Source organism: Neopsephotus bourkii, unplaced genomic scaffold (assembly GCF_033783945.1).
Source record: "Neopsephotus bourkii isolate Nb327-2 ecotype Australia unplaced genomic scaffold, CSIRO-AGI_Nbou_v1 NB_1760, whole genome shotgun sequence".
In the NCBI taxonomy this organism is placed as follows: Eukaryota; Metazoa; Chordata; class Aves; order Psittaciformes; family Psittacidae; genus Neopsephotus; species Neopsephotus bourkii.
Window position 1 is genome coordinate 1235974 of NW_026902234.1, and position 576716 is coordinate 1812689.

The 576716-nt window shown below is 39.5% G+C and overlaps 3 protein-coding genes across 7 annotated transcripts in view; 1 reads left to right on the forward strand and 2 right to left on the reverse strand.

Annotated features, from left to right (window-relative positions):
- Positions 1–151794: 151794 nt before the first annotated feature.
- Positions 151795–467214, reverse strand: GABRG3 (gamma-aminobutyric acid type A receptor subunit gamma3). 2 transcript variants are annotated; one of them, XM_061377594.1, is made up of 10 exons: positions 466971–467214; positions 463465–463613; positions 448398–448465; positions 296604–296794; positions 293205–293287; positions 201130–201267; positions 164547–164699; positions 157432–157628; positions 155906–155935; positions 151795–152359 (listed from the first exon to the last, which is right to left on the reverse strand). In XM_061377594.1, exons 1-10 carry the CDS (start codon positions 467030–467032, stop codon positions 152081–152083), a joined length of 1350 nt encoding a protein of 449 aa, XP_061233578.1. In that variant the 5' UTR covers positions 467033–467214; the 3' UTR covers positions 151795–152080. The 2 variants fall into 2 exon arrangements, with proteins under 2 accessions (XP_061233578.1, XP_061233577.1); XM_061377593.1 differs by having other exon boundaries at positions 296604–296824.
- Positions 467215–474892: 7678 nt separating this feature from the next.
- GABRA5 (gamma-aminobutyric acid type A receptor subunit alpha5) lies at positions 474893–531375 on the reverse strand. Of its 4 annotated transcripts, none has more exons than XM_061377826.1 (10): positions 531252–531375; positions 529747–529899; positions 521716–521837; positions 519826–519893; positions 519492–519712; positions 503417–503499; positions 484534–484677; positions 478789–478941; positions 477180–477391; positions 474893–476411 (listed from the first exon to the last, which is right to left on the reverse strand). In XM_061377826.1, the coding sequence occupies exons 2-10, from the start codon at positions 529830–529832 to the stop codon at positions 476121–476123; spliced, it is 1380 nt and encodes a 459-aa protein (XP_061233810.1). In that variant the 5' UTR covers positions 529833–529899; positions 531252–531375; the 3' UTR covers positions 474893–476120. The 4 variants fall into 4 exon arrangements, with proteins under 4 accessions (XP_061233810.1, XP_061233812.1, XP_061233809.1 ...); XM_061377828.1 differs by lacking the exon at positions 531252–531375 and adding an exon at positions 530935–531044; XM_061377825.1 differs by lacking the exon at positions 531252–531375 and adding an exon at positions 530783–530919.
- A 35485-nt stretch (positions 531376–566860) lies between these two features.
- Positions 566861–576716, forward strand: part of GABRB3 (gamma-aminobutyric acid type A receptor subunit beta3) — a 113311-nt gene continuing 103455 nt past the window's right edge. The window contains exons 1-3 of the mRNA XM_061377824.1: positions 566861–567282; positions 567437–567528; positions 567687–567754. Coding sequence (XP_061233808.1) covers positions 567203–567282; positions 567437–567528; positions 567687–567754 — 240 coding nt within the window. The 5' untranslated portion in view covers positions 566861–567202. The remainder of the gene's footprint in view (positions 567283–567436; positions 567529–567686; positions 567755–576716) is intronic.

Sequence of the window (576716 nt, forward strand, 5' to 3'; positions counted from 1 at the left end):
CTCTTCACAGACAAATTTATTGTTCAGCAGGTATCTTCTGTTTATAGACATCTGCTATTTCAAACCTTCTTCCTTGTTCACTCACATTCTGTTCCCCTAGTCTATCAGTTGCCAAACAGAACCCTTCCAGCCCTTTTCCCCAGATAGCCTGTACATGCTTATCCTTAAGAAAATTAAAGGGGAAGATGGGGAGCTGGAACCCTCTTATTTAAACCATGTTAAGGAAAAGGGGTTACTTTTTCCTGTATTTCCTAATACCAGTGATGTGCATAGTCTCCTTTTTTCTCTTCATCCTTCTATTAAGTATATTCATCTCTTGCACTTTCCAACGTATAATCTCATGCATTTTATGCATTGGTCATGAAAAGTGTTACAGACTCTGATTTGAAGTAAAAAATCACCACAAGTGTGACAGTGCTGGAGTTCCTGAACATAAAAAGTTAGGATTCTCCTCAAACTGACTTTGGAGTGTTAATGCTTCAGGATGTTTTATTTCTCATTGTCGTTTCTGCATTCACTTTTGAGCTCAAATGACTCCAGTTTATAGCCAGCAAGTTCATTTATTAAGCTCCCAGAATGCCTAAGAAAAGGAAACCTGTAAAGTGTAATTATTTTCTTCTATTTGGATTTATAAACATGGAGTAACATACCTGCTAGATAGAAAAATATGACACTCTGTGCTACTAGTTTGATTATAGCACACATGTGATTTCATTTTGATTCAGATTTTTAATGGTAACGTTTTGTATGTAGTCTATTCTCTGTCTTAAAGGTATCTGCATTTCCACAGGCAAAGATCAATCTGTTATCACAAGAAGCACAACTGAATATTTCTTTTTAAGACCTGGCTTGAAAAAAAATTTTAGGATTTAATGTGGGTGTATACTCTGACTTCTGAGCAAAATGTTTGCTAGTAGCTCCACCAGCTCTGGACCCAAGCAATGTGACTTGACTGGCCCAAAAATGTATGTTTTGAAGTTATTTTTCTGTCTTGACTGTGTGAAAGTGGGAAGAAGTATTAATATGAGACTGAAGAATAGTGTGAATAGCACACTGAGATTTTGTACTGTACCATCAGAAGTAACTGAGGAGTCCAAATGTAATCTGCTTACACTCAGAGACCTCTGTCAAACTACTACATACAAAGTAAGGTGTATGCACACACAACATAGAATCATAGTATGGTTTGAGCTGGAAAGGACTTTAAGATCATCAAGTTCCAACCCCCCTGCCATGGGCAGGGAAGCCTCATCCTAGACCATGTCATCCAAGGCTCTGTCTTGAACCTGGCCTTGAATGCTCCAAGGATGGAGCTTTTACCATTTCTCTGGACAACCTGTTCCAGTGCCTCACCACCCTCACAGTAAAGAACTTCTTCCTACTATTTAATTTAAATCTACCCTCTTTCAACTTAAAGGCATTCCCCCTTGTCTTATCACTACATGCCCTTGTATAAAATCCCTCTCCAGCTTTCTTGTGGACCCCCTTTAGGCACTGGAAGGCTGCTACAAGGTCTCCCTGGAGCCTTCGTTTCTCCGGGCTGAACAGCCCTAACTCTCTCAAGCCTGTCTTCATAGGAAAGGCATTACAGATTGATCATTTTTGTGACCCTCCTCTGGACCTGCTTAAGCAGGTCGATGTCCTTCATAAGGTTGGGAACCCAAAGCTGAACACACTACTTCAGGTGGTGTCTCATGAGCGTGGAGTAGAGGGGGAAAATCACCTCTCTTGACCTTCTGGTCACGTTCCTTTTAATGGAACCCAAGATATGGTTGGCTTTCTGGGCTGCAAGCACACACTACCAGCCCATGTTGAGGTTTTCATCAACCAACACCCCCAAGTCTTTCTCCTAAGAGCTGCTCTCAAATTGATTCTCTGCCCAGACTGTATTTGTGCTTGGGATTGCCCTGACCCAGGTGCAGGACCTTGCACTTGGCCTTGTTGAACTTCATGAGGTTGGCATTAGTCCATCCCCCAGGCGTGCCAAGGTCTCTCTGGATGGCATCCCTTCCCTCCAGCGTATCAAATGAACCATATAGCTTGGTGCTTGGCAGCCTTGCTAAGGGTGCACTCAATCCCACTATCTGTGTCACTGACAAAGATGTTAAACAGCACCGAGCCCAATACCAATCCCTGAGGAACACCACTCATCACTGGCTTCCACTTGGATATGAAGCTGTTGGCATCAACTATCTGAGGGCAACCATCCAACCAGTTCCTTGTCCCCCAGGTCCATCCATCAAACCCATGACTCTCCAGTTTAGAGACAAAGATGTGCAGAAGTGTCAAATACTTTGCACAATTTCAGGTTGACATCAATTGGTCTCTCATCGAGGGCTGCAGCCCTGACAAGATCCATCCCAGATAATAAACACTGTCATTTAATGCTTCATCCCTGGCAGTGTTCAAGGCCAGACTGGACAGAGCCTAGGGTGAGGCTTCCCTCCCCATGGCAGGGGGGTTGGAACTAGATGACCTTAAGGTCCTTTCCAACCCTATTCTATTCTAAGGCCAGTTTTCAGTGTTGCCAGTAAATAAGACCACTTTACATTTCAATTTATTTGTCAAACACAAGATTAAGGGAAAATGAATATTAAACACATTATCACACAGTCTTTTTGTTGAAGAGCTTTAATGTTCTCATGTTACAGAGGCAGACTTTAGGCTCTGAAATGTGCCTGAGGCTGAGGTACTGTTGTAGGCATGGGTGACCTTGTCATAAGCCTTTAAAATTCTTATTTGCTGCTTAAGCGACAGTTGAAACTTTCCAGACAGCATCTGAAGTGCATATACTGCATCTGAGAGCCACCGGAGGCTGAGCAAGCCTTTCACCTGACAATTTACTACCTAATTTTTCTGTCTGTTTTTTTGATCTTAAACTTTGCCTCACTTCATCTGTCCCACTGAAGCGCTCTTGTGCAACTGAGTTGAGCAATGGTGGTGAAACAACCCAAGGATGTCTGTGAGGAAATCTGCAATTCTGATTTGAGAGAAAAAACTTGTATGGCATTCAGTGAATAATGTGTGGATACATCATGAGTTGATATAAAGCCACATGTCACAGAGATATTCACAGCACTCGTTGACTTAAGATGGCTGCTTTTTTTCTGTGAAAAAAATTATGTAATCAGGAAAGTGAAAAGTGTGTGATGAAGTAGATGAATAAAGAAGCTGCCTTCAGCTTGAATGGTAAACTTTTAATTCCGTATTTCCTGACTCTACAGTCTCCATAAATTCTTTCCTGTTCCTGTGTGCAATAAAATACTTGTTTTAATCTTATTTCTGCTGTCAGACTAAAATTAAGTAGATTTTCTCCATTGCAGGTTAGTTTTGCAAATTTGTTTCAAAATAAAGACTCTAAATGAATATTCAACAGTAACAATAGAAATTGGAAATATTTTTTGTGTAGCAGAGAGTATATGTATAATCTGCATATAAACAGATGGGAGATTTTAAACTATAAAATATGTCAAAAATTATATTTTAGATTTAACATTTAAGTTTTTTAAACCTATACAATAAATTTCCCTTAACATAATTAAATTTTATGTGACTTTTCTATGGGCCATATTAGACATGATTTTTTGTATTTCAAATGTATTGTTTATGCTTTATGTTACAATGATTAATAAAGATACCAGATAAAATCAGATCTTACTCAAAACTTGGGCAGATTCTTGTGGAGCAGCTTTTCTTAATCTGATGTATTAAGCAAATACTCTTCAGAGAAAGTTCTTAATTCAGAAAGACATGTTTACGTATGAAATATTTAAGCAATATTTTGTTTCTAGAAAGGCATCTATGCTCTTCTTGAATAGTGAAACAGTTGCTTAACTGCTTTCGTGAACTGGAGCTTAAATTAGCTATTTGTCTTGGTACTACTACTTTGACTCTCAGCACTTGGAGAAAAGCAATGAGTTTGTCCCTGAAAAGGTGCTGAATGACTCAAATGTGTACCTGATGACCACGTTCGTACATGCAGTTCTAAATTTGGAATGTTCCAAAACAATGTGTCCCTAAAGAGCAAGCATTTAATAAAATCCATCTGTCTGTCCTGAGAAGTGGGAAGAACAGCCATTTTTATTGGTAGAGAAGCCTTCATAAAATCTTTGGGAATCCGTGGGACCAGTGGCCAAGAGGACTGTGTGTAAGCAAAGTTCCAGGGGGTCTGAGAAAGTATGGCCTCTCCAAAAAAAAAGTGCAGCTGAGGAAAGCAGATTGTCTGAAGAAGACAGTATTCTTACTGTTAATAGGTTTTGTGCTAAACCAAAATCTGCATGAAAGTCCTGGATTTTGTAAACAAGCTGTCAACCACACTTATTGTATCCACATTATGTTTTGGCTTATTATACTTAGTAAAATTGATGCCAACTTGTTTGTATTTGATTGTGCAATGACAAACACATCCCAGCAGCACAATACAGACGGATTCATAAAGTTTTCTCCTCTATCATGCTATGTATCTCATATACCATAAATACACATTTAGCTTTTCAATGTGCTTAAAAGGAAAAGTCTCATGATTGCAGGAGGTAAGCAGCAGTGAAGACACTGTGTTTCATTACAATTCAGACGATGCTAGAGGAAAGGGTTGGCAAGAGGGTTTATGCAGGAGATGAGATGTGTGCTCAATCTGCAAACTCCTTGCCATTTAACAGGACAGTTAGAGCCAGACCTGCTCTCTTTTCTACATTTCTTCTTAGCTGGTTCCTAGCAGCTGGTTGTGAGCTTTTCACTTCTATTGGCTTTATCATCATTGTATATTGGGGAGATTAATTAATCAGAGCTGCTTCAAACAGCACAGCAGTGACATTTGCTTTGGTAACTGAAGGATGACAAAGCTCAAAGGAGGCAATGAATAGAAAGAATTTCTTCATCCCTGCTCACAAGCCTAACTAACCCCTCAGGATGGAGCCATCGGTTCTGACACAAGACATGTTTACATCTGCATTTGGTGGGCTTTGTGGCTCCCCCTCACAGGAGACCTGATTAAGGACTCTGCAGCGGATTGTCCTGGGCCACAGTGCAAACAGGACTTTTCCATCGGTGGGCTTCTCAGGGAGCAGTTCTGGCTGGTAGCATGAAAATAACCCCCACACTCCAAATCATCCTGAGGGTCACAGATTCCAGTGGCTCCTGATATCAGCTTTGTTTAACTCTGTGTTGTTCTGTTTTGCTGGAACTTTATAGTTAGCCATTGACTCCAATGACAGCTCAAAACATCTGCTCAGGACAGCTAAGGGGGCCATTGCAAAGTCAAAAGCAAAAAAACCCTAGGGTCTTGCTCCAGATCCCTGCATCAAGATGGGCTTCTGTGGTGATGCACCTGCTCACACTAGAATTAAAATGTATGCTCTGTATTCACTCAGTGTGAAAAAGAATACAATGGTAAAAACAGCTCTAACTCTGCTTTGAGCTGATTTGTTAAATGTGATAATTTGATATAGAAATCCCTTTTAGATGTGAATACACAGTAAAAGCAAACCAATTAATTAGAAATTGGATTAAATGAGCAGCAGTGTTTAGTGTGGAAGTGGTCCCTGCTGTTATATAGAAAGCCTTAGCCCTCAAAAAGCTGTGACTAAAGGACACCAGGCTGAATCACTTCAGTAGTTATGCTGTCAGTAGACATTAAATAAAGTTGGGTTTGAATACTAATAAGAGACCTTAGTCTGTATCATGTGAATCTTTATTATCTTCTATCTAAGAAAGAAACCAGCTGCAAAAATATTGATAATAGAAAGGGATGAGCATAGCAGTAACTGCTGTTCATCTGTGCATGAATGATCTGGCTTATCAGGTTTACCAAGATGCCCTTGGCGCTCAAGGCACTGGTTCAGTCAACTGAAATCCATGGTGCCTCAAATGCAGTGTAATTGCTCTGAAACTCAAGAGAAAAGAGGATTAGTTTGTACAGCAAACTTATTCTCTTTGACGTGATTCATAACTGCATTTGTGAATGTGTTCAAAATATACAAACATCGTGTTACCTCCCAAGTCCAGTATTGACTGCAGTGAATACCGGTGTAGTGTATGGGTGCGTATTTCTGCCATCTACCTTCTGCTTATGTGCAGTGAAGAGGACTGAAGTTAGAAGCTCCAGACTTTAAGTCTCTACCTAGAATCTCAACCATGTGTGTGAGGGTCAAATGAAATTGCCCAAGCTGATGAGAATATTCTCTGCAAAGCAAACATACCAGACAGCATGCAGTCTAAGTCTGTGTCTGAAGTATCTTGGCACAAGGGGGAACCATGTAGGGTTCGGAAACCTTTGTTGGAAAGCTGCATTTATTGTTTAATTGCAGAAGTGAAATCTCTCTGCAATCAAACTTCAGAAGCGCCATTACTGCTGAGTAGAATGTGCAAATCCTTCTCTCTTTTTTCTAACCTGCCTGGTGCTTTACCTTTACTGTTATTAGCTGTATTCCTGCCCTAAAGATTCTCCATTTCTTTTATGAATATGCTCTACTGATACAAACACACTTAGATCTATACTGCTGTGACTAAGCTCAGGAGATTTTACCAGTGTAACTACATAGCATGATTACCTTTTTGTGTCCTTATTCTTTCCCTGAGGCTGCTTTGCCCCAGATAGACAACCATTCAGTCCCACTAGAATTCTCCTACTTTTCCTCTCTTTTTTTAATTTTGCTTCTAAAATGTGTACATTTCCCATTTCTGCCTTCCATTTTTTCCCTCGTGTTTTATCTCCTAGGCTTCTATTTTTGCTTAACTTCATCCAGCTCCTTGCCATTCCATTGTTTCACTTCTGTCTTACTATATTCTTTCTGACAGTTATTCCCCTTTTCCTCCATATTCACATATATATTTACAGGATTCTTGAGACTGAAAATTGGCCCATTTTGTTATTTGCTTATTCCTCATCTTTTTTTTTCTCTTTTTTTTTTTTTTTAATGTTTCAGGTATTTACTCAGGGTTAATTTTGTAAAAACATGTGCATATTTGATGCCTCTGTTTCTTTGGGGGAAAGGAAAAAGATGCTACTACTTTTGCAAGTCATCTGTCACCCTGACATTCATTTCTATTTCTCTCCTAATTTTGAGGCAAAAGAAAATTTTGGCCACTTGCCTGATATGGTCTGTTCAGCTCTACGTTTGTACAGTCATGGTAGACATTTTTGTCCAAGGAAAAATTGGATGTTATGAATCAGTGTGCCACATTTTGACTACTGAGTGGTGGCAAGTAAGTTTATAACACCTTTAATCAGAATCCTCTAATTGCCTATAAAAGTGGATTTCTCACACCAGTATTTTCGTATGACTGCCATCTTCTGCCAAATAGAGTATTTAAAATGAGAAAATCTATTTTTGGCACAACATATATGGTATAAACAACACATGCAGTGGTATACTCTAATCTGGAAATGATCCCAATAGTACTTAAAATAAGAAAGATTTTGTGTCTCACAATAGCAGAAAATCAAAGAAGTGCCAGCAAATAACAATCTTGAGTATCAGCAAACAATGCAACTGCAGTCCCAGCAGAGGTCTGTGACATCTATAAATTATAAATACACTAATTAGGATATAATTAATAACATCTTACTTTGAACTCAAATATAGGTGCTTTAAAACAGCATGATCTGCAACAGCATTTAAGTATTTTGTGACACTGTCATGGCAAGCATTTTACAAAGATGTTTGGACAACCTTACCATGAAAAGGAAAATGAAAGACTAGCTACAGATAGCACCCATGGGAAAACATGTAAGCAGAAATTGTTGTAACCAAATTTTAAACAAAATAGCATTATCAGGAATAAGTTGTGAATTAATAAATTTGGTAGTGAGATTTGGGTTTTCTTAAAGCTTAACTCTGGCCTGGTTTGTCAGTCTCTAAAAAGTTCCCATTGCAGCAATCTAATGGACTATGTATAGATGCACATTTAGTGCAGTGCACTCTAGATGCAGTGCAATGTGGTGTATCATGGGGGTGGATCTAAATGGCCTCTCTGCCTCAAACCTGATACTGAAACAATCACCATGAAGGTACAGAGTCAAAGTTTTACTGGTTCTGCCAGCTGAGAAGTGTGAAACTTGCTCTCCCTTAGCAGAGCCATTGTCCTCAGAGTTATGAGTAAATACCTTTGTCACCTCCAGCACCTTCTTGCTTTTGAAAACTTGGTTCTACTTAGAAGCCAAATCCCTTCAGGAACACCTTGCTGAGATACAGGGAAGAGAAAATATTCATTGTTTGTATTCCCTGCCCTGGTGGTCTCAGCAGTTCCTGAGATACCTCCTGAATTTCATGTGAACAGATACTAAAGGCCCTGGCCCCCAGCTCTATAAGTACCTCCTTTCTGAGGATGCCGATAAAGGCAATTTTGTGTATAACAATGAATCCGAGAATTTATTAGTTTGACATCCAGCTCATCATGGGTCTTATAATCTTTACAGCACAGAAACAGCAGATATTGAGAAGGGACAAGGAAGAGGTCATTCTTGGGAATGTCAGTAGCTGTGGGGAGGTGGTGGTCACTGTGCTCTGTCCTTGTGGTTTGGACCCCAGGAAAGGCAGCCTGGGAGCAAGGCAGGAAGGAGCCCAATGACAGTTAAGAGGATCATAAGAAATAGCTATCTGAGCCCTGTGCAAACATTCAGGGGTTAGGCAAAAAATCTTCATCTCAGGCAAAGAAGGAAGAAGGAAGGAGAGGGGAGAAAAAATGTGAGTGTGGGAATTTGTCCTGAGTGGCATGCCTGTGAGGAAGGGACAGGATATTTCTTCAGCCTGCCAGAGCAGCAAAGACAAAGGTAAGAAAGGTTGGGCCCTCTTAGGTAAAGGTTAACCACAGTCTCAAAGGCTTTTTTTTGTGGCAAGGGTTTCATAAGCCCACAGTAAGCACATTGCATTCCCTTTAGATATGTTCTTTGTGTAACTCTTGGCATCAGAATATAAACCTTTTAAAAGTTTCCACTAATAAACTCCAAAGAGGCATTCATGGATTCACAGTATTAAATTGAATGTGTAGGGTGCGTTTCAGCAATATGGTATTTGTGTACAAATATTCAGCAGTTATAATGAAAATTAATTCCAGGATTAGATTAATCTACATATTCATCTTCTTCAGTTGTGTTCAAATTGGGAAACAACACTACTTGAGAAGTAAAGTTAGATTAAATCGCCAGGTATGAATATCCTGGTTCTGATTAATTTTTTTTAAGAGTACCATTTTTCTACTAGAACACAAACACATCAGCACTGTTCCACTTATCTTGTACTTTAGAGCAATGGTTGGCTTTCATGAGTCTCACTTGCTGCATCTTGGGTTTTAAATTTGTATCTTACTCTCTCTTGACAGTATTTGTCTTTCTTTCTTGCCTCATTGGTTCCAGATAATTATTTATACGAATTTTACTTTCAGATTTTTGTAACCTTGACAGCTTTGCCTACAGGGATGTTTTCCTGTTTTACCACACGGTTTCATAACGACCTGTCTGCTCTGTTGAGATCAGGTTCTTTCATACTTCTCCTGTCCTAAGAGTAAGAGATAACTTGTGGTACTAACGTGCATTTCAGAGTGCTGCCAGTCTTGAGTCCTTTACGTTTAAGAAGCCTAGATGTTTTTATGCACTGTGACACTGAAGTTTTAGCACCAGTTTGTGTTTAAATTCTGCATCAGGGAAGAGAGGAAGACTTTGGTTGCTTACTAAAATGCTCCTGTTACCATTCAAATACTGTCATTGCTACCTCAAGAGCTATATAGCTTTAATCACTAGATGACATTCAGGTCCCTATTCATCTCAGCCTGCACTAAAATGAATCACAGAATCACAGAATCCCAAGGGTTGGAAGGGACCTCAAAAGATCATCTAGTCCAACCCCCCTGCAAGAGCAGGGTAACCTAGAGTACATCACACAGGAACTTGTCCAGGCGGGCCTTGAATATCTCCAACGTAGGAGACTCCACAACCCCCCTGGGCAACCTGTTCCAGTGCTCTGTCACTCTCACAGTAAAGAAGTTTTTCCTGATGTTCACATGGAACCTCCTATGCTCCAGTTTACACCCACTGCCCCTTGTCCTATCACTGGACATCACTGAAAAAAACCTAGCTCCATCATCCTGACACTCACCCTTTACATATTTGTAAACATTGATGAGGTCACCCCTCAGTCTCCTCTTCTCCAAGCTAAAGGGAGACTCAGCTCCCTCAGCCTCTGCTCATAAGGGAGATGTTCCTCTCCCTTAATCATCTTTGTGGCTCTGCGCTGGACTCTTTCAAGGTTTAGACCAGAGCATAGATGTCCATCTCCACACAATGGGCAACTATAAGAAATTAAAAGTAAGTCAAAATAAGCTCTCTGGGAATTTTCTAGCCAAGCTGGTAGCGCCTAATGAGGCATAGGAGATACAGACCTACCAAGAATCCAGGAGAAAACCTCAAAACAAAACATAGCCTTGTTTTGTTTTCTCTTGCAGGTAAACAGCATGGTGGGTTTTGTAGGGTCTTTTTGTTTGATTGCTTGGTTTTTTTCTGGTATCCAAGCAAATTGACTGATTCATGCTGTGCAATAAAACATGACTGGAACAGTCATTTTAAGCCCATTGTTTGGTAGCATAGTTTCGTAGAAGTAGTATAAAGGATAAAGAACAAACTGCTGAGTACAGGTAGATATTTTCTAGAAGATAAATGATTCAGAGAAAATGCAAAAAATTTAATTCTGTAAGATATTCCAAAATGCCTTTTCCCTTTCTCTTTTTTTCTTGTTCTTCACTTTTCATTTTTTTGGGCAGTGGGGTTGGTGTGTTTTTTTTTGGGGGGGGGGTTGGGGGGGTGGTGGTCTTTTTTGTTGTTTTTGTTTGTTTATTTGTTTGTTTTTTTCCCTCCAGGAAAGGTAATGCTGCTTTTTTTTTTTTTTTTTTTTTTTTTAGGCAGTCAGGTTTGGCAGACAGTGAATGCAGATGCTGGCAGGGAAAGGATGTGTGGATGTTATTGGAGCCAGAAGCAGTCACCAACCAATATTACAATTTTCACATATTCCAGTTCCTCTACAAGGGCTGAGATAAAATACAGGTCAGAGACTGCTGCTTGCTCTTTCATCCACTGCTGTGCTGAGGCACTCTGTGGGGTAATATTTTAGACATGCTGCTTTTTTAAAGGTGGTAAATCCTTGGCTCCATTAAAAACAATGGAAGCTTTGCCAACAGATTTTAAGATGCTCTTATCTCTTTTAATTTTTGTGTTTTTCTAAAGACTTCTGTTGTAAGTAGGTATTGCTACAGAATCTCACAAGACTGACAGTCTGGGCGTCTAGTACTCCTCTGTAGGTGGTGGGTTCCCTCAGACAGTTGCTGCCTCCCTTGGACATGAGAAACTACCCTAATGCATTGCCTTACCTTACTGTTGGAGGCATCTGTGCCCCAGAGGATGCTTAATGGCCCCTGGGAGCATAGATGAGAGAAGAGACATTTCACAATGGGAATATATCAGTGGCTGGGCAACAGCTGGTATTTTGACACATTGTTGGTAAGTTGAAATCTTCTGTAGGCATCTTGTCCAAAAAGTGTGTGCACGCACATATATATGTATGTGTATACATATGTGCATATGTATATATAAAAACAGATGCTTATATATGTGTACATCTGCATACAAAATAGCTTTTTATAACTTCTCCATAAGGGAACCCTCTCTTCCCACATGTTACATACTGGTTACTGTTAGCATGGAATTCAGCTGCTGTTTGTATGACTTACAGACAGCTATCTAGTATGTCTCTGTCATGATGTCAATACACTTGGATGTGTATGGAGAGTGACTGCAAAACACAGTAAAATAGTATTGCTATTATTTTTATGATTTGTGTGCTTACATTCTTGCACTATTTTTTTTAATTAAAAAAAAAAAGTTCTGCAGCCTGTTTCACAATCCCATTTGCTCCTATTAGCACACACACATACCCTGTTTCAAACTGACTTTTAAAACAGATACAATATCAAATCAATTTTAAAAATAGTTTGTACCTACCCCAGGGAGATCTGGAATCCTTTAAAGCCTACAGTAATTTACATTCAGAAACAAATATTCAAGTCAAGCTTTATCAGTTCACGCTGTGCAGTTGTGTTCAGAGTGGATTGTAAAAAATAAGAGCTTTGCAACTTGTAGCAGTGTGAACACAGGGCTGATACAGTGGTTAGGATAAAAGAACAGCTTCTTTCCCTTAAATAAAAGGAACAAAACCAGTGTTTTGAACCTTGCATCCTCTGCTTGATTAGAGGTGTTAATTATTTCAGCATAATCACTGTCTGTGTTCACAAAGTGTAGTCCCCTCAGGACACTGCACTACCTCTTATCAGCTGGCTTTGAATGGCACCACTGGCTCAGCTGGAGTTGTGCTTTGCAAAGCATGTCAGATGGGGTCAATAGATCTTTTCAGCTCCTACTTTACAGCCATGTATCTGCCTAAGTGCTCTTTAGTTATTCATATGCTTTGTGTAACTGAGCATTACATGAAGAAAAGTAATTTTCCTTCTGCATGTTTTAGTAATATACCGTTTCAACTTTATTTTCAGGTAAGTTTTAGGGAATAATTTTGGTATAAGAGCAGGAAAGTTTATGGGATCACCTGTAAACACACTTTTAAAGCTTTCCAACACCTTTCTGAAATAATCCCATATATGTCCTAAAGGATCAAGAAAGGGCTTTGTTGTCTAAGTCCTTGAGCTTCTCATTGAGTTCAGCTACTTATTGGCAACAGGCAGCATGTGTATTTCCTAAAGGGAGATTCTTTGGTCTTTGAGTCAACAACATGGTTTGTAAGTATAGCAAAGGGAAGAAAAAGAACAGAGGTGATGAGGAACCCAGACTCTTGAATCTGAATGGTATCTTCAAGTGCTGCTTGCTTTTTGATGACTTCTATCTCCTATTCAAGTCTTCAAGACTTCCCTCTCACTTTCTATTGCACCAAGCCATTGTTGACATTACCATGCTTCAGTATTATCCTTGTTTTCTTATTTCTTCATGTCAAATAATTACTTTTGTACCTTTGCCTCATCTGTTTTTTGTAGAAGCTGAGTTGTCCTGAGAGAATTCTCTGTGTTATCAGCAGAGCTGTGTCCTAGAGCAGATCTTATAGATTTATTCCATACCTGGAAATTGCTTTTTGCTTTTTCATCTCAAAGAGCAATCTCTTCTTTTGCAACATCTCCCTTGAACTAAGTTTGAGCCATTCTTATTTGTCTCTTCCTATATCCCTCACAAGAGAAAGAACAAAGTCAAATGTATTTCTTCCTATTATGTTGTCCTGAATTTTTGTACTGCCAGGTCATAATATTAAAAACTGACTGGAAAAGAAAAATCTTCTATAGTAAACTGTAAATCAAGAGGAAAACACATCATTTCACTGCAGTGAAATGTATGAGCATTTCCATCGAGCTGAAACTTGATTCATAATTGTCCGCACACTGTCAAATGTTCTCTGGCGCACTCTTGCTGCGGGTCCTATAATTCATACCCTTTAACAGCTTCAGGAGCAAGCTGGAGCTTTTAAAATAATAGTTTGCAAGAATGATAATTACAGACCTGTCATACAGAAGAGAATGCTAGAGAGGCATTCAGTGCATAAGGGAGGCCTACAAACTTCAGGAAAAAATCATGATTGCATTTAAGGACAGTTGAATTATAAGTAACTGTTCCATGACATGTCAAAAGAGCAGACAGAGATCAAGCAATCTGCAGCTGAAATACTTTAGTGGTGGACTGGAAAACAGAAACTGGCTTTTTGCCTTTTCTGCGACGTATAAGGTTTTTCAAAGACCAGTGGATTTATTCTTTTTTCTTCTTCTTTTTTTTTGATAAACATTATACACTTCAGGTTGTTCGCACTCAGTGTTGAAAGATTAGATAATCAGGTACCTGAAATAGTAATGCTCTCCAAAGGCATAGTTAGCAGTCAAGTCCCCTTACTCCACTCTCATTAACTGGAAAAATCTTATTCACACAGGGGACATCAATATTTTGACATTTCAGAGGCCTTATCAAAACTCTTAGTGGAAACAGAAACAATTTAGGAAAGCAAGGAACATGAGGCAGTTGAAAAAGGAAATGTGAGCACAATAAAGGTTGACTTTAACGTGGACTTGAGTGGTGTTTTTTTAGGTAACATGGTATGATCACATCTGTTTCAAAGAGACAGCTATAAGGGAAGGTGTCTCCGTAGCAGAAGAAATATAGCCTCCCTCCCTCTTTTTACTAATTTAGGGAAACAGGAGGACAGATGTGAAAATTAGTAGCTTTTTAAACTTTCTCACTCTGGCAGAAGAAATGATATCTTGTGGGGCACCTGGAGGAAGGAACGGATGCCTACCCAGCTGCTGCTGACAGGGCTAAAGACTGGTCTGCCAGGGAACCTTTCTCCTCTAGCTGCAAAAATACTTCCCAAAAGGCCCATTTGTCTCTGGTTTGGATTTTCTTTCTTTATCTCTGCTTGCTCCTCCCCTTCCTTCCCAACTGACTTTCTGAAGCATAGCAAACTTACTTTCCTCCTCTCAAATTTTTCTACTGGATGTCATCACTTTATGGCAGTGCTCATATCAGAGAACAGGAATCTGAGATTGACTTGCCATTTATCTTAGATTGTCTCCAAGTCTTCCCACTGACTTTTATCCTCTCTTCCTTTCTTCAGTCCCTATGTAACTCCAGGCTGTTCTTTCACCTAGAAAAGAAAAGCCAGACACTGTTGAAGACCCAAAGTCTGGGATGTCTCTGACTTGGCTGCCATGCCTGTTAGTCAAACTTCAATCATTTGTTTGTCAGAGCATCTTTTGACAGAGGATTTTTACTTAGTAGAACCATAACAGCAGTTACCCCAAATTAACACTTCATTATCTTTATGCTGCTCCATTCCTCACAGTGACTATTGCTTAATTTTAGGTTCTTCACAGAAAAAAAAAAAAAAAAAAAAAGCTGCAAAAGCCAGAGGCGACATAAAAATTTCATTAAAAAATCTTTCAGACAGTGTTGGCTGTGTTCTGCCTTTCAAGCCTGCACAAGTTCTGCTGACAAGAGTAGTGATTGAGTGGGGTACAAAGAAGATGAAGAATTCCAAGGTGTTAAAACAAAATAGTTTAGATCATGCCTGACTGAAAAGAAGGCAAAGAAAAAGAGAGGAAAACAATGTTTAGAAAGAACTTTTTTTTCCAGTAGTTAACTTTTCTATTTCACCAAGCGTATCATGCCTTTCCATGTAAATCACTTTTGAATGTGGATGTGCTCATTCAGGTTCAGCAATCTGAGTGTCTGCATCATGCTGATACAACATCAGCTGGTATCTGCCATCTTAGCGTTGCGTATCATTTAGGGACAAGCTGCATCTGACTGGGGATATATGGAAGCTTTTATACAGTCTGGATTCCTTAATTGAAAAAATGCTTGAGACAGCAAACACCACTCTCAAAATCTAAGCAAGTTGATCTTTGTCAAAAGCACACAAATAAGATCCTAAATTTCCAATAACCTTCTGAAGAAAGAAGCCTGCTCCTACTGTAAATGCTAAGTAACTGATGATATCTTGATGCACAGGATTTTAATACAAGACTATTACAAGAAATAAACCCCAAATAACCAGAAAGATTAATTGCAAATTTATTCAGCTGCTTTTATTTCTTCACAGATTATGACCATGATATTTCAAAGTTGCCAAGAAAGAGTGGAGATAAACCCATGCTGGAAATCAAAGCTTTTGAAATGACAAGTGGTATTTCTCAGACTTCTGGGAGACAGCATGCACCATTGCAGATGAAACAACAGACCTGTCACACTATCATGTGGTGAAAAGCAGAGCCAAATTCAGTGAAAATTTTGAATGTGTTACAAAATCACTGAGTCAGTTGAAGGATTATTCAAATGATAAGGTGTACCTTAAGATCTGAAGTACACATGTTCTGATACTCCACCGGGAAATCAGTCCCGCAAGCCATCAGTGTGTTTTCACCATGAGCCTAAAATTTTGCAATGTATTTTTCAGCTCTGTGGACAAACAGGAACCTTCCTACTCCACATCTCAAGGATGGACATTCTGCAAATGCAGTGAGGTTTTTAGGCTTGCTGGCTCAATAAAAAAGAAAAGCAGGCAGAATCTAAGTGAGATCTTCACCTGGGTTTACATAAGGTTTGGATTGACTGCTTGCAATAGAAAGAAACATGTGATGGACTCACCTGCTGTGGGCTTCTTCTGATACAATCTTCTTTAAGTTGCACACAGACATTTGTAGTTTCTCTCAGCTGTACATAAACGTAATTTTACTGCCCTTATTAGAAAGATTAATGTAAATGCATTTTGGGAGTGTTGCTTTCCTACCAGTCTTTTCCATTCCTTGATCTGTTGCTTCCTATATTATATGTTGTATGGTATTTCATAACAAAATGGTCCTACGTTAATTAAAATATTTTAAAGGCATTGTTGTGAAACCCCATTATTATTAACTGTCTTCATTTCCAACCAAAACATCAAAAAAACCCAAACAGTGGATAAAAATGTGAAACAATGAAATAATACACTTAATCAGGTAGGGTTTGCATTTGGCCTGAAGCAAAATAAAAAAAGAAAAACATTCGCACTGTTATGGTGTTACAGCGAGTCTTAGGCCTATGGGTGATTATCTGTTACTAATACCATGTGTAGATTTTCCTATTCCTTTTCTGTGGCTGAAAGGAATTTGCAATTACAGAGGAACTACCTAAGCAACACCTCACTTTCTATATCTGTAAAATAGAGGGTATATAGAATCATATAATCATAGAAAGGACCTTAAGACCATCAAGTTTCACCCCCCTGCCATGGGCAGGGATGCCTCACTCTAGATCATGTCATGCAAGGCTCTGTCCAACCTGGTTTTGAGCACTGCCAGGGATGGAGCATTTATCACTTCTCTGGGCAACCCATTCCAGTGCCTCACCACCCTTACAGTAAAGAACTTCTTCCTTACATCTAACCTGAACTTCCCCTCTTTAAGTTTAAACTCATTCCCCCCTGTCCTATTGCTACAGTACCTGATGAAGCCTCCCTCTTTGGCATTCTTCAGATGCTGGAAGGCCCCATTCAGATATTGGAAGAAACAACCATGTTAATGCATTTTTGTAAGATGAATGAGAAGTCCTGTGCAAGTTTTCTTTTTCTTTTGCTAGCTCTTGAATAGAGAATATGGAGTGTCTTCTGAGTTTCTTAAGAGAGAATTTAGTGCTGGGAGAAAAATCTGCTATCACATAGACCTCCCTCACGTAGCACTAGCTGAAGAAGTTGCTGTCTCTTCCTTTCTTCTGTTCACTTTTATTTTGTCAAACAAAGCCTCCCTGAGCACCCACAGTGCAACCAGCAAACGCAGCTGGGGCAAAGCTGGGAAAATGTTTCTTTTGACCACTTGTAGGCATACACTGTACGGAAGTAGAGGAGTATTCTTTATGCTTCATTGCTGCAGTGATCTGAGCTAACAAAAGGCAGAGCAGACTTAAAGGGCTTTAGCTGAAAATGACTCCAGAAATCATGATGGCTACACAGAGAGTTTTGCATTCCTGAGCTTCAGTGAGTGATGCCACTGTGTCACCTAGCAGTGTGACACACATGAGCAGGGAATTACAGAATCCTTTAGGTTGTAAAACACCCTTAAGATCATGAAGTCCAGTCATTAACCTAGCAGTGCCAAATCCACCACTAAACCATATCCCTAAGTGCCACACCTATACATCTTCTAAATAGCCCTTTCCAGGAAGAAATTTTTCCTTATACCAAATCTAAACGTCATCTGGAACAATCTTGTCTCAGACCCCCACACATACATGGGTCATGGCCAGAAAATGGTATCAACCAGCCAACTACTTACAGGTGACCAGCCTCTTTTACCTCTACTTTTCCACACTTGGTCTTCCCCAAATCACCTAAATCCATCACTTCCTTCACTTTTGGCTCCTTCCCTAAACATTCCATAATAAGTCTTGTTCAATCCCTAAATGCTCTTCCACTGCACACTGTCACATATATCCTTCAGCCCTAGAGAGCAACCTCCCTCCATCCAAAAGATGATTTGGGGTTGACTCCTCCTCATGGATTTCAGACTTGGGCCATAGGGCTGAGGCTGTCTTGAGTCAGCCCTGAGAAGCATCTGGACAGCATGTACATGTTCTTTCCTTTGAGTCCTTAACTGGGCTTTGCACCTGCCTTTGCGCCCCTGTGCTTCTCTGGGCTTGTGGAGATGGGCCTTTGATGGTCTGATGGCTCCTGTGATGGGCCTGGGAGCAGCTGGAGTAGGGTGTTACGTGAGCTTCCCCACTGTGCTCATTTGTAGGTGTGCAGACAAGCTTTTGTCACATAAGCTGACATTAAACATATTCCTACCACTGCATCACTTCTAATGTTACAACTTCTCTTAGTCTGTGAATCTGACTTCATTAAAAGTGTAGGTTTTCTCTTCAGGGAATGCCATGATCCAAAACTTACAACAGACTAGCTAAATAGTTTAAAGGTTAACCTACTGAAAGTCAGCATTACAACAATGAAGTTTAATAAGTGCTTTCTGGTTCATGAATTAACCTCAATATACTAGGAGAAATAATCTTCCTGCAGTTTTGTTCAGACTTAGACTGAAAGTACAAACCTGATTCTGGAAACAACCTATTTGGCTGAAGTTTTCTGTCTGAACAGGACCTTAGAAACTTTCATGGGCTCAGTGCAGGCTTAAAAAATTTTCTAGAAATTCAGATGTCTTCTGCACAAAGGCAAAGGTCCTCCCATGTGAATCCCTTCCTGTGTTCTTGCAAGCAAAGTCGCTGACTTTCCTGACACTTGGTATTTGTCTGAAAGCCCCACAATCTTGGTTCTCATTTTTTAATTTTTCTTATTGCAGAGGAAAACTTGAAAATGTCAAATCTAGAAAGGTGGTGACTTGAATAAGAATATTCCTTAAATAAGGAACAAAAAAAATAGACTTGGTATAACGGATGAAGCCTGGAGAGCAGCAAGAGTGTTATAGAGAGGTAATATGTGAGATTTTGATATGAATAATTAAAAAATTACAGCAGACTCCAAGGACAAGCAATACAAAAGCTATGAAACCAACCTTACAATGAGATGCAAAAGTAACAATTTATTTCATGTGGAAATAAAGAGAGAGTGCTGAGGAAGGAAAAGAAGTAGCTGTTTTCATAATTCATTTTTGAACATGTAAGCCTAGGCCACAAATCTTCTCACACTTCTAGTTTGGCATTCTGTAGTTATGGTCTTCGGTGGAACGATATAATTGGTATTGGTGCTTAACATACAGAAATAACATTTCAAGGCAGAACACAGGGTAGTAAAATCAGACCATTTTCAAAGTTGAGTAAATACTCAACAGCTCTTTACACTCAAGCTGTTCTTCATGCTTCTACAAACCCTTAAGAACATCCTTTTTTTTAGTAATGGCAAGTGGTGCCTATTGAGGACTATGGAGTCATAACGTGTAGTTTAGATGCTATTTGCTAATTCCTTCCTTTGTAGAAAATCTGTGTTTTATAGTAAGTGGTTGTGACAAAAGCTGTCTCTTTGTTTTATTTGGAAAACGAATAATGTGCTAAAAATAAATTTGAAAACCATATGGGTCTGTAAACATCATGCCAGGAAAATCTCCCATTCTAGGAAGCTGCCTGTTTTCTAAAACTTTTGTCCGCAATCTGGAAGTGTGGAAGTGCTTGGTGTTATTTAATGTTTTTAGTATACTTTATGTCTCTAAGCAATAGATGCAAAATTTACAATCCAAATCACTAGGTGTTAAGCAGCTCTATCAGAAAGATTTAATACCGTAAATTTTTTCTTATCTTTTTTTTTTAAACGTGCATTTTTTCCCTCCTCCTTAATGATCTGAGAAGATTAGATGCATGAAGCTATCACAATACACTGCTAGATGTAAGAAATCAAGCACTCACCAATTAGGATATATGCTGAAATACCAACAGCAAATATAGCAACAGAGGTGGTATTTTCCATCTCAATTAGTTGTTTGAAAGGTGAATCTTATTGTCATGTTTCTTATTAAAAGGTACCAACAAATAGAAGATGAAATAGAAACTGACAATTTTCTCATGCCTCTAATAAGAGCAGCAGTAGGTCTTTTGACTTTTTCTGATGTGGAAAAAATTGATCTCAGATTCACTTTTTTTCAGTGTATAAGGATTTCATGATGTACTGTGCATAAAAACACAAGTCTAGCTTTAGCATTTGAAAAGTGGTGATGCTCTTACTACTTATAGTTTCCTTGCATTGTCATTTTTTTCTGGGGACAATAAAAGGGGTTCAAAAGAATTCTAGATGCATTTTGTGCTGTTATTGATTTGAGGAGGAAACAGAAGCTTTTTGTTGGTATCACTGTGTCTGTCTTCAGAAAATACCAGTTACTTCAATTCTGAAGAAATTACATTACCCTGAAAACAACAAAGTCCCCAATTGTTTCTATGACATGCATTATATGTTGAAGAAAAAGAAACGAGTAAGTATCTTGTCTAATTCTTCAAAACTCTGAAAATAAAGTACATTTGTAATTCTCTAAATACCCACCAATCGGTGACAGAAACAGAAAATATGCACTGAAGGTGATCTCATTTGGAAGTGACATCCCAGAGATCAGAGGCACTGAATTGCTTTCATCTCTGCCTGCAATCCACTTCCTTTTGAGAAACCACATATGTTCAAATAAAAACATAGGCCAAATTAGTTTTGTGACAGCCGGTCCCCTGCAAATGTACATCATCTTCAAATACTGATTGGAGAAGAGAATTTAAATTTGTGTTTGTATCCTAATCCTCTCAGGATAACATCAGAATTATCCACACACTGTCACTGCCCCTAGGTTAAGTAACAGCTTCCAAACCTGAATGCATCTGTCAGTGGCAGATTGCAGCTAACACCACGCAATTGGCACCATGCAGCCAGGGACTGATTAGAAAGAGCTAAGTGATTTTGCTGCTTAGTCCTTTCCTTTTGTTTGTTAATTAATTAATGTATATGTTAAATTAAAAATAAAAAAAAATATGAATGGAACTTTCCAGGTTTGGATTGACATAACCTGTAATGAGGATACACAGCTTTCTGCAGGTTTTTCTGTAAGTGCCTTCCACAGTTTCCCAGAAGAGTTAAAAATGTGTTTAGACATAAATTTTTTCAATTCTGCAGTAGCTCCTTGCAAGATTGCTCTTTAGTTTATAGAAGAAATGTATTACTGGACACATTTTTCAACCTACTGAATTCCCACTGACAGCTAAAAATACTGGATGCCTGCTATTTCAAAAGCCTTCTATTTAGCTAAAGTATTTAGATAGTTATTTAGTGTCCTCCTACTTTAAGGCTTCCCTATGTCTAAATAAAAATTTCTCCTACACCTAAATCTGCTCATCAGTGAGCAGTTGCTGTTTGGCAGACAACTAACATCAGAAGAAACAAATGCATAGTAGATGGTTATGTTTCTTTCAGCTGATAAGAGGAGCCTTTATAAACAGAAGCAATAAAGGTATCTGATAGTCTCCATTGACAGTAAAGATGAGTACATTTGTTCTAAGTTAATGTATACTACATAATAAATTAAATACATGATTTTCCTTATCTAAGAAGCTGCAGGCACTCTCTGCAGTCGTGTAGGAACAAAGAGAAAAAACAGAAAAGTTCTTTAATTTTTGTCAAGTCATAGTGCTTTCCTGATTCATCCCTTTGTCCTCAAAAGAAGGCAGGAAAGAACAGAAGTGTTTTAATGGGAGGTTGACCTCTATTTCAACATGAAACCTATGCAAAAGGCTGTATGCAGAACAGATTGCTTTTAAAAAACTAGTTTTATGGCTGTGTACATGGATGTCTCCGAAAGCCAGAACTGAATTCTGATGTGTCTGTGCCTGATTACATTCAGAGGTGCACCCTGCATGGGTCACAGCACCATGATTAGCAGTGATGACAGAAGGGACACTGCAGCACAGATGAACGGATGAGGCTGCTCTTGGCTGATGCAGCTGGCAGTCTGTCCATACTTGCTGCTGTACATACATGTACGAAAGAGGAAGCAGGGCCAGTCTTTTGACCTAGGTCTAAATTAAGGAATTTGCAGTTAGAAAGTAGAAAAGCAGAAGGTGATGAACTGGGTTTGTAAGGGCATGAAGGTGGTTTGGCTTGCCCTTGATGACAGCCAGGGGAAAAAATTACACTCAAAAACTGAAACATCATTTGAAACAGAAAAAGGGATTAAAACTTGCCCCAAAATAGATACTTGCACCTCTTCTGTTGTCTGTAAGCAGTAGGCCTGAGCTTCAGACTTCATGAGCAGTGCTGTGTTTAGACATGGGGGTGAGGGTCTCAGTGAGGGCTCAGAAGAGCAGTGCCTGCTGACAGGCAGAAGGCTGCCCTGAGCTGCTTGGCTGGGTGTGGTGGAGGCTGGTGGGAAGGCTGGGAAGGAGACACATCATCCGGGCAGGACATCAGCAAGGCCTTCCAAGCCATCCAGTTATGTTTTCCAGAACTTTCATGGCTGATGCTGCTCTGAGAGCCTTTGATCAAACAATGCAACCATTCATCCCATCCACCCCCGACCCACGTGACTCCTCAGAATGCCCATCTGGCATCCCTCATTCTTCTAACATGCACAGCTGGTGTGTTTGACACCCAGACACCACATCTACCAACATTTCCCACTGTTCTCAAAGCTGTGTGCCCCTCTACTCTCTTGGGCTTCCTTGAGTCCTGTGATGAGCAGATAGTTCCTGACCCAGCTGTGCCTGGAGGTGCATGAAATGCACACTGAATTTTGGCAGGTGTGGAAGTACTCACCCTGTGCACAAGGGATCCCAGCATTCCTCCTAGGGGTACTGGGGAGTTGTCACCTCTTCCCACCCTGTGACTCCCAGTGTCCTTTACCCAAACATTAAACCACTGAATTGTTTACATTGGAAAAGACCTTTAAGGTCTTGCATCTTCCGTGTCCTCACCACTGTGACTGCTCCCTCCAGAGTAAGGATGTACTATTTCACAGGAAAGATGCAGAGGATACATTTGCGTTGTACATACAACAGGCGAATAGGAGCAGGTCTGCTGACCAAAGCAGATGTTTGTGAAGACCTAAGAGATGTCTGTCAGGGAGTTTATTACGGACTAGGTCTTGCTTGCTTTGGTGCTAGTTAGGAGCTGGAGTGATCCAGGTGTGCTCCTGGCATGCATGTTTCAGTTTGCTTTAATCCAAGAGTAATCCACTTTGTGCATTCTGATGACACTTCAGCAGTGTGCACAAAAGCACTTCTGTTGAAACACTAATATAGGATCAGGAAGAGAAATCTGGAAGACCATAGATCAGAAAAGTCAATACCTGTGACCTGGATGTTGAAGATAGTCCACAAGCCCTTGAACACCCATTCTTTAGCTACCCCAGGACCTCTACTTAGTTTTTTGGCTAATACAGAGGTTAATACAAACTATATTCCTGTTGGTTACAGCAAGATTTTCCTCAGGGTGACATCTTTCATTGGCGGTGGGTAGTAAGACCAATTGTGCCAAAAAACTGTGATGAAAAAGTCTCAGGACACTTTAGGAAACAACATGTTAAAAAATTAGAAGGTTTTGTTGACTTTCATTTTGCTACAGAATACTAAAAACTGAATAAATATTTATATACAGAAAATTGGTTTATTTCCATAATACACCCTCATAATTTTATGGGGGTGTTGAGTGCACTTCTTTATGGAAGAACTGCACACTAAATGTTTTTCATTTCAGGATTACGTGCTGAGCTTTTCCATAATCAGCCATTGCAATTGCCTTTTCCTTAGCAGACCAAAAAAGTTGGAGAGACTAATAACATCTGAGCTGTCCAACTGTTTGAATTTCTGATTTGGTGACTAAAATGAAGCATTTGAAAACATTTGTAAAAAGTCGTCTGAGATAAGGCTCTTTATTTACAGCTGTCACACTTCACATTGCTAAATATTCTTCAAGATAGAAACAGAAAGAAAATCACAGTGATAATTTGAGTACCTTGCTGCAAAATGTAGATTTGAATCTCTGCTTTTGTGAATATTCATTTTACATAAAGTATAACAGCAGATAATCTGCTCTTAGCTGATGGTTTAGGTGTCTTTGGGAAGGGTTGCAATCTCTGCTGTGAATCAGGCAGAACAGGAATTTGAATCTGGAACTCTCATGTCTCTGCTCAGTGCCTTGACTCACCAAGCTGGATTCAGGAGGTGCTGAGAATGGAAAAGAGGCAATGACATCTCATTTCCCTTATTTTTGTGCATGGTATCAAATTCCTGGTCCTTAAAAGCAAAATACTGAGGATGGGATGCAGATTGTAAATGTAAGTGCCTAATGCCATCTGCTCTGTCTTAGAGTAGATGGAATATTTACACATGGCTGAGAGCTAGGTCCAGATATTGCTCTGGAGTGGGGGCCAAGTGGGGTATTCAATGGGTATTTAAATGACTCTAGCTAAATACACTGAGGCAATGGAACCTCAGTCTTAGTTTCAGAAATGCCAAGCTAGATACTAATTTTATTTTTTCTTATTTGTTTAAAGCTGAATATTTATCAAACAAAATACATTCCCCAGTAATCTCCCCATTTATTTGCTAGTAGGTGCTTACTTGTGTGAAAATGATGAACAAATTGCCAAAATCTCTCCTGCACCATTGCTGCAGAAGTAAAAAGCAAAAGAGACATTCAGTTCACTATTTCACTCACATATACAGACAGGAAATAAACATATGAGCAGAAATTCTGCAAATGACACAGGGGTGCTGACCTTACAAAGCTTTCTAAGTGTCTAAATAAAATGGTGTTAACACAGGCAGAAAATTCTTCATATAAGTGGAAAAAAAATTCTCCGTGGCAACCATAGTGATCCGGTAACAGCAAAGGTTTTGCAATGTGTACTTTACTGGGCTTTCCTAAGCAGGCATTTGATGTTGGCACACAATCACATCTGAGAAGGTAGCTGGATTTTGTCTGTCAGCATGATCACGTAGTATATGGGTGTCGTGGTTTTAAACCCAGCCACCAACTCAGTACTACACAGCCACTCGCTCACCTCCCTCTTCCCCAGGTGGGATGGGGAGAAGAATTGAAAGAATGTAAACCCCATAGGTTGAGATAAGAACAGCTCAATAACTAAAATAAAGTAGAATATAAGGTTAATACCAATACTAATGCTAAAAATGATAAAGGGAATAACAAGAGGAGAGATATAAAACTAAAAGAGTAAAGAAAAAAAAACCCAAACAAAACAATACAATTGTTCACCACTCACTAACCAATACCCAGTCTGACCAGTCACGATCAGTGATTAGTCCCTTCTGAGTGCCTCCCCCCATTTTCTATACTGGGCATGACTGCTGTGGTATGGAATACCCCTTTGGCTATTTTGGGTCAGGTGTCCTGTCTCTGCTCCCTCTTAGCTTCCTGTGCCCTCATCACTGGCAGAGCATGAGACTGTAAAGTCCTTGATCAGGGTAAGCGCAACTTAGCAACAGATAAAACATTGGTGTGTTATCAGCATTGTTCTCAGACTAAATCCAAAACACAGCACTGCACCAGCTACTAGGAAGAAAATTAACTCTATCCTAGCCAAAACCAGAACAATCGGCTTCATATAACAATTCCTCTTCGTTAAATTTTTCAGCTCAAGCATTTGCTGAAAAGCATATGACAGCTCAGACATATTGCCACAGCCTCACCGAAAATACTATCTGAAGTACTCTAAGCTTAAGACTACTTTTTAGTTCAGCTACTTTCAGTTGTAGTTACATGAGAAAATGGGGACAGTCAGTCCTTAGCTTTAATGCTTAAAAATTTAGTTAATCAATGAAAATACCCCCACAAATTGGAGAATTCTGGTTTCTACACAACAGGCAGGTTGTTTACAGGAGGTTTTTTTGCAGGGCTCTGCACTGGCCACTCTGGTGAAGTGCTTTCAGCAGTGTTCAGATGCTGCCCACTCAGGAGCACTGCTGCTGTCTTTACATGGGCTAAGCAGCAACAAACCATGCACATTTCTTTTATTATCTGTCCAAATAGGAGAACGAGTTTAACAATGGTGTATGCCCAGCACAGGCATTATTGCTCAGATGGTGGGTTTGTGAGTCACTACTTAACACTGGAGGAAGCCAAGATTCACATGAACATTATTCAGTTGTATGCTCATATGTTTCATACAAGCGTGAAGAAATCTCGTATGTTAGAAAGGTTGATATATTTTTCCATATCATTAAGGAGGCCACAGGCATACCTGTGTGCTGTTCGCTGTTCGCTGTAAATTAGTTGCTATTAACACCTGAAGAATTCTCCAAACTACTGAAGTCCTTGGCCTAGAAGGATTTGTGGAATTACACATATCTTTTGGATCGTGTTTTCTTCTTCCATACTAGGGAGACCTGACGTATCAGTTTATGATGTAATAATACTACCATATAAACTGAAAAATGAGCTCAGTGGTCTCCTCATATGCTTTAAACTTATCCTGGGTGTCCAGTCAGTTGTTGTTGCTGGTACTTGGATGTCAATAAATATAAACAAAATGTCCTTGTTTTCAGTGGAGATCACAGTTGGAATGGTCTATTTCTTTTTCAGAACATGAAACAATGAATGCTCACAGGATGTGGGAAAAAAAGGATTACTCTTACTGTGTTACAGATAAAAGAACTGGCAAACAGACTGGATGACTTTCTTGAGCTCACACAGCGTCCATAGGGAGAGCTGCACGCATTCAGCATCATTCTGGTCTCTTATCCACAAGTTCATCCATCTCCAAAGAGAAAATTCAGATAAATTTCCAACTCAGGAACCCAATTTCCATATCTGACTCGTTAATTTCTCTGCTAATGATCCTTTCTCTGCTCTCCAAGAGCCTGGCATTGTCTTGCAGAGTAAGAGAGCTAAAGATAGGATTGACCTCTAATCTTCCTGCTACTAATGTCAGCTAGCAGCTCAGGGATATCACACCACCTGCATTTTGAGAAGATAGGGAGCTGTTTTCCAGGGGCTTTTGTGATAATCACATCTCCCCTCACAGGGTGCAGAATCCGAGGCAGTGCCAAACCAGCCTGAACTGCCCCTTTTCCCTTTCCAGGCATAGCTACATTCTGACTAGGTATAAGAACACTGCCTTGGATTTTGGTGATTATCTCATTACCCTTTCTTTTCCTCCTTAATTCCATGTATTTTACCTAATAATTTTTGGTTGCCATTTCTTGATCTCTGTTACAGTGTCCTGAAGATGCACTGCAAAAATCTTGTTGAATTGTTGAATACACAACCTTTTTGATAGATCTCTATTTTGTCTCTGAGTATTCCATGGTACATTCTTATTGCTTACAGATTAGAAGTACTGAAAAAGTTCAGAGCATCTGACATCTGAAGTCCTTCCTCTAGACTGCATTTTTTGTGTAAATATTACCATACTGTTATTTTCTAGACTGGCTGTGGGGATTCAGGCAAGACTCAGAACTGGGTTAAACATGGTACCCCCATTAGTTAAGAAGGCCTGTGCTATCTAGAGCAATACTCTCCACTTCCCTGCACACACATGGCTAGGTGTGGGGAAATTCATTCTGTCAATCCTATTACAAGCAGGGTATAAATCATAAGGTTTGCCTGGTGTAATAAGGATATAGTTATATTTGCTCATTGTTTAGCAACACCCCCTTCCCTTGCTATACTTATGGCAAAAGAGTAGTTCTAGGAGAACTCTTAAGACTTGGTCTGTGCTCAGAAGTATTATTTTTGCAATGGGACAATCCCCACCATGTCAGCTAACAAGGCTTTAGGTCTGGATTATGTTTGCAGTGTAGTGCAAAGTGATGATACCCAATCAGAGAATCTGGCCCATTTTAGTGGTTAGTGATAATTTTGCACGTTGCAACAGGGTATCTGTCGTTTAATATATGTGTGCATACAAAGAGAAAGAAGGGTTTTTTTGTCATTCTGGCTCATTATATAGAATTGCAAAGAAGCTTGGCTATGATAGTGTAGCTGTCTTGATCCAGGGATAGCTGTAAGAAAAATAGGCTTCAATTCATAAAAAAAGTCAGGAAAGCAAAAAAGATTTCTGGTACAGGTGCTCTTCACCATAAATATAATTTCACAGGAAGAGTTGACGGCTCTGAAATAGATGTCCTTTCCCAGAATGTAAGTTTGTTTTACTCAGAAATTTAACTGGACAAATAATAGACATTTCGTTCTGGTGATGGAATAACAAATTAAGAAAAGTTTAAGGCTCAAAGAAGATAAACATTCATTTACTTATTTAGTCTTTTAAATTATGTTTAGACATACGCCCTCCTCTCTACTAGTTACACAGAAAAGATAATAATTGCAAGTCAATCAAAACTATTTACTTCAACATAAATCCAATTTTTGGTTGTTCTAGGTTTTGTGGTTTTGGTTTTTTTAATTATTATGATTTGCAGGGGGATAATTATTTTTTGCCTTTATATCTAGATTTAAATCTTCAATGTTTTTAGGTTTTTAAACCTTCTGTTTGGCATCAGCCCACTACCTGAGGTCATTTAAAATGCTGCCAGCCAAGCATATTTAACCTATCTGTGACAACTTGCTTTTCAAAGGCAAAACCAAATAATCTACTGATGCTCATGTTTTCCTGTCTTCTTGGGGTTTTTGATCTACTGAGGTAGAATTAAGTCATTTTTTTCCATGGTGTTAGGTACATATTTATCTGGAATGACAACGTCCCTACTGGTCTGACCTAGGGAAAAGCTAGCAGGTCTTCCTGACCTCCCATCCTCTGTGACTCTTACTCAGTGAAATTCATTTCTGTTTATGTCAGGCTCTTTTCTACACCTTCATGTCTACAAGACACAGTCTTCCTGCAGATGCATTTGGCTTAAGCCCCAGTAGCTCAGAGGCAGGGGTTTGTGTGCTGCAGTGCTGTGCTGGTCACCCTGACATTGTTCATGCCGATACCCATTCTGGAACACTTTTTAAGGTCTGTATGTGACCAGGTTGGCTCTCTCATTCAACCTGCTTTTGTTTTATCTGCTGTGAGTAAATGTCCTCAGAAGGGTTCACCATGTTCATAGTAGGAGTAAGTGCTCCGTGTGGCTGAGCGAGTATGGCTGTCCTGGGAGAGCAGAGGACACAGCAGGAACAGATGCAAATTCTCAGTGCTTGAGGCCTCACAACCAGCTCAAGAGGTAACAGTAACCTGCAATTTATGGTAAAAATCATGCCTTCAGTAAGTATTTCAGATTTCAAATGCTCTGGGTTTTTTTTCCAGTATTTGCAATCCCAAGGATATAAAAATAACATAATGCTTTTAACCTAAGGTGAATAGATAAGCCAACAGTCAATGACACTGAGATTGGTACCCTAGCTCTATGGGGGCAGTTAGAAGATTATGGTCACATTCAGTGACCATAACATTTGCTGTTTGACTTATTCATGGTAAAACACCATTCCTATCCCAAGTGCTTCATAAAATCCTGTAGCTACCTTAAAAATAAAATCACCAGCAACATTTCATAGAACCATAGAATCATAGAACAGTTAGGGTTGGAAAGGACCTTAAGATCATCAAGTTCCAACCCTCCTACCACAGGGAGGAACACCTCACGCTAAACTATGCCACCCAAGGCCTCGTCCAACCTGGCCTTGAACACCACCAGGGATGGAGCATTCACAGCTTCCCTGGGCAACCCATTCCAGTGCCTCACCAGCCTTACAGTAAAGAACTTCCTCTTTATATTCAATCTAAACTTCCCCTGTTTAAGTTTTAACCCATTACCCCTTGTCCTATCACTACAGTTGCTAATGAAGAGTCCATCCCCAGCATCCCCATAGCCCCAATGCAGATACTGGAAGGCTGCTATGAGGTTTCCATGCAGCCTTCTTTTCTCCAGGCTGAACAGCCTCAACTTTCTCAACCTGTCTTTATACAGGAGCTGCTCCAGTCCCCTGATCATCCTCATGGCCCTCCTCTGGACTTGTTCCAACAGTTCCATGTCCTTCTTATACTGAGGACACCAGAACTGCACACAATACTCCAGGTGAGGTCTCACAAGAGCAGAGTAGAGGGGCAGGATCACCTCCTTCGACTTGCTGATCATGCTCCTTTTGATACAGCCCAAGATATGGTTGGCTTTCTGGGCTGCAAGTGTACACTGAAGCCGGCTCATATTCATTTTCTCATCAATCAACACCCCCAAGTCCTTCTCCGCAGGGCTGCTCTGAACCTGTTCTCTCCCCAGCCTGTAGCTGTGCCTGGGATTGTTCCGACCCAGGTGTAGGACCTTGCACTTGTCATGGTTAAACTTCATGAGGTTGGCATCAGCCCACCTCACAAGTGTGTCAAGGTCTCTCTGTATGGCATTCCTTCCCTCCAGCATATTAACTGAACCACATAGCTTGGTGTCATCGGCAAACTTGCTGAGGGCGCACTCAATCCCACTGTCCATGTCAGCGACGAAGATGTTGAACAAGACCTGTCCCAACACCAGTCCCTGAGGGACACCACTCGTTACTGGTCTCCAGCTGGACACTGAGCCACTGACCACAACTCTTTGTGTGCGGCCATCCAGCCAGTTCTTTATCCACCAAGTGGTCCGTCTACCAATTTGATGTCCTTCCAATTTAGAGACAAGGATGTCATGCGGATTGGTGTCAAATGCTTTGCATAAATATATTTTGTCAAATGTACTTAAAGGAAGCTTTCATTTAGTAGCCTATAATGTGAACACTGATTTCAGGCTTGTTTCTGGGGAATTTACAGAAGGGGAAATCATTGGCTAAGCATTGTCCATGTATATTAGTGGATATTACTTATCAAATACATAACTAAAATTTAAAAAACATGGCATAGGGAAAAACTGGGAAGAAGGGGCAGTAGTCATGCCAAGGCCATCATCACCTATAAGAAATATGATATCTGAATTTGGAGGTGCAAAAGAAAGAAAATAACAGGACAAGGGTAACAGCAGGAGAAAAACATAAGAAAAATATCACCACAGCAGTTTAGGTGAAAGATTAGAGAGTGAAAGACAGCCTACACAATTGCAAATCTGAGATCTTTAGCATTACAAAGGTTAAGGCACAGTGTGACATGGAGAACATGAGGAATTTGATGAGACAGTTATTATTCCTCAAAGAAAGAAAGGCAGGATCAATAGGAAAATAAATAGACCACTCTGCAGCTTGACAGGATCTTACAAGCTCCTCTAATTGCTGTGTTTCCTCCCTTTGAATCTTTCAAAGCAATAATGATATCTGGCTCTGTAAGTCACTGCTAAGAACCCAGCTTGACAACTTCAACTGAGGAATTTAGATTTCAGCTTAGCCCCCCTCAGTGGGCAACACACTGCTGCAGGAAATGGGGGAAATATTAGCTGTGTGGCAAATGTGCCAACAGCCATGGTTGATGGATGTGGAAATGTAGTCTCTTTGAGGAAATTTGGAACCAGAATAATTCTATTTTATGGGACTTGCTGAGCTTGTGATGCTTTCATAACTATCACCTGCTGTTTTGCAAAGGTGTCTGCCTCCACTAAGTTGCTGCTTGGTCAGCCAAGAACTTAACCATAACTAACTTCAAGACAGCTCTTGTGAAACCTCTATCATTTTGACCATTTGACGACACACCAAAGAAGGGAAGTATTGCCAGAAGTATTTCTTAACAAGTCAGAGCATCCTTGCTTAATCTGTCCAAGTTTTGTGAAACAGATTTCTTAAGAGAACTCCATATCTAGTTGCTTAACATCAGCAGCTTTAATGGGTATGGAAGCCAAAATTCTAGAAAGTTAAGTAAGATAGAGCTAACAGCCGGGAGTCTGCTTTCTTGACGAAGAACAAGCATCTTGCAGAGATTTCTAGTGTGAACAACTTGGTAAAAGATGGAGAGCGGTTTCGCTGAAGGATTACACGATGCCCTTGGCACAGCCTGTGGTGGTGTCTGGTAGTACGCAGTAGATACTGGTGGGTATTCCAGTCTCTGGTAATTGAAACAACATTGCTACTATTTCTTTCTTGTAAATATTTTCAAGCTCTAGGAGTTCCACTACTATAAACTGAATGTAGGCAATTTTGCTTAAGAGTAATAATTTTAAAAGTGCAATCAGCTATGTATAAATTGCCTGAAACCATGTTGCTACTTTTGTTTCATGGCTCAGTGCTCAAAGTTTGTGAAAAGAAGAGTGGCTTTGCCCTGAAAACCCTTGAGAAATTCTAGTCTTCAACTGCCTATTTGGGAATGACATTAATTAAAAAAATACTCAGAGTAACCACATAGAAAGCTGTCAGTGACAATAGCATGAATACTCCTAAGGGCTTTGTCCACACAACGTGCATGCTTTTGCATCAATTCAAGTTGACTAATTAGACGACAGATTAAAAGGTTCTTTTTTCCAACCCCAAAATGCAAACCCAAATACTGCTACAAGGCTCAAAATTGTACCCTTGTGATGGAGTCTTTTTGGGCCACTTGTTATAACATGTTTAGGCCTGTGCAGAGACCCTGCAAGAAAGTGTATACACAACTTTTAAGGATAAGACAATTACGTCTTAGGCAACACACACAAAAGATAGCTGTATTTAACAAGCCACATGGCTTGTTACACTCCCCACCCCAGTAAGACACTCAAAGAGTGCTTGCAGGCCAGGCAGACATTAGTCAGGAAGAGAAAGTTGAACTGCTTTGCTTCATGGCATAGATGCTGTTGCTGTGTTGCTACCCTTCAGCATCACCTTTGTCTTCTATTTTTTAGGTTTCTATTCCCTTCCACAACAACGCTTTGTTTTTGAATACTTGACCTACTAATGATCCTCAGAATTTCTGTCTGCAATTCTGTCTTCATTGTCTCTGCTCTACAGACCTTTTTACAGCTGTTTCTTAAACTGAGTAATTACATCAGAAGCCTCAAACAAGGTTATGCAGGTGGGCCATATCAGTGTGGGACTTCCCATTCCTTGCTTGGGACGGTACAGAGCAGTACAGAGGGAAGTAGACCTACACCACCTTGCCTTTCATATTCCCCACCTGGAAAAGGTCAATCAAACAAGGAAGAGAAACTATAGCAAAAGGTTTCCTATATGCTGAAATTTCACTGTAGGAAAGCTTCTAAGTGATATTTGAAAGAGCTTCTGAGGTAAATTCTTTGAGTTTTTCCTCACCACTTTCAAAATAGGATAGGTTGGTGTTACACATATTACTTTGCAATAGTAATGTGTTTGTGAAGTACACCTGCAAAGTGATTAAAAAGGAAGGATGCCTGCATGTGAGTTTGAGCCTCTTTCTGGCTGAATATTGACTGTACATAAACACAGTGGCCCCTTTTCCATTCTGGCTCAGGCTAGACCTTTATAAAGTTCATAGTAATGTCTCTTCTGCAGAATTCATGGAATTTGCAATATTTTAAACCTCACATAAAATCAGAGAGTAATTTGTGTTAGAAGAGAGCTCTGGAGGTCTCTAATACACATCCTGCTCAAAGCAGTGCTGGCTTCAAAGCTAGATCAAGGTGCTCAGAGCATTCTCCAGTATAGTTTTGACAACGTGCAAGGATGATGATTACACAAAATCTTGGCAGGATATTTCAGTATTTGATTGAAAAATCAAAATACAAAGTATTTGACTATAAGAAAAAAACACTATGAACACTGGTTTTTTTTTAATGTTCAATCACAACTTTTTTGGCAAAATATTGCCTTTTGTTCTTTGTAGTATACCAGAAAAGAGTCTGGCCCCACCTCCTGTGCAAACTTCCCCCTGTAAATATTATATGATGGTAGTTAAATCGTAGAATCATACAATCAGCAAGGTTGGAAAAGACCTTTAAGATCATTAAGTTCAATCTTTACCCCAGGACTGCCAAGTCCACCACTAAACCATGTCACTGAGGGCCTCATCTATGCATTTTTGAACACTTCCAAGGACAGTTTTTCCATCACTTCCTAGGGCAGCCTGTTTCAATGCCTGATAACCTTCTCAGTGAAGAAATTTTTCCTAATAACCAGTCCAAACTTCCCTGGCACAGCTTGAGGCTGTTTCCTCTTGTCCTATCACTTGTTACTTCAGAGAAGAGACCAACCCTCACCTCACTACAACCTCCTTTCAGGCAGTTGTAGAGAGCAGTAAGGTCCCCCCGAGCCTTCTTTTCTCCAGATTAGACAACCCCAGTTTCCTCAGCTGTTCCTCATAGAACTTGTGCTCCAACCCTTCACCATCTTTGTTGCCCCTCTCTGGACCCACTCCAGCACCTCAGTATCTTTCTTGTAGTGAGGGGTTCAGAACTTAATTGTTAAGGTAGTTCAGGATCCAAATCTGGTCTTCATCTCTGGGCACACTGCTGACCCATGCTTGGCTTGGTGTGCACCAGGCCCACTGGACCTTCTCTGAAAAGCTACTTTTTAGACAGTAAGCCCCAAGCCTGTCCTGGTCCATTGGTCTTATGCTATCCCAGGTTCAGGACTTTGCACTTTGTCTTTGTTGAACTTCATTAAGTTCCTTTCAGCCCATTTCTCCAAGGTAGCCCAGCCCTCCAGTTTATCAGACCCTCACCCATTGTTTACATAAATGTTGCACTTAACCTGTTTTCTTTCCTCAAGTGATGTCAGTAGTAAGTAGTACTCCCTAATCACAAGGGAGAAAAGGCAATATTGGAGCTTGTTTCACATTTTACGGCTGTGCATTCACGTTACCATGTATAGGGTCAGATCTTTGGTTGTTACACACTGCTATTATTCTCTCCACTGGCTTTAATTTTTTTTTTCCCACTGTTTGTATCCCCCCATTTTTGAATGCACAAGAAGGAAGTGAATGAAATCCAAACTTCTTCCAAAATAATAAAATATCTATAATTTATTTCAGTAGACCAGCATTCCTTTTGAGATTTCAGCTTTTATAAAAAGACAGACTTCATCTAAGTAAATGCAGTGAATGAAGAATAGACCAGAATGTTTTATAGTTTACGTTGATAAACATACCAAAGCATAAAAAGCTTCAGAAATTATATAAAACCCACAAGATCTTTACAATGGAATAGCTCATTTTGCACTTTATGTTCATTTTGGCTTGTAATTTGCTTAAAAGCCCTGCAGAGAGAAACATATCTTGATGAAAATGGCTAGCATGTATGTTAGTGCACTCAGATTGTCTTGTTTGCATGGGCAAAGAAGTTGGACGCTAATCTCATCTAACCTAAATGACATTCACATTAATTTTTTTGCCAGAGAGCTGCAAGGGGAGGGATCCCGTACAGCATTGTATGCACTTACCTCCTAGGCTTCTTTAAGAAGGAGCATTATTTCCAGATGCCTTATGCTTATATTGTGTCCTCAGTACAACGCAAATATCAGAAAGCAATTACCTGTTTTCATCCCTGCTTCTGGCTGGATGCACAGACAGTAGCAAGCTACCTGGTTTTCAGAACATTTGAAATGAAAGGCTAAATTTCCACTTCAATGAATAGCATTCATCCATCCCTCTGTCTCCTATAAACATTAATGGGGATCCCATCACTAAATCCCCTGCAGTACACTGAAAATCTCTTCCTGCTTATAACTCATGGTCATGTTGTAGTTTCTCCCTGGATTGTGTCCTGAGGGGATTATTTCCATTATTTATGCCCATGTTTTCATATAAAGTAGAAGGAGATGATTTTAACATTTTCAGGCAGTATAATTTGCCTTTCATGAGTCTTTAGGAGCTTTAAGATGACTAATATGTTGTAGTTCTAATTTCTGTCTAAACTTGGTTACACCAAGAAACAGTTCTTCTGCCCCCAAACTAAAAAGCCCCTTGGATTTTTTCTTTAGTTTTATTGTGAGTTGCTTCAAGACCTGAAATCCTAATCTGCAGCTCCTTTGGACTGATACTTTGTCAGGAGTACGCTGTAGTTCCTGCATGAGATGTGTGTATAAGTCTTGTTTTGATGCACTGTGTGGAATTCCAAGTCAAAGAATTTTAACCCCTGGGAAGCACTCCCAAATTTCATATCATATGAGTTGTCCTTCTGTGGAAGAGCACTGCTTAGTGTTTGTAAAAGGGTGAGCTACTGGCTTGTCTTTGCAGCTGGGGGTACATAACAGCAGTTAAATAGGGAGTTATTTGCACAGAGGAAACCTGGTCACAACTGTCTCCTCAGGGTGAAGCAAAGTTGCACTGAGAGATGAAGTGAGAAAGCTGTGCAAACATTGAGGAATAAATGCTTTCAGAAATGCCAGACATCTCTAGCATGCCTGTAGAGCAGAATGAAAATGCTGTTTTCAAAGGCTGTATTTATAGTGGTAAATAAAACATGCTTAGGAACAATCCTGGGCATTAATGTCAATGGGTACTGAGCCGTGTGCATCTTTGCGTTGAAGCTGTGTTACTCTCCCTAAAACAGTTGACTGCCTGCAAACTGCAAGCGTGCTGGGGATGGTCCCTGCCATGTGCTGACCCCTGAACCGTGCTTCAGAATCGTTTGTATCACACTGACCGGTTTGGGTTCTAACAGTCCCAGACTACACCTGTTTAACCTTATAGAGTGTTGCACTGCTTAATTCAGTAGTATAATTGTATCCATACTGTTAACACATATATGTTTGCGAGTTTAGATAACTGGCATGAGAAAATTAGTGAAGATAGGTCAGCTGAGGTTTTATTTGAGGTAGCTGCCAAGAGGCAAATTTTTGACTCCAAATTTGACTCTTTCTGTGGCCTTCTAGCAGCACATGTTGACATTGAAACTAGCCCATCCTTATTGCTGTTGCTGCCCCTCATATCTAGAATAAATCTGGTACATTCATTTTATGGTGTGGACAGACGGTATGTTCCTAGAATTTAATTTCCATTTTGAAAATCATTTGGGTGCTCAGCTGCCTTAAACTTCCTGAAAGTCAGGAGAGTTTTGGTCACAAAACACTCAGCGAACTCCTCTGCAAATGATGCTCAGTGCCTTTCAGAGGCAGCTGGCAGCCAGGAAAGCCCCCAAGGATCATACCTGGACCCACCCTGCTTCAGGGCAGTCTTGCTTCATAGACCCCTAGCTTTGCCACAGGCTTCCACAGTACAATAAGCAGATCTCTGTATATGAGTTAGGAGTTCCCATGCCAGCTGTCAGCCTCCCTTTGTTTACTTCTGTTTCTACTGTAGCCTAGTCATACTTGAAGTAGCTAGCTGCTTCTCACATATGGTGCTTGGGACTGTAAAGAGCTTCTCAGGTGAGCTTTACAGCCTGTGTTAAGATCAGTGTTTCTAATTTGGCATGCAGGCTAGATAATTTAAGGCTCTTTGGGATACACTTACACTGCTACACAGGCACAGCATGGTGCTCAACAGAGCCACACATCAAGAGAACAAACAGGCATGTAAACTGCTGCCTATGCGCATTTGGATACTTAACAGAAGTACAGCTTATCACTCTGTAATATACTGGTTTGGATCTGTTGGTCAGAGAAGGGGCTTGCCCTCTCCTGGCCCAGCCCTCCCACCAGTCACGGTTCCTACATTATTCATGAGTGTGGAAGGCTCCTGATGGACTCAGGTCCAAGCTGGTGAGATCAGCTGTGCGATGTCAACATAAGGTGTAGCCTTGTGTTTCCTTTGGTTCAATAAGCTTAGAGCAGGAGATGAAGAGTAATTCAATAAAAACTTCACAGGCATAAACAGGTCATCGAGAGAGCGTTGTGCCAAGATCAAAATGTGGTTCATTCCCTATCACTTATGAACACTACCAGGGAGTCTCAAATAATCATAAGTAGCTACAGATCAACACTGGTTCTCCATAGAAAAAATAAACCACTAGTTTTCAGCTCACTGCCCTATGAAAAGTATTGGAGCTTGAGTCAGAAGAGTCAGTTCGATGATTCATATTCATCTTCACATTTACCTTCAATGTAATTATCCCGGCTACTGGCTGTTCCACTTCTTTAAATAAGGACTGATACAGCCTGTTGTGCAGCATGCATGCATTTTTATATAGACAAAAATATTTAATAGTAGACAGTTTTGTTGTATTTTTACATGAATATCATCATCTCTGTGTGTCTTAACTTGAAGATCAGCAAAAGATTCTAACCTTTGTCTTTCTGCCTTCCAAATAAACCCTTGCATTAAAAAAAAAATAATAAAAAAATATATATATATAAATGGAGATCACATACAGGTGATGTTTAAGCCCCAATTAAGGTGATAGCAATTATCACATGTGTGTTATTGGCTGCCATATTTATTTCAGTGAGCTTGGAGCCAGACTCAGATGATAGAAAAGACTGGAGTACAACCCTCTAAAACCCAGGAAAAACTCATGCAGACCTTTTTCTTTTGCAAGCCCATGGCATGTCAAGAATCCCTGCTGGCTATTAAAAGGTACTCGTAATTCTGCAGTTACATTGTTCATTTATCATTGTCTTGCAGCACTTCAGAGCATAATTGCTTTTTTGCCACAAGTTTCAAAGATTTTGATACCAAGTCTTTAGAAAAAAACTAGGCGGAGCAGGTTTATAACAGCCACAGCCTAATGAAATGAGTCACATTCTCAGGGAATGCTGGGAGTTCGTTTTAATTACCTGCACAACCAGGGTCCAACTGACTGCACTTTGCTCCCTTCACATTTTTCTCATTCAATTTGTATTCCTTTGGGGCACGCTCATTGCACTCGAGTAAAATACATTTGTCAATCTATGGCAAATGATGTTTTAACTCCTGTGTGTCTGCAACACCTACAGCTGTGTACAATTCAGAGCGCCTGCTGTCATACTGAAGATGACACCTCTATGGTATTCAGGTGATTTGAGCTTGAGCTGATGGACCTTGGTCAGCTCTAGTGCCAGCAAAGAAACCTAAGAGTTACACCCAAGCTTTGAGAACTTATGTATGTAACAAGGTCCTTTTCCCACTTTGACCCCCATGTTTGTGTTTTATCCTTATTAGGGATGGAATTTGGACAGTTGGCCTGTACTTCCCATGTTTCTTGTTCTGTGTTGAGGTAAAGAAAATAGGAGCATAGATACAAGATAACAGGCAGGTTATGAAAACTTTGTATTACAGTTACTTGTGTTTTAATACATTCTTTATTATTTGGATATTTAAAGATTCCTTGTGATAAACCCAGAAAGATTTTTTTTTTTTTTCAGGAGGCCAGGCTATCACTTCTAAGGTATCCTTTTTAAGGGACTAAATACTCTGTTGAGTACTTTTTGCAGGTAAGCTGTGGACAAGATTGCTTTGGGTGATAGCTGAATCTCCTTTGCTGGAGATCTTCAGGAACCTCACAGGTATAGCAAGCCCATCCGTGGGGAGAAACAAATAGACTGAATGACCTTTTCAGCTTCATTGTAAGTCTGTCTTATATGAGTTTTATACAATTTAAAGAAAAAAAAAAAAAAAAAAGCCCAAACCAAAACCCACCCAAAATCCATAAGGAAGATACAAGACTAAACCCATGTTTTTTTCTCTTCGGTTTAAAACTCTGCAAGAGTGCAAACCTGCAAAAGGGCACTGGTTAATGTACATGTTTTAAGTTCACAAAAAAATCTTTGAGAAATTTGCCAAAACCGAATACTGCCTTTGGAATACTGTGTAGGTATTAAAAACATATGACACTGTAGGTTCGGTTGCTTCCTTTCTGATGGCTCTGTTTGCAGTGGCTTGAGGATGCTCAGGCACCATATCAGATTTAAGTTTGTCATCTTCCCTCCCTTCTTTTTCTTCAAATATCAGAGTTCTGAAAAATGAGATACAAATCACAGTATAAAGAGATTTTCAAGTTCTCTTCCATCTTGCAAGACTACTATAGCTTTCTACAACAACAGCAGTTAAGCATCCACATAAGAACAATGGATTCAGCATCTCACATAAAAGGGACGTTTACCATTGTTTCAAAGGTATAGTGCAAAGGTATAGATTGCCAAAGGCACATCCTTGCATCCATTATGCTTGCTTCAGCTATTTCCAGAATTACTTAATGATTAAGATTTACTTGCTTTACTTTGTTACAATGCTGGAAATCAGGGCAACATGCTCAGAGAATTGTTGCCAGTGCTCACTGCTTGTGCTTCTAACCCTCTCTCTGCATGCTTGAGTGAGCTCTGCTTGCTCTCTCTGTTGTCGTTATTTGTGCTGTGTTTTGGTGGACATCTGGGCCAGAGGATATACTGCTATATACTGCTATTTTCAAATGGGTCTGTGGAGACACATGCTACTTACAGAGTCGTATTTCAGAAACTGATTCATTAAAGAATAAGAAAAGCGTATTTTCATAGTATGTCTAGGTCATGTTTGCCGAGTTGAGCAGCTCCATAAAGGAGCCTTCAGTACCGGAGGGCAGGGATACCCCGCGTCCAGGAGCCTCCGTTCTGAGCGGCGGGAGCCTCCAGCCCCCGCCGGGCCTTGCCCGGGATCCGGCAGCTCCGCTGAGGCGAGCAGGGACTCACAGGGGGCGGTGCCAGGAGGGGCGGCCCCGCCCTGAGCGGGGAAAGCCCGCCCCGGGGGGCGCGGGAGCAGCGGGTGCCGTCGCAGTTGGCGTCGGCAGCGGGCGGGCAGCGGGCGGGATGGGGAGCGCTCACCTGAGGGCCAGGGCCCGGTCTGGGAGCTCTGCTCTGGCTGCCCCGGAGGTGGCAGCGTCGGCACCAGACAGAGCCGATGAGAGGGGAGGCTGCAGCGCAGAGCTCGGGGTGTAGAGAGTGCCTGCACTGGGCTGGTGAGGGGAGGGTGCACAATGGGCAGGGCTGCACTCGGTGCGCCCTGGTGAGGGTCCTCCTGCAGCAGGGGCTGAGCTGCGGGACGCTGTCAGCAGCTGAAAGGTGTCAGGGGAGCTGAGAGGGAGCTGGGCTGCTTGCTCCAGGCCCGAACTGTGCAGGGGCCTCAAGCATTCATTGGTCTATTGCAGAGCATACGGAAAATGAGGAGGGCAGTAATCCAGGAAGCTGGGAGCTAGTCAAGAAAAAAAACCAACCAAACAAAAAGCAAACAACCAAAACCCACCAAAAAAATTAACCTCCCCACCCAGAACTGCTTAGCAGCTCTGTAGGAGGCTAACGAGGGCACCCACACTGTGCCAAATGAGGGACCATCTGATGCACCAGTAAAGAGGATCACTACTCCAGGAAACAGGTGTCGGTCATAGCAGTGGTTACTACTTCGAAGAGCACAGAGGCACCATCTGTCGGCCTGACTCAGTCTCGGGGGAGATGTGTTGCCTACCTGGGGCTTGGATTGGGGATGTTGCTAAGAGGCTGCCTGTTCTATTGAGTCCCACTGACTGCTACCCCCTTCTAATAACATATGTGGGTGCTAGTGACATAGCAGTATCCTGGAGAGCATTAAGAAGGACTACAGAGCCCTGGGAAAGGTGGTTAGGGGCTCTGGAGCTCAGATAGTTTTTCATCAGTTTTCCAGGATAAAGGGGAGAACCTTAAAAAGGCTAGGAGGATTGGCCAGGTTAATAAATGGTTAGAGCAGTGGTGCCATATTCAGGGGTTTGGGTATTTAGAACATGGGACTCTCCTACAGTGGGCCTAAAGTCTTCATTCTCACAGTCCCTGCATCTGCATTCCAAGATTTTTGGGCGGTGTGGTCAGAGCATTTGCCAGTGAAGACTGAGGCAAAGAAGTCATTGAGAACCTCAGCCTTCTCCAAATCCAGGGTAGCCAGTTCTCCTGATAGCTTCTGGAGAGGGCCCACGTTGTCCCTAGTCTGTCTTTTATTTGCAGTGTACCTAAAGAATCCCTTCCTGTTACCCTTAACATCCCTAGCCAGTTTTAATTCTAACTGGGCCTTAGCTTTCCTAACCTGGTCCCTAGCTTCCTGGACAACATCCCTGTATTCTTCCCAGACCACCTGTCCTTGCTTCCACCTTTTATAAGCTCCTTATTTCCCCATCTAAGTTTCTTCAGCAGCTCATTGTCCATCTGAGGAGGTCTTCTGGCCCTCCTGCTGCACTTCCTTCTAGTTGGGATGCAACACTCCTGAGCTTGTAGCAGGTGATCTTTGAACATCAACTGAGAGTCTTGGCCCTCCCTGCCCTCTAGGGCTATATCCCATGGAACGTTACTGAGCAGGTTCCTGAAGAGGCCCAAGCCTGCTCTCTTGAAGTCCAGGGCAGTGACCTTGCTACACGCTTTTCTCACTCATGACCATCTCATGATCGCTGCAACCAAGGCTGCCCTGGATCATCACATTTCCAACTGGGCCCTCCCAGTTGGTGAGCACAGGGTCAAGCATGGCACCTCTGCTTGTCAGCTTGTCTATTACTTGCAAGAGGAAGTTGTCTTCCATCATCTTCAGAACCTGAACGTGCACAAGTCCATAGGACCTGATGAAATCTGTCTGCGGGTCCTGAAGGAGCTTTTGAATGAAGTTGCTAAGACACTGTCCATCATATTTAAAAAATCAGAGCAGTCAGTTGAACTTCTTGATGACTGGAAAAAGGGAAATATAACCCACATTTTCTTGGAGGGGAATATTGAAGGCTCAGGGAATTACAGACCAGTCAGTCTCACCTCTGTGCCTGACAAAATCTTGGAGCAGAATCTCCTGGAAAGCATGCTGAGGCACACGAAAAACAGTGAGGTGAATGGTCACAACCAACATGGTTTCAGTAAGGTCAAATCTTGTCTGACCAATTTGGTGGCCTTGTGTGATAGGGCTACAGAATTCATGGACGGGGCAAAGCAGTTGACATCATCTACATGGACTTGTGCAAAGCATTTGATGCTGACCCACGTGATGACCTTGTCACTGAATTGGACAGACATGAACTTGATGATGGACCACCCAGTGGATAAAGAATTGGCTGTATGGCCACACACAAAGAGTTGTGGTGAACAGCTCAATGCCCAGCTGTTACAATGCCCAGTTGTTACAATGACCAGTAACAAGTAGTGTCCCTTAGGGATCGGTGTTGGAACTGGTCTTGTTAGAATTATAGAATCGTAGAATAGTTAGGGTTGGAAAGGACTTTAAGATCATCAAGTTCCAACCTCCCTGCCATGGGCAGGGACACCTCACACTGAACCATGCCACCCAAGGCTCTGTCCAACCTGGCCTTGAACACCACCAGGGATGGAGCATTCACAGCTTCCCTGGGCAACCCATTCCAGTGCCTCACCACCCTAACAGTAAAGAACTTCTTCCTTATATCCAATCTAAACTTCCCCTGTTTAAGTTTTAACCCATTCTGCCTTGCCCTATCACTACAGTCCCTAATTAAGACTCCCTCCCCAGCATCCCTATATGCCCCCTTTAGACACTGGAAGGCTGGTATGAGGTCTCCACGCAACCTTCTCTTCTCCAGGCTGAACAGCCCCAACTTTCTCAGCCTACCTTCAACGTCTTTGTCAGTGACACAGACACTGGGATTGAGTGCACTCTCCAAAAGTTTGCTGATGACCCTAAGTTATGTGGTGTCAGTTGGTACTCTGGAGGGAAGAGATGCCATCAAGGGGAACCTTGACACACTTGAGATGTAGGCCAATGCTAACCTCATGAAGTTCAACCAAGCCAAGTGAAAGGTCCTGCAGCCGAGTCAGGGTTTTGATTGATGAAAAACTTAACATAAGACGGCAGTGTGCGCTCGCAGCCCAGAAAGCCAACCGTATCATGGGCTGCATCAAAAGGAGCGTGACCAGCAGGTTGAAGGAGGTGATCCTGCCCCTCTACTGTGCTCTTGTGAGATCTCACCTGGAGTATTGTGTGCAGTTGTGGTGTCCTCAACATCAGAAGGACATGGAACTGTGGAAACAAGTCCAGAGGAGGGCCATAAGAATGATCAGCGGGCTGGAGCACCTCCCATATGAAGACAGGCTGAGAAAGTTGAGGCTGTTGAGCCTGGAGAAGATAAGGCTGCATGCAGACCTCATAGCAGCCTTCCAGTATCTAAAGGGAAGCCTACAAGGATGCTGGGGAGGGACTCTTCATTAGGGACTGTAGTGGTAGGACAAGGGGTAATGGATTCAAAGTTAAACACGGGAAGTTTAGACTGGATATAAAGAAGAAGTTCTTTACGGTGAGGGTGGTGAGGCACTCGAAGGGGTTGCCCAAGGAAGTTGTGAATGCTCCATCCCTGTTAGTGTTGAAGGCCTCAGTTTTATCCTGGTCATCTTGTATAGGCTTGAGAAGATACAGTAGATGCTGAATGTTGGTATTTCTGTGCATTGCGCACTCTGCTTGGACAACCTTGTTATGTCTGATTTGTAATGGTGGGAGGTGGTAATAAGAACTATAAAATCAGTTCTGACACTTATTTATCAATCAGTTATACTAGAAGGATAGGATTTTCTAAAATCATATGGCAGGTCGTTCAGAGAAAGTCTGAAAGAGTGGGGAGGTAAAAGTCTGCTAAATGATTAGTTGGTGACTGGTGAAGTGGCTACATTAGTATATCATCATTAAAGAACAACTAAACAAAAGAATGATAAGCAAAAAGAAGAAAACCCCATGATTTTGATCATGAGTGGGTGCTTAGGCAAAATGCATGACTGAAAATCCTTATAGTGATGGCAAACTAATTTCATTTTGATGTTTGATTTTTGTTTTGTGGAAAGATTCTGACATTCTGACAAGTCAGGTAGTACATCGGCACACAAGGAGTCACAGAAAAATGATCACATACTCCTAACAATTTCAAGGAGGAGTTCTTGCTTTTGTGTGGAGGTTAATAATAAAAGCTTGAATGAATAAATTTCATATACGGAAATAACTACATTCTTTAACTTCTCAAAGAGATGAGATGATATACTCTATTTCTGTGCCAAAGCTCCCTAAATACTGATGTGACACTTAAACTGAAATGTAGGCTGTCTTTGGAGATGTGAACTAGCATGCAGCTCTCCTTTGGTGTTTGGCCCACCAGAAGGGAGGATTTTCTCTGAGGAAAACTATAGTTTTGTTAAAACATCTGGTAAATATATTTTGCATGATAAATTTTGGCAGCTTAATTTCAAGAAAATTAAGACTTGATTATAAAACTAAATAGATAATTGTGTTCTTAGGAGAAGAATAATAGTAGTAACTAGGGTTAAATGCATATTTATATTTAACTGTCTAGTGAAACATAATATGACACCTTATACAAGGTGTTAGGCTTCTTCCCTGTGGGCATTCTTTTGCAATGGACTCTTACTTATTACTAGCCTCCTCTTATTACAAAAGCCCTCCATGTTCACAGCTATTCAGCATGACCTTTTGACCAAAGAAATTAATCAAGGGGAGACAGACAAAACTCATCCATATCAGATCTAATGCTATGAACATTGAACTAACAGCTTAAACTGTTTTTCATAAGTATATTGGGGCAATTATCTGGATAAACTCTATCTGGATAAACACTGTATTGAGATAAAATACATAATGTACAGTTTAGAGTGCAGGGCTCACCTGTATTCATGGTCTTTAAGACAAGCAAGAATTTCTCACACAGGGAGTTTTTCTAATGGCATTAGCATTTTGAGCAAGTTTGAATGTGACCAAGAATAGGGCTGCATTGATAACAGTGTGCAACACCGTCTCTGGTTCATTTTTGTTATACATCTATTATTTGCATATTTACAGCTGTAAAAAGCTTTTCTGTGTTTAAATAAGTCTGTGTTTGATTCTGGATGGCTGAATTTGCCTCTTGAGTGAGTCAGTAGTCTTTTTTCTTTTTAAGGTGACAATAATATATTCACTGTTCTGTATACACTCAGTTCACCTATTCTTAGTGATACCAATGAAAATGTATTACTGGCTTATCTTCTTTATTTGCTGAAAATTTTCAACTGATATGCTGGACTGAAAGTCATTTCTATTTTGGTCGTGAAAGACCAACTGTCCCAATATACTGCTGCAGTGAGATACCACCGCCTCATAAATCCCCCACATTGCTTCACTTCTGCTTATGCAGAACAGAAGAGCCACCTAGTACTGCACTACCCCTGCGAAGTGAATGAGATTCCCTGGTGCTGGGTGTGAGCAGGGCACAATGAAATGGGGAAGCAAGTGCTGGGGTCGCCCTTCCCACCCTTTGCTGTAGCACCGTACCCTGCCTTTAGCAAGGGCACAGCATGGCGACATTGTGAGTCACGATAGCTGGCCTGTGACCCCAGCCAACCTTGAAATCCAGGGGTGAGAAGTAGGCTTGTCACCTTCTGGCTCTTCGCCCATATAGAGCCAGGAGAGACAGCCAGTCCATTTTCTCCAATTTATAAGCTTATTCTGCTTAGTCTAAAATTTACTTAGCGGTTTCCGTCCAATTTTCCCTCCTGACAGTTTGCTCCAGAGTATTGCTGTTCCTATATTTAGGCTCATTCTCCCAACTTACAGGCTCAGCCTACTACTGGGCTGCTTAAAATCATCTGTTCCTTGTGTCAATATTGTCTATCTTCCGTACATGTCCTTCTGCCCTTCTGGTAAGGTGTTACCATAATTCCTCCTAGACTAAATTTTATCAGATCAGGTCAATCAATTATTCTAAACTCCCCACAGAGAATATAATGTTAGATCTCCTACTATCTCAGCATCTCCTTCTGCACCTTTGCCAAATTCAGTTTATCTTTTCTATCACAGCTGACAAGAAATGTAGGTATTTCATGATTTGTGTACCAGCACCGCAATAGCACTTATTTTCTCCATCTCCTTTGACATCTTAAGATACCATTTCTCTTTATTATATGTAACCTTGCATTGATTGCACATAATTATGGTGTAGTGACTAGACTTTCCTGAGCTTTGTCCCTGGTTCTTTTCCTACTTCAGAGTCTGGTTCTTTTTTGTAATAGATGGAAGGGTAAAACTGTCCCATGTCTTGCAATTTCTTGTCAAACAGAAAGGAATAAATGATTAAGGAGAGCTGCGGTTTGTAATTTTTCTGGCAAACATACTTATGGAGTTGTGGTGGTAAAAGCAAATAAAAAATCTGTTGAAAACAGTGCATCCTAATAGCTTCCAAAACTCTCACAAACACTCTAAAGAAAGTTGAATAATAATTGCAGGGGGAAATGATGAAAAAAAAAAGATGCAGAAAAAATGGTATAATGATCAGTTGCTAATTTTGGTTACTCATCCTACTGGCTAATTGACCCTGTGCATATTCTTCCGTGTTAATCACCATGCATTGTATATCATAATAGCTAAGAAGACCAGAATTTTCTTATGTTGCTATTTTTAGTAGGCTTTGCTGGGTAATGTTTGAATTCACTGATAACCAGTAAAATATCTTTCAGTCAGAGGAGTTTTAGATATTTGTTTTCTTGCCTGGTTAATTGTGTGTAGCACAAGGAGGATAATGCCACCTTAACTAGTTATATTATGACTTACACTTGTAAGTAATGTTATGTTTGACATCCATGTGGACATTACCTAAGGTTTTGAGTGAAATATATGCACAGTGAAAAAAAGTATAGTTGTCTTTCAGTTAAATCAGTTTGCTTTGATTTTCATGGATTTCTATTCAAAACTGTGCAGAATAACTGCAGTTTATTGTGCCTTTTAGACACATTCAGCATGTTTCAATAAACACTGGTGCAATTCTGATATTTACATCTAGCCTAATTTTTAGAATGATATTCTAATTTACTCAAATTCGACAGTTTCTAGCTATGTGTAGTTTGTAGGCTAGAGAATGCATTGTTGCAACTATATTCAGCAAAGGCTATTCCATAATAGACATTAAAAAAATTACTGTAGTCTAGTAAAAACAGTACCTTCTGAACAGTGAATTAATATGTACATAGAATTTTACACTAGGAGCATATCTATTTCTTTTTGGTTTTGTGAATTGAGAAATCTAGTAAAATTGAAATGAGAATAAAGTGAACACCACAGTTTTTCTAGGCCCAGTTTATCTTCTGCAAGAAGGATGGAAATTCAGACCTGATCCTGTAGTGGAACTGATGAACTGAAATATGGAATTAGCAAGATGATAACTGAAGAAGGAGAAAGAGTTTTCAAACTATAAACCCTGTGGTAATATATCTCCAGCCTTTGGCCAGGCACTCTGCTCTGATCAAGTACTCACTCAGGCAGGACTAACAGGGAAGGCTTCTCAATAGACTAAGGAGAGACTCAGTAAGGAAGATTTGTTACCTGGTTAATGTTGAGAAGATATTTCATAAGCTAAGGACTTGTGTTGCAAAGTAACCATTTCTTGAATTCAGTGGTTTAGGCTGGTTAATAGTTACTGTTTGTGAGTTTAGCGATAGTAGTTTTAGTATCAATCTCTTCTTCTCAAGGTATTTCCTGTAATGTCTGCAGACCTGCTTATTTAGCTTAACTACTCCTGCATTGATAAGGAAGACTCAAATTCCCACATCGGCTTTTTAGCGTATACACACATGCCACATTGGATAGTGTGAATATCCACTCTTGGAGGACTCACCTTCCGTAACTGAGGTTAAATCTAAAATGTCTTTGGTATTCATGGAAGAAAGCATCTTCTTGTTAACAGTTTTCCCAAGAGCTTTTCTCTAGAGCTCTAGACCAGCTACTCTCTCTTACCTTTTTCAGCTTGAGCTATTCTTCAAGGTTAATAACTTAAAAAATGATCCCACAAAATAACTTTCTGTAATTCACATACACTTACTAGCCTTTCTGTAAAAACTGAAATAAATATGCTGATTTTTTCACACCAATCACCTAGGCACTTTTTTTTTTTTTTTTTGAAGAGTGGAAGAATGATCTTATTATCAGTAGAGACAAAAGTCATGGTGGGTCCTCTGCTTTGTACAGAAACTGTAGCATTAATAATTAGTAGTAATGCATAAAAAAAATAATTGCTTTAGAAATCAGAGTGCAAAGGTGTAAAGGTTCCTAACTGGGGAAGTTTTGTATGCTACGGCAGTTGTTGTAGTAACTGTATTGGGAAGTTATTGCTAACTTTTTCCCCGACTGGTTGTAGGTGAAGTATGAATACTTCCTAAAATTAAGCAAAAAGATTGCTCTAACTGTGTTGGTTTTGAAAGAAATCTTACACAATTAAATGGCCAGGGAGAAAAAAAAAAAATCTCAATAACCATCCTTGATAATTGTCGTGGTTTAACCCAACCAAACAGCTTGTTCACTTACTCCCAGTGAGTGGTGCCAGGCTGGAAGCAATCGAGGCCCACGTTAGTCCGCCCCCCCCCTTCCCCAGGGGCTGCCGCCCCCTTTCCCCGCTCCCAGAGGGGTGGGGAGGAGAATCGAAGGAATGCAACTCCCACGGGCTGAGATAAGAACAGTCTAGCAACTAGTGTACAATACGAATCACCACCGCTACCACCAACGACAACAATGATAAGAGAAAATAGCAAAGGAAAGGAGTACAATACCACGCGCCGAACCACCAGTCCGACCCGGCCGCCCCCTCTCCTTCCCGGTACCTCCCAGTTCCCCCCTGGGCATGACGTGCTGTGGTATGGAATACCTCTTTGGTCAGTTTGGGTCAGGTGTCCTGTCTCTGCTTCCTCCCGGCTTCCCGTCCTCCCTGGCAGAGCATGAGACTCGCAAAGTCCTTGGCCAAACTAAAACATCATTTTTATCAGCTTTGTTCCCAGCCCAAAAGTCAAAACACAGCACTGCACCAGCTACCAAGAAGGAGAAAAAATGACTGCTGCTGCTAAACCCAGGACATTATCCACCCCTTATTCCATACCATTCACGTCATGCTCAGATCCTACATTTTCAATATACCATCACTCCGATCTCAGTGCACTTCTATCTTAGTGCAAAGACTAGTCCCTATAAAGCTGCTGAGTCCATCTGGTCCATGATGTCAGGCTCCATCTCTTGTAACAGTCTTTCAGAACAGGAGAGGCCGCGTGCAGTATTGGGTCGTTGCCTGCTGATGCTGATCATTCCCTTACTGTAGAACTTGTCTGGTTCTGTCAAAGTTCGCTCTCTGTTGGGATGATGGTTGAAGGGAAGTCAGGGCTAGTCGCTGGTGGCCTGAAGACATCTGGTTGATGGGCTATTAAAGTATTACACAGCAGGCAACAACATACAATTAAGTTCATTGGCTGTTTTCCCCTAAAATTAAATCCCCTTGAGGTACACATCGGACTTCCCCATCATCCCGCATTACCCACCAAGTGTATCCAGGTCCCTGAGCAAAAGCAATCCCACGAGTGGGTTTGCCTTTACTTGAAGCAGGAATAACCCAGACTGTCTTCCCCAGCAAATTCTTCATATGCACCACAGGAACTTTGTCCCCCTCTACAATATGTAAAAGTTCCGATTGGGCTGGGCCAGCTCTGTTGGCAGATCCTCTGGTGTTGACCAACCAGGTGGCCTTTGGTAAGTGTGTATCCCAATGCTTGAAAGTTCCCCACCCATTGCTCTCAGTGTAGTTTTTAACAGCCCATTGTACCTTTCGATTTTCCCAGAGGCTGGTGCATGGTAGGGGATGTGATATACCCACTCAATGCCATGCTCTTTGGCCCAAGTGTCTATAAGGTTATTCCGGAAATGAGTCCCATTGTCTGACTCAATTCTCTCTGGGGTGCCGTGTCGCCACAAAATGTGTTTCTCAAGGCCCAGGATAGTGTTCTGGGCAGTGGCGTGGGGCACAGCGTACGTTTCCAGCCATCCGGTGGTTGCTTCCACCATGGTAAGCACATGGCGCTTACCTTGGCGGGTTGGTGGCAGTGTGATATAGTCAATCTGCCAGGCCTCCCCATATTTATACTTCAGCCATCGTCCTCCATACCAAAGAGGTTTTAACCGTTTGGCTTGTTTAATGGCAGCACATGTTTCACACTCATGAATAACCTGGGCAATAGTGTCCATTGTTAAGGCCACCCCTCGATCACGGGCCCATCTATATGTTGCATCTCTGCCCTGATGGCCTGAAGTGTCATGGGCCCACCGGGCCAAAAATAATTCACTTTTATGTTGCCAATCTAAGTCCATCTGAGCCACTTCAATCTTAGCAGCTTTATCCACTTGTTGGTTGTTCTGGTGTTCCTCAGTGGCCCGACTCTTGGGTACATGGGCATCTACATGACGTACCTTCACTACCAGGTTTTGCACCCGGGCAGCAATATCTTTCCACAGTGCAGCAGCCCAGATAGGTTTACCTCTGCGTTGCCAGTTGCTCTGCTTCCATTGCTGCAACCACCCCCACAGGGCATTTGCCACCATCCATGAGTCAGTATAGAGATAAAGTACTGGCCACTTTTCTCGTTCAGCAATGTCCAGGGCCAGCTGGATGGCTTTCACCTCATCAAACTGACTCGATTCACCCTCTCCTTCAGCAGTTTCTGCAACTTGTCGTTGAGGATTCCATACAGCTGCCTTCCATCTCCGATGCTTTCCCACAATACGGCAAGACCCATCAGTAAACAAGGCATACTGCTTTTCACTTGCTGACAGCTGATTATATGGTGGGGCCTCTTCAGCAGCCACATCACCTCCGTCTGCGTGAGGCTCTGGGAAGCCGAGGGGGGGCGGCTCCGGGAGCCGGCGGCTGCTGAAGCGGCCCGGGAGAGCGGCCCCGGGCACCAAGCGGGAGCGGGACCGGAGGCCGCGAGGGGACGGCTGCCGGTGGAGGAGGTCGGGGCAGTCGAGGAGCGGGAGGAGGCAGCGGAGGAGCCGAGCCCCGCGGCCGAGCCGAGCCCCGCGGCGGCCGAGAGCATTCCCCGGAAGCCGCCCGCCGAGCCCCAGGAGGATGCAGGAGGCCCCGCAGCATTTCCCAGCAAGGCAGAGGAGGAAGAGCTGTCAAGGGGCGGAACCCATCTATATTTCTGGAGTGACAGGAGGATCCCAAGAGTTGACTGTACTGGAGGCTGAAATCAGCCTGACTGGGAGAGAATGGCAAAAGCACCGTATTGTGACTGGCCCAGAGGCTCCATGCATCCTTGGCATAGACTACCTCAAGAGAGGGTACTTCAAAGACCCAAAAGGGTACCGATGGGCTTTTGGTATTGCTGCTTTGGAGACTGAAGAAATTGAGCAGCTGTCCACCTTGCCTGGTCTCTCAGAGGATCCTTCTGTTGTGGGGCTGCTGAAAGTCGAAGAACAACAAGTGCCAATTGCGACCACAACAGTGCACCGGCGGCAATATCGCCCCAACTGAGACTCCCTGATTCCTATCCATCAGCTGATCCGTAGACTAGAGAGTCAGGGAGTGATCAGCAGGACCCGCTCGCCCTTTAATAGCCCCACGTTGGGCGCCAAAAAGAACTGTTGTGGTTTAACCCAACCAAACAGCTTGTTCACTTACTCCCAGTGAGTGGTGCCAGGCTGGAAGCAAGCGAGGCCCACGTTAGTCCGTCCCCCCCCCTCCCTTTCCCCAGGGGCTGCCGCCCCCTTTCCCCGCTCCCAGAGGGGTGGGGATGAGAATCGAAGGAATGCAACTCCCACGGGCTGAGATAAGAACAGTCTAGCAACTAGTGTACAATACGAATCACCACCGCTACCACCAACGACAACAATGATAAGAGAAAATAGCAAAGGAAAGGAGTACAATACCACGCGCCGAACCACCACTCCGACCCGGCCGCCCCCTCTCCTTCCCGGTACCTCCCAGTTCCCCCCTGGGCATGACGTGCTGTGGTATGGAATACCTCTTTGGTCAGTTTGGGTCAGGTGTCCTGTCTCTGCTTCCTCCCGGCTTCCCGTCCTCCCTGGCAGAGCATGAGACTCACAAAGTCCTTGGCCAAACTAAAACATCATTTTTATCAGCTTTGTTCCCAGCCCGAAAGTCAAAACACAGCACGTCATGCCCAGGATGTAACTGGGAGTTACCCGGAAGGGCTAGAGTGGACTGCAGGGTTGGAGGAGGTATGGGTCGGTGCTTGGTCGGGCTGGGGGGAGCAAGTTATCGGTTGCCAGGTGATGGGGTGTTGTATTCTCTTCCCTTGTTATTTCCTTTATCATTACTATTATTTGTGGTAGCAGTAGTGATTTGTGTTATACCTTAGTTACTAAACTGTTCTTATCTCAACCCGTGGGAGTTGCATTCTTTTTGATTCTCCTCTCTGTTCCCCCAGGAGTAGGGGGAGGGCAAGAAGGGGGGGAGTGGGTAACAAGCTGTCTGGCTGTGGGTTAAACCACGACAATAATAAAGGGATATCTCTTCATAAAATGTTTCTGAAGAGGCATGCTCCAGGCCAGACAGGGACCAGCTATTATCTGTTATGTTGCCAAGCAACACTTGTCTTGCATTCTTAAAATTCAGATGACTCCTCTTTCATTTTACAGAGCAATGGGTTAAAATGGAGGGGGCACACAAGCTGTTTAAATAAAAAAGGAGCTGGAACTTTGTATGGTTGCCTATGCTTTGTGTAATTGAACATTCTTATTCTATAGTAGAAAGACTCATTTATTGTGGCCGTCACTGTAATGCGTGAGCAGGTGTGCATATCGGATGTAGCACACCAGTGTCTCTGTATAGATTTACCAATACTAAATTACAAATTCTGTTTCTTTTGTAATCATCAAATTATTCTGTACCAGCACAGTTATCTTTCCATCATATATCTCCTTCTGGACAGGGATTTAAATTGGTGATAACAGGTGGCTAACAAAGCAAAGACAGGAACAGCTGATCATCTGTTATCTACATCATAAGACACCAGCTGCAGTCTAGAGGACATGTTCTTCCACATTGTTACCCAAAGAAATCAACTAATGAAGTCCCTGGATGAGGGATGTTAATTTGTAAACTAGGGAGAAATCACCTGATAACTTGGGAAATAGGGATGTAAGAGGGGTTTCCCACTGCTGCTTGAGGAAGGAGAAAGTAGAGCTGTGCAGAATGAAATCTCAGATGTGGAGCTGAGAGGTTCAACAGAATTCTCTCTTAGGGATTCCCAGAAAGAGAGACTACACTGTATTCTTTTGCTGCTTTTCCATACTACCTTTTTGTGGGTGAGAGGTGCTGGTTTGCAGATTTCATAGGAAAGGCTACATGACACATTTACTCCACTATATTTTGAAGAGACATAGTCTCGACTTTAGAGAAACACTGGTTTCATGCAAGTAATCTGGGAGAGATCTGGAAGAGCTGAAATTGATTTGTAGAGGTAGAAAGTTGACCTCTTATCCATTTCTAGAGTCACAGAACTAGAAAAAAAATCCCAGAAGAAAAACAGAAGCGGGGGAGCAAATTCAGCTCTAGACTGAGACACTGAATTCCAGGTATGGTAGGTGTCCATATATGAGACAAACACTTCAGCTCCTGGGATAGAGCAAATAACCCTAGGGAGTTATCCATCTCATTCTCCAAGGATGGCTCAGCCTACAAACTGATCTATGTCATAAACACCTGATGATGTCTGAATCTTAGGAGGCGTATTTCTCCCCACAGGTAATAATTCATTTGTACCTACTCCATGCACAGGATTTTCAACTGGTTTTGGTTCATGCAAAGCATAGACTAAGAACCTGTTCAGAATCTTTCTGAATACAGCTTTCAGTCTATTTGGTAAAGAGGAATAAAACTGTCTGAAGGGGTGATAACATAAGAGTCACTTATGGGGTTTATGACTATATAAATATTACTCTTGTGCCAAATATGCACTGGAGAGATCAATAACCTCCAAAGCAGTGAGCTAATAAAATTTAATAGTCTAAAATAGAGTGACATTTCTTATGCTGACATTATGTCATGCTCTCTGATCCACTGTGTTGCTTGCACTATTGGTAAAGGTGAAAATTATTTGTGATCCTATTCATCTGAGTTCATTTCTGTGATGATGTTTAAGTCTCATTAGTGAGGCATAAGGTGTGAATAACTGTAAAGCATTGTGGTTTTACACAGTAGATGGCAGGATTTCCAGGTATGAAAGGTTTGTATCCCCTGAATGTCATGGAATCATAGAATTTCTCAAGTTGGAAGGGACCCATAAAGATAGTTGATCCTAACTCCCTGCTCCCCTCAGGACTACCTAAAATGGACCATATGACTGAGATGTTCCTTGAACTCTGACAGGCTTGGTGCCATGACCCCTTCCCTGGGGAGCCTGTTTCAGTGACAGACCACCCTAATTTTTCCTTATATAGAGCCAATACAGGCATACCTGCATGAGCAGAGGTGACTTTCCACAATAATTTTTCATTTCTGTCAGTTTTCTTTAGAGCCCTGTCGAAAGTAATCTGAGGTTAAGCCTTTTTGATTTGTGAAGCTAAGCAGAACATTTCTATCCTGCCAGAAACTGTTAAAGTATATGAGGGACTTTCATGACCTCTTCAATTATAAGCTGAAGATAATTACCACATTTTGTTTCCCACACAGCTAACTGAGAGGGAAATTCCAAATACATCCCAATGAGGAACAGGTTTCTAAAATGGAAAAAAGGTGGAAAAAGAGTGTCAGTGTACCAGAAGTTGAGGGGCACCATTACAATGCAGCTAACATAGGAGATAATAGTGTAAATTAATATATCTAAGAAAGCTTCTATCCAATAACAACAGAAAAATCTCTTGAAATTGTTGTGTTTTTTTTTGTGCCATGAAGATTGATGTATACAGTTGATGCTTTTACAACTTATTTGAAAGAACTTCTCAGCCTGATTTATAAAATGCACCTCATTCTTTGAGTTGGGATGGGACCCTGAGTCTGAATTAATGCCACTGTGTCTTCTTTAGAAATATCCTGGTCAGGACAGCTTCCTTATATTTTATTTATATGTTTCTGTTTTTTCTCATATTGTCCTATCTTGTCTTCATGGTTTTAATGAAACAGTTGTGTGCCCAGTAGAGATAATAAAATGTATGACATTTGCAAATGCCATTTTATTAAATATCTCTGGAGACCCTGTGTATTGTCATTGACTTGACTGAACGTTAGAAAAATGAAAAGCAACTGCTCCTTTCCAGTTACAGCTTATGAACAGGTATAACCTATAAACACTGGATACGCTATCCTGCTGTCAGGAAATACAGCCTACTGAGCTAGACAGTCTCTTCACCGTAATTCTTAATGATTAATCTTACAGAAACATACATTTAAAGTTCACCTGTCTTCTCCAATTACTTCTTCCAAGTGCTGTAGGATTTCACTTGGCTTTCATAATTCTTCGTTTTAAATAAAGAGAACTTCTTGATAGTTCTTTGTTTACTTTCCTTAAAAATTGCAGTTTTCTTCTACTCTTCCTTATTTTTTCTTGTGTCTCTCTGACAGCACCAGGGCAAGATTTTTCTCTCCAGCCTAGGATGCTCAGGAGTTGGCGTAAGCAGGAGAGTCACTTCTGTAGGCTATAAGAAAGAGACCCGGCTGATCTGGGTACATTAATACCATTTCTTTGACTGCAAAGATGATTCTAGGTTCCTAGAGTAAAACACTGCGGACTGAAAGGCCAAAGCTGCTGTCAAGGTAAACATTAGTATTTTTAATAGACAATACTGCAAATCACAGACCATTTACAGCATGGTTGTTGAATACCTAGAAAGGCAAGAGGAACTGTTGGAGTGCTGAAGGAAAAGGAATTTCCATAGCTTCCTTCTGATGGATATACTACAGTGTTGCTGTCAGAGTGAACTTGATGGAAGAAGAATGTGATGTGTAACTTAGCTTTTGTAGTTTAACATTCAGGAATGCATGCCAGGTGGTGAAGAAATAAATGTGAATGAGACACTGAATAGCAGCAAGCGTGAAGGAGCCTGTCATTCAGCACAAGGGAGTAGTAAAAATCGTAAAAACAGACCTAATGTTGGAGAGAAAGCAAATAAATTAGGGAAATAATGCATAACTAAAGTGCCAATAAAAACAGGGATGATTTCAGCTACCATTCCCCTTCATGCTGCTGTAAAAATATTATCCTAATCAAGCCCCTGACATCTTTTTAAAGCACAAAAGGTGACTAACATGTTTAATTCACACAGAGAGAAGAGGGATTAGGTGACCCAGGACAGCAACAGAGGGCATTTCCAGGGAGGAAGACTGGGCAGGATTATAACTTGAAATTCTGGGTTCCCAACAGATCATACCTTGTTATGTCTGAGAAACAGAGGAAGATTTAAAGAGATTGCTGGAGATGATAGTGAGATGGGCATTTCCTAACACGTAAGTGCCTGTTGTAGAAGGCCTATTTATGTTCTTTTTGCATAGTTTCCTGTTGATGGCTGTGTTTCTGTTCAACATAACACTTCTTGAGAATATGTCAGATAATGAGGACCAAAGAAGCAAAAGGAAGACACAGACCTTATTTTCACTGTTGCAGTAATCATGGTCTGTTAGCTGCACAAAATTTGATCATACCATTTAACTACCCAGGTTGGACTGGATCTGGGAACAAGCAAGTTCAACGGCATTGACCCCAAAGGCTTCATAGCCAAAAAAACATGTTGGGATTTTCCCCCCACATCTAGCAAAATGCTCCTTCATGTGAATATGTGTTGGTGAAAACAGGGTTAAATTTTACTAAGATGGCTCTGGCTAAATCCAGAAAGGATAAAAATTTAAAATACTGTTAGGTCAAGTTAATTATATCAAATAATATAGTAGGGTTCTGTCTTCAAAAAAGTCCAGCACCCTACTAATGTGGTGCAAAGAATATAACAACCTTTTCCAGGGACCTGCTGTGTGTATACTGTGTCCAAATGGTAAAGTCAGGGAAAGACTACAAAATCTATATTTTAGACTCCTGACTGATCTATATACTGCCCCCTAAAAGTGCTTTTGACTTTATTGATCATCCAACTTATTGGTGGGTTTTTTAGGTTTTTTTTGTTTGTTTTGTTTGTTTGTTCGTTTGTTTGCTTTGTTGGGCTTTTTTTGGTTTTGGGTTTTTGTGTGTGTGTGGTTGATTTTTGGTGGGTTTTGTTAGTTTTTTTCTTGGGTTTGTTTTGTTTTTTTTTTTGGGGGGGGGAAGGGTGTTGATTAAGCAGTTACTTTGCATTCTCTCTCTTAAATGAGGTGATCTCCTTCCATCTCATTGCAAGCTTTGGGGTTCCCTTGCTATATCCATTAATGAAAAGGGAAAACAGGAACACAGAATTCTACACATTTTCCGTATCAGCAAAATCCATCAGTTGGTGAAGAGCAAGCAGAACCATCTAGAATAGATCAAGTCTAAACAGACCAATTTACGTGTATGTTTTGTAGCATTTTGCAGCAGTTCACTTTAGAAAAGCAAACAGATTTCTTTGCCTCTGGAATGAATGTAATGATTATGCTCGACAGTTGAAAAGCCTGCGTAATTAAATTGCATCCAATTTGAATGGTTTCTTATATGATGAGCTGCATCTTTCAGAGCTAGTGCTTGTGTGATCTGAAGGGCTAAGGAGAGATGGATCTGTACTGGGAAAACCAAGTTACTCCCAAGCACAGAGGTGCTCTGCATTTGGGATTAAGGTTCCAGGTTATTTAAAATTCTGAAACAAACAACTGTGTTATTTTAATTTTTGCTTGTTACCCCTGAAACACGGCTGTAAAATTAATCCAAATTACACTGGTGAGAACCTACAGAGCAGTGTAAGCGACTGTATAATTTGATTAGTATGGAACTTTGAAGAATCACCACATTCACGTACTTTGATTATAAAATCCTTTACTAATTTTTACTAGTTCTCAATGTCTATATTCAAATGAAAGTTTGAGATCAACTCAAAATTGCTATTCCAAAAGAGCACCTGGCACACAAATCATCATTATGTTGCACCATCCAATTGGTTCATGATGCTTAATACACCCTGCGTTGCAGTCCCTTTTATCAGCTATTTCAAAAGCAAACTATATTTTTCCTGTATGTGAATATACAACACTCTGTCCAGAGAAAATTTTGCTATAATTCTGCTTCTCTCCAGTAATCATATTCAAAACAAAACAATTTCTCCTTTGGAGACAATATGAGATGAGCAGGACATGTATCATGACTTCATTATTTGAATGTGCTATGAGTTTGTGAGGGGAAGACCTAGATGTTCAGTTTAAAATTTCAGTAGTGCTGCTATAGCTACATGGAACACCTGGCATAAGAAAGAACGAAGGATGAGAATGGGATTATGAGGTTTTATTCCTAACTTGCTTAGAAGGGTATAAGACTCAACAGGGTTTGCCCATGTTACCACTGAGTGGGCAAAAGCTGTTAAGAAGCTTTTATATTAGTCGCTTCCTTTGGATCAAAATGTGCTTTTCAAGAAAATTTCTAAATTTTCCCTATCAACCCTTATTTAGTTCATATCCTGGAAAAAATGCAAGTATACAAATTGAATTCCTTTCAAGTGAAGCTGAAGTAAAGGATGTCCAACTGCTAATTGTGCAGTTCAGCTCAGAGGAGCAGTTTAGCTAGTTTAAAGGAGCCCCATCTGAAATAGGAATTGCCAAGTACTTGGTATCATCTGTCTCTCTCCAGGTCCTGACCTACTGCACTGCACTGCTTATAAGTGAAGCCATAGTGACAGACCTTCTCAGGGAATGGCCAAGAATGAGGAAGAAGAAATAAGCAACCACTGGAGGTTTCCTGAAGTTCTCTGGGATCTCAAAGTCCATAATGCACTTGGTACAGTGAAATTCACCCAGAAAAATTAAAAGTGTTAGATATTAAATGTGAATTTTGTTTGGTTAAAGTGGAAGGCTGGATAGATGTTCAGTTCTGCAGGAGCAGAAAGTTGTTTTAAGGTAAATGAAAGGGTTAATGTTGGGAGCGTGAATTAAAAAATACACAAAACAAATAACTGAAAACAATTTCACAGTCAGTTTATAGCACAAATTAAGCATTCCAATAAGATAAATGTCTTAAGACTAAGCATGGTTTCTCCCTGCCAGATATTCCTACTGATCATCAGGAGTAAATCCCATTGAAAACATTTATTTATATGATTAGCTGAGGTCCTTAGACAAAAAGGAACCGAATAAAGGCTTTAAGATATAGAAAAGGTACGTTAGATTTAATTTGTTTGAGCTCAGAGAGATCACACTACCTTTGCCAAATGCTACTCACACTTAGGCACTGTCAGGGGGTCAAAGATTGCCAGCGTAAGCTGTCCTTGGGCTTCCTTCGTAATCAGCAACAACTTAAAAAGAGTGAACAGTTAAGAGCTTTGAGTAAATGAAGGTGTGATTAACTTAAAGAGGCTGATCGAAATAAGTCCAATCTTATATGGGACTTTAAGAATTTAATTCTCCTTAGAGTCTGCAACTGTTGGATGACACAGACACTCCCATAGGCACTGGGGAGCATAGTGTGTAAGCGCCCAAGCTGGATGCACACTGTAGCTGATCTTCCTAGCTTAGTTTTAGCATCTTGTGAATATAAATGCACTGCTTAACTTTGAACCTGAGATAAGAATTAATCCTATGCCCTCTCTGCAAGCTTCTAGCTCGAGAACAGCACTGCACTAACATAGTGATACAGTTATCAGACCAGAACGAGTGCCACATCTCCTTCTGTCCCCCTGAAAGACTTACCTTTGTGAAAAGCAGTAGATAGCTGGAGGTACCCATTTTGATCCCCTCCCATCTTCTCAGGGCACAGTTTGAACCATTAATGAACCCAGACTTTGTATGGGAAGAGGCAGATGACTCTGCCCCTTAGGACTTATATATCCCTTTTCCCTTCATGAGTGCCAGATTTCTAGTAAGAAACCAAAATCATTAATGAGCATCTTTCTTCACTTAATCTTCAAGGCCATGTAAGTTTGTACTGAATTCCCATTGTGCAGAAGAGAGAAAGGATATAAGTCAATTTTATCTTGATCTTCTAGGCTGTGTTTCACTTGCCTGCAACTTCCACTCCGCATCTACCACAGAAGGTGATAACTCATACACTATTTTCTGTGGGTATTGTATATTTAATATTTTATAAGCTGAAATAAAAGGTGTTAGCTCTTTGAATTTTTGCTCTTTATCTCACAGAGAATGTCAGGGGGCTTACTCTGGCACTTGTCAACTGCTTATGATTATTAGCATCAAGTCTCAAATTTGTAGTCCAAACTTTTTGCCATAGACCCTTTCATGAACTGGTCTGATCAGAGTCTTTTAATGCTCCACACTCTACCTGTTGCTCCCACTTTACTTTTCTCATTTCTTTTACTAACTGGGCACACAGTTTTCCTTGTTTGCTTCCAGCCCATTACACTCCTCCTCGTTTCTATGCTGTCACTTCTTTCCATTTCCCTCCTGCTCAACTCGTTTGCTCACCTCCCCTGGTCATCTTAGTTCACTTCCCTGTTCCTCCCCACTCCTGGTTGTCTGCTACACCTTCCCACTTACTAAAAATGGGGGTTTGTGAGGAAGATGAAATGGCTGAAGGCTTAGATATTGCCTTAATGGATGCTTTAATACTGTAAGATTAGTGTCTGTTCACATATGCAGTTTTCCCAGTCCTCCAAATTAGCACTCTTCCTTTCTCCCCAATTCCTGCATGCATTTAAGATTTTCTTTATGTGTACACACTCCTATTTTTATGTTTTTTTCTTTCTGGAATACAGCTTCATGTATTCAAATGTGTTCCCAAACAAAGGAATGAAATGTTCTAATAAAAATAAAGTAGATTCTCATTAGATCGCTTAATTGTGGGAGCAGGAAGCCCACTATCATAAAAATTATGATAAGATTTTGAAATCTGGCAGTGTAGCTAAACTATTGAGCAAATGTAACTACTTGGTCATTTTTTTTCTTAGGAAAATTGCGTGAATATAGTTGAAATACTCCACAAATTTAAGATGGAAAGAGATTTCATCTAAGACATAAAGCTTATCTCTGATTGCCCTATATGCATCTTGAAGATGCATCTTGAATATAAAGTGACCACTGCTCATATTGCCATGTTAATGTGACACACAGAACCCTTCCTAGCAACATGGCAACACTTCTGTACTATCTCATTTAAAGATTAAAAATATTTTTCTTATGAAAGTGACTTTGATGTTTGGATGCTATTTTAATAACTATTCATCAGCTTCTCTTCATACTGATTACACTTTTTAGTTAATATATACAAAAATTGTTTCCAGGCAAGTACTAATTAAAGCTATCTTTATGGACAAATAGGAGAAGAGAAAGAACAGTCTGAGTGTAGAGTTTTGCCTTTAACTCTTTCATGCACAACTGGGAAATAGCTTCAGGGCTTCATAAGGAAAATTTACTAACAATCCTTTGTTCTGCTTTATTGTTTGAGGTACATTAACATCGACTGGTTACAATACCCTAATAATGTAAGTAAATCAGAATTGATATCTCTAAGTGGAGTAGAAACAGCTAAGTCATCACAAAAAACATGGTTTCAGTTGTTTCAGACACACATTCTGCTCTTTAGATTCTGGAACAAATCAGGTTCTGAAGCCAGTTCCTAAACTACATGAATTTGTGTATTCTGTCATCAATGAAATTATAACACAAATTTGAAGTACTGAAAATGTTGCTACTCAGTTCATTCAGAGCAGGAATGGCTCTGAAATGAGATATTTGACACTGTTCAAAGCAGAAATTCTGCTTGATTTAGATAATTGAATGTCTCACTCTTCTATAATTACCTTTTCAATTTTTAGCATGATATTTGTAAGGAAATTTGGCTTACAAGATTTAGGTATATATTTAGATATATATTTATATATATATGAAGTTATATAAATATGTATACATATGAATCTGTACAAGATTTAGGTATATACCTGTCTGTTGTGATTTGGGCACCTTTTAAACTATGGATCAAATTCATTCATGTTGACAGATGGGAAGAGTTTCCTACAGTTACGGAGTGGAGAATAGGCGTTAGTTGTTTTCTTCTGAAAGTCTAAAAAAAAGCCCTCACCTCCTTTATTTTCTCATCAAAGAATCCATATATGTTTTGCTGTATCATTTGTTCACAATTTTATGCTGGTGTGTTTTTTCCATATCACTTGTTTATCCTACATTTGTCAGCCTTTGCATGAGTATGCATAAATATGACTCAACATGCTATTTATCAACAATCACATTCTTAGGTCACACTGAGTTTACTAGGACTTTCTCATAGGGTGTCTTGAATTAGGTTGGGGTAAAAGGAGGCAAAAAGAAGGGGCCATTTTTGTGGTTCTGAGTGACATGAATTTCAGGTTGGCAATGGCTTTGCTCCAAAGCTGCACAGGAGAATATCTTGTTAGAGCAAGATTACCAGACTTACTTTCAACAAGTTAATGTGGGCACTCAAAAGTGCTTTCAGCCTTGGCAGCAGACAGGTTTACCCTGTATGTGTGTGACTTCTTGTCCAAAGCTAGATTGCTTTGGACAAATTGGTTTGGACAGTCAAATTTGCCTGGAACAGGTCAGTCCTACAAGACTCAGGCAGACTGTTTTTGGGATTTTTTGAGGCACAATCTTACGGTTGACTGTAAGTTTGCCTTGTTTTTATACTGTTGCTTATACACAGATCTGTAAATAATCAACAGTAGGCAGACTGTTGCTGCAAGTTAACAGAGAACCTTGAATTTAGGTGCTGGTGTTCCAAGGCATCACTAGCCTTGGCATTCACTAGAGATAAAATGGAAATAGAAAACTTAAAACCTTTGTAATTCCCTGTTCTTGAACGGAAACCAATATTTATAATGAGAGGCTTCATTTTTAATTCAGCTGCACAGTTAAACCCCAAATCAAGAAAAATCTTGAACTTGGCCTTTATCCAGACTATCTGAATTGCATGAAAGTTATGCATGTGTTTAAGGATTTTGTCATAATGGAACAACAACATGCAGAGGGATTGGGCCAATACTTCCCCAGACTAAAAACACAACAGTCATTGTGGCAAGATCATGATGGAAAAGTGAAACTTCAACAAACATCGTTAAGCAAATGAGATGAAACTAGAAAGTGTAAACAGAACCCTGCAATATTTAATGTGTGTTGACATGTTATGAATCTGTGAGAAATGCAAGTACATGCTAGGACTGTGCATGGCCACATGAAATAGCCTGTGCACTTTGAATAATTTATTTAATTTACAAAGTCTGATTAAATGGTGGATGCTTATGATTTGATTTTTTTTATTATTGAAGACATCAATTACTGATTTAAATTACTGGAGAAATTAATACCCAGCTGAAAGTCTTTAACATACTTAACACTACTTTTATGTCTACCTTTTCTACTTTTTTCACTGCTATGGAAAATTAATCTTTTCACTTTCACTAGTAACACTAGCAAAGAGAATTTTAAGATTTCTTTCATTTTTAGCCTTAAGATGACATTATCCTTCTGCCAAAATTAAGTTGAATGAAGATATGTATGATTCACTTATTACCATACTCATAATTTTAAATATTTTTTCTTCCTCAGCCAATAACTTTCTTCTTCTATATGGACCTATGTGATCAACTGTTAACAGTATCTTAATGCAATCACTAATATGTTTGGGTTGACACAATTATCCTGAGAAAAAAAACCAAAAATAAGTAAAATCAATACATCTGATTTTAGCAAAAGGCATGAGGCTATATCCTAAGAGACATCCAGAACTCTTGAATAAACCCATTTTATCAATATACTTTTATTCTAAGTTAAATTCATCCTAACTCAGTCAAGGACTTGGCACTTTCGAAGTCCCTTAACTCTTCAAAATAGGGCTTTGATGGGACAGAATTCATATGCAGAGCTTATGTTGGCTCTGTGTACCTAAACATATTCATCTCATAGGTTGAAGAGCCTGTGTAACTTCAGTGTTTTACTGCTTGGAGTTCAGATAGTCATGAGAACATGTACAGGAACATCGTTATAGTAAGCCATACGTGCCAGTATTTGTTAGGCAGTCCTTCAAGTAGAGCATCAAATACTGTGATGTGGCCAATGAAATCACAGCAGTAGAATCCTGGGATTCCCTTCTCTCTTATTATGTTTCTTCATACGGTCTATCAAATTTTCAGTGGCAAAACAAATAATTTACATTATTTCAGATGCAAATGCCTTCATTTGGATGTGTGATTGTAAATCTGGAGGCAGTCAGTCTATTTGCATGTTGACAGTCAATCTCATCTTTAAATACTTAACTGAGACTTTTATGGAAGTAAATGTGTCAGTACTTACTGTCCCCTGAATGTGTAGCTGTCCTATACATGTCCTGTACTTACTGTATGGACTGACACTGAGTCATGGCAAATGTGTTACGTGGAATTGCACAATACACAGAACTCACTTAAACTGGAAAGGTCATTCAATCATAATCATTTGGTGAAGTGAGTATGGACTTCTGTTTGGGCATTGATTTAAATATTTGCCTCATTTGCTGTAAAGACTATGAATCAACATAAATTGTTCCTGGTAGTTTTCACTTTCCTTTTGTGCATTTAGATTTTAAAAAGACTTTCCACATTAACCGTTAGTTAAAATAATTCCACCGTTGCTATAACCATATTAGAACAACATCTCAGCAAGAGAGTTCTGATGGCCAGTTGTCTGTTAGTTGTGCTCACAAGCATGGTGGCCTTCAAAATTTCTGGGCATTTTTCTACGTCTGAAAACCACATAGGTCAGCGTCTGTGTATCAGTAAGTAGATAAGATGGTAAAACAAATTATTTAGTCCATTTCAAAGCCATAGATGGCAGTAGGATAAACAGCCTAAAAATTAGTAGGTCAAAAGGAAGATGCAGAACCTGCAAGAACCGATTACCTCAGTTCTTTCCTGTAATGTGCCATTTATCTTCAGATGAGATATTAAGATGAATAATAATGAGAATAGTAAAAATAAATAAATTTTATTTGCAGTTCACATTAGCTTTTCTTTTTTTTTTTCTTTTGCTGATTTTCTGGAATGCATTTTTCCCCTGAAATATGGTGAAATGTAGTAAATGATTTTTTATATCTGAAATAATACATAGTATAATTAGCATCAGTGAGAGGACCATGGCAGTATGTCCTCTGACACTTCCTGTTCTAGTCTCTTTTTATTTTTAAGTACTGCAGCACTGCATAGTTAGCTTAAATCTACTCTAAACATGTAGTGGAAACATGGCTTTTAACTAGGTTGAACATGTGATAACTTTAGTAAATCAGCAAGAAGCTGAGCAAATACCAATTTAAAGTCAATTCAAATATTAGATTAAATATTTTAATGTCAATTATAAGATATATGATTTGGAAAGTATCCTTTTATTAGCTTAAATCTAAGATTTTAATATGTTTTCTCTTCAGGTTGTCCCCACACAAATGATTCTTTAATTTAATAAATTTTTTACATTACTTTTCCTGCCTGTCACCAGCCTGAATTCTCATTCAATCAGGTTGATTATATTTTGTATAAGCAATTATATTACTGATACCACTGTGGCAATGAAAAATCAAATGGCCCTTTGTTGTATACAACACTTAGTGGAAACAGATGCCATTCAAGCTAATAAAAATGCAGACACCTATATAGGTGCACAGAGAGTCTGAAAGCTGAATAGTTTATTCTTGCAAAGGAAAGAAGGTTATTAGTGTGAGAAATTGTAGCTCTCCTTTCATTCTCTTTACTGACCCAGCTCCTACTGAAATCAAAGGAAAGGCTCCTGTTGGCTTCAGTGAGAGCAGACTGGAGCTTTGTAATACCTGTGAGTCTCAGATATAAAATAAATCTTCCTCTCTTGTTAATTTAGAGCTGGCTGATTCATAAGTGCTGAGCTCTGCTGTCATCTTCCACACTGTGCAATCCAAAATTTCACCAAAGCAATTGTACTAGCTCCTCCAAGCGCAGCCTCTCAAGTGAAATTGGTGCTGCAGGCGTAATGCCAGATGGGGATGCAATGGATAGGACTAAATTAACGGTGCTTCTTAATGTAATTCATGGCACAGCTACCAAGAACTGGAGGGAGGAGACAGAGTGAACTGAGGGCAGGCTAAGTATACAAATTTATTTTTGGTGGAATTAAAGAGAATAATTGGAATAAAAAATAGGAATTAGAGAGGGGGTAGATTATTGATGGTGGATAAGGGAAAAAAAATGGTTAACATGTGCTCATTTTTAGAGAATTTACTCTTTGCCAGTTCCGGTACAGCACTTAAAACACACACTGTATGTTCAGTCAGTTTCAGCTGGAGTAAATCTATTTATTCTCAGGTTTGCAAACCTAACCTGATGTTTAGTTCTTTGTTGAATCAGGTACTAAAAAGGAAACATTTTCATAACAATAAGACTCAAAGATTGCATGGAAGAAGAATAGAACACAGCAAATTGTCATCTGAAATCTAGTTATTTAGAATAAGGAACAGTAACATGAACCACTGGGGGAGACGCAATGATTATAACTGCCCAGCCTACTGCAACAACACTAGAGTAATTCAGCACTGAATTCTAATTCATCAAGAAAAGATATGTGGAGTGGGAAACTTAACTTATTCACTAGAATTTCTGTGCGCATATTATTTCTGCTTTACATTGTCAACTACCATACACTACAAAAAGTGCTGCAAAAAGTGAACTCCGTTACTTCCTCTTACATGTCCCTCAAAACACACCTAGGTCAGTGAGTTTTAGCAAATATAGCTATTTTTGACAGAAATACATTTTGTGCAAAGGTGCGCTCAGGCAATATTAGCTAAGCCAATATCCAGCTGGATGCTCTAGATACCTTGCAGCTATATCACAAGGTAAAGATGTACTGTAAACAGTGTGTTGCAGTATAATGAATATCAGTCAGCTTGTCCACCACCTCATTGCCAGTTGCTGCATCTTAACAGAAGGAAACTTGAGCACGTAGGCTGCACAGAAACTCCAATGAAATTCAAGCAGATTTCCTACTTTATCCATCTGGGGAGTTAATTCTGGGAATTCTGGGTTTTGTTTTTTGGTGGTTTTTTTTTTTTTTTAGGAATGGAACTGTTCCTTCTTTTTCCATTTAATCTGTTTGTAAGACCATATGTATGCTTACAGGCATGCTTGCATCAAGTACCATAAAATAACATCTTTATAGAAGGAAATCAAGAAACATAATATTTGATAATTTGGTAAATATTATTAGATTTATTTAAATATTAAAGATTGTGATACTTTTCAAGATGTATATCTACTGAAGAAAATGTCACTTTAGGTTTCCTTCTCTTCTAGGACACAATTGGCACCATGCACTAGGCATTGTCCCTATTTGAGAATACAAGAACTCAGCACCACATCTCTGGTTAGTCTCCATTTTGCATTTTCCTTGTAGGTCTTCTAAAGAATAAGCAGAGGTTAATATCAAGTAAAGAAGCAATTAATATTGTTTTATGGCAAACATGTGTTGCAGAGTTTCTGCAACTGCAGCTTCTCTCTACAGGCTGATGAAGCCTGAGTGGATCAGGCTATTCCTTGCCATGATTCAAGCTGCTTGGAATCCTGTTCCTACAGGCACTGCACAGATGACACCTTATTATGCTAGTTAATTAGTAAAAAGGAAAATTAAATTATCATTCATGTTAAATACCTCGTATGCAGATGCTCACAGCTAAGCTGGTCTTTCTAGTCTCCCTCTTTTATCCAAGGAGGATAAATAGCAGCGGTGGATTTCACCTGACATAAAGCACATGGTCCATTATAGGTGTTTTAATAGAGATTAAATTATTCAAAGTATAACTATAAAGGACAATTAAGATGACTTGCCCAGATACAGACATGAATGTTCAACTTGCCTACACATGTTCAGACAGACAAAATGCCGGTACAGTTACAGTGAACTGTAGTGATGATAGAGCTGACAGTTCCTGTGTTACCATTGTGATTGGTATGATGGCTGTTGTTCCTGGGAATGCCATAAATTTGTGCATCATAGAATCATAGAATAGTTAGGGTTGGAAAGGACCTTAAGATCATCAAGTTCCAACACCCCTGCCATGGGCAGGGACACCTCGCTCTAAACCATATCACCCAAGACTCTGTCCAACCTGGCCTTGAACACCGCCAGGGATGGAGCATTTGCAACTTCCCTGGGCAACCCATTCCAGTGCCTCACCAGCCTTACAGGAAAGAATTTCCTCCTTATATCCAATCCAAACTTCCCCTGTTTCAGTTTGAACTCATTACCCCTTGTCCTATCACTACAGTCCCTAACGAAGTGTCCTTCCCCGGCATCCCTGTAGGCCCCCTTCAGATACTGGAAGGCTGCTATGAGGTCTCCACGCAGCCTTCTCTTCTCCAGGCCGAAGAGCCTCAACTTTCTCAGCCTATCTTCATATGGGAGGTGCTCCAGTCCCCTGATCATCTTCGTGGCCCTCCTCTGGACTTGTTCCAACAGTTCCATGTCCTTTTTATGTTGAGGACACCAGAACTGCACACAGTACTCCAAGTGAGGTCTCATGAGAGCAGAATAAAGGGGCAGGATCACCTCCTTCAACCTGCTTTTGATGCAGCCCAGGATACGGTTGGCTTTCTGGGCTGCAAGCTCACACTGCTGACTCATGTTCATTTTCTCATTGACCAGCACCCCCAAGTCCTTCTCCGCAGGGCTACTCTGAATCTCTTCTCTGCCCAACCTGTAGCTGTGCCTGGGATTGCTCCAACCCAGGTGTAGGACCTTGCAGTTCGCAGGGTTAAACTTCATGAGGTTGGCATCAGCCCACTTCACAAGCATGTCAAGGTCCCTCTGGATGGCATTCCTTCCCTCCAGCGTATCAACCGAACCACACAGCTTGGTGTCATCAGCAAACTTGCTGAGGGCGCACTCAATCCCACTGTCCATGTCAGCGACGAAGATGTTGAACAAGACCGGTCCCAACACTGATCCCTGAGGGACACCACGTGTGTGTCCCTCAGGGACAGCTGGACATTGAGCCATTGACCACAACTCTTTGCGTGCGGCCATCCAGCCAGTTCTCTATCCACCGAGTGGTCCATTCATCAAATTGATGTCTCTCCAATTTAGAGACAAGGATGTCATGTGGGACAGTGTCGAACGTTTTGCCCAAGTCCAGGTAGATGACATCAACTTCTCTATCCCTGCCCATCAGTTCTGTAGCCCCAACATAAAAGGCCACCAAATAGGTCAGGCAGGATTTCCCCTTAGTGAAGCCATGCTGGCTGTCACCAAGCACCTTGTTGATTTTCATGTGCCTTAGCATGCCTTCTAGGAGAATCTGCTCCAAGATTTTGCCAGTCACAGAGGTGAGACTGACTGGTCTGTAATTCCCTGGGTCATCCATTTTCCCCTTCTTGAAAATGGGGGTTATATTTCCCTTTTTCCAGTCGTCGGGAACTTCACCTGACTGCCATGATTTCTCAAATATGATGGCCAGTGGCTTAGCAACTTCATTTGCCAGCTCCTTCAGGACCTGCGGATGGATTTCATCAGGTTCATGGACTTGTGGACATTCAGATTTTTAAGGTGATCTCGAAGCAGTTCCTCTCCTATGGTGGGCCCAAGGTCTTCATTCTCACAGTCCCCGTGTCTGCCTTCCAAGACTTGGGTGGTGCGGTCAGAGGCTTTGCCAGTAAAGACCAAGGCAAAGAAGTCATTCAGAACCTCAGCCTTCTCCAAATCCTGTGTAGCTAGCTCACCCGAGAGCTTCCTGAGGGGGCCTACATTCTCCCTAATCTATTTTTTATTTGCTATGTACCTGTAGAATCCCTTCCTGTTATCCCTAATATCCCTAGCCAAGTTTAATTCTAACTGGGCCTTAGCTTTCCTAAGCTGGTACCTAGCTTCCCAGACAACATCCCCGTACTGTTCCCAGGTCACCTGACCTTGCGTCCACTTTCTATAAAACTCTTTTTTCATTGGAATTTTCCTCAGCAGCTCCTTATCCATCTGTCCTCTCTAGATCCTTCTTAAGGGTGGTCTGGATCATTGCATTCATTTCAGGCTATATACAGAATGGAGTGGCTGGATTTGCTTTACTGTGATAAGTTTAAATATGCTTATATGTTTGTTTCAGTAAGAAGCATTGTTATATTATTATACAGTAATAGTTTAAGGAAACAAATCCAGCCATTTCTTTTTGGTCAAGAAGGAAACAGACACTGATCCAAATAAAATATTTTCTAGTCACCAGCTTGTCCAGCTTGATGGTCACTAGGGAATCACACATGCACCAAAGAAATACATACACACAGAAAAAACAGCAGGGTATCACAGCAAATAGCTGAGAACAGGATTTGGTAAAATGACATGACAGACTGCAGTGATCAGAGGCAGGGTGTGTCAGGTGAATGTGCTGACCCAACAGTTTGTTTGCATGCAATGAGGCCCTTTTATTCCCCCTCCTCTCCATTTTTGAATGCTTCTGATCCACTTTTATCCACCCCCTTTCCTAACTTCATCCCTTCCATGTGTATTCCTACCATTCCTTTAAACAATCCATAATAATCTTGCTCTTCCCCATGAGACCCGTGATAATCTCCAGAAGATTACTGAACCTCAAGGCTGTCAGATTTTCTTCTAAAGCACTCCCTTGACCCAAAATAAATGTTAGTGTAGATGCACCTTAGATACTTAACACCTGGGAAGTTGCGCAGTGCTCTTCTGATGCTGTCTAGAGAACCTGCACTCCCAAACTTGGTACCTAGGTTTTCACAACTGGGAGGCTCAAGGAATGGGATTTTCAGCTCTCATCCTTTAATGAGGTATTCTGTGGATTTATTTAGTACTGACATCCACCCTGTTTGTATTAAGACAATACATATAGAAACTTATAAATCAGAGCTCATCTCTTTGCTGGCTTTTATGTACATTCTGTGAATTTTCTCAGTCTATAAATTGAAAAAATCCCAGAAAATGAATACATAGATTACTCTGATAGCAGTTTCAATTAAAATAAAAAAAAAAAAAAGAGAATGCATAGTGTAGTCAATCAGGAAATATTATGCTAATTACTATAAAGATAACAGCTGTTCATACTCGTTAGATTATTAACACCTTCTGCACTCCAGCAGGGAAGCTTCCAATGCAATGCTAATCTTCCATGTGCAAACAACTGCTGCTCCTTCACAGGGAAGTGAGTAATACATTCTTCTCTCTGACAGAACAATAGGCGAGCAACAGCAGGCAGAACAGAAGTTTTATGACTTTCAAGATTTTGTTAATGTCATTGGTGCTGCAAACTGTTCAATACATGTGCTACCAGTAGAAAACAAATATGGTTCCTATAAAACAAAAATCACATCCAGCCCTTTATACATAAATTACTGGGTTATGCCAGATGTTAATACTTTTTCTTTCTTTTTTGATTTTTCTCTTTTTTTTTTTCTTTCCCTTATCCAATTAAAAACAGTGAACACCCAATATTAGTTCTGAACTGATTTTGTGGAAAGGTCAATTTCTGACTTTATAAATAAAATCTATAGTCAAATTACTATGGTGCTCACCCATTTTCTGGATTATCAAAGTAACTTTCAGATTATTGCCACCTTAAATGTTCTGCTTATGTTGCAGAGCAGTGTTAAAAATAAGTTATTTCATTTCCTACCATGGAAAACTGGCCGCTTTCTGGGAAAAGGTGGAACAACATTTTTATGTAGAAAAAATATGACCTCAATAGTAAAATAATCTACTTTAAATCTCTGGAATGTAGGCTTTGAAAATGAAGTAGTAAATCCAAGAAAAATATCCAAGTAAGTTGCAGAATTAGCAAGTTCAAGGGCTCTCTGAGCTGTTAGGCCTAAAGAGAGTTTAATTAAAGTTAACTGAGAAATTTGAAAGTTATAAAAACTATGACAAGAAAGAAGGAAAAAAAAAACCACCTAAACCCTAAACATCTAACCCTGAAGAAAATGAGATGAGTGCATGATAAAGCAATTCCTTAGTGCTATGTTATGCTTGTTCTGTGAATGAATCACTTGGGAAGGTGCGTGCTCTTTGTGCTTGCTTTGGCAAAGCTGTAGGCAGATGCCTGTCTTGCTGCTTAAAAGACAGATTAAAAGGTTGTCACCCTCAGCATTCTTCAGTCCTCTTCACCCGTCCTACTAGACGGAATGTACAATATCAAGATTTCTCACATACTTATTATTCAAGCAGTTCACCCCTCACACAATCCTGTCAAAGTGCTCTGCATTTTCTATTCTTCCCTTCTGCCCCTCTTAGAGCACTTGCTGCTCAGGTGCCTGAACTATTCTGGATCATTTTGCCTGTGGTAGGACACGCCAAGAGCAGCTGTGCCAGTAGAAATGAGGAGCAGTATCTCTTGACAAAATTATGACTTTATAGTTCTGAACAATTTGGGTTTTAGTTATTAGCATCGCTCACAAACTTTGCAGTTTCTCTGGTACTTCTGGTGAGCCTACAGCTAAGGAACATCCTTAACAGGGTGAGTCAGTCTGGGTGAATCAGCTCTGCATCACTCTGAAGCATTGAAGTGCATTTTACCTCACTCCAGGTGAGTACTGAGCTCAACAAACTGCCAAAACCCAAATTACCAACTCTACCCAGAAGCCATGTACAGAAGGACACTATGACCTGTGCTTGACTTTTCCTCCTTGGTTAGTCCTCAGGCTTTATTATCTCAGAGAAGCAGGCTATTGGCTTGTGTGGATGATGAGCTGTCCCACAGTCTCAAGCAAGAGGCCATCTTACCTCAGTGTTGAAGGGAGACCAGGAAATGTAAAGGGATTTCTCATTTCCTGAGATCTTATTTTCTAAGAACTAGAGGAAAACAAACAAACAAAAGCCACAGAAAAAAAAAATCAAAGCAAACAAACACACAAAAAGGCTTTGCACTCCCTGTGGTGCAGTATAAGGTATCAGACACAGACAGGACAGTAGCAGGCAGGAGACTACTGGAGCTGGCAGAACTTTAAGGGTGCCTTCCATAGAGTGCAAGAGCCCTCTATCCCCAGGTGTAAGAAATCATGTAAGGAAGGCAAGAGGCTGTCATGGGCGAGTTGAGACCTGATGGTCAAACTAAAGGGCAAGAAAGAAATGCACAGACAGTGGAAGTGGAGACAGGTGTCCTGGGAAGAACATAGGGATGCTGCGTAGTTGTGTAGGGAAAGGATCAGGAAGGCCAAAGCACAGGTGGAACTGAACTCTGAAAGGGTTGCAAAGAAAACCAAGAAGGGCTTCTATGGGTTATGTCAGCCAAAAAAGGGATGTCAAAGAAGTGCGCCCCCCCATGATGAGCAAGCTAGCAAACTGGTAACAATGGACAAGGAGAAGGCTGAGGTTAAAACAACTGTTTTGCCTTAATCTTCCCTGGCAACCCACACCTTTTGAGTGGATGGACTACAAGGCAGGGCCTGGAAGGGGCAAAGTCCCTCCAACTGTAAGAGAAGGTCGTTTTCTTGAGCACCTGAGGAGCCTGAATATATGTAAGTATATGGGACCTGATGAGATGCATCCCAGATTCCTGAGGGAATTGGCTGATGTAGTTGCCAGGTCACACTCCATATTTGAAGTCATGGCACTTTGGTGAAGTCATTGGTGACTGGAAGAAAGGAAAAATTGCAGCCATTTTTGGAAATGGTAAAATGAAGAACCTTGTGGCTACTGACTTGTCAGCCTCACCTCTGTGCCTGGGAAGATCACGGAACAGATCCTCCTAGAATTTATGCTAAGGCACATGGAAGACAGGGAGGTGATTTGAGACAGCCAGCATGGCTTCTCAAAGGGCAAGTCTTGCCTGACCAACCCAGTATCTTTCTAAGGTAGAGTGACTATATCAGTGGACAAGGAAAGAAGGAGGAGCTACAAGGAAGAGCTACAGTTGTCATTTACCTGGATTTCTATGAGGACTTTGACACAGTCCCCCACAACATCCTTCTCTCTAAACTGAAGAGATATGGATTTGATAGATGGATTGTTCAGTGGATGAGGAATTGGTTGGATAGTTGCATCCAGAGTATAGTGGTCAATGGCTTAATGGCCAGATGGAGATCAGTGACCTCAGGGGTCCATACTGGGACCAGTGTTAATTTCTTCACCAGTGACATAGACAGTAGGATATAGTGCAACCTGGGCATGTTTGCAGGTGAAACCAAGCTGAATGATTTGGTTGACACACCTGAGGGACAGGATGCCATACAGAAGGACCTGGACAAGCTTTAGCAGTGGGCCTATGTGAACCTTAACAAGGTTCAACAAGGCCAAGTGCAAGATCCTGCACCTAGGCTGGAGTAATCCCTGATATCAATAGAGGCTATGGGGTGCAGGGATTAGAGAAGCCCTGTGAAGAAGGACTTGGGGGTACTGGTGGATGAAAAGCTGGACATGAGCTGACAATGTGCACTTGCAGACAAGAATGACAATCACATCTTGGGCTGCATCAAAAGAAGTGTGACCAGCTGTCTGAAGAGGGCTATTCTGACCCTCTGCTCTGCTCTCATGAGGCCTCATGTTCTGCCTGGAGAAGAGAATGCTTAAGAGAGACCTTGTTGCAGGCCTTCAGTTCTTAAAAGGGGTCTATAGGAAAGATGGGGACAAACATTTTTCGAGGGGGTTTGTGACAGAACAAGGGGAAATGGTTTTAAACTGAAAGAAGATAGATTTAAGCTAGATATAAGTATGTAATTTTTTACAGTGAGGGTGATGAAACACTAGAACAGGTTGCCCAGAGAGATGGTTTATGATCCATCCCTGGAAAAATTCAAAGCCTGATTGGGTGGGGTTCTGAGCAATACGATCTAGTTGAAGATGTCCCTACTCACTGTAGGGGGTGTTGTACTAGATGACCTTTAAAGCTTCCTTGGAGCCCAAACTGTTCTATAATTCTATGCTTCTATGCTTCTCTGATGCTATGATTTTAAGCTGACTTTACCAAGCCAGTCTGACTTTCTAGAAGATCCAAATCACCCCTGAAGTAGAGGATATATGTTTCCCAGCTGATGTGTCAGAGATTCCTTTCACTGCATCTTACATGTTTCCAGTGTAGACACCTGATCTAGCACCCTGTGGACATCTTGACAGGCAGTGGGTTCTTTACAGCAAATGTCATTTCGGCAAATGGAAATGATTAATTTAGGGTGAGGTGAAGTGTACCACAGAAATAGTTCTACAGTCAATAAAGGGATAATAGAGTAATTCACTGAGATGCAATATATGTATTGAGTCAGATTAATACCATCTTTGGTATTTAATTTACAACAAGCTTTGATCTAATGTACCTGAATCTTAAAGTACAGTAGGCGCATCAGCTTGTAATTCTATTTTGGCAACACCCTGTGCAGTAAGAACATTTTTAATGCAGAAAAAACTTTCACAGAGGTGATTTTTTCTAAAGTATTGTCTTAAAATTCCCAGTCAGCTTTTTTTTTTCTTTTTTTTTTTTTCTTTGAAGTGAAACAAGTAATCCTGCCTCCTCTGGTTTTAATAAAGGACAGTGCTACGTTAGAAACCTCTGAGAGGTTTGTTTTGTTATAGGCATCTGAAGCTCTGGTAGAAAGAGTTTGAAATTAATCTACTCTTAAAAGTTTGCTTGGATATAAAAAATCTCTGAAATTTGAGTGACTCCCTAGCTTCTGTGGCAAGGATCATGTGGTGCTTGATTTTTGAGTCTCTTTCCTGGCAATTATTGTTCTAACTGGAGTGTAAAATTAGGCGTATGCAAAATTTGCATCTATTGATTACAGTAGTGAAGAGGAAAAGAGACAGATAGCTCTTGAAGAAATCTTTATAGGTAAATATGATATAAACATGTGACATGTTTACAAAATAATAGTCATAGCACAGAAGCCACAAATAGTGTAATGCTGTTCATGTTTCATGTTTAGGATGAGATTCATAAGAAGAATTCTAAATAGAATATATTTCTGATATACACAAGGAATGTCCTTAACCTATACTAAAGCTAGAAGCATATGAGATTTAACTTTTCTAGAAAGAAAAACCCTATGGTTATGCTGCCAGCATAATTAAATTAAAGTAAATAAGTTGAAGATTTCCCTCATCATTTAATCTCTGGGTTATTTTGCCTTTCCTCCACCCTTCCCCCCCCTCCATGCTATTTTCACTTTTAATGGGGAAAAATTGGAACATTTCACACACACACACACACACACACACAAAATCACTTGTAAAAGACTTTAAGGAAAAGTTATCACATGATAACTTTTGATAACTTTTTTCTAACCATGCCATATAACAGAAAGCACACATCTACATAGCTGTTTCCACAGTCACCCCAAAACAAAGGAAACATCCCGTCCTTCCATCCGTTTTCGTAACCTTGTATTCTCATGAAAATTTTCTTACTATATATATTGTGTTTTGCATGTTTGATGATGGTTTTACAAATAGATTTCTCTGAAACAGAAAACCTTGGGGAATAGATTGGGAAAGTCTACATGAATCAACATATTGTTTTGTACCAGCAGGAACTCAGAAAAAGCTTCCAAGGCTAGTGAACGTTATAATGTCTTGTGATTGTTAACTATGTTTTCTCTTACTTTGGATCAGCTTGGGTTTTCAATTCATGCATGTGCTGGTTTTAGCTGGGATGCAGTTAATTTTCTCTGTGGTAGCTGTTCTGGGGGCTATGTTCTGGTTTTGTGCTAGAAACAGTGTTGATGACACGGGGGTGTTTTTGTTACTGCTGAGGAGCGCTTACGCAGTCAAGGCCTTTTCTGCTCCTCACCCCACCCCAACAGTGAGTGGGCTGGGGGTGCAAAGGAGTTGGGAGGGGGCACAGCCAGGACAGCTGATCACAACTGAACCAAGGGATATTCCACATCATATGGTGTCATGCTCAGCACATAATCCTGGGGGAAGAAGAAGGGAGAAGGGGGATGTTTGCAGTGATGGCACTCATCTTCCCAAGTAACTATTACAAGTGATGTAGCCCTGCTTTCCTGGAGCTGGCTGAACACTTGTCTGCCGATGGAAAGTAAATGAATCCCTTGTTTTGCTTTGCTTTCATGCACAGTTATTACATTACCCGATAACTCTCTTTATTTCAACTGGTAAGTTTTCTCACTTTTACTTTTCCAGTTCTTTCCCCATGCCATCTCGGGGGAGTGAGAAAGGGGCTGTGAGGGATTTAGCTGCCAGACAGTTTTAAACCATGACAATGCATATGAAACATATTTTTCTGATGTATATGCTAGCATTGTGTTATTCCATGAGAAACTGGCTGAATGTCTTGGGAAGCCTGGGATGGTTTCCAATAGTTATATATAATTAGGAACATCTCAAGTGATGGTAGTTTTTCACATCAGTGGAAAATAGGAAAAATATTTACTTTTAGTACTTATTTAATCATCAGCTCTGCTAAATTGTGGGGTTTGGTATATTCTCTTGCATTCTATTTATTGTGCATTGTTCTTTTTTTTTCTGTATTTTAGTCTGCTGCACAAGGACATTGCAGAATTTCCTGAAGGAGGCTGCCACAAACTGTCTTGAAAATGCCAGTCACAAAACTAATTTAAATCTTCTGTTTGGGATTCCGTAGGTTTTGGGTCAGCCCTGGAGAAATTGGTCATCTACTTGGAGGATGTGATTGCTTCCACAGCACAGCTGATGCTTTAGTTGCATTGCTAATTCACAGAAGGTGCTAGATTAACCAGCACAAGTGATTCATAATGTAGAGATGAGAAAAGCCCTAGTCCTCCATGGGAGTCTTAATTGTCAAGGTTGTAGTTTTAGCTACTGTATTTTAAACATACAGAAGAAATTGCAACTATCAGGGTCCTGGGGTATATGGATGTGGGGGTACCATGTGAAATAATTATTAAAGTTTTGTGGTCAACCTCCTGCTTCACAGTTCTCCAGTCAGGCCAAAGCTAAATTTTCTATCCTTCCATGACAAGGACAAGTGAGGATACAGACAGTCAACAGTTCTGGGTGAAGTATGACCTCTAACTCCTCAATCTAGCAATATCCCCTTTGCTGTCTTGTAGAAGATGAGGAATAAGAAAGCCTCTTGTTTTGACTGGAGCCAGCTGTAGACAGCAGAGACATTTATTAACAGGGTGCATACATACATATACCACATGTGCATTCACTTTTTGTATTCCACCTTCCAGGATAATTTATAGAAGCAGAAAGACTGTGAAGAATTTTTCCATCCCTTCCCAAATACCACATGCAGTCTTGATCCTGGGAGTGCTGACCCTCTCTGCAAACATGTTGGGGAGCCCTGGCAGTAAATTTTGGTATGCAGAGCAGATCTGGAAACAAGACTGTGTAAGTCCATGTAAAGTAGATTAGCTAAATCTCCTTTTCCATGCAGAGCAGCCAATTCCATCGTCCCTGTCTGACTCACACAGGGATTGGTCCCGTACAACCCTCACACCTCTCATGGGGAGAGTCGTGAGAAAATGTTCTGATGACAGTTAAGATCCAAACAGGACTCTTGGATGAGGCTATTTCTTTTTTTGATCCATCAGATGATGCTCCTGTAGCTAAGAACATAAAGGAGCAATTGTCATCTGTATCTAGGTTAGAAGTTAATGGTCTGGATGAGTGGACAGTTGTATGAGTAAAAAGCTGTTTGGATTATTGGTGGTTAATGGGTCATGCTCTGCATGGATGCCTGTGATGAGTACTGCAGAGGTCTGACCTGGGACCTGTCTGAACATCTTTATAAATGACTCAGCAGCGTGCATTCTAGTCAGCATTACAAATAGTGCCAAGCTAGAGGAACAGTTGATTTGCTTAAGGGTATGGCTGCTATCCTGAGGGACCCACACGGGTTGGAAGAATGTGCCAAAGAAATGTCATAGAATTCAACAAGGACAAATGCATCTAGATACTATGTCCAGTTTTGCCCTCCCCCCTTTCCAAAATAGAAAAAACATGGACAAATTAAAGAAAGTTTAGTGGAGGGCCCCAGAGGTGATGAGGCTGGAGTTCCTGCCCTATACAGACGTCTGATCTTGTCCAGCCTGGAGAAGGGATGCTTCTGGGGACACCTAACAGCTCCTTAGGTACCTATGAGTGGTCACCAAGGAGATGGAGGTTGGCTCCTTGCAGTGGGACATGGCAGGAGAGCAACAACGGGCAGAAATTGAAACAAAAGAGAAGAAAAATTTTCCTGAGAGTACAGTCAGGCAGTGGAGCAAGTTGCACAGAGAGGCTAAGCAGTCTTCATCCTTGGAAGTTTTCAAGACCCATTTGTGCAAAGTCCTGAGCAACCTGGTCTGATCTCATAGTTGACTGTGCTTTGGGCAGGATTTTAAGTAGCTGACATCCCCAGATTCCTTCCAACCTGAATTCCTATCAGTCCTATGATTGTGTTTCAGTAGCTTCTTTCTAGACTTTTTTAACAAAGATTTCCTAAGCTGCAGCCTTTCCAGATCTTTTAGAAGGGAAGCAGTTTAGATTCAGGTTGTTAATCTCTATCATTCACTTGTCTGTTAGGATGGATGTAAAGCATAGGTCCTTACATCTGGGATACTTGTACAGACTCCCACTGTAACTCACAGAGAGAAAGAGGCATTTTTGGGATAACATTAATCTCATCTGAAGGCAGATGTCTGAAATAAGTTGTCTGGATCACGCATAGGAATGTTTTTCTCCACTAGCTATATTGAAAGTGTAGATGAATAGCTCAGTTGTAGCTGCCTATAATATAGCTGCCCGCAGAGTTAAATGAGATCATTCGTATCTGAAATGCCTGCAGCTACCCGCCACCCTTTCTATCTGCTCTGTACGCTGAGATCTGTGTGACAGACTAAAACTGACTAGTTCCTGAGAAGCTTTGCCTTTGTGTGTGGTGGCCCACGAAGACCTATGGGAATAATTCAAGGCTAACAAGAATCTGTGGGCAAAAATGTCTTTGTCCATTGTATGGAAGCACATAATGGCTGACGGAGTTTCAGAAACAATTGATAACACAAATGACAGTTCTGTCATAGCTGTCACGATAGAATGAATCATGTGGAAATAGCCTCCCCTTTTCCCTGTTTTATATTCAGTAAATACCACTAATTTTTCAAGGCTTAATCATAGAATCGTAGAAAGGTTTGTGTTGGAAAGGACGTTAAGACCACCTAGTTCCATCCCCTTCTGCCATAGGCAAGGACACCTCACCCTAGACCATGTTGCCCAAGGCTCTGTTCAGGCTGGCTTTGAACACTGCCAGGGGTGAAGTATTTACCACTTCTTTGGGCAACCCATTCCAGTGCCTCATCACTCTCATAGTAAAGAATTTCTTACGTATATCTAACCTGAAATTTCCTTTCTAGGGGCTGGGGAAAGGATTAAAAAACCCCACAAACTAGCAAACTGACATTGCAGTTATGTACCTTAATCCTACTAATTGAATGATAATCCCATATTACTCCTGTTTGAAGAAGGATCAGGAGCTCTCAGAGGATCCTGCCTCACACTCCTGTTTATTAAGTTTGTATACGGTTCTGAGTATTTACAGTATATGAAAGGATCATATCCTAGGCAGCCTGACTGTAATTGCAAAGATTCAGGAGGGAAGGAAGAACACATTTTTAAAATTGCAGCCTGAGTGACCTACATCTCTTATACGAGGTACACACAAAAGGCTGCAGGATGGCTAGATCATGGGATATTAAACACCCTATCTACAAGTGACAGTTCCAGTGATTAGTTGTACATAGACCTCTCATATCTCAAATCAGCAGCACATTAATGTGATCCGTTTTACACAGTCATATTGTAGAAGCCTAATCTTTGCAATGATAGGACTGTGTTAATTTACTGCCTAAGTACAACAATAGCTTAGAATCATAGAATCATAGAATAGTTAGGGTTGGAAAGGACCATAAGATCATCAAGTTCCAACCCCCCTGCCATTGGCAGGGACATCTCACACTAAACCATGTCACCCAAGGCTCTGTCCAACTGGCCTTGAACACCACCAGGGATGGAGCATTCACAACTTCCCTAGGCAACCCATTCCAGTGCCTCACCACGCTCACAGTGAAGAGCTTCCTCCTTATATCTAATCTAAACTTCCCCTGTTTAAGTTTTAACGCATTACCCCTTGTCCTGTCACTACAGTCCCTAATGAAAGAGTCCCTCCCCGGCATCCCTATAGGCCCCCTTCAGATACTGGAAGGCTGCTATGAGGTCTCCACGCAGCCTTCTCTTCTCCAGGCTGAACAGCCCCAACTCTCTCAGCCTGTCTTCGTGCGGGAAGTGCTCCAGCTCCCCGACCATCCTTGTGGCCCTCCTCTGGACTTGTTCCAACAGTTCCATGTCCTTTTCATGTTGAGGACACCAGAACTGCACACAATACTACAAGTGAGGTCTCACAAGAGCAGAGTAGAGGGGCAGGATCACCTCCTTTGACCTGCTGGTCACGCTTCTTTTGATGCAGTCCAGGACAGAAAGAAAAGAAAAGAAGAAAACTTTTTTGATGTTGCTAAAAAACTTACAAGTTCCATTTCTAGTTAGAAACTTTTCATAACTAGAATCAAATCTGTAAGAGTAAAAAATGTAATACTTTCAGTAATGTTCCCATTAAGTCAGTGGTAAAACCACAGTTTTGCTCTTTATGTTCCTTTCAGCAAGTAATTTATGACTCATGAATTTACTTGTTATTACCTGACAATATTTTTCTGTCATTTCCTCCCCTCTTCCTACTGTGTGATTTTCTGTGAATGGTTTATGGCAGATAATGAAGCCACAGCATTTGCAATCAGACTCATTCTGGCCAAAGCTGCATGGAATTTTTCTTCTTTCTGATTGAATGAACATGTGACAGTCAGTATGATGTGTACCTGAGAGAAAAGACCATTGAAAATGTCACTAGGTAAGCAAGGAGTATGAACAGGTAGAAGTTTAGAGATGATTAGCAGGATCTGGAAGAATTTTTGCAATTCAAAGTTTTTTCTTCTCTTGGTCTAAGCTGTGTCAAGGACAGGAAATAGCCTAGGATCAGGGTTGCTGGCTCAATATTGGTAGGATTTAAGGGTAATTTTTCATCACATTCAACCAAACAATTGTATGTCAATGTAACAAAAATAGAAGGCATAATTCTGGTTCTGATTCTGTTGATTAGGAAGATTTTTTTTGTCACTGATTTCAATGAAATCAGGGTTTTACATGAGGTCTTCTTTAAAACTTGAAAATGTAATCAAGGGGATCCCACGTGCAGCACACATAGGAGGTAAAAATGTCCTATGGGTTTGAATTCCTGTTGTGGGAGGCTTGTACATGTGTAAGTAAGCATGCTGAGTCTTGCAAAAGTAAATGATTTCTGCACACAGTTTTGTGTAGGTAGAAATGGATTCTGAAAGACTATTTGAAACTGTTTTATAAAGTTAAGACTGCAGAGAACTGAACAGAGCTGGTTTTGACACTTGTAATGAAAGAGAGAAACTTTTGTGGAACAGAATGAAGAGAATGATCTCAGCAGCTGAAAGGTAATTAAGCCTAAAGAGCAAAAAATGTAATATGCAGTTATTGTGTCAAGTTCCCAAAGTTTCATACAACTGGGATGTGTGTGCAGTTCCCTAAACTGCAAACATCAAAAGAAATAATTGGCCTTGTGATTACAATGGCAAGCATATGAGAAAGACACTTCCACTTCATTTTTGATCGAAGGATACTGAAAAGCTCTCTCAGAAAGTACTTCATTCTGCTTAAACAAGATGGCATTGGTTTGGTGGCTTTAAAATATCTGAAAAAGAAAGAAACAGAAAAGTTCATTTTTGAGGAAATTGCTGTTAGCAGAAAGTTTATTCATGCCAGAATGAAGGTTCTTCTTCCTTCTAGATAATATCTTCCCAATCAGCTTTCAGAGATATATTCAGGGAGAACACTTGAGATCAAAACAGGCAAAAAGGGGCTTTTTTTCTTTTTTTTTTTATAATTGATGATAATTCTTTACAAAGTTGCTGAAGAACTCCTTGCCTCAGAGCAGTGGGTTCTAATATTTAGATGAATTCAAAGATCAATCAGACAAACACTGTGTAGAAGAGTCCATTGTGATTAGCTCTGCTTCAGGATGTTACTGAGCCACAAATAACTGTGGTTGGTGAGAACATTCTGGGAAAACATCTCTTCTATTCTTATAAATAATAATAAAAAATGTTATTTTCTTATACTTTTCTCTATGTACTTGATTCTGAGCTAGATGGAACTTCAGTCTGACTCCACACAGCAATTCCCATGGTACTGTTATAAGTTCTCTGTTTTAGATTTTGGTGTACCCTAGGGATGTTCATGGTAGGTCTGAAGAAAGATCTCTTTCATGAGTTTCTTGGTAGATTTGTTCAAGTCTGATAGGAATTCCTACAGAAAAAATTGTTTGTGGTTTTGAGTGGCATGGTTTTACTCAGCAGATAAAGAGTACCTCAAAATCATGATCTAAACTGTTTGTTTGGTACACAGAGATAGAAAGGACATTACTTTCTATTGACCTATGTAAAAGCTATTATTTACCAATACCTAGTATTTCCCACTTCTGTATAAATAGAGAAGAGCTGTAGATCTTTATGCGTAACAAGCTGGCACTGGGGGAGACTGCCAGATAGAATGGGAGTTTCAGCAATTTGTCCTTCTATTGCAACAGTCACTCCTGAATAAAAAAATAATTGTCTCTGCTTGCACCAAGCTTCAGCATGCTGGAAAACAAACAATAAAGTAGTTATACTGAAAAAAAATTGCCTTTCATTTACATCTGGGAACAGGTTAAACGAAGAATTTTCTTCAGCAAAAGACCTGCGGTCCCCAGTTTTCAATCCTTCTCTTTCTAGAAGTCACCACTGTATTTTTCCTACATCCTTCAAAGGTTTTGTCTGATCTCTGGTTCTGCCAACAGCATATACCTTTGTAGACACCAGCCATGTCATCATAAAATGCTAGTCTGTGCTTTAGAACACAGGAATAAGCATATTGGATTCAACATGGGCAGCTGTAAGAATCAAGGATCATAGAAATTCTTGTTATTTGACACTAGAGGGGTCACTATCTCCCATACAGATGCTTTAATGTGGTGAGATGAATTCTGTTTTGTGAATCTAGTTCTCTCCTCAGAAAATATTTCTGCCTTCCTTTCCACCTGTGATCCAGCAAGCACAACTGCCTGACTGCTTTGGTAAAGCCAGACAGCTTTATGAAGCAGCCAAATGCAATGACCCAAAAGCTTTGTCTTTTAACCATTCCACAGCACAGCCGTGGCAGTACAGAAACAACCACAACCTCATACTATAGAATCATAGAATAGTAGAATAGTTAGGGTTGGAAAGGACCTTAAGATCATCAAGTTCCAACCCCCCTGCCATTGGCAGGGACACCTCGCACTAAACCATGTCACCCAAGGCTCTGTCCAACCTGGCCTTGAACACTGCCAGGGATGGAGCATTCACAACTTCCCTGGGTAACCCATTCCAGTGCCTCACCACCCTCACAGGAAAGACCTTTCTTCTTATATCCAATCTAAACTTCCCCTGTTTCAGTTTGAACGCATTACCCCTTGTCCTGTCACTACAGTCCCTAATGAAGTGTCCCTCCCCAGCATGCCTATAGGCCCCCTTCAGATACTGGAAGGCTGCTATGAGGTCTCCACGCAGCCTTCTCCAGGCTGAACAGCCCCAACTTGCTCAGCCTATGTTCATATGGGAGGTGCTCCAGTCCCCTGATCATCCCTGTGGCCCTCCTCTGGACTTGTTCCAACAGTGCCATGTCCTTTTTATGTTGAGGACACCAGAACTGCACACAGTACTCCAAGTGAGGTCTCACAAGAGCAGAGTAGAGGGGCAGGATCACCTCCTTTGACCTGCTGGTCACGCTCCTTTTCATGCAGCCTAGGATACGGTTGACTTTGTTATGCAAGCACACACTGAAACCAGCTCATGCTCATTTTTTCATCAACCAGCACCCCCAACTCCTTCTCTGCAGGGCTGCTCTCAATCTCTTCTCTGGCCAACCTGTAGCTGTGCCTGGGATTGCTCTGACCCAGGTGTAGGACCTTGCACTTGGCATGGTTAAACTCCATCAGGTTGGCATCAGCCCACCTCACAAGCATGTCAAGGTCCCTCTGGATGGCATTCCTTACCTCCAGCGGATCAACTGAACCACACAGCTTGGTGTCATCGGCAAACTTGCTGAGGGCGCACTCAATCCCACTGTCCATGTCAGCGATGAAAATGTTGAACAAGACCAGTCCCAACACCGATCCCTGAGGGACCCCACTCGTTACAGGTCTCCAGCTGGACATTGAGCCATTGGCTACAACTCTTTGCGTGCGGCCATCCAGACAGTTCTTTATCCACCAAATGATGAGCATTATTGATGAGCATTACTGATGAGCATTACTGATGAGCATTACACCTATGTTGGCAGTGGTAATTCCAATTTTTTTCCTTTTTTTTTTTTTTTTTCTACCAAAACCTGCAGCCGTAACTGGGAAAATTTGTTCAGGTATTGAAGCCAATGGCAGCTGTATCTTTCTTCATGAACTAAACCGATACTTTTTAATTAACATTTGTATGTGATCTTTTTTTATGCTTTTCTCCTAGTAATCATGATTCATTTTTACAACAAAATTTGTATTTTCAGATAATCAGACTATGCTGTTATCATGTGATTGCAGTACTGTATATGCAGAGAAAAATATAGTGATTATTAGGGTGACTAGACAGATTAATATGGTTAGAAACCCACTAGTTTGTTAATTTAAATAAATCCTTCCATAGCCTCCTGATTAATTAATCTGTAATGCTCTATACTTCCTGGAGTCAGAAATAAAGGATCATGGGCACTAGGGGTACAAGTGACTTCCTGCCTTTGTGTTTAGCATTTCACAAAACCCATCCACTGAAATGCCTATCAAACATAATCCTCTATTCAGCACAAGCAGTGCTCCAGCAGTGCCAGTCTGCCCTCTCCTACCTTATGCCCACCAGGCCAGAGCTCACTGTGCAGAACATCTATAAGCTGTTGGACATTTCCAAATCCTGCTGTACAGATTTACAGCTACCCATGATGATAGATAAGAAGAAATGAAATTGCCTTTAGATAAACACCTATTTCATGGAAGCTGGGAAGAATAGACTTAATTAGTGCTGTGGGCTTAAGGGGCTCATTGTTCTACCTGGAACAAAGACTCTTTGAACATCCTCCCCCTAGCAACCATGGCACTCTCAACTCCACAGTGCCCTCTGAAAGGTCCCAGGGTACACTCCTGTTTTTTCCTGATCCTTTTTATCCCTAGTCCTGCCAGCAGCATGGCAAAGGGCAGGTTCAACATCCTTTTCAAAATAGACCATTGCTACGCTAAAATTAACTACTGAAGCTGACTCTGACAAGTGAAGGTAAGGAGTTGAAAGACTAGGGGGAGCAAGATGAGATGAAGCTGCAGCTTTGATCTTATTTATGCACTCACATCAATTGCATGTGGACTGGGAGCACCATAATAAATGCACTGACATATCCTGCTTGCCTATTGCAGCATACCAGGATACTTTGTAGAGTCTTTTTCTGAGAGCATGTCTGCAGAAGCAGTCCCCTGAAAGTTTGAATCAGAGCAATACACTAGGAGAGAAACAACTACACTGACATTCCTTTATCTGTGAGAAGGCACATGCTGCTGAGACACCCTCATTAATGTGTACAGCCACAGGAAAACACATGTTTCTTTACAGGGTCAAAGAAAGTAGATGATGCTGTTGTGTGTTTAATCCTCTACAGTGCTTCCCACCAGCCTATAAAGATTGGGTCCCTTTGTTCTATGCCATTAAAAACTCAGTATTCACCCCACCATACTATGTACCAATTCCATTTACCGTGGGAAGATAGCTCTATCGTAACTTTTGATAATAGATGTCTTTCAAGAGGCAGAGTCAGTAATAATTCGTGCATTCGTGCTTTCAAAACTCCTCACCTAGTTCTTACTCAGCTGGCTTCCTCTGTGTCTTCCCAAGCAGCTGCAATGTTCTCCACCTCATTTCCTTTGTTACCCTTCCTTACAGCTGCTGCACTCTGCTTTGCTGCTTTTCTCCTAAGTTCCCTGACTTCTCCCAGGTTTGCTGCACCTTTCAGCTGCTGATGTGATCTCTGGGTGTCCTGCAATAAGTGCTGTTATGGCTGCCTGCTTCACCTGGAGGGATTCTCTCCAAAGAATATTTGTATGCCTCAGGAAATGGTATAATTCAGTAGAGCAGGTAGTAATCTTTCTAGGCATTAATATTAATCCAGGCCTTAGCATCATGTCAGTAAGCTGTACTGCTTGGAAGCATTTTCTCATTGAGGTGATGTACAGCTAAATGATTGACCATTCTTGATAATTAATGAAATATTTCATTTTAGGTCAAATGAAAAAGTTTTAAATTGTCCAAATGCCATTTTTTTCCCTCTTTATCTTTTCTCTTTCTCTTTGTGGACATTAAATTTAAAAATTAATTTTTTGGGCAGCCCCACTGAAGATGATATTTTTTACTCTCCCTCCATTATCATCTGACACAAGCATCATTTAGTCATGATGCTAGTCTTGGCCATGGTACTGTGCGCAGCTGGAACAAAAAAAAAACAAAACAACCCATCTTATTTCTAAATCTCTGCAAATTTTAAGAAAAACCTGGAAGAAAATAATCAGAAACCCAAACAAGAAGGACCACTGGGTTCTTTTACTAGTATACAAATAACTTGTTTTGCAGGTAACATATAACAAAGTATATTTTCCTCTGACAAGTTACCATAGAAATTACTTCAAGTATTCAACTCAAACATACAAAAGATTGATAATGTGAGTCATGGAAAATGAGAAGATGAAGGTAGAACACAGTTCACAACTCTTTCAGAGCAGTATGAGAAGCCAAAAAGGAGAGCAAAAAGCATTTATCTGGAGGATACATATTAGAGCTCCCTGCTATCCATATGCTTGTGAAAAAACTGCAATATTGCAGATATAACTGTATAGCTGCAGCTCTTCTGTAAGCTGATAAAAACAAAGAAAGAACTTCAAAAAGAGCAAAACGTTTGTCCACTTTAAATACTCCAAAGTCTGAAATCTGAAATCCTTTGTGTAGCTGAAGCTGAATTACATATCCAGTAGCCACTCACCCACTCTTCACCCCAGCTGTAGCACTATGAAATTGACCGAATTGCCTTTCTTGCTATTTTTTAGGAGGGACTGGTGGTTGTTTAGGGGTTCTTTTCCTAAATTTTAGGATCATTATTGGTCTCCCCAAATACTCTAAGTCAATTTTGACTTCCAGATTTTGGTTCAATGCTTCCTTCAGAGAAAGGAAATGTTTATTATGTCTTTAGAAAGAATGCAATCAGCCTTTTTATAACCAGATTATGCCAGAGAAGGTTGACTGATTTCAAGATAATTAATTTTCATTAGCAAAGTAATTGAACCTGTTCCACAAAATACAGCTTGGAACAATAACATTATTTGTACAGCAAAAATTATTCTTGTGGACCACTCACCTCAGAATCAGTCCTTGTGTTTCCCATTACTTTTTTGTGTTATATTTTTTACTGATTATTCTTGGGGGGGGGTGATATTTTACAAATTTGCATTTACAATAAGTATTTAATTGATTTTACCAAAATTATTTTATAAATTATAAAGTTATGAATCAATATAACAATCTATATAGCAAAATAATGAAAATTCAAAAGTGTAGTCTGTAATTTTGAATATGATTTGGGGTCTGGATCATATGGCTCAAGCTGTGTTTTTTTCTATACTCTATATGTCCTATACTCTATATGCCTATATGTCACAGTTAAATGTGACATTGCTACCAAGGTGCATTGGTATTTGTACATTAGAAATAAGCCATATAGAGTTTTTGATACAAGTATGTATCTGAATATATTTTTCTTTCTCTACAGCTAGGGCATTTAACTTAATTTCACAGTGGGAAACCTTCAGATATCTCTAGTAAAATTCCAAGGCTGAATGAAATTATCATCCTTTAAAACCTTAAATCATGACTTGAATGTCACACAGGTTTTGCAGGGGAGTCGTATTTAAATGTATATACGATAGTTTTAGTGGAGAAATTCAACTAACTTTAGTATAAAAAGATGTTTGTTAAAAAACAAATTGTAAACCACTTCTGTTACTTCTGAGCTCATTGTCTTGGCAGTGTTGCAGAATGGAATTTTCTTATGAGAAATTCTACCTCTATCAATTTTTTAATTGAATTTAAATCAGTGATGATTAGTGTTCTGAGCAGAAAATCACGAACTTTAGCAATGAAGAATTTCTACTGTGTTTTCTAATTCATTTTTGTGTCACAGTAACATTGTTTATTATTTCAGAGTTACTGTTATGGTTTATATCTTCCTTTAAATATGACAAATACTAAACCTTGCACTGCTTCTAATTAGGATTTTTTTCAGTGCCTTACATACTGAGGAAACAGGATTGCTTTCCTCGCAGAGACTGTTTAGAGAAATTCTCAAAAAAATCCTGTTTCAAAGAAAGAGCCTGGGCTAAAAACAGTTTGGAAAAGAGGTGAAAGAGACAAAGTCACAATGCAGGCATGTGACTCAAAGACATCAACCTACTGTAAAAATACCCTTCTCTCATGGTAGATGCATCTTAATCAGTTAATACAATGCGAGTCTCAAAGCACACATGGAACTTCTTTCTCTGCAGTATCCTGATCTTTTGTGGTGGCTGATGACTAGATAAGAGTATGATGCAATGGATCAAGGGACTACATCTTCCAGGACAATTATTTTTAGGTGCTAAAGAAAGACATCCAAGACTCTGCAAGCAGCTGTGTTTCTGTTTATAATCAGCATCACCTTCTTGAGCTGAGCATTCCTGTTTAAAAGCCTAGAGTTGTTTGATGTTACATAAAGTTTTCCTCACAAGATCATTAAAACCTTAAAAGTCTGCAGAATCATGTTTAGACAAATAATCTACGTAAATCCTTTCTCCATCCAAAGTTAGATTAGACCAGTTCTGAAATATCTAGCTGCATCAACAGGATGTTGATTCTTCATAAGCAATTGTCTATTGTGTGTACATTTCACACCCTTCCTTTTGTTACTCAGAGAATTTCCCCATATACTAATGGCTAAAGGGAAGGCACATCAAGGCTGGGGGTTTTTTGCATCCTTATGGGGGTTCCCCCAGAGAATCCTTTGCTATTTGCGTGGGAACCACCCCCTTATTCACTAGACTACCACCAGGAAAGTAGCAAGGGTAGAATCTGATACAGTGCATTAATTAGTTTTAAAATGAAAATTCACTGTTGACGGAAGCTGTATTTGAAATGTAGCAGAGGACTGCATTGTCCTGTGCTTTCTACATTCCTTCAGAACTAAAGAAGGTTTTATTTTGGATGCTCTACTTGTTGGAGTCCATCAACTTCCTCTGGAGTCTGTCAAGCCCTCCTACCCTCACATATTCCTGAACAAGCAATAAAAGGTTACTGTTTAATCCCCTGGACCTCTGCAGAACTAATTTACTTTGCTTGCTTATTTTTCCTTCCCTTACTCCCCCCATTTATAATTACATTAATTAGATGCATGTAAAAATACACTGTCTCTTTGACATTAATTACTTGGCAGTGAAGACTGATGAACTTTGCAAAATGTTCAGTGTTACACATTCACAAATGGCTAACAGCTTTTATGGGTCACTAGTACGGTGGGAACTCCAGTAATGACCACAAAAAAGTTTCCTGTTGGTAGCCAGGAGAAAAAACAAACAACAAAACACTAAAAAAAACCCACTCTTGAGAAAGATAAGAAGTAGTTTGATATACAAAATGTAACACAAAGTGTCTTTCTAGATGAAAGGTTTATTCTCTATAGTCATTTCCCTCTATAATGCGTAGCCTGTAATGCTTTTCTTTTAAACTCTAATGAAAACTTTGTTAAAACTTTGGTCAGTGTTTTCCCTAAACTTTGAGTACTTTTCTTCATATTTCTATTACTGTATAAAGGGGAAAATCTACTACTGAATGACATTGATAACATTGTACTTGCAAATCTGACAGGGTTTTCACAATTGTTTTAGCAAAGACAGAAGACATTAACACTGGTGTAATGGGCTTATTATTAAGACCGGAGCTGCACATCAAGTAGGTACAATATTAAGAAAGCTGGAAACAAAGGTGCTTCAAACATTAGTGTGACCAAGACTGTCTTGTAATTTCCTGAATATTACCATGTGTAGTCTACATAGTTCCTGTTGGGAGGAAGTCTTCTGATAGTCATCTTTTGATGCAACTGAGGATACAGTCGGTGTTCAGGGCTTCAAGTGCACACTGGGGGTCATGTTGAGCTTGCCGGGTTATATAGAGCTTCGTTTTTCCTCTTTGCAAAAACTGTGTGTGTGACTAAGTTTATGTGTGGGTGAAAATCCCAGTAGAGTGAACCACAGCCCTTATAGCAAGTGAAGCCAGGCTTAAGAGGCACTAGCAGGATATTACAAGGACGTTCCACCAAAGGGAAAGAAGTCTTAATATGCCGTGATTGTCATATTACATACAGGTGGGAAAACTGTGGCATTCCTGTCGCAAATTCCAGCTTGACATATGTACAGGACATGCATAATGTATATGTGTGTACAAAGCCATTTCAGCCATTGGTTCCAATTATGTTCACAGTTTATCATCATCAATATCATCTGAAGTTCTGTAAGTACTGCTGCCTGGAATACAAAGTCAATAGAAATATTCCCATCTAACAATTTGAGCATATATTGAAAAGTTCTTCAGGATCAAGGCATTTTTAAAGCAAAATATTAGATGTGTTTGAAATTATCCATAAAATTCTTCTTTGACAGAAGATTTATCTGTAGAAATAGATTACATGTTATTAAAGTATATCTTAAATTATATCATGTAATAAAATTAAATTCACTTTTGATGACTACTATGTCTAGAATTAAGTCATTTTGCGATTACTAGATTTCTCTGAAACTGCTTTTACAATGTATTTTACAATTTACTGCTATATATAGCTACTTCACAGTTTTTATTTGTCACACTGTAACAATTCCCATGTATTAGGGAAGTTCCATTACTTTGATTTTATAGCTTTGCAACCTAAGAAAAGAAAAGACACAAGGAAATTGGTGGTAAAGCTGAAAAGTGAATCCTGGCTTTGGAGCATCAGACAGATGACAACAAAACTGTCATTTTCTCCCTACAGTCATGTGGAGGCACACACAGGGTATTATCTCTGAATGCATGGAAATGTTCATGGACAGTGACCTCCACAGTCTTGTGTTTTTATTCTTGCAGCTGGCTATGCAAATAAGTCCTTCTAAGACTAAAGCCCTAATATGCAGTGGACTCCATTTAAGCACTAGTTCACTGCATCACTATTCTTAAGGCTCCCACTTTTAAACATGCATTTTTCTGTACATTGTACTTAATTATTTATATTTCTTCACTTTTCCTTTTGGTTGGCTTATTCTGTAATTGACGGATACACATTTTTCAGGAAAATTACACTTGAACTTAAACACTGTTAGGTTGAATTGTATGGTTTAGCTGTACAGGTCCAGTGCACTGGTGTGATCACTCAAAGTGCAAGTGAGTCACTATTTACTATCCCATTTCTCATCATTAATTCCAGAAGACCACTGGTTCTCTGTTGTAGGAAGGAAAAAAGGTCTTTGAATTAACTTATACACAGTTGAAACTCTGATTTCAATAATGCACATGTGATAGCAAGGGTTAACATTAATTATGCATGGAAAGTTTTGCAAGACTAGACCAAAGATCTTTCCTAAGAGCATAAACCTACTTGTTCTTAATGGGTGGAGGTGTAGCTAGTCCAATCTTTCTAAAACTTTGGGTACCTCAATTTGTGAGAGACAATTTCAGTTATTTCAATGGAAATCCATTTTACATAGATTGTGCAAGGAATGGCTTTTTGAATATATAAATCAGAGTCAGTTAGTTGTTTCACACTGGACACCTAGAAACCTCTTAAATAATTAAAAAATGTATATATTGTGTTATTTTATTCTTCCATCATTTAAAAGAAAAGGAAAATTATACACAATCTGGGAAAGCAAAGCACAACATACAAGCTTTTTGCTGTATTTGTGGTTTTGTCTTCCCTAGATTAAGAATGCATATAGCGGTAAAGAATTTTTCCAAATGCAACAAAAATCTATTTAAATAGACAAAAGCCTATTTAAAAAATCCATTTTCAGAAAGAAAATTATTACTTTGAGAGAGTTTACTTCTCCCTTCAGTTATGGCTATCTGGCAAACAACATACTTAACACATTCATCAGCAAAACTGTCAGTGTTTGTTAAAAAGAACTGATTGTATGAAAGACATTGTAATAAATGCAGTCGTTGCCTTAAGAGGTTAACTCAACTAGTTTAAAATTCAAATCTTACATCCTAGAAAAATGAATTATGACAGTTTCTCTGGGGATGATTTATCTGAAAACTCTGAAGCAAACAATGCAAGAAAACAACTCCTGTAACTGTATTTCAAGTGCATTTCAACTTTAGTCATTGTAGAATATTAAAAATGAAAAATGAAACCACTTTGGAAGATAACCTCTTTTTATTTGTTTTCTTGCACTGAAGAATTATTCCTTAAATCCGTAACAGCTGAAAAAAACCCTGAAACGTTTTCTGCTTCATAAATCCTAGAATGCCTAGGTTACACACCAGCAACAGAAATAGGAAGAACTTGATTTCTGAGTCTGTTGAAATATATTCTTACATCAACAGTAACTTTAGGTAGAAAAATCCCATACTCTTAACCTCTGGACTGGTGACACGGTTTAGTCAACCTTGAGCTGACATGAATGTCATACCAGATATATATGTTTTCTTAATGAAGAATAATATATTTAAGAAGGAGTGTGTAACTGCAGAATATATTTTTGGAAGACAATAGTGGTTTTGCATGTTTCCCCTTAGAGGATTTTGTGCGTTTTATGGTTCTGTGTCTGGCTGTTGAAGAATAGCCCCATGCCAGATAAAATTGGGCAAGGTGACTTGAAATCCATGGCAGTACAGGCCAGCAGAGAGTACCCTGTGATATGGAGATTTTTTCCAAATTGAATGCCAAGGGGGATTCCCAAGTCACCTATTCTGACCTGTAGTATATCACAGCAGAAGCACCATTTTCAGATTGGCTTTCCAGTCACCATTATTTGAATACTGTGGGTAATTTGCATGTATAAAAAGTGTTTATGTGTACCTTTGCACAATCCATGAGGACTCATTTGGCAGGTTCTTTTCCCCAGGTCAGCCCAGCATCTGTCTGAGCGGGTCTGTCTCAGCATGATAAAGTAGGAAAGTCCATTATTACGTAGGAAGTGAAGATACAGATAGAAGCAGGACAAGGCTGGCAAGACACTGTGCAGCTGTAAGATGTTTCTTAGGTCTTTACAAATGAGTGACCTCGTTTGTGAGAAATCTGAAACCCCCTCATACTCTATTTTCCTTGTATCCACTGTGATGCAATTCAAGACTTGAAAGAAATTACATGTACATACTAGCATTGTAAACAAAAGACTGATGGGAAGGAAATTTCTGGGATCAAAATAAGCCTGAATCTTCTCTGCTATATCCACTATACCCTTACCCAATGCACTGTTAATAAAGAAATTAAGAGGGTGAAAATTATATGCTTTGATTGACCTTTTTCCAGTTACTTTTATTTTGTTTGTTCAAGATAATTAAATAGCTGTATAAGGCCACAGAATTGTGTCTTTATGCTCAGATGAACAAACAGAAGCAACAATTGTTTAACTTGGCAACTATCGTGTGGCAATGATGAATGTGGAAACAAAGATTCAAGAAACAGGCATCAAAATGGAGGCTCTCTTTCCATCTGCTTGCCTCTTCATTTAAAGGAGGTTGATTATGGGGTCATGGCATCAACAAAAGTTAACTGGATTGTCATGAATAGGAGGAACAAGATAGCTTCTGTTCATTTACATGAGGGCTGCACCTTTGCTGTTCATGCAATGTGAATGTGAAGAATATTAGAAGCCTATCCTTGCAAAGTTTTCACAGGTTTTTGCTGCATACAAATGCATGAGATTGGTCACCTGTGCCAGGTTATCCATGCAGCTAAGGCAGAGGGATTTGTAATGAGGTGCTCCTGCACTACTTTTCAAAGGGCACCACTTAGTCTCTATGTATAGTGGAAAGACCTACAGGTCACTGTAGCCTGAGCCGACAGCCTCTGAGTTGTCTAGGAAGGAGCCAGATCCAGCCTAGATGCTGTGTACAGTTTTAGCCTGAGCCAACCAGTCTTGCTGACCTGAATCCTGGGTAAAACTGCATGACATCTGTGACAGACCTCATTTGCGTCTGCCCAGCTTAGAGCAGCCATAGGCATAGTAGCATGTGTCTGTCTATACCATCCACATGTATATACATCCATCTCTCCATAAATGTGAAAAAGCAAATAAAGGCATTGCCCTGTTACAGTAAAATGCACCCGCAGAGAGCACAGTGGAATGGAAAGGATGTACTGAGCGTGGCTGACTCCACAGGAGTCTCCCTGGGGCGAGGTGCCTCTTAGTTGTTTTCATTAATGCCTTTGGAAAGCAGCTGACAAGCAAGCAGTGTGTACACTGCTGGATTCCACTTCCTTATATCACTTGTTATCCATTTTTTATCCTCATAGAAAGAATTTTAGAAAGTGAATTAGCTGAGGAGTATAAAAGCAACTAAAGCGTCAGACTACTTCTCCATAGAAATGGAAAGCTGTTAGCACATGACAGTAAGAAGGTCAGAGTTTTCATTGTCTTTTTGGTGACACTCTTCACTGAAAGGTAGTTTTTAGTCAGGTGTCTAGCTTAGAAATGAGTTAGAGAACAAAAATATTTGCCCTGCATCTTCTGAGTGGCTGAAGGACTTTCAAAAGTGCAGATAGCATTTGAAAATCTGAAGGAACTGGAATGAGTTAAGCTTCCAGAAGACTGCAAAAAAGGCAACCAAAATGCTGTTTTTTTAAAAGGTGAAGCGTCCACCACCAAGCCAAGGAATTATGATGTTAGATGTTTTCAATTTCTAGAGAGAAATTGAAATATAATGAAGCAAACACTGTGTAAACACTTAAAAGATAAGGGAAAGAAAACTTTCAGTGAATATATTTTGTCTAACATATATAAAAAATAAATTTGATATGTTACAAGGTCTTTTATATCTATCTCATTTAATGTTTTTGAAGACAAGCTAGGAAAATATACAACTCTTCGGGGAATGGACTGAGGCTGGAAAACCTCTTAGAGAACAATTATTGAATGTTTGTTGTCAGGTGAAGAGAATGCACTGAAGAGAAATCCACAGGAATCTCCCCCAGGCTGTGTTCTTCAGTATCCTAGAGTCACCTGGGTGAGGGACTGCACCCATCAGGAAGGGCTGTGGGAGTGTAGGATCCCAGCTCCAGCTGCTCAAGGTCTATTGAAAAAATGGTGCGACTCAAATAGGATACATTTCCTTGAGAGCGAGAACCAAGTGTGACCTGCAGGCAGGAGCTGTAGGTTGTACAAATACAGAGTAGAGAATAACTGGCTGGACAGCAGCTCTGTGAATAGCACAATGGTTACAATGGCACTTGAGTCAAGCACAAAGCAGTAATGTTGTGTCACTATGATAAAAAGTGTATTCTTGGATGTATAAACAGTGTTATTATGTACGAGGGACATGAAATAGTTTTTCCTATTTGATCCTGGTAATACATGAGTGGACCTGTGAGCAGTGTTTATTACCTAATTTCAATAAAATATACATAGCTGGTGAGAAATGCATGGCAAGAATGATTTAGAAAATACTGTGAATGAGAAAAAAAAACTGAAGGAAGGCTTGGAATTCTTTGGTTTAGAAAAGAAATAACTTAAGGCAGACATGAGATCACATTTCAAAAAATTAGCTGTAAAGACAAAAGGAATAAGGTCTTATATTTTCTGTGAAAAGGACAGAAAGTTGTAAGTCTTTAAACATATGTCAGGACTGGCATAAATATAGCTGAATGTGTCCTGGGGAGGGACAGAGAATGGATGATCTAAGTGCTTTTCAGACCTACAATTTGTGAACTACAGCTCTGTATCTGTATTTATATTAGTAAGGACACATTTTTAATTTATTGTTGGTGGTGCAATTTTTAAGTATTTCCATTTAAAAGCAGATTTTTCAAGCATAAATAATTGGCAGAATGCATAGCTTTTTTTTTTTTTTTTTTTTTTTTTTAAATCTGACTTAGAGAAGTATAGAAATTAAGTCATCATTCCCCCATCTGATCTCAGCTGGACATGACCAGGATCAATGTGAGAACCTGAGTCAGATCTTTAGAAAGGCTTCAATTATATTGGATTGATTTCATTTTAAGGTGTTATAGTCACACTGTGATTAATGGCTCTAGTCGTGGTTTTTCAGTAGAGCTGTCACAGGCAGCCCATTTTTAAAGAGTGCCTTTGGGCTTTATTCTAGAGAACAAACGGACAGCACTGAACCACCAAGGAAGAAATTAGTTGTAACTGTTAATATTTCCACACATATTTGCCTGCCAAAGCTTCTCACTGAAACAGAAGAGTGTTACCAATCTTTTTGAGTGTTCATGCCTGCGTTCGCACCCTCACACACCACATCATGCCTTGTTGGAGTCCCAGCTTGAGGGCTCAAAATCTTTGCCTTGTCTGAGTTAAAATGGGAACTTAAATTCACAGTGCGTATATATTTGGATACTGAATATTAGGAATGGGGCTTTTCCAGGGTCATCTGCTGGAGCACCACATACAGCACCAGGAATTCAACTTCCACATAGAGAGAGGAGCATCTGTAATTTCACTGCTTTGTTCAACTCACAGGGATGTTTAAGCCCCTCCACCAAATCAAAGAGAATGTTTTTGAACTGAGTTGTATCTATCTACTAGTCTACCTAAATACATTATTTTGCTTCTGCCCTTTGTTTACATGGATGTGGTCTTCTGTCTGTGGTGGAATACCCCTGACTGAGACATGCTCTGGCAATTCCCACAGAAAGTTCATCCCTGAGGCAGCACAAGCAGAGGAAGGCTTAATATTTGAAAATTTAGGGATCTCTGACTGTGCTTAGCTTTCAAAAACTGGCATATTAAACTGTTGGCCAGTGCTTGCCTTCTGGCAGCTCTTTACACACCACATAGCGGCAACTGAAGAATTTGCTGCATAAGATAACTGTCAAGTGATGGTTTGAGATGATCAGCAATGCTTTAAGCAGCTAATGGCTTGTTGTGGTGGTTTAAGCTTGGCTGGATACCAGGTGCCTACTAAGCTGCTCTTCTCAGCAGGACAGGGTGGGCAGAAAATAACATGGAAAAAGCTTCATGGTTCAAGGTAAAGGCAATTAATAAAGCAGAAGCAAAGACTGTGCATAGAAGCAAAGGAAAACAGAAGATTTATTCTCTACTTCCCATCAGCAGGCGATGTCCAGCCACTTCCCAAGAAGAAGGGCTTCAGTACAGATAGTGGTTGCCCTGGAAGACAAACATCATAAGTAATGAATACCCATCTTCCTCCTCCTTTCTCTTAGCTTTTATTTCTGAGCAGACATTATATGGTATATAATGTTTGTGTCAGCCCTCCTGGCTATGTCCCCTCCCGAGGTCTTTCCCACCCCCAGCCTACCAGTGAGGGGAAATGTTGTAGAGACAGCCTTGATGCTGTGTGAGCAGTGCTCAGCAGTAGCCAAAACTCTAGTGTGTTATCAACACCCTTCTCGCTACCAGTACAAAGCACAGCACTAAGAGGGCTGCTTTGGAGAAAATTATCTGCATCTCAATCAGACCCAATAGAGCTGTTCTGCTGGTGAACCAGGAGATTTGAATCCTTTGCATTCTTGGTTTCTCTCTGAAATCAGTCATACATCACCAAGGTGAGAGACTTGGCTCTGTATTTCTGTTAAGAATCACAGAATGGTTTGTGTTGGAGGGGACCTCTAAAAGTCATCTTGGGCAGGGACATCTTTTACTAGATCAGGGTGCTCAAAAGCCCTGTCCAACCTGACCTTGAACACTTCTAGCGATGGGGCAGCCACAGCTTCTCTGGGCAGCATGCTCCAGTGTCTCATCACCCTCACTGAAAAAGTGTTTCTTATCTCCAGTCTAAATCTACCCTCTTTCAGTTGCTCATGTCCAAGTTTTCATCCACCAGTATCTTCAAGTCCTTCTGCGTGGGGCTGCTCTCAATCCATTTATCCCTCAGTCTGCATTGATACTGACCTGGGTGCAGGACCTTGCCCTTGGCCTTGATGAACTTCATTAGATTTCCAGCTCATGCATCCGCTGGAGGCTTCAGTGTTACTGGTGGCTGCTCCACCTATGCCTCTCCCTGGTATGCCAGTTACTGGAAGAATCAAAGGGCGTTTGAGCAGTATATGTATTATTTGTTCACAGCTTCTAAACATTAAATAAAGCCTAAGCTAGGAATGGGATTTAACCTGTTCTTTCCATTTTGGGTTAGTGTAAGTGGGTTTATCTGCTGCAGTCTTGACTTCTGAAGATGTAACTAGCTTTCTAGACTCACTTTATTAAAAAAAAAAAAAGAGAGAAAGGGCATCTGAAGGGGACAATTTTTCTTATTTATTTTGATGCCTGTCCTGAGTTGCAGTGATTCTCTCAGTGGAGGTATCCACAAGTTAATCTTGTGGGATGCCTGATGACTCATTTTGCAGGTTATATTTCTTGAGTTGCACACACAGTCCCAACTCATTTACACCTTTTTGTCCTTTTTAAATCACAGCCTTCACCTTCACAGTCTTGGTGTGAGTTTTTTTCACCTTTTAAATTTTTTATTTTGGTTTTTAATCTTCCTTTTCTGGTGCTTTTATATGTTTCCTACTTTAAGGGTTTTCCAAGATCTGCACTATCCAATTGTGTAAGTGCTGTGTGATAGTAGAAGTAACACCCTAGATGAATCATATTTGACATTATATTAACATTATGCAGAAACATATAACTAAATTATGACTAATACAGGAATGACACACTGTCTAACAACTCAGGAAAACATAAGCCACTACCTATAAATGGAAATGCTAGAATCAGCTGAAAAGCAGGTAACTCAAATTGGAACAACATAACTTGTGTTTATTGATCTCTGCTTTTGTGCTCATAAGGAGAATGACTGATCTGAGAGTTCTGAGATATTCTGTGGATGGTCTGTACTCAACAGTTTTCAAGGCAGCAAAATTCATCATGGTCTTTTCCATCAAACTAGATATAACACTGGATCTGACTTGCCTGGGGCTAGATGCAGGAGAAGCTCAGCTGCTCCAAAGTGCCAAAGGTCCCCTCATCCCTGCCAGACAGGGAGGCATTCTAACGCTTTAACAGGGAGCTGTAGTGAGGCAGCACCACAGGTTATACAGCTGAACACATGAATTCTTATGGGCCTCGAAAGGAGCAAGGCTAAGGTTCTGTGGTGCTGTGCTAATTAGCCCCATACGAGTTAATTAACAGGCTTGTAAACTGAACTCAGTGAAGTGGTGCTTTTACCTCTAGTCCTGGAAGAAGACCATTCAGAGTTCTGTTATTCTTTCCAATAGCATCCTTCAAAAGGCAGCAACATAGTGCCAAACTCTTACTTCTTTCAGTGTCACCAGAGCAATCTGGTCTCATAAAACACACTCCTGCAAAGCAATGCAGCCACAGGCAGTGGTGCCACAATGGTTAAGTGCACCAGGGGAGGTCAGGGAGTGTGGCACTGCCAGCGAGAGCAATCGGTACAGGGACAGCATCAGCTCCAGCACAGTGACTGAAGAGCTGCCTCCATCAGCAGGTTTGTAAGCAGCAGACATTACCAGAGACAAGAGCTGCAGTTTTGCTGTTCTCTCTTACTCTCTCTGTTGATCTCACTTGGGTCCAAAAGAAATAGGTTTAGAAGCAGCAATGAGCTCTACTCTGTCTCAATGGTAGAAAGTAAGGAATTAGTCTTTTCAAATACAGTCTAAAATATAGTCATACAAGAGCTTTTCTTAAGAGTCAGTGAAAAAAAAAAGGATTAAGGATATTATTAAAGTAAAAGCCTTCCTTAATTCCTTATATCAACATAGCCGTAACCATTTTCATTTTCTTCTTTCCTGCATTATTAATAGGACTTTTCAAGATATTTAATGGTAGTCATTGCTGTGGAATGAAGCAGACCAAAACCACTGTTCAAAACCCTGTACCTTTTTTTACCTATTTGCTGATGTATCTAGCTGTCATGCTAGCTCTGTTGTGACTCTGGGCCCATCTCTTTTACTGGAAATAGAGACATCTAACAACACTTGCAAATACTGGAGCTGAACCTGCAGCTTTCTTTGTGGCCACACAATGCTGTTCACTGTAGCTGTGGATAGAGCAGCAAGAGGAGGAGGATGATTTTCCAAGTGTTATTCACCAGATCAGTTACAGAAGACAGGCTTTCACTACTCTCCTAGACCAGGTCAGAGTCACTAAAACCTGACGTTTGATGTGCTCATGACTAAATTTTTTTGAGATGACTCTCTGAACAGTTTTTGAGTTTCTGCTCAAAACATGAGGGAGGACAACTTTGGGTCCAATTTTTATGAACTCAGACAGTGTTCAGACAGGCATTTTGACAAGTATCATTGCACTTACTTCAGCTATCACCAAACTTTGCAATGTTTTAGCCAAAGTACAACAATGGACCTCTTTTGGACCCTCTTTTTTTTTTCTCCCTCTTTTTTTTTTTTTTTTACACTAAGGTGGAGTTGAAGCTTCTTTGGCTGGTAATTGTCTTATTTTCTGAAAATCAGTGTTCGTATCACTTCTCAGGGGGTGCATTTTCACAGGGCAACGACAGATGATGCTTTTAATGGGTTCTGTGCAGCAAGTGTTGTAGAGCTTATTATTATTCTCCCATAGGGTGCATTGAAAAGTAACACTTAATAAAAAGGACCACAGGAAGCCAACATCGAGTGATACCTTCTATTAAATATGAAGCATCTGTGGTATACACAATTTGGGAAAAATGAAACTCAGTTTTACCTTTTGTCTATCCCTTTAAATCCATCAGGAAAGAAATTACAAAGCTGCTCGGGGTCCTGAACACAAACAGACATTCAGATCCACTATGGCACGTGAGTGCTGCAGTGCAGCACGTGCAACATCGGGTGCCAGCTTTCCAAGAAGTCATCCTGCTGGGGTATCCAGGATTCATATTTAAAACAGAGGGATTAAGTGTACCTGGATAAGCCAACAGTATTTGGGACTACAGACACTTCCTGCAGGAGCTCCAGGGATATTTTTAACTGGAAACTACAGTCCTGATGGCATCTGACACATAAGCCAAGATTTTAAATATGTATTGTCATGCTACATTCCAGATCCAGACAACTAAAATACAGGTGAACCTACAAAGTGCACCTTGTGAACAAGATCTTTATCTCTGCAGACAGTGGGAATACAGGCACTGCATATGGACAGCTGTTAAGTTCAGCAAATGTGACTAACTTTAGTGAGGTGAACAGGTCTCTGTACCTCAATCAAATGTGATTTACTTCCAAGCTGAAATAATTTGCTCCCTTATAGATGTCCAGAGATATTTGGGCTGTTCTGAGGCATCCTCCCTGCTCTCCAGATGCCCTTGTGAGTCATGTGTGACACCCATCAGTCCTGTGTGATACCTGCCCATGCCACCTCAGGCACTCATTCCAGAGCACCACTGATGACATCAAAATGTCTGAATAGTTCGTATATTACAGTACAGTATGTGCTGACACTTCACATGGGAGGCAGCAGCTGATAGCTTTGGTTTTCCTCCCTGTTGAGGTACCAGGACAGCTGGGAGCAACGAGAAATTCTCTGCTGCAATGAATATATGGTACATTGAACATGTGAATTGGTGAACTTCCATCTCTTCAAGTTAACCCTTCAAAAGAGACCAGAAGGCTAACTTCAGCTGTAAGAAGCATTGTTTCAGTGTCTTCACAGGCTTAGCTGTAAAAAGAAAAAAGGGGACTTGGAAATCATTTGGGGCACATTTTGAAACTTAATTTTCAAAATGAAGGCTAGACTGCAATGTAATCAGGTCAGCCCAGGGGTGAGATATACAGCTGAGAGTTATTACAAATTGCGCTGATTCAGTTGATTGCAAGACAAATTGGGACATTTTAGCAACTCATAACCTGTCTTCAAGAGTTTCAGATATTTTGAGAAGAGAAAAACTTCTGCTTGGAACCACATCAGTGAATATGAAATACTTAATTCAAAGCATCTTGGATTCAGCGCAGTTTCTCTGGACCCAAAACAAATCTGTGCCTATCCCAGAGCTATAGACCCTGGGAGCATCAGAGTCTGCATCTTGGCATCCCACAAACAGATCTGCTGTGGGCAGAACACTGAATCCCCCTGCAACTGCTTTCATAAATCAGTGTTACAGATATTTTTAGTCAAACCGACAAGAATGTCATTTTTCACAGAACAGCTGCTGGCTCTGGGGAATTTCCACTTCATAGGAAATCTTTATAAAAGTTGGTTTTAATATGATTTGAATAAAGATCATACGTCAAAAACTTCCTTGTGCCCTGAAATTTCTGTTTTATTGGCCATTCTGAGACAGGAAATTGTACAGGAAAAGGGCAATCTGAGTACAATTGAAATTAATGATAGCTCTGCTTTTACCAAACTATGCCTGCAGTAACCAAGAATTAGAACCAGCATGCATTTACTCACTGATACTGAATAATCCCCTCCCGTTTGTCCTATTAAATCACTACTCTTGTGCACCACTGCTGTTTGTCATAGAATCATAGAATGGTTTGGGTTGGAAAGGTCTGTAAATTCATCTAGTTCCACCCCGCTGCCATGGGCAGGGACACCTCCCACTAAACCATGTCACCCAAGGCTCTATCCAACCTGGCCTTGAACACTGCCAGGGATGGAGCATTCACAGCCTCCCTGGGAAACCCATTCCAGTGCCTCACCACCCTAACAGTAAACAACTTCTTCCTTATATCCAATCTAAACTTCCCCTGTTTGAGTTTAAACCCAATCTCCCTTATTCTATTGCTACAGTCCCTGATGAAAAGTCCCTCTTTGCCATCCATGTAGGCGCCTTCAGACATTGGAAGGCTGCTATGAGGTCTCTACACAGCCTTCTCCATAGAAATCCATTATTTTATTTTTTTTTTTACTTTCTCTTATAGTTTTATATTTTCTCTCCTTCTTGCTTCCTTTATCATTATTATTATTTATTGTTCTTTTTTTTATAGTTATTAAACTGTTCTTATCTCTACCAACAGGTTTTACATTCCTTTGATTCTCCTCCCCATCCTGCTCAGGGAAGGGGGACAGGGGTTGGGGGCATGAGTGAGCGGCTTTGTGTCACTGACTTGCTGGCTGGGTTTAAACCATAACGGCTGGCTAGCAGCTTGAAGGTTAACAAGACATTTCTTGCACTTGAATGTCCCAACATTTTCTCCCTTGTAGAATCATGGCACAATTTTAGAATTTGAATTAAACTGAAGACTTTGTAGTTTATTTAAATTTATATAAATACTATTTTTCACTTATTCTGAAAGTATGCTATAGGTTCTTTTCTGACCTTTTAATATGTTTTATCTACTTTTTTTTTAATTTTTTAATTTTTTTTTTAATTTTCCAAAGGGAGGGATTTTTGGTGTCCATATGAATTTGGTTTTAATGTTCAAACTTCAGATACTTAGCTCCTGCTTTGTGAAATCCACACCCCTGAGGTCTGGATACAGGTCCCCGTGAAGAAACTGCAGTTTTATAGTGTAAGTGCTACTAACACAGGTAAAATGATATGCTGAAATCAGGGATGTATGCCCAAAGCTTCCTCTCTTCCAAATCATGTAATATCTGAGAGAAGCAGGCCCAGATTGGGTTACCTACTCTGACTTTACAGTACATATCTTTTAATTATGGAAAGAATAATACAATCAGGAATATAAGCAAGCTCTGCCGATAGAGACCAGCCTTTTCCCCTCTATTTCCATCACTGTGTGCCTTAACCACTGGACAGAGATCCTTTTATTTGCTAATCCTGGGAATCCTCTTATTTAGTCGCATAAGGGCCAGCTGCCAATAGGTGGAATCACTGATTCTCCTTCATCACACCTCCCGTAACTTCTTTCCAGTCTGGTAGTAAAAGTGTTGTGAATTACCTGCTGTGTGGGCTGAGGATTTCAAACTTCTCTGTTTTGAGAGGTGGGCTACTATGGAGATGAAAGAAACAACACCTGATTATTCTGCCTTGGAACATTTAGGAGTAGGTTTTCAGCTCTGGGTTTTGAATGACCCAAGAAGGGTGCCTTGCAGTTCCAGTTCACACCATAGCTAAACTCTGGGCTGGAGCAAAAATTTCTGACCTATTCCAGGATTTAGCATTTGCCTGTAGGTTTTTCCCTACTTGTCATCAAAAACTTTTGGAGCACTTTTAAGTTAATGTGTTGTCTATGCACTCACTAGGAACTGTAGATGCTTTGCAATATGGCTCAGAACCTAGAAGTGTACACATGGTAACTTAAACACTCCAGAGTGACTCAATCTGTTTCAACATGTCTATGAATGAAAAGTTTACCAAAGCATCAACAATGAGATGACCATAGAAAGCAATATAAGCAACGTTCAAATTCTTGTATAAGCTTATATTTTAAGTGAAAAAAAGAATTTTAAAGAAGCCAAGCCAGCTCTAGTGTGGGTTTGCATCAGGTCCCCATGCACTGCTCAAAACTAAAATGATTTTTTCTGTCTGTAGTATTTCAGTCATGTTTTCCCTCCCCAAGGCTTCAGCTGAAACTGCCCAGACTCACAGTCCCTGACAGAAATTACTTGAATTGAGAACAGAACAGCTGGGTTCAGGTGGGGAGTTTATACTTCAGTACTATCTCAATAGAGTGCTCTAAATGCAGTGTCCCATCTTTGTGGATAATACAGACAAAGGGAAAAAAAGAATTACTTTCTCCTGGGTTTTTGGTGGAAGGCCAGACCAAAGACAAAGAGATTTTATGACCTAGGTTTTCACAGTCATTTTGACTAAGTCTTCTGATGCTCAAGGGTAGAGTAAAAGCTGCAGCAGCTCCCTGTTGTGACTGCCTGAATCCTCCTAACATTCATTTCCACAAAACAATTATTTTTGCAGACACACTCTCCTGATCTTTTCCTTTAAGCTTGGTAGGAACTTTCAGTAGCTGTTTTAAACATGTGTCCTGCTTGCTTTAGCATACTGCCTTTTTTTGTATTATTATCTGTTTGATTTCATCTTCCTTTCACTAGTTCTCTATTTTCATTACCAAAGAAGTGGGAATTTGTTATGTCTTTACCTAACAGCCTCTTCTAGCTCTTGAAATACTCATCATGCACTCATTTGGTTTATTGCCTGCTCCTTTTGCCTAACCTTTCTGTCACCCTTTTGACCCAGTCTTATTTAGACTTTTAAAATCTGTCTTCCTAAGTCAGTGCTTTGCCTGTAAATGCAACTAAAATTAGGATTTAAATCCTAATATGAAATGATGGCTCAACAAGAAGAAGAGGAAGTGCTGGAGTTACAAATAAACACAGCGGTATTTAATTCATCTACTAATCAGTTCCTTACCATTTTAAAAGATCTAAAACAGTCTGGCACTGAATGACAGATGTTCAGCTACCATATCTGGGCTCTGAAGACACTGCAGCTGCACTACAAAAAAAAATAGTCTGTGGGCTCTCCCCAGATGCAAATATAATGTAAATGTGAATTTATGTACATCACCAGAAGCTATGTGCAGACTTTCGTATGAAATCTTACTTGCTGCAAGTCCATGCAACTGATGAAAATCGTGAACACTCTTGGATGAGAATCATGAACACTGGAGCCATTAATCATCTAGAAAACAGGGTTACCAACACATCTGACCTCCACAGCACCAATGAATAAGAAATGTGAAGGCAATAATTCTGGATGCACTGAGACTGTCGTTTACAGAGCATTCTTGGCTTATAGTAACCCTGAGATATGCCATTCCTTTGCAGCACAAAGGAATTCCTGCCTTCCAGCCAGTAAGTCAGCTTCTTTGGGGGCCCAACTTAAATGCCTCTATGCAAACTTACATAGTGTGGGGAATAAGCAAGAGGAGTTAAAGACGTGCACCCTTCAGGGCTATGATCTTAGTAGCATCGCAGAGAAGTGGTGGGATGGCTCCTATAATCCGAGTGCTGTAATGGAAGGATACAGGCTTTTCAGGAAAGACAGGCAGGGGATGCAAGGAGGAAATACTGCCTTTTATGTCAATGGCCAATTAAAGTGCATGGAGCTCCACCTGGGGATGGATAAGTTGCTGACTGAGAGCTTATGGGTGAAGATTAAAGGGAGGGCAGGGGCTGGTGACGTTATAGTGGGGGTTTGATACAGGCTGCCCAACCAGAAAAAACAAGCAGATGAGGACCTTCTGTAGACAGATAGGAGCATCCTCACATTCACAAGCTTTGGTCCACATAAGAGACTTCAACCACCCCAGTATCTGTTGGAGTGACAAGACAGCAGGGCATAAGAAATCCATGAGGTTTGTGGAATGCACAAATGATAACTTCTTTCTTCAAGTGATAGAGGAGCCAAGTGGAGGTGCTATGCTGGAGCTTGTTGTCACAAAGAGGAGCTGGTGGGGAAGGTGAAGCTCAAAGGCAGACTTGGCTGCAGTGATCAGGAAATGGTAGAGTTCAACATCATGGCAGCCAGCAGGGTGCACAGTGATTCAGAGAAAACTCAGGAACAAACTTACCAACAAAGTTTTCAAACTGAGGAGCAGGTATTCTTTATTGAGGTGCCGAGAGACACGGGGGATAGGTCCTCCTAACGTGTGTCCACCAGTTGCCACACAAGCCGTCCTTTTATAGTCCCTGGGCGTACATACATATTCATGAGGCTACGTATGGATTACATCATTTTCCAGAGAGTTCCCCGCATGCATACAGAATTGTGGTGGTGGTCTCTGAGGGTCGTTTTCTTCTTCCAACAATCTTCATCACTTCTGGCAGCCTTTGAAACATGCGCAGTAGATGCTCATACCACTTTAATTGGTTCATTAGCACCAGAGACATAATAATCCTCCCATCCTCCTACTTATCAGTTTAACTGTAGCCCATCCTGGACACCTGCGGTTCCCAGATACTCCTTATCCCTGTGTCCTGTTCTTCTAGACTGTTTTTCTTAAAACTATGTCAACTGTAATGATTTATTGTGTGAGAATTCTCAGTATGTTCTCTAGCTGTACTCTGTGGTTTTTTTCTCTATGTATCATGCACCTCAGTAATTTTCCATTGCTACTGTTACAAAGCCATCAAACTTAACATTACTTAAAACTAATTATAAGGTTTCTAAATTCCATTTTGTGATTTTGTGCCCCTTTGTCTCCACAGCAAGCTTACTAACCTGGACTCCAGAAGAGCAGACTCGGGCCTCTTCAGGAATATGAACATTGGAAGGAAGAACGCTATCCAGAGGAGCCCTGACACACTTGAGGAACAGGTTTGTGTGAACCTCATGAAGTTTAACAAGGCCAATTGGAAGGTCCTGCACTGGGATCAGGGTAATTCCAAGCATAAATACAGCCTGGGCAAAGAATAGATGGAAAGCATGACTGACTGACATAGCTCAACATGAGCCAGCAGCGTTCACTTTCAGCCTAGAAAACCAACCATATCCTGGGCTGTACCGAAAGAAATTGACCAGCAGATTGAGGGAGGAGCGTTTTGCCCTTCTGCTCTCATGAGAACCCATCTGCAGTACTGCATTTCACTCTGGGGCCCCCAAAATAAGAAGGAAATGAACCTGTTACAGTAAGTCCAGAAGAGGGCCATGAAGATGATCAGGGGGCTGGAGCACCTCTCCTGTGAAGACAGGGTGAGAGGGTTGATGCTTTTCAGCCTAGAGAAGACTCAGGGCAGACCTTATAGCAGCCTTCCAGTACCTGAAGAAGGCTTACAAGAAATCTGGAGAAGGACTTCTTACAAAAACAGGACAAGGGGCTTTAAACTGACAGAGGGTAGATTTAGATTAGATATAAGAAAGAAACTTCACTTTGAAGGTGAGTGCAATTGAGCGCTACCCTGAGAATCTGTGGCTTCCCCATCCTTGGCAGTGTTCAAGGTCAAGTTGGATGGGGCTTTGAGCAACGTGGTCTAATGGAAAGTGTCCCTACCTTCTGTCAGCTGTGATTCTCTGATTATCCTGTCTCATCTCATAAAGCCTCTGGTACTTGGTTTGAAATTTACTCCCTTTCCCCCATCTGACTTTTGTCTGACCAGATCTGTTAACAAAGAGTCTCATAACACCCAATGATTTATATACGTAACACCCAAATTTATATATGTAAAAAATTACTGATTCCCCAGATACCTACTGATTTAGACAGCCAGTAGTTTTTGTCAAGTATATTGTAGAGAGATGTAATTTGTGTAATTGTGATAAAATTTGAAATATCTTTTATGGTGTGCTGCAGATAAATCCCAAATTGGAAAGTTCATTAATTCAAACAGCATTAATGAAATGGGACCAAACAATTTGCTATTGACTGTTTTATTGAACACTTCTGCTCCAGAGATTGAGCTATAGAGTGTGTAAGAAGCTAATTGTTCTCTTGTAGCACTTGTAATGCTATTGAAATATGGAGTGCTTGCAAGCAAATCAGTTTCATGCACTGAAGTGATAACACAAATGACAGGCACCAGTCTGTCTAATCAAGTCCTACAGAACATCAGTCTAACTTCAGTTAAAGCTCATGTGAATTCTGTTTTTCTCCCTATAAGCTATTGTATGCTAAGACAATAATGCTGAGGTGTGACCAGTATGTTGGAGACTGTCACGCTGAGTACTGGTGACTTTCAAGTTGACTCAGATTTTTATTTTTGCCTTGACAGTCCTGTTTTTAATGTACCATATCCCTGAAGAGTAGATGTTTCTGGAAGGCTTCCTGGAGAAGTACTCTTAGAAAAAAACCCAACAAGATGCACCTGAAACTGAGCAGTATTATTATAGACATTTAACTAAAAATTAGAAAGGTAAAATGGCATCTGCTTTTCTAGGTTACCTATGTCTGTCACCTCATGATCACCTCACTGCTTGGACATCTCATGTACTTTAAGGAACTGTCAGGAGGTAACTTGCTCTCAATGTGGAAAATTAAATTTGCATTGCTAAGGCCAGTCCAAAAGCTCAACTGGCTGGTGATCCATCTTTCTGTAGTGTTTGCTGTAACTACTTGTCAACACTAGGAAAGGCATTGTAGGCTAGTGCAGGTATATAATAGCGTGAATGTCCAAGGCAAGCTCTCATGGTTACATTGCCTTTTCAGGAGGCTTGAGGACTAATAGTGAAGAAATCTCAGCAAAACCAAAGAAGTCTATTTTTTTTCCCAATGAATCTGTTAATTTCAGTTTCAAAATACAAGATTCCCAAAGAGAAAATCTGAGAGTGCTTATCCGGAGAAAGTGCTGAGCATCATCTTTCAGAAAGCATGAATTCACTGAGATTTCTAAGTCTGGGCTAAAATTTCTGGCAATCAACACCTGCTAGGAGAAATTTGTTCTGGATAGAAAGTAATAGGAAGGATGTCAGCACTTTTTCGTTACCTCTTTCATAGAAGGAATAGATTTTGTCCATGGATTTACTTAACCTGTTTAGTCTGCTGTGGCAGGGGGAGTGTTAATAGTGCAACCAAAGCCAAAAAACAAAATCAATGACCTGAAAAAAACCCTAACCAACATTAACTGCACAGTAGCAAAAAAAATTGCTTTGAGCCTTTGGGGCTGAAAAGTGGCTGACCTTAATCATTTAGCCAAGAAACATAGAAAGGGTAGGCATAACATGGATTTAAAGAAAATAAAAATATCAATTTAGGCTATTTAGGATTGTGTTAAGATCCAAAAACAATCTGCAACACTTCATGCAGTCTCCTCAATATGCAAGTGAGGCTGTACAATGTTACATAATTCAATTGTCCCTTGCTAAGAGGAAACAACAAAATCCAAGATTTCTCCTGTTGGCAAAAAAAAAGACAGTGGGAGCTTAATCTCATACCAGAGTGACATCACTCAAGTATTTCTACTAGCTTCAAGTGACACAGTGTCAAAACAGCAAAATCATATTCTTCTAGTCCAAGAGCCAGTTGAGTATGGCAGCGTCCTGAAAATATGCCAGTCATGGCAATAGACTGCTCTCGGTTTGCATTATGTGTTGTAAAGTGTCTACAATTAACTGCAGGGGACATCATGATTTGCATTAGTCTTTTTAGATAACGCAGGTGTTTACTAGCAGAAGGCCTGTGATGCTGTGAATCCCGTATCTTCAGCACCTCCATAAAGCTGCCCTACTGCAGAGACAGCAGGTCACTGAAGGGAATTTGGCACAGCTGTGCATTTCACAAGGCAAGTAGATCAAGTTACTGTTCTGTCTCTCTTGATGAGGAATTTTCCTCTTTGGATCTGTGGTTTGCTGCCAAATAAACTTTTTGGGGCAGAGAGCATCCATGTTAGAGGAAGGAGGTGGACCATGTACCTCTTCTTGAAGATGTACTAAGAGCATACTCTTTCTTGTTGTAACACATCTTACGCTATACATGCATGATGAGAAAGCTGTAAGTCTCTCTTTTATCTTACCTCAGAGATTCCAGTGGATATAGAATCAGGACTTTTTCTGTGAATTAAAGCAGCACTTAGCAGTGTATGGGTGTTCTTAATAACTATTTCCTTTGCCCAAAATAATGCTGTTGTTTTTTTTTTTTTGAGTTGTAAAGAACGTTTTCTTTTTTTTCCTCCATAAAGGCAAGGAAGAATAAGAGATGGTGTGGGTGATGTAGTTTAGGGTAATTCTGGATCATTGGCAGTATTAATGGCTCCAAATCAGCAAGAGCTGAGTGTAAGTTATAGATAGTTAAAGTGATTAGGCATGATTAGATCACCTACTCTGACTTCTGAATAAGGCACCACACTTGATCCATTTCTCTCTGTTCTGAGATCAATAGCTTGTATTTAGCTAAATAGAAATATTACCAAGCCTTGATGTAAAGGCTTCAAAAGATGAAGACATTGCTAGCTCTCTCAGTGTTTTCTCACGCTGGTTAATCATACTTGCTTTGAAATTTTTATGCCATACCTTAAACTTGAAATTCTACCTGTTTTGACAATTTCCGTTGGGCTTTTATCTTTTTACTTCTACTGGGCAAGGTTTCCCGGAGTACAAAGTGAAACACTTTCAGCTGAGTTGTGGTCACATAGATCCACAGTCTCAGCTGTGAGTCTTTCTTTTCAATCAGGTGAATAGTTTAGGAGAAAAAGAGCCCGTGGATTAAAACTTTGAACAAGACAGTTACATGGCTAGATAGAGACATTCATCCATGACATTCACCCATGAGGGAAAAGCTCACCCTTGAATGCAGGTTTGCTGAGAACACTGCTGTGAGATAGGCAGGCATAATGCTGGTTCTGGAAATGAGGTTGTGAATGTGAAGCTGCTTTTGAGATACTACCCAAATGTGAAGGCTTGGCTCTCTAAATGTAGTTTTTTACTGTTTGCAAGCTCAAAGGACTGGGTGAGATTTTGGGAAATAAGATATTCTCAAACCATTATGACACTGACTTGCAATTTTCTTTTCAGGAGAAGTCCAAAAGGTCAGTTGCAATATTTTTCCAATAAAACTTTACACAAGGCTGAGCGAAGGGAGAAATAAAGTAACATTGAAGGGAGAAAAGAATTAACATTTCACCTTTGGTTGAACTGTGAAATTTCTTTTTCACTCCAAAAAGAGAAAAGTATAAATGTGCAATAACAACCTAAACCTGTCCAAATTAAAATAAATCAAATTTTTGTCCTCCTCCATATTGCTTAATATGGAAACAGGGAATACATATTTCTGTCTTAACAGAGAATCACAGATTTTTCTAATGCTCATCAAGTTATTACTCACACAGTAAGTTAGTAAAGACAAATATGCAGAATACGGTGGAGTATTAGTTGCTACTGATTCACAGTAGCTTATCTCAGGAACATTGCTTATATTGCTTCTAAGCTTATCCCTTGGACTCATTTGCATTAAAAATTAAAAACCAACTAAAATTTAAGGAATAAGAGTGGCAAAGACAATTATCTTTTGTAGCAATTAGCTTGGCATACATGTAGTTTTCAAAACCAATTGTATTCAGAACTGATGGGTAACGATATGTCTTCTCACAGGCAAAATGAGCATGAAAAGCTTATCAGAGTTAGAGCTCACTGATGTTTCATCTATATGTCACCAACATACTACAGGGTTCATCACACTTAGTGGCATCATAAACCTCTACATCTGAGATCCTCTGATATGCAATGAAGAGAAATCAGCATTGTACAGGGGCATAAATCCTCACAGCAGATATAAAGGCACATACTTGAGTTTAAAGGTTCACCCTTAAGCGTTACAGACTTTCCTCCCTTTCTCATCTTGGATTTTAGGATGACCAGCTCAGATGCAGATACCCACCTCAGCTAATTCCCAGCCAAAGTATCCCCACTCTTATTTCCCTTCAGAATTTCACCTGCTGGGATAAAACTAGCATTTCCCTCTTTTGTGCAAGCTGTCTGGAATAATGAAATACAGTATTTGAGAGATTGTGGGGGTTGACCCTGGCTGAATGCCAGGTGCCCATGAAAGCTGGTCTGTCTCTCCCCCTCCTCAACTGGACAGGAGAGAGAAAATATTATGAAAAGCTTGTGAGTCAAGTTAAGGGCAGGGAGAGATCACTCACCAATTACTGTTACAGGCAAAACAGACTTGACTGCAGGAAACTAATTTAATTTATTGCCAATAAAATTAGAGTAGGACGATGAGAAATAAAAAGTCTCAAAACACCTTCCCCCTACCTCTCCCCTCTTCCCAGGCTTAACTTCCCTCCCAGTTTCTCTCCCTCCCCTTGCTCAGCAGCTCAGGAGGACAGGGAAGGGGGGTTTGTGGTCAGTTCGCATGTCTCTGCTGCTTCTTCCTCTTCAGGAGGCAGACTCCTCACACTCTTCCCTTGGTCCAGCGTGGGGTCTTTCCACTGGGTGACAAGCCTCCATGAACTTCTACAATGTCAGTCCTTCCTATAGGGTATGGTTCTTCATGATCTGATCCAGTAGTGGTCCTTTTCAAGGGGTGCACAGCGTAGCCTAACACACCATACATACCATACCATAATATAAACACATAAACACAAACATAAACATAAACTCTTAGTGAAATCCTCAAGGACTTCTAGTCTATGAAACTTGTAGTTTATTTACCTCCAGATTCTGAACTCTGAGAGAAAAAAAAATATTCAACTGCAGTTGGAAGCTCAGGTAACAGCCTGCTTGAAATGTGAAAGCTTAGGACCAGGATGACGAATTCTCTTTGATTTTGAATTCTGCCTTGTAAGTTAGAAGATGGAGTACCGCATTCTGAGTCACTTCAGGTATACAACATGCAAAACGCATGTGTTAATTCAGACATATGCAAAGGTAAGAAAATTGCTAGTAAAAAATACAACTTACAAAATATGTGCAGTCTGATTGATTTGAAGCTTTTGGGAGTATCTAAGAAGGTTTCCATATTATCAAAAAAGCATATTCACAGTACATGAAAATTGTCCTCCTATTGTGATTGTCCTAACTACAGTAATTCTTTAATCAAAGAACACTGCATGGTAGTCTAACAGAACAAGTAGAGACCTGTATAATTTTTAAAATTTGTGTAGGTCACAAAGGCCCATATAATTTTTATGCAGCAGTTTTCCCCTCCATGCTGCACACCTTGCTTGGGAGGGAGTCAAGCTACTGATAAGTGAACCATAACTTATGGACTTCAGCTCACTCCTATGAAAGTTTTAAAAGGGTCAAAATAGATCCCTAGACCTGAAGGGCTAAATACAAAATAGCATTTGGGGTACTGCCAGTTCTTGTTGTGGAAACTTGTAGAAACAGATCAGGGCCATACATCACCCCAAAAGACAGAAAAAATCACCATTATCCAGCTGAGCTTAGTTATTTCAACTGGTTCTTGTAAATGAAATGAGGGAAGGGAAAATAGGAACTGTGGGCACATAACCAATGCTTGGATAACTCTTCAGCATGCACACTGCTGCCAAAGTGATAAATCTGGGTAGTGAGCAGTTGAGCAGTCAGCAGCTGAGGCAAAGACAGTTTGTCCTCTAATAGAAAATCTCCACTGGATGCATACACTGCTGTGCAGAACAAAGCAGTGATTTGTAGTCCTCATAAAAAAGATTTTACCAGATATCCTTGGGCTCTCAGGTACCCGCTATACAGCAAGGCTCCTTCAGATTCTACTTCTTTAAGTTCAATGGATTAAGAAGTCCACAGTGATTACAGGTTCTTAGTTCTTGTCAAATGTTAAAAATTCTCCAGTTCTTTCTCTGAGTCTGGCAATGCCTCTTTTAACCTCAGTAGCTGCTTTTCCTGCTTCACTTCCATTCATCTTCATCTTTTTCTCTCAGCTTTGTGAGGTTTCAATCACGCACTGGCAAACATCACTCTTTGAGTTCAGCCATCCCTACATATGGAAATTGTTCCTCACACCAACTACTATTAAACAATTACAAAACTTTCCTCAAGTGGCAACAGAAACCTTAGGTGGAAGAACTAACGGCCATCAGTTGTGCAACCTGAGCTCTCTTTGGTGTGCTTTTCTGGGGAACAGCAGCAAGGGCAGTTGCTCTGGACTTCAGGTAATGAGAAGACCCCTTGGACTCATTGAGACTGTGAGGCTGACAGCGGACTGGTGGGAAGGAGCAAGTATCCTTAGAAGTTTAGCTCTAACCCTGTTTTCTGCTGCCTTTCCAAGTGTTGTAAAACAAGGAAATTAAATAGGAATTCAGAACATCACGTTAATCATTGATGTGAACAGTGTTGGTCTTGCAGTAGTGGAAACCAAAAGTATCTTAATTGCTTGAAAAATGACTTCTAGGAGAAGGAGGAAATTAAAATATTTGGTTGGAAACTTTCCCGAAGGCCTGCTTTGTAATTGCATGAAGCTTCATACCTACACATTTCTACAAATAGCTTAATGCATATGACAGTCCCACGGTCTTGGTGACTACTTATAAGGCAGAGGACCACAACAAGAGAGAAACCAGAGAAATACACATGAAACATGGACACAGTGTTAAAGAGCTGGGAGCAAGCACATTTTTTAGATCTGACTACCCACTAGCTATATAGCTCATGGCAAACCCCAAAGAAGGCTTTAGACAGGCATCAGACCTAATTGAACCAAGAGACCTCAGAACACCAAGAGAATGCAGACTGGTCAGTCTGGGCCAGTCAACTCAGGCAGCTCCAAGTTTATGTCAACTCAACCTGTTACACAGTATCTCAAGAAAAGATATCCTCAAGTAAAGACTATTTACATTCACTTTAACATAAGATTGTAGAATATTTCACTCCTGACCTTTGCCTTTTTTGCAAAGTTAAATTGGATGCTATGTGTAGAAGTTATACTCACTGAAGTGGATGGTCCTGGAGTCCTGACTGCCTGCTTCTGCATCTGCCGTATTGACATGACCAGTAGGAAATCAAGAAAGTGATTTTAGCTGTTGAAAAAACATTCTGTGTCTGACTTTGCTCTCAATCACCACTAAGCTTTGCTCTGAATTTGTAGTGAGCTCCTAAGAGTTGGCTATATTACCCATAAAATCCCCGCTGAATTCAGAGGACAGGGTGCCTCCCAAATAGCTTCAGCCAGTCTTTGCTGCTTTCCACAGTCAGAAATACCTTCAGAAGGCAATTTCTCATAAACTGAAGTAGGCATCTAAGGAGACTTAACTCTGCAGGCACCAGCTCTCTTTACTGACTTCAAAAAGGCTCTGAACAACTAGAACAAGTGGACAATTAGCTTTTATATGGCTGAAGTTAAATATGATTATTAAATATTCTCAGTGGAGATGAGAGGCGAGACAGCGCTTCCTACCTTATAAATACACAATGGCAAGATCTGCTAGAAAGAATGAAGTAGTGATTAAAACAAATGGGTTTGAATTGATACCAGAAAATGGTTTGTGGTTACAAAAATCCCAGGTTAGGGTCTTTCTAAGCTTACACATTATCTTAATTATATGCAACACTGAAGATATATTTTCTTAGCAGTTGTATATACTTAATCAATTTGACATTCACATCAAATATATTTAAAAGACCGGACACTTGGTAATAGAGGTTTAGAGCAGCCTACAGTTCTGAAAGTATAAAAGCTTAAAGTAACTACTGTGTGACATATCTTGGCTTTGCAATTTTTGCACAAGATTAAAACCAACTTGCCTCACCAGCACATCTACTCATACAACCCTGTTGCATTGCTAGCACACACCTGATTGCAAACATATGATTTACAAAATAACTAGAAAAAAATGACCACTACTGGAGATGCTTGGAGAGAGTTCTTCCTCTTTATGTCTAGAAATAAGTGAATTATTATTCTTTGTTAACTTGTCATAACTTAGAATAATCTGACTGTGTGCAGCAAAAATGGACATGTATTACTGTTTTTAAAAACTAAGTAATTCAGACTTTAGCCAGAAAATCTTGAGAAACATAGCTGATTCCAGTTAACCAGCTACAGGGAGAGTTAATTACTATGTCATTAAAAGACTACTTCCATTCTTCTGTGTTGCAAAAAGGAGATACCAGCAGATACAGCACAGTAGTGCTGTATTTTGTAAATGCAATCAGAAATTGAGATGACTCTACCCAAAATTCCGTTCGCTGTTATAAGTGCTATTTTCAAAGTGGAATATTCATTTTACACATAATAATAAAAACAGACACTCAAGTATGGAGGAAGGGAACTGCATTTTGAAAAAATAATCCAAAATTTCTTACAGATCTAGAATGCCTAACCACTATGCCTTAACCAGAAGTTTGACACAGAAGCTGCATATTTTTCTTGAGCACACTGAAAAGGTTCCTCCTGGAGCATGCACATATCTTCCTTTTCCACATGTTAATATTTCTTTTTTTTAAAGAGCTCTCCATTCTGAAGGTTGAGAGGTATATTTTTATTTCACAAAATTATTCAGGCCAAATACAATGCCCTAGCTTTCTGGAACCTATACATATAGAGTTGGGTTTGCTCACAAAATTCTATGAATTAAAGATTACAGTTTAAGAATACAAGCAACCCAGGTTAAAAATCAGTCTCAGATAAAATAATAAATCCAATACACTCTAAGAAGGAATAAACACTGGATATGCTTTGGTAGGGAGAGCACAAAATAGAGAAGGAAAAGAGCAGAAATAAAATGCAAGTCCTAATTTTAGTAGGTCGACATATGGCATTGTTATGTCAGTTCTGCAAGTTCTATTTAATAAAGGGTAAGTTCACACAATCACAAGTCTTGAGTTATTACAGATTATCACCATATCATTTCTCATCTGATATGGATGTTCTCCTGCTGTTGAAAATGTCATCACCTACACAGAGTGGTATAACTCAGTCATATGGAGCCATGTGAGCAAACCAAGTGCACATGCTCTTAGGAAGAACAATCAATTGTTAATTTTTTGTTTCCTAAGTCTAAATTTTTAGAGTATCTGTCACACAGTTGTGCTCATGCCTGTGCAAAGTAACCATGAACATACTGATGAAGTGGATTCATCTGACCTAATGTGTGTCAACTGGGCAGCTAGGCAGCTAGGTTCCTGCTACAGGCAATGGAAAGAAATGGGTGTTTCGGGACTGCTATTGATTTCCTTCTAAAGTAGCCCTGTAAATAAGAAAGGTAAATCATCCCCAGCAGGGCTTTTTCATAACACTGATGATAGAGAGATCTGAGGGTGACTATGTCAGAAGAGGTTGCCACTGTGGACATCTGCAATTAGCCTAAGGCCGATGTCAAAACTACAGCAAGCACCAGCAGATGCAGGAAAAGAAACAACTCATGAATGTAAAAATATGTTTTGGAAGCAGGGTCTCTAGTAACAAAGATTCACTGACAATGGTGATGGCTACACTTATTTTTATGAGCCTGGGTGTTCCTAGCTCATAAAATTGCCTGCAAGGCAGTCTTAAGTGCTTGGGAGTTACATGCTGCAATACTTCAGAGCAGTTCGCGTTCAGGATAAAAACTGGAGCCTAAAACAGAGAAAACAGAAATTCCCCATCAAGGGCACAGTGCAGACCAGGCATCTATCTCAAAAAGACAGTCTGAAATATCCTGATATTGAATGGCTGAGATGCATTTGGCCTCCTGCTCTTTCTGGAGCTCAGTCTCTCAGAACCATAGAATCACAGAATAGTTAAGGTTGGAAAGGACCTTAAGATCATCAAGTTCCAACCCCCCTGCCGTGGGCAGGGACACCTCACATTAACTGCATCACCCAACGCACTGTCCAGCCAGGCCTTGAACACTGCCAGGGATGGAGCATTCACAACTTCCTTGGGCAACCCCTTCCAGTGCCTCACTACCCTTACAGTAAACAACTTCCTCCTTATACCCAATCTAAACTTCCCCTGTTTAAGTTTTAACCCATTCTGCCTTGTCCTATCACTACAGTCCCTAATGAAGTGTCCCTCCCCAGTATCCCTATAGGCCCCCTTCAGATACTGGAAGGCTGCTATGAGGTCTCCACGCAGCCTTCTCTTCTCCAGGCTGAACAGCCTCAACTTTCTCAGACTATCTTCATACGGGAGGTGCTCCAGTCCCCTGATCATCCTTGTGGCCCTCCTCTGGACTTGTTCCAACAGTTCCATGTCCTTTTTATGTTGAGGACACCAGAACTGCACACAGTACTCCAGGTGAGGTCTCACGAGAGCAGAGTAGAGGGGCAGGATCACCTCCTTTGACCTTCTGGTCACACTCCTTTTGATGCAGCCCAGGACATGGTTGGCTTTCTGGGCTGCAAGTTCACACTGCAGGCTCATGTTCATTTTCTCATCAACCAACACCCCCAAGTCCTTCTCCACAGGGCTGCTCTGAATCTCATCTCTGCCCAACCTGTAGCTGTGCCTGGATTGCTTCAACCCAGGTGTAGGACCTTGCATTTGTCATGGTTAAACTTCATGAGGTTGGCATCAGTCCACCTCACAAGCATGTCTAGGTCCCTCTGGATGACATTCCTTCCCTCCAGCGTTTTGACTAAACCACAAAGCTTGGTGTCATCGGCAAACTCTTGATTGAGACCTTGAACAAAAGTTCATATATCCATTAGGGTGTCAAATGTCTGCACATCAATTAAATCCTTCCCTGCACCTCTCTTTTGAAACCACTGAGCTGAGTTCATTGGCCTCTTTGATATCTTGATGGCTTGTGCTTTTGCCTACCTGGGTGTTGTAAGACACTGCTGTAACTGTTTGCAAGGAAGGTGAGAGGCATCCCTTTGTGTTCAGATGGACACACTGCACAGCAGAGAAGAAAAGACACAAAAAGTGCAAAAGCCCTTGCTTGACAAAGATTTCTTGGTGCTCCTATGCTGCTTCTGCATGTCTCTGCACTCCTACTAAGTTAAAAAAGTAATGCAAGGACAAACGATCTTAACCATTGGAAAAATAATAGAAGCTCAAACTTTAGATATTATAACTGAGCGAGGAAAATCTGTGACTTTATGTATTAATTAATAATAGAAAATTATAACTGGTTTCTAATTGACCCTAGAGGTAATGGCTAACTAATAGTTGCATTAATACTGCATTAACACTTCATTCTTTTACCATGACAGACTGTACAGTCATGTTGCAGTCAGAAGAATATATATTCCATCTCTGTTTTATTTAATAGATCTTTTGGTAGAACAAGTAGGAAAGCAACATGATAAGATCATACAATCATAGAATCATAGGTTAGGCTTGAAAGGGACCTTAAAGATCATCTATTTCTAACCCCCTTGACATGGGCAGGGATACCTTCCGCTGGACCAGATTACTCAAGGTCCCATCCAACCTGGTCTTGAACACTGCCAGGGATGGGACAGCCACAGCTTCTCTGGGCAACCTGTGCCACTGCCCCACCATCCTCATAGTAAATCTATGATTTACTATCTAAATCTCCCCTCTTTCAGTTTAAAGCCATTCCCCCTTGTCTTGTCACTACATGCCCTTGTAAAAAATGCAGTGTGAGTTTCTCTATCGGACAAACTCCCTTTACAGTTGCACCTCTTCCTGTGTCTCCTCTCTGCTCCTGCTCCGATTTGGCCATTCAGGTTCCTGTGGCCAGGTGAAGGGCCATTGGAAGGGGTCCACAAGGGGCCGTGAACAGTGGCAGAGGCAGATGGGAGCCCCCCTGCTGCTGGGTGTAGGGCCTGTGCTTGCCTCAGCAAGGGCCTAGCAAAGTGACTGTTTGGTCACTGTTCATATAGCTGACAATATGGCTAAGAAATATTTGGCAACAGAGGCAAAGGGAATAAAATGTCTGAAGACCTAGAGCTAAAAGTGGACATATGTATAAGGCAAGTATAAAAAAAATTAAGAGGATAATTAGCCACCTACTCAGATGATAATAGTTCTGTTGGACTGGCCAATTCATGGTATTTTAAAATAAAGGTTTGATGTTAATTCTCTATAGTGTTGTGGTCTACTCTGAGTCCCTTAATTTATATGTGAAGCCTGGATTCATTTTCGTCTTCCACATTATTGTGAATTTGCCAAGTTTGAATTTCTCTGCCTTCCGTCCTCTCCCCTCCCAGGTACTTGGTGTTAAGGTTTTCCAGCAATTTCTTGCAAACTGACCTTGACTTTACTATTGAGCATATGCAAATGCCATTAGTGAATTCTTTCAGCCAGCTATGCACCTTTTTAAAAAGCTCATAAACCAGGTTAGAATATAATAGTCCTGCACTTTGAGGAGCTTAAATACACTATTTGTCTCCTTGTGGAAAAAACAGTGTGGGCATAGTTCACTCATTTAAATAAGAGTTTTCTTCCCTTTCTGATGGGAGTTTAATCCTTAAGGGTAGTGGAAGGTCTGTTCTGCATGAGACTTGGCAAGGAGGGATCTCTTTTCTTGACAGACTTCTGTGACCAGCTTTTGATGCCTGTCCTATTCTATTCCTATTCCAGACAATCCACTGATACCTGCATTTAAGTCACTTCAGTATGTTAGTTTGGAGAGGATATTGCACTCACTGTCATAAGGTCCTTCACAGCATGACTCTTAACAAACTAAATTTGCAGTCACAGTTGACTTTATTGATAAGATGCCAATTCACTTCCTAAATCCATCCTGAGTTATACTCAACTGCATTTCAGTTAAGGGAGCTAGCAGCTGTGGGCTGCTCTCACACTGTCTTGCAGCTATAGTTTGCTCTATTAGTGGTCCTGAGCAGGCAGGTGAGTTTGACATACCTAAATGAGTAAGATGCTTCTGAAAAGGAAACAGCTGTGCAGCCACATGCATAAGTACCTGAAAATCTTTCCTTATCCCTGGGCAGTCAGGACTGTAGGGATTGCCAGGCCTTATATCAGTAGGGATATTTTCCCCTGCCTAAGACTGACACAACTGTTCAGGAAATTTATCCTCAACAGTTTAAAATCCTATGTACTTATTTAATATTAAATTTGTTTTTAAACTTACAGCTCAAGAAGAACTATTGACTCTTCAGATTCAGAGAAAATGTCCCATTCATGCATCTTTTAAAAGTAAATTGACATTTTTTTTGTAAATGGGGTGATGCTTTGGACAGGCTTTGGCAGCCATGTATGGAACATCTGTTGGGAAAGTCAATAAAACTGGAGGAGGAGAACCACTGATCTAGAAAACCAGTGTTCATGTGAATTATCCTTAACTAACCTTCGGTTAAAAAAAATAAATAATCTTTTTAGTTTCTAAGGGTACTTACTACATTTATTTCTGCCCTACACATGATTTACTAGCACTGCCTCTGTGAGAAATGTAACTCAAGTCAGGTGGAGTTGCACTCCAGGCTCTGCTTCTCCCCACATGACCTTGGGCAAATTGTGTGTACATCAATTTTCTATCCATTCTGCACATAACCAGTGCTTCCTTTCTTCACTTCTCTGCTTGGCCTTTTTAGAGAGTGGCTGTTTCAGAGCTAGGTTTGTACTGTTCTACACACTTCGCAGGCCTAGAGGGATTAAGTACTCTAACTCTGATATGATTCAGTGTTTTACAGGCTCATGCAATATAAATAATAATTATATCAATAAATGTTTAAAAGAAACTTTAACTTACAAATCAAGCCCCTAAACTTAGCATACAAAAAAACTGAGATGAAGGCTTTAAAGCCATCTCTTTAGTAGCAGATATCAGCCCTGCTTAAAGACAAATGAATAAGGAGCTGGTAGAAGTCTAATCATTAGTTACAAGGACAGGATATGTAAAAACTGTAATAATTATAACACAAGAAATATGTTGTAGATACAAAGCATACAAAGAAAGATGTTTCTTCTTTCTTTGCATATCTGACTTGCAAAATACCTTGGCTGAAAATATTAAAAACATATGTGGATTCCAAAACCAGCTGGTAAATTCATAGAAGAGAAAACAATATGGTGGCTCCTGCAGTGTTCCTAAGACGTCCACTGTTGGGTACAGTTGGGTTTTTTAATTAGTCTCCTGGACAACCCCACCTTTTGTAATGTGGTTTGCATTGTTTAGTGGTGTCAGAAAGCATGAATGAGGTTCCTGTTTTATCAGACTAAACAGGATAGTGTGCTCTGTGACCATGCATAACACACTGCAATCACTCATGGCACTCAGTTTGTGAGCTACAGATAGTCTGTAGTGAAAAAGTCCATGAAGTATGTCTGAAGTAGATGTCAGGGTCCTAACACCAACCTGATTTGACTCTGATTGTCCATTCTAGTTGTCTTTCTCACCAATGGCTACCAAGGTGCTGCCTCTGGCCGATCACATCCACAGGGTGTTACCATTTGAGAGCAGAGAATGGTTGACACCCATGTATTTCTGGTTGCAGGACTATTCTGAAGGGCTTTTTTTTCTCTCCTGGTTGGATCCTTCTCTTTCACACAGTCACATATACCCTCTCACCTATCCTTTCACCTGTTCATTCTTGCTTAATCTTTTTTCTGTCTTGCTTTCCTTCCTTTCTCAGACCTGCCTGCTAGTTCCCATTCCTCAGCTGTGTGCCCCATTTCCCAACAGTCACAACTGCTACAGAATCCACTGAAAGGGCCAAAATCAAATTGCTCTTCCACTCTTCTGACTTCTGCTGCACCATATGAACTGCAAATGATGCATGCAAGAGCTTGAATTTCATACCCTACCCAGTGTTCCTTGATAATTTGCCACCTGAGACGCATGGTAAGGCAAAAATGGTCCAGACAGCATGTGCCAGATTTTAATTTCTCCCTTAGAAAGAGGCTGACTTGATAAACCTGACAGGTAGAAGGTTATACATAACTAGGGTTTAATTTTTAACTTTAATTACGTATTTACTAGTGAAGTTTATCATAACCTTGCCCAGGATAACATTTATCCAAGACCACAAGACTTACTAGTGCTTAGCTGGAGTCTTGCAGGCATCAAAGGAATCACACAACTAGAACAGGGTCCCATTCTCCTGAGGCCCCCCACCTCAGGCACCTGCACACAGACACTGCCCCCGCCCTCCCTTCACTCAGTTTACAGTGAGCTCTTAAGGAAGAGAACCTGAAGGAGCTTTCCCTGTAGCTAGGAAATTCTCATGCTTTAAGGATATGTCAGGCTCTGCTGAGCAGCATATTTAGTCATGGGCAAGGATGACAGAGTTATTTGATGGCAGAAGTAAACCTGATTTTTTCAGCAATAGCAAATCCAGTGTAAGAATGGTGAGTATAAGACAATTCTTTAATATCAGGATAAGCATGACATATCCCTTACAATTTTTAATTCTAGTTGAACACCAGTAAATACCTGAGTGTAATCAGTTCTAGAAGAAAGAGCTGCTAAGGCTTGACAGAAATACATATCTCTGTCCATAATGAGAGAGCTATTGATGAGCTTTCTCTAAGTCAAAGAGAACTAGATAGAAAAATAATACAGAACATTGCAGAGGACTTCCTACTGGCTTAACTTATTAACTGATAATTTATTCGCAATCAGTGGAGAAGTCCAAAATAGATTAAATGATTATTCATCTTCAACTTGTACATGCACATAAGACAGGCTGAGAAAGTTGGAGCTGTTCAGCCTGGAGAAGAGAAGGCTGCATGGAGATCTCATAGCAGCCTTCCAGTATCTGAAGGGGACCTACATGGATGCTGGAGAGAGACTCTTCATTAGGGACTGTAGTGATAGGACAAGGCGGAATGTGTTTAAACAGGGGAAGTTCAGATTGGATATAAGGAGGAAGTTCTCTACTGCAAGGGTGGTGAGGCACTAGAACAGGTTGCCCAAGGAAGTTGTGAATGCTCTCCACCCCTGGCAGTGTTCAAGGCCAGGTTGGACAGGGCCTTTGGTGACATGGTTTAGTGTGAGGTGCCCCTGCCCATGGAAGGGGGGTTGGAACTTGATGATCTTAAGGTCCTTTCCAACCCTAACTATTCTATGATTCTATGATTTATTTATTTATTTATTTATTATTTCTGTATGGGTCTTTCACATCTTAGGTCAGAATTTATTTTCTTCCTGTCTCATACGACAGGAGAAAAAGGATAAGAAAGCAGAATCACCTATAGATGGCAACAGTGAACTGGAACTATAGTGCAGCTATGTGGCAGCATTTTCATAGTGAGTGAAGGAAGGGCATGTGCTAATTACATGGAAATACACTGAGGCTGATACTTTCAAATAGGACAGTAAAGCAGTGTGCACCCAAGCTGAGATGTTATTATTTGGGTTTCCTTTAATGTTTTTAAAATGAAACTGGATTAACATGGAAATAATCCATATTATTTGTTATCACTCATTGTAAATCTCCATTCTACTTCAGGTGCCACAGCAAGTCAAAAGCATTTGTCCAGTAGCATGGGTGCCATAAAGCAATAGATATGACATGCCAGCTTCTTTTTACTGCCTTGTAACATACTAACGAGTAAAGTCTCAAAGCAATTCGGGACCTGCAGAACAATGGATCTGGAGATCTCAGCTTTCCTGCTGTTTTGAAAATGCTCACCACATGCTAACAAGTCTTTCATAAATTCAAGCAGCCCAGAAATCCCAGATGATTTTAACCCAGGGGAAGAGCAGGTGAGAAACTTCCTTCCTAGGCTGCTCTTTCTTGCCTTGGAGGCAACAAAATAATTCATTTCTGGATTTATCCCAGATCATCCAATCTCCTAATCTTCACTGCAGGCATGATTTTTTTTCATGGCATATTGTTAAAACCCATACCCCTTAGTGAGAATATAACAGAGATAAGAGACTATGTAGGAGTCCCACTAAGATCATATAATTGTTCTAGGACTTCATGAAAAAGAAAGTATTTTTAGGTGATGATGCAAGACAACAAAATAGGCTTTCATTTTCCAGCCTTAAGTTGTGTCTTGGTTTTAGCTGGGATAGAGTTAATTTTCTTCTTTGTAGGAGGTACAGTGCTATGGATTTAATTATTATTATTGTTATTATTATTATATTTTGCTTTATTTCAACTATTAAACTGTTCTTATTTCAAAACTATGGGGTTTGCCTCTTTTTGAGTTTTCTCCCCACCCCACCAGGGGTTGGGGGAGGAGTGAGGTTGCAGCTGCATGATATTTAGTTGTTGGCTGAGGTTAAACCACAACAGCTGAGTAATTAAAAAAATATCAAAAACTTTCTATAGTAGCTCATTAAATCCTTTTGCTACACAACATTCCTGTCAATGCTAGGGGATTCTGTGGAACTATGTGTTCATACGTCAGACTGAAAGATAAATTAATTTCTTTTTCATTTATAGCAAGAGTCAAGCCAAATAGTATACATATGACAATTTCCCAGATCACATGGTCCTGCTTTCTCCAGTAGTGTGTCACCAATTGCTCGAGTTCTCAATTTCTAGATGTAGTGGCACTCAAAAACAAAGGCAAGTATTTTAGAAAATTGGGTAGGAGAGAAGCTAAGAACAAGGACTTGAAACAATGAAACATTTACACGATGCATGCCAGAAACTTCTGCTTTATTAAAGAATGCTTTCCAGATAAATAACAGGCGCTCAAGACAGCCATTATTTTTCTCTGCAATCATCCTTTCATGTAATCTATACAAGTATTCTCACAGGAATAATTACAAAGTATTCTGATGACTACTATTAACAATCAACTGAATTGCATTTCAGAATAGTTCCTCTCAGATTGTGTCCATTTAAAAAGTATTGTCAGCACATACCCAGAAGTTTGGAGAGAAAATAGACTGAGTCTGCAAGGGACACAGCAAAAAGGAAAGATTGAGCCAGATAAAGGACCACTCGGTAGATATAGAATTAGCAGGATGCTTGCACTTGAAGAGGTGTGGGCAGTGGCTTGATGTCCGAGTGGAGAATAGTGACCAGTGGTGCTCCTCACAGGTTAATACTGGGAGCAGTGCTGTGTAATGTTTTTGTCAGCAACATGAACAGAGGGATTGAGTGCACACTCAGTATTTGGGTGAAGACACCAAGCTGCATGGAGAAGTCAACGCACTAGAGTTGATACCAGCAAGAGGGAATTTTAGAGGCTTGATAGGTGGGCATGTGCAGACATCATGAAGTTCAGCAAGGCCAAGTGTAAGGTCCTGCACCTGACTTGGGGCACTCCCAGGCACAGCTATAGGCTAAGTGGAGAATGGGTTGAGAGAAGCCCTGAGAAGGAACTGGAGGCATTGCTGAACAAGAAGGTCAATATGAATCAGCAGTGTGTGCCTGAAGGCCAGAAAACCAACCCTGCCAAAGAAGAGTGACCAGCAGGACAAGAGAGGAGATTCTCCCCCTCTACTCCGCATTGGAACAGGTTGCCCATCCCTGGAAGTGTTTAAGGCCATATTGGACTGAGCGTTGAGCAACCTCGTCTAATGGAAGGTGGCCACAGCAATGGGGTTGAAACTAGATGATCTTTAAGGTCCCTTCCAAACCAAACCATTCTAAGGTTCTATAATTTTATGATAATTAAAGACACAGTTGTAGAAGCTGCATGTATGAACAAAGAAGGATTAATAAAATAATGGAATTCAGGCTCTTGAGGGAGAATTTGATTTTCCAAACTTCACAAGAACAATCCTCATAGAATCTTCTAAAAATAAATAGTAGGGCACCCTCTTTTGAACTGATTCCAAATTGCAAAAAATTTAGGCTAGAACAATAGTTTAAATGATCATGTTTAAGGTTAACAGCAAAGCTTACTTCAGTTAGCATTACAAAGCATGTAACACAAGATATTTTTGCTAACCTCTGTAATAGACTGTGAAGAGAATTGGCAAAAGAAATTGCAAAGCTGGCAAAATGAATGTTTGGATTTGGTTGTCTGCTTAAATACCTTTTTATTGATAACAGATTTTTCAGAAACACGCAATACACTGTGTTAATGTGTTTGTACTTAATTAAGTACTTTATCCGATGCCTATAGGAAATCCTTGGTGGCAATGAAAGACTCCAAGATTAATAGGGTTGACTAAAGCAGAATTATCAGACTTGAAATTGTTCCTGCTGCAGATAATATATGAGCTCTAGGCAGAACTAGGCAAAAGCTGGTAATGAAAAACAAGCTTAGAAAGATATTGTTGAGCTGAATAGGACCTGATCATAAGAGAAGAGTTGGATCATTTTATCAACTTTGAGATTGGTTGTTTGCTAATTTTTGAGCATGTTATACCCGCATGATCTCAGAGCACCCCCTAACTGGCTGTCCATTTCCTTTTGAACAGAAATTAATCATAGATATAAATATATATGTATATATATGTCAGAAGTCAGCATGTGATGAATGAGGAAGGACAAGATGGAAGGGTGCCATGATCTTTTGTTCTTGCCTGGACTTGCAGCAGGTGAAGAAAGAAGAATGGATATAGGGAGACAGTGTTGTTCAAACGAAAAATGAAAAAGTCTGGAAATGTCTGACTGGCAACTATCTCCCTGTTTCAACTGTTTGTCCAGAGTTTCATTTCTTACGTGTGAGTAACAGTAGCGGGACAAATATGGGTCTTTTCCAGCTGTGAATCAGGAATGTATCCCAGGTTCCTAGGGGGCAGGGAAAATGGGATACCTGCAGTAGGGGAAAGGGGACATAAACTAGCCATATCCTGGACCTGTCTTTAAGAGGACATTTAGCGAGGTCACTAAAGGGCACGGCAAACAGGTTCCTCATGTGGTGGAACAGCTATGGCCGGAAGACAATTGTAGTGCTGATAAAAGTATAGCAGCCTGCCCTTTCTGAGATATGTTCAGGGCCTCCAAGCCCTCCCCCACACCTCCAGGAACACGGTTGGCATCTTGGCACTGCTGGCTTATATCCTGTAGATCCACCTCAGTTCCTGAGGTACCTCTTCACTCTGGACCCTCTATGGAGATCCTGAAACTTGTGATATTGCTGCCTGGAGCGGATGGGAAAAGCTGATATTTCCTTCCCATTTTCGTCTATGAATGCTTGGGCCTGTGTCTGCCTGGCTGGAACAAATGCCATAACTGCTAAGCACCTCTTTGTGGCCTGGGATAGTGTCCCCCTTCAAGGGTTCACTCTGCCCCTGACTTGCAGGGCTGAAGCTGGACAGCACATGTGAAACCTGTGCATTCCAACCTTCCTCTTCTCACTTCTCATTGAGAAGTTAAATAGATTCATCTCCTTTATGCATCTAGTGAAACTTAGATCTCTACAAAGTTGCTGTTTACAAGTGACCTGGCCATGTAGGACTTTTTGTGCAGTTGATCCCACCTTGACACCCTAAAGCATATCTCAGTCCTTTAGTCAATCTCATATTTCTTTTATTCACCAATGTTTATGCATTGCCTTGAATTGTGAGTAATAGAATTTCATACGGAATTTTCAGACCAAATGTTTGAGTGGGCTTCACTGAATTTAGAGTGAGTACTAGATGAAAATATCCAATTAGTACTATCCTGAAACTATCTTCCAACAGTACAAAAGGGAAAATATGTAATTTTAAGATGGATCATGCTGGCTTCTGAAAAAAATGAGGATGACGTTGTTGGTTGTAGTACAATTAGACAAGATCAAGAAGATCTATCTCTGTTGTCATGGTTTAAGCTCAGCTGGCAACCCAGAACCACGCAGCCACTCGCTCATTCCCCCCCTTTCCTCCTCTTGCTCCTGGAGGGATGGGGAGGAGAATCAAAATAATGTAACTCCCACGGGTTGAGATAAGAATAGTTCAGTAACTACGATATAACACAAACCACTGCTGCTACCACCAATAACAATAATGATAAGGGAAATAACAAGGGAAGAGAACACAACTGCTCACCACCCAATGACCAATACCCAGCCCGACCTGACCAGTGATCTAACCCTTCCAGGTAACTGCCCCCAGTTTATATAGTGGGCATGACGTGCTGTGGTATGGAATACCTCTTTGGTTAATTTGGGTCAAGTGTCCTGTCTCTGGCTTCCGCTCCCCCCTGGCAGAGCATGAGACTCACAAAGTCCTTGGTCAGAGTAAACATTACTGAACAACAAGTAAAAACATCGGTGTTATCAGCATTGTTCCCAGGCTGAAAGTCAAAACCACAGCACTGCACCAGCTACTAAGAAGGAGAAAAATGCTGAACCCAGGACACCTGTCTCGTGACTTATCCCAATATAGGCTGTCCTCTGGCACAAGCAACATGGCTATAGCTTCTCTACCCATTGCTTCCCTGATAAGATATCCAAAGATTTCGTTAGCCTTTTGACCACATTTCAGTAGGCAAGCAGGTAATTTCAGTCCCTGAGCCATCAACCAGAAACTTTGCAACAACACTACAGGCAATTAAAGATGAAGTATTAAATAGAAAATACATAAATAAAAGCCTGTATATTAATAAACAGTTTTGATTCACTAAGGGTAATATTTCTCAGAACAACTACTTACAGTGTTATTCAAATTTACATCACAATGAAGGTTCAGAATTCAGCTTGCCTGATGTTTTTTATAGATGTTCCTTTTCAGAGGAAGAAATGCATGTGCTGTGAGATTGTTTGAAGTGTGTCTCAGGATGCTTACAGTGCATTTATTCATATTCACACCATACTGCACAGGACATTTGTGTTTAAATGAATGACAGAGCAAAACCCACGCAGCTTCAGTCTAAATAGCTGTCTACCAGTTCCCCCATGTAAATGTTTTTTTTTTACAAATAAACGTTATCATATTCACAGATTGTTTAGGCCAAAAGAAACAATGCTGAATTTAACTTCTTATTTAAGATTTCACCTTTTTTTTTCCTGTTTTTTTTTTTTTAGTCTGTAGTTAATGTGATGAAAGAAACATGGTGTGATGGTTTCAACTTCTTTAGCACCCAGAAGGAACAAAAGCAGATTTCAGCTGTGCTACTTAGAAGAGCCTTGTTATCGTATTTCATCACACTTTTTATTGTGCTGTTTCTCACAGTGCTTCTGAGTTAAGGAAATGGTGTCATTTAGTTTCGCACATGAAGGGCTAAATCAGTTTTCTAAATACACAGGTTTGAAACCTGATGGTCCCAATTCCAGAAATAATTGAATAATAGGTCTAAAAGCCTGGTTCTGGAAGTACTATTCACACAATGACTTGGGTGAGAGCATCTTTATATGATAAATAGGAAATATATTTGCAAGTGAGCTATTCTTCATAGTAGCATCATCTACTGTGCAAGTAAAGCCTTTACTTTAAACTCTGCTCTTCACAGGCCACCCTGTGAAACTAGAACACTGCAACTGGAACCCTTTTCTGTGCCCATATCACTAGCTCCTCTTGCTGTCAATTGCCACAAACAAATCTTTCCTGAGGTATAGGAAATGTCACAGAAAAACATGGTTTATTGCACTTTTCAGTAGATACAGGCATCTCTTACATCCTGTGTCGTCTGTTGTCGATATGGGTTCTCTGGGTACTGAATCTAGATCTAGTTGTGTTGATTCCATTCATATGAGGTGAGAGAAGATACTTCTAGGGCATCTCCTTCTAACATGAACATCTAGGGCTTGATTCAGTTGTTCATATATACGTATCTAATGTCATTTGCGACTCCCTGGATTATCTAGTGTTTTCTTGGGTTTGCCAGATACGACACAGGTCCTATTGGAGACCTGTACTCATCTGGAGGCAGCACAAGCAAGGCCCACATTGGCACAGTATGCTTATCTGTGAGCAAAGGAATTTTATGCTACGCCTGAGCAAAAGAATAAATGTTCAAAAGATGTTTATTCTTACTCATTTTCATTATGAAGGGAGTTAGATGTCTAGGTTAGATTTAGCCAACTGAAACTGAGATCAGTCCCACCCTGCGAAGGAGAGTTTTCATTGTAGAGTTAGGTTAAACTACCAGGTAAACCCTTCGGCAAATGCTTCTTGTTCTGGAAATACTGAAGCAGCTGCCTTTTTTATGAGTGTTAGTGCTATGAAAAACCCAAATGTTTAAAATGAACAAAAAACTGTTGAGACTTACCAATAAGCAATACATGTAATATTGCTACATCATTAGCTGTGATATGCTAATAGGTGTAATATGCATCTTTGTTGCATATATTGTTCTTTTTTTGTTTATATTAACATGATTATAAAGTATATGACTAAATATATAATAATGTAGGTAAGATTAAATAAAACCCTTTAATACTTATAAATACGCAAAATACTTCAATAATTTAAATGTTCTGTGGGATTAAGTATAGGAGTAGAATAATTTTTTTAGTCAATGTATTATTTTAAAAACCCCTAGTTTCAGAATAAGGGCATTACAATAGGGAGGGGGGCATCATTCCATCCCAACACACCCAGTCAGTTACCAGCACCTATAATAAATGCTCTGAGCAATGTAGAGATATTCCAGCCACTCCAGCCAATGAGCCAGCTTCATTTGGAGCTCGGCTCAGATGCCTCTATACAAATGCCCGTAGCATGGGGAACAAACAAGAGGAATTAGAGATGTGTGCTCATCTACGGGGGTAGGATATTATAGGCATCACAGAAACATGGTGGGATGGCTCCTATGACTGGAGTGTTGGAATGGAAGGTTACAGACTCTTCAGAAAAGACAGGCCTGGCAGGTAGGGAGGGGGAGTTGCCCTTTATGTTAGGGATAGGCTGGAGAGTAGGGAACTCTGTCTGGGGACAGGTGAGCAGTTAAAAGAGAGTTTGTGGGTCAGGGTTAAAGGGAAAACAGCAATGGGGGACATTACTGTGGGGATTTGTTGCAGACCACCTGATCAAGGAGAACCTGTTGATGAAGCACTCTATAGACAGATAGGAAAAGCCTCACGCTCACCGGCCCTCGTTCTCATGGGTGACTTCAACCACCCTGACATCTGTTGGAATGACGGTATGGCCCAGCACAAGCAATCCAGGAGGTTCCTCGATTGTGTGGAAGACAACTTCCTCCTGCAAGTAATAGACAAGCTGACAAGCAGAGGTGCCATGCTTGACCTCGTGCTCACCAACAGGGAAGGGCTCCTTGAAAATGTGATGGTTGAGGGCAGCCTTGGATGCAGCGACCACGAGATGGTCGAATTTGAGATCCTCAGGACAGTGAGAAGAGCGTGCATCAAGCTCACTGCCCTGGACTTCAGGAGAGCAGACTTTGGCCTCTTCAGGAACCTGCTCAGTAAGGTTCCATGGGATATATCCCTAGAGGGCGGGGGGGGGCAGGACTCTTGGTGGTCTTCAAGGATCACCTGCTACAAGCTCAGGAGTGTTGCATCCCAACTAGAAGGAAGTGCAGCAGTAGGGCCAGAAGACCTTCTTGGATGGATAATGAGCTGCTGAGGAAACATAGATGGGGGGAATAAGGAGCTTATAAAATGTGGAAGCAAGGACAGGCGATCTGGGAAGAGTACAGGGATGTTGTCCGGGAAGCTAGGGACCAGGTTAGGAAAGCTAAGGCCCAGTTAGAATTAAACTTGGCTAGGGATATTAAGGATAACAGGAAGGGATTCTACAGGTACATAGCAAATAAAAAACAGATTAGGGAGAACGTAGGCCCCCTCAGGAAGCTCTCAGGTGAACTAGCTACACAGGATTTGGAGAAGGCTGAGGTTCTGAATGACTTCTTTACCTCGGTCTTCTCTAGCAAAGGCTCTGACCACACCACCCAAGTCTTGGAAGGCAGATTCAGGGACTGTGAGAATGAAAACCTTGGGCCCACTGTAGGAGAGGAATTGGTTCGAGACTATCTTAAAAATCTGAACGTGCACAAGTCCATGGGACCTGATGAAATCCATCCATGGGTCCTGAAGGAGCTGCCAAATGAAGTTGCTAAGCCACTGGCCATCATATTTGAAAAATCATGGCAGTCAGGTGAAGTTCCTGATGACTGGAAAAAGGGAAATATAACCCCCATTTTCAAGAAGGGGAAAAATGGATGACCCAGGGAATTACAGACCAGTCAGTCTCACCTCTGTGCCTGGCAAAATCTTGGAGCAGATTCTCCTAGAAGGCATGCTAAGGCACATGACAAACAACAGGGGGAAATCCTGCCTGACCAATTTGGTGGCCTTCTATGATGGGGCTACAAAACGGATAGACAGCGGTAAAGCAGTTGATGTCATCTACCTGGAGTTGTGTAAAGCGTTCGACACTGTCCCACATGACATTCTTGTCTCTAAATTGGAGAAACATCAATTTGATGGATGGACCACTTGGTGGATAAAGAACTGGCTGGATGGCCACACACAAAGAGTTGTGGTCAATGGCTCAATGTCTGGCTGGAGACCAGTAACGAGTGGTGTCCCTCAGGGATCAGTGTTGGGACCTGTCTTGTTCAACATCCTTGTCACTGACATGGACAGCGGGATTGAGTGCGCCCTCAGCAAGTTTGCCGATGACACCAAGCTGTGCGGTTCGGTTGATACGCTGGAGGGAAGGAATGCCATCCAGAGGGACCTTGACACGCTTGTGAGCTGGGCTGATGCCAACCTCATGAAGTTTAACCATGCCAAGTGCAAGGTCCTATACCTGGGTTGGAGCAATCCCAGGCACAGCTACAGGTTGGGCAGAGAAGAGATTCAGAGCAGCCCTGCGGAGAAGGACGTGGGGGTGTTGTTTGATGAGAAAACGAACATGAGCCGGCTCTAGTGTGTGCTTGCAGCCCAGAAAGCCAACCGTATCCTGGGCTGCATCAAAAGGAGCATGACCAGCAGGTCCAAGGAGGTGATCCTGCCCCTCTGCTCTCATGAGACCTCACTTGGAGTATTGCGTGCAGTTCTGGTGTTCTCAGCATAAGAAGGACATGGAACTGTTGGAACAAGTCCAGAGGAGGGCCACAAGAATGATCAGGGGAATGGAGCACCTCCCATATGAACGTAGGCTGAGAAAGTTGAGGCTGTTCAGCCTGGAGAAGAGAAGGCTGCGTGGAGACCTCATAACAGCCTTCCAGTATCTGATGGGGGCCTATAGAGATGCTAAGGAGGAACACTTTGTTAGGGACTGTAGTGATAAGACAAGGGATAGCAGGTTAAAACTTAAACAAGGGAAGTTTAGATTGGATATAAGGAGGAAATTCTTTCCTGTTAGGGTGGTGAGGCACTGGAATAGGTTGCCCAAGGAAGTTGTGAATGCTCCATCCCTGGCAGTGTTCAAGACCAGGTTGGACGAAGCCTTGGGTGATATGGTTAATGTGAGGTGTCCCTGCCCATGGCAAGGGGGTTGGAACTTGATCTTAAGGTCTTTTCCAACCCTAACTAATCTGTGAGTCTGTGATTCTGTGAAAGTAACCACAATGCCTTTGAGCATATTCATTTCAAATTAATTTTTATATTACTAGAAGTGTTGGATTTAGATTTACTTGGCCATTCACAGTGTGTGAACTGGAGAATAACAATGAAAATTCTCCATATGGCTCTAATTATGTGGCTCAAGTTTGACTTGAAGAACCTAAAGCAGAAGAATAGGAGCCCTGGGTATCTCTGTTGACTCAGCCAAGAAGCATGTGATTGCTTCATATGCTGCTACCTACCTATCAGCTGGCAGAAACAAATACTTGCGCTCTCTCACCTTTGACTATCAGGTTAATTTTGTGTAGAGTATGCAAGTATTAATGAGAAAAGGGGAAGTGTATGAAAAAATATTTTTGTTAATGCTTAAGGATCACTACTTAAACAAGAAATTTTACTGTTTTCCAGAAAGAGGAATGTAGTTCTTAATCTGTTTACTCCAGAGCACTGATTTGAGTGCCATGGTCTCCTCACATTATGAAATGGAGAGAAATAAAAGCAGAAACAGCCCTGCTGCAGCTGAATGGGGCAACAGTCACACTGGAGCTGGAGAGGCGGCACAGTGGGCACCCTTTTGGTGGGTGAGTGTCAGTGGGATAAATTAAAGTAGCAAATTGCCACTGGTGAGTCACACTGAACCAGCATTTAAGCAGCAACATCCATTGTCTCTCTCATACAATTTATATAGCAATTATGGCCAGACAGAAGTGCAGCCCTACTCCCTGTTATGCTGATAACAATGGCCACAGCCCTGTTTGTGAATGAAGGCCAGTATCTGTCAAAAAACTGTTGAATGGTGTGTGAGAGAAGTATGAAATTACATTCCAGCTACGATTCACATTCATGTGGCTCTCCCAGGTCCAAGTTATTCTTCATTTGGCCAACTACGGGATGCAATGCAAGTCAAAAAATGAGGATAGCTTACCTCTCACAATGGACCATATGGATGTGAGAATCTGCATGTTCTGTGGCTGTGCATGCTGATCATTTTGCCTTCATACTTCATTGGCAAGTGTTTTTCACACTTGTATTCACAACACACAGGCATACCCTGTTATCCATTGAGAATATGTTACTGGAAAGTGTGATGGTTTATTGAATAGAAGGGGAAGCTGTATGCAGGGATTTGTGAAATACACATGATTTAACCACACAGGGACAGAAATACACCACGCAGGGACAGTGTGTCAGCATGTTGTGACAATAAGGTCTTTTCCTTCATTCCAGTGACGCTACTCAAAAAAGCAAGATCTAAACGGCATGAGTGAATGACAAGGATGAGAGGGATCAAGCTGCATAACCATACACAAGGTTCTCAGCTTAATTCTGCCAGTGTCTGTGTGATACACAACAAAACTTCAGTGAAATGTTTAAAATACTGTGTTTATAGTCTCAGCAGTTATTTTAACACAAGCAGGTATTTGGCAGGAACACTTCAGGATGACTGGGTGGCTCAGGGGAGGAAAAACAGTTACAACAGCATTTGGCAGAGTACAGTATTAAATGGTTGATTATGGACCTCCAGAATGACTGTAGAAAAATGACAGAAAGCGTGGATTTGCTCCCCTGAGGTCTGATATGTACTTAGGTGTGCTCTATGACATGCAGTACCTCCCCCTGAGTTTTTCTCATGTAGAAGAGGTCATTGCAAGTTACACTAAATGCACAAGGTGGTTCATTTTCTCCAGAGTATTATTTCCTGTTCCATGTCATCTTGTTCTCCTTGTTATTGTCTTTTGACCCTCACCCTGTCTAGAAAGGCTAGAGGTAATTTACAACCTAACTGGAAAATGAGCTGGGACACTTGGTTGCTGTGTTACAGAGAATTTGACATGACTTTTTGAGACCACTGTGCTATATATTTCTTTATACAGGTACCTTTGGGTATGAAAGTGCTGCATGTTGTGGTGAAATTTAGAAATATTTCAGCTGATTTTCTTCAGATGGCTTGAACTGGAGAAATATTCCAAATCCTTCAGCCCAGAGCTACCTGCACAGTAGAGTGAGTTATCCCACACACAGCTCCCTGCTACCAGAGCAAAAAGGCTCCTTGAAGTTGTGCTATTGCAAGCAGCCTGGGCTGTGGCACTGCAGGTGCAGGATGTGTACAATATAGTATAGCAGGTACTGTAGACATATTTGTGATGGTGTTTTCCTTTAGCCTTAGAAAGAACAGGGAAATCCCCACATCCAGCTCTGTTCCTTGTCTTTCACCATTGCTTACATGTCCTTCTTATGGTATTATTGTTCTGTATCCCTAGATGCAGCATTCCTGTTTCTGCTGTTTAAGAGATAACATGTCTGGAATTCATATTCCACAATTATAAATGCTTATGGCTGGACTAGACTCCCTTTAGACTTACTTTATAGATGTTAAAAAATAAATGAACTCTTTTAGATTATGGTTTATGTGACTCCAATTTCAGATGTCTAATTTATGGTAAGATCAATTGTGTTCCAGAAGTGTCTGTGCCTCTCCATCAGCTCTAAAGGGAATTTAGATTGCTAACTCAGTGACAGCATCTACAATATTTACATCTATATTTGGACAGATGATCATTGCTTTGTGTATACTACTGATTTATAGGTTTGGGGTTTAGAATTGGTTGGGTTTTTTTTCCATTGAGATTTGATTTACTGGACTCTTACAATATAGAAATAAGGATTTATTTTTGCCTGATAGCCACCTTCAATAGAAGTAACTCAAGCAGCAGATTGCTTGGCATGGTCTTTTGGACATGCAAAGAGTTGTGAGGTTTCAATTTTTGATGTGGGAGTGCTGAAGTGGTAGTGATATCTGGGGGTTTATAGAATAGGGAGAAAATCCTGTGAATTTGCAGATTACTTCTCAGGATTACCAATGTCTAGGACATTTGACAATTCTAAACCTGAAGGCCTCCCTTTCTGTCTAGGGTACATTGTTCTTTATCACCTGGCATTTGGGGTGGTGGGAGAACTGTACTCCCATTTCCCTACATAGAGCTCTAGCAGGCAGCTCTCTCCTGTAATTGATAGCACTTCATGCCTTAAGTCTACAGTTTGAGATCTTTCTGGCCTTTGCATTTCTGGGACTATTGTCTCCTGTAAGTGCTGGAATCCACTCTCTGACTGTAATCTGCTTTTCAGTATGCTAAACACAATGTATATGAACTCATGCTGTGAATTCAACTCTTGTTTGGATATATTCTGCACTAGCTTGTCTGTGCAGAAGCCACCCCTCACTGCCTCATCTGAGATTCAGTGCCATGTGGTGAGGACATTTAACAGTCCTACAGCCCAAAGCCTTCTGCCCTGATACTTCCAGTACCTCTTCCCTGGAATGAACTATGTAAACCATCCCCTTCCTAGAATGAGTTGCACAGCAGATGCTACCATGATCTTGTTTGCACAAAGCTGATTGTCTGTTTCAGTAGGTTTCTCCACAGATGCATGAAATTCATACCTGTACTGGAAAGATCTTCATATGATCATTAGTTTCAATCTGGCTTTATTCCACACATGCAGAACTAATGAGCTCAATGTCTCTATTAAGCAAGTGAGTGTACATACATAGCACAGGTACAGTAGCAACCTTTAGGCCAAAGATACTAGCTAGAAATATGCTCATAAATCCAACTGCTTAACCTTCCTATCAGTTTTCCGTGTTCACCTATCCGTACAGTTTCCCATTTGTGAATTGCTGGTATTTTACATGGCCAAAGGGGAAGAAAGAAGAACTTTGTATAGAACCTATTTTTCTCATCCTTTTGGATGTAACTGCACACGACACATTAATTATAAAACAAGCAGATAGAGGTTAGTTTATTTGTATATGTAACACATATAAGGAGGTTAAAAAATATATCTGTTGTCTACCAATTGCTGAAAGGACTGTGGGTGTACCTTTGGAAGATTTAGTGTACATTGCATAACAATAAGGGCTAGAAATTTCATTAATTTCTTAGGGGGGTTTGTTTGGTTTTTCATTGTTTGGTTAGTTTTTCATACATTGAAGTATCTTCCTAAATTTACAAACCCAATTGAATCACACTGTAGATCCTTTGTAACAGTAAACCTATTACTCAACCACATATTTCAATGTTCAGGGTTAATACTTTCACGTATTGCAGCCTAGATTTGTGTAGAAATGTAGCACGTAGGTTGCCCACTAAAAGCAGCTAGAGATTTTCCTTCAGCAACATAAAATGGAAATAACATAATTTACCAATTTGCAAAAGAAAAATAAAATTGGGATTGTATCAGATGTTTCTTTTAAGATGTTGCACAATAAACACATTTTTTTAATTTGACAAAACTGTGGAAGCAATATACATTAAAAAAATTCATTGACATAAATGACATGTTAAAACTGGGGCTTTACATAGTCATAAAAAAAAAAAACATTTTTCCAGATGGCATTAGGAGGTCTCACTGGGAAAGCATAATTTTATTCTTGACATGGCTTATGTGCTATATAAAAAGAGAAATTGTTCAGAGAATGAACAATAGCAGCAATGCCAAAGCAGTTAGCTTTTATGTTGGTCCTAATTACGTCATTGCTCACTATGTTTCTAGTTGAATATTTATGGGAGAGGTAACTGGTGAAAAATTCCTTTTATAAACTCACACGTTGATTAGAATGTGGCTATTTTTGGAGGACATGTAGTTCTACCTTGTGCTTGAAGGGGGACTACCACTGACACCAGGTCAGGCTCTCTCCAGCCAGGTATTGAGAACCTCTATGGAGGAAGCTCCCACAGCCCTTGCAGGGAGCCTCTTTCCTGCAGCACTGCATTGTGGAAAAGCTGCTCCTCATCTCCAACCCAATCCTCCCAAGGTGAAACTTGCTCCTCCTCCTATACTGCAGCAATACTGAGAAAAGACTAAGTGTTTGGCTCCAACATCTTTCTAACTGTCCTTCAAGTAACTGTAGTTTGCATCCCCTAGCCTCAGCTGCAAATGAGCTCAGTTCCCACGGCTCCTCTAGTTCATCTGGACCCCTGACCATCTTAGCAGCTGCCTAACAGTCCACTCTAGTTTCTCAGTATCCTCCTTGACCTTGTTGACCTCCTTGACCAGTACATATATTACTGCCATGTACTCAGCAGTGCTGAGCATAGGACAGTAAGAAATTCTTTTAATCTGCAGGACACAGCCATAGCACATGCCATAGCACATTATAGAGCTGCATTAGCTGTGCTAAGTACATATTCTTACCTTACATACCTGGCAGCTGCAGCACTCTTCACTGGCTTCTCATTCTGCTCTACTAGCTGGTTGCCAGCCTGTATTGCTGCATAGTGTTTTTCTTCTCTCATAGTGTTGTGCTTTTTCTTACTGAACTCCATGAGGTTTCTCTTTTTAATCCTGAGCATAAGGGCCAGGAGTGGACCATTAAATGGTTTCTAGTTAATGGATTTGAGGGATATTCAGAGATCCATTGTCAATTGCATTGTTAATGTGTATATTTTATCTAGCACTGACACGAGGAAATAGGGGAGCCAATGGGAATTTTGCATTTAAGTTCTACAGATGTCATTGTTTTCGCTGATGAGTTCTATCAAAAAATGTTGATCAAAAAATGTTGGTGCAGCTTGGTTGGACCAAGTCTTTTACCAACACTTTACCAAGGTTTTTTTCTGGTAGAAAATGCATGAGTATCTTTAAACCAACAAGATTTCATAGTAAAAAAAAAAAACCCAAACCTGGAAATAGAATGTCTCAGGCTTTGGGAGAGGTAAAGTTTTGGCTGAGCATGAAATTTGCGAACTCAATTTCTATTGGGTTTTACAGTGGCCTGACCAACAGTTAGTTGTATTTGAATCTACTATTTTGCGGCTAATCTTTCATTAACGTGTTAATGCTTGCTTTCACTGAACATGCCATATGGATGAACTATCACAGCCTCCACTTGTGCGTCTTGCGATTTGCTCCCTCATGTATTTTAGGTGACCATCACACTAAGCTCTATAAGATTCAATGCTCTTTTCTCTCCTGGATGTTAGGCACACAGGACCTTGGTGCAAAGGCTTGTATAGGCTGCAATGACCTCACTCCTGTGAAGGTACACAACAGCAATGCTCTGGCTTATCTGACTCAAACAGTGCAATTTAGATGTGGAAGGGGAAAAATGGATTTTAGAGGTGAAAAAACACCGAAGATAGCAAGGAATATTTACCTAGGAAGGGCAAGAGTTTGCTTTTTTTACTGATTTTTTGTCTTGTTTTTGATTCCTATCTGACAACTACAAGACCCAAAGAAACTTACTTAACCTTATCAAAGGGTACCTTTTCAGCTTTACTATGATCCATGATGCTGTTAGACTGAGACTTGCTCTATAAAAAATAATCGAACTTCTGACAATTCTTTAGAATCTAAAGCTGCTACAGTGTGCAAAAATACGTGTCTGTGATGTGCACTGGTTGCACAAAAGTAGAAGGCAGGGTAATGAAACTCCCATTAGCTCACATTTTACTTACATGACAAATTATTTCTTTTAGGGACAATTCTGTGGCAGTCTGGAGGAAGATACACGAAATGATGATAATATGGAGCAAAGAAATAAATAAAAATACCCACTGGCATATGTTGCTGCATGTGACACTTCAGCATATATTAATTATTTTGCATCACTAGTGCAGATGCCTTCTATTTATAAACCAACTTTCAAAATGTGAGGGTTTTTTACTATGGCTATTAAGGGACAGTGGTCTTCTAATACCAGTCAGTAGGAAAACATTTATTCCTTTTATTCCTTACTTTCTGGATAGCTCCCTGATGTTCAGCTTTGCACATTTTCCATTTCACAGACTGAGTTTACTTTAACTAAAACTGTCAAACAGTAATTCAGTTCTTAACTAGTTTTGTGGTGGTGAGACAGAGGGTAACATAAAAAGGCAGAATTTATTGGCACGATTCATCATCATACTTTATTGCACACTCAAGCTGAATGGGCAGGAAATGTTATTAAATTGGGAGATGTATCAGAGCCTTCTGAATTGGGCAAGATGAACACCTTAAATCTCTGTCAGGACTGATGTGCTCAGCTCAGGGTCAGTCCCCATTAATGGTTGCAAGAATGTAGGTGGTGCAGGTTAAGCTTTGCAAGGGAGAACAGCTAGCAGTCTTCACACTGTGACAATGTATGAGTTAAGTACTATTGTGTGAAAGGCAACATGTCTTCATGACAGTAGTTATGCTTGCCTGTTTGTTATTCTGGGGAGTGGGGCATAATCACATCAACTTGGTTACTGCATGTCATACGCTGTTATAACAAGCACCAGGTGCTGTTAGGGAAGTCCAGAATCTATGTTTATTTTTGAGTAGACAGGTCAGTACTAGCAACTAGCTGTCTCAAAACACAAACAGGGGCAAACCATGGAATTACATGTCAAACTAAGAAGTAAAAACGCAGCTTCTGAAGGGAAAAAAATTTTTAGTGAAAGTTTAATGAAATAGTATGGGAGAATTAGGTATAATTGGAGTTTCTTGTGAAATAAAATATATTTTGGAAAAAAATGGCTTAGTGTTAAGAACATACAGGAAGTATCACAAGCTCAGATAGGGAAATCTGTGAGATCATGAGAAATCTGGAGAGTTTCTGCATTATCTGTGGCTCAGCTGCCAGCTCCTGTTACCACAGGCTGGAATCCTGAAAAGAAGTAAGGGTTTCATAGTCAGACTGAGCTAAGACTGGAAATTCTGTGGTCACGAATGTACAGAGGCAGAATTAAACTGCATTCAAAGACGATAAACCAAGAAGACACTCTCACTTTACAATAAATGGCTGCCAAAGAAAATATAATTGTGAAAATGCAGAGTACAGTTTTATCAGTAAATTTCATGGTGTAAGCAGATCCAAAGAACTAGCTTTCAGTGTACTGAAAAAGTTGGGATTAGGAAAATTTTCAAAACAAATTTGATTGCAATTTTTAAATTATGAAGTTTTTACATTCAAGCAGTTTATTCAAAAGACACATCTTATTCCTGGATTTCTCTTTGAATTTTGTATAATATTCTTCTCACTTCATGTTAGCTCCATGGATAAACCTCAGTCTCAAATCTTTTAATTTACTGACTGCTCATACTGACTATTGCAAACATTTTTAAGGATGCTTTTAAAATTCCTTTCAAGAACACCCATCAGAAAGGTAATATGCTGTGCCTCTTTTCTTAGGCATTCTTTCAGATGTCTGTTTCTATTTCGTTAAGCCCACAACTTCCATGAGAAAATACAACCACCAAAATATGCACACGATATTTACATTTTCTGATAATGTGTATTTATTTGTATCCAGAAATACAAATGTTGGGATCAAAATACGAATATAAATAGTATTCTAGACGCACAGCCCTACTCCTTAACACAAAGTAAACTGGAATGGATGTGATTGATAAGGGAAAGTTGTTGTCTGAGAACTTGAGGAGATGAAGCACACACGTGTTTGATTTTTCTGGTTAGGTCAGGCTGGGAGATCACTAGGATGGTTATCTAACTTAGAATGACATACTGGTACTAGTGCTACCTGTAGTATTCAAGGCACATTGGGCACATAATTGTACTTTCATTTCACTACGACGTCACAAGCTGCACTGCTAGCAAAGAAATCACACACCCCTAAGAAAAACTTACGAAAGAAGGATAGTTAGAAATCTAAATTTTTTGTGTTCTATAAGAAAGTTCAATTTGGCACATAGTTGGCAGTTTTATGTGATTCCTAAAATTGCACTAAAAAAAAATAATAAATCCTTATGCTGTCATGTTGTAAAAAAATGTTGTGAGAACCATATATGGATAGTTTAAAACAGGCTTATATGAGGTGTTTGATGATTGCTTTTGATAGCTTCTGACAGGGCTCAGATTCCCTCCAGCCTAGTGTTCCTACTTCCAAGAGCCACATGTTGGCCCTTGATTTATAATTGGTATTGCATGTGAGTATGGATGACATTAAAGTCATAAGACTCTTTAATGACTACAAAAGAGAATATGAGGGACTGATACTGTAATCTCTCTGCACGAGGTTTCCCACTTTTGTTCAGAGGAGTACTCTTGTGGAAGCTTATTTCTTTTGGAGAACTCTAGGAATGGCATACTTCCCTGGTCTGCCTGTGCAATAGTGTCAGATGCAATTATTTAAGCAGCTTTCAGTGAGTTCAACAGCAGCTCACATTTTAAGGATCTCGTGTAGTCTAAGTATGGAATGGACTCTAGCATGCTTGTTCCACATTCATTTGTCAGCAGTTAAAATATACCAGCAATATTGTTCTGTTCGTTTTTTATGTACAATTTAGAAATTTTGGCATTTACCTATTTCTGATAAATACTTTAAGAATGCAAATCACAAATATCACTTTACGTACTTAAGTTGCAAATCTGCTCTACACAAACTTTTAAACCAGTCAACGGATAGTCAACACTTCCAGAACATGACCTGATCTAGTGGAGGGTGTCCCTGCCCATGGCAGTGGGATTGGAAGTAGATGACCTTTAAGGTCCCTTTCAACTCTTAACAACTCTGTGATTCTATGATCCAAAGTTCCTCCTGTCTGCTTGTAAGAATATTTTAACCTAAACCCCACTTCTGGTCAGTGGTCTTGCTTGATGAGGAAGCTTTTGACTCAGACCTAGAGGCCTTTTCTTGAAAACTTGAATTCATAACACATTCTCAATAGCAAGCCACAGTGAAGCCATACCCAGCTTCACTCTGGGTATTGTATTCGTTATATTTTGTAATACAGTATGTCCATACAGTTTCATTTCTCCCAAGCACTGCCATAGGCTGCAAGAAGGAAAAGAGACGTTAGGAGACTACTTAGTGCTGTATTAAACACTAATAGAAGCAACCTGCATTTCTCTATAAGAAGTTCTACATGGCTGAGGCTTCTAAGTAAAGCTAACTTATGTGAGTGCATGACAGCAAAGAGGCTCTTGTGACTCCTCTGGCTAGTGTTATTCATTAACTTAGTAAAAGCATATCAGGTAAATAGCTGACTGTACCAGTGCCTGGTTTGCCTGGTTCAGTCCTAGAGCGAGTCTGCTCCCAGACACATGAATAAGCATAACCACATCTTCCGCTGTCTTACTTTGTCCTTCATAAATAGCAAATTATTAGAAGATCAAAATGCATGTTTTGCTAGAAAGCAGAGAATTCTCATGTGTCCAGCTCTGAGGCACTGAACTTCATGATGAATTTTATTTTTTAATTTCACATATATTCTAGGAAAACCCTTGAGTACTCCAGATGCACACAGACACTGTCTTGAAGACCCACAACAAAAGACAAAAAATAGAAGAAAGTAAAACCTGTAGGAATACATCACCACAGATCTTCAATATCTCCCTTGAGGAATGTCAGTGGTCTCTAACCAAGGGCTTGAAATCAGTCGCAATTCAAAGTCATTTAAAGAAACAGCTGGTAGGTAAATTGTATTATTAGAGCAATATTTATCCCTAATTCAGGACTTAGTCCTAGACAGGTTTATAGGATAGCATATCACTTCAAGTTATATACCACAGGTATGGTGTCCAAAAAAATTATTGTCAGAGCAATGCAATTCAAATGGAGATTATTCTTTTTTCTATTAAGACATCATTTCTTTTTAGATATAAAATACAGGATTTTTTTGGGTTCTTTTCTTTTTTTTTTTTTTCTTCATCTAAAACAGTGGTCTAAATGATAAAGAAAGTAGATTCTCTATTTGTTTTCCAGACAGACCATGGATCCAGGGGAAAAGATAAAACTGTTAAGGCAACAGTCTTGAAGTAAGGCTTTCCTTTTCACATGCATACTAGAATCCTTCAAGAAGACAATGAGGTGAGCCATAAGAAGCTTTGAGGCATATAAATATAGTATAAGAGTATAGTGTACTTTTTTTCAGTATTTAAGTGTAATTTCAATGTAAGTTTTCAGTACATGAGTGATTTTGTTCTTGCTAATTTTATAGGTGAAGGGAGAGAGGGAGGAAGATTCTAAAATTAACTCAGAAAAAAAAAGCTGTAAAGTAAAAAGAATTTTACCTTTCACCTGTGGAAATGCATTCCCAATGCATAGTTTGGGTTTTTTTTTGCCTGTTTTAAATAGTCTTCTGTGAATTGACCTGGATGAAGTAACCATTAGCCTTGAGTATATGCTCCGCATGTCTGTATGTCTTGGTGGAATGAAGTTGCTGAGTGAAGGAAGGATTCTGCCAAACTGATGAAATCTCATTGCAGTTTCCTGGTTACTTAGGAATTAAGAAACCTACAGACTGCTTAAAATATAAATAAAAATTGGACAAATGCTCAGTGTAAATGCTTATTGTTTAAGTTGAAGACATCTAGAATATTGGTCACTCACTGTAGTGGTCAGGAGGAACTTCAGCAAGGTCATTGTCCCTCTGACTCTCAGGCTGGAAATAGTATATACTTCGACATCAAGAAATGCTGAAGGCACTAATGTAAGAGGCACAAAGATTTCACTGTAAGCCAGAAGGAGAATATCCCTTGAAAAAAGTAATCTAACTGGGTAGGCAGCTAAGATTATGGGGTATGGCTTGCCTTTTCTTAATGCTTTATGGAAACCCAGCAAAAGTAACCAATGGGGAAAGTACAGTCTGTTATGGACATCCATTATAAGTTGTAGTGGGTGCTTTGTTTTACAGCTTAGGAAGTAACACCAGCCCTCCAGATTTTGAAACTGGTGAAATCTGTCTTAAAATACGGAGTCTCCCTGCCCACAGACCAGTACAGCAATTAGGTCTTTCCAGAGCTGCACCTGGTCGCTTGGAGCACAGGCAGGACAGAGCCACTTTGCTAGGTGTATGGTGAAATCTGGTGTAAAAGGAGGTAAGCATTCTTCCCATCATGAAATGATCAATTAAGGCGAGCTGTGATAAATTCATGCAACAAGATGAGTTGCTAGACTCTGAGACACATTAGGGCTGCAGAAGTGTTTGAGATGATAGCTATCTATCTGAGCCATTTGGCATGATGCCTCCAGTTCCAAAAATACCATTTCCTATCAGCTAACGGCTCATGTGTCACTGCTGTTCCAGCTGATGAATGTGCAAATCACTAGTTGGATGATTTGGAATTAGCTGTGGGTAGTGGGTGGGAAGAATTGAATAAGAAGAGTAGGACAGATAACAACTGCACAGCAATAAGAAATAATTTCCTCCTCCTCTTTTAGCTTCACTACTCATTGCTGTCTCTATGAAGACAGTTCTGGCTTTTTGATTCTTCCTGCTGTAATTTTTAGCATTTTTATTGGTATGTACAATATACCAATACACAGGTGAGAATCAATGGCGGAAAAAATTAGCATCTGAAAGAGAAAAAAAATTATCAAAGTGCCTGAGGTGTTGTAATCTATAGCTGTACTTCTTGATTAGAAAGTAACATTAAAATTGTGTGGTGTACTTCAGTTCCACATTACTGCTTGAAATGGACACAATGTAAACTAGCTGCAAGTTTTCATACACTTATTCTTGGAAAAATCACTGTAAAAAAAGAAGCTGTCAATATGTGAGGCATCAGGCCCGGAGCACTGAGGCGACTAAATTAAGCAGACTAATATTTTTATAAATTCTTAACTATCTTGAAAACGTTGCCCTCAATGCTGGAAAAGGTTGTCCATCAAATTCTAATTGAAGAGAGAGAATAAGTGGTTTGACTTTAGATCTTCCTGGGAAAAGGAATATCTAAAGTTAAAGTTTACAAAAGTAAAGTTAAGGTAAAAGGAAAATCCTGGTTAGATGAGCAAAGCCTCACAATCTTTTCTATAACTTCAAACAGGAAGGAGTGTAATGTGAAGACACTTGATTTTGTGGTTTTATGTACATATCCAAATTCTGCCTTTCTCTGTTTCCTTCCCGTCCTTAGAAGTATAAAGAGAAGTACTAACAAAAAGAAGTAATTGAAAAAATGTAAGTTTTGAAAATGAAATTATCTTAGAAGAAAATGGTCCAAAATGCTAAAAGGTGGTTCTTGCATTTCTCATGGGGCAGTGCACAGAACTGTTTTTCTTTCAATTTGCAAAAGAGTATCTGGAGGTTAATAAGGATATTCTTACTGCTACAGAAGGATATGACACATATATATATGCAGACCACATTATCTAAATGTCTAGAATAATTGCATTTTGAATGATGCAGAGCCTAGGAAGTTTATCTTCCCTTATCTCTGGGTTTTCAGAGGATGCCAAGGACAGAGCAGTGAAGTAGAGAGAGTAAACCAAGCAAATAGGAATAAGCAGAGGAATGCATTCTGGAACCTGCCAGCCTGTGGCTGCTCACCTTCCATATAAATAATTTTTTTGCACATAACCCCAGAATAGAATATATTTCACTGTAGAATATGTCCTCTGCTGTCAATAAAAGAGCAGAAGCCAGTGATGTCTGCAGATTCTTTCTTGGTTAGGACCATGGCAAATAGAACTATATACTTCCAGCTTCTGTTTATGAAAGCACCCAGAAAACAAAGGCAGTATGAAGAGACTTAGCAGAATCAGTCTTCCAAGGAAGGTTCTGATGGGATTGTATGATTTTAGCAAGAATGGATAGCCATGAGCAGAAGTATAAGAAAAGTATATACTCATCATCAAAAATGGGAACATTCCACTTCCACACTTACTCCCAGGACATTCACTCAAGTACACAACTGCTAAATAAACCTCACTTGAGCTTTTCAAGACCTAATGGTGGAAGGTACCTTCTTGTGCCTCATCTGTTTCAATACTCCCACCAAAATCAATCGATTGTGCAGAGGGTTTGCAGGATCAGGCCGCTAAAGGATAACTTTCAATTCTTTTATTTAGTTTTGAATTTTTTCTAATATTCGTTCAAAATATGGCTGAAGGTGGTTGTTAGAGTAGACTAATTCATAAATAGAGGCCAGGATATTCAATTCAATCGCTTTCTTGCACTGATGAAAATATAACTCACATTCTTAAATAAAATGCACACTTCCAAGTGCAGGATACAGAGAGTAATAGATTTTAGAGTAATTTGCTACTGAGGGTTACCGAAACCTTCAACATGTATTTTTAAATCAGAAGGTTATAATGGATTTAGAAGGCATCAGATTGTGCAGATTTTGCTAATAAAACTAACCCAAGTATTTCTTCTTTGTGCTTCTAATCTGAATTTTTTCATACCTTAGAAAGGACTACCCCACTTAAATCCAATTTTGTCTGATAATTTAGACAAGAGAAAAACAGAAGCAAGTATTTTGAATAACTACAATTAACTTTTGTGTAATTTTTTTTCAATTTTGTGTATTTTTTTTTCCAATTAAATCTCACAGAGCAACAGCAAGAACAGACAGTGATGTTTCAAAGAGCACAACAGAATTTCTGTTCTTTTAGGATTACCACTGCATTAGTTTTTGCTTGTTTGCAGGGTTTTCCTTCTAAGGAGAAAAGAACTGCTCTTCAAGCACATCTACCTCTAATTTTTTATCAAATATTGTGTGAGACGCACATTTTTTGAGATGATCAGGTCCTTCAGAAGACAAAAAAACCACAAGAATTTTGGGTTTAGGCATGTTTTAACATTTGTAACTATTTGTCATCCAAAGGGTAGTAGCAAGTCATTGCTATTTCGTTTTGAATCTGTTTTGTTTGCTTAATAATAACTATTAAGACTGTCTGTAAAATATGTAATCTAGTTTAACACTGTAAAGCTAGTTTTTAAAAATGGGTAGTTTAAGAATTTAATGCTCAAAAGCTTAAAGAAATACAAAACAGCGTTATATTAGTTGGTAGTTTAGGAAAAAATGAAAATGACATTATCCTACATGTGGTTACTATTCCATGATTATTCCAAATGAGTTCCCATAATGCCCTTTCTAAGTGAAATGAAAAGTGTTCAGTCTTCAGCTCAGACCCAGGGAACAACTGCTGTGAGTAAGGACTGCAATATTTAATTTTATGGAAGGAACAAAAAATGTTCTTTTGGCACACGTGTTTTTCAATTTTGTAAAATAACTTTGAGAGAAAAAATAAGAATGCATGAGAGCACTTTTTAGTAAATTCTAATCTGAAGAAAGTCACATATTCCTAGTGCTATTATATAGTGATTTTTACTCATGGCCTATCAACTATGATCTGCTACAATGACACAAACAAGCAAGAATCTTGTCCTGCTTCAAGTACTTTAAAAATCAATGACCATCCTGTGTTTAACCAGTCATAAAAAAGACAGTTAAAAGCTTGAAAAATTTTAGAAGTTATGCCTACAGCTGCCTTAGTGATAGGCAAGTCTTTTATTTATATCAAAATAATAGCTTTCTCATAACTCTTCCCTTTCACCTTAAGTGGAAACCAATATGTGTAGGTAAGTGGCTGCTTCCACGAATCCCAGAAAGTAACGTCCATGTTTTGATCACACCAGACACATTTCCTACTGTCATTTGGTGGTTTCTCTATAGCAAGGAGATCACCGATGAAATATTTCCCCAAATCTATGGGACATAGCTCAAGCAAGACTAAATACAAATGAGTGGATTCACCAGCTTTGGCTTATTTTCCAGTGCCAGTGTATGTTGCTATGAGCCTCAGGAATATGGCAGCATTCTGAAGTAAGTATAGGAATGAAAACCAAAAATTACATATTTAAACTTTGCCTGAACTGTGTATAACTTCTATGCCAAGGGAGAACAGTAGAGATTCTAATATACAGTCATTATTCATAAACATTGCTTACACTACAAATTCAATTGAACTTGGTAAGGACCTTTTCCTTAAAATGAACAGCAGTAAGGAGAGAATTCTTCCCCACTTTTCTTTTTCAGGCAATTACATATTAAAATTCTTCATTAGGCTTTGTGACGGTGAAGGTTAATGTGGCTTTTATAATTTGAGATGAAATTGACAGCGTCCTTCACTTTTTCTCCACTTTCACCATCCCTCCGCAGTGTGAAAACACAGCAGTCTTCACCACTACAGGCAACATTTAAAGATAGAGGTATCCAACCCAGTAGACCAGGTTAAACAGCAGGAAGGATGTAGGAAAAAAGACCCTAGAGTAAGAGTCCAGTTCTAAGATGTCTATGTGAATCCGTCCTCTCCTCCATGAGCCTGATTTACACTCTTCATAACAACAGAAAAAGCTCTGGCAGTCTTTCCCATCCAGACATTCATAGACACACGCATCTTCAAATTCTTGCCAATACATGGCATTGTTCAATGTGATGACTGTAGTTGGTGGTCTCATATCAAGTACAGAATAATTCTGAGGAGAGAAAAAGAAACCAACATTTTGATAAGCTTCCATGGATGATACAAATCAAAATTAAGAATCCTGAGAAAAAAAAATTTACAGGAGCTGAGAATAAGAGGTTGATACTGTAGGAATTCTAGATCTAGAGAACATCTTTCTTTCCCTCAAAAGTCGCCTTCTCAGCTGAAATTTCCGTTGAGACATTGAGGAGTAGAAAGTTAAATAATTCTAGGTGAATTTCTTGTTTGGGTAACTCAATCTTTTTTTTTTTTTTTTCACACTTAGGAGTTCACTTGCCTGTCAGAATGCTATTGTCAAGTTTCCTTAAACCCTTGCGCTACTACATTTAAGAGTGGATTCTGAAAAATAAGTAATATGTTTCCCCCCATCATTTCATTACAGAACAATCTCCAGCTACTATAGTTTCATTTACTGCCTTTGAACTTTACCATAATTTATAAAAACAGATATGGTCAACAGGTAGTTATAATTTCAGTACAGGATTTCAAAACGCCATCCCTAGGCATTGTGCCCTTTAGTGTGTATGGCACTAACCATGCTCAGAAATAGGACATTTTGATATCATGCATCCTCACAGCACTACTCACTCCTACAGACCTTTTCTTCTTCAATATACTCCCTATTTGCACTTTGTCAGCTTTTCTATCACACCATTTCCTTTTCATGATAGGTGCTTTCTTACAACAGTCTCCTCTCTCATCAAGCCAGCCATTCTATCCTCACAAATGTCACTTCCTCTACCGGCATGTACTGTCCCATCAGATTCACGGCCTGTCTGCACCATGCTGACAAAGCAGACTCCAGCCCTGCCAGTGCAGTTTTTTCTACCTCAGGGGTCCTTCCTCTCCCTGTGATTGCACTGAGCATTGCCTCTGCCTGCAGGAGCATGCTGGGTGTCCATTAACAATCTAGTCATACCTCTGCTTCATGCCTGCATGCATTCTGCAGGACGATCTGGGCCTCTGCTTCCACACTTACTATATACAAAGTACTTAGAATTTCCTGTTGCGGGTGGTGGGGTGCATCTGAAAACTTTCACTTTGGATGTGAAGCAGATCAGAAATAGGACTGATGTGCCATGGTGGAAATTTTCCTTTTTCTGTTGACTTCATTTTCTTTCTACAAGCCCCTTGGTTTGGCCCACTATACTACTACCCATTTCATTAAAAATGCTGATCTCTGAGCTAAGAATTTGATGTGGTATCCTTCTGCTTAATGTTGGCATCTTCAACACAGTTAACTACATCTGAGCAACTGTCCTATGGTATCCAGCCAATTACTTCTAGGACTCAGTTCATCTCATCATAAGTAAATGGCTAAAATCTCATAGGTGCGTTGTGCTGTGGACTGTAAATATATTGCCATTTGGAAGCAGATTATTCCAAATCTATTTGTTGTGAATGACTTTATATCTGAGATTAGATGACAGAAATTACACCCTCATGGTCTTCTCTCTCATTTGTGAAGTTTCAAGTGGCTGATTTCGGAGGTTTACAGTATGCTATACACAGAAAAGGCTAAGATTATTGCACAAGCAATCATTTTTTGACTGCAGCACTTTGGAGAGAAAAAAAGCTATGACTAAAGAGTACATGGAGTTCTGCTATACCACTGTGGCACACATTGTTCATTTATTTCAGTCTTTTATGAAAATTTCCTACTCAGGGACTGAAATTTTCTATGCCTGGCTATAATTTATAATAAAAAGAAGGTTAAGTTAGACCTCTCCAGATGATTTGGTAAGTGAAGATAAATAAGTGCCCTGGTGCTGAAAAGGAAACTTTCTCATATGTCAATAGCCTAGGTTTTTTGTTTTTTTTTTTTTGTTATTGTTTGATCAACTATCTGCTCATGACAGAAGAGAAAATAAATACCGTGATTAATTTGATTGCTCGTAGGGGTACTGAAGTGACTAGATACAAGGTGAAGGTGGGTGGTACCCACTGAGTCCTGTGCGTCTTGCTAAGCTGCTCTTGGGAGGAAAGGGATGTACAGGCAGTAAGCACCATCCCAGTACCCAGCACTGAAATAAAATTATTTCAGACAAGATATAAGTGTGGAGGTTTCTCTAGGAGAAAAACAAGGGTTGGGATTATCTGAGCATGGATTTACTAAGATTAATAAATTTCACCTTTTAGGTGGCATCACTACAAGTCTGGAAAGGAGAAGATGATATCTTGAGCATCAGAGATATATGCAGGTTGTGTTACACTTTGAACATGGAAGTTGTTTATGTATAGGAGAGGGCCCAGCTTGATCTTATACTGACAAAAAAGAGAGAGAGAGAGAGGGAGAGGGAGAAGACGGAAAGGGAGGGGAGGGAAAAGGAAGAGAGTTTGGAGAGGGATAAGGAAAAGGAAAAATAAGAGGAAGATGGAGGGGGAGAGGGAAATGGAAAAGGGAAGGGGAAGGGCTTGCAAAGGCTGCAGATATTTTCCAAGCAGATCAGATTGACTAGATCTAGCCAAAGACTAAGTGTTAAACCCTATTGTCATTTTAATTGTGTATCTTTTCCATTATTTTTTTTAATTGGAAAAAGGAAACTACTGCTATCCAGTCAATGTGCCTTATTAACTTATTCTTTCGCATAAGTCTGTCCAGGGAGTGACAGCAGTAGTGAGTGTACAAATGCAATGCTTGCTGTAAAACCGCTCATTGTCAATGAGCAGATTTTCAATGCTATAGAGCTCTTTAAATACATCAGAAAACTCATGGCAAAAAAAAACCAACCAAAACTGAAAATAAAGTCTAGAACATTATTTGTTATAGAGCCAGCAGTTGTAAATGAAAAGCTTCAGCATATTCAAATCAAGAAATGCAAAAGCAATGTTTCATTTCTGTCCCTGTTCTTATTTGGACCTAGTAACTAGGAATCAGGCCACCCAAGCAGCTAAGTAACTAGCCCTCTATATGCTTTTATATATATTAGTATGCATTGCAGTTTCACATTTCATACAACTGGGAGACACAATTTGGTGCTCAATTTCAGTTTTATCACTTCTATATGTACACAGACAGTTATATGGAGGCTTCAGAAATAGAATTTATTGCATTTTTAGATACAGTACAACTAACTGTGTTAAACTTGTGTGCCCAAATAATTTGAAAATCCACCTGAAATCTTACTAAAGATTTTACAGATATGTATAAATGAATTATTTTTCATGAAACTTACTTAAAACTCCATGTAGGTTTGTGACATAACTTGTGCTTACTACTTTTTTCTATAAAATGTAGTGAGAAACTGCAGTATTGTATAAAGCAGACACAGAATTTCTGGGGCAAAAATAATATGCAATATTATACACTTGAACCTTCTCTCTCCCAAATAATTTGATAAGTCCTTATCGAAAGAGGCAGCTATGTTCCTCTGCAACAGCCAAAACCAAACTGACTTTTTAACTAAAAAAGTAAAGCAATATTTATAGAAAAGTCAGGGTAAAGCATAACAGCATTACAGCTTTCTCCAGAATTATCGCAAGTAAATGTCAACCATACATTCATGCCTCCATTGCTTTCACTGAATAGTTTACTTACCATCACATGGCCAAAACTGACATCAGGTAGCTTAAAAGAAGATAACAAAAGAATTATTCAGAAGGAAACATTACTTCATATGCATCTAATGTTCAATAGCGTTTTTTAAACCTAGTATTTAAATGCATTTGTCCATAAAACACTTCATGCTGAATATTCTGTATATTCAGAGTAATATCTATACACTTTAAAATTGCATGAAACTTCAGTAGAATGCACACTTAGTTTCCACCTATTTTAAATATTTATTGTACCCATTAGATTAATTACTTAGCAAAATATGTTTTAATTACTTAGCTAAATATGTGTTGATTCTTACATTAATTTAAATCTCATCATTGTTGCATGCTTCCTTGACATGTCTAGAGATACATCCTATTCACAGAGACTTATGACTTTTTCATTCAGTCTTTCTATAATTTTAATTTCATCATTAGCAAGTTCATTTTTGATGGCCTCATACTTTTCTTTTGGCAATAGTCTATTGCCTTTTGTGAGCAATGCATTCTTACAAGATACTATTGGAGGTTCGATGGAAATTTCATTAACTAAGTCAAAGGTTTCCTAGGTTTTCTCTAATTTCATATTTATATCAGCTTTTCCTTCATTAGTTCCTCATTCAATTCTTTTGTATAGATCTTCATCTAACCCTTTTACTTCATGATCTATTATTCCCTGAAATTAGCCTTCTCTTTCTTCAATTTCTACCTTAAGATTTTTCCTGATTTCAAATGTTCTCATTTCCTTCATTACACAAAATGGCATCCAACATGTCCAATTAATGTTCTCAAACACAATAGTTTCCACTGCTCTTGAGTAGACAATCCACTTCCCCTTCCCTATGTTTTCACTGAGATTTTTTTCTCCATTATCCTGCCCCTTGTTATCCTCATAGTCAATTATAAAGTACACCAGGCAATTCTTTCTTCGCATGATTGTTTTAACTGATTCTAAATAAACAGCTTTTGGGGGGCATCTGAATGTTACTCCTCGAAGTGTCTTTTTGGTCCAAAATGTAGCTATGTACAAAATTTTTATAAGTGGCCTCTGTTTCTGTACTTGGGAATAAGCTCCTTTGTGCATAGGGCTAAAAATAAGTCCTGGTTCCAAGTGGAAATATTGAAATGTCATTTGCAAAGTCCATAAGTATTTCTAGACACGTTAAGCTGAGAAATAGCAGATCCATTTGAATATACATTGATGTGCATATGTTTGTATAACAAGCTTTGCAACCTGTTTCAGTGGGAGTCCTTTATGACATACAGACAAAAGACCTGTAGGCTGGGTTGTTGCTTCATGGTCAGCAGATTGCTTCAGTTAGGAACAGACCACTCAACTAGCACATAACTGATTCTGCTGTTGCTGTGGGCAACTATTTTCTAGCAGCTTTTAGAGCAGATCACACCATAAACGGATAAGAACTCAAAGCAGCAGAGTATCACAGGATTACAGGCTGCCATTGAATGATTGTGTGCTCTCTCAGCCATGCACATGCTAGAAAAGAAATTTAAATGTGGCCATCTTACCGACTTTTTCTTCTTAGTACAGTTTGGTTTCCTGCAACTTGAGTAGTAGTTGAGGGCTGCATACTCCATCAGAGCAGCAAAGACAAATAGAAAACATACAGTGACAAACAAATCCATAGCGGTGACATAGGACACACGGGGTAATGACTTTCTTGCAATGGTGCTCAAAGTTGTCATGGTCAATACAGTTGTGATGCCTGCAGAGAGAAATCAGATTTAGTTGTATGCAGCATTTTTCCATGTTGCAGAAGAATCTTTGGAAACAAAGAAAAATCACCCAGAAATCCAAACTGAATCCAAATAATTCATTAATTTCATTTGGTAATATGAAAAATTACATCATTAGAGGCAGTAGTATTTTGTAAACAAAATTTTCCTCAGCTGTTTCTATTCATCTTTACAAAAGTGACATAAATATCCTGAAAAAATATAACCAGTCCTAGAATGAAATCTATAGGATGTCAGTTATTTGGCTGCTAGTACTTCATATAGTTCCTCTTCATTCCTGAGTAATAGAAGCATTTTCATTCCCCCTTTGGACTGATACTTCATCATTTGTTATGAATGGCAAGCCTTCTGATAGAAAAAATATAGAATTCCTCAATGGCTCAGGAAGAAAAATAAAGCTCTCACTCAAATATGTCTCAAGAGAGATCCTGCTCTAGAGCCAAAATAATCATAAGGTAATCTTTCTCTTTATGGTTAAAGTGATATTTAGCAATGATACACAGTGTTTGAAATGACAGAGGATGACTGAAATTATGCCTTATAGAAAAATTACTTCCCACAAACAGCACTCTGGAGAGGAAAAAGTATCTGTGTATTACTTTTGACTACGTTATGTTTGTGAAGGAATGCCCACCTCTGATTTGTAGTGTTTGATATAAACTACAGCGATTCACATGAATAACCCTCCCCATTAAAACCATTAGAAAGTCCCTGAAAAAGGCAGAAGGCAGATTATTGCCTGGGCCTCAGCCTTCTTGTTCAATGAATAATAAATTGTAAACAAAATCAAACCCCAAACAAAGAAAGAAACAACAACAAAAAAAGTTGCTGCAAAACTCCACAACCCAATAATCAAGATGAGATTAATGCTGATAGGAAGTAGGAAATGTGGGCTTTGCATGTACCTTCAACATCTAAAAGCTATTGGGAAAATATTTCTGTTTCCTGTCATCTGTGCTACCTTCCAATATAAGCGTGTGGTTGCCAAGGTCCAGCATCCTCTCCAGACCCCTCACCATCAGTTCTGTCGCTAGCTGATGCTTTGAAAAAGCTGCAGAGGCAAACCCCATCCTCGGCCACTCATAGTAGTCATCTGCAAAGATGTCCAGATGCAAAAGGTGTTGATTTACTAGCCTAGATTTGGCCCTTGCTAGCTATAGGTCAATTAGTTTTCTGTGTGACCTTGACTCAGACCTTGGGAGTCACTAGCTTCAGAAGAACTGTACCCAGACTATGACATAGTCTACAATATGAAATTAAGTTCTTTAACACTTTCTAATACAAATCCATCCTTTTCAGAGCCATGTGCACATGCACCTGCTCTCAGGTATTTTACTACCTTAAAAAAAATTCCTCAAAACCTTTAGTTTTTTTTCCAGCATGATAAACAGTGTCTTTTTACGTGATCTCAAGGGAAAGCTTTTATTTCCTTCTCACCCCATGATAGGCTCTCATATTACTTTAGGACACTTTTTAATTAAAAGGCTAACAAAGATCTACAGTTTTTCTACTGACTGTTGTATTTACAATGTAATATTTTTCTGGAGGTATAACTTTGTATTATTTGGGACAAGAAGTACTGTGCAGGTATCTGTAAGGACAAACAGATCCCAGAGTGACTATGGACAGGAAGGCAGAGAAATTGAAATAAAATTACCATTAATCTCTGTGCTTAAACGTATGAAAGTCCTCAACTTGAGTCCTATATCTGTTCCTTAAGCCTGAATGTGAATGCCTGCCTGCATTGTGCTTGACAATGTGAAAACCTAGAAGCTCTGAGTGAGAACTAAACCAGCTCAGTAAGTCATGTTGTAGATGCCTCACTAATACAGAATCTAGGAGGTTTGAGTGGTTCTGGACTAATTTTGGTTGATTTAAACAAAGTAGGTTCTATTAAATTTATAGAAATAACAACGGTGTAAGATTTATTTTGGTTTTCAGTTATTAAGAGTGTCCACCTTCAGTCTCTTTGGCAGCAAAACATATTTGTTACAAGAATATAAAACCTTGGGGAAAGGAAAGTTTAGCATTATCACAACCATTGTAGTTTCTGGACTATAAATCATATTTTGAATTATGACAGGGGCATGAGATAAGATTGCTGAATGCTAAGACAGGAACATCCAAGAAGCAAAGAGCAAAGAGAAAGTTGGTGTACCAGATGGTACAGTTTTGTATTCCTATACACTTGCCAGCTGGAATATAGATACGCATTTATGAATAAAATGCAGCACCCATTATTTCCGAGGAGAATATCTACATTCCATGCCTGTAGCTCATTTTCTCTCTGAAGCTAAGAGAATTCAGTTGCTCAGTGGTTTCAAACGCAATAAACCTTGCCAGATGAAATAGTTAAGTCTCTCACTTTGAGGAGGACTGTATGGCAAAGTGAGGTTTGTGTCTGTTACTGAAGTTCACAATGCTCATGAACTGTCTATTTCAACAGAATTTTATATCAGGTAAGCACAGATTTAAGTAACCTGGCTTAAAAATTTTCAGGTAGACAACTGTTAAGTGGGAGCTTCCAAGTTTGTGTATAAATACCATTTTGTGACATTTATGTTCTCTGAACAACTTCCATACCAAAGATGCTATTTGGTAAGTACAAAAGCACTCTCTGGGAGATCAGCTGATGCAGGGATACATAATGCATGAAAACACTTTAAATCCTAAACAGTTATTCAAAATTAGTTTGAAAGCTGCTACCTGGACAACCGTATGCAAAATGAGGTAGCAGGAGCTTCAGTGTTAGAAACTGTTTGGTCACTGAGGCTTATTTTTGCCTATTTTCCTAATGGTATGTTTGTGGGACACTGGAGGAAAGGCCTGCTGCTTTTACTCACGCCATCATTTGTTTAAAAACCTAATTTCTCCACCAGCTCTGGGACATGTTTAGAGCACTTGCTTGGTGTTCTAGTGAATGAGCTTAAGATGGAATGGCAATGAAGCAATATTCATCTTTTATTAAACATGATCTGTATCTTATTTTACATCAACACATTGCTGGCCTTGATACTCACTTTTTATTTAAACTGCAGTTTGAAGTTGCTCTTTAGTAACTGCCTAGTCCTATTACATATTATACCCATTTTGAAAAAGTAGGGAGAAACTGGGATGAAAGCTTCAGTTTAACTTAATTCCCTTCATCTTCAAGGAAAACAACCAATTATTATTTTCCAGATCATGACTTTTCTTCAGATACTTGCCGGCTGGTCTTGACTATGAACATTGGGAAAATATACTTTTGATTACTACAGACAAGCAGAAACAGCAGTGAGCCTATTTTTTTATTTTTTATTTTCCTCTTTGAATGGAGGGCAGAATAAGCTGCAATTACAAAACACAGTTCTCATCCAATACTCAAATTCTATTTCCAGTTTCCCACTGACTCTTCAGGTGGCCTAGAATGAGTCACATTGCCACTTTGGGCATCAGCTCCTCAAAGTGCATGTTAAAAAGGGACTATGATGACAAGTTTTTAAAAAGCACTTTGATAAGTCTGGACAGTGCTGATGAAAGGATACTTATGGTCCCATTTTTTCCTTCCCAGCCAAATACCCCGACTGTTGAGGTTTTTGTCCAGCACAGAAATAGCTTATTACTTAGTGTTATTCAGAAAGGGGTGAAACCTGTCCTTCATATAACTGTGAGTAGCTGCCAATAGCTTTGGAAATTACTCATTAATTTCAGAGAATGAAATATTTCCCTGATGCTAGCCCTTTATATTAATGCAGCTACACTTGGAGCAGGTTGGGGTGCACTGAGCCTACAATTAATTTCAACTAATTAGCAGAACAATTTCAGTGGTTTGCCCTTGGCTGTATTACAGTTTTACCATGTGCCACTATCCAAATGTGGATGTGTGCTATTGCTCAGACAGATTTGTAAGTTGCATTATATTAGCAGACCTACAATAACCTGGGAACATCTGATAACTGCAGCCCAAGAGTCAATAGTCAGTCTGGTAACAGTCAGCCCAGGAGTCATTGACAGTTTGGGAGCAGCACAACTCTGGGCACAAAAAGAGGTGACCCATGTACATATTATTTATTAAAAAGTTATACTTTAGCCCAGTAATTTAATACTTCATCAGAGTTTTAGAAGGTAGTCATGATAGCCATTCAATATAACCTTGGAACATTTCATCTTAATGTTCATATTTCGAGATCATGACCTCAGTATATGAATACATTTTTTGTCTGAAGCTCCTGCTGGATGACGGGGCAAGGCAGGGAAAGTCATACTGCAGTGACTAGTGATCTAGCCTATTTCTGTGTCTAATTAATTGGAAATCAGAGCTGTGTGGTGTGGGGAACCACCCTCAGGGACAGGGTACAAACATTGCTTATGAAAAATCAGTAATGCAAACTCTTAAATCCTTTTCTCCCTTTTCTGCTATGCGTTAAGAAAGATAACCCAAATTGATGCTGTGTGACTCTGCACAAACATAGGCTTCAGACTTTATTTAAAAGATGAAGCATGGTCAGTCTTTCCTTATCTCCACTGGGACACTGAATTTAAGAAGAAAGCAGTTCATCAGATTATGCTAAAGGCCTATTGCTCAATTTTCTGGCCAGGGAGGCAAGTCTACACAGCCAGGAACAGGCATTTTTTCAGGTGCTCTGTCCTCACCTTTGTATAGTCTTTTGAGCTGTCCTGGGGGGTAGATGGGCATCACAGAATAATTCTGTCTTAGGGTCTGTCATGTTGCTGGGGCCACAGTGTAGGGCACTTTGGCACTCACATAAAGGGAGTGAGGACTGAATACTTCTTTATTGGAAAATAACCGGAGACAACTGGACCCACATGATGTCACATGACTTACAATGGTCAGAAGTGCTACGCTTGTTAAATTTACAGACTTCTGGAGAAAATCCAGCAGGTTATGCTCTTGTGCTGACCTCACACAAAATGGGTTTTAAGCAAGAAATATGTATAAAGTGTGAACCAGATTTGGCTGCTTGCAGTCATCATATTACAGGGTCTCTGAGACTTTTATTTCTACAGCTCCAGGTCACTGATCTGCTCTTGGTTTGGAAGGATGCCCTGTGTCACTCACTAAGAATTAAAGCTGATACGACCTTCCATCAGGAAGATGCCTAAGGATTGATAGTAGGAACGGCTGGGATATACCTTCATTGCTTAAATAAAGCTGTGGCTAATGAGGAAGTTATGCTTAGAAGATAATTTGGTAATATATTTCTTCTATCATTCAGCTGAAAGTTACTAAATAATTGAAGCATTAGAAGTTTTGGGAGGAATAATGTTTGTTACCTAGGGCTTAGTGCACCCTGAATAGATGACTGCATGATTTTTGCATGAGTGAAAAACTTACAAAGGGGGATGAGACTTCCAGACAAGTTCAAGACACTTAGCCACTAAAATCTCATTCAGAATGAGTGGAGTTTAGAGGGTTTTTTAGCACTTCATTTTCCTTTTCCCCTTCAGGGCTTTCAGGAACTTTATGCTAGAAACCACAGCACCCTCAGGATGGGTGGTTGCTCAGATTTATTAGTGCAGGAGAGAGACAGAAACAGGACAAGTAATTTTGTACAACTGTATAAAGGCTGTGAAGGCTGTATTGTCAAAGCTTCCTCTTGAGATGAAGTAGAGCATCTCTACATGGTGTTTGAAAGACATCTAACAGAAATGGATTCACGTATAAGTAACTACTATTTCTAGCAAATGCTACTTGTATGAAAAAGGATGGGTAATACCAATGACTCTTGAACAGCTGTATACGGGAGTGGGAAATAGAGGTGTTTGGTACAGATGGCCTCTCCTATACTATAGTTGAATGATGGCTTGTTGGCACACAGCAGCACTTGAGAACACTGTGCTTGCTGCACGCTGCCTCCAAAGAGATATAGCCTGTTCACAGCCCTTGTCCTTCAGTCATTCCTTGCAACAGTATCACCCTCTCAAACCTGGAGACTCATTTGCTCCTACAAATGCTTCCTATCTGATTTCAGTCCAAAAAAAGGCAGGTCAGATTTTAATAATATATTCTTTAGAAATGAAATTATTTAGACAGTCTAGCTGGTTAACTGAAGATGGTAACTCCTGCAGGAACAAGGAAAGGATAGCTGGGAATGTTAAACTCTACACTTGAAAACAGGCGTATAAACCTTGACATAGTTTCCTCTTTTTCTTAAACTGGTAGATTTGTGACTGAGTTATTGCTGGCAGCCCTGGCAACCACAGTCTGAACTAAAATGTTAGTTTTCCTTTGGTTCTGCTGTATGCCTCTTATATAGCCCTATGCCCTTGATGTTGTCAAAGCATACAGGTTTTCCTATTGGCATACGAACAAAAGGTCAACATTTCTAAGTGTATCCTAAAGCATAATTACAAAATACACACATTTGTCCTGACATATATGAGCTGCTGGAAAACTTATACCAGCATAAATCTCCAGAGTCTATGAAAATTATCTATACACCTAGAGTGGAGCTTAAATTCAAGAGCACAAGCTAGAACACTTTGTCTGAGTTAATATTATTATATCCCACAGTTTTATGTATATATAAGTCATAATGCCCTGTGGGGAAGAGTTTCAGAAGGGAATGAAACCAGCAGTGCAATTAGTTTATTCTTCCAAAATGTCACTAAAATATCATAGTGAGAAGAAGGAGACAGCCACTAATTCTCGAATATTATGCTAGTGTCATTCCAAAGGGTCAGAATAGTTTACTCTTAATTATTCTATTAAAGGCAGAAAACCAGAGGCTTCAGTGGTAAATGTGGGTCTGCAAGCTGCGGTAACAATAATCTGAAGCATATAGTCAATTGTGTCTTTGGTGTCAGTGGTGTCTTTGCTGACATTTTCAAATGATAGTGAAGGAACTACACAAAAAGGGCAGGAAAGGGAATTATTAACAACTTACCTAATGCTGTTCTTGCTGGTGTGGCATCTTTTTTAATCCAAAAGGATACCCAGGAAAGAACAACTGTTAATATACAGGGAATGTATGTTTGAATAGTGAAGTATCCCATTCTTCTACTTAAGTCAAAGTATATAGTCATGACTACATAATCACCTGCAATGACAGCACAGAAAATAAATATACATTTTGGTGAGATACAGAAAGTTGCTCCGTGACCTGTTAATTTTTTAAAATTCATAAAAACTGCATACAAAATATTTCTTAATGTTTTGAGAATTTTTTACAGAAATGCTCACATGAAATAGAATTTAAATAAACTTTTCCATTCTAATTTCCTTTAGTTTTAGGTGCTTGTGGAAATGTTGATCTATTTGGACAAGCAGAATCTCTCAGTAGTCATTCTTGATGAGTAAATTTTTGAAAGGCATCTTGAATTTCAAGACTTGTCATTTCTGAATGGCTCCATGGCCACATCATTTACGGGATTCCGTATCCAAACTGCACAAAAATCTGTCCTTCTGTAGGCTATGTTTTCCCTGCCTCAGTTTCAGGTTTGAGTGATTTCTGTCATCTTTTGATATACAAATCAGGCAGTAGCGGTCTTTATGGGAAGTGTAGAATGCACATGAGTATGGCTTTACATAAGTTATCTGTAGACACAAGTTCACCAGAATCTGCATGCTTGAAAGAATTAATAATCACAAATCAAGAGTCTCTTTTTCTCAGCATTCCTCTATTTCAAAGCAGTTGTCACTTTTCGTATCTAAAACCTTCAGAAGGTGAGTCTGGATATAAAGTTTATTATTCTACTGTAAAAAGAAAATTAAAAATTACTAATAATAGTAAAAATCATAAAATCAAGAACTCAGTGAGAAGACTAGTTTGTCTCACATTATATGTTTTTTTTTTCCATAGTATGTCTCTTGGTAACCCTTGTGACTCCACAAGCCATAATAATCTGTCCCTCTCTCTCTACTCAGTAGAGGCTACTGACCTTATCACCTTCCTTTTTTACTGACAGCTCCCTCAGCTTCATAACGTTAACTATCCTCTTCTCTCAGACAGTCACAGTGATTAACAGTAATGAAACTGAACAGAGACCAATTTTTGTACTTTGCTTGAAGTATGTTACTTTCATTTCAGATATGAAAAAGAATTTATATGCCTGAGAACTTTTATGGGGTTTTGTTTGATTATGTCAGACATGACCTAATAAATTATATTGTTTTTTGTTACAAGCTTTGACTTTATAGAATATAATATTTGAAGAAGTCATGTGCAATATGTAAGTAAGTCTGTCCTACCACAACAAAATATCATGAGACTGAAGAAATTATTAGCATAGAAAGATGCATCTCCCAAGGAATGTACACGCAACTCACCCCAGTAGAGGCATACTGGGTTTATTAGATGTGGCTAATTAAAGCTTAAACTTCTAATAACAGACTGCATATGAACCAATGCATTTAATACAGTAGATATTTTGACTATAGCTAAATATTGCATAGAAAAAAAATTAATTCAGTAAGACTAACTTCTTCCATCCAAAGAATCACTGAAGGCCACTGTTAAATGAGTGAACTACCATAAGCTACAAACTAAAATGTAAATAAAAATCTGAGAGTGGGATGTGGAGAGAGAAACTTAGAACTGTGAATCAAAGGGAAATGTTCCTATGCATTAAGTATATTGGTTTGAGATAGATCTATTTGGAAGAGGTTGATAAGCCTGTGGGTGGTTCCATCATGCCTCTGTTAGATGAATGTGCACATTTTCACAAGTACTGTGCCAATGAAAAGCATGTGACCCCAAGATGTTGAACTGACATTTCATAAACCTTGTCTATTTGGCGCTATGGAACAGAATGGTTGGTTCTGCTGGCTTATTGTTAGACTGCATCAGCTCCCTAATGTGTTTTGCTGCACTAGAGAAAGTCTTACACCACAGCAAATGAGATAATTTCATAGAAATAAGCATAAGAAGTCAGAGGCTGTGTAAGCCAGTGCTTCTACTGACAGTAAACAACCCAACAACCATGGGGAAAAAAGTTATGATAGTGTTTCAAACATTGTTGGTCAAAGCAAAAAAAGGAAAACAAAGAATCAATGGAAACTGTGCGAAATATTTACATTTCCCTTAGTTATTGTATCTAAAAATGCTTGTCTACAAATAAGTTACTTGAGAATAGTACAAAGCAAAACAATCAGCAAACTTCTCACTGTGTACAATGATATATGATACATATAATTCAAGTTCATAGACAGGTCACTGCTCTTCTAAGTAATATGATCGTGATACCCAGCACAGCAAATGGGAGTAGGGCTAGATACTGGACAGTAAGATACTGGGAAAATAAGGAGGAGTCCCTGCTTGCACAGTCTTCAACTGGAATAAACCTGGCAAACTGAGAATGGGAGGAAATTATGGCACATTTCAACTGTTTTGCAGACAGGAACTGAGGCAGAAACTAAATGATGTAGAGAGTCCATCATCACATTTAGCCATGAACTGATTCAGTATCTTTTAGGCAGGGTTAATTTCCCCCCATTTTAGACATCTAGAAGGTAGATTCTACAGGTGACTTGCACACTGTGGACTCTTTTGTCATTAATGAAGAGAAATCGGTACTTTCAATATATGGCTTGTCTGATCTCTTTTAGAGATACATATTTGTCATGGTTTAAGCCCAGCTGGCAGCACAGAACCATGCAGCCGCTCGCTCACTCCCCACCCCCCTTCCTCTCCCACCTCCCAGAGGGATGGGGAGGAGAACTGAAAGAATGTAACTCCCACGGGTTGAGACAAGAACAGTCCAGTAATTAAGATATAACAAACCACTGCTGCTACCACCAATAATAATAATGAAAAGGGAAATAACAAGGGAAGAGAATACAACCACTCACCACCCACCAATTGACACCCAGCCTGACCCGAGCAGTGATCTAGCCCTTCTGGATAACTGCCCCCAGTTCTACATCCTAGGCATGACGTGCTGTGGTATGGAATACCTCTTTGGTCAGCTTGGGTCAAGTGTCCTGTCTCTGCTTCCTCCCGGCTTCCCCTCCTCCCTGGCAGAGCATGAGGCTCACAAAGTCCTTGGTCAGAGTAAACATTACTGAGCAACTAAAAACATCGGTGTTATCAGCGCTGTTCCCAGGCCGAAAGTCAAAAGCACAGCACTGCACCAGCTACTAAGAAGGAGAAAAATGACTGCTACTGCTGAACTCAGGACAGCTTTAGAAAGAGGTGAATGCACCCAAAACACTTCCATTTCTCTCTTGTGATTGAAAAAGGAGTACATTTGGCTCAGATGTGGACAAAGACATTATAGACACATGAAAATGATCCAAGAAGTCAATCACACCCCTTGATTCAATGGTGAAAGCTAACAAGTGCTACTTCTGTAGGGTGTTAAGGTTATTTTACCTAAATATAATAATCTCCTTAGTCTTTTGAAGAGTATTTTAGTTATTGTCCTCCTTTGTTTCATGGTTAAACTTGATCCCTTCATCCTTGAGGACATGCACAACTCCTATGCTTGCTCCTCTGTTCTCCATCTTTTCCTTCCTTCCTTCCTTCCTTCCTTCGTTCCTTCCTTCCTTCCTTCCTTCCTTCCTTCCTTCCTTCCTTCCTTCCTTCCTTCCTTCCTTCCCTCCTTCCCTCCTTCCCTCCCTCCCTCACTTCCTTCCTTTCTCTCTTCCTTCCTCCCTTTCTCTCTTGTCCCTCTGTTCCTCCCTCCCTCCTGTCTGTCCATCTCTCTCCTGCCATTTATAACATCAAAACTTTTCATCTTTACTGCAGAACATCCTTCCATCAAGCTAAATAAGGGAACTGTGACTTAGTCAAGTTTTACAAGGAGCTGCAAATTCCCAAATTATCCAACAAAGACCCATATATGCCTTACATGTGCTCAATGAATATGAAATCCTAGCACACTAAGTGGCTACATTAATTTAGCCACTAATCTATTTTATTGACTGAGGCCCATACAAAAATTCTCACAGTAAAGAAGGTAGACCCAGTCATACAGGCAGCAGCTGTGCATATTGACTTAAATACTGTACATTGTGTGCTGTACTCTAATTTATGGAAATATGCTGATGGATAGTATAGAAAGAAGTTGGGAGAACAATTCGGTTCAGTGGAATTATTGATGCAAAGTGGAAGTAAAAGGAGAATTTGCTGGTTCTCCTATAGTACTCTAACCATGCTTAGAGGGGATGCAACTCAGAGACAATGAATGCTGATGACAATGCTTTGTGAGAGGGGGAAATTACCACTGCTGAAATGCAGAGCCCCAGCTAGAAGCACCAGTGTTGTGACTGCTCTCAGAGGCAAGCGTATACAATACATTTCTGTACAACATGTGCTGAATGCATTTTTTAATAGCTATAATAAATTATAATTTTCAACCGTATTACCACTTCATTTCTTCTACCCTCAGCCAAGTCAACTTCTGATTAGATTCCTGAATTGTCTCTTTGCATACAGAAGGGCCTACACGTATGTGCTGTGGCTATTTTCCTCACTGCAGTACTCCAAACTGCATTATTAATACTATAATTATTATTGTTGTCTAAAAGACTCCTTTCAGAATTAATTGTTCTATATATATCTAAAATCACTTCTCTGCAGCTTAAAGGAAGGTAGGCTCTGTACATACATTTCTGAGTTTTTCTATAAACACAAAATAATTTTTATAAAGAAGCTCTCCTCTCATCTAAAAGACCTGACCTACAATTTATCATTCTATATGTCCTGCGGGCATGAGCAAGCCAAAGGAAAGAAAAATCTCTCAAGAACTCTGCACAGTGCTTCCTTGCTCCTTTGCCAGCCTTCTGAGCTCTACCTGCCATCACTGCCACTGCTAGGAGAGGAGCTGGGACTGATTGTGCAGCAAAGCCCTGCAGCGCAAAAAGATGGGAAAACCTCCTTCCAAAAGGCATATCAGTAAATCAGTGTACTTGGTTTAAAAGTAATCACACAGTGATTGAATAGTAAGGGACCACTGGAATAACTAATGCCACTTTGAAACCCAGAGAGGTGTTCTATTTTTTAACAGCTTAACTAATTTCACTGGAAGGCAGAATAACTTAACTGCACCAGCAGGCCATCAGTTCACTGAAATAAATTAAAATTACTCTGAGACAAAATAGTGCCCTAACAGTCTTCTATAATGAGAGCAAAAGATGCACCTGGAAATAGCAAATCTGGAGTAATAGGAATAGTGTAGCAATGCTTCCCATGAAACCATGATGACTGTTGTCTGTGACCCACAGGACTTACATTAGCTTAAATTTCTGGTTTGAAAGTAGGACACTATTTAGAACAATAATTTTTAAAGAAATAACTGCTGTGGATTTTAATGAACAATAATAAAGTATAACCTATTTCCTTTGTTTTTGAAATGTAAGGGTATGGTTTACTGAATTGCCAGAATTTTGCCTACATTGGACCAAGAACAGTTCCCTTAAAGGTGAAATGTTTGAGCAGAATGAAATTGGTTGTTTTATTTTAAGAAAATATTAAAAAAAATATAAATTCATATACTCTAAATAATTTATTTACTCAAACCATAGTATACTCTCTTATCACACATTTTCATTTATCCTCCTATTATACTCTGTGCTTAACAATTGCTATAATCCAAATCATTTTAGGAAAAAGTCAAAGAATAACTTTACAAATAGTAAAGTCATTCTTTGCAGTATGAAAGGAGAACATAATACACAGAGTTTTCAGCATCTGGATTAAGTTTACATGCTGATTGTCCACTAGTAGAACTGCAGAATAATGAGAAGTGGCATCTTGTTATGAGTTTGATTAGAGAAAAAGCCCTAGTCATTAAAACAAGAACTCACACAGTGTGCAGTGACTATTTCTTGATCAGCGAGACCACAGAGTACACTGAGGGGTTTTGGGGTATTTTTGGGGGTTGGGTTTTTTTTGTTTGCTTGTTTTTTCAATTCTATTTTTATTTGGAAGGCAAGAGTAGACCCTATTTTATCCTGCCATTTACTCTTTCCCCAACCTGTTTTTTGATATTTGCTTCCCAAAGCTATTTTTTTTTTTATTTATTTCCCGAATTAGGTTTCTCTGCTTTCTTAGGAAGCTGAAATTTTTCTACCAGTTTGATCACTGCCTATCACTTATTCAGAACAGTGACCTTCATAAATACCTTAATTTACAATTCTACTCTGCTGTCATGGTGGAACTGTAATATTTGAAAGCAATCAGCTCAAGCATGAGACCATTCCTGGTGCTGACAAAGAAAACCATTGAAAAAAGTTATCAAATTTGGTATTTATAGATATTTTTGCAAAATGCTCACCAGAGAGTGGGGTTTTTTTGGAAGTGACACATGCTATCACGGCAATGCTGGTATCAACTGAGGACATGCAAGTTTAAGGTTCAAGAGACAGTTTCAGGTGCCAGATTTTGCGCTATCTAGAAAGCATATCTCCGCTCAGAGTCAGGCAGAAACAGAGATTGTGGTGCAAAACCCAACCTTCCTAATTCAAAGTAGAAATTTTCTTCAAAATCAGACAGAAGAGTCATGTAAACTAGGCTTTTTCACATCCCAGGACACCATCCCAATCCCTCAGGGATATGCCCAGTGGAAGTTCAAGCTATCTTCTTACTAGCATTACTCAAAATAAAACAGATGGATCAGGATTTCTTAATGTATACTATTACTAATGCTTCAGCAGCTGGTCTGTCTACAGAGCTGATATCATCCCATCGTAACACGACTTTCCTAGATCTCCACTGTTCTCCAGTGAGTCCACATATGGAGAAGGTTTGAACTTTGGAAGATCCAAAACCTAAGCAAAATGGTAGAAGAAATAGCTGAATGCCCTCATAGGGGATTATGACTCTAAAAGGAGGTATTCATAGAATTATAGAATGGTTTGGGTTGTAAGGGACCTTAAAGACAATCGTGTTTCAGCCCCCTTGCTGTAGGCAGGAACACCTTCCACTAGAACATGTTGCTCCATCCAGCGACAAGGGTGAAAACAGGATTTTAAAGTTCTCTTGAAGAGAAATGTATAAGGAAAGAGAATCATGAAAATATCATTAAAAATGCCTTAATCTTCTGCAGCATCTTTGTAAGCAATGAAGTAAAGCTGAGGACTTACTGCAGGCTTATTCTGACTCCTACAAAATGTGTCAATCGGCATGAATCAACAGTTTTCATTACCAGGATCAATTTTTGCTCCATAGTACTCTGGGACAAATGGTTCCAAACCAACAGGAGGAACAAAGTGATCAAGGTCACGATGGACTTGTCTGAGGCTTGTCTGAGAATTAAGTGTTCTTGGAGTGGCAATAGGCACTCATTACGTACACTATTTCTGCATAAGATACATGTTTAACCACAAAAGAGATGCATACAGGTTTTCCAAGCTGTCATTTCTATATATATTGCCATAGCAGCTAGGAGATGCCCAGTCACAAGCAAGGGGTTTATGCAACAGAGATTGAACAGATAATAAAAAAGCTTTCTGTGTCTCTGGGTTCATAATTGCCTTTGCCATTAGCAGGATGTTCCTCTGTGCGTGTGTGTACATGCATGTACAAGTACAGTGTAGCCCACATTTGGCTTTCAGCACTTACACTTGAAAAGCAAATTTCCCAGAAATGAATTCACACTATGAATGCCAAATCATTGCTTAAGTTTCTCATTATCACAGACAAATTACTATAACAATATACAGTGAAAAAAAGAAACCTAATACCAGCAGCATTGGTTTTGCTTGTAGAAATCATGTTCAAGTATAAGTCTATACATATTCATAAGCATACATAATAAAAGTCAAATATTGACAGATAAGTGTGAAAAGCAAAGACCAGATCCCAGGCTGTCTGATGGCAACAGATTTTTTAAAGTCAAGTAAGACCAAGGCTTAGCCTAGCTTATCAGAATGAAAAAACAATGTGTTTTGTTCTTCTGTATAATAACAATACAAATATATTACTGAGGAACATATTTTAACTCGAGGCTATTCAGTTTTTTCCATCACTATCAAAAATTTGCATTTATTTTGTTTTTCTTCCTTAGGTAGTGAATTTTCATTTTCTTTGATGCAAACAGCATTTTCAAGAGATTTGTGTAAAGTGACAGTTTTGTCAAATGAACTATTGCCCACTTTTAAAAGTTAATGACCATGTTTCCAGTACATGAAGTTATTTTACCTTCTGATTTTGGCATTTAGGATTAAATCTGGAAAACATTAATTTGTTCAAAGATTTAATTTCTTTGTATTGATTCCCCCTTTCCCTCCCCCCCGGGGTTACTTGCATACCTAGGTCGCATGCTGGAACTTTTCACAAAGAACTGAAATTAAATAAATAAAAGATCCTTTTTTTGCAACTTTTAAATTAATTGTGTCCAATAATAATTTGAAATCTACGAGTCAATATTTCTTGTGCTCTAACCAATTCATTATATGCCATACTGACACTATCAAAGGCAGTTACTTTTTGATTCAGTTGTAATCATTTCACTGTCTGTATCCCATAGCATTTGTTAATTATGTGTAGTGCTTTGAATGTACTCGGAAGATGGATCAACAACCATGAACACAACTGACCTCCAAAATTAATAAATTAAATTTAAAAATACAAGCTTTTTAAAGAAAAAAAGTATTTTGTGGCATGTCCAAGAATGTTTTGCTTATTTATACACTTAACGTGTTCATATACTTACACAAGCTGTCCTGCCAAACACACCAATTCTTTCCACTCAGTCCTACTATTGTATATAATGCACTCGTTTACCAAAAATGATGTGAAGTTATAGTACCTTATTCATCTATGTGGTATTGCAAGGATCAGAATTGTCCTCAGGATGTTCAGGTCTATTATTTTTAGAATGATAGAATCATAGAATAGTTAGGGTTGGAAAAGACCTTAAGATCATCTAGTTCCAACCCTCCTGTCATGGGCAGGGACAACTCACTCTAAACCATATCACCCAAGGCCTCATCCAACCTGGCCTTGAACACTGCCGGGGATGGAGCATTCACAACCTCCCTGGGCAACCCATTCCAGTGCCTCACTACCCTTACAGTAAAGAACTTCCTCCTTATATCCAATCTAAACTTCCCTTGTTTAAGTTTTAACCCATTACCCCTTGTCCTGTCACTACAGTCCCTAAAGAAGAGTCCATCCCCAGCATCACTATAGGCCCCCTTCAGATACTGGAAGGCTGCTATGAGGTCTCCATGCAGCCTTCTCTTCTCCAGGATGAACAGTCCCAACTTTCTTGGCCGATCTTCATACAGGAGGTGCTTCAGTCCCCTGATCATCCTCACGGCCCTCCTCTGGACTTGTTCCAACAGTTCCATGTCCTTTTTATGTTGAGGACACCAGAACTGCACACAATACTCCAAGTGAGGTCTCACGAGAGCAGAGTAGAGGGGCAGGATCACCTCCTTTGTCCTGCTGGTCACACTCCTTTTGATGCAGCCCAGGATACGGTTGGCTTTCTGGGCTGCAAGCGCACACTGCCGGCTCATGTTCATTTTCTCATCGACCAGCACCCCCAAGTCCTTCTCTGCAGGGCTGCTCTGAATCTCTTCTCTGCCCAGCCTGTAGCTGGGCATAATGACATTTTTGTTTTACAACATGAAGTGTCATTTTGTATGTTCTTTCAAATAGGGTACTAATAAAAAAAATGCAATTTTAATTTGGCTGTGGTAAGGTACAAGTCATCTTGCAAAATCCTCCAAAAAATTCAGTTTCATCAAGTCACATAATAGCTATAAAAATGTATAATAACATACACAAGACTTCAACCTACCAGTCCAGATCAATTTCTGCCTTAACAGTTGAAAAGTCACCTATGCAAACTCTGTTTGCATTTATGCATCAATCTGAAAGAAAATGAATATACAAATACGGTGTATCATGCATGATACATTATCACTACTTCTAAGAAGTGCTGCTATTTACCATATAGAGGGGATTTTTTGTGATTGAATAATAAAAATGAACAACAGCAGATGAAGTAAAACCAATAATAAATTAACACTGCTGCCTATGTCAATGAAAGTAGATCCAGGATCAAAGTGAAAATGAGCGTCATTTATGTAGGAATGTTCTTCTGAGAGGGTTTATTGATCAGGAGCAGTGCAATGCTTGTCAAACACAACATTCTTCACACTTCATAGAGCACCAAATACTGTAGGAGGTCTGAGAATATACACTACTGGCTGCTGCATTCACTTTGCTCTTAATAAGCACCAGATCGTGCCTGGGAACCCCTAGGTTTATGTCACCCACCAGTGCTGATCACTTCTCATTTATTACTAGGACTGTATGTCTTATTAACAAGAGCTGTGGGTGGAGGCCCATTTGTACTGAAGTTTGTTATTAAGTCCCACATGACTGGATTTGGTGAGTTTGCAATTCCTAACCCAGTTGAAATAGATTTCAATTAACTATCAAAAAAATCTCATTTCAACATTTTAAAGTAGAATTATCTCATTTTCTTCCTCAGAATTTAATTTCACATACATAAAAAGATAATAATAAAAATGCAACATATTGCTAGTACTGATATTCTTTTTGTTCAATTAAAATGTTCATAAGTTTGGCCTCAAAATTTTGGCTGTCCTGTAACAACTTTTATATAATCATGTAATGGTGTAACCTGTTTGATCCTATCCATACTGACATTTAGTCCACCTCAACCATCTCTAACGTCACTCCTGTGGCCCAATTTTCCTTATGATCATTTGAAAGCTTAAGTTAGTATCTTACTGTTGGAAGCCCATCCCCGTTGATTATATTGCATTCTGGAAGAAACTATTGTGATCATCTGGTCACATTTTCTGCATCGTACCAGATTTTTCTGAAGAGATCATTGCTGTAAACCCAAAAGTCATGAATAAAGTAGAACATCTTTTAGAAAGGCAACCTATCTTAACTTTCAAAATTTTATCAACAGAGTTGCAAAGTTGTTCTTTCAGTGCCTTGGTATTCTCACAGTGAAAAAACAGGTGGGTTTTTCCTAGTCTGCAGTCATCTATCATCAGCTCAGACCTTGATTATTAACATACCTTTGCTAGACTGAAGAACCAAGAACCCTTTTTAACAAGTTTTCTTTTTCTTATGCAGGTATTAAATGATGGTAATCAACTACCCTTTATCCTTCAAGATAAACACGTCTCTTAACACAAGGAATTATTTTCAGTCTCTGATAAATCTTACAGCTTTTTTGTTCACTCCACAACTTCTCAAAATAACTCTCAACATGCAGCCATCAGAATTAGGTCTTATTTCAGTCGGAACTGTATAATCATGACATACAGAGATAATATTATATTGGGTTTGTGTGGCGAGGTTTTAGTAGCAGGGGGGCTATAGATTTGGCTTCTGTGAGAAGCTGCTGGAAGGCTACCCTATGTCTGATGCAGCCAATGCCATCCGATTCCAACATGGACCCACTGCTGGCCAAGGCCAAGCTCATCAGCGACAGGGGTGGTGCCTCAAGGGTAACACGTTTGGGAAGGGGTAAAAGTACTGCTCAAGAGCAACTGCAGCCAGAGAGGTCAGTGCAAATGGAGGGCAGAAAGTGCTCCAGGCACTGGATCGAAGATTCTGCTGCAGCCCAGCTGAGTCAGGCTGTCCCTCTTCAGCCCACATGAATCCATGATGGAATCAGTGTTCACCTGCATCCTGTGGAGAACCCCACACCAGATCAGGGGGGATGCCCAAAGAAGGCTGTGACCCTGTGGGAAGCCCACCCTGGAGCAGGCTTCTGGCAGGACCTGTGGCCCATGGAGAAAGGAGCTCACGTTGGAGCAGGTTTACTGCAGTGATTGTGAACCCGCTGGGACCCACACTGGAGCAGTCTGTTCCTGAAGGACTGCACCCCATGGAAGGGACCCATGCTGGAGCAGTTCCTAAAGAACTGCAGCCTGTGGGAAGACCTCACATTGCAGAAGTTCATGGAGGGCTGTCTCCCATCAGAGGCACTGGAGCAGAGGAAAAGTGCTGCTACTTCATAAGGAGGCAGGAGCAGCAGAGACAATGTGCGATGAACCACAGCCTCCATTCCCCATGACCCTTTTGCTGCTGGGGGGAAGGGAGTAGAGAATTAGGAAGTAAAGCTGAGCCCAGAGAAAAGGAGGGTGGAGGGGAAGGTGTTCTGAGATTTGGTTTTATTACTCATTATGCCACTCTGATTTTATTGCTAATAAATTAAATTAATTCCCCCAAGTTGGTCTGTTTTGCCTATGACAGTAACTGGTGAGTGTTTTCTCCCTGTCCTTATCATAAATGATATTCATTATATTTTCTCTCCCCTGTCCAGTTGAGGCAGGGAGTGATAATGCAGCTTTGGGTTGGCACCTGATGTCTAGCTAGGGTTAACCCACCAAAAATCTAAAAGCTCTTTTTCTATGGAATGGTCTTTCTCTGAATACATATTCAAAATCTGTGCCTGGTGTTTTGCCCACACCTTCAAACAAGGAGCGTATTTTAAAACAATCTAATTATTGACAAGAAAAATCCCACAGGCTTTAGACCTGCAGCACCGAGAATGGCAGTTCTCCAGTTCCAGGAAAGCAAAATCCGTAGGCTTCAATCCTAAATACTTGTTTCAATCCTGAAGTATGAAAATGACTACTGGCATTTGAATCCAGGCTACAAAGCAATTCGAACTATTTTCTACCCTGACTTGTATCTGTTATGGACCACTCCCTCAGCTTTTGTGGCACCTATAAAGTTAATGAATATTGATACTATGATTGCTTTTCCATCATAAACAAAAAGTATTAAATGGTGTCAAGCCAGAAGACATAGCATCTCAACAGAAGATCCTGATGAATAGTGTTTTTTTCTAGCTATGTTGTGAATCTTACCATGTAGTCAAAAATTAATAATTTGATGTGTGCCACAATGATTTTCTTATCACTGTAGCTTCTTAATCAAAATGTCATATTGCATCAAGTGAGATGTCTTACAAATGTACATTACATCACCAGAAATGTATAAGCTTAGAAGATGATATTTAGTTTGGCAGGAGCTAGTTTCTATGAATGAATGTTTATTGGTATTAGTTTTAATTATCCTCTACCTTTGTGTTAATCCGTTCCAGGATCAGCTGTTCCATGGCTTTGCTTGAGACCAACGCCAAGATAAAAAGCTTGTAATTAATTTGGTCATTTCATTTATTTGTTTATAAGTTCTTTAAAACTGGGGGGAGGAAAAAAAAAAAGCTAAAAAAAAATTAAAAGAAAAAAAAAGTGGTTTTTGGTTTGTTTTTTTACCACTCAAGCCTTCCTTGAGGACTTGTTGCAAATGGGCCGTAGTGGTCCCTGGTCAGATCTTTACCCTACTGTTTTCAACTTATCAAAGGGTATGTTAAGTAAAGAAGGAATTAATGAAGAGGTTGTTTTGGGGAAGTAGCTGAAAACAGAGAACAGAATGCACTAAAAGAGAGTGTAATGGAGTGGAATAGAGCAATGTTTCAGTTAGAAGAGACCTACAACTATCATCTAGTCCAACTGCCAAGCTAGACAAAATCAAAATCCTCAGAACCTCCCCATAAGACCTCCCCAGCCCCTTCGCCAGCTTTGTTGTCTTCCTCTGGACACATTCAAGTACCTTCATCCTTCATTACCTTGTTAGATTGATTTCTGTATTTTCCACACATACAAACAATTACCTGAACTTCAAAAAAAATGTTAACAGTATTAATCTTAAAAGTTAACAATCTTTTACAGTCTAACTTTCTATCTCATACCAAATTCCCGCATGCTGGAGGCAATGCTTTTTTAATTAAGAAATTGTAAGAGGTAAGGTTGAGAAATTACAAAGAATACTGTTAGCATTTGCAGAAGGAGTTTTCTTGCAGATTAAAACTATCTGACACAAGTATTTCTCACTTCACATTATAAGTAGATTATTCTTTTTTTTCTACAGAGTTACTTAGTAATCTGCAGCAGAGCCAAGCTTGCATTCTTTCCACTGTTTTATCTTATAGAATAAAGAAAAATATTGATCTATATGATTTACTTGTTTACTTGAAGATATTTGATAACTGGAAAAAGGTAATGCCATTTCTGATTGTTATTTCAGCTGCCTACTCAAGCATTTCTAACTAGATTATTACCAGTCTTTCTCACATCACTTTCTCTCAATTACTATTTTGTCTTTGCAAATTTCATTTATATCACCTTCTCAAATATATATTCAGAAACAAGCTGTAACTGTTGCCTTTTTTAATTTCCCAAGCTTGTAGTAAAGGATATGAAACAAGGGAAACAAAGGAAATATCTTCTTATCTACTGCCTTTATTGCCATGTGCTGTTAGTGAATTAATTTTGTGCTAAACAAATGCTCCCTTTTTTTCCTGCTTTTACGAGCCCATTTCTTTCTTGTACTGCCCTGCTGAACTACCTGGTGAGTGTTCAGTACTTCCTAGCTCTGTCCTGATGAACAAAAAACCCAGCCTAAGTCTCACCTAAATCCAACGTTTTCTCATTTGTTCATTTCTATTTATGAACAATATTTTCTGTTTCTGAACTCCATGCTCAAACTTTCACTTGTTTTTATTAGAATTATTTTCTTGTTTTATGTCAACTGGCAATAAACTTGCCTCTAACCTGTCAATAGTATTAGCTGAAAATTGTTAAAGACATAAAATCAGAGATTTAACCCAAGCCTCTTGATATTGCTCTCCTAGCTGTCTCTGGGGGCATTGCTTTTGCTTATTGATGAATTCTCTTTATCTGATATTCTGCAGTGAGAAATATTTAAATTGCAGGAGAATAATATGCACTGAGTTTTTAAGAGGGTCCTGTTAAATTCCACACTGACAAAAACCCCACCAATGCTATCCTTGTGGCAAAGAAACAAATAGAGCTGTTTTCCCTGAGTAGCTTTCATTAACAAATTTTAATAACTCTGTTGATTCCTGGGCAAGAGCCCACATGTCTTTCTACATCTTCCCTGCCTGATCTAGAGAAGGAATAGTGATCACAAAGAACTGCAGAGAGAAGAAAGAACTCCTCTAAAATTCTGAAGGATGAACAAGAAAAGTTTTTCAGTGACATGAAGGTCACTGAACGATTCACGAAGGATTCATTCACAATTCATAGTTAATTATAGAATGGAACAACTGTACGGCAGGAAGATATCAACATCCACTGATGCCAGAAGTTAATTAGTTTTTGGCAAACAGAAAAATGGTTCTGTGTAATGAAGCCAGACCAAACTATGGATTCATTTTTCAACTATGCTAACTTTTTGAAGAGCGTATGGAAATTTCTTTGATTATTACTTTGTAGGTTCTAGTTTTCCTCAATTACAAATACCCAGGCAACTACCTAAAAATATATGAGTTTGGGGGGGAGTGGCCTGCTGTACTTCAATGCATGAATCACCATTAATCACCTCTTCACACAGGCCAGTGTGAAGAGGGCTGTATGTCAGATATGTGCAAATTAAACGGGAACATGAGATGAATTCTAACCAACTGTAACACTAGAAAATCTTTGAAAATTCAGCAACTTCAACTGTTTGTAAGATGAGAATAATTTGGTAATAGGTAAATATAGGAGAATCTTTTTTTTTTTTTTTTAACTACTTAATGACCGTTCTGCTGCCGTGGCTGAAGCTCCAGTCTGCACATAGAAGCAAAGAAGAGATAATGTGATTTAAAGCTATTTTTACCCAAATGCCTTTAAAACATTAATGGATTTGCATGTATTTTGATTGAAAGGGCCAACTCTGGTTCGTTCATGTGAAAGGACTCAATTAAAAACCCGAAAAGCTACACTGGTGGAACAAATTACCGAAAGGCTGTAGTTCATAGCTCTTGCATACCTCCAGTTTCATACCTTATCAGGTATATTACCTTCAGCATGAACAGCCTTTGTTGCTGGGCCTCATTAAACAACTGGGCTTTCATTAAACAACTAGGTGTGAATCTAGCCTGGTGGACTTCTGCTGGCTATCAAGTAAATATTAGTGGTAGCACTTTCAAAAGCACTTCACTCTGATGGAAATCAATGAGGCCCATGTTTCTCAGTCACTCATGCCACAGATATACAAGGTAATTGGGTGAACATGTGGAAGGCTTTAAGCACAGAATGTTCTGGCACCATGCAGCTATATCAATGCCTTCCCAATACTGACCAATTTCTAGTCTTAGTGGGGTCATTTGGGGACCACACAGAATGCAAGTCCCTCATGACTCTATGCACCCCACAGGTTGACCAACAAGCACTTTTGAGAGTTTTCTCCTGTGTACATTAGTTTTAGATTTGCAAACAGCATTTGTCAGTATTGGCCATGTATTGAAAAGCGTATGGGACCTACGTTCTCTATGTTTCACTCAAATTATGTCTTCTGAAGAAGAAAGTGTAGGAATGTTTCAATTTCTGAAGGCCTTAGGACTGCAAAATGAAGTGCATAATGAGGTACCCATAGGGCAGCCAAAAAACTTCACTGGCAACCTTAATTTAGGCCTCTGGGTTGTTCGTGTTTGTTGTGGGTTTTTTGGGGGGGTTGGGTTATTTTTTTGTTGTTGGTTTGGGTTTTTTTGTTTTGTTTTGTTTTTTTGGTTGGTTAGTTGGGTTTTTTCTCAGCCAGCAGTCACTTTGCCCTGGGCTTTGCTTCCACAGATGAATCTGAATGCAACATGGGGAGAAAAATACCACATGCACAAAATGGTAACAAGCTAGAAGTAACTAGCTGAGGAGATTCAGCCCTGTGAAAAGGAAACTTAGGTAATGCATTGGCAGTTAGGGTACAACTTAAATAGCATGCACATCTGCAGCGTGACCAGATACAGAACAGCCATTATGTAGCACATTTGAGCCCTAATTTGCTTTAGATCTACCTAAGCAACAATCTACTTTGCAAAAGAAGCATAAACAAGATCTTTATATTTCTCACCAGTGACATTACTGAGTTTAGAAACCACCTGATGGACTGCAGAATGAAGTACCTTATTTACACAGGTTGGCCACAGGGCAGCAAGATGGTTAATATTCATGATGTCTAGCAGACAACAAACTGTAGGGAAAAGTAGGTTTGAGGTAGAAGACCAGACTTAAATTTCAGTCCATGAAGAGTGCAGTAAACAAGTGCTATAGATGGAGCTGCGTTGACAGCACCAGCTTACTGAATGCTATCTTTTGGCAGTTCAGTGATTCACAACAAATACAATATTTATGAAGGGCAGAGGTCAGCACTGCGTAAATAGGGCTTTGGGAGTTTCTGTCAACAAGGAGTAAAGTTTGCTGTGTCCATTCGTTCCCTTAAAATATTAAAAAATAGAGAAGGACTAAAGCATCCTGCCTATCCCTTTTTCTCCCCTTTTTTTTTTTTTAATGCTACTGTTTTTTACAAAGTGACTCTTGACCCTATTCCTGCATACTGATTATACCTTATAAAATGAGAAGTGCCTTCTGAAACTGAATTACCACTGACAAATTTCTGTTGCATTTATTTATGAGCCTTACTATGACACAAGGATCTACATGAGTCTTAATAGCATAGACAAACATCTTGAGTATTTGCATAGCAAGATTTGTTTTCACTTAACATGTTCTCTCTTTGACTACATAATTTGAGCCTTGACTGCAGGTAGTTTTATTCTACATCTAGACCTCTGCTGGGCATTACCTCAAATTTGTACTAGGCTGTGCAGTAGGTTTGCATTAGGAATAATGGGAATAAACACAGTTGTGCTCAGCTTGAATAAAGGCTATTGTGCTAAGCCTCTACAAGGTTTAGCCCCTGGAATTAGGTTTCTATGGCACTGCCAATCAGCTGTGGCAAACTTCAGATATTTGTACATAAATAATATGTTAATGAAATGCTAATGGCAGGTGTAAGCTCCTTATGCTGTCAGAAAATGAATAGGAGGGACTGCTAAAATTGAAAAGCTTGGAAGGGCCCAAACAATCACTTGTGGTGCAAGTAGGTTGCTTTTCCATTAATATTTAAAAGTATTTTAGGACAAGGATAGCAATATTGATACATACCAGGCTGAAAATGACAGATCACCTATGAGCACTGCCTACTGTTTTCATGTTTTTTATGTATAGCTGCATTTGCTCAGCATTTTCCAGAGATTTTGGGGTTTGTGTGGGCCATTTGTGAGCATTTATTCAGAACTGAATTTTGGCAAAAAATAAGGCAGCCTTAGAGCTTTTTACTTTCACAACTTTAAGGAAGATTATTCAAAAAAAAGTTGTTTATGTTTAAAATGGTTTATTTCAGCTGGAGCTACCTATTCTCAAGCAGTGTTCAATTCTGTTTATTATTTCCTTATTATGATTCTTTTTCTACTTTAAACAAAGAGATACATGCAGTTTTCCTCCATCTTAACCTGTCACATGCTTTTTTTTCCCCTGTAGAATACAGCCTCTTAGTCTAGGATTTACTTTTTAAATTATCACTTTAACAGTTTTCTATACACTTAATTTTAATAATGTAAAAAAATGCAATTTGTTCTTTAAATAACAATTAAACACGGCTTTTTGATGAAACCAATGGGACCAATGAATAATGTAATCTAAATCCCAGCCAGAGTGACTTGTAGTCTTACAAGGTAACACACATGTATCCACCAGAAATGGCAAGCAGAATTAGTTCCCATGAGCACTCAGAAATGTCTTCCTATTTTTGTAATAACTTTTATGATACTATCCATGAATTATTAATTTTAAATGGTTTAATCAAGGCCTGGATGATTTAATGTAGTAGAAAGTATTATAAAAATATTTCTGATGCTGCTCCTTAGGTGTGAAAATACATAAACATGAAAGATAAGCTATAGGACTGAAGCAATATATAAAGTTAGCAGCTCAAGACTGTAAGATTATGATCTGGTTAAACTTGATGTATATATTTGTTACTTGCCATCCTACCCTCTCAACCTTGCACTTGATAAATTATATACCTAGTTTGTGGTTATATATCTACTCTATCCTTGAATGGATTTCTACATAACTCCATAATAATTCAGACTAAAAATAATTAAAAAAAAAAGATAAAACAAACAAAAAAACCCCAATAAAAGTAAAAAAAACTAAACCTAAACCTAAGAATAAAAAAGAAGATGGGGAGGCCAAGACAGTCAAGATTATTCTTTATTACAGGTAGGTAACCTCTGATCTGGATCTTGCAATATACCTACAATATTTCTAGTGTAGTAAAAGGCTTGGATGGTTATAAACAAGAATGGCTCTAAATCTAAAACTAAATCTAAAGCTCTAAACCTGATATGATCTCTTTTCAGTTGCTAGCTGTACATCTTTCCCCTTGTAAGACTTGCAGGTAAAGAGTCATTCTCTTATGTTAGTGTGTCCTGCCTAAAGGGACTCTTTGGGTTGTCTCTTGCAGTGATTATATAGGGTAACTCTTTAAACAAGTTAATGTCAAAACCAACAGACTACAATATTAAAAGCTGGAACCTTCCTTCTTCCCTGTGTTCTGCAAGAGTCTTTTCATACAGAGCAGTACATTGGTAATGCAAACTGCCTTGATTTTCCCTGCAGGAGCCTATCAAGTCTTACAAAGCCTCAAGCCCTGCCAACAGGGAATATTACATTTTTGGAAGTTCCTTCCAGATAGCAATGAATGACAAAAGCCAAAATGGTCAAACCTTTGTGGCTGTTGCATTTAGGAGGTTGTTTGTGATAAAACAAGCAGCTTTGCTTCTTGATTTTCATCCAATGTTTTACCTATATTCAATGGTCTGTATTGAATTTATCTACTTCCCGATGGAACAAAAAGGTTCCCTTCAACATTTTCTTTCCTTACTTTATTTGTAACTCATCCTGTAGCCCTACTGATACCTGAGCTCAGTGACTGATACTGTCTTATGATCATTTAGCACCTAATTCCAGAAATGGACAGAACACACGTTTTGCCATGGGTTTGTAAGCATTTTGTTGGCAGTGGAGAATTGGTGAGATCTGAGGGTCTTGGTGAGATCTGAGGGTCTTGGACTCCCTTCCAGGCTCTGAATAGCAATGTAGTCTTTCCACCAAGTTTAATATATTCTGCCTCTGTCCAAAGCCTTTCCTCATTCCCAGCTCTGATTTTGTAGCTGGTTTGTGCAAACAGCTACATCACCAGTTCACCAGCTTCTCATCCCAGTTCCAGCCTCCTTACCCCTGCCATTTTCTTTCTTCCTTACCTGTGCTCCAGTCTTTCTTACAGCACATGGCTTCCTTTCCTACTACAGAAGTTTTCTTGTCCAGACCTATTCAAGCTCTGCTGTTTTTCTTTGTCCTCCTCTCCAGAGCTGCTAGCCTCATCTTTCCCACTTTGCCTCTCCCTGGGTATTAGTGTCCAGCCGGTCCCAGTCCCCTGATGTGAACTTCCAGTTCCTCATCATTTCGCACCTCTGTCTTCCTTTGGATTATTTTTTTTTTTCTTTTTTAAGGTTGTTTAATGTATTTATTAATGGACTGTGAACAGTAATGAGGTAAAATCACCAAATGAGGCATGTTTTAGGTTAATCAAGTTTGGAGAAAAAATATGACCTGAAAGACTGGATTTCTTTCCTCCTGGCTCTACAGGATGTTTTTTTATGTTTCTTCAGTGGAATTTCCTGGCCAGAGGGAGCCTGAACTGGGCCCATGAGCTCTTCAAGCACAGAATGAGGTAAGGCATTTTCCATCGAAAGTTGTTACTCTGGATTTATTAACCCTAAGGTGCAAGACCTTCCTTGCATGCCTGAACTCACATGGTGACCTCATGGGTGGAATGAGGACATTTTAAAATTCACTAGCCCTGTTTCTCAAAATAATTTATTTCAATGTAAATTTAATTCCATAATTTTGTGTTATTTCTACTATTTCTTGTTTTACTTACAGAGTCAAATGTTCTGGAAATACAATTTCTTGCATTGGTCATGTGCTTTGAACAGGAAGCAATGAAGCATTAAACTCTGTTTAACACTAACCAAAATTGGTTAGAATGTAGCTATTTCAAGGGATGAACAGGAGGCCGGACCATAGTCTTCTGCATGTCAGAGCAGGCTGGTTTATAATTTACATTTTTTGATTGCTTAATTAAAGCAAAAGGGAGAAGTGGGCTAGATATCTTTTTGACACTTCACTCACCATTAAGCCAATATTTCATGGAGAAATTTCCAGGTGCTTAAGCATTTGCACTCTGATCTTATATCAAGTTTTAATGATGTTTGGGTGGCTGAATATGTTTGATTAATAAAACTGCCACTTTTCATTACTAAGGCTAAGGTTGCCAACCTAGTAAAAGCTCTGAATTGGAAAATCAGCTGGAAATTATCAGAGATCCTGTAACACTAATGTTTGAGGCTGCATTGACATGGAATTGCAGAGAGAAAAAACTGCATTTTATCATCAGGAAAAATAGCACAGTTTATTGCCACAGACACTGTTATAAAGAGGTTTTCCTGGGCTTTTTCGTTTGTTTCTTTGCTTTCCTCTCTATTTTCCTTAAGCATATTTAACAGGAACTAAATGCAAATCTTAAAGTTTATATACTGCACCTGAACAAGTAAATCTTGTTTCCCTGTTCCTGCCTTCAGTCTCCAGATATGTAGATATTTTCATGTTATTTTTTTTCACCAAAATAGCATAAATACAGCTACAGTAGGAAATCAGTACATTTAAATTCTATGCAGTTAAAATGTTCTCTTAGATTTTTATTAAGTCATGTAAATTTTGGTAAAATAATTTTAAGTATTACATACCAGTTAGCTATTATTCTTACATCCCCCTTAAATTGAAGTTATCACCCTAGATTCAGGGGAAGAGAGAGCACGTTCCCCATCTCCCCTCTTTCTCCTTGTTTTCCTGATTGTAGTGGTGATCCTATAATATGTATCTATCTATAGATCACATTCCATGAAGGTCTCTACATGTAGTGTGAACATAGAAGACAATCTACCTTTGCAGTAGTTTACCAAATTGATTTTACAGCATGAAAAGTTGCAGGCATCAGAAGATGAAAATAATAATTAAAAGAAACCACAACTAAACACCCTTCCTCAAAAAACAAAACAAACAAAAAAAAAAAAAAACAAAAAAAACCCCAAAGCAAACAACCAAAACAACCCAAAAAACAAAAGGAAAAAAAGAAAAAAAAAAGAAAAAAAAAAATAGAAGGGAAGAAGGTCTTTAAAAAATCACTTTCTAATGCAATCCTTTAAAAATATGTTTGATTTTCTCTTTTTGTTAGAAAGTGATTTAAATATCCAGTGTTGGTAACTGCTTCATAATATGAACAGGGTAGGCCATAGAAAAAACAAAGTACCCTGAAAAAAGTGAATCAGACTGAAATATTGCTATTTTTGCATATTGTCAAACTGTGAGTAGTTTGAGTCAGTTCTGATTCAGAACAGCAGTAACAGCAATCCCCAGCAGAAGAGAGCTGGAGATAAGTAAGGTAAATAATAAAGAGAGAATTTCTACTTTGGAAAAAGGAAAGCCTTTCATGGTGCGTATTACCACACTGAATCTTGACTCCTCACTAGGATGTCTTCTGATTGCTTTCAGAGGAAACCTGGTAGACAAACAGGAATCAGTAAAGCTATGTCAGTTTCCGACTTGGTTGAATCCTTGCATTTATGAACAAGTCATGAAGATCTGTGACCTTACTCCTTGCTTAACACAGCAGATTGCCAAGGGAAATATACTACTAAGGAAAGAGATCTGCACAGCTGAGTTTGAAGCTGGTAATGTTTGAAGCTGACTGTAGAGTGGAGCAGACTGCCTGGAGAGACCACAACTACTTATGTGATTCAAAAGGTGACATCTGATATTCTTAAAGTTCTTGGTTGGCGTTACCATGTTAATGATGGACACATAGGAGAGGGCAGTCTGTTGATCTTGCTGTTCCTGAAATACTGAAATTAGTTGGTCTTTACATGGACCTGATTCCTGACAACTTAATCTCTGCAATTGTCCCTGCTCCAACAAAGATCTGCTAACTATCTGCTAATCCCTTTTCTTCCTTATAGTGGCAGAATTAGGATTTCACAAAAAGGAATCTTAGACACCTTGCTGATACATTTCTGTTGCATTCCAGAACTATTTTCTCATCCTCATTCTCATTCCAAACACCAATATTGTGAATTCCAATTCCAAACACCAATATTGTGAATCTTTCATCACTAGTTCATTACTGAGCTTTCTTTGAGACCTTCCTCAGAGCCCTGGCAAGGTCTGATTTAAAAAAAGGAAAAAAAAAAACAACACCAAAAACCAAAAAAACCCAAAACAATAGCCAAGAACAAGGCAAGAGGTCTGTGTCAAATGGTCAAGGAAGAATAAAGGCCTTATTCGAGCATGAGTTCAAATGAAAGTAAAAGCAAAGCTCCAAACCTGTGTTAATGAAAGGACAGAAGTACTCAGAGGAAATAGTTTTTAGGATAAAAAAGAGGGAAGGAAAAAAAAGAAGCAGAGAGGCCAGAAGAGTGTAGGTGAAAAGGCAAGCTGGCTCTTGTATATTGGAGTAGAATTGGCATGAAACTGGTCAAAGCAGAGATAACCCAACATTTTTGACAACATCTAAATGAGCATAGTGAGATTATAAGTGATTACAACTATTTACAGTGTGTCTGTGGTTGCTTTGATCAAATAGCAAGAGCCTTAAACTATACATTTATTGAACCTCATCCCATGATTACAATTTAAAGATTGTAATTAAGAAATATGATGGCTAAAAAAGCTTTATCCCCTTTTTTGATTAATGTATCGTTCTCAAAGTGACCTTGAGTATTGCCAAATGGATTTGTTATTTGTTTAGTGTTTGTTGAATAGCTTCAATAACTAATTTAACAAAACAACTATTAGAAACCTCTTAATAATATATAGACCACAACTGCACTGTCTGTGCTTTAACTGTATGACGGCAGTCCTAAATATGAGAATAACAAATGACTTTAAGACCAAAGAAAAGCCAAGGAAACAAAAATTACAAACCCAGGTGTTAAGGTACTCAAATATTTATGAACTACATGAATCAAAAGCATAAATGCAATTTAAAAAAATCTTCAACATTCTTCTTTTCATTGTCTCACTGTTCTACTCTGGAATGACTTATGGTATTCTCTACTTACAGAAATTCAGATGAGATAATGAGATGAAGGTGTTTCTGAAACACGTAATGCTAAAACTACTTCATTGTCACTGCCTTTCACAATAGCTTTCTGAACAAAAGCTGAAAATGGTAACAGCATCTTATATTTATGGTATCAGCTTGAAGCCTAAAATAAGCAGACAATAAATTCATTTTCTATCTTTTTTTTCTGAGCCAGCATCAGTACCAGATAACACTTCCAAATACTACTCATACGGCTGTACAAACATCATACAGTCAAAGAGAGATTAACTTGGGAAAATGGTGGACTGCAGTCTTCAGAACTCTCTCTTTTTTTTTTTTTTTAGCAGTAGGAACACCAGTTTTCCTGAAGTATACAAAGTTATGTTTACAATATTCTTCAAGAAATTATTACTTCCAGAAGATGCAGCACCTGAGATCTGATATTTTTTTCTTGTCAGTTTCTTAAACAGTTTGGGAAACAATGGAGGAAAATCAATATTTACGTATGAATTTGGGAACTATTAAAAAAATACTCACAAATTACCTTAACATGCAATGCTTAATACAGTATTAGTAGGATTGAAACCGTTTCAGGATGTTATTGTTGGTTAAAAATACAAGTGCAAATTGTTCTTTCCTTAGTACAACTGGATGTAGAAAAACTGCCAGCTGTGCTCATATTTTAGAAATGTTTTTGAGCACAGGGCAATAGGGGGTATGTTGTCAGGTCAATATCAAAGACAATCAGAAACTACCAAAAAGTGGAACAATTAATAATGTATTGTTTGTTATAATTTCTAAACTTCCTTGGAGTTTCCCTGTCCTAAGATACTGGAATGGCGTTTCCATGAAAATGTCAGTGTTTGCACAAAGAAATTAAATTTCTATGCAATAGTAATATGCAGATATATAATTGCATTTAAGATGCAATTTTATTTTAAGGTTGTGACAATGAGAAAACTTTGTATTATGTTTTAAGAAATCCTTCATTCCTAAATGATAGAGTATTTATTAGCATCCTGTAAGCCTGTTCTCTGCACTTCTCACCATGTGCCTGATTTGTAAATGATGTAACAGGATGGGATTAAGCACCATTTGCAATGAGCCTTGGCCTGAGGTGAGTTATAGGACCAGCATGCAGCTAAAGGGGCTTCTGTAATCTTAAGAGGTGGCTAAACCCAAACCTTCTATACCTGTAAGTCACAGTATAGAATGTCAAGACCAAAACAGCTTCTAGCTGCTTTATTTGCTGTTAGAGCAGCTAAAGACCAGCTCTGTGCTCTTGCTAGTGTTTCCTGATTGTGATGGAAGAAGCCTTTGTCAGGCTAGTATTGAGAGTGCTCTCCAAGGATGCACTCCATTGCAAAAGAGATGGTCCCAACACACGGTGCAGCTTTCCTGCTTCAGTATTTCTGGTGACTTCAAGCAGAAAACATAGCCCAGGATAGTTCCTTGAGGGTTTCTGATAATGACTGACCCAAGAATAGACACAGCTTGGAGGCAGCTTGAGTTAAGAAAAAAAAAATACTTCCAGGTGTGCAAGTGACCTGAAGTTCAGAGTTTTCTGAGGGGATTCTCGCAGGCACTGTGCAAACCTGTTCAAGGACTCAGTTTTTTTCAGATGTGCTGCTCAGGATGTATTCTTAGAAATCAATCTCTCTATTCAATTCATATAAATAAGAATAAGCTGTAATAAAATTTTCTTCACACTTAACTGTGGTTCTGTCTTTACCTGTTCCATTAACACAGGCAACATTTATCAAATGGTCCTACTTTTGAAGGAAGCTTTTAGAAAAACAAACAGACATGCTCTCTCTTAGTGGAGGAGTGGAAGAATAAGGATTAAATAGTTTAGAATGGGAATGCATAAATTGGCATTACTACACCAGGCACTTTAATCAATGTTTTATATTACTAGACATATGTTTAACAGATTCTTTTTCTGGGAGTTATCTTCATACAAAAATTTACTAGCTGGAGAAAATTCAAACCAAAGTGGACCAAGACAGACTAAACTATGATCTGCAAGTTTGGTCTCAGCTTTGCCTAAAGATATGTATTATTTTGACAAGTGTCCAACTACAGTAGGAAGATGTATGGGAATTTCAATGCACTTTTAACATCTTCATCTGCTCCATAGCAACCTGTATCTAGTGAACAATGTATGATGTACATATACTTTTTTCTCTTTCAGCTGCTTCGTAATTCTGTAATTCTTCTACTTTATTATTCTAAGAAGATTTCTGTTTTGAGCCAATTGCACTGAAGGAATAATTTGGCACACCACTTGTAGTATGCAAAAGTCATCCCTGAAACTGTGGACATGAAGAGCAGAAAACTATTCAGATGTCTTTTTCACTCTAACTGCTCCTACTTGTAGGAGGTCTGCAATTAACTTTAATACTGACTTGAATTAGAATGTGGGTGGCGGTTCTGTACTTCTCAGACAAAAATCTGCATTTCATACTTATGTAAAAATAAGCTGCTTTCCTTTGGTATAACGTCATACATGGCTTTGTTAGTGGGGTGCTGGAGAGTGGGGGATCCCCAGGTCCGAGACAGACTTGAAAGATTTGTAGAAGCTAAAGGGAACTTACTGTAGCTGCAGACACTTAAGGCAACTAGAACAGCAGGAGCTGTGGATTGTTTCTGTTGAAGAAAGATAATGTAGATGGTATTGTGAATCCATTGAATTGCAGAGCAACATTAATCGTCAACATCATAGTTAAATGTAGTCTTCCAAGCACCAGCCTTTATGGGTCATGTCAGAGAGAAAATTTAAATTTTCCTCTCCACAGAGGATTAATACAAGATGGTAGATTCTGAGAAACGGTAAACACTTTTGAAAGAGAGGCTGACAACAAAATGCCCCTATATCATGCAGAGTTATCCTATATGAGGGTATTATCTACTGTTATAGTTCTACCACTAGTTTATATAACAAGGTCTAAAAGAATAAATAGACTCACAAGGCTGATTCAAGAAGGCCTATTCAAGAGGATTCATCTGTTCAGAAGCAGAACTCAGTACAAGTCACTTGAGTGTTTTGAGATCCTTGTCTTAATGCCACCCTCCTGCACACTTTGGATTATATATTTTACCTCTAGGGAGCAATGAAACTCTGATACACACCCTCAATTTGTCTCAAGTTAACTATGATTAACTTTCTCTGATATATATGAGTGATAGTCTATTTGGTATATTCTCCTAAAATTACTTTGTAAACACTGTAATGCATCATGATTGATGCCAGCCCACATTTTTGTCACTGTCAAACTACCACAATCACATGCAAAGGGTTCACCTCTGGTTCTCTGTGGGATGCTGTGATAGCTGTCTGGTCATGACAGACTTCCTCACATTTCAGGAATGTTCTCTCATGTTATCATAAGGCCATAGAATGGTTTGGGTTGGAAGCGACCTTAAAGATCACCTACTTCTAACCCCCTTCCATGGACAGGTACACCTTCGACTAGACAAGGTTGCTCAATGCCCCACCCAACCTATCCTTAACTCCTATCATTACTTTGGTTGCATTTGCTGGAAGGTTGGGAAACTTGCTTAATACTTATTTTTATACTGTACTATTTCCTTAGCTAGCTGACAGCATAGCTCATACTTGCTAGACTTTCTGGCAGGTAATGGTGAGATGCATATTGGCATCAGTAGGTGGTGGATAAATCCATCATTGGGCAACTAATCATAGAAGGGATGTTCTTTCTTGCCAGTGTAACTAAGAAGCAGAAGGTGTTGACTGAAGCACAGCTCTTAGTATGAATAAGATCTGGATATTGTGCATAATAGCTGTAGAAAGAGGTGCTAGAGGCGAAGACCCTCCATGGCTGCATAGAAGATATTTGGAAACATGACCCCAGTGTTATTAGAGAGATCTGTGCAGCACTTTTTCTGAAATATAGCAATTAAAATCTAAAAAGACACTTAACGCCTTTCTGCAACATGTGAATAGTCATCCCATTCTGTATCTTTAAATTCTCATTAAGATTGTAGATTCAGCAGTGAATAAAACATAAACTATCCTGTGCAATACTGTGAGTTTTAAATTAACTACAATTGCTGCCTGTGAAAGACTTTTAGATAACATTGTAGCAACCTTGGGCAAAGGCCAAACCTTCACAGTTTGCATTAATATAAAACTTTTGATTGAGTCAACTATAAATCACCAATACAGTGGTGTAATGACACGGAAGTAGGAATAAAAGCCAGGGGTGCTGGAACAGCAAATTCTAGAAAGCTGTTCTCAGCTGTTTAAATCCAAAGAGGCTCACATTTCTTATGTAATATGTCTTTCCATCCCCATTATAGTTAATATTAACACCAGAAATTTTATCATCCATCTGCACTGTAGGCAAGAAAATATAGATATATTTCATAACTTGAGTCAAAATGTTCTGTCTATATACCTTTTTAGGAGCAAATACAGCTTACTGATCCAATTCTACTTTGTATTTTGTGTATTAACAACACTTGTAAAATTATTTTTACTGCAGTCATGGTGTCTTTTCTGTGGAAAGACTTTCCTCTCTCCCTACTGCTTTTGCCATCACAGACAGCATGTTACTGCCTTCATAAATGTAGCCCAGCAGAAAAAGGCTTGTACCTCTGAGGATCTGGGTATCGTGTACACAGCAGTGCAACTTCTCACTTGGCAAGGCCTGGCCATACAACCATCCTCACAGACCCAGTTCTGCCCTGGTTCTCTGCAGCAATTGGGAGAGCTGGGCATCTAGAATGAATCCATGAAAGCCAGCAGCTTACCATGGTGTCACCTAAGCTGGGCAGGAAAATGAATAGATGAGAAGGGGCTGCTAGGAAGGTCTTTGTTGCTAGGAAGAATTCACTACTCTGCTCTTCTGAAATAAGGAACCAAAGTATTTTTCCTAGAAAAACATGGATACTCCCACCCTTCTGCTTTTTACCTTGTGTCCTACTGGTTAAAGCACCAGGACATGTGAAACCAAAGTCCCTACCTCTAAAGTGAGTGATTTGGCCAGCCTTCATGATAAATTCTGAGATGAGTTCACCTAGTTGTTGGTGTTCTTATTAAACATTCAATCATCGTTTCAAATTCAGAAGAGAGTTCAGATCGACAACCCTAATCTCTGGGTTATGGTTACTGGGGAACAGAATCAACCCTGTTGCTTTCCTTTCCTGGTGAATTATCTTGGAATGGAAGACAGTGTAACGCCAGCAGAAGGGAGCAGGAGATTAGCATGCCATGTACAAAGACGAGCAATAAATACAATATTGCTGGTGGCTGAGTGAATGAGGACATCATTCAAGAACTTGTTATACACATTCAAAACTTCCAAAACATGGAAATTTTCAGATAAAAAAACTAATGGAAAAAGACTGTGGGTTTTTTTTCCATGCAACATGAAAATCTTTAAAATGGATAGCTTGAGGTCCTTTAATGCGGACAACTGGATATTTTTTTATGCAAAAATAGCTTCCTACTGAAATTTTCCCTTAAGAAGAAAATGCAGGTGAAGACCTGCCTTCATGTCTTCCACTGTCTTTTTTTTCTTTTTTTTTCACTTTAGCTTTTACCACAGGGTAAAGTTACTTTATGTCTGATCTTTCTCATCATTTGCAATGGTACGGGTCTATACAAAGGACACTAAGCATTTGTCTCCACAAGGCAAAGCATAACAATCAAACTAGCTACATATGCACTTCTGACAACCTTACAGAGAGGAATAATATCCACTCCACTTCTCTTGTTCTAATCATCTGTTGTACTACTCATGAACAGGAGAAATATATTTTTAGAGCATCTTATACTTAGCCCACTGGTATTTCATTAAGCTGAGCTTTCTTCAGTTTCAAGTGACTGAGGGGTTACATTGAACGGCCAGTTTCAGGTTTCAACATTTCAGGATCTGATGCAAGGCAAGCATCAGGGAAAAGCTCCATTAACTGCAGCAGCTATTGATCAAGCTCTAAATAATTATTTCCGGAAGATGTCTTGCTATGAGCTTTATGAGACATTTTGTAACAAGATGGGCAAGTGCTGGATTTGCAGGGTAATATAAGTTTTGATTCCCATAAATGTCAGTCAAACTTGTAACCAACACAGAAAAATATTTTAATAGAATAAAGGTATAATTACTAATCATTTATTCAATTATTACATTACTAACCTGTGTAATGACAAAATCATCAAAATCCATTATACGAAGTTTACAATATCAGTGCAAGGTGGATTTCTGTTAAAAATAAAAACTGAAATTTCCCTTAGAAAACCTGTCTTATTCAAAATATTCATTCTTATTGATTATCATTTGACATGTGAATATAATTTAATAGTCAATGCAGACACTATTGAATATGTCTGCTAAAATGTATTTGATTTATTGTAAATAAACATATATCAGAGATAAAAATTTCTGTCAACAGAAGATTATTGATAAATCATCTTATAATCGGGTTAATTTTATGCTTTCGTGTAAATTGGTGTTCATTGTCAAAAACTAAGTCCTACAATATTCCCCTATTCCAGAGATTACCGCAGTGGCAAGGACTTTAAGTTCTGCTGAAAGTAGCCAAAGAATGATAGCCCATTCAAATCCAGGCTGTGTATTTGGTCCTGCACATAAAGTAAATTTAAGCTGTATAAACATTCTGGATTTAAAAGTGTTGTTGGAGTCATATTTTACAATGAACTATGAAAAAATAACAAGGAAAAGATACTGTATTCACTTTTGCCATGTGTCAGTTCTGTGGATCACTACTAAGCATTATTGTCAAGTACTAGACAGATTTTTCAACCGATTTGAAGCCCTACTTGGAATATTATGTTCTTGGGTCTGATGGATTTCATTAAGGACAAAGTTGTGGAAAGACCTTCAGATAAGAAAGAAAAGACGAATGAAACTCATTTGCAATTCCTAGTACCATATGCATGTCTGCCTGTGTGAGGGCAGCAAGCAGAGGTTTCAGCATGGGAACTGGAGAGTTGGGTTTTGAAGGGTGCATTCCTGGTATCTACGAGTTTGTCAATGCTGGACCTCCTGGGGATGAGGGCCAATGGGGGCAGGAGATGCACAAGTACTCTGAGAATTTGTATGTATGTGTTTGTATAGGTAAGGAGAGAAAGCAGAAAGGAGTGTGATGGAGAAGCAGATTCTGGTGAAAGGTGGCACCTTGGGCATCAACTGTTCCTGTATGGTTTGGTCTACCACCTATAAAAATGAACATCAAGATTCAACACAGGATTGTAGCAACACCTGATTTTAGCTTGGTTCTTAACTTCTTAGGATTTCCTTTTATATGACAGAAACCCCAAACCTGGTTTAAAGAACCTTGGAAGCAAATGCAAGCCTGGTTTGTAGGTTTCCAAGGTCTAGAATTCAGACTGCAAATTTCAAGAACCTAAGGACAGCTACAAGGGCGATTACATCTACCTGATACAAAACAAGACTTAACAACTGTGAGAATGGACTGTATCTGGAAGTGTTTAAAGGCCAGAGGAGGTATGTAGGAACTGAAAAGCCAGAGAGCAGAGCAATGGAGAATTCTCCCACCAAAACCTTTTCTGTCCAACCTCTCTGGGGAGTGTTAGACAGACACTTTTTCCTCACACAAATGCCAGACACACAGAAGATACTGTCTGGCATTAGAGGAAAGCATGTTCTGAGGTGCTGGAATCCAGCTGCTCCTCCTCCATTCATGCCAGTAAAAAGAAAAATATTTTTCTCCCCTTCTGCACTCATAAGAGTCAGGCAGGACAGGATAAGGGGACAAGGAGACAGTATTTGGAAGAGGAGGGGACACTGGAATCATGGGAAGCCAGAGTACATGTTTGCTGAGAGCTGTAAGCCAAAGGCTAACCATTAAAGCAACTGTGATATACCCTTGCTGAAAGGGGCAAAGCTCCTGCCATGCCAGGTAGGTAAAAATAAGCACTGTTTTCAAATGATGCAGTGCAGTTATCTGAGTCTCCACTTGTCTGCTTCAGGATGCCATCTGATTAAGGACAGTCTGCAGCACACCTGGCTGAGGTAGTGTATGCTGGATCCCACTGAAATTGTTATTTCAGGAAAAAAAATCATTAGCCCCCCCACATTTTTCCTGGGAAGAACACACAGATAACAAGCACTCTCTGATGTGCCATTAGGACTCAAAGGGACATTAGAAAATGTCAATTACTTTAAAACCCCAAGATTGCATGAATATTCATTAAATAATTGTCTTCAGATCAGTTATTTGGTACAGGAGAGGGTGTGACTGAATCAGGTCATCAAAACTAAACATGCACAGACATGACCACATTCAGCATCCATAGCATATTGTGCACAGTCTTCCACTCACTGTCCAGGCAGTGAGTGGACCAACAGACTCCAGTTGCCCTGATTAGCTTGTGACCATCCTTCTCTGCCACTTTTCTTGCAACTGCTTTCCCCAGGCTGAGGGGCTTAGCTGACTGTGGCCAACCCTGGCTTTGCCTTGAGAACCTAATGTCTGTACTGGTTGGAGGTCCTATGCCATCAGCGTGGACCTCTGAGGTGATGGCTGGACAGCTGTTTGGACCTTGTGTGGGATCTTGTGGGCCCTCTGTGCCTATAGCTAAGTGAAAACACTTAACAGCAAAAAGGAAGCAGAAGCCAATTTTGAAATGGTTTCTCAAGCCAGCTGTTCTTTGCCAGCTAGAAGAGCTAAGCACATGAGCATCTTCCCCTCTAGGTAAATCTCTGGGAGTGTGCTGGTCTTCTGACAAAATTAAGGAGCATTGGCTAATGCCTGACTCCACCTTATTCATCCCTTGAGTTGATGGGGGTTCCCCCAGTGAAATTTGGCCTCCCTGTAATGCATGTCTATTCCTTCCACCTTCTGCCAATAGCTATTTTTTGTAGGTCTTCACACCTTCTTAACAGACAAACTTTCTTATTTTTGTTCTACTGTAGTTTTCTTTACTTGCATTTACCAAATCCTCTGCAAGAGTATGGACTTTAAATTGTGTTGCTATTGTAATGTACCAAAGAGCTTTATCTGAATCTGAGGCTACAGAGACCAACCTTGCTTTGCAGCCCTTTGAAATAGGGCTGAGAGCATCATGTAAGCTGATGAAACAGCAATTTCAAACTACAAAGCACAACTTAGAAATCATATGACAGGCCGACTCCACCAATCATTGCCCATGTATGCAAAGATGTACCTTTTTATGACATTAGTTATGAGTATTTATTAGGTTTGGGTATTTATGGTTGGGGGTTATTCAGAATGTATGAAATGGTACTTTCTCTCTGGTATATTTCAGATGAAATTATTAAAGTTTTTAAAAAGGGCACTTTTATGGCATTTTCTATTTGTGATTAATTGAACTTATGTATGAAGAGGCTCCTTTGGACTGCAAAAATCTCCCAGGCTAAAGGTATATGAGGAGGAACAAAAATGTGATTTTTCGTATGATGCAAAGAAGTTTTCAAATAAACAGAAATTAGAATCAGTAAGTACAAGGTCCTTGTGTTTATCTAGCAGTGTATAAGCTGAGTGGTTTAAAAAGGAATAGACTTCTCCTGGGGAAAATATCAACAGAAAATTGCAAGAAACAGCGCAGTTCACTCCATGAGCTTCACTTGTGAAGTCCTTTGCACTTTATGATTCTGTTTTCTTGGGTTTTGGTGGGTCTTGGTTTTTTGTCGGGTTTTGTTGTTGTTTTTTTTTACTCCCCCCAAGTGTACTTGGGAAGTCTGGGGCTTGGAAACCTCCATTTTACTGCAAATGCACCCAGAGTACATTTGAGGATGATGTTCTCCCTCGCTCCTGTTTTCCTGGTCATCCTTCCATTGGCTGATCTGCAGTTTTTAAAATCTAAGGATTTTCTCCTTAAATGCCATTTGTCCTTTTTTTTTTTTTTTTTTGATACTTTAATTATTTTTGTCAGCCTTATATGACCTTGTAGCAAGATAGTGCTCTTGCTATATTATCTGACTATCTTGCCAGATGGCAACAAAGGAATTCTTCAGTACTTGTGAATTAGTTTGATATCACCTGTCAGTGAGAGCTTACTTAGGGTGTAAGATAAAGGTTCATGACCACAGCATTGGCACAGTGATTTCTGCTGTGTATTTCCTGTAATCACCATATGCAGTAGATGATTATCTGCTTGAGTTTGTACCTTAGCATGAAGTTAAAAAAGAAATTTAAAAAATCCTGAAGGAAAAGTGAGTATCTCTTCCAGATGGCAATGAAAACATTCTCTCCCTGCCAGAATTTGTAAAAGAGGATACTTTTCTTGCAAGATTAAAGCACACCTCTCTGGCAATGCTTTAAGGTACTGCTGCTTCAAGGCAAGAGACAACATTTCTCATCTTGCTCAGATTTCAGACATGCACTCCTTGTGACAGCTGGCTTCCTACTTGTGTACCTCTGAAATTGCCCTAGATTAACATAAAGGTTATTTAGATGTCTGAAAAAGGTTTGGAAATACTGAAAGTATAGCAGAACTCTCCTGAGTACTAAATCTAGTAATTTTGTGGTTAGAATTACTACCAAGAAAGGACTTACAGCAATGCTGGAAAAAACAGCAGTATGTTGTTGTTGTGTGGTCAGTGTGACTTCTTTTCATCATAGCCAGAACACTGCTGAAATTGAGTTTAAAAGGGCATCCCAGAAGTAGACACAGGTAAGTGAAGCTGCGGCAGCTTTCATGTTATGGATGAACACAGAATTCAGTGAGAAGTAATACTGTCATAAATCATCAGAAAGGTGTAAGTCAGAAGCAATGGCATCATTCCAGATGTGAGCAAAGCAGAGGGAGCAGAGCTTTGTCTCCTATTTCTACCATCCCTTCCACTGAGTTCCTGTGATGGGTTTGACTGGTATGGAGTTAATTTTCTTTATAGTAGCAAGTACTGGGGGTGGGGTGGGGTGGGGTGTTGGATTTGTGCTGGTTTCCGCTACTGCTGAGCAGTGCTTACACAGAGTCAAGGCCTTTTCTGCTTCTCACCCCACCAGCGAGGACTAGAGGTGCACAAGGAGTTGGGAAGGAGCACAGCCAGGACAGCTGAACCCAAATGAACGAAGGGATATTGCATAACATATGGGTTCATGAGCAGCACACAAAGCTAGCGGAACAAGGAAAGGGGGGAACATTCAGAGTGTTGGTGTTTGTATTCCCAAGTCACTGTTATGGGTAATGGAGCCCTACTTTCCTGGAGATGGCTGAACACCTGCCTGCCCATGGGAATCAGTGAATGAATTCCTTGTTTTGCCTTGCATGTGTGTGTGGCTTTTGCTGTACCTCTTAAACTGTCTTTATCTCAACATACAAGTTTTCTCATTTTATCTTTTCTGATTTTCTTCCCCATCACACTCTGGAGAACTGATCAAGTGCTTAGGTGGGGATTAGTTGCCAGCTGGGGTTAAAGCACATACATATATACTTTAGTGATTTGGTATCTTGTGCTTGACTGTTATCCATCAACTCCTGGTTCAACTTATGGGCAATTTCCATTCCTGAGAAACTTACAAAGATTTTTATCCATAACAGAACTTTTATATGTGCACTGTTTGCAACATTATGTTCTGCTAAACCGTGAGCCCAAAATGCTCACTAAAGCTTTAGTGACTCTTCATTACAAAAATTGCTATCCAGTCCTAATTACTAATGTTAGTGGGTGGGCCGCGATGCAACAGCAGTGGTTTCAGAGATTAATATTTTTTTGTTATTGCTATTATTCACAGCATTTCCAAAAGAGTAACACAGCTCTGCTTCAATTTTTGGAAAATAAAAATAAAAATAACATTTTCAAACATTCACCACCAGTTAAACAGAAGGTTGCTTCTAGGACACTCCTTCGGCAGCTGGGAGAATACTCCCAAATGGTGATCACGAAGCTTGCTGTAGAGTCGTATTAAAAATTGTTTGAATTTTATGATAATTTATCCAGTTCAAATAATGCATTCTATTTGTATACCTTTTTCCCTTTGTTGCCATTATTGAAACAGCAAGATTTCTGAAGAAATAAAATAGGCATCGTTAGATGTTAACTACAATCAATTAGTAAGGTCAGTAGCAAAAGCATTTATCAACTGAGAAATAAAGAATGTATTTGAACTATTCAGGAAAATACTAAACTTGTGGCTGAATAATTAGACACTATTAAAAAAAAAGTGTAATTTCACTAACTCTACCACTGTGCTCAAAATCCTTCTCTTTAATGTATGGTGAAAACACATAGCTCAATGCAGGAATGGTTTAAAAAACTTAGCTCAAGAATGAGAATCATAGAGTAACTTCAAGTGTATAACAACAGCCATGTCAAGTTAACATTTATTCCTCAGTTTGTGAAATTATTAAAAGAGTACAGAAAAAGATATCAAAAATCTAGAGAAAGTCAACAGTTTTGAAGTCTGTACTTTAGAGGTTTTAATATGAATGTTGGTACTCATTGAAATCAAACTGCACTTGAACGAAAGCAAAGTTGGAACAAATACTTTGAAATATTTTTTTTTTCTTCAAAACAAGCCCTACCATTTGTACCATTCTTACCTGCAGAGGTTTTCACAATTTCTGAAGTGTTTCTGAGACCCATAAAGTCAAACTGATAGAGTCTCCAAGATTTCTGGTCAGCAGCCTCCACAGAGTTTTTCCTCCATCTGTATATCATTTCCTCTTTAGGGTAGCCATCTAGAAATTAATATATATATATATATGAATACATTGCATGACATGGAAAAAGGTACTGTAAAACAGTATGTGTTCACTGATGGAGTTATTTGGGAATACCTAAATTTTTGATCTGATGCTTTCCCAGTGAGTTTGGTTGCGTAATTCATCTAAAGAGTTATATGGCAATTGAAAAAATAGATTCATAATACTGGCAAAACTGTGATTTTTCACAATTTTTTTTTTTTATATAATTGAGAAAAATTCAGATCAGTTTTATCAGAAGCAAATCTCTTCAGAGATGCAGTTGAGATCCAGAAAAATATACTACTTTATGTATGCTCTGAAGAAGCTGTGCAAGCAACTAGAAAGTGAAAAAAAGTGGGGTGTCCGGGGAGGGAGGCAGGGCCAGTGTAAATCGTAAACAATTGAAAAGGACAGATGCTTTTAAACATGACAATAGTTCTAGAGTGATGCATGCCACTGTACATCTAAAATGAGATCAATATAGTGCAAAAAAGTAAAATTTTAATTACTATGGCATTTTTAAAGTGATTAGCCATCATATTATTTCTAATGGCTCTGATATTTAATGAGACATCACCTGATACAGCTGAAATAACTTCTGAAAGTCTTCATTTATCAACTTAGCTCTCAGTAGTCATAATTAATCCTTATGCCAATATTTAATTTCCTTTTTGTTAGAGAATGCCATTTTCCAATAGAATTCTAACAGCAAATCGTCAAACAGCCTAAACCGTAATAAGACCACCTAGAAAACAAGTGTGTCCATGCTAGTTAAAAAAAGATTGTTCTCTAATGCATAAGATAATAAATTCTTATTTATCTAATAATTAATATAGTAGATGTAGATTACACGCAAAATTAAAAACCTAACAACAACAATAGCCAGCTCATATAACTGTCTTGTCAGTAATTTTTTTTCCCCATTAAATACTGATGGTTTTTCATATTTGCATTGCAAGACAACTTCTCTGTTCATGGTGCTATATCCTTGACATTTTCCTCCTAAGACTGTCTTCTTCAGCTTGTTTAAGATTCCATCCTGCTGGGGCACTTCTGTAAGGTGTGCATGGCCTCATTTATCCCTCTCACTAACACAGCATGAAAAGTACCCACAAGTCTCTTAGCTCTAATCTGTAGAAAATGACTATGTGTTTATTCAAAATGTCACGTTCATATATTTCCCATCAATGTAAAATAACAAAATAACCCACAAAGGACTCAACTGAGGAACAAACACAAGCCCTGCCATTCTCCATGAGAACTCTTGCTGTCAAGTTCATTTGCTGCCAATTCTGCTGTGCCAGTCTGTAAGACTGATCTAAAGGTTAATTTTTTTTGGCTGGCTGACTATGTCAAAGGATGCAGAGGCACAGTGAAAGAAGTCAGATTCTGCAGGGCCTTTTGAGCCTTAGCCCTGCATCCTCTTAAGTCCTTTCAAGTCTGGCTCCTATTTGACTGAGCCCTCTGATCATATTGCTCATTGAATAACGTGTCTTTCTAAGAGAAAGCCTTTTTCTCAAATTGACTTAATCTGTAGAGAGTTTGGTATGAGAATTTGGTATCTTTTCCCCACAGTTCAGGAGGGAAGAATCATCAGATGGACTCCTCACCATGCTGTGCCTGCTGTGTCCTCACTCTGGACAGTGGTGGCAGAACTATTCCTTCCCCACAAAGCAGTATCAGGACTACATGGGGGACTGCCATGTAGTCTGAATCCTAATTGTACCTCCTGATTTGTCTCCTGATGCAGAAGAAACAAAATCCTTGCCCTGTTGCACAACTCACACTGCAGAACTTGTGACCCTAACTGCTAATTAGGAGATTCTATAGCAGGCAAAAGGACTCCTTTTCTCAGGTAAATTTCAGCAAAATCATTGCAAGTAAAAATGCTTCAAATATCTTGGAAATAATAAAGATTTTCTTTTTTAAAAATATTGATCCAAGATGAACTTTTTATATATTTTTTCAATTTACTGAAAAAGTTGTGACAAAACTTGAATTCAGTTTCCTCCTGATTTTTTTTTTTTTTTTGCTTTTTTTCATCCCAAAAATCCATTACACCATTAGTAAGCTTGAAAGGTTATCCAAGGCATAGCTGTTCATCCTCACATGAGCTGCATGTAGTCAAGAACAAGTTCATAAGACTCTTATCTTTCAGCATTATTCCCATATTTGTGCCTAAGAAGAGACAGATTCAATTTCAGAACAACTACTTTCTGTATAATTCATCATTATTAAACAGTAAGCAACTGACTTCAGGACAACATCGTGCCCTTTCAGTAGTAGTTCCCTTAATCTACAGTCACTAACATCTGCTCTTACAGTAGTTGAGTTACTTACATCAAAGGAGATAAGTATTAGTGATTCAATGAGAGTTGTTTCAATCTGCTAAATAACTGCTGTTATGTTCTGCTCCAGTGACAGGTGACTTTACTTCTCAATTAATTTAAGAGATATAATATTTCTGATGGAATAATGACACATTTGCACAGCATATCACTCCTAGGATTCATTTAACTTACAAAATGGACTATTGCGATGGTCCTTTCAGCAATATATTTCCTGTATACAGACTAATCTCTTCTATCCCTCATTATAAAAATATATCCTTCACTATAGAAATTATCAGAACTGGGGAATTCATTAGTTCCACACACAAATGCAACCTCTGCTCTTCAGCCCACAATATAACTAAGTATATTAACTATAAAAATATCTGGTTTCTTTCACTTCCCCAGCATGACAAATGGCAGTAAATTGTGTTTAAATTCTTCACATTGTGGATTCAAGCCATCCACGTTAAACAATTTGCTATCAAGTGTATTTACTCTATCAGGTTGCTTTGAGTTATGTAAGAATATCCACAGTGCAGCATGGTAAAGCTCCAGGAGGTCCTGGAGGTTATCCAGCAGGTTCTGGTAAGACAGGTAGGGGAATGTCTCGGGAAGAAGACAACCAAGTGTGCGTTCTGCATTGCAGCTGTTCAAGTTCTGGCAACCTGTAACTCAGTATCTTCTCAACCAAAGCCTGTGTCAACACCTTCATTATCCCTCCCATGAATTTACTTGATTGCCTTTAAATTCTCCTGCTTTTTGGCCTGATTGTTATTTTGTTGGCTTTGCTGTTGCTATTCATGTCTTCTGCAGGTTTTAGATTTATATACCACCATGTCTAAGACTTCCAAACAGCACCTTGACCATTTAGCTTTTTGCAAGACTGATACTACATGCCTTTATAAAATCAATTGAAGAACAAATCTCGATGAAAATATTTCTTTAAGAGCCCAGTAGAAATTATCTATGTAATACCTTCTGTTTACTTTCACCAAAAATAATGGCTTTTCCAATAACATGTTTGGTACCTTTGTTGCTTTATTCAAAGGCTTTAAACACATACATTTTCAAAGATTATCCCAGACTTGAACTCCAGTAATGCAAATATGGATAAGCAATAAATTCACTTTTCGCCATTTTGGAGGTGAACATATAACAGAAAGCAAAACTGTCATGACAACCTGTGATGTCCTCTGGATATTGTTTTACCTGTCTTTTGTTATTGGAAGAAATGAACTCATGTTAACACATCTTCTCACATCACCACCATATAATTTATAATTTATAGGTTAAAAATACTTAAACTTCATTCTTCAAGTTCATAGTGCTTTACTTTCTAGGGAGACTGAGCAATTTGTGCCAAAACCTGCACCAAACAGCTGGAAAAATGGTCAAGGCCAGAAACTTCTCAAGGCTTGATAAGAGGCATACGTAATCACAAGATAGCTGTGAGAAATGGTGTCAAGTGGCCCTGAAACACATCTGCTACAAGAGCCAACACTGATTTAAACCAGAAACTTCTGTAATACAGCTATTGACGTATCCATGCCTGTTAGTGCATATTGCCTCTAACCTTGATTTTCTCAATGCTATTGTTGGTCTAGGCATCTTAGATCAATGCTTGATTTCTTTGTTTCACCTTCTTTTCTGTGACAATGGTTCTATTTTAGGAAGTGAGAAGAGATGGAAAGAAGATAGCAGGAAAGGGGTGTCATGGTTTAAGCTGACAACTAAGTACATGCAGCCGCTTGCTCACTGTCCCCTCCCTTCTTCCCACTTCTGGGTGGGATGGGAAGGAGAATTGGAAGAACATAAAACCCGCAGGTTGAGAGAAGAACAGTTTAGTAATTGAAGTTAAGTAAAATATAATGAGACTAGAAATAATGTCTACAATAACAGTACTAGTAATAATACTAGGGAACAACAAAAAAAAGGAGAAATGAAAATTCAGAAAACACAACTGATGCACAGTACAATTGCTCACCACCCAAAGATCAATACCCAACCCGACCTGAGCAATGATTGGTCCTTTCTGAGTAAGTCCACCCAGTTTATATACTCGACATGATGTGCTGTGGTATGGAATACCCCTTTGGCTAGTTTAGGCCAGCTGTTCTGTCTGAGCTCTCTCTTCACTGGCAGAGCATGAGACTGACAAATCCTTTATCAGGGTAAGTGCTACTTACCAACAACTAAAACATTGGTGTGTTATCAGCATTGTTCTCAGTCTAAAGCCGAAACACAGCACTGCACAAGCTGCTAGGAAGAAAATTAACTGTACCCCAGCTGAAACCAGGATAAAGGGTCATGTCAAAAAGGACACAGATCACTTGAAGCACTAGTTTATGTCTAAAAAGTTTCTTTAGAAATGTATCCAGGATATAGAAAGACAGAAAGACATGGGAAAAAAACCCAACATCTTTCATCTCTCCAGACATATTTCTCTCCCTCTGTGAAATCAAATTAATTTTACTGATGGTTCAATGCACTTTGTATTCACATGTAACAAAGGGAGACCCAGCTTGTAGCAGAGGGAATAATACAAGACAGTTCATCTCTCCTTCCCAGCCTTGGAAAAATTTGGATACTCAGATCATGCAATGAGGAGTTAATGAAAGCAGAAGCACAGCTGAAATTGTGGGGGAAGCAGTCAAGAAAGGATCAGTTCAGTTAAGTTGGTTGATGAGAACATGATCTAGTAAGGTGTGCTTGCAACCCAGAAAGCCAACCATACGCTGGACTGCACCTAAAGAAGCGTGACCATCAGGCCAAGGGAAGGGATTCTGCCGCTCATATCTCCTGAGACCCCACATGGAGTACTGTGTTCAGCTCTAGGGTCCCCTACATATGAAGGACATAGACTTGTTGAAGAGAATCTAGAGGGCCAGAAGAATGGTCAGAGAGCATCTCTTCTATGAAGACAGACTGAGAGAGCTGGGCTTGTTCAGCCTGGAGAAGAGAAGGATCAGGGGAAACCTTATAACAGTCTTCCATTACCTAGAGACTACAAGAAATGTGTGGAGGGACTTTTACAAGGGAATGACTTTAAGCTGAAAGGAGATGTAGATTAAAGAAAGAAGTTCTTCACTGTGGGGGTGGTGAGGCTCTGGAATAGTTTGCTCAGAGGACTTGTGCTTGTCCCATTCCTGTAAATATTCAAGGCCAGGTTGGAGGAGCCTTTGAGCAAGCAGGTCTAATGGAAAGTGCCCTTGCCCATGGGGGTTTGAGCTAGATGATCATTAAGGTCCCTTCCTACCCTTCCTACCATTCTATGGCTCTGTGATTCTGTGTTTCCATTATAAGTATCTGCCAAGTGGCTGATGTTTGTGACAGAGGCATATATTAGAAAAACATAGCCAGATTCTGGGAAGGTTCTGCTTTTCTAGTGGTGGTAGCTATACACTTGAAGTTAGGAAAAACCTTTCTCTGGTATTGTGTTGTGGGTGAGAAATCATATGCTTCCACAGAAGCTGCCTGGGCTCTTGTTAGCAGTCTTTATAAATGCTACTCTGTTGGCAAGAAAACTGCATTTTAATCCAAACTTCTCAGCATTTTAGAGGAAGAGGTTTCTTAGATCTATTCTCATTTCTATCCAGGTTTTGTTCTCAGAAGGTGTGTGCGCTTTTAAGAAGGACAATCCTGGAAGTTCCCTTATTAAAAATGATGCTACATTAGATTTCATGATTCCATGCACTTATTAAGCACTATCAGATGGCAGAAAAAGCAAAGTTTTAGTTCAGTTAATTTCAAAGAAAAAAAATTAAAATCAGGGGATATAGAAAACTCCCTGTGTCTTTTCAGGAGAAACGCATTAGGGTAGACTGATGAAGAAGTAGGGAAACGGAATAGAGACATTTAACTGTTTTCTTAAGACCTACAGAAAACAATATTCATACCTGTAACTGAATGCATATTGAGTTCTCTCTGCCCACAAATGAACGTGTGTAGGTTTTTTTCTCACTCACTGATTTCAAAAATAAAAATAAAGAAAAATAGTGATTTTTTTAAAGACAGGTCTAAAAAGGAAAGTAAACATGAATGCTGTAAAGATAGCTTTAAAATCTGAAGTGCTTTATTTCTGTAGTTGTAGATAATTGCACTTAGGTGATAACTGCAGCAATTATAAATGTTATTCTTTGCCCTGTTTGATTGCATCGATAATTGACACTTTATTAACAGTACATTAACTCATGAAAAAAAATCAACCAACATAACCCTGACTGCAGAGTAATGGATTTAATACTGCCCTGAAATTAAAGGATACATCTCCCATTGAAAAGAACAAACTTTTTCTACCTAAAAATATGCTTTAATATGGTTGTGATATCATTTTGGCTGAGAAATAGGGGATCCAGTTACCATCATAAACAGTAATGATTAATTATCGTTTACCTGGTACTAATTCTGGTTTTGAGAGAATTGCTAGAATGCTGATACAATCTACTGATTTTTATGTTTTAACTTAAGTTTTGGAAGGAACTTGTGCTATCACATATTATCCCTCTATTAAGTAGAACACCAGATAAATATTCAGATTTCTCTGATATCGCTATACTGCATCCCCATTCCTAACATCATTAATGGCAAATAGGCTCATCTCTCTCCATGCTTATTGCATACAAATTGTATCTTCTCTAAGGAGAGAGTTCTTGCACAGATCAGTATAATTAGGACATACATAGAAACCTTGCTTAGTCATATTCAGTCTTTTTCATGCTTTTTGCAGAATAAATACTTCACTCCCATTCTCTTATGTGTAGAACAACATAAAGATTTTACCCTTGTTTCCTTGCAATGCCACTTACTTGAGAAGAAAAATGAAAGTCCCCAAACTGGCTTTCTTACCACAAGTTCTCTCCTAACCTGAATGATTCTGGAGTATGTACTCATTCTATATTCCATGTATTTAGAAGTATTCTGCTTATAAACAAAGGTGCCAGGCAGAACTTAATTTTCTACCTCCCTGGACTGATTTTTTATTATTAACATAGGTATTTCATAATGATCTTGTGATGTTTCAAATTTGTGTGTCATTACAAAGAATAGCCTAAGACTTTATTTATAATGTGGTTGAGATAGTTTCTGGTACTGTAGAGCAAGTCTCACATTTCTTCTGGCTGGGAGACTGCAGATGGTGATTCAGGAAATTTTCAGAGATGTATGGCAAAGAGATGGCCTTCCGGCTTTTGCTGGGATTGTGTGCTGCTGCTTTGCTCTACCTTAGATCTTACACACCATGGTCAACTCTGTATAGAGGTGGGAGGTTTCATCTGAGCACCTTGCTGTTTCACCTCAGCACTTGCTGTTTTTTGAAGGTTTTGGTGTGGAATTTGACTAGCTGGCAGTCTTGTCTTTTCTCCCTTCTTTTACATGGACTTCATGTAGCCTGCAACAATGAGTGAATGATGATGAGAATTCAAGATCTGTGTGCTACTGCCAAGACATTTGCCTCATTTTTGTACTTCTAAATATGTATATTGAGTTCTGCAATAAAAAAAACCAGTGAAAAACTAATATTAAAAAATAACTAAAATTTTGTGTTTGACTGACACCTTGAACTCAAGCGAAAAGAGAAAAATCGCTTTTCTTCACATTTTGTAACTGACTGCTGAAGAATATTAAGCTGCATGCAATATTTTCTCATGTTTATTTAAACATTAATTTTGTGGTTGATGTGCTGAGGTCTAATTTTGAGGTGCTTCCCAGAATTTTTGCTTAGATGTGCAAAGTCTGAGTGGCTACATACTCAAGAAGTATCTCAGAAAGATGTAGGTCATGGCAATCACTCAGAATTTTCTGTATAGAAGTTGACTTTTAATTTAACCTTTAGAAAATGAGGAAGCCAAGAGCATAACAATAGAGCAGATTAAAAATATTTAGATAAACCAGAGCAAGTCAAAGGTCCTGGCATCAAAATTTAAAACTGAACTTAGTAGGATTTGCTTTGGACAAAGAGGAATATAAACCTCCCACTGTATTAAAGCAATTATCTATGAAATCTGCAATTCTTTGGTCTCCTGACATTCTCTATAGCGAGGATGCAGCCTTCCTTTTCCATTCATTTAAATTGCGGTTATATTGAAGGTGCTTAGTAATATAGCCCTTCTAAAGCAAGTGCTGAAATTCCTTATGACCAGGATGGACAGCAGTGCTACCAAAAGAGGCTGGCCACCTGAGTTCAAACACCCCAGCATGACTGAAATATCATTCTTTGGAGGACTCTAAAAACACTGTTTTTTTTTTCTACTGACTGTGCTGGGCACCTCAAATTTAGGGACAGAATAGCTGTGTGAATTAAATGGAGCATATTCCATCAAAGATCTTTAACACAAACAAATGTGAATTGAACTAAAAATAGCCCATAAATGCTCAGGATAAATTTAAACTCTACTAGACATTACAAGATTAAATAATCATGCCTTTACCCATTTAATAGCAACAGTCAACTGTACCCTTCTTGTCAGACTACTAAGATTTCCTGAAGACTATCCTGATGAGAAAAGTTAATGTTTAGTTTATCCATTGCTTTGTTAGACAAAGTGCAGAGCAAATGTGTTTTGGCTCATCTGAAAACATAACGAACAAGCAAAGATTCTGATGGAGACTCAGAGCTCCAGTTAAGTAAACACCACAGCCATAATTTGCACAGGAAATTAAAAATACACACCTGTAAAGTTTTTCAGTTGATGCAAGTGGGGAGGAATGGCAAGAACATAATTTACTTAAACGTTTCTTGTTTTAATTGACAAGTAATCTATCTAAGCCCTTTATTTCAACATTCGATATGAAGATTTCTTTAGTACTAAGAACTCATTTTGTGTTTTTCACAAGGACTTGACAGTATTTACAGATTGTGCTTAACATGCTTGGTTCTCATCTTCATTCCACTAGTTAATAATTAGTAGTATCTGTTAAGTGCAATTGAAAGAGGGATATCCATTAGCAGTAAAATAATAGAATATTATGATTAGGGGGCCTATAAGGATGCTGGGAAGGGACTCTTCCTTAGGGACTGTAGTGATAGGACAAGGGGTAATGGGTTCAAACTTAAACAGAGGAAGTTTAGATTGGATATAAGGAGGAAGTTCTTTATTGTCAGGATGGTGAAGCACTGGAATGGGTTGCCCAGGGTAGTTGTGAATGCTTAATCCCTGGCGGTCTTCAAGGACAGGTTAGATAGAGCCTTGGGTGACATGGTTTAGTGTGAGGTGTCCCTGCACATGGCAGGGGGTTGGAAGTTGATGATCTTAAGGTCCTTTCCAACCTTAACTATTCTATGATTCTATGATAAGGAATACGCAATTATCAACATGTAAATATAAGCTATTTTTTGTAAAATGTATACAAAAAAGAACTCGTAAAGAATAGCCTGCATTTCTAAAGATAGGCAAGAATAATTCGTATTCTCATACAAAATAATAGTAACACTAATAGAGCAGATTAAAAAAAAATATTCACAACTTGAAGGTGGCTGTTACAAAGAAATAGCAATAACATCCACAGAAGCATTGGCATCTACCTATTGATCAGTGCCCAACTTCTTAGGTTAGAAATATACTAAAATTTATCCACAGTCCCATGTGCAGAAATTGTCTATCATATCTCAATTACAAATGTCATTGTAGTTATACATTCAGCTTACATAGTCCATAGCCTGAACTGTACATTTTCAAATCCATGAAACTGAAAATGTAGGTAACAGCAGTGCTTTTTCTGAATTGCCATGAAACCCATTTCAAGCTTCACAGGAGCTACACCAGCAAAGCCTATGTATTTACAAAAGTGGTCAGAAATGTACTATGCTCACTCAATAAAGCATTAATGGAAGCAGGTTATGAATTAAAGATTTCCATACAAGATTTTTATGACTTTTTAATAGGTCTTCTCAGAATGCATCATGAATGGATGATGAAAGGTAAACCAACAGAATACTCAAACCTGAACACAGCATCTGAGTATTACCATTTCATAAGTCAAAAATTTGCAACATACACTCAGAACTAAAGAGAAAATTTCATTAAGCCTGAGATTAAGCAGGTTAAGCTTTTAAAAGATTTGTAAAATAACATTGCTGCTGTTGAAAAAAAAGCCCAAACACTTTTTTTGTTGAGAGACTCATTTCTCTGTTTTACATCACAATGTAACTTCACATGTGAAGCGACAATGGAAAATCAAAATTAGTTATTTTTGACTATGCTTCTTCAGTAAATTTTTTTTTCAGTCTATCACTTATTTACAAGGAAATGAGTGGTATATGCTTATTCATATAGTTATTATCAATCTGTATGTAGATTTATTGTCATTTGCATGCATCGTAATTTGAACATACACTAAATTTCATAAAAATATTTTTTTGTAGCTCTACAAAGTAAATCAACAAACAAAAAAGTCCTAGCTCCCTAGGACTTGTCTGCACCTTATTGGCTTAGCAAGCAAGACTAGGCAAACAAAGAAAGATAAATGTTAATGTACTCTTTTGTATCTAATGCTTACAAAAAGAACAGCTCCTGAAAAGGTCATGGCCAAGATGCAGTCTCCTTTTTCTTAATAACAGCTCATCAGAAATCGTCTGACAAAATGAAGTTTCAGTTAAACAGGGCACTTTGCTGACTGACATATTTACAGTCACACTCAATTAAATTAGTTTTAAATTAAATGTTTTCATTTAAACATCGACAACAGTGTTATGATGAATTGGTCAATGTATTAATTTTGCATTCACTAAATTTGGCCTTCCTGTTGTCTGGAAGCATTTATTAATGCCTTGGTTTGTCATTTACTTTCCAAGCACCTCCTGGCTGTCACTTTTCCAGTTAATGTTTGCCTCCTCCCCCCACCACCCTTCTGATTCTAGCATTTGTATCTTTTGGTCTCAGGATACTGCTGATGGATATTAGCTGATGCTTTTGTGTAGTACATCAGTCCAAGTATTCTTTGTGTTCTTTTCCTAGCTTTTGAAGTACATGCATTGATCACAGCAACCTTTCTGTGATGTGTCTGTGTATCTCAATGCCTTAATATCTTGTCCAAGTATGCTATTTCAAGCACTTGAAACTGTTATTTTTGCTAGCTTTGCTTCAGCTCAGCTAAAACATTGTTTCTAAAGCTTCTGAGGAGTCACAATCTTTTACTGTCCTCCCCAGATCTCCATGTAAATTTACGGTAAATCTCAGTAACTTACAGTACACAAAATAGGGTAAATTCTGAGTCTCCTGTTAGTTTCTTTCTCAGTTTCTGGTCCCAGACACTAATCATGACCTGTATCTCCTCAGATAATCGGTTATTGCTCTAAAATTGGAGAGCTGTGGTGGAGAAGACTGAAGAAGCCAAGTGACTAATATTTTTGCCTGGCAAAGCAATCAGCTGTACTTCTTTCATGCATCTCAGTTTTCCTTGCGGTACAGTATTCCTAAGCTTTTAGGTTGATAGATAGCTTTGCCTGTAGTTAATTGAGAAGTATTAAGATCAAGTTATTCAGTACCTTGTTTCAAAACAAGGTACTTTAGAAACTAAGTCTACGCACCAACTGTACATAGTTTTGTGCTGCTTCATTTTCTGCTATAGCTGTAAAACAGCAGTACTGTGCCTCAACACACAACACAACTGCCTCAAACAGCTCTAATCCTCCAGAGGCTACAGCTCCCGAAGTTCTTCCAGGCCATCAGGCAGCTGCCACCACTCAAAAAAACTCCAAATGTCATGGCTGCAAGGATGCTCCAAGCAGCAGCCCTGGGACCCTGGCAGCCTTGTCACAGACAAAGGTGTTTTCTGGCCCTTGGCTGATTTACAGTGGAACTACCTTTCCTGAAGCAGTAAAAAAGGTAATGATGCCAGTTTCCCAAAGTAGTTGCCAGGTTCTGGCAGAATTATTTGTTCTTGCAAAATGCGCGCCCACATTTCTGAAAGAATATATTATCCATATAACCAGATCATGGAAAACCTTTTTTAAAAAATGGTTTTTGTGTGTTTATATTGAGAAAAAAAGAAAAATCATCATAAAATAGTGAGAATCTTTGTGCAAGAGACTACCTGTGTAATTCATTTTTTGGAATTTCTGAAAAGGTCAAATTTCAAGATTTTTTCCTGGGTTCCTCATTATTCTGCACTTTTGTTACTCTTCATGTCCTAGCATCTGTCTGTTCCCCTGAAAAATGCATGACTGCCATTTCATGGCTATTTCAGGCCCTGTATAAATCATACTGACTATTAAAAAAATCCCCAGTCAGAAAATTAAAACCTCAGCAGTTTTTGCTTCACATGCCTGTGGGCCAAGTTAAAGTAATTAAATATTTTTTAGCTTGGTTTGCTTAGGAGATGAGGCTTATGTAATTATATCCATTGTCTATATTTATGTGCATGTTATCTGTCCTTGCTCCAATAACATTTACACCCATTCCACAATTTTACTGAAATCTGTCAGAAGAAAGTAAGCCTCAGATATTAATATGTTCTGTAAAAATCTCCCAAACAGGGAAAACATTTCTAATAATGCCTCCCAAGAAGAAGGCTACAGCTTTATGAAGGATCAGGGAAAGGCCACTCATACTCAAATTGTATTCCCTTGGAGTATTGGTCTCCATTAGTTTCACTGCTCCTTTAATCAAAAATACTGTAGTATATAATTTCCTTTGTGTTGCCTTTGTCACACATTTCTCCAGCAGAGCTACTTATGGTTATTTCAGTATCCCTCCCAAAACATCTCTCCCTGCTACCACCCAGTGATTTGGCAGATGCTATATTTAATTGGGCCCTAGACTGCTTCGATTGCTTTACCCAGGGACACTGACAAGAAGGGGATCCCATTCTTCAGCCTACCAACAGGTGAAAATCCCTCATCACAGAAGCTTCCTGGACATTGCTTTCTGCTTCTTAGCAAGCTTGGGTTTTTCAACTGCAGTGTCTGACATTCTGTTTCCTGACAATTAAATTCATCTGAAGAAGATTCAAAATGTGTTCCAACCAGATCACGGTTGACACTGAGCTTTCTCTGTTCACACTACCTTAACCCTTTTGGTCTTCTATCTCTGTCTTAAATTTTAGCACTGGATTTTCTTTTCAGATATAGAATTGCCTTTCCTTGAAGGCATTTTGTAAAACGTGTGTGTTTAAATTATTTCCTTCTTCTCCCACCTGACTTCTCCTCTTGCGGGGTATTTAAAGCCCTACCACAAATGAACTTCATTCTGCTTGGTCTTTCACTGAGGACAGATTGATGGAGGTGCTAGAGGGAGCTACGGTTTGACATGCTTCCAGGACAGGAAGCCATGCTCCAAAACACATAGCCAGTTTCTCAGGGGAGAGAGCCCTCACAGAAACAGAAAGTCATTCAAATACAAGGGACTCAGATGGTTGGTCTAAGTCTTTAAGTCATGTATAAGCTTTTCAACACTCTGGCATGGGCAAAAGGGCCAGCATCTGACTGCCCTAGTGTTGCCTCCCCTTGCTTGCCAAGAGCAGTCTTTTAAAGTAAGAAAATCAAGGTATCAAGAACCAACTCACAAATGAAAGGGAAGAGCAAAGAGCGCTCTACAGTCCAAAGTGTGCTCCTTGACTTATGTTCTGTATGCCAGAACAACCAGAAGAATATAAGGTGAGATGGGAACAGGGGACAGAATTTCTTTTCTCTTTGGAAGTGAAACCCACTGAGAGAAGAACAGGATGAAGTTCAAGCTGGAACCCAAATACGTTGAAAAACTGTGAGTACTGTCCACAGTTTCCTGTTTCCTTTGAAAGCAGTTATTGAAGTCCAGGGCTGCTTGCATAGGGTCCCCACACCTTTCACAGAGGTCTCCACGCCTTGGGGAGAAGTAACATCATCTGTAATGAAGCAAACTGTCTGTATGTGGCAAATCCCGCCTCTTTCTGCAAAAAGTCTCCCTCACATGACTGTTAACTTGGCGGCCTGAATGAGCACATGTACAGAATAGTAACTGTCCTGGCTTTTCAGATGGTTTGGTAAAATAAACTTTCAAAGGAAGGAAATAACAGTAACTGGAATGTTATCTCACAGCAAAGCAAATAATGCAGCAACCCTCCCACCACTAAAGTAACTCTGCTCTCCTCAGTAAAGTTCAGTGGACATCCATGAATGAGGTTGCACGTTAGGTAAAGAGTGAGAATGGGACTGAAGTCCACATTTGCTACCAGCAGCAGTTAAGTAAATTAGACTGGCATATGAAACCAGTTTCTCCACTTCAGAAAACAGAGCCTTTCCACAGAAGGCTGGGATGAAAAAGTGTCACTGCCTGAAAGCACCACCCCCACCTTATATTTCTCTTTTTTGATTCCTTTTTCTTTTTAATCAGCAGACATGTATAACTTAAATTGACTCACCCCTCAGTTCAGCCACCCCCATATCTGAATGCAAAGAATCAGAGAAATGGCATACTGAAGAACTACGTGATAAGAGAGAAACTGCCTCTGTCTTCTACTGTGCAGTGGTAGAGAGGAGGCGGGATGCTCACTATGCTTCATTTGCCTTGGTGACAACATGAGAGTGGTTACTAGTATTTTAAAAGCTTATTGGCACCTTTATAAAACCCCAGTATCCTGCTCTCTTCCTGATTGCTCTATGTATACTGCCATTTGCTCCACAATGCTTCCTGTTGTGATACTTAAGTATTTTGAGCCTCTAAGCCATTGTATTATTAAAAGAAAAGTATATATTTCTCATGTTTCCAGAGATGCTAATTAACAAGTCAGAGATGCTAATTAGCTGCAGTTCTCTTCACTTCAAACACGATGGCACATGTGAGAGGACACTGTGCAAATGTTCTCCCTCTACATGAAGAGGCAGTCATAGCTTTTTCTTTCTGGTGGCGTTTTCTTTCTGGTGGCGCAGATGCTTCTGGTGCTTAGAGACCCCTTAATCCACTTCCCTTTAAAAACATCATCCAGTCTCTGGGGAATTATTTTGGGCCTATATTCTCCTTACTTTTTAATGAGATTAAGATATTGGTGAGAGCTATTTATAGGAGATTATAATGGCTACAGGTGCTTTGAAGAGATCATTTCATAAGGCATGCTTCCTTTATAACTGCACTGATTCAAGAGAATTTTAAGAGTGAAAATTCACTTTTTTTTCAGATTCGGCATTTTATAATGATCTGGCACCTGCTGCTCATCTGTGTTATAATGAAGCCAAGCTACATTTTCAAACTGAGTTATGACATATGGAGAGGTAGATGTTGATGCTGCTGCATAGACTGCCTAACAGATTGCTTCAGCCAAGTGCTATGTATAAGTGTAATATGAAGTACATTTTAACTGCAAAGGGGGCTTAAAAGTCTAACCCTTAATGTAGACTTCTTTTAGCAAAGTTTGTATAAAACATGAGGAGGTAAGGGCTGAAGGCAAAAATTCGTTCCAGTCAACCAAATACTGCTAGATTTTCAATTAAAACTGCACTGAAGAAAAATAACCCACAAACAAACCCAACAACAAAAATCCCCTGGAGACTTTAAAAGCAATGACTGACTTGACTGCCTGTTTTTAAGTATCAGAGGAAAGGTGTCTCTTGAGTATTCCTTTCATTCTTCCTAAATCCAATATATAATCAGAAAACTTTCAGAGAAGTGCAGCTGCAAAACAAATCTGTCCTGTGGCTGGAGCACAGGATATTTAATGATAGAGTGAGGGCTCTGGTAATGCTGATGAAGCTCAGCCTCAGAAGATTATTAAGAGTTAGTCATGACTTTGTCATGAGATGCAGGGAAGAAAGCATGTAAGTGTGCTGTTCCAGAGCAAAGGCTGGGAAGACACTGTAATCCATTCCCCAGTCTCTGCTCGAGAGGGCAGCCACACATACAAAAGTCTGCCTTTTCTGACACACCAGCTCTTTTGGTGGGTGAGAAAACAAAAGTAAAACCCTTACCCACTCCCTGTCCTTGGGCTGAAATGCAGAAAGGTGGCTATGCTGAGTTTGCTTTCCCTCTCCCTTTTTCCCTACTTGTCCAGGCAACTCGCTCAGGGAATCTGACACCAATTTCAATTTGGATTACTATGCGACTCATACACTCAATCTCCATTTCCAGGAGCTGAAATAGGTCGTTTGCGTAGATACAGATGCTTGATGCAGAGGAAGCCCACATGCTCATCAAAACTACACCATCATGATCATTATGATTGCTGAAATACAAAAAAAATTAAAAATAAAAATGCAGCTGAAGTTTAACACTATAGTAGCTGATATTTGTAACATGTACAGCGTGTGCACAGGTGTCTGAATTTCCTTCTGTGGGTTTTTAAGATGAACATGGCTAAGAAAAGGGAGTTAGTAGAACAGCAGTACTGAAGATATGCATCATAACAAATTATTATAGCAACAAAAAAGTCACACTACCCAAGACAGACTTCTCTAATATTTTCTCTATATCCTTATGTCCTTCCACTGAACATAATTCTTTAACTTTTTACTTTAATTTGCATCTCACCAGATATTAATCTTGCTTACTGTGTTTGAAATAGTAATAAAAACACTTTTGTAAATCTTCAAAATGTAGTGCTAATTGACACCTAGGTTGGTATTCTCAGTCAAAAAGGTGCTTCTTTCAGTATTTTTTTTTCAATCTTTGCTTTTGAAATAAAGATGAGGTGGCAGTGCAGACATGTGGTACTAAATTCAGTAATTCCATTAAATTTGAAGGATTATCATTGCTTGCGTAACAGCTTGTTTCAATGAGATGTCAGATATTGTTTGAAATGAATAGCCTGGCATTATGGCTAGGTGTGATTCAACACATTAACATTTCTAGGTGATCTGAGAGAGATTTCTTGTTTTCCTCTTGCAATGTGCCATTGGATTACTCACTTTTTAAAACAAAAGCACACCTATAATGGAGAAGCAGATACTTTTGGGAGTATGTAATCTATATGTCTCAAGCTCTGCTTTTGCTTGAGTTCTCTCATGCCTTATGAGACTAGGTGTCTTGTGTCTACTCACTGATGAAACATAACTGAGCCTGGGAGCCAGATGGCGGAATGCCATGGCTGTTACAGGAGGGCTAAATATGACTGTCCTTGGGAAAGACTGTCTTTTTTCCAAGACAATGCTTTCACATTCTTATGATCCTTCCCTAAAGAACAGATCTCACTGAGGTGAGTATTGCCATTCAGCCATACTATGCAGCTATTCCAGACCTTTTCTTCCAGGAGATTTAGGTGTGCAGCAGAAATGAAAGGTGTTTGAAATCCTTGTTTCCAAGTGTCCTAATTCCTTTATCCATCTCACACCTACCCTACTACTCAGTGGTGATAATCTAAAACATCTCACCTATCATGAGTTTATTTGGTATCTGTGATTACTTTCAAAATCTTTAATAATTGACTGATCCTTGTCACTTCTTTGGTGCTGACCAGTGTGATGCACAGTGGGTGAAAGACTCTTAGTTATTCAAACAGCTTCCCAGAGTCTAAATTAAAGCTGTAAGAACTCTAGGAGTACACTGAATACCTTGCCACCCAAAGGGCTGCAGCAGTCAGAAAATAAATTCAAATCAAGTGAAATGTTAGAACAACAGCGATGGGAAAATAAGCCTGAAAATGTAACAATTCCATTAAAAAGTGACACTGTCACCTGAGACATGGTGCTTATCTCCAGCTGCCCTATTGAAAAAAATTGAGAATAGAGGGAGCTGAGAGATTAATGACAAGAATGGCTGGACTCAGAAACCATGAATGTATGAAAAGAGATTGAAAAATTTGGGACAGCTTATTTTTAGAAAAAATACCAAACAGTGTTGGCAACGGCTTTCAAATTAACACAAGGCATCAAGGAGGCACAAGCGCCTCTAGATGTGTCCCCACAGAATACAAAAGGAGAGAGCTTGTTATTAAATTCAGAGGGCAGAAAATTAAAAAAAGGGAGAATTATTTTTCAACGAGGAACATAATTAGACAATAAAGTTTATTGACCATTGATAGTTATTAACAAAGTTATCATTAAAAAGCTACCAAAACACTAAGTAAGCCTGCAGTTAAGACACCAGGATGTATACATTGGGAATCAAAAAAATTCAATATGGAATAGGAAAGAGAAATCACCACTGCATGTCAGGCCATCTCAACCTGTACCTGAGAGTATCAGGAAGAAAATTTCCACCTTCGGATGAGTGATGGGGACACATATGGGGAGAGAAAGGCAGAAGGGCTACCCTACCTGCTGCCAGGAAGTCTAGTTGTGCTGATGCTGCAGGGTCTTCCCCTTCTTGTTAGACTGCCAGTTTTGGCAGTGCCTTTCAGCTTGAATCATAGAATCATAGAATCAAGTAGATTGGAAAAGACCTTTAAGACCATTAAGTCCAACTATTACTCCAGCACTGCCAAAACCACCACTAAACCATGTCACTGAGGGCCTCATCTACATGGTTTTTGAACACTTCCAGGGACAGTGATTCCACCACTTCCCTCGGCAGCCTTTCCAATCCCAGATACCCTATCTGTGAAAAAAAAGCTGAAAATGATGGTCTTGTCCTTTTACTACCTGGTTAGCCTCTGATATGTCTCTGGTTACTGGGTGATTAGTCTGGGGAAGGTACAGATGCTTGACCTAGCATGCTTGCTGACCCTGGAGATGATGCAGAGATACCTAAAGAGCTATCCAGGCTCTTGAGATAGCCTGGTTTGGAGTTGCTCTAGCCTGACAGCTGGAGCCACTGCCCTTGAGAAGCCATGGGCAGCAGAATGCTGCTGCATGAGGGATCCCAGTGTTCGAGAACAGTGAAGGAAGGGGGGTGTCTCCTTCAATGTCCTTCACACTGCTATAGCAGCTCCACCTGGCAGCCCAAACCTTCCGAGGGGGAAGATTGTTGTTGATATTTCTGTTGTGTATCTGTGGCAGCAATGACCAACAGATGCTCACCATCTTCAAAGAGTCTCCAGGAACTTTAAGGAAAGAGCAAGACAGAGCCAGCACAGATCAACTTGTGATTTGATTGAAGTTTTGCTCTGATTCACACCTGTGCAGAATGCACAGACTTCACACAGATTCGCAAATTAACAAAATAATTTAGTTTTCTCTTGCAGAGTTTCACAGAAACTTCAGGTATGACCTGTTCTGGAACATGATGCTGGATTTCAGGTGTGTGGTCTGGTTTGCTCTAGAAATGTCTGTGGTTTTAACAAGGGAGTATTTATGCTAATGAAGTGCTCCATGCTGTTGTCCTTGCACACTCACTAAGTGTGAGCCAAAATAATTTCCTACTTCACAATATTAAGTAGAGCTAAAAGGGTGAGTCCTTTTCCAAAATAACTTGGAGAAATGTTAATTCTGTTAAGTGTTCTTTGCACTTTGCTGATAATGCATTCCTTGTTTATGTCTGGGAAACAAATACACCTCCTTTTGCTGTCAGTCTTAGATGCTGTAACACTTCTGCTGAGCTCTCCACCCTGGATGCCATTCCAGCAGCTATATTGTAAATAATTTCTTTGCCTGAGGACCTCATATCTGCAAGGTCAATTGCTGCTGAAATGATGGTTACTATAAAGCTGCTGTGTATGAAGAGGCTGGCAATCACAGTGCCCTTGAGCATTGACTGTAGGAGGTGGCTGCCATCCCATTTTTTGCGCCTGACAAAACTACAGTTAACCACTGTATTGTTCACTCTATGAAATGGTCCCAGTGAGGGAAAACCTGAACAGCTGTCTTGTGATTTCATCTCTTGTATTAATGTTAAACAGAACTTTATCTAGAAAAAAAATCTTTAAAATTGAAGTTTTCACAGACAGAATGTTGATCCTGGCTTATAAATTTATTTCTTAGATACTTCAAATAAATATATCCTAACTGCACATTTTCATATTTACAGTTGGAGGCCAAGACTGAACTCCTTATCTCTTATGGAAGAATGAAGTCTAATTTCTACTTTATCAATGAAAAGCTGCACAAAAATTTAAGAAGGTAACTCCATTTCTAGACTGACACTGTCTCCTGTTCTGGTAATGTCCACCACAACGTAGCCCTCAAGTGAGCAGAGGGACAAAGCAGACAAACACCAGTCCCTGATGGCATGGGAATTCAGCCTGGGACCTCTTCCCTGTTTTGGAGACAGACCAGCAGGGAAAACAACACAGAGTAGAAGCAACCAGCTGCAAATCATCCCATGAGACCAACAGAGTCAGGAGTACTGAGGGCTCTGGTGTCTGCAGCCACGTTTGCTACCTTGTACTGCCTATCCCAATGGGTTTCTGAATGTACTGCTGAACGTTTGAGACCATCCTTCAAAATGTTCCTATTTATAGGATAAGCTTGTTTTAAGGTCCATACACTGTCACGGGCTCTAGATATTCAAGCTCATAGCCTTGAATATGTTGTTTTCTTTGGCTGTTGTTGGACTTGCTAACAGATGTCTTTGAATATGACCTAGAAAACAGCTTAATAGGCCAAGACTAACAACATCACCCTCACTCCTCGGTGGTATTGTTATCCTTAGATGGTAGATCAGCACTTTTTCTGTGCTCAAGAATCCTTAAAATATAATGAATATCTCTGTCAGAAAAGCTTAGGCATTTGCCATCCATTGCAATTATTAAATCTGAGGGATTTACAGAATGGCAGCACAAAGTTAATTAAACTTCAGTCATAAGAAGTAAAAATAAAAAAGAAATTATGTTATTAATCATCTTTCCTCACAAAACACAGCACACACATCTGGCTGAACATGTAGACTAGTTTCCTATACAGTCTGGCATCTCTTGCTGACATATTTTTTTCTGATTTAGCATTTAAAAAAAAAAGTCTATTTTTACCTTATCAGATGTTTTTAGCTGTTTCATTAAAAACCCACCCAAGTTATTAAGAAACAAACCAGCCAAAACCAGGTGCCATGTTTCACTAGACCTTGAGGTGGGACTACGCACTAAAGAACAAACATTTTAAAGCCTTCTCCTAGCTGGTGCCAGGAGCACAAGGGGACAACAGCTCTTGAGCGATCCCAAGCATCTCCAGGCTCCATTTAGGATATCATCTCTGTTTACCATTTCCCAGAAACCCAGATAAATGACTTCATTTACTCCAGAGTGGCTAAATACTTCAGGGGACAGTCCCGTTCCAATCACATCAATGTGAATGAACCTTGAGACATCACTGAAAGTTTAGTAACTGCTGTTATCACTGTCATTGGTCACCAGTCAAGGACTCCTGGTTCACAGCATGTTTCCACCTGCAGAAGTCCAAGGAAAGAGCTCGTTACTGCTACTACTCTTTTCAGGCTAAATTGCATAATTTTCCCTCAGAGCTCCTTTTCTCTGAATGTTTCCTCAGAAGGGTAAGCAAAATCTACGCTTTGGTTCAGAAGAAACCAAAATCAAACAAAGAGTAAGGGCTGCTCTGGGAATTTCATGAGAGACTTTTGAATGTGTAGGATGTCAGTGAAAGCAAATGGCATCTGGCCTGGTTTTCTCTCTGTGATAATTTCAGAGCAAAAGGATACTGTAATAATGAAAAAATATTGATAGATTCTCTGCGGTAATGAATTCAAAGTTTGCAGAACACAGCAGGGTCTCTGGCATTGCAAAATCACATTTCTTGACAAACGTGGTTATTACAAAAGTATTTTTCAATAAACTATTATGTACACATAAACAGATAAAGCAACTGGAGTGAAAAATCAAATTCTAATTCTGTCTTTAAACCCAGGTGATAAATGGCTTCCTTCAGATTCCATGAGATAGATAAATAGGTAGATAGACAAATAGGAGATAGATAAATGTAAAGACAGGCTTGCATGCAGCCTTGTTTTTTGCTATCTTCTACTAGGGCTTGGAAACACCATACTGAACATAAAATTTAATTTCCAAGAGAAGACTGGATGAGTCTGGGAACTGATAATGGCACATAGAGCCTTTTGCCTTTGTTAAGTCGCTGGTTCAAATAGAGGTCAAACTGTGGCTGATCTTTGCTCCCCTCTGGTAGTTGTTGAGTATATAGGCCGTGACATGAATCAGTCCTTTCCAGCTGCTTTCTGCGTCCTCACAGCTAGCACAGTCCCAGCTATTTTATCTGCCAGATACTGCAGGGCTGTGGGGGCGGTGGTGGCAGTGGTGAGGCCAACGATTCCTTTGTCATTGGATTTTTGGACTTCTTCCTTCTGACCAAGGTGGAAGTTATACACTTGCGTAACAAATCTCTACTGCTCGTATTATACTATTTCTATGGCTGGCACGGAATATAATTCTCCACTGTTATCAGCCAAACAGCTTTCAGTAAGGCTAAAAATAAATTTAAATCCAGTGACCTTTCCTCCTGTCCATACACAAAATATTTTCTCATATACAAAAAAATCCCAAACCAAACCATGATTAAAGACACCTCCACCTCCCTGTATGTGAGTTGGTCTTTGAAAGACTATCAGTCATTTAAGTGAACTGTAGATTATCACTGACCAGATGTGGGTGTGGGATAATAAGTCTATTCTCTGAAAATAAGGAGGATAGGATGTTAAGAAGACTTTCCTCAACTGTGTTGCTATCAGTCTGAAAAAACCTGACCTTCATAAATTCTCCAAAACATGCCATTCATGTCTTATGAAAGAGTATCATATTAAAGGCATGAAAACTGCAGAGTGAAAGGGTCTGTACAGGATCTGATATTCAAGAAGGGAAAAATGAAAATCAATTTAAATTTTTAAATGTTTGCTGAGAATCTTCTTGAAGAGGCAAAATGAGTTTTGACTCTAAAAATATAGGCAGCAACAGAGGACGGATGATGAACAAACTCATTTCCCTTCATGCCTTACTTTGAGCTGAATCTGCCATCCTGCAGAGCTTGCTGCCTACAGTTATGAACTCACAGAGTGATGCACAGCACCTTGGTGTGGGAGGTTCTTAATACCTTACATGATTTTCACATCCTACTTACAAGACCACCAAACTAAAGTTCTCTGTAGTACTATAACTTTGCATAGATCTACATGAAGTCAAAATTACATTGTTATGGCCTAAATTTACAGTTGCCAGTAATGCTGCCTGTATCAGTGACTGGCTTTCTGTTTCTTTTGGACCGATCAGCATTTCAGTCTGCTTTTGTTATCAACATGATACATCAACTACAACAACAACATTAAAACTGTAGTTCTGGCAAGTGGAATTGCCTAAAACACAGCAATGCTGGTTTTCTGCTCTTTTTTTTTTTTTTTACTGTCTACATATACAAAACACCTACTCTCTTTAGAAGAAAAAAAATAAAAGGCATTTAATATCTCTCTGGCTAAGCTTAATTTCACATGGAAAACTATACCAAAACATTTAACAAGAACAGTTGCAATTAATGTCACAGGTTTCAGAGAGGTCAAAGATCCTATGGAGTTCCAGGAGAAGCCTGTAGTAAATGGGGAATACTTGGAACATGTCTGTAAAAAATTGCTGCTTATTTTTGAGGAAATATTAATTAAAAATTAATTTCACAGAAACTATGTTTAGGCTTAAGGTGTTTCATAGGTTTAATGCAAAGCAAAGTTAAAAAAATCTTAAAAAGATTTGGGGAAAATATTTTTTTCTTTTTGCTTGTTTTAAATTCATTGAAAACTTTTCAGAAAAGTAAACTTGAACAATAGTTATCCTAACTGTAATTAAGAATAAAGAAAAATATTCAAATTCTCACATTTTAAGGTATATGCATATGTATAGTCCCTAGAAAGGCAAACTTCAACAGATGCCTAATTTTCAGTAGATTAGGTCCCTGAAATACCTCAAAGTTAACCAGAAGTCCAGGAGATTTTGCAACACATTTGACTGGGTCATAAAGCAAAATTCAGGTGGAAGAGATATGGGAAGATTCAGCTGTGTAACTTTCCCTTGCAAAGACCAGTTTCAGCAGAATGCAGTCTTTTCCCCACTATACAGAACTTAATGGAATTAGTCATCAGAGGAATCACTGAACTGATCACACTCAGTCTTCCTACATATAATCAGTTGCAAATTCACTTATATGAATAAATAATATTTATGCAAATTTATATAAATACTTGAAAAAGTCTTAACATATTTTAATGTGTTATGATTAATAAATTATTCTTGATTACCAGCAAACTTTCAGCCTAATGACATCAACCAGTACATTTACTACACATTTCAAAATAAAGCACAAAAGAGTTTTGGAGATTTACTTCAAAATATTTTTTTCTATTATTTTTCTAACAAACTCTGTTTGCTTCCCAAAAATACAAACAAGAGTAACCTCTTTATATTAAAATAATATTCACGTAACAATAAAAGCTTAACATCATGCAAACTGGAAGGGTTGCAGCTGAGATACTGGATTTCTTACTTATTATTTGATTTTCAGGCATCCAGTTGGAAAGAAAAAGCAATGCTGAGATAGCTATGTACAAAAAAAGCTGTGCAGTTAGTTTTTCCCAAGTAAAAGTTTTCTTTCATGTACACTAGCACAAAGGATTCATCAACTATCACAAGTAGTACACTGATAAAAATGAATATATATTAATGAATTATTTTTAAAAGCAAAAGCCATGTTGAAATATAGGAAATCTGTTCTACTTTAATCATTATGTGTTCAGTTCTTCAGTGATGTAGTAAAAAACAAAGAAGAATTCCCATTCTGTAACTTCAAAAGGATAATGTAAGTCTTCAGTTCAATGGCTAGTACTTGATTCGTGATTCTAGATCTTCTAACAAAAGCCTTATGCTAATTTTATTGACAGATATCCATTAATTTTCCTTGTCTGCTGCCCAAATAGCTAATAACAGTTGTTGATGCTTTTCTTGCTATACTATCCACAAAACCAGAATGAATGTAAATAAATGTCGTACTATTAAAAAAAATGCTGGGTAAATTTGCTGTAAAAATTCTAGGTACATTAAAGGACAGCAACAGATTCAGAAGTTGTAACTGATACTAGTTGCACAATGTGTGGTAATATTAACACAGTCTAATTAAAGTCTTTGGGTTAACACTGAATTTTACTGGGTAAATAAATGCTTTCCATCACTGTAACAGTTAAATTTGGTCCTGGACTCCATGCCACATAGGTATGGAGAGGATAAATTTGGAGTCTAGTGCTCCCAGGACACTGACCATTACCCAACACTGTTCCTCGTGAGCAACACTGGACCTTAGACGCAGTTCCCTTGGTTAGGACCAAGGACATATTGAGAAGCTCTAGCCAGTAGCATCCTGACTGTCTGAATCATGGCATTTATTTTCCATTGTTCAGTATTGCTCTACAGTGGAAGGAGGGGCTGTTGTTATAATTATGCATTTCCTTGTTCTTTGGGTGTTTAGGCAGCAAGTGGTACAGAGTGATACCAGCACTCTCCAAAGAACAGCACTCTCCCATTAAGGATCAGCACTTCCAGCCACTGTAAGCAGCAGACGAAAAATTTTTGACATATCTTTAGTGCTACCTCTGGTTAATTACACTGATGTATTGGTCCATGGATTGCTCAAGGATGTCTTGAACCTTTTAAAATAAACAACGACTAATTAGTTATTCATTGGATAAATTAATAGAATAAATAATTGAATACATTGACTTAATTGAATAAATAATCTTGCATTAACATGTATATTCATCTCCAAAAGCATGTGGGCTCATGCAAGTGTTTGTTATTGCAGAAGACTTAAAAATAATTAAATTTTGATTGAAGACAAAATGTTTTATTCATTGCTGAGGATTATAATAACAAAGGCTGCTGGTTTTTGAAGAAGAGGAAGCAACATAACGTTAGGAAATTATTTTAAAATAAAAACAGTAAAACATCTCTGTCTTTTGCAGGAACGTGTTATCTAGAAGAAAAATATTTTACCACTATCTTTTCCCTGTTTGTTTGTTCTTTTCTTTGCATGACTGCACCTCAGACACCTTAGTTAGGGACCAAGTGGTAGCACATATTCAAAAATCAGAAGGAAGGTAAATCTCCTCTGGTATAAAAGGGTGCCCAAGAACACTCTGGTATAAGAGAGCATCCAAGAACTGCAGTTGGAGCTTCCCTAATGCAGACAAGCAGATACAGTTAAATTTTTACCTCACATGAATTAGCATTCTTTAGGAATGTGTTAAACATGCTATTTATTACTGAAAATCACAAATAAGCACCACTTAGTCCAAAAGGACATTAATTATAAATACATCGTCTACCAGATCTAAGTATTGGATGCTTATAGAATTTATTAGTGCATGTAGGGCAAAGACTGTAAAACATAAAACTAGTCATTAACTTGAATAGCATGTTCTTTTCTCATATATTTCCTAACATTTTTCAAGTAACTGAAGTTCCTTCTTATGAAGTGAATGATCTCTGTGGAAGCTGATTCCTCCAGCATCCATTTCTCTTACTTCTTTCCTCAGGGCTTGTATACTTCTTTTGCAAATTAAAATCCCATTTTCTTCCACATATTTAGATGCATGTATATAGTTATTCTATGGAATTAAAATTATATAATAGTGTAAATGAATGTCGTGACTTGAAAATGAGGTTTTCTGCAGCAGAGACACGGAAAGTTTGTGTTATTGCAGATAAAACAAAACTGTGACTTAGATGCAGAATCAGGCTGGTAAGCTAAAATAAGATTTCCCAAAACAATTGCTCAGAAGTTAAACTAAAATTGAACCCTTGGGGAGAAAGAAGCCATTGGTATCTCTTTATTTTGCAGTTTTTATGCTTTTTCCCACCTTCTGATCTCTAGCTAGGATCATGAATGCAAAAAGGCAGTGAAAGAGACTATTCTAACACCATCTGCTCAGCAGCAGAAACCAACAATGCTCCCAGCACAAGCACAGCTGCTGCTGTAAGAGTTTCAGCACAGGTTTACAAATTGATGAGCATGATGTCTGGGGGACTCTAGTTTCATAATAACTTGAAAAGTTCTACTAAAGCTCTCAAGTTGCTTTGTCAGTTAATGTAGTCTACATCTGGAACCAGCCATATGCAGCCAGGGAATATGCAACTTGTACCTATTTTCTCCAATCAGGAATAATGAGGGTCTGATTAAATCTAGGCTCATTAGGCAAGTTGGAGATAGGACCAAGGAATTGCCAAAAGAAACCAAAATATCATAGAATGGTTAGTGCTCAAAAGGACCTTATGATCATTAAGAAATATGTCCAAGATTATAATATTTTTATTTAGACCTTTATGTATCTCCAGCCAGTTAGAGTGACTTCTTTCATAATTCTTCTGAAGCCTGTGTCTGTCTGAATGAACTAGTGTGGACAGTTAAGCTGTTTAAAAAAAATAATATATATATATATATAAATAAAAATTGAAAATTAAAGTAGTTCTCAGAGACTCAGGAAGTTTTTAACAACAGAGGAGCTGGACATGGGAGTGCAGCAGAGTCTTTCTTCTACTCAGGGACTGCAGACAGACAACCCTGAGGCATGGATCAGAGGAGATGAAAAAACCAGAGCTAGAAGTCATTTAGTTCAAAGAAAAGCCTAAAAGCAGCTAAGTGTAACATGATTTGACCAAAATTGTAGGTGTCTGGAGAGTGTCCAAGTGGCTGGGCTTCTGAAGAGCTCTGTCATTAAGGCACAAATTGGGGTGAATATTTTTCTAAAGTGAAATATTTCAAATGACAATGTTGCTTCATACCAGATTTCTTTATTTGTTCACCACCCTAAACATGCACTGGTTCACAGGTATCCATTCTGGCTCCCAGTTGCTCCCATGCACAGATGTAAGGTGCTTTGTGATTTGCAGTTCTGGAATTCCATGAGTACCACCCCACCCCCCCCAAACTAGTCACGTTGCAGGACGTTTCATAGGCAGTGATGCGAGGAAGTTCAGGGAGCTGTAGTGGTCCAATACAGATATGTCCTTGCAAAGCTCTGTTTGAAAGACTACAACTCCCAGAATATTCCACTTTTTCATTAATTGCTGCAGAGACTTTTATAAGGTGACACCTGCTGCAGGAGGAAAATAAATAAATAAATAAATAAAAACGGCCAGGAATCAATTGTTAGTGTGGAAAAATAATTAGGACAATGTACGTTTAAGCTGACACTCTAGAATCCATATCGAGTTGGGTTTAGGTGGCTTGAGAAACTGAGATACAGAAAACTTCATACAAACAGAAAAGCAGCAACACAAAAAGAATTATATGGAGTCTCTTTTTCAAAGTTTCAGCTTATCATGGAAAAGGGTGCTTTGGGTCTGAACTGGAGCTGAACTCCAAAAAAAACACCCCAGAAGGAAATATTTGGGGCAGACATAACTACAGGCTGAATGGGAGAGCTCAGCGACTGCACGGACTTGGGTACATCTCCTGGGAGGTATTCAGCAACAGGAGTACATCCCTGTGCTTTAAGGAGACATATATAACCTCTTTTTACTTTTATATATAATTTGGTCTCACCAATTTGTGTAGTGCAGTACAAGGACTCGCATAAAGTTTCAGTCCACTGTTCTGCAAATCCTCTCAGCCCTGATCCCCAAATATTCCTACATGATTATTTTTGCAGCTATGAACTTTTTTTCAATGCAAAAATAATCCATTGAGGATTAGCTTCCAGTGTATGTTATAAGTTTCTGTATCTTTCTATTTCTTACCTAAAAATGCGTGTTCACAGACAGCAGCATGTCTAGAATATTTCATGTTTTGCAAGTGCTTCAAATCATTTCCTGGGCCAAATATTCTAAAGACTGATAATAACTTGTACTACAACAGAATGAAATACCTGTGGACTTAGTCTCTAGTACTTTTCTGATGTGCAGCAACATCCCTGAGAAAAGCCTGAAAACAGCACAGTAAAAAATGGAAGCTGCTACACACTGTAAGGCTATAAAACAGATTCTTTCAAATTATGAATGCCTCTAGGTTCATACTGTATTCAGTATTTCAGCAAGCATGGAGGTAATTTGTCAATATTCATGGCAGGCACACCAGGTTTTCCACAACTTTTAGTTTCTTTGGATTGATGTTGCATTCTGGGCATTACGTTCTCCTGCAGACAAGGTTCCTTTTTTTAAATGTTATTACACAGCAATGGTTTCTCATTTCCAGAATGCTTTAATCTGCAAAAACTACATCGACAGCACAGTGATAATGACAGTGGCCTACCCATGAATTTTTTATTCACACTCAACTTCGATTGACCAAGAAAGATCTGCACACCTTTAGGTGACAAGATTGTAGACATTCAGAGAACAATTTATTATGCACTCTATTTGCATCTGCAATTTGGAAGAACATCTGCAAAGTCAGAGAAAGAATACTGTATAGATTAACATGCTCCACATGTAAGTGTAAAGTCTACAGTATGAAAAGCTATGTACTAAGGTCTTTAACCTGTGATTCAAATACACTGTGAATGCCTGGCCTGTAGGAAGGGCCTACTACAACTGCAAAGGGGTTTTCCAAGCATACAAAGAAATTACTTGATTCATTCTGCACATCACTAAGTGTGGTGCATCTTCCTCACTAGTTTCAGCCAACCTCTTTCAACAGTCGTCTTCAGAGGTCTGCTCTCCTCCTCTCATTGGGTTTGATAACCTGTACCTTGTGGAAGCAATGAAGCAGCTAGTTCCACGACTGAAAAGTCAGAGCTACAGCTTTACCTTGCCCTAACATGGTCTGCTTTAATGTGGCAGGCTCTTGCACCTGCAGAAGGATTGACAAGCTCTAGCCTTCAGGATCTACCAAAGCTTTATACTTTTCGTTTTGTTTTCTACCTTTTTCCCAGATCACATCTAGAATTGGTCTGAGTGAAAACTGAAGAGAAGTCTTAATTTTTACTCTAACTGTGTTAACCTTTTAAAACTATGAATCAGTGAAAACAACAGAAGAGTATTTCATATTCAAAGATTAACAATTTAAACTTTTGTTCTCACTAGAAAGCAGTAGAAAATCCTGTGTGCATGTTTTTCATAGTGTGCTAGGGAAAGGCATGGATACTTCGGGGCATGTGGATGCATTTCAGCCTGGAAAACCCTAAGAAGATATATAGAGTTCTTAACTATGGTAAATAACATATATTTTAATGTAGATCCTGAGCTTATCTATATGATGTAAAATTTAACTTTTGATAACACTGATGATGGCTGTTCATGCAACCTGGAATATGTGTATATTAAACATCTTCATTGGTCCGTAGTTTACTAAAGTGTCAACAGCCAAAGGGGCAACAACACCTTCTTCCAGCCCAGAGAAGGGTGTAGTCTGAGGTGCAGGAACTCATGTTTCCAGCTTCAGGTCTCCTATCCAGCCACTGAGACATTGGACAAATGGAAGTTATGATAGTAATTTCTTACAAACAGAACTTTTTTCAGGTTTCTTAAAAGATAATTTCATAGCAGACTTCAAAGTCATTTTTTTTTTCATTATTTCACTATGTTGTAGGAAAAATAAGTATCCCCAAATAACTTTTGTTTGTTTGTTTGTTTACATAGTTTTACCAGAACTGGAGGCACTGTAATCTTGCTTATGCTGCCCCTTCATTGTAATCTCATCTTTTCAGATCTAAATACAAATATAGATCAGTTAATACATGCTTAGTTCTGATATACATAGCAGGAAGGACAGAAAGTAACTCTGATGTGTGCCTGTATCTACTTTCAGAATATGATTTTCAGAAAGGAATTATCACTGACATATTGAATTAGCAACTTCTACCTTTAAAAAAAGATGAAAGATAATATATGAAAGTATGAATTATAGGATCTCCCAATATAATATTATTCTAATTCATCTGCCCCAATTTAAATATCCAAAACTGAGAGAGCAAATTCTCAGTCATCTCAGACTATCCAGGCAATCTTTCTATGTGTGCCTTTACAAGGTGATTCAGCACATCCTAAGAGTTTTCTAACACACTTCACATGAATCACATTCTGGAGATACATATTTTCATCCATTTACAAGTAAGTGAGATGGACCCCATCCTCAGAATCCAAAAATTCAAAGACACCAAAGAATTTGTATATTTAAAATATATTTGTTGTTTTATTTTCATGCTAGTTCTACCTGTGCTGTGCAGTACTGCAGCAGGAGACTGGAGGATACAAAGTGATTTGGATGTATTGCTGTGGAGCAATACTGTTAACAGGACCTGGTTTTGGTGGCAAGGATTGGGGCCTGATCTACAGGTTAACTGATGTAGATCATCTTATGTTGTATACTGCAGGTAAGTAGGTAGAAGAGCTCTCTCAAGCAAACAATCATGATTTTTGTTGGATTTCTCCCACCTCTATAGCTATTTGCTGTGCTCCAGGCTGAAGCCTACAGGCAAAGCCTGTTGTATGTAAACACAGGTGGTGGAAATAAGGGCCAGGAGCAAAAATAAGGAGCAAACCAAGCTGGTTGTATTACCATACCTACTAGTTCAGTATGGCACTGCCCCATGTTCCTACAGCAATTGAATGAAAAAGGATCTAAAGTCCCGTCAGATGCCACCTATCATGTATACTTTTTTGCAGGAGGTATGCATACCTTGTCTGGTCTGAGACTGCACATAGCAGAGACCTGGTATGTTTAATTTGTTTCCTGCTTCTGTTTTTAATTAGAGGTAGAACAGAAGGGACAGAAGGTGCATGTTCAGTGTCACCTTTTGCAGTGAGTTTTTTGTTCTCTCTTTGTTCCTGCTGTCCTTATTCCCTGGCTATTTATTTTGATAACAAACAATCTGTCTGCAACTACTTTGTTTCTTACTTTTTTTTTTTTTTTAATTAGAGGTATATTTGATTTCAATAGAAAAGCCAAAGAAATGCAATTCATATGTAGAATAAATCCTTTTTATACTCAGCACTGCAATACACTTTAATACAATTTAATGTTCTATTTCACTAATCCTGCTTGCAATCACATGCCTTCATGCCATTGTAGAGGGAGTATTAGTGTTACTTTATAATAGGTGGGAGGAAATGGCATTTTCAGTTTGGATGGCTTTGTTTCATTTGGATGACATATCTATCTATCCATTCCACTATCCATCCAACCATCCACCCATCTATCTACTATTACATAGATACAGATAGCTGCATCAGTACTGCACTATATTTATTTGAGCCAATTAGTTTACCTTTTGGTCAGAAATATGTGTGATTTCTCCTGCTGTGGATTAGCTCAGATTTGCACTGTATCCAACCTGTTATGATTAAATGATCTGCTACAGTGTGCAGAACTGGAATGCCATGCAAGAGAAAGACATTCAATATCTTTACTGCTAGAAAGCAGGATGTGAGGTTTTCAGTATGCAGAGATAGAGGAAGAAGGGTTGAAGAAAGAAGAATGTGGCAGAAGTTCACAGTGGTGAAAGACAATTTTAAGTTAAATTTAAACTGTGTACAGTAACATGAAGCATTGCTCAGCGGAGGTTCTTGTTCACCAATTTAAAATCTTAATATTTTTCTACTCTGTATCAGATCAAGAAGCCAATCTGGCTTTCAGTCACACTGCAGATATATTGTATTAAATGCAGGGAACTGTGGAGAACCATTGATTAACCTGCCTATTGTGAATCCTACAAAATCTATTAACCTACATATACACCGGTCATCTGCTTTAACACTTTGTATTATAGAGTACAAACAGGCAACTGGAGCTTAAAAATGTCAGATATAAAAAAAAAAAGGACAATCTAGATATGTTTCTGGTGAACATGACTCCGCAGTTCACAGTAGATTGGAAAGCAGGAATGAACTGACACCTAGGAAAGTTAAACTCTTCAGCCAAATTTAGCACTGGAATCACCTGAGCGATCAGTCACAGTCCTAGGTGCCAGTATATACAAGCTGTCAAAGATTAGAAGTAGTAATTTCTGGCTTGCATTGCATTTCTTGGTGAACATGATGAAATATCAAGCAAAGGGCTTTTCGATCGTGTATAATAATTTTCTCTTTTTTATAAGCCAAAGATGGAAAAATGCAAAACCACTTGAAAAAAATATAGATATGCTAAGTTAAATGTGATAATGTGAAATTATCAACTTAAAGATGTCAAACTCCAAATTAAACCTGAACCCCAAGTTTTATGAAATTTGACTTCATAGAATCTGTCACAGATTTTATATTTGCATTCAATGAATATGATGAAGTTTCAGTTACATGCCTAAATGTATGTCTGCAATAAATAATTTTTTAATATACCAAATACTACAAATATACAGATAATATGAAGAGTATAAATGTTTTAATACATACCAGTTTTGTATGGTTCAAAATAGAAAACAAAGGTTTTTAATCTACCAATACACTACACAAAATATCCTGTAAGATCTGACTGCATTTATTTCTTCATTAAGTGTTCTGGACTTCTATAATGAGGGGAAAAAAATGCCTCAGTTAAAGTTTCCTACAACTAACTCTTAACTACATCTAAAGCTTCTTCACAAAATTGACACAGAAATTCATCTCAGATTGTTCTACTTCTAGGAACTTTTTGATTACTCCACTCAATGAAGTCACAGCCTTTTTCAGTTATTGTCTGCTATCTCTTGATAACTGTCCAAAGCAACAAGCCGTCTCCATTAATGACTTAAATACCAGTTAGGAATGTTTAAGGCAACTGACACCATTTTTAAAGAACACTCAAGATATTCACTGAACTGTGTAGTGGGAGAAGGGAGGTCATGGTGCACAAACATTGTCATGGCAGTGTTTTTCATAGCCCTCAGAGAGAAAACATGATCCTTCAGCTATACTCCGAGAAGAAAATACGTGAGTTGAAGCAAAAGTTGCTCTTTCACATGAACTGAGCTTCTTCAGTTAAGAAAAAGAAAAAAGGGAGTCTTGAGCAGCTATTCCAAAGACCGCAGAGGTTTGGATGTGGATCAGTACACTGGTGTTTAGAAGTAATACTCCTTGAAGCATCCAGGCTCATTGTATAACAAGCTCTAGAGTGCCTTGCTCATAAATGAACTTTGCCTAAGGACAGATCTGAGCCTCTCCTTGCATCAAGTAAACAGTTACCTCTGACAGACAGGACTCTCCTACTTTAAAAGTGAGTAGGGCTTTTCACTAGTTTCAGTGTGCAATGTTACTGTGCAAAATGGCCAGATAAGAAAATGCCTTTATTACTTAACAGGTACAGTTCCCATGAGAATTCAAACTCATTTCCATTGGCTTCACTGACAAGTAACTTCTTAATAATGTATGTTCCCAATAGTACAGTAAAGCTCATACAGAAGGATAGAGCTTGGTTTTCTATGACAAGCAGCAGAATAACTTAGCAGTTTCCAACTCCATTCCTCAATCATACTGAAAACCAGAATTTTTGAAGTATCAATTTCTGAAGAGAATAAGAAAGACAGGAGAGAATTATCTTGGATCTTCTGTCAAGACAAAATTGCAGATTCTGAAATGGAAAGTAAACATATCTGAATTTGGAAATTGTCTACTATTGCCACCATTGTAATACACGTGATAGCCCTTACAATGTTTTTGTCTGGACATTTCTCCAACGAAAACCCTGCTTTAAATCTTTTATGTTAATGTAACAAGGAATTCAATACATTGCCAGCTAGGAGGCTTGTCAGCCCGATCAACACTTTTGGAGGCATTCATACTTCTACAGTTAATAACACTTTTAACTTGCACTGAGAACAAGAAGACAAGGATTTTATTTTTTTTTTGAGCTTTCTGTCTATATTTGAGGGGATATATCACACTCCTAACAGGTTTTTGACAACATAGAAGTCATTCTTGTAATAGGCTCCTGTGTTGCTTCACATAATGGAATGCAGTACTGAATGGGTACTGCTTGTGATGAGACCTTATTTTCTCTTATATTTGTCTTAAAAAATGCTTCAAAATGGTTTACAAGGAAAAAAAAAGGCAAAACTTCTTCAGATAGTAGGTTGTCATCTGGTTATCAAAATGATGGAGTCTCAAAACAAGTGCATGTGCCATTTGTTTTTTGGCTCATGAGCTTTATATGCAACTACTTTTCTCCTTTGTCCTATATATTGAAAGGTATGGTATATGTTAAACTGAAGGACAAAAATTCATAAAATCTTTTGCTAAGAGTTTAATTTTTGTATGGAAAATCTTTTATATTGGTGGCTGGGATTCCTCCCTTAGAATATTCTGAAATTTTCCCTCAGCTCACATTAACTGCATTGGGATTCTTGGATATTAAGAATGAAAACTTTTGCCTTTATATTTAATTTGTTTAAATATTAATAGAATGACCTGACTGCATGACATACAACAGAGGAAATTGTGACTTCAAAGAAGTCATATTCATAAAGTCAAAGAGCTATTAATATTGGAAGGTACCTCTGGAGGCCCTTCAATTCAAGCTGCGTGTTCAAAGCGTTGCTAGCTTCAAAGTTAGATCAGGCTAGTCCAGCTGAGTTGTGAGAATCTCCAAGAACTGAGATCCTGCAGCTTCTTCCACAGCACTTGTTCCTTTATCTAGCTACTCTGATGGGGATTTTTTTTTCCCCTTACACCTAGCAAGGATTTCCTTTGCTGCAACTTCTAATCATTGCTTTGGTCCTGCTTTGTGATTCTGAGAAGAGTTTGGCCCAGCCAAACATTCCTTCCTGGCCTTCCTTCTTTCAGGCTGAATGAACCCAGCTCCCTCAGCTTCTCCCCAACCACCTAAGTAGCATTCAGCTGTTTGCTGACATCTGCCTTGTACTCAGGTGCACAGAACTGACATCACTTCTGAGGAAGAGAGAGGAATAATGAATTCTTTTTATCTGGTGGCTCTTCTTTCTCAATATGGCATTGTGTGCAGTTACCACAAGAGTACACTCACAATTCATGTTCAAGTTGCTGTCTGCCAAGTTACCCAGGATCTTCACTGCAGAGCTGAAACTTAGTCTGTGCCCAGCTTGAATGTTCCTGGATGTCCCTTAATATTCCACCGTAACATCAGTGCCAGATATGCTCCCCATATTAAAACATATCCTGTATAGAATCAGATATCCTTTAGGCTGTGCACAAGAACAACTAAGCCACTGCCTGGGGAAAATGCCATCTGCACCTATGAGTATAAAGCATTGCTGGAATGAAACCCCATAAGAAGGGTTCAGAAGCCTGCAGAACTGGGGATAAATAAGACCACAGGAAGGGGACACAGGTTGAGTAATAGAGTTCTTCTCAAAATCTCTTAAAGACTTCCTGTAAATGCAAGATTTCTTGCCACCCTGTAACTTCAGTCTCCAAAAATACTCAAAGATATCTACTTGGGAATCATATTGAGGAAGCTGAAGACATTTCTCTCCACACCTGTTTATATAATCCCTCTTCTGGGTATTGCCACACCTGAAACAGGAAAGTAGAAAGAAGCTGAATTTCTCAGCCACCTAGCTGAAATAAGTAGTTTTCATTTAAACTGCTATCAGAGGAGTAGACATTGAGATAAAAACAATCTCAGCGTTATTCACAAGAAGGTATTTGTCTAAGCCCTTGTAATTTTGGGCTCTGAGTACCAGTACATTTAGAAGTTAGTTGTCTGTGCTGCCTTAACCTTCGTTTATCTCTGTTTCAGGAAGAACCAGAGCTGTGTTGCTTTTGCATCATGACTCATTTTTCCCTAAGTGGTAGATAAGACCTCCTTTATATATACATATATATATATGCTGATAAAGTCAAGATGCACTTTTTCAACAGCATCTTCAAGCACTCAACTGTCAATGAGATTCAGCAAGGTTTCAAAGTATTTTCTAAGAGCAGCTGGAGTGACTGCTGATTGTTTATCTGATTGCCATCCCACATATAGATCTTACACATAATATATCCGCAGGTTTTATATTAAACTAGCAGGTGACAGTTCCCAAACAAACTGAAGGTGGTTTTTCTTACCCAAAACACGGTTAAACTAGGGAATTTGTTGATGTTGTAGATGATAGAACTTTATATGAAGTTTAAAAACCCACAAAAGAAACATAGAAGGAAAATGCACAAAAGTCCTTCAACACAAAGATAATACGTTTAGCTCAAGATGTCCTTGGGCTGAAGATATATAGATGACAAGGGAATGCACAGAAGAGGGAAATAGTACAGGCTTTCTGGTTTTATACTCTTCTCTGAGAATCTGCTCTTGGCTACAGTTAAAAACAGGATGCAGAGCTAGAACTCCAGACTGGTCCTGTATGGCCTTTCTTATGTTCTCATGCCAGTTGCTAACTACAATGAAGCACCAAAACCAGGAGCAACAAGGCTCTTTTTCCAGAGCTCAGACCATTTGGAAATATATCCCAGCCCCTGTGGATGCCATTTTATAGCCAGTCCTCTGCACATCATCTATATGGCATGAACAGCAAATTTGTTGTTGAAGATTTGCAGGTTGTTTGAAGAACTTGCACAGAATCATTTGTTTTGAATCTTCCTTCATGTTTATAGAGTCGATCGCCTACATCAAATGGCCACTCATGCTGTTGGATAACACGACTACGAAGCAAGAGCCCTATATTAACTCTCACTGCTGGGCAGGGAGTATCAGCACACGGTGTAATTACCATGTGCTTATTTTAGTCATGAAGGTCTACAAAGGGAAGATTCTTAAAGAATTATTCTGACAATTCTATCCACTATTACAGAGTTATGCTTAATTTATAAAGTTATAAAGCCATATCAAATTTTGAAAAAAATAATTGATTTCTTTGGTTATAGGAAGTATGGGCTAGAAATAGCAAAGCTTTCCTGAAAAAATGAAAAAGTTGATTTATGTTTGTAACTGTTTACAGGATGACACGGCTATTCTTCCTCATCTTATGTGTGTACTAAGGAATCACAAACTCCTTAAGCCTTGGTTAGTCTTTCACTTCAAATTAGTCTTATTTTACAATCCTGGCAAAGCTTTTGTTGTGTTCCTGAGGATTATATCTTTGAAATCCGCACAGATAACTTTGTTTCAGGTCATTTTTATTTCGCTTTCCCTTCATTTCTTTCAAAACACCTCCTATTGGCTTTTGAAATCTCAGTATATAACTGCTGATAAACTAGCCACTAATGCATTATTTATTATGTAAATCCTTATTACATGCTAGCTTCCACATCCCATCTTTGTGGGTACGCGTAAGTTCTTCATATAGCAGTGGCATTTCTTCTGTAGTTTTGTGTTTTATAAAAAATAAAAGCCTACTTGCTAAAAGGAAAAATCCCATAATTCAGTGATGTGAGTGACCAAATTATTGAGGATCAAGAACCTCAATCCAGTGGATTTAAAGTAGCCTGCCAAAGTACTTCTAAGCTTTACATTCACTCTGGGTTTTAGCTGCTCTTTGCTCCCATTCTGTGACAAGAAGATGACTTGACTAAATGCAATTTGGGATAAGCTGATCCTTCTTATGATAGACAATTAAAAAAAAAGAAAACTCTGACCTTTTAATAACCTGCTAGAATGCTCAAATCTACTTTTCAGTACCAAACAGTCTGCTCTCTGACAATGCAGTTTGCTGCAGAAAGCCATGAAATCTCACATGAAAGTAAGATTTCCCCTCCACTACAAGAAAAAGGTCTAGGAGCTACAGCAGCGCTGAGGATTACAGTAAACAGCTCTTGGTGTTGTCTGAATATTTACACAATGTTTCCTTTAGGCTGATGTTCACCTGGCCCAAGGTGAAGGACTAAGCGCCCTTTTGCAGTTGGAGTGTCTCTCTGGTGCAGCTTCAACTTCATCACCTAAAAGCAATCTGGTTTTTGAGCTGAGACCGCTCCATGGTGTAACCAAAGCACAGTGAGCTCAGGCAATTGGGTGATTCACTTCAAAAGAGAAAGTTCAGCTAACCTGAACAAAAACACTAATGTAGATGCCTGTAACACAGTACCTAAGCAGGAAAGTAGGCCATGCTGGCAGATACATGTTGTGCTGCTCAGGTGTCTAGTTTGCATACCAGAGGTGGCCATGTTAGAAATGTGGGCAGGGGAGCTTGGCTCCTTCTGCTCCCACTGCATACATGTGCTCTATGCACAACAAGGAGTATTTGCTCTATTCTGGTCACCCATTTTGAATGTATTTTTAAAAGAAATTTCAGGGAACAAGACCCATAGACATATACATCCTTGGGACCCTAAAATGCCCTGATTTTCCAGTGACATCTTGCAACTATTTGTCCCGTCACAGCCTATTGAAATGTATTTCCAGAAAAAGGAATTTCTGCATGGCTTTAAAGACACTGGGAGGAATCTCAAAAAGATCTGATACAACTGTTTTCTACATCTGTTTCTATTTAACATTTTCAGTAATTATTTGAATCATGGAATAAAGCCTACTCTCAAATTCTGTAAACAACGTCAGCTTTCAAAAGAGCTGAAAACACTCTGCATTGGATTAGAGTTCAAATTATACACATAAATTGGAGATAGGGCCAGTACAGTTGAAAATCAACAAGATGCAACTTGCTAAAAATAAATGTATTAACTGTGTAGCTGTGCAATGGCTGTTCAGCAGCTTTGCAGAAAAAGACACAAACACCATTCAAGGCGTGCATGTATTTGTTCAATGTACCACCCTTTCAGAGAAATGCACACAAGTTGCAGGGAGTCCTTTGTAAAGTTTTAGTGAAAGTTACATAGACTACAGAATTTCCTCTTGAAGGTTTTTTTTTCAGTGCTGATTAAATGAACTTCTGTTAAGGTTCATGTAGATGCCCTTGACTCCACTTCAATGCAATGGCCTCTTGAAATTTTCTCCAGATTTACACTTTCGTGGTTCAGCAATGTGAAGCACCACTGCCTTTGTAAAGCATGGAGACTTAGGGACTCTCAAGGTCTCAATTCCATCAGAAGCACTCTTCTGCAGCTATGAAAAGGTGATTATTTCTGGGACATAGACATATGGAGCTGTTAAAGTCTCCCTAGAAGTAAACCCTTAGTAGATGCCAGTTTTTCACTTCTCCTCAGAAGTTCATTCACAGCAATGGTGAGAGAAAAAGCCCTTTCAGGTGCACATTTGAGTATAATCAAGATGATACAGGCTTTTCCAGGGGGAACAAAAAGTTTCTAAGTATCAACACTATATAAGCTACTGAGTCAGAGGAGAATAAATAATTTTTTGGAGGGTGACTATCTGCCATTAGGTCTTTTGCATTTGAATCAACTTCATTACTGAAATTACAGGCAAATAATTATTTCATAAGCAGCCAGAAATTTTTTTTTCTGCTATATTTTTATTTTTTTTTTAATTCTTATCTAGCCATTTACTGTTTGAGTATTAAAATGGTAAGAAATTGCAATGGGGAAAAGCTTGGGGAAGTTATGACTTTGATTAAGAAAATATTTTTCCCTCTTTCTCTCTGCTGTAAAACCTTTCTTTCCTGAACAAAACATCTTAGGGATACTTTCCATTTCATAAGAAATGTGATGTAGTCACAGTCAAGGCAAGGATGACTGGTGCCACTCTAGTTACTAGTCAGTCCCTGAAGGGATATTCAGGCTGTGCTGTTCAATGGCAAGCCCCAGTGTGCCAGCATCCCTATGGCTGGCTGACCAGGTTTTGTGTTTTCAGAAATAAAAATGCCTAATAGGGCTCTGACAGTTGGGCAGAGTTGCCATGGTAACTGGAAAAGATGGTGGCAAAACATAAACAACAGCCCTAATAATAATTTGGCAACTATTTTCCTTTTTATCTCCAGTATCCTGTGGTACTGCAGGCTCATTTGTATTTCGTGTCTCATAAAGATATCGATATTATTTGGCCTGCAAGGTCTCTAGCTGAGCTTTAGTGTTACTGTTAAGAAGATTTAAGTGGTATATTTTCAGAAAAAATGTGCATCAGTACTCCTAAAAATCAGTTTGGAGTCTCACGCATAAATTTATTGCTACTCTTTTTTGAGACCAGTTTAACCCTGCTAAATTTTAATCCCTTTACAGCAGCATAAAACTGGAACATTAGAGAGCAGACAGGCCTAAACTAGGCATAATCCCCCAATCTATGATTTTAATGGTTCCTGCAACTAGTCTTAATTTGCACTGTCTATTTAACTTTACATTTTGACCATAGAAATGACAGAATACACTTTTATTTCTTGGGGTTTTTTTTTTTTTTGTTAGGCACCAGATTAATTTGTGATCTCCTGTGTTTAAATTTGTGGGGCACATTTATTTCAAAGCACAACTAGTGCATAATATCTGGGAAGCAAACCAGGGAAACACACCCACTATGACTACATGTACCCCTTGAAAAGGAGATTCAAATTGGGTGAAGTATCCTTACTTAAGGGTGACAGGTTTTCATCTTTCTCAAGGAAGACCGTAAGCAAAAGCCTAGTGAAAACCACTGCAATTTACAGACAATTTCCTATAAACACAAGTACATGACAAAATTACTCTAAATATTCCCTGTGAAAGCTCTTCACATACTGCACATTCTGGTTTTATCTCCAAGAGCTCCGTAACCCTTTATTAAAAACAGACCTCAGAGACACTCTTTGAACCAGAACAGAGAATATTACTTCAGTAAATCAGGTTTGAAATAGTTTTGCAAAGCAGTTAGGCATCAATGAAATTGTTTCAAAGGTCACTAGGCTTAGTTCAATTTTGCATTAAGTGGAGATAAGAGATCAGTGAATAATTAATAGGAAATGACTGACTGAATTTCACCTTCCTGTTGTAGTTACAAGCTCTTTCAGGAAGTTACCATACTCTCAACAATGTTCTGAAATAATTGTTTTGGTTGTTCCCTATACTTTCTACTGGTACAGTGCTCGAGCTGGTCTGTCTCTTGCATTGCATTTGGGGTCTGCCATGTTCTGTCACCTCTCTAAGTTCCATTCCCTCAGTTCTCCCTCCACTGGAAATTCAAGACAACATCAGTACACACAACTTACTGATCAGAATTAACCAAAAAGGTCCAAGAATTCACAGGAATCTTTGGGAAGTTTTGCAGTTCAGGATCCACATTAAGTGCAGTGGCTCTCAGGATGTGATACATTTGTTCATTGCATATTTTTGCGGGAAAAGATCAAAGAAGCCACCAGATAGTTGTATGCAGCTTTAAAGTCTAAAAAAGAGCACTTTGTCACTGAATATCCTGTAATAATTTTTTTTAAAGCTAAAACAGCAGTTCAGCCAAATGATAAAACTGCTTACTACAGCAATTGAGCAAAAACCATGCGGCATCTTAAGGGCAGCAACCCATCAAAACCAACAACTCTAGGCTTCAGCAGAGGTACATAAATCTTACCATAAACTGGATAACCCTACACACAACAAGAAAACTTCTTGAGAGGGAAAAAAGGGGCAGCCTGTCTCCAGCAACCTGCAAAAAAGTCAGCAGGAACTTCTAACTCAGTGTTGAGGGATGTCTTGCATCATAAACAGACTGGATTTTCCTGGTTGCACATTTCAAACTTTATGTACTAATTATTTATTTAAATATTTATTATTTAACCAGCTTTCTTCCTACAACACTGAACTCAGTGACCAGTTTTAGCGTTATATCACACTGTTTTTCAAACATTTTCTCTACAAATTGCCAAATATGAAGTGAATTAAGTGTTTACTAAAAATAAACTGGGTATTTCTGATAAGGCTCAGCAGCACAATGAAGACTATATTGTATCATTGTATTTCCTATTACATAAAATAATTGCCCTCTCACAAAAGACTGTGTATGCAGCTCTCTACCTTGCATTTTCTACCTAGCTTTTTTTCTAGAGGCTACCCTTTGTCTTTTAAGCATTTATATATATATATAAAAAAAAATAAAAGAAAAGCAAACATACTTTGAAAATTGGTGCCTCCACTGAATGCTGATAAGTTTTTTAAATCGTATCTAAATCTGCCTATTTCAGCTGAAAGTAAGTCTCCAAGAGCCCCTCTTGTTTGGGTTTGGGTTGTTTTGTTTTGGTTTTCTTTCCTTCTGTTTTCCATGCAAGTAATACATACCAAACAAACATGCTTACATGATTAATAAAATCTATAATTTAATCTTTCTGACACTGACTTCACAAGCACATTTATCCGGAAGACTTTGAAATAACAATTACCTGGTGAGTTTCAAAGGCTCCTGGATTTTGTAACTATTCTGTGCCATAGGTCTCTAATGGCTACATTTCATTTTGGTCCATCTAGACAGTACACTGAGTAGAAGTTAGTTATTCTCAACAGGTCAAAGTCTTTTGGTTGAGAGAACAAACAAGTCTGAGTTCACTAATAAATTTTTGCCAACGTAATAGAGCCCACAGTCCAAGAAAACCTCTAGGGATACAGCTAGGGATCCTGTCACAGGAGGACAGGAAAATCGTGTGACAATGAGTGGAGAACCACAAGACTTGCCTTTTCAGCCCTGCCATTCTGGTTTAGGCAGTTTTCTCTGGAAACTGTCTCTGGAAAAAGAAAAGCCACCTCCTTTCATTTAGTGTTCTCTGAAGGACTGAGACTCCCCCCACTCTTTTTTCCCCTTAAAAATTGAGATGAACAATCCATTTCACAAAAGTTTTCTGGCAAGAAGCTTCTGCTCACTGGCTACTGTGAGGCTATTATTCCATGAAGGTGTGGAACACCTGGGTTCATCTGCATGGCTGAACAGACAGACCCAAGTTAATATCCTCCCATGGTAGGCTGACTAGAATATTTAACAAATGGTGTGTGGTGCTCCCTGAAAAAGGGATTACTATCTTGTTTAGGAAGATAAGCATGAAACACACCCTTGTACAGGTAAGAGCCCCTGGTCTAGCTAAATGATGTTACAGAAGTTGCTCTGAACTCTGATTTGAGCATTGCTTGCTTTGCAGAGCATAATGAAGGGAAGGCACATTTCATACTTATGGCACCTCTGAGACAAAATACCTGAAGTTTAGGCTGGAAAATTTATCAGGAAGTTTTGGTGTTTTGCAGAGTGAAGAAAACTTTTGTTCTATAAGGACATGAATATTAATTAACCATAATCCTCAAACATGGAGTTTGGATAGTGTCATTCAGCATAGCAAATTCTGTATTTGAAAGAAGATGTATGCAGGGATCAGCACAGAGGCAGGGCTAATGGTTCTCCACATGCAGGTGTAAGACATCTTTTTGCTGTGGCTTCCCTGGCTTAGCTGCTGGCTGGATGATCACCCCATTGGGACTAATAGTAGAAAGATTCTCCTCTCACCATCTAAAAACATTTGCTATGGCTATTTCAGTTGTGAAGATGCCAAAAAATTTGGCCTGCAACAGGTCATAAGGGGACACAGCCAGGTCCAAACGGCTGACTAATATCTCCCTGTTCAGAAGACCAGTGGAACAACCATGAAGAAATGTAGAACACTTGGGCTTTATCAGTATTGTAGGTTCAGCTTGGACTGAGCTGAGCTACTATAGAGAAAGAGTATGTCAAGAGATACTATAGAAAAAGAATAATAATTTGTGAAATTTGTGAGATCCTTTCTTTTAAAAGAATAGTTTATTCTCTCTTTTAGACTTCAACTCTTCTGGATTTTGGGGGAGTGTCTCCTGCTGTGGAAGCAATTCCCTAGAGCCAGCTATTTTGTAGCCTTATTTTGATGTTTAATAACTCTTGATGGGTTTTCCCTAATGTCTAGATGCATGGCTAAGTGCTTTTGAACCATTTATGTTTTTAGTCTCCAGATCAGCTGTGACAGAGAGTTTAAAAATGAAATTGCATGGCACATAAGGAAAATAAATCTATCTATTTGTTGAAAACCTGCCTCCCAGTTTCTTCACTGGATGCTCCTGAGTTCTTATGTTAGAAGAAACACAGCATTAGCATTCTTTTTCTCTGTGTCAGTGACAGTTTAATATGCCATTACATTGCCCATCCCAAACTTTCACAATAACTTTCTGCAATTTGTTTTTGGTTTTTTTTTCTTCTTATTATTATTTTTTTAATTAAAAAATAATTTGAAGAATTTGGCAGCATCCACAAATTCTCTAACCTCATAATTCACCTCCCTTTCCAGGTAATTTACGAATATGTTAAACAGTAGATATCCCTCTGAGACCACACCACTATACTCTCATGTTGTAAGACCTCACAATATGTTTTTCTTTGTTTCCTACTTCTTAGCCTCAGGCAGTGGTCACATTCACATTTCTGGCTATGTCTGGCTTTCCCTCCATACTCAAGTTTAGTTCCAGAATGATTTCCAGTAAACACTTCCAGAATCTTTTACCTAAAAGAATACAGACGGTTTTCTGCCAGTAGTTCTCGTGACTGTAAGAGAAAACAGGAGTGGGAGCTTGCAATAGAGTAATATTTTATGTTTCATTTACTTAAGTCATTTTTTTCTGATTGCAGATGCATAAGTGCTGCACTGACAAGGTGCGCTGAGATGGGTAAAATAGCCTATTATGATTGTGGTAGAGGAATGGATTTGCTTTGTTAGTTGTCTAACTAACAGGGCAAGGATTGAGTGATTCTGAAGCAAATAAAAGCAGGAATATCTGTTTAAGAACTGTGTCTAGTTTTCTGTTTGAAAAACAACTTCAAAAGCCATGAGCTAGTTTTGGCTCCAGGTATATTTGTGCCTTTGTTTGCATTTGGAGTGTATTAAAATATCAGAGGAGCAGCTGTGAGTCAGATGATTAATCACAGAGGAAGCTAAGCCTAACTATGCTGTAAGACCAGCTTTCCCTTAATGCACAACCTTGTTCACGCTGAGTAGTATCTTGCTCTGCGAATCATCTCTCAGAGATTAATGTTGCCATTAGTTTCAAAAACGAAGCCCCACTGAAGACAGTAATGTTTGAAAAGCACTTAATCAAAAGGTAATGGGATTATATGTTTAGCAGTCAAAGTACAATCTATCCCAGACTATGAGTGATAATCATCTGTTATAAAGTTGAAAATAAAACTCACTCCCACTTTTGGGTAATTCTGATGTTCTTATTACTGCTTCTGTTACTGATTTACATTCACCTTAACATATTTAGATCAAAAGGTAATTGGTGCTGCAGTTGATTCACAGGTGGATTAGACTACCTTAACTCAGGGCATCAAAGGTGCAGGGTGGCTTATGAGGGGCACTAGCAGTTTCAGCCATCTGATTTTAACTTGCTACCACATTTTTGCCAAAGCCCTCAGAATCCAATCTGAATTTGTGGATAAACAACCTGTACAAAGTCAGATCCTTGATTAAGCTGGAGCCAGATTAAGCAGAGGAACAGTTTGTGTCTGTGCTACAAAGATATATAAATGCAGGACAAAACATACTGGAGAACTCAGCCTTTTTCCTTTAAAACTATGGATGAGCAATGTGGCATTACTGAGATATAAAATAGGTGACAACTTTATGAGGCTAATGTTAGTCTGATTTCCAAGGAAACCAGCTATTTTGTGATCTCTTTCCCCACTGATTTGTGGACCCATAGGCCAGTTTCAATCTAATGTAAAAAATCAAGAAAAAAGCTAAAACATGAAAATTTCACAGGTTTCATGAGCCAGTAACAACTACAGGCTTGTGGCTGGCAGAGTCCTGTGCACCCGGAGAAAGTAAGACTGTGTCTCCCATTGTAAGTGTGCCCTAGGGTTTGGGGCACGAGCTGAAGTTACTGCAGGTATTGGGGACAAAGGACAAAGTGTGTTTTACTAGCTCCATGGCTCATTGGAAAAATTTATCATAGCCGTCAGAATATGTTGCACTTAAATAGCATGGACAGTTGCTAAAATATAGCCAGCAACCCAAATACTGTACATCTCTTATAGGGAGTGATAGATTGCCACTTGAAACAGTTGGTTTTTCATTATCATTTTCCTTAATTCATCACAGGACGCCAGAGACAGGAATACAATTGCTTTGAGTAGAAGCTACTTTTAGGGGTTCAGATACAAATTTTTCTATTCCAGCTAAAAGAAACTTAACAGAATCCTGGCATTCAGTCATTTTTGGCAGTGAGTTAGTCACACTGGAAGGGTGACTTAGAGAAAACATCCTTATTTAAGGACTATGGTAGGTTGACCTTGGCTGGATGCCAAGTGCCCCCAAGCCAGTCTATCACTCCACAGCTCAGCAGGGGAGGGAGGAAAAGAAAATAACAAGGAAAAAACCTCTTGGGTCAAGATAATGACAGTGTAATAAAGCAAAAGCAAAGTTTGCACACAGAAGCAAAGGAAACCAAAATATTTATTCTCTACTCCCCTCAGCAGGCAATGTCCAGCCACTTCCCATGAAGCAGGGCTTCAGTACGGTTAGTGGTTGCTCTGGAAGGCAAATGTTATAACAACAAATGCCCCTCCACCCCTTCTTTAGCTTTTATTTCTGAGCAGACATCATACAGTACGAAATATTCCTTTGGCCAGTTGGGTCAGCTGTCCTGGCTATATCCCCTCTTAAGATCTTTCCCAGCTCCAGTCTCCTGGTGAGAGGGAACGTTGTAGAGACAGCCTTGATTCTGTGTGAGAACTGCTCTGCAGTAGCCAAAATTCTGGTGTGTTATCAAAACTCTTCTAGCTACCAATACAAAACTCAGCACTATAAAGGCTGCTATGGGGAAAATTAACTCGATCTCAGATAGACCCAGTACAGTGTTGTAAGATCCTGTAAGTTCCCTGTGATTCTTTGTGAAGGAAGATTGAGCTACTGCTCAATGGTACTCCATTATATGGTCTAGTCTATGCTGGTACTGCATCAGTGCTTTTTAATGTTTTATCTAATCTAGTAGTAAGTGTTCTCTGATTCCAGTGCAGTCATTCACAGCTATCCTGTACCACAAATACACATACTAACAATATTTGCTGTTTGATACCGATTGCAACAGGTAGTAGCTCTTTAAGAAAAAAAAAACCCAAAAAACAACAACAACAACAAAAAAAAAACTAAAAAAACCGAACAAACCAGCCAACAAATCAACCAAAACCAACAAACAAACACCCCAAACCTGTTTAATGTAGGTTTTTAGTGAATTCTAGTATTCTGGTTACTTTGGTTATCCAGCAAGAATACCTTACCTGGAAATCACCTCTTTTGGTATTACCCTGTGGAACAATAATACCAGACATTAAAAAAGGTTTGCTCATTTTCACACTGCAGATTAACATCCTTGAGGGATTCTATAGAGAAAAACAGCAATCAAACAATTGCCTGTCATTAAATAATATCTAAAAGATCGATATATTATGAAGGAGACAGAAACTACAGGCATTCGCTATCTTCAGAACTGGCCAGTGGATGCCTATTGAGCTGGGGTATGTACATAATGATAGATGATATTGCAATTCCGGAAAAAAAAATAATAAATTGTTCAGCTTTTCCCAAAATGCCAACTAGCATTTTAGCCATGGGCAGATGGTAACCCCAAAGTAGACATATGTATGCACATATGCTTTTATATTTGTATTCAGAAATGGCTTTAATATTAAAAAAATCACTCTAATCCAGAAATCCTATTCCTGCATTCTGTGAATGTCAGATTGTGTGATTGCCTAGGAACTCTAACTAAAGAAAGCCCTACAGAGAAAGCTTTATGGATATTATTTATGCTTGCACGGCACTGGGGGATACAGAAAATCAGGAATTCCTATGACAGCCCATTTACAACACTCAATATCTGTTAGGCAGCTCCTCTTGTGACTCTGAATTTGAGACCAGTCAGGCTGTCAGGACTGTCAGGCCACAGTAGCTGGTGGCAAGACTGAAATAAACTGTGGCAATAAAAAAGAACTCAAGATCATCAGACAGAGTCCATAGGTCTAATTACACAGAAGTTATTAGAAGAAATACAGAGAAGGTATGGTCAAAAGCACAAAAATAAAATCCAATGGTCTCTTTCTTGGTAGTTTATTTTTTTGTTGTGTTTTTTTCTTTGTCTGAATTTCTTTTCACTCATACAGAGAAGAAAATGGGGAAAATGGAAAAGGGCAGGACTGAATGAAAAGCAAAGGGTCTCTTCCTTTGCATCTGTGAGGCATAGCTTGCCCTAAATCTTTCATCTGAAATGTCATATAAGAACAATACAAATAGGACTACCAAACAATAAGGGGATATCCCAACGTACACATATGGCATGCTGATAAATAAACTAATGGTTATTGTTCCTGGAAGCAACTGTTTGGTATATATGTTACTCTGCTGTAATCATAAAGTACTTAATGTCCAGGAAAAAAACAAAAACAACAAACCAAAACTTTCTGAGATTGTTGGAATTATCTTTTCAATGTATTTTCAGCTCAAAGTGGCTCAAGGACTTTATTACGTTTTCCTCTCAACATATTTTTTTTAAAAAGCAACATATATTCAATAGGCTGACACAACAATTAGATGATCACTGAGTTGTTAAGACTGGCTTTAATCTAAGTGGTATCTCCAATAACGAAATGTGACAGACAAAAAGTCAGATATATTCAGGTAACGTTCATTAGGTAACTGATATGAAAATGAAGACTGGATTTAGTGAACTGTTTTTAGAGCAAGAACAGGAAACACAGTACAGCAGTTTTTGTCCACTTTACTTCAAGAGATGCTTTCAATATCAGGAGGAAACAAATGATTCTGTTTTGATATTTGCTAAAATGTGAAGGAAAAACCCCTGTTTTTCTTACTTCTTTCTGTTAAAAAACAACTTGAAGTCTAACTAGGAAGGCTAGTACATTAGTTTTTTCTCAGCAATCTCTCCAGCAAGTCATCAAGAAATGTCATCAGCTAATAAATGATACAAAGATGGTAACAGCAATCTCCAGCTGAAAAATAAGTACCCAAATAGAACAGTCCTTTGGGAGATAACGGAAAATAATTGAAAACAGAACATCTCTACTTAAAACAAATTACATGGTAATTCTTTGCAGAGTCCAAGTGGCTGAATCTGGGGGAGGGTGACAAATACAAACAAGACCCCATCAGTCTTATTTACTAACAGCACATAACACAGAAATTATAACTGTATTTATTTGTTTTGTCTTTCAAATGAAATATGCAGTTGTTCATCTATGAGAAAAATTACATAAATATGCTGGTGGAGGATTCTCAAACTAGGCTGGAGTTCCAGCAGTTGCTACCTGTGTAAAACAAGCTGAACTACAAAAGCATGAAGGCACAGCACTGCGAAGAGCAGGATGATGTCAAGGTATCCTATATCTTCTCACAATAAAAGACAATGGTTCTCTCACAAGGGCCCGTGGAAAAAGGAACTAACCCTCCACACCTGAAGGCTTTCTGGTGTCTTGTCTGTGAGCAACTCCATGGGCTAACAGCGGAGTTCCTCACCTCTGTGACATTATTTATATGCTTGGTCCTGGGATGCTTTCAGGTTCCCAGATCTACATTTGTGCTCCCACTGTGTGACATCTTCATAGTAGACCAAATCTGGATGCTCACCAGCCCACCATGCACTCAGATTTCAGAGAAAAAACCCTTGTGGATACAGACAGGACTCAAGATATGCTGTTGAGCAAGCCTCCTGGATGACTGAGCAACCAAAGTCCTCAGGGCATTGCAATTTCCCCAGTAAGGAAGACCTGATGAAAGTGCCTAGGGGCAAAAGCATTCAAATAGCATGAAAGGAAATGTTCAAGGAATCCATACTTAATGTCTGCACCAACAGTTTTTGCCTCACCCTCCTGAAAGCTGATTGACCAGATCCTTAGATATCTATGCCTCTATATGGCAGTGGTGGAGAACTAAGTCTTCAGCTGGAAGTTCAAAGTTAATTTGAAAAGCAGCACAGGAATGCAAGTCCCATATATACAGCTGATTTTTTTATCTGTGTTGGTACCAATTGGATGATTATGTTCTTTGCCTGCCTTCTGCCTCCCTCACCTCCAACAGGAAACTTATTTCTTCAAATAAGCTATTTCTTATCCTTCCTGTCCACATAAAAGGGAAATACCCTTGGCTGCATCTTAGAGTTTACCTTGCTGTTGATATTGGTAGTGGTTCATCTCAAAGCACACTTGACTACAGAAGCTGAGAGACAGTGACTATTCTCTCCCAGCTGTAAATATAAGGGAATGAAATGGGATTTCTATTATTTATTTTTTTCTCACAAGCAAAGGCATTCACTGAAATTGTATTTTTGTTTATTCTTATTGCCTATTAGTAAAGTCTGAACATGCCTAGTAATGGCAATGTTCTTGTTCAAATTTGGTTCCTGTCACTGCTGTGGCTCTTAATGAATGTTTTGTGCATGGTATTCCTGCAAATTGCTTTCAGGAAGAAGTTTTGCATTTGTTTGGGATACAAATTAGCTGAGAAAAGCTGAGAGTTATAATACTACCAGAAATGTTCATTTATTTCCCTAAGAAATCAATATAAGAAATCCTTTAGATATTACAAAAAAAAATCTACCAAAACTCACTATAAACTATAATATGCAGTGAAACAACAGCTTTATACATTCAGAGTTGTAAGTGAAAACTCAAGTCATTGTAGAAAAAAGTGACAGACCAATTTTATTAGTTCCAATCAGACTAGCTGATTTTTCTTTTCTTTTTTTTTTTTTCTTGTTCAAGGGCCGTTGACCAAGTCTAGGACTAAGTCTGGATCCAGAATCACCTAAACTCCTCTTTGAGAAAGAGTTTAGAATGCAAGGGGGTCCTTTCTGAACCTTGTGACTCAACAGGAACATCTCCCTTGCAGTTTTGTCTGACTCTGTCCTTTATGCAGTACAAACTCAGGTGTACCTCGCCATCTAATCTTGTAAAACTGCTGTCACATTTCCCGTTGAACTCTGTTAACTCACCGTCTTACATCAATCGTTTATCAGTCTTTTTGAGGATGAAGTGCATGACTCTCTCCGTGACAGTCATGCAACACAAACCCTCTACTGTAGTCTATATAAATATCATTTTGGTGGACTGCAACACAAGCATATACTATTTCTAATGCTGATGTGAAAAAGACCTGTCAGAAAATACGACTTATTTTCGGGCTCAGCAGCACAATATAGGAATTTAGAAAGATCAGAAATGCAAAATACTATGTGTCACTAAAGTTCATACAGTACCTTTCATGTGCACAGCACCTTGCTTTCAGGTACTTAATACAGACTCCTCAATCCTGGGGTAGCTCTGTGGCTACTTTTGAAGTCCAGCAGTGAAATTGTCACAGCTGAGTCAAGTTATAATCCACAAACAAGACAGAAGGACAGAGCTGCAAAGAAGAGTAAGGCTTATGTAACTGCAGCTGAAGCTCCAGCCTGCCTGCCAAGCATGCCTCCTTGTTTCACATGGAAGAGTGCAATATCCAAAGAATATGGCAGTTCAATGTGTAATGGCAGATCCTCCCTATCAGACTGGTAGTGGGAAGATGGCTTTCCATCCAGACCAACATAACTTATTCACAGCTAATGTTATCTTAATTAGACACAGTAATTAATTAAACACAATGATTAGATGCAGTAATTACACCCATTAATTAAATACTGTAGCTTACCAATTTTTCATCAGTGAGTTTAATTTCTTCATACAGTCCTTATAATTGAGATGATTTGTTTCACTTTAGTCATAAATAGCGAAATCCACCAAAGTGCTAAGAGGCATGGAAGTGCACCAGTTCCACTCCTAACTCCCCAAAGCTGTCTCTTGTCCCTGTGCGCTGTGAGAAGTGTCTGAATTCATGAGGTGCTTCTCTGCTTGACTTTAATCTACATTAGGAGTTTGCCTGTGACCAAAAGGTGGCTTGAACTAAGAACACCTAAAACTGATTACAATGCAAAACCTCTGAGAGGGTGTACCTTCCCTCTCAGAGTTTATTTTGCTGGACATTTTCAGATCACATCTAAAGGCTACCAGCTGAAACTGTCAAATTCATATGGTATTTAGGTGAGACTAGAGAGAGGTGATATTCACTTAGTATTAGCTTAGAAGATAAGAAAAAATGTGAGAAAATTCCACCCTCAGTCTCTGGGGATCCAAATCCACATGATCCATTAACTGCAGGATTGCCCCCTGTTATAGACAAAGTTGGATGGAGTAGGACTTCCATGCCCTCCAGTAAGGATAAACCAAATACAACACAAGATTCACTGGATCAAAAAAGAGGATGGCTTCTGCTTAGGGCCATCTTAGTCTTTGTTCCCACATCTGGTTTTGTATTTTTCCACTGTCAGCCTTGTATGGTGTGGAAGGATTTAAAACCCTTCAAGCTGAAAAAGCTCTCTCATCTCTAGGGCAAAAGCTGTTACATGTTAAGGATGAAAATATTTTTGTTCTGTACCACTTGCACAAACTCTTTTAGACCTAATTCAGAAGAGACTCCAGGGCAACAGTAACAGACAGGTTTCTGAAGCCCTGGCTAAGACATCTAAGGACTTGAAAGAAAAAGAGTCTTTAAACATCCCTATCCTCACTCTGTCTAGCAGCTTCCAGCTGTGAGGACCAGCCTGTCAAGATCCCATCAGCCTGTACTGAACGACCGCCACCACTGGCATGGGGGACCAGACTGCCTGGATGTGCTCTAGACTCCACTGCAGGGATAAACTTCCTCATTTTAAATTCAGAAGCATGTCACTGGATCTAATGCAGACTCTCTGCTTGATTTGAGATGTCTTGTTAACTAACGCGGAGGTGCCTTTGTAACAGAGCATAATACCAAAAAAGACTAGGAATGCTTCTTTCTGTCCTAATAAAAAATATTCATGGAGCAAAAGGGAATTGATTAAACTGTCCCTGAAACTTTTTCTCTCTGAAACTCTCCAAACATAGCACCTTAACCTTTCTCAGAGAGTCCTGTTCAAAGGCAGACATTTCCTAAAATCCATCTAACAGACAAAATGTGTTGCTTTCCATTAAAATGTGACACATGTATTTCAAAGTCTCAAATCAATTTCCATCCATCAAACAAGAGTGATACTGGTTGAAACTTTGAGAGTTACCTCTATGCAAGAAGAAATACTTGTCCAGTTTCTTCCTTCTTGTTTAATATTTGTCAGGCCACCAAAAGCCAAGTAGTAAATGAAGCTTTAAATTCCACAACAGTTCCACAAACTTAGTAAAATAGGATTACTCTTAATTCTGGAATGGTTCCATGTAATGACATCATCTTTGGCAAACAGGCTGCCAGCTATGAAACAAGAGCTGGGGTGTAATTACAGTAGTCATGAAAGGAAAAGGAGCAACAATCTGAGAAGCAACCACAGCTGTGACAAAGAATGTAAAAACTCCAGAGAAAAATGCAAATAGCAAACAAAATGAAAACCTACCACTACCTCAAAGCATTTCCTTGCCCCTCTTCCCCCCCCCAAAACCCCACAGTGACTCATCCTCAGATATAGGGAGCCATATAAGAAACACAAAACAAAAATACATCATTGTGCAGTATGTCTACTGCACTATAGCAAACATAAAACTTCAAACAAGGCATTATCTGGACTAACATGTTAAAAAATATAATTATGTCTAAATAAAGTAAATGGGCTGGGAAAATGGCTCAACAGCTCAAAATATCTAATGGCTTTGAGAGCAGCTTAATTATAACTACAGTCATTCTAGTCTTAGCTCATGCATGCTCTCATTTATGGTAGCAGTCATGAAAAAAATGTTTATGTCCCAGTACACAATTTTTGTTCAAAGAACATTGCAAAATAATTTTCCTATTTATTTCTGATGTACTTTCCTTTACAAAATCCTATGTTTCAGCACTCTAAAAGATCAGCAGTTTGAGCTGTACAAGCACATAGCAGACACTGCAATATGGGAAGACGCCTGCCTGTGCAAAGCTCAGGAGGTGAAATAGTTTTAGGCCAGCAATGTGATAATGTGCTGGTCGTCCATCAGAGAGGAAAGGCAGTACACACTGTCTTTCAATGGCATATATCAGTATTTTGCTGCCAAAACAGGAGGCATGGTTCCACAGGTATCTGTCCTGGATCCAGTGTTAATCAATATTTTTACTAGCAGAAAAGAAATAAACTTTCAGAATGCACTGAATTCAAAGAAAACTGAACAAACTGGGGAAATTTTTTGAGGAAAACAGGACATAGTTCAATAGGAAACAACATTGATGCTGAACCTGTGATGTTCCACTCTGAGTTGGTTGGAAAACTACATTTTTACTTGAACTTAAAAATTTGTGAAATAATTAGAGACATGAGAATAACGAGAACAGTCTAAAGTGCACTGGAAAAGGCTATTTTAAAAAGAATATAGAGGGTGTAAGAAAACTAGGTAATTCTTTCAACTTCATAAAAAAGACATGCATAAAGCGAATAAATCTAGCTATCCCCTTTATGGGCAGAACAGAAGAGTACTGGCTTTAAATTGCACTAGAAGAGTTCAGTCAGATATCAAGAAGAAAAAAAAAACAACCCCAGAACCTAACAGTAATGACAGTGAGCCATGGGTATAGGCCGCCTGGGCAGGCTGGTTCCAGCCTCCACCAATGGAAGCTCTAAAGAACAGGGTGTGCTCATGGTGACACCACACAGCTGGTTGGTTGGTCTTGACTTTGGACCACTTGGCTTTCTTTAATTACTGGGGGCTGTGGTAAGTTTGCACCTCTCATTTTGTTTCCTGTCTAGAAGGAAATGTGTCTTCCCCATGGAGACTCTTGGGTGATGGCTGTAGCTCACATGCCAGTAACCTGCTCATTACTGTGGTGCCTCACCTACAGGAAAGGAGGCTGCTTGTCTGTCTATTTTACAAGTTTAAAACATAAGTATTTTTAAAAAAACCCAAAATATTTTTGAACAAAACAAATAAACAAGCCAAACTTCTTATAATATAAAGGGGGGGAGGGGAAACCTGATGGATTGTTCTTGTCAGCTCTTTGCTGAAAGGCATAAATTCAAGACAGCTACAGTAATAGAAAATGAATTGGCACTTCACACTTCAATATACTGTGAAGCCTCCAGAGTGCTATTCTTTTATTTTTCAGATGTTATCACTGAGTTCTTACATATCAGAAAGACAAACACCCCCTTTCTGAGGCATACACATGGGCTGAGTCCAAGAGAATGTGCTGGTAAAGACAGCTGTATCTGAGCATTGGGTGGATTTGAGGTGCACAGGCACTGCCCATTGTCTGGATGTGCAGACCTACTGATGCATGACATGGTCTTCTCTGGTCTCAGTGTCTGGCTTTCCTTCCTTCAAAACTGGGACTAAAAAAATCTCATTTGTTGTTCCCTTCTGTCCCCAGAAGGAATGGGGTGACCGTAAGGACCATAGCCAGCCTCTCCCCTATCATCAATTTACTTCTAAACATGGCCTTGGCATGGAGCAACACACCAGCATATAAAGTAAAAACGCCATCATGCTGCTAACTTCATCTTTGCCACACACCAGGAAGACTAAAACCCTTCGCAGTACATGAGAAGCACACTTGGAGACATGACACTTTTCTAACATGCTGAAAACATTAAGGCATAAGAGCTCACAAGCCACTCATGATATAGTGCTGATATGGCTTTTAGATCAATACACGAGAGACTGAATATGGCTTTTAAAGCAAATATTAAAGCTAAGGAATCTAAAAAAAGAAATCTCATCATTCAGTATTTCAACTTTGCATATTTTACGTTTAGAGACAGTGTTTAAGTTTAGGATAACTGTGAACCCTGTTGCCATGGAAATATAATTTGTAAACTGCCACAATACACTGTGAAGGAAATGATACCAAAGGACCACAGTTCAAAGATGAGGTTAGCAAAAATAAAAGTCATCAAATAATCTCATTATGATTGTTTTTTTATTTTACCTGGACAAGCCATGATGCAACTGAACTTCAAACCAGCAGAGACCAGGTAGCATGCATTCTACAACATGTATGAAGTCCAAGTCAGGGCGGGGGGGACAGAAAAGATCCTTACACTCCTTTTTCACTGTTTGCACATGTCAGCCCAAATCTGACTTCAGCCTGCTGGCTTTAAGGGTCTGAATACGTTGTCAGAGACTTCTTTTTGCTGTGTGCTATAATACCATGCACTAAACATAAAGCTTGTGTAAACAGTTTACTGGGCACACTTCATATTTTATTTGTGATTTACATCAAGCTTCTTTAAAGAGAAATTTGATTCAATTTTAAGTAAACAAAACCAGAATTTTCAGTTTAAATAAAAATGCCTCCATTGTGTTGTACATAGAAAAAAAAAGCTTTATTAAAACGTTCTAGATCTGAACATTAGTCTTTCATTGAAGAACTGAAATATTATTTGCACTTAACTAATTGAACAATTTATAGTAGAATATTCTAGCCAAGATTTTAGAGCAACTATTTCAGATGTCCTTGTATCTCAAATTAAAATGCTAGATGAAAATAAACATTCCTCTTTTTTTTCAGCTTTTATTGAGTTTGACTAGAAATGAAGCATGTGTTGAATTGAACAAGATGGATAACCTGGAGTGAATAGAACCTTGTTTCTGAAGTTATGGGAGCAGTCATTCCTGACAAGGGTTAAGTTTTGAACTTCTGCAAAGCTTCAACAAAACTAGTTAGTGAAACTCATGCCAGAATGATTTGATATTCTTCAAAACTCATCCTCTGCCTGACTGCCAAAGCATTTTGCAGCCTTCCAGTACACATAACACTTAACACTGACTGGCATAAACATGATATAAATATCTTCAAACCCCAAAATAAATAGAATGTTACCTCAAAAAAGCATCATATAAATCAAGCATACTCTATTTATTTAGCCTGCTTCCATAGACTAATCTGCAGTGGAGTATCAGAGATACAGTCATAAAAATGTCTGCATCTATAGGAGTGCTTAAATTCCTCTGGCACAGACAAAGCCTGTTTCTTCCCTCTGTTTTCACACCCTCCTCATGGTTTATACCTCCCTGGTTGAGCATGTCCACACTCCGAATCATAGAATTGTTAGGGTTGGAAAGGACCTGCCTCACACAGACCATGTTGCCCAAGGGGCTGTCCAACCTGACCTTGGACTTGGTCTGTCACATTCCTGACCTCCAATACTGCCAGGGATGCATTCACAACATCCTTGGGCAATCTGTTCCAGTGCCTCACCACCCTCACAGTAAAGAACTTCTTCCTTATATCCAATCTAAACTTCCTCTGTTTAAGTTTGAACCCATTACCCCTTGTCCTATCACTACAGTCCCTGATGAGAGTCCATCTCTAGCATCCTTGCATGGTATCAGTGTGCCAGCAGAGAGGTCTGTGAGACCTCCAGAGAAAAGGAGAGGTGACAGAAAAGCTTGGGACTGGAGGGAAGGGAAATTCTTATCCTAGTTTGGTTTGCTTAAGGTCGCAGCATGTGGAAGTGTTGCCTATCTCAAATTGCAGGACATATGTGCAGGCAGTGAACTGGCTGGCATTGAAATACATCACTGCAGGTACTGTGGGATTACAGGAAAACTGACCTGATTCTGGGAATTAGTTATTATATCCCTTTCCAAAAGACTGGTTGCTCACACCCTCTGCATCACACAGCACAAAGTGAGACCATGATGTGTTTTCTCCATACTCTCTTCTACCCTCTCTCTGGGATTCCAAGATACTCTTGGTGAAGTGACTATTTCCATTTCTTTATCTTTTTAAATCTCAGTTCTAAATAGAAATGAAAGAGAAAATAAGCTGATAGCAGGCCTTTGGGTACTTCCAAAAGTCAGCACTCAGATGAAGTCAATGAGACTGGATTGGATTTATATCAAGCTGGAGGCATATATCCTTGGGAACCTTGATGTTTAACTTCCATCACTGTACTCAATACATTGGTAAAAGGCTTAATATTTTATTAATAATATTGCACAAAGTATCTTAACACACCGTTACATAAAGCAGCAAGATATTTTGCTCCATCAGCATAATTACCTCTCGCACACATGTGCGCACTCATATACTTTGCCCATGGCTGATACTTATTTCAGAGGGCTTTCTATTTCACCCGGTATAAGAGATGGGGAATTGTTCACTGATTTATTAGCCTCAGATAATGAATCTGTGTGATAACATTTCTCTTACTGAGGCTGAGGAGCAATATGAACATAGGAGAGCAAATTTTGACCCATTCAATTCTTTATTTTCTTGGGAGACAGCGACAACAGACATGTCATCACTGTAGAAAAAAAACCACAACAATTATATTCACAGAACTGTATTTTTTTAATACCTCAGCTATTTATTTGGCTCCTTCAGTCTTCCTGTAGCTTTTCCTTTGACAAAGGTCCCTGAAAGATAAGATCCCTGGAAACTGGGGTGGAAAGGACATTGCCCTTTCAGAACACCTTCCCATATAAATGCATGAATAAAGCACACGTCACCTTTGTCAGCTGGAAGGTCATGGTGAAGTCATGTGCATATTTTTCATTATTTGCACTAAATAAAGGCCCTTCTGATGAGATGCCACCTTTCACCCTTCCTTAGTAGGTAGGCATTTTGACAGCACTCTGACAGCTGAATCTAGAAACTTTTCTTTTATAGAATCTCCAAAATTCCATTTTCAAAATCCTGTGCTAGGATCTAAATTTCTCTCATGTCCTGCCATAAGCTATGGTTGAATTACAGTTCAGGAAAACTTGACACACACATAGCAGCTATTCAGAAACAGTGCCTTTTCTCACTGTTGGATTTTGTTTACATATATAAAAAATTGTTTGGTTTAGTTCTTTGTTTCCCACCTTTTGAAGTATAACCTTTTCACATGGCAGTTGTCCAAAGAAGGTTGCTTTTGCATTTACAGAACACCTTTGTATAGACTAAGGAATGTACCTTCCTCTCACTAGCAAACTGACATTCGTGCTGTTAAACAAACAGAAAAATGCAAGGGATTCTTTGGTTACAGTTGTGAAAACAGTGTATTATTATTATTATTATTATTATTGTTGCTATTGTTGCTGTTATTCCTGAACACTGCAATATGGTTTTAGTATATGCACTTACAATCATTCTGACATACCTGGATAAAATATTACACTGTTCTTTTTGTAACATTTATACACCAAGAAGCTGTGTTTCTAGGAGCTCAAAACACTGTTCAGTGTTGTGAAACCATGGTGTACTACTATATGAGTGCCCTACCACCATCCCTTGCATTACTGAATTTCTAGCCTGTGTACGACAGGAGACACACTGCCACTTCACAGCACAAGATAATCCAGGACTGCATAAAAAACCCTGATCCCTATCCTTGTTCTACCCTCTTGTCATAGTGATGACATAGTTTTGGGTGATTAGGCTGCTTGCATAAATTCAACAATCTTTCCCTGAGTTTTAATTTCTTAAGGCTCAGCTTCATGAAATGTTATTTTTTTTCCATTTAATACTTACTTAAAGCTTATTATAGTTCATCCTTTGGCACAGGAACTGAAATTAGTTGTCTAATTGTCTTTCTGCAAATTTGTATATTAAGCCTGGATTGATGACTAGAACACCTAAAAAGCTGTGATTAATGCATTTTGCTGTACCAATCTGTATGCCTGGGGAAGTTACAATCTGTCTACCAATAGATGCAAAGTTCAAAACCATCTTTTAAAAATACACATTAGAATTGACATTCTAGTTCTATGAAATATCTTTCTCTGAGACAGCTGATAAAGTATCAGAGAATGTTTGGATTGCACAAGGATTACATACAGTAGGAAAAACCACTAAAGTGGTTATTAAATTCCTATCAGGTACCACTCAAAATACACAAAAAAGAAATAGAGATAATTCTATGGATATATATATATCTGTATAGATACAGATTATATCCCCTTCATTCTACCTGAAGGGGAATTTAAATGCCTTATTCTTTCCATCAGAATTAAATTTATTCAAATAAACTCTAATTCATCATAAGCACATATTTTTTGCCTACAGATATTAAAGTCTATGAAAAGATAAAAGTTGTGGTCAGACTGATATATTATTATTGCTCTACCAACTTCTTAGCTCATTTAGAATACAAGAAGTTGAAATGAGTTTAGAAGCTTAGTCCAGGAAGCAGATGGCCAAATTTAAGATTCCACTCTACATGCAAAGATCACAAATCATGTTTTTTTATCCTAAGACTAGATATGCTCAGAATAGCCCCACATTATGACTGGGTCATGAGCTCAGTAGTGTTATAATTTTGTAGTTCTAGAAACCGACAGCATTAGTTGCTACTTCAGTTCCACGGACTTTAAAGGTACTGAATTCACAAAAGATAAAAGTTTTTAAGGGTTACCTACAAATAACTTAACTGAAGCATACATTTTTTAAACCTCTGTTTGCAAAGATGAAAAAATAATACTTTGTCTCCCTTCCGTGAAACTTTCACGCTGCTGTGCTCAAGAAGTTATCTTTCTTAGATGAGTTTAAATATTACATAAACCTTTATCCAAGCATTGGACTGCATTTCATAGCTGTCTTAAAATCATGCTTGAAGCAATCCTCTATGTTTTTAAATTTTGTTAAGATCATGCAGAAATGAAGGCAGTATGTTTTACATAAACATAATACAGCTAATACAATAATACTTAAACAATAAACGTGCTCCAAGATACATCACCTCAGTCTACAAAATTTTCAGTTACATAGGAAACCAGTCAGATTAATCCTTATTTATTTTACACATATTTACTCGTGCTTTGCTAATCTTTAAAATATTAGTTTCTGAGTTGGCACACAATAAAATTCTGTAACTAGGTAACATCCTTATTTTAGGTTTCTGCAAACATACATGCTTTAATTGTCACCTAATTTGCCTAATAGTGTGTAATCTGTGGCCAAATGAGTGGATGATGTTCAGAAATCTTTTTTATGCAGTATTTTGCTTTGTTCACAAAAGAACCACTTGTTAATGTCCAATTACCAGAGCAGTTACCAGCAGCCTTAATGTCAGAAAATATTCTGTTTCAAAGATGATGAAAATTTGCTAAATCTAAATAGATTATGTCTAATATCTGGCAAAACAAAAAACAAACAAACAAAAAAAAAAACCAAAAACCCCAAACAACCAAAACCAAAACAATCAAAAAACCCAAACAAAAAAACCCCACCAAACAAACAAACAAAATAACCCACCAAAACCCCTACAGATCAAATACAGAAATGATATTCTGTTCTGTAAACACTTGTAAATATGTCATGGGTTTGTTTGTTTTTTCCTGATGGAGAGCTACAGATTATGTTATACTACAAGTAAACTAGTTTTACTTGTACTCCACTGTTAAGAAGAATTGATGATGTATATATGATAGGATAGTGGTACAGCTAAAATAGGCATGATCAAACTCCCAAACTCCAAAATTCCCAAGCCAGAAATCAAGATTAGAAATCTGTGACTGATTCATTTTAGCTTATCCAGGCATCCTTGCTAAGGACTTCCCCCTGTAACAATCATTAATCAGTGCAGCAAAGTTAATCCAGAAAAGAAGGTATTTCTATCATTAAATACACCATTATTGTTAAATTCTCCAATATAACCCTAAAAATGAAGTTTTACATTTAGATGCTTTGATTTGCTTGCAAATACTGGAACATATTTTCCTTGGTGGTGGTATTTTATAGTAATAACCCAATGGCAAGTAAAATAAAACATTATGATTATTTTCATATTCTTTAAATGTTTAGCTTGACAAAATGTTCTTTTTCTTTCAATAATTGCTTAGTGTATGACATTTACATACATACTTACTCTTCTCTAGAACACATAGTGAAATATCCTTCTCTAAATTGCTGTGCAACTGCTTACTCTTGCCCAGTAACCAGCTGAACCCAGAACCATCATGTGTTATGTCTGAAATAAGCTAAGATCCGTTGGATGTAATATATATACAATAGAGAAAACTGCATTAGTATATGTCATAATAGAAAGACATTTTGTGTTAAAAAATAAAAATATAAAGAATACTTTGGCAGTTCGAAAGTAATATCTTGGGATTTAAGTGAACAAGTGGCTTCCCCAAATCTGGACTTTTTTTCCAAAATATCCTAGCATAGGAAGATTAAATATCATTCAAATCTTAGATACAGTATACTTCTATATTTATACAACAGCTTTTTATAGTTATACAACAGCTTGAAAAAATCTTGCAATGCAATTCAAGAAAGTGTATCTTTTTTTAGTTCACATCTGATACACTTCATTGAGAATTTTTTATGGAAGAACTGCAGCATGTTCAAAATTGAAATACAATTATTTTACTACCTTTTTGAAACAGTGTGCTCAAATGCCTCACGTTTACATTAGAAGATGGACTAGTGTTGCACAAATAATCCTACAAAGCATGCATACTGATGTTCAAATAAGCAGAAAAAAAAAAACAACAAAAAAGTCAGACTACCAATATACACAGAAAATGATCAGTTTTGTGACCTCTCATTGTTATTAGGTGTTCAAGTTAGGCAACCTTGTAAGGTTATCTGAAGAGTATTTAATTCTCTATAATTATGTTACTGAAATTATGATCTACCCTTTGTTAAAGCCTTCCATATACCTGGAGTAGACATATGTCCATTGAACACAAAATCTTGTGTTAAGAAATATCTTAGTTATTAGGCTCCATTGCATTAGGCTGTATGGAATTATGGTATAAAAGTTATAGACTTTAAATTCATTTAACATGATTTTCTGTTATTTAAAATGCAGTCCAATGCTTCTTGCTAGACATCTTACTAAATGCTTTGAACAGAGAGAATTTTATAGCAAATCCATCTAACTGTACAACATGTGCTTAATTCTTAGTTAGTCTTCAGTTATTCAAGAATGCTGTCCAGATTAATGGGCATACTGTGTTAATATGAGCAACTTGAAGCCCAAGGCAACAAAGCTTAGGTTTCAGTTGTAAGGCAAAAGAAGCCATATTTTGACTCATACACTTCTTTTTGAAAATAAAGTGAAAGTCCTGATGAATGTAATGGTAGTTCTGTTTCATCAGTGAAAATACATGCTCCATCACTCCCAGAAAAAGACCCTTAGCAGAGAAATGCAATTTCTTCATTTCCAGTAGATGTTTTTTGCCCATTAAAGAATGTGCATAATTTCATTAAAAAGAAGATAGAGGTTAACTACTACCAAAATTATCAAGAACAAATTCTGCTGAGAATTGCACATGCAAAACACTGAAAAAACGCAAGTAAGGGCATGACGTAACCATAGGAGTTGGTAGAACGTTTTCAAAAGCATTCTACAGGTATCAGTTCAGTTCCATAATATCCCAAGGGAATATGCCACGTTCTAGATGAATTTATAACTATTCTATTAATTTTTTTTTGTCTTAGTGATAACTCTGCTATGCTAAAACAGAATGTTTGCATTCTGTAAGACAAAGTGATAAATAGACAAATGTATATAAATGGAGGTTAACAGATGACTAATAACTGCTTGAAATGCTATCTCAACAATAATTAATCAGTTGAAATACATTAAGATTATAACAGAAGCTTAGCTTACAACTATCCAGACATGAATCTACATTTGGCCTTATGGCAAATGTAACACATAGGGGTGGAGGAATTATTATTTATATAATCTAACTTAAGATGTCTGATTTGTAGTGTCTCTAAGCAGCCTGTTGAGCTCAGGTGCTCTGAATCACCTTGTTTAAGAGCCAAACTCTCTCAAATGGCTACATTGGGAGTCTTGGCTCATATGTTAGGTGGTTCAGTCAGATTACACAAATCTCCCCATTCTCCTCTTCCATCTCTCCCACACACACATATATACATATAGCTCATATATAAGAACTTTCCAAGAGGATGCAGTAATGGAAGATCAGTAGACTAATGCTGTGTAGAGCCCACAGGACATTTCAACATTTACTGCTTCATCTATGTTGCCATTACTAATAACTGAAGGGAAGCAAAGTAAAGTAATCCACTCTATCAACCAGAATTATGAGAGATGTTGAATGAATAAGGACAAAATTTAAAGCAGAATACTTAATGAAACAAACTCATGCTTCACTTGTGCTTTTTTATTCTTATGTATAAAAGACTACAGCACAGAACTGAACACTATAATGGTGAGAGATGTAATACAAGGAGAGGCTGTGAGAGCTGGACTGTTCAGACAGCAGAAGAGAAGGTTCAGGGAGATCTTACCCATCATTATCAATGGCTGATGGGGAGCATAAAGAAAGTGGATTCAAACTCTTCTTAGTAGTACCAGATGAATGGATGAAAGGCAATAAACACAAACTGAGATACAGGAAACTAACATAAGAAAACATTTTCTCCACTATGGCCATAGTCACTGCTAGTGGAACAGGCTGTCCAGAGATGCTGTGGAATCTCCATCTGTAGAGATATTCAGGACATGACTGGACACAGCACTGAGCAACCTCCTGACCCTGCTTTGTGCAGGGAGTGAGAATGGATGATCCCCAGAGATGCCTTCTAAACTCAGCCACACTGTGATTGCTACCAGCCATTATCACTGCATAGCCTAACAAGTCATAAAATGCTCTAGTAACAATTAACATGTTATTGGATGCTGTGATGAAAGTAAATAAATAAGAAATGTAATCTTATTAGAGACAAGAGAAAGGGTTTAAAAAATACATGCTTTGAAAATAATAATAACATCACTAGAACAACTTAGAGTTGTTTGTTGGTTTGGAATTTTTTAAAGAAAGTTGGAAGCAGCCTGAGAAGAGAAGCTTTTAGAAGATATGTACAAGTATATATCAGGAGAAAGTGTTAAAATGTTACTGACAAAGTCTGGAAAACAGAAGATGATGTCCCAGTGAAAGCTCACAAAAGGTTTATTTCACACACCCACACTTTTTCTTCCCCTGCAAATTGTAAAATCCAATCACACATACCTAAATGAGATTTATTTTTACTCCTAATCTAAAATTACAGGTAGTCTATCAGGATAATATGAAAATGAAATACCAACAAAAAGAAAAAATATTCCCAAGATTCAGATGATAAAAGTTTTATAGGGGTGCAGCTGATACCACTTTCACTTGTCTCTGACTTTAGATTTTTAATACAGTCCTAAAGCAGATAGATTTCAATCCTCCAATTTATGCGCTCTGTTAACAAAAAATCCATTTAACACTGCTATCCAGAGACATCAAACTGAGAGCCACAGGCAAAAAAGCCCCTTGATAAATGGCTAAATGGGAACATTCTGACAGTGTTTTGATTTGTAGCAGGGCTACTTTTCCCTTATCTACTGGGTTACTAAAATCCACATGCTGATGTATTGAAATAACCTTTTAAAGAAGAAGGTGACCTTGTACTTGGCAAAAATTGACCTTACTCAGACTGTTTCAAGAGCGTGACACAAAATGTCCAGTGACACAGGAGTGAGGATAGAACAGAGCTTCAAATCCCTTTCTGTTCCTTTGTCATGCTGCAAGTCTACCTGGTTCCTATATCGATCACAACCAGGGTCATCCAGCGCACCGTCACATACGAAAAAGTATGTAGCTCAGGCAAAAAAAATGAGGTTCCCAGTCTGAAGCATGTAGGTACGGGTTAGATGTGGAAGAGAAAAAAATATCCCAGCTCTCTTAAAAAAAAATCAACTGTTAAAGTAATTAGAACAAAGTTTTAACAGCCATGCTTGCTCCTGAGGTTTCCTCCTGTTGCTGATGAAGGTCAGTATTTCTCCAATGCCTCTCAGAATGCAGAATATAGAAAATACGATGTCTCAAAGATGGCAAGGGAGGGATATTGCAGTGAGACACCAAGAGAAGGTTAAAAATAACCTAAAAAACCCCACCTATTATATAAGGTACTAAATCTGTAAAACATAGAGTTCAAAGAATGAGCAAAGAACCATGATGGATCTATGAATTATTTTCATACCTGCATATCATTTTCCTTACATTAAGTAGAATCATGTTCACTACCTGATAAATTCTCTTTGAATTAGAATACAGTAAGGGAAAAGGTTTGCCAATTGCCTCATCTTGAAATCTGAATAAAGTAGCGCTGACTAAAATTATATAGTTTTAGAACATCATCTGATTGACAGAGAATTTAAAAAATATATTTTTCATATACAGATTAAAAAAAAAAAATACATAATACTTCATCCCTAAAGTAGTGGGGGTTTGTTACTTATTTTGGGGTTTTCTTTTTGGATGAGCTGCCCTCTGGAAACAGGCAGTCTAAAGTGACTACTTAAGAATCACAGAATCATAGACTGATTTGGACTGGAAGGGACCTTGAAGTTCATCTTGTTCCAATTCACCTGCCACGGGCAGGGACACCTTCCACTGGACCAGATTGTTCAAAGTCCCATCCAGCCTGGCCTTGAACACTGCCAGGGATGGGGCAGCCACAGCTTCTCTGGGCAACCTGTGCTAGTGCCTCACCACCCTCACAGTGAAGAAATTTGTACTAATATCTAATCTAAACCTACCCTTTTTCAGTGTAAAGACATTCCCTCTTGTTCTGTCACTACATGCTGTCCTGGGTTCAGAGTTGCAGTCATTTTTTCTCCTTCTTAGTAACTGGTGCAGTGTTGTGGTTTTGACTTTCAGCCTGGGAACAGCGCTGATAACACCAATGTTCTTAGTTGTTGCTCAGTAATGTTTACTCTGACCAAGGACTTTCTGACTCTCATGCTCTGCCAGGGAGGAGGGGAAGCCAGGAGGAAGCAGAGACAGGACACCTGAGCCAAACTAGCCAAAGAGGTATTCCGTACAGCAGCATATCATGCCCAGTATATAAACTAGGGGCAGTTATCCAGAAGGGCTAGATCACTGCTCGAGTCAGGCTGGGTATCAATGAGCAGGTGGTGAGTGGTTGTGTTCTCTTCCCTTGTTATTTCCCTTATCATTATTATTATTGGTAGCAGCAGTGATTTGTGATATACCTGAGTTACTGGACTGTTCTTATCTCAACCCGTGGGAGTTACATTCTTTCGATTCTCCTCCCCATCCCTCTGGAAGTCAGGGGAGGAAGAAGGGGAGGTGCAAGTAAGCGAGTGCCTGCATGGTTCTGAGTTATTAGCTGGGCTTAAATCATGACACATGCCCTTGCAAAAAGTCCCTCTCCAGACTTCCTGGAGGCTACTGTTAGGTACTGGAAGGCTTAAGTCAGATTTCACTTTGTTTTATATAGTTATCCCATCCTCACTGTCCTTCTGGACAGTGTGATTAGGTAGCTAATGCCTAAGAAAGATGCAATTGGAATATTTATCCAGTTTTAACAGAGGAAAACCAGACGTCTTTTGAGGCAGCTTAATTAATACACATTAGAATACTGTTCAAATACCTCTAATGGAATACATGCAAAGCTTTTTAATACGAAATACCGATTTAAAGAGAAAATATTTTCTATTAATAACCTAAAAGCACAGCCCGTTTCCTGACATTAATATAGGCTGATCAAAGGCTGCCTTACTTTTGCTTCTTCATACACCAAGAATAAGGTTTATGAGACCCAGGCTTAATTGCCCCTGTTAGTCACAGATGGTTATCACGAGATGATTGCTATACGTAGATGAACAGGCATTATTTTTCACTCTTACACCTTTGTGAAGAACTACTGCTGACTCTTTTACGCTTGCTGGTGTGTGTGTGTGTGTGTGTGTGGCAAGTTGCTCTTCCAAGAGCAACATCAGATCAGGACATAGTGTTCTCCAAAGATAGACCAAGCCACAGCATATGGTTGACATGAAATAATGGGAACAGAACTACTACTCAACTGTTTCAACTACTGCATCCCATTAAACTAAAAAATTGCCAGCAATGAGACACCTAAAATAGATAGATAGACAGAGAGACAGATAGACAGATCAAAAAACTGTTTACTAAAAAAAAAAAAAAAGCCTTTACAGAAAAATCCCCAACCCAACCAAATGAAAAATCACACAAGAAAATCACAATGTTCCCAAAAACTTGACAATTTCTATGGAAGTTCAAGCATTTTAAGAGAGAATTTCTGTACAATTCTCTATTTGCACAGCTTATTTGTCTTTGTTTGCACATTGTCACAAATGGAAAAAAGAAGCAAATGTAAACAGATTTGAAAACTGGGTTGACTCTTAAGAGTTGAAGCGTAGTTGAAACACTGATATGCAAGATTAGGTCAATGGCATTTGTCCAGATTGACTTACAGTAGTCAAAGGAACTTCTTTCTTTTTTCTATGTTTTAATTTTGTATTTAATTTTAAATGGTGGAATGCATAGAAGACAGTCATGGGAAAACGGAAATGAACTGAGCAATTATTTTAGGATAAATACAACGTAAATTGCATTCCAGGTGTTCATTTGTGAGTTACTATCTTGCCCCTACAGAATTTCTGACTTAAATCTCTAAGGCATCTTTATGGCAGAAAGAAAAACTGCCTGGAAACAGTGATTTGAAGGAGGAACATAGTTGAAGAATTTTGGACTTCATGGGTACCATGGCTGAAGGTCTCCTCAAGATGGAACACAATGAGAAAAACGTTGCTTAAAAGTTAGGTGAAGTAATAGATGTCAGACAGTACTTCCTCTGACTTGAAGACAGGAGAGAGTCTTTTTTCCATGAACATATATACATACGCAGTTTTAGTTATGGTTTTTGTACTCTAGTTTTTGTTTTGAAAAGGGATTTGTCTCTACTTGCTACTTGGAAGAATGCTATGCAAATGAAGTACATATCTGCCAAGGACTACTGCTTATCTTTTTAGTTCTTACTCATGGTTCTCGGCTGAAATTGAGGTACAGAAAATACACTGATAAGATAAAAATGTTTTTTTTCTGCCACTTGGAACAGAAGATGACAGTTAGAAAGGGATATTGAGCACTGACAGGCCAGAAGTACAAGGATTACATCTGGCAATATGGTGTTTGAGCAACTAGTGCTACCTGGCCAGCTATTTCTTAGTATGTTGTCTTTTGGCTTTGAGAAGACAAAATAATCTTTGATGTTATTTGATATCTGGAAAATCAGAAGCACTGACAGAACCATGAGCACTACATTAGGAGTCTGTATGTTCTCATTCTAAAATTAACTCAGGCACACAGACTGCTGTGAAAATGCTCCAGAAAAAAAAACCACAAAACAACAAACCAACAGCAAAACCCACAAAACCAAATGGAACTACTACCACTAATGGTACCCCCCCCCCAAAAAAAAAAACCAAACAAAAAACAACACAAAACAACAAGAAAAAACAAAGAAAACAAACCAAAACCAGAAACCACACAAACAAAACCCCCCAAAACCCCACACAGTAAAAAATAACTACATCCTAGAGCAAAACCTATGCAAGGTATCCAAGAATTTCATGCTAGGGAGACAGGTAGCAGCTGTAGAGGGCTGTAAGCCTATATTTAATGCACACATTGACAGCATCAATTCTCTGATGCCTACCTCATCACAGAAAAGCACCATATGAAGAATGGGAAGGCAGCCAGTGCTTCCTCTGTGCTAACAGGTGGCAATTACTATGGAGCCTGATCCATGTTCCCAGATGTTTGCTGTGCTGATTTTGATTCTGTAGACAAAATGTTTTACCTGTGACAGGCATGGAGTCCAAAGGGAAACATGGTGGTGGTGGCTTAGCCAGAAATATCCAAGCAGCGGCATGAAGGTAATACCTGGTAACATCAAAATGACCGCAGAGTAACTGAGAAAACAAAGAAGAAGCAGATGCAAAGAAGGCAAATAAACAAAAGAGGGAGAGATGGCAGTAAGTGAATGACATAGGACCCATGGAAAATGAGAGAGAGGGAAAACTGGGTGTTTCTGTGGTTTTAATGACAGTACAATAATGGGATCTTGAAGGAAAGTCTACATTCTCCAGGGACAGAACTGGGGAAAAGTTTCCACCGGATTCTCTCAGTGGCATAAGTTTTTTGTAAGTTTGCTTTGTTGACCTCTTTTCTCCCCAGACCCTGAAATTTTTACACTGCCAACAATTATCTGAGTTGTACACCATTATAGAAAGTTCTTCTGAATAAAGAAACTTGTTATGCAAAAGCCGCTTTAAATTGAACCAAAGATGTCTGTGAATCTTGACATTCTCTGATGTATTTGCTAACCATCAGGTATTTTTCTCAATTTCTGTTTCAATATTATCATAACTGAAATTGTGAAAACTGAAGACTCTATTTTGTTATAAGAATAACAAAATAAATGTTGGAGATTCTATTTCCCGATTCCTTTCTTTACTCTCATTTGGTTAATGAGGTGGAAGATAACACAACTGAAGACTGAATAGCTGAATTAATTTGTTGAATAGATAATCTAATTTCAATACAGACCATAAAAACAATAGTTGATGTAACCTTTTGATACACATTATTCAAGCTAGCAAAAAAAAAAAAAAAAACAAAAACAAAACCCCAATTTCTAGTCTTCAAATCCTCTTTTAAATACTGTATGCATTCATGGGAGTATCCGTTTTGCAAATGAACTTAAATCTAGATGCCAAGATTACACTTGCTTTTTTCACTTACAAAAAAAAAAATAATTATTACATTGCTTACCCCTTTTTATTTCACTGGCATTGCTTGTCCAATATTTTGTTCATACGCTAGCCCTTGAAACAAGTCTGCTTGATTTTATTTTGCTAATAAATGCTTTCTTAAATAAACTCTGAGATTTACGTCTTTTTTCCCACCCTAAAATTTTTTATCAATTATTTCATTTCTGTGTTCCCATTGACACATAATGTTTTTGAGACTTCCTCAACTATTGGAAGTAACCTAGGACACCCAGGTCCTTTTTTGCAGAGCTTCTTTCTAGACAGTCAATCCCCAGCCAGGAACCCTGTCACATGGGATTATTCCATCCCAGATAGACATCTGCATTTCGCTTTATTAACCTTCATTTAAGGTTCCTGTCATCCCGTTTCTCCCAATTGTATAATGCTTCATTGTGTGGCAGCCTTGTTTTTCATCATACTACCTTCCCCTCACCTTAAATTTAGTATCATCCTTAAGCTTGCTGAGAGTTCATACTGTCCCATCATCCAGATCATTAATAATTGTATTAACCCTTCAGGGACACTGCTAGTAATTGTCCATAGGTAGACTTTGTACCATGGATCCTTTGACAGAGGACAGACTGTTTCTCACAAAATTTACAGTTCATTTATACAATGCACATCTCACTAATCCTGCTACAAAAATACTATGGGTGAGTATGTCAAAGGTCCATAAAGAATCCACTTTTTTCCCTTTATCCACAAAGCCAATCATCTCACCACAAAAGGCAATCAGTTTGGTCAGGCATGATGCGGCCATGATGAATCCATGCTAGAAACTGCCAATCGACTTTTTGTCCTTCCTCTGCTTGGAGTTGTCTTCCAGGAGGATTTGCTTCACAACCTTCCAAGGGACTGAAGTTATGCTGAGTGGCCTGTAGTTACCTGGATCCTCCCTGAAGAAAGTTTTGATGTGTTTATATAGATATTACTAATCTGCCTCAATCACTGTAATCCTCTCAAAGGTTTTAGAAAGTGTCTTTGCAATGACATTGGCCATTGGACACACTCCACACAGTTCCATGGATTTGTATATATTTAATTGGCGCAAGTGCTTCCTGATTCTGTCCTTCACAGTTTATTCCAGAGACCCCACCAATAGTTTTGGGGATGTGGGAACAGTCCTTACCAGCAAAAAAGTGAGAAAAAAGGCATTTTCAGGTTTTTAAATGTCTTTTGTCACTAGGAATGCTGCCCTATTGCATAGCAGACCCGTATTTGCTCTACCTTTCCCTTTGCTGCCAATGTACTTGTAGCAACTCTTCCTGCTGCTATTTTATCACTTGCTATTTTCAACTGGCTGCTCTTTGGCTTTCCTAACTATTTCTGCATGCTTCAGCAATGTCCCTATACTTCTCCCAGGTAAATTGAGATGTCTTGATGATAACTGGTGTTCATTCCTCACATCCTTCCCTGAGCTCATCACTCCTGCCTATTTCCTCCAACTCTTCTTCCACTTGCAGGGTTTTGTTGATTAGTCACACCTGAAGAGGCTGTTCTTGATGGTCAATGAGCTCTCCTCAGCCCCTTTGTCCTCCAGAGAAGTCTTTCATGGGACTGTGACAGGCAGGTCTCTGAACAAGCTGAAGTCTGCTCTCTTAAACTCTAGAGTTGTGTTTCCACTATTTGTCCTGCTCACTTTACATAAGGTTTTAACTGTGTCACCTCATGGTAGGTTCAGCTAAGGCTGTTTTTTGACTCGCACATCCACAGACAGCTCTTCCTTATTTGCATGTAATATCAAGAAGAAAGCATCAAGAGGAAAGGTGCCCAGGTTTTGGAGAAAACCCTGAAGGGATTCATGTACCAGCTAGTTTGGCATTCAAAGATTTTTAGCAGATCTCCTATGCCATAGAGCCAAGAAGATATTCACAGCGCTAAACTTCTTAAGATTCATCTCTGTGCATGTGAATAGCATGTGAATTTTGCTCCTCTATGCCATCATGGCATGTCAGGTTTGGGTCGGTTTGCAACATACCATGCGCCTCCTCCAACATAATAACCTTAAGTCTTTCTGGCATCAAACTAGCCAGATGTACAGACACATGTAGATGTTTCATACTATCAGAGTGTAACACAGTTGTCCATATGAACACACTGACATCATACAAATGCAGCGAAGACATTAGAGATTTATTTACATTTGTACAAACTCTGAGTATGTTAAACCTGAGATAAGGCTAAATGTATCTGATGTTATTTGTCAGGTATTGTTTTTGTGAGAACATTTAAAAATAAAATGTAGGAAATCAAAGTTATCTTTACCAAAAGTAAATATGTCAGTAATGCCACCTACAAAACCTCAATTTGTTCATGTGTTTTGTTAGACCTGTGCTTAGTCTTTTTTAGTAGATAATTTATAAGATTTCATAAGTACTTTTAATTTATAAGATCTCATGCCACTCACAATGGTGTAGAACAGAAGGAGAGGCAACATTTAAGAAAGTAGAAAAAAAGATCCCCAAAGTGACATCAAACCCTGGTGTTGCTCCAACTGTTCAGTTTCTGGCTCTACATTTAAACAAAACAAAACAAAACTCCTTTAAATGGACTTACTTATTAAAAATTAACGAGTAGAAATTGTGAAAAGCAACTTCTGTTGTTTTCCTCTTGATTAAGATAGGTCAGAAATATTCATTATATATGTTAGTATTCTATAAATGTGATTGTGGTATATACGAGGCATACACTAATACTGGTATAGTATAAGTTAATTCCTGCTAAGTATAAGATTTCTATAAGTTAGATATTGAACGTCTTAAAATCCTCCAAGGCTGGAAAAGTAAGCCACATTCTATAGACAAAATTGCTTAATAAAAAGACTCTGACAATACTGACACTTTAATGGAATATATAAGCACTTTAGGTGAGCTAACAAAGGCCTCTTCAGTTTCTCAAGGACTTATATTGTTGGAAGAGTAGTAATTTATACACCTGAGTTGAGAGGTGAGAAGAAACCAAGAACTATTTCAAAGAACATTCAAAAATCTCCTTGAGAGATTCCTAAAACTTTGTTTCTCTAACAGCCATCACAAATTTCTATTACAGGTATTAGGTCTTCCAGAGTTTACAAAATGTTTTAAGCCTGAGATGGGTAATGGTTTTAAAATGAAGTTAAGATGAAAATGATGAAGCAGATTTGCAACTGCAGTCAGCCATTCATAGTATTATTTGTACAATTAGTTCTTTACAGAACTTCAAAAGTTTTTGTTCTGACCACCACTGAGAAGCATGTACATCTGTCTGAATAATATTTCAGTTTCACAGTCAGTTAGTACGGTTGTTCAGAAATTGTGCAAAGGTAAAACCTCCAGTGAGAAATCTCTGCTATGCCCTGCCTTTCTTTATCAGACAAATAATATGAGAATATTTTCAGCACTTCTAATCCAAGCTCTAATGAAAATAAAAAATAAAAATAAAAAATCAGAAGTATATGGTAAGAAAATTACCGGAAGGGTAAATAATGAGGGTTTTTAGGGAACTGCAAAAGCTGGTCAGTTTGAGTGAACAACAAAAATTTCAGATCAGTGAATTATTTAAACTGATGCTTATGAAACAGAACAAATCAACAGAAATTTTATAAATTGTGTGATGGGTATATATATGGCAGTGTTTCATGCTTTTTTATGCCTGAGTCCTGAACAGTAAAATAATTGCGCATTTTCTTCCTCTATTTATTTTTCAGTCTTGGTCTACTTTTTATATGAGCTCCCTATATTCTTTCTACTTCCTAATTCCAAGCTTTGTGTCACTGAGTATCTTATTCTAAAACTCAGTCATGGTTCTTGGGTTTTCTATTCCTCTGTGATTTTACATCATACTGTTGTTTTTTTGATCTTTATTTTTACACAAAGACATGAGTATCCATTTTCCTCCTCTGTCAATATCTGCATCACAAGAAAATAAAAAGGAAATGAGGGTCAATAGGGAGAAAATGAAAGAATTGTAGAAGAGACACCTAGGAGGTTTCTAAAGGAAGTTGTAAAAGATAGGAGGTCATTCTGGGGACTGACTAGGTGGCAGAGGGAAAACAGATCTGATGTGTCTGACCTGTGTGACAAGATGAAAGTGCAGTCTAATCTGAGCAAGAGTAGAAGGAGATGCTGGAGTTAGTGTCAGAGTCCTTGTGTACTGCTGTGGTGTGAATGCCAATAGCCAACAGGTGAAGCAGTATTCCAGGGACCTAAAAATCAATTCCTACAATCTGCAAAGACTGGGAAGAGCTCTGTGGAAGTAAAACAACAAATTCTATATCCTGCTTGACTTCTGAACATATTGCCTAACTGTATTAGTCTTTGGAAGAATCCCTAAATCTTCATTAACAAAAGTTTATTTCGTTTGCGAATAATGCACCAGTGGTTGCTGGTGGTAACAGCCATTGTACAATGTCAAAATACAGAAAAAAGAAGAAAACAAACCAGCATTTTTGATAGGACAACTGATTCAGTGATTTTCAGTGATTCAGAAAAATAAACTACAGAGGAAACAGCAACAAGGTCAAACTTTGGATGTTCCTTAAGAAAGCCAACACTGAGGGTCGGTACTGGGACCAGTATTATTTAATATATTCATCAATGATTTAGATGAGGGAATTGAGTGTACTATCAGCAAGTTTGCTGATGACACTAAGCTGGGAGGAGTGGCCGACACGCCAGAAGGCTGTGCTGCCATCCAGCAAGACCTGGACAGGCTGGAGAGTTGGGCGGGGAATAACTTGATGAAATATAACAAGGGGAAGCGTAGAGTCCTGCATCTGGGCAGGAACAACCCCAGGTTCCAGTATAGATTGGGGAACGACCTGTTAGAGAGCAGTGTAGGGGAGAGGGACCTGGGGGTCCTGGTGGACGACAGGGTGACCATGAGCCGACACTGTGCCCTTGTGGCCAAGAAGGCCAATGACATCCTGGGTTGTATTAGAAGGGGGGTGGTTAGTAGGTCGAGAGAAGTCCTCCTTCCCCTCTACTCTGCCCTGGTGAGACCTCATCTGGAACATTGTGTCCAGTTCTGGGCCCCTCAGTTTAAGAAGGACAGGGACCTGCTGGAGAGAGTCCAGCGCAGGGCAACTAAGATGATTAAGGGAGTGGAGCATCTCCCTTATGAGGAAAGACTGAGGGAGCTGGGTCTCTATAGTTTGGAGAAGAGGAGATTAAGGGGTGACCTTATTAGTGTATATAAATATATAAAGGGGGAGTGTCACGAGGATGGAGCCAGGCTCTTCTCAGTGGCAAACAATGATAGGACAAGGGGAAATGGGTACAAACTGGAACACAAGAAGTTCCACTTAAACTTGAGAAGAAACTTCTTCTCAGTGAGGGTAACAGAACACTGGAACAGGCTGCCCAGGGAGGTTGTGGAGTCTCCTTATTTGGAGACATTCAAAACCCGCCTGGACACGTTCCTGTGTAAACTTATCTAGGTGTTCCTGCTCCAGCGGGGGGATTGGACTAGATGATCTTTTGAGGTCCCTTCCAATCTCTAACATACTGGGATACTGTGATACTGTGAAGTTGTCAGGGAAAGATGTTTTTTAATAAATACAGATTCTAATCTCTGGATATGAACATATTATAAGGAATATGGACATCTATAAGAAGACTGAATTTTTTAACGTAAATCTTGTTTTGAATGTGAAAAAGATGTTATGATAGAGCCAGTCAGGTTGGAAGGGACTTTAAGACGTCTCTAGTTCATACTCCTGCTCAAAGTAGGCTTGATACTGAATCCAGACCAGCTGTCTCAGGTTTTTATCTAGTTGTGTCTTGAAAACCTCCAAGGACAGAGATTTAACGATGTCCTTAGACAACCAGCTCCAATACTTAGCTGTCCTTGGTGATTTTTCTTTTCCTTCTATCAAGTTAGAACCTCCCCTGCTTCAGGTGATGACCAGTGTCACATTACTCCATCTAAACATTAATACTACCATCCACTGGCCATTAATGTGTTTTGCTTTGGTACATGCAGTTATGTAAAATATTAATGGGAAGACACCCTTTGGTGGCTGTAATGAATCACAGTGAAAATTATTATAAATAAAAGTGGAACTGTTATTCTGGAATCATGGAAAAATCTGTTTTCCTGATGAAAATCCCGTATAGGTAGTGACCAGTCTCAGCGCTTGACATTTGAAATCTCATAGTACCACAGAACAGGATTTTTGGCTGCCAATTCTGGTAAGCCTTGACATAAGTAATGCTGCTGTATTTTGCACTAAATCAATAGAAACCTGCAGTACAAATCTCCCAAACAACTTTGAGGTTTGCTCTTCCTCTCTGCAGTCTTGTATCAGTTAGACAAGAAAAGCTTCAAAGATTTCAAATATGGACTTAGGGGAAAGGTGCTGGGGACAAAAAGAAAGAAAGAAAATACCATGTTACGAAACACTTGGATATCTCAGTTTTCTTTTAATCATAAGAGACATTTATCCAAGAGTTTTTCTTTGCTTTCTCTGGCTACCAGAGGCAAAAAATGTTGCCTTATTGAAATGTTGATTTTCAGACAACTGCTGTGAACAAATACACTATTCAGACCTCAAAGTTCCCTTCTATTGAAAGTCATCACTTGCAGACAAAACTCCCCATGCTCATTTGGTCTAGTAGCTTCATTTGAAGTCAATCAATACAGGAATAAAATACCTACAAGGTACAAACATGCACCTCTTGCTCCTTTTTCTTCCTTTTAACTTGAAATGAAAAACTGACCTTCCAGAATTAAGATATGGACAACAATTTTTTTCTTTTTTTTTTTTTTTTTAACTAAGGAGGTGGTTTTTTTTGCTCCTTTTCAGAAAAATGCTTAAGGAGTACTCTAAGTGCAGAATAACTACTATTTTTTCCTTATGTACTGTATTTGAAATATTATGCATATTGAGTTCACTTTCTGCAGTGAAGAAATAGAGAATCAGAAGCTATTAAAAAACCTGTAGAACAGTCACTGTGTCATCGGGCCACTTATAGGCAAAATAAAAAGCTATATTGCGAATCTCTCCATTGTCCTTTTAAGATAAAATTCGACACTAAGCATCACACATCCAGACAGAGGTGCCTCAGGGTATTAGAAGGTGGATACTTCTTTCTGTTGTGGACCAACTGTTAATAAAATATTTTAAAAAGTTAAACATATGTTCCTCAAAAAGAAAAGTTTGTATTTCACAGGAATAATCTCTTTCCAAGTAAAGCCTTCACCAATTCAAATGGCATGAGATACGTAGACCATACCGTTGCACCCCATGAAGACTATAATATTAACTTTGTTTTTTTAAAGCACAATTATAGGAAATGTGCATTCAAATGTCAAATCTGTTAATACAGATAAAGGGACGGCTTATAGGCATAGAAGCATAAGAGTGCCTCAGGGCCATAAGTAAACACTTGACATTAAGAAAAAGCTACAGTATAGTCAATTTGTCCATTTCAGATGATTCACAATAGGATTTTTCTTCTTGCTTCATCCTCTTTAATTCTGTGCAACTTCTTGCATATTGCTTGTTGCCTTAGTAGCTGAGCACCTGCCAGTAATGAAAAAATTGAAAACTATCACATATCTGTTTCCTCATCTTTTCTCGTTCTTCTAGGTGTATCTGCGAGTGTGTGGGTGTGTGCAGTAGAATGGATGCCTGTGAGAGACAGACAAAAAGAGACTCTTTTGGTAGGTTTCTTGTTGTTGTACTCATGTTGCTTGTGTTTTTATTGAGGAAAAAAATGGAGAAGATGATGGTGAGAAGAGGATCGATCTTCTTTTCTAAGATGTTAATCTACAAAAAGGGCTAACTTTTATATCAGTCTTTACGATTTTCTTCTGTTCTTGTCAAGCAACAGTTTCGATTAGGAATTTAGATGGAATTAATATATCCTGGTCAGTGTATTGAATACCTTGAGTGTAGGGACCCAGATGATGAACCTTTTTCAACTTTTCATCGTGTAGTAGATTCATGTTAAGCATGGAAGAGCTCTGATGTGGTTTTCTACTAACCTTTGCTGCTAAGAATGAAAATAGGAAGATACTGATGAAGGACCTTAATACTGTAACCTGTAATTCATTCTATTTCCTGATCATCATATTTATTTCAATGAGGCTCTTGGTTTTTCACTGGTGGTGGTTTTCCAAAGGGAAGAGACACAGATGTCTAATCAGGCTGCCAGAGTGAAAAAAATGGACATTAACCAGGTCACTCCTTGAACTGATGCATTTAGGGCTGACCAAGAGGAGGAGACAGGTGCAGCTAACCTTGCTCACCAGAGCTCACCAAAAGACACCAATGCAAGTAGCAGCAAAAGTAATAGACAATGTGAAACAAATAGTCTGATTAACGTTACATCGCAACTAGTGGAGCTGAAAGAACTTCTGAGTTCCTAGGTGCTCCTACCCCCCCAGGACATAACAAAGTCACACAGAAGCCCTCCCCATATTGCCTTGGTTTCCCTGGGAAAGAAACTCAGTTAAAAGGACCTAGAAAGGAGCCTCACTGTCTTCTGCACAAGCTTTCTAATTTGGACAATTTGCCCCAAAATAGAATGCGTGTTTTGTTCAATCTACATGCCTCCCTATGTTTTCTTTCTTATGAAAGTTTTTGTGGAAAAGTCAGACATTCCTGAGCTTTAACAGACAGTGAAACTGTCAGAAGTCACATTATGAAGAAACTGGGGGGAAAAGGAATAACTTTATAATATGCATGGCCAACCTAAACATTAATCATAATTTCCATTCCACAGAAATAATCTATTTCGATATACAAAATAGCAGCATTTCTTAAAGAATCAATTGAAAATTCACATCATATGGGAGACCATAAAAATACTTCTTTAAAAATTAAGTTAAATTTAATGTCTCAATTTGTGTTTCTGCTTTCTCTCATCTTAATCTTACCACATATTTGTTTGTCTTGCTGAGGGGTTATCTGATAGCAAGAGATGTAATCCCAGCATATGCTGTTTTGACAGACATGTATGATACCCAACCATGGAAAAGGATTGAAATTTTATTATCTGTGCTATAGCATGCCCATTATACAAAGTCTCCTTTTAAGGAGACAGACCTGCCCTTCATTGCCAGGGATCCAGCCAGGCAGACCTCAGCAACATCCCTCTAACAGGAACGGATACAGAAGGCATTTTCCTGACTGTCCTTCTGCACTATTAGCAAAGCAACAGTCAAGGTTACACAAATGCCTACTTCCATGCCCTTCTCGTTCTGTGGGAACGAGGGATATGTTTCTGGTTTTTCATTAATTATGCAGAAGCAGAAATGGGAAAAGGGAGGGGCCTTTCTTATTGCAATGTTTCATGTTTCCAGGCTGCCTTGTTTTCCAGTCTGTGCTAAAGGTAAATAAAATAGGCAAGACAATTCTAATTAGTTTGAGGACTTAATATTTTCTTCCTGGTTTTTGAGTCTGTTAGAAGCAAACTTTTGCTGACTTCTACTAACCTCATTATTGATTATTGCTAAACAGTACAGGTCCCGACACAGATCCCTGAGAGACACCACTTGCCACCAGTCTCCAACTCGAGCTGTTGACCACTACCCTTCAGATGTGACCAACAAACCAACTCCTCATCCACCAGATAGTCCACCCACCAAATCCATATATCTCAAATTTAGGGAGATACCCATAGAAGCCCTTCTTGTTATTCTTTGTAACCCTTGGTGAGTTCAACTCCACCTGTGATTTTGCCTTCCTGAGCCCATCCCTAGACAACCATGCAGCATCCCTATGCTCTTCCCAGGATGCCTGTCTCCGCTTCCACTGCCTGTGCATTTCTTTCTTGCCCTTTAGCTTGACCAGCAGGTCTCAACTCAGCCATAACAGCCTCTTCCCTTCCATACTCAATTTCTTATACTTCGGGATTTACAGCTCTTGCTCTCTATGGGAAACATCCTTAAAGATCCGCCAGCTCTGTTCTGCTCCGTTGTCACCAAGGCCAGTATCCCAGGGGATCCTACTGATTAACTTGAAGATCTGGAATTTTGCTTTCCTAAATTTTAGGTCCTGACTTTATTCTTCACCTAACCTATATCCCTTAGGACTGCAAACTCCACTAGTGCATGATCATTACAGTTCCAGCTGCCTCCAGTCTTGACATCACAAGTTAGCTCTAGAGTTAACACTGATGACCATCAAGTCCAGTATCACATCCACTCAGGTAGGGCTGTCTATCGCCTGGCTTAAGAAGTTATCCTCAATGCATTCCAGGACTTTCCTGGATTTCCTATAACTTGTAATTCTACTTTTCCGGCAGATGTTCTTGCACATGAAGTCCCCCATTACGACAAGAGCCTGTGAGCGGGATGCCTCCTGTAGATGGAGTAATCAGACTGTCTATAGGCTCGGCCCCCTTTGATGAGGCAGCTTGTAGTAGACACAACCAAAGTTTCCCTTTGTTGCTTTGGTCTCTAACTCTTAATCATAAGCTTTCAACATGCTTGTGGCTATTCTTCAGAGACAGCTCTTCACATGCTATCCAGTTTTTGAAGTAGAGGGCAACCCCTATGCCCCTCCTTCTTCACCTGTTGCTTCTGAACAGCTTATAGCCATCAATAGCTGCACTCCAGTCACTGATGGCTATAAGGTGGCTGGTAAAACATGGCTATATCCTCTTATGATGCAGCTATTACAGAGCATCAAAACATTCCTTCTTGTGTTAAAAAATATACAAAAGAGTGTGAATGTCTCCTGATGCTCAGTATATCACAAATATGAGCTCTTTGTTCAGAAGTTACAAACACAGGGCTGCTGGGAGTTTACAAGTAATGGACCATCCTCTCCATAAAGTTCAGATTCATTTGCAAACCATTTATCACATACCTAAGCAAGCAATTAAATTAATAGGTAGTATATAATAGGTGTTACTCTACGTTGGAGGGAGGAAAGCCATTTTCTTGATTCCTGACATGCATTTGTGTCACACTGACAAATGTGCTTAAAAAAACAGAATACTCACATTGGCTCATGATAACATGCTTAAATGGGATTTGGCTTCAAGTAACCACTGAATATCAAGAGATTGGTGATGAAAACATGGGATCTAACAATGCTTGTCACATGGCAGAGACTCCAGGGCCTTTTGCTGATATACTCAGCTGTCAGACATGCAATCATCCACCTGCCTTACTTCAGCATTCTTATTTTCTCCTGACACCATAAGCTACATACATTCTTGCTACTTATATTCTTAGCTACATGTATTCCTGGAAAAAAAACAATTAAAAATTGTCTCATAGGCAGGTTTTCCCATCTCTAAAACTGTTTGGCTGTTCATTGTAGTTTTTATTTATTTTATTTAACTTTTAAACTTTTTCTAAACTTAAAATTTAGAAAAATAATGACTGGCTCCTTTGCGAAGCTAGACTGCACTTGGGAATTTTGAGACTTCCAGTCTCCTTCTTTAAATATAAGTAAAAGCTGGGGGCTCCTATCCCTGATATACAGTCACCTGTGTTAATCTCCACATCCTGGAATAAAAACTCTTCTTCGGCTCTGTAGCAGATTGCCTGGAGAGTTTGTGCCATGACATGGGCCTTCCATCTTCCCAATGCAACTATGCAGGGTAAATGGAGACACCAAGGAACCCTGGAAGACAGCTACAAAACTGGGGTAGATGCCAGGCTCCTGGAATAGCCTACCATCAATCCAGAAAGTCTCAGGAACAGTTTGCTGGATGCAAGATGTCATGAGTTAAGCATTTTAGGCTTCACTAATTAGCGCTTGCTTTAATTTTACTCTAGGGTCTAATTTTTGCTGGAAGTAACAGCAGCTGCTGCCTCTCCAGCCTTCAATCTCATGGAGAAAAATCTCAAGAGTCACTATAAAAGGAGAGAGATATTTAGTCTGCTACTAGTCCAAAAACTTAGCTCTTTGTGAGAAACAGAAAAGCAAGGGATAATAGTTGAATTACTCACTGCCATCAACCCCCCCTGATCATCAGAGAGGCAATGGACAACCCCCAACCTCAGGAAGCTTCATTGCTTTCTCATGAAGTTTCACTGTTTTTTTGCACGAATTTGTGTATTGCTGACTATCAGATCTAATATCAGATTAACTCTTATATCACAACATACTGCATACATTCGGATCAAGCATTGAACCATATAGCTGTAAATGTTTAGAAACTTTTCTCTGATATACTTCGAGCAATGAGACAGAAGACTAACAGAAAGATTAGTGCCATGGTAATATTATGATATGTACTAGATTGGCATTAATCTACCATAAATTAGGTATATATAAAGTGTAACTTTAGAGGGAATGTACTTATACTATAGATTGATTAATTTCACCAGTTTCATAGATATTAAGTACATACTTGTCATGTTTTAAATCCAGCTGACAACTTAGTGCCACACAGCTTCTTGCTTACCCCCACCACCCCTCCCTGCTCCCTGGGCGGGATAGGGAGAAGAACTGAAGGACAATAGAGCTCAAGGGTTCAGATAAGAACAGTTTAATAACTAAAGTACATACTACTACCAATAATAATAATAACAATAATAATAATAATAAGGGAAATAACAAGGGGAGAGAATATAATCTTAAAGGGGAAAGGAAAACAAAACAATAAACACAAGTGATCCACAATACAATTGCTCACCACCCACTGACTGATACTCAGCCTGACCCGAGCACTTATCAGTTCCTTCTGGGTAACTCCCCACAGTTTATGTACTGGAAACGACATGCTGTCATATGGAATAACCCTTTGGCTAGTTTGGGTTAGGTGTCCTGACTCTGCTCCCTCTTGGCTTCTTCTCCTCAGTGGCAGAGCATGAGACTGAAAAGTCCTTGATCAGGGTAAATGCTATTTAGTAACAGCTAGAACATTGGTGTGTTATCAGCACTGTTCTCAAACTAAAGCCCAAACACAGCCCTGTACCAGCTACTAGGAAGAAAATTAACTCTATCCCAAATCAACTCTATCCCAAAACCAGAACAATGCTATTGGAGCAATCAGATTGAAAATTTGCAGAACTTCCAAAGCAAACTAACTTCTAAAATTTTTATGAGTCTGCTTGGCTATAAAATAGAGTCATAAAAATATAAAAGATATCTAATGCATCATCTCTTATGCATCAAGAAATTTGTTGAGTTGATGCAAAGGGCTAACCGATGTACGGGGGGTAGGTCAAATTGCTTGCTTAAATGTTACTGCTTGCTCATGCTTATTGTACTTGCAGTGTACAAGGGGGTAGATCAAGCCGTTTACTTAACAATGTTACTACTCGTTCATGCTTATCGTACTCGCCGTATATGCTAGGACAAGATATAAGGAAGTGGCTATTGTTAAGAGGTAGGGACCATGACTTGATTCCCATCCTTTGGATGCCTAATCCGGCTGAAATTGGCGCTGCACTTTGGACAATGACCAAGCCTCTAGAGAGCATGCGTAACAACTAAGGGTGAAAAGTTCAGGCTTGAGGAAGACTCATCTACTTCATCTTGATACCCTCGCCCACGACCACTAGGAGGCACTGAACAGGCACAAAGGACTTCTTATCTCATTATAATACAAAGTGGGAATAGGACATGAATATGTATAGGTGTGTTGGGAAACCTCATGCATATGTATAACTTTAAAGGGTAAATGTAAAGGGGAAACAACACTGAAGTGCGCATGCCTTCGGAGGAGCTATTCGCCAATGCATCCTCAGCACTGAATAAAAGCATACCTCCTTCACAACTTTAATGAGTTGTGGAGTCTATCCACGCCCCAGAGTCACACACAGAAAAGGTAGTGAATTAGCCAGTAGTGACCCAACAGTGTGTGCCTGCAGCCCAGAAAGACAACCATATGCTGGGCTGCATCAAAATGAGCATGACCAGCAGGTCAAAGGAGGTGGTCCTGTCCCTCTGCTCTTGTGAGACCCCACCTGCAGTACTGTATTCAGCTCTGTGGCCCCAACACAAGAGGGATGTGGACCTCCACAAACAAGTCCAGAGGAGGACCATGAAGATGATCAGTGGGCTGTAGTACCTCTCCTGACAAGACAGGCTGAGAGAGCTGGGGTTGTTCAGCCTGGAGAAGTGAAGGCTTCAGGGAGACCTTCTACCAGCATTCCAGTACCTAAATGGGACCAACAAGAAAGCTGGAGAGGGACTTTTGCAAGGGCATGTAGTGACAGGACAAGGGGGAATGGCTTTAAACTAACAGAAGGGAAATTTTGTTAAGAAATTAGGGAAAAATTCTGCTCTAGGAGGGTGGTGAGACACTGGCACAGGTTGCCCAGAGAAGCTGTGGCTGCCACATCCCTGGCAGTGTTCAAGGACAGTTTGGATGGGGCTTGGAGCAACCTGATCTAGTGAAAGGTATCCCTGCCCACAGCTGGATAGTTGGAACTAGAAAATCTTTAAGGTCCCTTCCAACCCAAACCATTTTTTGTTCTACAAGTAGTCAAGGAATTGGATAAATATTTGATTCTCAAACAAACAATATATTATTTATGTTTTTAAAAAAGAAACATTTGCAGGGAATATCAGGTAAACCTAAAATTTACAACTGCCTGAGAGGAGGTTGTAGAGTGGAGGTGTCTGGTTTCTTTTCTCGAGTAATAAGTGATAGGACAAGAGGTAATGGTCTCAAGCTGCACCAGGGGAAGTTCAAATTGGGTATCAGGAAAAATTTATTCACTAAGGCAATGATCTGGCATTGCAACAGGCTGCCCAGGGAGTGGTGGAATCACTCTCCTTAGAAGTATTCAAAACTGGCATAGAGGCTCTTAAACGATTTAGTGGTAGACTTGGCAGTCATGGGGTAACGGCTGGACTTCATGATATTACAGGTCTCTTCAAACCTAGTTGAGTCTGTGATTATAGGGAGACCTAACAACTGAGCAAAGCAGTAGAAGATTCCACTCAGAATAGCTATTTCAATGAAGAAAGGAAATCACTCATGTAAGTTTATAATATATTTCAAATTCACTATGTCCAGGTGTTATTGTTGGTACCTCAGGAAAAATTGCTTAGGAACTTTAATGTTTATAGGTTAACAAAACAAAGATCCCTACAGATTTATGTATTCCTCAAAAATCTTTGTAATGATCCACTTGTCTTTGAATACTGCTTTGCACACAACACAAGGTACTCTTAAAAATGTGTAATTAAAACAGTGAAGTCTAAAAGAGGGCAACAAATATAAGAAGATATGGAAATGTCTGTGTATGAGAGGGATTAGCAGATGAAGGGGAGGAGGGATTTATCACAGATATGTTTCATGTATTGTATTCACAAATTGCCATATGAGAGACAAGTAATATGTTAAATACTGTCATTGGCAAGGAACTTTCAGATGCCAACTCTTCTGTAATGGTATTTCTTTTATCCTCGTTCCAATGTCTCTATATTGACTATTACCTGGATCTTTTATCCTCATTGCAATGTCTGTATATTGACTATTATCTGTAAAAGACAGCCTTCTGAAGAGAAGGAAGAATGCATCCTGATACCTTAATTTCTACTTCCTAAAATAGGAAAAGCTACAATAGCTAAAATACGTTTGTCACAAAACCTGAACCAAGAATTCCATTTATGCACCATGATCTGGTTCAGCCCATTACAGTGAGCACAGATGGGAAGTTCAGATGAGGATTAAAGCTCTTTCTACACATTGCAATGCCTTGCCAGCATCTTTAATGAAACTCCTTTTGAGATATGAACATTAAGCTGTTTTCCTTCTGGCTTGCTCTTCATCAGGAATAAAATTCTGCCCTCAGACTTTATTAATGATTTTGCTGATGAGATTCATGAGATGAAACAAAGCACAGCTCATTCCACAAAACCAGCATTTACTTTTCTAGGCTAGGAGAAACATATTAAAACTTGCGATGACAGCTAGTTCTGTTAGAAAATTAATGATATGAGGCTCAAAGTACTGATTGCATAGCCATAAGAGGTTTCATGTTCAAAGGGGGGAGCATTTGATTGAACTGAGTTTATATTTAGAAAGGCAGAATCTGTTTCTTTCAAGCACTATGTTAGATTGGATAAATTTCTTCCAAATGCAGTTCACATTTCCTTACTTTTTTTGTGCAATAGTTTGCAAGCTTTTGTACATCACTTAGAAAAACACAAACCCTTGAACTTTTAGAAGGCTAAAAGCAAGTGTTTAAAGACCTGACTGAGCAAACTGGACCATCAATAGCTGGAAATTTTGCTTTACCCTATTTTAAACTGAACTGAAAACACTTTAACTGTTAATGAAACTTCAGGTGTATATTTTAGTGCTTCCAGACACGATCACATTTTCCTGCCTTACAGCAATACTCCAGTAATGGCCAACTCAGGACACTGTAGACCTTCTCACTGGGGAAAACGTAAGTAATTGGCTATAAAAATGTCATAATTTCTATTGCCTAAATCTAAGGTGTTTTTTAAAATGAACAACAGTGTCTGGAGTTTGATCAGAACAGCAGCAAGAAAAATAAAGGAATGAAAACCCATTAATCAATTCAGTAATCATTTTTATTCTGATGTCTTGCACTGTAGCTTAATATTGCTGCATTTGGTAAACCCTGAAGCATGGCCTTTGAGATTGTTTCAGGTCTTAGGTATGCAGCCAGCACTGATTTCCACCTTAAGTTCCTTGTATGTAATTAAAATGTTAGTTGACCAGATGCTCTAAACAAGGTATAATGTGTTTGTTGGTTGTATTTTTATATGACTGTCATATGCTGTTGCCTGGAGGAGTGTCATGAATTTACATTAATCTTGAGCACATGGAAGGGGAGAGGAAATGAAAATTTGTGCTGGGCTGAAAAAATTAACACCTTAACAATTGCTGCTGAGGTGTGGGTACAAACATGATCAAGTTATTCTGCAATGTGCCTAGTCCTCTTAAATTAAGAAAATCCAGAACATTCAACAGTCCTATAGTGGCTGACAAAGGAAAGGAAAACCAACCATGTAGGTCAGCTGGAAACCTGTCGTGACTCTAATGGAAAAGAATTTCTTCAAGTAGCTTAGCCATGAGGCCAGTTTTGCCTACTATTTAGTGTGAAATGTTCTTACTCCCTCAGAATAAAAAAAAAAAAAAAATTATTAAAAAAAGTGGCCATTAGTACAGCAGGATCTCATTATCCTTAATAGCTCCCAAAGCATTTTTCTTTCAATGATTTCCCAAAATGCTTTTGAATCCCTGTAGAATTTTAGCACCCACAGTATCCTATGGTGGGAGTTCCACATTTAATGTGTTTAATTTCTCATTTCCAGCCTGTCTTTTGCTTCCTGTGTCTTATTTGTTTATACTTGTGCTGACATGAATACCTCTTCTTCCTTTTTGATGATTATGTGAATCTTAGCGACCTCAATAAACTAAACTTTACGGCAGAATCCTGAAATTATTTCCACAATCCTCAAATCAGTGCTGAAAAAGATAACCAAGACAGTTTAATATGCTACTTGAGTACCAAAACTAGCAAAGCAGTGTCCATTGGCTAAGAAGGATAAATTCACCCAAAGAAAGAATCTCACTGACAGAATATGTCTATGCAGTAATATATAGTACTTTATATAAAGAAAATATGATCATATAATATTTGATAAAGCATATCAAATTGATATAGCATATCAAAGATTGCTACACTGGGGTCAATTAGCAGCACTGATTCTTCATATTCACAGGGAAACACATACATTCATACCATCTGTTGGCACTGGTGCCTGTGTTGTAGCATCTCTGTATTAAGGAATCCTGTTTGTCGCATGTGAATGACCAAACCAATCTGGTACAAAGACTAGGAAAGAGCTGCCACGTTGTATAGCAGCCCTGCATTATTCCACTGGGCTCAGCTTTTCACATAAGCAGTGTGCTAAGTGCACATCTACATAAGAATGACAATGAAAGACACACACCTGCAACATGCACTAATATGCCAGATGATTCATCTCACCACCTGAAGCACATACAAAACTTACAGAGAGTGAGTGAAGAGCTTTCAAATTATTTCAATACTTTCTAATTCCTATAAAAGAGACTACAGAACTCCAGGAACCATTATTGAGCAAGATTTTCCGCAGGAAGTGGTAGGTAGGTTTTAGTAATTACTGTTAGCACACTGAGATGGTCTCTTGTGCGTAAGATGCTGGTTTTGCCATATTCATCCTGGCAACCAGACCCAGTAGAGATCAATATTCTCACCAAAGGAATGTCAGCTGTCCCCACAGCAACAACAGGGTTAGGGTGTGAATTAAATAACACTAGAGGAAAATAAAATGATTTAAGATTACTTTCACATTTCTGTAATATCAAGGGAAATTTATATAAAAAGTAAGAAATCTCAAATATTAACCTTCTTCATATGTGTGTAGAGCTGCAGGGAATATTCTTCTAAACTTGTGCTTTTTTGTGCTTGCCTGCAGTGGAAACTGCGAAGATTTGTCTGCATGCCAGGGAACAAGCAAAAAGGATGCTGAGGGAAGTGAAGCTGTGCTGTGAATTCTACAACCATTTTTATCTTATTCAAGGACATATATCTTGGAATCTGTAATCAGCTTGTTCCCTCAGAAACTTGTCATAGCAGGCAGTAATAAATCATTCAGGCATTCATTCAGTCATAAGTCCCGCTGAGTGGCATGTATCTAGAGACTGCTATGAATGTGCACACCACTAAAATACAACCGCGTTCTGAAACAAACAAATCATACAGAGAATGTCCTGCTATTATGATAATAGTAGTGCTAAATGTGTTGAAGAGAAGAACACAATTCCATATGAACCTAAAGAAATAAATCCTTGTTATCAACGTGACTACAAAGGCTGACAAAACTATACAATATAATTTAATATTTCTCCATGGGGTTTTCCATCTGACAAAAGACTACACAGAGAACATATAGAAACTGTGACATACTCAGCTTCTCCTTCATCCTGTGTAATCTCCGTAAATGTTAGTACATGTATGATGGCAATACATGTGTATTTTCAAGAGCAGAAGGGCTCTCAGCTAACAGATCTAAATTATGAGGAACCTCCGCAAATCAGGACGTATTTGAAACTTTGCCATGGAGCACAGCCTTCTGAAGTTCCCACTGATATCCTCTCTCTTTAAATAAAAAACACACAGCTTGACTTACTTTCATTCTTCAACCGTCTAGCTACCAGGGAATGCAAGGTTTGAAGCAACTTTCCTGTTTATATTAAAGTTCACCATTTTCAGATATTGCTAGTGCAGGACCTATTAAATTTATGTGGTAGGTTTAATTAGTATCTCTGGACTGGGATTTCATTTTTAATATCACACACTCCTTTCCCAGTACCTCAACAAATCAACAGCAGATTGCCACAAGGTAAGAGAAGCATTATGCACTAACTAAAGACAGCTGAGGTGCATACAGTTCAGTGACAAGTGTTCATTAGTAGAAAAGGTCATTTGGGAGCTATTTGCCTCTTGTTCAGTTATGTCTTGTTCAGAGTATGCATATATTGCACACATCTGAATTAAATCCACCATTGTGTTTTTTTGCCTAACCTCACTCATATGCATAGGTGTTAAAAATGGCAATTTTGTAATGATGTTTGGGGGGGAAAGGGAGATGTTTACACTGGCAGAATTTTTAAAAACATTTTCCTGGGGAAAAAGAATAATACACACTGGATTAGCTGAAGTTTAAATCCAGTTTCTGATTGAGGATCACTGTTTGTATATCATAAATGGAAATTAATACCCTACTATCACAACAGCATATCTGATATGAAGGCATTAAATAGTGTTATTATTCAATCATTTTTAAGAGATGATAGAGAAAATGCCGTTTTCTAAATAAAAAGATAGAACAATACATTTCCTGTTCACTTTTGGAGAACACAAATCCTCAGTCTTGGGGTTTATCAAAATAAGTATTTTTAGTTGACACTTTTACAAATGTTGGTAAAACATCTGGTTTTGTGGCTCTGAATTACAAAACTGTGCAGGTATACCCACTAGCAGATAGCTCTCAAGCTTTTTTAAATGAATCAATATGAAGATAACTTCTCACAGTAATATTGGACCTTACTATTAACTCACCTGACTTTCGTTCTGCATCCATTTCACCAAAGTATTTGTTTTGCCTGAGGTAGGTTTTAAATGTACCAACAACACTATATACAATACAACACTGGGACTACTTGAAAAGCCGAGGAATAAAAGGAAAATGAGATTCACAGTAGTTACACCATTTATTTTATTATGGAACAGAGAGGCATTACCATGTTACTTGCTGTAAACTCATATGTTCAGAGATTGCTAGCTGTGCGTCTCCCCTACAAAATGGCAATTTCTATTTTCAGTTGCATGTCACATGATTTTATAGGTTACCATAGCAAAGACTAGTATGAATATCTGCTCCTGCTGAAAGTTTGACTATAGTATGAACTAAAAAGGCTGGTTCTGGTAAAAATAACAAAGTAAATCTACAGAAGACTTCATGTTTCATGGCTGAAGTCCATCCACCAGGATTGCTAGAGAGGAAAACAAAAGTTTCCTGAATATTTATGCAAATCTAAATTTCCTATACCTGTCGTGGAACGGTTCAACAGAAATCAGAATTAAACTCATGCCTCTGAATACTAGTCATTTAGAACAATGAGGCATCAAAGCAGTACTTACAGCTAGAGAATATCAGAGGGCAAGAGTGTTCATCCATTGGGAAGTTGTGAAGCTGCAGCTGGCACTCAGCATTGATGGTAAGCCTATGGAGAAACCAATCATCTATTACTATACAGCAGCACAATGAACGGTCAGGGGGCGAGGCAGGGTAACCTTAGGTATCATGCAACAGCATTTTGACGTCCATAAGTAAGTCTCAAAAGGAAAGGACTTGATTTGAAGATTGTTCATTGGCCACATAGGTCTTACCCAAAACAATAATAATTATCTAAAAGCACAAATAATTTCAGACACATCATTAAGAATTTCTTGATACCCAGAAATCTGTGTCTATGTTTTTCTCTAGCTAATACATCATTGAAAGATATGGGATGAAAAAAACTATTGTTTACAAAAATAACAGGAAATACAGAATGTAATTCCACAAAACTGAAAACTCAGAAGGAATCTTATAAGGAACATTCTCCACATTTCCTTAGAGTGTGAATGTAAAATTCTTTCATATCCCAAAACAGGCAAGGAAGAGGATGGAAAAGCATGGAGAGTGGTTGAATCTTGTACACTTTCTTTTGAACACAAAACTCTAATAAACACACAGCTGTACCAGGGCATATAGTAGGTATCTCTCGCATGCCATAACAATTCTGACAATTAAGTCAGAAAAATCATTTTTGAGTTACAAAGTGATATCAATGAACAATGATCATTCTTAAATGTCCATCATATTTGAATAATCATGGCAGTCAGGTGAAGTTCCCGACGACTGGAAAAAGGGAAATATAACCCCCATTTTCAAGAAGGGGAAAATGGATGACCCAGGGAATTACAGACCAGTCAGTCTCACCTCTGTGCCTGGCAAAACCTTGGAGCAGATTCTCCTGGAAGGAGTGCTAAGGCACATGAAAAACAATGAGGTGGTTGGTGACAGTCAGCATGACTTCACTAAGGGGAAATCCTGCCTGACCAATTTGGTGGCCTTCTATTATGGGGCTACAGAATAGATAGACAGGGGCAGAGCAGTTGACGTCATCTACCTGGACTTGTGCAAAGTATTTGACACTGTCCTGCATGACATCCTTGTCTCTAAATTGGAGAGATGTCAATTTGATAGGTGGACCACTCGGTGGATAAAAATCTGGCTGGATAGCCACATGCAAAAAGTTGTGGTCAATGGCTCAATGTCCGGCCGGAGACCAGTAACGAGTGGTGTCCCTCAGGGATCAGTATTGGGACCGGTCTTGTTCAACATCTTTGTCGCTGACAAGGACAGTGGAATTGAGTGCACCCTCAACAGTTTGCCAATGACACCAAGCTGTGTCTCAGTTGATACACTGGAGGGAAGGAATGCCATCTAGAGGGACCTTGACACGCTTGTGAGGAGGGCTGGTGCCAACATTATGGAGTTTAACCATGACAAGTGCAAGGTCCTGCACCTAGGTCGGAGCAATCCCAGACACAGCTACAGGTTGGGCAGAGAAGAGATTCAGAGCAGCCCTGCAGAGAAGGACCTCTAGGTTTTGGTTGATAAGAATATGAACATTAGCTGTCAATGTGCACTTGCAGCCCAGAAAGCCAACTGTATCCTAGGCTGCATCAAAAGGAGTGTGATCATGTGATCAGCAAGTCGAAGGAGGTGATCCTGCCCCTCTACTCTGCTCTTGTGAGACCTCACTTGCAGTATTGTGTGCACTTCTGGTGTCCTCAACTCAAGAAGGACATAGAACTGTTGGAACAAGTCCAGAGGAGGCCCACGAGGATGATCAGGGGACTGGAGCACCTCCCATATGAAGACAGGCTGGGAAAGTTGGGGCTGTTCAGAAGAGAAGGCTGTGTGGAGACCTCATAGCAGCCTTCCAGTATCTGAAGGGGGCCTATAGGAATGCTGGGGAGGGACTCTTCATTAGGAACTGTAGTGATAGAACATGCAGTAATGGGTTCAAACTTAAACAGAGGAAGTTTAGATTGGATATAAGGAGGAAGTTCTTTACTGTAAGGGTGGTGAGGCACTGGAATGGGTTGCCCAGGGAGGTTGTGAATGCTCCATCCCTGGTGGTGTTCAAGGCCAGGTTGGATGAAGCCTTGGGTGATATGGTTTAGTGTGAGGTGTCCCTGCCCATGGCAGGGGGCTTGGAACTAAATGATCCTAAGGTCCTTTCCAACCCTAACTATTCTATGATTCTACGATTCTAACAGCTCTTCCTATGTAAAAAAGAGGCTGACCTGAGTGGGCAAAATGGACTGAAAACTTCTTTCACAAGCTAAAAATGCTTATTCAAACAATCCACTGGGTCAAGTATTACCCCTTTTTTAGCTGTTTTAGAAGAATTTTGCAGTCCATTCAACAAATATTCTCTTTAGTGACAGCTAAGTAAGTCTAGCTTCTGTTAGGTAGAAACCTAACTTGCTGTGAAATACTGAAATAGGACTTAATAAAAAAAAAACACCCCACAACTAAACACAAAAGATACCCCAACCAAGCAAAAACCCCATCAAAACAAAAAATAAAAACCCCAGTCCAACTAAGAGGGTATTGGATCTGACATCCTAACCCTGAACTTTTATCTAAAGGCTACTGAAATAAGCAAGAGCTGTTTACACTGGAGCAAGACTAAGAACAGAAGGGAACTAAAAATATCAGTAGCTTATCTAGCTATTTAATTCCTTTCTTATTGTTTGCCAAAGACTTTCTATTGAAGCCCAAGTGCAATTGCAATCCTGAGCAGAATATGCTTTTGCACCGAAAGGGCTGAACACAATCACTGGAGAGAAAGTAGTATAAAAGGGATGTTTCTGAAACAGCTTGCTGTGTGGAATATGGCTTATGGCAAAACTCCCTTCTGAGCAATTCATCTCTTCCATGAGTAAACACATATTTTGATCTCCACAGACTTTTTTATGCAAACATATACAGTATTTCTAATACCACAGAGTTGATGGTATCACAAAGATAGAAAAACTCTAAAAGCCTTTCCTCAAGCAATTCACCATGCAATGAGATATTACAGAATATCTTTCAGTGTGACTTCTTTGAAGAATCAAGTAATGGCATTAGCATGAATCTAGAAATATTTTATCCAACCCTGAATCTAAGTCTGATCAGAAAGGTTTCTGACAGGTTTTATGGGACTACATGCCCTTGATTTTATTATAGGCACTAGAAAAGAGAACTTCTACAGTTTAGACAGACTATTTCTCAAAGTTACTTTTTTTAGAAAGACACAAGTTTGGTTTTTTTTAAACTCAGCAGTACTTATGTCTGAATATTTCATATTTGTCAAGCATGGCCGGGTAAGCATCACGAAGAACACAGCAGAGGAGAACAAAGATACCACTGAAATTTACTACTACCACAGCAGAGATAAGAGAAGTTTTCATCACTGTAACTCACAGAGTGCTCACCTGAGAGTGTACAAGATCTTGCCATCATTCCATATGCGGAGGAGTTGGTTCGGGGTGGTGATCCAGTGAGCCTCTGCCGTCTTTGAGTTTCGAAATATTGTGTCTGGGATCCAAATCAAGCCAACCATGTTGCTGTTCAGAGTCAGTATTTTCATGGTGCTATTGAAACGAAGACGGCTATCTGTCCACGTCTGGGCAAAAAATATATCAATTTGATATTCCTGCAATGAAAGCATACACAAATTGAAATCAGTTCCACATTTCCTACTATTATTTGGTGTTTGATAAGGTCTATCTGAGTGTAAAGCATCAGGATACCTTCTGGACAATGGATCTATGCTTTCCTTTTTAGTCCCTGAGGAAATACATATATATATATTTACCTGTTTTCCTCTTTTTTCCCTACTCTAGGTACTTTAGAAATCAGGCCAAAAACCTCACTTGCCTTGGTCGTGTGCTGTAACAATTTCTGCACCTGCACATTCTTTTCCATTATCTCTGAAAAGTCACAGCCACAAGGTACAATTTGCACAGACTTCTTTGTTGTAGGGCAGACTGATATAGAGATGTGAAAGATGAACAGGAGCAACACATGTAAGCTGGAGAATGGTAAATTCCCAGTGCCTTTTGGGGAGGAGGTTGTGTAAGTTCAGTAAATTAATTGTTCTGTTTGTTACCAGTTGTTCAGCCACTCTTTTTCAGGCCACAGTACAGCAGAATTTAAGACATGTTCATGCTTCTTTATAGACACCTCACGTACCCCGAATGCTAAGAGCTGGGTGGTCATTATCTTACTGCCCTGAATAGGCTAATATCGTAATTTACATGAATCTCATCTTTTCACTCAGTGCTTACTCTTGTGTTTTTGTAGGTAAGCAGTCATAACAGGTGTATATGCAGAAATTAAAATATACATAGACAGACAAAATTATATAGGTGAACATACAAACATGATGTTATGTTTTTAATACCCAGTAGAAGAAACTGTGTAAACCCCCAGTATTTGAATTGTGAATTTCAGCCAGCAGAGGATGGAAAAGCTCACATTTGATTTGCTTGTGTTCCCTTTCCACTTTCCAGACTGCATTATCCGTGAACCCTGTGGAAACAGCCATCTGACTGTGTCATGAAGTATCACAGGGCTGGCCACATCAATGACAAGGAAGGTGTTTGCTTATGTGTCACAAAGCCTATGCTCTACAGCACAGGCTAATGCAGGGGCTGTGGATAACCCAGAGGAAAACATCTCCTTAGCTCCCCTGGTAGATGCACTCTTGGTATATCTGAGCAAAGGAAAATTTGTGGAAAAGACTTTGTGGAAAGTCTGATATGTCTTTGACTTTGGTCACTCTGAACTTGCTTTTATTGCATTTTTTGTTTGTTCTTATTCTTTAGGTTTAAACAGGAAGGGGTAAAAAGAAATGTTATTACACAAACAATACTGTATATTTCTGTATTTACACATAGTTAGAAGAGCTTCTGTGCCGAACTGAGGACAGCGTTTATGCTCAGAGCCATCTCGCTCTCCTGCACTATTACATTTTTGCCAGGCTATCCTTCCAAAGCTGACATTATAATACCAGGAAACCTAATTCACTCACACTGTAATCCTAGTCCAAAATACGCTCTGGCCCTCTCATTTCTAGATGGCAAATGATCAATAGATGCATAAGTGTGCTAGCATGTATCCAAATAACTTAGGATCACCTAAGGAATTAAAGCCTAGCCACCAAAGGTATTAAGGACCATTTTTCTTCACAGCCTATCTCACTACTGTTTTTCACTGCATTATTTTCTTAGGGAAGCTGACAGATTTAAACCTGGAGACCTTTTTTTCCATCTTGATGAGCAGAAAATTGCACACCTCCAGACCCTTAGAGGATACAATATAATGCACAAAGGGCACCCTTATTGTTAAAAAAGACAGCATTAATTCACCAGATTTTGAGATGGTAGAGTGCAGATCTTTTTTTTTTTTATCTTTTTTTTTTTTTTTTTTACAATCAGGTCTGTATCATTTTAGCCCTTGAAAGTTCAGTAACAACAGTTTGGCACATTCAGCTTCTATAGAGACAAATATGCCAGACGTGTCTATGGGTTTCTCCAAATACTGAGTGAGTAGAGTTGGTTTGTTTTTTTTAGCTCACATGTGAGAATCAGTATTTATAGCATCAAAGGCCATTTGTATACAGCTGGCTAATGACAGCGCTGTCTTTTTACAGGACAAGTTTTTGCATGATATTCATATTTGAAATTATTTTATATGAATGCTTTATTCTGACTAAATTTAGGATCAGACATAATTGTCCTATAGTATATTTTACATTTTTCATGATATTTAGGATTTAGGATATTTAAGATTTTTACTCAGGGAAAGAAAAAAAACAAACAAACCAAACCCTTGAGCTCATAATAATGTGTTCCGAAAAAATACTGCAGCAAGATATGAGTAAAGTAGGCACCAACACCAGTTGGTCTGGATCATTGTAGTTTCCATCCAAGTAAACTGCAGCTAGATATGAGTAAAGTAGGCACCAACACCAGCTGGTCTGGATCATTGTAGTTTCCATCCAAGGAAACTACCCTGGATGAGAAATAGATTACGTTAGCCCAGAAGCAGGGCCATGCTAATACCACTGTCCAACTCCCATTTTGCATCTCCTTTACTTATTTCTGCAACTAGAACATGCCAGAAATGATCATTATTTAAAATACCTCTGCAATGGGCCACTGTAACTCCATTCACCTTAATAAAAACATTTCAACTCAAAATAAATGGTTCACAGATCTTCTGAGATTCAATTAAAAAATGCATCTTTTTTTAAACTGAGATCACCAAAAGCAAAGCAACTTTTTTTTCATTAAAGTCAAAGTCATCTGAAATTAGTTTCATTGACTTTTTCAACACTTAACACCTACTTTTTTATTTAATTTACAATATAAAGAATGTACAAACTACAAAATAAAATTTTCCCAGTAAAAAATTCCACTGAATATCTAAAATCTAATTGATTCATTTTTATTCTATTAAACCTTTTAGAAGGGAGCATTAGATCAGTACATCCTTTACATTAATCTTTGGAACTGCTCCAGTCTTCAACCAAGCAGTTAACGGGGTATTGATATTCATATATTCAATCTACTAGGAAGGGACACTTTCAAAACTGGAACTCAGTTCCTCACTTGTAATGGAGCTAGTAATGGAGCTAGGCCTGTGTACACCCCAGGAAAATTATCTTTATCTTCACTGACAAGATACTCAGTTCCTAGTGAAGTCAACAGCTTCCATATACTGCTTTGCACAAAGCTGGTAGAGTGGTCTCCAACACACAGCATCCAACAAGAAACTGCCAGAAGAAAGGTTTCTATGTTGGTCTCATATGCAGGTTAACAAGAAAGGACAGCTTTTAATTTGCTAGCTAATGCCTGCTATTTAAAATCTTTATGAAATATAATGGTTGCACTAAGAGAGTTCCAGCACGACAACAGGTTTTAGTGAAATGATGCCTTAGATGAAGCAACATCCTACAACTCCAACAGTATTTTTTATGTTCTGTTCTACCACTGCACCACAAATGTTGTTAATATGCTCATGAAGCTTTCTTTTCTTTCTTTTCCTTTTTTTTTTTTTTTTTTTTGGCAGTAACCATTGACTACTGTAATGAACACAGGAAGAAATAAAAAGAAATAAAAATTTTCAATAAGGTGTCTTCCCAGAGGCAGAAATGTGGAGCTATACTCTTCATGAAATGATGCCAAGTTATCTACAGTAAAGTGTTCTGTCACTAAGTTTTCTTGTCTTACATAAACCTAAGTTCCCACGCTACTACAACAGACTCAAGATTCTTCCTTCTTATACCACACATTCACACCATGCCTGGAGGAACTGAGCAGCCACAGTTCTGAAAAGACATTCTCTTTGAAAAGAAGGGCCAACCGTATGGGGAAAAATACGTCTACAAGTTAACATGAAAGGAAATACTAGGGGAATCTTATTTCTTTCAGTACACTACATATTTCTGAAATAAAAATTAAATTTCTCTTATGCAAAATTTCATTATAAACCTGAGGGGACTGACAAAATAATAATGTATTTTTAATGTTAATAATTTCATTATGCTTATCTTTGAAAGTAATTTCATAAAGCATGCTATATGTTAAATTCCCCACAGTTCAAATCTTCATCAAAATGGGAAATGCTTGATGATTCCACAATCTGTCCAGACCTGATTATATAATGATTTTTTTAAATAAGGTAAACAATTTTATTAATTTGAAAGAGCAAGAATGTGAAACTAGAATATGAGAATGGCTTCCAGTCAAAGGCTCCTGACATACATAAGCGCTCAGCTGAATTACTAACTACACAGCATCAGGACTTTTAAGAAATTTTAAATTATTGATAGCTTTTCAGTAAAATGAAATCAGTTTATTTGTATCTTGTTTGATCACCTGAAAATATAAATCCTCATTTCTGGCAGGTAATGTGTACCTCTGAGTGAAATTCATTTCCTTTCTTTTTTTTCCCTGATGATGACTAGCTTATGAGCAAGGAATTTGTCATCAGTTCTTTTTTGCAACTTACCCTTAAACTAATGCATTATCTTATACAGTTAATCATGTAAAAAGAGAGTTTGTTCTACTTGCACAACATACTTGTAAGAAACACTCAGTTCAATCTGAAAATAATATGTAACTTTCTGTCATTGAAAATATTTCTATCATCATCTCCAACAAGGTTATATTTGAAAGTGGAATTTTAAAATTTCACCTTGACAATGCTTACTTAACTTCCAAAAGTAACTTCTAAACCCAAGAATACAGATTAGGCTTTTATGTATTTCTTTGCATTCAAATTTTATATACTCTCCTTTAAATCTGAAACTTTGCTGTGAAAAATGACTGAATGAGATGAGGAAGTGACTGATTTTGTTTTTTTTCTAAACCAAGTGATGATTTAACTAGATAGTATCTTTCTGTTTTATGGTTATGTACAGAGCAATAAGCCAGAGATGATTTTTCTTTCTTCCTTTCTATTTATTTGTTTGTGGACAGGGAACATAATGGAGAGTTAGCAGTATTACCTACAAATAACTGTGAGTCAGGGTTCAACCTACTTGATTTTAGCCAATTCTTTATGTTTTCAAATATTCCTAATGTGATTTCATTAATGCCTTGAAAATAATCAAGCCAGCGGTGAGTTATTTGCCCCTTAACGGTGCAGGAATGATTAATATTTGGAATACCTTGAAAGTGCTATTGTTTGAGGCATCTGTACTCACAGAGAAAAAGATATGCTTTCCACCAAGTCTTTCATTGTTTTCTCATCCAAAAGAGGAGCTCACATGTTACTGGCAATACATGAAGCTTTTCTCCTACCATGATGTATCATTTTATCTGTGGGTTAATCCTGGAAAATACAATTTAATTGGCTGTCACAGCCAGGTAATCTATGTGAATGACTATGGATAATGGTATAGTATGCCTTTGTTGCTTCTGTTGCAGCCTGCTATTTTCTGCATTTTCACAACTACTCACAACAACAATAACAGCAAAACCAACAACAATAAAGAGTATTGCCCTTGAAACAAATGTAAGAATGTCTTGCACGATAATTTCCAGGTTCTTACTATTGCCTACCAGAAAATGCACCATCACCTCAGGACTCCATTTTCCTACACTTTAGGAAGCCTTCAGGCAACTAATGTTATTTTTTCTGATTAATTTATAATTATTTCTCTAACTCTTCAAAAGTATTTATTTTTTACATTTTTAATCTTGATTGATGATGGGGTGAGACAGTTTTTTATTAAAGCTATTATTGGGATTTGCATAAGACTGGTAATCAGCTAAAACATAATTAGAGTCCACTTATGACTGATTGTTCTGTGCCCTTTGCACTCTTTGTATATCACACCAACACCACCACACACAGTTTCCCGTAAGCTTGAAACTTGTCTAATAAATTGTGTGAGGGATAAAATCTCCTTTAGTTGCCAAAAGTCTTGACTTCACCAAAGTGGGCAATCATTTTTATTAGTCTTACACTGTTCTGGAAATAATTATTAAGCTCCTCTTTTATACTTCAGTCTAAACCATTCAGTATGAAGTATGCTCAGAAAAAAATAATGGTAGAACCTTTTACATATAAACAGCATCACAGAAATGTTAAACATTATGGTTTAAAGTTGAGGCATGGCACAGGGCTGTTTAGGCAAACAGGAGGGAAATGGGAGCAAAATCAAGGCTGGGAGTCCCTCTTTATGCATTCACCATAGACCACAGGTGAACATACCAGGAAATGTTTGCTCTTTATGCCCTTGCTGCGCTTGGGTTAAAAGTACAAAGAGAAGCTTTTTGAGATACTATGTTTTATTAGGAAATGCCCCAAACATCGATGCAACACACATGACATCTCTTTATTTAGTCCGCAATTTTGCGCACTTGAAGAACAGTACGAGTGGGTACTCTTTTCAGAGTCTGAAGCTCATTTTCAACAATACTTTTTTCCAGTCCAGATCACTGCTGAAATAAAAGTTTAATCAACAACTGAATTTTTAAAGATTACCCTGCAAAGGGCTGATTCATTCAGCCACCCCTTTAGTTGTGTGTGTGACAAGTGTGAAATGGTCACCGAAATACAGGATGAGTAGTTCCCTCTTCCTGAACCAGAACATTCACACGTCTAATATCAAAATACCAAGAGTCATTCTGAGGAGCACTGCCCACGTTTAGTTTTCCTGATTCGTCATACCTTACCCTGAATATGTGGGTTAGAAGGAGAAGACCACTGTCCTTTGTCCAGTGGAACATCTTCTGAACACACTGTTGATCATTTGAAGAGGTAAAGGCTGTGCTCATGGTTAGATTTGATCTTGATGGAAACAAATATTCTGCAGCAATTGCTACATGATGTGTGCTGGTTGTTTCCCAGACTGCATAGTGCACAGTTTATAAAAAGACAGGAACTACAGTTCATTCCAGGAGAGCCCTGGAAGGCTCAAGATGTTACCTTCACATTACTCTGCGACAGGTATTTGTTGTTTTTCATCCTGTGCACAACTTGAATTCTAATTTTAAAAATCATAGAAAAACACTTAGATAGCCTGTGGGAAGGAACTGAAAGTAGTGGAATGGTCTACCATTTTCCAGCAAAGCCATTTTGAAGCCTATAACCTTCCCTTTTGTGGTAATAATGCAGAAAGAAATAAATGAAATCTGCTGGAGAACAGCTGGTAAAATAAAGTATTTCATGTGCAGTGCATGTTCAGAACTCTTGTGGTATCATCAAGACCAACACAAGCCTTCTTGTATGTGTCCTGAAAGTTTACCTTGTTTTCAACACTGCTTGCAATAAGCAGAGTAACGCCATTAGGGCTGCCTGCAACCTTCCCTGACGTATCTCTGCCAGCTTGGAGCTTAATCTTTTCAGAGGCTGCTCAGCAGCCAAGTGTGGGGGATTTACTTCACCCTACGTATAACACTGGATTTTGAGGCCTAAGGGACAGCATATAGTAGCTTACCTTCCCGTTCTCCAACAGTCTCCTTTATTTCCACTCTCTCTGCTTCTGCACCTCCTCCTCCTTCAGCTCCTATCTTTATTCCTAATAATCTCTATGAGGTGGAAGAGCTCAGGAAACATGTCCCCATTTTTGTGATATTTTTTTTTCTTAATTTGATTTTTCCCAGCAGCATTGAGGCTGCAACTTCAAAAGACTCTCCCCCCCCAAAAAAAAAACAAAAAACAAAACCCAGAATGATTAGGTTTATGGTGGTAGTTAAATATATAACTGAAAATTTTCCAAACTATTTTATGTCTAGAAATACTTGGAATAACTTGCGAATTTATGAGAATTTGCTTTGATACATTCAGAAATTTACAAGCAAGATGGTTACATAGAGAAAATACAATGAAAGAAGCAAAGTCAACACTCAGATTGTCACCATAGATATAATGACTATTCAGGTTAACAGTGGCAAAACATTCCAGCAAGCAGTCACAATTCTTTCCATAGCTGAATGCTCTGAGTCAAAAAAAAAGCTCTTCTCATCACTGCCTCAGCAGGAGTCTTGGCGAAGGAGGACGGAAGCTCGCCTTCTTCGTTATAGCATTGTTTTCTACCTGCTTTAGGAGGTTATTTCACTGATTTCTTGCCATTATAAAGACTGAAAGACAACTAATCTCACACTAAAAACAAAATATGCAATTATCGTGTAGTATTTCCTTTCCCTGAGAAAACATTCATAGTCTCACTGCACCTATTTTGGCTCCTTGGAGGCCAGCTGTAGTCCTGCTGTACTCCAGATAACTTCTTACACTTAGTTAATGGAAGGGCTGAACATGTTTCTCGTGCCAATCCCCTAAAGTCCCTTCATACCTTCTCCTCACTCCTTCACTGATGGATTAACCCTTCTGATTCAAACAATCATTTCACTATCAGAAACACAGCATGAAATTAGAAAGAATGCAGGTCATTTTAGAAAAACAGCTATAAATCTATTCTCTTTCCATCTTTTTTGGTGGAATACTCTTCATTCTTGCTGAATATTGTTGCTTCCCATTTATTTTGATACTCTACTGTTAACTTCTGTTTCTTTGAGAGCATTACCAGAAACATTCTGATTGCTATGATCGTGCCATAACTGCATTTCCACAGCCTCTTCTCTTAGTGTGTCAAGGGGGTCAGGGCTCATGTCCTGCTGCAGACAGGGACTGATGAGAAGCTCTGTCTTTTATGAGCGTTAACTACATGTCCTTAAATTGGGGTACTTCAGAAAAAGGGATGTCCAAAGCATGCAAGCAAGTTGCAGGAGAAGTAGAGGTGGGTGATAGATGGCAATGGACAGACTTGATCACTGTTATCTTGTGTGCAATGTAACCAGAAGTGTGAATCAGAATAGTCACAAAAGAGATTGCTGCTGGAAGAAATTATGTTACGATTGACAGAGAAAGTACAGTGCCCAATCTGACCTGTAATTCTGTAATTTGAGGCTTTACTAAGTCAGCAGACAGGTTTCATTTTATAAGAGAGAATGGAAGGGGGTGGGCAGGAGGGAAGAGAAGAGAGAGAGATAGATTCCAACTGCATAATTAGATATGGTAAGAAACCAAGGTTGTTAACTTGTGACTTTAGTAAGACAAATGCACAAGGACATACTTAACTCCTGAGGAAATAGTAAAGAAATAAAAATGAATTACCACTGAACATAAGAAAAAAAGAAAGGAAATTAAAAGTCTATGACCATATGTTAATCTCTGTACTTAATCTAATAAAGTACACTATTAAGGTCTCCTAAGGATACTTGATATCTGAAGAAAGTATAAAACAAATTATAAAGATACTCAGTAGTATTCACATATTACAACAAAATATGTATCAACTTTATAAGCATAGTTCCTGAGCCATTAGATTATTCAAAACAGAAGTTGAACTTCCCTGTTCATGAAAATAAGTGCACTCTCAAAACCTGCAGACTTTATGTGCATAATCTCTGTATATTTTATGTTTGCTTTAATGATGAAGAGAGGGCTTTTTTGGCCAAACAAGTGAACAAACATTTTGAAACATCTTTTATGGAACTGGCAAACTAGAAAAGCAAAGGTGGCCATGATGCTTTTATGTGCACTGTCACTCTTATCACAGGAATAGCTGTAAAAGAATGGAAGATAGGGCAGTGATGAAAAAACAGACAGGATCAGGTACAGTGAGGGTCTCATGCAGAATCATGAGCAAGAGGAAAGATGATAAGGAGGATTTTGTAAGGAGACAGATGGCAAAATCAGATGGGTAAAAGTCCTGTTCCAGCTGTTCCTCTCCAGCTCTCCTGAGGTTATGTTACATTTTAAGAACCCACATACCACTTTAGTACAGTACCCAAGTGCCCTCTTAGATAAGCAAGAGGAGTGGAGTTGCTCTCTTATGCTTACAACACCCTATTTGGGGAAACAAATAAGCAAACAAACAAAAGTTATAACATTCTTCTACTTTCTCAGAAGCCGAGATATTGAGGGCATCTGTGTCTTCTCCAGGGTTGAGCAGGAAAGCTACAGCTCACCAAGGATTTAAACACCATTCTTTCAAAACCTCTCCCATTTGAAACCACCCTGCCACCCATCAGTGAACATCTTCAAAGGTCAAAATAAATAAATGCATACGATTCTGCATTTGTTGTGCTTTTCCTCAAAAGAAGCACTAACTTAGTGCTATAACTATCACCATAACTATCACTACCTCCATAGCTGAATAAATGGAGAATATAAACATAGCTTGAGTACCACACACCCAGTCATTCACCTTGCTGACTTCCTTTCACTGTTCCTACCAAGGTAAATCTGCCACAGAGGCAGCTAAAACTAAGAAATGTAGACATGCACCAGCTGGTGCCGCTCAGTCTTGAGGAAAAGCATTGGTCCCTGGACATCTTTGATTTAGCATAATAGACATACCCAGGTCACAAAGTCTAAATTCATTACAACACAAATAGGATCCAAAAAGAAAGCTTAAAGTGCTGGATGACAGAAATCAAGTAAGTAAATAAAGGAACAGTAAGGAAGTTATATCCTGTATCCACAGGATGCAAATAGGTGTTACCATCATTAAACAAAAAAATGAACAAAAAAGCCAACTGTGCACAAAAGAGTAGAAAAAGCTCATTTGTAAAAGCCCTCATTTGCATTTGAGAGAAATGCAAATGTTTAATTGCTCTAAAAATGAGATCAAGACTGTTTTGCCACATAAGCACACAGAGACACTATAATGAGAGTCTCAGCTGTGCTCAAGCTTTACTTGCTCTTGGCCTCCAGAGGATCAGAAGTAGCCCTTCACCCCTCTGCACTGCTCGCTCAGACAAAAACAGACCATTCTCAGCTTCTGCATTACTGGAAACATTCTTTGAAGGGAGGCTGGGACTCCTTATTCAGTATATATAACCTTTAAGATTGTGCTGGCTGCCTTCAGTGGACTGATCCTAGCCCTCCCACATTTCCAAGCTGAGGACACTCTGGTTTACAGCTTATCTCTTCAGAGGAAAATATGGCAGGCAAATGTCTGTAGGCTTCTTAACACCTTCACAGAGAAATTTCAATAGGGTAAATACCTGTAGGCCTATCCTTGCCTCAGTTTCTTCACCTCTTGGGCATTTTTTTTCTTTTATTTGATCTGTTTGTGTGGGTGGTTCCAACTCCAGTCATCCAGGTCATACTTCCTACCAAGCCTTCTTACCAAGATGGTTTGACACTCAAAATAGCTCTGTCTCCCGTCATTACCCTACCTTTCAAGCTGAAATTGATCAAACTCTAGCTTCCCCTAGATTTTATTCCATTACATTTTGATATGAGACTCATATTAAATCACTTATTGACACTGGTAATTCTTCATAGTCCCTAGTCTGGGGGAAAAGTGACACCACATGTAATAGTAGATGGTTGATTGCCATTCACTAGGCCATTTAACGATAGAAATTTCAAGAGTCCAGGCTGCCTCTATCAGTTTTATATGAGCGCATTCCTCTTATACTCACAAATTCCATCACTCCTCAGAGGGGGAAATTCAAAGGAGCCAACCTAAACAAGAAATTGTAAAATCTATCTTGCAAAGTTTATTCGGGAAAAAGAAATACAGTGATGCAATGATGTCTAAGATAAACTTACTCCCTAACATTGTTCAAAGTTAGTCCCTAATTCAGCATCTCTTCTAGTACTGCACAATTAGTAACTGATGCTGGCATATAGTTTTTTTCATTATATTAGAAAGAATTAAAAGTAATTCTGTTGCCACTTGTTAACTGGTTATAAGATAATAATCAGTCAAAAGAGATTAAAAGGGGCGGAACTTGTGTGGGAAAAACATTTTATCTTCAGTGCATTTTTACTTTCTAACTAGAAATGAAACAGGTGATATATGTGGGTGCTAACAGTGTGCCAGTCACTCCTGGTACATTGTGCCTAAATCCCCCAGCACCAGGCAGACAATTAGAAGTAAGGGCAACTGCATCTCCAACCCAGTTGAGAAAGGTGCTCCATCTGTTGCTATGGTAACACTCCCATCTCTGTGTCGTGGCCCCCCCCCGCCCCCCGTCCCCTCCCTGCTGCTATGGTAACCACTTGACATCAGTCCCCCTTCTCCCACCCTTCTCGGACACCCACCAATCTTTTGGCTGTGGGCTTAGGGCACTCACTGCCATTGGCACCACACAGCAGGAAATTTAATCAGAGAGATGCTGGGAAAGCACCAGTTTCTCTCTTGACAGAAGAGGCTGTAGAGGTTCTGTTTGTTTCATTTGGACATATTTATGCTGGGAAAGTCACAGAGTCAATGTAATGCCTGTATGTTGTTTTCTGTGGTACATGGGCTCAAGCTGATCCCTTGTCCATCAATGAATATCACTGGTAATTAAATCTAGAACGTCTTTTTGCTGGTATTTTTTAACTTGCATTTAATGACAGAAGAGAAATAATAATGTTAACCCAGCCACATTTCTCCAACTCCATGTATTTTTGCTTATTCAGAATTCATTTCTTTCATTTCTGAATACTGTTCTTAAATTGGTAAAGGTTTTATTTTTATTTCAATTTTGTTTTTCTTTTTCCAAATTTCAGTAAAAGTAAGATGAAAATAAATGTTTTGCTTAGGAACTTACAGTATTCTTTTCTGAGTCCTTGAACATTTTCCACTGCGAAGAATATAAACTTAGAATCATATAACCACGAATCATAGAAGAGTTTGGGTTGGAAGGGACCTTTGAAGGTTATCTAGTCCAACCCTCCTGCAATGGGCAGGGACATGTTCAACTAGATCAGGTTGCACAGAACCATATCCAGCCTGGCCTTGAATGTCTCCAGGAATGATGCATCTACCAGCTCTACGAGCAACCTGTGCCAGTATTTTACCACCCTCATTATAAAATCTTTTCTTCTCCATGCCCAGCCTGAATCTCCCCTCTTTTAATTTAAAACCATCACCCCTACATCCTTCTACAACAGGACCTACTACAAAAAGTCTCTCCCCATCTTTCTTGTAGGCCCCTTTTAAGCACCAAAAAGCTGCAGTAAGGTCTCCCCAAAGTCTTCTCTTCACCAGGCTGAACAACCCCAAATATCTCAGCCTTTTTTCCTAGATTACTAAAGCTCCTTTCACCCAAAAATAGTACAAACATTTCATGTTCTATTTCACAGCTGAAGTGTAGCAAACAACTGGAACTCCAGCAAGAAAACATGTGAAAATCAAAGGGCTAACACTGGTTTCCATTTTTACCTGATATCAATACACGTACATGCTGTTTTCTTCACTTGAGCATCTCCAGACTTGGTGCTGTTGTAGCAGGAAATAAAAACTCAGTTCCAATTTGCCAACTTATGCCAATACAGGAAAAAAAAAAATCTCTTTTCCATAACAATTTTCTATTTCACCGTTATTCTATAAAACATTTCATAATGCCCAGCTGTGAAGTTTTGCTTTAAAAGTGTTTCATGAAACAATTCATAATACACATTTCAAAAGTCTATGAAAGGGAAAAGTTATTATAACATTTTCAATGCAAAAGCCTAGCCTATTGTGGCAACATGAAAGAAGTGGACATGCTTTTTGCATGAATCTGCATGAATCCTTACTTTCTAATTTCCTAGCATAAGAGTAAAAATGAAAACAAAGAACCCAAAGTACAAATTGCTCTAAGCAGATTTTTCTTATTCTTAAAATGTGGAATGAAAGCCAGAGAAAGATGGTTGAAATTGTTCTGGAGGAAATAATTGCATGAAAAATGAAGTGAAGTATGGGAGAATTTTTGAAAGCATCTATTGAACAACTGAATTTTTAATTATGCATTTTTTAAAAAGCAACCTACAGTCCTAGTTGATAAATTCATGCATAAAGTCAGCTGTCATTAGAGTGAACAAAGCTTGAGGAGCAGTCCTAATGCAGTTTATCTCTCTAAACCCATAAAGAACACTTATCAGAGTTGCAAAATGTCCACCTGCTGCAACTTTGATCATTTGAATTTAGTGACCTTCATAATTAAAGTAGCATCACCAGTCTGGGAGAAATGAGTGATCAAATATTCAACCAAAGAATTTTCTCATCTGAACCTTCATTTGAAGTTCTTTTCATCTTGCTCTTACTACAATACACAGATCTAGGTGTGCTTCAGAGATGAATGAGACTGAGCAATCACAACAGCAAACATGGGAACTATTCTACCTGATGTTATGTTCTTTGATAATAAGCCAACACTAATTACTCTGCAAGTAAGAAAAAAAGATTAAGTTCTACAAATTAAAAGTTAAAAAAAAAAAGGCTTTTGGGGGACAATCTCTGGACAGTTGCCAGTTCTATACTGGCCAATACATCTAAAATTAAAGCAAACCTGCTTTAAAGAAGACAAAATGTACAACTGATGGCTCAGATGAGGGTCAGCAAAGGCAGGTGGACATTCCTCAAAGCATTTATCTACCCAAATCATAATTTTAACAGTTCTAAGAAGCTTAAGTTCAGGAGAAGAACTCAGGAAAGCTCTGAATTAATTTGCTGAGGTGCCCCATACATCTTAAATGCGTAATGGTATGCTATGGAGCAAATTCAGCAGAGTCCTTGTTAGCTGAGGTGACAGGTGAGTCACCTCAGGAGATAGTCTGAGGAGCCTGAGGTGATAGCTGAGGTGATAGTCAACGTGGTTTGAACCCTGAGTTCCCACATCTCAAGACAGAATATTGTCAGGTACAGACTGAGGAAAAAGAATGTTCTGAATGGCAACACATTCCACCCCTTCTGTCAAAGGTGTGGTGTTGTGTCACCAGAAAGATAAGTTTCACAGAGGAGGAGAACAAGAAAAAAAGTCTCTTTAATTTCAATCTGCTGCTACTTGCAAAATTAACTGAAGAGTGGGAGACAAGCAACAGTTTATGCATTTCACATTAGACTATTACTGCATAAACAAGAAAAATAACATGCTAGAGTGTAGTCCTATCTTAGTTCTCCAACTCTGTCTAAGAAAGCAGTTTTTGGCCTTGACTTCCAGTTTCACAGAGGTATTTAGGGCTATGCAAAAGTTAGTACTTCAGAGAATGCCCTCTTCCTTCAAATGTACTTTTTGTTAATTTATGTTAATTATTACTCAGAACTCAATTATTAGCAAGAACTCAGAAAAGTGCCCCTTCTAAATAGTGAAATGTGAATGAATTTCAGAACTTCCTGGTGTTTAGGTGGGCTGGGAGGCAGTTGAGCATATGGGTTACATTCCCAGAGACAGGTGTTGAATGCCCAAGCCTGGGATGAATGCCACGGGCACTGCAATAGATCAGAAAATGCAGCAGGAAAAGGGCACATTTACACCACACATTGAAAATTTCCGTAATAGCTGGGAAATCAATTATTTCTCATAACAAAGACAGAAATTAAAAAGCCGTTCAAGCCAGCTAAGTGAAACTTGATATTTGATACAGTTGTCATACTTTTACAAAGAAAACTAAAGAAATTAGAAATAAAGGCACAAAGATGATGTGATATTAAAATACATTTACATGGGTAAGAACTCTGAAGCAGAACAAAAGATTAACATAATCAAATGGCAAAAGACCTAAAGTGATCAAGATGAACAGCAAGCAAAAGGAAGTAAACGACCAAAGTGTAACACCTGCTGTCACAGGCAACTTCTATGTTAGAAGTGTATTAATAACCGGAAGCATCACCACCATTCCCATCAAGGACCCAAATATTAAATCTATTAATTAAATCAAGCCCCCCACTCCTGCTAGGAATATTTTCATATATGCACCCAAGTGAATTTTACTCCACACATTGATGGATAAGGAAGGCTTATAACGAACATTAGGAACTGCAACTGCATGGACAACTCAGCATAAGGTTCCCCAGAATTATTATGACAAAAACCCCAAATCTGGGAGTTAACAAGGTTCAATTTAGATAAAGTTACTAGGAAATTCAGTTCTCTTATGTGATAGTTCCTACATGAAGATAATTTTAGTACACCAAAGGTGAGGTTCTTAATGTCACCAGACATTATGGAGTCTGACTTGTCCCATTATAAAAAACTATTTTCAGTACATACACCAAAAGCAGTATCAATGTCAAGTAAATGACTCAGACTGACTTCATAATTATTGTTTTTATTTCAGTCAAAACCGCATCCATTTCTGGTTATGAAGTTATAATTGCAACGTCATCTTATTTAAAGTTATAAAACAAGTTCTTGCAAACTCTTGAGACAAGGTCTTGTGACTTGGATAAAGAAAAAGTTGCAAGAAGCGTAGTTTTGTGCTGGAAAACATACCTTTAACTGCGCTGAAAATCTGCCCAAACTCTTACCAAAAGAAAAGAAAACAAAATGAACAAAAACAAATCACAGTCAGAATGTCTTGGCAGACATTTTCTAGATCTTTGCAGGTAAATTTCCCAAAGAATCTGTCAAAAGTAGATAATTTCTGTGATGGCAGTAAAAGGACTTTCTTTGTAATTGTTGCTCTGAAGCGCTGAGGCCTTGTTACATAGCAAAAAACAAATACCCTGTCTTTTCCAACCTCCACATCCTTTTATTTCCATGCACTGTGGCTGGAAGACAGATCTTTCGTCTTACACCTTAACAGAACCCATCAGAACTTCATTACAACACTCCTAACCAGCTGAAAAAGAAAATGGGGAACACTTTTGAGTTACACAGTTTCACTGAGATTATTGCATCACACCAGGTATTTCAGAGGTTATTCACTCTTTGCTATTTACTTTTTCACTAGTTGTTAATCACAGTAGAATATGGCATGAAGAAATCACTGTTACTATTGCATACAAGTATTTTGAAATATGTGCATATTGCTGTGCTTTTGCAGGTAAATACTGACATACGGCAATAAAATGTTAAATTCAATAAATTAAACTGAGTAAAATATTGACTGATAAGCACCTGTTTTTAAGAAATGCTGGAAAATGAAGGATAAGTATAAGACATGAAGAAGATTTTTGGGAAAAAATTGAAGCAAGTTTATATTTAGGGAGACCCAAAATTCTATCAGAAAATGTACAAGTAAATCCTCTGTGTTTTAACAAAAAAGCAACAATTATTGAAGACATTTATAAAGCATTCTTGCACTTCAAAAACTATAGAAATTTCATTTTTGATAAAAGTAAGTTGACTTGAAGGTCCCAGTATGCATAAACCCCCCATATTCAGATTTTCTCCCTTTTTTTCTCCCAGCATAACCTAAGCATTATTTTTCTTTTTCTAACTGATACTCATAGATACTCAGAATTTAAGATACCTATTTAGAACTTTCACTGTATGTTGAACTTAGAAATCAAAGTTCCATTCTGAACCCTCTCATGCTCAGTTCCTATTTTTACCAGGGTACTCCTCCATTCTAGAAATTCACTGGATATGTCAAAGTTCTGTCTCTGGACTACTGCAGAAATATGCTGTACAATTTCTAAAGCTGTTTAAAATTTGTCACTCTAAAATAGTAGTGCTATTCTTTTTTGCCTTTTCTTCTATCTGATTTTAAACATTCTGTAGATCACAGTAAGCTAGACAGCAACTCATAAAATTGCAAAATTTATCTCAAGACTGTACTCCAGGTTTAGCTATCACTAGGGATCTTTCTTTTTAATTTATTAGTTGAAGATAAAACAGTTCGTATGTCATTTTAAGGTAATACAGAATCTGAATCTACCACTGATGGTTGCACTTCTGTGATAGAACCTGGCTCCGGCACAAGCAAAAGCAAGAGCGTTCTTTTAGAGGTCTGTCCATGCAGAGGGTCTGTGTACCTTCAAACCCCACTGAATTCTGTGGAAGTACAGTGCCCTTAGATGCACTCAAAGTCTGCAAGAACTCATCTCTTGAACTGATTAAATGGTGCAGATTGGTGTTCAGTACCTGCTGTGGCCAGTATAAAACAGCAGTGATTGCCAGGCCAAGAATAAGACGCTGTCACAACAGCAGGACCCACAAATGCTGAGGGAGCTGTCAGATGTGATTGCAAGGCCACTCTTGATAACCACTGATCAACCATGGTGATTAGGAGAACTGCCCAAACACTGGAAGAAAGCTAATGCCACTCCTTGCATCCAAGTTGAATAAGAAGGAAGCACTAGGGAACTACAGGCAGGTCATCCTCTCCTCAGTCCTTGGAAAGGTGATGGAGCAGTTAGTCCTGGAAAACACTTCCAGGTATATAATCAAAAGGAAAATCATCAGAAGTAGTCAGCATGGATTCACCCAGGGGAAATCATACTTGACTAACTTAATAAACTTCTACAGTGACATGACTGGCCTGGTTGATGTGGGGAAAGCAACATCCACCTGAACTTTGGTAAGGCCTTTGACACTGTCTCCTCTAGAGATACTCATAGACAAGACATGGATGTTTTTTTGCTAGATAAGTAGACAGCGAGGTGGGTTGAAAAGAAGCTGAATTTGAGGCCCACAAGGGGGTGATGACTCTCAACAAGAACCAAGAATTTACAGTAACGTATCTATGACTTCCTTTGCCTTTTTATCCTGCCTTTTTCGCTAATTCTGGATTGTCAGGTGAGATTTGGATCGTCACGCATTTGCAACAATGATATACCTTCCACTACCAAGCTGTTCTTTCATTTGTTATTGTCTTAGATCCCTAAAAGTTAAAGAACATACCAGAGTGTTGTATGTTTCCATGTCTGCAGGATTGCCTTTTGTTTTGTTAAATAGTGACAACACTCCAAACAACAGTCATCATGCTAATTGATTCCCTCTCTCTCAAATGATATGCTATAAAAGGCATCTGTCAGGCTCAAACTATTTAATTTAATCATGGTTGGCTACCTCATCTATAATGTCTGTTTGAAACGGCTTATCTGCAGTAGGGCTCTGGAAAAAAAAACAACAACCAACCAACAACAACAAAACACCCAAAATACCAAACCAAAAAAATCAAAAACAACCCCCCCAAAACCAACACAGTCCCAACCCCCAAAAAACCCAACCAAGCAAAACTCAAACAATACATCTCAGGTGTAACAATATCCTGCATGTGCTTGGTGCAACCCTTTGCTTTGGGACAGACAGGTGATACAACCACAGCAATTTAATGAAATGTTTCATGTGTCATAAAACCATTATTTATCCTCTGTAAGTTGCTAAAAAGTATTTAAAATGTCAGTTCGACTGAGATGGCTGAGATGGCAGCTTGGTACAAGTGAGAGCGACAGCCTAACTGTCTTGGTTTTCTACATGTACCGTATGTATTCTTGATGCAACAAGTAAAATCATTTCAGAGTACTACATATTGATTTCTGACATTAAGATCTTCATATCAATCAGTAAATTTGGAAAAAATGCATCATTATGTTAGGCATTAAGTAACTATCTATTTAAAATACAAAATACATAGCTCAGAATCAAACTATTTTTTTTCCATTACCAAAGTCTCAAATTCAAATTGAATCACCCTGCAAAAAAATTGCTGTATTTTTGAAGTGCCTATGTCTGCATTTGCAAAGGGAGTTCAGCACCTCTGATATATTTTGTTGATGTCACTCGTTAGGTTTACTCCAAGCATTCACTTCAGTGATACAAATTAAAACTGCTCTGTTGCAGAAGTGCCAGCTCAGACAAAAAATTTTGTTATCAGGGTGATCAATTAATTATATAAAAGGCCTGTTTATCCTGCAAAAGGCAGTCTCTAGAAGGCCCTTCCGGACTATTATGTGTCCTCTGTGCATTAAAAGAAGGGCAGATATTTTATGATGGACTTCTCTAGAATGATTTGGGAAAACATTACAACAAATTACCTTCAAACCATAATTCACACAATGGATATGAGTGACCCAGTGGAAATTGGTTCTTCTTTTTCAATTAGGAGCCCTTGAAATATTACCCTGCACATGATTATTTTTTCAACAGCAGCATTACACTTGTAAAGTCTGTGGCTGAAGTGCACCTCACTGCATAGAGCCTGAGCATCAGTTGACAACTGCACAAAGCAGATGAAAGCTGACAGCAGGGATAAGCACTACAAGATGACTAACAGTATAATATCATTACCTTTTTTGCTTAAGAAATTAACAAAAATACCACCCAGAGGCATTAGTGTAAAAATACTTTTGTGACCAAAACCCCAACATTTGACCTTTTTTTCACATGCAATAATATTTTTGCTAATAGCATCACAAGATCTTCTCCTATGCTCAAGAACAAAGGTCTCCTTGTTCTTGTTTTCTGCATTGTACCCACAAGACATGAATTCTACTTGTTTAAATATGACACAGATTCATAGTACCAGAGTATCATCAGTTAAAAACTTCCATGTGTAGCAGCTACCTGACTGCATACTTAAGGTGCAATCAAGTTACACAAATTTGCCTTTTCTCCCCAAAATCTACCGTAAGAATTTTATTTAGTAAAAAAACCCTAAAACTAGCAAACAAGAAAAATTGAAAAAAAAAATCAGATTTTGCCTTAACAAGAAGGCGCTGCTTCAGTGAAAACTCCTAATACATGTCTCCTGATCAGTGTTAGAATTCTTACAGAATTCTTACAGAAAATTCTTACAGAATTTTAACTGAAAACAATGTTTTCAGGCTTTGTTGCCTGTGTGTAGGTCCTGTAATAAAGTTTCCACACCATGTAAGAATCTTTTCAGTGTTGTGAAGCATTGGCACATCACATGAGAAGCAATTGCTGAAAACTGATAGAAAAGTGGTGCATGCTTTTGAAGACTGGACTATGCATCTGCCTGCATATATACGATGCCATGTGCCAAAATTTGGGCACCTAACTTGGTCTATTTAACACTGAATTAACATAAGAAGTAATTTCATTTATATATGTAGCATGTATTTCAGGGTGTTTCTTTGGTGTTTTTACTCCATTTGGAATATAGGCATGAAGAGAAGTCAAGAAAGCATCCAGGCATTTTACTGTTTGTGTTATAGCTCTCATCTGGACTAATAAACAGAGCAGAACTCTATATTTTAGAAGTGGCAAGTGTATTACATGAAATAGGCCAGATAATAAAACACTGAACACTTCTAGGGAGAACCCTGCTGAGGAAAATAAAACCAAAGCATAAACCAGAAGCTCCAATGCTCTCCAAGGAACAGCAGAGCTGCGGGGAAAGTGGGGGAACTGACGGAGTGCTGTGACAGCCCAGAGGCAGAAGTCCTGCTCGCGGGGGTAGATGTCCATGACTCTCACTCATGACTAGGAACAGCAGAATTCACAGTAGGAGCATTTACTGCAGGAGTAAACCCATGCAAGTTTCCCTGGGTGCAGGATAACAGCAAGGAGTAAAGTACTTTAAGAAAATAACACTTGTGTTACTTGAAGTGTCAGTCACAGAACAACAAAATGGCTCTCCTGAAGAAATCTGCATCTGGAAACCTGTGGCAAGTCTTCCTGTAAGTCCTTCCAAACAAAAAAAGCATCAGCCAGAGAGGTCAGTTGTATGTTAGTGCCTAATCCAACAATTTTTCAGCAGTTCCCAGCAGCAAAGGAGAAAACATTTTACAGTAAGTCTTTTACTGGAGTGTAATGCCAAGTTTCACTGTACTTGCTAGATCTGCAGCAACCAGCAGCAATACATGTCTGAGTTTGTCAGGCTTTGTGCCACACTTTGGAGACCACCAGCATTACCTTAGAGCAGTATCCTGGCAATACAAGTGCTCCCTCTAAAATTCCTTCCTTTCGTTTCTTTCCCATTACTGATCTCTGATTAGCTTAAGGCAAGGATTATCTCATTTTGAGTTATGATGGAAACAATGCATTTTTATGTACAGGTCATCATTTTGTGAAGCATGTTAACAGAGCAGGACCCATCTCCATGGGACAGTTTCAATTAGACTTCCATCTTGGAACTGTTTATTTCCATAAAGGAAGCACACATTAGAAAATTATATCAGGAGTTGCCTCAGCTGTTTCATTCAGAATTATATTTAGTATGTGTGCACGGCAGTGCCTCTGCTGTCAAATACCACTGCACAACTAACCAGGGTTTACAAAAATGATACAGTCCATGTATTTCAAAACTCTAAAGTATTAATCATAGTCAGAAAAAGTCAAAATATCTGAAGTGTTCACAAAGCAAGATATTCCAAAATATTTTTTTCAACCTTCTAGAAATAGTTTATTCATAAACATCTTATATTGATACATTAAAAATCTGTTAAGAACATTGAAAAACTCAGTGATATTTTGCCAGAACTCTTAAAAAAAAAAATAAGTTATAGTCCCTCAAAGGGCCTTGATTTAGTTGAATCAACATTTTGCTGTAGAAAACATTTCTGTAAGAAAATTTTCTCCCTGGCTTTAGGAAGTACCATCATTAGCTTACTTGTTTGGTAGATGAAAATTTACAAAGTTACCTGTAGCAAAACTGGGAACTGAATGAGACTGACACCTTCCATGTAGTACAACAGAACATCATCCATTTCTCCATACAACCTATTGCAATCATTGTGACAAACCTTACAAACTTAGCTGTACAAGTGACACCAGTGCCTGATAGAAAACAATGCCTCCATCCCACCCAGCTACAGTCTAGCAGAGAAAGCAGTAATTCCAAAACTTGGAACTTTAGTGTTGAATAACTGGTTCTCTACTTCCATAGCAAAAGGTGAGTCATTACATTTTGCCAACTGGTCCACACTGGTGAAATTATTTTCCTTTATTCTAATCCCTCTAACAGCAGAGGGGCAATTTTAGGCACTAAATTGCAAAAGTTTCTAAGCATATATACAACTGTTCCTTGAAGTTGAACACTGTAGGAGTGCTATGTGTTATACTTTCATCACCCTCTGAAAAAAACTTACTTAATTTACACAGGATAACCAAACACATAACATTGGGTGTTTTATATATATACATACACACTGCTCTTTCTCAATCATTAAAGTAGTATACACTGGTTATTCATCCTATGGCCACGCACTGTTGCCTCTTACAGTAGCCATCTGGATTTCAGAGATAAATTGACACTGAATTAGCTTTATGTGTTTATCTAATTTTAACCATCATTTACATACAGTGGCTTCTGCAAGGTGCTCAGTTCTTAAAAAATTCAGATCAAATGGTATCATTGGTGTTTTAAAGAATATCATGCTGACATATCAGGTACACAAAGCGGTAATATATAGCTTCATTTATTACCTACAACCAGAAAAACCCATAAAGAAAAAAAAAACTTACTATATTTAAAAATAATAAAAGCTCCACATTTGCCTGTGCTCTGTGAACAATCTTGGATGGGCTGTGGCTTATGACCAATTTAGAATAATTTAACATCCAGATAGTCTGCACTGGAACAATAAAAATCCCATTTGTTTAGATTTATTTTAACAGCAAGATAATCATAGGCTAATCACATATGCATCTTTTCCCTACTGCATAATATATATTTTCATTTAGGCAAAATTATAAGAAATTTAAATTCACTGGCGTTAGAAGAATAGAAAGGTAAAACCAATTATTTTAATGAATAAAAAAGCCTTTGGGTCGCTGATAATTCAGATCTCTAACAGAGAAAAGGGCATAATATTATATCATGGATTACAATATTCAAGACAAGAAAACAGTATTGTTTATTTTTATCCTACTGACTTATCTCTGATTTGAAGATGCACCAGTATCATGCTAGGCGCCAGTTAGGCTTTAAAGTTCAACACTTCTAAAAACAAAAGACAAGGATAAGTAAGTTGGCAGAGCTCCATAGGAACAACCTGAGAAGCCAGATTCAAATTGTCTTCGCTGTCTTCAGGCTAAGTCTTGGATTAATAAAAAATACTAAAGTCATAATTATTTATCCAAGATTAGGTCTGAGTGCAAGTGACTACATTCGATGTGAATTTTCAGGATTAAGAGGATTGATTTTATGACTATTTTCTGAAATGTCAGAATGTCTTGCTTTCCGTATCTCCAAGGGACTCCCTCAGCAAATATTATGAGTCAAATGACAATGGAAAACATTCAGTCATTGTGAATGGCAGCCAGCCATCACTGCTGAATGACAGCAGGCAGGAAAGGCAACCCAGGGGAATGGCACTTGGCTAGCAGGTGGAAAGTCAAGAGCAGGAGATACTGCTCACCTTTAACAAAATGCAGGGGAAACCTCCTGCAGCAGCTTCACCAGAAATAAATCAATACTTTCGAAACAGCAGTGCTCAGGCAAGACATTTATTCAGAGTGATTGATTCTTTTTTTTTAAAGCTTTCAGTCAAGAATTATATTCCTCAATAGAGTCCTGCAAGCTCATCTGCAGCACTGTCAGAGAAGAGGGATGTACAGATTTAGTAAGGTCCTGGCTCTCCCCAGGCACAGCTGACGGAAGCTGCTCCTCAAGAGAGAGTGTGGCCCCAGGAGCAAGGTCTGAACATGGCGCAGGGAGGGGCACAGGGAGGAAGCACCACTCCTGGCTCCTCACCAGAGCCATGCAAGTGCTGCAAGCTCCAGCCGGAGAGGACAATGGCACGCCTGGATGACAGACCTCCCAGAACTGGTTGCACCTCAAAGGTCTCTTTGCCCTGAGCAGCTGGTGGCATGTCAGAAAATCTAAGCGTATTTTACTTTGGAGGCTTTCACAGCTCAAACACTTCTGTCTGATTTTCCAGGAACAGAGAAACTTGATGATAATTTCTCCCCCTCAGTTCTCATGGGTGACCTACATTATTTCTAATTATTTCTTGATTTGTGTGTTTGCTAAACAAATAAGAGAAACCATGAAGAGTAACAAAACCTGATATGCAAGAGAGCATTAAAATAGATACACGTAATAGATACACATATAATAGAATGTTATCATTCTTTTTAGTTAAACTTTGCAGGAATTGAGTGAACTATTTCTCAAACAATATCTTGCACCTCTGTGTGTAATATCAGTTAAGCAGCTAAATAAGCACGCTTTTGGAATGGCTGCATGATGATAGACAGGATCACCTGTGAAAACAATTCTGGGAAGAAGCTGGTCAGTTGTAATTCTACTATTCATCCGTAACTGAAGCGTAATCAGTTGTGACTGGCTGAGGAACCTGCCTGCCTGCAATTTAGGAATTCTGGTTAATTATGTAAAATTGCTCAATATTTAATGCCTCAGTGTATAATGAATCAGCCATGAACTAGCTAAGTCCTTTGTAAATTACTGCCTGCTCTGTCTGGAAGATGAGCCCATAGATAATGGAAGACAGAAGTTAACTGAAATATTTAGGGTCTGGATGAACTCTACAGTCACATTAAAAAAAAAAAAAAGACCATTTTGTTCCATATCTGGAGACAGGAATGGGTCACACTTGAAAAATTCCCAGAGTAAAATAGGGTGTACAGTACAGATCAGGGACTGACAGAAACAAAAGGAATCTGGGGGCAAGAAAGTAAGAAAAGGGACATGCCTTCATTGCTGATTTGTCTGTAGGAGCAGCTGAGGAAAGAGAAACTGACTTCAGAGAGGACAAAAGAGGGATGACCAGCAGGAGATGACAGTAGCAGAAGGGGAGGCTGCCAGGGTAGGAGAGGGCTGAGGGCTGGTGGTTTTTACCTCCAGCTGTGAAGGTGGACTCATGTGATCAGAGGGGAGCTGTGCCACTCACTGTGTACCCCAGAGTCAGGTTCAGCTCCTAGGTGTTTGTGCTGAGAAGAAAAGCCACAGACCCCAAGGAAAACCAGAGAGCTCAGTTGTCCCTACACTAAGGAACTACCCTGTGGACTCAAACACAAAAGCAAAGTGGACAAAGTGGACCTCAACCTGGGTTACAAGGCTGGGAGGATGATGTTTGCCATCTCTCACCTCATTAGCAGGAGCAAACAAATGTTCAGTTACTAAACTAGAAGAATTTAATGTTCTGTGCAATTTAAATTCTTGTTCCTCAAAAATCTTAACTGTTTTCTACAGGATCAAAAACTGATTTAGCTCCATTTCTACACTGTACTATCAAGTTATTTTTGATTGCATAAAGATGTTTTTGTCACTATAGAAACTAGCGCTAAAGGAAGTCCTTCTGCTCTATTTTCCTGCTGGAGAAAGCAAAGAAAATGCTCTCTTTATTAGCTGGCAGAAGTGGATATAGTTACATTTAAATATTTTCCTCCTGCTTCTCTTAAACCACTTTTGTATTTGACAATATTGCATTTGAAACAGCTTTCACTATCTTCATTTAAGACTGGGGTTTTCCCTTTTCTCCCAGCAGGTTGTTGTATGTGTGTGTTTGACTGTAACGACATGAGTAACAGATGACACAGACAAAAACTAACACAAAATCCTTTAGGTTGAAGCTAATGTTATCAAAACACATTGTTAAACAATTCGGACATGGGAAATCCCAAGATAACGTTCTTTCCACAAAGGTTAGTTTGTCTTCATGCATAATACACAATGTAGTCAAAATGAGTAATAGCTTAGGAACAGAATAAAACTGAGGAAATCACATCTTACATTATGGTATTATTACACATAGTATGGTAATACCTAGATGGTCCAAGCCCCTTCCCCCATCCCACTGTGCCCCTAGTTGCACTATAGTCTATACCTATAGATTTTAAATATATTTCTGTATTTTAAAATATTTTTATTTCAGTATACAAGGACTTTGGAACAATCCTGCAGTCAGTCTGGGTACCTTGTACTGCCTACAATGTCAGCCCAACAACCAGTTCTCCTTGTTGCCCCTCTTATGAGGAAAGCCTGCCTGTTTTGTGAACAAGGTACTTTGAAATGTTTCCACTCAGATCTGAGCAGCTTGTTGGCTGCTCCTCTCAGCTGCAGCTGAGTTGCTGCTGCTCTCTCAGACCTGATGTGGAGTACAGTAAGGAGGAAGGTGTGAGAGCCTGTCAACCCCCCAGGAAGGCTGACAGTCACAGATGAAAGGTAAACCACCACCACTTCTTGAACTGCCTCCAAGCTCTGCCAAACAAGTGCTCCTTACTCCCTCTGTAGCAAAGCCAAACAGACTTTAACCTGCCAGGGCTCTGCATGCAGATTCCAAGAGCCAACAACCTCATGATCGCAGCCCAGGTAAGAGAACCAAAGTTCTTACCTAGATATTAGTGTAGGCACAAGAACAACTAGGAGGCAAATCCCTGGGTCAAACACACCCAAAATGTAGCTGTTGCTTCATGTGCAGATTCATTCCCAACCCCCTTCATAACAGAGCATACAGATCTCATGCGGACACATGGGACACTGATCTGCAAAGAACTTATTCCAAAAGCAATTGTCAGAGGGACAATGACTGAAAAGGCATATTTACCTTTTGTGAGAGACAACTGTGAATGAATAAAGACTGACTGGCAGTGAACTTAATTTCAGTACACTTCCAAAAATCAACCTCCCCTTTTTTAACACCAACAGAAAATCTTTTAAGACCAAGAAGTTCAACAAATGTAGAGCCACTCTAATATTATACAACCACCAAATGGTGTCTAAGGCAATAAGGAGCTGATGAGTAGCGAACAATGTGCTTTCCTACTTCCAACAGCCAATCCGGGTGATATTATCAAGATAGTTCAGAGCTGATCCATTTAATGCCACAAAGTGATGGAATCAGTTTGACTTTGATTTCCAAAAAACTTAGGTCAATAAAAGTCCCTTGATCTTCCTTAAGTCTTCCTTGAAGCACCTGCAACATTTGTAGCTTTATTATGCTTTTTGCTTTCTATTTTCTTCCTGTAAGTAAAATTTACATAGAATTACATACAATTTTCATGTTCATAGAGAACTGAGACAACACATGGGACCACTTGCTACCAAAGTAGATTACTATTTCCAGGTACATCTGCACTGAGTGAAGGAATCAGTTGACCAGGAGAAAATAAGAGATTAGGTTGTGGAATCATGCAGTTTTAACATTTTATGTAATACAGAAAACTCCATTGCACCAATTGGTATATAGAAAAGTCCTTTAAGCGTCTACAGTGCTGCATGGTAGACCATACAAGAAACTATATGGCCAAATGAAATTACTTAGAAATCAATTCTTTATTCACTATTATTATCCTGTCAATAACACATGTAGAATAAGCAGTGAGAGAGAATTACAGAGCAAATGAGTGATAAAACACATCCATTTGGTCCTAATGGCTTTTTTAACAATGTTTTGGAGTCATTATTTTTATAATGTTTTGAAGCTGAAAGTAGCAATGCTTCACTAAAAATTTAGTTGAGGAAAATTTTACCTACAATATCACAGACAATTTTCCAAGCTACCTCTATGACTTTCATCCATACTGCTCCTGCAGAAGACAAATCAATGTCTTGGTCTTTCTATAAAGTTGACACAGGTGGAAAAGGAAGGCGAAGTAAGGCTAAGTTGATAAAATGATGCATAATTATTTGCAGTGGCATAAATTACTTCAGAAGGCACAAGACATCGAGATACTAGCTATGCAGTCTATACAGTTTGACAGAGTTGAAAGATTTATGATTGTGACTCCAGGATAAATATATTTTATTATTGTAGGATAGTGAATATTTACCACTCACAAACAACACTAGACTACTATAAGCTGAATTTACATGGAATAAATGAAGTGTTTTATCCTGTAAAATAATAACAACCATTCATCAATTAATGGGAACTCTGTTCCTGATGTTAGTGGACTACTACCAATGGATTTCTTACTTCTGTGTACCACAGCTCCTACAGATCATTTGTTCTGGCACAAATGCATATGTTAACAAGCATTCTACAGCTACCCAAGCCACCGACATTTTATCATGATTAACACTTGTACCAAAAAAAAACAAAACAAAAAACAACCCAAACCAAAACAAACAAACAGTAACATAATATTAATGCTGCACTTTCTTTTAAACAAAAGCTAAGGAAATCTGCAGGAAAACTGTATTTGTTCCTAGGCAGTGCTATTTTCAATAACCTGTTTGTGCACACTGACATTTTCTTTTTTGAAAATTGTTTTAATAGAGCCCAAGGTAGCAATTTAAAACTGCAGTGCACAAATCTAAATAGACCTGAATACACCCTGAAGCATTCACCAAGGAAGAGGCTTTTCAAAATCAAATGATATGCCTTCAGCAATCAGGTTGAACTCAGTGAAAGAGGACAATAGCAAATGACAGGAAACGGATGGCAGAGCTCCCTCCAGCTGAAATCAAATTAGGGGGAGAAGTGATGGGGTGAAATAGTTGGAAACACACTTCTATCGTAATCAAAGATCATAACAGACAATCACATCATGTTGTGGTGTTGCACTTGGAAGGCACTATTACTAGAATACCTGGAAGTAAGAGCAATGTGGTGTTCAGTGAAAGAATGCACAGAGAAAACACAGATATTGAGTTCACAGCTGAAAAGTAGTGCTATTTTGTTGAATAGCAAGAATCTAATGCTTCTGGGGTCAGGAACTCAAAACTTACACTGTCCCACATTTAGCCTTGTAAAATTTATTAAAGACCTGCACTTGTGATACAGCTCAGCATCAAAAGAATGGGGGATGATGAATCATTTAACTGCACCCATTTTTCTTTTAAAATAAGTACAATGTCAAAGGAAAAAAAAATTGAGCATTTTTAGAAATATTCTGAAACAGAATATGTCTTTTCAGGATGCAAATGTTTACATCTAAAGCTGTTCTTTCCAACATGGCTTTGTACTACCATTTTAGTACTATTTAACAGCATCTACAGGTTCAGAAGCTAATTTCTGTTTCAGGATTTGTATTAATTTTGTTCCTTCTTCATCATTTAGGTTACGCAACACAGAGAAAAAAGAAAAAAATAACATCAGGAAGGCTTCTTTTTATCCAGAGGCATGCCTCAAGAAAGTTTCACAGAAAGCCAGCAGAAATCTTCCTATTTCTGTTTTTATTGATGGAAAGACTTCCTTTAGGCAAAGTGTTTTACTGTCTTCAACAAATAGCAGGGTTTGAAGAAAACGGAGCCAGATTCTTTTCAGAGGAGTAGAATGGCAGAACAAGAAGAAACAGTTACAAGTTGCAGCAAGGAGGCTTCTACTTGGACATTAGACCAACCATGAGAGTGTCAAACAGTGGAACAGTCTGCAAAGATGGTTTATTTGACAGTGTTAAAATTTTGAGTGGACAAATATCTTGAGCAACCTGTTGTAAGTTGTCCCTGCTTTGACTGTTGGGTTGGACTAGATGCCAACTGTAGACCTCTACAGGCCCCTTGCAGCCAGTGTATATCATTCTACAATACGAGGTTGTCAGATACAATCTAAACACAGGTATAACTGAAGCTGGCTTCAGAACAAAGGAATTTAATCTGTTTTCTTTAAAGCAAACAATAGGGGAAAAGTGATACTTCTACATAGCTCAGAACTTGATTTCTAGTTTCCTTTGATACCAAATTAAAAAAGCAAAAGCAAAACCAAACACATTTATGATTACAACAAAACCATTCAATTCCACAGAATATTGTTCCTTCAAAATTTATTTAACTAGCTGTTTTAATTGTTATGACTTTGAAAAAATAATTGATTTTATTGAAAAGCTACATTTTTTACAAAGTAACCAGTGATTTGTGACATCTCCATCTTGTGGTTCTGATAAGAGATAATATATTGCATAGGTGATATACAATATTTTATACTATATACCTATTCACCTGCCCCAGAAGGAAACTAGTGTGATTCCAGATCAGCCTCTTAGCACCTCAGGCAAACCAGAATGCTTTCAGAGCAATTCCAGAAATCTCCAGAAAGTTACAATTTTTTTGTACAAATCAAAAGGTTTTTGAACTTAACAAACTCCAGAGATAGGAAATCAAGAAGACCTGGCAAGAAATGAGTTACCTGCAGCTAAAGGCTGGTGTATCTCTAAATAAAATTAAAATTGTGTTCTGAGACTGTTGTAAGAGAAACAAATAAACAAGCAAATAAATAATGAATGCTTATAAACAAGAGGTAGTTGGATGTATGGGGGAGATACATGTTCAAAATTAAACTTTTGATCTGTCAAGTACACGTGTGCAGCTTGCTGTCTGCAATCTTTATGGGCTGGTCGTAAATTTTAGTAACACTAGGTCTAAACAGAAGTACTGCACCTTGGATCCTCCAATTAATAGATATGAAACAGTACTGCCAAATAGGAGGCGGATCATGCTACATTTTGGGAAAATGTCCAGGAGCCAATAGCTAAAAGAAGGGCTAAAAGGTGAAGAGCCTCACTGAAGGAAAGATCCTGGAAGCAGAAGAAGATCCTGGAGATCAGGAAGGTGCATGGAAACAAGTGCTGGGGACCACAGGGTACTTGGCCACTATCGTCTAAGACAGGTCACTAAGAGCAGGGAAGCTGCACAGCTCAAATTGATACTACTTTCTATCCTACCTTCCCAGATCATAATCTCCCTGCTGGGGACTGAGACTTGTTGAATACAGCGCTAAGGGGGGTGCCAGTGGTTGCATGAGACATTCAAATACAGTATTGTTCTTTTTTAAATAATCCCCAGTCTCCAGATTCTCCATGGATTGGTTTTACCTCTGTATTAGCCATGGCAGAGACCAAAAATAATAACTGATGCAGGCAGCTAGCAACACTGCCTGCCAAATGGAAGGTCTCTTATCCACAGTCTTCTCTTATCCTCTGTCATCTTGTTCTTCATATCATGATACTCCTCAGGCTACGAAGCAATGTAGCAAGGCACAGTAGTCTATCATGACATGACAGCATAAATAATATTGTCTTGTGTGCAACGTAAAATCCAAGGCAATTCCTCACTTTCTGATCTGCTCTCAACAATGAGTATATATCCATCTGTGGAAGGAGAAATCACAATCACAGGTAATCACATGTGGCTGTCCACATGTTTTAGTATAGTGAGGGAAAAAAAAAAAAGAGGAATAATGGAAGATAACAAATAAAAAGTCTATCCTTCCATTTTCATAATTAGTCAAATATACTTGTCCAACTATTGTCATATTTAGGATAAAGTAGGTAACAAAACCACTACCTATAAATGGTGAAATAGGGCAGGTGAACTGAAAAGGATTTAGAAGTAACTGAACCTGGTCTTTGTACCAGGGCTTCATTTTTTCAAGTACTAAGACCAACTAATTTTAATGTGTGGTATAGAGAGAATAGCATGTAGACATGCAAACACCATCACCTATATTAATAATTGAAGTTAGTGTTCTTTATTTTTCTCACATTTGTGAGAGAGTTTAAGTGGCACAGAAATGAATCCACTTGGAAGCCAAGATGAATGGCTAGTGTTGACCTTTCTGATTATCTAGATTTGTTAGCTAATTATATATGTTACAACCTCACAATTTGGTTCTTGTATCAAACACAGCCTCCACTCCTGGAGGCATAATTCTGGCAGCTGCCACTAAGTGTCACTATTCACATAGCCTCAAAAGTGATACTGGCACTCAAATAGAGGCTGGGTGTGGGGAGGATCCTCTGCGATTGGGTGGATTTAGGTGCAGAAGCCTCAGGTCAGAGGCTGGGATCTGCTAGGATGCAACAGTGAGAGAAGATCCTAGTTATTGCATGAAAAAACATTGGATACCAAGTGGTGATCAAGAATACTAACACATGCAACACAAGGAACTTGAGGTGGGATATTTGAGGATCAGTAAGGAAGAGCTCTTCATACTACCTGTCTTGTAACCAACTGTGAGAACATTTCTATCCTGTTTCAGAGGAAAGTCAAGCAAGTTAGCTGAAAACATCAATCATCATTATCCTGCTAAATAGCAGGATACAACTATGCACTAATTTGGATAAAACCCCCAATAGTTTGCTGAAGCAAATAGGCTAAGCTTTTCCTGGGATCAGGTTTCATGCACATTAGCAGATTCTGTCCTGGGAGTTGAATTAATTCCTAGAAACCAGACAGAAACTAGGAAAAAAAAAAAGTTAATTGTTTGACCATCTAATTTCAGAACTGGTATATGTGTGAACACAAATCACATTTACAATGCACAAAAAACAGATACAACCAACTTCTCTATTACAAAGCCACTCTATCCATCTTTCCTCACAGCACGCTGTTCAAATGGCCAATAATATTGGTGGAGAAAATACTACCTCTGACCTAGATGTTGGTACAGAGACCATGTTTAGGCCATTTTTCAAAACATCTTGCACTAAAAGAACCTGCTGAGCAGTGCTGGCTCTACTTACAGAGACCTAACAGCCGAAAGCAAGTGGAAAAAGATAAAAGATCATGTAGGCACAGCCACTCTTTTAATCACTTTTCTCTGTCTGATAAAAGAAAAATAACTTTCTTCAACTGATAACTTCCTTCAACACTGGCTAGTTTTGATGGCATTCTTGCTCTTCTACTTATTTAACTCCATTTTGAATTTACTGACTCAGCTGAGTTATTTCTAATTAGTTCAGTCATGGCAGTTATTTAGAAAATACTTATTCAATGCATATATAAACATACAATCTACCTCACCTATCTTGTTCACGTATGATTTGCATTAAAGTTTGTCTCTCTTAATATAATTTGCTTTAATTCCATACTCTTCAGAGCTGAGCATTCTTTCCAGTCATGGTTTATGCCAGAACAACATGTGTCACTGACAAGTGACATGTGAAAATAACCATTCCCACTGGGTTAACGAATTATATTGGAGTAATTTCAGTCTGAGCTATCTCAATGTCTTTTCTTCTTTACACATTATTAATTTAATAAATCAGAAAAAAAATAATCTTAGAATCATACAATACTTTGTGTTAGGAAGGACCTGAAAATCTTCTACTTCCAAACCCCCTTCCATGGGCAGGGACACCTCACACTAAACCATATCACCCAAGGCCTCGTCCAACCTGGCCTTGAACACCGCCAGGGATGGAGCATTCACAACCTCCCTGGGCAACCAATTCCAGTGCCTCACCACCCTTACAGTAAACAACTTCTTTCTTATACCCAATCTAAGCTTCCCCTGTTTAAGTTTTAACCCATTACCCCTTGTCCTATCACTACAGTCCCTAATGAAGAGTCCCTCCCCAGCCTCCCCGTAGCCCTACTTCAGATACTGGAAGGCTGCTACGAGGTCTCCATGCAACCTTCTCTTCTCCAGGCTGAATAGCCCCAACTTGCTCAGCCTGTCTTCATACGGGAGGTGCTCCAATCCCCTGATCATCCTTGTGGCCCTCCTCTGGACTTGTTCCAACAGTTCCATGTCCTTCTTATGTCGAGGACACCAGAACTGCACACAGTACTCCAAGTGAGATCTCACAAGAGCAGAGTAGACGGGCAGGATCGCCTTCTTCAACCTGCTGGTCATGCTCCTGTTCATGCAGCCCAGGATATGGTTGGCTTTCTGGGCTGCAAGCACACACTGCTGGCTCATGTTCATTTTCTCATCGACCAGCCCCCCCAAGTCCTTCTCCGCAGGGCTGCTCTGAATCTCTTCTCTGCCCAGCCTGTAGCTGTGCCTGGGATTGCTCCGACCCAGGTGTAGGAATTTGCACTTGGCATGGTTAAACTTCATGAGGTTGGCATCAGCCCACCTCACAAGTATGTCAAGGTCCCCCTGGATGGCATTCCTTCCCTCCAGTGTATCAGCTGAACCACATAGCTTGGTGTCATCGGCAAACTTGCTGAGGGCGCACTCAATCCCACTGTCCATGTCAGCGACGAAGATGTTAAACAAGACCGGTCCCAACACCGACCCCTGAGGGACACCACTCGTTGCTGTTCTCCAGCTGGACATTGAGCCATTGACCACAACTTTTTGCATGCAGCTATCCAGCCAGATTTTTATCCACCGAGTGGTCCACCTATCAAATTGACATCTGTCCAATTTAGAGACAAGGATGTCATGCAGGACAGTGTCAAACACATTACACAAGTCCAGGTAGGTGACATCAACTGCTCTACCCCTTTCCATCCATTCTGTAGCCCCATCATAGAAGGCCACCAAATTGGTCAGGCAGGATTTCCCCTTAGTAAAGCCATGCTGGCTGTCACCAAGCACCTTGTTGTCTTTCATGTGCCTTAGCATGCCTTCCAGGAGAATCTGCTCCAAGATTTTGCCATTCTAACTGCCAGATATTCCATTTGTTCTGTAAAAGCTGGGTTTCAGTCAGCATCTCTATGTTAATACAGAAATATCTGTCTAGGAACAGAACTTTTTCAATCTCTTTCAGCTCCCTCATTTCCAACTCTAACCATTCTATGATACTAAGATTTCTCACATTTTGACTTCCATATTAATATTTATAAAAGCCTTATTTTTGATAGACAGTAAAGTCCCCTTTCATAGTATGAAACTTGGTAGTTCTGTGTCATTTAGTGCATCTATTGCTATAGAAGTACAAAGCTTATAACAATGTTACTGCAGTTTTTATACAGCATGTCCCTAATTTCTGGAATACTCTCTAACCTAATCATTCAAATGTTTTATTTAGTGTTTGTTTGTCTAAATAAGCATACCTTGGTGAAATTTCCCAGTATCTTATCGCCTATTCAGATGTTCTGCTCCACCCTTATTCTAGTTTGGGGCCTGAGAGAGTATCAGCACAGTTGATGAGCCACATTCATGTGAACGAAAAAAAATGTGCAGAAAATGATAAAATGTAGCAAGAGGTTAAGGCCTGAAAAAGCTCCTATGGAGGAAGAACAGGACAAGGTACATCACGGACCTCCTGTATCTGACAGTGAAGAAAGTCTCGACATCACTCCGTTGACACAAAGAAAGCTTCTTAGGTCTCCAGGTATGTTTTCTTTGGCCATGAATTTCATTGATCCCAGTTGATAGAAGTCTTAGGTACAGTTCCTCATTCTCTATTAAGTGCATTATTTCTCACATCTTATTACAGTAGACTAGCCTTTGATCAAATAATCAGATATATTCATTGCCTGGATGATCTGCAAGAACACAACTTTCCTCATCCAGGAGCCATGTCTGAAACCAGATTTGCACAGCACATTCAATTAACCTCTTCTCTTCATCAACTCCTCCCATTTCCTGCTTTCCAGTCTCTTGATAGCATCATTAGCAACCAGTATTTACATAAAATCTATTATTTGTTTCTCTCTCCTGTATTAAAACATTTACAGAACTCATAACAAAATAATGAGAGTGGGTGAAGATAATTCCAGTTCACTGGTTTAGTTAATAAAAAAAGGAAAAAGAAATTACGAAGGCTGATTTTTTTAAAATGCCTCTTTTTCAAGTGCTCTGGTAAGATTACCAAGGCTGATTGTGGATGTCTTTCCAGTCAGATGCTCTTTTGATGTTTCTCTCACCTTTAAATGAGAATAGCAAATATGATTTTCTCTTTGTTGTGTCCTCCTGCACCTTTGCTTCTGGTTAGCAGCTCTTTAGCTCGACTCTTTTCTGTAAGATGGTAAATTGCCTGTTGGGTTGTTTAGGTTTGGGTTTTTTTCTGTTACTGCTTTCTTACAAGACTCTAGGCAGAAAAATAATCAGTCCCCTGCAACTCCAACCTGCACCTTTTGATCTATCACAGCAGCAGGAATTTGGCAGACACACATTTGACAAAAATTATAGCCTATGAAAGGAACACTACAAAGTGGTTTTGCATGTTCAACCTGTTGGCTTATTTCTTTACAACTACCTTTGCAGTTATTGTGAATCACAGAACACCAGAGGGCTTTCCGGAGGCCTCTATCCAGCACACTAAGAGTATAATTGAGTTATGAGATGCAAAGTTAAAGAGAGAAGAGTTTAACCTTCTCAGTAAGGAGCCACAGGGTGGGGAAAGAGGGGATATTTATTTATTGTAGCTAATCTTATCCTACTTCCTCCTTTCTCCCTCCAAGAGCACCAGCTGCATATCAAATGCCTTCAGAGCACCACTAAAACTGTGGCCAGTCTCCTTACCTGTATGAGAGAGAGGGCTGGCAAGAGACTTCAGATTGAGTAGAATGCAGAAGACAAGACAGAAGCAAGACAGATGATCAGGATATGGAGCTTGGGTTCAACAGCCATTCTGAGACCTAGGCTAATACAGATTCTAAGAAGGAAGACCCAGAAAAGTCTTAATCAAAACAAGTGTTTGAATTCTGATTATAAAGTTCTTTGTCTTATGTTATTCCCACATTAGGAATAAACCTTATGTATCTCAACAGATACCAGGAAAGAAAATAATCTTACTTTCTTATTTTTAAACCTGCAGACCCATGAACAGTTTCAGAATTTGCCTAAGGCCCGGTGTAAAAGACAATGAAAGACACAACACAGGCATATATTGCCCTATAAAAGTACCAAACAGGAATATAGGAAAAACAGATTCAAAACCACACTCGCAAAGTACTCTCATGACTAGGGCATTTATAAAATATGGTGACACTCCCTTCCTTCCTCTCTCTTGAACAAAAGTAGAATTAAATCCTCACTGCAAAGATCTAACACCAAATACAGTGCTACTGTAGCTTTCTCATATTTTCATTACTTCTACACAGACTTCTGCATGTGATGATAGGACACTGTCTGAACCCAATGCCAAGATTATTAACCAAAACACAGCATGAGAAGTTATACGTCTGCAGAGTTGCAGATTCAAAACCAGCTCATATATGGCTGGTATAGAGAACATGAAGACCTCTCTCGAATACAACTACAAAACTGTCTACAAACAAAATGAAACTAAGACAGCTGTAGAACAAAAGATTTAGAGACGCCTCAGAATACAGGGCTGCTTGAGCTTCAGAAATTTGCCTAAGACACCTACCTCTTCCCCTGAATAAGCTAAACACTTTGTATGTGTGAACCTATGATACATTTCTTGAGCTTTAACTTAACTTTCAAATACCTTATGTTTCAGTCTGAATCATAGGACTATATCATTCATGGAAGTAAAGTTAGAGACAGCTGATTCCTAATGTGAGTTATGGTCAGAATCTCAGAAGCACAACGACACGACACTTACACTGAGCTCAGCTTGTCACTGCTGTCTCCATCAATCTAGCTCCTGGAAAATATTCTCAACCTTAGTAGTCTCCCTCTTGTAGGCCATGTGAATATGGTCTGCATCCAAAATCCAAGATGGGAAGTTTTCCAAGCCACAAGATACCAGATTCCCAAGTCATCTTCCATGGACTTGCATGTGAGGGCTATGCTAAGAAAGAACTGCTATCTGTTAGCTAACAGCTAACTAGGCTGTTAGCTCTAGAAATCTGTATGGGTTCATAGACAGAAATAAGGTAGGAAATAGACTGCCTTTGCCTTTTGGAAATCTGCTTTGAATAGCTTAATCTATGAAAAAGGATTTCCTTATAATCAAAAACTAATGACAGGCAGGGCACAACTTCAGCAGAGTTCAGGAAAATCCTGTGAATCAAAGCTAGGAATTTGGATCACTTACAAGATAGAGAGAAGACTAGCAGTGGAATACTCCATTTACAGAAATGTGGCTGCCACTTATGAATACAAGATGGTCTGTCTTGAGCTTTGGGATCTGGCTACTTACTATGAGCAAACATACTCTGCCGGAGGCAGTCCTGAAGAGCCCTGTACCGCTGAGACCTCGGATGAAGATAGGTCGATGAGGAATGGGTTAAAGACCAGTTGAGCCATCTGGACATCCATAAATCCATGGGTCCAGATGGGATGCACCCACGGGTGCTGAGGGAACTGGCTGAGGTCATTGCTAGACCGCTCTCCATCATCTTTACCAAGTCTTGGGAAACGGGAGAGGTGCCTGAGGACTGGAGGAAAGCAAATGTCACTCCTGTCTTCAAAAAGGGCAGGAAGGAGGACCCGGGTAACTATAGACCGGTTAGCCTCACCTCCATTCCTGGGAAAGTGATGGAACACCTTATCCTTGGTGCCATCTTAAGGCATATCAAGGATAAGAGGGTTATGAGGGGCAGTCAACATGGCTTCACCAAGGGGAAGTCATGCTTGACCAATCTCGTAGCCTTTTATGAGGAAATAACACAGTGGATGGATGATGGCAGAGCGGTGGATGTGGTCTACCTTGACTTCAGCAAAGCCTTTGACACGGTCTCCCACAGCATCCTTGCGGCTAAATTGAGGAAGTGTGGTCTGGATGATCGGGTAGTGAGGTAGACTGTGAACTGGCTGAAGGAGAGAAGCCAGAGAGTTGTAGTCTATGGGGCGGGGTCTAGTTGGAGGCCTGTATCTAGTGGAGTGCCTCAAGGGTCGGTACTGGGACCAGTATTATTTAATATATTCATCAACGATTTAGATGAGGGAATTGAGTGTACTATCAGCAAGTTTGCTGATGACACTAAGCTGGGAGGGGTGGCCGACACGCCAGAAGGCTGTGCTGCCATCCAGCGAGACCTGGACAGGCTGGAGAGTTGGGCGGGGAATAACTTGATGAAATATAACAAGGGAAAGTGTAGAGTCCTGCATCTGGGCAGGAACAACCCCAGGTTCCAGTATAGATTGGGGAACGACCTGTTAGAGAGCAGTGTAGGGGAGAGGGACCTGGGGGTCCTGGTGGACGACAGGGTGACCATGAGCCGACACTGTGCCCTTGTGGCCAAGAAGGCCAATGGCATCCTGGGGTGTATTAGAAGGGGGGTGGTTAGTAGGTCGAGAGAGGTTCTCCTTCCCCTCTACTCAGCCCTGGTGAGACCTCATCTGGAATATTGTGTCCAGTTCTGGGCCCCTCAGTTTAAGAAGGACAGGGACCTGCTGGAGAGAGTCCAGCGCAGGGCAACTAAGATGGTTAAGGGAGTGGAGCATCTCCCTTATGAGGAAAGACTGAGGGAGCTGGGTCTCTATAGTTTGGAGAAGAGGAGATTGAGGGGTGACCTTATTAGTGTATATAAATATATAAAGGGGGAGTGTCACGAGGATGGAAAGTGGCAAACAATGAAAGGACAAGGGGTAATGGGTACAAATTGGAACACAAGAGGTTCCACTTAAACTTGAGAAGAAACTTCTTCTCAGTGAGGGTGACGGAACACTGGAACAGGCTGCCCAGGGAGGTTGTGGAATCTCCTTCTTTGGAGACATTCAAGACCCGCCCGGGCACGTTCCTGTGTAACCTTATCTAGGTGTTCCTGCTCCGGCAGGGGGATTGGACTGGATGATCTTTTGATGTCCCTTCCAATCTCTAACATACTGTGATACTGTGAACAGTAATAGCATGTCAAAAAGGATCAAGGAGCTAAAAAGATTAGGAAGTCTGTGTGAACAGAGCTCAAAACTTCTCCTGTCATAGGTCAGCACCCAAAGACTGTGTTGTTGGTTATTCTATCACTAACCTTGAACACTCTCATGTTCTCAAAAATGAGGCAGAGACTTAGCTATGAATGCCTAAGGCGAAGGTTCATATCTGTAACCCCTACACTAGGTGACCTCTATGCAAAGTTTAATTCTCAGTTCTTTCAACCTTTTTCCCTTGTATTGCTCCACTAAGAAATTCAGGCAGCTCTCCCTCAGCTTGAGCTACCTCTTCCCATGTACTGTGTAAGGTACCCATCCACATAGCTCAGAGTTTAGGATTATAGAAGATGTCAAGGTGTGAGGGCTTTCACTGCAACACAAGGACAGGAGCTTTGCCATTGGTATGTGACTGCCAAGGGCTGTGGTATAACATATGGTGATTTTATGCTTTCATTTTTATATCAATGAAGCAAAAAAAGTCATTAAAAAAACCCACAAACCACCACTCACTTTTGCTGCCTCTCCAATCAGATATGGTAAGAAAATAAAACCTTATTAAGTGGAAAAGCAAACACTTGCCATTTGCTTAGCAAATAGACACATTTTCATTAAGTATGCCAAAGAACAAGATAAACAAAATGCTTAGCCAGCTTCCAGACTGCTCTCTCATCTGAGCAAGAATTTAAAAAACATGCCTATATACAGCTTTGTGTTCAGGCAAATTACAGAACACTATTCAGATTAAAAAATATACTACTGTAGTGTGGGGGAAGACATTTGAGCTTGTGCAAAGTTAACCGATCCCTCCTGTTAGAAGATTAAGCTGTGTACAGTAGGTCAGAGGTATAAGCTGAAATACTACTCTGTAGTCAGAGGAGACCCCTTCGACATAGATTTGAAAATCCCTCAGGTCATTTCCCTCTGCTCTGTCAGTAGACAGCTCTGATTGTTATAGCAACCATTGCTCTTGAAAAGAAAACTACTAGAGAATTAGCTTCCTAGTAGTATAACAAGTAATTTGTGTAGTTACTTATGCAGGTGAAGAGCAAACAAAGCTCAACTGCAAGTGTTATAATTAAGTATGAAGGTAGATAATTGTGCAACAAGCTTTGCTTCTAAAGCATGACTTCATTTTTTTCCTCAAACACAAATAGAAGTCATGCTTTCCCTCAGTGCACATGAAGCAGGAGGTCCTTTGCCTCTGCCATTTGTCTTGATAGACAGACACATCTTGCTTCAGCATAGCACCAGTAACCATTCCTTTTGATTTATTGTTGGCATTGACAAAAATAATGCCTCTGCGTTAAAAAAATATGATGCAAACAAATAAGCAAAACCAAGCCCACCGTAGCATGTGCAACTCTCAGTTTCTTAGGGAAAATAGAGATCTGCATATTTGCTATTTATAAAGATTTGGCATCTTTTATTTCTTTTTCTCCCAATTTCCAAAAAGCTATAGCCAATTTATTGTCAAGGATTTCTATTACTGTAAATTTACATTCAGCAGTACAATGATACTGCTGACACAGCACAAAACATTACAGCAGAAGGCAGTCGCAGCAATTTACACACATTTCTGTGTTAACTAATATAGGCACATCAGGTATTTTAAGCAGAGGTAGCTTCACTGCAGAACAAGCAGGAATGTGGTGCACAGAAGCCAGCATGGCCCCAGGGAAGGGTTTGGTCCAGCAGTAATTTTTTTTGGCCCTGAAAAAGAATGAGACCTTCTCTTTTCCAGATTCAGATGCACCCCTTCAGACTCCCTGCCACATCCTCCTCACTGACTTTAAATGCAGCCAAGCATCAGAATTTCAGGAGAACTTTAGATCCTGATTACTCACTCATGCTGGTGGTTGGCAGCTTTCCTCACAGCATACACCAACTAAAGAGCCCATCATTTTGATAAAAGGAGTAATTATCCACATCTCAAACCTACTAGGGGATTATTCTGTCCACTGTTTGCTGAGGTTTCTAGTTGCATGCTTTTTATGGTTATGGATTTTTTTTTTCTTAACTTTAAGATTGGTGGGTTTTTTTTCCTCTCTCCTTTACCTGTGAGACTTGTTCTTTTCCTTATCTTTGAATTTACACCTGACCTTTCTTATTCTGTCACAATGGTAGACGAGTTCTTTGTCTTTATTTTGTTAGATTTTCTTTCCAGGGCTTTTCTCATTCTGCAGCTCAAGGTTTCTCTCAACAAATGAATGCCTCGAATGCCCTGAATGATGAATAGACCATCTCTTTATCTACATCATTAAAATCAGTAACGGCAGTTGTTGTTTGGTTGGGGTTTTTTTTTAGTTTTAGTGAAGCCTAGCCATGGAGAAAAGAAATTCACCCTTCAGCATGCTCTTCATTGAGCCAATAGGTACCTTGTTCCCCCAGATTCGTTTTAACAATGTCAGAGCCCTAGAAAAGATTCCAACAGCTAGAGAAACACAAGATGAAATATCAGTTTACAATCATAAGATAAGCCACATCTGAATGGTGGAATGTGTTACTTGAAAGATTGAACAAAATAATAAACGTTAAGCTAACATAAAAAGCCTTCACAGAAACACAGACACAAAATAGTATGCATTATGTGACTATGATTTATCAAATCACAATGTAGATAGTCATATCCCAGCCAAATCAGTTGGGTTTACAGGCATGCTAGCTAGACTTGCTAAATCTAGATTGCTTCACTCAAAATTATGATTCATAGTCATGTTTTTCATTCTTTATTTATTTTTAGTAGTGTCAGTACTAACACCTTCCACTGACTCAGAACAGCTTGCTGGAGCCACTGGGCTGTCCAGGTTCTCTAGAACTGAGATCAGCTTTCTACACTGTGTTGAGATACTGGCTCATCTTTAAAGATGCTGCAGTTTTAAATTTCTCAGGCTTTTTTTGTTTTTATTATTCTTGTACATGTGATCATATTTATTTTTTTCTTTTTTTTTTTTTAAGTGCAATCATGTGCTTTTGTCTAATGTTAAAGATGAATAGCAATGAAACATAAAAAGCAGTGCCTCTGTTACCACAGAGAAGACAATGAAGGGAAATAAAAAGGAACGGAGAACTAAAGCTTAGCATACCACAAGAACTGTGGAAATTGGTGGGGATTTCTAAGACATGATTCCTAAGCAGCTGAAATCAGTATTTCACAGTGAATATGGGAGAGAGAGCTTTTGGTGTATGGGATTATTTTGCTTAGAGTAGAATACTGGTTAACATGTTACGACAAAGGAAACCAGTGACAGCAGTACACTGTCACTGTGTGCATGTTTCACTGCTGCTGAACCATGAAATGAATCAAGCTTATCCTATGCAAAATTATCTAAAATAACATTATTATTCCTATTTTATCTCATATTTTAGCTTATCAGGAAAAAGAGCTTTTAATAATCTAATAAATCCTCATGGTTTTTTTTATGAGTTTTTCAAAGAGAAAGCACTTAAAAAGACATTTTTGTGACCTCACACACATGCATAAATGAGCATACACATGAGAAACATGATGTAGAAAAAACAAAAAATCATTCCAAACCAGTTGAGCTACAAGCCTTAGGCTCAGGTGGCCCCACAGCAACCTGTGGCTCAAAGACTAATATATTAGATGTTCTGGAACAAATTTGTCCAAATGACCAGAATTCAGTCCAAATCATTGCTTTCATAGTGGTGAGCCATCAGTATGGTGAACAGTATCCCAGTCCTGTTCTCCTGGGACTTGCATTTTGCAGGGTATGCATTTTTACACTGCAGCATTTTGCAACATAAACACCACAACCCTCTCACAACCAACAAAAACACTAGGCTCAGGAGTCTAATGTTCAAAATCTGCTAGTGCTTTACACACTGTCTTACTGAAACATTTTTTTTAGTCCACAATAATTGGTAGAAGTTTGAAAGTATGCTTCTTAACCAACAGAATACAACGTGGTGTATTCCTGGTTACTATGAGGGGTAGACTGTTTGGGGAGAAGTACGCTCTTCAGCATTGTGAAGTCTAGCACCAGATGAGGACCTGGCCTTGTAGGAATTTCAGCTGCTCTCTATATAACATCAGTTCTAGGTACATAAAAGAAGCCTTGTGTGAAGGAAGTTATGCAGTTTTGGCTAACCATGAGAGGTAGCTGCATCTTCCATCTGCTATGTTATCGGTATTCAGTATGAGAGCTTTCCTAACCATCTGGGAAAACGGCTTTTAGTTGGCAATAGATACACCTCCTTTGCTGCTAGCAAAAAGATAACGAGTTTGTTCTTGGCAGAGAGATTATTGCACCATTTCTGATGGAGACATGAAAAGATATACTTTGCATAGGCTAAAAGCAGTACCTGATCTTACTGAGACCATTTATGGATTCATATTCCGTGTGCTAGTCTGGGATACCAAAAATGGAAAGGGTCTTTTTTTACTCATTTATTTTTAATTGATCCTGGGCTGATCACACAAATTAACTAGGAGTGAATTATTACATACTGGATTAAAATAATAGCCAGGAAATAATTCTAGGATGATATTGAATACTAATGGAGCTTACATTCTGCAGCCCACCAGAGCTCTTCTTTACTGGCTGATAAGGCTATTTGCTAGCCAACTGGACTGTATTAAACAACTGCATAAATATCATGGCAGAGCATGTATGTATCAGTCAGGAACATATATTTATTCAGTGTTACATTCATGTCTGGAACTACAGGCTTCTGAACAATCTCTGCCTCACATTATGACAGATACTGTGCTAAACACAGCACGGAATCAAAATACATGAGAAAATCTCACCTAGTATGAGTGCATGAGAGGTTATAATCTATGGTGCCCTCTACCATCTGGTCCCTAGCAGTTCCCACTGACCATATTAGAATTGCACAAATAGATGGGTCCCAAATTCTTTGGAAGAAAACCCTGCGGCATGCCAGGATAACAGCTATGGTAATCTTGTGTGGGTCTCCCCCTTGATTTGGAGAGAAGGGGTCTAGTGCAGAGTATACCTTCCCCACAACATAAGCTCAGCTCTGAGGATTCAGTAGAGGATGTCTTCCAAATGTTACGACGCCACTACAAGATACACTCTTTCAACATAAAAGTCAGCTGGGGAGAGGAGGTGTCGCTAAAACTTCTTGGTAGGAGCTGCTGCTCTTTGGTTATAGGCTTTTGGGGAAGTGAAACATGGGAACTGTTCAGGAGCTATGTGGTTCATGGGGAGGAGATTTGCTAAGGTAAGGTTATTCTCTATTTTTGAGCTGTCCTCACTTTTTTGACCACAGGAAGAGATATTCTCCAAATATATAACTTTTGACTTTTGTTTCCTGATAGCATTTCTAGGCATCAGGGTGTTTTTACTCTTGAGGCTCAGGTAAAGAAAGGAAAAGTAACAAGTAGTAGCTGGGTTTTGAATATTTTTAGGGCAGAAAAAAATATCTCACTGAATTCTGGGTTGGCATAAATGTAAGTTTTCTCCTGCAACTGAAATGGCATGGATGAGTTTTCTTCTCCATAAGAGTGGTTCTGACAGAGTAATAGTGTGCCACATCTTAGAGAGGCTAAGAGAATTGTAATAGAATTTGCAGTAAGCAAATTGTCCAGGGTGTTACCAATAAGGTACATCTTTGCATCTGATGATGTAATTTTTAGGGAAAACATAGGCAGAGCTAGAAACAGGACAGTTGAGAGAACTGCACATACATTTAATGGCTGCCTTTCCTTTGGATGATGTGTCACTGGTCCCTGTGACCACAAAACACAGGAAATATCCACTTAGGAAACCAATGGAAACCTCAGCAGGAGGTGAGTTAATATTATACACCAGAATGGTCCCTCCCTCCATGAGCAGCTGAAGGATTAAAGGACAAACTTAAAATTACAAAGCAGCTTTGCCTAGTCCCACTGATCCAAAACAGAGCACTCACCGTACCTTAAAATATACTTTGAGTCTCCTGCAGAAAGTCTGCTGTGAACAAAATGGAGTTTTATAATAATTATTTGGAGCCTTAGGAGTTCAGAGCATCCTCTGGTTCCCATTACTGCTGTCTTACTACCCGAATGCATTTTCATGTATATCTTAATCAGTTTATTTACTGTTTGAATCCCATTTTTTATGTCAGGAAGAAATGTCTGAGTAGAACACTGTAAAATCTCTCTCATCATAGGGAATGATGAAAATCCTTCAAAATACATTTCAGATTGTATTATAGACTGATAACATGAAAGCTCTATCTTCTAACAGTCATTGAACAAATCAGTTTTGAACTCTACTTGCTCATCACAGGATTTAATATGTGGTTATATTTTTTAAATCTGATATGTCAAAAAAAAAGATGACAGGTAGTGCCAGGCTGTCCCTTCGATGCAAGGCACAAGGGAAGTTTCTTGCAGCAGGCAACTGAAAGAAACAAGAAGTGGAAGTGAAACAGAGGGGAGAATTATGTGATTATTTCAATAATTGCATCAAAGCATCATGATTAGAAGCATGTGAAGCAAGAAAGGGAATTGTGGTAGATGTCAGGTGGGAAAGAGGAGAGATTCCTCTTACCAAGGCCCTTGATCATGGCTGCAGCCAGAAAAATAGACACTAGGTAATGTTCAAACACTGTGGTGGTATTTAGTAGGCACTTATGAAAACTCATTATGTAAGTTCTGTGTGGGGAAAAAAAGAAAATAAATTATGGTATCTAAAGTTTTTGGACTTCTTTCAGGAAGTCTAGGGTTACTTTTGTTGAAAAAAATGTTACTCCTCATTCATGTCCTGCCTACTACTGAAGTCCTTTGTGGCTCCATTCATCTGGCATTATGCACAATAAAATGGAAATTGGTGTCTCTTCTGAGCAAGGTCATGCCCTGTTCTCTGTAATAAAAGAAAGTCAAGTGCCATCTCTAGTTTTCTTATAAGCCAGTATAGACTTCCTTACTTTCATCTGAAACTGCATCTTTTTAGCACTGACTTCAAATGCATCCTTGTTGTGAATAGTATGCTCAAAGGCTTCCTGACCCTTTGCTTTGGAGCTCAGGAAACATCAGCAATGATCTGTTCTTCAGGCCCAGGCTGGTACACAGCCACTCTACACACCACCTAGGGCAGTAATGCAAAGCACAACATGACCTTTTAACTCCAGGAACCAAGAACTGGAAAAGGACTCAAGTGTAGCCATCTACTAGCCTTTAATATGGGGTACTGGAGGACATCCAGTCAATATGAATCCAAAAAATGTCAATGGACTTTTATGCTGACGGTGTCAAAGCAGTCTAGAACAGCAGATGGGTTATATCCAGTCTAGAAAAGTGGCTAACTTATCACCCTGTTGACCTATAATTTTTTAAAAAATATAAACCATTACCTCTGCTAATTTCAGCATATAATATACCCTTAACTTTGATCATGTGTGCAAAGTTCATTTCCATATACAAGTCCCTTACAAATTTAATCTGGTCTAACCCTCCTTATAACTTAATGCAAAAGCAGTATCAAAACTTCTCATTAAGTTTGAATGGGGTGGAAGTATCTCAGAAATTAGAGGATATTACAGATAACCTGTAATGATATTGATTTTCTAACATAATCACTGAAAAGACAAAAAATGGCCTCCTAGGAAATAATGACTTCTTTTGGGAAACAAAGACTGGAATTTAGCATAGAGTGAATTAAAGCAAATTTATTAGTTCATGGTGAATATGGAATTTCTTGTCATTTCACTGACATAATGAATCATGCAAAATATTTAATGCTCTGAATGTATTCATGGAATAGTTTAGAGGCATTGCTTGTCAACCAGGCACCATTGCAAGACAACCAGGCACTAGATAAAGCACACAGTTCTTGAAAAGGATCATCTTTTATCTGCCTTCTCTGCCCTCTTTAGTGGAAGAAAACAGTTTGTAAGTGGAAATCCTTGCAGGAAGCACAGTGCCTACACTAATGGAAGTAATATGCAAAGTCTAAATTTTATTTCTTCACTGTGTCATCCTTTGGGAACCATTTGTATTCACTTGAATCTCATGTAGTTTATGTCAGGGAAGAGGCTGGGAGGAACATGTAACATTCCCTTTGTGTTTCGAATACAAAAGATAATGAAAAATAATTATCAACGCAACAATGCATATATTTTCAGTGTGTAGAAAGCTGGACTTTACTTCTGAAAGAGGTAGTCAAGTACCAAGAATGAAAACATTGTAGACTGAAATACAGTACAGTTTGAATGCAGAACTACCCTCCTAGCCTAAGCTTATAGGTTACCTCTATAGTCACTAGAATTCATCATACCAAGCAGCCACAGATCTATGCAAGTAAGCCAATTCAATCTAATATTAGCAGAAGGATATAACTAAGCTTTAAGATCTCGAAAAAAGGAAGACTTAGTTGGACTGCACAGCTTAAGGACTTTAATGCAGAGGCAGCTTTGAATTTCTGTATGCCCAAGAGCTCATTATTGGTTCTTGACTGAGATGAGGGTTTGGCAGCAATCAAGCAACTTAAACTAATAATGTATGTGGGGAGGTTGAGCTGCAACTTTTCCTTAAGGAATATTAATACCCCTGCTTGAATAAATTTATGGCTAAGAACTGGACGTTGCTAGACTCTAACAAGTCTAGCAAGAAAGCTTTTCACACACTGACCAGGTAGTCTAGGTTGCAGATTCTCTGAAGAGAAAGGAAGCTTCAACTTTCCTGCTTCATCTGATGGCAGAAGGAAAGTTGGCACAAATAAAAGACACCGCGGTGTCCTTTATGTTCAGTCAAAAAAGAATTGAAAAAGCTTTTTTTCTTAGGGAGGGACAATACCATAAAAAGTACTCAGGCCAAACAGGTCAATTTCAACAAATCTAAGTAATGGAAAGCCAAATAGTAATACATTTAGAGAGTCAGACAGTAATGGACACCATTGAAAAACAAATACAAATTTAAATATTATGTTTTGAAAAACATCGAAGTTACAAGATCTAGTGCAATTATTGAGCACATGGATTAAGCTCTAAGTTTATCAGCTAAATTTAATAGCTGATAAACTAAACCTACTAATAGCAGTAACTAAACCTACTAACCGGAGTAGTACAATTCCACTATCAAGAAGGACAATATATATACTGCAAGATATTGCAATAAGCAATTATGAGATTTCTTGCGTAACTCACTCTAGAGCTGTAGCTCTAGGCAGTTACATGATTTAACTACTGTCCATAATCATAACCCTGGAATGTATGATAATTTTTCCTTATTGGTCATCTGGTATGAAAATGTTTCTGTGTTCACAAACCTCATCATCCGAAAGAGTTCTGAACCAGAGTACCAGTAGGACCTACAGAAGAAAAATATTTCACCGCTTTATTAAATGGATTAAGCCACATGGCTGGATACCAGGAGATGTTTCTGCTTCTGAGTTAATTGAGTTATTATACATGTCTACAGGTGTGTTTTCTTTTTAAAAAACCCTAAGCTTTAAGTAAGCAGAGTCCAAACAGAGTCCACCAACACTACTATAAATGCCAACTTTGTACCATATTATATTTTCCGTCAAAATCAGCCCTGATTCTAAAAGATGCTAAGAACTCAATTTACTTATATTAATTTTAAGAAAAACATCTTCAAAAGAGACCAGTTAACTTGGTCAAGTCATGTTTTAGGTCAGCAGAAATTGTAGCAGCATAAAGCTTTCACCTCTTATAGGCAAATACTCTACAGCTGTGAAGACTTATATTTTTAATTTACAGAATGGTCCCATCCATATTTCTAAATTGATTCATGTTGTTCAAAAGTAGACACATTTGTACTTGAATAAGAGACATTTCTGTGCAGCTTTTCTTTTTTTTTTTTTTTTCCACAGTTATAGCTTAAGGATAAGCTAAAATGACAACTAGAAGTCCATTATAATAGGTATGTACTATTTTATATGGTATTATAATTTACAAAATAACTTTTAAAGTAGATTGTACAAGTATTTGAGAGAAAATCCACAGAATGCATATCAATTGTCAACCACACTCTTCACAGATGGGATTTTTTGATCTTCAAAGAATAAAAATATCCCCCCACCCCCTGAAAAACAAAACAAAACAAAACAAAAAAAAAAAACGCAAAAAAACCCTACCAAACCACAAACCACCAAACAAAACCAATTCCATTTTAAATATTATACGTTCACTGAACCTTTACAGGAAAATTAGTAGAATTATGAAAAGAAGAGAAGAGAAGAGAAGAGAAGAGAAGAGAAGAGAAGAGAAGAGAAGAGAAGAGAAGAGAAGAGAAGAGAAGAGAAGAGATCATTAGATATGCTGTATCCCAAACCACACAATATCAAGACTGACAGGAGCCTTAGGGATCTGAAAGCTTAATGGAATGGAGGACTCTGCCTTAGAAGTAAGGCAATAATGCAGAACAAAAGGATCATCCTCAGCAGTCTTCAGGATCATGCAGAAGGTGTTTAGCAAGAAGCCATGGCACTCTCCTTATCATCCCTACTGCCTGACATTCCGTATCTTCCAAGAGAGATGACAAGCTAGCCACTGTAACAACCACCACACAGTCATCACTCAAGCCACATCCCGGCTACATCAAACCCTTTAGAAAGCACAGGTATGCTTCTTAGCCATTTGCAGCCACCAGTTACTTTTCTTGGAGTTTTCATGTGTGCATGAAAGATCAAGGAAAGCACAAGTGGCTGTGAAGGCTTATATAAAACTTCACATTAGTATGCAGACAAAATTACTCATATTGATAACTTAGAAACTCTTGGTGTGTTTAGGAGTCATTCAGTTACAGAACAAACAAACTATATGACTTACCTGAGCAATCCCAGCATGAATAACAAACCAAGAACAGTCACAGAAAGTAATCTGTGAGTAATCTGTAAAGGTTTACATAAGAGCCTATAAGGAAAAATTCAAGATAATCAACAGTTCCATGAAAACAATGCTTAACACTAGACTATTCATACACAGAAAATACAAACTATCTTCAATATCGTGTTTTTGGTAAATAGTTGGTTTTTTGCTGTTCTGCTAGTGTGAGATAGAAGTGCAGCAGTGCCCACAGTTGCTGCTGCTGCAACTGGAACACCAGCATTCTCCCTGGTGATAGAAGAACCATACCAAGCGCAAGGTCCTACATCCGGGTCAGAGCAATTCCAGGCACAGCTATAGGTTGGGCAGAGAACAGATTCAGAGCAGCCCCGCAGAGAAGGACTTGGGGGTGTTGGTCGATGAGAAAATGAACATGAGCCAGCAGTGTGTGCTTGCAGCCCAGAAAGCCAACCATATCCTGGGCTACATCAAAAGGAGTGTGACCAGCAGGTCGAAGGAGGCGATCCTGCCCCTCTACTCTGCTCTCGTGAGAACTCACTTGGAGTATTGTGTGTAGTTCTGGTGTCCTCAACATAAAAAGGACATGGAACTGTTGGAACAAGTCCAGAGGAGGGCCACGAGGGTGATCAGGGGAATGGAGCACCTCCCATATGAAGACACGCTGAGAAAGTTGGGACTGTTCAGCCTGGAGAAGGGAAGGCTGCGTGGAGACCTCATAGCAGCCTTCCAGTATCTGAAGGGGGCCTATAGGGATCCTGGGGAGGGACTCTTCATTAGGGACTGTAGTGACAGGACAAGGGGTAATGGGTTAAAACTTAAACAGGGGAAGTTTAGATTGGATATAAGGAAGAAGTGGTGAGGCACTGGAATGGGTTGCCCAGGGAAGCTGTGAATGCTCCATCTCTGGCAGTGTTCAAGGCCAGGTTAGACAGAGCCTTGGGTGGCATGGTTTAGTGTGAGGTGTCTCTGCCCATGGCAAGGGGGTTGGAACTGGATGATCTTAAGGTCCTTTCTAACCCTAACTATTCTATGATTCTGTAGGTAGCTTGATCAGTGCATCTGTGCCATTGTTTAATCTTAAAAGCTCTTAAGATATTTAGAAATCAATTTATAATATTCTTAATCTATAGGGTTTTTTTTCCTAGAGAGAACTTAATTCAGAGCAGTTTAAACAAAACAAAACAAAAAAACAAAACAACAAAAAAAAAAAGAAAACCACCAAAACAAACTTTTTGCTCAATGCACAAAAGAAATACTTTCTTAAATTACTCTGAACACACAATGATAACAAAGAACATGACCCAGTATATGAGTATGCTTTGGAAAATCTGACAAAAATATTTGAAGTCAACCACTGTACCTTCATGGAACAAAATCACTTGACTACAACATACTGGATGAGAACATGTTCTCCACAATTTTTCAGTTCCTTACACAATCTTCCAAATGTGAGATCAGATAAGTTTAACTATAATTTAATGTAGAATTTTGCGGGGGTTTTTGAGTACACATATGATGAGTCAGTTGGATCATATGAATACTATATATGAGTTACCCATCAAGGTATCCCCCCAAAATGCCCTACTACATAGTTTCTTCCACTGAAATCCAGTCACTTCACAGAAATAAATACAGCTTGTTAGCTAGATAAACAGATGTTAATATGTAACAGTAGTACTGTGACTAGAGCCAGCAGGTGCAGGGATGTATTTCTTCCCCTCTATTTAGCTCTTGCGGGGCCACATCTGGAGAAGTATGCCCAGTCTGGGGCTCCCCAGTGCAAGAAAAGTGTTGGCACACTGGAGCAAATCCAGCAGAGGATTTCAAGATGGTCAGAGGCTGGAACACATGAGGCTGGAATAGGTGGGCCTGTTATCCCTTAAGAAAAGACTAAGGCACAGACCTTTATGTTGCCTACCACTACCTGATCAGAAGACAAAACCAGAATTCACTTTTGTGGCACATAGCAAAAGATAAGAGTCAAAGGACTGAAGCTAGAACATGAGGAATTATGATTAGATACAAAATTAAATATTTTTAACATTGGGGGTGGTCAAATACTGGGAAAGGGACCCAGAAAGTTTGTAAAACCAGCACCATCTGTGCAGGTGTTAAAAGACCTTACTCGACGTGGCCCTGAGCAACTTGATCTGACTTGCCTCCTTTGAGCGTGGGGTTGGACTAGATGACCTCTGGATTTCCCTTCCAACCTGAATTGTTCTATGATTCAATGATTTTAAGTATAGAGATACACAGATATATAAAACAAAAAGCAAAAAAGAGGATATAGAATTTAACTATATTGAATCTGGTGTTTGAGAAGGAGGAAATTGGGCATTATTTGTACCATGTAAGTACTATATAAGTGCTATGCATACATCCAGGAGAAAACTAAAATTTTCAGAATACACTAAAAATCATGAAAACAAGTAAAAACTAACAGGACCATTCAAAGGAGAAAAACCAGGCTTTCTAAATATAGTATTTTAAATGCTTATTGCTTTTGAAACTACATCACAAAGACTATCAAGAAAGGTTTTAATGGGACTTGAGAGATCTGCACGTCAAATGTATAGTTCATTTCAATTTGTCCCATGTACTAGCCCCAAACGGAGGAAGTCAAAGGCTCTCAAACTCATACTAGCAAGTTTGAGGATAGCTAACATTTTGTTCTGACTTAATGGTTGGACTTGATGATCTTAAAGGTCTTTTCCAACCTGGTTGATTCTATGATTCTATACCAGCTAGCCAGAAATGTAGGTAGGTAGCAATGTACTCTTTATTCACATAGTGAAAAAAAGACAAAACTCAAGTTCACAATGTGTACATGATTTCAGGCATTTTACTATTGAAAGACTATCTGGGTGGGACAGGGGAACAATTGCATTTATATGCAAAACCAGACAGCTAAAATTATCTGAGGACTAAGTTTAATATTGACTGCCTTAGTGAGGGAAACTAAATCATAAGTCCCTATTTCTCCAGCAGTGTTTGAGGCCAGGTTGGGCAGAGCCTTAGGTGACATGGTTTAGTGTGAGGTGTCCCTGCACATGGCAGGGGGGTTGTAACTAGATGATCTTAAGGTCCTTTTCAACCCTAACTATTCTATGATTTGATGATTTTATGATTCTATGATTTTCCATCCAGTAAAACAGCATCTGCCAACATCTTTTATAATTTGAAAGAAATGAAAATACTCAAATAACATAGTAAGAAAAGGAAATGACTAAATTATAGTTTTGTTATTAGTAACAATAAAGCCACTACCTGCTGTTCAGAAAAGTAAAAAATTACATTTAGTAAAGGTTATTCCAAATGTCATAGTATGAAATCATGGTTAAAATCAATATAAAAATATGTGGATAATATTATCCTGCATTTCTTTCATTTTGTCTGCTACAAGACAAAATAAATTCCCTAAACAGCAGCTGCTGGACTGGAAATATTTTGGCAATTTTTTCTATCAATGGATTAATATTTATAGGAAAATATTTTGTAGTTTGAGGGAGCAGTCTTCTGGGCTATCGCTGTGTTTTTATCACTGCAGATGTCTTTGAATGTTTCCTTACAGCCAGTTGCTGTAAAAACAAGTATATACAGATGGAAGTATGGCAAGACGATGCAGAGTTATACTATCCTAGGCACTGATATTTTATGCACTTTTTAATGTAACATTTAAAAATTCATGAGCATCCACTCTGCTACCAAAATCTATCTTTGTTCCTGTGGGTTAAAGTGTGGTTTTATACACCTTCAGTATTTCAGGTTTGAGAACCTAGCAATGAAGGAAAGAAGCCTGTTTTCAGAATTCTAATGGGGGTATATCATTTAAGCTGGAGTAGTAGGTTCTGCATTAATTCCTTAAATTAAGTGCTGGAAGAAGCATTGTTTCTATGGTCACTGTGGTAACCTGAGGTCAGCTGGGTTATCCAAAGATCCTTCTCTTCTTGTAATCTATTAATGTAAGCACGGTCATTTGAAAGTGTCCAACCAAAGGCAACAAATACAACATATGTAACAATCAGAAATAAAAAAAAAAAAAAAAAGCAGCTCAGTGAGCCAAGAGCAGCTTTGAAATGTTAGTTAAAAAAGTGAGAAGAGACTAAAGGTTTTAGCATAGCTTAAAACCTCCCATAAGTATTCTCTCTTATGTAAGTCCTGTATTTGCCATTAAGCCTTACCTTATTTACAGAGCCTTTCCAAAGTTTGATTACAAAGTCATTTACACAGCATTTCTAATGTACAGAATTTACAGCAGCGGTTTACTGGTATCTCAGAGATGAGAAAATGGAGGATGGGAGAGCGGTGTTAAACTGTGCTAGCTTTGAGATATATCCCAGTTCCCTCATAGGATCTAACCACTTCCTCCACCTTCACAGAATACTTTCTAAGAGATTACATGATGTAGCTACTAAAAGCAGAGGTGATAGCATGGACAGAATGATTTTTGAACATGCTTCCCCAACTTTAATTTAACCTTCATTAACAATTATGAATTTCTTGATAGCTGTAATTCAGTAAAGCTTCTGATGGAACAAAGTTCCAAAACATTAGCAGTAGGTGATTTGTATTTATCATTTACTGTACAACATAATCGCTATTATTATATTAAATGTGAGGTAATTTATCACAACACAGTTAGGTGAAAAGCTTTGACATATAAATTAGTCCCACTTTAAGACTAACAAAATTCAAACTCCTACAGAGATTTTATTTTATTTATTAAAGTAATGTAAATCATCTTTAAAAATTTCACGTGTATTGTCTGTCTTTAACTCTTTTCTATGAAGCCAGAAGGTAAAAGACATATCCATGAGGAACCTTATCCAACTCAGTCTCTAAATAATCTCACATCAAAGTATGCAAAGATCACTCAGACTAAATGAGAATAAGAGATTGCAGTACTCAATAAAATGTTTAATACTTCTAAAAAAATGCAGCCGTCATCTGTACTATTACATATTTCTATAGCAATTTGTAGCCATATACATTTATATAAAGTAAGAAATTATAAACACCCTGAGCTACTTTGCCTTCACTTTATACTTATCCATAGCACCCAGAGCATTTTGCTTGTGTACTTCAATTAATAGCAAATGAGTGTCCAAGTACTTCCAAGGCCTAAATAATCACCAATTAAGCAAATGTTTTCGTGACACGTTCAGATAAAAGTCCGTATTTCTACAATTAAAAAGTAAAATGAAGAATATATACTGAAGTGCAAATATTGTAACATTGGTTAACCTGCAATAGTGTCAGTTGATGCTGAAGCAGAAGCTCTTGCTCTACCCAAGCACCAGTTTTCATATGCAAACGTTTTCATTGGTGTCAACACCTGCACAGCAAATTCCCAGTTGAACATTGTGAATGGCGATACTGTACTAAGGCAAACTGAAGAGTAGACATAGAGGTGAAAGTGCTTAGAATCTTAGAAAAAGAAACAAATCTAAAAAGTAATCAAAAGCAAGTGTATTTGTGTGTGGCTTAAAAGTCACTGCAGAAATGGTTGACATCCTCATTCAACAATACATGTTAGAAAGTTGATGAGATACAACCCATGCTGTTAATTTGCAAAAAGAGGTCCCATTACAATTCATAATGAGGTCAAAATGAGGAATAAGGTGTTGATAGTATTATAATGCTACATAAGGACATGCTGTTCATAATAAGGATTTGATAAAAGAAACAAAAAGGTTGGTGAAGTGGAAGTGAAAGTTAAAATGCTTGTTGACATAGATACTGTTGCTATATCAAAGGCTTGCTAGCAAAAAGAAGTAGTTTCTAATTTTCTAAGAGTTCATAAGGAAATATGATGAATGGCAGGTTCTACCATGTCTTCATATCTATCCACCTATAATCTCGAACAGCTGAGGCCACCCAAAATCAAGGCTAGACAATTTAAAAAAAAAAAAAAAAAGAAAAAAAAAGTCTCTCAGAATACAATCATCCCCCTCTTTATGCAAGTAAAATGTAATTTAGGACATTGTAGTACAGAGTAAGTAATTTCATCAGCCTGTATCAGTATGATCTCATTGAGAAAGGGTTAAAATTCCCTGCAGATAAGCCCCTGGCAAAAGTGGGACAGAATATTAGCCCAGACAAATTAATGTCTCATCAGGGAATAACACATTGCCAAACATCCATGTACATTCAATCACTGTAAAGATGTTTCATGTATCATACACTACTCTGAGGTAATATGCCTTGAAAGTACCCCACCAGAGTGTCTGACTTGGCCACTCTTTTAGCAACATAGTTTCTTAAACCAGATAAATAAACATCAAAGCAGCATATAGTTCGTTGGTAAAGAGAATTCAAAAGACTGTGCAAAGGTATGGGTTGCATAGGTTACTTCTCAACTCAGCATGCCAGACTTATATGCAATCTATACCAGTTAGTCTGCTGCTCTTTTCCTATGGCTAACAGTGGGCCAGATCAACAATTTAGGTCAGTAGGTACCTTCCAACTACGAGAGAACATGCATAAGAGACCACTTCTGCTCCCAGAAAACAGTCAACTGACCAGAGAGGGTGAGTGGGAAAGGACAAAGAAATCAAGGCTGACGAAAGTTACAAAGAAGATATTGAAATACTGCCAAGATCCAGTGAGTGGCAGATTTAAAGCAAAAATAAGAGTAAGAAGTGAGAAGCCTCTCTGAAGGCAAATTTCTCAGGCAAGATTCACCTTAGTCAACATTAGCTGTTTATAAAGTACCTTTCCCCAGGTCAACTACCCTCCCTAAGCTAGCCTGGAGAAAAACAAGTTCTTTAAACAATTTACACTCTAGAAACATCTGGGGTTTTTTTCCTCACTTGAATAACCAGGAAGTATGGATGTTACTTGCAGAATTTGACATCTATAATGATGACTTTTGAGGAGACTCATAACTGGCTAGAATGCATACAGAGCGGTTAATGAGAGAAAAAATACAGGATCATAGAAAGGACCACTTTGAATTTCTGCATAGATGTAACAAAATGTTTTTACACTCTTAAATTATCAGGGGAAGTTGCTTTTGTTTTTGTTTGGGTTTGTTGTTTTTCTTTCATTGGGATTTCATTTTCCTTATAAGTATATTCAGGGAGAGGCACAAATATGCTACACAATTTTGAGACATCAAAATATGTCTCAATATCAAAATATGTCTTAACAGCTCCAGATACTGGAGTTATGCAGGCATTCATATTGTTTGGTTAATAACCAGTTAGAATAATCTTTAAGCTTTGCTGCATCTGGCTTTCAGACTGTGGTAATTGGTTTGGTTATCTCCACATTACAAATAAGCCACTTTGCTGTATTTTGAGTCTTTTCAGCTTTTCAAAAACATTTTCTCCTTCAAGGAAGAGGGTAGAAGACTTTAGGGTAGCATTTTCTGCTACATTCAAGGTAACCCACATACTCACTACAGCAGCCAATTGATCGTCAAGCACTTGTTATACAGTCATGTTTTTTCAAGGTCATTCTAAACTTTCAGAGATTAAATCTTCTTCCAATTTAACTACAGGAAAGTGGAACAACTTTTGTCTACTAAGATGGTTTACCACTGCAACTTTTAACAGTAGTAAATATGACCGGTAATGTCATATTTTTATCGATACAGTGAGGTCAGAATTTTACCTCAGCAAAAAAGATTTTTCCATAAGTAAATTGAAAAAGTAGGCCATTCCCCAGACATATTCCACGTGAATTAGACAAGTATCAGTTGGAAAACTTCAAGATACTTGAATATCACGGCACATCTTCCCCTCTTCTTCCTAAAAAATCTGGGTGAAAAAATGGACAAAATAATCAGAAAGGAGCAAATTTGAAAAGAGAAAGGAAAAAGAGGGAAAAATATTCATATATCTAGTTTGTTGCCAATACTGTTTCTGAAGAAAAACCAGCACCAAAGGTTTTGCATTATGAAGGACACAAAAATATGTCTGGAAGGGAGAATGAACTATCCCCGTGGTTCACACAATTTTTTCATCAATGTCATGGGTTAACCCAGCTGGCACCTGAGTACCATGCAGCCATTTGCTCACTTGGAGAACTGGATAAAAGGTAAAACTAATGGGTTGATATAAGAACAGGTTAATTATTGAAATAAAGTAAATAATAATAATAATTATTAGTAATATTATTATTATCATCATCATCATTAGAGATGATGGAGGGAGGGAAAGAGAGAGAGAGAAGAAGAAAACCTAAGTAAAAAAAACCAGAAGTGATGCGCAATACAGTTGCTCACACCCACTGACCAATGTCCAGCCCATCCCCAAGCAGTGATCAGCAGCTCTCAGCTAACTTCCTCCCTCCGTTTATATACCGAGCATGACATTCTGTGGATGGACTATCCCTTTGGTTATTTTAAGTCAGCTGTCCTGGATGTGCTTCTTCACAGCCTCCTGTGCCACTTCTCACTGACAGAGCATGAGAGACTGAAAAGTCCTTGACTTAGGGTAAATGCTACTTAGCAACAACATCAGTGTGCTATCATTATTCTCATACTAAATCAAAAACACAGCACTGCACCACTACTAGAAAGAAAATTAATGCTATCACAACTGAAATCAGCTTCTTATGTTTCTGTAAGATACAGCCATTACGTAGTTTCTAGGCAATAAATACTGATACACATTTACCTGTTTCTTCCAGTCTCACAAGAGTAACTAATAGTTCCTAATGTTCTATCATACAGTATGCATGTGCTCTGTTTTTCCAAATACTTTTTGTTCTATAACTCACATTCTGATATGCTTCATATATTCACCTCTAAGTTGGAAAGCTAGTGGCCATAGTGCTGATACACTTCTCAACTCAGTTTTAGTTTATAGAGCAGATCCGTTTTATTTCCTCTCAAGATAGGTCGAATTGGTTTTGACTATTCATGATCTTTAATTAGTCACACATTGTTTCACACTTATTGCAGCATTTCTAAGAAAAGTTACATGTTTATATTGCAAGTAAAGCTTTGCAGTCCTTTATTATCAGTTCATGTGTCCTTGAAAAAAACCACATCTTTTCCGTTCCTTCTAAGCACTGTTTGATTTTCCATTATTCTGAGATTTTTTTCACTTTTCTTTAAAAAATAATGTGCAACATTTAAAAAGGCACTATATACTAATAATCATAGATTAAAACTGTGTACTGACTAGTTCTATTTGTGACACTTGAACATTATTAAAACATAAACTCAAAGAAGGCAAAGTAGTCTTCTTTCATATTTATTCATATACATCATAAGACTTTGTGCCTAGCTATTTTTCTTGCAGAAGCAGAGAATAACATACAATTTACATCTATATGAGTGGTTATGATGAGTTTATACAAGGCATGACAGAACCAAGTAGAGTATGCTGTTCGATCCCTACCCAAAGGAGAAAATAAACACAGACGTGCAAAATTCACCTGGGTTTGAAATGGGGTTCGTATTTTAAGTGTGAAAGCTAAGGTAGGGAGCTTTACTTTACTGTCAGAGTAACCACTAAGACAGGAATATACTTTGCTGCTGTTGCTTTACTTGAAATGATTTGGACAAATGAAGCCTTAAAATCTGTGTGAGACTGACATTTGGAAAAAAAGCTTAAATGAAATGGCTACTACAGCAAATATAATCAAAGTGTATATAACAAAAAACAGAGTACACTTTTACATTAATGAAGCATGTGGGACAAATTCCCCTTTCTGGCACCTGTAACAGAATTACAGAACAGTTTGGGTTGGAAAGGACATTAAGATCATCTAATTCCATCTCCTCTGCCATGGGCAGGGAAACCTCACACTAGACCATGCCACTCAAGGTTCTGCCCAACCCAGCCTTTAATACTGCCATGGATGCAGCATTTACGACTTCCTTAGGCAACTTGTTCCAGTAATGCTGTAACACAGTGCAGTTTGGAGGTTTTTTATGTTTTATTATTGATCAGAAGCTGAAGTAACAGAAAAAATAAAAAAGGAGCATTTGACTATCAAAGGAAGTTGTTCTGGCACAAAAGAGATCAAATTGCCATAGGACTCCTGATCTATGCAGAAAAACAAGTTTTAGGCACGATAGAGCCAACATCCATACCATAAAGAGTAAGATTTGTAAACTCATCTACCATTGCACTGGAGAGATATGCATAACGCTGAGAAAGCCAGTGTGCCTTTTCGACAAATAATTAGATTAAGATGGCCTTGCACTTCCAACCAGTTTTAGAAGGCATTCTCAGAAGAAAGGTATATGTAGAGGTAAGCAAAAGGAGCAAACTCCATTAACTGCCAAGACTCCCATTTGACTACCAAAAATACAGAACCACTCAATCATGCAATAGAAACAGTTTCTACAGAAAAAAAACAAACAAACAAAAAAAAAACAAACCCAAAAAAACCCTAAACAGATCAAAGTTAAATGACCAGAAATTAGCTACGGGGTAATTTTATTATTTTTTTTTTTTTTTTAACAAGTATGAGCAGGTAGCAGACATCAGTATTCAATGGAACATAATACTTTGGTCAATATTACAAGTGAGAAACTAAGTTGGTGCTTATTTGAAAGCTGTTGGGCCAGTTCTGTAAGTATAAAAAAACATATATGGCACAAAAGAGCATCCAGAAGGCAACAGAAATCAGTGATATTGTGACTGGAAATTGCTATCAGATTGCAGCACCAAAAATATTCCCACTGCTAAGAAACATAAGGATAGCAGCCACTTGGCAGAAGGCTTGTAGACACTAATCTATTCATACCAGGCAACCTACAAGGAAATGTGCAATGCTATACAAGCCCCAGCACAAAGCAGCCTGGGAAATATTTGCTTTAAGTCTGAAAAAAAGCCAAATTATCTCCACTCACCCAGTACCAGTATGTGAGAGAAGACAAACAAGGAAAAGTTGGAGCTACTTCTTCCACAGCTTCAGATTTGCCTTTTGCGGTCTATACAGCACAGCAGATGTTGAAAGCCTGACAAGTGTCTCATGCTTTGAACTTTTATAGCTTAAAAAAAGTGAAAAGAAAATCCAACCTTCATATAAAAGCTTATGATATGCCAGGGTGTTTGGAGTGGCTGACAAAAAAAAAAAGGAAGTTTGGAGGTATGCATGCAGCCATTCTTCAGGCAACAGACATAACTGGTGTTCACGGAGGGAAAAAAAAGGAGCCCCCATCACCCCCCTCTGCACTAGGGAATTTTTTTAAGTAACTGGCAAGGTCTCTAAACACTTGAGTCTCAACAGGATTGTCAGATCATACCAATCTACATAAAAGCTCCACAGATCTGAATTATTTAAGATGCTTGAGTCTTAGAAAAATCAAGGCTGAACAGACCGTCTTGAGATACTTATACCACTTTCATATGTGTTGATTGCCAAAAAATATTAAAGGAACAACACTGCAGGCTGGAAGTAAAGAAAGAGAAAAAGTAAATTACAGGAAAAAAGAAAGACCGCTTAAGCCTCTTAAGTATTTAAATATTTCAGGACTTTAAGAGAACTTTTGTTCTAACACAAACAGAAAGACAAGAGAGCTCCTCTGTATCACAAGAAAGCCTTCACTTTCTGCTGCCACTCTGTAAATAAATATCACTAAAATTATTGTAGGTATAATTGATGTGGTTATCTATATCCTTCTAAAGATTATCTGAACTGATTGAAACCTAAGCATGCATTTCACAAGTAAAAAAAATCAAACAGAAAAGTGAAAACTTTAAAAATAAATGGACCCCTTCTAATTATAAAACAAGCAGGAGATGGCGGTTTTCCTTGTTAATGAACAGACTGACGTAGTTCTGAGTTTGCCTGTTTTTGTAATTAATTTTTAAGTGATGCTAAAAATATTTATTACAGAACATTGAATAAAGCAATGTTTGCTAAAGACTATGAAGTATTTGGATTCCTTAAACAAAATCCCAGCATAACTCCCTCAGCAGCTGTAGTGGACAGGATGGCTAAATTATATCATAGCAGAAACAATAATTGCCATTCCTATTTCTGAAGCTTTTTGCAGATCTTGAAAAAACCACATGTATATGAGAAGTGGAAAAAGAAAAATAAAAGGGAAAGGGAGAGGGAAAAAGAGAAAGAGAGAGAGAGAAAGAGGAAAAGGAGAGGGAGAGAGAGAGAAAGAGGGAGAGGGAAAAAGAGAGGGAAAAGGAAAGGGAAAAAGGTCATTTATGATGTCTAAATAAGAATTATGTGAGCATATGCACACTTATATATACATAATTTCTGTGAAACCAAGCTGGTGCATAAAATTTTAGACTGCAGTGTCTGCATTGTGCATTCATTAGTTCATGAAGAATACTTCCTTCTCACTGTGCACAAGGTCGCAACCTTGGAAAGTGGTCCCCAGCAATCTAAGTCTTCATTAGTGAAGGAGCGTTTTGTGTGAACCATTTGCCTCAAAGTAAAACTACTACTAGAGGCAGTAGCCACAGTGTGTCTCCTCTATTCACAAGTATGTAGCACTTTCTTTGCTCATAAAAGCTGTATTATGGATCACTGTGGATGAGGCTCTTCCCACACTGACACGTTAATGACAGCTTCTGCCTCTCAGATGAACTTCTCTTGGTCTCTACTCAGTCAAAATATTTTATCAACAGCTTTTTTTCCTAGCAACTCAGACTTTAGCCTGGTTCCACTAATACATACCTGTGGTTAACTTCACTGCCATGAGTAATTCAGTGAATTTAAGCGATGATATTAAAATATTTGATTTCAACAGCATAGAGCAAATTTTGTGGGACTCCAATCTTTGTACTAATCAATACCTTTGAATTTCTGATTTAAAACAATCTAAAGATCTATATATAGATTTGAATAACCATGAAGCAAGTACAGCTACTCTGAGATCTGTCATGACACAGACCATCAGTAGCCTCCTAATTTAAGTGTTGTGTTACCATATTTCTTATTTTCTACCTTCATCCAGATAACCATGAGTAAATATGGTTCCATAGGAATATACTAGTATAGGAAAATTGCTTGCCCTCAACTTCTTCTAAACTTATTTTGAATCTGAAATATTACACCGGAAAACACTTGATAATTTGCTTCTTGTGAATTTCCACCACCACCTGTTTCTATCTCAAGCAGTCCTCATTGGCAGTGCCACTTCCACTACATCAATACATTGACAAATATCAATAAAAAGGAGAAATTAGCGAGAAAAAATATTACAAAAAATGCAAATACTCTTCAATATTTTAAAAGCTCTACTGATGTGCACAGATCTGAGGTTTTGGAAAGGAGTTATATGGTCTTTGATATTGTTGGATAGCTTAAGGACAACTTCAGAACCACTACATAGACCTGGACTCCAAAGGTAACCTTGCAGCCATGTCCTGACTATACATCAGGTGAGATTAAAAACATGACACCTCCAAGACTGTAGAAACAAGCATAACCACAGCAGTGGGACCATGTCTTTTGTTACAGATAACCTGGGGATCAGGACTGTGAAAATCCACCTGTTTCATGGTGTGATCCTATCAACTGTGATCTAAAAGCTTGAAGCAGCTGCGAAGAGAAGGGAAATGATCTAACCCCTTGCCTTGCTCTAACTGAATTTCACTGAGAAAATTACTTTTATGCCACTGTAGAAAAAAGTAACAACTGTGATAGACCATCTGAAGATATTACCAGTGGTATCTAAGCAATATTGTTTCAAAACGAAGTATAAAACTGAAATAAGAATGCTGTATATTTCTCTCCTGCCAGGTGAGTAATAAAATGCATAAGGATTGTATAGTAAATACTGTTCACCTTGAGCAGTTTCCTCCCTCATAAACGGAAATTTTAAAGGTCAGACATATATTAATTGGAGAAGAAAAAAAATAAAAGAGAATTATCACTACAACACTGTTCTCCTTGAGAGGACTAACACAGTGTCACTGATACAATTATTTTTGTAACTACAGTAAGCAATCTTTGTTAAAATTGGACTGATATAAACTATACTTTTAATGCTATCAGTTCTAGAAAATTAAATCCATGAGCTTTTTAAATTGCTTATAATTTTACATTCTCTGGTACATCAGTAGTGAAAGTTATAATGAAAAGAGTTTGCATTTCAACCTAGCACAATTTTTTTTTCTAGGTACTTACTGGTTTGCAGAAACATTTTTCCCCTCCCAAAAAATGGCAGACCAGAAAATGAACATCGTGGAGCAAGAAAGGAATCTGTCTACATTTCCAGAAATTCACATCTCTGAAAATTCTTGCACATCACTACATAAATCATCAGGCAAACATGCATATAATCCAAATACAGTAAAACATGCATTCATGTATATAAGTACATCCAGTTATACTTTCAGAATTTACTTAAACTCTTGCAAAAATTCCCACTGCTTTCAAAGGGATTTAGATGGCCTTGTTAGCTACTTGCTTGTGGAAGTGCCTGTTTCACCTGCTGTCCTGCATTACAGCAGGATAAAGGCAGAAAAAGAACTGAGTTCATATTGGAGTGGCACAGAGTAAAATGAAGAAGCACATGAAGAAGCTATGAATGAATACATAGACCAGCGAGTCTTCCCACCTTCTCAAATAACTGAGACACGCTATCCTGCTCTTCGTATTGCTAGAAAAGTACAAGTATAATCATAATGAAAATAAAGATCTGCCATATATTGATGACCATGAACACACAGTATTTCAGATAAACTGATGAACATATAACTGTTGGAAGACCATCAGTAACAATTTTGGCTCAGCAATGACCCTGCAATTACACAAATAAACACTGAAGTTTTGGGGTGTGTTTTTTTATCTCCATTTACGGAAGCATATACTTAAGGTGAGTAGATACTGCACTATTTTCTTCCATTAGCAAGACTAAAAACATTTGAAAATGATCACCAGGTCTAGAACACCCTATCAGGTATCCAAGATTTTGTGAGGAATGTGTCAGAATTCTGGTTTTATACCCAATGATGCCACAATTATTTCAGAAGACCAGGCCTGTAAGAAAATGAAACTCACACAACTTGAAAATACCCATTAATTTCTTAACCAATGTAATAAATAGAACAGCAGAGAAAACAAGTGATATCAGAACAGATCAAGGACAACAGAATTAATAACAATCTAACAAAATTAAAAGTGCCACTTTATTTTCAAACTTAGTGTAAAAATATAGCAAACCTTAATCTGTACCTCTGTAATTCCAGCATGCATCCTGATGTTTCACATGTGGAAACCTAAGTGTTTTCAGATACAGTGGTAAGAGTTAGAGTATGCAAATAAAAAATGGAAAGAAAAAAAACAAAAAAACAACAAACCCACAGATCATGTGTTTATTCCAGATGTCTATTCTATAAAGGATGGCAAAGAAGCCTTCTCGCACATAGATGGATGCCTCACTATGTGAAGGAAAAGAAACCTCATCCTTAATTTCAGCATCAGGGGCCCAGCTTTCGGAAGCCTGCTGATTTCTATTTTCTGCTAGCAGGCATCTAACCCTGTCAGGAAGCCCTCTGAAGTCCATGCTCCTTTGGATGTTGTGCTAAGCAGCCAGACACTGATTTCTACATGCTTCTGAAAGCCCTGCTGAAAGGAGTCCTGTGCTAGAGTGCAATGAATGACTTTCTAACTCTCAGAAAGTACACCAGGACTGAGGTTTTGAGGAGGAATAAGAAGTGTGTTCAGCTGCCCTCAGCATTCTGATGCAACAAGGATAATGAGATGTGATGGAGATTTCCTTCACCAACAGAGCTACAGTGGCTTGTTAGCACAAGCTGTGCATTGCACCATGATCTGCTAATGGTTCATCTTTTCTCAAGTGGATGGTGAAAAGAAAGTTCTGTACTTACTCAAGTCCAGCAAAACACTAAGAACTTGGGTTTTCTTCCTCTTTTGTGCTTACACGACTTCTCTGGTCTTGCTACCTACAGTGTTGCAGCTCCAGCTCTGCTTCAACAGCACACACATGGGAGGGTACAAAAAAACATTCTATATTTACAAGTCTTTTCTCTCACTGAAGAAAAATATGAATACTTTATACCAAATCTTCGAGAATTTCATGCAAAAATCATACAGGGAAACATTCTTCAAAAGTCAAATACACTACACTAATATTTGCATTAAGCCAGAGGTAATTTCAGCTATTGTGCTACATCTCCCTTCCTGAGTTTGAGGCAACTCTTTCTTATTTACCTTTATACATATGATTAATACTTGGAGTTGAAAAAATAATATCTACTTATAATTTGGATAGAATTTAAATAAAACCCATTCTGAATTTGATGATGCCATCCTAAAGGCAAAATATCTAGAGAACACCTTTCCGGCATCAGTAAATTGCATTTTCTACTCTAAAATATTCCAGTAAATATCTGAAGCTTCATAATATCTAATTTTTCGAACTACCATATTGAACTTCTTGTAGTGGCCCAATTTTAAATTTTAACTTTAAGGCCAAGTGGTTTTTAATATATTAGATGAATAAAATTACTTTGTTTCTGAAATTCATGTAAAGCCACTCATCAACATCCAGATGTCTTTTAGTCTAATCAGAAATGTGCTCAAGTCATCTTTAATATTGCAGTATAGCCTTAGAAGTTTGTTAATTATTTTATACTGTAAATATTCCTACAATCTGCCAAGAACCATTCATGATAAAGAGAAATGAGTATTCAATTTATTGTTTCACTGTAACAAAAATATTATGTTAAAAGATACTAATTCAAACAAAATTGTTTCCTGCACCCATTAGAACTTAAACATTTTGGTGTTCAGATCACAGAATTAGGAAGTATCTGTTTGCTTCAGAGGTTCAACTGAGACATAGCTAATTGAATCACATAATCATTACTTTCAGAGAGCACGATTTTTCTACCTGTATCAGTTTTATTATTTCAGTACGACCCTATATGGCTACTTATTTATACATAAGTGTATATATATGTACACGTAGAAATGAGACTACCTCTACAAAAACTAGTGAAAACATTGTAATCAAAATATAGTATTAATAAAAAGTCTAATTATGAAAAACCAATGAGTACTTAAGTCAGATTCTGAAATTTGATTAAGGATTACTAATACTTCTATTGATTACAAACAAGGGCACTCCAAAGAAATTATTTTTTTTCTGGATTATGACAAAAAACACTGACACAATTCAAGAAGAAATGTCAGTAAATGTTTCTTCTTTCCAGTTTTCATCATTGGGTACTATTTCTAAAGAAATACATTTTAGGGATTGTAGAATAACACATTGATAAAAATACAAAGGCATATTTCACAGTACCCTTTTCAAATAAGGCTACCTGAAAAGCTCTCAAGAGAAATAGTTTTGTTTAATATTCAGTAAATTACAACATCTTTTTACCTACTCCTCATTTTTCCTACTAGTAAAGATTTATAAGAATCCAATGAATAATAGTTACTCACTAAATAATAATTTTGTGATTCAACAAGAGTTATTTTTAAAAAGACTAAATTCAAGTTTCTTTTTTCAAATTAATCCCTATTTGCATTTTATTTTCTACAGGCTCTGATCCATTAAGGCCTAGATCTACAAAGGGACTTCACCAAAATTCTGATTGTTGAAGCAGCCTGACGATATAGTTGACTGAATTGCCTTGTCCTAGGTTCAGAATCTAGACACCCAGATTTCACAGTATCACAGTATCACAGTATGTTAGAGGTTGGAAGGGACCTCAAAAGATCATCTAGTCCAATCCCCCTGCCGGAGCAGGAACACCTAGATAAGGTTACACAGGAACATGCCCAGGCGGGTTTTGAATGTCTCCAGAGAAGGAGACTCCACAACCTCCCTGGGCAGCCTATTCCAGGGTTCTGTCACCCTCACTGAGAAGAAGTTTCTTCTCAATTTTAAGTGGAACCTCTTGTGTTCCTCTTGTATTATTTGTTATAATACAGGTCAAGTCTCACCAGCTAACTGAGCATCGCCTATGGAAAATGTTAGAATTCTGAGCCCTGCACTTGTTTTTTGTTTTTTTTTTTTTAAAAACTACTTCATATGATTATAATCACGTATGTGCATCTATTCAGAACTCACAGCTCCAAAGCTCCTCCTGCAAACAAGCATTTAAAAAGCCCTTAATTTAAAAAAACAAGCTAACAAAATAGCTAGTGAGACAGCTATAAGGGTCACAAAGTTTCTTTCCAAATGTAGTAGAAAAGATTAAAAATTAAAGATAAAAATTTAAATCATCTATAAAATTTATCCTATAGGTCAATGATTAAAGCTATGGCTTTATACAAGAGACTTCAGCTCAATTTTCTCTGCTTCCTTGAACAGCTTTAAGCTAGTCTGAGAAGGGCAAACAGAACTAGACCTGGACAATGAGGTACATCAGCAATTGAAGCTACTGAAGCTTTTAGATCTTGTATGTGCTGTACACATACTGCACTCTTCTAGGGATGGACAGCATTCTAGCTAAGCAGTTAGGAAATCACTTGCAAGTGGGACTGGCTCTTAAACCTTGAAAGGCCATATATTTTTTATAAAACAGATAGTTATTAGGAAAAAAATAAAGCATACACACACCCCCTTGTCCTCCCATGCTGGCACACAGAATTTACAGGAACCAAATAGACACTTGGGGATTTAGGTTTTCAACCTGGGTGTCTAAGTACCATATTAAATGCTTTATTTCTTCACACTTTATTTAATCTTAAATTCTATCTTGTCCTCTCTTCGTGTTTTCCTCAGTTCAAGTCAGGGACACCTCCAGAAGAATGACCACAGCTGCAGAAATTCAAAATTTGACAAAGAAAATGAAGTTTCAGTTTAGAAGAAAAACATACAAAATTGTATAGTGGGAGAGAGGTTAGGCACATAAGTCACAGGACTTGCTGCAAGTAAAGAATAACAGTCCTCAGGGCAGGACTTTCAATGTCATTCTCAGTTTTGCTGGTCAGTGTAATAAATGTCATCAGTGTTTAACCATCTGCCTTTGTCAAGGTTTAAGTCCAGTCAGCAACTCAGCCATGCAGCACACTCTCTCACTCCCTCCTCTTTCCTCTCCCCTGCTCCCGGAGGGATGGGAAGGAGAAAGACTGTAATTCCCATGGGCTGAGATAAGATCAGTCCAGTAATTAAGGTATAACACAAACCACTGCTGCTACCACCAGTAGTAATAATGATAAGGGAAATAACAAGGGAAGAGAATACAACTGCTCACCACCCACCGACTGATACCCAGCCCAACCCCAGCAGTGATCTACCCTTTCTGGGTAACTGCCCCCAGTTCTACATCACGGGCATGACATGCTGTGGTATGGAATACCTCTTTGGCTAGTTTGGGTCAGGTGTCCTGTTTCTGCTTCCTCCCAGCTTCCCCTGCTCCTTGGCAGAGCATGAGATTGAGAAAGTCTTTGGTCAACCTAAGCATTACTAAGCAGCAACTAAAAACATCAGTGTTATCAGTGCTGTTCCCAGGCTGAAAGTCAAAACCACAGCACTGCACCATCTACTAAGAAGGAGAAAAATGACTGCTACTGTTGAACCCAGGACAGCCTTTAAGCCCTTCTTAAAAAGGCTTTGGTAGTCCTTGGTAGGTGATGGTAGATGTGATGTGGAAGCAACAAGATCTCTAGGTCTGTGTGAGCTATATGTAAAGCAGGGTATAAACAGAGGTGTTTAAATCTTGGGAATGTTGTTGAATTCAAAGGGCTCCTATGGATGGCTCCTATGGCTATTCTGAAACTTCCAATCATAGTCACAGCACTTGACTAGTTCATCAGATTGCCTGACAAAGAGGACCAGGTGATCTTAACCTCAAGATAAGGAGCAATTTGGCAAGGTCACTTTTAGCTGGAAGTAACTGACACTACCTTTTCAAGTATACCCAACTTTTACTTAGATAAGCAAAATTGGAGAAGTCAGCCAATTTTACAGAAAAGTTTTGAAAAGCAGCCTATGCATAATTTGCATATGAATCACATACAGGCTGGGGAAAAAGAGAGCACACAGGAAAGCACATTTTTGTTCTCTTTCCCAGTTATTCATCATCCCATCTTAGATTTCATAGTGTGGGGCAAGCAGAGGAACTCACCACTGCTATGTTACTCTGTGTGTGAAGGCGAGCACTAAATCTCAGCAGACACAAGGTGCCAAAACTTCACTGAAGGAAGAGCATGCCAGAGGATTATTAATCCTTTAAGTCATATATTATTTTGACAATGATTGAACTGATAGACAGGACATCAGTTCATTGCTGGCAAAACCCCAGCATCTTCAAGCAACAAGTAAGCATTTAAAAAAAAACAACCAACCAACCACTAGTTAAAATATACAGTGACTGGGAGCACTGGAAGAGAACAATACAGTTTTATGGACTTAAGCTACCTCAGAGCTTGCAGAGCCAGTGGCTTTTCAAGACTGTTTGTTAATGACAGTTTGCAACACTGTGGTAAACCAAGGCCTGTAATTTGCAGATTTTATTTTTAGAAATACTTATCATCGCTCTGTGGCATTGATGGCTATGAAAGAAGAAATAAAAGAAAGGGGGGAGGAAAGAGCCCATGCAGAATTAAAGCTTTTCAAGTTTCCTGAAAAGAGTTTTTCAGAACAAGAGGTGGGTTGTGTGGAGTTTTAGTTCTACTTCTTAGGGGAAAGATAGGAGCCTAAATTCAAGGGCATAGCATATGCAAAGCACATGCAGCGTGAAATGCCTGACATTGTATCATATTCATAAAAAGCTGCCGCTAGCAAAATAGATAGCCGAATTGAAACACACATCCCATTTCTATAAAAAAAAACCAGGAAAGGAAATATTAGCTAGAAAAACTAATGTCAAGATGAAAAGCAGGCTTTTTTCCAGCTGTTCTTGCTCAACAATGGAGCCAGAATCATTCCACAGAAACAGACAGTCCAGTCACAATTAACTCTGAATGGGGTCATTAACGGCAGAAGATATTCCTTCATGACTTAATTTAATTATCACTCCTGGCAACTGGAAAGCCTTTTAACATTTTAGAATATAGACTTGTTTTCAACAGTCTCTTTGACAAAATGTTCAAGCAGTCATTTCTGAACTAGTTTCATTCCAGAGGTGACAAGTCCTGCCACAGTTATTTTTGTCAAGAAGCTCCCAAAGCCCATTAAGTTATTGTAGTTTTGTTTTCTGAACTAAGTGGGTTTGTGTTCACCAGTTTACTTCAAGTTATCAATTGTAAAATTACATGCTATCTTCATGCTATTATCCTGACATCAAGAGATGCTCCCATCCTGAGTCCCTGTTGAAAGCTATGCAGTTTGTTGCTGTTACAGAGCAACTTGATCCTTTTCTTTTAATTTTTAAAATTTCCTAAATAACTTACTGTCCTCCTTGCAAATATGCAGACATGAGCTACACTAAACAGCCTCAAGAGAATAATAGCCAAATGAAAAGTTATTAAAAGTAAACCAAACATTCTCCTTCCAAGTAGCCACAAGGTAATACAAGAATGCCAGGTCAAAATTTACTGGGAAGGCACTGATTGTAGATACTAACACTCAGCTACCAGCCCAGCCTGCTGGATCACCTATTTTCAACAAAAATGACTGAAAATTCAGCCCACTTCCTTACATCTTCTTTGACCTCAAGAGCAATTGAACACTGCAAAACAAGAATCCCTTATCTAGGTTGGGATCCAATATAATATAATGTGCAACTTCAAAGAAAAGACAGCTCAGTCTTTGGCAGCACTCTCACTGCTGTTCAAGGTTTAAGAGCATGAAAAATTTTTACAGGCTCAGGCTGCAAGTGACTCATTCATCTCCAGTCCTGTCAGCGGCTTTATGTGACATGAGCTATGGGTTTCTGTGTAGTTCATAGTTTGGCGACAGCATTACTCCTAAAAGAGCACAGAGGAGCAGCATCAGAAATCTTTATGACTGCTAGAAGTCTTCAGTGGACTCTGGAACAAATAATATTCAGTAGACAAAGCTTCAGAATATGTTGGCAGCTTTATCTCTTTAAATTACAACATGCTTCTAAAAACAGTTTCCAAAGATCTAGCACAGGAGATTTCATTATGATTCTCATGAGTCTTAATTGTGTCTTAATTGACACAAAATGGTTTCCATTTCTGCAGCTAGGAACGCCAGCACTGGGTTTTCCTCTCATTCTGTATACAAAGGTTTGCAATGAATGCAGTTTCACAATCTCTCCTCCCCTGGGTCAAATCCTGCCAAGTTCTCCTTATACCTCCCATACAGTTCATAGTATTCTGAAGCAAGGCAGCATTTGATTGAGAAAAACAAGAAAACAAAACACACTTTGAAAAACTGTGTTTCACAGTGTGGGGTGCAATTTGTCCTACTTGTACATGCATCCTCTTCCCGATTCCTAAGCAACATGTGCATGAGCATAAACATAATGACTGTTTGTTACTTTATTCCATGTCATCCTAAGCAGTTGGGGGTTTTCTCTAGCTCTTTTAAAAGATATTGCACTAAGAGCAACTTTAAAATTACTTCTTTACAAGTAATAATAATAAAAAAAAAGACTTCTAACCTGTAAGGAGCTCTGTGCAGAACATCTCTTTAGTTTGTCTGAAATCCTTCCACTTGGAGTCTACACTGCTGTGGAGGTTAAATCATATGGATAACCAATCTCTTGGGTGCCAGATGAGTTACATTGGTATCTAGAGTTCACGGTTGAAATTACATCTGTTTTATTTGCCACGAGCCTTGCCCATGGCACATCTTCCTTGTTTTATATTGCTTCACTTTGCTTGGTCTTTGATCTTGCTGCGTTGTTCAAAAATAACTGAACGCCTTATTTTGGAGCTAAAATATCTTCCAAAGTGTGTGAAGAGTCACAAATAAATTTCCCAGAACAGTGCTTTCACTTGCTAAGCAAAACAGAAAAAAACATTGTTTTTTTCCACTGAGCTATCAGTTTCCTTCCTTTCCTTCCTGTATCTCTGATCTATTTACAAAGACCTTTATGAGCAAGTGGTATTCCTCTATCATTAACTTTTTTATTCCACCTCAGTAGTTTTGAAGGATAAGTAGTTAATTTCTTTCCTTTTTAATATCTTCTAGACTTGGTAGAAACTGGTTTTAAAATAATAGGTTTCTGTGATTTTTTTAATCTGTCTCTCCCAGTTCTATCCACCCCTACACACACAACCCTCTACAATTCTTATAACCTAGTTATAAATATAGGGGAGAAAAAAAAAAGTAAACATAAAATCAGACTAGATTTCCACTGACTGCAAAGTGATAAAGTAATGGTTTATCAATTATTTAAATCAATGTGAATTCTACCATGATGTAAGCACATAGTATTTTCCATCAGGTTTGGGTTTTTTTTACAGGTATAAACCCCTACAGTGCAAACCTAGCTCATATAATAAAGCAGCTATGCAGTGCTTCTGAATGAACAGTACTTCTAATTTGCATATGTATAGCTCAAAAGAACAGGTCAACTAGCAAACATGTAACTGTCTCTACATTGCCTAGCAATACATTCTTCCACATTATGCCCATTATTTCAGATGCAATTGACTATTGAACTGGGGAACAATCAGGCCTAAATTAATGTATTGGACAGGCAAGCCAGCAACTGGGAGGTACTTATGGCTTTGCAGTGGACCCTAAGCTCCACAGATGGGAAGCATTTCCTACCTTCTTTAGTTGGCTGGGAAATTGCCTTACTGGCACATGACCCATCATCAGTTATAGAGATTTTTATCATCTTAACAGTAACCAACATTACGAAGGGCTTAATGATGAAGATGTATTCCCCCAAATCTGCAGCTGGTGCAGAACATGGCACTGCACTTCTCCAGTAGTTCTGGATATGGCAAGTACACCAGCTCCTTACATTCACCTGGAAAGGAACCGGTAATGAGCTCAGTAATCTCGCCATACCACCTACAAATGCTCTTTAGAGGTATTTGCTGGATTTACCTTTACCAAGTGGTTTACTGTATTTTTAAAAGGCAGATCCCTGCTTTCTGTTGTTTGCCATAACTTCACATTAGGCTGAAACTTCATGTAGCAGCAGCACTCTCTTTCACACAGGAAAGAATCATTAGGTAAACCTAGTCCTCTCCTCAAATAGGACAGCCTAAATAATACTTTTTAACATCAGAAACAAAACATACCACCTCCAAAATCCACAAAACTAATCAGCCTCTAGGGTGAAGAGAAGGGCAGTTCTGGGTGAAGTTGTGAGAGCCCTCATCCTCACTAAACTTGTTTTCAAGAGTATTTTCTCTTTCTGGAGTGGTGATAAAGGAGCATTCCTGTGCAGTAGGAATAGGAGAAGTCTGTCCTGATTTCTAATTCTTCCTGTTGGAGGGAAGAGACCAAAAAGGCAGCACAACCCCCAACAGAAACATGGCAGGGAAAAGCACAAGGTTAGTGCAGTAGATACTGAAATAGCCACAAGACCTATGAAGGTTGGTATTATTTGGTATCCGGGGCTATTTTAAAAGCGTTTTCATCATTGTACTAAGTATGCAGTCCAGTTAAGAAGTCCTTGTCTGTCAGGAGGGATATACAAAGAAGAGCTCTTTAGGTGGTAAAGTCTCCCAGCAGGATCCTATGCTCACCTTGACAGCATAACGAGAGAGGGAGAGAGAAGGTTAACAGCTCTTCCAATAACTGGTCACTTCTTTGTTCCATGTAATGGAAATAGGGGAGAGGATTGTGTCAAGAATACGGTTCTCTTGGCTTTTCTCTAATCTGGAACTGAATGTACCATTGAATTGAAATATAGGAGGCCAGTCCACACCATCCCACAAGCAAAGAAATTCTTTCCCATCTTAAAAATGGAAAGTTAAGAAACATGGCGGTAATTTCTTAAGCATTTCTATATAGCTAAAGGGGGTTGGAGCAGGGTAGATGGACATAACCAGTTCTTCCTTATTTATTAAGCTCTTTCATTGTTTTGACCACTGCTGCTTTGAAATGATGCCCCATTTAAGTGATACATCAAAAATCACATTGATATGGGTCCATCTTCATGAAAACCCTATGTACAGATTCTTTATTGACTGGAACACTGTACGAATTGACGTTATAATTTATTATTACAAATTTTTTGCATTTCTAATAGAAGAATGAGATCTGTAAAGAGAGCTCTGATGAAAACTTTCAAGCAAAAATAAATTTTAGACCTTTCCTCTCCAAACATAAATTAACAAAGTTTTAAAAAATAAATGCAGCTATTTTGCTATGGGAATTAATATATTTTACGGTTTTCTATGTATTTTGCTATGCGACAATCAACTGAGACAAAAACTGAGAAACATTCAATGGCAGATGTTAATAACCCAGGGCAAGATGACATGAAAGGCAGCCTATATGTGCATGTCACAACAATGGTAAACAGTTTCAAGGGTGCAAATGTAAAGATTAGGCACTCTACAAACGTGTTCTAATGTGCAATGTCTACAACTTAAAAGTTTACCCTTTATACAGGCTCAAAAAAATCCTTTGAAAGCAAAGAAAGATCTTCTTTGAAGCGCATCTCAATGCACCCAGAAAAGTAGAAGAAAGAAATTAAACAGGTATTGGCAGGAAAAGGACTAATTAACATTACCAGATAGGTGGAAAGCTCCAAATATGACTGTAGTAATGCACTGACATTAGCAACAAGGAATGAACTCATGTACTTAAAAAAACATAACACTGTGACTAAGTCTATGAATTGATAGAAAAACTGGAGACTACAAAGTGCTTTATGTTCTAGATGCAGCGTTGGCTGCACCTAACTGAAATGGGAAATTCTGGTAAAGCAAGGCCAAACTATGCCAATCTATCCCCAGCAAAACTAATAATACTATGGTGCTGTCACGACACAGATCAAGCATCAGTAATCTCATGGAAATAATCCCATATCCTCATCAGATATTTACCAAAGGTATCATCTTGTCATCTCCCCCATTTCATTCCACTTCAGTGCTTGCTCTTAGCTAACGTGTCTATTGTCAGCAAGCAGTGTGTTGCTCAGTGATCAGATCCCTATGGCACTGGAGCACTCACTTAACATGGTCTGATGTTCCAAACACACCTTCAGGCTCATTGCCTCAGGATGACTGAAGGCTTTAGGTCACAAAGTGAAATTAAAGCTGCATTCACAAAATCACCCTCATAACTGCATGACTTATATATGATAATGTAATCTTTGAACAGCATTAAAACCAGAATATAGGTGCTTCCAATTGACAAATAAGATGGAAAAGTCTGTTAGCCCAGTCACTGTGCTTGATGTGTTTTTTGTGCTCCATGCAAAGAGCTTCTGTTGAGTTTGGGTAAGTAGTTACCACAGAAAGAGATTTTTCTTCCTTCTTAGTAGCTGGTGCAGTGCTGTGTTTTTGACTTTAGCCTGATAACAATGCTGATAACACCGATGTTTTTAGTTGTTGCTAAGTAATGTTTACCCCAACCAAGGACTTTTCAGTTCCTCATGCTCTGCCAGTGAGGAGGAGCACAAGAAGACGGGAGGAAGCTGAGACAGGACACCTGACTCAAACTAGCTAAAGGGGTATTCCATACCACAGCACCTTAAGAGTTTATGAGGATGTGACTTCACTTATTTGTCACTTATTTTTCATTCCTACCAGTCTGTGTTAAAAGGTTTTTAATGCTTGTTTAATGAAGCCTGGAAAAACAGATATGTTTTCTGCTTCTGCCCACTTAGCTGCTCTGTTAGAAGTTACAGTATCTCTTACAGAATTTTACCCATTAGTCTTTCACCAGCAGTACTTTTAAGTTTCACCCGAATTATAGCAGATACTAATATTTTAAGGAAAGTCCTGCTCTTTGTTCTAGCATGCATTATAAACAGCCTTTCTGGGGGTTTCTCCTTTTAATGTCATTACAATTATGTATTCATTTTTACCTACCTTCTCTTTGAAATCAGGTATTTTAAAAGTAGTGTTTATAAATTAACTTAGGTATTTATGAACTGAAGATTTTCCAACGACATGCACAAATATTCCTTTTAAAAATCAAATATGGTTCAAAACTGTAACTTAAAAAAAAAAAAAAAACCAAAAAAAAAAAAAAAAACAAAAAAAACCCCCACAAAACTCTAGGTTTATCTAGTACTGAATGGAATATTTTCTGAATATGTTTTTAGGACTGCCTTTCCAACACTGATTTATTTTTCCTCTTTCTCCTGCATATTTTTAGAGTAATTTGGAGTTTCGTTATATTAGGAGTTTATATTATTTGGTTTTGAGTTACCATATGATGCTGTCTTATCAATACTCTTGGCTAGAGCATCTGTGCTATTATCAGTCTTTTCACCGAATATTACAATATTTGATACAAAAAAGTATTTCTTAGTTTAAACATTCAACTGTACTGTCTACCCTGAGGCTAAAGACATGTCCTGGACAAAGGTAAGGTTTCTCCAGGGGCAGTTGAAAGCTATGGAGAGACCTTTAAAAGGACAAAAGGCAGTAACAGTTTGAGCTTCCAAGTTTGATGAATATTTCTTTGTCCCTGCTTCATATAACAAACTTACAATAAATATATGCAGGATAAATTTAATAAAATAAACCAAACTAAATATTTCACTGCACTTTTCTTCACTTGGGGTACAGGGAAAGAATAAACATGTGACAGATGCTAGTTATTGCTAAAGGCATGGCAATGGAATGGTGAAGGGAATAGTCTGAGAACCAATACATACTGAAACCTCTATATGATGGCTATGCAGCGTATGTTTTCATTACAATTCATAGATCATTTTAAACAAGTTTTTCCAAAACTGGCCTCTTCACTTAGGTTCTATCTCTTGTGCTATGAGTGGAAAGTGGAGGAACTACTCTTTTGAAGACAAAACTAGCAGAGTACCTTCTCTAGGAGCTTCCAAACAGCAGTCACTGTCTCTCCTCCCATTGACTTCACTCACTGTCTTCGGAAATTTTTGTGTGAAAATCACCCTGATGATGAATACTGGAAATGTTTCTCTCTAGAACTGTCCTAGAGCCTCAGTGAAGACAGAGAGAGGGGAGTTTGTACTTATTATTTTAGAGCTCCGGGTTTAGCTGAGAAGCCCTCTGATTTTTTTCATTTTCTTTTTCCAGTTTTCACATATATATCATGCTGGCTTGAAGTCTCATGAAATAAATTTTAACAGGAATAATAAATAATACAAGCTTTTAAACTGTGCACAATAGTGCACTGCTGAGTTCACAAAGGATTCTTCTAAACTGCTTTTTTGAAAAAATCATTTTTCTCCTCTTGGATGTACATTGTTTCTCTGTTGCTTCTGTTAAAAGTCCTCATAAGAGTAACAACTTCCTTCCAAACTAGGTAAAAAGGATCTGCATTCAAAGCAAAGTGTGATCTGAATCTGTAACATCAAAACTTTGCAGAGCTATTAAAATTCATGTTCTAGAAGATGTAGCTTTATATTCTTTATTGTATAACTTGTAAAAGGAACCAGTTTTTAAATGTTACTGAAAAATACATTACCAAAGTGCAATCGTGTTTGTTTTCTAAGTCAAAAGGCTTTTATGTTAAATAACAATTCAGCAGGAGCTTTTAAACATAAAACGTCCACTTCAAAGCTCTGCATCCTTTGTGTGCAAAGCTATCTTATTTTGGGTTTTATTTACTTCCCTTCCTGATGGGGAAAAAACACCCACAAAAAATATGATACTGAAAATCAGTATAATGCATAATTTAGTGCAACTTAAGCTGTTATAGATCAGTGTGAAGCCTTCCAGATCCCACGTTTGCCAATGCATTATAGAAGGGTCAATATTTTGAAAATATTTTTTTACAATAGGAACTATTAGAGCATCCAAATATTGGCTCAGGTTTCTAATCGTAACTGCTTTATCTCTCTTTCTTTCTCTAGACGGAAATTGGTTCTCTCACAGTTTTCCTTTGAACAAGTTTTAAGAGCAAAATATAAATACATTTCTAGAAGGGTAAAACTGACAAATGCTTGATTCAGTCCAGATGGTGTGAGGGTTTGGGTTTTTCTTTAAGTAAACCTATCTTCTATTTCATAACTCTAAAACCTAGGTACATACTAAATAAATAAACAAACAACTCTCCCGGGGATTGTGTAAATGTGTTGTCCAAGGCATTATAGCAACTATTTTGGGGACTGATGAGGGTGATCAGGAAAAATATGGGATAACAGCTACAGAGCTCAAAACCTCCAAACAAACATGCCACCTATTTTCTGTAACTGTCTAAATAGGCCTAACTGCAGGTAATTAAGGTTGAAAGAGTGCTGTCCAAGGACATGGAAAATAAGTAGAATCACTGTGACACTCTGGATCAGTTCAGACGTAGGATTGTCAGATGTGGTCTTTCCCTTGACAGAGGTATCAAATAGATTTACCATGAAATTGTCTCTCATGCTTTCTTGTCCATCACCCTATGTTACACATGATTTCCTACCACACACCTTTTCATGCACTCTTTTATTTTGTCACAGAGTAAAATCAAGGTCTCTCTGAAGTTTGTTTTCACCGTTATTTTCACTGATGCCAAAACTGGTGCTCCAATGAGACACAATAATTCAAACAGTCCCACCCACCACTGTCCTAGTTGAAAAACAAAATTCACACAGACCAGTACAAACATGACAGATCTGATAACATCCATAATGCATTTTCAGGTAAATAAATAAGTGGATAGATTCTTTTACAAAAGCTCTGCATTCCTGGGACATTACATCTCAGAAAAGATCTTATTTGGTTCCTCATACTTATCAAAGTAATTCAGCAGATTTCTAAACACCCTTCTTATTTGATAGGCATGGTCAGTATCCAAAATAAGGACAGAGAGATAGAAAGGACAGAAGTAAGTTGTTAAAAGAGAAAGCATCTGTCTGAATATCCCATGTTATATATTCTGTATCAAAGTTGTGATGGAACTGCAAATATCTTTTGGATTCACCATCTAAGGTTTCCAGGAATACAAAGCATTAGACCAAGAAACAATTTAATATGAGGTAAGTATTCTGGGAACATTCATGATAACTCATGAATTCATTCCTGACATTTTGGGATCAAGAGGAAGGACTGCACACTGTACTTCAGACTGGTCTTCAAAATGCCACAAGAAAGATAATTAGAATATTTTTGCGTATAGCCTGCTGCCGTGGTTTAAGCTCAGCCAGTAACTCAGAACCATGCAGCAGCTCGCTCACTCTCCGCCTCCTGGAGGGATGGAGAAGAGAATCAAAAGAATGTAAATCCCACGGGTTGAGATAGCAGTCCAATAACTAAAGTAAAATACAAAACTGCTACTACTAGCACCAATAATAATGATAAGGGAAATAACAAGGTGAAAGAATATCAAACTAAAAGGGAAAAGGAAAAGAAAACAATAACCAGCAGTGATGCACAACACAATTGCTCACCACCTGCCGACTGATACCCAGCCTGACTCGAACAGCAATCTGGGCCTTCCAGTGATTCCCCCCAGTTTATATACTGGGTATGAAATGCTGTGGTATGGAATATTCCTTTGGCTAGTTTGCGCCAGGTGTCCTGTCTCTGCTTCCTCCCAGCTTCTTGTGCCCCTCCTCACTGACAGAGCATAAGGAACTGAAAAGTCCTTGATCGGGGTAAGCGTTACGTAGCAACAACTAAAAATCAGTGAGTTATCAGCATTGTTCTCAGGCTAAAAATCGAAAACACAACGCTGCACCAGTTACTAAGAAGAAAAGGAAAAATAACCATTACAGCTGAACCCAGGACACCTACATTTTGGAAACTGAAAAAGCTACCAAAATGTTTTAATTGGTGATTTTTAACAGAACATTAGAAAAACTTAAGATCCTTTAATACAACCTACAGAAATACAAGCCAGTGTTTCTTGTAAAATTTCTCAATCCATAGTCTTCCACAGCTAGACTTCTTTGCTGTGGCATGTCAAGCCTCACTCTGTTCTCAAGGCTAACAGGTTGCCAGAATACTATAAACTACCTCAGCAAGCACAATGGTATCACAGTATGTTAGAGATTGGAAGGGACCTCAAAAGATCATCTAGTCCAATCCCCCTGTCGGAGCAGGAACACCTAGATAAGGTTACACAGGAACGTGTCCAGGCGGGTTTTGAATGTCTCCAGAGAAGGAGACTCCACAGCCTCCCTGGGCAGCCTGTTCCAGTGTTCCGTCACCCTCACTGAGAAGAAGTTTCTTCTCAAGTTTAAGCGGAACCTCTTGTGTTCCACTTTGTACCCATTGCCCCTTGTCCTATCATTGTTTGCCACTGAAATGGTACTAGCAGAATATGGACCTAGATTACTATAAAGTCCCAGAAATTTAGAAGGCTTAGACATTACATTATTTGTTTCCCATCCTCTCTTAATTCTTAGAACTTCTTGTTAGCCCTGCTTGTACTTTAACAGGAAGACCTGTAGGCAAAACTTAGCCCTAAGGCTAAACTTAGGGCTTTACATTATCAGTTCTCTGCAGAAGAGAATTCCCCATTAAAACTACAGTGGTCTATAACAGATATAGCAAATTAATAGGAAGATAGAAAGGACAAAGAGGAAACTAATTTAACTCTTTTTTTTTTTTAGTACAGTTCACACCCCAAACTTTTTCAGTTTTTCCCTTCCTATTTCAAAAGCACTGGATAGCCAAGAAACATCATTATAACCTCCTATAAGCACATCTGTGCCGATAGTTTATTGTTGGTGCAGAAAGGAGTAGTGGATGGTAGGTGTTCCACTGGAAACTAAATAAAGTTTTGTCTGTCTTACAGGCTTTTTTCTTCACTTACTCTTATCAACATCTCCCTTATTGCCAACAGAAAATCAGACACAAAGGCAGAACGGAAAGATTACCATGTCACACAGCATGTTAATCATTGATTTTCATAGATGTCCCAATAAAATCTCTTAAAACAAGTCCAGAATGCTTTCACCACAGCATTTTCAGATGAATTTCTCATTCTGGGTCCTTCTTCTAATCAGCTTTATCTAAGAATGGAAAATTCTGCTCTGAGGTACCAGAGAAAATTGAGTGAGGAAGACAAAGCCCTTTCTTGTTTCCTTCTGTTTCTCTATTTCCATGTCAATTCACAGAAGCAAGAAGTTGGGGAGCCTCCAGTTACCCACTCCAGCCTGAAATTTTGGGACAGTTGGAACTTAATACCAATCAGGCTCTGTCACTGGAGAACATGCTACACCAGTGTTTTACAGGATAAACCTTGTTGCGTTTTATCATTACATAGTATGCATGGCACTGAAACAAGATAGGTGAGGAATGTGAAATGCATAATCTTAGAAGAGGACCTCAAGACTAACCAGTTCCTCTTCCTGCACAGAGTTTGCACAGCAGCAAAGCACACACACTTTGATGCAGTCAGACTCTAGTCTAGTCTTCAGAACCTCTGGTCATAAGCATCTCAACACCTCCCTGGAGAGTTTCTTTTAGGAACTCATTGCACTTTAATATCAAAAATTCTAATAACCAAGACTCCATTTCTGGAAATGAAATGAGTTTCTAGGGCAGTTTGAAAACTAATTCCTAAATGATATGACTTTTTAGTCTTCAGACTGAAGTGAAAACTGTGATGTTTCAGATGAATTTCATAATGACATAGTGATATAACAACTCTATGAAGCTTTTAAAACTGATAGGAACTAATTTGAGAAAGAATAAAACATATCTAATCTTAATCATTCATCTTTGATGCTAAAAAGGGGGAAAAGATTATTTTCCAGTCTTCTAATTTCCTAGTTCAATTCTCAGGCTAACCAGATCTTCTGGAATTCAGGTGAGCGTCTCATATTTCAACACGCTTGTATTTGTGTACACAAATAACTGGTAACACCACGAGTTTTAAGCCACCACTACATAAAGACTTTAACTTTCAGAATTACCAATTAAGATAACTGCAGAACAACCTGTCCCTACCACTTTACAAGTGCTACTGTAATATGGCATATATTCAACTAGCTTAGCTTTTTTCCACTAAAAAAAAAAAGTTTTAATTTAATAGGTTTTGTTATTTATAATGTTTTCCAAATGCTCAGATCCCTGCATCTGGACTTGTTAAAATGCTCCAAACCTGCCTCTGCACCAACCGAAGACATTGAGAGCTTTAATCAAGAGGATAATACTTGCTGGTTATCTGCAGGGTGTGATCATCTGTATCACATTAGTTTTGCTCCTTAATTAGGCAAATTAACTTCTATGACTAAGGGGAGGTGGGAAAAATCAGAAGTTTTTCAGAAGAGGTACTATAGGTTCTCCCATTATTAGTCTAACCATGAACACATTAGAGACTTCTGCCTTTCAGAAGCATTCTTGGAGGCAAATCATTCCCAAGAATGCTTGTATACAACTAATTTAAAGGGTGTTAAACAGTAACATATATTATTCTATGGCTGTATAAAATTCAGTTTTCCAGAAGTAATGCTATCTTCTCCAAACTTTTTCACAGTTATAATTAAAACTCAGTCATTACAGATATGTTTTTGCCTACTGTATGGAAGCTGTTAAAATCCTAGCTTGTACTTCACCAGTTTTTCTGTATAAGGTGTGTTTTTGGCACAGAATACTACATTAAATGCTTAAATAGATTAACAGTTATTAAAAGCATTCACTGAAGATAAAAAGCAAGTAAAAAATAACAAAAAAAAAACAAAAAAAACTTGAATCCAACACTTGTTTTCTCCTCCCTAAGCCACACTATGGAGAAACTACAGCCCAGATATTGGCACAGTATCCTAAACTCCCTTTGAATTTGTCTCTGTCGTGTAGGCTTAAATTTTAAACTAACAATAGTGTGTGTGCCTTTAACATAGTAGAATATACCAAATTGTTCTAACTTACTAACATGTAGAGAGAAAGGAATGTTCCATTGACAGGGGAAGGAATATCACAGGATTGATAACAACTAAGGAGACAGTAAATAAGACCAAGGATGCCAGCCTTTAAGATAGCAGATTGATACCCAATGTGGAACAGAACAGAAGCAAGGACTTACCAACTGCTAACTTAGCACTAAGACCTTGCGAGCGTGCACAAGCACTGAGGTCATTCAGTAAACACAGTGAGGAAGACTCTCAGCTACCACCAGAGACACCCACTCAGCAAGAAAGCACATGCGCGATTAGAATGTAAACATTATATTTTGTTCCTGGAAATGCTATAAATACGTATGAGCATGCTAAATGCATAGCTGCTGGCAACAAGTAATGGGTGCGCTCACTTTTGCCAAACAATTTGCGTGTGCACTCAATGCTGCACAACCCTGACTTTCTATAACTCCAAACTGAGTCTTAAGAGAGTTTCTCAGACCAGCTTTTACAGTAAGAGGGCCCTAGAACAGACAACAATTTCCTGAGTTCTTCAAGGAGTTGTCAGCTGACATAAGGTATCCGTGGATGTGCCACAAACATGATTAGCTTGACTCAGAGAAAAGATCGGAAAATACTTAAGAAAACTGGACATATATAAGTCTGTGGGCCCTGACGGAATGCCCCCATGAGTGCTGAAGGTGCCAGTTGACACCATCACGAGGCCACTCCTGATAATCTTTTAACAATCATGGCAAATGGGAGAAGTGCCTGAGAATTCCTGAGAACCACTATCTTCAAGAAGGGCAAGAAAGAGGAAGCAGGAAACTACAAGTTGCCCAGCTTTACCCTGAGCCCTGGGAAGATGATAGAGTGTCCTGGAAAACATTTCTAGACACATGAAAGACAAGAAGATCATTGGGAGCAGTTGGCATGTATTCACATGGGGTATGTCATTTTTGACCAAAACCATAACCTTCTATGATAAACTGACTGGCCTGGTAGATGAAGGGAGAGAAGTGAATATTGTCTGTCTAGACTTCAGTAAAGCTTTTGACACTGTCTCCCATCAGAGCTTCATAAAAGCTGATAAAGAATGGGGTGGATTAGAAAGCATCATGAAATAATACCAATTTCTTTAATTTTAAAAGAGCCTTAGAAAATTGTGATTTAGATTCAGAATTTTTAACATTATAAATTTGCTTATTTGAATTTATATGTATTTTGATACAGGTAAAAAATGAGAAAGTCAGTGAAACTTAAATATAACAGATTACTACAGCTTTGTAATTGAAAATACCTGTAGTGGATTCACACACTATATACACTTACTTGAAAAGAAGAATTAACACTAGGGGTCCTGTAGAAAAACATACTGGTAAAAATATACAGGGCTGAAATGAGATTATTAGATATATAAAAAAAGTGAGTTGCCAATCCTTATATAAGGAGTTCAACAGAATTTGGAAGAGGAAATATGGTACTACAGAAACACCAGGACACTTCAGATGCTACTGATACCACCTCTGTACAAAAGCTTTCTAAATATTTGTTGGAAAAATGATCTCTAGAGACAAGAAATATTAGTACACAGTCAGGCACTGAAGACAGGCCTAAAAGTTAGAATGAAAGTTAACTTCAGTGAAAATTTGGGAGAAGGGCAGCAGCAGCATCTTTCCAGAGGATGAAAGTAGTTTTCAGGAATAGGAAATCAGAACTAAAACAGAAAAAAAACCAACCAAAAACCAAAAAAAACAACCCCAAAATCAATGAAACAGTAAATCATATAATCAGAACCACTGCTATTGTACTGGATATCATATGGAAACTTAGAGGTAATCCTGTCACAAATTATTCTGCTCCCAGTATGAACATACTCGCTTTATGGACTTGTGGTTTAAGCCTAGTCAGCCACGCAGCTTGCCTGCTCGCTCCCCCCACTTCCTCCTCCCTGCTCCCGGAAGGAGGGGTAGGAGAATCAAAAGAATGTAACTCCCACGGGTTGACATAAGAACAGTCCAGTAACTAAGGTATAACACAAACCACTGTTGCTGGCAGCAATAATAACAATGATAAGGGAAATAACAAGGGAAGAGAATACAACTGCTCACCACCCACCGACAAATACTCAGCCCAACTGAGCAGTGATCTACCCCTTCTGGGTAACTGCCCTCAATTCTACATCCTGGGCATGACGTGCTGTGGTACAGAATACCTCTTTGGCTAGTTTGGGTCAGGTGTCCTGTCTCTGCTTCCTCCCGGCTTCCCCTCCTCCCTGGCAGAGCATGAGACTCAGAAAGTCCTTGGTCAGACTAAACATTACTTAGCAACAACTAAAAGCATCGGTGTTATCAGCGCTGTTCCCAGGCTGAAAGTCAAAATCACAGCACTGCACCATCTACTAAGAAGGAGAAAAATGACTGCTACTGCTGAATGCAGGACAGTATCCACCCCTTATTCCATACCATTCATATCATGCTCAGACCCCCCTTTTTCAATATAACATCACTCTTATCTCATATATATACATATATATACATCCGCACAGAGAGAGAGAGAGAGCACATTCCTTAGTGCATGAACCAATCCCTATAAAGCTGCTGAGTCCATTTGGTCCATGATGTTGGGCTACATATCTTGTAACAGTCTTTCAGAGCAGGAGAGGCTGTGATGTAGTCAATCTGCCAGGAGTCCCCATACTTGTACTTCAGCCATCGTCCTCCATATCAAAGAGGCTTTAACCTCTTGGCTTGCTTAATTGCAACATGTTTCACACTCCTGAATAACCTGGGCAACAGTGTCCATTGCTAAGTCCACCCCTCAGTCATGAGTCCATCTGTATGTTGCATCTCTGCCCTGATGGCCTAAGGTGCCATGGGCCGACCAGGCTCAAAATAATTCACTGTCCCCTTCAGCAGTTTCTGCAGCTTGTTGCTGGGGACTCCATACAGCTGCTTTCCATCTCCTATGCTTCCAAATCACTGGAGGACCACAGTGGACTAGATACTTTCCCATACTGTCCCACACACCCTACCACTCATGGCTGTCCAGCCTCAGGAAAAATCTCTTGGTGGTCCTCCTATATCGTCACCTAATCCTAGACAAGACCCAAACCCAATTCCACTTAACTTTCGAGATCGGACAAAATGGCTGTGGATAAAACACACTCTGTACGTGTGCCAACATGGTGATCCCCATCACAATCAGCAACCAAGTATCAAGGGTACACAAAGGCCATTCAAAACCTTCAGAACTCTCAAATGACGGTGCTGTACTTGTCACTGGAGCTGGTGTAGCTGCTGTGCTTGGAGCTGGAGTAGCTGCGCTATCTTCTGTGGTCGGAGTTTGAGTAGCTTCTGTACTTGTTGGAGGGGTGCGTGGGAATGTCTCCCTCATAGGCTGACCACCAGAGGAGGAGAAAAAAGATGTGTAATTGCTATACACTTCTATTATATACTTCCCAAAGTATAGAGGTGATGACCACATCGGGAACGCAAGCCAGATCGGTTTCATGATCAATGAGTCTACTGAATTACAAGTCATTACCATAAAGTACAATGAAACAAGAACTTTAACCCAAGCCCCCCAGCTGATAAACACTAACACAGCAAATACCAGCTGTAAGGCACGACATGCTGAAACTCTGAGATCAAGAGCAACAACTTTGAGAGCAAATAAATCATCATTGTGATGAGTGACTATTAATCCAAACCAATGAATGCTTATCACAAATATGATTAGACACACTCTGCTCAGATCTGTCGTTACCTTAACACTTCGTGCCCCACGTTGGGTGCCAAAAAAAACCTGTCGTGGTTTAAGCCCTGTCAGCCATGCAGATCACCCACTCACTCCCCCCACTTCCTTCTACCCGCTGCCGGAGGAATGGGGAGGAGAATCGGAAGAATGTAACTCCCACGGGTTGAGATAAGAACAGTTCAGTAACTGAGGTACAACACAAACCACTGCTGCTACCACCAATAGTAATAATGATAAGGGAAATAACAAGGGAAGAGAATACAACCGCTCACCACCCACCGACTGATACCCAGCCCAACCCCAGCAGTGATCTAACTCTTCCGGGTAACTGCCCCCAGTTCTACATCCTGGGCATGACATGCCGAGAGTCAAAACCACAGCACTGCATCAACTACTAAGAAGAAGAAAAATGACTGCTACTGTTGAACCCAGGACAGGACTTCATCATTTGACATCTTAGCCCAATTTCTTACAAAAAAGTGACTTTGCCAGAGCTACCTGACTGCTATTTAAAAGATCCAGATGCATTTGGTTCACTGAAAATTACAGCCTATATTAGAGCAGAATCCAGAAGCAATGTCAGATTTCTAATCAGCACATATTCACCAGCAATGAGCATATTATGAAAATCTACTGCTAGATAAAATCATTCTAAAAATGGACAGCCTCAGATACAGGTGTAGATTCTCCTGCTGAGCTGAGTGAATGCATTTGAAAAGAAAGCATCATTATTTTACTTGGATACTGTTACTTGCATAGAACATCAGCTCTAAGTTTCAATTCAGGACATGTTTAAGCACAGGCCTAAATTTAGTTCAATATGGCTGTTTCTCTGAAGTTGTAGGTTCACATGAAACAGCTCTGGAAAGGACTGGATGTTTCACTGTGCCATCGCAAAGTACAAATGCACACACAAACACAGCTCTGAACACTTCTGCACTGGTTGCTGTTTCACAGGATCACCTTCCCATGTAAGGTCTAGTGTATACTGGGAAAAAGTGTATACTGGGAAAGTGTATACTGGGAAAGTGTATACTGGGAAAGTGTATACTGGGAAAAGCTTGTCTGGGGTACATAACCCTAACAAAAGCGTTCCTAACAGTCCTAAATAACATAACTGGTTGATCTACCTATCAGTAGAAACAAATGGCTCTTGCTTTCTGTAAATTTCAGCAAAAACTTGCTTTTGACGTTACTCCATCACTGGGAAGTTAGGCATTGCACATGAATAACACTAAGAACAATATTGCCTAGGTTTTAGTGCTTTTATTTTTCCTGTATAAAACCGGGCTGTGAGATGTTCTAACAATGTGCATCAGAGAAGAAAAAACAAACACAACGAAAAACAATCCCCCCAAAAACCTAACCTCTGCTAATAACTTCTGTTCTCTGCTCTCATTGACCTATAGACAGTTTGACAAAAAAAACCCTACCCTCTCTCTGCTTTGGATCATACTAATTTCCTGACTGTAAAAAAATGATCCACATGCAATCAACTAATTGCACATCCTAGTACTAAGCAGTAAAATAGCTGCTTTACAACACATTACACATGAATATTTCTATTGGGAGTGAAACAAAATTGAGTTTTTCAAAGAACATTGGAGTTATATTTGGCATTTTTATGGTAAATTGCATCTAGCAATTATCCTTGAGGAGTAACTATGAATTCACTTTTACTTATCATCTGTGACAGCAGTGCTGCTCTTCCTGAGGAACTGCCCCTGCAAGGGTACCTCTGCTTCTCTTGACACTGGGAGGCAAATTGGAGAATCTTCTCTTGTTCTACTTAGCAGCTATATTCTGAGTGACTAATTTGTTAGATACCCCCATAGGCACTAAAAGTAGAAGTAAAAGAAAGAAACAAACAAACAAAAAAATTGCAGCTAAGCCTGGGCCAAGACTAGGGAGGAGACAGGAAAATATTAAAGAGTTGCAAGATGGAAAAATAAAACTTACTTGAGGAAGATTAGAGTTGTAAACTTCCCCTTTTTAGGCAGAAACTGCCAGAGAAGCAAATTCTGACAGTATGCTTTTCTCCCTTGCTTACAAACAGCTAATGTTCCTATGGAAACTTGCAGTGGTTGACACTGGGTATACCACAACCAGAACTGTAAAGCACGGGGAATGGAGTTTGCCAAGCGCAGCAGTACAGGACATGTGAAGGTGCTAGATTTTGATTTTCTGCTGGATTCACTGTACGATACTTTTTTTCGCCACTTAATAATTTCAGCATGGAAAGCCTCCTGTGTGTGCAAAAGCAGAAGTGTGAGTATGGGAAGAACTCATGTTGGGACAATACCAAACTTACAGAGTTGGGTATTGTGTTCACCACAGCACAGTTACACAGGTTTACTTACACATAGCACTCTGAATAAGCAGCTGAGTCAAGTCTCATAATTTCTCTTCTATTCTAGGCACTGCAAATATTGCCTAAATTACAACTAATCAGGAAATTCAGACACTGGTATTCCTCTTCAGCGCCATTATCAGTGGAAGGGACCTAGTTCAACATTCCTGCCATGGGCAGGGACACCTTCTGCTCGACCAAGTTGCTCAAAGTGCCATCCAACCTCACCTTGAACACTGCCAGGGATGGCTCAGCCACAATTCCTCTGTGCAATGTGTTCCATTGTCTCACCACCCTCATATTGAAGCACTTCTTCCTTATATTTAATCTACATCTCCCCTCTTTCAGCTTAAAGCCATTCCCTCTTGTCCTATAACTACATGTCCTTGTAAAAAGTCCCTCCACAGATTTCTTGCAGGCCCCCTTCAGGTGCTGAAAGACTGCTATAGTCTCCCCTAAGCCTTCTCTTCTCCAGGGTGAACAAACCCAACTCTCTCAGCCTGCCTTCACATGAGAGGTGCTTCAGCCCTCCAGACTCACTCCAACAACTCCAAGTTCCTTTTATGCTGGGGCCCCAAGACCTAAACACAGTACTCCAGGTGGGGTCTCATGAAAGTAGAGTAGGGGAAGAATCATCTCCCTCGACCTGCTGGTCCAATTCCTTTTGATGCAGCCCAGCAAGCATATGGTTAGCTTTCTGCAAGTATACACTGCACACTACAGCTTCTCATTAACCAACCAAATCATTCTCCTCAGGGCTGCTCTCAACCCATTCCCCACCCAGCCTGTTGTGCTTGGGATTGTCCTGACCCAAATACAGGACTCTGCACTTGGCCTTGTTGAACTTCATGACGTTTGCACTGGCCCACATCTTGAGCCTGTCAAGACCCCTTTGGATAGCATCCCTTCCCTCCACCATGTTGACCACACACAACTTGTTTATATTATGTTTATAGCTTTAACAAAAGCCTTAAGATTTGCCATTATGTAGGGTGGGATGACTTTGATACCACACACACTGACTTAAATGTGATCACAAGAGTGGTCCTGAACTGGCATCTGCACATTGCTATCACCTAGATCTTGAAAAACGGATGCAGTTTCCCACTAATATTTTCAAAGGTTAGTTAGTTCCTAACTGTTAATGAAATGCTGGTAATTGGAAATCTCTATTTTCTGAATTCATGTACCTTTAAAATTTGCTCCCAAATCACAGGCTATTTACAAAGAAACAATGTGCTTAAGATCTAAAAACCCTCATGCACAGCCCAATTGAATATACAAGCTTAATTAAAATCTGTTACATCAACTCAGCTCTTAATTTGCAGTAGCTTGTATTTACTTAGATATGGTAAACCACTGTTCATCTCCTGCCTGGCTATTCAATAACAATATTTGTTAGCTTTGTACTTATGCCATTACTTCCAACTTATTTGACCAGTTAATTCTAATTGCTCTCCCAGTAGAAGCCATTTATAATCCACTCCTCTGAAAAAGTGCATCCAAACCTAAAACCAAAAACAAAGCATTTGAACTTCCTACTAAGCCCCACAGCCTGGAGCTCCTTCAGCTGCCATTTATATGCTTCTAATCTCTTAAGTGTAATTGCTTTTATTATATCAGTATGGACCCAACTGGCTGCTGCTCTTTTTAACCTATTTCTTTCAACAATTGCATTTAACCTCCATCAGTAAGCATGGATTACTTTTGGAAGCACGGGCAAAGGCAGCACATTATGAGAATGGTAATGGGGAGAACAAGAACAATCAGTTACAGGAAGGATTTTTGAAGTATTTTTCATCCTTTGCCTGGGAATGGAGCATCACACAGCATACCCCATTTCTGATGGGAAGGACAACAGTGACTCCTGGAATTTAAGAAAGGAGCTTTGTATTTCTCATCTGATTCTAAGTCAAGCTGATGGGAACTAATACATAAATCATCACCACCCTCATCATCTGTATGAGGAGGCCTGTCTGAAAGGTCAGCACTTTTGCCTCCCCAAGGAAGCAGAGGGAGATGACTGCTGTCACAGATGGCCCATGGACTGTCTACAGGCAATGATGCAACAAGCAAGAACAAAGATCAGCAAGAAACAGGAACCTGCTATACAAATATTTCACTGTTTCAGACTTGCTGTGGAGGCTTTATTTCATAAACACAGTGCAAGTTATTCTCCAAGCCACCCTCAGCTTTTTTGCAGATACAGAACCCTTAGCTATCTATGGATTCTGACCCCATTCACTAAACATGACTGTCTTTACAAATAGCAAACCTCCTCCAGGCAGAATTCCCTTGTTACTAAAGTGGCACAGGAACAGCCTGCCTTGCTCTATGTTGTCTTCTCACTGTCACTAAGATGCTGAAAAATCTTCACCAAAGAAGTATGCCCAGTGCTGTACAACATAGCAACCCCATAGGCAGTTCAAGTGAGCCACCTGGAAATTATGGATAACTGATAAAAAAGAACAGGTCTGCCTCAGTTTAAGAACCATTTACATTGATAAAATACAGAAGCAGGCTTAGGCTGACTTTCTCATAGCAACTCCTAGGAGTCCTGAACCAAAATGTATTCATACAAGCAGTGATCTTGTTTTAATTAAAACACCTGCAAATAAACACACCCAAATATAAGTAAAAAGGGTCAATAGTCTCATCCAAGTCTCAGTAATGTTCCATTTACAAGCCAAGCCAGCAAAAGACTACCGATTACATTGCTCTCTACGAATCTGATTACCCTGAACCAATAGGAAAAATAGCAAACATTCTCACCAATGCTGAGAAACAATCTACAAGCTGAGAACATGTAGACAATTTTCTCCCCAGCACCAGTGGTACTGAAAGAGTTTAAAAAACCACTCAATATTTCTGTCTAACAGACGCAACGTCAACAGAGATGCCATGATTAAATTTCCATTTTTTAAGACAAAGTCATAGTTTGGTAGGGTGCCAGGGGCAGCAGGGTTTTGGAGTGTTTGAAACCTCACTCTGTCCTATAAATCTGGACACAACCAAGATCATAGTGACCAGATCAATGGCTTATACACAAAATCATTCTACTTTGATTGAGGCACTAAATGAGATTTTTAAAAATAGATTATGATGAGCTTGTAGTTAAGCCCATTTCCTAGCAAATGGGAAGAGAGAAGAATGAGGCTGGATGAAAATCTGTCCACAGAAGCATCACGGGAAAACATCCATTACACCTGTGTTTGCCAGGTTTAGCTTTATTGGTTTATCACATGGTGGCAATAGAAGGCTGATTGTCTTTTGTAAACTGTTAATGGAAAGCACATCTTATGTATTACTTCCCTCTATCAGAAGACAACTAGAATTTGAAACTTTGCATAAAAATGAGCAGTTAGACTAACTGGAGAAGCACGTTGACAGATAACTGAACAGACTGTATGGCTGCAGGAGACAGATGTATTATAAGTAAAAGAATTTAGGTTATGGAAATATCTAGGGGCAAGTTTGGAAACATGTATCCTTGCTGAATATCTTCTACAAGACTGGTTTTGGTTATTGTGCCTGAGAAGCCCATATCAAATTCAGATTAAAAGGAAACTAATTATTTTTTTTAATGAATGTTCCAATTAATACCCAAGGGTCCAAGCCGAACACTATACTTTTGATAAATGAAGGTTCAACATCTCTCTGACTCCTTATGCAGACTACACCAAGTTGAGCTAGGCAGTAACTGTGTTGCACTGCATTATGAGCTTTTCTTGAGGGAACAAAGTGCTTTTAGTTAGTATACCATAACTTTTTTTCCCTTAAAGTATGTTACGTGCAGGTTTTGCTTTGTGAAGAAGTATAAGAAAGCAAAAAAGTGTCAGATGGTAGATCATATTTCTGTCACTTTCCTGGAAGCATCTCAGATTTTTTGGCAACAGACACACTACAATGATATGAATAGAACTTAACCATTCACAATCTCGAGAATTATGCAAGTGTTATGCATTTACCCGTAGAGAGAGAACTCTTAGAGATATGCTTTGTTAGCAACAGTTAAAGGGTTGAGTAGGCGTTGAAATCTTTTTGCCAAAGTTGTACTGCCTTTTCCATAATGTGAAAGTATTAGCTAAATGAAAATCCTTTCGTACTGAAACATTTTTGCTAAATAACTTCCTTTCAGTAAATCTCAAAACAAATACAGATGTATGTTTTTAAATTCTGTTAAAAAAAAAATAATCCCAGATAGATCTAGCATGTTGAAAAGAGAAAAAATTATTCCCCTAGTTTACACTGCCAGTCTTTTAAAAGATTTACAAGCATGCTTTGCTGTTAAGCATACTCCATTAGCTATAGGAGGCTGGAGAAAAGAGAAATAAGGAGGTTTTAATTGAGAAGGAAATAAACTAGCTATTAGAGAACCTCATTCCCTCTTCCCTCAAACACACTTCCTCTACTAACGTGGATTGTGATGTAACATGTAACGGACATGTAACAAGAAGCTGTAATGGAAAACTACTTCATTGTGTTTGCATCTTAGTAGTTTATGACCTAAAAAACTGAGAGATGGAATCAGGCAAAGCTCTACTGGGGCCTAATGCTGATATACAATTACCTAATTGTTTTATTAACCACGCAAAGAATACACACACACACACAAAAAAACCAACCCCCAGAACAGAATGAGAATCCAGAGCTACCTTGAAAATTGGAGAATGTGAGAGGAAAACTAGATAAAATTTGATAGAACATATGTAAATTTCCACATGTCTTCAGCTACACAAAGAAAAAGAGTGAAAAATCCTTCTAATCTCTGTGACAGTGGTAAGGCTTCTCCTAGAAAATTGAGACCTGCTTTTAACTATGAAAACAAGATAGGCATGGACTTTCAGAAAGTTCAAAGGCAAGAAAGAGAGTGATCACAGAAACCAAAGATCAAAAATTTACTAGAACAGATTGAATGAGCTGTGGAATGAGAGATGTTAATTTGAAGAATAAGAGACTCAACAGAACGTTATAGCCTTTGAATATATAAAAGGATGGTGCAATCCATTGTCCACATTCACAATGCCCAAGGCAGCAATGAATAACTGAGCCTTTCTTACTGGACCTCTGATTTTCTGCTCACAAACTAGCAGTGAAGAGGAGGTTTACAAGCCTGTTTAGCTTAGGAGACAAGAATAAGGACAAAGGAAATCTATGAGGAAATTAATGGTTCTCACAAAGAGCCTCCTAATCCACATAGCTTCATTTACAGCCTTTGAAAACACTTACACTGTCTTCCTGCATGCAGTTCTGCACTCACAACCATTAAACATCTCTCAAAAAGCTTCCTGGCTAGCATTCATTACTTAGATTATACACAAATGCACCGTATTTTCTAAATGCACTTGGTACGTTGAGGTGAAATGCAAGATCTACACCTGAGATTTCCTGAAATTCTCCCACATGAGGGCAACTCTTCCTATCTCCATTTTCTGAACTTTACAATTACTTTGCTGTCCATTCTGCAGTTCAAAAACAGATTGTCAAATGGAGATAGCAAGAGAGTAGGCTGAATACAATTTTTAGTACAGGCATGGTAGCATTAGTTTCTTAACTCATCCTTGCTATGATATTTCAGGAAGCCATAATAGCTCCTTGCAGCCCCGTGAGATGGATAAGAAAACACTATCAGACTGGAACAATTTCAATAAACTGGATAAAACAGAGGAAAGTAGCTTGTTCTCATGCAGGAAGACAGTTTCAGAGATTGGATTAACATGAAGTAAACTCACTTCAAAATCACTGACCATTATCTCCCATTAAAGACAGATTCTGTACCAAAATTTCTCATTTTTGTCCCTAGTCAGGTCTGGTTTTGCTTGTTTGCTAAAGGATTCAAAGCATGCAGATTGTACTTAAATAATTTAACCTTCATTACCTGTCAAACCAGATTCACTATCCCTCTTGATATGAAGTAGCTGCATTGCTATAATAACTGCATAAAGAGGCAGACAAAATAACAATCTTATAGTGGTTACTGTTTGTTTTCTGGGATTTATTTTTATTGTTGTTGTTTTATAGATCATATCCCCAAGCACATATTTCAAAAAGAGTGACTGGGACTATTTTATTTTTAAAGAACTTCATAAAAGTTGCTGATGTATTGCTCAGGACTACATTTTTCTACTGCTTGTTCCTCAACTAAAATAATATCCTGTTTTTTATGTTTTGATGTCATAACAATTTACTTACCTTTCTGGTACAATTAAGGGATGACATCTTACAAAATAAAATAAAATAACGACAGCAACAGTCGCTAAGAACCAATGAACATGAAGGGCAAAAACATTTGAAAACAGTGAAAAAGTGATACAACAAATAAAAAATAGAGCATCTGAGAACCGACCTGCAAAGTGACAGTCATTTATATTCAGCTGGGCTTTAAGGTGATTCTACCAGAATGACCAGAAACTTGGGTCCTCTTGCTAACTATTTTGTTTTCCTCACTAATTCATTCCACGCTAGCAGAATCCTTATACTTCTGAGCTTAGCAAGCAGGATTGCTTCAGGTCAGAGGAGGCTCTTTCCTGGTTTTGTTCAGGTAACACATGATATCTGTCTTGGGTGCTTGGAAAAGAAAAATCAACCCTCTACTTTTAGTTAATTTCATGGACTTTGTTCTAAAAGCACTACCTTCAAATAGTTTCTCGTTGCTTTAAAATTTAGCTAATACAGGGAGATTTCTCTCCACAACATATGCATTATCTGCCCATCAAAAATGTTATGCACACTTAGTACTGGAAAAGCCTTCAGACATTTCTTTCCCCTCTGCTTTCCCATTCTGAGCTAAAACCAAGCAGAAAGCCCACAAGCTAGCTGCCACTTGTAAATATTTAATAAATACTGTAAGAAAAGGTTCCAAGAATAATTACTTCAGATTATATTTTGCTACATCATAGATATCTTCATTGGTCGCAGCACTGAATGGCAAACTGCTATAAAAGCAAGTTTAAAGCATTGAATATTTATGCTTGCATGTGATTTGCATGAAGAATAAACACATCTTACAAGTAATGAAAACAATTTTTTTAGCAGTGAGATAGGCTACAAACAGAGTAATCTGATGATCAACTAGAAGCATAAATAAATTTGGGTTATAGCTTTTCAGCCTCTTCCCAAACTTTAGGCTAAAATCAATTCTTGTTCTTGTAATGCCTTTCTAAATTGTAAGAGGCATTCTACTGATTTTATTTGGAGACAAGTTAGTATTAGAGCAGCATATCAACAATTTAAAAGTAGGTTTTTCTTGGAAAAATCGATCAGGACTGAAAACTTTGAACATAAAGCACCATTCACTTAAGAATCCTAATACGTTCAGAAGTGCTGGGGCCCTTTTCATCCCCCATGACACAGGTGTGTTGATCCTGACCTCACTTACAGAAGATAAAACACTTGGAATTCTTATGAAAAATAAGTTTTACAGATTCATGGATGCAACCAAAAAACAACAAACTTGAACCCCATTCAAGTCTCAAAGGCGAAAAGACTTGAGTGCCATTTGGATGGGCTTTTGAGCAACCTGACCTAGTGAAAATGTCATTGCTCATGGCAGTGAGGTTGGACTAGATGATCTTTGAATGTCTGTTCTAAACCAAACTGTTCTGTGATTCTAGGAAAGAAAGAAAAACTCCAGGAAAAAAATAACATCTTAGCATCAAGTACATGACTAAAGAAAAGAAACATTTAAAACAAATTATTATATAAAAAATAAGCAGATCAAAGGGAACTTTTCCGATATCTACTATATTCTGGTAATAAAACTATGGGTAACAACTTATCTGTCTGTAGAAGTTACAACTGCAAATGCAAGTCAATTTTCATGGAAGAGCTACAACTGGACACAAATTATTGTTGTAAATCCTAACAGGTTCAGAGTTTTCCTGTATAATTTCAGTTGGTTTAATCCTCCCACATGCCCCTTGCAAAAGCCATCAGGCCCTGGAAGGGTCTTTTGTGAAGCCTTGCTTCTAACCTCTTCAGCTACTAGACAAAGGGAACAAGAAGGAAGCTTCCTGTTCTCCAGCAGTATAGTAAACTTAGACTTTTGTTTTCCATTAGTTCACTTCTGGTTTGTAGTACCTGAAATTAAGAATTTTGGATTTGACTAAATAAAACTTTTTTGCTCAAAAAAGCACAAAACTCAAGGTTTGTTTTGTTAAAAGGAAAATAATAGAATTTCTTTAATCTGCAGCTATCTTCCCACTTCCCTCAATTCAACTGATTTGGAAGGTAAACTTAGTCAATTATCCACATTCCCAAAGGGCAAATGCAGCCTAGTTATCAATGTTTCTCAAAAAGCTGACAAACTACCTCTACTAATTAATTAGCACACAGTCCCCATTAAAATGGGTGGACTTGTCATTAAGTCATTAAATTCCTTGGCTACTCACAGTGATTAAAATCTACATCCCCAAAGCCTAGCAGGATATTGCCTGTGTACATCAAGGTGCTATTGCATGAATGATGAGCAATAAAAATAATTTACAGAAGTCTGAAACTAAGTGGCCATGCTGCCAGCTTCCCTTTCAAGTGATTGTTACCAATTTAAATTAAAATCCCATATACAAAGAACAACAGAAATTGATTGCAACATCTCTTGATTACAATCCTGGGAAGATTAGAAGCTCTTGAGTTTTCATTACTACAGACGGTATGTCTACACATTTGTCTATCTACCACAATATCAGAACCTACTAGGAACCTAGGGAGGATTTTTCTTGACAGGATCATGCACATAGATCCAGAAAGAATTTTAATCAGAAAACAAACAAACAAACAAAAAACAACCACCAAACTGTTTTTAATATTAGTCTTAATATAATTCCAAATTTAAAAACAAAAAGCACAAAAATATTAATGCTTTTCCATGACCAGTTTTTAACTTAGTAGTAATATAAGATGCACTTTTATTTTCATAATACAATTAAACACCATTTAAAACTTTTAATAAGATCAATACTTTACCCAGTTTTTGCTATGCTTTATTATTTTCTTTGTATGTCCTTGCTATGGCTGAGCTAATCACACTGTCCTATGCAGAGGAATGTGATAAAAGTTAATGAATAAACACCTACTGTGCAGAGCTGATTATTAGCAGCACTAGCATTCTGAGGGAGGACAAGACTTTATTTGCCTCTCTTTGCTGACAGCAAGTAGCACCATACTGTAAGTCATCATATTCAGCTGCAGGTAAGTTGGTGAAGCAGGAAAGTTTGAAAGAACCCAACTTCCCTTCAACAGCAATTTCTTTGAGCGCTCAAGTGCAGCTTCAGCATCTTTTTAATGATCATAGCAACAGATAGAGATATTAATTTGCCATAGGCATTTTTAGCTCATTTTTCATTTCATGGACAGAAAGGGAAAAGTATACCTAAAACATTTCTAACACATCAGAAATAAGCTCTACACACACACACATGCAGAGGACCAAGCACAGGCCAAACAACATATAGGAGTTCTCTGTGCAGTTAAGGACCCACTGCTGCATCATGTCAGCTGCCCAGACAGTTTTCATCAGCAATAACAAGCCCCACTCCTGACATGAAGAGCAAAACCATCCGTCAGTGACGGATTTCCTCTTTTGTATCAGCCAAGCAGGGATTGTGACTTCAGATGTAACGATGCTTTAAAAGTTGGGAGCTCGTTTTTTAAGCTCTGTTCAGCTGCTACATTCTTACATTTCTTTCTGCTGCTAAAATGACAAAACTCGGGAGGACTCTGCTAAAAATCAGATTTCTTTGGACAGGACAGCACACACTTCATAATGTCCTAGGCCCAGTAAACCTGACATAGTGATGGATGGAGAAATATTTTTGCCATGGCATAACTGCATTACAGCAAGTGTCTAAGTCTAACACATGCAGATAAAGGACTATAATGGAGGAGAGACATCATGAAATTTTAGGAAAGGTGAATCTAGAACTTGTTTAAGAGAGGTAAGAAATCTCTCTCATATTACATTCCAGTGTGCCAGAAGACCGCCAGAGGATCAAAGAAAAAGCCCTAAGTAAACAAAACAAAAGCAGTGTAATCTTGTTACACTTGGTACATTCAACATTGACTTCCAGTGATATAAGCAAACATCTAAAAATTTTATTCTGGATCGTAAGGGCATAGACATTGAACATTGGTTTAACGGTCAAAGTTGTAGTTCTGGAACATTGTCTTCTTGCAAACATCTCTTTAGGGGGACAGGAAAAACAAATAAACATAGTGTAGCCTCTGGAGGTCAAAACATTTCAAGTCAGCCTATTTCAAAAGCTTCAACTACCAAAATCCCTAAACCCATACTTAAACCATTTTCCTTCAATTTAAGCTATCGTTGGTATTGCTGGATATATCACCTACTAATATTAAATGCAAATGTTCTAAAGCTACAATTACACCCAGTGAGAAGCTGAAGTTTAAAAGAAATCTTTTTTAACTAGGGAGTGTAAAAAGTCAGCATCGATCAAAATACAATTAAATGTATTATGCAGGAAAATTTGCAAACTACAGAGGGACTTTCTGAGCTTTCTCAATAAACAGGCAGAATGGTTTAAGTAGCTTCTATAGTTTTAAATCCTAGATTTGTATTTTGAGCTTCAAGCCTAACTCTATTTCATATCTGATTTCTTCTTGCTTATTATAGTTTTCTCCCTGGCAATGCAATTGTTCTTGCTCCCAACATTTGCCACAGATACTCAGAGTCTAGTTTTTTGATGAACCAAACACGACTTAAAATTACAGCAACGAAGAATGGAAGTTAGCTGAATTTGCTAGTAAGTTGACCTCAATGAAACACATTTGCTAGTGACACTAGTAGATCTTCTCATACAGGGAGTGAAAAAGCAGCACTGCCCCTCTCCACCACACTGGAAACACGTTATTTCTTTTTATTTTATGTGAATTTGTGGCAAGAAAAAGAAGTCCAGAGAATTCTTCTTTTAGATAGATGCACTGATTAGAAAAAGGAGGCACTGGATTGAAATAATAGGACAAAATCTTTGCTAAGAATATTATTTAAATACTCAATCAGAAATGGGCTGGAGCATGAGGAGTTGGGTCAGTTTTGTTTTGTTTTACCAAGATGAACAAAGTGGTCAACATTTTTTATTTTGTGAAAAAAAAAAAAAAAAGATTCTTTATATATGTCTTATATTAGATAAACCATTTTTAGAGCTAAATGGATGTTTTTGTAAATAATTTTCAACTCTTTCTTTGAGATTCTTTTCAGCTGTTTAGAATCTGAAGGTTAGCAAAATGTGAAGGTCATATCCCAAACACAGGAAGACTTCATTGTGACAAATACTAACAATTACCTTGGATTTTGTACTGCAGATTGTTGTCAGCTCAAAAGCCAAAAGTAATTAATATCTCTAATTTAATGAAAAAGCTATTGTCACTGAAGATGGTATTTGGAAACCATTTGGATTAGTTTAGTTACTATATCATGCTATCTCAATTTCTGTTATCTACAGAAAGAAGAGCATACTCTTTCACAGAGGAATAGGCAGAGCCTAAGATTTAAACAGAGAAAAACATCTACAAAAAAGTTTCTCAACCATTAATAATGATGATAGGGGAAATAACGAAGGGAGAGATTATAAAACTAAAAGGCTAAAGGAAAAAAAAAGAAACCAGTAAGCACAAGTGATGCACAGTTCAATTGCTCACCACCTGCTGACCGATATCCAGACTGACCTGAGCAGTAATCTTGCTTTTCGGGTAAATCTCCCCAGTTTCTATGCTGGGCATGACGTCCTGTTGTATGGAATACCCCTTTGCTTAGTCTGGGTCAGGTGCCCTTTCTCTGCTCCCTCCCAGCTTCCCATGCCCCTCCTCATTGGCAGAGCATGAGACTGAAAAAGTCCTTGATCAGGGTAAGCATTACTTAGCAACAGCTAAAAACATCAGGTGTGTTATCAGTACTGTTCCCAGGCTGAAGTAAAAAACACAGCACTGCACCAGCTACTAAGAAGAAGAACTGTGACAGCTGAACCCAGGACAACACTTAGCCTACACCACATTTGCACTGAATATGGCAAATACCTAGCAACTAGCCTTAAAAAAGACCATTTCCTGGGGAAAAAAAAAAAAACAAACAAACAAACAAAAAAAAAAACCTACCATATTTTATATGGAGACTTGTGCTGATGAGCATACTGGGACACCACTGGCATTTGAAGATGTGAATTTTCACCAAAGCACTACAGTGTTCTATGACTGTTCTGCTGAGGTGGGCCTCCAAACCTGTCAAGAAGTTTAGGATAAGGACTGAAAAGAGGAAAAGAATTAAAGTGAGAGACGTTTTTACAGACTTCAGTGAATAATCTGTAAAATGAATGGCAAATCCTAAAAAAAATAATGTGAAATTTTTGTGGTGCCACCACCTTTACCTCTTTACATTTGCAGGCAAACACAATGGAACACGGCCTTTCATATACTTGGCACACACAGTCAAAAATCATTGCCAGAAATGTGAAACTAATCACTCTGTACTACAACCAGCACAAGAATGGCTTCAATTTAGGCAAAGGAACAGAATGGGTGTGTCATTCCTTGTTTCTCTCATGTTCCTTTGGAACATATTAAGATGTAGTAGACATGTTTCTATCAGTCAAGGTCTCCTTCTTTGGTCTCTTTCCTGCTAATGGCTTCTTTTCTGGAACAAGGAGTCTGTCTTGACTCTTCCTTATTGTTCACTTCAGCCAAACTGTCACTCAATTTCCTGTAACAGCGATTGTTGCCATAGCCAAAACTCCCCAAAATGAGGTGTGCAACCTCCTCACGACTGTTCTTCTTTGGCTTGGGTCTTGGTAGAGGGAAACTATTGGTTGCCTGTTAGCAAATTCAAGCGGGATATCCAGGTGACTGGGAATGTTTCCAAGCTTTTGGATCTGGGCATATAGATATTCAGGCATATCTACCTGCACCCGCAGTAGGGCAGGACTCAAGCAAATAATAATCTTTTGCCTAAATCATGGTGTCTTTTAAAAGGAAGCCCATCCCCACAGGATCAGTAGGAGTCATAACTCACATTGACCAGGTCTTTACAGTACATAGTCACAGCTTGACTTAGAAACCACCTCAGCTGAACAGATGGTGTCCCAGTTCAGACACCCTCATTGCCTTTATAGAGTGAAGTTGTTAAGAATTAGCTTCTCTGACAAGTTCTCTGTCTTCTTTCAGAGAGGGTAGATGGTATGTGACAAAATTCAGTGTTGGATGGTGAATGAATACAGAACATTAAAAAAATTCAGCAGTTTCACATCCTTAACTACACTGAATAAATTGGGCAGAACCTCCTCCCAGAAGTCATCACACAGTTGGATGATCTCTTAACCAAAATCCCCAGCTTCTACAAAGAAAATGTGCTGCTAGTTGACAAATTTTCTTCTCCCATCTCTTTACTCACATGGAGCTTCAGCAAGAGGGCTGTATGTACATGAATGCCTGAGTCAGGTGGGTTCTATGGACACTTACCCCAAATGTACTATGATGGTAAAGCAGGGCTGTAAGCCAACAGAAATAGCTGCCAGACTATGAAAAGATGAGGATTAACCCTCTATAAAATGTCATTTATAGCAGGCAAACCTTTATGGATGAATTACTTATTCTCCAGTGGTTTCTCTGTGACATTCAACATTCAAGCTTTCTTAAGCACTATACTACTCATTACATAAAAGTACTAGTAAATGTGGCTTATAAAACTTGCTAAATTATTGATCAGATGCTTGGCTGGGAACTGTTCTTACTTATTATTCCTCATTATTTAAACTGAATGTAAAAAAAAAAAAGAAAAAAGGTATTCTGAAATTTGTGGTTAAAGCAAGAACCTGTTAAGTAAATGCCTAATGCACAGTCACTAAGAGTTCATTAACATTTGAAGAGTTAATCTGAAACTTCAATACCATTCTATCAAGTATGAAAACTCAGTTTCATTCAGTGAAGGCAACAACATAAAAAAATCCAATAAAGTCTGATGTTTTCCCTTCTTTAAAATGACCAAATATTTTTTTTCCAGTGACAATATTTTTGTACACATTCCTATCAGAATTTCTTTTTTTCATTGGGAAAATAAAAAAAAATAGCAAGTTTTTGATAAAACTGTAAACTCTTCATGGGAATTATCCCTAGCAACATTGTTTCATTTAGCTATAGACCATTGGCTGATATTTTAACCAGTCTCAGAGAGTTTAAAGTCTGAAACTGATCGATAACTGTTCTTAGGGCTCCAGCAAGAAATATAATCCTAGTACAGCTGTACTTGTGTGCATTATTATTCCTCATCCTTCCCCTCTTTTGCCTCCAGAAGGTATTGATTCACTGCTAATACTCCATCAGTAAATTGCTATTAAGCCCTGGGGGGCTACAGTCAGGAAAGTGAGGGCCTTGAGTCCTTCCAGACTTCAGATTATATGATCAGGCTCGTATTCTCACTATCATATGCATCTTGTAGCCCAAATCAAGAGCTGTACACTCAAAATGCAATGTGAAAGAACAATATGTGAAAGAAAAGTTCATATTCCTCTAGGAAATGAAAAAAAGTATTCATCCAATCCTGATCTAATAAATGAATTTCCAAGAAGCATTATGAACCAAAGAAAACAACAGTGTTTGGGAAACCAATACTTTGAAAACAGCTCTATGCATTATATTACACATTTACATTTAATGTTCTAATATACAGAATTTCACTTTGGAAGTGCAATCTTTTTCAATGTCTTGATTTCAAATTCAAACAAGAAAACAGTTCAAGTAACAGATCAGTATTTAATTAAAATCTTGTGTGCTTGTGCACACTTTTTTTTTTTTTCTTAAGAAGCAAAAAGACCAAAGCTATTTGTCTCAGTCTTTTGAAACACCACTGGCTTTAATCAATGACATTTTCAGAATACATCTTCCTCCAGTCTCCTCAGGAGCTAAATCTCCCAGAACCGTGTTGGCTTTCCTGGACACTGAGGACACTTGCTAGCAGTCCTACAAATAAAGTGAATATAAGCCCTGAAAATAGCTAACAGGTGTTCCTTTTCAGCATAAGCAGCTTTGCAAAATGAGGTTTGTGTCTATCACTTTCCTACTGTCAATTTATCTACGGTTTTGTGATTATCACAGGAATCTTTGGGGAGAGTTAAATGGGATGAAAAGTGATTGACAACTGGCTGCATGTACGGATGCTTTCTAAGGGATCTATACTTCATCATTTAAATCCAAATGAATGTTTAATAGATGGAAATAAACATGAGAGAATGCCTTATTAGCCTATGACCTGCCTCCTAATGAGACAATTTCAAATTGAGGAAACTCAAACCAGAGAAAACAAAATATTACGATTAAAGATGAAAGACAAAGTGAAAAATGGAGCTGGCAAAACAAGTGTGAGATAATCCAGTTTTACCCTTGCAGTCAATAGAAAAGTCCACAGGCTATATTTTCAGGCAGTCTTTTTCACAGGTGGCACTTTAGCCAGAAAATAGAGAAAATACAGGGTATAATAGTCCCAGGTCTAACAAGATTTAGACTCTCTGAAAAGAAAAATAGGAAGCAATTTAGTAACAGTCAGTGTCCTGTAAGTCTAAGAAGTCTTGGTAGTCAAAGAACACAAGAGAAAAACAGACTTTTGCTAACATGAAAATTAAGAGCTCAGCCAAGTATAACTGGGTTTATCTAACATGTACTGTAATTGGTATTTCCCATTATAGTGCTTTGAACATGGCACATAACAGTGCCTTCACACAGTATGTAAATAACCATGTTGTAGATATACACACAGAGCATTACAGTCACATTTAAAGTCCATTGCCACTAATGGCAAACAGCCTTAATTTAATCCTAATTCTCTCTGTTAGAGATTTTTGACAGTCTGAAAAAAAACCCACACAAACAAGGCAGTATGAAGTATAATCCTGAATTATGTTCTCTTTACTGTTCATAACTGGTACTAATTATATAGCAAACAGTCTGGAAGTTGCTTTTAACACTTCTTTTTCTTTATGCTAGCAGCAAATATTTTACCTCTTATAGCATCTAGTTAAAAGTGACCTGGCTTGCCTAGTAGACATGCAAAGGCACCTATCATCAAAGGAGGAATGTTCCTGGCAAGCACAGAACAATACTACTACTGAAAGAAGCAGGTGTCCTAGTGTCTCCTATTATCCTTAGCACTGTAGTAGTAGGTCTCTGCAAGGCCCCCATTTGCCAAGATTTCCTCTCATCATCCTAATTCTCCAATGCTACATATTCCTGGAGGATAAAAGTTATAAAGTATTTATAAAGCATTTATAGCTTCGTAGACAAAAAAGTGACAACATAAGAAATGGTGGGCACCGTGGGAAAGAACCTGTGCCATCACTCAAACTTTGGTCTATTGTGCAGGACCAAAAAATGGTATAGCCTAGAGTTTTCAGTATGTTCCCTAAAACATCTGTAAATTTGCATTAAACTTCAACAAGGCAAGTATTCTCTGGCATGCTAGCTTTCATGGCACTAAGAGCAATTAGCATCTGTTAAAGGGCATTTTCCAGTTATTGAATTGCGATTGCAATAAAAACATATGGCATTACCAGAGCCCAAATTTTCCCTTCATGGTTACATCACACGCCCAAGAGAGAAGAAAGGGCAGAAGGCTACCTCTCTCAATGACTGTCATATCAAGCAGAAAGTAAAATGAAACAAGCCACACCACTTGCATTCTTCAATTTATCTCCAGTCTCAACACCACATTTTCAGTGTGTCTGATCTCATGGTTGATTGTTAAGCCCACAAAACCCAACTATTTATTCTATTTAACAAAGCCTCCAGTGATAAAAAAAATACATTATCTAAGCATATGACCTGCAAAAAAGCAGTCATGGCATAACATCCTGAAAGCTGTCTTCACAGAACCATGCCTTTGATGGATAGCAGTACAGTCACCATGCAAAAGCTTTGGTTGGACACATCAAAAGTTACCAAGGTGAAAAAACGCACAACTGGAACACTGGTTCACAATATTCCTGAAAAAAAAAAATTAGTATTTCTCTTTGTTGCAAAAGAAAGACATTACAGATGCACAAATATCCTCATTACAGGTAGTAATGGGAAAAATGCAGAAGCAGCGTATGCCACTCAAAGCTCAGGAGCTCAAAGTTATGTAGTAAAAAAAAATGCTTCTGTAGTTAGCAGCACTGTAACAGAAACAGAGCTGCAGAGCTGAACCTAATAACTTCAAGAGCCTTTTAGAAGAGGTCAATGAAAGAGGAAAAAGTGTGAAAGTACACTTCTGTTTGTGGAGGAAACCATCCATCATTTGCACTGAAAAATTCTTAGGTAATCTTTTTAGAAAGACACAGACACAGCTGTGTTTATGCTTTCGGGTACATACTTATATTAATCTGAATATAACAGTAGTAGATAGTTTTACAAACTAATTAATTAAATGTGTTCTGTAGGAGTCTGCTGTCTCATGATACATTTTTATATCCTTGGTAGAAAGAAAACAATGCAGACATCAGTAGAAAACCTTGCTTATTATTCATAATACTCTCTTCTCTGGATTCCTAGGTAACAAATGCAAAAACACATCAGAAGCATCCTAGTGAAAAGAATTTCTAATGCATCTTAAGTCTAGACATTACCATCTTTTTGAGATATATTTCTAAATGTCAAAGAGCAAATTATATTTGATGTCAAGCCAAAGATTTCAGTGTGAAAGCACCACTTTAGGCTTCTATTAATAGAACAGTTTATTTTAAGAAAGAAACACTACTCGTATTTCACATGGTCTCCCTTGGAGTTTCAGAAATTGAGCTTGAATTTGTCACCATGTTTTCAATCTACCTCTTTCAGATTTACAGTTTTTCACTGACCTATATGGCCATAGTATTTACTCTTGATTTCAATTAGGTAGGTAACTTCATTATTCATGTTTCCATTTGTGGTCTCCTACAGTAATTCTAAATGTTTAGGATTAAGCACATTCCAATCTGTTATCTCATAATTACTCATTAATTCAAATACAAAGGTATTATTTTTCATCTCAAACCATCATTTCTTCTGGCTTACACAAAGCAGTCTGCATAAGTTAAAATGCTTACTAGACATGATTTAGAGATGGCAACATATTTAGTAACCTGAAGTATCTTTTAACCTTGAAAAGCATACAAAGCTTTTCATATTTTATGCCTTAAAGCATTTAGGCCATCTTTTCAGAATGAAAGAAGCTTTTTCAAAGAGATTACTGAGAATACTGACTGCTTGTAGCTGCAAGTTCTACTTGCAAAAATAATTCTCTCTTACTTTCACAGCATTCTGCAGCAACACTAGTAGCCAAGGGTGAATTTCTTTCAGCTGCCTGAGAATTTTAGCACCTATATGCCTCTTAGTCAATGAGAAAAGAGATAGGTTAGCATAAATTGCTCCTTGCAAATATTTCAGACAGGTATATAAAATGGGTACCTGAAAGAAATTAATCTTCTCAATCGGCTCTACAAAGAATCTAGATGATTAGCTTAGATCAGACACCTAGAAGGCTTATAAATGGCTTGGATCTGATGAGACATGCCACCCAAGTGGCCTCCTCTTCTATGATAACAGCAAAGCCTGCAGGTCTCCAAGGTAATTAAACCATGGAGAGAAGTTGATATAAATTAACTCCAGTAGCAGTTACCCAGAGCCAATCAAACAATGACAAAAGTTAGAATTCAAATGTTAAGAGAGTCTTAAGAGTATAACAAGCAACATCCAGGACCATAAGCATAATTACGAGCAGTTGACCAATGCCTTTTCGATGTAAGACACAATGCTCATGTGGGCTATAAAGGCTGAACTTCTAATAACTATTTAAACAGGATTTTCAAACATATGTATTCACCTCAGATCTGTAGTGCTGGAATGTCTGTTCTCTCACTCTTCACAGCCCCTTCATTCTTTTCCCTCTGTTAAATGGCTAGTTACTAGAGCGATGTCAGACCTGTGTAATTCCATCATGCTTCTGATTCTGGAGACAGGGTGGCTATAAGGCAGAAGTCATGGCACCAGCACAGCCTTATCCTGAGCTCATCCTGCTGAGTCCTTCATGTCTCCACAGTGCAGGTTGAGCTATTCTTGTAGCTCCTGGTTTTGTCCTTCATCTCACTTGCTCAAAGAAATGATCCAGGTGGTTTGTTAACAGGCTTTTCAAAAAGGTATCTAATAACTTTTACTGTTACAACTGTCTTGCTTTAGGCACATACATCCATTCTGGGAAGTCTTTGTTATTTATCTGACCCATTTTGCCTTTAAATATTTATGCACACACCTGCACTGAAAGCTACTCAATTTTGCATTGATGGATTTATTCTTCCAGGACTCTCAACCTAAGGAGGACACTCAAGAAGTTACTTGAAGGAGCTTAATGTTGATGTTCTTTCTAATTGCACTGAACTGAAACTCTTGGATGACCTTTGGAAATCCCTGGTTTTATCTTTATTTTTGAGCACCATCTCAAATAATCAACTGCAAGTATTGCGAACACGAAGAAAGCACGTTAGCTTTTTTCAAATATTTTTCTTCCAAAAAGCTGCAATTACACATATATACCTACTTTTCCTAGCTTGTCTTCAATGAGTAAGCTCTGTCTCCTTGGAAGGGTTAGTACAACCACCAATTTCCCCAGTGAGAAGGGGCAGGGGGCAGAAAGAATCCTCCCTGCACATCTTAGCTTCGTTAGTCTGAAAAATCCTCACAATCTATAAAACTAAGAACATTAAGCTATTAGAGAGAAATAAAGTTTTTTATTCATCTTTGGTTCAGACCTTGGAGTATTAAACACAGCAGTGTACAAAATGTCTCTTTCCATTGGTATATAAAGTCCACATGTAATCTCCTGCAACACAATAAGAATTAGCTAACTATATCACATGTGCAATGAATGCTTAACGCTCTGCTACCCTCCCCTCTGGAAATCAGCAGACCACGTATATGTAATAAACCTCATGAGGTTTCTCTTTGAGTATGTGCTCTCTGCTAGACCAAGTAGCACACAATCAACATTCCCTGTGGCCCCAATCATCTGTCATCCAGACCTCACACCTCACCACAGTAGACTATTACTCCACTATGATCTTTCCAATTAAACAAAAGAGAAGGGAAGAGAGGCTTACAGGAGCACCATGCTTTGGTGTTTTGCCTTATTAAAATATTGAGATCTTGATAGGGCTGTACTCAGACTAGACAAGCTGAAAAACAATTCTATGTCTATTAGTTTAACACAGTCATCATTGTCACCTGATAAGGCCACCGGTCTAATGACTCGGTCAGTGAAACCTCATTACATGGGTGAGATATCCACTAAGAACCAGCAAAAGGAGCAATGCTTGCCGCATGGTTTCTTTAAATTCATGTAACCATATATAATGCAAGTCTAGTCATAGTTTTAAGGTTTATCAGTTTTATTTGATCTACTATGTATTCTACTACAAAACAGACTTCCTACCATGGGAAAAAATGCAGAGCCACTGATATGTGGATGGTCTTCCAAAGTTAACAACAGCATCCACTACAGTGTGAGATTTTCTGACTGTACTTATTGCCTGAACACCCTCTAGACAAAAAATACTATGAAGCTGCCAGCCCAGATAAGCATCCCACCAGTATCTGTAAGGGGATTCTGCCAACAGTAGAGTGCCAGGTCTCTTGGTGGAGGTCTAGCATGATCTACAAATCCTCTGGCTACCCACTACACAACCAGGTAAGCACTGCTTCAGGAACCTTCATGGAAAACACACCATTAACTGCAGAGCTGGAGCAATGCCAGCCTGTTAGTTCAGGAACTAGCAAGATGGGCTTCAGATTACTCCAGAGGTGATAAGAATAGGCTGAAAGGCAAATTTGGCAAAACAAAGAGTCAAGAGAGGAAAGCAGAAGGAATAAAAAGGAGAAAAAAATATTAGTTACAATTTGTTTGGGAGGAAGGATGAGGGCTTGAAGTTTATGAAGAAAGGCACAGTTGTGTGTTTACCCCACTTATTTTTACCAGAGAAACAGCTGAACAGTGTCATCCCTATTTAAAATAAATGCAGATACTTTCATTTCATGCTGCTTAAACAGTCCAAAATTTCCTTCAATTGCTTGTAGGAGTTTATTAAAGATAATTTTGAGCCTCTAGGGCATTTATATGTCTGCTTATGACCTGGAAACACCTGCAGAGCACTAGTACAATGAGAAGTGTTACATAACAAAAAGAACAAAATCTAAGGTTGTTTCTCTTCAACATCCTTTTGATGCATTTATATCCTGTCTTCAGTTACAGACCTGGACCTTTTCCTATTCAGCTAGATCCTGAATTATCGATTTAGATTTTGCTTTCATAGGATTCTCATCTGGCTCAGTAGGACTTGTTAAGTAATGGCCCTGACCTTGGTGCAGACTCTGTGGAACATCAAGCTTGCTTGCAGAGGGTGATGAACCTACTGTAACAACTTTGGGAAATCATTTGTACCGCACTGTATTTGCAAAGCTTGCAGTGTTTCAAAGGGGCATTGGAAGGCTGAGAATTGTAAGGCAAAAAAACTTTTCTCTTGTTTTTTCAAGAGAAAACACTATTTTATGCAACACCTTTTAATCCAACTTAAGTAAGTATACTGTTTGGCTAAAGTCTTACACCAGATATGATATTTGGGCCTGAGAAATAAAACCAACAACAAAAAAAAAAATTTGGACTTTACCTGAACCTATATTAAGTTATATAAGCACATTTCATGCCTGTGATGGCATTCCTGACCCACCCCCTTAACCTTAGTCACTATGACTAAGCCAACACCGGTAGGCCAAGCACTACTGAACTCACACATCCAAGTGTACATACAGGTCCTTTTCCTCTGACTCCATATTGAGACAGGAATCAAGCACAAATCAATTCTCAGCCCCTTGGTCTTGGCTTCTGCAGGAAGGGGTCAAGGTAACTGAACTGGAGAGCAGCCACAAAATGATTTGAAGAAATCCTTGATTTGGACAACCAAGGTATTTCTGCCACTCCTCCTAGGTACAGCCAATATTCCACTTCTAATATGGAGGGCACTAATTCTTCAGAGGGGGGTGTGAAAGAATCTGTTCTGAATAGTCATGTGCCTGGCAGATTTCTCCCCTATATGTAGAGACACAGGCACTCACATACACATACACAAGCAGTCTTCAAATGCGAACTTGAGAACAGAAATGTATCTAGTCTTACATTTTCATCGGTTAGACATGGATAAGTTGAAGTACACTCTCTTTGATAGGCTTCTTTGATAATTTTCAGGGCGCAATCACCTTGTGTTGTTCCTTGACGGACATAAGCCTGTGCAACCATGAGGTCTTTAGCCCACCAGGACAACAGCCAGTTCTTCCACCTTCCTTGATACTCTCTCTCCCTCCATATTGCTCAGTAGTTTAATTAGTTTTTCATCTCCATCCTCACTCTAGGTTTACAATTCACTCTTCTGGGTTGTACAATTGCTAAAAGGAGATAGACTCAGAACTAAAAGACTTTCTTCCTTGAAAACCAACAGAAAAAAAAAGCATGCAATTAGGGTGCAGCTTGTCTTGTCCTAAATTAGATGTCTAAGTTTCACCAAATGACGCCTAATCCCAGATGTACTTATTTTTCCACCGTTCAATAGTGCTAGTAATTCAGATGTAGCTGTCATGAATTAAATAAAACAAAAATCTAACTTAATGTTTCCACACAAATTTCTCCCCAGTTTTATTGTTGTAGCTAGAAGAAAACTCTAAGCAAAGTACAAACAACATACCCACTTTTCCAAAAAAATCTTGATCACAGGATCCTCACGTTACTGTAAAAGTCGGTCGGAGAAACTCTCTAAGACAGAATTTGGAGTTTTAGAAAGCAGGTATTCTTTATTGCAGCACTGGGCGCATATACGAATCATTTTGCAAAGGTGAACGCTCCCCTTACTTCCTGGCAGCAGCTATATAGTTAGCATACTCATGCGCATTTACAGCTTTTTCAGGAGTTTATTTACATATTCATGAGATTCCCAGCAACTAATTATAATATTCGCATTCTAATCACACATGCGCTTTCTTGCTGAGTGGGTGTCTCTGGTGGTAGCCGAGAGTCTTACTCACTGTGTTTACTGAATGACCTCAGTGTTTGTGCACGCTCACAAGGTCCTAATGCTGAGTTAGCAGTTGGTAAGTCCTTGCTTCTGTTCTGTTCCACGTTGGGTTTCAATTTGCTGTCTTAAAGGCTGGCATCCTTGGTCTTATTTACGGTCTCCTTAGTTGTTATCAGTCCTGTGAGGTTCCTTCCCCCGTCAGCCAAATATTCTTTTCTCTCCATGTGTTAGCAGGTTAGAACAGTTTGCTCTATTCTACTATGTGTGTAGACACAAACACTATTGTTAGTTTAAACCTATAATTTAAGCCTACACTAGGAGGTCCTCCATAATGTCTGTTGCTCATATGCTTTTCCTCTCCAGAGTGGCATCTCTCTGTTATTTTTTATAAATTAAGCCATTTCTTGTTCAATCAATTTGCTTCCTCCTTACCTAGTCATTTTCTAATTTTGGACAATTCCATTATTCTCAGTTTCAGCCTTATGCAGAGAAGAAAAACTCCAGTACCCCTTCCCTCTTTCTCTTCCCATGTCTCTGCTCTGCATATGAACAGGAGCTCCCTTTCTTAAAAGACTTTCATTATGAAGTTTCTATTTGAAGCAAGCACTAAGTGCTAAATCATTAACTGTAACACAGGACTCTCATGTGGATTACACTGTCTTCGCTCTCACTGTTGCTCCAACACTCCTCAAGGCTCAAATCATATGATAGATGTCTAGACAGAGGGGTCTGCAGTACCGCTATGTCAGGACCATGAGTGTGCTGATAGATCTTACTTGGCATGATCAGTCTCATCTTGGATAGTTCTAGAGATACCCCTCAGGCAGCTCCTGTTGTGCCTAGCCTGAGCAATTTGGGTACTTAAATATGTTGATTAACATCCTAGGTGGAGAATCTGGCTTTTTCCTCCAAAGACTCCTATAGTCATGCTGCAAGACAGATTATATTGTATATAAGCAAGACACCTGCAAATAGCCATTAGAAAATGTGTTTTGTATGTAGTTAAGATAATCAGTAGCAATGAATTATATGTGTGCTGTGCTGTGCTGTCACCCAGGGCCACAGGCAGAGCTGATAGAGCAGTGCCTCGGGAAGTCTCATCTGATCCAAATGAAGATGCTGCTGCAAGGACATGCAATGGAACCTCCTGTCACCACGTGGACAGTGACTAATGTTTTTCTAATCTAAATCACACTCTTCTTGATCCTCTTTGCAACAACTGCAAGAAAAAACAGGTAAATATTTTGATCCAGAATTGCAAGCTAGATGGGAAGGAATGCCATCCAGAGGGACCTTGACAAGTTTGTGAGGTGGGTTGATGCCAACCTCATGAAGTTTAACCATGACAAATGCAAGGTCCTGCACCTGGGTCAGGTCAATCCCAGGCACAGCTACAGGATGGGCAGAGAAGAGATTCAGAGGAGCCCTGCGGAGAAGGAGTTAGGGTGTTGGTTGATGAGCAAATGAACATGAGCTGGCTTCAGTGTGCGCTCGCAGCCCAGAAAGCCAACCGTATCCTGGGCTGCATCAAAAGGAGTATGACCAGCAGGTCGAAGGAGGTGATCCTGCCCCTCTACTCTGCTCTCGTGAGACCTCACTTGGAGTATTGTGTGCAGTTCTGGTGTCCTCAACATAAAAAGGACATGGAACTGTTGGAACAAGTCCAGAGGAGGGCCACGAGGATGATCAGGGGACTGGAGCACCTCCCGTATGAAGACAGGCTGAGAAAGTTGGGGCTGTTCAGCCTGGAGAAGGCTGCATGGAGACCTCATAGCAGCCTTCCAGTATCTGAAGGGGACCTATAAGGATGCTGGAGAGGGACTCTTCATTAGTGACTGTAGTGATAGGACAAGGGCTAACAGGTTCAAATTTAAACAGGACAAGTTCAGGTTAGGTATAAGGAAGAAGTTCTTTACTGTGAGGGTGGTGAGGCACTGGAATGGGTTGCCCAGGGAAGTTGTGAATGCTCCATCCCTGATTGTGTTCAAGGCCAGGCTGGACAGAGCCTTGGGTGAGATGGTTTAGTGTGAGGTGTCCCTGCCTGATGGGTTGGACCTAGATGATCTTAACATCCTTCCCAACCCAAACTGTTCTGTGATTCTATGACCTGGAAAGCATTTCTAAACAAAATAACCAAGCTCCTGACTACAACACTTCCACCCACAAAGCAGTGTGCTCTGCTGCACAGGAGCTGAAACAATGTATCACCCTCTCCACAGTTCTGTTTCACTCTTTCCGACTCAGGAACCTCCCTAGGAAAATGGAACGTTGAGAAAACTGCCAGTCTAGTTTTGATTACAGGTTTTATTCAACACTGTATGCTACAGCAAAGATGTAATGCATCACCTGAATGAAGTTCCCAGAGACACCATGCAGAAGCATATTAAATTAGACGTGATTCTGAAAATGTTTGACAATGCATATCAACTTATTCTAACATTAGATTCTCCAACCTGTTATATTTTCTTATGTGTGGGTGGGAATACAAGTTTCTTTACATATAATCCTGGAACAACATGATCTATATCTGCAATTAAAAAAAATAAAATAAAAAGAAGATAAAACCACAAAAGCCTAAATACTGAGGATTTCTGCACCTGAACACAAACTGCAAAAACAGAAATAAATTCTAGTGTTAGGTTAGCTCCACTCTTGGATGTTGAACTATGATGGTTCTCTAAATAGTTAGACTCCTTCAGCTCTCATTTCCTTGGTCAAGCATAGCAGTAAGAAAATGTATCTGTTTACTACCTCTTCTAATACACAGCCATGGTGTCCTCTAGGATGAAGGCCTTACATCCTGCTGCTCAATATGCAGCTCCTCCTATGTCATACTATAACATAAAATGGTTCAGCCTTCACACATGACCAGAAAACCCTATATAACTTACTGCGTCACAACAAACCCTATAGTTTATTGAAATAAAATCACGAAGAAGTTTGCTGATGACACTAAGCTGGGAGGGGTGGCCGACACGCCAGAAGGCTGTGCTGCCATCCAGCGAGACCTGGACAGGCTGGAGAGTTGGGCGGGGAGTAACTTGATGAAATATAACAAGGGAAAGTGTAGAGTCCTGCATCTTGGCAGGAGCAACCCCAGGTTCCAGTATAGGTTGGGAAACGACCTGTTAGAGAGCAGTGTAGGGGAGAGGGACCTGGGGGTCCTAGTGGACGACAGGGTGACCAGGAGGCAACACTGTGCCCTTGTGACCAAGAAGGCCAATGGCATCCTGGGGTATATTAGAAGGGGGGTGGTTAGTAGGTCAAGAGAGGTCCTCCTTCCCCTCTACTCTGCCCTGGTGAGACCTCATCTGGAATATTGTGTCCAGTTCTGGGCCCCTCAGTTCAAGGACAGGGACCTGCTGGAGGGAGTCCAGCGGAGGGGAACTAAGATGATTAAGGGAGTGGAGCATCTCCCTTATGAGGAAAGACTGAGGGAGCTGGGTCTCTATAGTTTGGAGGAGACTGAGGGGTGACCTTATTAGTGTATATAAATATATAAAGGGGGAGTGTCACGAGGATGGAGCCAGGCTCTTCTCAGTGGCGAACAATGATAGGACAAGGAGCAATGGGTACAAAGTGGAACACAAGAAGTTCCACTTAAACTTGAGAAGAAACTTCTTCTCAGTGAGGGTTACAGAACACTGGAACAGGCTGCCCAGGGAGGCTGTGGAGTCTCCTTCTCTGGAGACATTCAAAACCCGCCTGGATACATTCCTGTGTAAACTTATCTAGGTGTTCCTGCTCCGGCAGGGGGGTTGGACTAGATGATCTTTTGAGGTCCCTTCCAATCTCTAGCATACTGTGATACTGTGAAGAAAAGGATAAGTTGAAAAATTAATCCAAACCAAAGCAAGCTCTATCGAATACATCCAGTCAACAAACACAAGTGTTACCAGACCAGTCTTTCAGCTAAATACTCAGTGTATTGCTGTACTACAAACATCGATCAAATTGATAGCCAAATGCTAGTTTTTATATTTAATTCAGTTCTCTTTATAACTGTTAAGCTAATGGATGGAGGGGGGAAAAATGATGAATAAAGCATTAGGCTAACACTAGAGTATTTATGGATACAGAACACTCAGAATTCCCCTGGGAAAATATGTATACCTCATTACCTACAAATACTGTTGCTCTTATTCATCCACTATTGACAGGTTGTGATGATCCCGACCGTAATCTAACTTGGCTTGAGTAGCCTCACCATAATTGCACCTATCTACATCACTGTGTCAAACACCTTCTTACTTACTAGATAATACATGGTACCTAGTAGAAAACAACATAAAGAACTAAGAAGTAACTGCCATAGTCTAAATATGTAGTGTACAAGATGCTGTAAGGTACCATATGATGAAAATCTTGGTGCAAGCAAAACATCATAAAAACTCTTCCAGATAATAACTGGTCATCATTCATCCAAGTAAGAAAGATAAATATATATTACTGAAAAAGACTGATGGCAGGCTCAAACTTCTTTCCAGGATAGATAATATACGTTTTATAGAATGAGAGCAAATAAAGATTTAAGATAGCAAAGCATCTTACAAGGCTAACTGGAGAGCCTGTTAGAAACCTCTATTCTCCCATACCCCAGTTCACTGACCTCTGAGACAGTGTGGCAAAATTGCTCTGCTCCAACAGCAAGATCCATCAAAATCTGCTCAGAAGGAATCTGGGAATATGACCCTAGCACATACATTAGAATTGTTTTAAATTTGGTTTTTTTTCCTCAGCGTTGGAAAAGGCAAGGCAGAAATCTATTTCTATCTCAAACATTAGCCTTCTGATTTGTTAGCTGGATATGGTTTCCAACAGCCAGGCTAAATTTTACATTAGCATTTGGTTTAGGTTGTCAATTCAGAACTGCATTTTACAAGAAGTATTAACTGTTCAGGCTATTTCTATTTATAAGTGAAAGAATGCTTTCAAATAGCTTTTGTCATGAAGAAAAAAACTGAAATGATATTTTGTAAGCCCACAAGATGTAGGCAGTTAGCTCTTAATATATACTGTTCCTTCAGGAATTCAGGGGCTGGGGAGGAGAGGTAGAGAATCTGAAAGAGTTTAGGGCTTTTGCCCGAACAGAGCTGCTGAGCAGGGAGGTCACTAGCTACTTTTCACTGAATCTTTAAGAGGACGCATTAATATTCTCTTCTGTTGGTGGTATTATTATACACGATGGGATTTCCCACCTCAGCACAGAGTATTATTACTATTTATATGGTCATACTGTAACACTTAACTGAATAATACATATTCATATTCTGACAGAATATGCTTGGAATTACAACAGTTTATGTGTAGCCTGCAATTTATGGCAATACAAAGAAGAATGCATTCTGGCAAGAGAGTGAACCCTTCCAGTTTCATTTTTATAAGCAAAGATCATAAACCATCCTGCTTATTAAAATCTGAATAACTTCCACTGGGGGTTCACTTTTCTGAAAGTGTTTTCCTACAGTTGGTGGCAAGATAAATCCGCTGGCTAACCAGAGCTTTAATAGAACATTATGAAATCCACAATGAGCACGAAGACAGTTGTATAATCAGAGCAATGATTAGCAACTCTTCCAAAAAATGGTAAGAGCTTAAGCACAACCAAATATAGTGCAACAATAGAAGCCATCATTGTCAATCTGAAGTCCTGAATTAAACTTTTATATATTATATTATTGCTTTCATTGCAAGAAGGCTAAGGGTAGATCCATGACAAAGGCAGCACCATATAAAATAAGACCATAAATCACAGGGACAGAGTTGTCATCATTAACTGTAGCACAAGACCCTGGTGTGGATTACTGTGCTTTAGTCCTCAGTGTTGTTCCAGCTATCCTCAAGCAGCCATATGATAGATGTCTTTTCAAAGGGGTCTGCAGTATCTCTATGTGAGGGCCATGAGGGCACTGATAGACCTTACTTGGCTTAATCAGCCTCACCTCAGATGCCCAGCCTATGACCTCTGACCACAGGCGCAGGGGTGTGATTTCAGCTCATGCCAGGGCCATCAGTCAATTCCTGCCTCAGCGGCCTTGTATGAGTGATGGTCTCCAGGTGTATTGCAGTGATTCTTCTGCCTGGCCACGGATCTCACTAATACCGATCCTGACTGCAGGCTGACATCTTTACCTGGCCTGTGAGCAGGCCCATCACCACTGAAGCAGTAACCTGGTTTCAAGTTAGTCTGTTATCTTAGGCCAGTTCAGCTGCCTCAGAGATGCAAATGACCCAGGGATTTAAGGGTGGATGCTTACAGGGATAATCTGACATATCATTACAAGACCTCTCTGGGTGGGACCTTCATACAGTTCTATAGATAGAGATAATTCTAGAGGTATCCCTCCTTTGTCTGATCAATTTGGATACTTAAATATGTTGATTAACATCCTAGGTGGAGAATCTGGCATTTTCCCCCAAAGACTCCTCTAAGCAGGTCATGCTGCAAGACAGATTTCTTTGTATATAAGCAAGACACCTGCAAATAGTCATTAGAAAATGTGTTTTGTATGCAGCTAAGATAAGCAATAGCAATGAATTATAAGTGTGCTGGGCTGTCACCAAGGGTCACAACCAGAGCTGATAGAGCAGCAGCTCAGGGATTCTCATCTGATCCAAATGAAGATGCTGCTGCAAGGACATGCAATGGAACCTCCTGTCACCATCTGGACAGTGACTAATGTCTTGTTCAATAGATTTCACTCCCCATGAAGGCATTACTCTGTATTAAGATCCCAATAAACTTGCTTGTCTTTGTAATCTAAATCACACTGCTCTTGATTCTCTTTGCAACAACTGCAAGAGAAACCAGGTAAATATTTTGATCTATAATTGCACATTAGAGTGATACTGATTTGTATAGATGTAGCAGCACTTCCATATGTTCACTAGTTTGCTATACCGGCCTCTCCAATACTTTGGATATTTCAGTTAGTTCAGGCAGAATGCATGAAAGTAGATATATATTAAAATTTCTGTCCTGTTACCAAGGTATAGGACACAAGAAAACACACAGTGTTTCCCCCACTCCTGTTTGACACCCCTACTCCTATTTGCAGCAAAGTTTCAGGCTGCTTTGGCTTACTGGTATCTACACTGCAAAAAAAAAGAAAATATTCAATAACTTTGCAAGATGTTGCAGTTAGGTGTAAGTTCTCTACAACTTAGGCCTAAAACAGTAACTGAAAATTCAAAGTTCTGCTTATAAACAATCTGTGAGTTAAACCCCATCGCTCACACTTAATGGTAAGATGTAATGCACACCATTCTTTTCAGCTTAATTTATTTGTGTCAAATGACCACTACTGGCATTTTTATACTACACTGCAATTTTTACATGAAAAATCCAGACAAATCAACATTAAACTGAGAACTATTTTACTATTACTGTGATTTAGATGTATCTATATTATGAAGTCTCAAAAAAAGTACTAAAAAAATCTCATTATCTGAAACCTTACTGAAGGCATATGAACATTCTTAAGAATCTGTCAAGTCTCTAATAAAATGCAGGTTTTCCTGGAAGCAGATTAAAGATTCTGTTCAAAGTACTTATATGAGCAGATGACTGTGGACCTATTTCAATAAAACCCATAGGCTCAGGGATTAAAAAACAGATGTCATATTTTTCAACTGGAAACAACCTCAAAAGACCCTATTTACATCATACTGAACATTATTACATTATAAATGTAGAAATAAGTAATGGAGCTGTACAAGCAGGCACTTGGGAACAAAAAATTGATTGAAGGAATTATTGTAAGTAATTTGGTGATTCTGTGACTGTTTTGTCACCTGGAATGATGGAATTGAGTAATCAAATTTAGTCTTATGTTGTGGCTTGTGACAATAGTATATAATCCCTTAACAAGCTCCCTCTTGAAACTCACTCTCCTTAGAGAAGATCATTATTTTCTGTCTGCAATGAATCACTGTATGTCTATAACTGCATATTTGTATTAACCCCATCCTTGGTGTTCAGCCTCATAAATGTATACAAAATCAGCAGTCAAACATCATTTTACTGAACAAGTGAAACTTTCTTACATTGTTCAGCTGTACTGTTCTGGTGGAGTTGCACTAGGTTAAACCTTCAGAATATAAATCATCTTCCTTGCCTCTTCAAATGAGATGGCATAACCAATCAGCTCATTTCCTCTCCCAGTTCTGTCAATGTTATACTAAAGCATTCATCTGCTGGAGGGTTTCAGACACAGACAAGTTTGATAACACATAAGCTTCACACATATAAATCTGAACTCAGCTCAACTGCAGCCAAAACGGTTAATAATAGCTTTTGTGTTGGTTTGATTGGGGTTGGGGTTTTTCCTAGAAAGCAAAATCTCCACCTCCTCATGATTGTAGTAGCTCTTTTCTGCATCTCTTCCATCTTCAAGTCATCTCTCTCAAAGAGTTCCAGTAGACGTCTCATCCCACCTTGTACATGAACCCTACACACTGCTGGTAAATTTGAAGGTTTATGCACCAGGTAGAGTGTAGCCACTCCCTTGACCTGACTGCATGTTTGTAATTTCCAGTCATTATTTCTATTCCTTCATTACCCTCAGCTATTTTTCCTTTGCACAACCTTCTCATTCAGTTGAGCAGCTACTCTTTTAGGATTGTGATCATGTCACATTGCCAGTGAACAGTAGCCTCAGTTGCGTATATTCTGTTTGTACTTGACAGCTAAAGTACTGGGAGGTTTAGTGTTCTACAATCTGAATTATTTTCTCCTCAGACTCTTTTGATAAATGAGCTGGCTTTTCAGTGACTAATCCACTTTCTGTTCTTGACTGGCTCTTTTCTGATTCCTAATTCCATTTTACCTAGTTCTGTAGCACTCACCTTCATTATCTCTTTCACCCCCATCCCACTTCTCCTTTTGCTTGGGATGAAAGTCAGTTTTAGAACTTTGAATGATGTGCAAGCCTCTGTAACATCAAAGTTCTTGACCTGTGCAATCAATCTGACTTCAATAAATAATTCCCTTAAATTTCTCAAAAATAAATCAACTGGAAGGAAAATTGCAACAGGTCTAGAATGAAAGTTAACTTGAGCTGATCTGTGAACCCTTAATCTATCAGTATTTGGGGGGGTATTATAATTTTTTTTTCAGTACTTAAAATAAACATTTCAGCACAAAACCAAACATTACAGGGTTTTGGCCCGGTAAGTATTTAGTAAAGAAGTCAGACTGCCAGCACATCCATGAATAACTGAACTTTTTGTTGACCTTCATGCATTAGCTGAGAAAACTGCAAGCCCAAAAGTGACCAGGCTTGTTTCAGTGGAAAAATAAAATTCTTTTAAACTAACTACTTAATTATGCAGTACAGACAGCAAGGGTAAAGAGCCGTATCTGATATGATATACTACACTGATAAAAAGGTGGTGCAAAAGATGGTTAACTAAAGATAGAATGAAAGAGTCTGAAAAAGAAAGTAAAACTTTTAAACTGGAAGTATTTATTATTTCAAAGAACATTAGTAGTAAAATTACTTATACAGGCAGAAATCTCACCTAATTTATCTAAATTGGCAACTGAGTTTCAAGAAAGCAATCATATATGATTGTACCACCTTTTCTTTCCATGAAGTAAAAATAGCATTGAGCAATAATTTAACACTCATGTTATTTCTTCAAGCAATTTCCTATTTATTTTATACCAAGTGCTATATTTAAACCTACTAAAAAGTTCTCAGTAAGTTTTCCATTATTGCTATGGGAAACCTTAACTTCACACATTGATACCACTCCTAGAAAAAAATTTCTCACAGCATTATTCTGAAATTCTCTATTCTTAATAAAACCAGTTCTAGGAATATATAGGCTAGCCTATATATCCCATAGAGGGATTTCCTTAAAAAAAAAAAAAAAAAACATAAAAGGGAAAAACCAAAAGTGAAACAGAATTCAAACTATGTCTGTCCCCTCCCTAACACGAATTCATTATGGAGTTACCCCATAGCCAATAAACAAAGCTATTACAACATGATCTATCTTCCCTTAATAGAACATAACAATCAGAGCTTGTGTTCTGGACAATTATTATCTCCCACTTCTGTAAAACACTGGTTTTCACAAGCTCTGGAGCTGTTGGATGCTATCCTGGAGAGGCTGATGCGAGTCAACATGCTTCACACTGAAAGGTGGAGACATTTTCTCATGAAAGTCCCAGAATAACTAGTGGAATGAGCATCTTTAAACCATGCAGCCCACTGGCCAGCTTTAGGACTGGAAGGTTCTGCATATCACTCAAGTGGCCATTTTAGCAAACAGTTTTTTCAGTAAACTGAGCCAGTTCCGTCTGTTGTTGCAGAAGGAAAAATCCCCCATACATTTTCTTTTGCCTTTATTGCTTGCCTCAGGTTCTGTTTTGACAGCTTCTCCTCCTCTGTTTCCAATATATCCATCTCTTCCTCCGTTCTCAGTTTCTTCTTCAACTTTGTTGCAATGGTCATGTATTTCCACACATTACACTTCCAATCCAAAAATCTATCTCTTACGTTCTTTTCTTTTGTAGTCAGCTGCAAATATCTGACTGATATTCAAAACTTTCACTCCATTTTGGAGCTACACTATAAACCACATCTATATTTCAGTCATATTTTAGTCCTTCATGCTCTCTTTTTGGGGGGCGGGGGGGGAAGCTTTGTGGAAAATAGAAAGCTTTGATGAGGTACAAGTATGTCCCACAGTTTTGGCATCCAAAACTTTAACACAACCTTCATCAAACAAAGAATCCAAAATAAATTCCTTCATCTGTTGACTCCTCTCATTTAAGCAATTTTTTTTCCTACCAGAAAAAGTAACTTAGCACCATAATATTCCAAGGAATCTTAATCAGATTCCTGCTAGCATGCTGAGGGTCAAAATGCCCCATTTATTTAAGATTAAGGTACACAGGATCTCATGAGGATCTTGTTTATTAGGACTAGATATTGAAAATGCGTAGTGCTGATCAGATCAATTTAGGGAGAATAAACGTTTGGCAGCCAATGGATCAATCTGTTTAACTGCCAAAGTACACAATATCCTAATCTGTTGGCATGCAGTATATTAAAATAACCATAAATATTCTACTTTTCTACAGAAAAGCATTTCTGCAACACTCTCCCTGAATTTTCCAGACAGCAATATAGGAAAAAGCAATTAGCATGTAGACTATAATATCCTTGCACAGCTCTGTTGCCTTACAGTACCAGCCACAAGTGCTTTAGGATTCCATGACTTTCTAAGGACATACTAGATTGGATATTTAAGTAAATATAAAGGTAACACGTTTGTCATATCTGCATTCTGTTGTCTCTAATCACCTATAAGGAAAGGTAAACAAAAGTAAAGAGCAGAGCAATGAATTGATCAAAATTGTGTAATGAGCCTGAAATAGAATCAAAATAATCCAAGTCTCTTCCCAGTGCTCTCTTCCCAACTCCGCATCACAATTTGGTGTGATAAATTTCAAACTGAACTGAACATTCTCACACTTCCTCTGCACGCAGGTCAAGATTATAGTGATTTTTTTTTTTTTTATTTATAATTGGGTTTGCAAATCATTAGCCAAAGTAAAAATACTACAGCTTTAGACAATTTATGTTAGCCATTTCATGACAGTTTCATGTTTTATAAAACACTTCTCAGGCTTTGGAATTCTAATGAACGCAAGAACGCATCACTATATGAAAGGATGCCTAATTATGTTGCTAAACCATTATGGCAATACTTGCAAGCTAACCTGAAGTTGTTAGAGTCTGTTTAGATGAGAGTTAAGTCTCATAAATCCACTAAAAAAACCAAAACAACAAAGTATTTCAGCTTTTAGTATCTTGTAGTCTGTTATCTACCCAACTTATTTCTGTCATGGTAATTTAAGGAAATTGCTTTTGTATGGTTCATAGCAATATTTATTAGACTTGCAGATTTTTCTAAAGCCACACAAGAAGCTAGACCATTTTTTCCACATAAAGATGGGTAAGGCAACTGTAAAATAAGTTGCTTAATATTAAGCAAGAACAGACTCAAGGAATGGAAACTACAAAATTGAAATATAGCTGAGAGAAATCTGCATAAATCAGATTAACATAACTTTAAAAGTTATATTTTAAAAGTCTCACTTTCAGTTACTTTCAAGAATTTTGCATACAGTCCTTAAGGCTTTGTCAGTCTTTCATGCTGCTCTGGTACACTCAAAAGCCTTGTCATTATGCCCTACCCTGAAATCAACCTACTGTCTTTTTAAAAACTCCTTCCACCATTGCATGGTAGTAAGAGTCAGATTTCTGTGATTTATCAAGGGTTACTTGGTATAGTCATATGCAGAACAAGGAAATAGAAGACAAGTTTGCCAAATTCAAATATCTTTATTTGAATACTCTGTTCAACATTCCTTATTACAAAACTGGTACTCTGGCATGGCATTGGCTTGAATGCCACAGCTGACATTATAGAAATATGTTAGTTTTCCTAGCTTGATCCGAAGATCATTAGAAAGCTATTAATATTTGGCAATTAAACTCTAAAGACTTTCTCAGTGAGGTCCCTTTTGCCACAACCTTTCTGAGACTGAGGTATGAAGAAAAACACACCAAAAAAAAACAAGAAAACCAACCCCACAAATATATTTAGCTGAAAACTCAGCTTATAGAGGAGTGGAAAGAATAAGGATCACAAACAGCTTCAAACAAGAAACATACAGTTTTGAGTTTATGTTGGATTATTATTTCTTATTAGTTTTAACAAAATTATGACCTTCACCTTTTAAAAGAATGCAATGGCAAAACTGCAGGCAGGAGCTAAATGATTTTGGCAAAGGTGTATACATAAATATGCTAGGAGTTGGTAGGAAAAGGTCTAAGACATCAATTTATTAAACAGCGTTTTTATTATTTAGTTATAAAACTAAACCCATAGTACTTGTGGACAAAGTGCTCCAAGAAAGTAGAGGAAGTACAAGAACACTAGTATCACACACTGTTGTTTTTCTCATTAATTCAACACAAGAGAAATGCAGTTAATGGGTCTTATCTCATACTTTTTTGACTACACTATCATTAATGGTAAAAAAAAAGTTAATGCAAGGTGGATGTAAGAGTCACTTTCAAATCAGAATGCTTTCTTTTGCACAAGTGTAAATAAAACATCAAAAAAAAATAAGAATCAACTCCAATAAATTGCTAGGTGAATAACAAGAATTCAGAACAGATTGAGTAATTATCTCTCTTGCCCTTCTACTTCCTCTAATAGTTTACTGAATTAATTTCCCAGTCTTTCCACTACGACAACTCAGTTTCCTGCAAAGAGTTCTCAAACATTTCCAGAATAGGTTTGACTCCACAGAAATAGGTAGACCTCCACCACCTCTCTGGAAGCTACCCTCAGTGTTTGAAAAGCAGTTTAGCAAAACAAAAAGGAAACAAGTTTTGTTTTCATTTTTATCCTACCATATAATTACTTTGCACTGTTCTGTTGAATTAAAGAGAAAAATCACATGGTGATTTATGGAAGGAAGTCTTGGATCTCTTCCTGTCCACGTACACCCCCTGCTTCTTCCCTTGATGACCAAAGCTCACTGAGGATGGTGCACACTAAGGTCTCCTCCCAGCCTGAAGACACAGCAAGATCAAGGTGTGCAACTGGAACTGGAAAGCACCCAGGGAATTTAGGTTAGCACTATCTTAATACACTTAGTATTTATGAGCACCTGGTAAGTGGAAGAAAATGAGAGAGACTGTTCATTGTCTAGCATGTGCAAGGTACATAATGATAAGAGACAAAGAATGACGGGGTCTTTTCCCTCACTCTCCCCTGTTTCGTTTGGGAAGGATCTTGAGGCAACCTGCTGTCATGAAACACTTTTTCTGAGCCCCAGCTTACACACCTGTAAAACATGAGGAAAAGTTATAATTTCACAAATTGCTGTGAACCTTAATTAACATATGTAGATAGCTGCACTATCTTTTTTTTTGTTGTTGTTGTTGTTGTTTTTTAAATGAAAATTGGAAAAAAAACTTTCTGAAGCATAAAGCCATACTTTTTGAAGCATAAAGCCTGTGAATCACTTCTAGGTTGCCAGAGTAGGTACTTCACAATCCTTTCAGTGAACTTTTCAAGGAGATTATAGATCTTGCCCTATTTTGCTGGTATTACCCACACCTTCAGGACAAGCCGCTGACACTTTATTGATGATCACAAAGCCATCGTTAACATCAGGAATAAAGCACAAAATTTCCTAATTAAACCAAACAAACACATGTGTGTACATTTGCACTTTGCTCAACTATAATAATGTTTTGTAAAAGCTGGACTAGCTCTGTGATTAATATGGCCAATCTATTAATAAAAGATAAACCCTGGGAAATAAAAAACAACTTATTTTTTTAAGAAAGTGAAAAATGATTGCAGAAGGAAAAGCAGCTCTCTATGTTTAAATATCAGCAGTATTATTAAACTCCCAGCAGCTGTTCCCAGCTTTAATCCCATGGAGACAAATTGATGATATCTGCATTCCTGTATGTTTCTGCTGATAAACTGGCAGCCCATGAGAGATAGCCTGATATAGCTGGACTCATACATATGTGGAGTAAGTTCTGCAGATATTAGAATTTCCTTGGCTTCAAACGGTTGCCTTGGACACAAAGAGACACAGACTTAAAAATAGAACAGTCTCTACATGTGGATTAGATAGTCAGCATTCCTTGAGCCAGCCAAATGAATATAAATCAAAGCTCAGAAAGGCTGTGAAGAAGCTTCATTGCTGTTTTGTCTGATTGCTTAAATCAATTGGGGTTGAGAGAATATTGCAATTACGCATAGCAACACCAGTATTTCCCCAATGGGAAAGTATTCTTTCATCTATAGATCACTTCAACCAATGGAGGTATTGCACAGTTAACAGTTCACTTTTGCTACAGTTAACCTTATCTAGCAAGACCACTTACTGCTTTAGGAGACCAGTGAAAAGAAAACTCTGAATAATTTCTAGTGAGAGAGATTTTTGACAGACTGTTGTGCAGTTCTTTCCTGCTCCTCTACCCAAACCTCAAATCAACTTTTAAAGGATATCAATTAAAGCATGTATCCTTCTATGACAGAAATCAGTGACTGTGATAAATATCAAGAAAGGAAGAGGTACCCATCAATTTTTTGCCCCTCTATATAGGGACCAAACCAGACATGAGGCCCTATATCTGTTCTTCCTGTGTTCATATTACAGTCTTATCTTGTAATAGTAACTAACCACGTACTTCTAGGTTAAAGCAGTGCCACAGAATTCATCACCTTTCATGATATTTGTCAGACCCAAGCATAGTCAAGTTTCACATTAAGAATCTGTCCTCAATCTATTATGCGCTTCCTAAAGAATGACACTCTTGCTTAAAGGAACAGTTAAATACTGGTTAATAGCAATGTGAATAACCCAAAAGGGAAAAACAGAATTCTAAGAGGCACCGTGAGATACAAATACTACATGAACAGGTTTCCCATAACACGCTTACAGTCAAGCAGGTGAGTAAACAGACTATGAAGTGTGTGGAAATTAGCTGGACCACTGGGCTCACATGGATGTCATTAGTGGTACAAAGTTCAGCTGACAGCCAGTTACTAGTGTCATCCCTCAGGGATCAATAGCTCAATGCAGAATTCTTTCACATCTTCATTAATAACTTCAGTGACGGGTCATGTGGCATTCTCAGAAAGTGTGCATCATACTGGGGGGATGATCAACATGCTGAAGGACTGCTATTAAGAAATACCTTGATGAGCTACATAAGTGAACTGATAAAAAATACATGCAACTCAACAGACAAATGTAAAGTTCTGCATCTGGGATGAAATAACTCCATACAACAGGACAGGCTGGGAACTGATGGACTGGCAAACAGCTTTGCAGGGAAGGACTTGAGGGCTCTGGTGGACAAGTTGATCATTATCAGCAGTACGAAGCTGTGAAGACAAGGGCCAACCACACACTGAGCTGCATTGACAAGAGCATAGCCAGTGCGTTGAAAGGCATGACTGTTTCCTTCTGTTTAGACACCACATCTGGAGTATTGTACCAGACTAGGACTCTTCAGTACAAGACACTGACACACTGGAAAAAGTCCAGCAGGGGACCCTCAAGATCATCAGGAGACTGGAAAATGTGACATATGAAGAAAGCTTAAGAGAATTGGATTTGTTCATCCTAAAGTGAAAGCTAAGGGGAGCTCCTCAGCTACCTTAATGGGAGAATTTATGGAGAAGGCATACCCTTCTCAGAAGCACGCAGAGGCAAGACAAGAAGCAACAGACACAAGGTAGAACACAACAATTTCCATTTAGATATAGGTTACAATTTCTTAAATCATGTCAGTGGTCAAATATACTGAACAAGCTGCCCAGGGAGGCTCTGAAATCTCCTCTCTTGTAGAAGCTCAAAACTGCACTGGCTGAGGTCCTGAGCAACCTGATCAACCTGAAGCTGCTTGTAATACAGGGTTCAACTGGATGACAGGATTTTCAGATGATCAGATTACTAGATTGCTGAATGTCCTATCCAACCTAAATTATTACATCATTCTAAGCATGAATACACAATGACTTTTTCTGACCTATTTCCTATCAATAGCTACATAATCATATTTCTTTCTGATGAATTTGAAAGCAAAACAATACTAACAATTTAATACTTTTTCTCATCCAAGATAAGCCCATGTTTATCTGATTCACATATTCCTACTCAAATGAGGATGCAAAGCACAAATTGCATTCGTGCTAAGGATATGCATAAAAATGCATTCATGCATTCTTCTAATCATACTGTGGTGGTTTAAGGCCAGCTGGTAACGTAGAACCACGTAGCCATTTGCTCACTCCCCTCCTTCTTTCTGCCCTCCCGCTCTTGGCAGGATGGGGAGGAGAACCAAAAGAATGTAAATCCCATGGGGTTGAGATAAGAACAGTCCGGTAACTAAGGTATAACACAAACCACTGCTGCTACCACCAATAGTAATAATGATAAGGGAAATAACAAGGGGAAAGAATATAAAACTAAAAGGGGAAAGAAAAAAAAACAACCAACAATAAGCGCAAGTGATGCACAATACAATTCTCACCACCTGCTGATCGATACCTAGCCCAACCCAAGCAGCAATCTGGGCCTTCTAGGTGACTCCCCCCAGTTTATATAATGCACATGACGTGATGTGGTATGGATTACCCCTTTGGCTAGCCTGGGTCAGGTGTCCTGTCTCTGCTTCCTCCCAGATCCTTGCGCTCCTCCTTGCTGGCAGAGCATGAGGGACTGAAAAGTCCTTGGTTGGGGTAAACATTATTTAGCAACAACTAAAAACATCAGTGTGCTATCAGCACTGTTTTCAGACTAAAGTCAAAAACACAGCACTGCATAAGTTTCTAAGAAGGGGAAAAAATAACTGTTACAGCTGAACCCAGAACAGACTTACAACAAAATGGACAGAGTGGCAAATGACAACAAGTTAGTGATTCTAATCCTGAAACTAAAACATCCTTTATGTTAGACTGGAATACCACCCAGGTGTCCATCTGTACTGACTCAGGTCAGACTTCTCCTGACTACAGAGAAACCGAGTGCCAAAATTCTCTCTGTTCAAATCTAAAGAAATCATTAGATATATGCTCTGCTTTAACCATGATTTTTTTAATATTTTCTATATCTGGTCTGTCATTTGAAAAGCCCAGGATTAAAGATTAAAAATATTGCCTGTGTAAAAGACTGCTCCCTGCTCTTCCATACAAGAAGAAAGAAATTGTGGTGGGTTGACCTTGGCTGGACACCAGGTGCCCACCAAAGCTGCTCTATGCCTTCTCTTCAGCTAAACATTGAAGAAAATATAATGAAAGACTCATGGGTTGAGATAAGGACAGCAACTTTTCTCCCTTCCTAAATATGCTATCCCAGAGGCACTACCACTATCACTGACAGGATCGGTCTTGGCCAGCAGTGGGTCCATCTTGGTACTGGCTGGCATTTGCTTCATCAGACATAGGGGGGAGCTTCTGGCAGCTTCTCACAGAAGCTATCACTGTAGCCCCCCTGCTACCAAAACCTGGGCACTCAAACCCAGTACAGAAACTGAGCAGATAAATAAGGGAAACCTGAGCTTCATCACAGTCTTTCTTAGATCGCTTACTGATTAGTCAAGTTCATTCCCCCTTGATCCCTCTCACATGCCATTTTTGTAATTGCATGTATAATGAATAAGAGGCCTCTGCTGCTAATATTTTGCTATGACCACATGAAGATGTCTAAACAGATGAAAATATTCAATCATACACTTTACACAATGCTTTAATACCCGAATTCCTTGGAGTTTGAATTTTCATTTTGACTGCTTTTGGCATTTTCTTACTTAATCCTGAACCACATTGACTTTGACTCCATTTGCACAGTGAAAATATATCAGTAGTTTGTAAAAGCTTCTAAACTTTGGATTGATGAACTTGTGTGAACTTTGGAAAATTTTAAGATTAATTAAAATTTTAATTAATTTAAGATTAATTCCATCAGTGATGATAATGTACTTCACACATAGGCAAACACCATTACATAGCATATATTGACATTTGCAGTCTTAAAATGCTACAACTGTAAGAGCTGACATTTATACAAGTATCCCTCAAAATTTTAATTTCAGTACAAACTGTATATTATGCTAATAGTAAGCCTTTAAGATTAATCATATTTATTAGAAAGCAATTATACAAAGGGTAAAATTCACTACAGTGCTGCTGTACACACTGTTATGAATGCCCCATGTCCTAAAAAACTAGTAGGCTTGACTAAACAAGGTCAGAAAGAAGGCACAAAATCTTGCACAGAGTGAGTTGCAGAAGAGTAGCCAACTGTGCAGCAGTTCTGCTGGAAGGGAAAAATTAGTGTTATGAAGATGTGGAGTGGTGTAAGTTAGGCCAGGATAAGCTGCAGGGAATGAAAGAAAAGACACAAAGAGGGCTTTTCAAGTGTAGTGAGAGTAAGAAATTAAGAAAGAACTGGAGTAAACATTAATTACAACGAAAGAAACCAGAGAAAAGAGGAGAACCCCTCCTTTGTAATAGGCCATCAAGTAATGGATTTCAGTAACTCTTTCATTTACTCTTTCCACATGGTATTCTGATTGTCTGCTTTTCTTACATTAAACATAACCATATTTCCATTTACTCATGTAATGCCGGCAGCTTGCAGCAGTGAGAGGGACAACACAGACAATCAGAATATCTGGGCTTTATTTCCACCCTCTATTGATGATAGACTGTACAAAGTAATACCCAGAAAATGACTAGTTTTCCCTTCAGCATCCCACATACACACTTTTTTTTTTTGGGGGGGGGGGCGCGACAGACGGACACACAGACAGACAGGACGGGACGGGGACAGATCATCTCTGTTTATTCACTGTATCTAGCACATTCCATCTGGAAGCCTAGATTTCAAGCTCTCCTGTAGTGCAAGAAATATAAAGAAAAGCCCTTCAACATTCTACACTGTGTATGGTATGCTTCTTCACTACCCCAGCAAAAGGAAGAGATGTTAACCTCTGCGTTCATTTGATTTAAACTGAAAAATCTGGACACAGCTAATCCACATCAGTCAAAAACAGTTGTTTAGGATAAAGAAGACTAAAGGATACACGAAAAGAACTAGCTTACATGGCTTTCTACAGCACCATGGAGTCAGTTCAGTGCCATAGGGGATAACTTCAGCTTTTATTGCCCTGCATAGAGAAATAGCACCTTCAAGCCCAGCTTTAAGATTTTATGCAAACCTGTCCATTCATCTGGTCTACAATCCAGCTCTTCCATAATATTTTTACAGTTACCAATTTCTGTGAGATTTCTCTTCCCCTTTAATTAACCTATCCTTGGTTGCTCAGGCAGGGGTTGTAGTCCCAGTGTAGCAAGCACTGCAAAAAGCACAGGCATTTTCAACTCTGTGTTCACTAACAGCGAAGACTTAGCCAATCAATACACAGCTGTTACAAACACAGGATTCAGTGGTCTGTAAAGCAAGTATCAGGACAGCTACTGTGAATTATAAATTAAACTGCAATTTTATAGTCTTTATAAGAGCATGATACAAAAAGACCCTCCTAGTCACAAAGCCAACAGAGACTATCAGAGCATTCAAGGGGCACAAATATCCCTTATCCTGAAGACACATCTAGCAATCCCACAATAATAGCAACTCTTTTCTTTATAGCACATCTTTTATTCCTTCCATCATGAAGCATTACTTGTATTACATCTAGGACAACAACCAATACTTTTTCCATTCATGACTTCTCTCAGTCAGCAGTGACACCTCCCTACCTGAATCATTTAAAAAGATCATACCACATCTTTCATACCTGACATAAGAATAGCCTCAATGTTCCCACTAGTTTTAACTTGCTGAAGAAAAAGTCTGACAAAATCTTATGGCCACAGCCTACAGAGGGAATAACTGGCAGCACTAAATTGCTTATTACAACACAAGAGATGGAAGACTGCAGGTACAAAGTGATTGTCATTTCCTTCCAACATCCACAGGCAAATCAACAAATCCTCTCAGCAGGCCTCTTGAAGTCTGTTAGCTTAACAGAATTATAGCATAATAGGGATAGAAAGGACCATGATGCCATATACCTGATCCATTAAAAATTGGATTTTAGCCACTGGCATCCACAGTTGAATCACATCAGAAAAATTAAACACAACCACGATCCAAAACTACCTGAAAACTCCAGAAAATATTTACTCTTTCTATAATAAGAGTAAAAGTGGGGATATTTATGAGCAATCAGATCCCTCTTCCTGCTTTTAGCAGTTAACCTGGTTGGCAGGCTTAGCATGACAGACAAAGATATGGGAACCCGACTGAATGGCATTATTTTTTTGAGAAGCAAGACAGTAATGGTCTCATTTTGGAATTTTTCCTACACAGAGGAGGAAATATACAATTGCTTACACATAACAGCTTGAAATGTAAGGACTAACACTAGCTTTGGAAAAAGTAATCATGAAACAAAACCAAAAGAAAATGAAGAGGGAGAGGAGGAGGGGCAAAGTGAAGCCAGGCAAGGGAACCGCAAGCCAAGGAGACAGCAACTTGCCACACAAGTGTCCTCTAGAGAAAACAAAAACCCCAAAACAAAATCATCATACTCCAAAGGCTTTCTAAAAATATACACAATTTTTGAGAGGAAAGAAAATGGGTTGAGGAAAATTCAGACAAAGGCAAAAATAACACTAACCTGCTGAGAATCTGTTGAGAGAATGAGCAGAAAAAAAGCAGTATGTCATACTGTATTGCAGGTCCTGCTTTTAAGCTATGGATTGGATAGCTCTCTCAGTTTTGGTTAACCAAAGGAAAACACAGAACCAAACAATTCTATCTTTGATAAAAAAGTTTGTTTCTTACATTCAAACTTTTTTTGATACATGAGCAAGCATTATTGGCAAGCATTATAACCAGTAATTCATTAATTAAAATAAAAGTTTGCAAGATGCCTACTACAGAAAACAGATTACATCTGTAGACTTGACAGATTTTGGCCATTCATGGATATTAATAAAATTAATGAATTTAAAAATTAAAAAAATACATTAAAAATTACAGGCTGATTTCATAATGCACTAGGTTTAAATCAAAAGAGCAGGGAGTTAATTAACTTGACAAAAAGCTGTAAAGCCTTACTTGCAAAAACTGCATTCTCCCAACATGATATAAAATTCACCGTATGTTATATGCCTTCAAACAAATTATGCTGAACCTCCACCTAAGCCTTCTTTATTCAAGAAGGGCTCCTTGCTTAACTATATCAGAATATTTAGGAGGAAAGAAATACTTCTGTTAACATTTCCTCCCCCCTCCCTCCCTCAGCAGCATTTCATAAATTATATAGGAATAGATTATGAAGTATTATTTGGAGAGTATCTGAAGACCTCCCTTCAAAATACGAGCTGGGTTACTTCCACATGCAGTATTCAGATCACTGTGAATTACTCATGATATGCTTTTTTTGAGTAAATATAGGTTGTGTTCCTTTGAGTATCTACATCACTTAAGACAGGCTCAAAGTATTAATGGAAATGACTGCAGAGTAGGCAAAAAAAAACAAAAACAAAACAAACCAGCCTAATTATCAGCCCACTAGTTACCCTGTTTTCATAGCATTCACTTATAAACTCCTGAGTTGAAGTCCTGTCTTTTCCAGGCAGGACAAATAAATCTGATCTGCATTCTCCTGTATTCCAGCTGAAAGGCTTCTAAGTATTTCTTTGCTCACTGCATTTCTACTTCAAGAAATCCTCCTGGCTCCTGAGTCACAAACTGCTCTTTTAAAGGTTATTAGAAACTCACAGGTTTTAAAGGAGAAATGCCAGTTTACAAATCATTTGAAAAACAACAAAAGCAATCTGCCCATTCTTACCAACCAGCTCCCAGAACCCACATGCCCTACCGCTCAAGAGCAGGCTGCTTGCTACGATTCTTGCACGCTCATCTCCTGCTGATCACAGCAGTGTCTGGGTAAATTTCAGGCAACTGTTTTGTCCAGTTTATTTCTTATAAATTAGTCCTGAAACATACGTTAGTCAAACAACATGCAAGCAAATCCAAGCTTCAGAAACTTTTGTAAGGTAACGTGTATGTGGATTCTGTGTAAAAAATTTCTGAATTTCCACCAGAAAGTGAGATCTCTAGGCATTTCAAACACTCCTCTACATATATATATAAAAGCTATGTGGTAAAACTAAGATTAAGTCACCAAACGTCTAACTATACCTGCACTTGATACAGTACCAGTGAAGGATGTCTTAAGTCTCAAAGACACTTTCATTAGCCATCCCAGAAATCTAGGACTGAGCTATTAAAGATATCAAAACACATGTTTTAAACAGCAAGAGTATTATAAGTCTTACCTAAATCGCACCTCATTACAGAAGAATTTATACCTCTCAGCTGCAGACAGATGATGGTAAAATGAGGACAAGACAGAGTTGTCTTCAGTTGTGTGTGGATGCAATGCCAACTGGAAGCCCCTGTATTCTAGTTCTCCGAAGAGAGCCCATGAAATTTGTAGCTGATGCAAATTTACAGTAAAAAAGCAGGCACTTAAGGATATAGTAAAGAGAGAAATATAGAGAAAGTTCAGAATGTCATGAAGGTCCTTTCAATTTACTTACTTTTAATATGTACCAAAAAGTATATGTCAATTGTGTTAAGACACACTCATCTTCCTATATGTTTGATCAGCAGAGGAGTTCCCAAAAAGCCTCATCACAACCTCTGACTCTGAGAGTAAGTCAAAAGTTCACAGAACTTTTTGGTGCTCAAAATAATGTTTACTTTGTTTTTCTCAGAGTATTTTCTATTAGATGATATGTAATGACATAGGAATTATGTTCAACACTCATCAGCTCAGTACCTGTTGCACTGCTGCATATCAGGCCACAGAGTATAACAACAGGTTACTAAAGTAAGGAACATCCAACTAGTAGTCATTTTGAGAAGTTTTCTGTACACCTTTTATTCCACATTCCACCAAATTTTCTGAGGCAGATGCAGGATCCAGTTCTACTGAAGCAGCATTCTGCTGCTTCAACCCCAAGACCCCCCTGACGTCTCCATACAAATACCTGCTGGTACTGCAATAGCAATAAAAAGATCACCTTTTAATGAACAAAAAATCTCAGACCAGAGAAGCTTCGTGTATGTTAAAGGAGGAACTATTTTTCAGAAACATGGTAGATTATCAAGAAATGCAGGACTCTACAATCATGTTTAAATACAAGTGAGAAAAAAAATAATCAACCATACCTTTGACTTTTCAACTCCAAAAATTTAAATATAACTTTTGTGAATACTTTCTTAGCTTTTTATATACAAAATAACCTATTATATGCCACCATAATTGTCATTTCCATAGGTAAAGAGAGTTCAAAATATTAGCCACATCACAGTGAGCTCTGTTTGGGTTAAAAGACCATCTTAGCTTCTATCGCTTGCCATCCCCTTCAAAGACGAGGAGAGTTTAATGTTACCTCAATGGTAATGAATTTGGGACTACACCTATACAGTTCTTTCAGATTAAGCATACCCAGGCCTAAGCCTCAATCATGTGATTATCTTTCCCGCTATACACTGGCCCTCCCTACACACTTCCTCCACCTTCAGAGTATCTCAGCAAAATACATGGGCACTAGTTCATAGCTGATCGCTGACCCCATAAACAGTATGAATGTAACAATCAAAATACTTACATCCAAACTTACAGACAGCTATGAAAAGGAATATGAGCATGCCCTTGAATTCCCTTTTCAATTTTAGAGGAGCACGAGGGCTCTATTAATAGATTTTCCTACCCACCCTCCCCGGTGTGCCCCTTTTCACCCTGCTCTTTTTACCTCCAGTCCCAATTTCCTCATACCCCAACTTCTCAGTCCATTCCTATTCATTACACACAGCCAATCTTCAGTCTTCTGTGCTCTTACAGACGTCCACGTCTCAGTCCATTCTTCTCACATTTATTGCATGCAGTCCACCCTCTGACAACACCCCAACCCGTTGTCCATGGCAATCAGGTAACTCCCTCGTCTATGCTGCTGCAGTGAAGCAAGACCACTAAGAGCACAGAATACTGTTCCTTCACATCAGCTGCAGTAGCTCAAACGTAAGCTTTTCAGGAAATCTGGTCCACGCTCACACAGGAACATATGCAACACAGGTGATATCAGAGATTTAAGTTGCTAAAATCATTTTTCTCTGCAGAACATGTGCAAACAGACTTGCAGACAGACTTTCACAGTGGCAACAGAAGGCATCTCTGACAGAGGAACTGCACCATCCTCTCTCCTCTCTCTTTATTCCACCCAAAACCTTAAAATTTAATTTCCTTTCTAACTAGCATGAGGTAATAACATTTGGGGAGAGGAGGAGGGTCACTCAGTTTTGAATGTGAAAACAGTGCTTCTTCCTAGTCTTGTTTCAGAAACAGACAAACCACTGTCTGAAATGCTTTTGGCAAATAAAAGTTTTGTGACAGATATCTGCTGTTGAAAGTTTTACCCAAACCTTTACAATAGTCAGCTGAAAAGCACTATTTGAAAAAAAACCAAAAAACCTACATAGATACTCAATTAGATTATAACACCAATTGCAAGTACTTATACCCTTATTTCACTATTTTCATTAAAATTTTATAATCCAGGATAGTTCCACAGGAAGAAATTACTAGGTAAAGATAAAATTACATAGTTTTCTAAGTAAAACTGACCTGTCCTGCATCTCATCCTGGAAAATACTCAGTTAACACAAATGGAGAGTTAACCCATGGAAGGGATATTCAGATTCTGAACAAAAATGGAAGCTGAGCTTCTTAAAGTTCAATTAGACACAAAAATAACGAAAGACCACTTTCAAATCCAGTTCCTGACTTTGGTTTCCATGTGATACTCTGTACAAATCAGGTCACTTATTTAGGAACTGACAGATTTTTGGCATGTCCCTCATTTGTATTTAAGGTTTTGACTTCTGCTTTGTTTGTTAGTTTATTCAAAGAGTTTCATAAAGACTCTTGTAACTCTAGACCTATGGAGAGTTTAAAATCTGAGAGATGATAACCTGTTATCACAGCCTATATATATGTAAAAGCTAAGATAGGTATATTAGCAACAACAACAACAAAAACAAATAAACACCCCCCCCCCCAAAAAAAAAAAATAAAGGAGCTTTTCTAGGTGCATGAGAGCTAGGAAAAGTATGAAGATTTTTTTTCTGTGTGAGAAGTTAATTTATGTTTAGATTTTTCCTACTGAATAAGCTTACCCTTTCAATCTGTTGATACAGGTCTACTTGCACAACGCCAGCAAATAAATGCCAGCACAGGTACTACTGTAATCAACAACTGTAGCCAGTTGATGATTCTGCAAGCCTTTATGAGCAAAAGGCTTTTACTCCATACTCTAGTTGATGGCTCTTTTGGCGGGGTATTTTGAAAGAAGTCACAGTCCTAAACATTGCTATGACAGCAAAAGTTTCATGCATAAATCTGGGGTAAACCAAAGAACAAGCACGAGTTGACCATTCAATGCACCAGCCACATTGCTCCCATTACATAGAACACTCACACAATGCCATTTTAGCCAGACGTTTTCAAAACCCAAAAGAAACTCCTAAATACTTCTTTTAATCTGCCTCTTTGCAGTTGGCTAATCTAGCTGCGCCACAATCTATCAAAAGCTTTGTGTGCTAGTCCAGTTAGGCAGCTCCCAAAGTGTAGGTCTAATTTTATCTTTCTAAGGCATTCTCTGAGGCTTCCTAAGTTTGTGTTCATTTTCCTTTCTTTATGCCTTTCCTGCAGTACCATCCAGATGGCAAAGAAATGCTCAGACATATTTACACAAATACAGTTTGAGACACCAGAGAGTAAGAGAACACATTTCAAGGAAAACAATGAAGATAAACTTAGCAGCTTTCAGGTGAGTGCAATCAGAAAAATCTTGCAGTCTTTTTTTCTTTTTTGATACACTCTACAAAAGAACGGTACGTGCAATTACAATATGCAAAAATACTCTCCTAATACCTAATCCTGTAACCTGAAAACAATAAGAAGTACTTAAGAAAAAAGAAACATGAAAGCAGAAGCCTATGTACCAGCACAGGTAGCATATTTCCATTTATGTTAATGCAGTCAGCCGTTTATTTCAGGTGAGAACCTGGGCCCCCTCTGGAATTCAGACCACAACATTAGGCACCAGGCAGATCTTTCACTGATGCACACACCATCTTTTTATTCAGCCACATATGGCACAGAATAAATTTCCCAACTTATTGGTGTTTCACTTTGCACTCTCCACAATAGTGCAAATTGTAAGAAAAGAGAGAAGGCAGTGAGGATCCAATATGTTCAACTACCAAAATGAACTTTGAGCTACTTGGAATCTTATAATTAGCCTCTTGGCATGACTCAGATTTATGCCTGGCATAATTCCATTCACTTCCTGAGAGATTAATTTAGCTCTTTCATTGTTTATGCTATTTCACACATTGTACATAGGTATCAGCGTAAGTCAGGAACACAGAGTCGTTGACTGCATTTACCTAGATCCCTATGTATGCCCTAATTGAATCACAAACAAAAATGATTGCATGAACTGAACTTACCCAAAATTGTTAGTCTGATTTCAAACCAGCACCAAGAGGAGAGGCAAGCCTACATTATTCTGACCAAACAATATAGCTTGATAGCTCATCTCAGTGTCTAATGAAGTAACGTTTGCATAATGCATGAAGTACAATTTAGGAAAATTGAAACTGATTTGCCTTAAAGATGGCCAGATGTTTAGTGAGCATGTGATCAAGTGACAATTTCACCCAAAGAAATGAAGACCAAGACTAAGGCAGATAAGTAATACAGGAGGAATTTTTTCATTTCTATTTGCATCTCAATTCTTCAATTACCAAAAGCAGTAAAATAAAGTAACTGATATTATTAGACAAAAAAGATGTTTTTTATTTTTCATAATAATCTCTACAAATTGAAAGAATAAAGTCATACCTTTCTACAGTTCACAGTTTTGACTGCCTTGTAATTCAACCTTAATCTACAGGCCTTCTAGGTAACGAAAAAAAAAAGCCATACTTTGCACACTGCAGTAAATATACCTTAGGGAAATATTTACCTGAACAGCCGTTTGAAAGCACAGGGCTATCAGAGTCTGATATATTGAGTGTGTGTAAGCATATAGCAGTTATTTTTTTGTCTCAGTTAGACGACACACTTTACCAAACATGAACTGTCAGCCAAAGCTCAGTATCCCTTGAGTCCACCGACTACTGTTACCAAGAATGTTTTTGACAGACAAGGTCTGAAAGCAGAGGTATTCTTATTAGGTAATACAGGAGGAAATTTTTCATTTCTATTTGCATTCCAATTCTTCAATTACTAAAAGCAGTAAAATCAAGTAACTGACATTATTAGACAAAAAGATGTCTAATATAGTGTCGTGGTTTAACCCCAGCCAGACAGCTTTTTCACTCCCCCCCCCCCACTTCTTGCCCTCCCCATATTCCTGGAGGGACGAAGAGGAGAATCAGAAAGAATGCAATTCCCACGGGTTGAGATAAGAACAGTTTAGTAACTAAGGTATAACACAAACCACTACTGCTACCACCAATAATAATAACGATAAAGGAAATAACAAGGGAAGAGAATACAACACCTCACCACCAGCCGACCAATAACTCCCCCCCCAGCCCAATACCTCCTCCAACCCTGCAGTCTCCCAGCCCTTCTGGGTAATTCCCAGTTACATCCTGGGCATGACGTGCTGTGGTATGGAATACCTCTTTGGTCAGTTTGGGTCAGGTGTCTGCTTCCTCCCAGCTTCCCCTCCTCCCTGGCACATCACGAAGCTCACAAAGTCCTTGACCAAACCAAAACATCATTGTTATCAGCTCTGCTCCCAGCCCGAAAGTCAAAACACAGCATTGCACCAGCTACCAAGAAGGAGAAAAATGACTGCTACTGCTAAACCCAGGACATATAGGTATGAAAAAAAAAAAAAATAAAAATCACCAAATCTTGGGAACACATGCCCTTTTTTTTTTTTTGATCCAAAACAGACACTGAAAACTTCAAGCCTATTGAGATGAATATATCCTAAGTGAAAATAAGTTACATTAATCAACAGACAATAACGATAAAGGTTAGTGTGTACAATTGAATCAGGAGAAAGTGCAACAGACAGGAAAGGCCACAAGTACTTGTCACAAAGGTTACCTGGAACACAAGTTGTACAGAGATATAAACCAATGCCACTACTGAGCTTGTGCTTTTTTATATTCGACACAGTTATGAAATTTCATTTCCAGGCTGCTTCTTCTGAAAGTGTTAATAATCTTTCTCTAGGATAACATCCTGAAGGTCTGAAATAGTATGGCTCTCCTATGAAACCTTCTCAAAATAGTAGCCAACCATTTCTGGTTTTCCGCCTCTGTTAGAGTTCACTGTGATGAATCATATTTATTCTGTTTCTCCCATATAGTCTTCACAGGAACTTTTGACTTCAGAGAAGAATATTAATACAGAAGCAGACTATATGACAGTGTAATCACCACTGTGCCTATGTCAAATGTGATAAAGCATCTGCATGTTGAAGGGTTTCTCCATGTTTTCCAAATATACCCCCTTTGTAACAGCTGGCCTAATTTCTTTCCTTCAAACACCTTCTAAATCACAAATCACAACAGGTACAACAACCCTTTTATTACAACTTTTTTTTTTTATTTAGACCAGATCTAATATAGAAGATTACCTACAGAAAATGCCAAGAATTATACCGTTTTCTTCTCAATTCACTATCTATGCACAGAAAATATCAGTGGAGCTCAGACTGATGTAAGTATTTAACAACCATTGACATTTATATTAAGCTAGGCACTGTATGAAAGAACTTGACACTTTCATACCTTTGTGAACATAGTCCTAACTTTGTCGAGCTATACGTATGATAATTACGTTACTATACCTAGGTATTTAACACCTCCCATGACTAAGGTCCTTAAGCACTTTTGAAAATTCTGTTATCCTTGCAAAATAAGACAAAACAAGTTAGAGAAAGCAAGAAGCAGCTATCCCTGCTCCTACGTCTCCCAAGGAATGCATTTTCTTAGATAAGCTCTGAGAAACACAGCCTTTGGGTAAGAACAGAAAACAGTCAGAAAAGGAGGTAGCAGTTTGTTTGGTTTAGGGCTCTTACAACAGCTCTAGAGCCCTGAACAGTTTCCTTATCTTTACCATTGAAAATTAAATAAACAGTAAAATCAGTATGCTAACATTAAACTGTTTGTTGCTGTTTTTAACAAAGTGATTCTATTTCACTGTAATGCCTGTTTAATTAAAACACATCTAGAACTATGGTCAAAAGTGTCTGCTTTTCTGTAGTATGCAAAAGCTTAATATTATTACAAAACCATTTTCCTGTCACCAACTCGCTTCAGCACTCAAGGGTTGCAAATGTCATTTGTGGAAGTAGGAAAAAAGAGATGAGTTTCTGGAAGAAATAGCAGTTTTAAGGCTAGAAAACAGCTTGTCCAACCCTCTATGGAGCAAAACCACCTGTCTAACAAAAAGCTGACACACAAGAAGACAGAGGTGGAGAGAGCTCTGAGGAAGAAAATTATGAAAACATATAAAGAATCTAGAATGTAACTGTTTTTGACCACATAAAAGTCCCTTTTCTAGAGCAATAAAGTAATAAATGAAGACTACAGTGATTTAAAAGGAGAAAAGCATATGATGCTAACAAAAGCATGGAGGTGTTGGGATACAGATACATCCCTGCAGTTTGTAGACTTTTTTAATTGCAGAAACCAAGCATTTGTTTTATTCTTCAGTTCTGTGCAGTCACTCAGCAGAAATACTTTGTCTGTACCAGAAGATGCATGTCTAGGAGTACTTAACTGTCAAGGGACACCATGTTCACTAAAAAAGCTTGAAGGGAAATGAAATAAAACTCTCTAAACCTTAGTTTTCAGCAATGGGACAATAAAGGAAATTATTTCCAGTTAGACTACTTACAAGCTCTCAAGTGGAAAAAAAATGAAGGTGCATGGGTTCTTCTGGGTTTTATTCATTGTAAAAATGGTGTAAAAAATGAAGGGCATTGTTCTGATGCATAAATTACACTGACGAAGGGTATTCCTTTTCTACCAACCAAAAAACCTTACAGAAACTGGAAGACTCTTCTCTGACCCATTAGGGATTGTATGGGGTCATACTGTATTCAGATGCTCCTTCCAAACTACAAGCACATTTATAATGCCACTGGAGTCACTCTACGGATGCTGTGACAGCTGGGTCTGCATTCCCAAAACTTTGTGACATTAGATTTTACAACAAATTGTCATTAGGACTACTCTACTTACAACATCCATTTGCTTGGTGGGTAAATCCATCACTGAAAGAACTGAGGAAGACCAAATTCTCAAAGCCATGGTTTAAATTATGTCAGTATCACACAGGAATCCAATAAACAGGTCAACACAAAAGTAATTACTCTTTCATGGAGCAATCATGGAAAACTCAAGCTCCAAAACAAACAATAAATGCTTGACCACTCAAATACTAAACTGATTTAAGAGACCCACAATTTAGCCTAAAATAATTCAATATCCTTTGCAGAAATTTAGCCATAGCTTTTCTAAATCAGCTTTCCTAAGTGTTGTCAATAAAGAAAATGAATCTGTGTAACACCAGACAGACAAGGAAAGCAACTGTTACTTTCTAAGGGAGATGTAACAGTGCATACACTTATTCTAAAGCCTTGTGCCTGCAGGACCAAGAAACAGATCACTGAAATGGGAGAAACCAGGCAGGAGAACTGGCATTAGACCCAAAAGTAGTTTCTTTCCATACTTTATACAAAGGCCAATTCATTTGTTTGAAGATGAGGTACCTGTTAAGTACTGTAGCACTGTTCAGCTGTGGAAAAATACTCAGTCCAGCTGTTCTTCAGATCTTATTTCAATGCCTGTTACTGAAAAGACATTTCATTCTCCTATATTACTGAAAGCAAATTGTTCATTTGTTATACAGCTTCTAAGACAACACTAAGGCTAAGTCGTATTTGACAATCTGCTTAAATTCCATTAGGTAGATCGGCAGTGAGATCAGTCCATTACCAAAGACTTTTGATAGAAACTCGTTCCTCCAAGTAGCAAACTGCATTTCCTGCCAGTGTTGTAAATTATAGCAATAAGCATTTTAGTGCTCTGCATCACAGTACATCAGCTTCATTATTAAAAAAAAAAAAGGAAAAAAGAACATTATGCTAGTCCATCTCATTGCACCTCAAACAAAGGCAACCTAAGGCCTTTATTCAAGTGTCTATCAGTTAGGTCCTATTTTAGTTACACAAAGTGGGGCTCTAGAGGAGACCTAAAGTAGAAGCTGCTAACGTGATACATGAAAATATCAATCCCTGCTCATTTTTTTTCCCCTCCAGCTTCCCCCTTTCCACTGTGTTTCACTTTGGAGATTATATTAGCCTCCCACAAGCTCCCACGTCATAAATAGACCCAAGTTCCAGCTTATTACTACTACTTCCTGGAATCATTTTCGTAGCAAGGCATTGTCTGCCACACCTTGAAGCAACAAGAATGAGTCTGTATGTAAGGAGATTTTGATTTACTAGCAAAAATACATGGAACTTAAAAGTTTTCTAAAATTCATAACCTTTTATCATCAGTGATACAAACTTAATGACAGTGTATGATTAGTACCTTAGTCCTTGTAAATGAACATACCCACTCAAACTAAAATTTAAACCAGGACTTGAGTGTGCTCTTAGGTCACAGAGCAAAAAAGCAGCTTCTAAAATTTGCAAGGAGATATGCAAACATCTCAAGGCATTCCATTATTTTACAGATTATCAGAACTCACCAACTAGAAAACACGGCCCTCAAAAATAACAGAAACCACCTCCCTAAACAATTCCTTTATAAATAACTTAGGCGAGTCAGTGAGATAGAGTTAGGAAAAAAACCCACTTCAAGATAACAATGCAAAACAGGACGTCAGGCATGTCTTCACACAATGTCTTGTATTCACTTTGAGAAGAAGCCTGTAAAGAATATTTGGGGCTACACAGTAGGGTGAAAAACAGATGAAATCAGGATTTAGATTAGCTTTCATATCATGGAAAGATTCACCAGGTTATGTTTCTCTAATTGGAGACGATTTAATAATAGTTTTAGCTATCAAGTAAATAGATGAAAAATATGCAAGAAATTCAGACTTAATTATGAGCTCTAAGTAATATTTTAGACAAGTCTCCACACTAAGATTACTCTTTTAAATACCTATGATATCTAGTGGAGAAGCAAAATGAGCATACAGGGACTTTGAAGTTCAAATAAGTCTACCAATACAGTAGAGGGCAAAAAAGAGTAAAGATTGCTTTTATTCTACAACTTTTAACTGAAGAAAAGGGAAATACAGCATCCATAAAGATATATAACATAGCCTAGAGAGTGAACACAAAAAAATGAAGCGATGAAACACACTAAAGAAACACTCTAGGAATTACCTTTTCAGATTACCTGAGAATAAAGAGATGAGCAGAGATAAAAAGAGATATATCCAGCAGATAACCAATTAACAATTTTATGAAAAGGTAAGTGCACTTTATAGGCCTGTTTCTCACACTGCCTCTTCAACATTATGTACAGCTGGCTTAAAATGAAAGGCCAGTTGCTAAAACCGTATAAGCATCAAATTCTTCCTTCACCAGCAATTTGAGCTGCAGCCTCAGATGCCTGGAACTACTCACTTAAGACTATATGTGTGTACACAGACTCTGATGTTATTGAGATTTAATAGTCTATATAATTTCAGCATGTTTACATTTTTGTTTCACAGAACTACTTCTAGGGGAGGTTTTTTTCCCCATCAGTTACATCCGATTCACACTTTGCAGCAGCATTGACATGGTCTCTCTCCTCTTTCTGTTCTTTTATACACAAGTCATTGCAGCTTATCTGTAGAAAACCTGGGTACAGTAAATCACACTGAGATTCAAATTTTATGAAGTAACTTAAAAACCTTTGCAGTGGTTGACAAGACGTGGGTTGTTGAAAAAAAACTGGATCATGGATTTTAATGCAAAAGCACAAGCTTCCTGGACATCATTTTGAATGGGAAGTGTTAAAAAAAAAAAAAAAAATACACTAACATACGAAAACTGAGTGATCCAGAATTCATACACCCATTTTACAGCATAAAGTGTGGGGGAAAAATAGAAACAAGATTGCAGGTGAATTTTAAAATTTTTAAAACTCACTCAAAGGATCCCTAACATCAGTGGAATCATGTTCATTATGATTACACGTATGACAAAGTTTTTTTCAAATAAAGATAAAGTCTTGCAATAGAAATGAATACTGCACCCTACAAGGCAGGTTCGCTAATGACGTTCTAACATGAAATAGCAAGTTGACAATTTCTGTAACTTTCTTTATGAAGAGATGAAAACCAAGACAAAGTGATAAAATATGCATACAGGAAGACTTAGTTGGGCTCAGAACATCCATGTGTCATTTACTTTTAAATCAACTAGTGTATGGATCTTTTTTAAATGAGTTCAAGTTCATATCCAATTATGATTTTTATAAAAGGAAGGCATCAAGATATTCATTCAATAGATGGCTTTTATCTGTTAAACAAGACACCCTAAAATTTCTGAACATGCATTAAAACATCTCAGAATTTTCAATTTCAAAATACTCTTATCTAGTATCAGTCATTTCTGTCATTTCATAACATCAAGCCATAGATCTAAATGTTGAAATTACCTTCTCCTTCAAAGCCACTGCCACTTGAGACTGCCTCCCAATATCACTTAGTTAATTATTCAGCCTGCTTTTACTTTTTTGTTCTCACATGATTCCTTTTCCTTGCTAATTAACATGAACTTCTCTTAGACTATTTCCCCAAATAACCTTCCATGTCACAGACAGAGTCACCACTGTCTATCCAGAAAACAAGTTTCAATTGTCATCATAAAAGATGTTCTAAAGATGAATCTGTAATAGCAGAGCATCTACATTACCTTCATACAATCTCTCCTGTCTTTTCTGGAAATCTTAAGGTTCTACATATTTTTGAAAGCAACTAAGAAATGAGTGATAGGGTTTTTAGAATCATAGAATCACAGAATAGTTACGGCTGGAAAGGACCTTAATATAATCCAGTTCCAACCCCCCTGCCATGGTCAGGGACACCTCACACTGAACCATGTCACCCAAGGCTCTGTCCATCCTGGCCTTGAACACCACCAGGGATGAAGCATTCACAACAATTGCATTTCAGGGAAAGTGCAAACAGTTTGGAATGCAGGGTCAACCATATATTCCTGTGGCTTATGCCATCTTTGCCACAGAGAACATTGCCTTTGCTTTGACTGCAAGCCTATCTGGAGGGATCCCTAATATTTTTTCCCCTTGTGGCACTTCTAATCTCAGTCTAAGAGGATTTCTTTTTTCTCAGAGTCACAAGTATTCATATACAATTCAGCTGAGGTTATCTTTGCTGTAGGTAGGTGTCTGGTAGCACCTGTCTTTTCCCTGACTGTTAAAGAAACAATGAGATCTGCTTATGCTAAAGTCTAATCATAATTACAACAAAGTTACTGACATCTGAAAAGCTTTACTCTACAGAATTGGCATTAGCATTCAACTGAACATCCGTTCAATAGATAACTTACGGAAAATTATTTTACTTCCTAGGTTTCACCCACAGGATGGAAAGCACTGATGAAAACTGATAATATACCTGCAGAGTCTGGTCTTTAGAGAAGCTCCACATGACTTTGCCTCAGAAGCACTGCAGATTTAGAAAAAAATGATAGAGCTAAGGGCTAAGTTTGGAAGTACACAGCAGGGAAGTCTTCCTTCTACATGTTGATGATCTCACTCTTGAAATAGAAGAGATGGAAATCAATGTAATCATCTTTCTTTTTGCTCAATCAACTTGCCGAGTTGCCTTGACAGAATAGCTCACCTTTTAATAATAATTTAGTGGAGAAAAGCTAAAAGTTCCTATCCTGCTGAGCAACATAGCATATGTAGCTTCTCACAGGAATACTTTATTTTTCCTCTCAGAATACTACTCTAAATTCTGTGCACAATTTTCACACACGTTCATCTCCCTTCAACAGTTCAGGAATCAGGTGGAAGATGGTCCCTTCCCTCCTCTTCCTCTGCCATAGGTAATCTCCAGCTAATTCACATGTACCCATGCTCCAGCAGTTCACAGGGTATATGAAAATCTGCTTACTTAAAAATATTTTTAATAGCATTTTTAATCCCAAAAAATGTTGTCTGTTTGTTTGTTTGTTGGGTTGGGTTTTTGGGGGGTTATTTTTGGTTTTTGGTTGGTTGTTTTTTTTTTTCTGGTAGAGCATCACAGTGCTACTGCATACTGTAGACAAACAGAATCTTAGAATCATGGAATCAACAGAACAAAAATTAAGTAACACAAATGGGGAGAAAAGTAACTCCTCAATCAGTTCTTCCACTGGAGAAGAGTCACGAAATAACATAGCTTGTAGGTCTGAGAGGAGGACTTACCTTCATTGTAAATTTGAGACTACAAGCCCCTTTCTGCTCTTTCATGTAAGTTTGGATAAGATCCAAAGTAATAGAGCAGAAATTGAGCTTCTGGAAGACAGTTTGCTATTACATTTGGGTGCTTAATATTAATCTCCTGTATTGATAACTAGGTTTGAGAACAAAGGTGAAAATCAGAAGTGCTTAGCTAGTTTAGACTGAGTTTCAGTGGGATATACTTTCCACAAGCATATCTGAAACATGACCCATTTCTGTTCAGAAATTTAAATAAAGTTTTATACAGACTTAAGTCTTTAAAACTTCAGGTACCTATATTTTATATTTCATCTTTTTTTTTTTAATCATTTGCCCTTACAGATTATAAACAGGTTTTTTTCAGCTGCAGCCAAGGAATTTCTCTACACCATATACTCATTAGCAATCCTATTAAGATCATCTGCTACCAAGGAGATACAGGATGCAGTTTTTAAGCTGGTGTCTTTCCATCTTGGTGACATAAGATATTCTGAACTCAAAGTTAAAGGATAAGTAAATTAGTCATATTTCGACTGTGCCCTAACAATCTTCCAAGAACCACTGGTTCCTTCTATTATTTTTTTTTCCTTTTTCCTATCTGAATCGGTTCTGATCAAATGCTTTCTTAATCATTATTCCACATACAACTCCAGCACCCAAAAAGGCTTTGAAAAGTAAGCATCCTTACCATTGTCCCCACTGTTTCTTAACAGAGTACCCACTCCTAGAGTATATGGAAATGCAAGCCAGAAAATAGGTCTTTTGATAAATTATTCCCTGGACAAGTCATTTTGGCACACAGCTGGGGAAGGGCAAAATAATTAGATGTTTATTAGTTCAAGAATGAAGAAGGTACTGTCATTGCTTGATGTTCGGTGCTTCATATGAAATATGACCAATACAATTCACACTCCAAATATGTGTCCAAGTTGGTCCCAGCACATAATTTGTTCTGTCTGTATTTGCCAGATTTCCCATTGCCAGGGGGCATGGGAATCTCTGACTATCCAGTATTTGACATGCTGCAATAATTTCCATTCTCCCACATACACAGGCAAGAACAAATAACCAGGATGAATGACCACATTTCAAATTCAGGAGTTTTTACTCCAAACCACAAAATGTATATGCAGCGCATTTATTAGATTCTTATATGGACATTGTACAGAGCAGCATTTGAATGTCATTGTGAAAAAGAGAAATTTCTCTGAAGAGGTTAGTGTAAGAGCTGTAAGTAAATTAACATATTAACAGGCCCTCTGTTACCAAACTGTATTAAGGAAAAATTCAGCTTAGCTTACAAGAAGGAATACTGTACTGATTCCGAACATGAAGGTGCACAAGAAGCTACAGTAACCCATACCTCTGTAACTACATAAAGACACAAGAAATGATTTGCTTTCTAAATCTGAATGTATTACTATAGAACTGAGAAATGTGCTGGAGTTAAGACTGCAACAAATGATTTATGTTTTGCTAAGTTTGCTACTGTCACACCATCACACAGACTCCTTCAGTTTCTCCTGCCTTTGTACATGCAGCATAGCTACGTACAAGCTCTTCAGAATTGTACTTTAAGGCTAAATATTGTTAATAACTTAGTAAAAGAAGAGTAACCACTGAAGAGATGATGAATTTCAAATAAATACACTGATAGTATGTGATGATTCTCATTAATTCCACATTATGAAGCTCTGCATATTCGACTGACTCTTGTCAAAATTCAGATTTTTCTTGACACTTGTTATGCTTCATACGTTGGTTTTTTTCCTATGAAGGCTATTTTGCTATTCAAGATCTACCAGAATTTTGTGGTAGACAGAGGATAATACTGGCTTGTAGGTTTGTTCCTTTCTTGAAGAGACACAAAAGATTCATCTGAAAAACAGAGCTATAGCTGAAAACAAAACTAAATCAGCAATAAAAACAACCTATCCTGGTGGTATTTATGCTTTTTTCAAAAGCTAGTATTGATGCCAAAACCGGTAGCCCAGATAAAAATTTTTGTTAACAAGTCACTTACCATATTTATTGATGATACGGGACCAATGCTGTTGACATAAATGTCAACATCAATAACTGTTGGTTTTACTGTGAAGAAAAAAAAAAAAATTATTTTGCAGAAAATGTAAGTAATCACTTTAAATATTTTCCTCCCAATAACTGTAAGTTCTGCTCTTCAGGTAGAGCTACTGAGAAATGTGGATTATATATTTTTTGTGGAAGACAAGGGTCTTTTCCTAGAATCAAAAAATGTCATAAATTACAGACTGTACCACTTTATCATTATGATCCCCATTTATCTCAGCAGCAATTTGTTAAAGAAACTTTCAGTACTAAGCACAGTGGCTCAAAGTCAAAACATAACATGACTGACATGAAACTAGAAATAATGGAGCGTATCATTTTTTCTACTACCTCAACATGCAGGTCCTTTAGTATGCTTGTTCCACACCAAAACATCTTTCCAGGTTTTCTCATCTCATTGGCCCTGAAATAATCTTAACTTAGAGCAAAATTATGATGAAATCCCTTTAGCTAGAAGTAAGCAACTGTTCTCCTTTCTATTTAGACTCATTCCCTCCAGCCCACATTGCCTTTGCACTCATTCATCCAAAGGTTTTTGAATTTGATTTGATTTAGTACATGCAATTTTCTCACAAGATCTTCCATGTTCAGACTTCCAGGATTTAACAGGCCAAGACAAGCTCTGTACTCCTTTCTGTAGCTCAGGCCACTAGGATTTATTTTACTTTTAGTATTTTTGGTGGTGGTGTACCTGCTGAACATTATTCAGATAGCTCTTACTGGTGGTGTAGGTTAACTCTAATGCCACGTTTACACTGAAAGACACATTTGTCTGATACTGCCCTCCTTCTGACCTCACAGGGTATACATTAACATCTGAATTGAGATATTAATTCGTGTTTTACTTTCTACAGAGTTAGCTGACTAGAACTATGTAAGTAGTAACCCTTTTATAACCTACATAGCCAGACCTGATGGAAACTTTGCCCTTGTAAGGCAACAGCTTTTGTTAGATATCTCCCTTTCCTATAGAGGCACCACTCTTATCCAGGGTCTTCAAAAACCTCCATAAAACAATTCAAAACACTGAAATTTGGGAACTATGCTGAACTCAAGGCTTTTTTCTCCCCCCCATCCCCAAGCCCCCTCGAATGAGGAAATCAAAGTACATCAGCCACTCAAAACTCAGAGAGCTTTCCTTGAGGAAGCTACTAAGCAGAGAAGTGAGGAACAGTTAAATACCACAGTTCCATGGGAAGATTATCCCAATTAATTTATCTAAAGCTTAAGAAGCCATCCCGCACAAAGCTGAAAATAAACAGGCATCTGCGCAGGTAAAGATGATTTTTTTTTTCCCCCATCCCCCAAATTTCAGGCTAACACTGTGATGCTGAAAAATTCTTAAGTACCTTCAAAGTTAGAAAGGCAGGCTGGCTTGTCATTTCAGACTTTGGTATGTACATATCATTAGGAAGAGTAGATCTGATATTGCAAAAAACCACATTAAAGTGGGTATAAATAGTGGTTGAAGATGATAACCATTCCTTAGAATTCATAAAGTAACACACACTTCTTTGACTGCATATGGTCAAAACTTCCAGAATTATTTATGGTCACAGTTTCAAATTGTCTGAAGTACTGGCTTAAAAACTTGGATCTTCCCTTGAGCAAAAGAAAATCTAAACTCAGCTGAACAAGCACAACTGATTAATGCAACTCTAATTGTACCCAGCTAATAGCAAAATAGGAGTCTAGCAGCTTCTGGTAATAAGATTTGCCTCAAAATGCAGTAATAAATGTCATTACATAGGAACTGGTAATAGCAGGGAACTACAGCTAGCTCTTTTACCAAGATAGCATATGTGGAATAAATGGGTCTGATCTTTCTTGGGCTTATGCACATATCTAGCTGGAAGTCCAACACTAAGGAGTTCTGGTGAGTGTTAATGGGACTAAACAGTGATGTAAATTGGTACTCAATTGAACTTTAGCAGGATTAGGGACAAAGTTCAGGACCAGAACACAGTGCTTGGAATCCATTTTTGTTTAATAATTGCAGCTAAGTATATAAATCCATTATGTGATGATAATTTCTCCTGAATGTGCTGGGCCAAAAACTGAAGAAGTGCTTGTCAATGCTAAAGAAAATTTGGTCTTATCTTTGGTCTTACAGTAATCTTGAAACAGAACAAAACCAAGCAGCAGGCACTTCTTATGTGAAATTAAATCATCAACTAACCTCAGACATTCACAGTGAAATTCAAATTAAAAGCAAACAAATAAATAAATACATGTAAGCTATTATATCACTATAACAAAAAAAAAAAAAAAGAGACTGAAAGTTCCTTTGAATGATATTTTGTTTTCCTAGGCAGAGGCAGAAAATACAATTGTAATAAAATTGCATGGCAAATGTGCGTTCAGGTTTTGAAAGAAAAGACAAAAGAGTACAGTTGTTGTTCACGTGATCGTTCATGGATACAAACAGATATAAACTGGGAGAACCACTAAGTATAAATTTTAGATTTTTTTATTCAAAGATTTGAATTCAAAATACCTAACATGATGAGGCAAAGATTTTAAGATTATTTCATCCAAAATGCATCATAGAAAATAACTGAGCCTTAAAGTTATCATATTTTATTAGAAAAAATTCACCCTCTACCAGTCTTCAATATAAACTAAGTTTAATGGAAAGACATAAATAGTTACATTACCAATTATTCCAAGGCCTGCACAGTTTTTCATGATACTACATTCATTTGTGAGCATTTAGTGCATGGACTGATTTAAGCCATGCATCAAGTTGCTGAGCTGCAGATAGAACCTTTTTTCTTGCACTAAGTCCTCACAGTCCTGATGATTGAACAACATTAAGTGTTAATGTCTCACTAAAAGTTGGCTATAAGATCACAAGTGGATACTCAGCTCCAGTACCATTTTGAAATCAGCAACAGCCCAAAATAGTTCTAAAGAGCTGTCAGAAACTTGGAAAAATTACTGGCAGAACCATGTGTATACTGTATGCAGGAGAGCAATTAAAGGCTGTCAACAAATGTACCAACCTTCTCAGAGTTCTTTGAAATAATCTTTACATGGTAGATAACTTTCCCCAAAAGACAATGTCAGCACATTCAAGTAACAGTAGCGTTATGCTGCTACACAGTGCTAAGGTTAGCTGCTTTTCACAATCATTTCATCTTCAAACATGTTAGTTTTAACTCAGGAAGGAATTTATCAAGCCAATCAAAATATCTGCAAACAAAATTAAGGTCACATCAATATTTAAATAATAGTCCCCATCTGACCTAAATGGTATGGCTTTGAGACAGGCAGAATGTTTAAATGCTAATCAGCCTTGTGACTATTACATTGCTAAGACACACCCAAATTAAATTTGTCTAAAAACATTAGACAATTCAAAAAACACCTAGACACAGGAGTCATGAGTTCAACACTGCCTGCAAAGCTCACTTAAGAAGCCAGGCGGACACTTAGTATAAAGCTAAGTCAGGTATGCCTGGACAACACAACACAGAAGAAGCTAGAATAATGACCTGATCACAAATACCCATGCAGGCCTGCTACACGATTTGTGTCGTCCTGCTTTATAGATTTACACTGGTGAAATGAACAGTACCTGAACCTGAAACACATTAAAATCCATTAAGACATTACTTTGAACATATGCAAGCTGATCATGTGTGTAGAAAAAAAAAAAAAAAAAAACGAAAAAAAAAAACAGATTAATTGGGAGAAATTTTAAAAACTTATGAAGAAATTGAAAAAGGGATTTTATATAGTTTCACAAGTAATGTAAGGAATAAACTGCAATAAGTTCCTGCCATTTTCCTTATTTAGTACTTTAAAATTTTCTATCCTTTTAAAATATTTTTTATTTTTGATAGTTCTCTGCTATCCAGAGTTGATGCTTATTTCATGAATTAAACCATTTTGTTTCCTTCCTACAGAAAGCTTCCTCCACATTTAAGTCTAGCCAAAGAGCATTTATGTTCCTGACTAAATCATAAATATTTAGAATTATTTTTTTAAGCTTAATGTTTAGAAATACTTCATTGGAAGTTCATTTAAACACGAGCTCTTATAAATTGTAAATAAAATTTAAATTATTTTTTGTTGAGAGTTAACCTTTCTTATATTGTTCAAGCAACTACCAGTCTAAATGATTCTAGTTTTAGACAGAATAGAGGTGGTAAAAACGTTATGGATCAATACACACGTATTTATAGAAGCAAAGAAATTAGCACCAGATTTTTAGGAGGCATGCATCCACATAAACAGAATATGAGCTCTGTTCCAGAAACACATAGCCACTTAAACCCTGCCTAAGTTCCGCAAGACTTCTGAATGCACAACACTAACAAGATTGGCTCTATGGTAATGAGATATTTTTTTAAATTAGTCTATAATTATACTTTACATTATCTCATTAGCACATAAATTGCTATTTTAAAATTGGAATAATGATGTAATAAATCATCACACAGTTATTGGTAGCTGTAGTAGTTGTGATTATAGTGTTAATTTTTACTTTGCATTAGTGATTATGATTATTAATATTTTCCTACATGACCTTACAGGGAACATCTAATTACCTGTTTGTCCCTGTAAAACAAACTGTTACACTAACAAGTCACTTATCAGGGGTAATTATGGTCAGCTAAAACTTCTATATTTTAAGACAAATTACCACATTTGAAGACAGACATAGGAAGTGTTGAGTCACCATCCCTGGAGGTATTTAAAATGGCACTTTAGATGTCACACTTAAGAGACATGGTTTAATGGTAGGCTTGGCAATGCTAGGTTAATGGCTGGACTCAATGATCTTAAGGGCCTTTTCCAACCTAAATGATTCTATAATTCTATTCTGTGATTCTACAAAGGTATCAGTGAAAAACTGATGGAACAGAACAGATGGAAGTCCAAGACCTTCACTTGCTACAGCCAGAGAAACTCTGACAGAAGTGTCATCCCTATGTTTTAGGTTAGGATCAAACTACCAAAACATGACTGCAAATGAAAATCAAAAGGATAATCAAAAGCTGAGTGCAGACTTGAAAGGAAGCTTGGATGACAGCAATAGCAGGATGAGAACACAGTCTTCTGAACAGGGTATTTTATTCACTTGCGAGGTTTTGCTGCCATTTTGTCCAGAACTGTGAATGGTAACATGCACATAAACGGACTCCCTCAGTTAACCATGAATCACTTTTATTCTTCATGTTCCAATAACAACATCAATCAGCTTTCAGCACTTTTATCTTTTGTTTACCTCATTTACCTTTCTCTAACACACGAGCTGTACTTTTTCCAGGATTATAATTTTGGGAGAATGAAAACTGTAGATTTTAATGGTTAGGCTAGTTTTACAATCAAAGTTTCCTAAAGTTTCCATTTTTGTTTTACTTACAATCATAGGAGGGGTGATACCATGTGACTGAAAAATAACAGGATTTGTTCCTGCAAAGTGTAGCATGCTAGCAACCAGAGTCTGGATGAACAATAGCAGTCATAAGGAAACTATACAACTGCAAAAAAGAACAACAATATTTTAAAGCAATATGTGCATAAAGTTTTCCTTGTTTAAAGATGACAATAACTTATTAGCTTATGCTGCAACCTCAAAATGGCAACTGTAGCACTGCATATCTGCCCAATTTAGAATACTTCCCAGAACCCTCTTTAAGTTAAATAAACAAATAAAAATTAAAATATTTATATATATATATATACTTTTAGACACACATCTACACTTGGAAGAGATGGCATAATCTAGCTAATCACAGAAGGAAGGTGAGCAAAAAAAAAGAGATTTTCTTATGTAATTAATATTTCAGGCTTTTCCTTCCTGTTACCCAGCTTTCAATCTGTGGCATCTCCAGTATAGCATGCTATACTCCCAGCCTTCTCTCAGATTTCTTAGCTGAAGTTATGGGGAAAAAAAAGAGAAAATAAGAACTAGCAGCTTCTACATATAGGTTTGAGTCTGACAGTTTAAACAAAGAGTCTGGCAAACATTAACTGTCAATCAAACTTTCCTACCTACAATGCCATTCAAGAAAAATATTCAATCTGCTCTTGTATCAGGCCATTTCAGCAAGTAATCGTTGTCAGGAAATAAAACTCTAAATTACCTCCGTAAGTGTATTATTTGCATTAGCAAAGAGAAGCTTGTGTTGTAAGGGACCTTACTCTTGAGTAGTTGGGTGAAAGACTGCTCTCTCCAAAACAGAACCAGTATGTTTGTTAACCTGATAGTCTACATGCAAGACATAAGTGTTATAAAGATACAAGAAGCCCATTAGGAAGGAGACAAAAGAGCAGTTTTATCTGCAGAGAAAAGTATTACTTGGAATAAATTATAAGAATAGTTTCAAAAAAAATAATGTTTGAATACTGAAATATTTCTATGTATTGAAGTACTCTAAGCTTCAAATTAAAGTTTTGATTTCTAGCTATTGATTTAAACTAGGTGTTCTAAAAAAATGAAACAAAAACTGAAAAAAAACGCAAAAAAAAAAACCAAAACAATCAAATCCATTAAGTAATATGAAAGAAAACCAACAAACACAATCTTTACTTTTTAAGCAGAAACATTAAATTGAATGGCTTCAGGGTCATTGCACTGGACTGTAATTTCCCTGCATTCCATTGCATTGGAATAAAACTTCTTTATGTTCTTTTAGTACGACACAGTAAGAATTCTACCTGAGAAGAGGATCAGTAAAAAGTAGGGTTTTTTTCCCTGACAGTTGAGAAGCTATGAACCAAACCAGGTCAGAAAGCTCCATGGTTAAACGATTAGAAAAGCACAATATAAGCATTAAAAAACTCACTGTTGACAGTCTATCCTACACAGAAATGTTCCCATAGTAGATTTCAAAAGACCTTATGTCTGATGCACTATACTGGCACCAGGCAAGGATTAGGTGCAACCAACAAATGTATTTATGTCATATTTTAAAACTCAAATATGGATCACAGCTTTCAAAATATAAAACTGGGACTTTGGAGTAGACAGAGACCACTTTACTCCTCACTTACTAGCTTTGCTATTAATATTCTAGAAATGTTTATGGCAAAAGATTCAGAAGAAAGTATCCATTACTGAAGATGTTTGAGAATTATAACTCCTGCAGACAATCGAGAAGCCCTTTCTATCCTCCCACCTAGAATAGAGATTGCTCTTGTTTGCATTGAACAGTAGCCCTTTAATCAGGAATATTCCTCTCCTTTTATAAGTGTGCTTATATGTAATGCATGTGAGATGACTGGCACTAAAACAGTCTTCATATTTACTGACTTACTTATGGACAGCTAGTGGATTTCTAGTTTGATGGCTGAACTAAAAAAAAAGTTTTTTGTCTCATTATATTTTTCAGCTCCTGTGCTCCCACATTGTTCAGCCTTTTCTCATAGCTGAGTCTTAGCAACAACATCCTCACCAAAGTGATTTTCTTCTTTCACATAAACCTAAGTTAGACAAATCTGCACAATTTTCTACAGTGCCCAACACTACAGAAGTTGGATCCAGGACCATGGCTTTCCCCTCCTGAATGCTGCCATAATACAAACACAAGTTACTCACTCTCTCCTTGTTGTGTACTACATTTACACATTGGTTAGCTCTCCAAGTACAACTCTCTATAAACAATCCCTAAATGAAAACTGTCCTTCTCACTACTTCCTGTTATAAGGTGTCCAACATAGTCTTTTGTAGGCTAGCTTTAAAAAAAAGACAGCAGAAAGTAGTAATTTGGCCTTGCATGACAGTTTACAGCTTTCTCTGCACTATGATCTGAGAAATATTTTCAACTGTGAGGCAATAAGCAAACTTCTGTCACCACATATGGGGAAACCTTGCTGGAGCTAATTTAAAGAGTATCAGGTGTGGCAATCATAAGCTAGCAAAAATAACTTGACAGCCACAGCGATAGCCTATGGTGCACTTCAGGGTTCATTTTTGTGTGGCATGCTAGAAGGGCAGGCGTACAAAAGAAAGGTTGTGATACTGCTTCAGAACTCAGGGTTTTCATAAGGATTGTGCTGGAAAATTAACATCTCCTTTAAAATGCAACAGAATAAAAGTTGTGCCCATTCATCCAACAGATCTGTTCCCTCCATACGCTAAGAAATTGTTTAATCTAGTTGCAGAGATGACAATGGCTTAAAAAAGAAAAAAACAACCCTGCTGTTAGATGCTACCAAGCCAATACAGTTTGAAACAGATCTTAGTCCCCTGTGTTTGCCGACATAAACCTGCCTATTTCTACCAGCTACACTTGTAGCTTTACTCTACAAGGTATTGAGAGCCACAAAGCTATTTCTAAGACCGCTCTCCTCTTCAGAAATTTGGCTAATGGTTATAAAGATACTCGGGAAACAAAAGAAACCAAATTAACTCCAAAGACATCTAAAACTGGTGGAGTCAGAAGATGCATAGGCATTAAATTATGGGGTATACATATGTGTGTATATATATATATAAATATATATATACATATACTTATTGATTGATGGTTTGGCTTTGCGAGCAAAGATTTGGGAAGGGCTTTAACCATGCTTACTACAAGCACGATGACCAAGAGCATGTGGGATATGCAAATCTGGTTGGAAAAAAGGGTGCTTGGGCAATCAGGAAGTGTCCGACCAGGACTGTCATCTCCTGAGCGATCTCGAGCTACCCATGCGCTGGTCTGCCCGCATGCAAGGCTGGATCTGCAGCTGCCCATGCCAGCTCTTCCTATCATTGTGAAGCAGAGTTCACCAAGCGTTGGATTGTTCACCCACTAATAGGGAACGTGAGCTGGGATTAGACTGTCATGAGACAGGTTAGTTTTACCCTACTGATGATGTGTTGTTGCAATAGTAATCCTGCTCAGTACAAGAGGAACCGCAGGTTCAGACCCCTGGTGTGTGCACTTGGCTGAGGAGCCACTGGCACAAGGCTACCATCTGCGGGCTTATGACTGAACACCTCTAAGTATGCTGCCTAGACGCTTGTTGTGCTATCGCTTCATTGGTTGCTTGTGATTGACCCAGGAGTTGACAGTCTTGTTCAGAATGTGTGGGAGAATGTCTTCCCGATATACATATACATACGTATAAACATACATACTACAAAGTGAATTTATCTGGACTTTTAAATACACAATACAAGGGACCACTAAAGGTTGTGGGATCAAATAAATCTAGAGGATATAAGAGGAACCCAAGAGTTACTGCAGAATAATAAAAAGAGGAGGGAAAAGCAGGTGTGAGTGGGAAGGCACCTCAGAAGACAAGCTGATGAAGCTTTCTTCATCATGTGCAATTCAGAGCTTTCTCTAATACAATGGTACATTTGAGAAACAGACGTAAACATGCAATACAAATTATCTTCATACTCTTTTCTACTCTTTCAGTGAATATTATCAGTAAAATCAGTATTACTCATGCCTATTCTGTCTCTCCCATAATGCTCTTGCCTCAAGTCTGATTTAATGTCAGCTTGACTTTTTTTTCTTTTTTAAATAAGAAGGTAGGCAGCTTATAAACCAGGTACTAGAAAACACAGGAAGAATAAATGAATATAATAAATAACCACATTGAAACAAGACTTCCATATGACATTTGGCCTTTTCAGTTCTGCTTGACCATTACTAGAAATATCAGTTGAAAACCTTGCTGTCAGTTAAGTAATTCTGAGGCACAGGAAGTTCTCTCTTGTTTGGATTTTATCTTATTTTAGCTTTATTTCTAATATTTATGACCACACTGTTCCTTCAATTTCCCTGGGTAGTCCGAGTACACTAGAGCATAGTCCTTTCTGGTTGGCTTTTTTCTTACCAGCATTATTTGCTCCAGCCTCTGAACTAGAAATTAACTGAAACTATTAAACCTTCCCTGGCAGACTGTATGTAACTGTAAAGATCATTGGTACAGCCTGAAATGCAGGGGAAATAACTTCTGTGGGTTTTTTTACCTATGATGTTGTCATTGAAAGTCAGGAGAATAAAACTCCTTAATACCAATGTATCAAAGAAGCAGGCACTTCTTTATTGCAGCGCTGCGTGCTAGGGGCAATTTCCACAAACCAAGCACACCCAATCCTGATTTCATCATTATGTTTATACACAAAAATTACAAGATAGTATTCTCCCAGTTACAATGATTGGTTAGTGATTTACATACAATTAAAGTATCTGCAGTGTCACTCTCTTCTGTTACTATGTTAGGGGCAAGGGTCTTCTCAATCTGTGGGTGTGTGTTTTAGTATTATAATGAGGGCAATTTACTTCAGGTCACCTTAAACCTAAGTTTTGTTGCCAAGCTGGCTGGTTAGATTTCTGCCTTGCCAGGTTGTCAAATAACTCATTCTATACACAATAGACCCTAGGTGCTTTGGTTATGCTCTAGAGAGTAAGGACTAAGGATAGTATGTCACAAAGCACAGGGACCTCAAGCAACACAGCGTCCGATTTCAACTAACACAGCAACCCACACTAACATAAAGGCTAATTTCTTAAATCACAATGCTCCTATAGGTAACTATGTTAGAAACACAAAACAGAAAGATTCAGTAGAACTTAAGATAATCTGCAGCAATATTTTTAGGCATTTTTAAAAAATGCAAAATCAGAAAGTTATCACTTTCCTAACACCACTTCTCACATTAGGAACACCAAGCAGAAAGCTAGTGGACAGCAGTTCTGTCTGTAACTAACAAGTGTGTGTAACTCCTTATTCTAGTCCTGTTGTGTTCTGAAAGTGTTTTAGGAGCTCGGGAGAGGGCCAAGCAATCACAGGAAGGCTGAAGAGTGTCTGATCAGACTGCAGTATGTGTGGTTTTGAATCTCTTTTCCATTGGAATTAAAGAGCTGGGGTAACTGCTTGTTAGAGCTGCTCGGGAACAGTTTTGTTCTCCAAAACATATGGGTGAAATAAAATGTTTTCTTTCACATTAGGTTGAGATAAAGAGGGAAGCTTGGAATTTAGCTCAGCTTATGAACTAACCTTAACATTACTATTCCTTTGTCATCACTGAAATTTTGGCCCACATTAGTTATTGCTTCTTAATGAACACGAGAAAAAAAGATCTTTTCTTTCAGGTAAGCAAACCAGCTACCCATGAAAAGCAACTCTAAGAGTTACTGCTCTTCATGCTCCAAAGGAGAACTGCAGCTCTGAGACTGATGAGATTTTTATCCTCCCTTTACTAATTGCACACTTCTCCCATATTAAAGTTTTTGGTGGGTAAGATGACTTTCACAGTGAAGGAAAATGATACTGTATTATCTTTCAGATGTAAAGTTCACTTAGGGAAAGTGATTAGCAAAACTTTTACTTTGGAAGAATACACTGTTACAAGCTTTCTATTTCAGGAAACCCATGTTCCATATAAAGATAATAAAGTTAGCTTTTATTCTCCAGGACTCCACTGTGAACTAAGCTGTCTATGAAGGAAGGCGAGAGGGAAGGTTTCATTAAAGTAAACTGACTTTGAAGGAAATATGTTTTGTTGTGTACTATTTAATTTACTTGTAGGCTGCTTCATTGGTTTTGCTGCATTTTGGGTTTGTTTTGTTTTTTTCAACAGAACTTAAATTTTAAATCAGTTAATCACAAATTCAGCAATGGCAAAAACCCAAATAAGACAGACTGGAGCACCTCCCATATGAAGATAGGCTGAGAAAGTTGGGACTGTTCAGCCTGGAGAAGGGAAGGCTGCGTGGAGACCTCATAGCAGCCTTCCAGTATCTGAAGGGGGCCTATAGGGATGCTGGGGAGGGACTCTTCATTAGGGACTGCAGTGACAGGAAAAGGGGTAACGGGTTAAAACTTAAACAAGGGAAGTTTAGATTGGATATAGGGAGGAAATTCTTTCCTGTTAGGGTGGTGAGGACTGGAATAGGTTGCCCAGGGAGGTTGCGAATGCTCCATCCCTGGCAGTGTTCAAGGCCAGGTTGGACGAGGCCTTGGGTGAGATGGTTTAGTGCAAGGTGTCCCTGCCCATGGCAGGGGGTTGGAACTTGATGATCTTAAGGTCCTTTCCAACCCTAACTATTCTATGATTCTATATATTTTTTTAGCTGTAATTATCATAATTCCACTCTGTGGCCTCTTGGTTTGCCTAGTATTTTTATTCTTATTTTACCAATAAAGAGGAAGTAAAATTTTAGAGCCAGAACTTATTCCTACATCAGGACATAAGCCAGTGTGACACAGGAGGGTACAAAAGAATAAAAATCACTCTTGGATGGTAGTAAGCCTTAGTTCTTCTAAGTTGCACTTAGAGTATATTGCATATCCATTGAACGAGTCTCCAAAGAACTTTGGAACAAGCTCCACAGTACCTGCCTATGGAAGAAATTTTAAGACCTTCATAGCTCAGAATGAGTTTACTTGTCTGGAGCTAGTGCCCTTTACACGATGCAACAGGCCCACGATTCTCAGACCTACAATTGTAACTAGCAAAACGTAAGTAGGAAATATGCTTTGTCTCCTTAAAGCACTTTTCTTTTTTATCTAATCAGTACACTGGTATAAGCTGTTCAGTGTGCAGTGCTTTTTCTTCTTTTTATTTCTTAATTCTAAAAAGGTGTGTATGTTCTGTAGCATAATGGAAAACTGCTAAATGTCACCATTAAAATTAAAAATCGCATAAGCTGTGATGTTTATGGAGACAAGAACTCTGCCAAGTGTGTGGCCACAGGGGATGCAGTGAGGCATTCCCCTCCTGGCAGAACACTGCTTTGTTCCAAAAGGTGGTGGAGGAGGAAGGAGGGTGGCTCAGTGTTCATAGGAGTTCATTCAATGGTGGCTATACTCCTGACCTCGAGGTACATGATTACTGAAGAACTCAGTGCCCCTATTATAGCAAATGGGCACTGAGAATATGCTTGTACAGCAACAGGTGGTAGCTGCACACATCTTAGCTAGGCAAAACATCAGCTGCCCTGGGAAGGATGAAAAACCACAGAAAAGTCACTGCATAGGCCAGCATGCACTTTAATATCTTCTATTTGACAGTCTTTTCCTCTCAACAGCCTTTGGCTTGCAAAAGTGTGGTCCTGAGTGATCTAAAAATTGCAATCCTAACCTTTGAAAAAGCAAAGAAGTCAGAATTTTCTTAGGTTTTTCTGACAGCATTCAGAAAGATCATTTCCTCAGGAGCATTGCTAAAGTTATCCATTGTTAGAAACAGTGGCTTTGCAAGAAAGGATTAGAAAACTGAGTGAAGATCAATCTGGCATGAAACAGTGGGTGTCTTCTGTCCTGTGGGACAGACAGGTTTCCTTACAGGCAGCCCTGCACAAATATAAAGGTCCTAATGAGTAACTGACTGCATGTTAGTCCTAGATTTAATCCTCAGCATCTTTTAGAGGCTGCACTTCTGCTTGATCCTGAGAATTATCTCTCTCTTCCTCCACTGGCTCATTCCATGATTTCTGTTGATTCCAAAACATGCATTTTCTTACTGTATGTTCTATGTTACCTGGTCCACTACTTTTTTTCTTAGTGCTTTGACTGCTATGCATTTTGCTTTATCCAACTAGGGAACTTCAGGGCAGGGAGACAGTTCAGTTGCCAGAACAAGTCAACCATCTAGTTAGGAGTATAACTTGTAACTTGCTCCCAGATGGAAAGGGAGATATGCTTATGTGCAGGCTACCAGCCAGCAATTCGGGGAAGCTAGATATAATGCCTGGTTCTCTAACATTCCCATGTTCTCCTTGACAAATGCAGCTGCTCCTGAGCTTCAAAAGGGCAATGTTGTTTATCTGCATCAAAGGCATGAAAGCAGGAAAGAGGGACCAGTGAAGGAAGCAGAGGTGAACTAACTTCTCTAGTATGTGAACAACACTCTGCTCAGGTTCTGAAATAGCCAGATTCCTATCAAATCCTATCAGGCCTAGAAAAACGGCCTAGGACGGAGATGCTTGATAGAAATAGACAGATGTAGTTAAGAACTGTTTGGTACAATATATGAGGAGATGTGTAATTTAACTCCTTTCTTTAAAACAGGATTTATGAAAGTTTGTGCAGAGACAAAAGGAATTATATTGGTAACAATTTTCCAGTGATGCACGATATTTTTCTGACCTCTACTGATTTTAGGGCAACTGACATGATTACTTTGCCCCACACAGACATAACGTAATTTACTCTGCCTGAAGTCAGTGATCTGAGGACATTGTGAACAAAGTAAAATAAAAAAATGTGTTTGACAATGTCTTCCAGATGTTGATATGGGTGGGGTACTGAATTAAAGCCCTTCTCCGTCAGATATTAAAGATCAGCTAAATTCAGTAAGAGAAACTAAGAGATGTAGCCTTCCAGTATCTGAAGGGGGCCTATAGGGATGCTGGGGAGGGACTCTTCATTAGGGACTGCAGTGACAGGAAAAGGGGTAACGGGTTAAAACTTAAACAGAGGAAGTTTAGATTGGATATAGGGAGGAAATTCTTTCCTGTTAGGGTGGTAAGGACTGGAATAGGTTGCCCAGGGAGGTTGCGAATGCTCCATCCCTGGCAGTGTTCAAGACCAGGTTGGACGAGGCCTAAGGTGATATGGTTTAGTGCGAGGTGTCCCTGCCCATGGCAAGGGGGTTGGAACTTGATGATCTTAAGGCCCTTTCCAACCCTAACTATTCTATGATTCTATGATTCTATGTGACTGTGTTAAAAACAGACATACTTATCAAATATGATCTTTGTAAATACCATGCAAAATCAAAGTAATAGCTCTGAAAAAAAAAAAAACAAAACCAAAAAACAACAAAATAAAACCAAAAACACTTTCTTTCACAACACAGCACGGGTTTTGGCTTTGTTTCTTTTCTGGAACTGCTGCATTACTGTATAGCTATGAGACACTAATAACTGTAATGGTGACCATATACAGACGGCTCTTACTTCCCTCTAAACTGACCCAAAGGGATCACTTAATAAGTGTATCAACTACTTTCCCAGCAATTTGTGCACACTAACCAAAATATAACATAATGTCTGTACATAATGATGCTTCTCCGTACTTGTGCAAAAAATTGTACTTACTTCCAATATCTGGCCGCAGCTTTTTGTCATACTCTCTCAACAGCTTGTTTAGTATGAGAGTCACATCTGTGTCTTGTGTCTTTGGAGCTAAAACCCATTTTTGGTTAGTTGTTCCATCTTCATATTCATCCTCTTCAACCTTTCTAGAACTGCAATAAATCAAACAAATAGATAGTACTTCATGTAACTAAAATCTGAATTTTACATTCTGGCTAAATCACACTTAGCTGAAGAAGTATTAGATCTCTCCCTTGGCCTTGCCTCTACCCAGCCTTAGGCTGTTTTTGCAACAGGATGCTCCCATTAACAATCATTGAGAATCTGTCATGGGCCATGACTGAGAATTGTTTATACATAGTCTTCTGCCAGTCTCTCAAAAAATGAGTCAACACAGCTATGGGAGTAATATCATATATCCTGTATTTTAACCAAGCTATCCAAACTCGTTAGTTTACAACACACTCTTATGAAGAGTGAACATCTGCAGTATTATTTTATTAATACACCAAGGCAACTGATCCATCTCTTGCACAAAGGCTAATAAGAGTATTAAAAATTCAGATCTTTTAATACTTCCTGATCATTTTATCCTATTAATAAATTATAATATTCTCAGTGCCTGAATTTTAGAGTTTAATGTATTACAAGGCTTAGAATTAAGAGCTTGCTCCTAGAATTGAAGATGGATTATCACATGCACACAAATACATTGCATAAATTGAACTGAATTTCCCTGTAGTTTTAGTGACTTTTTTTTTTAAAAATGGTACTACCCAAAGAGTTGAGACTTCTTTTCCTTAATAGGTGGATTATTTTTAAGAGTATGCTAACACAGATTTGATGTACTAGTTTGCCCAGAAATCACAGTTAGAGCTGTTTTCACACAAGGTTAATTTCATTTGTGCATTTTTTTATGCCTAAACAGTAAAACGTTGATTTGAAGATGTATCTTTTGGTATCTTGGAAACCAAATCTGCTTGATGTCTCTCACTGGAGAAAATCTATGACAGTTAAACTGAGATAAAGTTATCAAGAGAACAGATAACCTCTCTGGCGGAACCTACAGCAGTCATCATGATCCAGTAATCATTGCCCTGGCAATACAGTATCATTTTGCAACCTTTTTACACAAGTGTCAATAATTATGCAAGGTGCAAAGCAATGGAAAGTCAGAGGCACCAGCCTTGTTTATTCATGGCATGTGTTACATGCATCAGAGCAACCTCCTTTTTCTCTTTCTCCCTCTCCTTAAAAAGTCTCAGATGTCCAGAAAACCTGATGGGCACGCTGCAGGAACAGAAAAAAAAATATGAATACAAATACGAAATTTAATCAGAGCATCATCAACTCTTAACATTGCTTGTAGACCACCATTTGAGCATTTAATGAAACTTTTAATCGGAACTGCTCTACAGCCAATATGCCCCTAAGGATTAGCCATGAATCATTTAACACTACTTCACAAATTAAAAGTGCTCAAGATAAAATTTTGACATTAAAATAATTTTGAAACCTAATCCCCGAGGATTTTTTACAGAGAGAGTTCATATAACCAAGTTACGAAAGTAGAGAAAACTTAAGGGAAATTTTGAATAGATGACCATTCCTTCTCCATAAGCTGTATTTTGTAAAAACTAGAACTTTTTTGTATAATTGACCCAATGAACTCTTAAAATCCCCAGTGGGATTTGGGGAGTTTGGAATTCGGTTTTGCTTGTTTTGGTTTGTTCTGTTTGTGTTTGGGTTTTTTTGTTGTGTTTTCCTCCCTCAGATTCGTGGGATCTTAACGCTGGGATCTGTGCTTTAATGCTGTAGTTACAGAACCATTCTCCAAGGAGGCACCGTCTCCAAACGTACATGGTATTTCAGAGCTGAAACGCTGCAGTGGTACTGAATTACCGGTGGGAAAGGAGCACAAAACGCACGTCTTTTTCTGCTGCACCCACAACTTTACTGAAGGCATTTAGACTGCATGTGGAAATGAGAAGTGAGTTCAGGCAGGATCATGATTCCCATTTCAGGGAGCCACTCCTTTAAAAACAGTCACTCACAACAGCTTAAGCACTGGCAGATCTTTTAAACATCCTCACTCTAGCAGCTCGTTTCCTAGAAAGTACTTCCAAACCGTGCAAATTCCTACCTACCTTCTAGGTTAAGACTGGGGGTGGGAGAGGTTTCACAGTGGATCTGACTAACACACTAGACACGTATTTTTTCAAGGTGTTTTGTTTTCTCTGTTAGGAGTTTGCTATTATTCTTCCCTTGCCTGCCTCTGCACAATTAAGCTCCCTGAAGGTACATGAGGTTGCATTTTTCACTTGTAGCCTTACTAGTGACTGCCAATTCCCAGCACGTTCCTGCTATCCACAGAAACACGTGTGGGATAACGGCAGATCATTCTCAAACTGGGGAGGAAGAAAGGCTGAGCACCTTCCCCAAACTCCTCAGAGGCCACTACTTTTGATCCTGTGCGGAGACAGTGCAGCTGCAAAAAGAGAAAGGCTGGAAAATCCTGAGAGGCTGTGGGGAAAGGGTTTATTTCCTGCTGCAACACGTGTGTCCCGGACTTGCTCTGGGGGCTGGCATAAAGCAGCCTCTAGTTCCTTTGAGGATCTGGGGAAGAGATGCTACTCCAGTGCGAGGCAGGCTGCTGAGATCAAGATGAATAAATAGAGAAGGGAAAGGAAGGGAAGGGCCATTGAGCACGCTTGCAAGTCTGTGGCAGATCCTACGGAGGGGGAACTAAGGTGACCCATTCACATGGGTCGTGAGGCAGGGGCCCTTCCTAGTATCCTGGACAACCACGGGGATCGAATGCGAGCCTAACCCCAAAGCACACGGCTGCCGCCGCCGGGCTCTCCCGGCCCGGCCCCTCACCGCTCGCCGCTGCCGGCGCTCCGCCGGCGGAACCCTTTCCTCTCCTGAGAGAGGGGCTAGGGGCTCCCTGTCCCGGCCCGCCACACACGCCTCTCCCGGCCCCTCTTCGCGGCGGTTAACACCGCCCGCCCCCCAGAAACAGGGCACCCCAGGGACTCATGCTTCCCGCGGCTGCCCTCTCAGTCCTCACGACGGCCCTGTCCGCGGAGTCCCCGCAGCTGGAGCACGGAGGGAAGCCGGGCTGCCGGCTGCTCGGCGCCGGGGGGAGCCCGGGCAGCGGGGGCAGCCGTCCCGCCGTGTGCGGGCCATGGCAGCCGCCGGAGCGGAAAAACTTTCTCCCGGTCTGGCTCGGGACAGAGGGCTCCCGGGCGACCTCCGGCTTCACGCCGGGCCAGGAGGGGCAGCGGCGGGGCCACCGCGAAGGCAGGCGGGCTGCGGCTGTCAAGGGAGCCAGGCGGGTCCGGGGAGGGCGCAGGGGAATGAAGCCCTGGCACGGCGTGGGGAGAAAGGAAGAGCCTGCGGTCCTTCTCGGGCACCGAGTATTTGGCAAACTCCTGCGAACGGGATTCCATCCCGCAAGCCCCGAAGCTAGAAGAGAGGGTGGAGGAGGAGAGGGGTTGCAGACTTACCAGGCGTGAAACACTGAGAGGAGGAAGAAAACCGGCAGGAGCTTAGCGGGTTTAGCGGGCATGATCCGGGCAGCGCTGGCCAGGTGAGAGGTACGGCAGGACGAAGGAAACGTTGTAGAGAATGTTCATGTGAAAGACAGAATGAGGCAATGAGGTGAAGCGCTTAGCCTCTCTTCCTCGGTATTCTCAGCTTTATACCCTGAAGAAAATACCCCCTTTCACACCGCTCCAGGAAGGGAGGGGGGAGGAGAAAAAGGAAGGGAAAAAAAAAAAAAAAAGAGGAGAAAGAAAAAAAAACACCCCACCACAACACAAAAAGAAGTGTTCCGAGGGGATCCCCAGTGGGGCGGCTGCCAGGGTTTAAACCAGAGTGTAAATCAGGCTCCACGGGCTGACAGGTGCTCAGCGGATACCGAGCTAAGAGCTTCCCGCTTCCTTCCCGGTGGTCGGTTGCCGGGAGCAGCCGCGCGGCCTCACCCGCCCCTCGGTTGGCGCTGGCCGTGCCCCCCCCCCGGGCTCTGCACAGCGCGGCAGAGCCCGGGCCCCGCCGGGCCGGGAGGAGGGCGGGCTGGGGCGGGGGAAAGGGGGGCAGCTCGCCCCCCTCCCCCCCGCAGAGCGCCAGCCCCGCAGCGCGGCACCGGAGTGCTGCCGGGGGCCGCCCCGCATCGGGGAGCACCGCGTCCGCCGCTCCCTGCCCAACAGGTACCCGCCTCGCCGGCGAGGGATGGGGGGAGCCGGGAAGTGAACCCTGCCCCCGCCCCGCCGGCGCACACACGCACACGGGAGAGCGGGAGCAGCGAACTCGCCAGCCGCAGCCAGCCCGGACATCAGCCCAGCCCGATGCCCCCTGAGGGGGCGACTCTGAGGGGGCTGCGGCGCCTGGCGGCAGCATCCCCCCACTGTTTCAGGGGAGTTCCCCCATCCCCAATCCCCGTACTCACTTGCAGAATGCCCCCCCCCACCCCACCCCCACGCCGGGCGCTGGAGGGCCTCTCCTCAGACGGAGGGAGAAAGGTCGGCGTTGCTTCTAGTTTCGGGGTGGTCGGCACCACCGGCATCCCGATGTACGTGTAAGTGTAGATCCATGTAATCGGGGCAGCTACACAGGGGGACCTACAGCACAATCTTCTACACACAAGACAGACACACACAACTCAGAGCCTTTGTACCATGCCTCTGTATCTACCTGTATGTATGTAGAAGTCTGCATGCTATACAAATGCATGGACACACACAGATAAGCATACAGTATGCCTGTAACATGTATACGCGAGAGAGAGATGCGGTGGACTGAGCTACCTGGATTTATGTGTACATTTGGAACTTCAGAATAAATGAGGATTTTCTGCCGTGAGAACCTGGAAAAGTGACAGCAGCCAAGTGTATTCAGGGCTAGAGTAGTTTGGTTCTGGACACCGTGTGTTTTTCTACTTCACTAAGAACAGCACAGATGTGATTTTTAGTGACCAGCTCTCCCCAGGTGTGTGGAGCTTTGCACCAGGCATCGGGGTGATAGGAATATTCCCCTTTGCTTTCAGAATGGGAAATGACAGAATCTCAGTTACATGATGGTAATCTGGAAACAAAAAGCTCTGCTAGAGGTACAACGAGTGATCATTTTACTGTCATCAGAAGTCTCGGAAGCGTAAACCTTTGCTTCCTCCTCCCTTAGACATAATTTCCAGCTTTTGGGGGAGTCGTTTTTAGTTATGACATTACATTAAGAGGAAAAAAAAAAAAGTTCTGCTGGAAGATGCAATTTTGCTTTCAGCATAACTCCTACATGATGCCTAGAAGAGCTGGTTGGAGAGAGTTCTGTTCCTGAAGTTGTTTGTTGAAGGAATGAGACAGCTGAGGGAAAATCCGTTGTGAGCAAGGCAATTAATTCCCAGTCATGCACTTTAGGATTTTTAGTTTTTCAACCTAAACGTCTCTGCACTAGATTATACAGCAGTCCTCTCGTGTTGGCTTTGGCTAATTGCAATTACTGTGAATTGCTAATAATCACTTGTTACAAGACTTAGGCTCCTTTCCGGCGCCGGCAGAAGAGTGCAGGTGGACTCCAGAACGCCTGCTGCCTTGAGAAAATAAGGAAGGGAAGGGAAAGAAAAAAAGGGAGGAAGAAGGGAAGGGGAAGGAGAAGGGAAAGGGAGAAGGAAAGATGAAGCGAGGGAACTGCAGGAACTCGGAGGTTGCCTGGATTTCACCAGAAATAGCTATGTGGAAGCGCGCCTTTACTCAGGCGCGGACGGCTAAGCCGCACCGCGAACCGCTGATGCGAACTTCGCAGAAGCACCGGGGCTGCTGGGGCGAGCGGGAGGCTGGACGGGGCGAGCGGAGGAGCAGCCGCCCTGCAGCTACGGGAGAAACTCCGGCTGGGGCCAGGATCCGGACTGGTGGGTCCCGGCGGCACCGAGCTCGCTGTTCCCTGCTGCCAGGAGCGTTTTCAGGTACCCGAAGGTTTCCTGAAGTCTGGTGGTTATGGAAACACCACTTAAGGCTCCGGGGTGGCCCTATCCACGTCCCGGCTAGCAGCGCTTGCCCGTTTGGAAAGCAAGGACGGGAAGCGCTCTACGCAGGTAGAGACTCTTTGCCATCGCCGACTACCCCCGCGCTGGCCACGTACGGAAAAAGGTGTGTATTCGCACACACTCAGGTTTCAATAAATAAAAGCCGAGCCCAGCAGAGCCAGCTGCCGGGGAAATGATGCAGCGGGCGGCGCGGGCCGGGGGTCGGAAGGCCGGAGCCCCTTCCCCTCTGCCACTCCCCGGGCGGGGGTTGTAAATAGGGCAGATTTCCCTGGAGAAAAGACAAACCGGCGGCGTTTTGCAAAGGGAGGACGGCGAGCCCAGTCCAGCGCCACCCCTCTGGCCGTGGAGCCCAACCTTCGCAGCCCTGTGCAGAACTTCGAGGTCCCCTACTCCCTCCGGGCCGGCAGCTGCGTCCCCGCAGCGGCGGCGGCACCGCCCCGCTCCGCCCTTTCCCCGCCCGCCGATCCCACCAGCCTCCGCCATCTCCTGCCGCGGCGGCGGGATCCTCTGGCGGCAGCTGCGGGAAGCGCGGTGCGGCGAGACGGGAGCGGGGTGCCCCGCGGCCTGCGCGCAGCCAGCCGCAGAGCCCTCAGTGACACCCCTGTTGGGTGGCCGTGTGCAGTTACCGGTGCTGTACGTGGTCATCAAGTCACTCACCCTGGAAAAGTCACGGTGTTACATTGACGGCTCTACTCTTTTTTCTTGCAGGCTGACAGCAAGCCCCAAGGCTCGAGTTGAGCTTTATGGTTCATTAATTGTTGCCTCCCTCTCCTTGGGCTGTAAGGAAAAAGAATAAGTGGAGGTTTAATATTCTCTTTCTGTTGTCTTGCGTGGGTTATTTGTGAGTGCCAAAGGTATACTTTATCACCACTTTTTATTATAGCTCATATCTTGGTCATTTCTACTTTTCATTATCACATGCTTTTCTCTTACTTTCAAGACACTCTGCCTTTGCTAAGCCTTTTCAAATTGTGTATTCAAGTAAGGATCATGATTAGATATCAGGAAAAAAACATTGTCGTTATGAGAGTGGTGTGACACTGGCAGAGGTTGCCCAGAGAAGCTGTGGCTGCCCTGTCCCTGGTGCTGTTCAAAGCCAGGCTGGATGGGACTTTGAGCCTTGTGGTCTAGTGGAAGGCGTCCCTGCCCATGGCAGGGGGATTGGAGCTAGATGATCTTTAAGGTCCCTTCCAACCCAAACTCTTCTGTGTTTCTATACTATGATTATCCAGGACAGGTTTTCACGAAAGGACATTTTATAATACCCTGTAATGATAGTAAAATACTTACATTATCTACACAATAAAAATGAAGGCACATTTTAACTGACCTTTCGTGGCATTTTTACAGAGGGCAAATATCTTTTCAACCAGAGAGACAGCAAAAGGATACTTTTGTGGTATTTCTTGTGCAGGTGGCGAAGAATGAACCTCTCAAAGCAGCTGTGCAGAAAGCTAGTTAGCATAAATAAGGGGGAAAAATGCAGAGGGAGGGAAGGGGGGTCATAGATCAAGTGTCTTGCTTCCTAGAACTGATGCCTCCTTTCTAGCACTGAATAGGTTCCAGAAATTGGGCACCTGAACTTTTCTGCAATTAAATGTTGAAGGAGAGCCCCCACTGCTGGCTTTCCTGGCATCCCAGTGACTGAGGCTTCCAGCTACACCACAGGCAAGACATGAGGGAACTGGGGCTGCTCTGAGACAAACTGGGAGGGGGCTGAAACCTGTCTCCTGCAGCTATTGGATTCCTCCAGCTGGAGGCTTATTAGTGATTTATTAGAGACAAGAGCCAGTTCACTCTGACTGAAAGTCTCTGTTGCTCGTGCTGGAAGCATTGTGCTTTGTACAAATAATTAAACCTGCCTTGAGGTGGGAAGTGGAACCTCAGAGGTCCAGACACTTTTCTGTATGCCCTTAGTTCTGCCCTTCAGCACAGGGCTGGCTGCTGTCTTTGGCCCACAGGCAGGATATGGAGAACCCTTTCCTGATGCTACTGTGCTGCAGCTCTTCAACAGCTTCCCATACACTTGCTTGCATTAAGGGCAGGCAGGCCTGGACCTGTGGGAATGGATATCCACCAAGGAATTGTTCTGAGGATGTCAGTAAAACCAGCCTGCACCAAAAGAATCCACTGAGGGCAAGACTGCTGTGGGTGGCCAGTTTCAGCATTTGCTATACCTGTGACAAATTATGCAGTGAGTTTTGTCCTATGTGTAGTACATAAAATATTCCCACCTACGTAACCTATTGTCAGTTTAGTGTGTTGCAATGTATCAGTAGTTCTCAAAACATCTCCAAATTCACCTAACTGAAATGAGTTTGTACCTTCAACCAACATTCTTAACTTCCTTTTCACTTATGTTTGTTTTTCTTATAGCTAGGACGAATTTAAGCAGCAACTTCTAAGACATGACTGCGAGAAGTGATAATTGCTTTTGAGGAGAGCAATGAGAAGGCAAATAATGCAGTACAGAATGGGGCACTTATACTTGAGTCTATAGTAGTGGTAAACCTAGAAAGATCCTTCAGAAGTCCTTTGGGCTTCATAAAATGTAACTTCCATTCTTTCTCAAAGTTGAACAAATGTCCTTAACAAAACAGAAGATGCAAAACTGGTAAGGTGAGGATGTCATTTGAGACTGTCACTGTGTGATGGCCATATTTGTTTGTAGTGATATAAAACCAAGTTAAAAGTTGGTTTTATCCCATTTTGTAATTTCGTGCCCCCCCCCTTGTCTCAAAAGTCAGAAAGATTTCAAGCAATTTGATCAAATGCTCCTTTAGAATAGTTTAGGTTCCTCTGAACATTTCAGTGTCAACTCCAAACTGAGGAGCAAGGGTGTCAGGGGAAATACATCCTTATTACAAATAACATTATTTCCACGTTTAAAAAACAAATAGCTGTGCAAGTGCTACATTCATTTGTCTGCATAAATTGAGTAGCAAGGCATCTTCATTCAGTTTTCTTGAAAGTTTAACTTAGATGTTGAGCAAGAATTTTTGAGAGACATTATTTCATAAAATCATATCTTGCTTAGAAACTTTCTCAGTTTCTTTCCATTTAGGAAAAAGCAGAACACAGATAACAGAAGAGGAGTGAGCTTTAAAAATTATGTTTTTGCCTAAATTCATCCTTGGAGTAAGCTGGGACAGCTCAAATACCAGAAATAAAACCCCTTTTCCATTGTATTTGACTTGTTCTTTCATTCTTAATGGGTGCAAGTGAGGAAATTTAGCAGCAGAACTGCACATGCTTACTCTCCAGTACCGAATCATTGTAATTCACTTTTCAACTCTTTTTTTCACGAAAGTTTGGAGGAAAAGACAATGACAGGCAATTCCTATTTGTTATTTTCTTTGGCCATCACTAAGCTGTGAAGTAGATGCACTCCACAGCGTCCCAGCTCACTGTACTGGGGACAATGACCCAGCTCACACTACTCCTGAAGGCCCAAGGTGCTCCACAGCATCCCAGCTCACCCATACTGGGGACAGTGACACAGCTCGCACCACTCCTGAATGCCCAAGCTCCTTCCAAGGAAAAGTAGAGAAGGCTAATGCACATCCAGATACTGCTCCAGCGTGGAGCAGGAGAAGGCAAAGGTGTTTACTTTGAGCCAGGATCTGGGAAATGCTCCCATCTCCCACAGTTCAGATGCCATCAATGAGTAATGGTCTCCCACACACAGTTCCACTGACTGAAAAGAGATTTAAACTGTTAGGTGTTGCATAGTGCGAGGCAGTATCATTTAAGTACTCCAGCCAGGAATCAGTCAGCTTATTGAAGCATCTCCCAAAATATGGGACAGCACCTGTGGTTCAGGCACCTCAGTGTGAGGTGGTTTCTTCTATCATTTCAGTTCTCAGCAAGGATTAGGAGTGTGTGGGTTTCTCTGAGAAACATTTCTGCAGGAAACTTCATCCTGGTTTAGCAAATCTGTGATAACAGAATGAACTCTAATCATTATTTTCTGTCTTTACCTTCTAACAGAGAAAAGGATAGCCAACGTAACTGGAAGTGATCTATGTATAGAATGTCTGTGGTGCCACGTGTCTTAGGCAGGTAATTATCGGGTGCTCTGCACACCAGATAAATTGATAAAATGTTTGCTAAAATAAAGCAAAGGGCTTGATCCTGTGACTATGCAACTCTGCTGTTTTCAGGTAGTTCCATATACAGTGAAGACAAGGAGACTTTCCACTTACATAAAATAGGTCAGATTTAGAGGTCCTAGCACTGAGTGCTGCAATGGAGACCAGAAAATGATGCTGAGCCATTTAGGGTAAGAGTCAGACTTGGGCGTAAACAAATCAAGCAAAGAACAGAAAACCCTCAGGGGCAGACGGTATGGCTGTGGAGAAGATCCTGTGAAGATGGCTCAATTTCTCCTTCATGTAATGAAAAAAAATTCACATTGGAGGCTTTTTGTGGAAGTCTAAGGAAAGAGAAAAACAACTTACTGTGATTCACTTTCTTGGTTAGGGCAGCAGGCAGTCTCACTCAGTGATTAACAAGACCCTACCATGCCACCCACTTTGTGGTTACTTTGCCTTGCCACAGGAGGAATGTGCACCCATGTGGAGTGCTTAGGAGTAAAGTTTTCCAGGTGTGCAAATCCAAACTAAGAAGGATTGTTATGTTTCCTATTCCTGACAGCCCCCATTTTGCTGCTCAGGAACAGGATGGCCATTGATCAGCAGGTGATGAGCGATTCTACTGTGCATCCCTTGTGTTTTTCTGAGCTTTCATTTCTATTTTGTTGTTCTCTATTATTAGTATCAGTATCTTTATTGTTGTTATTATGTCTATTATTACTATAGTTTACTTAATTTCAATTATTAAATTACCCTTATCTCAGCCTATGGGGTTTACCTCCTGATTGGTGCCATGTTGGGTGCCACAAAGAACCGTTGTGGTTTAAGCCCAGATGGTAACTCAGAACCACACAGCTGTTTGCTCATTCCCTCCTTGCAAATTTCTAATCCCAAAGCATCAAACAAAAAGCAGCAAAAAGGAGTGGGTGTGTGAGATTTTTTTCTTGGCAGTGTTTAAGAATGAAGGAGATGGAAAAGAAGACACACAAGAAGCCCAGACAGCTTCCCAGTCTTAGACCATATTCTCACCTCAAAGTGAAGCATGAGCTCTCATCTCCATCCCAGACAGAACACGGGGCTGATGCTCCAAAGCTAGATAGCACCTAATTCTGAAACATCTCAACTCAGTGTCATCACTCGGTATATACCTTTCTGGGCAACACTGAGGACACATCATTCTCACCAATGTGACCAGGTGTGTGCATGTGTGTTTTCAAATTAATTCCCTTGCTCTTGTCATAATTTTTCGGTCTCTGTAAAAAGATAACCAGTATAAAAAAGACATTTTGCAATCAAATATTGAATGCATTTTTTATTTAAACATTAAGATTAAATTACAAAAGCTTCTGGAACAAGGAAAGGATGCCAAGGAGGAAAGAGCTGAAAACTCAGATTGCATTTTCTCATTCATTGTGAAAGCAAAACACATTGGCAGCAGCAAGGCGTTTTATAGAAAAGTTTCAGATGGACAGTACAAAGACCTTTCTGTCAATATTGTCACTGAAACACCTTGCTGTCATGAAGCACATCTTTTTGATCACACTTCTTAGTGTTGGCTGATTGGTTTTCACTGTGGGAAACAAGCAATAATTATTGTAGAATTCCTGTAATTCTTTATTGTTTATCTCTGCTAATATAACGCAATCTTCTTCTTGGGAAAATGTCCAAAGATCATTTACTTCACTCTAATAAAAATGTCTACTGCTTTTGTTAAAAGTTTTATTTGCACAAGTAAGTTCCTAATCTATGTTAATTTCATGCAATATATCTCTAATTTTTGGAATAAATACCGAGAATCATCCAAGAAAATTCCTTGGAATGCAAAATCCAAACAAACTTCGTGTTTTCTTTTAAAGGCAAGATTCCACCACCTTTATTTACACAAGTTTAGCATCCTGCTCCCCATGTTACTTCACTGCAAGCTGGAGGATCAAGCAGTGAAAATCAGCATAGCCCCATCAGGATTTACTGCAGTGTGTTAACTTCCAATGAAAATTGGGCTGAGCAGTTTTATCTGTGGAGTAATGCACTACCTATCACCAGTAAAGGTGCTCAGACATAGCCCTACATTTAATAATTTGGCACATTTACAAGTGGCGTTACTCAGTAACTTATCAGATGACAATAGTGGAGCTCTTCTGTAAAATATAGGTTAAGCCTATATTTGTATGACTGTACATCTGAAGTATAAAAACCACGATATGTAGTACACTTGAACAGTTAAAAAATATAACTTATTTATTTGTAAACTATCAATGCAAGATACTCAGCAGCAAAGAAGCCATGTTCAATGTCTTCTGATCTTTTATAAAGATCTGTTGCTGTAAGTAATATAACCATCTCTGAAACATCTGAGGTTACATGTAGAAACAATCAAGGCAATATTATTTGTACATATTATTAAACATGCAAAAAACTTCCTGAAGTATATTGCCCAAATGTAGAAAGTTGTCTGGATCTCAAATTTTCCTTGGTAGCATCTGCTTTGTAAGTATGGCTCACATGTGGCTTTAGAGTCCTTCAGTTTATTTTGGAGAATTGGCACCTTTAATAACAGGCTCCCTATTCAAATAAGTGGCCCAGTAAACCAAGTTAAAAGTTCCAAACAGCACTGGAAAAATTATCCGTGACATTTTGTCAATCTTACTGATGCTGTTGTAAGTCTTTTTGCTTTCAGCAGGTTTTTCTTCTGTGGACTTCACTGAAGCAGATACAGTGTTTGAGATGACAGATGGGGCTGAGTCCTTTGGCATGTTTGGTGCAGGGGTCAGCTTCCCAGTGGTGTAAGTATTGGTTGATTTACTTCCCAACCTTTTCTGCAGTGTAAAGAACAAAATGTTAGACCACAGGAACAAAAAGTGGAAACACTCTCAAGATACTAACCCAAAAAGATCTAAGTGCCATAATCAATCATATTAACAGATCTCTTGACTATTCCGACTACTGAACAGCTGTTTCTGCCCTGATTTTATAGCCTTACTCAGGTTAAACTTTCCCTGATGCCACAGAAAGCTGACGGTGACCGTCCAGATCCGGATCCCAGCTGGTGTGTGCACCAGCAGCTTCTTTTCTCAGGGTGATATGGTCCTGCACCTGCAGAGGTAGCTGCCCCACAGGCAGCTGCCAAGATGTGAACCTCACCCTCCTGGCTGCAGCAAGGAGTGTGGTGAAGGGCTCAGTGCCACTGCCAGCTTGCCCTCTTTGTATTGTTCTTTTGGGATGCCTGCAGGTACTCGCTCTCTCTAGATCATTTGCTAAGAGTCAGTCCTATTCCAAAATTATAATTTCAGCATGGAACTCGAAAGTTTGTGTTTTCACAGAACTGCTCTTTTGTCTTTTTCACTGGGGATTCTGTGGTGGGACCCTGACTCATGGAGCTCAATGTGAGCTTTGTCATTTATGTGGGAGAGTGCACAGAGAGTGCTCTGCAGAGATATATTTCATAGAATCAGAGAATGGATCAGGTTGCAAGGGTAATTAAATACCTTTTATATGAAGAAGCTGAAAATGATCAATTCAGTTATTTGAACTATGCTAAGTACCTGCTTTTTATTCTAGATATTTGAAAAATGTAAGGTAAGCACCTTGATTTTAGCAGCTTCCAGGGCTTTTTTGCCATCCCATGCCCAACTCCTCTTGGTGAAATAGTTGACTGTTGCAAATTCAATCAATGCAGAAAATACAAAGGCATAGCAGACAGCTATAAACCAGTCCATTGCAGTAGCGTAGGCCACTTTTGGCAATGAATTACGGGCACTGATACTTAAGGTGGTCATGGTGAGGACTGTTGTTACTCCTGTAAATAAAAGAAAAAAGAAAGATATCAGTTTGGTAGCCCTTACAAGATCCCTACTGAGCTACGAGCAGACCCCAGTTCAGCAGGATACCTAAGAAAGCCACAGGAAGTCAGTCAGTGTTTGCATATTATGGTCCAAAAGAGTCAGATATTTGCTATTCAAGAAAATGTGAAAGCCTCCACCCTCAGGTGTTTACTTGTGTGGTATTCTGGTTATCTCTAGTTGCAGTGTATTTAAATAAGCATTTGTAGCTTAAGATAAACCCAGCTGTTACACAACAGAAAACCTTACTGGTCTTCTATCCCTGTGCACTGTTGCACGGTATGTACAGAGTGTCCCTCAATCAGCGGTACATAATAAAATCAATGAGTAACCCATTTAGCAGTAAGTGTCAGAATAAAGTGGGATTACTGATTCTATTTTCTTACATGGAGATTGTATGTATGAAATTGTTGGCTGTTACTGATTTCCTTGTCTGTATCTCCTTTCCCATAGGCCAGTAAATGACAGAGCTGCCACTGCTTTAATCCGTGGAAGGATTCCCCCAATATGACAAAATTAAACTCTGAAGTTACATTCTTTGTGAACCTGGAATGGATACCACCGGTCAGTAAAGAGATGCTGGAACCTGTATTCTCCCCATACAGCTTGCTGAACTGATTTTTTGATCAAAGCTGCCAACTGATTTCAGTAGTTTTGCACAGAAGAATTACTTAAGAACAGATGATTGAAGTTTTACATAATAAACTGTTCCCACTCCCCTCATTTTCCATCTAGTGAAAATTTTATACTTCATCAGCCTTCACTGAAGACTGTTTATTTTCTGCAATCTTTTAGTGATAAATCAAGTAATTTAAGAGAGCCTGAAGAATTTCTTTCATGACAACTTCTGTAGTAAATATATGTGTGGAAATGCAAAATCATATTAATTTGTTTGATGGTAATAGAGATAATTATCACTAATTAACCTCTACATGGTTTTCACAGATAAACATCTTAAAACAGAGATAAACAAAATGTCTTGAAGTGAAATCTGTCTCAAATGCTTAGCTAGAGTATACACTAAATATGATAATATGTACTGTTTTTTTGTTCTAAACCATCCTGTGTTTTCCGCAAGTGGAACCCCCTTTCCCTGCCCCCAAATCACACCAATCTCATTCTTTTGCCTTCTGTCCTTAACGTTCATATATTGATTCTTGATGAGTATCTGTCATAAATTTACCAAAAAAGCAAAGACAGTGTTTTTAAATGTATTTCAAGTTTAAATTGGAAGAGAACAAGGGAACACTTCAAGCAGAAATAAGCATTAATGCATTGTGGTTTTATTACAGCAAGTCACTTCCACAAGCCAGACCAATACTTCCGCTGTGCTGGGAGAAAGTGGGATACTCACCAAAGACAGTCCTAGCAGGGACAGATTCTCTGTTTAACCAAAATGACACTTGCGATAAGATCACAGTCATAATGCAAGGAAGGTACGTCTGGATAACAAAATAACCAATCTTTCTTTTCAGATGAAAATGGGCTGTCATAATAGTATATTCGCCTAGAAGGAGAAAAACATGCATGTGGGTAAAATAATGGATTATCAATTTAGGGATTTCAGCAGGCCATCTCCACCCCAGCCCTATTTGAGGATGCCATCCAGCCATTCTTAATTGCATGAAAAATGTTTTGGTTTCTGTTATGTGGAAAACCAGGACTTGAGACAGAAATGCTGCTACATACTGCTGGTCTTCATATACAGTCCCTAAAAGCAGAAGACAATAACTGACTACTCCTACTGCACTGAAAAGCTGAAGTTCTTTTATATACCTGGGATGTCTTGATGTTCCCAGGCTTAAAAAATCTTGGGTGATGTCACTCCGTCAGTCCTGCCTGGTTTTGACTCAGTCCTACAAACGGTCTTGGCAGAGTAATGATTAAAGCCATCTACTTTCAGAAACCTAATTTAGCAGCATGACTTAGAGACTTAACCTCATTAGGGCAACTGTTACTGCCAGCCATCAGTTTTCAAAAATGAGAATGGGCCCAGACACTCCTGTACCACACTTCAGGGACCACCTGTCTGTCCCAGTGTCAGTGCTGAGAAAATTGCAGCTTTGCACGTGGATCCTGGCCTGTCTTACTGATCTGAGTACCCAAACCCATCAGATTGCAAGAATATTCCTCTAGTGCATGCAGTTTTCCTAGAATTTGGTACACCTTAACCCTTGGAAAGATAAATCTGTTTCTGGAGAGCCATTGTGGCATGTCTTGTTCACTTGTGCAATGAATATTGTACTGCCTGCATAGAGAATTCACTGAAAGCTGCCACAGAATTGCTAAATTGCATGGCTGTTTTTATATGACAAATTCACAGCACTGCCTTTACCTGTCTTTTGTCAGGTCCCCTGAATCTCAATAAAAGCCTAAAAACATGCACTCGAAAATTGACAGACCAGCTGTCACCTTCCGTAATGTTTCAGAAAAAATCAAAACTTAACTGGTTCTTTCGGACTGTTCCTGGAAAAACATAGTTGTTACTGAAGGCTATTCATTGATGGTAACTGCTCCCCAAAGCCAAAATCTTGCCAGCTAAAAACAGGCTACAATAGAGGAAAAATTAAACCAAAAAGTAAGAGGAAAAAACAACCAGCCCCTTCAAGCCCTAACAGATCCCCAGATCAAAATAATGTAAAAGCATGCATCATTCATCTGGGTACTGATGAACCAGAGTAATTCCTGATCTGAAATATATATTGTTCTCCAAGAACAAAACAAATATAGCTACAGTCTCTGTTGGAAGACTTGACTGTTAGTCTCAATAGACCGGCCACAAAAGAAAAATATATAACAGACTGATTCTGCCTTGAGTGAATAGCCTGAGTTGAGCTGCAGCCAGCTTTGCTAAGCAGTTACATTTGGCAGATTATTTCTAAGTGACAATATGGCTAATTAGCAGAGAACAGGTCTACAGTGAAAGGACTTTTGCAGGTATAGCTGCACTAATATGTTATGCTAGGGGAGCTCTGTTATTCTGGATGAAGTTTACAGACCTTCACGCTCAGAATTTTAGACAGAAAGACTGGAATACGACAGAAATGTCTTACCCAACAGTCTGCCTCAATCTTTGTAACTGTCTTCTGGAGTCTGATTTTCTCATGAAATGGTTCCCTGAAGAGGGATGTGGAGATGGACAGAGAATGCTGTGAAACTGAGGAGAAAATCCCTGTGAAGTGACATCTAATTCCCTTCCATTTAGTGTAATATTGAACCAGGGATGCTGAACACATTATAGTCTCAGGAGGAACCCTGCTTGCTCTTTAGAAGCATTTATTTTGTGGATTACCCATAAAATATGTCACCAGCAGCAGGGTCTTTGTAATCTGAGTTGCTGCTGCATTGGGATATGTTTGAGTCACAGTTTGCTTGCTCGCTAAGGAGTGACAATGTGTATTACTGATTTTGACACTATGCTTCTGGAGCTGGAATGAAAACAAATCTACACAGCTTCAGCAGAGCAACAGGACCTTTTTTTTTTTTTTCTTTTTAAAATGCAGAAAATAAATGCCTGCATTTTGATGGTACTCCACAGATGATTCTTAACTTACCGTTTTCTTTAACCTATCAAACCTCTTGACACCACTGAAATGATGCTATCATCTTGATTTTGCTCTTCTTCCAACCCATATCTTCTCCAGCTTCCCATGCTGTCCCTTTCAAAAATGCTTACACCAGGAATACTTCCTCCAGCAGACTTACGGCTTAAGAAAACCCCATAGCTTGGTTTTTAATGCCCTTTACTTGCTTAAAGTAAAGATAAAAGCTGCCTGACTTGGCCTTTTATTTATACAGAACAAGACAGTGGCTCTGCTAGAGTGGCAAAGCTCCCTTTTACTTCTGCAAGGCCACTGCTTATTCTTAGACCATATGCTTTCTTGAGCAACAGCTAATTTTTGTTATAGGTTTATGTAGCACTTAAAAGAGAATCCTGTTCCTGATGGGGCCCACTCATCACTGCACGAAACAATTTTAATAACAGATTTAGCACCGATGAAAAGCCCTAGATCTGGAATGGCTGCATTTCTTCAGAGCTACGCTACTGTGCTGCTGCTGGTCTTAAGGCGGTTTTTATGCTTTAATAGCTGCTACAGTATTTATTTTTTTTCCAGTATCTAGATGATGGAGTTCTGGGTTTTCCATCAAATTCTCCAGGATCTTATATGCATTCTTCTATCACCATTATGCTGGGATTCAATAGAGTATTTTAATAGGGCTGGACCAGCCCCCAGGCTTGTTTTTTTACTGGATATACCTGGACTCAGGTGTATCAAAAGCTATTCTGGTAGGAACCTGACATTAGGTCTGTGGGGACCTGACATTAGGTCTGTGACACCGCATCCCTGATCATGTTGGTATCCAGAATATTTTGGCCCATGAAAAATGCCTGTGTCCTTTACAGAGTGATGTTAGGAAAAGATTCATCTCAAGGAGAATTCAGAATTACTTTGTGCAAAATGAAGCGTTGAATGCTTCTTTTATTATTTAGGCTTTGGATATTTTAGAGCTCAGGCTCCAGCTGGCAGAAGATAAAAGAGTGGGTTTTTGTTTTGTTTTGTGGCACTGCAGATCCTAAGTTAGCAATGAGAGATTCTGGATGTTGGGAACAGAACTGGGCAACCATTTGCAGAAGGCAGCAAGATCCTCTTGGACCCAAATCCCTTATCTGACTCTTTTCAGCACTTGTACCACTGGGACATAACAGATGTTGGAAGCAGTGTGAGCAGTCAAATATCTTCTCTTTTGGGGGAATGATGTTTGGGTATGTTAGCACCGAAAACACCACAACCCCAAAGAAGTGGCGCATGTCAAAGCTATTTTCTGTGGCATGGTTAAAATATTCTCAATTTCAAGACTGGCTGATGAATTGGGAGTGCCAGAGTTATTTTTTCTGAGAAGACAGCCAAACTTAGCAGCTCGCCTACAAACCTCAAGGGTTTGAGGCAGGTCCAGCGTTTCCATTAAAAAGAAAGTCTGCTAGAAAGGTGAGCATAAATGTCCTATGATATACACAAACATTTTGCCTATGCAACTGCACAGGCTGTGCAGTTTGACTTGTGCGCCAAAACCCCACAAAAGATCCAAGCACTTGGATTGTGCAGTAGCTTTTTTTTTCCTTTTTCGCATTCAGCAATTCAATAGAAGGAAGAAATGCCTTCATAAGTAACCCTGATTACCGGCCTCCTACAAGCCTGATGAAGTCCAGAAAATCCATGGCTGACTGATGCTTTCCCTGTGCAAAATCGGATTTTTGTATTTTGCTAATCCCTGGTTACAATCTGTGTCCTGCTCTTTGTGATCCACCCTGCAATCAGAATCCAGCCAGCCCAGATGTAACCTGGGACATAAATATAAAACCTTGATGTTGGAAACCAAGCATTTATTAGCCTAAATCTTAAGATATAGGAGGGAGGTCGGTACAGGGCAGAAACTTTGGGATTTGTCTAAAGACTACCCTCTTTCCTTGGGCTTAGGAGTACAAGGATCTTTCACAGACAGAGCTGCAAACTGGAGGTGGCCTGGAGCTGGCACACTGGAGCACTCACTGCCCGGTCTGGATGGTTTTCTTGCTCTGAGGAGTAGAGCGAGCTGTAGGAGATGCCTCAGTACATCCTCTGGATCTTTTTCTTGGCAACAATGAAGGCAAGAGGGGAGCTACCATTCATTGCAGAAAACAATGCGGCTATGATGGTAAACTGGTAAGGAAAAAAGTGTCTTTGCTTTTTAATGGGAGATCACAGACTCGTGCTTTTCCTGCAGCAGTGCCTCTCTATATGCTTCTCTTGATTTTAGGTATCTCTGCTTTGCAACAGCTTTGTGTCTCCTGAAATGGGAGAGGGAGAGGGTGAAGCTCTATAGGATGGGGACAGTGGTTGTGTTCAGTGGCTCCCCTGTGTTGCCTGAGGCAAGCCTTCCCTCACTTTGTGTCCTGTCTGGAGACCAAGTGGCAAGCTCCGTTGCACCCTCTTTATTTGCTGTGTTTGGATAGCTTGAGCAGGAAGCTTCATGTTTAGGTCCAGGTAATTTTGTGTGGAAGTGTATGTGTACCTTTTCCACATCTAAGTTTCCTGTGGACAGCAGTAGGTTCCTAACTCAAGCTATACTTTGTCCTTTACAATCCTGCATTTGGCTCAGAGCCTGTCATTTTTCATCAGGGACACAGTATATCACCAAAAGACTCCATCATACTTTGCCAGCAGGAATTGCTCCCGGTCATGTGGCTGCAGTTTGCCCCCTTTACCCACCCCAAGCCCCACACAACCAGCAGCAGTGGAAAGCCCCCTTCCCTTGATGGCAGGCTATTTTGTTCCCCAACCCGCTGGAGGCCACTAATGCTCTGCAGACGAGTGCATTGTATAACCTGGTTAAGCCCCAGTCCTGCTGAGTCCATGTGATGCCTGGCCTGGACTCAACCCCTCCGGGAGTCCCCCCACCAATGCATGCCCAGGGCTGCCCTTGCGTGGGAGCCTTAAGAAGCAGGGGGGGGGGGAGGGGGGTAGAAGGGGGGCTGGCTCACGTGGGTGTGCGGCCTGGGATTAAATCTTCTTTGCCTCCCTAATGCTGCCACATCTGGCGCCTCCGCTTGCAGCCTGGGAGGAAATGGGAATCCTCAGGGCTTGCACCTCCTCTCCAGCCATGTGGTCCTCTGGACACGCTGCAGAGCCATGCCACAGCCCCCAGCCACCCTCTGCTCCCTCCCCATGTGGTTTCATCAGGCAAATCATTTTAAAGCGATGACTGAAACGGATCAAATGTGTGGGTGGTGTTTGCCTTCTGGGATGGTTGTTCCCACAGGGAAATAAACCAGCAATAGCACTGGCAGCCTCAGCAAAGGCGAGCACCAGAAGCTGTGTGCAGCTTCTGCAGCCTGTTAAATAGCAGGACCTTGGATACATCTTCAGTGACATCTTTGTGATGTACCTAAGAGCCAACACACAACCCTTTCTGCATTCAGCTCCAGGAACTTGCTCAGGATCTCCTGCACACCCCATGTCACGCAGATGCTTCCCTAGTCTCCTTACAAAATAACTGGAGGCTGTGATCTCCACTCCCGCTCCAGCTATCAGCAACCATGGGATGGATATATTCTCCCTACCTGTACTGGTACTGATGTTTTCAGTTCCTACAGTTTGTCCCATCAGGTGGTACTGATTAAGTCGTGAGCCATCTTCGGCCACAACCACAGACGTTGTGGTGCTATTAGTCCACACATAGATCACCTCAGAATTAGGGTAAGCATCTGTTGACAAACGAGGAAAAAATGGTGATGAGTAAAAACCACTGTGTAATATTTTAGTGGATCCTTAAATGATAAATGGTGGGGAGAGAGAAGAATGGAGGAGTGAGAGTGAATGGAGAAAAGTAAATAAAGATGATACAATCATGGTCCCATATGCCCAGCTCAAAAAATATTAGGTTGAAGCTTTCAAATATAAGAGATGTGTGGGATGGTTTGTCAAAGGCTGGAACAGTGGAGGTATAAATAAGATCCATCACAACCACTCGATTTGGGAAAGAGCATCTCAGATAAGTACTCACCTAGCTGGCAGCTCCTAAACCCCAGCAAGCTTCAAAAGACATTTACTGAACCTCCCCACTAAAGGACTTCATCATCTTAGCTGCCTGGACAGCAGGGACCCTCTGTGTCTTGTCCCATCCCCAGGATAAAATACTAAGTGTCACCATATGCAAGTGTGGTGTCTGGTGTGTGCACTGACTTTGGCATATGTGCTTGTGCATGAGGGGGTCGTTCTTGCGGTTGTATATAGCAATGTATACAGCAATGCTTGTACATAAAAGAAGCTGGAATGTGTCTGCTTGTGCCTGTGAGGAGCAGACCCAGGATTCAGGGGTGAGAATCCGTGAAGGAGAGCAGGAGTGGAGGGGTTGCATGTGCCGGAGCAAATGGGTGGTGGTGTGGAAACACCTGCAGACCTGGAGATGTGAATGGGGTAAGATTTCTCTCACATTCATTTGAAAGCTCTAGGAAATAAAGGTGGTGGCAGTACTGCCAACTCCTTCCTTTCTCTGTAAAGTTGCTGCTATTTTTAATGCCCTGATACCTGGCGTAATTATGCTATTATACGTGAATATCAGTTTTCTTTTAGAAAGCCAGTCAATGCTATATTTTTTTAAGCCTTCTCTGCAGTTAGTCTCAAAAAATCCAGGAGCTGACTATACGTTTAAATATATTTTATTTAATTTAAGTAGTTCTCTCATACTTCTAGAACACCTTGATCATTTAAGCTTTCAGGTAACATTACTGCAGGCAGGTTGCAGTAGGCTGGAATCCATTGTACTACAATCTCTGAAAAGCTGGCAACACTTACTCCCCAAATAGGAGATGAAAACCAGGTAGAGCTGGAAGCAGTCTGAAGTCAAAAGCTAGTATTTCACCTTCTGAACTCTTTAACTTGTAACTTGGGGGTGCAGAATGTTTCCTTCTGGAAAAAGTCACATCCTAGTTCAATGAAGTCTTTGCAGGAGGCAACACATTGGCTTTTCAGAGAAGGACTTGAGAGTCAAGCACAAGAGGTTAGCTTGAAGGATCGTTTACTGGCTCCATGAGACTGAGAGTTTTGTTTGCTAAAGCTAGTAAGCTGTCTTGGAAAGCTGCAGCTCCATGGAGGACTTATAAAACTTCACAGGTCAACATGAAATTCTGAGGCCCTGCAATGGCAAGAAACATGCCAAAGTGGTCCCTGGATCCATACAACCAGGAATGCCAAGCAAAAAATGGGAAGAAGTAATCCAAACTCATGTTAAGAGCTTATGTGCATAGCACAGTGAGCTGCAGATCACTTGGATACTGGAGCAGGTAGCAGTGAAGAAAACAGCACCTTATTTTCAGTGTAGTTAATCCTCCAGTGGCATCTGTGGTAAGTGCTGCCAAAGGCAGGACAATAGGCTACATATATCTTTGGTCTGACTGTTTATGGCTATTTGTACATGGTTGTTCACACCTGAGAGAAAATAATCAGGAAATAATCAGAACGGAGAAGGGAAGAGAGTTCAAAAGAGGGTCAGAAGTATCTCCAGGGACTAGAAAACAAGTCATAATTTTAAACACTAGGAGCTCAACTTATTTAGCTCACTGACAAAAAGCTGAGAGTGACTCAAGTGCTGAGTATAGATACTCACATACAGAAATCTAAAATCAGGGTGAATTTCTTGCACTACTGGCAACAAAAGAAAAAGAACAATTCAGTCACTGAAAGATGGTTTCAGGCTGATTCAGATGAAGAACAGGACAGAGTTTCCTAACTCCGTGTGTAATTAAACAGTAGATAACCTTCTGAGAAAAATATTACGGGCTACTATCTTTTTTGACATGTATTTGTCAGTTTTTGCTCCTGTATTCAGGGCTGGAACTGATCCAGGGTTTGATAGATGAGGATCTACAAATCCTCCATCCCTTGTTAGCTAAGCAGCCATGCATGTCTGCCCAAATACAAGCTTCCCATGTGCTTGTATTTGTGGCTGTGCAGTAAAATTACTGTAATTACGTCTCATGATCTGCTTTAAAAGGCTAAGAAGGAATGTCTTTCCCATTTCAAAATATTTGCATTAAAAAAAAGTGATGGAATTTTACCTGCCCTGTAGAGCTGGGATACTTTATCATCTCAGAGATGGTTACAAGTTCACAACGTGTTGCAAATAATGAAAAAGACAGATCTGGAGAAAATAAGTAGGAGGAGATGGGTCCATTTAAAAAGGTGCTTCTTTTCTAAATGCTTATCTGGTATATGTTGTTCATGTGCTGATATCTCCAGTGAACTTTGGATTTGTGTTGGCAGATTTGGGATTGTCAGAGAATTTGATTTTCATCTATATTACCTCCTATGCAACACTCCCCGTTGCCCCCCCCCCCCCAACATTGGGCTTTTTGCTGGAATGATCCAGATGTATCCTCCCTCAGCAGTTTCCTGTTACTGCAAGGATCCTAGGCACCAGGATAACTGGGTTTGTCCTGCTTTTTGCCAACAATACACAATAATTCAGTCCAATTAGATGCTTCCCAGTGAGAGCACTGTAACCAAATTCCACTGAAATTGTCACCACACAGGAACACAGGCCTTGTAAGGCTTAACAAGTATTCAGATGATTTGGTTCACTGTTCTGCCTAGGGGCATAGCTAGCCTTGGAGGTCCTAGAATATAATCAGTACCTCTGCTTTGAATTGCAGCCTTTACTGGGCATTTAAATGCACATTCCAGTACAAGATCAGAGGCTCTGACTCTGGAGAAGCTCAGCACCTCCTCCTATAAAAAAAATATCTGTGATTCAGACAGAGGCCAGAAGGTGCCAAAACACACAGATCTTACAAGGTATGCCCAAGCTTTCTTTCAAAACCATGGCAGGGAAAGGATGCTGCCCATCCCAGGCCAACTGGTGAGAAGAGAGAGCACTCAGGCAGGCAAGAACAGAATTTGCAGCCAGTCCCTCCTTGGGAGGAAGATTCCAGCTTGCAGGTCCTCTCCCAAGGATGAGGCTACAAGATGGAGAGCTGTGCCCCTGCTTGGCCAGGAGTAGAGTATCTATGGGAAAAGGGAAAATAGCACCACTAGAAGAGGTTCTTGTGCAGAAGCAGGATGGTTAGAGCCAGGGCCTTAAGCCCAAGAGGGTAAGACATGTGTTCCTGTGGAGTCCAACCTAAACCAATGCAACCTCCAGTGACGTATCCCCCCAGAAGTCACCTGTTGCATTAGGAACAGGATTAATTTACCCCAGTCTTGAGACATTCTATCCTGATAGATCACATATATGACGTGATCCTCATCTATCTTCCATGCAAACGTAAGAAAACGTGGTCTGTGTTTAAAAAGCTGTAATATAAGATCTTTGCTTGGTGCCTCCTCTTCTTACTACAGGCCAGGCTCTGGGTGTCTAAGCTTTCTCAGGAGAAAGAGAAGAATGGAGAAAATGTCACAACATGAATGTGAATGTAAAAAGACACAGCCACCCCTCAGTCCATATGTAACCTAGAGAGGAGCTTACAGCTCTGACAGAGAAAAGCTACCCCATGTACCTTGGGGTGGCAGCTGAACCGCTGGCCATTTCTTTTCTGGTCATCTACAGAAAACTCCAGGTAGACACACCTGTGTACTTGCAGCAGGCAATTGTCTTTCTACTGCAAACCTTCTGCTGCATCTTCCCAGAAACCCCAAACAACTCCAATTATCCCAAGCTCTACTGCTGCTAACCCATGCAATATAATTAGGCACAGTATTATTGAAAGCTGAAAGTGTGTGAGTAGTCTAGAATAACATTATTTTGCTTTTGGGATAGAGCAGGTGCTAGTGGAGAGATTGGAGGGTGGAGGCATTATTCACTGTCATACCAAATTGTGTAAAACCCCTGTTCTACTTAAGCAAAGCTTCTGGTAGATTGCCTATCAGCCATGCTTGCTGAAGGGCTTAAGAACTTCATCTAGAGTTACGACAAAGTTTTATTGCTGGTAAGGGAATATGGTCCTTGTCTTCTGTCCATGGCACATAGGATGGGGACAAGGAATCTCCTAAGGGATGACAGTAAAGTATTGTGGCAGCTTTGGGTTTGCAAGGTGGGTGAATGCTGTTGGTGTTGCTGTAAAAGCAAAGCCAAATTCAAAGTTACTGAAAAACGAAGTGAGACTGCTTGGTGTTCATTTTAGTGTAAGCAAGAGGTCTTCTTCTGGTTTTATGAATCCAAATAATTAACTTGATGTTCTCTACAGTGATTTTGCAGGCTTGCCAGAGAAAGGGAGAACCCTTGTTAAATTATTCTTTTTCTTCTAAGGTCACTCTTTCAAAAAAGGAAAAAAGTGAAGGTAGCAGTTGAGATGAACAGCTAAAATTACAGAGAAGTATAATGTTATTAAAAGTGAGAAAATGACAACAGATGTTTATTTCTAGTGAACATTTGATAAATGGCTTCAGGCTTATCACCTACCAGAGTGATGAAATAAGTAATTTCTTCTTGTTTCTATTTACTGATGAGCAGATCTGTTTTTCTACATTCTAACATCCAACACACACCACACAATATAAAACCAGTAAATATCCTCCTTAGTCTTCTCCCACCCTCTTCCTGCTCTTACATGACTGGCAAGGAAAGCATGACATGGTTTTTCTTAAGCTAATGAACAGAGGGCAGGGGAGCGACCACAGCCAAAGGGAGGAAATACATTGTCTTAATGTAAAGTCTGACAAAGGACAGAACCAGCTGGTTAAGACCTGGAGGACACCTGCCATTCCCCCTGGCACTGAGGGGTGCCTTGTTTTCCCTGGTTTCAATTGTGAACAGAAGTGTGAGCAGTGCAGCATCCTCCTGTATGTTCAGAAAGTAGCCCACAGGTAGGGAGCCATCTCCTGCCACTGACACCACCATGGGGCAGTGGCGGCACCTGTGGCTAGACAGGCACTCTTCCTTCTCACCTTTCTTTCTCCCCAGTATTGGAATAAACTTAAAGGTTTGGCTCATTAAGTCAAATAAACGTAAACGTGGATAGCAGAGTCTAAACTTAAGAGTCCATGGGACCCAAATGTATTTCTAGGACTGATTTTTGTAAGCTATAACCCATTAATAAAAATCACCACTGATGTCTGCCAGTAAGTTTTCATGTCTGCATGATAGGGCATAAAATAATCCAGGAAAAAAGAATCCCTCTCCAAAACAATCCCTAAACCCTTTGACAGACCTCACAGGAAGCCATACAAGCTGTGCCTGCGTAATTAAGTGAAGGCAACCTGTGAATAAGTGAAGGATCTGTGTATATGGTTGTCCACCCTGCATGCTTGGGTTGCATTCCACAGTTGAACAACCTGTTTAACCACAAACCATGGCTGGAACTTTTCTTTCTGAATTATGCTAGTCAGAGGTTGAATTAATGAGAAATATAGCAGAAAGATAACTTCTGGCTTGTTTTCTACTCTATTAATTGCAATTGTGCAGTTACATTCTTAGCCTTTATCATCACGATATTTAGTACATGCCACAGCATCATCAGACTGCCCAATCTTGGGAGTATTGCTAATCCCCACCAAACACTGTTGATCTTGAAAGGGGTGTGTTAATTGTTGGCTTTTTTTTTAGAAGCTCTAATTTAATCGGAAAACATATACAAATATTTATCATTCTATCTTACCTATCCATTAATGTATTTGACTTACTTAGAGGCAACTCAATATTGAGATCCAGACTTCTGCAGGCAGTAAAACGGCACTGCTACTAAGACATCACGTACTAGCTTGAATTCTACTAGTCAGGATGGGTTTCTTGCAGGCTAGTTCACGCACGAGTACTTGTTAACCCATTACAAAACATCTGTCAACAACTGTGCCTATGCAACTCAGGCCAGATTTGAGCTCTGTAATTTAAATTTCCCATTAAATTGGGTTGATAAGAATGAATCAATGTACAAATGAGATCATTCTATAGGAAGAACTAGTGGAAATCTAGTAGAAATGTAATTTAAATATAAAAATAACAAGATATGGTGCATAAATATGCATGGGCTGTGTCTATGGGGAAGTATCTTTTTTTTTCTAACAGGAAGTTATTAAAGTAAAATAGGAATTTAAATACTAAGAGAAATGTATTCACATATTCAGTTATTAAGAGCCTAAAATGAAGACTTTGCCATAGTGTGACAAATTCTGCTGGGAGAACTTGAGGATTATGGAAACTACTCTAGGAACCTGAAATCGTCAGAATTAACACTGATCATTTAAAATGGCACGAGCTTTTAGCATATGGATAAACAGCATGCATGATTTTAAATCTGTGCCACAGACAAGAAGTGTAATGTGTACAAACTGTATACACAATGCGTAAAATGTAAACACAGGATTACAAATTCATATCACAGAGAATCACAGAATGGATGGGGCTGGAAGCACCTCTGGAGATCATCCAGTCCTCCTCAAGCTCACCTCCTCAAGCAGGTACACTGAAAGCAGATTTTCCAAAACCATGTCCAGACGGGTTTTGGATATCTCCACAGATCAAGACTTCTCAACCTCTCCAGCCAACCTGTTCCAGTGCTCAGTCACCCCTACAGTTAAAACATGCTTTCTTGTGTTCAGATGGAATTTAATGTGTTTTAATTTGTGCCCACTGCTCCTTGTTCTGTCAGTGGGCATCACTGGGCAAAGCCTGGCTCCCTCTTCTTTATTCCCTCCCATCAGTTATTTATACAGGCAAGTCAGGTCCTCCTGAGCCTTCTCTTCTCCGGGCTGAACAGTCCCAGCTATCTCAGTATCTCCTCATAGGAGAGATGCTCCTTAAATGATCTGTGTGGCCCTGCATTGCACTCGCTCCACAAATTCCAGATTTTTCTTGCACTGGGCACCTCAGAATGGGAGAGTGCTCCAGGGGCGAGTAGAAATTAAATGGTCAGAATGAAACCTTTTTTTGGAATGGCACAGTATCATCTAGGTGGGACAATGGAGGACATCCAGGGAGGATATTATTCATAGACCTGGAATGATCTTGTACGAAAACTGATTGCAAAAGATAATAGGACACCACTGGTTATGAAATGGGCAGTAGGAAGTCTAGTCTTACTAAAACAATCACTTTTCTCTTTCCTGAATTTAAATATAATTTGGTAACATCGGCAGTGGTTTAGATGTTTTCCTGATACACAATTTTATTCGATCTTTTCATCACATTCAGCAGGGAATAGAATAGGATGTTCTGAAAAATGTGCCAGACAGGCCACGAGAGACTTCATTACTAAGCAACACTAATATAATATACTGATCATTACAGAAAAAAACAAACCAAAAGAAAACAAAACAACAACAACAAAAAAAAAAAGCCCAACATCCCTAAGATAGATAAAAATGACTTTGTTTCATTATGCAATTTATAAGTAAACTCAGGAAAAGGTGGGAATAGGAATTTGATAGAAATGTCCATGGCTTGGAAATGAAATGGAAGCACAGACTGTACCCATGGGGTGGTGAGACATACAGAACTGAAAACGCCTGTTAAATTTACTTTGAGACGCATAGTTTTGTAAAAGCCGTTTTCTTCAGCTTTTCAGAGCAAGATACAGTTGGAAGGTCCTGCTTAATTTTAGAAGCTCCAGTTCATGGGGTAAAACTCTAAACATGACCTGACTTAGAGCTCAAAAACATAAAGCAAAGACAAAAAAAATGAAACCTGTACAATTTTTCCTGAAAGCAACTTTGTGATTTTGGAGGTATGATTCATGATTAGCATAGGCAAGGCTGCTGACTGCTTTAATACAATAAATTGACTATTTGCAAACTGGTACACTAAATCACAGCCATACCAATGATTAATGTAACATGAATACTAATGGACAGTTGCCCTGATAACTCAGTCAGACACAGTACCTTCACAGGATGCTATTGCACTATTTATTTAAGAAGAGGACTGAGCTAGCAGTCTCTCAAGGATGACTGTGGAGACAGCACAGCAATTTGACTGCTGCCCCTTAAAGGGGTTTGCAAATTTGCCACTACACAGGTAGCGTCACCAGTGACAATATCAGCTGTTGCCTGCCCCATCCTGGTCATCCATGTGGCCACAGGGGAGCAATCAAGAGCAGTGCATCTATTCCCCAAGCACTGGGATGCGACTGACTCCTTGCTGTGAAATCTGACAGTATAGGCATCTGACTTAAAAACCAGGCATGACACACTGAATTGAGCTGTGCGTCCTTAGCTAGCAGGTCCTCAGGCTCCACTCAGAGTAGGAGTAAAAAAACCAGCAAAGGTTTTCCCATGGAGCATTCTGGAGCACCTCAAACAGCAGCAGACATGCAGGTATAGACAACAACTAAAATGTGCCACCCATCACCATGGAATGCCTGCCATAAGCTGACTGAAAGGGCTGATTAAACAGGGTCTGCTGCAGAGCTGTTACACACCCAGGTGCTCCGAGGTACCAGGTAGCAACAGGTCATCTTCCCAAGTTCCTGCTTGCATCTGAAAGCTGACGTTAGGGAGCAGATGACAGAATCACAGTATCCCAAGGGTTGAAAGGGACCTCAAAAAATCATCTAGTCCAACCCCCCTGCAAGAGCAGGGTAACCTAGAGTACATCACACAGGAACTTGTCCGGGCGGGCTTTGAATATCTCCAACATAGGAGACTCCACAACCCCCCTGGGAAACCTGTTCCAGTGCTCTGTCACTCTCACAGTAAAGAAGTTTTTCCTGATGTTCACATGGAACCTCCTATGCTCCAGTTTACACCCACTGCCCCTTGTCCTATCACTGGACATCACTGAAGAAAACCTAGCTCCATCATCCTGACACTCACCCTTTACATATTTGTAAACACTGATGAGGTCACCCCTCAGTCTCCTCCAAGCTAAAGAGACCCAGCTTCCTCAGCCTCTCCTCATAAGGGAGATGTTCTGCTCCCTTAATCATCTTAGTTGCCCTGTGCTGGACTCTCCCCAGCAGGTCCCTGTCCTTGAGCTGAGGGGCCCAGAACTGGACACAATATTCCAGACGTGGCCTCACCAAGGCAGAATAGAGGGGGAGGAGAACCTCTCTTGACCTACTAACCACACCCTTTCTAATACACCCTAGGATGACATTGGCCTTCTTGGCTACAAAGGCACATTGATGGCTCATGGTCATCCTCCTAACCACCAGGACCCCCAGGTCCCTTTTCCCCTTCACTACTGTCCAGCAGGTCAACCCCCAAATTGTACTGGTACACGGGGCTGTTCTTCCCCAGATGCAAGACTCTACACTTGCCCTTGTTGAATTTCATCAAGTTTCTCCCCACCCAACTCTCCAGCCTGTCCAGGTCTTGCTGAACGGCAGCACAGCCTTCTGGTGTGTCAGCCATTCCTCCCAGTTTAGTATCATCAGCAAACTTGCTGAGGGTACACTCGGTTCCCTCATCCAGGTCGTGGATGAAAATATTAAACAGCACTGGTCCCAGCACTGACCCCTGAGGTACTCCAGGTACATCTTCCTTCTTTCACCTTTTCCCATTTCTTCCTGTCACTGCATTCAGTATTTATAACATACTTCTTATTTTCAGATTTAGTGGTAGCTGTCTCAATCAAGAACTAACATGAGAATTGATTTAACACCACATTTAATGGTGACTACACATCTGCTTTTCTCAAAGAATGGGTCAAAATCTGGTACCCCACCTCCTGATGCTTTCTTTTTTTTCTGTTATGGATAGTTTAAACATCTACTGCTAAAGCAACAGGGCAGTAAGATGTGCTGGGATGACTTTTAAAAATTCAAAATATCCTGGCACCTTCCTGACCCTATCTTGCTCTTTGTAGGCCAGGCATATGGCAATTCGAAATCACTCAGCCAGTTTGAGCGCTGTACTAACACTTAATGAACTTTGAATTTGCGCTCACAATATTCAGTAGCTATATTAACTGCTTCATTAGAAAAAACAGCATGGTCATGAGGAAGATGCTAGAGATTTAATTTGCTTTTTTGCAAGGCAAACAAAAGTATCCTCCAAAGTGTGACTGACACCATTACTCACTTTGCATAGTACCTTACTCTCTAAGCAATCTTGATTGCAATGATCCACTCATTTTGTAAGCTGCCTCTTAGTATCAGCAAAGCTAATGCGATCAGCTCTCCAGGAGCATCACTGGAGTTTCTTTGGAGAAATGCAGAGTGAATTTAAAAAAATACTCCGTTTGATCTTGCTGTGAAGGATGTGTTCACAAACATGGTATTTTGGGCCACATCTAACATGAATGAAAACGTGACCTCATTGCAACCAACAGACATTCTTCCCACCCACTCGAGTGGCACCAGGAACTAACCCATCACAGCTCTCCTATCTGCTGAGTTTACTATTCAAAGCATCCTCGGTTATAAATCAGTACAATCTGAAACCAGCCAAGAGTGATTTGGACTACTTGCAGAATTTAATATATACCTTTGTTTCTGAAACCAGTCCCTTAACGAAGACATTTACAAATCTCAGAAGTACTCCTACATTAAAAACACTGTGTGAATGTATAATCAATAGGTATGCAGAGATAGCAGGCTGAAATGTTATTATTCAAACACTTTAATACTGCTCAGAGATTGAAGTCGATGGAACTTATTCCCTAAGCCAGAGGTGCAGTAATTTAAAACTCAGAAGCCAGATTATAGACTCCTGCCATGGGACACAATGCAGCCCCATATTTAGGAGAAGGGGAGAAAATCTCCTAAGGTTGTTCGTTCAAACTGCCCAACCTCAATGATGGATACAACGAGCCTCTCTGAGCTGATCTGCTGCTTACCAGAGGCACTGCCATTTCACCTTGTGTCTGCCACAGCACTCAGGTACACGTTGCCCAGAGATGCTGTGGCTGCCCCATCCATGGCAGTGTTTAAGGCCAGGCTGAATGGCGCTTTGAGTAATCTGGTCTAGTGGAAGGTGTCCCTGCCCATGGCAGGGGGACTGGAACTAGATAAGCTTTAAGGTCCCTTCCAACCCAAACCATTCTACGACTCTGTGATATGATTCTATGACATCCCCTCTTTGGGAACTGTCCCATTCCAGTCACGGAGACCCATGCCCAAAAGTGCTCACAGTCTCATCTTCCCTGTGCACAAGTAAAACTTCTATTTACAGGCACCAGCTGATCTATTTTAGTCATCTGCTTTAGGAGGAGATTAACCTGAGCCTAAAATATCTACCTCTTTCCCCTGACTGAACGAGGGTGAGAGTGATCAGCTCAGAATATATTTACTCTGCAGAAAAATAAATTTAGGAGGGAGGAATTCCAGCTTTACTGACAGATTTACCACTGGGATGCTTTCAGCATCATGGCTAGCTACTATCACAGGCTGGCCATGAGGAGACTTTCAGTGGATATGATGGGGAACAGGGGAAAAACAGAAGGCTTTTCTGGCTTTCCTTCTTCCCACTCCTCCTTCCCTCTCATTTCTTCATGGGGGATGACATAGAACAACTGTTTCCTTTGAAGAAGCCTGCTGAGCTGGGACTCCAGCAGCGCTAAATCACAGCTTGGATTCAGGGAGGAGCGTAGGTAGGCTCCAGCAATTTAGAGGGAGGACCCCCTGACCCACCAGAGACTGAGGTGTCATGAAGGAGCTGCCAGACAGGAAACCGGAATCCAAGTTTCAGCAGTGTCTTGCAGCTTTCAATCCCCCCCCCAAAAAACCCTAGGCAAGTCATTTTGTCATTAATGCACTGCAGTAGCACTGGGAGGCTCTAATTGAACCTAGGGACCCATAACGACAGAGGCAATAAAAGCAGGTAATGAACCACTCTATCTTTGCTCAGAAGAGACTGTAATTGCTCTTTGCCTCCTTTATCCCCACCTGCAAAATGCAGGCAGCAGAGACCTACCAACCTCACACCAGCATCATAAGAATGATTTTAGACCTATTTATGAAATGCTTACAAGCCATGGAAACAGCCACCTTAGAAAATAACAGCCATTAAAAACCTGGCTTGTAAAGCAGCATTTACCCATTTCTCCCAATTATGAATAGTATCCCATTTATACCAGTGGCATATACCCCTGAGCCATGGCTGGCAACATAAGCCCTCACTGTGCCTTTTGGGGCATGGTGGGGCCAGCACTATCTTTGCCGGTTTGCATCCAAGGGTCATTGAAAGCTTAAGCACATTAAGCACAGAGTCTCTGCACATTGTTTTCTACTGCTGACAACTCAAACTGAATCACTGCTTTCCTGCAATCAGGCAGTCGTGCAACCTTTAAATTTAGGCTGCAATCTCCAGAGTGGGAAATGCATGCTGATATTTGTACCATCAGAAAAGGACCTGGATCTCCACACCTCTCCACCACAATCGTGTCTAGGCCTCCTACAGGTGACATAAAAAACCCGCTGCTGAGTATCTCCACATCAACTCCTTCTCCTGCCTGAACTTCTGTTTCCCGTAGCTCAAAAACACTACTAGTCAAGGTTTTCCCCTCCAAAAAGGCTGATGTACATGGGCCACCTCCGGATGAGGGGGCTGCTTCCCAGGCAGGCAGCATGCAGGCTTTCAGCAGTGCCTGCTCAAGGGGCTCTCAGCAGATGCCACAAGCACTCCTTACCAATACCAGACAGGGTTTCGTGAAGGGTGATCTTGACTGTGTGGCAGGTAGTAGGGGCCAAGCCCTCAGCAGAGTTTGCAGCCTGGGTTAGTGATGGTTGCACGATGGATTGGGAAGACAACAGCCTTTTCATGCGGCATGTCCTGTGTGAGCAGTTGTTCTTTCCGACCTCCCTTTTCCCCCTCTGTTATGAACCTAAGGGGGAAAAATTCATTGGCTTCTAAACAGGGGGTGACCAGGAGTAGGAAGTGACAGACCCAGAGCTGGGCACTGTTTCACAGGAGAGCAGCTTTTAATGTATTTTTAAAATTACTTCAGTGCAAAGAGTAACCATGTATACGTGACAAAGCCTTTGAAATGTTAATTAACATCAGTGACTACAAACACTTAATGAAGATACTAGCACAGTTTCTCCAGCCTTTCCTAGAAAGTCCTTAATGTGTGTAAGATGGACTTCTAAGTTACACTGACCAGGGTACAGTACACTTATTGACATCTGAGCTAGTACTGCAGAAAAATGGGAACTTTTAAAATATGATTAATCTCATCCTTAGGCACGTATCAAAAGTAGTTCTAATGAGCCTCACTACAGAAGTACTTATTTCCTTTCAGTGGACATAAAGGATGTCTAGACAAGTAACTGACATATTTGTTCATCTGGTGGTAACACAGGGCAGAAGGAAAGAGCAGAAAAATATATCAAATGTCTTAGAAATGCTGAATTTTAGTATTCACCTAGCTTCACCTTATTTTAGTCATTCAATGTCCACTGCAGTGGAGCTGTCTAAGGAAGCAGTGACAAACGTTAGGAAAATGTAAGAGAAGACATGACATGAGTGAGCAGCATGCCTACCTTGACTTCAAGCTTCTACACACTGTATAAAAGCCAGATCTACAATTTCTGTCTTAGCCAGCTTTTGCCTTAAATTGCAAAATCACAACTTAGTCTTGAACTTGGCTGCTCAGAGGAAATACCTGGCTCTCTATATGTTCCCTTTCAAAAAGAAGGCACTAAGACTTCCCAGTGGAGTAAACAAGCCATGCTGCCTGTCTCTGCTCTCAGGAATAGACTCAGGAGCCTCTCTGGGCTATTCTGATAGAGATGAATAGCAGAAAAGCTCTGCCTCTACAGATGAGACTGCAGTTCCAGCTCCTCTTGGGAGCAACTCAGGAAAACCTATGAAAAGGCCACTTCCCCTTTCCAAAGTCTCCTAAATTTATATTCATCTTTATTTTACATGTAATTATATTCTTATAAAGGACTTTTACCCACAGGTTTAGAGAGGCCGAATACATTATCACATTTTACTACACCAGTATTACAGCCTGTTTAGAACTGTGTTTTGAAGTTCTACCTCCACACCTGCAGTTCTCCTGCAACTTCACAGATACTAAGGGGGGAAGGCACAAAAAGCAAGAATGCCCCTGTAGATGCCTTCACCTCAGTGCCTTCTCAGCGTTATAGAGAAACCTCCCCATCAGGAGAATTTTAAAATCTTTCTTTTATTTTTTTTTTCTTGTTTGAGAAATTTCTCAGTGGCTGCAGGCACACGGTTAGTTTTTGAACAGTATGTGCCTTAATGTTAAGAGCTGCAATAAAATCCTGGGATACTGGTGAAGTTACTGTTTCCTCATTACTCTGACTTTATCAGTCTTCTTAGAGGAAAACAATTTGAGCATGCCTCCTGCTGTAGCAGAGGCAGCACTTTCCCTTATCAAAGACTCAGCTGGAGCTGTTAAAAAGGACGACATACATAAACCATGTTAACTACTTTCTTCAGACACTACAAATTGTACCTAGTGCTGTTTTCTCACAGTCAGCAAGCTTCCTTTTCATCGACAGTGATCAACCTTCACCATCTTCGTGGCTGCCTTAAATTCATCAGGAATAAACACCAGGCCTGTTTTGCTCTGCTCATGAGCTAGGGGATCTCATTATTTTCAGAATATTCATTAGACTCTCTACTTAGTCTAAAAATAGTAGGTTGGGTTGGTTTTTTTTGCCACTGAGTGACTAGTGGGCAGCAGCTTCATGCATTTATCCATTCCACAATACAAGAGCTGGTAACTACATGTACTCCAACACTGTGCCTTCAAGAAACAGTAGCCATAAATAGACTCCACCTTACAGTATTTGACATTGTCAAAGCACTGGTTAATGTTCACTAATAACAATTATCTAATTCATCTTCAGGGCAACCCTGTGAGCTAGGTAAAACTGATATAATTAACGCATGACTAAAATGAGATTTAGGATTTAAGTCAGGTGCCTGGGCAGAGGCCTTCACGGCCTAGTGGATTAGACATCTGTCTCTTCAACCAAAGAAGTTGAGTCTAATCCTTTTTCTGACATTGATTTGTAGTGTGACCTTATGAAAGTCAATTAACTTCGCTGCCTCAGCTGCCCTAGAGATAATGATGCTTACCTACCCGTTGACACATGGGTGTTTGGAAACTGTGCTAAATGGTATCTTTAGTGTACTCTTAAGGCCTATCAGTGGAAGAGGTGAAACATTAAAGCTTCCTAACTTTAATATCCTTGCTACCTCACCTAATTCCTCCTCCCACACTGGAAATAGCTTGGGTGTAAGAAGGAATTTCTTATGCTAAGATGCTGCTAATGAAACCGTGGCTGCCATCAGAAATTTTCATCAGATGCTGTTTGACCAGCAAATTAAATTATTTAGAGTATAGGTCAGCATTAGAATTGCAATGTAAAGTTTACTTTCAGTTTGGCCATGGAAGAAACCAGCATCCTTCTTGTGCCACCATGAGGTAATAAACAGATTTTCATGGCCATCCCCACCAAGCACCCCACCTGATTCAAAGGGACTGGAGCCTGTTTGAAGAGACCTGAGAGCCTGTGCTTATGCACCATCCCCACTTCCCTTGTACCTCTAAATGAAATCTCTGCAGGGTACTTTCTACAGGTGGCCTTATCATTAGCAGAGATGCAAACCCGGAGGAAGAGCACATACATGCATGCATGTCCTGGAGCATACCCCCTGTATCTTTCCATCTCTGAGCACTGGGGCATTATACTTAAGAGGAGGACAACTAAAACCTGCTCTGTTCAGTTCACTAGAAGCCATCCTTGAAATTCTGTCCTGTCATCAACATAGCTTTTCATGATGTGAGGTAGAACATTAAGAAGTATTGCTTCTGTAGTTGTCATGTAACTTCATGTCCCTTTTCCTATATTCGACCTGGCTTTTAATTATTTCTATAAAATATTCTGCTGCTACATATAATGCTGCCAGGGCCCATAAAATCTCCCTCAATTCTAGTACAGCAAGAAACCAGTCAAACAAGACAGAAGAATTCAACATTTACCTTTATTTCTGTAAGCAAGATTAACATTCCTTCTCTTTAATACTGAAGGAAATGTCAGGGCTTTTTCTGTTTTGCTTGCTGAATTATAGCAAGTGTGGTGAATGATCATGCAGCCAGTAAAATAACGACCTGCTCCTGCCTCTGCTGTGGCACCCATAGCTTCTTGGTATCCCCTGTGCTGCCGATCCACCTGTGCACTGGCTGCTTTGTTTCACTGCCCTGCTCTTTCCACCCTCTGACCAGTTAGCACACATCTCCAACCTCACAGCTCTACTGATGTGTTTAACGTTTACTTTGATGCTACTCCTTGAGGCTTTTCAAAATCTTTTCTGAAAATAAGACCATTAAAAAGAAACCCTTTTGGGAAAGACAGGGAGGAAAGCCAAAGCAGAAAAGGCATGTGCTTGTGTATAATATACCCCAAAAGCTTTGTCTTGCCACAAGCCTGGAGATAAATTAGTACTGCTGTAAATAAGGAATAAATGTTGTATTCTCCTAAAATACATCTGGGCTAATTCAATAAACTCTGACTTACTGGCTGCTACTTGTGCAAACTTCTCCATATTAAATCCCAATAAATTACTTATGAGCTGCCAGATCAGTAATACAGATATTCCCAAGGCTGAAGGATTGCCTATAGCTTGTCCACATATATTTACTTATTGCTGAGGCTACCAGCATGGACTAGCACAGGCCAAACGGCTCCACGTCTATACACTGTGGAAGTCCTTAGAGGTAACTTGTGGTAGCTTATAAAATATACTCTAGGATTGTATACTGAGCATGGCAAGGAGTATGAACTAAAACCATATTCAGCCCTCACATGCCTAAAATGCGACTTTTCAGTGCTGTTTTTTTCCTGGGTTAAAATTACTGTGAGCTAATAAGATGATTAATACGTTACACATTTGGCATAAGCAGAATATTATAATTGCATTCAGACAAATTGTTGGGTTCTTTTCAATGCCACCAAAGACTGTACTCCTTCTAAGAGTTTGTAGCTTATCTAGCAGTATTATCTCCTGCACTTGCATGTTTGGGTTTGGGTTTTTTTTTTTTAGTCTTACTATATGGCACGTTAGAACTTGTACCTGCACCTAATTTACTAATGCACTGAAGCATCCATTTAACCTTACGGTTGAGCTTCAGATCTCTGCTGCATCAAGCTCTTTGTTTAAATATGTATCTTTAGTTTCATACTGCATATTTTTCAAGATGTCATAAAATTACCCAACATCCCAGTTCAAAAGTCTGCACTACAGACCAACAGATGTGACTTCAACCTTATCTATCAATGCAGTAAAGAATATGTAAAACTGGGAAGAACAACTCATTTTTCTTCTTCATCTTAATTCTTTCCAGTAGCTTCTGTTTAAATCTATTTACAAATAATGTCAGTTTCCTATGAGACATTTTCCCATTTTTAAGTTTGGAATGAAATGGATAATTTGTGTTTAATGTTTTGACTGTAAAGGTGGTTCTTCAGACTTATATTGGCTTTGCTACAGATTAATGTTGTTGAAGTAAATGGACACAACACGCAGTAACCTTGTAAAATACTGGTGGCTATTTAGATGAAGATTGGATGAGGGAAGGGAAATCAATTCATCTGAAGTTTGGTAATTTGATAACTGTTACTGTAAAGCATTTTTACATCTTAGTATGGTCTCTAGAAGACAATGCATAGCCAGTATTATACCAGGGTAGATACAGATGATAAAGGCAAAGCTTAATCTTGCAAGGATTAGTGACTCTAAATTGATGCAACTGAAAAAAACATTGAAAAATGCTTAAGACAGGTGGCTTCAGGAACTAGCAAAATGCCTTGCCTGCTAATTTTCAAAAGTCTGTAGAGATACTGATTGCACCTGGAACCTCTGATTTGATTACCAAAATAAAAAATGTCTACTGTAGTAGCCTCATTTGTACTTCAATTAAGAGCTTTGTATTTAAATATAGCCATCTTATCCCCTCAGGTTATTTTTGAAGTAAGCTTCTGGCAAGGCAGCAGCGTGGTGGATTAGAGGCTTGGAATTGAGGAAAAATCATCATTTGGCACACAGCTGAGAATAATGTGTGCATATATATAAATACATGTGTATATGGTATCATGTAACAAGATACAGGACTGGATTTATTAAAGCCAAATGGAAAGATATTTTCTCTTTTAATATTATAGATCTCTATTAATATATGTGACATAGATATTGCACTGCAGTCTGATTCAGATAAAAAACAAGAGCACATCAACCTGATCTGTCCAATGAAAGCTCCATTTTTCTACAAATATAAAGCCAAGTTATCAACTTGGCTGTCTGCATCTACTCCATCTAACTGTGGCTGTTATACCTGACGTGTATATACAAGACGTATCACCCACCAGCTCACCATTTATCATGGGGCATGCAAGCATGAGCTGAAAAGCAGTAGCGCCAGATAAAGCACAGTTATGGAAAACGAGCAGCAGGGTAGAGGCAGAGGTGTCAGTCTCAGGGTGCTAATGAGCAATGCTAAAAAGGGGGAAGGGTGAACAATTTGTAAAAGACGTGGCTCAAAGTGAAAAGCCAGAAAACAATGGATTTTTCTAGTTCTTATTTCAGAAGAGAACTTACAGCTTCCGAATTTTAATGGGCAAGCATGTGCATCCATGGGAAAATCTTCAAGCTGCATGGGACACTCAGCAGAGATGGTCAATCTGTGGGGAAGTAAGAAGAAAACACGTAATTGTTTTTTGGTGCCTTTCCTTTAAGCCTTTCATGGCAATACATGCATGCTGACACAAGCAAACTTTTCCTGAAGGATCCTCATTCCTGCTGAAATCATAACCCCCCTGATAAACTGACCATGAGATAGGCCAGCTGAACCACTGTAGGCCTCGTCTAGTAACGCTGAGACATGTGAAATGATTTTATTCATGAAAGTTGCTCCAATAAGATCATTCCTTCTTAGGAGTACATGAAGGAACACCTGTGCTTGAGCTTCTGTCATGTATCTTATCCACTTTCTGTAGATACTGCAACTGGACTAGGAATTTTACTCCTGAGTATAGCACTGTTACAGACATTAAGAAGCACTGCCATGATATATAAATGTAACTATTTAAATGCATAAAAGCAAATATTTATAAATACAAGTATATAAACATTTATAACTGTATATAAAGTTACATATAAAGTCAATGACATATATATTACTTTCTATAGCACTAGAGTCAGTTTCTATGGAAATCACATGGTACTGGGACAGCCCATTCCAGTTCAACATACTGTGAATCATCTGGGTACCCTGTCAGAAAAAAAACCAACAGGGTCATTTTCCCCAACACATTGCCTGGGGAAGCAATTCTGTCTCAAACTGCCCTGCCACTATGTGGAAATTCTTGAGCTATAGTGGACCTAGAAGTCAGAAGGGCAAAACTCTCAGGAAAACAGACAGATCTGTGGATGCTCCGTATGATTGGCAGATGAAGCTGAACACAAAGAAAAGTCTGAGGTGAATATCTGAGCAGGGAAGTATCAGTTATCTTGATACCAAGAGAGCCAAAGCTTACTTTTCTAGGTGCACGTAGCACATAGCACAATAAGAATCTGTTTTGATTATGCCAGTTTGATATTTGCATAATACAGATGGTTTGCTCAGGACAGTGAGGATGCAAATCTTATTTTACATTATGAGTACCCTTATGGCTTTCTTATTTTATACTGCTATTCTGCCTCAGAAGCAAAAGACCACAGACACCCAAAGCCTTACAGACTGCCTGGTGATGGGGTAACACAGGGCTCTGCTGGGGGGGGGGCAGCCTGATTCCTTACCAAACTGCTGCCTGGGAGGCAAAAATCTGCGAAGAAATTTACACCACCATACTACCAGAATGCAAAACTACCCTTTTCTATCACAATAGCCACATGTAGCTATTCTCTGCTGCTATATATACTTACCACTTCATACTAGCACACCAATGTGAGTATTGTTGCTACAAGAACTTCTATCCAAAGGGACCATTAACAATCTGTCTGTGTACAGATGGCACAGTGTTCAGCCTGTTCAATTCAATACAACACAATGATGCCTTGCTGGGGCACTCCAGCTACATGGACAATAAACTGGGGGAAACAGCTCCACTCTCTGCCAATGCACAGAAATCCTGGAGCTTTACCAACAGTTGGAAATGGCAAAATAAGCACAGAGAAATGCAATAGTATCATTGGCTAGAGATCATATCATGAGGATGAGCTGGGAAACAGGGAGGGAAAAAGGCAACTGCAAACAGTAATAGAAATTGTAAAGATAATCAATCATATAAAACCAAAGGAAAAATATCTCCAGTTCAGAACAGAGATAATGCATCATTTGGTAATAAGCGATGGGAAATCTACAATATAGAAAAGAAATTACTGAGGTCTGAGATACCTGCCCTTAGGCAGAACTGTTCTTGAACTTTATTTTAGCAACAGAAATTTTAAAATCTCTAGAATAAGGAGTTGTCTGCAGTGGAGACTGCCCTTGGGCACCAAATCCAGCAAAACCACAGTCACTGAGAGTGCTGTCATGAATTTAACAAGGTGGTTCTAGTAGCATCCTGCCCAGAACTGGCATCCTTTTCATAAAAATCACTTTAACAGGTACTTGAAAGCAAGGCTACCATCCCTCCAACGCATCGTTATATTTTCTGTACTAAGTATTGCAAATTTAATTTTCTTGATAAATTCAGAAACCTTGCTCTAAGTGCCATAAGAAAGCTGACGTCTGCAGCTTTCTGCTGCAATCCATCGCCTGTCTCTTTGTCTACCAACAGTTCAAGTATGTTGTTTCAAAGGCTGCAGCTTGACAACATTTTAATACATACACTTGTCACCTGCAAACATCAAAGGAGGGGTTCCCTGTATCCATCTTACCAAGACAGCAGCTGTGGAATCAGGAAGTAAAGGAAGATTCAATGCAGAATTATGAAGAAGATCTTCTCTTTCAACTGATTGTCCTATAAATTTTACCCTGCTGCCTGCATCTCTGGAAATAATGTTTGTGTATAATGATGAAGGCTGTAGAGATTCCTCAACTGTAAATGTGGAAGTGAAAATGAGGTGCACAGAGATTGTGACCTAGTGCAATTTAATTAAGTCCCTCCAGAAATTAGTTTTGCCTGCCTTAAATGAAAGGGAAGCACATAAGGATGGAGGGCACATAGCAGCCACTACATGTCTCAGAAGCCACAAAACCCCTGATAGTGCCAAGGCTGCTGCTGTGGCCCCTCTGAATTCCTCATCCACCAAAAGGTGGCAAATAGCTCTTTAAAGCATGGTGCCTGAAGCAAGTCTTCTCAGTCTAGCCCAGGGGTAGAGAGAATGGAGTTAATCAGCTGCAAATGTGCTTGGGTAAAGCCTTTCCTTTCATTAACATAAATTCTTCGGATGAAGAAGTTCCTTTTGCTTGGTATCAGTGTTCTCCCAATGGAGGCATGCTTCTTTTCTTTCCCCACGCCTCTGTCCTAGGGCCATTTATTCTGGCCACCTTGAATAAATGAACTAGATATTCCTATTTATTACATTCTATTCATAAAAAGTATGTAGTTCAGCCTCTTAGGTAATTTTAAAATGCTCCGTGAACACTCTCCTAGCTCCCCCTTACAAGATGTGCACTAGCCGAAGCTTGTGAAACATCTTGGAATGGGCAACGCAACAGAAAACTTGACCGTGGGTTATGATACACGGAGTAAGTGTCATCACCCTGAGCTTCTGCAGAGACCTCTGTGCACAACAGGAGCTGTTGTTCATTACTGTGTGAGGACCTGAAAAACAGAGTCATTAAATTGACTCCTGGTTCAAAGAGACTGGATTTTCTACTGCACACAGAAAAAAAACCCAAGCAGCACAGCAGCCATCTCTTATACTCTGGAGGCTGGAAGCATGGATCACTGCATACAGATTTGCTCCTAGGTACAAACTGTATATTCAGATCATAGCTCCAGGAGTCACAGATAAATTGGTATCTGCGTCTGCTCCTTCAAATATCGCCTGGGGTGGTATTTGCACACTTCGGCTTTAAACACTGTGTTAAAATATAGGTACCCTTTGCATACTGCAGTTTACACAGCTGATTATAACAAAATTACTCCCAGTTTGCATTTATTGAACCAAGAGAAAGGAGGCCTTGGCATGCATATGTGAAACAGCCTTTGACTAATCCTTTTAATATGGTCAATCCAGAATGATCTTGCTGTGCTCACTGCAGCACATTATCTGAGCTAGAGACAGTCTCCAAACCAGGATTTTTCTGTCACAGCACAAGTACTGCTCAAACTTCAGTTCCTTCCAAAAGAAGTATTTAAAAGCTTCCCACCTTCACCACCATTCTGTCTGAATAAAAGCCCTATGGGATTAGTTTTATTCAACAGAGTTTTTGACAAGATGGTAAGTGGCTGTTAAAGGTCCTCTACAATGAAGTTTATTAACTCTTTATTGAAGTTAATGGTAAAATTCTGCCTGACTTCAATGGGGATGGTATTCACTCAAAATATGTAACAAACCCTTGTTACAGCTGCTGCTGTATCATTAACAACAAAATTTCACTGATATTAAAATGTTAATCAACCAACAAAATGCTACAGCATATCTTAACTACCTGAAAAAAAAGTTATGTCTTCAAAGCTTCATCAAGCTTCATTATATATAGCCTTTAAGAAAAACAGATTACTGAAGTTCTGTTTCAACAAAATATAGACACATCAGTGAATACTCATCTAAGAAAGCACAACAGTTCAAGCAGCAAGACTTCTTCAGTCCAAAAAAAGTCACTTTCAACCATTTCCACTAGAGAATTAAGCATGACAATGCTTTCAAGAGGCTGTGGCTTTTTAAACAAGGAGGAGAAGGAGGTGTTAAAGTCAAGGATGCAACAAGGAAATAAATACGGATGTTTAGGAGCCAGACATCCGCAGAAAGCATGCTTCAAGGAGAGGTGGGAGTCCCCAGCAGAAGCCCCAGAGGCACAAAGCACCCCGTCCCATAACAGCCTGTTTTAGGGAGCTGTAAGGGCCTCGCCACTATTCCTATGAGTTCCATCTACGCAAGGCGCTTGTGCTCGTACTCGCGGGAAAAGAGCTGGGAGACTGAGCAAAGCTGTGAACTCTCTGCTACCCTGGAAGTGCAGAAAACACTTTCCAGAGCATTATCTGCAGCTGCCAGGCAGGAGGTGAGGGCAGCCACCTGCCCAGGGAGCAAACTGACAGTCGCAGGAATTTGCTTTTTCCTATCAGCTACGAGCTTTAGTACACAAACAAATTAAAACAGAGAGCTTTAGAAGAAGAGGCGATCGGACAGGCAGAGTCACCAGTGGCTTTTGGGAGAAGTTAACTCAAGATAAGTGCTGAATAATAAGAGTTACTGATGAAGGGGACACAAGGAATATTTTGTTGGTTCTGAGGTATTGGGGCCAGAGAGATATGAAGTTCTTCTGCCTGTGTGCCCTAATTCCCAAACCAGCTCCATCTTCTTAGTTGTTTATTTCTGTGCACTGCCTTTGCCCCTGATTAAAGGGAGTATTTTAAAACTGTGCTTTGGCCCTACCTGTGCTGGCAAATAGCTGCTGCTGTGGGGATCAGTCAGGATGGGCACACAAAAGCCAGAGTGCCCTTCCCAGCATGAGACCAGCCATCACCATTTCCCTTTAAAAAAGGCAAAATTTTTACTTGAAACTCATCTTGAACCTATCTCAACATGCCTAAAGAGAATTACGTGGATCCAGCCTTGCCCAAGCTATACCTCACAACAAGGGGCTTGCTGGCTCCCTGCAAAGGGAGACTTCAGGGTCAGAAGCCAAGTCTAGGAGGAGCTTCCTTGGGTACCTGCTCCAACAGGAGCTGGGCAGAACGATTTGAGCTCCTGCAGCATCTCCATTATACACTCTCACACACTCATGTGGATAAGAGAATAATGATGAGTTGCTGGTTTGGGTTTTGGGTTTTTTTTTCAAACTGTGAACACATTGTTAGGTTTGTGAAATTACTCATTTAGCCTTGACTCAGGACACAACTATTCACCCGTTCTCCTACTGTGATGTCTTGGGAACACTTCTATAAACAAACTGTTACTCTTTTCAAAGGGTTTTAAAGCAAGGCCCTTTGCTGTTGTTTAAAGCAAGGCCCCATTGTTTCAGGCCCCATACTTACAGCATAAGTGTGTAGTCCAGGGAACTGATGTCTCCCTGCGTTCCTTAAGTAAATGTAACATGTGCTTATACAAGCACACACATATATATATGTAAACAACTTTCTTGGTACTAAACCACTTACTCCCATACAGTCCAAACAAACCCTGTGGACGGTGGTAATAGTGGGTTACCTAACACAGCACAGAAATGTTAGGATGTGGATATACATTCAGTCATGGTATTGATGGCTGTAAGAGTCACCCTGAAACTTCCTCCTGGCTGGCTGACAGTCTCCAGCCTGCCTCAGGGGGAGAGAAGTGATTAAAGCTGGTAACTCAAACATTGCTTTGCTTACAAATCTCTATCACTGTGCTGGATAAGAGGACAAAACACAGTCTCAGGGCCTTGCTCTGCACCTCTGTGTGGGCTGTGGAGGCAGTTCGCCACTGCTTCTTATCTGTAACACTGGTTATACACTCAGTTCCTTGGAATCCACCATATAAAGTGAACACCGGAAAGAAATTAAAACTAGGACCTGGACTAAGTTGGTCTGCAGAAATTTTAGCCCATTTTTCCTTCATAACCACTCTACCAAGAGAGTACCTTTTTCAGACTTTCTTATGATAATGAGATATATTATCTTTATATGATACCAAAATGTGCTTTGACAAGCTCCAGATACTGATATTTCTGTGAGCTGTGAATGTATAATTCAGATGTACAGTGTACCTGATAGCAAAACTCTCATTTTAAGCAAACCAAATCCTTAGCATAGATTATGCTGAAGTGAGAAAACAAGGCTTTAATTGCCTAGATTAACCGTGCTGAAAAGTAGGTTATCTGAGGTGGACAGTACTGATCTCAAAAGCTGTGCCACTATAGGAATGACCTCCCTGCATGTGGAGTACATCGGCATACCCAGAGCACACTCCTAGATGGGAACTGGGGGATGTTCAGCCTCTAAATACAGGAAGAACAGAGAAAATAGATTAAATAACCAATAGGACACTTAAATTACCTGTTCTTTGATAAGGATTTATCTGTTTATTTATTATCTGTTATCTATTATCTATTTATTTATTTATCTGTTCTTTGATAAGGAGTTCTAGAAAGAATCACATTTCCAGCTCGTGGTAAAAGTTTATATTAGAGGTAATACATTTCATTCTACAATATTTCTTTAACATGCGTAAAAACAGTGGGTGGAGCAGTGAGTTTATACTCATCCATTCCTGCAATGCATTGTGTCTAATGAAGTCCATATGCAAGGTAAAACTTGCTGGAAGCAGCTCTGCTTTTTATCAGACTAACTGGTGCAGTAAAAAACCCCAGGCTTTTCATCAGTCAACTCCTTCTCTAGGTTCTCTGCCTACAAACATTATTTTCCTAAAGAAATTTTGGATCAATATGGCTATGCACGCTATAGTACAGTATCATACCCATCGAATTGGTAGTTTTACTTAAAAAGATCTATAAGCTTTCTCTCCTTGCTGGTCCTTTAGCCACGATGAGCTCCCCCTGGCACCCATGAGGAAGGCCTTCAAATCTCTCCTCTGCTGTAGTTTCGATTTTTACTGAATTCATGAATTAAAATCCCAAAATCTAACTAGTACTAACAATGCTGAGAAGCTGATGCAGTTTAGATGCAGGTGAAATGATAACACATCAACTAGTCCACACTTCTTTATGCCCTGCCACACATTTGCCCAAGTCTGTACATGCTCCACATTTTGACTATACTCTTCTCAGCATGACCCTTTGGCAGCGTGTTCTACTATGTGCTAACTGCAATAAATACAATTGTTCTTGAAGTGCTGTGTAAGACTGAATTATGAGCTTCTCCCTGGCTCTCAAGAGAGGCAAGTCCAGCTACTGGCAGGATAAGCCAGTGACGTCAATGTCTGTTGCTACCCAACCACACAAGGGGTGATCCAACCCTTGCTTTCAGCGGGAGAAAACCCAAGCACATGAGGATGAAGGGAGCACAGAAAGCTCTCCCAGGCACCCTAGCTGATGGAAGCTAAGGCCATGTGATGGACATGGCAGAGTTCCTTCCTCCCAGTTCACACAACCTTTATATTTGCACGGACAGGCACAGAACTGCATGTGGCATTTTCTACACAGAAAAATGAGCCGGATTTAAAAAGTAATGAGGCATCGGGTGAGCAGTACCAGCTCACTTGGGCTCTCTCATGTCTACACTGGGATGCACAGACATGAGGGGGTAGGTAGGAGTGATTATGATCTCCTAACATTAAATACAGTGGTGAAATCCTTGGTTATTTTCCACAGTTCGGACAGATGATCTAGAACTCCAAAACATCTCACCACAGTTTTCTTTCAGCCACTCACCTTTAACCCCAGACTCTTCTTATTCACCTCACATTTCTATGTCCATGCCCCTGGTCACCAGTCACCCTACCATTTGTGTAACTTCAATATGCCACACCTCTGTGTGAAAGGGGCATGCCTCAAGCGACTTGACAATAACCTCCTTCACAGGAAAAAATGGGCGTAAGTACCTCTATTGGTAACAGAGAGGGTTGTTTCAACATCCAAGCAGAACATTATTACCTGGGTTTTTTTGCCTTGCTACATGCTCTTGGAACAATACAGCCATAAAGTGACAGGTAAAGGGTCAGGCTGTGGACGCTTGTTGCTTCAGGGAAAGAGCCCTCTGATCCCTCAGCTTTTTCACACCATAAACAGTGACTAAACAGGCCTCAATTTACCATCTGTTTGCTATTTATACCACCACCAGTGCTAGCATCTGCTACAGCGTAAGCACCTGTTTGCTGTAGTGCAACCTGACAGAAGTGAATCTCCCAGTGACATTTGATTGTCCCCATGCTAAACTATGTTCAACAATATACTTGCTCCTCCTGTCCACCCGGATTTCCCCAGGATGAAGATGCACTAATGCAGCTGGGTGGGAGCTCCTGTTCCTATAAAAATCAGTGGGGTCCTTTTTTCCCCAAGGCAGGTACCCCTGTGCCCTTGCATGCAATTGGAGATGATGGAGCTGCGCCTACAGAGGTCAGCTCAGTGACAGCTTCAGAAGAGACAGAAAAGCAAAATCAGGTAGGAGGGGTGAGATACATATTCTACCACTGGACTGAGCAAACCTAGAGATAGTGGTTTAATTGATGCTGAAATCAATTTGCATAGCTGATGATTTTAAGATGCACATTTAATGGCAAAAAAATAGTGTTTATTACTTTGATTAAGGAGGTTTTCCTAATTTTCCTTATCTTTTAGCTGAATCTCTGATTCAAAACATAGTTGATTTTTTTACATGGACGGGACACATGAGTGCACTGAAGAGATGACTGTGGAGCAATGAGAAAACCTTATGAAGTCTGACAGAGCCATTAAGATAATCTGGGGGTTTATCATCCCTTCTGGTCCCGAAGTTTCCTGGCCCAAATTCCTGACAAGAGTATTAAAAGGGAAGGCCAGCCTTGCTTGTAGAAATTCTTCCTAGGCTTTGATACTGAATATAGTGTATATAATGAACACAATCTTAGGATTTTAGCTAAAGCCTGGTGAAGAAGACATACTTCATAATTTAGAGAAACTACATAGAAGTAACAGTTTGGATTTTTTTTTGAGTGATATAAACATGACTGTAAGATACCAATGTGATTTCAGGAAATCTTAATTTAACAGCAGAAAATGTAACGTCAGGCTAAACATCAATGTAAGATAAATCAATAAGATCTCATAGAAATTAACTGAGGCAAAATCTTAAGACTTCTACAGAACAGAGTAGACAACAGACTAAAAACAGACACTGCTAGTGCTTCCCTAAAGCCCTTTATTCCTCAAATACATGCTTTTACTTTCTGACCACTTCAGATATCTATATCCAAACCTGCAGTACCTTCTAGTTATTCCTAAGTGACCGTCATCAGGACCAAGTATCCTGCTCTCCAAAACCCTTCTACTTCCATTTCTTGCAAAACCCTATCTTACCTAAGCCCTCAAATGCATCTTGTGATCATCCACTCTTGACTCAGCCACAGGTACCTGGAACCCACCAACAGCTAGCTGGCCTCTGGCATCCATGGCTAAACACCCCTTTCCTCACCAACATGCTATGGGCTCTTCCCTTCATCTAAACAGGCAAAGGCAAGATTGGAATTTACTGGGGTTTCTTGAGCTCCTCTTAATGTGCACTGTATTTCCTCCTACATCCACCTAGACAAAAGTGGAAGACTGAACCCAATTTAAATGCACTCACATGTGCACACCCTTGGGCTTTATGTTGCATGGAGAAGAAGCTATGCAAGTCCTCCACAACACAGCTACAGGACCACCTTCTGTCCAGAACATCCCATAGCTGTAGGCAGCCGGCACGCTACCCATCTCCAGGCTACATGAGTACGGGGGTGAGAAACACTAATGGAAATAAGCAAGTAGGATGGGACTCATGACTAAACACAGACATCAGTAGTAACAGCAGTTACCCTATGCTCTTATTTCTGAGACTTTGAAAAAAAACAGGAACCCCCTAAAGTATAAGTGGAAAGAGTGTATCATCTCTCATACTAAAGCAGACATCAGAAATAATGCAGATACCTAACTCCTTAAAAAGTCTCTCCTGCACAGGAAGCAATTCTGAGCCAAAAGGCTCAGCTGCAGCCATCAACGCTACAGATGAGTAATACTAGCTGAGGTTAATACCACCCATCCTGCCCGGTGCATTCCACCACAGTATATTTCAGATTACTCATTGGCAGTCTGACGTTTGAGCACAAACATAAATACACTTCAGGGAACAGTATTTGCAATTAGACAGATGAAAATTTTAATTTCAGTCTAAGTGAAATGACTAGGGAGCTCACTGTAGTGTTATCTTTCCCTCGTAATAAAAGATGGGGTAGCCGTAACAATTCTCCAGTATCTATCAGATACTTCCAAAGTTCTTAGCTGCAGAAGCTAGGACCTGTCTGTGGATTTGGGCAAAGGCAGAGTCACCAAAGTAGATATGCTCTCCTACAGGTGCTTTGGGGTACCCTTCAGGGCACTGCTTCCTTCCGGATTCTGTTCAGTCACCCCATCCCCTCCATTTATACCCAGGACATTAGGCTGGCCCTCCTGGTTTGTTCTTATAAATCAGGGTGAGCACAATGCAATCTGGCAGAAATTGTACCAGCTAACCCCAAGGGAAAGCTGGGTCTGACTCTGTGCTCAGCACAGACTCAGAACTAAAGCTGGACCTTTTGTAACCCCTCAAAGTATAGGCAAGCACCTCCATCATCCAAGGACAGGCTGGTTTTCGTTTGGGTTTTGTCTTTTGATCAATTCTGCCCCTGCTGTGTGAGTTCCTGTCTCTGCAATGGAGATCTCTGAAGCACTCTGCCCACTTTTATCACCAACAGAATAGGCTATTGTCACACATTCTACATAGGTACTATATTTGGGCTGGTCGTGATCGCCTGTTTTGAATGTATTACACCAGAGCCTCCTCTGATGCTTTTCTCTCCCTGTGGGTAACTCCAGCCATGGATTTTTCAAAACAACAAATCTTGGTTCCTAGAAGGACAACTTTTGAGAAATGGGGCAACGTGCAATCAAAGCAGAGAGATGGGAACCAATAGGCTTGGTCTCAAAACAAGAATCCTGCTGCTACCCTCAGGGAAGGGCCCTTCATTTCATATATCCCTATTTTCTCTCACTCTGTCAAAATCTGAATTGATGAAAAGCAGCTGAGAGTCCTTGCCACCAAGGCAGTTTTTCATAACTCTGCGAGATTCAGCCCAATGTGAAGAAATTATTTTTCTTCCAGCTTCAAGGCTTGAAGCTTGAACATAAAAGAAAAGGCAGCAAGTCTAACAGGGGAAAAGAAATGTGTATTTGTATGGCTTGATAGCTCCTAATTAGTTTTATAATATTTACACAATGCCCAAAGCATTGACAGATTCCTTTATGCAAATATAAATGCATGCATAAATTAAATCTTCCCTCTGAAATAAAAGCAACATATTCAGATTGAACAGAAATGTTCCCATCTAGACGGCTGGATGATTGAAAACTAAGGGTTCATTTTAAGGTATAGATCTGCTGGCTGAAGTTTTGGAAGCAGCACTGTTATCTTCCAGTCAACTGGTTTTATAATTAATAGTTCTACAGCATAAAATGGTTAGCTTGCTAATCAAGTGCTTCATAGAAACGCAGACTTCGTGCTAACATGCATCCAGGACATGTGTACACTTGCACATAAAATTTTAATGCCCAGTGCTAATGTTAAGAAACAGTATTTTCAGCATAGATTGAAGCCTGTGCGTGCGCTCCCGAGCAGCAAGCAGCGTGGTTTTGCTGCCACCAAGTGGAGCCATCCTACACACTGCTGAATTTTAAATATCTCCCAGGAATGGTAAAATAACAGTATTTCAGAGCTGTACTAAAAAATTTGTACTTCCTTAACACCATACTGACAAATGTCTGCAGTCTCCAGCTGATAAATTATGTATGTGCAGATCAATGGGACAGATTTAACTGTAAACACTCTCAGGATCTCTGGCAACCTTCAGTCACCATAACACAGGAAAAACCTTTTTTTCATTGTCTTATGATACACAACCACGTACATTTAAAATCCCAGATTCCATCAGATGACTGACAGTCCTACTGGTAGCAAAAGGGGTCTGGGGTCCTTTCAAAATGACAGTGAGAATGAGGTTCTAAGGAGCCTAGCTCTTCTGATGACACAGATTTTTCAATACCTACAAGCTGATAGAAAATCATTAAAAATGCCTATGAGCTGCTAGTGAAAAGTTAATTTATGGTCCAACGGTTTAGCTATAGGGAGCACGCTCTACTTCAGACTTTTCTGGCTTCTCTGCAGCGTTTTTTCTGGCATTCTACAGCAAAGTTGATCAAAGCTTCTGTCTTTACACCCAGTTCCAACTGACTGAAAAAATGCAGCTGAGACATGTTGGCTTTCTTCTTAGGCTGGAAAGGTTGCTTAAATCACTGTTCCCATTTTTCAGAATAGTTTCAAGGAATGAGCCAATTTTATGCTTTTTACAACATTTATTTCTCATATAAGACAAACTAAATATATTTTAAGTTTTTAAAGGAAAAGAGTAAAAATTTTTGCCTTCATTCACAAAGCTGTTTTCTATACAGATTCTTGAAATATGAAGCATATTTGCTAGTGTTTTTTTTACCAGAGCACTCTTAATGAAAACAAAAAATAAATTTAAAAGCGGAGATGCAGACAATACTCCCCTCTAGGGGCAGAAACAGAATTTGCAACATTAGGTTCAGCAGTGTATCATTTATAAAATAAAATAAATAGGGCCTACCAAATCAAAGACAACCAGAAATATTAAGTTGTTCCCTACAGAGAGTGCTGCTGCCTATGAAATCTGTCTAAATAGCATGTTGTATTCCTATATCCACGAAGAAGGGGTTTAACAGTACATGTACATAGAAGCCCATTCATCAGATTTCCCTTGCAACATATATCCCATTAACTTCTGACCTAGACAATGTCTCACCCGATGCAATATGCAAAGAATAAATTTTTCTTTCAAAGTAAACACATGTATCATGCAAACGTATGTACTGCCAAGTGCTAAAGTTGGAAGTTTGCTCAGCTGATCATACTTGGTGTATTTGGAAGTCAAATAAGATGGAAGGTCAGTATTGGCTTGGCTGCTTTCCTCCTCTTCATTCAGGCAGCCAGATGCAAGGTTGCAAAAGCAATTCAGGCATCTTCGTCAATGACAGAGGGTCCAATCCTCCCGGCACAGATTACTCCTACGTACAGTCTGGGAAGCTTGCAATTCCTCCTTGGAAACGAGGGGAATGCAGAGCTAACAGAGGGTTGTCTCCCCATCCCCAGATCTTGAGAGCTCAGTAAGCCTGTTGGGAGCTACAGGAGATGGGGCTGAAGATCCAGGTAAGACCTAGTACCTTCAACCAGCGTATCAATGCTGAGACAAGCAGCTCTCCCCTCAAAAAGCCAGTGCTGTCTACCTTCTCACAAAGAGCCATCCTAGGCAACACTGTTGAGCTGTTACTTTCATTGGTAACATGCAAAGTCAGCTGAAAGGACTGGCTGCATGTCACAGCCACCCCTGCATAGGTCAGGATGGGATCCTCAAGCCACCTCGCAGTAGACTGTCACTCATGCTGCTGAAACGCCCATCACAAAAAACTGCTATCCCTGAAGTGGCACAGCTCCATGCACTTTACAAAAGCAGCCCCCTGACTTGTGTTTAAGCAGAATAGCACAGACACTCTTTTATTTTTAAAGTTATTACTTTCAATAGTAGAAGGCAAGCTATTTAAAAAGCTTTGCGCTACATTTCTTATCGCATACACCATGGCTAGCGGGAATTTATCTTTGCACACATGCACGTCCACACACAACACTCTAACAAAACAAAAAAAAAAAAAAAACAACAAAAAAAAGAAGCTATGTTGCATGTTTTTTTTTAGGTTGCAAAAGCATTCTGTGCCTTTCTGTAGCCTACAAAAACATCAATCCCAAAGAGCATTTCCCTTGTGGAAACCAGGGGAAAAGGAACTGAGTGGGATGATGAGAAAGTCTGTGTCAAACCCAAATTATTCTCCAGCTCCATATGCTGAGCAGGGCAATGCCTTTTCCTCAATATACCTATAGTCTGTGGCACCTAAAGTGACAATACTCTGCCGTAGTCACAAGAGAGGCCCTTCCACAGCATAACTCGGATTAAGCAGCGAGCACATCCAGGTCTTGCTTGCTAAGTCCTGCTGTGCTGCCTGGGGTGGCTCAGCTCACTGCCTCATGAATCAGTGCTTCGCAGCACTTCTTTAATGCTGCAAAACCCAGTGCTTGCACAGAAATAACATGCCAGCTGCAAATCCACCACACAACATAATGTTTTGCTCCAGGCTGACTGCAAGCCTGATCTGGACTTTACTTACTTTGTCTGGACTTTACTGTGTAATTTACACAGATAGAAGGGAACTACCTCTGCAGCAGTCTCTGAAGTAGTACTGGTATAGTTGTAACAGCAGTGAGACTGGTTCTAAGGTCAGCATTACAAATATTTTTGTGAAAATAAGTTTCTCTCATAGTTATTCTGACTTGTATTCATTTATGCATGTGTGCATACCCTTACATTGTTTCAGTTTATTGTTGCAGAAATCACTAAATTGGGGCTAGTAAGAACAGGAATACACATAGTAGATGAGAAAACTAAGGGTTGGGGTTTTTTTCCCTTCTTTTAGATATGAGTTCTGTCACTTCCAAGTCTTTTTAGTGCTGGTGCACTTACAGCTGTGACAGTCTAATGCTGTAAGGACTTACGTAAGGATGCCTTACTTCTCTTAAATCTGTTTTCCTTTCAGGAAAAGGGATTTCAGGATAAGGCCTAAATAAATAAATAAGGATGAAAGCTCCTGAAATCAAATCTGGGAAGCTCTAGGTGCCTGCGTATGAAAGCATAATACCCTTGAGCTCCAACAGGTCTTAACCACTGCTCCCAAGGGGTGAGCTCAGGGATCGCCCCCCCAGTGTGCTGCACTGGGTAGCTTTTGGCTCTGCTCTGCAGAGCACCAGCATCAGTGGGAACTCAGCTCCCTTCTCCCCTTGTTGGGAGCTGCCTGCTGAGATGCCTGGCATCTCAGCACCTAACTTCAGGCTCCTCTGGGATGGAGTTTCAGTCCTCTGCTAGGTTTCAGGCACCACTCTGGCCTTATATGTGAAAAGCTCAGAATTACATTTTGTTGCTCGGTAGGTTTTTCTTTTCATATCTTTTCCACATGTTGTTCATATGACTACGCTCTTGGAGAAAATCCTGTTGAACGTAGACAGCAGCCTTAATTACTACAGGCTAATTACATTGAATGAGCAAATTGCCATACACCGATGTGGGATTTGGCCTGAGAAGTATTTCAGGCAATCCTCTAACATCACTGATATTATATCTTATCTGGAGGTTATACAATGATGAAGCTTGACAGTATCCTCTAGACAGATGAGGAGCATGACTCCGAAGAACTGAGACATCAGTTTGCTTCTCTGCCAGTATAAAGTGCCAGCTTTGTTTTCAGGTAAGAAGCTTCACAGTGCTCCTAGCTTATTTCATTTATCCCTGTGATGATTTGCCTTTTATCAGTATTAGTGAAATTGAAACAAAATAGCAATAAAAACTCCACGGGTTCAAGATGTACTGCCCCCAGACAAGATAGTTCCTGGTCTTGGAGACAGCTCTCCTGTAATCAGCACTGCAGCAGCAAATACAAACAGCAAAAGAGAACAGATCTTTGTAAAAAACACTGGACTGAATCATCAAATCTGTTGAGAATATGCCTTCGATTTAATCAAAGGAAATATTTAAGCACTAGCAGTATTCAGAAGCTACAAATTAATTGGTACTTGTAGGCAGTGATTATGTTTTCCATTTTTCTTGATATTCACATAAATACGCGTGAAAGATTGGTTGCCCGGCTCTACTAGGAGTGGGGGAAGTGACACTCTCCACAAGCATTTGCAAAGATAGTTGGGAATCACCATCAGAAGAGATCAATCGTGGTTATTACCTCATAGTGTACAGCAGAGTGCCATCATCCTCCAGGCGCAGAAGTTTGTTTGGGGTTGTCATGTTGTGAGCAATAGACTTCTTGCCATTGTGGAAAAAAGTGTCTGGGGTCCAAATCTTGCTGGCGAGCAGGTTGTTGAGAGGGAGGCGCTGCATAGGTCCTTTGAATCGCAACCTTTCATCTTTCCAGCTTTGTCGGAAGAAAACATCAATGGTGTATTCCTGGCACAAAGAAACACCAGAAGTATTGCAGGATCTGAATAGAAGCAATGGTTGCAAAATCAACTTTAGCAAAGCAGGTACAAGGGATCTGGCAACCACACTCTCAAACTTACCATTTCGGTGTCTGACACAGGACCAAAACTGGTAACATAGATGTCTGTTTTCACCTGAGTTATTCTCTCTGTAATAAATAATAGGCTCTGCATTAGGAATTGCTTTAAGATGCAAATATGTGCTTGAGATGCACTTCTCTATTAACTCTGAATCACTCAAAAATCCCCAAAAGCTTGAAATTAAAGATGTTTGAGGAGGGATTTAAACCCTGAATAAATGCAGTGATCGACCTTTGGGAGCCCAGGCTCTCTTCTTATAATCAGTGGAAAGAAGCAGGCCCATAAAGAGTGCAATTCCTCTGGCTGGCAGGTTTTGATCACAGAATCACAGAGTGGTTTGGGTTGGCAGGAACCTTAAAGATCACCTTGTTTCAACCTCCCTGCCATGGCCAGGGACATCTTCCACTAGACCAGGCTGCTCCAAGCCCCATCCAACCTGGCTTTGAACACTGCCAGGGATGGGACAGCCACAGCTTCTCGGGCAACCTGTGCCAGTGCCTCGCCACCCTCACAGTAAAGAACTTCTTCCTTACGTCTCATTTAAATCTACTCTCTTTCAGTTTAAAACCATTACCCCTTGTCCCATCACTACGCCTCCTGATGAAGAGTCCCTTTCCATCTTTCTTATAGGCCCCCTTTAGGTACTGGAAAGCTGCTATAAAGTCTCCCTGGAGCCTTCTCCAGGCTGAACAAGCCCAACTCCATCAGTCTACCTTCATAGGAGAGGTGCTCCACCCTCTGATCATCCTTATGGCCCTCCTCTGGACTCACTCCAACCAGTCTATGTCCCTCTTGTGTTGGAGGCTCCAGAGTTGAACACAGTATTCATTCATAAGACCAAGAGGGGGAGAATCATCTCCTTCAACCTGCTGGCCACACTTCTTTTGATGCAGCCCAGGATGCGATTGGCTTTCTGGGCTGTTAGCACATATTATCAGCATATATTTGCTACCTACTATAGGATGAGATGAAGAGTATCTTGGAAGGACCTATTTCCCTCCGCTGGCTTGGGTGATCTGCCCAACTTCATCCATCTATATTATAGATGTCCAAAGTTAGGTGAAATGAATTCAATCCACAAAACTCTAAGTCTTTCTGGCATCTTTTCAAATCCAGGACTAATTTAATTTAAGGGCAGAAATTTCAGAAGTTCGTTACATAAGATAGGAGCATGAAGCCCTATTTTCAAGCATCTCTGTGTAAAGTGAGAGGAGAAGGAGAGAAAGGGATGAAAGCAATGTGTTGGTCTCACAAGAGGAAGGGGTGGGGGTAGCCAGATTAAAAAAGGGCCAAGAAAAAACATAACAGATGGTTTACACATGCATAGGAGATGAGAGAAATCTGGGGGATAGAGAGCTGAAGGAGGGCTCAACAAGGTTAGCATGGCAAGCAACTATTCACATGTATGGTTTTAAAATAGCTGCTTTAGAGGTTACCAAAATGACATATTAATATAGACTTCCTGTTGCTGTCTAAAAATGGATGATTTGGGGATCTGTTTTTAACTGATTTTTGCCACTGGCACTATTTTATACATGCTGACCAGTGCAGGAACTTTGCAGCAACCTGCTAGCACCATCTCACTCACCTGAGGGAGTACCAGAAAGAAAAGAAATCCAAACTGTATTCAATTACAGAAAAATGCATCACACATGCTCTCCTAATGCAACATCAGATGACCTCAATGACTGAAACAGGACAACTGTCAGTGACCTTTGTATTGCATCCCATTTGACAGGAGACAAATCTACTTTCTGGGCTTTTTTAGCTAACAAAATACAATTCCCTTGTCAAGGCCCATGCTGAGAGCAGGTACCCACGTGGGAGGGCATCATGTAGACAATGGTCCTGTACAGTGGAGGCCTGGCCACAGTGAACGTGTTATCCTACCTCCCAGTCCTGGGCGCAGTCGGTTGTCGTAGCCATCCAGCAGACCGTCCAAGATCCTGGTGAATATAGTGATGTTATCATTGGTGTCCTCTTTTCCCGGTGCTGTTGGCGTTTGTGAGAAGCTATTTTACGCAAATGAAGAAAAGAAAAACCAAGTCAAAAGCTGTGTCAGCCTCAACGGGCTTCAGTCTCAAGGGAACTTTGTGATGGAGCCTCTGCCCTCTCTTGCCGTTCCAGCTGAGCAGCATGTGGAGTTGCAGTGATTTTATCACTGCTATAAGCAATCATAAAGAGCTCTCCCTGGAGGAGGAGGACCTAAGGAAGGGCCCATGTCATGGAGGTAAAGGCCTGGGGCATTGGATCAGAGTACACCTAAGCCCACTGGCCATCTTGCCGTAAGGCACAGGGAGACCCCAGTCCCTTGTTCTGCCCTGCCCTACTTCAGTCTCACCATTTCCCAAGTGCTGGCATGTCTCCATTCCCTGAAAGGAGCAAGGTCAGCTCTCAGCACCAGCAAAAGCTGTGACTGGGTTTCCACTGGGTTAGCTCTCCAGTCTTTGGGAACTGCATCAGCAGGCAGGGGATCTGCACGAGCAGCACTGGCTTGCCTGGGGATACCGCTTCAAGTGTGCCTGAAGGTAGTCTTTAATCCTTACATGCCAAACAGCTTCTAATTTACAGTTTATTTAATTTATTTCAGGATAACAACTCCCACTGCATTCAGAAATCCCAGCCCAGATCACTGGGGTATCTGAAAAAACCATGTAACTGCAGTAAAGAAAACACAGGTCTTCATTCTTCCTGTCTCTTTTGCCTAAATTAGTCCTCCCTTGTAGTATGAAAACAACAGCAATGGATAGTGGGCCTCATTCCATATCTTTTAAGCCAAATTTGTTTTATTATGAACTTTCTTTATTTCAACATTTTATCCATGGCTTAGACCTAGGAAGCTGCTCACAACTCAAGAGTACAACTATAATTTACATTTTTAAGTCCATTTGATTTTTTGATTTAAAGATGTTTAGGAGAATCCTCTGCCTAGTGATGCCTTTGCCCACCAAAAGAACATAGGCTTAATCTTATCCATAAGCATGCTTCACCTGCAGCAAGCAACGACCATCTCTCAGGATAGCAAGTCTGCTCATACTCGGTGCTTATTCAAATTTCAGTCTCTGCTGAAACAGGCAACAAATGCTCCAGCTGTGACAGAGCACATTGTCCCACTAGGAACCGTACCCTGCCTCATGCACCCTGCCAGCAGAGACGAATCACACTCCAACAACCAGCACTCGACATGAACTAGTCACCCAGAGAGAAAAAAAACACTTAAAAATCCATGTTTATTCAGTAAATAGAGAACCTCAAAGCATCCCTCTGAACAGCTTGCCTTGCACAATGCTTGTAACACATGTGTTAGGCTTACCTAGCAGACCAGGCTTTATACAGAGAAAGGCAAGTGACCTCAACCTGGTTTAACATGCTCAAGGTTTACAGTAACAGGACCTTGCTGACACCCATGAGATGGGTCTCGAAATTTTAGTGACACAAGACCTGTCTCAAGATGAGCTCCTGGTGGGCACTTTGCAGACTTGGGGACCCCCAGTCCTGCACCTGTTCCTTTTACAGCTTGTGCGTTTCTGCTGGGAAAGGAAAGGATCGCAAAGCCTCTCAGAAAGGGGATAAAGGCTGGGCAGTGGCAGCATGGGCCCAATTATAGGAAATGCCAAAGCACGTGAAAACGCCTGGCCGAGGAGGCTCCTTGCAGCCCGAGTGCCATCAGGGCTGCTGTGACCCTCAAAAAGCTCAATAATGGAGATCCCAGGCCACCAAGGAGCTCCCCTTTGCTGCAGGTGGAGGCATAGCCAGAAATCTCACCCACTTTTCAGGCCATCAGGTCAAAAGACCAAATTTGTTCTGTTTTCTATGCTGTGAGCAGAACCTTCAGTGAGTAACTGAGGCAGCCAACATCACAGACATGTTTGACTATAATGAAAGATATCATTCCAGCAGATGCAACCTGATTACAGAAACATTAGACATCCTTACACACCAGACCATTCAAGACAAAAGACTGTATATTTTTCTGTCAATCATAATAAAAGGGATTCACTACATGAAGGTGAATATTTACAAGTACCAGCCTAATGAATACAAATGGCAGACAGAAGTTACAGAGGTGCGTCATATGCAGCGACCATAACTAATTCTTTGGTAAAATCCTAGAATACTATTTTAAACTTTCCTCATTTATTTTAGCTTCTTTTTTATTATTATTCTTTCATAAGAAAGAGATAAGCATCACACTGTCTGCCTGCTTCACCCTATCAATGTAGGAACCTGTTCTCATTTTCCAATGTATCTGACAAAGAAGCGGAGAGATCAAACTTCATTTCATTCCTACAAGTTTCATGAGAAGCAGTGACTAGACAAGGGGAGAGCAATCTAAATTAGTGCCTCATTAAGTAAAAATGTGAGGTCAGCAGTCATCTATTCCCTCTGGCTGCCTGGGCCAGTCAGCACACATGTAGCTCAGAAACAGCCTCAGTAAAACCAGCCCACCTCCTCTCTGCTAATTAAGAGACATATAGGAGACTTGCAGAGTGATTAGGAAAGGTCCTGGGAGAAAAGGACCACAGAGGTAAAATGCAGGTGTTGCAATGGGAGATGGGAACAAGGGATGCCAAATGCAGAGCCAGGATTATTGCAAAGGTACAGTGCTGGGGGCACAGGATACAAAGCTTCACTAGTTTCTCTGCTCTTGAAAAAGCTTGTTATTTTTAGTGCTTATGGCTGAATTCAAAGCCAACTGAACTCAGAGGGAAGATTTCCATTGAACTATTTTTGTGGGGATGGGACAAAACACACTTAGTTCTCACAACTGCTCCTCTGAATCTGACAGTAGTAATCAATGCTGCTTCTTTCTAGCTATCTCAGCTATATATATTTTTCACAAGAATAGTATGCACATCTCAAATACTGAAATACTTTTATATCTCCACAAGAAAAGCTAATTAATACAGGAAAAAGGCAGAGAAACAACTAGGGTGAAGACTCATAAAAAGAGTCTGCAGCAAAACTGCAATCCCATTTATATTTGGCAGATCGCTTCACCCAAAAAAGATAGCATCTGATGCTGAATTTCGATGAAATGTCAGTATTACTTGAAGTTGCATTTGTAAATGGGTTCCTGTTTGCTATTAATGCAAATGTTACTTTCTCTTTCACAGAAAAGTTGACGTTTAATTTCTATTTTTGAGATTGCTGGTGAAATGCTTGCTTTGGAGTAAGTGCTGAGGTTGTCTTTTATGACGTAAGACCTTTAAACTGTCCCTGCAAGCTTACGTGCATATATTAGATACCATAGCTCTAAAAATAGAAAGAAAATGTGTGATATCCTAAACTAATTATTGCCACACAGCTAAAGATTATGTTTTATCAACATATTAGTAGGTAAGCACATTATTGCCTCTCTGCAACCAAAAATGTTTTCATTGCAGACAATTTCAGTTATGAATAAAAATAAACCTAGAAAAGCACCTTAGGAAAATGCTAAAAAAAATCAAAGATAATTACATTTAAAGCTCATTAGTGAACATAAACTAAACCAACCAGGAGTACTTCTCATCACACTTACTTAATATTGCAATTTCAGGGTGACTGAAAAAATCAGAAGCCACAGAAGGGGCCCATCAGTGTAAAATGTAATAACTCTGTAAAGATGTTCAGCTATCTTTTCTGACAAGTTAATTGTTTACCATTTTAAACATCACTGTCCTTTTTTGCCATCTAGTCAAAATCATGACAGGTACAACTCATAACTTAGCTGTAATAAAAGGAAAATGTATAGTAGATACTACATTTTTCCAAAAACCTTATTTTTTTAAAAAGTAAGAGACACTGTAAGGACTATTTCACTATTGGAAGTTGTATTTTTCTCTCTCGCTGTCTTAAAAGCAGAGTTTCGAATAACTTGCTTTAATAGGATTGGAATTATACCAGAACTTCAGACAAATTAACAGTTTGTGGAAAAGGCAGCGGAGAATGCACTTGCACACTTTTGGATACTGCCAGCTGGCCAGACATCAAAGGAAATAGATTTACTTCTCTAAGTTAGCTTCTTGCCATCCCTTTCTTACAGATTCTTGAGATCTAAAACAGCTGGTATTTTGGGAATTTGTGCAATGAAGATTCCATTCTTTCACACTGGATTAGGACAGAGGAGAGGACTGAGCGAAACGATGAGAATGTAATGGTCTTTGCAGATCCTTAAAGAATAATGTAATTCTTTTATTTAGCAAAAGCAGTATTTTACTACCCACAAGCAATTCATGAGCAGTGTAATGAAAACCTGTTCTTCACAGAGCTATGTCTTATCGTCCTCCTTGCACCTTAACATAACACCCCTTTCAATATCCTGAATTTCTCCCAGGGTCATTAAACACCTTCCAGTACTCTCAGCTTGCCAGGTCACTGACCTGTAGCTTCTCTGGGAGGCAGTGTGTGCCAGGGCTGGTCCTGCACCAAGCACGTGCTGGATGGCCTGCAGGTACACGCCTGCATTTTGGCCAGGTGGGAGGCCAAGTGAAACAGAGATGCTGAAGCTGTCACTTTCTGTTTGGCAGAGGGATTGACTGACTGATGCCTGTCTGCCTTCTCCAAGTGCTTCTAGGTACCCACTTAGTCTTCCGGTTATTAAAATCATCTGATGGGTTCAAAAAACTATCTGGAGACATGCAGAAGGAAAGAAAACAGGATAAAAAAATAAACAGACAAGCATGACTGCACAATGAGGTGATAATTCTTACAAAACTATGTTAAAAATATGAGGAAGACCTCCCTAACGTCTGCTAGGAATGACAGGGAAAGAGATAACCCAGCAGGACTAACTGCTTAGGGTTGCAGAGACTAACTTGAAACAACAGCCTGAAGGAAAGGTATGTTCAGCCTAAACAGCAGGATTATGGTGTTAGTGGTAAGGGCTGCGAGGTAGTGGAAAAGCATGTGAAACTACAGACACACCTCAGACTGAATTCTTACAGTGTACAGAGAAGTCTTACATGGGCTACATTTAATTGGGATCTTCTGTTTTCCATGTTTCTACTATTATAAACATTATTATCAGATGACAGCTAAACTGTGGGTACACCAACTACATCCATTCCGCTTGGTTTTGGCTCTCAAGACAGATTTCTGAAGTTGTGCATCCAAAACGCAAATGCACAGGGATTGCGCATCACCAATATGTCCTCAGAGAGGTGCCTTTGGGCAATCTGGGGCTTGCAAAAAGAGTCAGGATGCAGTAAGGTTGGCCAGTGTAGGGCTAGCTGCATGTTACCTAGTTTTAAGCTGATCTCAGTGCAGACAGTCACCTGTGGTGTCCACCCTTGCAGGGATCCACGAGGGCCCATGAGGAATTGAACTCTTGTTTCATCTGAAAACACTCTTCATGGTTATATTTGACTTTCTCTTATTCTCTAGCTCTATTATTAATGTTTACTTTCAAGACAATTGTGAACTATCTTGAAATGCTTCAGCAAAATATCTCAACTCGTTGGAACATTACAGAACTCAAGGCTGAATTAAAGCTTGAAAAACCCTTGACTTGCGCTCGACTTTTTCTGCAGAAGTAGACTCATAAAACTGCTACACCAGCAATGGTGGGTGACTTAACATCCTCTTCATATTTCATCTATACCTTTGAATTTTAATTCAGTGATTTTTCTTTAAATAACTTCTACCAACTATGCCTACAGTCTTTCACTCCTGCCTGTTGATGTGGATAGCTCTCGATCGTCATTCCACATTTATGTTAAACATTAATCACAGACTTTTGCTGAGATTTCTGAAGTAGCCTAGGAGACTGAGATACATAATTCCTGTTTATTTTACCAGGCATTGTGCATCAAAATCCCCCAAGGTGGCCTTGGCTACATCAGCAAAAACTGTATTTATGATTTAATATAAATATGGAATTACTACGGAGCATCGTAGACAAATCTCTGCCTTCATCTATAATGTCCTACAGTATTTTGTTTTTTTAATTTGTGCTCATTTGACCAATCACTTCTATCTAGCACGTTGAAAAATGCACTGCAATGCAATGGCGCAGTCCAAACATGGATAAAACTAATAAAGAAGAACCTGGTAGCAACAGCAAGTATTAGCAGCACTAGATCCTTGCAGTTAATACACCAGCCTACATGTTAATTGTACTGCTCTGTCCTGAAGAGTCAGCCCCAAAGCACTTAGCAAATTACACTTTGAAACTGCTTCTGCCTCTGAAACAGAAGCGCTGGAGCATCCCCTCTCTTTTGAGCAGGGTCAAAATTCAGCCCTAAGGCAGTGTGTGAATGGTGCAGTGAATTGGAGCTGCCTATCTCCGCAGGCCTAGCCGAAAATTACTAGATCAGAAAAGGGGTGGTGGAGGGGGAAGTTACGTGATGATCTCATTTTAGTACACAGAAGCTTTTTAAGTAACTTGCAGAAAACAAGTGTCCTAGTTTCCCCTAGTTAGTTAACTGTCCTGTTCTGATTATCTTCCAGGTTACAGGTCATGCCAATTCCTAACTGGGACTTAATTCAGTATTTGTTTTGGGGTCAAAAGGGAGAGTTAAACTCTCTTTTCTCTTTGCAGCTTCACCTTTACTTCTGTAAGAGAAGTAACACAGTTAAAAGACCCCCACATCAAACATGCCATGTTCAGGTACTGCAGTGTGCTACCTTCAGCACAAATGATGATGGTCCACCAGGAAGTACTTAAGGTCATAGTTCTCAAGATTATCTCAATATAGTAATAATTTGTCAAATTGCAACCATGTCAAGACAAGTTTTAAATAGGTCCCACACTACCTATGCCCTGCTCATTTCTATCACAAAGTCCAGCAAGAGTTTTGCCTCAGACCACAGTAACAGCAGGACTGAGATTTTCCAAGGTGGATACATCAGAGTGCAGGTCTCTGCATCCTTTGTAGCGTGCAGTCCTACAACCATTCACATAAGCCACAGTAGTCACAGGCTTCTGACTGCCCACACTGGACACTCACTGGAGACAGGGCTAAGTTTTACTTCTAACGTACACACTCATCACTCAAAGTCTGGTCTTTCTCTTAGTTTCAATCTAGAGAAAAAAATCACTTTGCTTGAAACCAGAAACTGATTTGCATCTCCATTTTGTTTCTTCTTATAGCAAGGAATTGATGGGTGTGCTTGTGAATCAGCACATTGGGAGGATTCATTTTTTTCTGGTGAAATCATAAATGATTGTTCTCCTCCACAAAGAAGAATCAACCTACGTTTCCAGAGCACTTTCGAAATGCCTTTTCTAGATTCCACTGCATAGCCTGATTTTGGAAAGTTAAGATCTCTGGGTTTCAGAAAAACACATAAATAGGGTGTTTCTGATTGTCTGGTTGTTTTGGGTTTTCTTTCCTAAGAGCTATAGTAGGAGTATTTCTTTGATACAGTTTTCACAATATCACCATCCGGAAAGCATCCAAAGTAAAAATAAGGGAACAGGATTCCTGGCTATATGCGTTAGGGAAACACAATTTCTAATCATTCCAGCAAGTTTCAAACTCAGCCATCCCTCTGAGCAGTCACAATCTTAGCTTACTCACTAGAAATCCTGCACCATCCAGCAGCCTGCTCCGAGTTCTGCTGTTGCAGCCTGCTGCTACAGCCTACACCCTGTAACCTGGCAGGTGAGAGGGAATGTCCAAGCTCTCCTCATCGCACCGCAGCCCCCTGGCTGTGCAACACCACAGGTCAGAGCATTCAGCAGTGTAGGCCTAGTTGTCTGAGCTCCCCGTGCACCCCTCTCTCCCCAAGCCTTCTCACAACAGCATTACGGGCATAAAGAACCGATCCGAGACAGTAAATCTGAGTACGAAAACAAATTGCTCCCTTCCCCCTGACACCAGCACATTAAGATGAAATGCAAAGCCCGCTTGTTTTGTTCAGCACCAGGAGCCAAGGTTTTTCATCTCCTTAAAAAAGCCCACAGCAAAAATTCAAACACAATTGGCAACTCACCCGAAGTGGCTGGCTAAACTCATGGAAATGCAGAAGAGGAAGAAGTTTTTGATCATGATAAAACCAGAGACACTCCCATTGTCCATTCCAGAGGAGAGGAGGAACGCAGGTGGTTGCTTTGGTGAAGGTGCAGCTGCTCACGTTGTTCATACGCTGCAACAGTATTAAAAAAGATAAATGACTGCCCGGATAAAGAGCAGGATGGCCGAGTTCAGCTAACACCGCATCTTCTGCTGTCTGTGTTTTTCACAAACTTATCTAGGCTTATGTAAACATCAGCTGTTTATGTAAAATTGTATATCTTCAAGGACGTGTTTTACCTTCTGCTGACAGAAAAGTGCAAGCCAGGAAAAATTCTTAGTGGCCCAGTTTTCCCTTATATTCGTCCGTGATACAAGCAACTAAAGAAACAGTCACCGTTTCCCAAATGCCAATTTCGACCCTTTACCTATTTCAACAACTTCCAGACGCCTGCAAACCCAGGCTGTGTGCAGCCTCCGCATCCTTTCCTTCCATCACAATTTTTTTCCCATTAAATACCCTGCTTCCCTTTCCAAAATCCCAGCTGAAATGCCAAGAAACACCTACTGCTTCTTGGAATTCATGCTGCTGATGCACGGCTTAGCAAAAGAGAGGGTGGGATGGGGAGAGGGTGGGGGGAGTGAAAAGTGACCTTCCTCGCAAAGGCACATAAACCTCACGCTAGCAGGAAGAATGACAGTCATATAGCTGCTCCAGCGACTGCCGCTTTTTGGATACCTGCCTTAGCCACCAGTCCACCAATTTCAGCATTGTGCACCAATGTTTTCTCCTGTGCACTCAAAAAAACCAAACAAACAACCCAAACAAAACCAAAGAAAATCCAAACAAACCAAACCCCAAACAAATAAAAATAAATAATAATAATTAAAAAAACCCAAACAAACAAAAATATCCCCAAACCCCAAAGCAACACCCAAAAACAGACCCAGAGGGAAGCTGCTTGCTTTTCCCACCTGAACCTTACGCCCTCGCGATACACCGCTCCGCAACTTACTCTTCCTTCCGCGCCGGCGCAACGAGGCTAATATCCCAAACCAAAAGCCTCCCGCCGGGGCTGCGCGCGTCCGGTCCTGTCCGGCCCGCCCCTGTCCAGTCCTGCCCGCGCTGCCCCGCGGCGGTTCCCGCTCGCTCCGCACCGCTCCGCACCGCGCACTGCGGGGCCGCCGCTCCTTCCCGCACACGCGCAGCCCCGGCCCGCCCGCACCTGCCCGGCCGCCGCCGCCGCCCGCTCCGCGGAGGGTGGCACCTGCTCGCCCGCGCCGCGCCCGCTCCGCTGCCCCTTCCCTTCTCCCCTTCCCTCGCATCCTCTCCCCGCACTGCCCTCGGGCTTCCCCCCACCCGACCCCGCCAAAGTTTTCCGCGGCCATGTGCGCGGCGCCGGGCGCAGCGGCGGCCGCCCGTGGGGGCGCGGGGGGCTGCGTCCAAGGGCTCTCCGCCGCCTTCCGCCGGAGCGAAGAGCTTACCAGCCGCCGGCGGGGGGACGACGGCGAGGGGGCGGTGTTTGCCCGAAAGTTGCGGAGCGGCAGCGGCAGCGGAGCGGGAGCGGCGGCGCTGCCTCCCCTCCGCTGCCAGGCGCGGCCCCGCCGCAGCGCCGCGCCCGCGCCGCCCCCGCCAGGAGCCGGCGGCCGGGAGCGCGGCCTCGGGGACCCCCCTCAAAGGGGCCGCGCAGGAGCCCCGGGAGCGCCCCGCTATCCTCGCACCGGTGTCCCGCGAGCAGCCACCGCCGCGCTCCCCAGGGGGCACCGAGAGCCCACGGAGAGAGCCCCGGCCACCTCACGCAGCGAGTGAGGCTTGCGTATAGCTCCTTGCGCACACGTACCATAGAAACACAGGGTGGTTTGGGTTGAAAGGGATCTTAAAGATCACACGGCTCCTGCCCCCTGCCACGGGCAGGGACACCTTCCACTAGACCAGGTTGCTTAAAGACCCGTCCAACCTGGCCTTGAACACTGCCAGGGATGGGGCAGCCACAAACCTAAGCATTCACACAGCTACAGACCCATACACCCAAAGACCTGTGTCCATGTTCCTCTTCCATGGCCGGTGGATCTGGTCTGAACCGTTCCAACCCTCATGATTAGATATCCATGGTTTCTATCAGCATTAAAACATTTCAGGAGACCTGCAGTGACTTTGAGTTTCCTTGTGGCTGTTGGTGGTGTTATTCCAGAATAATGGAGGCAGTGCTTCACCGCCTCAGTAACGGGAGCACTATCCTCAGTACACGCTCAAGCCCCAGGCATTACATACTGCTTTCCAGTGGGGAAGGGTCGATGTGTGTTCAACTATTCAAAAGATGAAATGGGGGTTCCTTGAGGCACATGCATCACTTTGTAGCAGTGTTCATCACACGCTCATCGTGGTCACACTGTTGTGACCAGGCTTCCAAATAATACTCCAACCTCCATTATTTAATTATCAGATCTAATGAGGTAGTGTCTGTCTTTCAGGCAACATTATGGATCAATGAAGTATCCGTCTTTTCCCATTGTCTGAAAAAAGCTCTATGAAATTAATCCCTCCACTTAAACCAATACTGATTCTGCAGTTCATTGCGGTGGAGGGTACTGCTGCATGCATGCCGGGTTCATGATCTGCATGGTTTGAATTGAAAACTGGGTCTTCTGAATTCAAATTTCCATTTTAATCTTTTTGGGGGGTGGGGTGGTGTAACAGGTGGTGCTTAGCTGCGTTCAGCTTTTCCAGCAGTGATTTATGGTCTTAAACGCAGAGCCAATGACATACGCTGTTCCTTAGTGACTTCAACAAATACCAAGTTGTGAATGAATGTTGCTATCAGAGTCGCTTTCCCAGTACTTAAAAATATCTGAGCAAAGTAGTATGAAGCGCCAGTCATTTCTCACGTTAATGTTCTTGCCTAGGAAAGTTTAAATCAGATTTATTTCTTTTTACAGTACTGTGATCCTAGTAGGAACTATTTATAGCTCTCTACAGGTGATGTAAAAAAAGGCGATCTTTAAATAATTTTGCAAAATAAAATTTAAAAATAGTAAAATAATTGAATAATTTTACAAAAACAAGCACAGAAACATTGTGACCAACCTTCCTATGGGACTGGGTGGGCAGAACCGAGCCTCCATCCCTCTGACTTGCTCCGTCTTCCTCATGAAGCCATATTCAGCACATCCACTTCGCCAAGTTTAAAGTGCACTTAAGATTCGGAGAAATAGCAAGAAAATTGTAAAGAAAACCGGGGGGGGGGGGGGGTGGCGGGGCGGGGGTGCGGAGAGGATAAAGAAACAGTAAAGGAGAAAGAACTTAGTGAAACGACTTGGTGGGGAGACGTCGAGTTCGCCATCCAGGTGGCTGGCTACCGGGGCTCGGGGCCGCAGTTCTCCTCCTAGCCGCCAGGGGGCAGCGCCGCTCCACGGAAGCGCTGCTCGGTGGGCAGCGCGCCCTGGGGTGGGAGGGCCGGCAGTTCTGGGGGTGCCGGACAGGAGCCGGTAGGTGATTTAGCCAACAGTGTGGCCGGTGAAACCCATGGGAAGCCGCCGCCTGCTATGCGAATCCTTAAACGTCACTGAAATAAAGGGGCTGGGAGAAAAGGCGTCGCGGGCATCGCTGGTGGCAGCCGTACCCGCAAGGAAGCACTTGCCGTGGCTCCCAACAGCAGCGTCGGGTTCTTCTTTTTCCCCATAGCCTTGTCTCTATACGATAGCAGCGTAATACACATCCGGTGCTCTTTGCCAGCTCATTATAGCTAATAATGCAATATATCAGAAACATGTTGTTTATTAGCTCTTGGGCAAAGGTGCATTCTTGAGAGCTTGTCAGACACTAATTGCAGAGGTTTTCAAATTGGATCCCTGCAGGATGGTGGCTTTGACCTGTGACAGCAGAGTTATTACAAGCAATAGAGAGATCTTTGCTTTGAATGTCAGTATTGCCCATGTCCTGCACTGCCTGTTTTCTGAGACACTTCCTTGGGATTCACACTTACTGTATTTGTATCCTTAGCCCCCTTGCTGGCTTTTAAAGGCTATGTTGAATTTAGTATGTGAATTGCTTTTTATTGTGGGCAAGGAAATGTTCTGGTTGTTTGGTTATTCTCTGCGCTGGTGTTTAGCAAAAGCTAACATGGCCATTCCACACTGATTTTCTTTAATATTTGAGAGTTTTGCGTGGTCCTTCTCTGACATTTCTCTTCCCTGCTTCATTAAGTAATGTTGCTTGTTTACAGAGATGAATCAATTTGAGCTAGATCATCCTCTACATGGAACTGAAAGAATAGTACAGGCAAACTAGGCCGTGATTTTTACCATGGCATGCATGAGTGCTTACACTCAGGAGCGCACTGGGAAATGCACACCAGGCCCTAACACTGTGACACTCTGTGTTGGGAAATGGACAATTTCTCCAGCAGCCAAAGGCATCTCTGCCACTGATCAAACCATTCCTTCTCCTCCCAGGACAGCTACAGAAAGCTCATGAAGTTGCATGGAGGTGTGACATACTGTCGGTATTGACCCAAGCAGCAGGCTCTTCAGAGGTGTTCTCTTCTGCCAAGACATTTCACTAGGTGGAGAAGATTACCTGTTTGCCTTGGTCTCCTAGCTAAGACTGGGAAAGACAGCACCTGGGACAGTGGTTTTGGTCATGCAAATCCTTTTCCAATAGAGAGCAGTCTGAATTCAGCAGTCACTGCAGGAGTCCCTGATCGTGAGCTAACCAACTCAGCCACTCTCTCAACGCACAGAATGGATATGAACAAAGGGTGAAAGCCTCGTTTGCACTCCATTTTTTCTTAGTATTTGTAGAGACCACAGTCAAGCGGTGCTGGGTACAGCTTCGGGCTCCCCAGTGTGAGACATGGTCATAGTGGAGAAAGTCCAGCAAAGGACCAATAAGATTACTAAGGGACTGGAGCATCTGTCTGTGAGGAGAGGCTAAGAGAGCTGGGACTGCTCAGCCTGGAGAAGAGAAGGCTCAGGGGAATCTTATCTGTGTGTATAAATACCTGATGGTGGAGGAAAGAGGAGGGATCCAGGCTCTGCTCAGTGCTACCCACTAACAGGACAAGGGACAGAAACACAAATTAAACACCATGACATTGCATTAAAATTAGTTTTTTAGTTTGAGGGTGAGCAAAAGAGGACCAGGTTGCCCAGAGACGTTGTGAGGTCCCCGTCTGTGGGTATACTCAAAACCTGAGGGGGAACAGTCCTGGGAAACCCACCGTAGCTGACTCTGCCTGAGCAGGAGGGGGGACTGGCTGATCTCCAGAGGTGCCCTCCAGCCTCAGACCCCTGGGGTCCTCTAATCTGTGAAAACAGTGTCATCCTCTGAAACTCTCTCTCGCTTTCCCCAAACTATTCCACAAGTGCGTCTGGTAATGAAGTCACACAACCAACCTCGCTGATGTGAGAGCTATTAGAGTCTGGTAGACTTTGAAGCATTTTGTGTATTTCTGAATGGCAAGGAGGGGTATTAAAAGCCTTTTTTCCCCCCATTCTACTGTGCTGTGAACACCCACAAAACACAACCAGTGCCCTGCATTTCAGCTGTCTGATGGACCGCGCTGCAGACAGAGCTGGTGGGCTTTGTGTATCCCGGTGGCAATAAAGAGCTACTTAGTGGAGTTTTGTGAAAGGTGGCTGGGGGCAGTGACATCAGAAAGGATTGCTCAGAGATAAAGATGGTCCCTTTTTGCATAACACAAAAGACATCAGTGGTGCCACTGGGAGAGAGAGGCAGGTGACCGCAAGCTCTGTCCCAGCAAAATTCCATCTGGTTGTGAAAAGCAGCATCTTTAGCAAGTGGCACTGATGTTTCTGCATGCTATTTATTGCAATTCCCAAATCTGCAGGTTCAAAGGTCAAAGAACTTCATCCGAATCTAATCCTGAGCAGGTTGCTTTCTGCACACATTCAGTTTAGAAATGAATGAAAGGCTACACTCTTTGTTTGGTGGTCATGTTATCGGCAACCTACACTTCAGTCCATTTCCACATATTAGACTAACAGCTGAGTGAGTGAAAGATATGCCTGAACACTGTCATCATGGATTCATGGCATACCTTAAGCTTTCGTGTTTCTGACAATCACTCTGGGCACCTTATCTGTAAGGGTCCATACTCCAAGATGAGAGCTTTGGGAGCTGACAGCCCTTTTTCTCAAAAGTAGCTGGCAGGAAGTTTAAATGACCCTGGATCTGTATTAGATGCTTTGCATCATTAGATGAGGGAAATGCTATCTTGAGATACCCCACAACCCTCAAAAGAGAGGAGAACATTTCCAACATTTTTCAGTCCATTGTAAGGTTGTAAGTCCTTGGATCAGAGCATTAAAACAAAGCTTGTCTGGCTTTCTACACCCACAGAAAGAGGCTCCATATTTTTCCCCAAACCAGCCTTGTTGTCTGATTCCTCACGATTCCCTTCTCCCTTACAGATCCTATTCTCCCTACAGGTTAAACCAGCTGATCCAGATATACACAGTTTAAGTTCCACCTATGTGTCTGAGTTGAGTGTAACTGTTGAAAGCCTAGTGCTGGTCAGTGAGGAGCATGGGGCCAGCGCCAGCAGTGGGGCTCAGGCCTGGTGCAGTCCTTGCAGTGCCTTTGCAAGGAAATGCTGCACACAGGCAGGTTCTGACAGGTCACTTGTGCCAGCTCAGCTCGACAGTGAGGTAGCCCTTTTATCCTCTGCCCTGGAAAAGAGAGAATTCCCTTTATACCAGTGGATGCCAATGCAAAGTCGGAGTGTGGGGTCAAACCTGCTCACAGATGTTTCCCCATGGAAGACCTGAGATTTTATTCGCATCCTTGCCAGGTTCACATGTGAAATCTTTTCCCTATTGCTGCAGAGTCTAGAATAGTCTGCCCTTGAGATGCAAACCATGAAAGCCAACGGGATTCAGGGGGGTTGGAACTTGATGATCTTAAGGTCCTTTCCAACCTTAACTATTCTATGATTCTATGATTTGCAACACATCCTGACCTGCTAGTTCATGGTCTTGATTTCAGGAGGCAGAAGGGGCTACCTAGCAGCAGTCCCTCCTGCAGCACACAGATTTCCTTAGCAGTATAAACTGTGTCTTTCTGGTTTGCTTTCCCCTTGCTTTGTGAGAATACAGGCTGTTTTTCTGGGCATCCTTGAACTCTGCAGCAGCTCACCTCCTCTGTCAGTGCTACACTCCATAAACAAGGCCCTGCTGTTACCTTACCTTGCATCTGCCCCTGGTTTCTTCTGTGGGCACACAGTTTTTAGCAGAGAGAAGATCACAGACTAGTGAAGTTGGCAGTAAAACTAAAGGGAGATTTGAAATATGTTCCAGCCCATCAGAGTTTATACCCAAAGATCTTTTAGATTTGATGTCCTGGGCCAAATTAACAAATTGATTTAATGTATCTGTAGGGATGTTGTGGTTACAGATGTGAAGTTCACATTTTGCCCACCTCTAAGCTGGGCTGATTACAGGTTCCCTGCTTTGCAGTCATTGACATTGTGCTAATAGTATGGGAATGACAGTACAAATAAATGTACTTAAGCTCTCAGCAGGCCTCGTGAGAAGCAGGTGAATTCAAATGCAACATTAGCAAACAGAAGCACATGTTGTTTTCTCAGCCTGTGTTCTTACTCAGCAATGGCAGTTGCTGTATCTCTTGACATTCTCAGGTGATTGCCCATGGATCTTCCAATTCTCCAGAATTTAACTTCAAAACATGAAATATATAAACCATACTTTTGCACAGAAATAAATAATAATGTAAAGGATTAATAAGTCTTCTCTAAACAGATAAAATACTTATAATTAATGTGTGGAAGTAGATTAAACGCAAGATTAAAGTAGACTAAGTATAAAAAATCTGGACTGGGACTTTTTACAAAGTCATGCAGTGACTGGCCAAGGAGGAATGGCTTTAAAGTCAAAGAGGGGAGATATAGATTAGATAACAGGAAAAAAATCTTCACTGTGAGGGTGGTGAGACACTGGCAGAGGTTGCCCAGAGAACCTGTGGCTGCCCCATCCCTGGCAGTGTTTAAGGCCAAATTGGATGGGGCTTTGAGCAACCTGGTCCAGTGGAAGGTGTCCCTGCCCATGGCAGGGGGTTGGAACTGAATGACCTTTAAGGTCCCTTCCAACTCAAAGCATTCTACAATTCTATGTTATTCTATGTTAAACCCTGCTGATAGATGCTTAGATCTAAAACGCAACAGTTTTCTGTGTAAACTTAGAGGTGTTTTATTACACCTGAATGAGCAACAACTCAGTAACCTTGTGAACTAGAACTTTATGATCCTATCATCTATAAAATGTATTTACTGAATTTCCTCAAAATGGCTTAATTTACTGGTTAGTATTTTAGCTAGCTAGATTAGCAGTTATATATATGTTTGAAAAATAATGGGTGGTTAGTGTAACATCGTATAAAATCTTTAAGGCTTAGTCCTCCCATCTGGTGATTTTCCATAAGTATGTACTGCACAGGGCACTCCTTGTGAGGACAGAGCATACCTTTAATGAGCTGAGCAAAAAAGGCAACTTACTGTGTATTCTGAAGGATCTAAGTAAGAAAGCTCTCTGTGGAGAATAGCCACAAAAGTTTCATACATAGTATTAATAAAGATTAATCAGGCTTAAACTAGAGAATACAAGTTCTGCATCAATATTCAAGGGTTTCTGCATATGCTACTGTACATGTAATTCCTCCATAAGGAAGGAGAGAACAAATCTTAGAAGGAACAACATAGAAATGCACTGAACTAAGATGGAAGGATCAATATTGATAAATTCTTCATTAAGTATGTATTCAAATATTCATGATGGATGGAATGTGAATGTACTCATGGACAGTATAGGGCTATAGTAACCTAATGTACTTAGTGATGTTAAGGACAGAGTATTAGAAGTTTAGAAATTGGTTAAATACAGACAAGAAGTACCAAAATCTATTTGATAGTACATGTCTCAATTTTTTTATACATACGTATGCATGTATATCTCTCATATTTAGGTTATAATCTATAAATACTTATGCCTATTGATACATGTATATACATATCAAACCTACCTGTCAACTGGGTTTTGGCTATGTGAATGCTAAGGTAAGATTGGATTAGCATGTTTTAAGCTATTTTGATGAACTCAGGTCTTTTTTGGCCACTATAGTTTCTATATTTACTGCATTTCTCTGTGTTGTTTACATGAACCCTGAGCATATTGACAGAACTCATTATTTCTGTTTCTGATCAACACAGGTAACTGACAAATCAGTTTCCTCTTTTGTAAAAGTTCACATAAGCTTTCCTGTGGCCCTGTAATGATTCATTATAAGAATTAGCTGCTGCTGCTACCAAAATTACATTAATGCATACCGTTTGGAAAGCTGTAGACACAACTTACATTTATTTTAGGATATGCAATATAGTGATTTTCAGGCTGAATTTATTGGCAGGGGTTAGGCGGGAATAAATGTTCTCAGCGTTTCCAAATGCCATTAAATGTGACTTCTGTTATAAGATTCAAATGCTATAATTAATAAAATTTCAAGAAAAATGAGGTTTTAAATGGTTCTATCTAGAATTAACATTTGCAGAAATTGGACAGAACTAAAAAAAAAAAAGGGAAAAAAAAGAATAATTAAAAAAAAAAAAAAAAGGAAATAACCTGAAAATGCCAGTGTCAATGTTTTGGAAAAGATACTGATGGAGATTTCACAATTATCTATATATAACACTACTGGATGTTCAATATTAATGATTGAACTATAACAAGCATTATAACATCCCACAGCAATGCAGGTGATGCCAGTCCTACAGCTTTGTGGGAACATATTTTGCCAGTCCCAGTGCAATAGAATTCAGAAAGGTGAAATTTATAACATGTATTATGTATAGTAGTCAATAAGCCAGATCTTAATGTAGTAAAAATTGGCTTAGTGAAGGGCAGCAGAACTACACCCATACATCAGTGAGGTTATGCTTCGAGTGTGACCCTGTAATTAAGATTCAGTCACTGAGAGTTTGTTTGAATCTGAAGAATGAGATCTGGCACAAACATTAAGGTTTTTTTGTTGTTTTATTTTTGTTTTTTCCTTTTGGTAAATAATTTATTCAATGAAAAATGCAGGTGGCTTGCTCACAAAACAACTGCAGAGCAGGCTAAAATTTGCCAATTTGTATTAGTCAATGGAAAAACAAAAGTAGAGTAACCACTAGAGGTACTGAGCATTTTGATTTTCATATTTCTAAAATACCAGTAAGATGGAAGAGAAGGATGTAGCTGCAGGAAGAGTTAAGAACAGTTGTGAGGAATAGCCATACAACCCATGCTTCAGATAGTCCCTTTGGTGTGAGAAACCCAGATTAACTCTTTGCTATGGGCAGCCATTATCTTTTTGGACAGAGGGGAATTTCCATGGGTTTTCCTTTTTCTTGCCTTGTAGACTGTTCACTTTCACAGAAGTGATTGAGTATTCAGTGGGTCACCTATCAGTGGAGATGAATACCTGTGCCAGTCCTTGCCAAGGAAAGCTTTGCATGGAGGGAAGGAAAGCACCCTACCTCCAAGCTGCATATTTAGGATGTAGCAGATTCAAGTTCAGTCCCAGGTGTAGAATGCTTTCCTTGACTACTTGTGCTACAGTTTTTGAAGTTTATGAACTGGAAAGACAACATGGCATGCTCTGGTCCCTAGGCTGCACACTTACTGTATCTGGTCCTTCTTTAAAGTCCACAACAACTCCATTGGCTGCACATTTTGTAGAAACAGGATTAATTTTATAAGCAAACTAAGCTGGATTTATTGCCATGCCTTTCACTTTCAGTAACTGAAAGCTAGTGGATTGGTTTCATATTTGGAGCTGTATATTGGAATGGATCACAGACTCCTGGTCAATACTGTACAAGAAATTTTACCTGCTTGTCTAAACACATCACTTGTGGATGCAAGGAGCTAACACAGCTGTTAATTTTAGCAGCCAAAGACTGGGTCAATGAACATAGAATCTCAGATGCACAGAAGAGGATCAAAAGAATAGCTTCAAAGAGAAAAAAGTGACTTAAATAAAATATGACCACTGGAATAGTTGCAGTTTGATCTACTTGTGTTTTCCCTGTTTACTAAAAAGAACAAAACAAGATCCATCAAATGTTAATCAGATGCTTTTTGTGTAGAGAGCACTGGGGCAGAATCCTGGGTGCGCTCTAGACAGCAGGAGAGAATAAGTTTCAGGTGAATAATCCAAGAGAGGACACCTTAAGCCTGTCGGTTTTCCACTCTAAATGTGTTTCATTATAAAGTGTCATTTTGTTGAGATCAGATTATGGTGCTTTTTTCACAGCTTTTTGAGTTCTAGCATCTACACCACAGAAAAGTAGATTACCCATCCTGGAACCACCAGCACCCCAGTAAGTTAGAGCATTCACCCAGGTTCAAGACACTTTTGTAAACACCAGACTTGAGTATTAGTCTCTTAATGTGATGATAAACGTAATGTTCCCTCAGCTGACTATTAGCTGCTTGTTTTATTTTATGGATGACTAACTAGGACTGCCCAAGTCTTACAGAGCACTTGCAGTGGTAGACAAAAGTGGTGAGAGCTGTGGTTTCTCCACACTTCTGACTGCAAGGCAGTGCATTCTCCAGTAATGTACACAGGGTTGCAAGCCACAAATTTTAATTATTGGTCTGCCACTAATTTACTGTGTAGCTCCAGGCAAGTTCCTATCTCTTCAGCTGTAAAGTGGGAATAATAATAATAATGGTTTCCTATCTTTTGACAGCGACAAATTCATCTGTGTTTTTGAGGCATGCAAATACTACAGTGAGTGGCCCAGAAAAGACCATGAACAAATGAATAATTCTGTATTTACTGCAGGCTTTGGGTATGCAGTAAATAAGGCACTGCTAGTTGGCTGGTGAAGATTACTTTTCTAAGTAGCTGCTTATTCAGTAGGTACTGTGTAATCAGTACCTACTTACCCTGTGTAATGAATGATTAAGGATTATTTGGCAGAAAAAAAGGGAGGCAAAGACACATTTCAAGAAAAATCTTAATACTGTTTTACAGGAAAGCACAATTAGGATTTCATCATCCATTTAGATTCTAGTGTTCTCCAACTTTAAAGCACTTGATTTTAGCAGCCATCATAATGTTCTTGGGCAATTATCTTCTGTGCAAGCACATGAGTAGGTCTGTAACTTGCGCTCTGCCATAAGAGCTTTACTCAAAACTAACATTTTGACTGTGCACATGTACCCATTCTTCATGTGCAATTATTTCTGTCTGAAAACAGAAGCAAATAAATCTGCCTTTTTGTTTGTTTTGTCTTATTTTGGTTTGCTTTATTTTGTTCTGTTGTATTTTAAATGTCTGTTCTGATCACACCATCATATTCCCATTCTTACACTGCATTTTTCTAGGTTCTCAGATTTGTTGCAGTGCTGGGGGACTGTTCAATTTGTTAGTCTCTTCCTTTCCACACAAATAAAATACACCCCCAAAACCTCCCTTTTTGACAAATAGATTCTTGCTAAGCAGGGAAAACAATAAAAACCACTCTACATGATGGTGTGCTATGACTTCAATTCAAATTCTGAGTAGTCTGAGCATGTTCATCCCACATTTTAACTGCTTATTAGACCATTACTATTACACCTGTTAAAAGCATGTGCAATCCACAAAGCAAGCTGCCAAACATCTCTTTACAATTACCTTGTTCAGGGACCTGTATTGTCAATCTCTATGTTATATTTGTGTATACGATGTTAGTGCAGCAGTCCCCTGACTGGGCTCATTTGACTACAGCTGGAGCCATGCTTACTTTTCTATACACAAGGAGATCTAAGCTCTGCCGAGACAGAATACTCAGATTTGTCAGTCTAATCTCCATCCTATTTGGTGATGCTAGATTTAAAATTAGGACGTATCAAATTGTAATTGTGATATCTGAAGTAGTCTTGACATAAAAGGGAATCATCTCCTGCATAATACTAACAGCCTTTTAATGTGTCTAATAAAGGAGGATGTTTTATTGTACTCTACATGTTTCTAGACATTTATTTGATACTCTTACATGTGATATCTGAGATATCTTTGAGATAATAAAAATATACTGCATAAAACAAAGGAATATATGACTGCAAATAATATTTTAAAATTTCATCTTAAAAGCTAAAGTTCTTCTTGCTACTTATACTGAGTACCTTCATGAGTGAATATTTTGGAACAAATTATTTCTATAGATGTCTCTTTACAGGCCCTGATCTTATGAACTGCACATGTTTGTTTCTGGGCATGTGAATTCATTGCAACTGAACCCATATGCAAAGTCGTTGCAGCGATTAACTCAGTAGAAGAATGTTTGCAAAACTCTGTCCTTCAGGTTTTTACTTTTCAGTTTACAAATGGTGCTACCAGCTATGAGCAGGATACAGACAATAGGCACAGAATTATTGTCAGGGATGGCTGTTACCTCTAGTCACTTATGAATTAAACATCTGCTGTCTCACATAGAAAACATTTTAAAAATAGTTTGCATATGAAAAAGATGACTGTAAAAGAGATTTCAGTGAAGAAATCCTTAGCTGCTTGTGAACACAGCAGCCTTGCTGCTCAGTAGAAGATTGTCAGAAGTACTTCACCCTTTGCACTGCTGCCTGACAGAATCTGATGGCCTAAATTTCATTTAATGCGTTTTGTTTAGTGTTTCCTATAGGCTAGGTCTACATCTTCAGAGGCACCTAGACAAAATATAGTGAAGCAGAAGGTGGGGATTGTCTGAATGTGAGTTCATGTGGGTTCCCCTACAAAAGAAAAGCAAGGTGCAAAAATCCTTTTTCTTTGAACACTGATGAGCACACTGGAAAAAGTCTCCTACCATGATCTCCCACAGAAAAAATGTGGCCCCTGAAATAATGCTACATTAATAGGTAGGGGATGAACATAATTGCAGCTAGCAGAATTTCATCAGGGACTATGCTAAATATAAAGAATTCAGTGCTAGAATGTATTGAAAAGATTGTAACCTCACTGTACTTCAAGTTAAAAGTAAAATTCTCATCTTCCCAGAGCAGCAGCCTGATGCTTGTAATCAAAACCGATCTGAAGCACTGGCCTGTTTCTTGGTGTCAGGGAAAGAGATTAAGGGGAAGGAGAGATCACTGTCATCTTTCATATCACAGGACATATTTTGAAAAGGTCACGGCGAGACCAGGGAAAAACTTGAATGGAGGAAGAATATACCATCTACCACCACTCCAGCACCAGTTGTAATGTGGAGCTATGAGCCAGCACTCCAAGCAAGGTTATAATAAGAATAATGTTTAAATTCAACAAAATCTGTGGTGGCAAGCAGCTACTATGCAATTGTGGCTTATTTAACCCCAGCTATGACTGCACACAGGTTTACTTTTTAAAGACAGGAATTTACTGTGGTAAAGAGCTGATGCTGTCACTTTTGCTGTGTGGTTTTGTCTTGATGAACAAAGAAGGCTGAGCATCTTTGGAAGGCCAGACTCAGATGACAGGATGGAAACCTGAGCAGTCTCACATATTGTTATATAAAGAGCCTGAATCATTCAGAAGATTTCCTTTTTTTTTTTTTTTTTTAACAGATAGAGCTGCTACTACATGGCTCTTAGCCCTCAAATGCCTACATAAATAATGAAATACTTCCCTGCCATTCTCTCTATTGCATGTAGATACTCCATGGTATTGCTAACTTTGCGAGTAATTTCATTTTGGTGTTATTTATAATTATTATTTTCTTTCCAATCTTTCATTGCATTCATTGCGTCACAATGGGAGGAACAAAAAGGTGGCTTCAGTGTTATGTATTTGTTACTCTTTTTCTTGGCTGGAAATCGAATTATCTACTCCTATTTAAGACCTGTCTAATGAAAACATCAGTTAACTGTGAACCTAATGTTCTTTAATAGGAGCAATGCACAGCTAACTAGTAGAGCAGAATAAGAGTAGAGGATAAAAGCACAATCAGGTGCAGAACTGTGCACATCTACACATGGAAATAGATAAGCGCTTTACAAGAACAAATGGATTAATCCTCAGTGCACCAGGCAATACAGTCAAATCTTTCTCAGTGACAGACCTGGGGGACAAGATGCCATCCAAAGGGACCTGGAGAGGCTTAAGGGGTGAGTTGTGTGACCTTACGAGGGTCAGCAAGGCTAAGTTATAGGTTCTGCATCTGGGTCAGGGCTGGGGGATCAGGGGATTAGAGCACCCTCAAAGAGAAGGACTTGTGGGGTGCTTGTGGATGAAAAACTGAACATGAGCTGGGAGTGTGTACTCACAGACCAGAAAGCCAGCCGTATGCTGAAGCCAGCCGTATGCTGGGCTGCATCAGAAGTACGGTGACCAGCAGGTTGAGGGAGGTGATTCTGCCCCTCTACTCCACTCTGCTGAGACCTCACCAGGAGTACTGCTTCCAGCTCTGCGGCCTCCAATATAAGAAGCGTGTGGACCTGCTGGAGTGAATGCAGAGGAGGGCCATAAGGATGACCAGAGGGATGAAGCACCTCACCTGTGAAGACAGGCTGAGAGAATATTGAGGACAAACTTTTTAGCAGGGCCTGTTGTGATAGGACAAGGGTTAATGTCCAACTACAACAGATTGCCCTGAGCAGTGGTAGACGCCCTATAACTGGGTGAAACATCCACAATCAGGCTGGATGGGGCTCTGAGCAACCTGATCTAGTTGAAGATGTCCTTGCTCATTGCAAGTGGGGTTGGATAGATCATCTTTGAAGCTGCCTTCCAACCCAAACCATTTTATGAATCTATAGGAAGGAAATATTAATGAGGGTAGCTCTTTGGTTTGATATAGCACAAAATTGAAACTACCTGCCCTAGGTGTTAGATAAATGCTTTCCTTGGTAAAATAATCTGACCTCTGCTAATGAATGAAATAAAAATCCTAGAATATTCCATGCTGCCCATGTTATAAAGTTTTCCTATTACCTAATTCTAATGTCCCAACTCCCATTTGAGATGGTACATCATAGAACCATAGAATCATAGAATAGAATAGTTAGGTTGGGAAAGCACCTTAAGATCATCAAGTTCCAACCCCCCTGCCATGGGCAGGGACACCTCGCTCTAAACCATATCACCCAAGGCCTCGTCCAACCTGGCCTTGAACACTGCCAGGGATGGAGCATTCACAGCCTCCCTGGGCAACCTATTCCAGTGCCTCACCACCCTAACAGGAAAGAATTTCATCCTTACATCCAACATAAACTTCCCCTGTTTCAGTTTTAACCCATTACCCCTTGTCCTACCACTACAGTCCCTAATGAAGAGTCCATCCCCAGCATCCCTATAGGCCCCCTTCAGATACTGGAAGGCTGCTATGAGGTCTCCACGCAGCCTTCTCTTCTCCAGGCTGAACAGTCCCAACTTTCTCAGCCTGTCTTCATACAGGAGGTGCTCCAGTCCCCTGATCATTCTCGTGACCCTGCTCTGGACTTGTTCCAACAGTTCCCTGTCCTTTTTATGTTGAGGCCACCAGAACTGCACACAGTACTCCAGGTGAGGTCTCACGAGAGCAGAATAAAGGGGCAGGATCACCTCCTTTGACTGCTGGTCACACTCCTTTTGATGCAGCCCAGGATACGGTTGGCTTTCTGGGCTGCAAGCGCACACTGAAGCCAGCTCATGTTCATTTTCTCATCGACCAGCACCCCCAAGTCCTTCTCCGTAGGGCTGCTCTGAATCTCTTCTCTGCCCAGCCTGTAGCTGTGTCTGGGATTGCTCCGACCCAGGTGCAGGACCTTGCACTTGGCATGGTTAAACTTCATGAGGTTGGCATCAGCCCACCTCACAAGCGTGTCAAGGTCCCTCTGGATGGCATTCCTTCCCTCCAGCGTATCAACCGAACCACACAGCTTGGTGTCATTGGCAAACTTGCTGAGGGCGCACTCAGTCCCACTGTCCATGTCAGCGACGAAGATGTTAAACAAGACCGGTCCCAACACCGATCCCTGAGGGACACCACTCGTTACTGATCTCCAGCTGGACATTGAGCCATCAGGGTCTTCAAAGATCATCCTTCAAGATGGGAAAATAGATCCCAGCCATCTTCCACCCTGGCCAAACCCCCAGAAGAGGGCACGTCATATACCTGAGAAGGCGCAGCATCTGGCACACGTCTGTTGTGCCTGATGGAGCTCCAGAGCTCCCAGTGGGCTGCACAGCTTGCCATAACCTCCAGAGTAGGCATGTTTGTGTGAGGCACAATCTGGCCCATAGTTTCAGATCATCCTCTTAATTTAGCAGAAAAAATAAGGAGTAAGCTTTACTCAGAATGATGTTTTCTTTTGCTAAGGATTACTGCTTTCTAATTGTTGTTCTAACTGGATTGTGTGCGTAAGTGTCAATGAAAATGGATTACAAAGAAATATGACTAAAAAAATTATTTATGTTACCAGAGCTAGACTCATGTTTCCAGGAGGGAAACTGGTAAAGATGACAGGACATACCGCATTGAAACTTAGAAGCTGTCAGCTCCATTGATTGCTCTTTCAGTCTAGCATCAATTACAGTGGACTTGTAGCAATTTCATTTAATACTGAAGGTATTGTATTAAGGAGCAAATAAAGCTTGACAAAGTTTGTGTTTTGTTCAATTTTCTACTATTTTAAACAATGAGATTGTAAATTTTCTGAAAGTTATCAGACTGTATGCATTGAATAAAAAGCAAGAAAATTTGTAAAGCATAATATGATGTTGATTTCTAAATCAAAAAGGAAATTTGGTCGAATGTTCAACAAAATATAGCTTACTTTCTTCATTGACACTTCTACTGAGAGTTTCTGTTAATATATAAAGTTGCTGCTAAATGTACAGACCCCCTAGTGAAATAACAAACATGTATACAGTTATAAGAACATAAGATTGGGAATGCACTGGATCAAACCAAAACAATTTACTCAGTGACGCCCCACAGAAACTTACGGAAAGTGAGTAAGAAGAGAGAAAGTACTTCCAGTGCCACAATAACAGAAGGCAGCTCCCTTGTGCTTAGCAGCAATGGAGGGTTGAAAAGGCTGTGAGAGGGTCCAGCCTCACAGTCCCTCCCACTGCGATCCCAGTCTCTGGGTCTCCATCAGTCCACACACTGCCCGAGGTCTACATGCCAAAACCTTAAGGGGCTTGGGAGGGTGAAAACTAAAATATAAAAAGGCAGGTAGTTTGGGAGTCATGAGAAACTTTCTGGTGGTAGAGGAATTAGTATCTCATTTGTTCAAGGGCCAAAATTCCATTTCCTGGCACCCAGCTTTCAGTGGGAAGTCAACTCCTCCCTAACTCCCAAGTTCCAGCAATATGCAGTAGATTTAAAAGTTAATCTGTATTTAATCATATATAATAACTCTATAAATAAGAGTTATGCATGCCAAAGTGAAAGTTATTAGGATGTCTGAAATACAGTAAAATGGATGTCTACTTGATTTATTTTGTCTAAAGCACTGTTGAATGTAGACCTGCTTTCAATAGGGGGAAAATACCACTTACATTTCCTAGAAGTTACAGCAAAGCAATGCATATTATGAGACTTCATATTCTCTTCCCTGTCTACCAGGGAAATCTTAAAACCAGGACTCACTGCATGACACTGATAAAGGATGGAATTCCACATTGTTTGTCTCATACTCCTCAAGTGGGTTTTTTAAACAGAGATGAATAACTGCTCTCTTCTCTGAGGTTTCAGATGGTCAAATTTTAGATTGTCTAATATATGTATACACAACATTTGTGAACTTTGAAAGAAAACCACCGAATATAGTTAAACATCATATTAGAGACTTTTAGCTAGTTTTCATGCATAGTACAATTTATAAAGATGATGATGAATAAAGCCAGGCAATTTGGAGACTCTAGTGGATGGATAAACAATGAATTAATATAAATAAATAAGGGTTATGAACAGGCATTTTCTGTTATTGTTTACTGGAAAATAAAAAAGTATTTCAGGCTTATTCAATCTTGTTTATAAAATTCTTGATATGTGGAAGTGTTGAAATGTACACTTGGGATTTCAGCAGTCTTTTTTCAGACTTAAGTACTTCACAGTATTTTAAAATAAAGATGGAGAGAATTTCAGTTCATCATTTGAATAAATATATCTAAACCATTTCATTAACATCTTTGTCGCTGACATGGACAGTGGGATTGAGTGCGCCCTCAGCAAGTTTGCCGATGACACCAAGCTGTGTGGTTCGGTTGATATGCTGGAGGGAAGGAATGCCATCCAGAGGGACCTTGACACGCTTGTGAGGTGGGCTGATGCCAACCTCATGAAGTTTAACCATGCCAAGTGCAGGGTCCTGCACCTGGGTCGGAGCAATCCCAGGCACAGCTACAGGCTGGGCAGAGAAGAGATTCAGAGCAGCCCTACGGAGAAGGACTTGGGGGTGCTGGTCAATGAGAAAATGAACATGAGCCGGCTTCAGTGTGCGCTTGCAGCCCAGAAAGCCAACCGTATCCTGGGCTGCATCAAAAGGAGTGTGACCAGCAGTCAAAGGAGGTGATCCTGCCCCTTTATTCTGCTCTTGTGAGACCTCACCTGGAGTACTGTGTGCAGTTCTGGTGGCCTCAACATAAAAAGGACAGGGAACTGTTGGAACAAGTCCAGAGGAGGGTCACGAGAATGATCAGGGGACTGGAGCACCTCCTGTATGGAGACAGGCTGAGAAAGTTGGGACTGTTCAGCCTGGAGAAGAGAAGGCTGCGTGGAGACCTCATAGCAGCCTTCCAGTATCTGAAGGGGGCCTATAGGGATGCTGGGGATGTGCTCTTCATTAGGGACTGTAGTGATAAGACAAGGAGTAATGGGTTAAAACTTAAACAGGGGAAGTTTATATTGGATGTAAGGATGAAATTCTTTCCTGTTAGGGTGGTGAGGCACTGGAATAGGTTGCCCAGGGAGGCTGTGAATGCTCCATCCCTGGCAGTGTTCAAGGCCAGGTTGGATGAGGCCTTGGGTGATATGGTTTAGAGCGAGGTGTCCCTGCCCATGGCAGGGGGGTTGGAACTTGATGATCTTAAGGTTCTTTCCAACCCTAATTATTCTATGATTCTTTAAAAAATTAATGTTTTCTTTTCTAGCAAAGTCAAGAGTAGAGCTGAGAATATTCCAGTGTCACTGGATGTTCTTTGCACTTAAAAAAATTGGAAAAACTTAAGCTGATAAAGTTCCACTTTTTAAAGCACTCAACTAGAATACAGGACTACTGGTAGAGATGGTGGGATGTCCCAGTATATTCAGAACAGTTTAAGTGTACATGTGCACATCTGAAAAAATGGGAAATAAAAATGGTGTTCTTCTGGTTCATTTTTAAAGCAAAGAACATTTACGTGTTTTCCAGTTCATAGAACATTTCCAATTTTTCATAGGCTGCCATGTCTATTTAACTACACTTTGCAGTCCTCTCACCCTCATACTTGAGTAGGGAAAATGCAGAGATGCATATGCTCTCTTACCAGCTTGTTTCTCTTTTAAATCATAACTTCTGAATGTTAAAGAAGATTTGTGGATAAAAGAAAATACAGCTTGAGGCTATGATATAATGCACTTAAAGGTCCCAAAGGCAATATTCTTAACATCTGCAACCAAACCTGAAACATAACCTAGGAATGTAAATGTTAGGGCTGGGCTCTTAAATTCAAGTTTCCTGACACACTGCGGGCTGACAGCCTTTGAATTTATAAAGACTTCCTATCTAAAGAACCAAAAGAACTGAAGAACACTGAGAATAATTATTTTGTTCTGTACTGACAAAGCAGTACCTATGAGAAAGTATTGCCATGTATGTGTCCAGGTGATTATTTCATCTGATCATATGTGTTTTTATAATCTTAAAATTGTTCTTCCATGCGTCATTTGGAGACTAGTTTTGTCAGTACAAGTCTGTGTCAGTGGGATTCCTAACCCTATTTTGTGTATTTGTGTTTAACATTATATACAGTATCAAGGTTTAGATCAAGAACTTACTCTTCCTCATTATATTTTTTTCAAATTCCTTCTGTCCATTTCTTTTTCTTTTTCCAGAATATTTTTTTTAAAACGAAACCAAAGAAAACATTTTGTGGGGGGGTTGGTGAATGCTTACAAATCCAAATAGAAAACTGAAACCCTAATTTCTCTGGAGACCAAATGCGCCTTAAAAGTTTTGCAGTAAAAGTACCTGAGGAGTACCTAATGAATCCTGTCAAATAGTTGTGCTTATGGGCCTGGCTACTACACAACGGCACTGACTTCGGCAAAGAGTGTGTTAGAAACACCTACTTTCATTCAGAACTGTCATAATGTCGGGTCAGGGTGACCTCTGCGTTTTGTAACATGGGTCATATGCAGTGCCCACTAATATGCCAATATGAAAACTCAAGGCTCTCTTCTGCCTCCATTTAACTTTGCATGGGAAACCTAAATCCCTCTGTGGAGAGCTGGCCTTTTCAGTCATGAGCCTTTCAGAAGTGGTATCAACTATTTTTCATTAATTTATTTTTATTTTATTGAGGCTATTAACTTTCATTCTGAACATGAAAACAAAAGAAAACAAAACAAAACCCCCCAAAACTTAAGAGAATAAGAAAGAATTCTAGAGCCTGAGAGAGTAGGCTTTGTTCTAAGTCATAATTTCTCCTGCCACTGAAGATGAAATGTACTCCAATATAGGTCAAAGGTGCCAAATTCTTGTATCAAGAAGTAAATCTCATGTCTTTTATAATACGGGTACACTTGTCAATCATATTTTCTGGTCTGTGAAAGTGTAAGGAGTTCTTTTACGGTTGTATTGTATGAGCACTAACCTCATCTGCAATTTTTTCTTCCTGAAAAAATGCATATTTTACAACAGCCCTGTAATAGCTCAGAAGGATTAGAAGGGACACTGACACACTTTTTATCACCCTGGCATGTATGGAAGTATTTCAGGGAGCTGAAGAATGGAAATAAAAATATGCAACTAAATGAATTTCTAAGGGAAAAGAAGCAAAATCAGTGGCTTATTTGTGGATAGTGTAGTAATGAAAACAACAGGACAGTTTAAGATGTGAAAATTGTTTTACTCCTGGGTCAGAGTAAACCAGAAACATGTATTTGCATTTAGTTTGCTGTCCTGCCTCTGGCCATGGGCAGTAGCATATACTTAGGGAGGAGCATAAGAAACAGGACAGAATGAAAGCAATTCTTCACCATGTATAACCTTTCAGTTTCAAGCAGCCTGAGGTTTATGTACTTCCTTAGCCAGAGAGTGCATTCACAACATTGCTTTTAATAGCCATTGATGGAGCTTCTTTTCAGGCATTTGTCTAATGGATTTTTGGGTCCATTTATAACTTTGACCGCCACAGCTTCCTCTGGTAACAAGCTCCACAATTTAATTATGCATTGTGTAAAAAAGGACTTCATATTGCTCTCTTTAAACTGACCGCCACCTGATCATGAGTTCTCCTTTGTTTTCATAGTATGAGCAATAACAAATACTCATTTATCCAGTCTATGACTTCATATATATCTATCATATATCTCCCCCCTCAACTGCTTTACAGACTTAAGAGTCTCAGCCTAAGCCTCTTTCTTCTTACCAGTGACATTTCATACTTCCAATCATCCCTGTAGCTCTTTGCTGTACCTTAATCTAGCTCTTAAACTCTTTCAGATGGAAGAGAACTTAATGAAGTTTACAAGATGTAGGTAGGCCTCAGATTTCTACAATGCTGTACTGACCCTGTTTTGTTCTATTAATTCCCTGATTGTTCTTAGCACTTGTTTACCTTTTTGACTTCTGCTGAGCACAGAGCTGGGACCTTCACTGAACTATCTGCAGTGACACTGAAATCTTAACTGTCAGGATAATGGCAAACTTATGCACCTCTGTTGTGGGTATTTTGATAGCTTTCTCTATGCCTAATATTTTTTATATTTGGAAATAGAATGCATTAAAAAGAAAATAAATCCTGTGAATTAATAATTGGAACCTATTGGATTTGAACTAGAACTAGACACCTTTGAGAATATCAGTGATTTAAAATTTTGAGTAAACAGGAGTCTACATCTTGACATATTCTCAATTCATCCTTCCTACTTTGCTCTTAAATACCAGCAAGCGGGTTTGCAGACTTGCTAATGCATTGGCGTGTTTCTGAGCCATGCTAAACTTCCCAGCTCTGGCTGATGTCAAAGGGAGTCAAGACTGGCTAGCTCTCACAGAAGTGGACCTTAAGAGCATTGTTCTGGTAACTGTTTATACTATGTGACATTGTCACTTCCACGCTATTTGTGGAGCTTGACGATTGGAAAAATGAATTTCTAGAGAGGTTATGAAAGATCAAGGATGCTATAATGTCATCATAATTACATGTAACTTGGGCATCAGCATTACATAAAAGCATATTGAATGGTTACTTAACATAACATTTGAATAAATCATGTTTAAAATCATGTTCACTGAAACATTTATTTCAGCTAGAGCCACATAGTTTAAGCTTCTCATACATAAACATTTTTGGCATTATTTATGAAAACTTGGCTTGCATCCACTTAATTTATACTTTAAAAAATAAGAGATAGCTATGTGAATCTTATATTTATAGCAGAAACCTCCATCGTCTGCTGCTTAGTGAGGTTTCAGCAGATTTACAATGATAATTCAATAACTGTGCCTATAATATCCTGGGAGTTTTAAGCATGGTTTCCCATTTTTGCATTTGGCATTTCAGTCTGTACTTTCTTTCTTTCCCTGATAGGTTTCTAGGTACTAAAACTAATTCGTTAGTGCCTATCATGCTGTGTGACAATGATGCCCTTGAATACCTAACCTGGTTAGCTTGGGTTGAACCTCCTAGGAAAAGGGAAAATGACTGGTGAAGGTGCCTCACAGCTTCTGAAGTTTCTGGAGGGAAGGTTTTCAACGTGAGTTGAGCAGTCTTGGTGTGGAAGCCCAGAAGAAGCTGTTCCAGGGAGGAGGAGCTACACTGAGCTTTTGCATCTAGCTGTTGGTAATTGCCCCAAGGCCATGTAGTATGGGCTTAATTTGGTCTCTATTGTATATGTTGGGTCAATAATAAAATGTATTTTCTTCACTTCAAAATGAAAAAGGCTCAGGCATAACAAGGTATGCATTCTCTAAACCTGTGGAGAATTTTAGCATCGTGTTTGTTTTATTTCCTGCTTGTAAATGGTGTGTGTGTGGTGTACAGAGCTCTTTCCAGAACGGAAAAAAGAAAGTATTTTTTTTTAATAGTGGTATTCCCTGTTCATATGCTTTCAGAATTTGAAGCTGAAATATTTCACTTCTTTATTGTTAGCATTATCTTCCAAGTTATAAACATTAGCCTTTGTATCTGTATGTTCATCCTGAATCATTTTGTTAGATATGTAACATCAAGAGTACTTGTTAAGCATTCTGTGATTCAATAGCATTGCTTTGTGTTCTGGCCTTAATCCAAAAAGGTCTTACTTTTCACTCTCCTCAAGACTATTTTCAAATTAATATATGTAACTTAATTTCTGCTTTTATATAATTTTGCAGGATTTAAAGGTGTGACAGAAAGAGATGATCATTGTTTAAAATTTAACTTACATTTAGTTAAAAGACTCCAGCAATTCCAGAAATATAGTACTAACTTAGTAGTTTTCCAGTTTCCTTGTTGTCAAGATACCGTTAGCAGAGGTGGATCTCCAGCCTAAAGACATGCAAGACATCATGGGCTGATAAGCTTTTGGAGGGCAATATACTCAATGTATTGAAGGAGATCTAGCTTTCCTTCCCATAAAATAACCATGGATGGGATTTATCTTATGCAGTATTACATACTGAAAAGTCAGCTGTCTAGACAGGTATAGGCTGTGTTCGTAGATATTAGCTACTTCTGGAGGGTGATTCATCTACACTGTTTCAGTCTTTTTCAGCCTTTGGAGTTTCTTTCAGTATTTGGACTTGCTTCCCCCCTCACTGATAGTTCAGAAAAGTCCTGACATTCCAGTATGTGTTGTTGATGGCATGTTATTTCTCTATTATATTGAGTGAGCCTTCAACAGAGCTGGAAGAAAAAGAGGAGAAAAGATGAGTTACTATTTTTGTTACTTTAATAATCCTAAATGCAAAACATTAGCTCTTTCTAGCAACAAAAACTCCACAAGCAGCAATACTGAAACCATATGCCCTCCATTTGATTTACCATCAATGACTGCCTGGCTGCATACAGAACCTCTCTGCTTAATAGTGGCTCTAGGCAAGTGCATGTAAAATATTCAAAGCAGTTTTGTTCTTTTATTAAAGTTGTGATAAGGATGCAAAACATTTTAATATGAATTATCAATTATATAATGATATTCATATACAACAAAGTGCTTTTAATATAAGTACCTTTTATGCGGTGCTTTTGTGACAGGGGAATTACTTTTGTCATACTTTCAGAAGCATGTCTTCTATCGGTGCCAGGCAGACAGCAGCAGTAGGAGACTTCTGTAAGAGATGAACTCCATTTACTCATCATTCACAAGAAGGTATTTTTCTATGCAGAGAATTTCAATGCAGAGAATTTCAACATCAAGATGTGTCTACATTTTTGTAAGAGAAGAAAAAAATGGAGTGCATTATCAGTCTGAATAAAAGATCATTATGGAACTTCAACATTTGAAAGATTAGATTTGACTCTTTCCTGTTACATTTGCCTAATTGTTCTCCTGATCTCCCTTTGCTGTTATCATCTCTCTTTCGAAAGAGAAGCTAAGTTATTTCTATCCTGCCATTGGCATTTTTGCTGATGGATGTCAAAAGTTATAAACACAAGGTGGCCATACCAGATGTTTTGCACTCTTCTGAAAATTTTAATAAACATATTAACAGAAACTGTTATTATATATTTACATAAGGGGATTGAAAACAGATGCTTATTCTATCTATATTTTACATGTTCTTTTAGAAGTGGTGCCCTCTTCCACCCATAGCTAATTTGCTACAAATCCCATTATGACAACATGCCAGTTGTCATGGTTACAGGGTGAGCTGCATCTGTCTCTCAGGTGTCATTGGCTATGTTTGGGAGCAATGCCCTAAAGGATGACAAAAGCTGAGCACGCTCCATTACTATACATCCAGCTTTTGCAGATGTAAAGTGCTTGCTCTGGATATCTTGCAGAAAGTGGCCATGCACACTTCAGGAAAGAGCCCAGTCATCTTCTAGTCTCAGTGTTGACCATGTGACACTACATGTATGAGATATGTGACTATAAACAAGCAATATAATTGGGTCAGTATTGAGGTTTCAGGTTATCCTTCTCTGCAGTTCCTCCCCTCCTCTCTTCTTTGCTGAGCTCAATAAATTATCCCAAGCCTATAATGAGTCACAGTGGATCAGACAACTAAGAAATGTGGATACCAGACAAAACTGTACTTAAGAATATCAAACAAACCACAAAATAGCATGCTCAGGCATGGTTGCAGGCATGCAATACTATGATATTTAAATCCAGAGCAATGTGGCTTGGGAATCCTGATGCCTAGATCTACCAAAAGAACTATGTGAAGTTTGGAGTAGGATCCATCTGAAGATGTAGGTATCTACATGAGAACTGGGTGCTCCCATTATGTCAACAGAGATCTAGTCAACTTAGCTCACAGAGCTTACAGAAAGCTGTATAGAAAGCTGGGGATCCTTTTCTTGGCTGGAATCTGACTTGAGAGGTTCAGCCCAGCTCCCACAGTCAAGCACCCTGAGCCACTGGAATGCTCAAGTTATGTTCCTTGGACTCCAGTTACCTCTCCGGTAGAGTGTGGTACTGGGGAGCATGCTCCCTGATTCTCTATATCCAGCATACATCTTGTATTGTAACTGATAGCTCTATGCAGCATCTCAGGTAACTGAGGACATCTTAAATAGACAAGATGGTGGCATCTAATCTGAGCCACAACCAGCCCTACTAGTCCTGTTTTAGATGGCTGGCTATTTCAAGGGGATCCAAGACATGAGAGAGGACCCACGTCTCCCTACCCAGTGCACAAGGGAATAGGGCATTCATAATACTCAGATGTTAACATCCTTTAGCCAGTGCACATTTAATGTAAAACGCATAACCACTCCAACAACAGGGACCAAACCCAGGATCTACCATTCCTATGTAAGCAGAGCTTAATGCATCCAAACTCAGGGTCATTTACCCCATGCTTTTAGTTGTCTCTCTTTAACTTCTCTAAGCAGACAGGTAAAGTAATGCACAGAGACATAAATCAGATTGTAAGATACAAATCAATACTTATTATGGAGCGCCCCTTACATTCATCATGCCTTCTCAGAAACTACTTAGCTAAAACTTGTATTTTATTGCTGATTCCAGCAAAGCCAGCACATATCAGGCAACATCTCCTCTTGCTCTGCCTCAAATCAGTAGCACTATTTCACAAGAGTTCTCTGTTCCCACATGTTCTGAAACAGCCCACCAAAAAAAAAAAAAAAAAAAAACCAGGAAAAAATCTCTGTTTTTTTTAATGGGTTAAAAAAAGCAAAATGTATTCTGCAAAGTCACGTGGATTTAATTGAAAAAGCTGGTAAGCTTCAAATTTTCAACATGCCTTTTTTTATATGAACCTCAATGTTACAAACACAAAAGTATTCCAAGTGTCAGAGATAAAATATTTCATTTTACCTTGAACACATTGCATTAGGTTACATTGTATTTTTAGTTTGGCTTGTAAAAAATAATGAAATAACCGAATTGGATAATGTTCATCTGGATCAATGAGAAACCTTTTCTAAATATTCTTCACACAGCTCTATCAAAACCGTACTGTTACATTGTGTTTTTCACAAAAGAAGTGACTATTTTTCTCCTTTTTCATTTCTTGGCAACAGAGTCATGGATCTATAATTAAAATCCCACTTAGACAATTTCCAAAAGATTATTACAATCTTGTCATGTCAGGTGTTGAACAAGTCAATTTATAGATTTTATTCTTTTTTTCTTCTCATCCCTACATTAGTTCTACAATAAAGGTCTGAAAAGCTTCAAAGCTGTAAACTGTTTTGCTTTGGCAATTAACACAGGTCATGCGAATGATATTCTCTCTTTCTCTCTTTTTAGGAATGCAGTTGAAGAAAACAAAAAACTATACGCAATTTATGACACAAGGTGAGTGATAAAAGTCATTCTTAAAAGGATATTATATGTGAATGAATGCTAATTTTAAAATGTTAAAAATAATATTAACATCTACTTTAAAGTATTATCTTTAAATTAAGGTACAATGACAAAGATTTTATACCAACATACACAAAATTGTGCATCTACCTACTAATGATTTCTGTTTATAGACAGTGATTTCACTTTGTACACAGTGCATACAACAAAGAAACGTAGTTACACAACCACCTTAATCTAAATGTTATTTCATGGAGGGAATATGGCCCATGATCCTGATCTCTGTATTGCCAGCTTAACTGTGGCTGCTTCTGATGCCAGTGTTTGGGGAATGAGAGGGAAGGGCTAGCTGGCACAATCTTGAGAAAAGAGGAGGCATTAAAAAAGACTAAGAGGCACCATCAGAGCACCGGGTCTTGGCAGTGCACAGCTTGGATACAGCCTCTATATAAATACACCTCCACACTCCCTACATTCTGAGGCATTTCCTTGCCCCTCATCCTTGTTGAACTCTTTCCAGTTAAGGACACTCCTTAGCATAAGTAAAAAACCTACTCAAAGAATAAGAAAAAGACATGTATAGACTTTCACTTCATTGTACCCATTACTCTTTCTCTGTTATCCTGGATTATCACTCCCAGAATTCTTCCTAATCTTAGCAAATTAGGATTGATGCCAAACAATTTCTTTGCACTTTCCTTCTCATTGTTTATTCTTTTTTTTTTTATGTGGGATAGTTTTCTTGTGTGGAAATAGCTTTCTTTTTTTTTTTTCTTTTCCCCTCAAGTGTTTATTCCTTGCCTTTCAACTTTTCCACTGTTAAAATTCAAAGGGACATTTGATGAAAAGGTCAGGAACCAACATCTCTTGGTGTTTTATCTAGCCAGTCGTTATACAGAGGCATCAGGTAGGATCTTGACTAGATCATCTTTTAAATATATTTAAAACTAAACAGTTCAAAAGACTCATGCTTGTCTTCTTCACTGTGTATAATCTGCACAATGAGGCTTGGGTCTTGGTTTGGAATTCTGGCTGCTGTAGTAAAAAATGCATAAATAATAATTGTCACAAATGAGACAAAGATCTTGATAAATAAGAAAACACAAAGAAATGGACTATATGCTTTTATTTTTATCTAATCTTACAGAAAAAAATAACTGCTGCATACTGTTGTGTTAAGAATAATGTGCTTCTGACTCAAATAGAAACTCTTAGCAAAAAAGTCCCACGTAAAACAACTTTTCCTCAACTGCAGTTACAGTAATAAAAATATAAAAAACATAACTCATTTACTTGTCTGTTTTTCTAAACAGACTGCGTTTTCATCAGGACAGAGACTTAAAGAATAGTACTTCTAAAGCACCACAGACACCTCTAATGTATTTGTGTTATTTCAGTGCATAATCATCAATCTTCATGATGAAAAAATGTGAGTTATAAAGAGCCTTTATTATTTCTTCCTCTGCCAAAGTGTCAATGGATTTTTATTTTGATGCGTCTGACTCATTATGTGCATAATCCAGAGGTTTTGCTGCATAAGGAATGTAATATTGCAGAAATAATCTTTTAAATTCATTCAGATAATGCAAATTTTTGTTCTATTTTCTTGAGTATGAAGAAAAATAACCATTTGAAAATTAAACAACAGTTCAAAACAATTTGGGTCAAGCCTCTTTTTAAAGGCAGATTTGTCACCATTACTCATATTGATTAATGCCTTATTCCTTATGTGGCCCACTGAAAACATTCAGATCTCCACTACATCAGAACTGTTGACATAAAAACATTAATATTTCTGTATAATTAAATGAAAACCCGCAAATTATGCAATCAGAGCAAACAGATTCATAAAATGCTATTTGCAGTCTGTCTGACAGAAATAGGGCCGACGAGTGTAAACCTGTTGTCAGGTTATAAACGCAGCATAAACTGTTGAGTATTGCTCAACATCAGCAAACACTACATATGCTTTCTGATAAATACACATAGTAGATAAATACTGTTTTCCCCACATAGTATGTCCAAAACCCACTGCTCATTATCTACAGAGGCAAAATACAGCATATGAAACCATCAAAGTGCAGAATGAAACTGACAAAGTGCAGAGTATTCATCAAGCCCTGATGTCATGTGTCTACTCCCTAGCATCCTCCTGTCACTCTAAAACTCTGCTTCTGCTGAGATAGAACAGAAAGTGAGAAAATTGAGCTTTCTGAAGTAAACATTAAGCTTCAGTTGAATGGTATTTCAGCAAAAATGATCCTCAAGTCTTGATTTCACAAAGTGAAAAAGAAGTCAGACTTGGGGAAAAAAAAACGCTAAAATTTCAGGAGGCAGAAGGAAGCTTATAGAAGGTGGAAGTGATGACAGGTGGTTTGGCAGGAGCACAGGGACATTGTCTGGGAAGCTAGGGATCAGGACAAGTAAGGCTCAGTTACAGTTAAATCTGGCAAGGTATGTGAAAGATAACAGGAAGGGCTTCTATAGATATGTAGCAAACAAAAGACAGACTGGGGATAACGTGGGCCCCCTCCGGAAGCTATCAGGAGAACTGGCTACCCTGGATTTGGAGAAGACTGATGTTCCCTGTGATTTCTTTGCCTCAGCCTTCATTGGCAAATACTCTGACCACAGCACCCAAGTCTTGGTAGGCAGATGCAGGGACTGTGAGAATGAAGACCTTGGGCCCACTGTAGGAGAGGATCTGGTTTGAGATCACCTTAAGAACCTGAATGTTCACAAGTCGATGGGACCTGATGAAATCCATCTGCGGGTCCTGAAGGAGCTGGCAAATGAACTTGCTAAGCCACTGTCCATCATATTTGAAAAGTCATGGCAGTCAGGTGAAGTTCCCGATGACTGGAAAAAGGGAAATATAACCCCCATTTTCAAGAAGGGGAAAATGGTTGAGCCAGGGAATTACAGAGCAGGCAGTCTCACCTCTGTGCCTGGCAAAATCTTGGAGCATATTCTCCTGGAAGGCATGCTAAGGCACATGAAAAACAACAAGGTGCTTGGTGACAGCCAGCATGGCTTCACTAAGGGCAAATTTTGCCTGATCAATTTGGTGGCCTTCTATGATGGGGCTACAGAACTGATGAATAGGAGCAAAGCAGCTGACATCGTCTACCTGGACTTGTGCAAAGCTTTTGACACTCTCCCACATGACAGCCTTGTGTCTAAACTGGAGAGACATCAATTTGATGGATGGACCACTCGGTGGATAGAGAAATGGCTGGCTGCCCATGTACAAAGTGTTGTTGTCAATGGCTCAATGTCCAGCTGTAGACTGGGGCTGATCCTGTTCAACATCTTTGTTGGTGACATGGACAGTGGGATTGAGTACGCCCTCAGCAAGTTTGCCAATGACACTAAGTTATGTAGTTTGGTTGATAAGCTGGATGGAAGGAATGCCATCCAGAGGGACCTTGACATGCTTGTAAGCATGTAAGGTGGGCTTCCAACCTCATGAAGTTCAACCAAGGCAAGTGCAAGGTCCTGCACCTGCGTCAGATCAATCCCAGGCACAGCTACATGCTGGGCAGAGAAGAGATTCAGAGCAGCCCTGCAGAGAAGGACTTGGGGGTGCTGGTCGATAAGAAAATGAACATGAGCCGGCAGTGTACGCTTGCAGCCCAGAAAGCCAACCGTATCCTGGGCTGCATCAAAAGGAGTGTGACCAGCAGGTCGAAGGATGTGATCCTGCCCCTTTATTCTGCTCTCGTGAGACCTCACTTGGAGTACTGTGTGCAGTTCTGGTGTCCTCAACATAAGCAGGACATGGAACTGTTGGAACAAGTTCAGAGGAGGGCGACGAGGATGATCAGGGTAATGGAGCACCTCCCATTATGAAGACAGGCTGAGAAAGTTGGGACTGTTCAGCCTGGAGAACAGAAGGCTGTGTGGAGACCTCATAGTAGCCTTCCAGTATCTGAAGGAGGCCTACAAGGATGCCAGAGAGGGACTCTTCAGCAGGAACTGTAGTGATAGTACAAGGGGCGATGAGTTTAAATTTAAACAGGACAAGTTCAGGTTAGGTATAAGGAAGAAGTTCTTTACTGTGAGGCTGGTGAGACAGATGGTAAATGCTCCACCCCTGACAGTGTTCAAGGCCAGGTTGGACGGAGCCTTGGGTGACATGGTTTAGTGTGAGGTGTCCCTTCCTGTAGCAGGGGTGTTGGAACTAGATGATCTTAACATTCTTTCCAACCCAAACTGTTCTGTGATTCTATATTCTTCTTGTGGATTTTTTTCCCACCCAGTTTTATTAATTACTCCTTCTCAGCAGGTTAAACCAGCAGGCTATTAAAATTGCTGCAAGGCAGAATAGGTAAACAGCAGCATGGGTCTCAGCCTAGTAAGATTAATGTCCTGCATTCTCAGAAGACACCACTTCAGCTGTAGGAGCAATTCTTCCACTTTTCTTTTAGCTTTCTCTCTCTCTTTTGTATTTTGGAACACTCTATGTTTGCTGTTTGATTCAGGGTAAGACTGGATCTTTGTCAAAATCAGTTAAAAGATAGACAAGCCAGGGAGGAAAACTAAAATGAAAATGTTCTGATAAGTGATTCTGACCTTCATTCGTAAGCCGGGTTATGTTTATTTCGTCAGGTAAACCCTCGGTATGACTTTCCAGTGCAAGAGCTCAATGATGTATTGCACAGTGTGATCAAATACTTCTTCCCTGATTCTCAAGCCAATATTTCTCCTACAGTGTAGTGACTGATAGCGGTAGTACTGCAAACGCATTAGCTGTGAGCAGACCTTTCCTTTTCTCTCACTTTCCTGTCACTGCCTCCTCTTCTGTATCTCCATTAGTACTGACAATGATGAAGAAAACTGGAATTTGTTCCAAAATTTTGAGTGGCTCTTCATTTCACTCCCACTGCCTTCAACAATTTCTGTACTTTAACAACGGCTGAGTGTGCTGTGTTCCAGCTCCTACAGAAAGGAGATGATGGGTGTGTCTACATAGCATTTTAGTGCTGATCAAGACTGTGCTTCTGAAGTGAATCATTTGATCATTCCCACTTACTATGCTTTGGTTCACAAATCACAACAGTCTCAGAGTACGTGAAATTGATTCCTTAGTAAGAAACTAAGGTGGGAAATGCACCCCAGCAGCACACTGAATGTGGTCCAACTGCTAACGAGCATACAGTCTATGGGAACAGATCAGATATCTTTTTCTAAGGGGAAAAAAAAAAAAAATCCAAAATGTATATGGTGTGGATATCAGGTCCTCAGCAACAGTAATTCTGTTCTACAAACCAGCCTGAATGGTTGCTAACCTAGGCATAGCCAATGAATGAATTGTAGCACCACCCAGCACAGGACATTTTTTCACGTGTAGGCTTCCATGTGCATCTGCATCAGCCCAAGGACAGCCCTTTTGCTTCTTCAGATATAATGTTTGCTTTTGCAGTTTAGATTAAGCCATTTTTGAATGGCAATGGTAAGAAAGAAAAGAATATCACTGTGCTTAGCTTACTGAACAAAGTTTGATGAGGAGCAGAGATCTTAATTGTCCTGTGGCCCATAGGCTAGAACTGCAATTTGGAATTCACCAAAGTAGTAGAAATGGTGATGAATTCTAAAGTCTGAGCCACAACATTTGAAATCTCATCTTTCACAGGGATAATTTTACAAGGACAGAAAGACTATATGTTGGAAAAGAGCAAGAGTGAGAGTGAGCAATGATGAATGCACATAAGGGGAGCAGAGAATTGGGCTCCATCCCTTATACCACTGAACATTGATTTATTTTACCCAGAAATTAGCTAATGATTTACTAGATTATTTACAAATAACAGTATTTCACCCATATTAGGCCACACTCCCTCTCTCCCCTACTTAACTATCTGCTGAGAAGTGGAACATTTCAAAGAACAGAGATGAAAACTTTACCTCAAGGTTCTCTAGCCTGGGCTGATCTCAGGAGATACATCCTTGGGATTTTCTCAGATGGAGAGCCTGTGTGTTCTGACTGGGTACTTTGCTTTAGTGAATAAAAGTTCCCAGACTCCTTCCTGTGATGCCTTGAAATACCCTATTTGCCTTCTGAAAGGGGACCCTGTTTCCAGGTAAAAATTCAGGGAGGCCAATTTGGGGGCAGGACAAGGAGTCTTTTTCTGTGCCCACTTTTATTTTCTTATTGGCCACATTAAATAGCTCCCCAAAAGTCTTTGCTTCTATTATTTCTTATTTATAGTATTATTAGTGTTATCTCAGTAATAGCAGTATTATAGTGTTATTTATAGTCATTATAGAATCACAGAATAGTCAGGATTGGAAAGGGCCTTAAGATCATCCAGCTCCAACACCTCTGCTGTGGGCAGGGGCTACTCACACTAGACCATGTCACCCAAAGCTCTGTCCAGCCTGGCCTTGAACACTGTCAGGGATGGAGCATTTATCATCTTTGGGCAACTTGTTCCAGTGTCTCGCCAACCTCACAGTAAAGAACTTCTTCCTTATACCTAACCTGAACTTGTCCTGTTTAAGTTTAAATGCATCACCCCGTGTCCTATCACTACAGTTCCTGCTGAAGAGTCCCTCTCTGGCATCCTTGTAGGCCCCCTTCAGATACTGGAAGGCTGCTGTGAGGTCTCCACACAGCCTTCTGTTCTCCAGGCTGAACAGTCCCAACTTTCTCAACCTGTCTTCATATGGGAGGTGCTCCATTCCCCTTATAGCAGTATTTATACTCTGCTCTATGCAGGGCTTTGCTGGATCTTACCTTCAGACTGTTGCCACAGAAACATTGTTCTGAGTCTTTCCTACAGACAAAACCCATTTTCACTGTAAATGCCACATCACTGAGATGTCAAGATGATTTTTATCTTTCATGAAATTAATTGATCATTTATAATTTTTAATGTCTTTCAGTTACTGCTAAGTTTAACCGTATCCAGAGTCCCATGGAACAAATGCTCCATAACCCGTAACTGCTTTCTTGTCCCATCAGATCCAACTGAATTATCTTTAAACTATCCACAAGTAAATGGAAATGATTGCTCTGAAAAATGAAGAAGACGAATACTTACATGTAGTGATAAATGTGACAGGCTCTACAGCACTGTTGATTCATTCCTACCACAGATGTGTTTTCAAAGTACCAGGATAGCACGTTAATCAGAAATAGTGTTCTCTAAAATATTTTATTTCTGTTATAAAACTGACAATCTATTTAAGAAAAGTTATTAGTGCTTAAATGCACTTTTAAACCACATTAAGTTCTTCATAAGAAATATTTTATTCAGTGTTAATACTTTCTTTCAGCACTTAGGGGGAAACAACTGAGTTAGTACCTTTCCCTAACCTCACTTTCTCTGAAGTCTTTGAAAGAACTAGTCTTCAATAATGTCCATCCATAGCATTAAAAAAAATTATAATGATGAAAGAACCTAAAATAACATATACTATATATATATATAGTTTGACTTCTTCGTTTTGATCCCTTGAGTCGTGTATGCTTCATGTCACAGTTCTCAAGCTTTCATCATAAGCTTTATTAGTTTTTAAATGAAAGCTAATATTTTCACTTACTTTATAATCATAGTAATTATAGCACTATTAAAAAAATCCAAAAATGGCAAGACTTAAAATGAAATCACAAGACTTGGCAACACTCAGTTTCTCTATATTTTTGTCATTGCCTATTTTTATATTAGGGTTTTAATTAAATATTAGGGGTTTATATTACTTTTATAACTGAGCTTGCTCCTTCTTTTATTTGGTATTTTATTATTAACTGTAACACCAAGAAGATCAGGATGTATGCCATGGATTGCAATTGTCTTTTCAAGAGTTTGTTGAGAGGCAAAAAGCCTTTTCCCACCTGTATACAGCACCACAGTATTATTCAATTGTCCATCCTTTTCCTAGCAGTTTTTCTAAGGAAAGAGGGTTGTTAGAAGGCAAAACAGGTGGCGAGAGAAGTGAGAGAAAAAAAAAAGACATTGCTTTTATCCCTCGACTAGTGAAATGTTGTGCTTTGTCATGGACCAGTGGCCAGCGATTGTAACCACAATCGGGAGCTGGCTAAGGGCACGTTTACACCATTGGTAGAGAGTACTGAAGAGGTCTGGCATTGAAAAGGTACTGGCTCTGGAACCAAAGGCAATATAGCCAAGTCAGCGTGGTTCTGTTTCCACGCCAATTAGTCCTGCTGAAAGGACTAATTAACCTGGAAGGAAGTTCACAATAATAACCGCTGTGCTGTCTCCACCCTGACCAATGTTTTACACAAAGTTAAGAGCACCCAGAAGCTCACAGGCGACACATCAAGGAGCCAGCAGCTTCCACCGTGGGTCCCATTGGCATCAGTGCAGCTTCCCTTCAACACTGCCCTGCATAACAAGCCTCGATAGGCATGCTTTAAAGACAGTGGAGGTTTTGCCTGGCAAAACACAATGATGTAGGTCTGTGTTGATGGCATCCTCACAGGCAGTGTTGAAGAGAGCCTCGGGCACAGCCCTGAACACGCATCCGACTCCCAGCCGTGGTGCGGACGCTTCCTGTCCCTTTGCGATTCGTGCCAGTGCTTCCAGCCCGCCTCCCTCTCCTGCCCCAGCGGCCTCCCCCTAGGCGCTGCTTCCTGGGGCAGGTGGGCACAGTGATCCCGTACGGCGCAAGCAGACGGGCAGGAGACGGCGGCCGGGCTCCAGTGGGGCTCCCACCGCGGGGATCCCCTCACCCTCCCGAAGGAGCCGGCTGCGGGGAGGGGTCAGCGAGGGAGTACCCCCGAGGGCAGGTGCCGCGGGGCCGGTGCCGTGGCCGGCGGGGCGGGCGTGCCCCGAGGTGGTGCCGGGGTGCCACCGCCCGCTGCTGCCGGCCCGGTCCCGACAAGCCCCGCTGCCCATGCCGCCCGTCCTCGGGGTGTCCGCCGGGAGGGACGGTGGCGGCGCCCTCCCTCCCTCTCCTCCCCTTATCTTCTCTCCCCTCCCCTCCCGGCTGGCGGGAAGGCAGCTGGGCGGGCGGCGGCGGACGGGGACAGCGGGCGGAGAGGAGGCAGGCGGCCGGGCTCCGGCGGAGGGCGGCTTCCTCCGGGGCTCGGCGGCGTCCGGCCGCGGGGTGGGCGCAGCCGGGTGCGCGGGCTATTCCCGCGGGCCTGGCAGGGGTGTTGGGACAGGGGGTGGGGGGATTTCTATTGGGGGGGGGAACGGCGAAGTGGGAGTAGAACGGGAACTGTCGCCTCCGCCTCTTCCTCAGTGGCAGCCTGGGCAGCCGGATCGCGGCGGCGGCGGCTGCTGCTGCTGCTGCTCGGAGGGACCGCGGAGCGGAGGGATGTGGGGCTTTGGAGGAGGCAGGATCTTCGGGATCTTCTCCGCTCCCGTCCTGGTAGCCGTAGTCTGCTGCGCCCAGAGGTAGGAGCCAGCATTCCCCGGCAGCGCGGGGTGCGTTTCGGCAGGGGAGCAAGCTGATGCTCCCCCCTCAAGCGCCTTACCATCGCCACCGACCCCGCGCGCCCCGTCCTCTGCTTCCCCCACTCGACACCCCCCGTCTCTCTCGCCTCCACAGTGTGAACGATCCCGGCAACATGTCCTTCGTGAAAGAAACTGTGGATAAATTGTTGAAGGGCTACGACATCCGCCTCCGTCCGGATTTCGGAGGTGAGTCGCCCTGTCCGGGCTAACCGCCCGGAGCACCCCCCATCCCCCCTGCTCTCCCCCGGTCCGCCGTCATTCCCGCACGGTGGCCCCGGCTTCCGCGGCCCCTCTCGCCTCCAGGTCACGGAGCTGCCGTGGGTAACAGTGTCATCTTCCCGCAGGTCCGCCCGTTTGCGTGGGGATGAACATAGACATCGCCAGCATCGACATGGTTTCCGAAGTCAACATGGTGAGTAGCGGGAGGCCCCGGCCGGAGCCGGGGCTACCGCCTGTTCCTCGTCCCTCCCTCCGCTCGAAGTCAGTGCCGCCTGGGCTGGCGGCGGCCGGGCTGCGCCGTGCGGCGGACGCTGTCCTCTCTACCTGAAAACTTTATTTCCCCGGAGACGCCCTTTCCCTTTCCCCCTCTCATTGCCGCGGGTGTGCGCGGTTGGTCCGGCCGAACCTGGGGATGCCGGGCCGCCTGACACCCCCCTTTTCTTCTTCCTCCCGTTCTTCCTCCTGGAGCTCTCTGGAGCTCCGTCAGGCCCCCGGCAGCTGCCGCGGTTTCGCAGCCGGCGGGACGCGACGCGGAGCGGGCTGGCGGAGGCGGTCTCAGGGTTCCCGGGGCGGGTGGCATCAATGCTGTCCGCAGCATTCCGCTCCTTGCGCTGTTCCGGGGAAAAAATGCCCACCAAGCCAGCTTGTAGGTGGATAAACTCTGACATGTGTGAGCTTATTAATTACTGTCTACGGCAGTCGCGATTGCCTGCGGACCTCGGAGGAATTGTAATTTTGCGTCGCGAAGTGATGCTGTTCGGGGCTGCCGGGTTCGCTGAGGAGAAGGGTGTTAGTGTGTTTCTGCATTTCGGTCTCCCCGTCTGTGTAGTTTGGTGATTTGAGGTGAGCAGCTAGAATTGAGGTTTCCTGTTCTAGTCCTGAATCTGGTGTGGATTTTTCATGTTCCTGAGCAAATTACTCCTTCCCTCTGTATCTCGGATTTTTCCTTCTATTCTTAGTTTTGCAAACCTGAGGTAAAAAAGACCCCCCTACTCTGCAGTGCTGTAGTTACATTCATGGCATTAAGAGTAATAATCTACACGTTTGGAAGCTGAGCTCTCTTTCAATAAATATGACACTAACACTGCACTACCCCTCCTTCAGTGCAGTGTTGCAAGCTGGCGTAGCTTGGCTTTATGCATGATCCGTGTATCTTCATTAATCCTGCCCCTTCTGTTTCCCACTATACCCAGAATTCTCAGATAGAAACTTCTGTTCTACTTCCAATCTTTTAAGAAGTGGTTTTAACAGAGACACCTGTTACCTGCTTGCAGTTAAAAGTGTCACTCTGTCTCTTTACTCATTCAGGAGGGATATACAAGACAGTTCTTAATTATATGAGTTTATTTTAGGCTTCCTGCAGATTCAGGCAGCTATGGGGAAACCTCGTCTATTCCACAGGCTTTTCTGTATCTGCAGGGTTGCTTCTCAGAAAGATGGAAGCTGAGTCTTTGAAGGGTAATTAAAAAGTCTGACTTCAGTATCCCCACTGCCACCTTCCCCACCTTTGGCTAAGCTCCAGACTTAGGGAAGCTTTTCAATGCACATTAAATTAATATATAACACCTTGTGTATGTGAAATGCAATAAATATCAGACAAAGGCAGACTGAGGACAGAAAAAAAAAAATAATGAGGGGATGTATCCTGCATTTTGTGGCCTTTTTATTTCCCCTCCTCCAGCTGTGGGAAAGTCTGTTAGTTTTAAATAACAACTTGCCCAGTCCACTGTAGCAGGGCTATAAAGAAAAGTAAGTAATTACACTACTTGTGATGTTGCTGGATTGGGTAATTAGATCTTGAATGATACAGGAACTCCTCAAGAGGATGGGTGCCATCCCTTTAACTCCGGACAGTGAGACAGTGTACCAGTTGCTGAATTTTCTAGCAGCTCCACAAGTAAGTGTCTGCTCTTTTCTGTTAGTTGGCAGAGCTGTAAAGAAGTGGGTTTTCCTATGCCTTCTCATGGGGCAGTGCAAAGTCTGAAAAATATCAATATAGATCTTGCAACAGAAACAAATATGTGTTTCTGAAGGGAGATGTTGAAGTACTGTTGCAAAACATGGATTAATTTGCTTCAGGAAAAAAGAGTAGAAAGAGCTTCTGAATGTGGAACACCTTACTACAACTGGAGTTTCAGCTGAACTTGCATCTTCTCCCTGTGAAAGAAGTAATCTTTGATTAAGCACAAGTACCACCCAAGCTGATTACTTCCACTTATTTTAGGTAACTTCCTACTGATCTGCAGATACTTGAGCAAATATCAAGAAACAGTGAATGAGAATGATCAGAAGGAGCTATTCAAGATTACTGAAGTAATAGTAATATAGTGATAGTAATGATAGTAATGTGGAGGGGAGAAGAAAGTCACAGTCTGAAGACCTAAGGCATTGCTGTTGAACTTAATGCTGGTTACCAACAAAACTTTTAATCTTTTGGCATATTCTTTTTGCAAAAGATGAACTGCGGTAGTATGGACATTAATTTCTTTGATTTAAAACTAGACATTTGTGTAACCTTTTATAAATTAGCTTGTTAAAATTCGTCTCTATATCAGAAAGAAAATAACCAGGGAATTAACATTCTTCAATGTTATGAATATAAATAAAAAGTTATTACAGCAAGTTTTATTATACTGCTTTCTAGGCAGCCTGAAATGTAGCTTTCAGTGATATGATGGGAATTCTTTGTAACAAGGATTACGGCTTATATCATATTCTTTTCTATTCTTAATCAAACTGTAGGCTTGCATATAATGTATTCCTCTATGAATCTTCAGTTACTAGTTACTCATCTGGCTTTCCAGCACTTCAAAAATTTGTGTATTTTTAGTATTTCTGTTAAAAATTATTAAAAATCTTTTGGTCTTCTTACATCAAGGCTACCTGTAGCTATTTTTCAGAATACTTATTGAACAGTAACGTGCCCCTTCCTCAGGTTACGTGGACCAGTTAACATTTTTCTTGCTTTTGATGATGAAATGCTAAGCTGGATCAGGATGACTGATGCAAGTATCAGGACTGCACAGCATGTAATTGTTTTATTGAAAAGTTTTAAGCAAGCAGTTTCTATTTGATCACATAACATCTTGAAAATATTGATTATCATTGTTGAAAGTGTTACTCTACTATACTATTTACATCATACTGAAAAGACTAAACATTTTTTAAGTAAAAATACCGTGCTTTGATATTTATACTTTTGAGTTATGGTAGCAAGAATTAATTAATGAAGTTGCATCTAAGAAGTGCATTGTTCAAGGAAGGGCTGCAATCTGTTAATGTCCTGTACAAATATATATTGATATATGTATGTGTATCACCACATGTGCTTTATTTCCCTGTGCATGCTTTCCCGTTATTATTTGCCTATTTCACAAATCATATCTGTAATTTAGTACTTAAGTACCTACCTATTTTTGTGCATGCTTCCAATAATTGCATTTCAAACTGCTATAACGTGCATCTCCAAACAAAATACTAATCAATAATGACAGACATAATACTGAGAAAATACTGTAGGTCATCTTACAAATAAAGAGTATGAAAGATTACTGTTGTCAGATTTCAATAATTTAGTGTTATAATTTATCATTTTACATGATTTGGTTGACTGTGTTCTGCACTTCCTGTGTTTTAGAGGCATGTTTTGCTTAGACAACGTGAATGGAAAAATAAATAGTTCTTGTGCTTTTTACTAGTCTGTCAACCTACTTCTGATCAGACTATATCCACAATTTGTGGTTTGTTTTTTGTTTTTTTTTATAATCTGATTCTTGTTCAATATTTGGTCTGTGAATCAAACGTGTTAGTTCCACACATATAATTCTGAAGAACCCAAATAATCCTGTAGCTTTTCATCCTTAGTTAGTTAAATAATCAATACACTGAATCTCCAAATAACCTCCTTTTTAAACTCATCATTATAGCTGTAAGACTAAGGTGCTGTGCTTTCATTTTGCAGTCATTTTAGGATGTGTTTTCTAGTTTATGGAAGGTAATGCTATAAAGTGGATAGAAAAAGACAAGGGGATCAGTTAAAATATGAACCTTTCTCCTTAGATATAATGTTTTGCAGAGAATAGTATGGTCTCCTGAAAGACAGCAAACTTGTGCTACTGCTCTCTGAAGTGCTGACTATATTCTCTTTGAGTATATGAGTATAGAGGGGACTTCAGAGCTGCTCATCCAGGGTTTTTCAGCCTCTAATTTCAATAAACCCAGCAAAACTCAGGAGGCATCATTGGCCATATAGTCATCCTGCTGTTTTGAGAACACTGTAAGCAGAAAATTAGGTTGACATATAGTCAGACCATAAAACTTATGAGTTGTTGTTTCTGAAAAAGATGTAATCTGTTCTATGCTAACACTGTAATTTTTTATTTTTACATATGTTCCATTATAAAGCTGCAAGTATGCATATGGACTGCATTGTGTGCCTGCTGATTTTCAAAGCAATTTTGACATCTATCTGACAAACTGTTTTATTTGCTGCTTTAAGGTCAACAGAAGTTCTTACTCACTGTGAGCAAATATCATCTACTATTCCTTAGGTAGCAATGCATAGATAATTACTCTTAGGTGAATTAATTCATACTTCACTTGAAGTACTGAAGGTGCAGAACCTTCTCACATCTCACTTTAGATGTGTGAAAAATGGGGTGAGAGTCGGTTTATGTAAATTGAGATGTATGCAATTAGATGACCAAATGAGAGCTGGATTGCTAAATTCTAAAACCATGGTTAACAGAAATCTGGAACAGAATGTGGTGGCTTAGGCAAAGGTGTCTATTGTCATTTTTGTTTCATCATGTTGTATGTGCCCTACAGTTTCCAGTCCAGGTTGTCACAGATCTCTTTCGAGTCCTCTGCCATGTCTGTGTGCTTTGTGCATGTGTTATACATGACATCAACTCCTGAAGTTTAAACAACTGACTTACTCTTGTGAGTAGAGGTGGTGGAGCCCAGAGAGCTATTTGTGTTAAAGAACACACTTTAATAGTGCTTCTTAGATATTTTAGGTGCCTCAAGGTATCCTGTTTGAACTCAGGCTGCCTCTTCAGAAGGATAGGGTACACCCATAGATACTGTGCTGTACCTATCAGCCATATGCAGGGGTCTTGCATAATCCAGGACATCCAGAATGGCACCAGACACCCTTACTTAGGTAAGTGGGTAAGTGAATTGTTCTCTAGGTTTCTGGCCAAAGCTCATCCTCCAGGCTTCCTCCTGAATCAGAAGCAGGCAGGCACTAGTTTGTAAGATGTATCTTAGACATCATGTAGACCTTTTGTGCTTTGTGTTTTTGTTGTTGTGTTTCTTTGTTTCTGTTTTTGGTCCTGTTTTGTTTTTAAGATGGAAGGATCCATCCTTCTAGGAGGTGTCCATCATTCCTGAAGGGCTGTGAAGAGAGTCAAAATATCTTGGTTAGTCTTTGAATAGATGTAGCAAGACACAGAGAAATGTAACCTGTTTTCTATCATAAATGTAGCTTATATTTCCTGTCATAAACAGCTACTTTCTAAATAGTTGGCAAACAGAATCTCGAAGTAACAGAATCTCAAAGTTACCTCGTGCAGGAATTAACTGCTTTGTGACATACTTTGCTTTGAAGATTCAGATGAAGAAATTAAACGAGTTGTACTAATAGAGTGATTACATAATCGTTTTTATTGCAAGCACAAGTTTTCTGCCTAGAAGATTCATGTGTGCACAAATCGCAAGAGTATAAAATAGATTGCTGATTTTTTGCTTTTATATATTTTATAATTTGGTGTACATAGGGAGAATAGTAGATCACGCTAAATAGTGCAGAGACACCATATAAATAATTTCATCTGTGTATATATATTTATGTATATGTTTGATAGATAATATAAGGGGAAAAAAAAGGGAAGAAGAAGAAATAAATGCTGCCCAAGCAGGGAAGCATCCATCTCCTGAGGCCGACATAGTCCCTCAAAGCATGCTATCACTGTGCTGGTGATGGGCCAGCATCCATCCACTAAGAGATGGCAGCAACAGTTACTGCTCCTGGAAGACAGTTGTATCTTAGCAGGTTACCTTCTCTCTAGTTGCCAGATGGCAACCAAAGCATCCTTTCTTCTAATCCTCTGTCTCAGCCCCATTCATTTTTCTTCCTCAGGACAGGACCCATGAACTCCCCCAGCCTGCCTCACTCTGTCTCTCCATTCCTGTCATGTTTCATAGTTCCCATTGACAGAGTGAGAGAAGTGCTAGTAGCAGGCAGCATGACAGAAGAATGACTCCTGTTTGACCAGGGGAATTGATGACAAGCTTCTGCTTATCCACAGAGGAAAGCAGCAGCTGTGAAGGGGAAGAAATACCTGCTTATGTAGAGACAAAAAGGTAGTTAATGTTGCTGGGAGGTGGTAGTAGGCTTTTAAAAAGCCAACTCCAGCTGCCAGCATTGAATTGTCTGGTCTTGGATGATGAAATAGATACAATCTGTGATGACATAAATCTGGAATAACTGCATATATTTCAGGGGACAAAAAGGGAATTCAAAATTATATTTACAAATTAGAGGAATGGCCCTAAGAAGGGGCAGCCGCATTTTGTGAGGAAGGTAGAATCCGCTATTTATAATGATACAGGATTGCCTAAGCAACAGTGCAGAAAAAAAGAATACAGAGGTTTTACTGGACCAGAGTCTAAAGCAATGCAAGTTAATCCAGGTCGCAGGTGCAATACAAGTGAAAAAGGTTCAAGTTTACTCTTGAGTACATAAATAGAGGTGTCCTTCAAAAGACATGGGGGTTTCTCTGTCCGCCGTTAGTGACGGCTGTGGAGGAATGCTGTGTCCTGTGTTTTCGTGCTGGCTTTCAGGGAGATGGAAGTGAACAGGAGGTGTAAGGAAGGGAAACAAATGTTTCTAATTAAAATAATTAGAAAACGGGGTGTATGTGGTGATGTGGGGGGGGTTGGAACTTGATGATCTTAAGGTCCTTTCCAACCCTAACTATTCTATGATTCTATATTGAAGTAAATGGTTTTGTTTAGCACTGAAAAATGGGATGGAGGGAGGACATAAATTTCCCAATATGTGGGAAGCTGGTGGTGAGAGAAGGATGATCAGCTGCTGTTTAGAACCAGTTCAAATAAAACTTGAATAAATTAATTACTTGATTTCAAATTAGTTTTCAGCTAGCTACAGCGTCATAGCATCTCCTTTGTTGCAGGTTTTCAAGAAGAGACCAGAAAAATACCTCTTCCAATGTTGTTGCTCTTGTTTCTGGAGAAGCTGGGCTAGCTGGCGCTTTTGGAACTTTTCCAGCACTGTATTTCTGTGAATCTGTGCTCTGATTTAATCACTGTTTTTGTCAGTCCTCCCCTGAGTTGTACACGCAAGTGTGTCTTGGTGTGGTTTCAGGTGTCGCTGCTTGTCTCATGCTGATGCTGCAGAAGATGAGGAGTTTCCTGTAGATCATTTATAATACATGCCAGTGTAACAAGGATATGCCATACCATGTGAGATGTCATAAGCTGCCAACATTATGTGTCTCTCTTCATCATGTTCTTGGTATCCCTGCACTGATTGCAACAGGCATTGCATGTATGTCCTTTCAAATACACTGGTCATAAAAAAAAAAATACAAGAGTTGTAGAGTACAAGGTCAGGACTTCTGTGCATGGAACTTCTGTGCATAAGGAAATTTTTACTTTTGTCAACAACCTTTCACCATGCCCACATAATGAAGAAGGACAGTAATTTAAGGTATATATGAGTGGAAGATTTACAGAAACTTTATGGATTTATACCTACTCCATGCCTAGCAATTTTTCCCATTCCTTTGAAGAAGAGAGGAAGCAAAGAGTTATATGAAGGTTTCTATCCATGCACTGAGTGCTTATTCAGGTAATTCGATGTCTTTAGTCATACAGAAAGCTCATCAATATGATAAAGGCATGTCAGACAATCTTATGTTTCACAGAAGACAACATACAGACACAGGTCTGCCCAGCCAAGTGTCCTGACTCTCATACTGGCTAATAGGGAAGAATGAAATAAACGTGTTAATAGCTCTCTAGTGTACTCTTGAAGCCTCCCATGGTTTGTGACTTCAGACTTCCTGTATCTCAAGACTCTTTGAGAGAGTACTTTTTGATCATGTGTCACCAGAGCATTGGGATCATTTAGTAATGATACACTTTTCCCCACAATTTTCATTTTAATAGAGATGTGATTATATAAAGTATTTAAACTTGGGCAGTACCAAGTGCAATCCATTAATACTGAAGGGTAATAAAAACTTTCAGTGGGAGAGGTTGAGTAATATTTAGCTACCGTTAGGGGTTTTAGCTTATCCAGGACAAACTTTCTTTTTTCCTCCCCTATGACACGGAGTCATAAAAAATAGCTGAGAGAAGAATCATTTCAAAAGGAGAGTTCATTTAATATTTGTAATTGAATTTCACAGATCCTCATAACTACAGATATTGCAAGGAAAAAATCCCCAAGTCTAGGCATGTCTAATTCATTATTCACTATTACGGATTTGAGCCGATAATTTTGGCAAAATAATTTGTTCTCTCAGCAGTTAGGAACCAGTTACAGGTTGCTGTGATAATGTAACCTGCAATATGAATGTAATATTGCATACAGCAGAGAGGGAAGGTAAAACAGCTGTGCTGGGAGGTCTGCAGTTACACTGGATAATTGGCAGTTCAATAGCACTTAATGACTTTTTTTCTTTATACTAATATGAGTGTTGAATTTTCATTAGTTCATGGGCATGTCTCCATGGCACAATACAGCACTCTGCAGAGATGCGAGAGGTACTTCTGGTGCAGTTAGTACAGCTTCTGGAAGCTGTAAAGTTATGTCATTACAGAGCTCCGTACAGGATTGTTGTATCAGTGGGAGTTAGGTCCTTGAATATGACTTGTTTTTCAAGCTTTAAATAGGTTATCCAGCGTATGACCAGCATCCAGCCAGCGCTGATAATCATCTCCCCTTAAAAGAGGGAAGGGCTTCTATAAGGCAGGTATTTAAAACAGTAAGGATGACTGGCCCTCCAGAAGCGCACATCTAGAAGTGCTAACAAGGTAAGGGGATTGAGAAGACAATGAGAGGAGTTGGCTGACCTAGGATAAATGAGCAGTTTTTAGCTAATTTTGGGATGAACGAATTCCAC

What these genes read in the sequence shown, in the direction of transcription:
- GABRG3 (XM_061377593.1), bottom strand. Translation starts at nt 467,032, where the DNA reads ATGCCCGCTAAACCCGCTAAGCTCCTGCCGGTTTTCTTCCTCCTCTCA. An exon ending in GCTGCGGCCAGATATTGGAA is followed by an intron (nt 448,466 to 463,464) that starts GTAAGTACAATT and finishes TTTTCTTCACAG; the next exon opens with TAAAACCAACAGTTATTGAT. An exon ending in TCAGTTTTGGCCATGTGATG is followed by an intron (nt 152,360 to 155,905) that starts GTAAGTAAACTA and finishes TTCTCTCCTCAG; the next exon opens with AATTATTCTGTACTTGATAT.
- GABRA5 (XM_061377826.1), bottom strand. Translation starts at nt 529,832, where the DNA reads ATGGACAATGGGAGTGTCTCTGGTTTTATCATGATCAAAAACTTCTTC. An exon ending in CCCTGCTAGGACTGTCTTTG is followed by an intron (nt 477,392 to 478,788) that starts GTGAGTATCCCA and finishes TTTTATTTACAG; the next exon opens with GAGTAACAACAGTCCTCACC. An exon ending in TGGAAGCTGCTAAAATCAAG is followed by an intron (nt 476,412 to 477,179) that starts GTGCTTACCTTA and finishes TTTACACTGCAG; the next exon opens with AAAAGGTTGGGAAGTAAATC.